Raw genomic sequence first — 576,716 nt, 5'->3', positions numbered from 1 at the left:
GAGCCACCAGCGGCTGCGGTTTTGAGAGTAGCTTTTGGGCTTATATATCTTTCTCCAAGGGTGCCCAGTGCAGGATGGATTTCATTCTCATCCGGCACTACCCTTTAACCCAACCTGCCTCCTCCTCCTTTATACCCTGCACTTCCTGGTCTCCTCTATGCTTTCTTACTCCCTACCTTTTACTAGGGAGCCTACCCCAGGCCCTTCTAGACCTACCCCGACTCAGCCAGCCCCACCTCCTCTCCACAGGGACCCATGCATCCGCCCCTACCTCTCCCTTTAGCCTGCCCTACCTCCTCCTTTAGCCTGCACTCCCAGAGTCCCTCTTCTCTGCTATGTTCCACAGCAACTATACAATTGGATTACCCCACTATTCCTTTTAAGTGCCGAAAGCAGGCTCCCAGCGCTGTAACACAACCACTTAACCTCTAGGCCACTGCAGTTAGCTGGTATTTGCTGGAGCTGGGGGGCCAGATGTTCTATCCTCATTTTCTTCAGTGAACATGTTTCACAATGCAAATGGGTATGTTCACAGGGGCATGCAGAAGAAAGATATGTACACCCAAAAGCTATTCTCAGCAGCACAATCACCAGTGGCTCAAGTGGTAAGTGCTTGTTCTTGGAAGGCTGGAGACCCGAGTTCTAGTCCAATGTCTGGAATCTGCTGGGCATGTTTTTTTTTAAAAAAATGTTTTTCTTTTGAAAATGGGTATGCAGTGCCCTGTGCGATCAGCCAACAGCTAATGCCCCTTCAATACCTGCATTCCTACTTACAGTTGTGCCTTTGGTTTCTGTACTCTGGCCTTGGTAACACCCATACAAAAGCTTGTCTCTCTGGCCCCAACTGACCGGAAAAAACGAGGGGGAAAAAGTGTAACCTATGGGTCATGATTGATAAGATATTTGCACGGGGACTCAAACAGGACACCTTCTCGAGGCGCTGCGAGGTGACCCCCGGTCCCTGCATAGCAAGCAAACCTGTATCAGCATCTCACCAGCAACTGAATGTGTCACCTGCAGGCTACACATAGGAGGCTGCAGTAGGTGCATTAACCCATTGGGCTGTCGACCCTCCTTCCTCTGAGAGCAGAAAACTGAATTTCCATGTTGCCTTCCTTTGGCACATTAGATCTATCTTTCACCCCAATTCAGAGGATGTTTTGCTTCACGGAGAGATGATACTCATTGTGAGTTGTGAGCCACCAATAGCTAAGCAGGTCAGTTAAATGTTTGCCTTTGTCATTGGGGTGTACTGATATGCGCAGGGCAGTCTTCTGTCCAGTGCTACTGTATTCTTTGGTATTGCTGCTTGTTCAATATTTTTAAATGTAAACAATCTGCTCTCAAAAGTGAAAGATTTGAAAGACTCTTGCTGTAGCGAGCCTTTCCCACTCTTTGCCCTGAGGGAGAGAGCAGAGGCATAGGCAGGGTAGGGCCTGAGGGGCAAGGCCCACCGAAAATCTGTTAATGCCCACCCAGCAGTGCTGTGTGGGTATTTACAGATATTTTTGTCAGTGCAGTGGGCCCAACTACATTAGCATCAGGCCCCATTTGCTAGACAATCCTGGCTACGCCTTTGGTGCTTCCCGACTCAACAACCCAATCACCCCTTCAGCCCGTCTTACTCGTCTCACAGCACCTCCCATAAGCGAGGAATGCATCTTTTGTTGGTAGATTTCCTTCATGAGGCTTAGCTAGGCCTGCATTCTTTTTCAAAGGGCCATAGAAGAGAGCAAAAAAGGAGAAGGCATAATAGAGCGGGAAGTAGGTGGAAGACGAGGGGTCAGGGGGGTTGGCAGTAAAAGAAACAGGGCCTGGCCAGGCAGAGAGTTAGAAGTTAGGGAACACAATGAGCGAAGGAGAAGGAAAGATGCCTCAGGCATGTAGCTCTCTGACTCTTCCCCACCGTGCCTGCAGAAAGAGCCTTCCTATTCCTAGCTCTATCCCGAATGGATACATTTGCCTGGAGAGCCCAGATCTCCTTTCAGTTAGCCAGAGGGTAAACAGAGGCCAGTGAGAGGTGCACGCCCCTTCATTTCACTAGGCTTCTGGGGCTTCTGGGAGGAAAAAAGGCATCAGTATTCCTGCAAGATCATCGTCACCAAGGCCACCATCACTAGGGGATTACAGAGCATGCTGTGACACTCTCCGGGGCCTGGTTGGCCAGGCTTATGTTGAAGAGCACATATCCTAACCCTAAGCTACCTGGGTGGCTGCACCATAGAGGCTGCACTGGACATAGGGCTGTGCCCGTAAGGGCTGTGGTCGCGTTTGGGAGCGTTAGGGACGCGTGGAGGACGCAGGGCGCAGACCTCTGCCCGTTTCCGACCAGGATTAGTCCCTCATTCAGAGTGGTGGAGCCAGCCACTCCAAAATTGAGGGTGTTAAAGACAGAAAGCCACCCTCTCACCCCCAGGGCAAAGAGTGGGATATGCTTGTTGCATCAAGAGTCTTTCAAATCTTTCACTTTTGAGATCAGAGTGTTTACATTTAGGAATCATGAACAAGCAGCAATAAGAAAGCAAACAGCAGCAGACGACAAAAGACTGCCCTGCGCATATCAGTACAACCCAATGGCAAAGTCAAAGATTTAACTGACCTGCTTAGCTATTGGTGTCTGACACCTCACAATGATTATCATCTCCCCGTGAAGCAAAACATCCTCTGAATTGGGCTGAAAGATAGATCTAATGTGCCAAAGGAAGGCAACATGGAAATTCAGTTTCCTGCTCTCAGAGGAAGGAGGGTCGACAGCCCAATGGGTTAATGCACCTACTGCAGCCTCCTATGTGTAGCCTGCAGGCGACACATTCAGTTGCTGGTGAGATGCTGATACAGGTTAGCTTGCTATGCAGGGGGTGGTGGTCACCTCACAGCACCTCAAGAAGGTGTCCTATTTGAGTCCCAGGGCAATTATTGTATCAACCATGACCCGTAGATTACACCTTTTCCCCTCGTTTTTTTCCAGTCAATTGGGGCCAGAGAGACACACTTTTGTATGGGCGTTACCTAGGCCAGAGTGCAGAAAACAAAGGCATAACTGTTAGTACGAATGCAGGTATTGAAGGGGCATTAGCTGTTGGCTGATCGCGCAGGACAATGCATACCCATTTTCAATGAAAAAAAATATTTTTTAATTAAATAAAAACATGCCCAGGAGATTGAACTCAGGTCTCCAGCATTCCAAGACCAAGCACTTACCACTTGAGCCACCAGCGGCTGCAGTTTTGAGAGTAGCTTTTGGGCTTATATATCTTTCTCCAAGGGTGCCCAGTGCAGGATGGATTTCATTCTCATCCGGCACTACCCTTTAACCCAACCTGCCTCCTCCTCCTTTATACCCTGCACTTCCTGGTCTCCTCTATGCTTTCTTACTCCCTACCTTTTACTAGGGAGCCTACCCCAGGCCCTTCTAGACCTACCCCGACTCAGCCAGCCCCACCTCCTCTCCACAGGGACCCATGCATCCGCCCCTACCTCTCCCTTTAGCCTGCCCTACCTCCTCCTTTAGCCTGCACTCCCAGAGTCCCTCTTCTCTGCTATGTTCCACAGCAACTATACAATTGGATTACCCCACTATTCCTTTTAAGTGCCGAAAGCAGGCTCCCAGCGCTGTAACACAACCACTTAACCTCTAGGCCACTGCAGTTAGCTGGTATTTGCTGGAGCTGGGGGGCCAGATGTTCTATCCTCATTTTCTTCAGTGAACATGTTTCACAATGCAAATGGGTATGCTCACAGGGGCATGCAGAAGAAAGATATGTACACCCAAAAGCTATTCTCAGCAGCACAATCACCAGTGGCTCAAGTGGTAAGTGCTTAGTCTTGGAAGGCTGGAGACCCGAGTTCTAGTCCAATGTCTGGAATCTGCTGGGCATGTTTTTTTTTTAAAAAAAATGTTTTTCTTTTGAAAATGGGTATGCAGTGCCCTGTGCGATCAGCCAACAGCTAATGCCCCTTCAATACCTGCATTCCTACTTACAGTTGTGCCTTTGGTTTCTGTACTCTGGCCTTGGTAACACCCATACAAAAGCTTGTCTCTCTGGCCCCAACTGACCGGAAAAAACGAGGGGGAAAAAGTGTAACCTATGGGTCATGATTGATAAGATATTTGCACGGGGACTCAAACAGGACACCTTCTCGAGGCGCTGCGAGGTGACCCCCGGTCCCTGCATAGCAAGCAAACCTGTATCAGCATCTCACCAGCAACTGAATGTGTCACCTGCAGGCTACACATAGGAGGCTGCAGTAGGTGCATTAACCCATTGGGCTGTCGACCCTCCTTCCTCTGAGAGCAGAAAACTGAATTTCCATGTTGCCTTCCTTTGGCACATTAGATCTATCTTTCACCCCAATTCAGAGGATGTTTTGCTTCACGGAGAGATGATACTCATTGTGAGTTGTGAGCCACCAATAGCTAAGCAGGTCAGTTAAATGTTTGCCTTTGTCATTGGGGTGTACTGATATGCGCAGGGCAGTCTTCTGTCCAGTGCTACTGTATTCTTTGGTATTGCTGCTTGTTCAATATTTTTAAATGTAAACAATCTGCTCTCAAAAGTGAAAGATTTGAAAGACTCTTGCTGTAGCGAGCCTTTCCCACTCTTTGCCCTGAGGGAGAGAGCAGAGGCATAGGCAGGGTAGGGCCTGAGGGGCAAGGCCCACCGAAAATCTGTTAATGCCCACCCAGCAGTGCTGTGTGGGTATTTACAGATATTTTTGTCAGTGCAGTGGGCCCAACTACATTAGCATCAGGCCCCATTTGCTAGACAATCCTGGCTACGCCTTTGGTGCTTCCCGACTCAACAACCCAATCACCCCTTCAGCCCGTCTTACTCGTCTCACAGCACCTCCCATAAGCGAGGAATGCATCTTTTGTTGGTAGATTTCCTTCATGAGGCTTAGCTAGGCCTGCATTCTTTTTCAAAGGGCCATAGAAGAGAGCAAAAAAGGAGAAGGCATAATAGAGCGGGAAGTAGGTGGAAGACGAGGGGTCAGGGGGGTTGGCAGTAAAAGAAACAGGGCCTGGCCAGGCAGAGAGTTAGAAGTTAGGGAACACAATGAGCGAAGGAGAAGGAAAGATGCCTCAGGCATGTAGCTCTCTGACTCTTCCCCACCGTGCCTGCAGAAAGAGCCTTCCTATTCCTAGCTCTATCCCGAATGGATACATTTGCCTGGAGAGCCCAGATCTCATTTCAGTTAGCCAGAGGGTAAACAGAGGCCAGTGAGAGGTGCACGCCCCTTCATTTCACTAGGCTTCTGGGGCTTCTGGGAGGAAAAAAGGCATCAGTATTCCTGCAAGATCATCGTCACCAAGGCCACCATCACTAGGGGATTACAGAGCATGCTGTGACACTCTCCGGGGCCTGGTTGGCCAGGCTTATGTTGAAGAGCACATATCCTAACCCTAAGCTACCTGGGTGGCTGCACCATAGAGGCTGCACTGGACATAGGGCTGTGCCCGTAAGGGCTGTGGTCGCGTTTGGGAGCGTTAGGGACGCGTGGAGGACGCAGGGCGCAGACCTCTGCCCGTTTCCGACCAGGATTAGTCCCTCATTCAGAGTGGTGGAGCCAGCCACTCCAAAATTGAGGGTGTTAAAGACAGAAAGCCACCCTCTCACCCCCAGGGAAAAGAGTGGGATATGCTTGTTGCATCAAGAGTCTTTCAAATCTTTCACTTTTGAGATCAGAGTGTTTACATTTAGGAATCATGAACAAGCAGCAATAAGAAAGCAAACAGCAGCAGACGACAAAAGACTGCCCTGCGCATATCAGTACAACCCAATGGCAAAGTCAAAGATTTAACTGACCTGCTTAGCTATTGGTGTCTGACACCTCACAATGATTATCATCTCCCCGTGAAGCAAAACATCCTCTGAATTGGGCTGAAAGATAGATCTAATGTGCCAAAGGAAGGCAACATGGAAATTCAGTTTCCTGCTCTCAGAGGAAGGAGGGTCGACAGCCCAATGGGTTAATGCACCTACTGCAGCCTCCTATGTGTAGCCTGCAGGCGACACATTCAGTTGCTGGTGAGATGCTGATACAGGTTAGCTTGCTATGCAGGGGGTGGTGGTCACCTCACAGCACCTCAAGAAGGTGTCCTATTTGAGTCCCAGGGCAATTATTGTATCAACCATGACCCGTAGATTACACCTTTTCCCCTCGTTTTTTTCCAGTCAATTGGGGCCAGAGAGACACACTTTTGTATGGGCGTTACCTAGGCCAGAGTGCAGAAAACAAAGGCATAACTGTTAGTACGAATGCAGGTATTGAAGGGGCATTAGCTGTTGGCTGATCGCGCAGGACAATGCATACCCATTTTCAATGAAAAAAAATATTTTTTAATTAAATAAAAACATGCCCAGGAGATTGAACTCAGGTCTCCAGCATTCCAAGACCAAGCACTTACCACTTGAGCCACCAGCAGCTGCCGTTTTGAGAGTAGCTTTTGGGCTTATATATCTTTCTCCAAGGGTGCCCAGTGCAGGATGGATTTTATTCTCATCCGGCACTTCCTGGTCTCCTCTATGCTTTCTTACTCCCTACCTTTTACTAGGGAGCCTACCCCAAGCCCTTCTAGACCTACCCCGACTCAGCCAGCCCCACCTCTTCTCCACAGGGACCCATGCATCCGCCCCTACCTCTCCCTGTAGCCTGCCCTACCTTATCCTTTAGCATGCACTCCCAGAGTCCCTCTTCTCTGCTATGTTCCACAGCAACTATACAATTGGATTACCCCACTATTCCTTTTAAGTGCCGAAAGCAGGACTCGAACCCAGGCCCCCAGCGCGGTAACACAACCACTTAACCTCTAGGCCACTGCAGTTAGCTGGTATTTGCTGGAGCTGGGGGGCCAGATGTTCTATCCTCATTTTCTTCAGTGAACATGTTTCACAATGCAAATGGGTATGTTCACAGGGGCATGCAGAAGAAAGATATGTACACCCAAAAGCTGTTCTCAGCAGCACAATCACCAGTGGCTCAAGTGGTAAATGCTTGGTCTTGGAAGGCTGGAGACCCGAGTTCTAGTCCAATGTCTGGAATCTGCTGGGCATGTTTTTTTTTTAAAAAAATGTTTTTCTTTTGAAAATGGGTATGCAGTGCCCTGTGCGATCAGCCAACAGCTAATGCCCCTTCAATACCTGCATTCCTACTTACAGTTGTGCCTTTGGTTTCTGTACTCTGGCCTTGGTAACACCCATACAAAAGCTTGTCTCTCTGGCCCCAACTGACCGGAAAAAACGAGGGGGAAAAAGTGTAACCTATGGGTCATGATTGATAAGATATTTGCACGGGGACTCAAACAGGACACCTTCTCGAGGCGCTGCGAGGTGACCCCCGGTCCCTGCATAGCAAGCAAACCTGTATCAGCATCTCACCAGCAACTGAATGTGTCACCTGCAGGCTACACATAGGAGGCTGCAGTAGGTGCATTAACCCATTGGGCTGTCGACCCTCCTTCCTCTGAGAGCAGAAAACTGAATTTCCATGTTGCCTTCCTTTGGCACATTAGATCTATCTTTCACCCCAATTCAGAGGATGTTTTGCTTCACGGAGAGATGATACTCATTGTGAGTTGTGAGCCACCAATAGCTAAGCAGGTCAGTTAAATGTTTGCCTTTGTCATTGGGGTGTACTGATATGCGCAGGGCAGTCTTCTGTCCAGTGCTACTGTATTCTTTGGTATTGCTGCTTGTTCAATATTTTTAAATGTAAACAATCTGCTCTCAAAAGTGAAAGATTTGAAAGACTCTTGCTGTAGCGAGCCTTTCCCACTCTTTGCCCTGAGGGAGAGAGCAGAGGCATAGGCAGGGTAGGGCCTGAGGGGCAAGGCCCACCGAAAATCTGTTAATGCCCACCCAGCAGTGCTGTGTGGGTATTTACAGATATTTTTGTCAGTGCAGTGGGCCCAACTACATTAGCATCAGGCCCCATTTGCTAGACAATCCTGGCTACGCCTTTGGTGCTTCCCGACTCAACAACCCAATCACCCCTTCAGCCCGTCTTACTCGTCTCACAGCACCTCCCATAAGCGAGGAATGCATCTTTTGTTGGTAGATTTCCTTCATGAGGCTTAGCTAGGCCTGCATTCTTTTTCAAAGGGCCATAGAAGAGAGCAAAAAAGGAGAAGGCATAATAGAGCGGGAAGTAGGTGGAAGACGAGGGGTCAGGGGGGTTGGCAGTAAAAGAAACAGGGCCTGGCCAGGCAGAGAGTTAGAAGTTAGGGAACACAATGAGCGAAGGAGAAGGAAAGATGCCTCAGGCATGTAGCTCTCTGACTCTTCCCCACCGTGCCTGCAGAAAGAGCCTTCCTATTCCTAGCTCTATCCCGAATGGATATATTTGCCTGGAGAGCCCAGATCTCATTTCAGTTAGCCAGAGGGTAAACAGAGGCCAGTGAGAGGTGCACGCCCCTTCATTTCACTAGGCTTCTGGGGCTTCTGGGAGGAAAAAAGGCATCAGTATTCCTGCAAGATCATCGTCACCAAGGCCACCATCACTAGGGGATTACAGAGCATGCTGTGACACTCTCCGGGGCCTGGTTGGCCAGGCTTATGTTGAAGAGCACATATCCTAACCCTAAGCTACCTGGGTGGCTGCACCATAGAGGCTGCACTGGACATAGGGCTGTGCCCGTAAGGGCTGTGGTCGCGTTTGGGAGCGTTAGGGACGCGTGGAGGACGCAGGGCGCAGACCTCTGCCCGTTTCCGACCAGGATTAGTCCCTCATTCAGAGTGGTGGAGCCAGCCACTCCAAAATTGAGGGTGTTAAAGACAGAAAGCCACCCTCTCACCCCCAGGGCAAAGAGTAGGATATGCTTGTTGCATCAAGAGTCTTTCAAATCTTTCACTTTTGAGATCAGAGTGTTTACATTTAGGAATCATGACCAAGCAGCAGTAAGAAAGCAAACAGCAGCAGACGACAAAAGACTGCCCTGCGCATATCAGTACAACCCAATGGCAAAGTCAAAGATTTAACTGACCTGCTTAGCTATTGGTGTCTGACACCTCACAATGATTATCATCTCCCCGTGAAGCAAAACATCCTCTGAATTGGGTTGAAAGATAGATCTAATGTGCCTAAGGAAGGCAACATGGAAATTCAGTTTCCTGCTCTCAGAGGAAGGAGGGTCGACAGCCCAATGGGTTAATGCACCTACTGCAGCCTCCTATGTGTAGCCTGCAGGCGACACATTCAGTTGCTGGTGAGATGCTGATACAGGTTAGCTTGCTATGCAGGGGGTGGTGGTCACCTCACAGCACCTCAAGAAGGTGTCGTATTTGAGTCCCAGGGCAATTATTGTATCAACCATGACCCGTAGATTACACCTTTTCCCCTCGTTTTTTTCCAGTCAATTGGGGCCAGAGAGACACACTTTTGTATGGGCGTTACCTAGGCCAGAGTGCAGAAAACAAAGGCATAACTGTTAGTACGAATGCAGGTATTGAAGGGGCATTAGCTGTTGGCTGATCGCGCAGGACAATGCATACCCATTTTCAATGAAAAAAAATATTTTTTAATTAAATAAAAACATGCCCAGGAGATTGAACTCAGGTCTCCAGCATTCCAAGACCAAGCACTTACCACTTGAGCCACCAGCAGCTGCCGTTTTGAGAGTAGCTTTTGGGCTTATATATCTTTCTCCAAGGGTGCCCAGTGCAGGATGGATTTTATTCTCATCCGGCACTTCCTGGTCTCCTCTATGCTTTCTTACTCCCTACCTTTTACTAGGGAGCCTACCCCAAGCCCTTCTAGACCTACCCCGACTCAGCCAGCCCCACCTCCTCTCCACAGGGACCCATGCATCCGCCCCTACCTCTCCCTGTAGCCTGCCCTACCTCATCCTTTAGCATGCACTCCCAGAGTCCCTCTTCTCTGCTATGTTCCACAGCAACTATACAATTGGATTACCCCACTATTCCTTTTAAGTGCCGAAAGCAGGACTCGAACCCAGGCCCCCAGCGCGGTAACACAACCACTTAACCTCTAGGCCACTGCAGTTAGCTGGTATTTGCTGGAGCTGGGGGGCCAGATGTTCTATCCTCATTTTCTTCAGTGAACATGTTTCACAATGCAAATGGGTATGTTCACAGGGGCATGCAGAAGAAAGATATGTACACCCAAAAGCTGTTCTCAGCAGCACAATCACCAGTGGCTCAAGTGGTAAGTGCTTGGTCTTGGAAGGCTGGAGACCCGAGTTCTAGTCCAATGTCTGGAATCTGCTGGGCATGTTTTTTTTTTAAAAAAATGTTTTTCTTTTGAAAATGGGTATGCAGTGCCCTGTGCGATCAGCCAACAGCTAATGCCCCTTCAATACCTGCATTCCTACTTACAGTTGTGCCTTTGGTTTCTGTACTCTGGCCTTGGTAACACCCATACAAAAGCTTGTCTCTCTGGCCCCAACTGACCGGAAAAAACGAGGGGGAAAAAGTGTAACCTATGGGTCATGATTGATAAGATATTTGCACGGGGACTCAAACAGGACACCTTCTCGAGGCGCTGCGAGGTGACCCCCGGTCCCTGCATAGCAAGCAAACCTGTATCAGCATCTCACCAGCAACTGAATGTGTCACCTGCAGGCTACACATAGGAGGCTGCAGTAGGTGCATTAACCCATTGGGCTGTCGACCCTCCTTCCTCTGAGAGCAGAAAACTGAATTTCCATGTTGCCTTCCTTTGGCACATTAGATCTATCTTTCACCCCAATTCAGAGGATGTTTTGCTTCACGGAGAGATGATACTCATTGTGAGTTGTGAGCCACCAATAGCTAAGCAGGTCAGTTAAATGTTTGCCTTTGTCATTGGGGTGTACTGATATGCGCAGGGCAGTCTTCTGTCCAGTGCTACTGTATTCTTTGGTATTGCTGCTTGTTCAATATTTTTAAATGTAAACAATCTGCTCTCAAAAGTGAAAGATTTGAAAGACTCTTGCTGTAGCGAGCCTTTCCCACTCTTTGCCCTGAGGGAGAGAGCAGAGGCATAGGCAGGGTAGGGCCTGAGGGGCAAGGCCCACCGAAAATCTGTTAATGCCCACCCAGCAGTGCTGTGTGGGTATTTACAGATATTTTTGTCAGTGCAGTGGGCCCAACTACATTAGCATCAGGCCCCATTTGCTAGACAATCCTGGCTACGCCTTTGGTGCTTCCCGACTCAACAACCCAATCACCCCTTCAGCCCGTCTTACTCGTCTCACAGCACCTCCCATAAGCGAGGAATGCATCTTTTGTTGGTAGATTTCCTTCATGAGGCTTAGCTAGGCCTGCATTCTTTTTCAAAGGGCCATAGAAGAGAGCAAAAAAGGAGAAGGCATAATAGAGCGGGAAGTAGGTGGAAGACGAGGGGTCAGGGGGGTTGGCAGTAAAAGAAACAGGGCCTGGCCACGCAGAGAGTTAGAAGTTAGGGAACACAATGAGCGAAGGAGAAGGAAAGATGCCTCAGGCATGTAGCTCTCTGACTCTTCCCCACCGTGCCTGCAGAAAGAGCCTTCCTATTCCTAGCTCTATCCCGAATGGATACATTTGCCTGGAGAGCCCAGATCTCATTTCAGTTAGCCAGAGGGTAAACAGAGGCCAGTGAGAGGTGCACGCCCCTTCATTTCACTAGGCTTCTGGGGCTTCTGGGAGGAAAAAAGGCATCAGTATTTCTGCAAGATCATCGTCACCAAGGCCACCATCACTAGGGGATTACAGAGCATGCTGTGACACTCTCCGGGGCCTGGTTGGCCAGGCTTATGTTGAAGAGCACATATCCTAACCCTAAGCTACCTGGGTGGCTGCACCATAGAGGCTGCACTGGACATAGGGCTGTGCCCGTAAGGGCTGTGGTCGCGTTTGGGAGCGTTAGGGACGCGTGGAGGATGCAGGGCGCAGACCTCTGCCCGTTTCCGACCAGGATTAGTCCCTCATTCAGAGTGGTGGAGCCAGCCACTCCAAAATTGAGGGTGTTAAAGACAGAAAGCCACCCTCTCACCCCCAGGGCAAAGAGTGGGATATGCTTGTTGCATCAAGAGTCTTTCAAATCTTTCACTTTTGAGATCAGAGTGTTTACATTTAGGAATCATGAACAAGCAGCAATAAGAAAGCAAACAGCAGCAGACGACAAAAGACTGCCCTGCGCATATCAGTACAACCCAATGGCAAAGTCAAAGATTTAACTGACCTGCTTAGCTATTGGTGTCTGACACCTCACAATGATTATCATCTCCCCGTGAAGCAAAACATCCTCTGAATTGGGCTGAAAGATAGATCTAATGTGCCAAAGTAAGGCAACATGGAAATTCAGTTTCCTGCTCTCAGAGGAAGGAGGGTCGACAGCCCAATGGGTTAATGCACCTACTGCAGCCTCCTATGTGTAGCCTGCAGGCGACACATTCAGTTGCTGGTGAGATGCTGATACAGGTTAGCTTGCTATGCAGGGGGTGGTGGTCACCTCACAGCACCTCAAGAAGGTGTCCTATTTGAGTCCCAGGGCAATTATTGTATCAACCATGACCCGTAGATTACACCTTTTCCCCTCGTTTTTTTCCAGTCAATTGGGGCCAGAGAGACACACTTTTGTATGGGCGTTACCTAGGCCAGAGTGCAGAAAACAAAGGCATAACTGTTAGTACGAATGCAGGTATTGAAGGGGCATTAGCTGTTGGCTGATCGCGCAGGACAATGCATACCCATTTTCAATGAAAAAAAATATTTTTTAATTAAATAAAAACATGCCCAGGAGATTGAACTCAGGTCTCCAGCATTCCAAGACCAAGCACTTACCACTTGAGCCACCAGCAGCTGCCGTTTTGAGAGTAGCTTTTGGGCTTATATATCTTTCTCCAAGGGTGCCCAGTGCAGGATGGATTTTATTCTCATCCGGCACTTCCTGGTCTCCTCTATGCTTTCTTACTCCCTACCTTTTACTAGGGAGCCTACCCCAAGCCCTTCTAGACCTACCCCGACTCAGCCAGCCCCACCTCCTCTCCACAGGGACCCATGCATCCGCCCCTACCTCTCCCTGTAGCCTGCCCTACCTCATCCTTTAGCATGCACTCCCAGAGTCCCTCTTCTCTGCTATGTTCCACAGCAACTATACAATTGGATTACCCCACTATTCCTTTTAAGTGCCGAAAGCAGGACTCGAACCCAGGCCCCCAGCGCGGTAACACAACCACTTAACCTCTAGGCCACTGCAGTTAGCTGGTATTTGCTGGAGCTGGGGGGCCAGATGTTCTATCCTCATTTCCTTCAGTGAACATGTTTCACAATGCAAATGGGTATGTTCACAGGGGCATGCAGAAGAAAGATATGTACACCCAAAAGCTGTTCTCAGCAGCACAATCACCAGTGGCTCAAGTGGTAAGTGCTTGGTCTTGGAAGGCTGGAGACCCGAGTTCTAGTCCAATGTCTGGAATCTGCTGGGCATGTTTTTTTTTTTAAAAAACGTTTTTCTTTTGAAAATGGGTATGCAGTGCCCTGTGCGATCAGCCAACAGCTAATGCCCCTTCAATACCTGCATTCCTACTTACAGTTGTGCCTTTGGTTTCTGTACTCTGGCCTTGGTAACACCCATACAAAAGCATGTCTCTCTGGCCCCAAATGACCGGAAAAAACGAGGGGGAAAAAGTGTAACCTATGGGTCATGATTGATAAGATATTTGCACGGGGACTCAAACAGGACACCTTCTCGAGGCGCTGCGAGGTGACCCCCGGTCCCTGCATAGCAAGCAAACCTGTATCAGCATCTCACCAGCAACTGAATGTGTCACCTGCAGGCTACACATAGGAGGCTGCAGTAGGTGCATTAACCCATTGGGCTGTCGACCCTCCTTCCTCTGAGAGCAGAAAACTGAATTTCCATGTTGCCTTCCTTTGGCACATTAGATCTATCTTTCACCCCAATTCAGAGGATGTTTTGCTTCACGGAGAGATGATACTCATTGTGAGTTGTGAGCCACCAATAGCTAAGCAGGTCAGTTAAATGTTTGCCTTTGTCATTGGGGTGTACTGATATGCGCAGGGCAGTCTTCTGTCCAGTGCTACTGTATTCTTTGGTATTGCTGCTTGTTCAATATTTTTAAATGTAAACAATCTGCTCTCAAAAGTGAAAGATTTGAAAGACTCTTGCTGTAGCGAGCCTTTCCCACTCTTTGCCCTGAGGGAGAGAGCAGAGGCATAGGCAGGGTAGGGCCTGAGGGGCAAGGCCCACCGAAAATCTGTTAATGCCCACCCAGCAGTGCTGTGTGGGTATTTACAGATATTTTTGTCAGTGCAGTGGGCCCAACTACATTAGCATCAGGCCCCATTTGCTAGACAATCCTGGCTACGCCTTTGGTGCTTCCCGACTCAACAACCCAATCACCCCTTCAGCCCGTCTTACTCGTCTCACAGCACCTCCCATAAGCGAGGAATGCATCTTTTGTTGGTAGATTTCCTTCATGAGGCTTAGCTAGGCCTGCATTCTTTTTCAAAGGGCCATAGAAGAGAGCAAAAAAGGAGAAGGCATAATAGAGCGGGAAGTAGGTGGAAGACGAGGGGTCAGGGGGGTTGGCAGTAAAAGAAACAGGGCCTGGCCAGGCAGAGAGTTAGAAGTTAGGGAACACAATGAGCGAAGGAGAAGGAAAGATGCCTCAGGCATGTAGCTCTCTGACTCTTCCCCACCGTGCCTGCAGAAAGAGCCTTCCTATTCCTAGCTCTATCCCGAATGGATACATTTGCCTGGAGAGCCCAGATCTCATTTCAGTTAGCCAGAGGGTAAACAGAGGCCAGTGAGAGGTGCACGCCCCTTCATTTCACTAGGCTTCTGGGGCTTCTGGGAGGAAAAAAGGCATCAGTATTCCTGCAAGATCATCGTCACCAAGGCCACCATCACTAGGGGATTACAGAGCATGCTGTGACACTCTCCGGGGCCTGGTTGGCCAGGCTTATGTTGAAGAGCACATATCCTAACCCTAAGCTACCTGGGTGGCTGCACCATAGAGGCTGCACTGGACATAGGGCTGTGCCCGTAAGGGCTGTGGTCACGTTTGGGAGCGTTAGGGACGCGTGGAGGACGCAGGGCGCAGACCTCTGCCCGTTTCCGACCAGGATTAGTCCCTCATTCAGAGTGGTGGAGCCAGCCACTCCAAAATTGAGGGTGTTAAAGACAGAAAGCCACCCTCTCACCCCCAGGGCAAAGAGTGGGATATGCTTGTTGCATCAAGAGTCTTTCAAATCTTTCACTTTTGAGATCAGAGTGTTTACATTTAGGAATCATGAACAAGCAGCAATAAGAAAGCAAACAGCAGCAGACGACAAAAGACTGCCCTGCGCATATCAGTACAACCCAATGGCAAAGTCAAAGATTTAACTGACCTGCTTAGCTATTGGTGTCTGACACCTCACAATGATTATCATCTCCCCGTGAAGCAAAACATCCTCTGAATTGGGCTGAAAGATAGATCTAATGTGCCAAAGGAAGGCAACATGGAAATTCAGTTTCCTGCTCTCAGAGGAAGGAGGGTCGACAGCCCAATGGGTTAATGCACCTACTGCAGCCTCCTATGTGTAGCCTGCAGGCGACACATTCAGTTGCTGGTGAGATGCTGATACAGGTTAGCTTGCTATGCAGGGGGTGGTGGTCACCTCACAGCACCTCAAGAAGGTGTCCTATTTGAGTCCCAGGGCAATTATTGTATCAACCATGACCCGTAGATTACACCTTTTCCCCTCGTTTTTTTCCAGTCAATTGGGGCCAGAGAGACACACTTTTGTATGGGCGTTACCTAGGCCAGAGTGCAGAAAACAAAGGCATAACTGTTAGTACGAATGCAGGTATTGAAGGGGCATTAGCTGTTGGCTGATCGCGCAGGACAATGCATACCCATTTTCAATGAAAAAAAATATTTTTTAATTAAATAAAAACATGCCCAGGAGATTGAACTCAGGTCTCCAGCATTCCAAGACCAAGCACTTACCACTTGAGCCACCAGCAGCTGCCGTTTTGAGAGTAGCTTTTGGGCTTATATATCTTTCTCCAAGGGTGCCCAGTGCAGGATGGATTTTATTCTCATCCGGCACTTCCTGGTCTCCTCTATGCTTTCTTACTCCCTACCTTTTACTAGGGAGCCTACCCCAAGCCCTTCTAGACCTACCCCGACTCAGCCAGCCCCACCTCCTCTCCACAGGGACCCATGCATCCGCCCCTACCTCTCCCTGTAGCCTGCCCTACCTCATCCTTTAGCATGCACTCCCAGAGTCCCTCTTCTCTGCTATGTTCCACAGCAACTATACAATTGGATTACCCCACTATTCCTTTTAAGTGCCGAAGGCAGGACTCCAACCCAGGCCCCCAGCGCGGTAACACAACCACTTAACCTCTAGGCCACTGCAGTTAGCTGGTATTTGCTGGAGCTGGGGGGCCAGATGTTCTATCCTCATTTTCTTCAGTGAACATGTTTCACAATGCAAATGGGTATGTTCACAGGGGCATGCAGAAGAAAGATATGTACACCCAAAAGCTGTTCTCAGCAGCACAATCACCAGTGGCTCAAGTGGTAAGTGCTTGGTCTTGGAAGGCTGGAGACCCGAGTTCTAGTCCAATGTCTGGAATCTGCTGGGCATGTTTTTTTTTAAAAAAAATGTTTTTCTTTTGAAAATGGGTATGCAGTGCCCTGTGCGATCAGCCAACAGCTAATGCCCCTTCAATACCTGCATTCCTACTTACAGTTGTGCCTTTGGTTTCTGTACTCTGGCCTTGGTAACACCCATACAAAAGCTTGTCTCTCTGGCCCCAACTGACCGGAAAAAACGAGGGGGAAAAAGTGTAACCTATGGGTCATGATTGATAAGATATTTGCACGGGGACTCAAACAGGACACCTTCTCGAGGCGCTGCGAGGTGACCCCCGGTCCCTGCATAGCAAGCAAACCTGTATCAGCATCTCACCAGCAACTGAATGTGTCACCTGCAGGCTACACATAGGAGGCTGCAGTAGGTGCATTAACCCATTGGGCTGTCGACCCTCCTTCCTCTGAGAGCAGAAAACTGAATTTCCATGTTGCCTTCCTTTGGCACATTAGATCTATCTTTCACCCCAATTCAGAGGATGTTTTGCTTCACGGAGAGATGATACTCATTGTGAGTTGTGAGCCACCAATAGCTAAGCAGGTCAGTTAAATGTTTGCCTTTGTCATTGGGGTGTACTGATATGCGCAGGGCAGTCTTCTGTCCAGTGCTACTGTATTATTTGGTATTGCTGCTTGTTCAATATTTTTAAATGTAAACAATCTGCTCTCAAAAGTGAAAGATTTGAAAGACTCTTGCTGTAGCGAGCCTTTCCCACTCTTTGCCCTGAGGGAGAGAGCAGAGGCATAGGCAGGGTAGGGCCTGAGGGGCAAGGCCCACCGAAAATCTGTTAATGCCCACCCAGCAGTGCTGTGTGGGTATTTACAGATATTTTTGTCAGTGCAGTGGGCCCAACTACATTAGCATCAGGCCCCATTTGCTAGACAATCCTGGCTACGCCTTTGGTGCTTCCCGACTCAACAACCCAATCACCCCTTCAGCCCGTCTTACTCGTCTCACAGCACCTCCCATAAGCGAGGAATGCATCTTTTGTTGGTAGATTTCCTTCATGAGGCTTAGCTAGGCCTGCATTCTTTTTCAAAGGGCCATAGAAGAGAGCAAAAAAGGAGAAGGCATAATAGAGCGGGAAGTAGGTGGAAGACGAGGGGTCAGGGGGGTTGGCAGTAAAAGAAACAGGGCCTGGCCACGCAGAGAGTTAGAAGTTAGGGAACACAATGAGCGAAGGAGAAGGAAAGATGCCTCAGGCATGTAGCTCTCTGACTCTTCCCCACCGTGCCTGCAGAAAGAGCCTTCCTATTCCTAGCTCTATCCCGAATGGATACATTTGCCTGGAGAGCCCAGATCTCATTTCAGTTAGCCAGAGGGTAAACAGAGGCTAGTGAGAGGTGCACGCCCCTTCATTTCACTAGGCTTCTGGGGCTTCTGGGAGGAAAAAAGGCATCAGTATTCCTGCAAGATCATCGTCACCAAGGCCACCATCACTAGGGGATTACAGAGCATGCTGTGACACTCTCCGGGGCCTGGTTGGCCAGGCTTATGTTGAAGAGCACATATCCTAACCCTAAGCTACCTGGGTGGCTGCACCATAGAGGCTGCACTGGACATAGGGCTGTGCCCGTAAGGGCTGTGGTCGCGTTTGGGAGCGTTAGGGACGCGTGGAGGACGCAGGGCGCAGACCTCTGCCCGTTTCCGACCAGGATTAGTCCCTCATTCAGAGTGGTGGAGCCAGCCACTCCAAAATTGAGGGTGTTAAAGACAGAAAGCCACCCTCTCACCCCCAGGGCAAAGAGTGGGATATGCTTGTTGCATCAAGAGTCTTTCAAATCTTTCACTTTTGAGATCAGAGTGTTTACATTTAGGAATCATGAACAAGCAGCAATAAGAAAGCAAACAGCAGCAGACGACAAAAGACTGCCCTGGCATATCAGTACAACCCAATGGCAAAGTCAAAGATTTAACTGACCTGCTTAGCTATTGGTGTCTGACACCTCACAATGATTATCATCTCCCCGTGAAGCAAAACATCCTCTGAATTGGGCTGAAAGATAGATCTAATGTGCCAAAGGAAGGCAACATGGAAATTCAGTTTCCTGCTCTCAGAGGAAGGAGGGTCGACAGCCCAATGGGTTAATGCACCTACTGCAGCCTCCTATGTGTAGCCTGCAGGCGACACATTCAGTTGCTGGTGAGATGCTGATACAGGTTAGCTTGCTATGCAGGGGGTGGTGGTCACCTCACAGCACCTCAAGAAGGTGTCCTATTTGAGTCCCAGGGCAATTATTGTATCAACCATGACCCGTAGATTACACCTTTTCCCCTCGTTTTTTTCCAGTCAATTGAGGCCAGAGAGACACACTTTTGTATGGGCGTTACCTAGGCCAGAGTGCAGAAAACAAAGGCATAACTGTTAGTACGAATGCAGGTATTGAAGGGGCATTAGCTGTTGGCTGATCGCGCAGGACAATGCATACCCATTTTCAATGAAAAAAAATATTTTTTAATTAAATAAAAACATGCCCAGGAGATTGAACTCAGGTCTCCAGCATTCCAAGACCAGGCACTTACCACTTGAGCCACCAGCAGCTGCCATTTTGAGAGTAGCTTTTGGGCTTATATATCTTTCTCCAAGGGTGCCCAGTGCAGGATGGATTTTATTCTCATCCGGCACTTCCTGGTCTCCTCTATGCTTTCTTACTCCCTACCTTTTACTAGGGAGCCTACCCCAAGCCCTTCTAGACCTACCCGACTCAGCCAGCCCCACCTCCTCTCCACAGGGACCCATGCATCCGCCCCTACCTCTCCCTGTAGCCTGCCCTACCTCATCCTTTAGCATGCACTCCCAGAGTCCCTCTTCTCTGCTATGTTCCACAGCAACTATACAATTGGATTACCCCACTATTCCTTTTAAGTGCCGAAAGCAGGACTCGAACCCAGGCCCCCAGCGCGGTAACACAACCACTTAACCTCTAGGCCACTGCAGTTAGCTGGTATTTGCTGGAGCTGGGGGGCCAGATGTTCTATCCTCATTTTCTTCAGTGAACATGTTTCACAATGCAAATGGGTATGTTCACAGGGGCATGCAGAAGAAAGATATGTACACCCAAAAGCTGTTCTCAGCAGCACAATCACCAGTGGCTCAAGTGGTAAGTGCTTGGTCTTGGAAGGCTGGAGACCCGAGTTCTAGTCCAATGTCTGGAATCTGCTGGGCATGTTTTTTTTTTAAAAAAATGTTTTTCTTTTGAAAATGGGTATGCAGTGCCCTGTGCGATCAGCCAACAGCTAATGTCCCTTCAATACCTGCATTCCTACTTACAGTTGTGCCTTTGGTTTCTGTACTCTGGCCTTGGTAACACCCATACAAAAGCTTGTCTCTCTGGCCCCAACTGACCGGAAAAAACGAGGGGGAAAAAGTGTAACCTATGGGTCATGATTGATAAGATATTTGCACGGGGACTCAAACAGGACACCTTCTCGAGGCGCTGCGAGGTGACCCCCGGTCCCTGCATAGCAAGCAAACCTGTATCAGCATCTCACCAGCAACTGAATGTGTCACCTGCAGGCTACACATAGGAGGCTGCAGTAGGTGCATTAACCCATTGGGCTGTCGACCCTCCTTCCTCTGAGAGCAGAAAACTGAATTTCCATGTTGCCTTCCTTTGGCACATTAGATCTATCTTTCACCCCAATTCAGAGGATGTTTTGCTTCACGGAGAGATGATACTCATTGTGAGTTGTGAGCCACCAATAGCTAAGCAGGTCAGTTAAATGTTTGCCTTTGTCATTGGGGTGTACTGATATGCGCAGGGCAGTCTTCTGTCCAGTGCTACTGTATTCTTTGGTATTGCTGCTTGTTCAATATTTTTAAATGTAAACAATCTGCTCTCAAAAGTGAAAGATTTGAAAGACTCTTGCTGTAGCGAGCCTTTCCCACTCTTTGCCCTGAGGGAGAGAGCAGAGGCATAGGCAGGGTAGGGCCTGAGGGGCAAGGCCCACCGAAAATCTGTTAATGCCCACCCAGCAGTGCTGTGTGGGTATTTACAGATATTTTTGTCAGTGCAGTGGGCCCAACTACATTAGCATCAGGCCCCATTTGCTAGACAATCCTGGCTACGCCTTTGGTGCTTCCCGACTCAACAACCCAATCACCCCTTCAGCCCGTCTTACTCGTCTCACAGCACCTCCCATAAGCGAGGAATGCATCTTTTGTTGGTAGATTTCCTTCATGAGGCTTAGCTAGGCCTGCATTCTTTTTCAAAGGGCCATAGAGAGAGCAAAAAAGGAGAAGGCATAATAGAGCGGGAAGTAGGTGGAAGACGAGGGGTCAGGGGGGTTGGCAGTAAAAGAAACAGGGCCTGGCCAGGCAGAGAGTTAGAAGTTAGGGAACACAATGAGCGAAGGAGAAGGAAAGATGCCTCAGGCATGTAGCTCTCTGACTCTTCCCCACCGTGCCTGCAGAAAGAGCCTTCCTATTCCTAGCTCTATCCCGAATGGATACATTTGCCTGGAGAGCCCAGATCTCATTTCAGTTAGCCAGAGGGTAAACAGAGGCCAGTGAGAGGTGCACGCCCCTTCATTTCACTAGGCTTCTGGGGCTTCTGGGAGGAAAAAAGGCATCAGTATTCCTGCAAGATCATCGTCACCAAGGCCACCATCACTAGGGGATTACAGAGCATGCTGTGACACTCTCCGGGGCCTGGTTGGCCAGGCTTATGTTGAAGAGCACATATCCTAACCCTAAGCTACCTGGGTGGCTGCACCATAGAGGCTGCACTGGACATAGGGCTGTGCCCGTAAGGGCTGTGGTCGCGTTTGGGAGCGTTAGGGACGCGTGGAGGACGCAGGGCGCAGACCTCTGCCCGTTTCCGACCAGGATTAGTCCCTCATTCAGAGTGGTGGAGCCAGCCACTCCAAAATTGAGGGTGTTAAAGACAGAAAGCCACCCTCTCACCCCCAGGGCAAAGAGTGGGATATGCTTGTTGCATCAAGAGTCTTTCAAATCTTTCACTTTTGAGATCAGAGTGTTTACATTTAGGAATCATGAACAAGCAGCAATAAGAAAGCAAACAGCAGCAGACGACAAAAGACTGCCCTGCGCATATCAGTACAACCCAATGGCAAAGTCAAAGATTTAACTGACCTGCTTAGCTATTGGTGTCTGACACCTCACAATGATTATCATCTCCCCGTGAAGCAAAACATCCTCTGAATTGGGCTGAAAGATAGATCTAATGTGCCAAAGGAAGGCAACATGGAAATTCAGTTTCCTGCTCTCAGAGGAAGGAGGGTCGACAGCCCAATGGGTTAATGCACCTACTGCAGCCTCCTATGTGTAGCCTGCAGGCGACACATTCAGTTGCTGGTGAGATGCTGATACAGGTTAGCTTGCTATGCAGGGGGTGGTGGTCACCTCACAGCACCTCAAGAAGGTGTCCTATTTGAGTCCCAGGGCAATTATTGTATCAACCATGACCCGTAGATTACACCTTTTCCCCTCGTTTTTTTCCAGTCAATTGGGGCCAGAGAGACACACTTTTGTATGGGCGTTACCTAGGCCAGAGTGCAGAAAACAAAGGCATAACTGTTAGTACGAATGCAGGTATTGAAGGGGCATTAGCTGTTGGCTGATCGCGCAGGACAATGCATACCCATTTTCAATGAAAAAAAATATTTTTTAATTAAATAAAAACATGCCCAGGAGATTGAACTCAGGTCTCCAGCATTCCAAGACCAAGCACTTACCACTTGAGCCACCAGCAGCTGCCGTTTTGAGAGTAGCTTTTGGGCTTATATATCTTTCTCCAAGGGTGCCCAGTGCAGGATGGATTTTATTCTCATCCGGCACTTCCTGGTCTCCTCTATGCTTTCTTACTCCCTACCTTTTACTAGGGAGCCTACCCCAAGCCCTTCTAGACCTACCCCGACTCAGCCAGCCCCACCTCCTCTCCACAGGGACCCATGCATCCGCCCCTACCTCTCCCTGTAGCCTGCCCTACCTCATCCTTTAGCATGCACTCCCAGAGTCCCTCTTCTCTGCTATGTTCCACAGCAACTATACAATTGGATTACCCCACTATTCCTTTTAAGTGCCAAAAGCAGGACTCGAACCCAGGCCCCCAGCGCGGTAACACAACCACTTAACCTCTAGGCCACTGCAGTTAGCTGGTATTTGCTGGAGCTGGGGGGCCAGATGTTCTATCCTCATTTTCTTCAGTGAACATGTTTCACAATGCAAATGGGTATGTTCACAGGGGCATGCAGAAGAAAGATATGTACACCCAAAAGCTGTTCTCAGCAGCACAATCACCAGTGGCTCAAGTGGTAAGTGCTTGGTCTTGGAAGGCTAGAGACCCGAGTTCTAGTCCAATGTCTGGAATCTGCTGGGCATGTTTTTTTTTTAAAAAAATGTTTTTCTTTTGAAAATGGGTATGCAGTGCCCTGTGCGATCAGCCAACAGCTAATGCCCCTTCAATACCTGCATTCCTACTTACAGTTGTGCCTTTGGTTTCTGTACTCTGGCCTTGGTAACACCCATACAAAAGCTTGTCTCTCTGGCCCCAACTGACCGGAAAAAACGAGGGGGAAAAAGTGTAACCTATGGGTCATGATTGATAAGATATTTGCACGGGGACTCAAACAGGACACCTTCTCGAGGCGCTGCGAGGTGACCCCCGGTCCCTGCATAGCAAGCAAACCTGTATCAGCATCTCACCAGCAACTGAATGTGTCACCTGCAGGCTACACATAGGAGGCTGCAGTAGGTGCATTAACCCATTGGGCTGTCGACCCTCCTTCCTCTGAGAGCAGAAAACTGAATTTCCATGTTGCCTTCCTTTGGCACATTAGATCTATCTTTCACCCCAATTCAGAGGATGTTTTGCTTCACGGAGAGATGATACTCATTGTGAGTTGTGAGCCACCAATAGCTAAGCAGGTCAGTTAAATGTTTGCCTTTGTCATTGGGGTGTACTGATATGCGCAGGGCAGTCTTCTGTCCAGTGCTACTGTATTCTTTGGTATTGCTGCTTGTTCAATATTTTTAAATGTAAACAATCTGCTCTCAAAAGTGAAAGATTTGAAAGACTCTTGCTGTAGCGAGCCTTTCCCACTCTTTGCCCTGAGGGAGAGAGCAGAGGCATAGGCAGGGTAGGGCCTGAGGGGCAAGGCCCACCGAAAATCTGTTAATGCCCACCCAGCAGTGCTGTGTGGGTATTTACAGATATTTTTGTCAGTGCAGTGGGCCCAACTACATTAGCATCAGGCCCCATTTGCTAGACAATCCTGGCTACGCCTTTGGTGCTTCCCGACTCAACAACCCAATCACCCCTTCAGCCCGTCTTACTCGTCTCACAGCACCTCCCATAAGCGAGGAATGCATCTTTTGTTGGTAGATTTCCTTCATGAGGCTTAGCTAGGCCTGCATTCTTTTTCAAAGGGCCATAGAGAGAGCAAAAAAGGAGAAGGCATAATAGAGCGGGAAGTAGGTGGAAGACGAGGGGTCAGGGGGGTTGGCAGTAAAAGAAACAGGGCCTGGCCAGGCAGAGAGTTAGAAGTTAGGGAACACAATGAGCGAAGGAGAAGGAAAGATGCCTCAGGCATGTAGCTCTCTGACTCTTCCCCACCGTGCCTGCAGAAAGAGCCTTCCTATTCCTAGCTCTATCCCGAATGGATACATTTGCCTGGAGAGCCCAGATCTCATTTCAGTTAGCCAGAGGGTAAACAGAGGCCAGTGAGAGGTGCACGCCCCTTCATTTCACTAGGCTTCTGGGGCTTCTGGGAGGAAAAAAGGCATCAGTATTCCTGCAAGATCATCGTCACCAAGGCCACCATCACTAGGGGATTACAGAGCATGCTGTGACACTCTCCGGGGCCTGGTTGGCCAGGCTTATGTTGAAGAGCACATATCCTAACCCTAAGCTACCTGGGTGGCTGCACCATAGAGGCTGCACTGGACATAGGGCTGTGCCCGTAAGGGCTGTGGTCGCGTTTGGGAGCGTTAGGGACGCGTGGAGGACGCAGGGCGCAGACCTCTGCCCGTTTCCGACCAGGATTAGTCCCTCATTCAGAGTGGTGGAGCCAGCCACTCCAAAATTGAGGGTGTTAAAGACAGAAAGCCACCCTCTCACCCCCAGGGCAAAGAGTGGGATATGCTTGTTGCATCAAGAGTCTTTCAAATCTTTCACTTTTGAGATCAGAGTGTTTACATTTAGGAATCATGAACAAGCAGCAATAAGAAAGCAAACAGCAGCAGACGACAAAAGACTGCCCTGCGCATATCAGTACAACCCAATGGCAAAGTCAAAGATTTAACTGACCTGCTTAGCTATTGGTGTCTGACACCTCACAATGATTATCATCTCCCCGTGAAGCAAAACATCCTCTGAATTGGGCTGAAAGATAGATCTAATGTGCCAAAGGAAGGCAACATGGAAATTCAGTTTCCTGCTCTCAGAGGAAGGAGGGTCGACAGCCCAATGGGTTAATGCACCTACTGCAGCCTCCTATGTGTAGCCTGCAGGCGACACATTCAGTTGCTGGTGAGATGCTGATACAGGTTAGCTTGCTATGCAGGGGGTGGTGGTCACCTCACAGCACCTCAAGAAGGTGTCCTATTTGAGTCCCAGGGCAATTATTGTATCAACCATGACCCGTAGATTACACCTTTTCCCCTCGTTTTTTTCCAGTCAATTGGGGCCAGAGAGACACACTTTTGTATGCGCGTTACCTAGGCCAGAGTGCAGAAAACAAAGGCATAACTGTTAGTACGAATGCAGGTATTGAAGGGGCATTAGCTGTTGGCTGATCGCGCAGGACAATGCATACCCATTTTCAATGAAAAAAAATATTTTTTAATTAAATAAAAACATGCCCAGGAGATTGAACTCAGGTCTCCAGCATTCCAAGACCAAGCACTTACCACTTGAGCCACCAGCAGCTGCCGTTTTGAGAGTAGCTTTTGGGCTTATATATCTTTCTCCAAGGGTGCCCAGTGCAGGATGGATTTTATTCTCATCCGGCACTTCCTGGTCTCCTCTATGCTTTCTTACTCCCTACCTTTTACTAGGGAGCCTACCCCAAGCCCTTCTAGACCTACCCCGACTCAGCCAGCCCCACCTCCTCTCCACAGGGACCCATGCATCCGCCCCTACCTCTCCCTGTAGCCTGCCCTACCTCATCCTTTAGCATGCACTCCCAGAGTCCCTCTTCTCTGCTATGTTCCACAGCAACTATACAATTGGATTACCCCACTATTCCTTTTAAGTGCCGAAAGCAGGACTCGAACCCAGGCCCCCAGCGCGGTAACACAACCACTTAACCTCTAGGCCACTGCAGTTAGCTGGTATTTGCTGGAGCTGGGGGGCCAGATGTTCTATCCTCATTTTCTTCAGTGAACATGTTTCACAATGCAAATGGGTATGTTCACAGGGGCATGCAGAAGAAAGATATGTACACCCAAAAGCTGTTCTCAGCAGCACAATCACCAGTGGCTCAAGTGGTAAGTGCTTGGTCTTGGAAGGCTGGAGACCCGAGTTCTAGTCCAATGTCTGGAATCTGCTGGGCATGTTTTTTTTTTTAAAAAATGTTTTTCTTTTGAAAATGGGTATGCAGTGCCCTGTGCGATCAGCCAACAGCTAATGCCCCTTCAATACCTGCATTCCTACTTACAGTTGTGCCTTTGGTTTCTGTACTCTGGCCTTGGTAACACCCATACAAAAGCTTGTCTCTCTGGCCCCAACTGACCGGAAAAAACGAGGGGGAAAAAGTGTAACCTATGGGTCATGATTGATAAGATATTTGCACGGGGACTCAAACAGGACACCTTCTCGAGGCGCTGCGAGGTGACCCCCGGTCCCTGCATAGCAAGCAAACCTGTATCAGCATCTCACCAGCAACTGAATGTGTCACCTGCAGGCTACACATAGGAGGCTGCAGTAGGTGCATTAACCCATTGGGCTGTCGACCCTCCTTCCTCTGAGAGCAGAAAACTGAATTTCCATGTTGCCTTCCTTTGGCACATTAGATCTATCTTTCACCCCAATTCAGAGGATGTTTTGCTTCACGGAGAGATGATACTCATTGTGAGTTGTGAGCCACCAATAGCTAAGCAGGTCAGTTAAATGTTTGCCTTTGTCATTGGGGTGTACTGATATGCGCAGGGCAGTCTTCTGTCCAGTGCTACTGTATTCTTTGGTATTGCTGCTTGTTCAATATTTTTAAATGTAAACAATCTGCTCTCAAAAGTGAAAGATTTGAAAGACTCTTGCTGTAGCGAGCCTTTCCCACTCTTTGCCCTGAGGGAGAGAGCAGAGGCATAGGCAGGGTAGGGCCTGAGGGGCAAGGCCCACCGAAAATCTGTTAATGCCCACCCAGCAGTGCTGTGTGGGTATTTACAGATATTTTTGTCAGTGCAGTGGGCCCAACTACATTAGCATCAGGCCCCATTTGCTAGACAATCCTGGCTACGCCTTTGGTGCTTCCCGACTCAACAACCCAATCACCCCTTCAGCCCGTCTTACTCGTCTCACAGCACCTCCCATAAGCGAGGAATGCATCTTTTGTTGGTAGATTTCCTTCATGAGGCTTAGCTAGGCCTGCATTCTTTTTCAAAGGGCCATAGAAGAGAGCAAAAAAGGAGAAGGCATAATAGAGCGGGAAGTAGGTGGAAGACGAGGGGTCAGGGGGGTTGGCAGTAAAAGAAACAGGGCCTGGCCAGGCAGAGAGTTAGAAGTTAGGGAACACAATGAGCGAAGGAGAAGGAAAGATGCCTCAGGCATGTAGCTCTCTGACTCTTCCCCACCGTGCCTGCAGAAAGAGCCTTCCTATTCCTAGCTCTATCCCGAATGGATACATTTGCCTGGAGAGCCCAGATCTCATTTCAGTTAGCCAGAGGGTAAACAGAGGCCAGTGAGAGGTGCACGCCCCTTCATTTCACTAGGCTTCTGGGGCTTCTGGGAGGAAAAAAGGCATCAGTATTCCTGCAAGATCATCGTCACCAAGGCCACCATCACTAGGGGATTACAGAGCATGCTGTGACACTCTCCGGGGCCTGGTTGGCCAGGCTTATGTTGAAGAGCACATATCCTAACCCTAAGCTACCTGGGTGGCTGCACCATAGAGGCTGCACTGGACATAGGGCTGTGCCCGTAAGGGCTGTGGTCGCGTTTGGGAGCGTTAGGGACGCGTGGAGGACGCAGGGCGCAGACCTCTGCCCGTTTCCGACCAGGATTAGTCCCTCATTCAGAGTGGTGGAGCCAGCCACTCCAAAATTGAGGGTGTTAAAGACAGAAAGCCACCCTCTCACCCCCAGGGCAAAGAGTGGGATATGCTTGTTGCATCAAGAGTCTTTCAAATCTTTCACTTTTGAGATCAGAGTGTTTACATTTAGGAATCATGAACAAGCAGCAATAAGAAAGCAAACAGCAGCAGACGACAAAAGACTGCCCTGCGCATATCAGTACAACCCAATGGCAAAGTCAAAGATTTAACTGACCTGCTTAGCTATTGGTGTCTGACACCTCACAATGATTATCATCTCCCCGTGAAGCAAAACATCCTCTGAATTGGGCTGAAAGATAGATCTAATGTGCCAAAGGAAGGCAACATGGAAATTCAGTTTCCTGCTCTCAGAGGAAGGAGGGTCGACAGCCCAATGGGTTAATGCACCTACTGCAGCCTCCTATGTGTAGCCTGCAGGCGACACATTCAGTTGCTGGTGAGATGCTGATACAGGTTAGCTTGCTATGCAGGGGGTGGTGGTCACCTCACAGCACCTCAAGAAGGTGTCCTATTTGAGTCCCAGGGCAATTATTGTATCAACCATGACCCGTAGATTACACCTTTTCCCCTCGTTTTTTTCCAGTCAATTGGGGCCAGAGAGACACACTTTTGTATGGGCGTTACCTAGGCCAGAGTGCAGAAAACAAAGGCATAACTGTTAGTACGAATGCAGGTATTGAAGGGGCATTAGCTGTTGGCTGATCGCGCAGGACAATGCATACCCATTTTCAATGAAAAAAAATATTTTTTAATTAAATAAAAACATGCCCAGGAGATTGAACTCAGGTCTCCAGCATTCCAAGACCAAGCACTTACCACTTGAGCCACCAGCAGCTGCCGTTTTGAGAGTAGCTTTTGGGCTTATATATCTTTCTCCAAGGGTGCCCAGTGCAGGATGGATTTTATTCTCATCCGGCACTTCCTGGTCTCCTCTATGCTTTCTTACTCCCTACCTTTTACTAGGGAGCCTACCCCAAGCCCTTCTAGACCTACCCCGACTCAGCCAGCCCCACCTCCTCTCCACAGGGACCCATGCATCCGCCCCTACCTCTCCCTGTAGCCTGCCCTACCTCATCCTTTAGCATGCACTCCCAGAGTCCCTCTTCTCTGCTATGTTCCACAGCAACTATACAATTGGATTACCCCACTATTCCTTTTAAGTGCCAAAAGCAGGACTCGAACCCAGGCCCCCAGCGCGGTAACACAACCACTTAACCTCTAGGCCACTGCAGTTAGCTGGTATTTGCTGGAGCTGGGGGGCCAGATGTTCTATCCTCATTTTCTTCAGTGAACATGTTTCACAATGCAAATGGGTATGTTCACAGGGGCATGCAGAAGAAAGATATGTACACCCAAAAGCTGTTCTCAGCAGCACAATCACCAGTGGCTCAAGTGGTAAGTGCTTGGTCTTGGAAGGCTAGAGACCCGAGTTCTAGTCCAATGTCTGGAATCTGCTGGGCATGTTTTTTTTTTAAAAAAATGTTTTTCTTTTGAAAATGGGTATGCAGTGCCCTGTGCGATCAGCCAACAGCTAATGCCCCTTCAATACCTGCATTCCTACTTACAGTTGTGCCTTTGGTTTCTGTACTCTGGCCTTGGTAACACCCATACAAAAGCTTGTCTCTCTGGCCCCAACTGACCGGAAAAAACGAGGGGGAAAAAGTGTAACCTATGGGTCATGATTGATAAGATATTTGCACGGGGACTCAAACAGGACACCTTCTCGAGGCGCTGCGAGGTGACCCCCGGTCCCTGCATAGCAAGCAAACCTGTATCAGCATCTCACCAGCAACTGAATGTGTCACCTGCAGGCTACACATAGGAGGCTGCAGTAGGTGCATTAACCCATTGGGCTGTCGACCCTCCTTCCTCTGAGAGCAGAAAACTGAATTTCCATGTTGCCTTCCTTTGGCACATTAGATCTATCTTTCACCCCAATTCAGAGGATGTTTTGCTTCACGGAGAGATGATACTCATTGTGAGTTGTGAGCCACCAATAGCTAAGCAGGTCAGTTAAATGTTTGCCTTTGTCATTGGGGTGTACTGATATGCGCAGGGCAGTCTTCTGTCCAGTGCTACTGTATTCTTTGGTATTGCTGCTTGTTCAATATTTTTAAATGTAAACAATCTGCTCTCAAAAGTAAAAGATTTGAAAGACTCTTGCTGTAGCGAGCCTTTCCCACTCTTTGCCCTGAGGGAGAGAGCAGAGGCATAGGCAGGGTAGGGCCTGAGGGGCAAGGCCCACCGAAAATCTGTTAATGCCCACCCAGCAGTGCTGTGTGGGTATTTACAGATATTTTTGTCAGTGCAGTGGGCCCAACTACATTAGCATCAGGCCCCATTTGCTAGACAATCCTGGCTACGCCTTTGGTGCTTCCCGACTCAACAACCCAATCACCCCTTCAGCCCGTCTTACTCGTCTCACAGCACCTCCCATAAGCGAGGAATGCATCTTTTGTTGGTAGATTTCCTTCATGAGGCTTAGCTAGGCCTGCATTCTTTTTCAAAGGGCCATAGAAGAGAGCAAAAAAGGAGAAGGCATAATAGAGCGGGAAGTAGGTGGAAGACGAGGGGTCAGGGGGGTTGGCAGTAAAAGAAACAGGGCCTGGCCAGGCAGAGAGTTAGAAGTTAGGGAACACAATGAGCGAAGGAGAAGGAAAGATGCCTCAGGCATGTAGCTCTCTGACTCTTCCCCACCGTGCCTGCAGAAAGAGCCTTCCTATTCCTAGCTCTATCCCGAATGGATACATTTGCCTGGAGAGCCCAGATCTCATTTCAGTTAGCCAGAGGGTAAACAGAGGCCAGTGAGAGGTGCACGCCCCTTCATTTCACTAGGCTTCTGGGGCTTCTGGGAGGAAAAAAGGCATCAGTATTCCTGCAAGATCATCGTCACCAAGGCCACCATCACTAGGGGATTACAGAGCATGCTGTGACACTCTCCGGGGCCTGGTTGGCCAGGCTTATGTTGAAGAGCACATATCCTAACCCTAAGCTACCTGGGTGGCTGCACCATAGAGGCTGCACTGGACATAGGGCTGTGCCCGTAAGGGCTGTGGTCGCGTTTGGGAGCGTTAGGGACGCGTGGAGGACGCAGGGCGCAGACCTCTGCCCGTTTCCGACCAGGATTAGTCCCTCATTCAGAGTGGTGGAGCCAGCCACTCCAAAATTGAGGGTGTTAAAGACAGAAAGCCACCCTCTCACCCCCAGGGCAAAGAGTGGGATATGCTTGTTGCATCAAGAGTCTTTCAAATCTTTCACTTTTGAGATCAGAGTGTTTACATTTAGGAATCATGAACAAGCAGCAATAAGAAAGCAAACAGCAGCAGACGACAAAAGACTGCCCTGCGCATATCAGTACAACCCAATGGCAAAGTCAAAGATTTAACTGACCTGCTTAGCTATTGGTGTCTGACACCTCACAATGATTATCATCTCCCCGTGAAGCAAAACATCCTCTGAATTGGGCTGAAAGATAGATCTAATGTGCCAAAGGAAGGCAACATGGAAATTCAGTTTCCTGCTCTCAGAGGAAGGAGGGTCGACAGCCCAATGGGTTAATGCACCTACTGCAGCCTCCTATGTGTAGCCTGCAGGCGACACATTCAGTTGCTGGTGAGATGCTGATACAGGTTAGCTTGCTATGCAGGGGGTGGTGGTCACCTCACAGCACCTCAAGAAGGTGTCCTATTTGAGTCCCAGGGCAATTATTGTATCAACCATGACCCGTAGATTACACCTTTTCCCCTCGTTTTTTTCCAGTCAATTGGGGCCAGAGAGACACACTTTTGTATGGGCGTTACCTAGGCCAGAGTGCAGAAAACAAAGGCATAACTGTTAGTACGAATGCAGGTATTGAAGGGGCATTAGCTGTTGGCTGATCGCGCAGGACAATGCATACCCATTTTCAATGAAAAAAAATATTTTTTAATTAAATAAAAACATGCCCAGGAGATTGAACTCAGGTCTCCAGCATTCCAAGACCAAGCACTTACCACTTGAGCCACCAGCAGCTGCCGTTTTGAGAGTAGCTTTTGGGCTTATATATCTTTCTCCAAGGGTGCCCAGTGCAGGATGGATTTTATTCTCATCCGGCACTTCCTGGTCTCCTCTATGCTTTCTTACTCCCTACCTTTTACTAGGGAGCCTACCCCAAGCCCTTCTAGACCTACCCCGACTCAGCCAGCCCCACCTCCTCTCCACAGGGACCCATGCATCCGCCCCTACCTCTCCCTGTAGCCTGCCCTACCTCATCCTTTAGCATGCACTCCCAGAGTCCCTCTTCTCTGCTATGTTCCACAGCAACTATACAATTGGATTACCCCACTATTCCTTTTAAGTGCCAAAAGCAGGACTCGAACCCAGGCCCCCAGCGCGGTAACACAACCACTTAACCTCTAGGCCACTGCAGTTAGCTGGTATTTGCTGGAGCTGGGGGGCCAGATGTTCTATCCTCATTTTCTTCAGTGAACATGTTTCACAATGCAAATGGGTATGTTCACAGGGGCATGCAGAAGAAAGATATGTACACCCAAAAGCTGTTCTCAGCAGCACAATCACCAGTGGCTCAAGTGGTAAGTGCTTGGTCTTGGAAGGCTAGAGACCCGAGTTCTAGTCCAATGTCTGGAATCTGCTGGGCATGTTTTTTTTTTAAAAAAATGTTTTTCTTTTGAAAATGGGTATGCAGTGCCCTGTGCGATCAGCCAACAGCTAATGCCCCTTCAATACCTGCATTCCTACTTACAGTTGTGCCTTTGGTTTCTGTACTCTGGCCTTGGTAACACCCATACAAAAGCTTGTCTCTCTGGCCCCAACTGACCGGAAAAAACGAGGGGGAAAAAGTGTAACCTATGGGTCATGATTGATAAGATATTTGCACGGGGACTCAAACAGGACACCTTCTCGAGGCGCTGCGAGGTGACCCCCGGTCCCTGCATAGCAAGCAAACCTGTATCAGCATCTCACCAGCAACTGAATGTGTCACCTGCAGGCTACACATAGGAGGCTGCAGTAGGTGCATTAACCCATTGGGCTGTCGACCCTCCTTCCTCTGAGAGCAGAAAACTGAATTTCCATGTTGCCTTCCTTTGGCACATTAGATCTATCTTTCACCCCAATTCAGAGGATGTTTTGCTTCACGGAGAGATGATACTCATTGTGAGTTGTGAGCCACCAATAGCTAAGCAGGTCAGTTAAATGTTTGCCTTTGTCATTGGGGTGTACTGATATGCGCAGGGCAGTCTTCTGTCCAGTGCTACTGTATTCTTTGGTATTGCTGCTTGTTCAATATTTTTAAATGTAAACAATCTGCTCTCAAAAGTAAAAGATTTGAAAGACTCTTGCTGTAGCGAGCCTTTCCCACTCTTTGCCCTGAGGGAGAGAGCAGAGGCATAGGCAGGGTAGGGCCTGAGGGGCAAGGCCCACCGGAAATCTGTTAATGCCCACCCAGCAGTGCTGTGTGGGTATTTACAGATATTTTTGTCAGTGCAGTGGGCCCAACTACATTAGCATCAGGCCCCATTTGCTAGACAATCCTGGCTACGCCTTTGGTGCTTCCCGACTCAACAACCCAATCACCCCTTCAGCCCGTCTTACTCGTCTCACAGCACCTCCCATAAGCGAGGAATGCATCTTTTGTTGGTAGATTTCCTTCATGAGGCTTAGCTAGGCCTGCATTCTTTTTCAAAGGGCCATAGAAGAGAGCAAAAAAGGAGAAGGCATAATAGAGCGGGAAGTAGGTGGAAGACGAGGGGTCAGGGGGGTTGGCAGTAAAAGAAACAGGGCCTGGCCAGGCAGAGAGTTAGAAGTTAGGGAACACAATGAGCGAAGGAGAAGGAAAGATGCCTCAGGCATGTAGCTCTCTGACTCTTCCCCACCGTGCCTGCAGAAAGAGCCTTCCTATTCCTAGCTCTATCCCGAATGGATACATTTGCCTGGAGAGCCCAGATCTCATTTCAGTTAGCCAGAGGGTAAACAGAGGCCAGTGAGAGGTGCACGCCCCTTCATTTCACTAGGCTTCTGGGGCTTCTGGGAGGAAAAAAGGCATCAGTATTCCTGCAAGATCATCGTCACCAAGGCCACCATCACTAGGGGATTACAGAGCATGCTGTGACACTCTCCGGGGCCTGGTTGGCCAGGCTTATGTTGAAGAGCACATATCCTAACCCTAAGCTACCTGGGTGGCTGCACCATAGAGGCTGCACTGGACATAGGGCTGTGTCCGTAAGGGCTGTGGTCGCGTTTGGGAGCGTTAGGGACGCTTGGAGGACGCAGGGCGCAGACCTCTGCCCGTTTCCGACCAGGATTAGTCCCTCATTCAGAGTGGTGGAGCCAGCCACTCCAAAATTGAGGGTGTTAAAGACAGAAAGCCACCCTCTCACCCCCAGGGCAAAGAGTGGGATATGCTTGTTGCATCAAGAGTCTTTCAAATCTTTCACTTTTGAGATCAGAGTGTTTACATTTAGGAATCATGAACAAGCAGCAATAAGAAAGCAAACAGCAGCAGACGACAAAAGACTGCCCTGCGCATATCAGTACAACCCAATGGCAAAGTCAAAGATTTAACTGACCTGCTTAGCTATTGGTGTCTGACACCTCACAATGATTATCATCTCCCCGTGAAGCAAAACATCCTCTGAATTGGGTTGAAAGATAGATCTAATGTGCCAAAGGAAGGCAACATGGAAATTCAGTTTCCTGCTCTCAGAGGAAGGAGGGTCGACAGCCCAATGGGTTAATGCACCTACTGCAGCCTCCTATGTGTAGCCTGCAGGCGACACATTCAGTTGCTGGTGAGATGCTGATACAGGTTAGCTTGCTATGCAGGGGGTGGTGGTCACCTCACAGCACCTCAAGAAGGTGTCCTATTTGAGTCCCAGGGCAATTATTGTATCAACCATGACCCGTAGATTACACCTTTTCCCCTCGTTTTTTTCCAGTCAATTGGGGCCAGAGAGACACACTTTTGTATGGGCGTTACCTAGGCCAGAGTGCAGAAAACAAAGGCATAACTGTTAGTACGAATGCAGGTATTGAAGGGGCATTAGCTGTTGGCTGATCGTGCAGGACAATGCATACCCATTTTCAATGAAAAAAAATATTTTTTAATTAAATAAAAACATGCCCAGGAGATTGAACTCAGGTCTCCAGCATTCCAAGACCAAGCACTTACCATTTGAGCCACCAGCAGCTGCCGTTTTGAGAGTAGCTTTTGGGCTTATATATCTTTCTCCAAGGGTGCCCAGTGCAGGATGGATTTTATTCTCATCCGGCACTTCCTGGTCTCCTCTATGCTTTCTTACTCCCTACCTTTTACTAGGGAGCCTACCCCAAGCCCTTCTAGACCTACCCCGACTCAGCCAGCCCCACCTCCTCTCCACAGGGACCCATGCATCCGCCCCTACCTCTCCCTGTAGCCTGCCCTACCTCATCCTTTAGCATGCACTCCCAGAGTCCCTCTTCTCTGCTATGTTCCACAGCAACTATACAATTGGATTACCCCACTATTCCTTTTAAGTGCAGAAAGCAGGACTCGAACCCAGGCCCCCAGCGCGGTAACACAACCACTTAACCTCTAGGCCACTGCAGTTAGCTGGTATTTGCTGGAGCTGGGGGGCCAGATGTTCTATCCTCATTTTCTTCAGTGAACATGTTTCACAATGCAAATGGGTATGTTCACAGGGGCATGCAGAAGAAAGATATGTACACCCAAAAGCTGTGCTCAGCAGCACAATCACCAGTGGCTCAAGTGGTAAGTGCTTGGTCTTGGAAGGCTGGAGACCCGAGTTCTAGTCCAATGTCTGGAATCTGCTGGGCATGTTTTTTTTAAAAAAAAATGTTTTTCTTTTGAAAATGGGTATGCAGTGCCCTGTGCGATCAGCCAACAGCTAATGCCCCTTCAATACCTGCATTCCTACTTACAGTTGTGCCTTTGGTTTCTGTACTCTGGCCTTGGTAACACCCATACAAAAGCTTGTCTCTCTGGCCCCAACTGACCGGAAAAAACGAGGGGGAAAAAGTGTAACCTATGGGTCATGATTGATAAGATATTTGCACGGGGACTCAAACAGGACACCTTCTCGAGGCGCTGCGAGGTGACCCCCGGTCCCTGCATAGCAAGCAAACCTGTATCAGCATCTCACCAGCAACTGAATGTGTCACCTGCAGGCTACACATAGGAGGCTGCAGTAGGTGCATTAACCCATTGGGCTGTCGACCCTCCTTCCTCTGAGAGCAGAAAACTGAATTTCCATGTTGCCTTCCTTTGGCACATTAGATCTATCTTTCACCCCAATTCAGAGGATGTTTTGCTTCACGGAGAGATGATACTCATTGTGAGTTGTGAGCCACCAATAGCTAAGCAGGTCAGTTAAATGTTTGCCTTTGTCATTGGGGTGTACTGATATGCGCAGGGCAGTCTTCTGTCCAGTGCTACTGTATTCTTTGGTATTGCTGCTTGTTCAATATTTTTAAATGTAAACAATCTGCTCTCAAAAGTGAAAGATTTGAAAGACTCTTGCTGTAGCGAGCCTTTCCCACTCTTTGCCCTGAGGGAGAGAGCAGAGGCATAGGCAGGGTAGGGCCTGAGGGGCAAGGCCCACCGAAAATCTGTTAATGCCCACCCAGCAGTGCTGTGTGGGTATTTACAGATATTTTTGTCAGTGCAGTGGGCCCAACTACATTAGCATCAGGCCCCATTTGCTAGACAATCCTGGCTACGCCTTTGGTGCTTCCCGACTCAACAACCCAATCACCCCTTCAGCCCGTCTTACTCGTCTCACAGCACCTCCCATAAGCGAGGAATGCATCTTTTGTTGGTAGATTTCCTTCATGAGGCTTAGCTAGGCCTGCATTCTTTTTCAAAGGGCCATAGAAGAGAGCAAAAAAGGAGAAGGCATAATAGAGCGGGAAGAAGGTGGAAGACGAGGGGTCAGGGGGGTTGGCAGTAAAAGAAACAGGGCCTGGCCAGGCAGAGAGTTAGAAGTTAGGGAACACAATGAGCGAAGGAGAAGGAAAGATGCCTCAGGCATGTAGCTCTCTGACTCTTCCCCACCGTGCCTGCAGAAAGAGCCTTCCTATTCCTAGCTCTATCCCGAATGGATACATTTGCCTGGAGAGCCCAGATCTCATTTCAGTTAGCCAGAGGGTAAACAGAGGCCAGTGAGAGGTGCACGCCCCTTCATTTCACTAGGCTTCTGGGGCTTCTGGGAGGAAAAAAGGCATCAGTATTCCTGCAAGATCATCGTCACCAAGGCCACCATCACTAGGGGATTACAGAGCATGCTGTGACACTCTCCGGGGCCTGGTTGGCCAGGCTTATGTTGAAGAGCACATATCCTAACCCTAAGCTACCTGGGTGGCTGCACCATAGAGGCTGCACTGGACATAGGGCTGTGCCCGTAAGGGCTGTGGTCGCGTTTGGGAGCGTTAGGGACGCGTGGAGGACGCAGGGCGCAGACCTCTGCCCGTTTCCGACCAGGATTAGTCCCTCATTCAGAGTGGTGGAGCCAGCCACTCCAAAATTGAGGGTGTTAAAGACAGAAAGCCACCCTCTCACCCCCAGGGCAAAGAGTGGGATATGCTTGTTGCATCAAGAGTCTTTCAAATCTTTCACTTTTGAGATCAGAGTGTTTACATTTAGGAATCATGAACAAGCAGCAATAAGAAAGCAAACAGCAGCAGACGACAAAAGACTGCCCTGCGCATATCAGTACAACCCAATGGCAAAGTCAAAGATTTAACTGACCTGCTTAGCTATTGGTGTCTGACACCTCACAATGATTATCATCTCCCCGTGAAGCAAAACATCCTCTGAATTGGGCTGAAAGATAGATCTAATGTGCCAAAGGAAGGCAACATGGAAATTCAGTTTCCTGCTCTCAGAGGAAGGAGGGTCGACAGCCCAATGGGTTAATGCACCTACTGCAGCCTCCTATGTGTAGCCTGCAGGCGACACATTCAGTTGCTGGTGAGATGCTGATACAGGTTAGCTTGCTATGCAGGGGGTGGTGGTCACCTCACAGCACCTCAAGAAGGTGTCCTATTTGAGTCCCAGGGCAATTATTGTATCAACCATGACCCATAGATTACACCTTTTCCCCTCGTTTTTTTCCAGTCAATTGGGGCCAGAGAGACACACTTTTGTATGGGCGTTACCTAGGCCAGAGTGCAGAAAACAAAGGCATAACTGTTAGTACGAATGCAGGTATTGAAGGGGCATTAGCTGTTGGCTGATCGCGCAGGACAATGCATACCCATTTTCAATGAAAAAAAATATTTTTTAATTAAATAAAAACATGCCCAGGAGATTGAACTCAGGTCTCCAGCATTCCAATACCAAGCACTTACCACTTGAGCCACCAGCAGCTGCCGTTTTGAGAGTAGCTTTTGGGCTTATATATCTTTCTCCAAGGGTGCCCAGTGCAGGATGGATTTTATTCTCATCCGGCACTTCCTGGTCTCCTCTATGCTTTCTTACTCCCTACCTTTTACTAGGGAGCCTACCCCAAGCCCTTCTAGACCTACCCCGACTCAGCCAGCCCCACCTCCTCTCCACAGGGACCCATGCATCCGCCCCTACCTCTCCCTGTAGCCTGCCCTACCTCATCCTTTAGCATGCACTCCCAGAGTCCCTCTTCTCTGCTATGTTCCACAGCAACTATACAATTGGATTACCCCACTATTCCTTTTAAGTGCCGAAAGCAGGACTCGAACCCAGGCCCCCAGCGCGGTAACACAACCACTTAACCTCTAGGCCACTGCAGTTAGCTGGTATTTGCTGGAGCTGGGGGGCCAGATGTTCTATCCTCATTTTCTTCAGTGAACATGTTTCACAATGCAAATGGGTATGTTCACAGGGGCATGCAGAAGAAAGATATGTACACCCAAAAGCTGTTCTCAGCAGCACAATCACCAGTGGCTCAAGTGGTAAGTGCTTGGTCTTGGAAGGCTGGAGACCCGAGTTCTAGTCCAATGTCTGGAATCTGCTGGGCATGTTTTTTTTTTAAAAAAATGTTTTTCTTTTGAAAATGGGTATGCAGTGCCCTGTGCGATCAGCCAACAGCTAATGCCCCTTCAATACCTGCATTCCTACTTACAGTTGTGCCTTTGGTTTCTGTACTCTGGCCTTGGTAACACCCATACAAAAGCTTGTCTCTCTGGCCCCAACTGACCGGAAAAAACGAGGGGGAAAAAGTGTAACCTATGGGTCATGATTGATAAGATATTTGCACGGGGACTCAAACAGGACACCTTCTCGAGGCGCTGCGAGGTGACCCCCGGTCCCTGCATAGCAAGCAAACCTGTATCAGCATCTCACCAGCAACTGAATGTGTCACCTGCAGGCTACACATAGGAGGCTGCAGTAGGTGCATGAACCCATTGGGCTGTCGACCCTCCTTCCTCTGAGAGCAGAAAACTGAATTTCCATGTTGCCTTCCTTTGGCACATTAGATCTATCTTTCACCCCAATTCAGAGGATGTTTTGCTTCACGGAGAGATGATACTCATTGTGAGTTGTGAGCCACCAATAGCTAAGCAGGTCAGTTAAATGTTTGCCTTTGTCATTGGGGTGTACTGATATGCGCAGGGCAGTCTTCTGTCCAGTGCTACTGTATTCTTTGGTATTGCTGCTTGTTCAATATTTTTAAATGTAAACAATCTGCTCTCAAAAGTGAAAGATTTGAAAGACTCTTGCTGTAGCGAGCCTTTCCCACTCTTTGCCCTGAGGGAGAGAGCAGAGGCATAGGCAGGGTAGGGCCTGAGGGGCAAGGCCCACCGAAAATCTGTTAATGCCCACCCAGCAGTGCTGTGTGGGTATTTACAGATATTTTTGTCAGTGCAGTGGGCCCAACTACATTAGCATCAGGCCCCATTTGCTAGACAATCCTGGCTACGCCTTTGGTGCTTCCCGACTCAACAACCCAATCACCCCTTCAGCCCGTCTTACTCGTCTCACAGCACCTCCCATAAGCGAGGAATGCATCTTTTGTTGGTAGATTTCCTTCATGAGGCTTAGCTAGGCCTGCATTCTTTTTCAAAGGGCCATAGAAGAGAGCAAAAAAGGAGAAGGCATAATAGAGCGGGAAGTAGGTGGAAGACGAGGGGTCAGGGGGGTTGGCAGTAAAAGAAACAGGGCCTGGCCAGGCAGAGAGTTAGAAGTTAGGGAACACAATGAGCGAAGGAGAAGGAAAGATGCCTCAGGCATGTAGCTCTCTGACTCTTCCCCACCGTGCCTGCAGAAAGAGCCTTCCTATTCCTAGCTCTATCCCGAATGGATACATTTGCCTGGAGAGCCCAGATCTCATTTCAGTTAGCCAGAGGGTAAACAGAGGCCAGTGAGAGGTGCACGCCCCTTCATTTCACTAGGCTTCTGGGGCTTCTGGGAGGAAAAAAGGCATCAGTATTCCTGCAAGATCATCGTCACCAAGGCCACCATCACTAGGGGATTACAGAGCATGCTGTGACACTCTCCGGGGCCTGGTTGGCCAGGCTTATGTTGAAGAGCACATATCCTAACCCTAAGCTACCTGGGTGGCTGCACCATAGAGGCTGCACTGGACATAGGGCTGTGCCCGTAAGGGCTGTGGTCGCGTTTGGGAGCGTTAGGGACGCGTGGAGGACGCAGGGCGCAGACCTCTGCCCGTTTCCGACCAGGATTAGTCCCTCATTCAGAGTGGTGGAGCCAGCCACTCCAAAATTGAGGGTGTTAAAGACAGAAAGCCACCCTCTCACCCCCAGGGCAAAGAGTGGGATATGCTTGTTGCATCAAGAGTCTTTCAAATCTTTCACTTTTGAGATCAGAGTGTTTACATTTAGGAATCATGAACAAGCAGCAATAAGAAAGCAAACAGCAGCAGACGACAAAAGACTGCCCTGCGCATATCAGTACAACCCAATGGCAAAGTCAAAGATTTAACTGACCTGCTTAGCTATTGGTGTCTGACACCTCACAATGATTATCATCTCCCCGTGAAGCAAAACATCCTCTGAATTGGGCTGAAAGATAGATCTAATGTGCCAAAGGAAGGCAACATGGAAATTCAGTTTCCTGCTCTCAGAGGAAGGAGGGTCGACAGCCCAATGGGTTAATGCACCTACTGCAGCCTCCTATGTGTAGCCTGCAGGCGACACATTCAGTTGCTGGTGAGATGCTGATACAGGTTAGCTTGCTATGCAGGGGGTGGTGGTCACCTCACAGCACCTCAAGAAGGTGTCCTATTTGAGTCCCAGGGCAATTATTGTATCAACCATGACCCATAGATTACACCTTTTCCCCTCGTTTTTTTCCAGTCAATTGGGGCCAGAGAGACACACTTTTGTATGGGCGTTACCTAGGCCAGAGTGCAGAAAACAAAGGCATAACTGTTAGTACGAATGCAGGTATTGAAGGGGCATTAGCTGTTGGCTGATCGCGCAGGACAATGCATACCCATTTTCAATGAAAAAAAATATTTTTTAATTAAATAAAAACATGCCCAGGAGATTGAACTCAGGTCTCCAGCATTCCAATACCAAGCACTTACCACTTGAGCCACCAGCAGCTTCCGTTTTGAGAGTAGCTTTTGGGCTTATATATCTTTCTCCAAGGGTGCCCAGTGCAGGATGGATTTTATTCTCATCCGGCACTTCCTGGTCTCCTCTATGCTTTCTTACTCCCTACCTTTTACTAGGGAGCCTACCCCAAGCCCTTCTAGACCTACCCCGACTCAGCCAGCCCCACCTCCTCTCCACAGGGACCCATGCATCCGCCCCTACCTCTCCCTGTAGCCTGCCCTACCTCATCCTTTAGCATGCACTCCCAGAGTCCCTCTTCTCTGCTATGTTCCACAGCAACTATACAATTGGATTACCCCACTATTCCTTTTAAGTGCAGAAAGCAGGACTCGAACCCAGGCCCCCAGCGCGGTAACACAACCACTTAACCTCTAGGCCACTGCAGTTAGCTGGTATTTGCTGGAGCTGGGGGGCCAGATGTTCTATCCTCATTTTCTTCAGTGAACATGTTTCACAATGCAAATGGGTATGTTCACAGGGGCATGCAGAAGAAAGATATGTACACCCAAAAGCTGTGCTCAGCAGCACAATCACCAGTGGCTCAAGTGGTAAGTGCTTGGTCTTGGAAGGCTGGAGACCCGAGTTCTAGTCCAATGTCTGGAATCTGCTGGGCATGTTTTTTTTAAAAAAAAATGTTTTTCTTTTGAAAATGGGTATGCAGTGCCCTGTGCGATCAGCCAACAGCTAATGCCCCTTCAATACCTGCATTCCTACTTACAGTTGTGCCTTTGGTTTCTGTACTCTGGCCTTGGTAACACCCATACAAAAGCTTGTCTCTCTGGCCCCAACTGACCGGAAAAAACGAGGGGGAAAAAGTGTAACCTATGGGTCATGATTGATAAGATATTTGCACGGGGACTCAAACAGGACACCTTCTCGAGGCGCTGCGAGGTGACCCCCGGTCCCTGCATAGCAAGCAAACCTGTATCAGCATCTCACCAGCAACTGAATGTGTCACCTGCAGGCTACACATAGGAGGCTGCAGTAGGTGCATTAACCCATTGGGCTGTCGACCCTCCTTCCTCTGAGAGCAGAAAACTGAATTTCCATGTTGCCTTCCTTTGGCACATTAGATCTATCTTTCACCCCAATTCAGAGGATGTTTTGCTTCACGGAGAGATGATACTCATTGTGAGTTGTGAGCCACCAATAGCTAAGCAGGTCAGTTAAATGTTTGCCTTTGTCATTGGGGTGTACTGATATGCGCAGGGCAGTCTTCTGTCCAGTGCTACTGTATTCTTTGGTATTGCTGCTTGTTCAATATTTTTAAATGTAAACAATCTGCTCTCAAAAGTGAAAGATTTGAAAGACTCTTGCTGTAGCGAGCCTTTCCCACTCTTTGCCCTGAGGGAGAGAGCAGAGGCATAGGCAGGGTAGGGCCTGAGGGGCAAGGCCCACCGAAAATCTGTTAATGCCCACCCAGCAGTGCTGTGTGGGTATTTACAGATATTTTTGTCAGTGCAGTGGGCCCAACTACATTAGCATCAGGCCCCATTTGCTAGACAATCCTGGCTACGCCTTTGGTGCTTCCCGACTCAACAACCCAATCACCCCTTCAGCCCGTCTTACTCGTCTCACAGCACCTCCCATAAGCGAGGAATGCATCTTTTGTTGGTAGATTTCCTTCATGAGGCTTAGCTAGGCCTGCATTCTTTTTCAAAGGGCCATAGAAGAGAGCAAAAAAGGAGAAGGCATAATAGAGCGGGAAGTAGGTGGAAGACGAGGGGTCAGGGGGGTTGGCAGTAAAAGAAACAGGGCCTGGCCAGGCAGAGAGTTAGAAGTTAGGGAACACAATGAGCGAAGGAGAAGGAAAGATGCCTCAGGCATGTAGCTCTCTGACTCTTCCCCACCGTGCCTGCAGAAAGAGCCTTCCTATTCCTAGCTCTATCCCGAATGGATACATTTGCCTGGAGAGCCCAGATCTCATTTCAGTTAGCCAGAGGGTAAACAGAGGCCAGTGAGAGGTGCACGCCCCTTCATTTCACTAGGCTTCTGGGGCTTCTGGGAGGAAAAAAGGCATCAGTATTCCTGCAAGATCATCGTCACCAAGGCCACCATCACTAGGGGATTACAGAGCATGCTGTGACACTCTCCGGGGCCTGGTTGGCCAGGCTTATGTTGAAGAGCACATATCCTAACCCTAAGCTACCTGGGTGGCTGCACCATAGAGGCTGCACTGGACATAGGGCTGTGCCCGTAAGGGCTGTGGTCGCGTTTGGGAGCGTTAGGGACGCGTGGAGGACGCAGGGCGCAGACCTCTGCCCGTTTCCGACCAGGATTAGTCCCTCATTCAGAGTGGTGGAGCCAGCCACTCCAAAATTGAGGGTGTTAAAGACAGAAAGCCACCCTCTCACCCCCAGGGCAAAGAGTGGGATATGCTTGTTGCATCAAGAGTCTTTCAAATCTTTCACTTTTGAGATCAGAGTGTTTACATTTAGGAATCATGAACAAGCAGCAATAAGAAAGCAAACAGCAGCAGACGACAAAAGACTGCCCTGCGCATATCAGTACAACCCAATGGCAAAGTCAAAGATTTAACTGACCTGCTTAGCTATTGGTGTCTGACACCTCACAATGATTATCATCTCCCCGTGAAGCAAAACATCCTCTGAATTGGGCTGAAAGATAGATCTAATGTGCCAAAGGAAGGCAACATGGAAATTCAGTTTCCTGCTCTCAGAGGAAGGAGGGTCGACAGCCCAATGGGTTAATGCACCTACTGCAGCCTCCTATGTGTAGCCTGCAGGCGACACATTCAGTTGCTGGTGAGATGCTGATACAGGTTAGCTTGCTATGCAGGGGGTGGTGGTCACCTCACAGCACCTCAAGAAGGTGTCCTATTTGAGTCCCAGGGCAATTATTGTATCAACCATGACCCGTAGATTACACCTTTTCCCCTCGTTTTTTTCCAGTCAATTGGGGCCAGAGAGACACACTTTTGTATGGGCGTTACCTAGGCCAGAGTGCAGAAAACAAAGGCATAACTGTTAGTACGAATGCAGGTATTGAAGGGGCATTAGCTGTTGGCTGATCGCGCAGGACAATGCATACCCATTTTCAATGAAAAAAAATATTTTTTAATTAAATAAAAACATGCCCAGGAGATTGAACTCAGGTCTCCAGCATTCCAAGACCAAGCACTTACCACTTGAGCCACCAGCAGCTGCCATTTTGAGAGTAGCTTTTGGGCTTATATATCTTTCTCCAAGGGTGCCCAGTGCAGGATGGATTTTATTCTCATCCGGCACTTCCTGGTCTCCTCTATGCTTTCTTACTCCCTACCTTTTACTAGGGAGCCTACCCCAAGCCCTTCTAGACCTACCCCGACTCAGCCAGCCCCACCTCCTCTCCACAGGGACCCATGCATCCGCCCCTACCTCTCCCTGTAGCCTGCCCTACCTCATCCTTTAGCATGCACTCCCAGAGTCCCTCTTCTCTGCTATGTTCCACAGCAACTATACAATTGGATTACCCCACTATTCCTTTTAAGTGCCGAAAGCAGGACTCGAACCCAGGCCCCCAGCGCGGTAACACAACCACTTAACCTCTAGGCCACTGCAGTTAGCTGGTATTTGCTGGAGCTGGGGGGCCAGATGTTCTATCCTCATTTTCTTCAGTGAACATGTTTCACAATGCAAATGGGTATGTTCACAGGGGCATGCAGAAGAAAGATATGTACACCCAAAAGCTGTTCTCAGCAGCACAATCACCAGTGGCTCAAGTGGTAAGTGCTTGGTCTTGAAAGGCTGGAGACCCGAGTTCTAGTCCAATGTCTGGAATCTGCTGGGCATGTTTTTTTTTTTAAAAAATGTTTTTCTTTTGAAAATGGGTATGCAGTGCCCTGTGCGATCAGCCAACAGCTAATGCCCCTTCAATACCTGCATTCCTACTTACAGTTGTGCCTTTGGTTTCTGTACTCTGGCCTTGGTAACACCCATACAAAAGCTTGTCTCTCTGGCCCCAACTGACCGGAAAAAACGAGGGGGAAAAAGTGTAACCTATGGGTCATGATTGATAAGATATTTGCACGGGGACTCAAACAGGACACCTTCTCGAGGCGCTGCGAGGTGACCCCTGGTCCCTGCATAGCAAGCAAACCTGTATCAGCATCTCACCAGCAACTGAATGTGTCACCTGCAGGCTACACATAGGAGGCTGCAGTAGGTGCATTAACCCATTGGGCTGTCGACCCTCCTTCCTCTGAGAGCAGAAAACTGAATTTCCATGTTGCATTCCTTTGGCACATTAGATCTATCTTTCACCCCAATTCAGAGGATGTTTTGCTTCACGGAGAGATGATACTCATTGTGAGTTGTGAGCCACCAATAGCTAAGCAGGTCAGTTAAATGTTTGCCTTTGTCATTGGGGTGTACTGATATGCGCAGGGCAGTCTTCTGTCCAGTGCTACTGTATTCTTTGGTATTGCTGCTTGTTCAATATTTTTAAATGTAAACAATCTGCTCTCAAAAGTGAAAGATTTGAAAGACTCTTGCTGTAGCGAGCCTTTCCCACTCTTTGCCCTGAGGGAGAGAGCAGAGGCATAGGCAGGGTAGGGCCTGAGGGGCAAGGCCCACCGAAAATCTGTTAATGCCCACCCAGCAGTGCTGTGTGGGTATTTACAGATATTTTTGTCAGTGCAGTGGGCCCAACTACATTAGCATCAGGCCCCATTTGCTAGACAATCCTGGCTACGCCTTTGGTGCTTCCCGACTCAACAACCCAATCACCCCTTCAGCCCGTCTTACTCGTCTCACAGTACCTCCCATAAGCGAGGAATGCATCTTTTGTTGGTAGATTTCCTTCATGAGGCTTAGCTAGGCCTGCATTCTTTTTCAAAGGGCCATAGAAGAGAGCAAAAAAGGAGAAGGCATAATAGAGCGGGAAGTAGGTGGAAGACGAGGGGTCAGGGGGGTTGGCAGTAAAAGAAACAGGGCCTGGCCAGGCAGAGAGTTAGAAGTTAGGGAACACAATGAGCGAAGGAGAAGGAAAGATGCCTCAGGCATGTAGCTCTCTGACTCTTCCCCACCGTGCCTGCAGAAAGAGCCTTCCTATTCCTAGCTCTATCCCGAATGGATACATTTGCCTGGAGAGCCCAGATCTCATTTCAGTTAGCCAGAGGGTAAACAGAGGCCAGTGAGAGGTGCACGCCCCTTCATTTCACTAGGCTTCTGGGGCTTCTGGGAGGAAAAAAGGCATCAGTATTCCTGCAAGATCATCGTCACCAAGGCCACCATCACTAGGGGATTACAGAGCATGCTGTGACACTCTCCGGGGCCTGGTTGGCCAGGCTTATGTTGAAGAGCACATATCCTAACCCTAAGCTACCTGGGTGGCTGCACTATAGAGGCTGCACTGGACATAGGGCTGTGTCCGTAAGGGCTGTGGTCGCGTTTGGGAGCGTTAGGGACGCGTGGAGGACGCAGGGCGCAGACCTCTGCCCGTTTCCGACCAGGATTAGTCCCTCATTCAGAGTGGTGGAGCCAGCCACTCCAAAATTGAGGGTGTTAAAGACAGAAAGCCACCCTCTCACCCCCAGGGCAAAGAGTGGGATATGCTTGTTGCATCAAGAGTCTTTCAAATCTTTCACTTTTGAGATCAGAGTGTTTACATTTAGGAATCATGAACAAGCAGCAATAAGAAAGCAAACAGCAGCAGACGACAAAAGACTGCCCTGCGCATATCAGTACAACCCAATGGCAAAGTCAAAGATTTAACTGACCTGCTTAGCTATTGGTGTCTGACACCTCACAATGATTATCATCTCCCCGTGAAGCAAAACATCCTCTGAATTGGGCTGAAAGATAGATCTAATGTGCCAAAGGAAGGCAACATGGAAATTCAGTTTCCTGCTCTCAGAGGAAGGAGGGTCGACAGCCCAATGGGTTAATGCACCTACTGCAGCCTCCTATGTGTAGCCTGCAGGCGACACATTCAGTTGCTGGTGAGATGCTGATACAGGTTAGCTTGCTATGCAGGGGGTGGTGGTCACCTCACAGCACCTCAAGAAGGTGTCCTATTTGAGTCCCAGGGCAATTATTGTATCAACCATGACCCGTAGATTACACCTTTTCCCCTCGTTTTTTTCCAGTCAATTGGGGCCAGAGAGACACACTTTTGTATGGGCGTTACCTAGGCCAGAGTGCAGAAAACAAAGGCATAACTGTTAGTACGAATGCAGGTATTGAAGGGGCATTAGCTGTTGGCTGATCGCGCAGGACAATGCATACCCATTTTCAATGAAAAAAAATATTTTTTAATTAAATAAAAACATGCCCAGGAGATTGAACTCAGGTCTCCAGCATTCCAAGACCAAGCACTTACCACTTGAGCCACCAGCAGCTGCCATTTTGAGAGTAGCTTTTGGGCTTATATATCTTTCTCCAAGGGTGCCCAGTGCAGGATGGATTTTATTCTCATCCGGCACTTCCTGGTCTCCTCTATGCTTTCTTACTCCCTACCTTTTACTAGGGAGCCTACCCCAAGCCCTTCTAGACCTACCCCGACTCAGCCAGCCCCACCTCCTCTCCACAGGGACCCATGCATCCGCCCCTACCTCTCCCTGTAGCCTGCCCTACCTCATCCTTTAGCATGCACTCCCAGAGTCCCTCTTCTCTGCTATGTTCCACAGCAACTATACAATTGGATTACCCCACTATTCCTTTTAAGTGCCGAAAGCAGGACTCGAACCCAGGCCCCCAGCGCTGTAACACAACCACTTAACATCTAGGCCACTGCAGTTAGCTGGTATTTGCTGGAGCTGGGGGGCCAGATGTTCTATCCTCATTTTCTTCAGTGAACATGTTTCACAATGCAAATGGGTATGTTCACAGGGGCATGCAGAAGAAAGATATGTACACCCAAAAGCTGTTCTCAGCAGCACAATCACCAGTGGCTCAAGTGGTAAGTGCTTGGTCTTGGAAGGCTGGAGACCCGAGTTCTAGTCCAATGTCTGGAATCTGCTGGGCATGTTTTTTTTTTAAAAAAATGTTTTTCTTTTGAAAATGGGTATGCAGTGCCCTGTGCGATCAGCCAACAGCTAATGCCCCTTCAATACCTGCATTCCTACTTACAGTTGTGCCTTTGGTTTCTGTACTCTGGCCTTGGTAACACCCATACAAAAGCTTGTCTCTCTGGCCCCAACTGACCGGAAAAAACGAGGGGGAAAAAGTGTAACCTATGGGTCATGATTGATAAGATATTTGCACGGGGACTCAAACAGGACACCTTCTCGAGGCGCTGCGAGGTGACCCCCGGTCCCTGCATAGCAAGCAAACCTGTATCAGCATCTCACCAGCAACTGAATGTGTCACCTGCAGGCTACACATAGGAGGCTGCAGTAGGTGCATTAACCCATTGGGCTGTCGACTCTCCTTCCTCTGAGAGCAGAAAACTGAATTTCCATGTTGCCTTCCTTTGGCACATTAGATCTATCTTTCACCCCAATTCAGAGGATGTTTTGCTTCACGGAGAGATGATACTCATTGTGAGTTGTGAGCCAACAATAGCTAAGCAGGTCAGTTAAATGTTTGCCTTTGTCATTGGGGTGTACTGATATGCGCAGGGCAGTCTTCTGTCCAGTGCTAATGTATTCTTTGGTATTGCTGCTTGTTCAATATTTTTAAATGTAAACAATCTGCTCTCAAAAGTGAAAGATTTGAAAGACTCTTGCTGTAGCGAGCCTTTCCCACTCTTTGCCCTGAGGGAGAGAGCAGAGGCATAGGCAGGGTAGGGCCTGAGGGGCAAGGCCCACCGAAAATCTGTTAATGCCCACCCAGCAGTGCTGTGTGGGTATTTACAGATATTTTTGTCAGTGCAGTGGGCCCAACTACATTAGCATCAGGCCCCATTTGCTAGACAATCCTGGCTACGCCTTTGGTGCTTCCCGACTCAACAACCCAATCACCCCTTCAGCCCGTCTTACTCGTCTCACAGCACCTCCCATAAGCGAGGAATGCATCTTTTGTTGGTAGATTTCCTTCATGAGGCTTAGCTAGGCTTGCATTCTTTTTCAAAGGGCCATAGAAGAGAGCAAAAAAGGAGAAGGCATAATAGAGCGGGAAGTAGGTGGAAGACGAGGGGTCAGGGGGGTTGGCAGTAAAAGAAACAGGGCCTGGCCAGGCAGAGAGTTAGAAGTTAGGGAACACAATGAGCGAAGGAGAAGGAAAGATGCCTCAGGCATGTAGCTCTCTGACTCTTCCCCACCGTGCCTGCAGAAAGAGCCTTCCTATTCCTAGCTCTATCCCGAATGGATACATTTGCCTGGAGAGCCCAGATCTCATTTCAGTTAGCCAGAGGGTAAACAGAGGCCAGTGAGAGGTGCACGCCCCTTCATTTCACTAGGCTTCTGGGGCTTCTGGGAGGAAAAAAGGCATCAGTATTCCTGCAAGATCATCGTCACCAAGGCCACCATCACTAGGGGATTACAGAGCATGCTGTGACACTCTCCGGGGCCTGGTTGGCCAGGCTTATGTTGAAGAGCACATATCCTAACCCTAAGCTACCTGGGTGGCTGCACCATAGAGGCTACACTGGACATAGGGCTGTGCCCGTAAGGGCTGTGGTCGCGTTTTGGAGCGTTAGGGACGCGTGGAGGACGCAGGGCGCAGACCTCTGCCCGTTTCCGACCAGGATTAGTCCCTCATTCAGAGTGGTGGAGCCAGCCACTCCAAAATTGAGGGTGTTAAAGACAGAAAGCCACCCTCTCACCCCCAGGACAAAGAGTGGGATATGCTTGTTGCATCAAGAGTCTTTCAAATCTTTCACTTTTGAGATCAGAGTGTTTACATTTAGGAATCATGAACAAGCAGCAATAAGAAAGCAAACAGCAGCAGACGACAAAAGACTGCCCTGCGCATATCAGTACAACCCAATGGCAAAGTCAAAGATTTAACTGACCTGCTTAGCTATTGGTGTCTGACACCTCACAATGATTATCATCTCCCCGTGAAGCAAAACATCCTCTGAATTGGGTTGAAAGATAGATCTAATGTGCCAAAGGAAGGCAACATGGAAATTCAGTTTCCTGCTCTCAGAGGAAGGAGGGTCGACAGCCCAATGGGTTAATGCACCTACTGCAGCCTCCTATGTGTAGCCTGCAGGCGACACATTCAGTTGCTGGTGAGATGCTGATACAGGTTAGCTTGCTATGCAGGGGGTGGTGGTCACCTCACAGCACCTCAAGAAGGTGTCCTATTTGAGTCCCAGGGCAATTATTGTATCAACCATGACCCGTAGATTACACCTTTTCCCCTCGTTTTTTTCCAGTCAATTGGGGCCAGAGAGACACACTTTTGTATGGGCGTTGCCTAGGCCAGAGTGCAGAAAACAAAGGCATAACTGTTAGTACGAATGCAGGTATTGAAGGGGCATTAGCTGTCGGCTGATCGCGCAGGACAATGCATACCCATTTTCAATGAAAAAAAATATTTTTTAATTAAATAAAAACATGCCCAGGAGATTGAACTCAGGTCTCCAGCATTCCAAGACCAAGCACTTACCACTTGAGCCACCAGCAGCTGCCGTTTTGAGAGTAGCTTTTGGGCTTATATATCTTTCTCCAAGGGTGCCCAGTGCAGGATGGATTTTATTCTCATCCGGCACTTCCTGGTCTCCTCTATGCTTTCTTACTCCCTACCTTTTACTAGGGAGCCTACCCCAAGCCCTTCTAGACCTACCCCGACTCAGCCAGCCCCACCTCCTCTCCACAGGGACCCATGCATCCGCCCCTACCTCTCCCTGTAGCCTGCCCTACCTCATCCTTTAGCATGCACTCCCAGAGTCCCTCTTCTCTGCTATGTTCCACAGCAACTATACAATTGGATTACCCCACTATTCCTTTTAAGTGCCGAAAGCAGGACTCGAACCCAGGCCCCCAGCGCTGTAACACAACCACTTAACATCTAGGCCACTGCAGTTAGCTGGTATTTGCTGGAGCTGGGGGGCCAGATGTTCTATCCTCATTTTCTTCAGTGAACATGTTTCACAATGCAAATGGGTATGTTCACAGGGGCATGCAGAAGAAAGATATGTACACCCAAAAGCTGTTCTCAGCAGCACAATCACCAGTGGCTCAAGTGGTAAGTGCTTGGTCTTGGAAGGCTGGAGACCCGAGTTCTAGTCCAATGTCTGGAATCTGCTGGGCATGTTTTTTTTTAAAAAAAATGTTTTTCTTTTGAAAATGGGTATGCAGTGCCCTGTGCGATCAGCCAACAGCTAATGCCCCTTCAATACCTGCATTCCTACTTACAGTTGTGCCTTTGGTTTCTGTACTCTGGCCTTGGTAACACCCATACAAAAGCTTGTCTCTCTGGCCCCAACTGACCGGAAAAAACGAGGGGGAAAAAGTGTAACCTATGGGTCATGATTGATAAGATATTTGCACGGGGACTCAAACAGGACACCTTCTCGAGGCGCTGCGAGGTGACCCCCGGTCCCTGCATAGCAAGCAAACCTGTATCAGCATCTCACCAGCAACTGAATGTGTCACCTGCGGGCTACACATAGGAGGCTGCAGTAGGTGCATTAACCCATTGGGCTGTCGACCCTCCTTCCTCTGAGAGCAGAAAACTGAATTTCCATGTTGCCTTCCTTTGGCACATTAGATCTATCTTTCACCCCAATTCAGAGGATGTTTTGCTTCACGGAGAGATGATACTCATTGTGAGTTGTGAGCCACCAATAGCTAAGCAGGTCAGTTAAATGTTTGCCTTTGTCATTGGGGTGTACTGATATGCGCAGGGCAGTCTTCTGTCCAGTGCTACTGTATTCTTTGGTATTGCTGCTTGTTCAAGATTTTTAAATGTAAACAATCTGCTCTCAAAAGTGAATGATTTGAAAGACTCTTGCTGTAGCGAGCCTTTCCCACTCTTTGCCCTGAGGGAGAGAGCAGAGGCATAGGCAGGGTAGGGCCTGAGGGGCAAGGCCCACCGAAAATCTGTTAATGCCCACCCAGCAGTGCTGTGTGGGTATTTACAGATATTTTTGTCAGTGCAGTGGGCCCAACTACATTAGCATCAGGCCCCATTTGCTAGACAATCCTGGCTACGCCTTTGGTGCTTCCCGACTCAACAACCCAATCACCCCTTCAGCCCGTCTTACTCGTCTCACAGCACCTCCCATAAGCGAGGAATGCATCTTTTGTTGGTAGATTTCCTTCATGAGGCTTAGCTAGGCCTGCATTCTTTTTCAAAGGGCCATAGAAGAGAGCAAAAAAGGAGAAGGCATAATAGAGCGGGAAGTAGGTGGAAGACGAGGGGTCAGGGGGGTTAGCAGTAAAAGAAACAGGGCCTGGCCAGGCAGAGAGTTAGAAGTTAGGGAACACAATGAGCGAAGGAGAAGGAAAGATGCCTCAGGCATGTAGCTCTCTGACTCTTCCCCACCGTGCCTGCAGAAAGAGCCTTCCTATTCCTAGCTCTATCCCGAATGGATACATTTGCCTGGAGAGCCCAGATCTCATTTCAGTTAGCCAGAGGGTAAACAGAGGCCAGTGAGAGGTGCACGCCCCTTCATTTCACTAGGCTTCTGGGGCTTCTGGGAGGAAAAAAGGCATCAGTATTCCTGCAAGATCATCGTCACCAAGGCCACCATCACTAGGGGATTACAGAGCATGCTGTGACACTCTCCGGGGCCTGGTTGGCCAGGCTTATGTTGAAGAGCACATATCCTAACCCTAAGCTACCTGGGTGGCTGCACCATAGAGGCTGCACTGGACATAGGGCTGTGCCCGTAAGGGCTGTGGTCGCGTTTGGGAGCGTTAGGGACGCGTGGAGGACGCAGGGCGCAGACCTCTGCCCGTTTCCGACCTGGATTAGTCCCTCATTCAGAGTGGTGGAGCCAGCCACTCCAAAATTGAGGGTGTTAAAGACAGAAAGCCACCCTCTCACCCCCAGGGCAAAGAGTGGGATATGCTTGTTGCTTCAAGAGTCTTTCAAATCTTTAACTTTTGAGATCAGAGTGTTTACATTTAGGAATCATGAACAAGCAGCAATAAGAAAGCAAACAGCAGCAGACGACAAAAGACTGCCCTGCGCATATCAGTACAACCCAATGGCAAAGTCAAAGATTTAACTGACCTGCTTAGCTATTGGTGTCTGACACCTCACAATGATTATCATCTCCCCGTGAAGCAAAACATCCTCTGAATTGGGTTGAAAGATAGATCTAATGTGCCAAAGGAAGGCAACATGGAAATTCAGTTTCCTGCTCTCAGAGGAAGGAGGGTCGACAGCCCAATGGGTTAATGCACCTACTGCAGCCTCCTATGTGTAGCCTGCAGGCGACACATTCAGTTGCTGGTGAGATGCTGATACAGGTTAGCTTGCTATGCAGGGGGTGGTGGTCACCTCACAGCACCTCAAGAAGGTGTCCTATTTGAGTCCCAGGGCAATTATTGTATCAACCATGACCCGTAGATTACACCTTTTCCCCTCGTTTTTTTCCAGTCAATTGGGGCCAGAGAGACACACTTTTGTATGGGCGTTACCTAGGCCAGAGTGCAGAAAACAAAGGCATAACTGTTAGTATGAATGCAGGTATTGAAGGGGCATTAGCTGTTGGCTGATCGCGCAGGACAATGCATACCCATTTTCAATGAAAAAAAATATTTTTTAATTAAATAAAAACATGCCCAGGAGATTGAACTCAGGTCTCCAGCATTCCAAGACCAAGCACTTACCACTTGAGCCACCAGCAGCTGCCGTTTTGAGAGTAGCTTTTGGGCTTGTATATCTTTCTCCAAGGGTGCCCAGTGCAGGATGGATTTTATTCTCATCCGGCACTACCCTTTAACCCAACCTGCCTCCTCCTCCTTTATACCCTGCACTTCCTGGTCTCCTCTATGCTTTCTTACTCCCTACCTTTTACTAGGGAGCCTACCCCAGGCCCTTCTAGACCTACCCCGACTCAGCCAGCCCCACCTCCTCTCCACAGGGACCCATGCATCCGCCCCTACCTCTCCCTTTAGCCTGCCCTACCTCCTCCTTTAGCCTGCACTCCCAGAGTCCCTCTTCTCTGCTATGTTCCACAGCAACTATACAATTGGATTACCCCACTATTCCTTTTAAGTGCCGAAAGCAGGACTCGAACCCAGGCCCGCTGTAACACAACCACTTAACCTCTAGGCCACTGCAGTTAGCTGGTATTTGCTGGAGCTGGGGGGCCAGATGTTCTATCCTCATTTTCTTCAGTGAACATGTTTCACAATGCAAATGGGTATGCTCACAGGGGCATGCAGAAGAAAGATATGTACACCCAAAAGCAATTCTCAGCAGCGCAACCACCAGTGGCTCAAGTGGTAAGTGCTTGGTCTTGGAAGGCTGGAGACCCGAGTTCTAGTCCAATGTCTGGAATCTGCTGGGCATGTTTTTTTTTTGAAAATGGGTATGCAGTGCCCTGTGCGATCAGCCAACAGCTAATGCCCCTTCACTACCTGCATTCCTACTTACAGTTGTGCCTTTGGTTTCTGTACTCTGGCCTTGGTAACACCCATACAAAAGCTTGTCTCTCTGGCCCCAACTGACCGGAAAAAACGAGGGGGAAAAAGTGTAACCTATGGGTCATGATTGATAAGATATTTGCACGGGGACTCAAACAGGACACCTTCTCGAGGCGCTGCGAGGTGACCCCCGGTCCCTGCATAGCAAGCAAACCTGTATCAGCATCTCACCAGCAACTGAATGTGTCACCTGCAGGCTACACATAGGAGGCTGCAGTAGGTGCATTAACCCATTGGGCTGTCGACCCTCCTTCCTCTGAGAGCAGAAAACTGAATTTCCATGTTGCCTTCCTTTGGCACATTAGATCTATCTTTCACCCCAATTCAGAGGATGTTTTGCTTCACGGAGAGATGATACTCATTGTGAGTTGTCAGCCACCAATAGCTAAGCAGGTCAGTTAAATGTTTGCCTTTGTCATTGGGGTGTACTGATATGCGCAGGGCAGTCTTCTGTCCAGTGCTACTGTATTCTTTGGTATTGCTGCTTGTTCAAGATTTTTAAATGTAAACAATCTGCTCTCAAAAGTGAAAGATTTGAAAGACTCTTGCTGTAGCGAGCCTTTCCCACTCTTTGCCCTGAGGGAGAGAGCAGAGGCATAGGCAGGGTAGGGCCTGAGGGGCAAGGCCCACCGAAAATCTGTTAATGCCCACTCAGCAGTGCTGTGTGGGTATTTACAGATATTTTTGTCAGTGCAGTGGGCCCAACTACATTAGCATCAGGCCCCATTTGCTAGACAATCCTGGCTACGCCTTTGGTGCTTCCCGACTCAACAACCCAATCACCCCTTCAGCCCGTCTTACTCGTCTCACAGCACCTCCCATAAGCGAGGAATGCATCTTTTGTTGGTAGATTTCCTTCATGAGGCTTAGCTAGGCCTGCATTCTTTTTCAAAGGGCCATAGAAGAGAGCAAAAAAGGAGAAGGCATAATAGAGCGGGAAGTAGGTGGAAGACGAGGGGTCAGGGGGGTTGGCAGTAAAAGAAACAGGGCCTGGCCAGGCAGAGAGTTAGAAGTTAGGGAACACAATGAGCGAAGGAGAAGGAAAGATGCCTCAGGCATGTAGCTCTCTGACTCTTCCCCACCGTGCCTGCAGAAAGAGCCTTCCTATTCCTAGCTCTATCCCGAATGGATACATTTGCCTGGAGAGCCCAGATCTCATTTCAGTTAGCCAGAGGGTAAACAGAGGCCAGTGAGAGGTGCACGCCCCTTCATTTCACTAGGCTTCTGGGGCTTCTGGGAGGAAAAAAGGCATCAGTATTCCTGCAAGATCATCGTCACCAAGGCCACCATCACTAGGGGATTACAGAGCATGCTGTGACACTCTCCGGGGCCTGGTTGGCCAGGCTTATGTTGAAGAGCACATATCCTAACCCTAAGCTACCTGGGTGGCTGCACCATAGAGGCTGCACTGGACATAGGGCTGTGGTCGCGTTTGGGAGCGTTAGGGACGCGTGGAGGACGCAGGGCGCAGACCTCTGCCCGTTTCCGACCTGGATTAGTCCCTCATTCAGAGTGGTGGAGCCAGCCACTCCAAAATTGAGGGTGTTAAAGACAGAAAGCCACCCTCTCACCCCCAGGGCAAAGAGTGGGATATGCTTGTTGCATCAAGAGTCTTTCAAATCTTTCACTTTTGAGATCAGAGTGTTTACATTTAGGAATCATGAACAAGCAGCAATAAGAAAGCAAACAGCAGCAGACGACAAAAGACTGCCCTGCGCATATCAGTACAACCCAATGGCAAAGTCAAAGATTTAACTGACCTGCTTAGCTATTGGTGTCTGACACCTCACAATGATTATCATCTCCCCGTGAAGCAAAACATCCTCTGAATTGGGTTGAAAGATAGATCTAATGTGCCAAAGGAAGGCAACATGGAAATTCAGTTTCCTGCTCTCAGAGGAAGGAGGGTCGACAGCCCAATGGGTTAATGCACCTACTGCAGCCTCCTATGTGTAGCCTGCAGGCGACACATTCAGTTGCTGGTGAGATGCTGATACAGGTTAGCTTGCTATGCAGGGGGTGGTGGTCACCTCACAGCACCTCAAGAAGGTGTCCTATTTGAGTCCCAGGGCAATTATTGTATCAACCATGACCCGTAGATTACACCTTTTCCCCTCGTTTTTTTCCAGTCAATTGGGGCCAGAGAGACACACTTTTGTATGGGCGTTACCTAGGCCAGAGTGCAGAAAACAAAGGCATAACTGTTAGTACGAATGCAGGTATTGAAGGGGCATTAGCTGTTGGCTGATCGCGCAGGACAATGCATACCCATTTTCAATGAAAAAAAATATTTTTTAATTAAATAAAAACATGCCCAGGAGATTGCGGACATTGGAGTAGAACTCAGGTCTCCAGCATTCCAAGACCAAGCACTTACCACTTGAGCCACCGGTGGCTGCGGTTTTGAGAGTAGCTTTTGGGCTTATATATCTTTCTCCTGCATGCCCCTGTGAGCATACCCATTTCAGGTGTGAAACATGTTCACTGGAGCCAAGGAGGATAGAACATCTGGCCCCCCGCTCCACCACACACCAGCTAACTGCAGTGGCCTAGCGGTTAAGTGCTTGCGTTACAGCGCTGGGTGCCTGGGTTCGAGTCCTGCTTTCGGCACAGAAACGGAATAGTTGGGTAATCAGTTGCGGGTACCCACACTCCTTCTAAAAGGTTCAGTGGATATGTAATGGGTTCCCTGGTAAAGCGAGGGTGGAAGAAAGCAGAGAGGCAGGATTGTGGAGGTGGGGGAGAGGAAGTGCATGGTAAATAAAGGAGGAGGTGGGGTAGGAAAAAGGGGGAGTTAGGGCTCCCTGTGCAGAAGAGGAGGGGGCTGGGTGAGTGGGATAGGACGAGAGGGGCATGGGGAGTGTAGGATAAAGTGGGCCCTGTGTACAGTGTGAGGGGGGGGAGTAGGGCTCTGGAGGGTGGGGGGATGTGTAAAGGAGGGTGGAAATGTGGGGAAAGGGGCCATTGAGGATGGGGGGAAAAAGGGTGCCCAGTGCAGGATGGATTTTATTCTCATCCGGCACTACCCTTTAACCCAACCTGCCTCCTCCTCCTTTATACCCTGCACTTCCTGGTCTCCTCTATGCTTTCTTACTCCCTACCTTTTACTAGGGAGCCTACCCCAGGCCCTTCTAGACCTACCCCGACTCAGCCAGCCCCACCTCCTCTCCACAGGGACCCATGCATCCGCCCCTACCTCTCCCTTTAGCCTGCCCTACCTCCTCCTTTAGCCTGCACTCCCAGAGTCCCTCTTCTCTGCTATGTTCCACAGCAACTATACAATTGGATTACCCCACTATTCCTTTTAAGTGCCGAAAGCAGGACTCGAACCCAGGCCCGCTGTAACACAACCACTTAACCTCTAGGCCACTGCAGTTAGCTGGTATTTGCTGGAGCTGGGGGGCCAGATGTTCTATCCTCATTTTCTTCAGTGAACATGTTTCACAATGCAAATGGGTATGCTCAAAGGGGCATGCAGAAGAAAGATATGTACACCCAAAAGCAATTCTCAGCAGCACAACCACCAGTGGCTCAAGTGGTAAGTGCTTGGTCTTGGAAGGCTGGAGACCCGAGTTCTAGTCCAATGTCTGGAATCTGCTGGGCATGTTTTTTTTTTGAAAATGGGTATGCAGTGCCCTGTGCGATCAGCCAACAGCTAATGCCCCTTCACTACCTGCATTCCTACTTACAGTTGTGCCTTTGGTTTCTGTACTCTGGCCTTGGTAACACCCATACAAAAGCTTGTCTCTCTGGCCCCAACTGACCGGAAAAAACGAGGGGGAAAAAGTGTAACCTATGGGTCATGATTGATAAGATATTTGCACGGGGACTCAAACAGGACACCTTCTCGAGGCGCTGCGAGGTGACCCCCGGTCCCTGCATAGCAAGCAAACCTGTATCAGCATCTCACCAGCAACTGAATGTGTCACCTGCAGGCTACACATAGGAGGCTGCAGTAGGTGCATTAACCCATTGGGCTGTCGACCCTCCTTCCTCTGAGAGCAGAAAACTGAATTTCCATGTTGCCTTCCTTTGGCACATTAGATCTATCTTTCACCCCAATTCAGAGGATGTTTTGCTTCACGGAGAGATGATACTCATTGTGAGTTGTGAGCCACCAATAGCTAAGCAGGTCAGTTAAATGTTTGCCTTTGTCATTGGGGTTTACTGATATGCGCAGGGCAGTCTTCTGTCCAGTGCTACTGTATTCTTTGGTATTGCTGCTTGTTCAAGATTTTTAAATGTAAACAATCTGCTCTCAAAAGTGAAAGATTTGAAAGACTCTTGCTGTAGCGAGCCTTTCCCACTCTTTGCCCTGAGGGAGAGAGCAGAGGCATAGGCAGGGTAGGGCCTGAGGGGCAAGGCCCACCGAAAATCTGTTAATGCCCACCCAGCAGTGCTGTGTGGGTATTTACAGATATTTTTGTCAGTGCAGTGGGCCCAACTACATTAGCATCAGGCCCCATTTGCTAGACAATCCTGGCTACGCCTTTGGTGCTTCCCGACTCAACAACCCAATCACCCCTTCAGCCCGTCTTACTCGTCTCACAGCACCTCCCATAAGCGAGGAATGCATCTTTTGTTGGTAGATTTCCTTCATGAGGCTTAGCTAGGCCTGCATTCTTTTTCAAAGGGCCATAGAAGAGAGCAAAAAAGGAGAAGGCATAATAGAGCGGGAAGTAGGTGGAAGACGAGGGGTCAGGGGGGTTGGCAGTAAAAGAAACAGGGCCTGGCCAGGCAGAGAGTTAGAAGTTAGGGAACACAATGAGCGAAGGAGAAGGAAAGATGCCTCAGGCATGTAGCTCTCTGACTCTTCCCCACCGTGCCTGCAGAAAGAGCCTTCCTATTCCTAGCTCTATCCCGAATGGATACATTTGCCTGGAGAGCCCAGATCTCATTTCAGTTAGCCAGAGGGTAAACAGAGGCCAGTGAGAGGTGCACGCCCCTTCATTTCACTAGGCTTCTGGGGCTTCTGGGAGGAAAAAAGGCATCAGTATTCCTGCAAGATCATCGTCACCAAGGCCACCATCACTAGGCGATTACAGAGCATGCTGTGACACTCTCCGGGGCCTGGTTGGCCAGGCTTATGTTGAAGAGCACATATCCTAACTCTAAGCTACCTGGGTGGCTGCACCATAGAGGCTGCACTGGACATAGGGCTGTGCCCGTAAGGGCTGTGGTCGCGTTTGGGAGCGTTAGGGACGCGTGGAGGACGCAGGGCGCATACCTCTGCCCGTTTCCGACCAGGATTAGTCCCTCATTCAGAGTGGTGGAGCCAGCCACTCCAAAATTGAGGGTGTTAAAGACAGAAAGCCACCCTCTCACCCCCAGGGCAAAGAGTGGGATATGCTTGTTGCATCAAGAGTCTTTCAAATCTTTCACTTTTGAGATCAGAGTGTTTACATTTAGGAATCATGAACAAGCAGCAATAAGAAAGCAAACAGCAGCAGACGACAAAAGACTGCCCTGCGCATATCAGTACAACCCAATGGCAAAGTCAAAGATTTAACTGACCTGCTTAGCTATTGGTGTCTGACACCTCAGAATGATTATCATCTCCCCGTGAAGCAAAACATCCTCTGAATTGGGTTGAAAGATAGATCTAATGTGCCAAAGGAAGGCAACATGGAAATTCATGGTTTTACAAAGGTAGCGGGCGCCCCTCTCTCGCAAGAACAGACATGATAACCTGTTCAGTGGTTATTAACCACTTGAGAGTTCGCAGCCACTGCTTTTACTCACTGTGCCTTTCACAGATGGGAAATATCCATTTGCATATCAGTCTTTGTCCTGCCCAGGGGCAGTCCAGCACCGAAATACAATGGCAATTCCAATCTGAACGAGAGTACCACCAGCAACCCCATACACGTGTTTCACCCTTGTTGGGGATCATCAGTGAGGTGAAGCTGATGCCTCTCTAAGCACAGTGAGAGGGAGACCACGTCTGGTTGCCCCCAGGAGACCTAGGGTTACCAATCCCAGGTTCCTTAACAAATAGTTTTACAAAGGTAGCGGGCGCCCCTCTCTCGCAAGAACAGACATGATAACCTGTTCAGTGGTTATTAACCACTTGAGAGTTCGCAGCCACTGCTTTTACTCACTGTGCCTTTCACAGATGGGAAATATCCATTTGCATATCAGTCTTTGTCCTGCCCAGGGGCAGTCCAGCACCGAAATACAATGGCAATTTCAATCTGAACGAGAGTACCACCAGCAACCCCATACACGTGTTTCACCCTTGTTGGGGATCATCAGTGAGGTGAAGCTGATGCCTCTCTAAGCACAGTGAGAGGGAGACCACGTCTGGTTGCCCCCAGGAGACCTAGGGTTACCAATCCCAGGTTCCTTAACAAATAGTTTTACAAAGGTAGCGGGCGCCCCTCTCTCGCAAGAACAGACATGATAACCTGTTCAGTGGTTATTAACCACTTGAGAGTTCGCAGCCACTGCTTTTACTCACTGTGCCTTTCACAGATGGGAAATATCCATTTGCATATCAGTCTTTGTCCTGCCCAGGGGCAGTCCAGCACCGAAATACAATGGCAATTCCAATCTGAACGAGAGTACCACCAGCAACCCCATACACGTGTTTCACCGTTGTTGGGGATCATCAGTGAGGTGAAGCTGATGCCTCTCTAAGCACAGTGAGAGGGAGACCACGTCTGGTTGCCCCCAGGAGACCTAGGGTTACCAATCCCAGGTTCCTTAACAAATAGTTTTACAAAGGTAGCGGGCGCCCCTCTCTCGCAAGAACAGACATGATAACCTGTTCAGTGGTTATTAACCACTTGAGAGTTCGCAGCCACTGCTTTTACTCACTGTGCCTTTCACAGATGGGAAATATCCATTTGCATATCAGTCTTTGTCCTGCCCAGGGGCAGTCCAGCACCGAAATACAATGGCAATTCCAATCTGAACGAGAGTACCACCAGCAACCCCATACACGTGTTTCACCCTTGTTGGGGATCATCAGTGAGGTGAAGCTGATGCCTCTCTAAGCACAGTGAGAGGGAGACCACGTCTGGTTGCCCCCAGGAGACCTAGGGTTACCAATCCCAGGTTCCTTAACAAATAGTTTTACAAAGGTAGCGGGCGCCCCTCTCTCGCAAGAACAGACATGATAACCTGTTCAGTGGTTATTAACCACTTGAGAGTTCGCAGCCACTGCTTTTACTCACTGTGCCTTTCACAGATGGGAAATATCCATTTGCATATCAGTCTTTGTCCTGCCCAGGGGCAGTCCAGCACCGAAATACAATGGCAATTCCAATCTGAACGAGAGTACCACCAGCAACCCCATACACGTGTTTCACCCTTGTTGGGGATCATCAGTGAGGTGAAGCTGATGCCTCTCTAAGCACAGTGAGAGGGAGACCACGTCTGGTTGCCCCCAGGAGACCTAGGGTTACCAATCCCAGGTTCCTTAACAAATAGTTTTACAAAGGTAGCTGTGAAAGGCACAGTGAGTAAAAGCAGTGGCTGCGAACTCTCAAGTGGTTAATAACCACTGAACAGGTTATCAGGCCTTGTTCTGTCGAGAGAGGGGCGCCCGCTACCTTTGCAAACTAAATTTCAAGGAACCTGGGATTGGTAACCCTAGGTCTCCTGGGGGCAACCAGACGTGGTCTCCCTCTCACTGTGCTTAGAGAGGCATCAGCTTCACCTCACTGATGATCCCCAACAAGGGTGAAACACGTGTATGGGGTTGCTGGTGGTACTCTCGTTCAGGTTGGAATTGCCATTGCATTTCGGTGCTGGACTGCCCCTGGGCAGGACAAAGACTGATATGCAAATGGATATTTCCCATCTGTGAAAGGCACAGTGAGTAAAAGCAGTGGCTGCGAACTCTCAAGTGGTTAATAACCACTGAACAGGTTATCAGGCCTTGTTCTGTCGAGAGAGGGGCGCCCGCTACCTTTGCAAACTAAATTTCAAGGAACCTGGGATTGGTAACCCTAGGTCTCCTGGGGGCAACCAGACGTGGTCTCCCTCTCACTGTGCTTAGAGAGGCATCAGCTTCACCTCACTGATGATCCCCAACAAGGGTGAAACACGTGTATGGGGTTGCTGGTGGTACTCTCGTTCAGGTTGGAATTGCCATTGCATTTCGGTGCTGGACTGCCCCTGGGCAGGACAAAGACTGATATGCAAATGGATATTTCCCATCTGTGAAAGGCACAGTGAGTAAAAGCAGTGGCTGCGAACTCTCAAGTGGTTAATAACCACTGAACAGGTTATCAGGCCTTGTTCTGTCGAGAGAGGGGCGCCCGCTACCTTTGCAAACTAAATTTCAAGGAACCTGGGATTGGTAACCCTAGGTCTCCTGGGGGCAACCAGACGTGGTCTCCCTCTCACTGTGCTTAGAGAGGCATCAGCTTCACCTCACTGATGATCCCCAACAAGGGTGAAACACGTGTATGGGGTTGCTGGTGGTACTCTCGTTCAGGTTGGAATTGCCATTGCATTTCGGTGCTGGACTGCCCCTGGGCAGGACAAAGACTGATATGCAAATGGATATTTCCCATCTGTGAAAGGCACAGTGAGTAAAAGCAGTGGCTGCGAACTCTCAAGTGGTTAATAACCACTGAACAGGTTATCAGGCCTTGTTCTGTCGAGAGAGGGGCGCCCGCTACCTTTGCAAACTAAATTTCAAGGAACCTGGGATTGGTAACCCTAGGTCTCCTGGGGGCAACCAGACGTGGTCTCCCTCTCACTGTGCTTAGAGAGGCATCAGCTTCACCTCACTGATGATCCCCAACAAGGGTGAAACACGTGTATGGGGTTGCTGGTGGTACTCTCGTTCAGGTTGGAATTGCCATTGCATTTCGGTGCTGGACTGCCCCTGGGCAGGACAAAGACTGATATGCAAATGGATATTTCCCATCTGTGAAAGGCACAGTGAGTAAAAGCAGTGGCTGCGAACTCTCAAGTGGTTAATAACCACTGAACAGGTTATCAGGCCTTGTTCTGTCGAGAGAGGGGCGCCCGCTACCTTTGCAAACTAAATTTCAAGGAACCTGGGATTGGTAACCCTAGGTCTCCTGGGGGCAACCAGACGTGGTCTCCCTCTCACTGTGCTTAGAGAGGCATCAGCTTCACCTCACTGATGATCCCCAACAAGGGTGAAACACGTGTATGGGGTTGCTGGTGGTACTCTCGTTCAGGTTGGAATTGCCATTGCATTTCGGTGCTGGACTGCCCCTGGGCAGGACAAAGACTGATATGCAAATGGATATTTCCCATCTGTGAAAGGCACAGTGAGTAAAAGCAGTGGCTGCGAACTCTCAAGTGGTTAATAACCACTGAACAGGTTATCAGGCCTTGTTCTGTCGAGAGAGGGGCGCCCGCTACCTTTGCAAACTAAATTTCAAGGAACCTGGGATTGGTAACCCTAGGTCTCCTGGGGGCAACCAGACGTGGTCTCCCTCTCACTGTGCTTAGAGAGGCATCAGCTTCACCTCACTGATGATCCCCAACAAGGGTGAAACACGTGTATGGGGTTGCTGGTGGTACTCTCGTTCAGGTTGGAATTGCCATTGCATTTCGGTGCTGGACTGCCCCTGGGCAGGACAAAGACTGATATGCAAATGGATATTTCCCATCTGTGAAAGGCACAGTGAGTAAAAGCAGTGGCTGCGAACTCTCAAGTGGTTAATAACCACTGAACAGGTTATCAGGCCTTGTTCTGTCGAGAGAGGGGCTCCCGCTACCTTTGCAAACTAAATTTCAAGGAACCTGGGATTGGTAACCCTAGGTCTCCTGGGGGCAACCAGACGTGGTCTCCCTCTCACTGTGCTTAGAGAGGCATCAGCTTCACCTCACTGATGATCCCCAACAAGGGTGAAACACGTGTATGGGGTTGCTGGTGGTACTCTCGTTCAGGTTGGAATTGCCATTGCATTTCGGTGCTGGACTGCCCCTGGGCAGGACAAAGACTGATATGCAAATGGATATTTCCCATCTGTGAAAGGCACAGTGAGTAAAAGCAGTGGCTGCGAACTCTCAAGTGGTTAATAACCACTGAACAGGTTATCAGGCCTTGTTCTGTCGAGAGAGGGGCGCCCGCTACCTTTGCAAACTAAATTTCAAGGAACCTGGGATTGGTAACCCTAGGTCTCCTGGGGGCAACCAGACGTGGTCTCCCTCTCACTGTGCTTAGAGAGGCATCAGCTTCACCTCACTGATGATCCCCAACAAGGGTGAAACACGTGTATGGGGTTGCTGGTGGTACTCTCGTTCAGGTTGGAATTGCCATTGCATTTCGGTGCTGGACTGCCCCTGGGCAGGACAAAGACTGATATGCAAATGGATATTTCCCATCTGTGAAAGGCACAGTGAGTAAAAGCAGTGGCTGCGAACTCTCAAGTGGTTAATAACCACTGAACAGGTTATCAGGCCTTGTTCTGTCGAGAGAGGGGCGCCCGCTACCTTTGCAAACTAAATTTCAAGGAACCTGGGATTGGTAACCCTAGGTCTCCTGGGGGCAACCAGACGTGGTCTCCCTCTCACTGTGCTTAGAGAGGCATCAGCTTCACCTCACTGATGATCCCCAACAAGGGTGAAACACGTGTATGGGGTTGCTGGTGGTACTCTCGTTCAGGTTGGAATTGCCATTGCATTTCGGTGCTGGACTGCCCCTGGGCAGGACAAAGACTGATATGCAAATGGATATTTCCCATCTGTGAAAGGCACAGTGAGTAAAAGCAGTGGCTGCGAACTCTCAAGTGGTTAATAACCACTGAACAGGTTATCAGGCCTTGTTCTGTCGAGAGAGGGGCGCCCGCTACCTTTGCAAACATGGAAATTCAGTTTCCTGCTCTCAGAGGAAGGAGGGTCGACAGCCCAATGGGTTAATGCACCTACTGCAGCCTCCTATGTGTAGCCTGCAGGCGACACATTCAGTTGCTGGTGAGATGCTGATACAGGTTAGCTTGCTATGCAGGGGGTGGTGGTCACCTCACAGCACCTCAAGAAGGTGTCCTATTTGAGTCCCAGGGCAATTATTGTATCAACCATGACCCGTAGATTACACCTTTTCCCATCGTTTTTTTCCAGTCAATTGGGGCCAGAGAGACACACTTTTGTATGGGCGTTACCTAGGCCAGAGTGCAGAAAACAAAGGCATAACTGTTAGTATGAATGCAGGTATTGAAGGGGCATTAGCTGTTGGCTGATCGCGCAGGACAATGCATACCCATTTTCAATGAAAAAAAATATTTTTTAATTAAATAAAAACATGCCCAGGAGATTGAACTCAGGTCTCCAGCATTCCAAGACCAAGCACTTACCACTTGAGCCACCAGCAGCTGCCGTTTTGAGAGTAGCTTTTGGGCTTATATATCTTTCTCCAAGGGTGCCCAGTGCAGGATGGATTTTATTCTCATCCGGCACTACCCTTTAACCCAACCTGCCTCCTCCTCCTTTATACCCTGCACTTCCTGGTCTCCTCTATGCTTTCTTACTCCCTACCTTTTACTAGGGAGCCTACCCCAGGCCCTTCTAGACCTACCCCGACTCAGCCAGCCCCACCTCCTCTCCACAGGGACCCATGCATCCGCCCCTACCTCTCCCTTTAGCCTGCCCTACCTCCTCCTTTAGCCTGCACTCCCAGAGTCCCTCTTCTCTGCTATGTTCCACAGCAACTATACAAATGGATTACCCCACTATTCCTTTTAAGTGCCGAAAGCAGGACTCGAACCCAGGCCCGCTGTAACACAACCACTTAACCTCTAGGCCACTGCAGTTAGCTGGTATTTGCTGGAGCTGGGGGGCCAGATGTTCTATCCTCATTTTCTTCAGTGAACATGTTTCACAATGCAAATGGGTATGCTCACAGGGGCATGCAGAAGAAAGATATGTACACCCAAAAGCAATTCTCAGCAGCACAACCACCAGTGGCTCAAGTGGTAAGTGCTTGGTCTTGGAAGGCTGGAGACCCGAGTTCTAGTCCAATGTCTGGAATCTGCTGGGCATGTTTTTTTTTTGAAAATGGGTATGCAGTGCCCTGTGCGATCAGCCAACAGCTAATGCCCCTTCACTACCTGCATTCCTACTTACAGTTGTGCCTTTGGTTTCTGTACTCTGGCCTTGGTAACACCCATACAAAAGCTTGTCTCTCTGGCCCCAACTGACCGGAAAAAACGAGGGGGAAAAAGTGTAACCTATGGGTCATGATTGATAAGATATTTGCACGGGGACTCAAACAGGACACCTTCTCGAGGCGCTGCGAGGTGACCCCCGGTCCCTGCATAGCAAGCAAACCTGTATCAGCATCTCACCAGCAACTGAATGTGTCACCTGCAGGCTACACATAGGAGGCTGCAGTAGGTGCATTAACCCATTGGGCTGTCGACCCTCCTTCCTCTGAGAGCAGAAAACTGAATTTCCATGTTGCCTTCCTTTGGCACATTAGATCTATCTTTCACCCCAATTCAGAGGATGTTTTGCTTCACGGAGAGATGATACTCATTGTGAGTTGTGAGCCACCAATAGCTAAGCAGGTCAGTTAAATGTTTGCCTTTGTCATTGGGGTGTACTGATATGCGCAGGGCAGTCTTCTGTCCAGTGCTACTGTATTCTTTGGTATTGCTGCTTGTTCAAGATTTTTAAATGTAAACAATCTGCTCTCAAAAGTGAAAGATTTGAAAGACTCTTGCTGTAGCGAGCCTTTCCCACTCTTTGCCCTGAGGGAGAGAGCAGAGGCATAGGCAGGGTAGGGCCTGAGGGGCAAGGCCCACCGAAAATCTGTTAATGCCCACTCAGCAGTGCTGTGTGGGTATTTACAGATATTTTTGTCAGTGCAGTGGGCCCAACTACATTAGCATCAGGCCCCATTTGCTAGACAATCCTGGCTACGCCTTTGGTGCTTCCCGACTCAACAACCCAATCACCCCTTCAGCCCGTCTTACTCGTCTCACAGCACCTCCCATAAGCGAGGAATGCATCTTTTGTTGGTAGATTTCCTTCATGAGGCTTAGCTAGGCCTGCATTCTTTTTCAAAGGGCCATAGAAGAGAGCAAAAAAGGAGAAGGCATAATAGAGCGGGAAGTAGGTGGAAGACGAGGGGTCAGGGGGGTTGGCAGTAAAAGAAACAGGGCCTGGCCAGGCAGAGAGTTAGAAGTTAGGGAACACAATGAGCGAAGGAGAAGGAAAGATGCCTCAGGCATGTAGCTCTCTGACTCTTCCCCACCGTGCCTGCAGAAAGAGCCTTCCTATTCCTAGCTCTATCCCGAATGGATACATTTGCCTGGAGAGCCCAGATCTCATTTCAGTTAGCCAGAGGGTAAACAGAGGCCAGTGAGAGGTGCACGCCCCTTCATTTCACTAGGCTTCTGGGGCTTCTGGGAGGAAAAAAGGCATCAGTATTCCTGCAAGATCATCGTCACCAAGGCCACCATCACTAGGGGATTACAGAGCATGCTGTGACACTCTCCGGGGCCTGGTTGGCCAGGCTTATGTTGAAGAGCACATATCCTAACCCTAAGCTACCTGGGTGGCTGCACCATAGAGGCTGCACTGGACATAGGGCTGTGGTCGCGTTTGGGAGCGTTAGGGACGCGTGGAAGACGCAGGGCGCAGACCTCTGCCCGTTTCCGACCAGGATTAGTCCCTCATTCAGAGTGGTGGAGCCAGCCACTCCAAAATTGAGGGTGTTAAAGACAGAAAGCCACCCTCTCACCCCCAGGGCAAAGAGTGGGATATGCTTGTTGCATCAAGAGTCTTTCAAATCTTTCACTTTTGAGATCAGAGTGTTTACATTTAGGAATCATGAACAAGCAGCAATAAGAAAGCAAACAGCAGCAGACGACAAAAGACTGCCCTGCGCATATCAGTACAACCCAATGGCAAAGTCAAAGATTTAACTGACCTGCTTAGCTATTGGTGTCTGACACCTCACAATGATTATCATCTCCCCGTGAAGCAAAACATCCTCTGAATTGGGTTGAAAGATAGATCTAATGTGCCAAAGGAAGGCAACATGGAAATTCAGTTTCCTGCTCTCAGAGGAAGGAGGGTCGACAGCCCAATGGGTTAATGCACCTACTGCAGCCTCCTATGTGTAGCCTGCAGGCGACACATTCAGTTGCTGGTGAGATGCTGATACAGGTTAGCTTGCTATGCAGGGGGTGGTGGTCACCTCAAAGCACCTCAAGAAGGTGTCCTATTTGAGTCCCAGGGCAATTATTGTATCAACCATGACCCGTAGATTACACCTTTTCCCCTCGTTTTTTTCCAGTCAATTGGGGCCAGAGAGACACACTTTTGTATGGGCGTTACCTAGGCCAGAGTGCAGAAAACAAAGGCATAACTGTTAGTACGAATGCAGGTATTGAAGGGGCATTAGCTGTTGGCTGATCGCGCAGGACAATGCATACCCATTTTCAATGAAAAAAAATATTTTTTAATTAAATAAAAACATGCCCAGGAGATTGCGGACATTGGAGTAGAACTCAGGTCTCCAGCATTCCAAGACCAAGCACTTACCACTTGAGCCACCGGTGGCTGCGGTTTTGAGAGTAGCTTTTGGGCTTATATATCTTTCTCCTGCATGCCCCTGTGAGCATACCCATTTCAGGTGTGAAACATGTTCACTGGAGCCAAGGAGGATAGAACATCTGGCCCCCCGCTCCACCACACACCAGCTAACTGCAGTGGCCTAGCCGTTAAGTGCTTGCGTTACAGCGCTGGGTGCCTGGGTTCGAGTCCTGCTTTCGGCACAGAAACGGAATAGTTGGGTAATCAGTTGCGGGTACCCACACTCCTTCTAAAAGGTTCAGTGGATATGTAATGGGTTCCCTGGTAAAGCGAGGGTGGAAGAAAGCAGAGAGGCAGGATTGTGGAGGTGGGGGAGAGGAAGTGCATGGTAAATAAAGGAGGAGGCGGGGTAGGAAAAAGGGGGAGTTAGGGCTCCCTGTGCAGAAGAGGAGGGGGCTGGGTGAGTGGGATAGGACGAGAGGGGCATGGGGAATGTAGGATAAAGTGGGCCCTGTGTACAGTGTGAGGGGGGGGAGTAGGGCTCTGGAGGGTGGGGGGATGTGTAAAGGAGGGTGGAAATGTGGGGAAAGGGGCCATTGAGGATGGGGGGAAAAAGGGTGCCCAGTGCAGGATGGATTTTATTCTCATCCGGCACTACCCTTTAACCCAACCTGCCTCCTCCTCCTTTATACCCTGCACTTCCTGGTCTCCTCTATGCTTTCTTACTCCCTACCTTTTACTAGGGAGCCTACCCCAGGCCCTTCTAGACCTACCCCGACTCAGCCAGCCCCACCTCCTCTCCACAGGGACCCATGCATCCGCCCCTACCTCTCCCTTTAGCCTGCCCTACCTCCTCCTTTAGCCTGCACTCCCAGAGTCCCTCTTCTCTGCTATGTTCCACAGCAACTATACAATTGGATTACCCCACTATTCCTTTTAAGTGCCGAAAGCAGGACTCGAACCCAGGCCCGCTGTAACACAACCACTTAACCTCTAGGCCACTGCAGTTAGCTGGTATTTGCTGGAGCTGGGGGGCCAGATGTTCTATCCTCATTTTCTTCAGTGAACATGTTTCACAATGCAAATGGGTATGCTCACAGGGGCATGCAGAAGAAAGATATGTACACCCAAAAGCAATTCTCAGCAGCACAACCACCAGTGGCTCAAGTGGTAAGTGCTTGGTCTTGGAAGGCTGGAGACCCGAGTTCTAGTCCAATGTCTGGAATCTGCTGGGCATGTTTTTTTTTTGAAAATGGGTATGCAGTGCCCTGTGCGATCAGCCAACAGCTAATGCCCCTTCACTACCTGCATTCCTACTTACAGTTGTGCCTTTGGTTTCTGTACTCTGGCCTTGGTAACACCCATACAAAAGCTTGTCTCTCTGGCCCCAACTGACCGGAAAAAACGAGGGGGAAAAAGTGTAACCTATGGGTCATGATTGATAAGATATTTGCACGGGGACTCAAACAGGACACCTTCTCGAGGCGCTGCGAGGTGACCCCCGGTCCCTGCATAGCAAGCAAACCTGTATCAGCATCTCACCAGCAACTGAATGTGTCACCTGCAGGCTACACATAGGAGGCTGCAGTAGGTGCATTAACCCATTGGGCTGTCGACCCTCCTTCCTCTGAGAGCAGAAAACTGAATTTCCATGTTGCCTTCCTTTGGCACATTAGATCTATCTTTCACCCCAATTCAGAGGATGTTTTGCTTCACGGAGAGATGATACTCATTGTGAGTTGTCAGCCACCAATAGCTAAGCAGGTCAGTTAAATGTTTGCCTTTGTCATTGGGGTGTACTGATATGCGCAGGGCAGTCTTCTGTCCAGTGCTACTGTATTCTTTGGTATTGCTGCTTGTTCAAGATTTTTAAATGTAAACAATCTGCTCTCAAAAGTGAAAGATTTGAAAGACTCTTGCTGTAGCGAGCCTTTCCCACTCTTTGCCCTGAGGGAGAGAGCAGAGGCATAGGCAGGGTAGGGCCTGAGGGGCAAGGCCCACCGAAAATCTGTTAATGCCCACTCAGCAGTGCTGTGTGGGTATTTACAGATATTTTTGTCAGTGCAGTGGGCCCAACTACATTAGCATCAGGCCCCATTTGCTAGACAATCCTGGCTACGCCTTTGGTGCTTCCCGACTCAACAACCCAATCACCCCTTCAGCCCGTCTTACTCGTCTCACAGCACCTCCCATAAGCGAGGAATGCATCTTTTGTTGGTAGATTTCCTTCATGAGGCTTAGCTAGGCCTGCATTCTTTTTCAAAGGGCCATAGAAGAGAGCAAAAAAGGAGAAGGCATAATAGAGCGGGAAGTAGGTGGAAGACGAGGGGTCAGGGGGGTTGGCAGTAAAAGAAACAGGGCCTGGCCAGGCAGAGAGTTAGAAGTTAGGGAACACAATGAGCGAAGGAGAAGGAAAGATGCCTCAGGCATGTAGCTCTCTGACTCTTCCCCACCGTGCCTGCAGAAAGAGCCTTCCTATTCCTAGCTCTATCCCGAATGGATACATTTGCCTGGAGAGCCCAGATCTCATTTCAGTTAGCCAGAGGGTAAACAGAGGCCAGTGAGAGGTGCACGCCCCTTCATTTCACTAGGCTTCTGGGGCTTCTGGGAGGAAAAAAGGCATCAGTATTCCTGCAAGATCATCGTCACCAAGGCCACCATCACTAGGGGATTACAGAGCATGCTGTGACACTCTCCGGGGCCTGGTTGGCCAGGCTTATGTTGAAGAGCACATATCCTAACCCTAAGCTACCTGGGTGGCTGCACCATAGAGGCTGCACTGGACATAGGGCTGTGCCCGTAAGGGCTGTGGTCGCGTTTGGGAGCGTTAGGGACGCGTGGAGGACGCAGGGCGCAGACCTCTGCCCGTTTCCGACCTGGATTAGTCCCTCATTCAGAGTGGTGGAGCCAGCCACTCCAAAATTGAGGGTGTTAAAGACAGAAAGCCACCCTCTCACCCCCAGGGCAAAGAGTGGGATATGCTTGTTGCATCAAGAGTCTTTCAAATCTTTCACTTTTGAGATCAGAGTGTTTACATTTAGGAATCATGAACAAGCAGCAATAAGAAAGCAAACAGCAGCAGACGACAAAAGACTGCCCTGCGCATATCAGTACAACCCAATGGCAAAGTCAAAGATTTAACTGACCTGCTTAGCTATTGGTGTCTGACACCTCACAATGATTATCATCTCCCCGTGAAGCAAAACATCCTCTGAATTGGGTTGAAAGATAGATCTAATGTGCCAAAGGAAGGCAACATGGAAATTCAGTTTCCTGCTCTCAGAGGAAGGAGGGTCGACAGCCCAATGGGTTAATGCACCTACTGCAGCCTCCTATGTGTAGCCTGCAGGCGACACATTCAGTTGCTGGTGAGATGCTGATACAGGTTAGCTTGCTATGCAGGGGGTGGTGGTCACCTCACAGCACCTCAAGAAGGTGTCCTATTTGAGTCCCAGGGCAATTATTGTATCAACCATGACCCGTAGATTACACCTTTTCCCCTCGTTTTTTTCCAGTCAATTGGGGCCAGAGAGACACACTTTTGTATGGGCGTTACCTAGGCCAGAGTGCAGAAAACAAAGGCATAACTGTTAGTACGAATGCAGGTATTGAAGGGGCATTAGCTGTTGGCTGATCGCGCAGGACAATGCATACCCATTTTCAATGAAAAAAAATATTTTTTAATTAAATAAAAACATGCCCAGGAGATTGCGGACATTGGAGTAGAACTCAGGTAGCCAGCATTCCAAGACCAAGCACTTACCACTTGAGCCACCAGTGGCTGCGGTTTTGAGAGTAGCTTTTGGGCTTATATATCTTTCTCCTGCATGCCCCTGTGAGCATACCCATTTCAGGTGTGAAACATGTTCACTGGAGCCAAGGAGGATAGAACATCTGGCCCCCCGCTCCACCACACACCAGCTAACTGCAGTGGCCTAGCCGTTAAGTGCTTGCGTTACAGCGCTGGGTGCCTGGGTTCGAGTCCTGCTTTCGGCACAGAAACGGAATAGTTGGGTAATCAGTTGCGGGTACCCACACTCCTTCTAAAAGGTTCAGTGGATATGTAATGGGTTCCCTGGTAAAGCGAGGGTGGAAGAAAGCAGAGAGGCAGGATTGTGGAGGTGGGGGAGAGGAAGTGCATGGTAAATAAAGGAGGAGGCTGGGTAGGAAAAAGGGGGAGTTAGGGCTCCCTGTGCAGAAGAGGAGGGGGCTGGGTGAGTGGGATAAGACGAGAGGGGCATGGGGAATGTAGGATAAAGTGGGCCCTGTGTACAATGTGAGGGGGGCAGTAGGGCTCTGGAGGGTGGGGGGATGTGTAAAGGAGGGTCGTAATGTGGGGAAAGGGGCCATTGAGGATGGGGGGAAAAAGGGTGCCCAGTGCAGGATGGATTTTATTCTCATCCGGCACTACCCTTTAACCCAACCTGCCTCCTCCTCCTTTATACCCTGCACTTCCTGGTCTCCTCTATGCTTTCTTACTCCCTACCTTTTACTAGGGAGCCTACCCCAGGCCCTTCTAGACCTACCCCGACTCAGCCAGCCCCACCTCCTCTCCACAGGGACCCATGCATCCGCCCCTACCTCTCCCTTTAGCCTGCCCTACCTCCTCCTTTAGCCTGCACTCCCAGAGTCCCTCTTCTCTGCTATGTTCCACAGCAACTATACAATTGGATTACCCCACTATTCCTTTTAAGTGCCGAAAGCAGGACTCGAACCCAGGCCCGCTGTAACACAACCACTTAACCTCTAGGCCACTGCAGTTAGCTGGTATTTGCTGGAGCTGGGGGGCCAGATGTTCTATCCTCATTTTCTTCAGTGAACATGTTTCACAATGCAAATGGGTATGCTCACAGGGGCATGCAGAAGAAAGATATGTACACCCAAAAGCAATTCTCAGCAGCACAACCACCAGTGGCTCAAGTGGTAAGTGCTTGGTCTTGGAAGGCTGGAGACCCGAGTTCTAGTCCAATGTCTGGAATCTGCTGGGCATGTTTTTTTTTTGAAAATGGGTATGCAGTGCCCTGTGCGATCAGCCAACAGCTAATGCCCCTTCACTACCTGCATTCCTACTTACAGTTGTGCCTTTGGTTTCTGTACTCTGGCCTTGGTAACACCCATACAAAAGCTTGTCTCTCTGGCCCCAACTGACCGGAAAAAACGAGGGGGAAAAAGTGTAACCTATGGGTCATGATTGATAAGATATTTGCACGGGGACTCAAACAGGACACCTTCTCGAGGCGCTGCGAGGTGACCCCCGGTCCCTGCATAGCAAGCAAACCTGTATCAGCATCTCACCAGCAACTGAATGTGTCACCTGCAGGCTACACATAGGAGGCTGCAGTAGGTGCATTAACCCATTGGGCTGTCGACCCTCCTTCCTCTGAGAGCAGAAAACTGAATTTCCATGTTGCCTTCCTTTGGCACATTAGATCTATCTTTCACCCCAATTCAGAGGATGTTTTGCTTCACGGAGAGATGATACTCATTGTGAGTTGTCAGCCACCAATAGCTAAGCAGGTCAGTTAAATGTTTGCCTTTGTCATTGGGGTGTACTGATATGCGCAGGGCAGTCTTCTGTCCAGTGCTACTGTATTCTTTGGTATTGCTGCTTGTTCAAGATTTTTAAATGTAAACAATCTGCTCTCAAAAGTGAAAGATTTGAAAGACTCTTGCTGTAGCGAGCCTTTCCCACTCTTTGCCCTGAGGGAGAGAGCAGAGGCATAGGCAGGGTAGGGCCTGAGGGGCAAGGCCCACCGAAAATCTGTTAATGCCCACTCAGCAGTGCTGTGTGGGTATTTACAGATATTTTTGTCAGTGCAGTGGGCCCAACTACATTAGCATCAGGCCCCATTTGCTAGACAATCCTGGCTACGCCTTTGGTGCTTCCCGACTCAACAACCCAATCACCCCTTCAGCCCGTCTTACTCGTCTCACAGCACCTCCCATAAGCGAGGCGAGGAATGCATCTTTTGTTGGTAGATTTCCTTCATGAGGCTTAGCTAGGCCTGCATTCTTTTTCAAAGGGCCATAGAAGAGAGCAAAAAAGGAGAAGGCATAATAGAGCGGGAAGTAGGTGGAAGACGAGGGGTCAGGGGGATTGGCAGTAAAAGAAACAGGGCCTGGCCAGGCAGAGAGTTAGAAGTTAGGGAACACAATGAGCGAAGGAGAAGGAAAGATGCCTCAGGCATGTAGCTCTCTGACTCTTCCCCACCGTGCCTGCAGAAAGAGCCTTCCTATTCCTAGCTCTATCCCGAATGGATACATTTGCCTGGAGAGCCCAGATCTCATTTCAGTTAGCCAGAGGGTAAACAGAGGCCAGTGAGAGGTGCACGCCCCTTCATTTCACTAGGCTTCTGGGGCTTCTGGGAGGAAAAAAGGCATCAGTATTCCTGCAAGATCATCGTCACCAAGGCCACCATCACTAGGGGATTACAGAGCATGCTGTGACACTCTCCGGGGCCTGGTTGGCCAGGCTTATGTTGAAGAGCACATATCCTAACCCTAAGCTACCTGGGTGGCTGCACCATAGAGGCTGCACTGGACATAGGGTTGTGCCCGTAAGGGCTGTGGTCGCGTTTGGGAGTGTTAGGGACGCGTGGAGGACGCAGGGCGCAGACCTCTGCCCGTTTCCGACCAGGATTAGTCCCTCATTCAGAGTGGTGGAGCCAGCCACTCCAAAATTGAGGGTGTTAAAGACAGAAAGCCACCCTCTCACCCCCAGGGCAAAGAGTGGGATATGCTTGTTGCATAAAGAGTCTTTCAAATCTTTCACTTTTGAGATCAGAGTGTTTACATTTAGGAATCATGAACAAGCAGCAATAAGAAAGCAAACAGCAGCAGACGACAAAAGACTGCCCTGCGCATATCAGTACAACCCAATGGCAAAGTCAAAGATTTAACTGACCTGCTTAGCTATTGGTGTCTGACACCTCACAATGATTATCATCTCCCCGTGAAGCAAAACATCCTCTGAATTGGGTTGAAAGATAGATCTAATGTGCCAAAGGAAGGCAACATGGAAATTCAGTTTCCTGCTCTCAGAGGAAGGAGGGTCGACAGCCCAATGGGTTAATGCACCTACTGCAGCCTCCTATGTGTAGCCTGCAGGCGACACATTCAGTTGCTGGTGAGATGCTGATACAGGTTAGCTTGCTATGCAGGGGGTGGTGGTCACCTCACAGCACCTCAAGAAGGTGTCCTATTTGAGTCCCAGGGCAATTATTGTATCAACCATGACCCGTAGATTACACCTTTTCCCCTCGTTTTTTTCCAGTCAATTGGGGCCAGAGAGACACACTTTTGTATGGGCGTTACCTAGGCCAGAGTGCAGAAAACAAAGGCATAACTGTTAGTACGAATGCAGGTATTGAAGGGGCATTAGCTGTTGGCTGATCGCGCAGGACAATGCATACCCATTTTCAATGAAAAAAAATATTTTTTAATTAAATAAAAACATGCCCAGGAGATTGCGGACATTGGAGTAGAACTCAGGTCTCCAGCATTCCAAGACCAAGCACTTACCACTTGAGCCACCGGTGGCTGCGGTTTTGAGAGTAGCTTTTGGGCTTATATATCTTTCTCCTGCATGCCCCTGTGAGCATACCCATTTCAGGTGTGAAACATGTTCACTGGAGCCAAGGAGGATAGAACATCTGGCCCCCCGCTCCACCACACACCAGCTAACTGCAGTGGCCTAGCGGTTAAGTGCTTGCGTTACAGCGCTGGGTGCCTGGGTTCGAGTCCTGCTTTCGGCACAGAAACGGAATAGTTGGGTAATCAGTTGCGGGTACCCACACTCCTTCTAAAAGGTTCAGTGGATATGTAATGGGTTCCCTGGTAAAGCGAGGGTGGAAGAAAGCAGAGAGGCAGGATTGTGGAGGTGGGGGAGAGGAAGTGCATGGTAAATAAAGGAGGAGGCGGGGTAGGAAAAAGGGGGAGTTAGGGCTCCCTGTGCAGAAGAGGAGGGGGCTGGGTGAGTGGGATAGGACGAGAGGGGCATGGGGAATGTAGGATAAAGTGGGCCCTGTGTACAGTGTGAGGGGGGGGAGTAGGGCTCTGGAGGGTGGGGGGGATGTGTAAAGGAGGGTCGAAATGTGGGGAAAGGGGCCATTGAGGATGGGGGGAAAAAGGGTGCCCAGTGCAGGATGGATTTTATTCTCATCCGGCACTACCCTTTAACCCAACCTGCCTCCTCCTCCTTTATACCCTGCACTTCCTGGTCTCCTCTATGCTTTCTTACTCCCTACCTTTTACTAGGGAGCCTACCCCAGGCCCTTCTAGACCTACCCCGACTCAGCCAGCCCCACCTCCTCTCCACAGGGACCCATGCATCCGCCCCTACCTCTCCCTTTAGCCTGCCCTACCTCCTCCTTTAGCCTGCACTCCCAGAGTCCCTCTTCTCTGCTATGTTCCACAGCAACTATACAATTGGATTACCCCACTATTCCTTTTAAGTGCCGAAAGCAGGACTCGAACCCAGGCCCGCTGTAACACAACCACTTAACCTCTAGGCTACTGCAGTTAGCTGGTATTTGCTGGAGCTGGGGGGCCAGATGTTCTATCCTCATTTTCTTCAGTGAACATGTTTCACAATGCAAATGGGTATGCTCACAGGGGCATGCAGAAGAAAGATATGTACACCCAAAAGCAATTCTCAGCAGCACAACCACCAGTGGCTCAAGTGGTAAGTGCTTGGTCTTGGAAGGCTGGAGACCCAAGTTCTAGTCCAATGTCTGGAATCTGCTGGGCATGTTTTTTTTTTGAAAATGGGTATGCAGTGCCCTGTGCGATCAGCCAACAGCTAATGCCCCTTCACTACCTGCATTCCTACTTACAGTTGTGCCTTTGGTTTCTGTACTCTGGCCTTGGTAACACCCATACAAAAGCTTGTCTCTCTGGCCCCAACTGACCGGAAAAAACGAGGGGGAAAAAGTGTAACCTATGGGTCATGATTGATAAGATATTTGCACGGGGACTCAAACAGGACACCTTCTCGAGGCGCTGCGAGGTGACCCCCGGTCCCTGCATAGCAAGCAAACCTGTATCAGCATCTCACCAGCAACTGAATGTGTCACCTGCAGGCTACACATAGGAGGCTGCAGTAGGTGCATTAACCCATTGGGCTGTCGACCCTCCTTCCTCTGAGAGCAGAAAACTGAATTTCCATGTTGCCTTCCTTTGGCACATTAGATCTATCTTTCACCCCAATTCAGAGGATGTTTTGCTTCACGGAGAGATGATACTCATTGTGAGTTGTGAGCCACCAATAGCTAAGCAGGTCAGTTAAATGTTTGCCTTTGTCATTGGGGTGTACTGATATGCGCAGGGCAGTCTTCTGTCCAGTGCTACTGTATTCTTTGGTATTGCTGCTTGTTCAAGATTTTTAAATGTAAACAATCTGCTCTCAAAAGTGAAAGATTTGAAAGACTCTTGCTGTAGCGAGCCTTTCCCACTCTTTGCCCTGAGGGAGAGAGCAGAGGCATAGGCAGGGTAGGGCCTGAGGGGCAAGGCCCACCGAAAATCTGTTAATGCCCACTCAGCAGTGCTGTGTGGGTATTTACAGATATTTTTGTCAGTGCAGTGGGCCCAACTACATTAGCATCAGGCCCCATTTGCTAGACAATCCTGGCTACGCCTTTGGTGCTTCCCGACTCAACAACCCAATCACCCCTTCAGCCCGTCTTACTCGTCTCACAGCACCTCCCATAAGCGAGGAATGCATCTTTTGTTGGTAGATTTCCTTCATGAGGCTTAGCTAGGCCTGCATTCTTTTTCAAAGGGCCATAGAAGAGAGCAAAAAAGGAGAAGGCATAATAGAGCGGGAAGTAGGTGGAAGACGAGGGGTCAGGGGGGTTGGCAGTAAAAGAAACAGGGCCTGGCCAGGCAGAGAGTTAGAAGTTAGGGAACACAATGAGCGAAGGAGAAGGAAAGATGCCTCAGGCATGTAGCTCTCTGACTCTTCCCCACCGTGCCTGCAGAAAGAGCCTTCCTATTCCTAGCTCTATCCCGAATGGATACATTTGCCTGGAGAGCCCAGATCTCATTTCAGTTAGCCAGAGGGTAAACAGAGGCCAGTGAGAGGTGCACGCCCCTTCATTTCACTAGGCTTCTGGGGCTTCTGGGAGGAAAAAAGGCATCAGTATTCCTGCAAGATCATCGTCACCAAGGCCACCATCACTAGGGGATTACAGAGCATGCTGTGACACTCTCCGGGGCCTGGTTGGCCAGGCTTATGTTGAAGAGCACATATCCTAACCCTAAGCTACCTGGGTGGCTGCACCATAGAGGCTGCACTGGACATAGGGCTGTGGTCGCGTTTGGGAGCGTTAGGGACGCGTGGAGGACGCAGGGCGCAGACCTCTGCCCGTTTCCGACCTGGATTAGTCCCTCATTCAGAGTGGTGGAGCCAGCCACTCCAAAATTGAGGGTGTTAAAGACAGAAAGCCACCCTCTCACCCCCAGGGCAAAGAGTGGGATATGCTTGTTGCATCAAGAGTCTTTCAAATCTTTCACTTTTGAGATCAGAGTGTTTACATTTAGGAATCATGAACAAGCAGCAATAAGAAAGCAAACAGCAGCAGACGACAAAAGACTGCCCTGCGCATATCAGTACAACCCAATGGCAAAGTCAAAGATTTAACTGACCTGCTTAGCTATTGGTGTCTGACACCTCACAATGATTATCATCTCCCCGTGAAGCAAAACATCCTCTGAATTGGGTTGAAAGATAGATCTAATGTGCCAAAGGAAGGCAACATGGAAATTCAGTTTCCTGCTCTCAGAGGAAGGAGGGTCGACAGCCCAATGGGTTAATGCACCTACTGCAGCCTCCTATGTGTAGCCTGCAGGCGACACATTCAGTTGCTGGTGAGATGCTGATACAGGTTAGCTTGCTATGCAGGGGGTGGTGGTCACCTCACAGCACCTCAAGAAGGTGTCCTATTTGAGTCCCAGGGCAATTATTGTATCAACCATGACCCGTAGATTACACCTTTTCCCCTCGTTTTTTTCCAGTCGATTGGGGCCAGAGAGACACACTTTTGTATGGGCGTTACCTAGGCCAGAGTGCAGAAAACAAAGGCATAACTGTTAGTACGAATGCAGGTATTGAAGGGGCATTAGCTGTTGGCTGATCGCGCAGGACAATGCATACCCATTTTCAATGAAAAAAAATATTTTTTAATTAAATAAAAACATGCCCAGGAGATTGCGGACATTGGAGTAGAACTCAGGTCTCCAGCATTCCAAGACCAAGCACTTACCACTTGAGCCACCGGTGGCTGCGGTTTTGAGAGTAGCTTTTGGGCTTATATATCTTTCTCCTGCATGCCCCTGTGAGCATACCCATTTCAGGTGTGAAACATGTTCACTGGAGCCAAGGAGGATAGAACATCTGGCCCCCCGCTCCACCACACACCAGCTAACTGCAGTGGCCTAGCGGTTAAGTGCTTGCGTTACAGCGCTGGGTGCCTGGGTTTGAGTCCTGCTTTCGGCACAGAAACGGAATAGTTGGGTAATCAGTTGCGGGTACCCACACTCGTTCTAAAAGGTTCAGTGGATATGTAATGGGTTCCCTGGTAAAGCGAGGGTGGAAGAAAGCAGAGAGGCAGGATTGTGGAGGTGGGGGAGAGGAAGTGCATGGTAAATAAAGGAGGAGGCGGGGTAGGAAAAAGGGGGAGTTAGGGCTACCTGTGCAGAAGAGGAGGGGGCTGGGTGAGTGGGGTAGGACGAGAGGGGCATGGGGAATGTAGGATAAAGTGGGCCCTGTGTACAGTGTGAGGGGGGGAGTATTGCTCTGAATTGTGGAGGGTGGGGGGATGTGTAAAAGAGGGTCGTAATGTGGGGAAAGGGGCCATTGAGGATGGGGGGAAAAAGGGTGCCCAGTGCAGGATGGATTTTATTCTCATCCGGCACTACCCTTTAACCCAACCTGCCTCCTCCTCCTTTATACCCTGCACTTCCTGGTCTCCTCTATGCTTTCTTACTCCCTACCTTTTACTAGGGAGCCTACCCCAAGCCCTTCTAGACCTACCCCGACTCAGCCAGCCCCACCTCCTCTCCACAGGGACCCATGCATCCGCACCTACCTCTCCCTTTAGCCTGCCCTACCTCCTCCTTTAGCCTGCACTCCCAGAGTCCCTCTTCTCTGCTATGTTCCACAGCAACTATACAATTGGATTACCCCACTATTCCTTTTAAGTGCCGAAAGCAGGACTCGAACCCAGGCCCGCTGTAACACAACCACTTAACCTCTAGGCCACTGCAGTTAGCTGGTATTTGCTGGAGCTGGGGGGCCAGATGTTCTATCCTCATTTTCTTCAGTGAACATGTTTCACAATGCAAATGGGTATGCTCACAGGGGCATGCAGAAGAAAGATATGTACACCCAAAAGCAATTCTCAGCAGCACAACCACCAGTGGCTCAAGTGGTAAGTGTTTGGTCTTGGAAGGCTGGAGACCCGAGTTCTAGTCCAATGTCTGGAATCTGCTGGGCATGTTTTTTTTTTGAAAATGGGTATGCAGTGCCCTGTGCGATCAGCCAACAGCTAATGCCCCTTCACTACCTGCATTCCTACTTACAGTTGTGCCTTTGGTTTCTGTACTCTGGCCTTGGTAACACCCATACAAAAGCTTGTCTCTCTGGCCCCAACTGACCGGAAAAAACGAGGGGGAAAAAGAGTAACCTATGGGTCATGATTGATAAGATATTTGCACGGGGACTCAAACAGGACACCTTCTCGAGGCGCTGCGAGGTGACCCCCGGTCCCTGCATAGCAAGCAAACCTGTATCAGCATCTCACCAGCAACTGAATGTGTCACCTGCAGGCTACACATAGGAGGCTGCAGTAGGTGCATTAACCCATTGGGCTGTCGACCCTCCTTCCTCTGAGAGCAGAAAACTGAATTTCCATGTTGCCTTCCTTTGGCACATTAGATCTATCTTTCACCCCAATTCAGAGGATGTTTTGCTTCACGGAGAGATGATACTCATTGTGAGTTGTCAGCCACCAATAGCTAAGCAGGTCAGTTAAATGTTTGCCTTTGTCATTGGGGTGTACTGATATGCGCAGGGCAGTCTTCTGTCCAGTGCTACTGTATTCTTTGGTATTGCTGCTTGTTCAAGATTTTTAAATGTAAACAATCTGCTCTCAAAAGTGAAAGATTTGAAAGACTCTTGCTGTAGCGAGCCTTTCCCACTCTTTGCCCTGAGGGAGAGAGCAGAGGCATAGGCAGGGTAGGGCCTGAGGGGCAAGGCCCACCGAAAATCTGTTAATGCCCACTCAGCAGTGCTGTGTGGGTATTTACAGATATTTTTGTCAGTGCAGTGGGCCCAACTACATTAGCATCAGGCCCCATTTGCTAGACAATCCTGGCTACGCCTTTGGTGCTTCCCGACTCAACAACCCAATCACCCCTTCAGCCCGTCTTACTCGTCTCACAGCACCTCCCATAAGCGAGGAATGCATCTTTTGTTGGTAGATTTCCTTCATGAGGCTTAGCTAGGCCTGCATTCTTTTTCAAAGGGCCATAGAAGAGAGCAAAAAAGGAGAAGGCATAATAGAGCGGGAAGTAGGTGGAAGACGAGGGGTCAGGGGGGTTGGCAGTAAAAGAAACAGGGCGTGGCCAGGCAGAGAGTTAGAAGTTAGGGAACACAATGAGCGAAGGAGAAGGAAAGATGCCTCAGGCATGTAGCTCTCTGACTCTTCCCCACCGTGCCTGCAGAAAGAGCCTTCCTATCCTAGCTCTATCCCGAATGGATACATTTGCCTGGAGAGCCCAGATCTCATTTCAGTTAGCCAGAGGGTAAACAGAGGCCAGTGAGAGGTGCACGCCCCTTCATTTCACTAGGCTTCTGGGGCTTCTGGGAGGAAAAAAGGCATCAGTATTCCTGCAAGATCATCGTCACCAAGGCCACCATCACTAGGGGATTACAGAGCATGCTGTGACACTCTCCGGGGCCTGGTTGGCCAGGCTTATGTTGAAGAGCACATATCCTAACCCTAAGCTACCTGGGTGGCTGCACCATAGAGGCTGCACTGGACATAGGGCTGTGCCCGTAAGGGCTGTGGTCGCGTTTGGGAGCGTTAGGGACGCGTGGAGGACGCAGGGCGCAGACCTCTGCCCGTTTCCGACCAGGATTAGTCCCTCATTCAGAGTGGTGGAGCCAGCCACTCCAAAATTGAGGGTGTTAAAGACAGAAAGCCACCCTCTCACCCCCAGGGCAAAGAGTGGGATATGCTTGTTGCATCAAGAGTCTTTCAAATCTTTCACTTTTGAGATCAGAGTGTTTACATTTAGGAATCATGAACAAGCAGCAATAAGAAAGCAAACAGCAGCAGACGACAAAAGACTGCCCTGCGCATATCAGTACAACCCAATGCAAAGTCAAAGATTTAACTGACCTGCTTAGCTATTGGTGTCTGACACCTCACAATGATTATCATCTCCCCGTGAAGCAAAACATCCTCTGAATTGGGTTGAAAGATAGATCTAATGTGCCAAAGGAAGGCAACATGGAAATTCAGTTTCCTGCTCTCAGAGGAAGGAGGGTCGACAGCCCAATGGGTTAATGCACCTACTGCAGCCTCCTATGTGTAGCCTGCAGGCGACACATTCAGTTGCTGGTGAGATGCTGATACAGGTTAGCTTGCTATGCAGGGGGTGGTGGTCAACTCACAGCACCTCAAGAAGGTGCCCTATTTGAGTCCCAGGGCAATTATTGTATCAACCATGACCCGTAGATTACACCTTTTCCCCTCGTTTTTTTCCAGTCAATTGGGGCCAGAGAGACACACTTTTGTATGGGTGTTACCTAGGCCAGAGTGCAGAAAACAAAGGCATAACTGTTAGTACGAATGCAGGTATTGAAGGGGCATTAGCTGTTGGCTGATCGCGCAGGACAATGCATACCCATTTTCAATGAAAAAAAATATTTTTTAATTAAATAAAAACATGCCCAGGAGATTGCGGACATTGGAGTAGAACTCAGGTCTCCAGCATTCCAAGACCAAGCACTTACCACTTGAGCCACCGGCAGCTGCGGTTTTGAGAGTAGCTTTTGGGCTTATATATCTTTCTCCTGCATGCCCCTGTGAGCATACCCATTTCAGGTGTGAAACATGTTCACTGGAGCCAAGGAGGATAGAACATCTGGCCCCCCGCTCCACCACACACCAGCTAACTGCAGTGGCCTAGCGGTTAAGTGCTTGCGTTACAGCGCTGGGTGCCTGGGTTCGAGTCCTGCTTTCGGCACAGAAACGGAATAGTTGGGTAATCAGTTGCGGGTACCCACACTCCTTCTAAAAGGTTCAGTGGTTATGTAATGGGTTCCCTGGTAAAGGGAGGGTGGAAGAAAGCAGAGAGGCAGGATTGTGGAGGTGGGGGAGAGGAAGTGCATGGTAAATAAAGGAGGAGGCGGGGTAGGAAAAAGGGGGAGTTAGGGCTCCCTGTGCAGAAGAGGAGGGGGCTGGGTGAGTGGGGTAGGACGAGAGGGGCATGGGGAATGTAGGATAAAGTGGGCCCTGTGTACAGTGTGAGGGGGGGAGTAGGGCTCTGAATTGTGGAGGGTGGGGGGATGTGTAAAGGAGGGTCGTAATGTGGGGAAAGGGGCCATTGAGGATGGGGGGAAAAAGGGTGCCCAGTGCAGGATGGATTTTATTCTCATCCGGCACTACCCTTTAACCCAACCTGCCTCCTCCTCCTTTATACCCTGCACTTCCTGGTCTCCTCTATGCTTTCTTACTCCCTACCTTTTACTAGGGAGCCTACCCCAGGCCCTTCTAGACCTACCCCGACTCAGCCAGCCCCACCTCCTCTCCACAGGGACCCATGCATCCGCCCCTACCTCTCCCTTTAGCCTGCCCTACCTCCTCCTTTAGCCTGCACTCCCAGAGTCCCTCTTCTCTGCTATGTTCCACAGCAACTATACAATTGGATTACCCCACTATTCCTTTTAAGTGCCGAAAGCAGGACTCGAACCCAGGCCCGCTGTAACACAACCACTTAACCTCTAGGCCACTGCAGTTAGCTGGTATTTGCTGGAGCTGGGGGGCCAGATGTTCTATCCTCATTTTCTTCAGTGAACATGTTTCACAATGCAAATGGGTATGCTCACAGGGGCATGCAGAAGAAAGATATGTACACCCAAAAGCAATTCTCAGTGGCTCAAGTGGTAAGTGTTTGGTCTTGGAAGGCTGGAGACCCGAGTTCTAGTCCAATGTCTGGAATCTGCTGGGCATGTTTTTTTTTTGAAAATGGGTATGCAGTGCCCTGTGCGATCAGCCAACAGCTAATGCCCCTTCACTACCTGCATTCCTACTTACAGTTGTGCCTTTGGTTTCTGTACTCTGGCCTTGGTAACACCCATACAAAAGCTTGTCTCTCTGGCCCCAACTGACCGGAAAAAACGAGGGGGAAAAAGTGTAACCTATGGGTCATGATTGATAAGATATTTGCACGGGGACTCAAACAGGACACCTTCTCGAGGCGCTGCGAGGTGACCCCCGGTCCCTGCATAGCAAGCAAACCTGTATCAGCATCTCACCAGCAACTGAATGTGTCACCTGCAGGCTACACATAGGAGGCTGCAGTAGGTGCATTAACCCATTGGGCTGTCGACCCTCCTTCCTCTGAGAGCAGAAAACTGAATTTCCATGTTGCCTTCCTTTGGCACATTAGATCTATCTTTCACCCCAATTCAGAGGATGTTTTGCTTCACGGAGAGATGATACTCATTGTGAGTTGTCAGCCACCAATAGCTAAGCAGGTCAGTTAAATGTTTGCCTTTGTCATTGGGGTGTACTGATATGCGCAGGGCAGTCTTCTGTCCAGTGCTACTGTATTCTTTGGTATTGCTGCTTGTTCAAGATTTTTAAATGTAAACAATCTGCTCTCAAAAGTGAAAGATTTGAAAGACTCTTGCTGTAGCGAGCCTTTCCCACTCTTTGCCCTGAGGGAGAGAGCAGAGGCATAGGCAGGGTAGGGCCTGAGGGGCAAGGCCCACCGAAAATCTGTTAATGCCCACTCAGCAGTGCTGTGTGGGTATTTACAGATATTTTTGTCAGTGCAGTGGGCCCAACTACATTAGCATCAGGCCCCATTTGCTAGACAATCCTGGCTACGCCTTTGGTGCTTCCCGACTCAACAACCCAATCACCCCTTCAGCCCGTCTTACTCGTCTCACAGCACCTCCCATAAGCGAGGAATGCATCTTTTGTTGGTAGATTTCCTTCATGAGGCTTAGCTAGGCCTGCATTCTTTTTCAAAGGGCCATAGAAGAGAGCAAAAAAGGAGAAGGCATAATAGAGCGGGAAGTAGGTGGAAGACGAGGGGTCAGGGGGGTTGGCAGTAAAAGAAACAGGGCCTGGCCAGGCAGAGAGTTAGAAGTTAGGGAACACAATGAGCGAAGGAGAAGGAAAGATGCCTCAGGCATGTAGCTCTCTGACTCTTCCCCACCGTGCCTGCAGAAAGAGCCTTCCTATTCCTAGCTCTATCCCGAATGGATACATTTGCCTGGAGAGCCCAGATCTCATTTCAGTTAGCCAGAGGGTAAACAGAGGCCAGTGAGAGGTGCACGCCCCTTCATTTCACTAGGCTTCTGGGGCTTCTGGGAGGAAAAAAGGCATCAGTATTCCTGCAAGATCATCGTCACCAAGGCCACCATCACTAGGGGATTACAGAGCATGCTGTGACACTCTCCGGGGCCTGGTTGGCCAGGCTTATGTTGAAGAGCACATATCCTAACCCTAAGCTACCTGGGTGGCTGCACCATAGAGGCTGCACTGGACATAGGGCTGTGCCCGTAAGGGCTGTGGTCGCGTTTGGGAGCGTTAGGGACGCGTGGAGGACGCAGGGCGCAGACCTCTGCCCGTTTCCGACCTGGATTAGTCCCTCATTCAGAGTGGTGGAGCCAGCCACTCCAAAATTGAGGGTGTTAAAGACAGAAAGCCACCCTCTCACCCCCAGGGCAAAGAGTGGGATATGCTTGTTGCATCAAGAGTCTTTCAAATCTTTCACTTTTGAGATCAGAGTGTTTACATTTAGGAATCATGAACAAGCAGCAATAAGAAAGCAAACAGCAGCAGACGACAAAAGACTGCCCTGCGCATATCAGTACAACCCAATGGCAAAGTCAAAGATTTAACTGACCTGCTTAGCTATTGGTGTCTGACACCTCACAATGATTATCATCTCCCCGTGAAGCAAAACATCCTCTGAATTGGGTTGAAAGATAGATCTAATGTGCCAAAGGAAGGCAACATGGAAATTCAGTTTCCTGCTCTCAGAGGAAGGAGGGTCGACAGCCCAATGGGTTAATGCACCTACTGCAGCCTCCTATGTGTAGCCTGCAGGCGACACATTCAGTTGCTGGTGAGATGCTGATACAGGTTAGCTTGCTATGCAGGGGGTGGTGGTCACCTCACAGCACCTCAAGAAGGTGTCCTATTTGAGTCCCAGGGCAATTATTGTATCAACCATGACCCGTAGATTACACCTTTTCCCCTCGTTTTTTTCCAGTCAATTGGGGCCAGAGAGACACACTTTTGTATGGGCGTTACCTAGGCCAGAGTGCAGAAAACAAAGGCATAACTGTTAGTACGAATGCAGGTATTGAAGGGGCATTAGCTGTTGGCTGATCGCGCAGGACAATGCATACCCATTTTCAATGAAAAAAAATATTTTTTAATTAAATAAAAACATGCCCAGGAGATTGCGGACATTGGAGTAGAACTCAGGTCTCCAGCATTCCAAGACCAAGCACTTACCACTTGAGCCACCGGCGGCTGCGGTTTTGAGAGTAGCTTTTGGGCTTATATATCTTTCTCCTGCATGCCCCTGTGAGCATACCCATTTCAGGTGTGAAACATGTTCACTGGAGCCAAGGAGGATAGAACATCTGGCCCCCCGCTCCACCACACACCAGCTAACTGCAGTGGCCTAGCGGTTAAGTGCTTGCGTTACAGCGCTGGGTGCCTGGGTTCGAGTCCTGCTTTCGGCACAGAAACGGAATAGTTGGGTAATCAGTTGCGGGTACCCACACTCCTTCTAAAAGGTTCAGTGGTTATGTAATGGGTTCCCTGGTAAAGGGAGGGTGGAAGAAAGCAGAGAGGCAGGATTGTGGAGGTGGGGGAGAGGAAGTGCATGGTAAATAAAGGAGGAGGCGGGGTAGGAAAAAGGGGGAGTTAGGGCTCCCTGTGCAGAAGAGGAGGGGGCTGGGTGAGGGGGGTAGGACGAGAGGGGCATGGGGAATGTAGGATAAAGTGGGCCCTGTGTACAGTGTGAGGGGGGGAGTAGGGCTCTGAATTGTGGAGGGTGGGGGGATGTGTAAAGGAGGGTCGTAATGTGGGGAAAGGGGCCATTGAGGAAGGGTGCCCAGTGCAGGATGGATTTTATTCTCATCCGGCACTACCCTTTAACCCAACCTGCCTCCTCCTCCTTTATACCCTGCACTTCCTGGTCTCCTCTATGCTTTCTTACTCCCTACCTTTTACTAGGGAGCCTACCCCAGGCCCTTCTAGACCTACCCCGACTCAGCCAGCCCCACCTCCTCTCCACAGGGACCCATGCATCCGCCCCTACCTCTCCCTTTAGCCTGCCCTACCTCCTCCTTTAGCCTGCACTCCCAGAGTCCCTCTTCTCTGCTATGTTCCACAGCAACTATACAATTGGATTACCCCACTATTCCTTTTAAGTGCCGAAAGCAGGACTCGAACCCAGGCCCGCTGTAACACAACCACTTAACCTCTAGGCCACTGCAGTTAGCTGGTATTTGCTGGAGCTGGGGGGCCAGATGTTCTATCCTCATTTTCTTCAGTGAACATGTTTCACAATGCAAATGGGTATGCTCACAGGGGCATGCAGAAGAAAGATATGTACACCCAAAAGCAATTCTCAGCAGCACAACCACCAGTGGCTCAAGTGGTAAGTGCTTGGTCTTGGAAGGCTGGAGACCCGAGTTCTAGTCCAATGTCTGGAATCTGCTGGGCATGTTTTTTTTTTTAAAATGGGTATGCAGTGCCCTGTGCGATCAGCCAACAGCTAATGCCCCTTCACTACCTGCATTCCTACTTACAGTTGTGCCTTTGGTTTCTGTACTCTGGCCTTGGTAACACCCATACAAAAGCTTGTCTCTCTGGCCCCAACTGACCGGAAAAAACGAGGGGGAAAAAGTGTAACCTATGGGTCATGATTGATAAGATATTTGCACGGGGACTCAAACAGGACACCTTCTCGAGGCGCTGCGAGGTGACCCCCGGTCCCTGCATAGCAAGCAAACCTGTATCAGCATCTCACCAGCAACTGAATGTGTCACCTGCAGGCTACACATAGGAGGCTGCAGTAGGTGCATTAACCCATTGGGCTGTCGACCCTCCTTCCTCTGAGAGCAGAAAACTGAATTTCCATGTTGCCTTCCTTTGGCACATTAGATCTATCTTTCACCCCAATTCAGAGGATGTTTTGCTTCACGGAGAGATGATACTCATTGTGAGTTGTCAGCCACCAATAGCTAAGCAGGTCAGTTAAATGTTTGCCTTTGTCATTGGGGTGTACTGATATGCGCAGGGCAGTCTTCTGTCCAGTGCTACTGTATTCTTTGGTATTGCTGCTTGTTCAAGATTTTTAAATGTAAACAATCTGCTCTCAAAAGTGAAAGATTTGAAAGACTCTTGCTGTAGCGAGCCTTTCCCACTCTTTGCCCTGAGGGAGAGAGCAGAGGCATAGGCAGGGTAGGGCCTGAGGGGCAAGGCCCACCGAAAATCTGTTAATGCCCACTCAACAGTGCTGTGTGGGTATTTACAGATATTTTTGTCAGTGCAGTGGGCCCAACTACATTAGCATCAGGCCCCATTTGCTAGACAATCCTGGCTACGCCTTTGGTGCTTCCCGACTCAACAACCCAATCACCCCTTCAGCCCGTCTTACTCGTCTCACAGCACCTCCCATAAGCGAGGAATGCATCTTTTGTTGGTAGATTTCCTTCATGAGGCTTAGCTAGGCCTGCATTCTTTTTCAAAGGGCCATAGAAGAGAGCAAAAAAGGAGAAGGCATAATAGAGCGGGAAGTAGGTGGAAGACGAGGGGTCAGGGGGGTTGGCAGTAAAAGAAACAGGGCCTGGCCAGGCAGAGAGTTAGAAGTTAGGGAACACAATGAGCGAAGGAGAAGGAAAGATGCCTCAGGCATGTAGCTCTCTGACTCTTCCCCACCGTGCCTGCAGAAAGAGCCTTCCTATTCCTAGCTCTATCCCGAATGGATACATTTGCCTGGAGAGCCCAGATCTCATTTCAGTTAGCCAGAGGGTAAACAGAGGCCAGTGAGAGGTGCACGCCCCTTCATTTCACTAGGCTTCTGGGGCTTCTGGGAGGAAAAAAGGCATCAGTATTCCTGCAAGATCATCGTCACCAAGGCCACCATCACTAGGGGATTACAGAGCATGCTGTGACACTCTCCGGGGCCTGGTTGGCCAGGCTTATGTTGAAGAGCACATATCCTAACCCTAAGCTACCTGGGTGGCTGCACCATAGAGGCTGCACTGGACATAGGGCTGTGCCCGTAAGGGCTGTGGTCGCGTTTGGGAGCGTTAGGGACGCGTGGAGGACGCAGGGCGCAGACCTCTGCCCGTTTCCGACCAGGATTAGTCCCTCATTCAGAGTGGTGGAGCCAGCCACTCCAAAATTGAGGGTGTTAAAGACAGAAAGCCACCCTCTCACCCCCAGGGCAAAGAGTGGGATATGCTTGTTGCATCAAGAGTCTTTCAAATCTTTCACTTTTGAGATCAGAGTGTTTACATTTAGGAATCATGAACAAGCAGCAATAAGAAAGCAAACAGCAGCAGACGACAAAAGACTGCCCTGCGCATATCAGTACAACCCAATGGCAAAGTCAAAGATTTAACTGACCTGCTTAGCTATTGGTGTCTGACACCTCACAATGATTATCATCTCCCCGTGAAGCAAAACATCCTCTGAATTGGGTTGAAAGATAGATCTAATGTGCCAAAGGAAGGCAACATGGAAATTCAGTTTCCTGCTCTCAGAGGAAGGAGGGTCGACAGCCCAATGGGTTAATGCACCTACTGCAGCCTCCTATGTGTAGCCTGCAGGCGACACATTCAGTTGCTGGTGAGATGCTGATACAGGTTAGCTTGCTATGCAGGGGGTGGTGGTCAACTCACAGCACCTCAAGAAGGTGTCCTATTTGAGTCCCAGGGCAATTATTGTATCAACCATGACCCGTAGATTACACCTTTTCCCCTCGTTTTTTTCCAGTCAATTGGGGCCAGAGAGACACACTTTTGTATGGGTGTTACCTAGGCCAGAGTGCAGAAAACAAAGGCATAACTGTTAGTACGAATGCAGGTATTGAAGGGGCATTAGCTGTTGGCTGATCGCGCAGGACAATGCATACCCATTTTCAATGAAAAAAAATATTTTTTAATTAAATAAAAACATGCCCAGGAGATTGCGGACATTGGAGTAGAACTCAGGTCTCCAGCATTCCAAGACCAAGCACTTACCACTTGAGCCACCGGCGGCTGCGGTTTTGAGAGTAGCTTTTGGGCTTATATATCTTTCTCCTGCATGCCCCTGTGAGCATACCCATTTCAGGTGTGAAACATGTTCACTGGAGCCAAGGAGGATAGAACATCTGGCCCCCCGCTCCACCACACACCAGCTAACTGCAGTGGCCTAGCGGTTAAGTGCTTGCGTTACAGCGCTGGGTGCCTGGGTTCGAGTCCTGCTTTCGGCACAGAAACGGAATAGTTGGGTAATCAGTTGCGGGTACCCACACTCCTTCTAAAAGGTTCAGTGGTTATGTAATGGGTTCCCTGGTAAAGGGAGGGTGGAAGAAAGCAGAGAGGCAGGATTGTGGAGGTGGGGGAGAGGAAGTGCATGGTAAATAAAGGAGGAGGCGGGGTAGGAAAAAGGGGGAGTTAGGGCTCCCTGTGCAGAAGAGGAGGGGGCTGGGTGAGTGGGGTAGGACGAGAGGGGCATGGGGAATGTAGGATAAAGTGGGCCCTGTGTACAGTGTGAGGGGGGGGAGTAGGGCTCTGAATTGTGGAGGGTGGGGGGATGTGTAAAGGAGGGTCGTAATGTGGGGAAAGGGGCCATTGAGGATGGGGGGAAAAAGGGTGCCCAGTGCAGGATGGATTTTATTCTCATCCGGCACTACCCTTTAACCCAACCTGCCTCCTCCTCCTTTATACCCTGCACTTCCTGGTCTCCTCTATGCTTTCTTACTCCCTACCTTTTACTAGGGAGCCTACCCCAGGCCCTTCTAGACCTACCCCGACTCAGCCAGCCCCACCTCCTCTCCACAGGGACCCATGCATCCGCCCCTACCTCTCCCTTTAGCCTGCCCTACCTCCTCCTTTAGCCTGCACTCCCAGAGTCCCTCTTCTCTGCTATGTTCCACAGCAACTATACAATTGGATTACCCCACTATTCCTTTTAAGTGCCGAAAGCAGGACTCGAACCCAGGCCCGCTGTAACACAACCACTTAACCTCTAGGCCACTGCAGTTAGCTGGTATTTGCTGGAGCTGGGGGGCCAGATGTTCTATCCTCATTTTCTTCAGTGAACATGTTTCACAATGCAAATGGGTATGCTCACAGGGGCATGCAGAAGAAAGATATGTACACCCAAAAGCAATTCTCAGCAGCACAACCACCAGTGGCTCAAGTGGTAAGTGCTTGGTCTTGGAAGGCTGGAGACCTGAGTTCTAGTCCAATGTCTGGAATCTGCTGGGCATGTTTTTTTTTTGAAAATGGGTATGCAGTGCCCTGTGCGATCAGCCAACAGCTAATGCCCCTTCACTACCTGCATTCCTACTTACAGTTGTGCCTTTGGTTTCTGTACTCTGGCCTTGGTAACACCCATACAAAAGCTTGTCTCTCTGGCCCCAACTGACCGGAAAAAACGAGGGGGAAAAAGTGTAACCTATGGGTCATGATTGATAAGATATTTGCACGGGGACTCAAACAGGACACCTTCTCGAGGCGCTGCGAGGTGACCCCCGGTCCCTGCATAGCAAGCAAACCTGTATCAGCATCTCACCAGCAACTGAATGTGTCACCTGCAGGCTACACATAGGAGGCTGCAGTAGGTGCATTAACCCATTGGGCTGTCGACCCTCCTTCCTCTGAGAGCAGAAAACTGAATTTCCATGTTGCCTTCCTTTGGCACATTAGATCTATCTTTCACCCCAATTCAGAGGATGTTTTGCTTCACGGAGAGATGATACTCATTGTGAGTTGTCAGCCACCAATAGCTAAGCAGGTCAGTTAAATGTTTGCCTTTGTCATTGGGGTGTACTGATATGCGCAGGGCAGTCTTCTGTCCAGTGCTACTGTATTCTTTGGTATTGCTGCTTGTTCAAGATTTTTAAATGTAAACAATCTGCTCTCAAAAGTGAAAGATTTGAAAGACTCTTGCTGTAGCGAGCCTTTCCCACTCTTTGCCCTGAGGGAGAGAGCAGAGGCATAGGCAGGGTAGGGCCTGAGGGGCAAGGCCCACCGAAAATCTGTTAATGCCCACTCAGCAGTGCTGTGTGGGTATTTACAGATATTTTTGTCAGTGCAGTGGGCCCAACTACATTAGCATCAGGCCCCATTTGCTAGACAATCCTGGCTACGCCTTTGGTGCTTCCCGACTCAACAACCCAATCACCCCTTCAGCCCGTCTTACTCGTCTCACAGCACCTCCCATAAGCGAGGAATGCATCTTTTGTTGGTAGATTTCCTTCATGAGGCTTAGCTAGGCCTGCATTCTTTTTCAAAGGGCCATAGAAGAGAGCAAAAAAGGAGAAGGCATAATAGAGCGGGAAGTAGGTGGAAGACGAGGGGTCAGGGGGATTGGCAGTAAAAGAAACAGGGCCTGGCCAGGCAGAGAGTTAGAAGTTAGGGAACACAATGAGCGAAGGAGAAGGAAAGATGCCTCAGGCATGTAGCTCTCTGACTCTTCCCCACCGTGCCTGCAGAAAGAGCCTTCCTATTCCTAGCTCTATCCCGAATGGATACATTTGCCTGGAGAGCCCAGATCTCATTTCAGTTAGCCAGAGGGTAAACAGAGGCCAGTGAGAGGTGCACGCCCCTTCATTTCACTAGGCTTCTGGGGCTTCTGGGAGGAAAAAAGGCATCAGTATTCCTGCAAGATCATCGTCACCAAGGCCACCATCACCAGGGGATTACAGAGCATGCTGTGACACTCTCCGGGGCCTGGTTGGCCAGGCTTATGTTGAAGAGCACATATCCTAACCCTAAGCTACCTGGGTGGCTGCACCATAGAGGCTGCACTGGACATAGGGCTGTGCCCGTAAGGGCTGTGGTCGCGTTTGGGAGCGTTAGGGACGCGTGGAGGACGCAGGGCGCAGACCTCTGCCCGTTTCCGACCAGGATTAGTCCCTCATTCAGAGTGGTGGAGCCAGCCACTCCAAAATTGAGGGTGTTAAAGACAGAAAGCCACCCTCTCACCCCCAGGGCAAAGAGTGGGATATGCTTGTTGCATCAAGAGTCTTTCAAATCTTTCACTTTTGAGATCAGAGTGTTTACATTTAGGAATCATGAACAAGCAGCAATAAGAAAGCAAACAGCAGCAGACGACAAAAGACTGCCCTGCGCATATCAGTACAACCCAATGGCAAAGTCAAGGATTTAACTGACCTGCTTAGCTATTGGTGTCTGACACCTCACAATGATTATCATCTCCCCGTGAAGCAAAACATCCTCTGAATTGGGTTGAAAGATAGATCTAATGTGCCAAAGGAAGGCAACATGGAAATTCAGTTTCCTGCTCTCAGAGGAAGGAGGGTCGACAGCCCAATGGGTTAATGCACCTACTGCAGCCTCCTATGTGTAGCCTGCAGGCGACACATTCAGTTGCTGGTGAGATGCTGATACAGGTTAGCTTGCTATGCAGGGGGTGGTGGTCAACTCACAGCACCTCAAGAAGGTGTCCTATTTGAGTCCCAGGGCAATTATTGTATCAACCATGACCCGTAGATTACACCTTTTCCCCCTCGTTTTTTTCCAGTCAATTGGGGCCAGAGAGACACACTTTTGTATGGGTGTTACCTAGGCCAGAGTGCAGAAAACAAAGGCATAACTGTTAGTACGAATGCAGGTATTGAAGGGGCATTAGCTGTTGGCTGATCGCGCAGGACAATGCATACCCATTTTCAATGAAAAAAAATATTTTTTAATTAAATAAAAACATGCCCAGTAGATTGCGGACATTGGAGTAGAACTCAGGTCTCCAGCATTCCAAGACCAAGCACTTACCACTTGAGCCACCGGCGGCTGCGGTTTTGAGAGTAGCTTTTGGGCTTATATATCTTTCTCCTGCATGCCCCTGTGAGCATACCCATTTCAGGTGTGAAACATGTTCACTGGAGCCAAGGAGGATAGAACATCTGGCCCCCCGCTCCACCACACACCAGCTAACTGCAGTGGCCTAGCGGTTAAGTGCTTGCGTTACAGCGCTGGGTGCCTGGGTTCGAGTCCTGCTTTCGGCACAGAAACGGAATAGTTGGGTAATCAGTTGCGGGTACCCATTATGTAATGGGTTCCCTGGTAAAGGGAGGGTGGAAGAAAGCAGAGAGGCAGGATTGTGGAGGTGGGGGAGAGGAAGTGCATGGTAAGTAAAGGAGGAGGCGGGGTAGGAAAAAGGGGGAGTTAGGGCTCCCTGTGCAGAAGAGGAGGGGGCTGGGTGAGTGGGGTAGGACGAGAGGGGCATGGGGAATGTAGGATAAAGTGGGCCCTGTGTACAGTGTGAGGGGGGGAGTAGGGCTCTGAATTGTGGAGGGTGGGGGGATGTGTAAAGGAGGGTCGTAATGTGGGGAAAGGGGCCATTGAGGATGGGGGGAAAAAGGGTGCCCAGTGCAGGATGGATTTTATTCTCATCCGGCACTACCCTTTAACCCAACCTGCCTCCTCCTCCTTTATACCCTGCACTTCCTGGTCTCCTCTATGCTTTCTTACTCCCTACCTTTTACTAGGGAGCCTACCCCAGGCCCTTCTAGACCTACCCCGACTCAGCCAGCCCCACCTCCTCTCCACAGGGACCCATGCATCCGCCCCTACCTCTCCCTTTAGCCTGCCCTACCTCCTCCTTTAGCCTGCACTCCCAGAGTCCCTCTTCTCTGCTATGTTCCACAGCAACTATACAATTGGATTACCCCACTATTCCTTTTAAGTGCCGAAAGCAGGACTCGAACCCAGGCCCGCTGTAACACAACCACTTAACCTCTAGGCCACTGCAGTTAGCTGGTATTTGCTGGAGCTGGGGGGCCAGATGTTCTATCCTCATTTTCTTCAGTGAACATGTTTCACAATGCAAATGGGTATGCTCACAGGGGCATGCAGAAGAAAGATATGTACACCCAAAAGCAATTCTCAGCAGCACAACCACCAGTGGCTCAAGTGGTAAGTGCTTGGTCTTGGAAGGCTGGAGACCTGAGTTCTAGTCCAATGTCTGGAATCTGCTGGGCATGTTTTTTTTTTGAAAATGGGTATGCAGTGCCCTGTGCGATCAGCCAACAGCTAATGCCCCTTCACTACCTGCATTCCTACTTACAGTTGTGCCTTTGGTTTCTGTACTCTGGCCTTGGTAACACCCATACAAAAGCTTGTCTCTCTGGCCCCAACTGACCGGAAAAAACGAGGGGGAAAAAGTGTAACCTATGGGTCATGATTGATAAGATATTTGCACGGGGACTCAAACAGGACACCTTCTCGAGGCGCTGCGAGGTGACCCCCGGTCCCTGCATAGCAAGCAAACCTGTATCAGCATCTCACCAGCAACTGAATGTGTCACCTGCAGGCTACACATAGGAGGCTGCAGTAGGTGCATTAACCCATTGGGCTGTCGACCCTCCTTCCTCTGAGAGCAGAAAACTGAATTTCCATGTTGCCTTCCTTTGGCACATTAGATCTATCTTTCACCCCAATTCAGAGGATGTTTTGCTTCACGGAGAGATGATACTCATTGTGAGTTGTCAGCCACCAATAGCTAAGCAGGTCAGTTAAATGTTTGCCTTTGTCATTGGGGTGTACTGATATGCGCAGGGCAGTCTTCTGTCCAGTGCTACTGTATTCTTTGGTATTGCTGCTTGTTCAAGATTTTTAAATGTAAACAATCTGCTCTCAAAAGTGAAAGATTTGAAAGACTCTTGCTGTAGCGAGCCTTTCCCACTCTTTGCCCTGAGGGAGAGAGCAGAGGCATAGGCAGGGTAGGGCCTGAGGGGCAAGGCCCACCGAAAATCTGTTAATGCCCACTCAGCAGTGCTGTGTGGGTATTTACAGATATTTTTGTCAGTGCAGTGGGCCCAACTACATTAGCATCAGGCCCCATTTGCTAGACAATCCTGGCTACGCCTTTGGTGCTTCCCGACTCAACAACCCAATCACCCCTTCAGCCCGTCTTACTCGTCTCACAGCACCTCCCATAAGCGAGGAATGCATCTTTTGTTGGTAGATTTCCTTCATGAGGCTTAGCTAGGCCTGCATTCTTTTTCAAAGGGCCATAGAAGAGAGCAAAAAAGGAGAAGGCATAATAGAGCGGGAAGTAGGTGGAAGACGAGGGGTCAGGGGGATTGGCAGTAAAAGAAACAGGGCCTGGCCAGGCAGAGAGTTAGAAGTTAGGGAACACAATGAGCGAAGGAGAAGGAAAGATGCCTCAGGCATGTAGCTCTCTGACTCTTCCCCACCGTGCCTGCAGAAAGAGCCTTCCTATTCCTAGCTCTATCCCGAATGGATACATTTGCCTGGAGAGCCCAGATCTCATTTCAGTTAGCCAGAGGGTAAACAGAGGCCAGTGAGAGGTGCACGCCCCTTCATTTCACTAGGCTTCTGGGGCTTCTGGGAGGAAAAAAGGCATCAGTATTCCTGCAAGATCATCGTCACCAAGGCCACCATCACCAGGGGATTACAGAGCATGCTGTGACACTCTCCGGGGCCTGGTTGGCCAGGCTTATGTTGAAGAGCACATATCCTAACCCTAAGCTACCTGGGTGGCTGCACCATAGAGGCTGCACTGGACATAGGGCTGTGCCCGTAAGGGCTGTGGTCGCGTTTGGGAGCGTTAGGGACGCGTGGAGGACGCAGGGCGCAGACCTCTGCCCGTTTCCGACCAGGATTAGTCCCTCATTCAGAGTGGTGGAGCCAGCCACTCCAAAATTGAGGGTGTTAAAGACAGAAAGCCACCCTCTCACCCCCAGGGCAAAGAGTGGGATATGCTTGTTGCATCAAGAGTCTTTCAAATCTTTCACTTTTGAGATCAGAGTGTTTACATTTAGGAATCATGAACAAGCAGCAATAAGAAAGCAAACAGCAGCAGACGACAAAAGACTGCCCTGCGCATATCAGTACAACCCAATGGCAAAGTCAAAGATTTAACTGACCTGCTTAGCTATTGGTGTCTGACACCTCACAATGATTATCATCTCCCCGTGAAGCAAAACATCCTCTGAATTGGGTTGAAAGATAGATCTAATGTGCCAAAGGAAGGCAACATGGAAATTCAGTTTCCTGCTCTCAGAGGAAGGAGGGTCGACAGCCCAATGGGTTAATGCACCTACTGCAGCCTCCTATGTGTAGCCTGCAGGCGACACATTCAGTTGCTGGTGAGATGCTGATACAGGTTAGCTTGCTATGCAGGGGGTGGTGGTCAACTCACAGCACCTCAAGAAGGTGTCCTATTTGAGTCCCAGGGCAATTATTGTATCAACCATGACCCGTAGATTACACCTTTTCCCCTCGTTTTTTTCCAGTCAATTGGGGCCAGAGAGACACACTTTTGTATGGGTGTTACCTAGGCCAGAGTGCAGAAAACAAAGGCATAACTGTTAGTACGAATGCAGGTATTGAAGGGGCATTAGCTGTTGGCTGATCGCGCAGGACAATGCATACCCATTTTCAATGAAAAAAAATATTTTTTAATTAAATAAAAACATGCCCAGGAGATTGCGGACATTGGAGTAGAACTCAGGTCTCCAGCATTCCAAGACCAAGCACTTACCACTTGAGCCACCGGCGGCTGCGGTTTTGAGAGTAGCTTTTGGGCTTATATATCTTTCTCCTGCATGCCCCTGTGAGCATACCCATTTCAGGTGTGAAACATGTTCACTGGAGCCAAGGAGGATAGAACATCTGGCCCCCCGCTCCACCACACACCAGCTAACTGCAGTGGCCTAGCGGTTAAGTGCTTGCGTTACAGCGCTGGGTGCCTGGGTTCGAGTCCTGCTTTCGGCACAGAAACGGAATAGTTGGGTAATCAGTTGCGGGTACCCATTATGTAATGGGTTCCCTGGTAAAGGGAGGGTGGAAGAAAGCAGAGAGGCAGGATTGTGGAGGTGGGGGAGAGGAAGTGCATGGTAAGTAAAGGAGGAGGCGGGGTAGGAAAAAGGGGGAGTTAGGGCTCCCTGTGCAGAAGAGGAGGGGGCTGGGTGAGTGGGGTAGGACGAGAGGGGCATGGGGAATGTAGGATAAAGTGGGCCCTGTGTACAGTGTGAGGGGGGGAGTAGGGCTCTGAATTGTGGAGGGTGGGGGGATGTGTAAAGGAGGGTCGTAATGTGGGGAAAGGGGCCATTGAGGATGGGGGGAAAAAGGGTGCCCAGTGCAGGATGGATTTTATTCTCATCCGGCACTACCCTTTAACCCAACCTGCCTCCTCCTCCTTTATACCCTGCACTTCCTGGTCTCCTCTATGCTTTCTTACTCCCTACCTTTTACTAGGGAGCCTACCCCAGGCCCTTCTAGACCTACCCCGACTCAGCCAGCCCCACCTCCTCTCCACAGGGACCCATGCATCCGCCCCTACCTCTCCCTTTAGCCTGCCCTACCTCCTCCTTTAGCCTGCACTCCCAGAGTCCCTCTTCTCTGCTATGTTCCACAGCAACTATACAATTGGATTACCCCACTATTCCTTTTAAGTGCCGAAAGCAGGACTCGAACCCAGGCCCGCTGTAACACAACCACTTAACCTCTAGGCCACTGCAGTTAGCTGGTATTTGCTGGAGCTGGGGGGCCAGATGTTCTATCCTCATTTTCTTCAGTGAACATGTTTCACAATGCAAATGGGTATGCTCACAGGGGCATGCAGAAGAAAGATATGTACACCCAAAAGCAATTCTCAGCAGCACAACCACCAGTGGCTCAAGTGGTAAGTGCTTGGTCTTGGAAGGCTGGAGACCCGAGTTCTAGTCCAATGTCTGGAATCTGCTGGGCATGTTTTTTTTTTGAAAATGGGTATGCAGTGCCCTGTGCGATCAGCCAACAGCTAATGCCCCTTCACTACCTGCATTCCTACTTACAGTTGTACCTTTGGTTTCTGTACTCTGGCCTTGGTAACACCCATGCAAAAGCTTGTCTCTCTGGCCCCAACTGACCGGAAAAAACGAGGGGGAAAAAGTGTAACCTATGGGTCATGATTGATAAGATATTTGCACGGGGACTCAAACAGGACACCTTCTCGAGGCGCTGCGAGGTGACCCCCGGTCCCTGCATAGCAAGCAAACCTGTATCAGCATCTCACCAGCAACTGAATGTGTCACCTGCAGCCTACACATAGGAGGCTGCAGTAGGTGCATTAACCCATTGGGCTGTCGACCCTCCTTCCTCTGAGAGCAGAAAACTGAATTTCCATGTTGCCTTCCTTTGGCACATTAGATCTATCTTTCACCCCAATTCAGAGGATGTTTTGCTTCACGGAGAGATGATACTCATTGTGAGTTGTCAGCCACCAATAGCTAAGCAGGTCAGTTAAATGTTTGCCTTTGTCATTGGGGTGTACTGATATGCGCAGGGCAGTCTTCTGTCCAGTGCTACTGTATTCTTTGGTATTGCTGCTTGTTCAAGATTTTTAAATGTAAACAATCTGCTCTCAAAAGTGAAAGATTTGAAAGACTCTTGCTGTAGCGAGCCTTTCCCACTCTTTGCCCTGAGGGAGAGAGCAGAGGCATAGGCAGGGTAGGGCCTGAGGGGCAAGGCCCACCGAAAATCTGTTAATGCCCACTCAGCAGTGCTGTGTGGGTATTTACAGATATTTTTGTCAGTGCAGTGGGCCCAACTACATTAGCATCAGGCCCCATTTGCTAGACAATCCTGGCTACGCCTTTGGTGCTTCCCGACTCAACAACCCAATCACCCCTTCAGCCCGTCTTACTCGTCTCACAGCACCTCCCATAAGCGAGGAATGCATCTTTTGTTGGTAGATTTCCTTCATGAGGCTTAGCTAGGCCTGCATTCTTTTTCAAAGGGCCATAGAAGAGAGCAAAAAAGGAGAAGGCATAATAGAGCGGGAAGTAGGTGGAAGACGAGGGGTCAGGGGGATTGGCAGTAAAAGAAACAGGGCCTGGCCAGGCAGAGAGTTAGAAGTTAGGGAACACAATGAGCGAAGGAGAAGGAAAGATGCCTCAGGCATGTAGCTCTCTGACTCTTCCCCACCGTGCCTGCAGAAAGAGCCTTCCTATTCCTAGCTCTATCCCGAATGGATACATTTGCCTGGAGAGCCCAGATCTCATTTCAGTTAGCCAGAGGGTAAACAGAGGCCAGTGAGAGGTGCACGCCCCTTCATTTCACTAGGCTTCTGGGGCTTCTGGGAGGAAAAAAGGCATCAGTATTCCTGCAAGATCATCGTCACCAAGGCCACCATCACTAGGGGATTACAGAGCATGCTGTGACACTCTCCGGGGCCTGGTTGGCCAGGCTTATGTTGAAGAGCACATATCCTAACCCTAAGCTACCTGGGTGGCTGCACCATAGAGGCTGCACTGGACATAGGGCTGTGCCCGTAAGGGCTGTGGTCGCGTTTGGGAGCGTTAGGGACGCGTGGAGGACGCAGGGCGCAGACCTCTGCCCGTTTCCGACCAGGATTAGTCCCTCATTCAGAGTGGTGGAGCCAGCCACTCCAAAATTGAGGGTGTTAAAGACAGAAAGCCACCCTCTCACCCCCAGGGCAAAGAGTGGGATATGCTTGTTGCATCAAGAGTCTTTCAAATCTTTCACTTTTGAGATCAGAGTGTTTACATTTAGGAATCATGAACAAGCAGCAATAAGAAAGCAAACAGCAGCAGACGACAAAAGACTGCCCTGCGCATATCAGTACAACCCAATGGCAAAGTCAAAGATTTAACTGACCTGCTTAGCTATTGGTGTCTGACACCTCACAATGATTATCATCTCCCCGTGAAGCAAAACATCCTCTGAATTGGGTTGAAAGATAGATCTAATGTGCCAAAGGAAGGCAACATGGAAATTCAGTTTCCTGCTCTCAGAGGAAGGAGGGTCGACAGCCCAATGGGTTAATGCACCTACTGCAGCCTCCTATGTGTAGCCTGCAGGCGACACATTCAGTTGCTGGTGAGATGCTGATACAGGTTAGCTTGCTATGCAGGGGGTGGTGGTCAACTCACAGCACCTCAAGAAGGTGTCCTATTTGAGTCCCAGGGCAATTATTGTATCAACCATGACCCGTAGATTACACCTTTTCCCCTCGTTTTTTTCCAGTCAATTGGGGCCAGAGAGACACACTTTTGTATGGGTGTTACCTAGGCCAGAGTGCAGAAAACAAAGGCATAACTGTTAGTACGAATGCAGGTATTGAAGGGGCATTAGCTGTTGGCTGATCGCGCAGGACAATGCATACCCATTTTCAATGAAAAAAAATATTTTTTAATTAAATAAAAACATGCCCAGGAGATTGCGGACATTGGAGTAGAACTCAGGTCTCCAGCATTCCAAGACCAAGCACTTACCACTTGAGCCACCGGCGGCTGCGGTTTTGAGAGTAGCTTTTGGGCTTATATATCTTTCTCCTGCATGCCCCTGTGAGCATACCCATTTCAGGTGTGAAACATGTTCACTGGAGCCAAGGAGGATAGAACATCTGGCCCCCCGCTCCACCACACACCAGCTAACTGCAGTGGCCTAGCGGTTAAGTGCTTGCGTTACAGCGCTGGGTGCCTGGGTTCGAGTCCTGCTTTCGGCACAGAAACGGAATAGTTGGGTAATCAGTTGCGGGTACCCACACTCCTTCTAAAAGGTTCAGTGGTTATGTAATGGGTTCCCTGGTAAAGGGAGGGTGGAAGAAAGCAGAGAGGCAGGATTGTGGAGGTGGGGGAGAGGAAGTGCATGGTAAATAAAGGAGGAGGCGGGGTAGGAAAAAGGGGGAGTTAGGGCTCCCTGTGCAGAAGAGGAGGGGGCTGGGTGAGTGGGGTAGGACGAGAGGGGCATGGGGAATGTAGGATAAAGTGGGCCCTGTGTACAGTGTGAGGGGGGGAGTAGGGCTGTGGAGGGTGGGGGGATGTGTAAAGGAGGGTCGTAATGTGGGGAAAGGGGCCATTGAGGATGGGGGGAAAAAGGGTGCCCAGTGCAGGATGGATTTTGTTCTCATCCGGCACTACCCTTTAACCCAACCTGCCTCCTCCTCCTTTATACCCTGCACTTCCTGGTCTCCTCTCTGCTTTCTTACTCCCTACCTTTTACTAGGGAGCCTACCCCAGGCCCTTCTAGACCTACCCCGACTCAGCCAGCCCCACCTCCTCTCCACAGGGACCCATGCATCCGCCCCTACCTCTCCCTTTAGCCTGCCCTACCTCCTCCTTTAGCCTGCACTCCCAGAGTCCCTCTTCTCTGCTATGTTCCACAGCAACTATACAATTGGATTACCCCACTATTCCTTTTAAGTGCCGAAAGCAGGACTCGAACCCAGGCCCGCTGTAACACAACCACTTAACCTCTAGGCCACTGCAGTTAGCTGGTATTTGCTGGAGCTGGGGGGCCAGATGTTCTATCCTCATTTTCTTCAGTGAACATGTTTCACAATGCAAATGGGTATGCTCACAGGGGCATGCAGAAGAAAGATATGTACACCCAAAAGCAATTCTCAGCAGCACAACCACCAGTGGCTCAAGTGGTAAGTGCTTGGTCTTGGAAGGCTGGAGACCCGAGTTCTAGTCCAATGTCTGGAATCTGCTGGGCATGTTTTTTTTTTGAAAATGGGTATGCAGTGCCCTGTGCGATCAGCCAACAGCTAATGCCCCTTCACTACCTGCATTCCTACTTACAGTTGTGCCTTTGGTTTCTGTACTCTGGCCTTGGTAACACCCATACAAAAGCTTGTCTCTCTGGCCCCAACTGACCGGAAAAAACGAGGGGGAAAAAGTGTAACCTATGGGTCATGATTGATAAGATATTTGCACGGGGACTCAAACAGGACACCTTCTCGAGGCGCTGCGAGGTGACCCCCGGTCCCTGCATAGCAAGCAAACCTGTATCAGCATCTCACCAGCAACTGAATGTGTCACCTGCAGGCTACACATAGGAGGCTGCAGTAGGTGCATTAACCCATTGGGCTGTCGACCCTCCTTCCTCTGAGAGCAGAAAACTGAATTTCCATGTTGCCTTCCTCTGGCACATTAGATCTATCTTTCACCCCAATTCAGAGGATGTTTTGCTTCACGGAGAGATGATACTCATTGTGAGTTGTGAGCCACCAATAGCTAAGCAGGTCAGTTAAATGTTTGCCTTTGTCATTGGGGTGTACTGATATGCGCAGGGCAGTCTTCTGTCCAGTGCTACTGTATTCTTTGGTATTGCTGCTTGTTCAAGATTTTTAAATGTAAACAATCTGCTCTCAAAAGTGAAAGATTTGAAAGACTCTTGCTGTAGCGAGCCTTTCCCACTCTTTGCCCTGAGGGAGAGAGCAGAGGCATAGGCAGGGTAGGGCCTGAGGGGCAAGGCCCACCGAAAATCTGTTAATGCCCACTCAGCAGTGCTGTGTGGGTATTTACAGATATTTTTGTCAGTGCAGTGGGCCCAACTACATTAGCATCAGGCCCCATTTGCTAGACAATCCTGGCTACGCCTTTGGTGCTTCCCGACTCAACAACCCAATCACCCCTTCAGCCCGTCTTACTCGTCTCACAGCACCTCCCATAAGCGAGGAATGCATCTTTTGTTGGTAGATTTCCTTCATGAGGCTTAGCTAGGCCTGCATTCTTTTTCAAAGGGCCATAGAAGAGAGCAAAAAAGGAGAAGGCATAATAGAGCGGGAAGTAGGTGGAAGACGAGGGGTCAGGGGGATTGGCAGTAAAAGAAACAGGGCCTGGCCAGGCAGAGAGTTAGAAGTTAGGGAACACAATGAGCGAAGGAGAAGGAAAGATGCCTCAGGCATGTAGCTCTCTGACTCTTCCCCACCGTGCCTGCAGAAAGAGCCTTCCTATTCCTAGCTCTATCCCGAATGGATACATTTGCCTGGAGAGCCCAGATCTCATTTCAGTTAGCCAGAGGGTAAACAGAGGCCAGTGAGAGGTGCACGCCCCTTCATTTCACTAGGCTTCTGGGGCTTCTGGGAGGAAAAAAGGCATCAGTATTCCTGCAAGATCATCGTCACCAAGGCCACCATCACTAGGGGATTACAGAGCATGCTGTGACACTCTCCGGGGCCTGGTTGGCCAGGCTTATGTTGAAGAGCACATATCCTAACCCTAAGCTACCTGGGTGGCTGCACCATAGAGGCTGCACTGGACATAGGGCTGTGCCCGTAAGGGCTGTGGTCGCGTTTGGGAGCGTTAGGGACGCGTGGAGGACGCAGGGCGCAGACCTCTGCCCGTTTCCGACCAGATTAGTCCCTCATTCAGAGTGGTGGAGCCAGCCACTCCAAAATTGAGGGTGTTAAAGACAGAAAGCCACCCTCTCACCCCCAGGGCAAAGAGTGGGATATGCTTGTTGCATCAAGAGTCTTTCAAATCTTTCACTTTTGAGATCAGAGTGTTTACATTTAGGAATCATGAACAAGCAGCAATAAGAAAGCAAACAGCAGCAGACGACAAAAGACTGCCCTGCGCATATCAGTACAACCCAATGGCAAAGTCAAAGATTTAACTGACCTGCTTAGCTATTGGTGTCTGACACCTCACAATGATTATCATCTCCCCGTGAAGCAAAACATCCTCTGAATTGGGTTGAAAGATAGATCTAATGTGCCAAAGGAAGGCAACATGGAAATTCAGTTTCCTGCTCTCAGAGGAAGGAGGGTCGACAGCCCAATGGGTTAATGCACCTACTGCAGCCTCCTATGTGTAGCCTGCAGGCGACACATTCAGTTGCTGGTGAGATGCTGATACAGGTTAGCTTGCTATGCAGGGGGTGGTGGTCAACTCACAGCACCTCAAGAAGGTGTCCTATTTGAGTCCCAGGGCAATTATTGTATCAACCATGACCCGTAGATTACACCTTTTCCCCTCGTTTTTTTCCAGTCAATTGGGGCCAGAGAGACACACTTTTGTATGGGTGTTACCTAGGCCAGAGTGCAGAAAACAAAGGCATAACTGTTAGTACGAATGCAGGTATTGAAGGGGCATTAGCTGTTGGCTGATCGCGCAGGACAATGCATACCCATTTTCAATGAAAAAAAATATTTTTTAATTAAATAAAAACATGCCCAGGAGATTGCGGACATTGGAGTAGAACTCAGGTGTCCAGCATTCCAAGACCAAGCACTTACCACTTGAGCCACCGGCGGCTGCGGTTTTGAGAGTAGCTTTTGGGCTTATATATCTTTCTCCTGCATGCCCCTGTGAGCATACCCATTTCAGGTGTGAAACATGTTCACTGGAGCCAAGGAGGATAGAACATCTGGCCCCCCGCTCCACCACACACCAGCTAACTGCAGTGGCCTAGCGGTTAAGTGCTTGCGTTACATACAGCGCTGGGTGCCTGGGTTCGAGTCCTGCTTTCGGCACAGAAACGGAATAGTTGGGTAATCAGTTGCGGGTACCCACACTCCTTCTAAAAGGTTCAGTGGTTATGTAATGGGTTCCCTGGTAAAGGGAGGGTGGAAGAAAGCAGAGAGGCAGGATTGTGGAGGTGGGGGAGAGGAAGTGCATGGTAAATAAAGGAGGAGGCGGGGTAGGAAAAAGGGGGAGTTAGGGCTCCCTGTGCAGAAGAGGAGGGGGCTGGGTGAGTGGGGTAGGACGAGAGGGGCATGGGGAATGTAGGATAAAGTGGGCCCTGTGTACAGTGTGAGGGGGGGAGTAGGGCTCTGAATTGTGGAGGGTGGGGGGATGTGTAAAGGAGGGTCGTAATGTGGGGAAAGGGGCCATTGAGGATGGGGGGAAAAAGGGTGCCCAGTGCAGGATGGATTTTATTCTCATCCGGCACTACCCTTTAACCCAACCTGCCTCCTCCTCCTTTATACCCTGCACTTCCTGGTCTCCTCTATGCTTTCTTACTCCCTACCTTTTACTAGGGAGCCTACCCCAGGCCCTTCTAGACCTACCCCGACTCAGCCAGCCCCACCTCCTCTCCACAGGGACCCATGCATCCGCCCCTACCTCTCCCTTTAGCCTGCCCTACCTCCTCCTTTAGCCTGCACTCCCAGAGTCCCTCTTCTCTGCTTTGTTCCACAGCAACTATACAATTGGATTACCCCACTATTCCTTTTAAGTGCCGAAAGCAGGACTCGAACCCAGGCCCGCTGTAACACAACCACTTAACCTCTAGGCCACTGCAGTTAGCTGGTATTTGCTGGAGCTGGGGGGCCAGATGTTCTATCCTCATTTTCTTCAGTGAACATGTTTCACAATGCAAATGGGTATGCTCACAGGGGCATGCAGAAGAAAGATATGTACACCCAAAAGCAATTCTCAGCAGCACAACCACCAGTGGCTCAAGTGGTAAGTGCTTGGTCTTGGAAGGCTGGAGACCCGAGTTCTAGTCCAATGTCTGGAATCTGCTGGGCATGTTTTTTTTTTGAAAATGGGTATGCAGTGCCCTGTGCGATCAGCCAACAGCTAATGCCCCTTCACTACCTGCATTCCTACTTACAGTTGTGCCTTTGGTTTCTGTACTCTGGCCTTGGTAACACCCATACAAAAGCTTGTCTCTCTGGCCCCAACTGACCGGAAAAAACGAGGGGGAAAAAGTGTAACCTATGGGTCATGATTGATAAGATATTTGCACGGGGACTCAAACAGGACACCTTCTCGAGGCGCTGCGAGGTGACCCCCGGTCCCTGCATAGCAAGCAAACCTGTATCAGCATCTCACCAGCAACTGAATGTGTCACCTGCAGGCTACACATAGGAGGCTGCAGTAGGTGCATTAACCCATTGGGCTGTCGACCCTCCTTCCTCTGAGAGCAGAAAACTGAATTTCCATGTTGCCTTCCTTTGGCACATTAGATCTATCTTTCACCCCAATTCAGAGGATGTTTTGCTTCACGGAGAGATGATACTCATTGTGAGTTGTCAGCCACCAATAGCTAAGCAGGTCAGTTAAATGTTTGCCTTTGTCATTGGGGTGTACTGATATGCGCAGGGCAGTCTTCTGTCCAGTGCTACTGTATTCTTTGGTATTGCTGCTTGTTCAAGATTTTTAAATGTAAACAATCTGCTCTCAAAAGTGAAAGATTTGAAAGACTCTTGCTGTAGCGAGCCTTTCCCACTCTTTGCCCTGAGGGAGAGAGCAGAGGCATAGGCAGGGTAGGGCCTGAGGGGCAAGGCCCACCGAAAATCTGTTAATGCCCACTCAGCAGTGCTGTGTGGGTATTTACAGATATTTTTGTCAGTGCAGTGGGCCCAACTACATTAGCATCAGGCCCCATTTGCTAGACAATCCTGGCTACGCCTTTGGTGCTTCCCGACTCAACAACCCAATCACCCCTTCAGCCCGTCTTACTCGTCTCACAGCACCTCCCATAAGCGAGGAATGCATCTTTTGTTGGTAGATTTCCTTCATGAGGCTTAGCTAGGCCTGCATTCTTTTTCAAAGGGCCATAGAAGAGAGCAAAAAAGGAGAAGGCATAATAGAGCGGGAAGTAGGTGGAAGACGAGGGGTCAGGGGGATTGGCAGTAAAAGAAACAGGGCCTGGCCAGGCAGAGAGTTAGAAGTTAGGGAACACAATGAGCGAAGGAGAAGGAAAGATGCCTCAGGCATGTAGCTCTCTGACTCTTCCCCACCGTGCCTGCAGAAAGAGCCTTCCTATTCCTAGCTCTATCCCGAATGGATACATTTGCCTGGAGAGCCCAGATCTCATTTCAGTTAGCCAGAGGGTAAACAGAGGCCAGTGAGAGGTGCACGCCCCTTCATTTCACTAGGCTTCTGGGGCTTCTGGGAGGAAAAAAGGCATCAGTATTCCTGCAAGATCATCGTCACCAAGGCCACCATCACTAGGGGATTACAGAGCATGCTGTGACACTCTCCGGGGCCTGGTTGGCCAGGCTTATGTTGAAGAGCACATATCCTAACCCTAAGCTACCTGGGTGGCTGCACCATAGAGGCTGCACTGGACATAGGGCTGTGCCCGTAAGGGCTGTGGTCGCGTTTGGGAGCGTTAGGGACGCGTGGAGGACGCAGGGCGCAGACCTCTGCCCGTTTCCGACCAGATTAGTCCCTCATTCAGAGTGGTGGAGCCAGCCACTCCAAAATTGAGGGTGTTAAAGACAGAAAGCCACCCTCTCACCCCCAGGGCAAAGAGTGGGATATGCTTGTTGCATCAAGAGTCTTTCAAATCTTTCACTTTTGAGATCAGAGTGTTTACATTTAGGAATCATGAACAAGCAGCAATAAGAAAGCAAACAGCAGCAGACGACAAAAGACTGCCCTGCGCATATCAGTACAACCCAATGGCAAAGTCAAAGATTTAACTGACCTGCTTAGCTATTGGTGTCTGACACCTCACAATGATTATCATCTCCCCGTGAAGCAAAACATCCTCTGAATTGGGTTGAAAGATAGATCTAATGTGCCAAAGGAAGGCAACATGGAAATTCAGTTTCCTGCTCTCAGAGGAAGGAGGGTCGACAGCCCAATGGGTTAATGCACCTACTGCAGCCTCCTATGTGTAGCCTGCAGGCGACACATTCAGTTGCTGGTGAGATGCTGATACAGGTTAGCTTGCTATGCAGGGGGTGGTGGTCAACTCACAGCACCTCAAGAAGGTGTCCTATTTGAGTCCCAGGGCAATTATTGTATCAACCATGACCCGTAGATTACACCTTTTCCCCTCGTTTTTTTCCAGTCAATTGGGGCCAGAGAGACACACTTTTGTATGGGTGTTACCTAGGCCAGAGTGCAGAAAACAAAGGCATAACTGTTAGTACGAATGCAGGTATTGAAGGGGCATTAGCTGTTGGCTGATCGCGCAGGACAATGCATACCCATTTTCAATGAAAAAAAATATTTTTTAATTAAATAAAAACATGCCCAGGAGATTGCGGACATTGGAGTAGAACTCAGGTGTCCAGCATTCCAAGACCAAGCACTTACCACTTGAGCCACCGGCGGCTGCGGTTTTGAGAGTAGCTTTTGGGCTTATATATCTTTCTCCTGCATGCCCCTGTGAGCATACCCATTTCAGGTGTGAAACATGTTCACTGGAGCCAAGGAGGATAGAACATCTGGCCCCCCGCTCCACCACACACCAGCTAACTGCAGTGGCCTAGCGGTTAAGTGCTTGCGTTACATACAGCGCTGGGTGCCTGGGTTCGAGTCCTGCTTTCGGCACAGAAACGGAATAGTTGGGTAATCAGTTGCGGGTACCCACACTCCTTCTAAAAGGTTCAGTGGTTATGTAATGGGTTCCCTGGTAAAGGGAGGGTGGAAGAAAGCAGAGAGGCAGGATTGTGGAGGTGGGGGAGAGGAAGTGCATGGTAAATAAAGGAGGAGGCGGGGTAGGAAAAAGGGGGAGTTAGGGCTCCCTGTGCAGAAGAGGAGGGGGCTGGGTGAGTGGGGTAGGACGAGAGGGGCATGGGGAATGTAGGATAAAGTGGGCCCTGTGTACAGTGTGAGGGGGGGAGTAGGGCTCTGAATTGTGGAGGGTGGGGGGATGTGTAAAGGAGGGTCGTAATGTGGGGAAAGGGGCCATTGAGGATGGGGGGAAAAAGGGTGCCCAGTGCAGGATGGATTTTATTCTCATCCGGCACTACCCTTTAACCCAACCTGCCTCCTCCTCCTTTATACCCTGCACTTCCTGGTCTCCTCTATGCTTTCTTACTCCCTACCTTTTACTAGGGAGCCTACCCCAGGCCCTTCTAGACCTACCCCGACTCAGCCAGCCCCACCTCCTCTCCACAGGGACCCATGCATCCGCCCCTACCTCTCCCTTTAGCCTGCCCTACCTCCTCCTTTAGCCTGCACTCCCAGAGTCCCTCTTCTCTGCTTTGTTCCACAGCAACTATACAATTGGATTACCCCACTATTCCTTTTAAGTGCCGAAAGCAGGACTCGAACCCAGGCCCGCTGTAACACAACCACTTAACCTCTAGGCCACTGCAGTTAGCTGGTATTTGCTGGAGCTGGGGGGCCAGATGTTCTATCCTCATTTTCTTCAGTGAACATGTTTCACAATGCAAATGGGTATGCTCACAGGGGCATGCAGAAGAAAGATATGTACACCCAAAAGCAATTCTCAGCAGCACAACCACCAGTGGCTCAAGTGGTAAGTGCTTGGTCTTGGAAGGCTGGAGACCCGAGTTCTAGTCCAATGTCTGGAATCTGCTGGGCATGTTTTTTTTTTGAAAATGGGTATGCAGTGCCCTGTGCGATCAGCCAACAGCTAATGCCCCTTCACTACCTGCATTCCTACTTACAGTTGTGCCTTTGGTTTCTGTACTCTGGCCTTGGTAACACCCATACAAAAGCTTGTCTCTCTGGCCCCAACTGACCGGAAAAAACGAGGGGGAAAAAGTGTAACCTATGGGTCATGATTGATAAGATATTTGCACGGGGACTCAAACAGGACACCTTCTCGAGGCGCTGCGAGGTGACCCCCGGTCCCTGCATAGCAAGCAAACCTGTATCAGCATCTCACCAGCAACTGAATGTGTCACCTGCAGGCTACACATAGGAGGCTGCAGTAGGTGCATTAACCCATTGGGCTGTCGACCCTCCTTCCTCTGAGAGCAGAAAACTGAATTTCCATGTTGCCTTCCTTTGGCACATTAGATCTATCTTTCACCCCAATTCAGAGGATGTTTTGCTTCACGGAGAGATGATACTCATTGTGAGTTGTCAGCCACCAATAGCTAAGCAGGTCAGTTAAATGTTTGCCTTTGTCATTGGGGTGTACTGATATGCGCAGGGCAGTCTTCTGTCCAGTGCTACTGTATTCTTTGGTATTGCTGCTTGTTCAAGATTTTTAAATGTAAACAATCTGCTCTCAAAAGTGAAAGATTTGAAAGACTCTTGCTGTAGCGAGCCTTTCCCACTCTTTGCCCTGAGGGAGAGAGCAGAGGCATAGGCAGGGTAGGGCCTGAGGGGCAAGGCCCACCGAAAATCTGTTAATGCCCACTCAGCAGTGCTGTGTGGGTATTTACAGATATTTTTGTCAGTGCAGTGGGCCCAACTACATTAGCATCAGGCCCCATTTGCTAGACAATCCTGGCTACGCCTTTGGTGCTTCCCGACTCAACAACCCAATCACCCCTTCAGCCCGTCTTACTCGTCTCACAGCACCTCCCATAAGCGAGGAATGCATCTTTTGTTGGTAGATTTCCTTCATGAGGCTTAGCTAGGCCTGCATTCTTTTTCAAAGGGCCATAGAAGAGAGCAAAAAAGGAGAAGGCATAATAGAGCGGGAAGTAGGTGGAAGACGAGGGGTCAGGGGGATTGGCAGTAAAAGAAACAGGGCCTGGCCAGGCAGAGAGTTAGAAGTTAGGGAACACAATGAGCGAAGGAGAAGGAAAGATGCCTCAGGCATGTAGCTCTCTGACTCTTCCCCACCGTGCCTGCAGAAAGAGCCTTCCTATTCCTAGCTCTATCCCGAATGGATACATTTGCCTGGAGAGCCCAGATCTCATTTCAGTTAGCCAGAGGGTAAACAGAGGCCAGTGAGAGGTGCACGCCCCTTCATTTCACTAGGCTTCTGGGGCTTCTGGGAGGAAAAAAGGCATCAGTATTCCTGCAAGATCATCGTCACCAAGGCCACCATCACTAGGGGATTACAGAGCATGCTGTGACACTCTCCGGGGCCTGGTTGGCCAGGCTTATGTTGAAGAGCACATATCCTAACCCTAAGCTACCTGGGTGGCTGCACCATAGAGGCTGCACTGGACATAGGGCTGTGCCCGTAAGGGCTGTGGTCGCGTTTGGGAGCGTTAGGGACGCGTGGAGGACGCAGGGCGCAGACCTCTGCCCGTTTCCGACCAGATTAGTCCCTCATTCAGAGTGGTGGAGCCAGCCACTCCAAAATTGAGGGTGTTAAAGACAGAAAGCCACCCTCTCACCCCCAGGGCAAAGAGTGGGATATGCTTGTTGCATCAAGAGTCTTTCAAATCTTTCACTTTTGAGATCAGAGTGTTTACATTTAGGAATCATGAACAAGCAGCAATAAGAAAGCAAACAGCAGCAGACGACAAAAGACTGCCCTGCGCATATCAGTACAACCCAATGGCAAAGTCAAAGATTTAACTGACCTGCTTAGCTATTGGTGTCTGACACCTCACAATGATTATCATCTCCCCGTGAAGCAAAACATCCTCTGAATTGGGTTGAAAGATAGATCTAATGTGCCAAAGGAAGGCAACATGGAAATTCAGTTTCCTGCTCTCAGAGGAAGGAGGGTCGACAGCCCAATGGGTTAATGCACCTACTGCAGCCTCCTATGTGTAGCCTGCAGGCGACACATTCAGTTGCTGGTGAGATGCTGATACAGGTTAGCTTGCTATGCAGGGGGTGGTGGTCAACTCACAGCACCTCAAGAAGGTGTCCTATTTGAGTCCCAGGGCAATTATTGTATCAACCATGACCCGTAGATTACACCTTTTCCCCTCGTTTTTTTCCAGTCAATTGGGGCCAGAGAGACACACTTTTGTATGGGTGTTACCTAGGCCAGAGTGCAGAAAACAAAGGCATAACTGTTAGTACGAATGCAGGTATTGAAGGGGCATTAGCTGTTGGCTGATCGCGCAGGACAATGCATACCCATTTTCAATGAAAAAAAATATTTTTTAATTAAATAAAAACATGCCCAGGAGATTGCGGACATTGGAGTAGAACTCAGGTGTCCAGCATTCCAAGACCAAGCACTTACCACTTGAGCCACCGGCGGCTGCGGTTTTGAGAGTAGCTTTTGGGCTTATATATCTTTCTCCTGCATGCCCCTGTGAGCATACCCATTTCAGGTGTGAAACATGTTCACTGGAGCCAAGGAGGATAGAACATCTGGCCCCCCGCTCCACCACACACCAGCTAACTGCAGTGGCCTAGCGGTTAAGTGCTTGCGTTACATACAGCGCTGGGTGCCTGGGTTCGAGTCCTGCTTTCGGCACAGAAACGGAATAGTTGGGTAATCAGTTGCGGGTACCCACACTCCTTCTAAAAGGTTCAGTGGTTATGTAATGGGTTCCCTGGTAAAGGGAGGGTGGAAGAAAGCAGAGAGGCAGGATTGTGGAGGTGGGGGAGAGGAAGTGCATGGTAAATAAAGGAGGAGGCGGGGTAGGAAAAAGGGGGAGTTAGGGCTCCCTGTGCAGAAGAGGAGGGGGCTGGGTGAGTGGGGTAGGACGAGAGGGGCATGGGGAATGTAGGATAAAGTGGGCCCTGTGTACAGTGTGAGGGGGGGAGTAGGGCTCTGAATTGTGGAGGGTGGGGGGATGTGTAAAGGAGGGTCGTAATGTGGGGAAAGGGGCCATTGAGGATGGGGGGAAAAAGGGTGCCCAGTGCAGGATGGATTTTATTCTCATCCGGCACTACCCTTTAACCCAACCTGCCTCCTCCTCCTTTATACCCTGCACTTCCTGGTCTCCTCTATGCTTTCTTACTCCCTACCTTTTACTAGGGAGCCTACCCCAGGCCCTTCTAGACCTACCCCGACTCAGCCAGCCCCACCTCCTCTCCACAGGGACCCATGCATCCGCCCCTACCTCTCCCTTTAGCCTGCCCTACCTCCTCCTTTAGCCTGCACTCCCAGAGTCCCTCTTCTCTGCTTTGTTCCACAGCAACTATACAATTGGATTACCCCACTATTCCTTTTAAGTGCCGAAAGCAGGACTCGAACCCAGGCCCGCTGTAACACAACCACTTAACCTCTAGGCCACTGCAGTTAGCTGGTATTTGCTGGAGCTGGGGGGCCAGATGTTCTATCCTCATTTTCTTCAGTGAACATGTTTCACAATGCAAATGGGTATGCTCACAGGGGCATGCAGAAGAAAGATATGTACACCCAAAAGCAATTCTCAGCAGCACAACCACCAGTGGCTCAAGTGGTAAGTGCTTGGTCTTGGAAGGCTGGAGACCCGAGTTCTAGTCCAATGTCTGGAATCTGCTGGGCATGTTTTTTTTTTGAAAATGGGTATGCAGTGCCCTGTGCGATCAGCCAACAGCTAATGCCCCTTCACTACCTGCATTCCTACTTACAGTTGTGCCTTTGGTTTCTGTACTCTGGCCTTGGTAACACCCATACAAAAGCTTGTCTCTCTGGCCCCAACTGACCGGAAAAAACGAGGGGGAAAAAGTGTAACCTATGGGTCATGATTGATAAGATATTTGCACGGGGACTCAAACAGGACACCTTCTCGAGGCGCTGCGAGGTGACCCCCGGTCCCTGCATAGCAAGCAAACCTGTATCAGCATCTCACCAGCAACTGAATGTGTCACCTGCAGGCTACACATAGGAGGCTGCAGTAGGTGCATTAACCCATTGGGCTGTCGACCCTCCTTCCTCTGAGAGCAGAAAACTGAATTTCCATGTTGCCTTCCTTTGGCACATTAGATCTATCTTTCACCCCAATTCAGAGGATGTTTTGCTTCACGGAGAGATGATACTCATTGTGAGTTGTCAGCCACCAATAGCTAAGCAGGTCAGTTAAATGTTTGCCTTTGTCATTGGGGTGTACTGATATGCGCAGGGCAGTCTTCTGTCCAGTGCTACTGTATTCTTTGGTATTGCTGCTTGTTCAAGATTTTTAAATGTAAACAATCTGCTCTCAAAAGTGAAAGATTTGAAAGACTCTTGCTGTAGCGAGCCTTTCCCACTCTTTGCCCTGAGGGAGAGAGCAGAGGCATAGGCAGGGTAGGGCCTGAGGGGCAAGGCCCACCGAAAATCTGTTAATGCCCACTCAGCAGTGCTGTGTGGGTATTTACAGATATTTTTGTCAGTGCAGTGGGCCCAACTACATTAGCATCAGGCCCCATTTGCTAGACAATCCTGGCTACGCCTTTGGTGCTTCCCGACTCAACAACCCAATCACCCCTTCAGCCCGTCTTACTCGTCTCACAGCACCTCCCATAAGCGAGGAATGCATCTTTTGTTGGTAGATTTCCTTCATGAGGCTTAGCTAGGCCTGCATTCTTTTTCAAAGGGCCATAGAAGAGAGCAAAAAAGGAGAAGGCATAATAGAGCGGGAAGTAGGTGGAAGACGAGGGGTCAGGGGGATTGGCAGTAAAAGAAACAGGGCCTGGCCAGGCAGAGAGTTAGAAGTTAGGGAACACAATGAGCGAAGGAGAAGGAAAGATGCCTCAGGCATGTAGCTCTCTGACTCTTCCCCACCGTGCCTGCAGAAAGAGCCTTCCTATTCCTAGCTCTATCCCGAATGGATACATTTGCCTGGAGAGCCCAGATCTCATTTCAGTTAGCCAGAGGGTAAACAGAGGCCAGTGAGAGGTGCACGCCCCTTCATTTCACTAGGCTTCTGGGGCTTCTGGGAGGAAAAAAGGCATCAGTATTCCTGCAAGATCATCGTCACCAAGGCCACCATCACTAGGGGATTACAGAGCATGCTGTGACACTCTCCGGGGCCTGGTTGGCCAGGCTTATGTTGAAGAGCACATATCCTAACCCTAAGCTACCTGGGTGGCTGCACCATAGAGGCTGCACTGGACATAGGGCTGTGCCCGTAAGGGCTGTGGTCGCGTTTGGGAGCGTTAGGGACGCGTGGAGGACGCAGGGCGCAGACCTCTGCCCGTTTCCGACCAGATTAGTCCCTCATTCAGAGTGGTGGAGCCAGCCACTCCAAAATTGAGGGTGTTAAAGACAGAAAGCCACCCTCTCACCCCCAGGGCAAAGAGTGGGATATGCTTGTTGCATCAAGAGTCTTTCAAATCTTTCACTTTTGAGATCAGAGTGTTTACATTTAGGAATCATGAACAAGCAGCAATAAGAAAGCAAACAGCAGCAGACGACAAAAGACTGCCCTGCGCATATCAGTACAACCCAATGGCAAAGTCAAAGATTTAACTGACCTGCTTAGCTATTGGTGTCTGACACCTCACAATGATTATCATCTCCCCGTGAAGCAAAACATCCTCTGAATTGGGTTGAAAGATAGATCTAATGTGCCAAAGGAAGGCAACATGGAAATTCAGTTTCCTGCTCTCAGAGGAAGGAGGGTCGACAGCCCAATGGGTTAATGCACCTACTGCAGCCTCCTATGTGTAGCCTGCAGGCGACACATTCAGTTGCTGGTGAGATGCTGATACAGGTTAGCTTGCTATGCAGGGGGTGGTGGTCAACTCACAGCACCTCAAGAAGGTGTCCTATTTGAGTCCCAGGGCAATTATTGTATCAACCATGACCCGTAGATTACACCTTTTCCCCTCGTTTTTTTCCAGTCAATTGGGGCCAGAGAGACACACTTTTGTATGGGTGTTACCTAGGCCAGAGTGCAGAAAACAAAGGCATAACTGTTAGTACGAATGCAGGTATTGAAGGGGCATTAGCTGTTGGCTGATCGCGCAGGACAATGCATACCCATTTTCAATGAAAAAAAATATTTTTTAATTAAATAAAAACATGCCCAGGAGATTGCGGACATTGGAGTAGAACTCAGGTCTCCAGCATTCCAAGACCAAGCACTTACCACTTGAGCCACCGGCGGCTGCGGTTTTGAGAGTAGCTTTTGGGCTTATATATCTTTCTCCTGCATGCCCCTGTGAGCATACCCATTTCAGGTGTGAAACATGTTCACTGGAGCCAAGGAGGATAGAACATCTGGCCCCCCGCTCCACCACACACCAGCTAACTGCAGTGGCCTAGCGGTTAAGTGCTTGCGTTACATACAGCGCTGGGTGCCTGGGTTCGAGTCCTGCTTTCGGCACAGAAACGGAATAGTTGGGTAATCAGTTGCGGGTACCCACACTCCTTCTAAAAGGTTCAGTGGTTATGTAATGGGTTCCCTGGTAAAGGGAGGGTGGAAGAAAGCAGAGAGGCAGGATTGTGGAGGTGGGGGAGAGGAAGTGCATGGTAAATAAAGGAGGAGGCGGGGTAGGAAAAAGGGGGAGTTAGGGCTCCCTGTGCAGAAGAGGAGGGGGCTGGGTGAGTGGGGTAGGACGAGAGGGGCATGGGGAATGTAGGATAAAGTGGGCCCTGTGTACAGTGTGAGGGGGGGAGTAGGGCTCTGAATTGTGGAGGGTGGGGGGATGTGTAAAGGAGGGTCGTAATGTGGGGAAAGGGGCCATTGAGGATGGGGGGAAAAAGGGTGCCCAGTGCAGGATGGATTTTATTCTCATCGGGCACTACCCTTTAACCCAACCTGCCTCCTCCTCCTTTATACCCTGCACTTCCTGGTCTCCTCTATGCTTTCTTACTCCCTACCTTTTACTAGGGAGCCTACCCCAGGCCCTTCTAGACCTACCCCGACTCAGCCAGCCCCACCTCCTCTCCACAGGGACCCATGCATCCGCCCCTACCTCTCCCTTTAGCCTGCCCTACCTCCTCCTTTAGCCTGCACTCCCAGAGTCCCTCTTCTCTGCTATGTTCCACAGCAACTATACAATTGGATTACCCCACTATTCCTTTTAAGTGCCGAAAGCAGGACTCGAACCCAGGCCCGCTGTAACACAACCACTTAACCTCTAGGCCACTGCAGTTAGCTGGTATTTGCTGGAGCTGGGGGGCCAGATGTTCTATCCTCATTTTCTTCAGTGAACATGTTTCACAATGCAAATGGGTATGCTCACAGGGGCATGCAGAAGAAAGATATGTACACCCAAAAGCAATTCTCAGCAGCACAACCACCAGTGGCTCAAGTGGTAAGTGCTTGGTCTTGGAAGGCTGGAGACCCGAGTTCTAGTCCAATGTCTGGAATCTGCTGGGCATGTTTTTTTTTTGAAAATGGGTATGCAGTGCCCTGTGCGATCAGCCAACAGCTAATGCCCCTTCACTACCTGCATTCCTACTTACAGTTGTGCCTTTGGTTTCTGTACTCTGGCCTTGGTAACACCCATACAAAAGCTTGTCTCTCTGGCCCCAACTGACCGGAAAAAACGAGGGGGAAAAAGTGTAACCTATGGGTCATGATTGATAAGATATTTGCACGGGGACTCAAACAGGACACCTTCTCGAGGCGCTGCGAGGTGACCCCCGGTCCCTGCATAGCAAGCAAACCTGTATCAGCATCTCACCAGCAACTGAATGTGTCACCTGCAGGCTACACATAGGAGGCTGCAGTAGGTGCATTAACCCATTGGGCTGTCGACCCTCCTTCCTCTGAGAGCAGAAAACTGAATTTCCATGTTGCCTTCCTTTGGCACATTAGATCTATCTTTCACCCCAATTCAGAGGATGTTTTGCTTCACGGAGAGATGATACTCATTGTGAGTTGTCAGCCACCAATAGCTAAGCAGGTCAGTTAAATGTTTGCCTTTGTCATTGGGGTGTACTGATATGCGCAGGGCAGTCTTCTGTCCAGTGCTACTGTATTCTTTGGTATTGCTGCTTGTTCAAGATTTTTAAATGTAAACAATCTGCTCTCAAAAGTGAAAGATTTGAAAGACTCTTGCTGTAGCGAGCCTTTCCCACTCTTTGCCCTGAGGGAGAGAGCAGAGGCATAGGCAGGGTAGGGCCTGAGGGGCAAGGCCCACCGAAAATCTGTTAATGCCCACTCAGCAGTGCTGTGTGGGTATTTACAGATATTTTTGTCAGTGCAGTGGGCCCAACTACATTAGCATCAGGCCCCATTTGCTAGACAATCCTGGCTACGCCTTTGGTGCTTCCCGACTCAACAACCAAATCACCCCTTCAGCCCGTCTTACTCGTCTCACAGCACCTCCCATAAGCGAGGAATGCATCTTTTGTTGGTAGATTTCCTTCATGAGGCTTAGCTAGGCCTGCATTCTTTTTCAAAGGGCCATAGAAGAGAGCAAAAAAGGAGAAGGCATAATAGAGCGGGAAGTAGGTGGAAGACGAGGGGTCAGGGGGATTGGCAGTAAAAGAAACAGGGCCTGGCCAGGCAGAGAGTTAGAAGTTAGGGAACACAATGAGCGAAGGAGAAGGAAAGATGCCTCAGGCATGTAGCTCTCTGACTCTTCCCCACCGTGCCTGCAGAAAGAGCCTTCCTATTCCTAGCTCTATCCCGAATGGATACATTTGCCTGGAGAGCCCAGATCTCATTTCAGTTAGCCAGAGGGTAAACAGAGGCCAGTGAGAGGTGCACGCCCCTTCATTTCACTAGGCTTCCGGGGCTTCTGGGAGGAAAAAAGGCATCAGAATTCCATGCAAGATCATCGTCACCAAGGCCACCATCACTAGGGGATTACAGAGCATGCTGTGACACTCTCCGGGGCCTGGTTGGCCAGGCTTATGTTGAAGAGCACATATCCTAACCCTAAGCTACCTGGGTGGCTGCACCATAGAGGCTGCACTGGACATAGGGCTGTGCCCGTAAGGGCTGTGGTCGCGTTTGGGAGCGTTAGGGACGCGTGGAGGACGCAGGGCGCAGACCTCTGCCCGTTTCCGACCAGGATTAGTCCCTCATTCAGAGTGGTGGAGCCAGCCACTCCAAAATTGAGGGTGTTAAAGACAGAAAGCCACCCTCTCACCCCCAGGGCAAAGAGTGGGATATGCTTGTTGCATCAAGAGTCTTTCAAATCTTTCACTTTTGAGATCAGAGTGTTTACATTTAGGAATCATGAACAAGCAGCAATAAGAAAGCAAACAGCAGCAGACGACAAAAGACTGCCCTGCGCATATCAGTACAACCCAATGGCAAAGTCAAAGATTTAACTGACCTGCTTAGCTATTGGTGTCTGACACCTCACAATGATTATCATCTCCCCGTGAAGCAAAACATCCTCTGAATTGGGTTGAAAGATAGATCTAATGTGCCAAAGGAAGGCAACATGGAAATTCAGTTTCCTGCTCTCAGAGGAAGGAGGGTCGACAGCCCAATGGGTTAATGCACCTACTGCAGCCTCCTATGTGTAGCCTGCAGGCGACACATTCAGTTGCTGGTGAGATGCTGATACAGGTTAGCTTGCTATGCAGGGGGTGGTGGTCAACTCACAGCACCTCAAGAAGGTGTCCTATTTGAGTCCCAGGGCAATTATTGTATCAACCATGACCCGTAGATTACACCTTTTCCCCTCGTTTTTTTCCAGTCAATTGGGGCCAGAGAGACACACTTTTGTATGGGTGTTACCTAGGCCAGAGTGCAGAAAACAAAGGCATAACTGTTAGTACGAATGCAGGTATTGAAGGGGCATTAGCTGTTGGCTGATCGCGCAGGACAATGCATACCCATTTTCAATGAAAAAAAATATTTTTTAATTAAATAAAAACATGCCCAGGAGATTGCGGACATTGGAGTAGAACTCAGGTCTCCAGCATTCCAAGACCAAGCACTTACCACTTGAGCCACCGGCGGCTGCGGTTTTGAGAGTAGCTTTTGGGCTTATATATCTTTCTCCTGCATGCCCCTGTGAGCATACCCATTTCAGGTGTGAAACATGTTCACTGGAGCCAAGGAGGATAGAACATCTGGCCCCCCGCTCCACCACACACCAGCTAACTGCAGTGGCCTAGCGGTTAAGTGCTTGCGTTACATACAGCGCTGGGTGCCTGGGTTCGAGTCCTGCTTTCGGCACAGAAACGGAATAGTTGGGTAATCAGTTGCGGGTACCCACACTCCTTCTAAAAGGTTCAGTGGTTATGTAATGGGTTCCCTGGTAAAGGGAGGGTGGAAGAAAGCAGAGAGGCAGGATTGTGGAGGTGGGGGAGAGGAAGTGCATGGTAAATAAAGGAGGAGGCGGGGTAGGAAAAAGGGGGAGTTAGGGCTCCCTGTGCAGAAGAGGAGGGGGCTGGGTGAGTGGGGTAGGACGAGAGGGGCATGGGGAATGTAGGATAAAGTGGGCCCTGTGTACAGTGTGAGGGGGGGAGTAGGGCTCTGAATTGTGGAGGGTGGGGGGATGTGTAAAGGAGGGTCGTAATGTGGGGAAAGGGGCCATTGAGGATGGGGGGAAAAAGGGTGCCCAGTGCAGGAGGGATTTTATTCTCATCCGGCACTACCCTTTAACCCAACCTGCCTCCTCCTCCTTTATACCCTGCACTTCCTGGTCTCCTCTATGCTTTCTTACTCCCTACCTTTTACTAGGGAGCCTACCCCAGGCCCTTCTAGACCTACCCCGACTCAGCCAGCCCCACCTCCTCTCCACAGGGACCCATGCATCCGCCCCTACCTCTCCCTTTAGCCTGCCCTACCTCCTCCTTTAGCCTGCACTCCCAGAGTCCCTCTTCTCTGCTTTGTTCCACAGCAACTATACAATTGGATTACCCCACTATTCCTTTTAAGTGCCGAAAGCAGGACTCGAACCCAGGCCCGCTGTAACACAACCACTTAACTTCTAGGCCACTGCAGTTAGCTGGTATTTGCTGGAGCTGGGGGGCCAGATGTTCTATCCTCATTTTCTTCAGTGAACATGTTTCACAATGCAAATGGGTATGCTCACAGGGGCATGCAGAAGAAAGATATGTACACCCAAAAGCAATTCTCAGCAGCACAACCACCAGTGGCTCAAGTGGTAAGTGCTTGGTCTTGGAAGGCTGGAGACCCGAGTTCTAGTCCAATGTCTGGAATCTGCTGGGCATGTTTTTTTTTTGAAAATGGGTATGCAGTGCCCTGTGCGATCAGCCAACAGCTAATGCCCCTTCACTACCTGCATTCCTACTTACAGTTGTGCCTTTGGTTTCTGTACTCTGGCCTTGGTAACACCCATACAAAAGCTTGTCTCTCTGGCCCCAACTGACCGGAAAAAACGAGGGGGAAAAAGTGTAACCTATGGGTCATGATTGATAAGATATTTGCACGGGGACTCAAACAGGACACCTTCTCGAGGCGCTGCGAGGTGACCCCCGGTCCCTGCATAGCAAGCAAACCTGTATCAGCATCTCACCAGCAACTGAATGTGTCACCTGCAGGCTACACATAGGAGGCTGCAGTAGGTGCATTAACCCATTGGGCTGTCGACCCTCCTTCCTCTGAGAGCAGAAAACTGAATTTCCATGTTGCCTTCCTTTGGCACATTAGATCTATCTTTCACCCCAATTCAGAGGATGTTTTGCTTCACGGAGAGATGATACTCATTGTGAGTTGTCAGCCACCAATAGCTAAGCAGGTCAGTTAAATGTTTGCCTTTGTCATTGGGGTGTACTGATATGCGCAGGGCAGTCTTCTGTCCAGTGCTACTGTATTCTTTGGTATTGCTGCTTGTTCAAGATTTTTAAATGTAAACAATCTGCTCTCAAAAGTGAAAGATTTGAAAGACTCTTGCTGTAGCGAGCCTTTCCCACTCTTTGCCATGAGGGAGAGAGCAGAGGCATAGGCAGGGTAGGGCCTGAGGGGCAAGGCCCACCGAAAATCTGTTAATGCCCACTCAGCAGTGCTGTGTGGGTATTTACAGATATTTTTGTCAGTGCAGTGGGCCCAACTACATTAGCATCAGGCCCCATTTGCTAGACAATCCTGGCTATGCCTTTGGTGCTTCCCGACTCAACAACCCAATCACCCCTTCAGCCCGTTTTACTCGTCTCACAGCACCTCCCATAAGCGAGGAATGCATCTTTTGTTGGTAGATTTCCTTCATGAGGCTTAGCTAGGCCTGCATTCTTTTTCAAAGGGCCATAGAAGAGAGCAAAAAAGGAGAAGGCATAATAGAGCGGGAAGTAGGTGGAAGACGAGGGGTCAGGGGGGTTGGCAGTAAAAGAAACAGGGCCTGGCCAGGCAGAGAGTTAGAAGTTAGGGAACACAATGAGCGAAGGAGAAGGAAAGATGCCTCAGGCATGTAGCTCTCTGACTCTTCCCCACCGTGCCTGCAGAAAGAGCCTTCCTATTCCTAGCTCTATCCCGAATGGATACATTTGCCTGGAGAGCCCAGATCTCATTTCAGTTAGCCAGAGGGTAAACAGAGGCCAGTGAGAGGTGCACGCCCCTTCATTTCACTAGGCTTCTGGGGCTTCTGGGAGGAAAAAAGGCATCAGTATTCCTGCAAGATCATCGTCACCAAGGCCACCATCACTAGGGGATTACAGAGCATGCTGTGACACTCTCCGGGGCCTGGTTGGCCAGGCTTATGTTGAAGAGCACATATCCTAACCCTAAGCTACCTGGGTGGCTGCACCATAGAGGCTGCACTGGACATAGGGCTGTGCCCGTAAGGGCTGTGGTCGCGTTTGGGAGCGTTAGGGACGCGTGGAGGACGCAGGGCGCAGACCTCTGCCCGTTTCCGACCAGGATTAGTCCCTCATTCAGAGTGGTGGAGCCAGCCACTCCAAAATTGAGGGTGTTAAAGACAGAAAGCCACCCTCTCACCCCCAGGGCAAAGAGTGGGATATGCTTGTTGCATCAAGAGTCTTTCAAATCTTTCACTTTTGAGATCAGAGTGTTTACATTTAGGAATCATGAACAAGCAGCAATAAGAAAGCAAACAGCAGCAGACGACAAAAGACTGCCCTGCGCATATCAGTACAACCCAATGGCAAAGTCAAAGATTTAACTGACCTGCTTAGCTATTGGTGTCTGACACCTCACAATGATTATCATCTCCCCGTGAAGCAAAACATCCTCTGAATTGGGTTGAAAGATAGATCTAATGTGCCAAAGGAAGGCAACATGGAAATTCAGTTTCCTGCTCTCAGAGGAAGGAGGGTCGACAGCCCAATGGGTTAATGCACCTACTGCAGCCTCCTATGTGTAGCCTGCAGGCGACACATTCAGTTGCTGGTGAGATGCTGATACAGGTTAGCTTGCTATGCAGGGGGTGGTGGTCAACTCACAGCACCTCAAGAAGGTGTCCTATTTGAGTCCCAGGGCAATTATTGTATCAACCATGACCCGTAGATTACACCTTTTCCCCTCGTTTTTTTCCAGTCAATTGGGGCCAGAGAGACACACTTTTGTATGGGTGTTACCTAGGCCAGAGTGCAGAAAACAAAGGCATAACTGTTAGTACGAATGCAGGTATTGAAGGGGCATTAGCTGTTGGCTGATCGCGCAGGACAATGCATACCCATTTTCAATGAAAAAAAATATTTTTTAATTAAATAAAAACATGCCCAGGAGATTGCGGACATTGGAGTAGAACTCAGGTCTCCAGCATTCCAAGACCAAGCACTTACCACTTGAGCCACCGGCGGCTGCGGTTTTGAGAGTAGCTTTTGGGCTTATATATCTTTCTCCTGCATGCCCCTTTGAGCATACCCATTTCAGGTGTGAAACATGTTCACTGGAGCCAAGGAGGATAGAACATCTGGCCCCCCGCTCCACCACACACCAGCTAACTGCAGTGGCCTAGCGGTTAAGTGCTTGCGTTACAGCGCTGGGTGCCTGGGTTCGAGTCCTGCTTTCGGCACAGAAACGGAATAGTTGGGTAATCAGTTGCGGGTACCCACACTCCTTCTAAAAGGTTCAGTGGTTAGGGTTCCCTGGTAAAGGGAGGGTGCAAGAAAGCAGAGAGGCAGGATTGTGGAGGTGGGGGAGAGGAAGTGCATGGTAAATAAAGGAGGAGGCGGGGTAGGAAAAAGGGGGAGTTAGGGCTCCCTGTGCAGAAGAGGAGGGGGCTGGGTGAGTGGGGTAGGACGAGAGGGGCATGGGGAATGTAGGATAAAGTGGGCCCTGTGTACAGTGTGAGGGGGGGAGTAGGGCTCTGAATTGTGGAGGGTGGGGGGATGTGTAAAGGAGGGTCGTAATGTGGGGAAAGGGGCCATTGAGGATGGGGGGAAAAAAGGGTGCCCAGTGCAGGATGGATTTTATTCTCATCCGGCACTACCCTTTAACCCAACCTGCCTCCTCCTCCTTTATACCCTGCACTTCCTGGTCTCCTCTATGCTTTCTTACTCCCTACCTTTTACTAGGGAGCCTACCCCAGGCCCTTCTAGACCTACCCCGACTCAGCCAGCCCCACCTCCTCTCCACAGGGACCCATGCATCCGCCCCTACCTCTCCCTTTAGCCTGCCCTACCTCCTCCTTTAGCCTGCACTCCCAGAGTCCCTCTTCTCTGCTATGTTCCACAGCAACTATACAATTGGATTACCCCACTATTCCTTTTAAGTGCCGAAAGCAGGACTCGAACCCAGGCCCGCTGTAACACAACCACTTAACCTCTAGGCCACTGCAGTTAGCTGGTATTTGCTGGAGCTGGGGGGCCAGATGTTCTATCCTCATTTTCTTCAGTGAACATGTTTCACAATGCAAATGGGTATGCTCACAGGGGCATGCAGAAGAAAGATATGTACACCCAAAAGCAATTCTCAGCAGCACAACCACCAGTGGCTCAAGTGGTAAGTGCTTGGTCTTGGAAGGCTGGAGACCCGAGTTCTAGTCCAATGTCTGGAATCTGCCGGGCATGTTTTTTTTTTGAAAATGGGTATGCAGTGCCCTGTGCGATCAGCCAACAGCTAATGCCCCTTCACTACCTGCATTCCTACTTACAGTTGTGCCTTTGGTTTCTGTACTCTGGCCTTGGTAACACCCATACAAAAGCTTGTCTCTCTGGCCCCAACTGACCGGAAAAAACGAGGGGGAAAAAGTGTAACCTATGGGTCATGATTGATAAGATATTTGCACGGGGACTCAAACAGGACACCTTCTCGAGGCGCTGCGAGGTGACCCCCGGTCCCTGCATAGCAAGCAAACCTGTATCAGCATCTCACCAGCAACTGAATGTGTCACCTGCAGGCTACACATAGGAGGCTGCAGTAGGTGCATTAACCCATTGGGCTGTCGACCCTCCTTCCTCTGAGAGCAGAAAACTGAATTTCCATGTTGCCTTCCTTTGGCACATTAGATCTATCTTTCACCCCAATTCAGAGGATGTTTTGCTTCACGGAGAGATGATACTCATTGTGAGTTGTCAGCCACCAATAGCTAAGCAGGTCAGTTAAATGTTTGCCTTTGTCATTGGGGTGTACTAATATGCGCAGGGCAGTCTTCTGTCCAGTGCTACTGTATTCTTTGGTATTGCTGCTTGTTCAAGATTTTTAAATGTAAACAATCTGCTCTCAAAAGTGAAAGATTTGAAAGACTCTTGCTGTAGCGAGCCTTTCCCACTCTTTGCCCTGAGGGAGAGAGCAGAGGCATAGGCAGGGTAGGGCCTGAGGGGCAAGGCCCACCGAAAATCTGTTAATGCCCACTCAGCAGTGCTGTGTGGGTATTTACAGATATTTTTGTCAGTGCAGTGGGCCCAACTACATTAGCATCAGGCCCCATTTGCTAGACAATCCTGGCTACGCCTTTGGTGCTTCCCGACTCAACAACCCAATCACCCCTTCAGCCCGTTTTACTCGTCTCACAGCACCTCCCATAAGCGAGGAATGCATCTTTTGTTGGTAGATTTCCTTCATGAGGCTTAGCTAGGCCTGCATTCTTTTTCAAAGGGCCATAGAAGAGAGCAAAAAAGGAGAAGGCATAATAGAGCGGGAAGTAGGTGGAAGACGAGGGGTCAGGGGGGTTGGCAGTAAAAGAAACAGGGCCTGGCCAGGCAGAGAGTTAGAAGTTAGGGAACACAATGAGCGAAGGAGAAGGAAAGATGCCTCAGGCATGTAGCTCTCTGACTCTTCCCCACCGTGCCTGCAGAAAGAGCCTTCCTATTCCTAGCTCTATCCCGAATGGATACATTTGCCTGGAGAGCCCAGATCTCATTTCAGTTAGCCAGAGGGTAAACAGAGGCCAGTGAGAGGTGCACGCCCCTTCATTTCACTAGGCTTCTGGGGCTTCTGGGAGGAAAAAAGGCATCAGTATTCCTGCAAGATCATCGTCACCAAGGCCACCATCACTAGGGGATTACAGAGCATGCTGTGACACTCTCCGGGGCCTGGTTGGCCAGGCTTATGTTGAAGAGCACATATCCTAACCCTAAGCTACCTGGGTGGCTGCACCATAGAGGCTGCACTGGACATAGGGCTGTGCCCGTAAGGGCTGTGGTCGCGTTTGGGAGCGTTAGGGACGCGTGGAGGACGCAGGGCGCAGACCTCTGCCCGTTTCCGACCAGGATTAGTCCCTCATTCAGAGTGGTGGAGCCAGCCACTCCAAAATTGAGGGTGTTAAAGACAGAAAGCCACCCTCTCACCCCCAGGGCAAAGAGTGGGATATGCTTGTTGCATCAAGAGTCTTTCAAATCTTTCACTTTTGAGATCAGAGTGTTTACATTTAGGAATCATGAACAAGCAGCAATAAGAAAGCAAACAGCAGCAGACGACAAAAGACTGCCCTGCGCATATCAGTACAACCCAATGGCAAAGTCAAAGATTTAACTGGCCTGCTTAGCTATTGGTGTCTGACACCTCACAATGATTATCATCTCCCCGTGAAGCAAAACATCCTCTGAATTGGGTTGAAAGATAGATCTAATGTGCCAAAGGAAGGCAACATGGAAATTCAGTTTCCTGCTCTCAGAGGAAGGAGGGTCGACAGCCCAATGGGTTAATGCACCTACTGCAGCCTCCTATGTGTAGCCTGCAGGCGACACATTCAGTTGCTGGTGAGATGCTGATACAGGTTAGCTTGCTATGCAGGGGGTGGTGGTCAACTCACAGCACCTCAAGAAGGTGTCCTATTTGAGTCCCAGGGCAATTATTGTATCAACCATGACCCGTAGATTACACCTTTTCCCCTCGTTTTTTTCCAGTCAATTGGGGCCAGAGAGACACACTTTTGTATGGGTGTTACCTAGGCCAGAGTGCAGAAAACAAAGGCATAACTGTTAGTACGAATGCAGGTATTGAAGGGGCATTAGCTGTTGGCTGATCGCGCAGGACAATGCATACCCATTTTCAATGAAAAAAAATATTTTTTAATTAAATAAAAACCTGCCCAGGAGATTGCGGACATTGGAGTAGAACTCAGGTCTCCAGCATTCCAAGACCAAGCACTTACCACTTGAGCCACCGGCGGCTGCGGTTTTGAGAGTAGCTTTTGGGCTTATATATCTTTCTCCTGCATGCCCCTGTGAGCATACCCATTTCAGGTGTGAAACATGTTCACTGGAGCCAAGGAGGATAGAACATCTGGCCCCCCGCTCCACCACACACCAGCTAACTGCAGTGGCCTAGCGGTTAAGTGCTTGCGTTACAGCGCTGGGTGCCTGGGTTCGAGTCCTGCTTTCGGCACAGAAACGGAATAGTTGGGTAATCAGTTGCGGGTACCCACACTCCTTCTAAAAGGTTCAGTGGTTATGTAATGGGTTCCCTGGTAAAGGGAGGGTGGAAGAAAGCAGAGAGGCAGGATTGTGTAGGTGGGGGAGAGGAAGTGCATGGTAAATAAAGGAGGAGGCGGGGTAGGAAAAAGGGGGAGTTAGGGCTCCCTGTGCAGAAGAGGAGGGGGCTGGGTGAGTGGGGTAGGACGAGAGGGGCATGGGGAATGTAGGATAAAGTGGGCCCTGTGTACAGTGTGAGGGGGGGAGTAGGGCTCTGAATTGTGGAGGGTGGGGGGATGTGTAAAGGAGGGTCGTAATGTGGGGAAAGGGGCCATTGAGGATGGGGGGAAAAAGGGTGCCCAGTGCAGGAGGGATTTTATTCTCATCCGGCACTACCCTTTAACCCAACCTGCCTCCTCCTCCTTTATACCCTGCACTTCCTGGTCTCCTCTATGCTTTCTTACTCCCTACCTTTTACTAGGGAGCCTACCCCAGGCCCTTCTAGACCTACCCCGACTCAGCCAGCCCCACCTCCTCTCCACAGGGACCCATGCATCCGCCCCTACCTCTCCCTTTAGCCTGCCCTACCTCCTCCTTTAGCCTGCACTCCCAGAGTCCCTCTTCTCTGCTATGTTCCACAGCAACTATACAATTGGATTACCCCACTATTCCTTTTAAGTGCCGAAAGCAGGACTCGAACCCAGGCCCGCTGTAACACAACCACTTAACCTCTAGGCCACTGCAGTTAGCTGGTATTTGCTGGAGCTGGGGGGCCAGATGTTCTATCCTCATTTTCTTCAGTGAACATGTTTCACAATGCAAATGGGTATGCTCACAGGGGCATGCAGAAGAAAGATATGTACACCCAAAAGCAATTCTCAGCAGCACAACCACCAGTGGCTCAAGTGGTAAGTGCTTGGTCTTGGAAGGCTGGAGACCCGAGTTCTAGTCCAATGTCTGGAATCTGCTGGGCATGTTTTTTTTTTGAAAATGGGTATGCAGTGCCCTGTGCGATCAGCCAACAGCTAATGCCCCTTCACTACCTGCATTCCTACTTACAGTTGTGCCTTTGGTTTCTGTACTCTGGCCTTGGTAACACCCATACAAAAGCTTGTCTCTCTGGCCCCAACTGACCGGAAAAAACGAGGGGGAAAAAGTGTAACCTATGGGTCATGATTGATAAGATATTTGCACGGGGACTCAAACAGGACACCTTCTCGAGGCGCTGCGAGGTGACCCCCGGTCCCTGCATAGCAAGCAAACCTGTATCAGCATCTCACCAGCAACTGAATGTGTCACCTGCAGGCTACACATAGGAGGCTGCAGTAGGTGCATTAACCCATTGGGCTGTCGACCCTCCTTCCTCTGAGAGCAGAAAACTGAATTTCCATGTTGCCTTCCTTTGGCACATTAGATCTATCTTTCACCCCAATTCAGAGGATGTTTTGCTTCACGGAGAGATGATACTCATTGTGAGTTGTCAGCCACCAATAGCTAAGCAGGTCAGTTAAATGTTTGCCTTTGTCATTGGGGTGTACTGATATGCGCAGGGCAGTCTTCTGTCCAGTGCTACTGTATTCTTTGGTATTGCTGCTTGTTCAAGATTTTTAAATGTAAACAATCTGCTCTCAAAAGTGAAAGATTTGAAAGACTCTTGCTGTAGCGAGCCTTTCCCACTCTTTGCCCTGAGGGAGAGAGCAGAGGCATAGGCAGGGTAGGGCCTGAGGGGCAAGGCCCACCGAAAATCTGTTAATGCCCACTCAGCAGTGCTGTGTGGGTATTTACAGATATTTTTGTCAGTGCAGTGGGCCCAACTACATTAGCATCAGGCCCCATTTGCTAGACAATCCTGGCTACGCCTTTGGTGCTTCCCGACTCAACAACCCAATCACCCCTTCAGCCCGTCTTACTCGTCTCACAGCACCTCCCATAAGCGAGGAATGCATCTTTTGTTGGTAGATTTCCTTCATGAGGCTTAGCTAGGCCTGCATTCTTTTTCAAAGGGCCATAGAAGAGAGCAAAAAAGGAGAAGGCATAATAGAGCGGGAAGTAGGTGGAAGACGAGGGGTCAGGGGGATTGGCAGTAAAAGAAACAGGGCCTGGCCAGGCAGAGAGTTAGAAGTTAGGGAACACAATGAGCGAAGGAGAAGGAAAGATGCCTCAGGCATGTAGCTCTCTGACTCTTCCCCACCGTGCCTGCAGAAAGAGCCTTCCTATTCCTAGCTCTATCCCGAATGGATACATTTGCCTGGAGAGCCCAGATCTCATTTCAGTTAGCCAGAGGGTAAACAGAGGCCAGTGAGAGGTGCACGCCCCTTCATTTCACTAGGCTTCTGGGGCTTCTGGGAGGAAAAAAGGCATCAGTATTCCTGCAAGATCATCGTCACCAAGGCCACCATCACTAGGGGATTACAGAGCATGCTGTGACACTCTCCGGGGCCTGGTTGGCCAGGCGTATGTTGAAGAGCACATATCCTAACCCTAAGCTACCTGGGTGGCTGCACCATAGAGGCTGCACTGGACATAGGGCTGTGCCCGTAAGGGCTGTGGTCGCGTTTGGGAGCGTTAGGGACACGTGGAGGACGCAGGGCGCAGACCTCTGCCCGTTTCCGACCAGGATTAGTCCCTCATTCAGAGTGGTGGAGCCAGCCACTCCAAAATTGAGGGTGTTAAAGACAGAAAGCCACCCTCTCACCCCCAGGGCAAAGAGTGGGATATGCTTGTTGCATCAAGAGTCTTTCAAATCTTTCACTTTTGAGATCAGAGTGTTTACATTTAGGAATCATGAACAAGCAGCAATAAGAAAGCAAACAGCAGCAGACGACAAAAGACTGCCCTGCGCATATCAGTACAACCCAATGGCAAAGTCAAAGATTTAACTGGCCTGCTTAGCTATTGGTGTCTGACACCTCACAATGATTATCATCTCCCCGTGAAGCAAAACATCCTCTGAATTGGGTTGAAAGATAGATCTAATGTGCCAAAGGAAGGCAACATGGAAATTCAGTTTCCTGCTCTCAGAGGAAGGAGGGTCGACAGCCCAATGGGTTAATGCACCTACTGCAGCCTCCTATGTGTAGCCTGCAGGCGACACATTCAGTTGCTGGTGAGATGCTGATACAGGTTAGCTTGCTATGCAGGGGGTGGTGGTCAACTCACAGCACCTCAAGAAGGTGTCCTATTTGAGTCCCAGGGCAATTATTGTATCAACCATGACCCGTAGATTACACCTTTTCCCCTCGTTTTTTTCCAGTCAATTGGGGCCAGAGAGACACACTTTTGTATGGGTGTTACCTAGGCCAGAGTGCAGAAAACAAAGGCATAACTGTTAGTACGAATGCAGGTATTGAAGGGGCATTAGCTGTTGGCTGATCGCGCAGGACAATGCATACCCATTTTCAATGAAAAAAAATATTTTTTAATTAAATAAAAACATGCCCAGGAGATTGCGGACATTGGAGTAGAACTCAGGTCTCCAGCATTCCAAGACCAAGCACTTACCACTTGAGCCACCGGCGGCTGCGGTTTTGAGAGTAGCTTTTGGGCTTATATATCTTTCTCCTGCATGCCCCTGTGAGCATACCCATTTCAGGTGTGAAACATGTTCACTGGAGCCAAGGAGGATAGAACATCTGGCCCCCCGCTCCACCACACACCAGCTAACTGCAGTGGCCTAGCGGTTAAGTGCTTGCGTTACAGCGCTGGGTGCCTGGGTTCGAGTCCTGCTTTCGGCACAGAAACGGAATAGTTGGGTAATCAGTTGCGGGTACCCACACTCCTTCTAAAAGGTTCAGTGGTTATGTAATGGGTTCCCTGGTAAAGGGAGGGTGGAAGAAAGCAGAGAGGCAGGATTGTGTAGGTGGGGGAGAGGAAGTGCATGGTAAATAAAGGAGGAGGCGGGGTAGGAAAAAGGGGGAGTTAGGGCTCCCTGTGCAGAAGAGGAGGGGGCTGGGTGAGTGGGGTAGGACGAGAGGGGCATGGGGAATGTAGGATAAAGTGGGCCCTGTGTACAGTGTGAGGGGGGGAGTAGGGCTCTGAATTGTGGAGGGTGGGGGGATGTGTAAAGGAGGGTCGTAATGTGGGGAAAGGGGCCATTGAGGATGGGGGGAAAAAGGGTGCCCAGTGCAGGAGGGATTTTATTCTCATCCGGCACTACCCTTTAACCCAACCTGCCTCCTCCTCCTTTATACCCTGCACTTCCTGGTCTCCTCTATGCTTTCTTACTCCCTACCTTTTACTAGGGAGCCTACCCCAGGCCCTTCTAGACCTACCCCGACTCAGCCAGCCCCACCTCCTCTCCACAGGGACCCATGCATCCGCCCCTACCTCTCCCTTTAGCCTGCCCTACCTCCTCCTTTAGCCTGCACTCCCAGAGTCCCTCTTCTCTGCTATGTTCCACAGCAACTATACAATTGGATTACCCCACTATTCCTTTTAAGTGCCGAAAGCAGGACTCGAACCCAGGCCCGCTGTAACACAACCACTTAACCTCTAGGCCACTGCAGTTAGCTGGTATTTGCTGGAGCTGGGGGGCCAGATGTTCTATCCTCATTTTCTTCAGTGAACATGTTTCACAATGCAAATGGGTATGCTCACAGGGGCATGCAGAAGAAAGATATGTACACCCAAAAGCAATTCTCAGCAGCACAACCACCAGTGGCTCAAGTGGTAAGTGCTTGGTCTTGGAAGGCTGGAGACCCGAGTTCTAGTCCAATGTCTGGAATCTGCTGGGCATGTTTTTTTTTTGAAAATGGGTATGCAGTGCCCTGTGCGATCAGCCAACAGCTAATGCCCCTTCACTACCTGCATTCCTACTTACAGTTGTGCCTTTGGTTTCTGTACTCTGGCCTTGGTAACACCCATACAAAAGCTTGTCTCTCTGGCCCCAACTGACCGGAAAAAACGAGGGGGAAAAAGTGTAACCTATGGGTCATGATTGATAAGATATTTGCACGGGGACTCAAACAGGACACCTTCTCGAGGCGCTGCGAGGTGACCCCCGGTCCCTGCATAGCAAGCAAACCTGTATCAGCATCTCACCAGCAACTGAATGTGTCACCTGCAGGCTACACATAGGAGGCTGCAGTAGGTGCATTAACCCATTGGGCTGTCGACCCTCCTTCCTCTGAGAGCAGAAAACTGAATTTCCATGTTGCCTTCCTTTGGCACATTAGATCTATCTTTCACCCCAATTCAGAGGATGTTTTGCTTCACGGAGAGATGATACTCATTGTGAGTTGTCAGCCACCAATAGCTAAGCAGGTCAGTTAAATGTTTGCCTTTGTCATTGGGGTGTACTGATATGCGCAGGGCAGTCTTCTGTCCAGTGCTACTGTATTCTTTGGTATTGCTGCTTGTTCAAGATTTTTAAATGTAAACAATCTGCTCTCAAAAGTGAAAGATTTGAAAGACTCTTGCTGTAGCGAGCCTTTCCCACTCTTTGCCCTGAGGGAGAGAGCAGAGGCATAGGCAGGGTAGGGCCTGAGGGGCAAGGCCCACCGAAAATCTGTTAATGCCCACTCAGCAGTGCTGTGTGGGTATTTACAGATATTTTTGTCAGTGCAGTGGGCCCAACTACATTAGCATCAGGCCCCATTTGCTAGACAATCCTGGCTACGCCTTTGGTGCTTCCCGACTCAACAACCCAATCACCCCTTCAGCCCGTCTTACTCGTCTCACAGCACCTCCCATAAGCGAGGAATGCATCTTTTGTTGGTAGATTTCCTTCATGAGGCTTAGCTAGGCCTGCATTCTTTTTCAAAGGGCCATAGAAGAGAGCAAAAAAGGAGAAGGCATAATAGAGCGGGAAGTAGGTGGAAGACGAGGGGTCAGGGGGATTGGCAGTAAAAGAAACAGGGCCTGGCCAGGCAGAGAGTTAGAAGTTAGGGAACACAATGAGCGAAGGAGAAGGAAAGATGCCTCAGGCATGTAGCTCTCTGACTCTTCCCCACCGTGCCTGCAGAAAGAGCCTTCCTATTCCTAGCTCTATCCCGAATGGATACATTTGCCTGGAGAGCCCAGATCTCATTTCAGTTAGCCAGAGGGTAAACAGAGGCCAGTGAGAGGTGCACGCCCCTTCATTTCACTAGGCTTCTGGGGCTTCTGGGAGGAAAAAAGGCATCAGTATTCCTGCAAGATCATCGTCACCAAGGCCACCATCACTAGGGGATTACAGAGCATGCTGTGACACTCTCCGGGGCCTGGTTGGCCAGGCGTATGTTGAAGAGCACATATCCTAACCCTAAGCTACCTGGGTGGCTGCACCATAGAGGCTGCACTGGACATAGGGCTGTGCCCGTAAGGGCTGTGGTCGCGTTTGGGAGCGTTAGGGACACGTGGAGGACGCAGGGCGCAGACCTCTGCCCGTTTCCGACCAGGATTAGTCCCTCATTCAGAGTGGTGGAGCCAGCCACTCCAAAATTGAGGGTGTTAAAGACAGAAAGCCACCCTCTCACCCCCAGGGCAAAGAGTGGGATATGCTTGTTGCATCAAGAGTCTTTCAAATCTTTCACTTTTGAGATCAGAGTGTTTACATTTAGGAATCATGAACAAGCAGCAATAAGAAAGCAAACAGCAGCAGACGACAAAAGACTGCCCTGCGCATATCAGTACAACCCAATGGCAAAGTCAAAGATTTAACTGACCTGCTTAGCTATTGGTGTCTGACACCTCACAATGATTATCATCTCCCCGTGAAGCAAAACATCCTCTGAATTGGGTTGAAAGATAGATCTAATGTGCCAAAGGAAGGCAACATGGAAATTCAGTTTCCTGCTCTCAGAGGAAGGAGGGTCGACAGCCCAATGGGTTAATGCACCTACTGCAGCCTCCTATGTGTAGCCTGCAGGCGACACATTCAGTTGCTGGTGAGATGCTGATACAGGTTAGCTTGCTATGCAGGGGGTGGTGGTCAACTCACAGCACCTCAAGAAGGTGTCCTATTTGAGTCCCAGGGCAATTATTGTATCAACCATGACCCGTAGATTACACCTTTTCCCCTCGTTTTTTTCCAGTCAATTGGGGCCAGAGAGACACACTTTTGTATGGGTGTTACCTAGGCCAGAGTGCAGAAAACAAAGGCATAACTGTTAGTACGAATGCAGGTATTGAAGGGGCATTAGCTGTTGGCTGATCGCGCAGGACAATGCATACCCATTTTCAATGAAAAAAAATATTTTTTAATTAAATAAAAACATGCCCAGGAGATTGCGGACATTGGAGTAGAACTCAGGTCTCCAGCATTCCAAGACCAAGCACTTACCACTTGAGCCACCGGCGGCTGCGGTTTTGAGAGTAGCTTTTGGGCTTATATATCTTTCTCCTGCATGCCCCTGTGAGCATACCCATTTCAGGTGTGAAACATGTTCACTGGAGCCAAGGAGGATAGAACATCTGGCCCCCCGCTCCACCACCCACCAGCTAACTGCAGTGGCCTAGCGGTTAAGTGCTTGCGTTACAGCGCTGGGTGCCTCGGTTCGAGTCCTGCTTTCGGCACAGAAACGGAATAGTTGGGTAATCAGTTGCGGGTACCCACACTCCTTCTAAAAGGTTCAGTGGTTATGTAATGGGTTCCCTGGTAAAGGGAGGGTGGAAGAAAGCAGAGAGGCAGGATTGTGGAGGTGGGGGAGAGGAAGTGCATGGTAAATAAAGGAGGAGGCGGGGGAGGAAAAAGGGGGAGTTAGGGCTCCCTGTGCAGAAGAGGAGGGGGCTGGGTGAGTGGGGTAGGACGAGAGGGGCATGGGGAATGTAGGATAAAGTGGGCCCTGTGTACAGTGTGAGGGGGGGAGTAGGGCTCTGAATTGTGGAGGGTGGGGGGATGTGTAAAGGAGGGTCGTAATGTGGGGAAAGGGGCCATTGAGGATGGGGGGAAAAAGGGTGCCCAGTGCAGGATGGATTTTATTCTCATCCGGCACTACCCTTTAACCCAACCTACCTCCTCCTCCTTTATACCCTGCACTTCCTGGTCTCCTCTATGCTTTCTTACTCCCTACCTTTTACTAGGGAGCCTACCCCAGGCCCTTCTAGACCTACCCCGACTCAGCCAGCCCCACCTCCTCTCCACAGGGACCCATGCATCCGCCCCTACCTCTCCCTTTAGCCTGCCCTACCTCCTCCTTTAGCCTGCACTCCCAGAGTCCCTCTTCTCTGCTATGTTCCACAGCAACTATACAATTGGATTACCCCACTATTCCTTTTAAGTGCCGAAAGCAGGACTCGAACCCAGGCCCGCTGTAACACAACCACTTAACCTCTAGGCCACTGCAGTTAGCTGGTATTTGCTGGAGCTGGGGGGCCAGATGTTCTATCCTCATTTTCTTCAGTGAACATGTTTCACAATGCAAATGGGTATGCTCACAGGGGCATGCAGAAGAAAGATATGTACACCCAAAAGCAATTCTCAGCAGCACAACCACCAGTGGCTCAAGTGGTAAGTGCTTGGTCTTGGAAGGCTGGAGACCTGAGTTCTAGTCCAATGTCTGGAATCTGCTGGGCATGTTTTTTTTTTGAAAATGGGTATGCAGTGCCCTGTGCGATCAGCCAACAGCTAATGCCCCTTCACTACCTGCATTCCTACTTACAGTTGTGCCTTTGGTTTCTGTACTCTGGCCTTGGTAACACCCATACAAAAGCTTGTCTCTCTGGCCCCAACTGACCGGAAAAAACGAGGGGGAAAAAGTGTAACCTATGGGTCATGATTGATAAGATATTTGCACGGGGACTCAAACAGGACACCTTCTCGAGGCGCTGCGAGGTGACCCCCGGTCCCTGCATAGCAAGCAAACCTGTATCAGCATCTCACCAGCAACTGAATGTGTCACCTGCAGGCTACACATAGGAGGCTGCAGTAGGTGCATTAACCCATTGGGCTGTCGACCCTCCTTCCTCTGAGAGCAGAAAACTGAATTTCCATGTTGCCTTCCTTTGGCACATTAGATCTATCTTTCACCCCAATTCAGAGGATGTTTTGCTTCACGGAGAGATGATACTCATTGTGAGTTGTCAGCCACCAATAGCTAAGCAGGTCAGTTAAATGTTTGCCTTTGTCATTGGGGTGTACTGATATGCGCAGGGCAGTCTTCTGTCCAGTGCTACTGTATTCTTTGGTATTGCTGCTTGTTCAAGATTTTTAAATGTAAACAATCTGCTCTCAAAAGTGAAAGATTTGAAAGACTCTTGCTGTAGCGAGCCTTTCCCACTCTTTGCCCTGAGGGAGAGAGCAGAGGCATAGGCAGGGTAGGGCCTGAGGGGCAAGGCCCACCGAAAATCTGTTAATGCCCACTCAGCAGTGCTGTGTGGGTATTTACAGATATTTTTGTCAGTGCAGTGGGCCCAACTACATTAGCATCAGGCCCCATTTGCTAGACAATCCTGGCTACGCCTTTGGTGCTTCCCGACTCAACAACCCAATCACCCCTTCAGCCCGTCTTACTCGTCTCACAGCACCTCCCATAAGCGAGGAATGCATCTTTTGTTGGTAGATTTCCTTCATGAGGCTTAGCTAGGCCTGCATTCTTTTTCAAAGGGCCATAGAAGAGAGCAAAAAAGGAGAAGGCATAATAGAGCGGGAAGTAGGTGGAAGACGAGGGGTCAGGGGGATTGGCAGTAAAAGAAACAGGGCCTGGCCAGGCAGAGAGTTAGAAGTTAGGGAACACAATGAGCGAAGGAGAAGGAAAGATGCCTCAGGCATGTAGCTCTCTGACTCTTCCCCACCGTGCCTGCAGAAAGAGCCTTCCTATTCCTAGCTCTATCCCGAATGGATACATTTGCCTGGAGAGCCCAGATCTCATTTCAGTTAGCCAGAGGGTAAACAGAGGCCAGTGAGAGGTGCACGCCCCTTCATTTCACTAGGCTTCTGGGGCTTCTGGGAGGAAAAAAGGCATCAGTATTCCTGCAAGATCATCGTCACCAAGGCCACCATCACTAGGGGATTACAGAGCATGCTGTGACACTCTCCGGGGCCTGGTTGGCCAGGCGTATGTTGAAGAGCACATATCCTAACCCTAAGCTACCTGGGTGGCTGCACCATAGAGGCTGCACTGGACATAGGGCTGTGCCCGTAAGGGCTGTGGTCGCGTTTGGGAGCGTTAGGGACACGTGGAGGACGCAGGGCGCAGACCTCTGCCCGTTTCCGACCAGGATTAGTCCCTCATTCAGAGTGGTGGAGCCAGCCACTCCAAAATTGAGGGTGTTAAAGACAGAAAGCCACCCTCTCACCCCCAGGGCAAAGAGTGGGATATGCTTGTTGCATCAAGAGTCTTTCAAATCTTTCACTTTTGAGATCAGAGTGTTTACATTTAGGAATCATGAACAAGCAGCAATAAGAAAGCAAACAGCAGCAGACGACAAAAGACTGCCCTGCGCATATCAGTACAACCCAATGGCAAAGTCAAAGATTTAACTGACCTGCTTAGCTATTGGTGTCTGACACCTCACAATGATTATCATCTCCCCGTGAAGCAAAACATCCTCTGAATTGGGTTGAAAGATAGATCTAATGTGCCAAAGGAAGGCAACATGGAAATTCAGTTTCCTGCTCTCAGAGGAAGGAGGGTCGACAGCCCGATGGGTTAATGCACCTACTGCAGCCTCCTATGTGTAGCCTGCAGGCAACACATTCAGTTGCTGGTGAGATGCTGATACAGGTTAGCTTGCTATGCAGGGGGTGGTGGTCAACTCACAGCACCTCAAGAAGGTGTCCTATTTGAGTCCCAGGGCAATTATTGTATCAACCATGACCCGTAGATTACACCTTTTCCCTTCGTTTTTTTCAAGTCAATTGGGGCCAGAGAGACACACTTTTGTATGGGTGTTACCTAGGCCAGAGTGCAGAAAACAAAGGCATAACTGTTAGTACGAATGCAGGTATTGAAGGGGCATTAGCTGTTGGCTGATCGCGCAGGACAATGCATACCCATTTTCAATGAAAAAAAATATTTTTTAATTAAATAAAAACATGCCCAGGGGATTGCGGACATTGGAGTAGAACTCAGGTCTCCAGCATTCCAAGACCAAGCACTTACCACTTGAGCCACCGGCGGCTGCGGTTTTGAGAGTAGCTTTTGGGCTTATATATCTTTCTCCTGCATGCCCCTGTGAGCATACCCATTTCAGGTGTGAAACATGTTCACTGGAGCCAAGGAGGATAGAACATCTGGCCCCCCGCTCCACCACACACCAGCTAACTGCAGTGGCCTAGCGGTTAAGTGCTTGCGTTACATACAGCGCTGGGTGCCTGGGTTCGAGTCCTGCTTTCGGCACAGAAACGGAATAGTTGGGTAATCAGTTGCGGGTACCCACACTCCTTCTAAAAGGTTCAGTGGTTATGTAATGGGTTCCCTGGTAAAGGGAGGGTGGAAGAAAGCAGAGAGGCAGGATTGTGGAGGTGGGGGAGAGGAAGTGCATGGTAAATAAAGGAGGAGGCGGGGTAGGAAAAAGGGGGAGTTAGGGCTCCCTGTGCAGAAGAGGAGGGGGCTGGGTGAGTGGGGTAGGACGAGAGGGGCATGGGGAATGTAGGATAAAGTGGGCCCTGTGTACAGTGTGAGGGGGGGAGTAGGGCTCTGAATTGTGGAGGGTGGGGGGGATGTGTAAAGGAGGGTCGTAATGTGGGGAAAGGGGCCATTGAGGATGGGGGGAAAAAGGGTGCCCAGTGCAGGATGGATTTTATTCTCATCCGGCACTACCCTTTAACCCAACCTGCCTCCTCCTCCTTTATACCCTGCACTTCCTGGTCTCCTCTATGCTTTCTTACTCCCTACCTTTTACTAGGGAGCCTACCCCAGGCCCTTCTAGACCTACCCCGACTCAGCCAGCCCCACCTCCTCTCCACAGGGACCCATGCATCCGCCCCTACCTCTCCCTTTAGCCTGCCCTAGCTCCTCCTTTAGCCTGCACTCCCAGAGTCCCTCTTCTCTGCTATGTTCCACAGCAACTATACAATTGGATTACCCCACTATTCCTTTTAAGTGCCGAAAGCAGGACTCGAACCCAGGCCCGCTGTAACACAACCACTTAACCTCTAGGCCACTGCAGTTAGCTGGTATTTGCTGGAGCTGGGGGGCCAGATGTTCTATCCTCATTTTCTTCAGTGAACATGTTTCACAATGCAAATGGGTATGCTCACAGGGGCATGCAGAAGAAAGATATGTACACCCAAAAGCAATTCTCAGCAGCACAACCACCAGTGGCTCAAGTGGTAAGTGCTTGGTCTTGGAAGGCTGGAGACCCGAGTTCTAGTCCAATGTCTGGAATCTGCTGGGCATGTTTTTTTTTTGAAAATGGGTATGCAGTGCCCTGTGCGATCAGCCAACAGCTAATGCCCCTTCACTACCTGCATTCCTACTTACAGTTGTGCCTTTGGTTTCTGTACTCTGGCCTTGGTAACACCCATACAAAAGCTTGTCTCTCTGGCCCCAACTGACCGGAAAAAACGAGGGGGAAAAAGTGTAACCTATGGGTCATGATTGATAAGATATTTGCACGGGGACTCAAACAGGACACCTTCTCGAGGCGCTGCGAGGTGACCCCCGGTCCCTGCATAGCAAGCAAACCTGTATCAGCATCTCACCAGCAACTGAATGTGTCACCTGCAGGCTACACATAGGAGGCTGCAGTAGGTGCATTAACCCATTGGGCTGTCGACCCTCCTTCCTCTGAGAGCAGAAAACTGAATTTCCATGTTGCCTTCCTTTGGCACATTAGATCTATCTTTCACCCCAATTCAGAGGATGTTTTGCTTCACGGAGAGATGATACTCATTGTGAGTTGTCAGCCACCAATAGCTAAGCAGGTCAGTTAAATGTTTGCCTTTGTCATTGGGGTGTACTGATATGCGCAGGGCAGTCTTCTGTCCAGTGCTACTGTATTCTTTGGTATTGCTGCTTGTTCAAGATTTTTAAATGTAAACAATCTGCTCTCAAAAGTGAAAGATTTGAAAGACTCTTGCTGTAGCGAGCCTTTCCCACTCTTTGCCCTGAGGGAGAGAGCAGAGGCATAGGCAGGGTAGGGCCTGAGGGGCAAGGCCCACCGAAAATCTGTTAATGCCCACTCAGCAGTGCTGTGTGGGTATTTACAGATATTTTTGTCAGTGCAGTGGGCCCAACTACATTAGCATCAGGCCCCATTTGCTAGACAATCCTGGCTACGCCTTTGGTGCTTCCCGACTCAACAACCCAATCACCCCTTCAGCCCGTCTTACTCGTCTCACAGCACCTCCCATAAGCGAGGAATGCATCTTTTGTTGGTAGATTTCCTTCATGAGGCTTAGCTAGGCCTGCATTCTTTTTCAAAGGGCCATAGAAGAGAGCAAAAAAGGAGAAGGCATAATAGAGCGGGAAGTAGGTGGAAGACGAGGGGTCAGGGGGATTGGCAGTAAAAGAAACAGGGCCTGGCCAGGCAGAGAGTTAGAAGTTAGGGAACACAATGAGCGAAGGAGAAGGAAAGATGCCTCAGGCATGTAGCTCTCTGACTCTTCCCCACCGTGCCTGCAGAAAGAGCCTTCCTATTCCTAGCTCTATCCCGAATGGATACATTTGCCTGGAGAGCCCAGATCTCATTTCAGTTAGCCAGAGGGTAAACAGAGGCCAGTGAGAGGTGCACGCCCCTTCATTTCACTAGGCTTCTGGGGCTTCTGGGAGGAATAAAGGCATCAGTATTCCTGCAAGATCATCGTCACCAAGGCCACCATCACTAGGGGATTACAGAGCATGCTGTGACACTCTCCGGGGCCTGGTTGGCCAGGCGTATGTCGAAGAGCACATATCCTAACCCTAAGCTACCTGGGTGGCTGCACCATAGAGGCTGCACTGGACATAGGGCTGTGCCCGTAAGGGCTGTGGTCGCGTTTGGGAGCGTTAGGGACACGTGGAGGACGCAGGGCGCAGACCTCTGCCCGTTTCCGACCAGGATTAGTCCCTCATTCAGAGTGGTGGAGCCAGCCACTCCAAAATTGAGGGTGTTAAAGACAGAAAGCCACCCTCTCACCCCCAGGGCAAAGAGTGGGATATGCTTGTTGCATCAAGAGTCTTTCAAATCTTTCACTTTTGAGATCAGAGTGTTTACATTTAGGAATCATGAACAAGCAGCAATAAGAAAGCAAACAGCAGCAGACGACAAAAGACTGCCCTGCGCATATCAGTACAACCCAATGGCAAAGTCAAAGATTTAACTGACCTGCTTAGCTATTGGTGTCTGACTCACAATGATTATCATCTCCCCGTGAAGCAAAACATCCTCTGAATTGGGTTGAAAGATAGATCTAATGTGCCAAAGGAAGGCAACATGGAAATTCAGTTTCCTGCTCTCAGAGGAAGGAGGGTCGACAGCCCAATGGGTTAATGCACCTACTGCAGCCTCCTATGTGTAGCCTGCAGGCGACACATTCAGTTGCTGGTGAGATGCTGATACAGGTTAGCTTGCTATGCAGGGGGTGGTGGTCAACTCACAGCACCTCAAGAAGGTGTCCTATTTGAGTCCCAGGGCAATTATTGTATCAACCATGACCCGTAGATTACACCTTTTCCCCTCGTTTTTTTCCAGTCAATTGGGGCCAGAGAGACACACTTTTGTATGGGTGTTACCTAGGCCAGAGTGCAGAAAACAAAGGCATAACTGTTAGTACGAATGCAGGTATTGAAGGGGCATTAGCTGTTGGCTGATCGCGCAGGACAATGCATACCCATTTTCAATGAAAAAAAATATTTTTTAATTAAATAAAAACATGCCCAGGAGATTGCGGACATTGGAGTAGAACTCAGGTCTCCAGCATTCCAAGACCAAGCACTTACCACTTGAGCCACCGGCGGCTGCTGTTTTGAGAGTAGCTTTTGGGCTTATATATCTTTCTCCTGCATGCCCCTGTGAGCATACCCATTTCAGGTGTGAAACATGTTCACTGGAGCCAAGGAGGATAGAACATCTGGCCCCCCGCTCCACCACACACCAGCTAACTGCAGTGGCCTAGCGGTTAAGTGCTTGCGTTACAGCGCTGGGTGCCTGGGTTCGAGTCCTGCTTTTGGCACAGAAACGGAATAGTTGGGTAATCAGTTGCGGGTACCCACACTCCTTCTAAAAGGTTCAGTGGTTATGTAATGGGTTCCCTGGTAAAGGGAGGGTGGAAGAAAGCAGAGAGGCAGGATTGTGGAGGTGGGGGAGAGGAAGTGCATGGTAAATAAAGGAGGAGGCGGGGTAGGAAAAAGGGGGAGTTAGGGCTCCCTGTGCAGAAGAGGAGGGGGCTGGGTGAGTGGGGTATGGGGAATGTAGGATAAAGTGGGCCCTGTGTACAGTGTGAGGGGGGGAGTAGGGCTCTGAATTGTGGAGGGTGGGGGGATGTGTAAAGGAGGGTCGTAATGTGGGGAAAGGGGCCATTGAGGATGGGGGGAAAAAGGGTGCCCAGTGCAGGAGGGATTTTATTCTCATCCGGCACTACCCTTTAACCCAACCTGCCTCCTCCTCCTTTATACCCTGCACTTCCTGGTCTCCTCTATGCTTTCTTACTCCCTACCTTTTACTAGGGAGCCTACCCCAGGCCCTTCTAGACCTACCCCGACTCAGCCAGCCCCACCTCCTCTCCACAGGGACCCATGCATCCGCCCCTACCTCTCCCTTTAGCCTGCCCTACCTCCTCCTTTAGCCTGCACTCCCAGAGTCCCTCTTCTCTGCTATGTTCCACAGCAACTATACAATTGGATTACCCCACTATTCCTTTTAAGTGCCGAAAGCAGGACTCGAACCCAGGCCCGCTGTAACACAACCACTTAACCTCTAGGCCACTGCAGTTAGCTGGTATTTGCTGGAGCTGGGGGGCCAGATGTTCTATCCTCATTTTCTTCAGTGAACATGTTTCACAATGCAAATGGGTATGCTCACAGGGGCATGCAGAAGAAAGATATGTACACCCAAAAGCAATTCTCAGCAGCACAACCACCAGTGGCTCAAGTGGTAAGTGCTTGGTCTTGGAAGGCTGGAGACCCGAGTTCTAGTCCAATGTCTGGAATCTGCTGGGCATGTTTTTTTTTTGAAAATGGGTATGCAGTGCCCTGTGCGATCAGCCAACAGCTAATGCCCCTTCACTACCTGCATTCCTACTTACAGTTGTGCCTTTGGTTTCTGTACTCTGGCCTTGGTAACACCCATACAAAAGCTTGTCTCTCTGGCCCCAACTGACCGGAAAAAACGAGGGGGAAAAAGTGTAACCTATGGGTCATGATTGATAAGATATTTGCACGGGGACTCAAACAGGACACCTTCTCGAGGCGCTGCGAGGTGACCCCCGGTCCCTGCATAGCAAGCAAACCTGTATCAGCATCTCACCAGCAACTGAATGTGTCACCTGCAGGCTACACATAGGAGGCTGCAGTAGGTGCATTAACCCATTGGGCTGTCGACCCTCCTTCCTCTGAGAGCAGAAAACTGAATTTCCATGTTGCCTTCCTTTGGCACATTAGATCTATCTTTCACCCCAATTCAGAGGATGTTTTGCTTCACGGAGAGATGATACTCATTGTGAGTTGTCAGCCACCAATAGCTAAGCAGGTCAGTTAAATGTTTGCCTTTGTCATTGGGGTGTACTGATATGCGCAGGGCAGTCTTCTGTCCAGTGCTACTGTATTCTTTGGTATTGCTGCTTGTTCAAGATTTTTAAATGTAAACAATCTGCTCTCAAAAGTGAAAGATTTGAAAGACTCTTGCTGTAGCGAGCCTTTCCCACTCTTTGCCCTGAGGGAGAGAGCAGAGGCATAGGCAGGGTAGGGCCTGAGGGGCAAGGCCCACCGAAAATCTGTTAATGCCCACTCAGCAGTGCTGTGTGGGTATTTACAGATATTTTTGTCAGTGCAGTGGGCCCAACTACATTAGCATCAGGCCCCATTTGCTAGACAATCCTGGCTACGCCTTTGGTGCTTCCCGACTCAACAACCCAATCACCCCTTCAGCCCGTCTTACTCGTCTCACAGCACCTCCCATAAGCGAGGAATGCATCTTTTGTTGGTAGATTTCCTTCATGAGGCTTAGCTAGGCCTGCATTCTTTTTCAAAGGGCCATAGAAGAGAGCAAAAAAGGAGAAGGCATAATAGAGCGGGAAGTAGGTGGAAGACGAGGGGTCAGGGGGGTTGGCAGTAAAAGAAACAGGGCCTGGCCAGGCAGAGAGTTAGAAGTTAGGGAACACAATGAGCGAAGGAGAAGGAAAGATGCCTCAGGCATGTAGCTCTCTGACTCTTCCCCACCGTGCCTGCAGAAAGAGCCTTCCTATTCCTAGCTCTATCCCGAATGGATACATTTGCCTGGAGAGCCCAGATCTCATTTCAGTTAGCCAGAGGGTAAACAGAGGCCAGTGAGAGGTGCACGCCCCTTCATTTCACTAGGCTTCTGGGGCTTCTGGGAGGAAAAAAGGCATCAGTATTCCTGCAAGATCATCGTCACCAAGGCCACCATCACTAGGGCATTACAGAGCATGCTGTGACACTCTCCGGGGCCTGGTTGGCCAGGCTTATGTTGAAGAGCACATATCCTAACCCTAAGCTACCTGGGTGGCTGCACCATAGAGGCTGCACTGGACATAGGGCTGTGCCCGTAAGGGCTGTGGTCGCGTTTGGGAGCGTTAGGGACGCGTGGAGGACGCAGGGCGCAGACCTCTGCCCGTTTCCGACCAGGATTAGTCCCTCATTCAGAGTGGTGGAGCCAGCCACTCCAAAATTGAGGGTGTTAAAGACAGAAAGCCACCCTCTCACCCCCAGGGCAAAGAGTGGGATATGCTTGTTGCATCAAGAGTCTTTCAAATCTTTCACTTTTGAGATCAGAGTGTTTACATTTAGGAATCATGAACAAGCAGCAAAAGGAAAGCAAACAGCAGCAGACGACAAAAGACTGCCCTGCGCATATCAGTACAACCCAATGGCAAAGTCAAAGATTTAACTGACCTGCTTAGCTATTGGTGTCTGACACCTCACAATGATTATCATCTCCCCGTGAAGCAAAACATCCTCTGAATTGGGTTGAAAGATAGATCTAATGTGCCAAAGGAAGGCAACATGGAAATTCAGTTTCCTGCTCTCAGAGGAAGGAGGGTCGACAGCCCAATGGGTTAATGCACCTACTGCAGCCTCCTATGTGTAGCCTGCAGGCGACACATTCAGTTCCTGGTGAGATGCTGATACAGGTTAGCTTGCTATGCAGGGGGTGGTGGTCACCTCACAGCACCTCAAGAAGGTGTCCTATTTGAGTCCCAGGGCAATTATTGTATCAACCATGACCCGTAGAGTACACCTTTTCCCCTCGTTTTTTTCCAGTCAATTGGGGCCAGAGAGACACACTTTTGTATGGGTGTTACCTAGGCCAGAGTGCAGAAAACAAAGGCATAACTGTTAGTACGAATGCAGGTATTGAAGGGGCATTAGCTGTTGGCTGATCGCGCAGGACAATGCATACCCATTTTCAATGAAAAAAAATATTTTTTAATTAAATAAAAACATGCCCAGGAGATTGCGGACATTGGAGTAGAACTCAGGTCTCCAGCATTCCAAGACCAAGCACTTACCACTTGAGCCACCGGCGGCTGCGGTTTTGAGAGTAGCTTTTGGGCTTATATATCTTTCTCCTGCATGCCCCTGTGAGCATACCCATTTCCCGGAAGTGCATGGTAAATAAAGGAGGAGGCGGGGTAGGAAAAAGGGGGAGTTAGGGCTCCCTGTGCAGAAGAGGAGGGGGCTGGGTGAGTGGGGTAGGACGAGAGGGGCATGGGGAATGTAGGATAAAGTGGGCCCTGTGTACAGTGTGAGGGGGGAATAGGGCTCTGAATTGTGGAGGGTGGGGGGGTGTGTAAAGGAGGGTCGTAATGTGGGGAAAGGGGCCATTGAGGATGGGGGGAAAAAGGGTGCCCAGTGCAGGATGGATTTTATTCTCATCCGGCACTACCCTTTAACCCAACCTGCCTCCTCCTCCTTTATACCCTGCACTTCCTGGTCTCCTCTATGCTTTCTTACTCCCTACCTTTTACTAGGGAGCCTACCCCAGGCCCTTCTAGACCTACCCCGACTCAGCCAGCCCCACCTCCTCTCCACAGGGACCCATGCATCCGCCCCTACCTCTCCCTTTAGCCTGCCCTACCTCCTCCTTTAGCCTGCACTCCCAGAGTCCCTCTTCTCTGCTATGTTCCACAGCAACTATACAATTGGATTACCCCACTATTCCTTTTAAGTGCCGAAAGCAGGACTCGAACCCAGGCCCGCTGTAACACAACCACTTAACCTCTAGGCAACTGCAGTTAGCTGGTATTTGCTGGAGCTGGGGGGCCAGATGTTCTATCCTCATTTTCTTCAGTGAACATGTTTCACAATGCAAATTGGTATGCTCACAGGGGCATGCAGAAGAAAGATATGTACACCCAAAAGCAATTCTCAGCAGCACAACCACCAGTGGCTCAAGTGGTAAGTGCTTGGTCTTGGAAGGCTGGAGACCCGAGTTCTAGTCCATTGTCTGGAATCTGCTGGGCATGTTTTTTTTTTGAAAATGGGTATGCAGTGCCCTGTGCGATCAGCCAACAGCTAATGCCCCTTCAATACCTGCATTCCTACTTACAGTTGTGCCTTTGGTTTCTGTACTCTGGCCTTGGTAACACCCATACAAAAGCTTGTCTCTCTGGCCCCAACTGACCGGAAAAAACGAGGGGGAAAAAGTGTAACCTATGGGTCATGATTGATAAGATATTTGCACGGGGACTCAAACAGGACACCTTCTCGAGGCGCTGCGAGGTGACCCCCGGTCCCTGCATAGCAAGCAAACCTGTATCAGCATCTCACCAGCAACTGAATGTGTCACCTGCAGGCTACACATAGGAGGCTGCAGTAGGTGCATTAACCCATTGGGCTGTCGACCCTCCTTCCTCTGAGAGCAGAAAACTGAATTTCCATGTTGCCTTCCTTTGGCACATTAGATCTATCTTTCACCCCAATTCAGAGGATGTTTTGCTTCACGGAGAGATGATACTCATTGTGAGTTGTGAGCCACCAATAGCTAAGCAGGTCAGTTAAATGTTTGCCTTTGTCATTGGGGTGTACTGATATGCGCAGGGCAGTCTTCTGTCCAGTGCTACTGTATTCTTTGGTATTGCTGCTTGTTCAAGATTTTTAAATGTAAACAATCTGCTCTCAAAAGTGAAAGATTTGAAAGACTCTTGCTGTAGCGAGCCTTTCCCACTCTTTGCCCTGAGGGAGAGAGCAGAGGCATAGGCAGGGTAGGGCCTGAGGGGCAAGGCCCACCGAAAATCTGTTAATGCCCACTCAGCAGTGCTGTGTGGGTATTTACAGATATTTTTGTCAGTGCAGTGGGCCCAACTACATTAGCATCAGGCCCCATTTGCTAGACAATCCTGGCTACGCCTTTGGTGCTTCCCGACTCAACAACCCAATCACCCCTTCAGCCCGTCTTACTCGTCTCACAGCACCTCCCATAAGCGAGGAATGCATCTTTTGTTGGTAGATTTCCTTCATGAGGCTTAGCTAGGCCTGCATTCTTTTTCAAAGGGCCATAGAAGAAAGCAAAAAAGGAGAAGGCATAATAGAGCGGGAAGTAGGTGGAAGACGAGGGGTCAGGGGGGTTGGCAGTAAAAGAAACAGGGCCTGGCCAGGCAGAGAGTTAGAAGTTAGGGAACACAATGAGCGAAGGAGAAGGAAAGATGCCTCAGGCATGTAGCTCTCTGACTCTTCCCCACCGTGCCTGCAGAAAGAGCCTTCCTATTCCTAGCTCTATCCCGAATGGATACATTTGCCTGGAGAGCCCAGATCTCATTTCAGTTAGCCAGAGGGTAAACAGAGGCCAGTGAGAGGTGCACGCCCCTTCATTTCACTAGGCTTCTGGGGCTTCTGGGAGGAAAAAAGGCATCAGTATTCCTGCAAGATCATCGTCACCAAGGCCACCATCACTAGGGGATTACAGAGCATGCTGTGACACTCTCCGGGGCCTGGTTGGCCAGGCTTATGTTGAAGAGCACATATCCTAACCCTAAGCTACCTGGGTGGCTGCACCATAGAGGCTGCACTGGACATAGGGCTGTGCCCGTAAGGGCTGTGGTCGCGTTTGGGAGCGTTAGGGACGCGTGGAGGACGCAGGGCGCAGACCTCTGCCCGTTTCCGACCAGGATTAGTCCCTCATTCAGAGTGGTGGAGCCAGCCACTCCAAAATTGAGGGTGTTAAAGACAGAAAGCCACCCTCTCACCCCCAGGGCAAAGAGTGGGATATGCTTGTTGCATCAAGAGTCTTTCAAATCTTTCACTTTTGAGATCAGAGTGTTTACATTTAGGAATCATGAACGAGCAGCAATAAGAAAGCAAACAGCAGCAGACGACAAAAGACTGCCCTGCGCATATCAGTACAACCCAATGGCAAAGTCAAAGATTTAACTGGCCTGCTTAGCTATTGGTGTCTGACACCTCACAATGATTATCATCTCCCCGTGAAGCAAAACATCCTCTGAATTGGGTTGAAAGATAGATCTAATGTGCCAAAGGAAGGCAACATGGAAATTCAGTTTCCTGCTCTCAGAGGAAGGAGGGTCGACAGCCCAATGGGTTAATGCACCTACTGCAGCCTCCTATGTGTAGCCTGCAGGCGACACATTCAGTTGCTGGTGAGATGCTGATACAGGTTAGCTTGCTATGCAGGGGGTGGTGGTCAACTCACAGCACCTCAAGAAGGTGTCCTATTTGAGTCCCAGGGCAATTATTGTATCAACCATGACCCGTAGATTACACCTTTTCCCCTCGTTTTTTTCCAGTCAATTGGGGCCAGAGAGACACACTTTTGTATGGGTGTTACCTAGGCCAGAGTGCAGAAAACAAAGGCATAACTGTTAGTACGAATGCAGGTATTGAAGGGGCATTAGCTGTTGGCTGATCGCGCAGGACAATGCATACCCATTTTCAATGAAAAAAAATATTTTTTAATTAAATAAAAACCTGCCCAGGAGATTGCGGACATTGGAGTAGAACTCAGGTCTCCAGCATTCCAAGACCAAGCACTTACCACTTGAGCCACCGGCGGCTGCGGTTTTGAGAGTAGCTTTTGGGCTTATATATCTTTCTCCTGCATGCCCCTGTGAGCATACCCATTTCAGGTGTGAAACATGTTCACTGGAGCCAAGGAGGATAGAACATCTGGCCCCCCGCTCCACCACACACCAGCTAACTGCAGTGGCCTAGCGGTTAAGTGCTTGTGTTACAGCGCTGGGTGCCTGGGTTCGAGTCCTGCTTTCGGCACAGAAACGGAATAGTTGGGTAATCAGTTGCGGGTACCCACACTCCTTCTAAAAGGTTCAGTGGTTATGTAATGGGTTCCCTGGTAAAGGGAGGGTGGAAGAAAGCAGAGAGGCAGGATTGTGGAGGTGGGGGAGAGGAAGTGCATGGTAAATAAAGGAGGAGGCGGGGTAGGAAAAAGGGGGAGTTAGGGCTCCCTGTGCAGAAGAGGAGGGGGCTGGGTGAGTGGGGTAGGACGAGAGGGGCATGGGGAATGTAGGATAAAGTGGTCCCTGTGTACAGTGTGAGGGGGGGAGTAGGGCTCTGAATTGTGGAGGGTGGGGGGATGTGTAAAGGAGGGTCGTAATGTGGGGAAAGGGGCCATTGAGGATGGGGGGAAAAAGGGTGCCCAGTGCAGGAGGGATTTTATTCTCATCCGGCACTACCCTTTAACCCAACCTGCCTCCTCCTCCTTTATACCCTGCACTTCCTGGTCTCCTCTATGCTTTCTTACTCCCTACCTTTTACTAGGGAGCCTACCCCAGGCCCTTCTAGACCTACCCCGACTCAGCCAGCCCCACCTCCTCTCCACAGGGACCCATGCATCCGCCCCTACCTCTCCCTTTAGCCTGCCCTACCTCCTCCTTTAGCCTGCACTCCCAGAGTCCCTCTTCTCTGCTATGTTCCACAGCAACTATACAATTGGATTACCCCACTATTCCTTTTAAGTGCCGAAAGCAGGACTCGAACCCAGGCCCGCTGTAACACAACCACTTAACCTCTAGGCCACTGCAGTTAGCTGGTATTTGCTGGAGCTGGGGGGCCAGATGTTCTATCCTCATTTTCTTCAGTGAACATGTTTCACAATGCAAATGGGTATGCTCACAGGGGCATGCAGAAGAAAGATATGTACACCCAAAAGCAATTCTCAGCAGCACAACCACCAGTGGCTCAAGTGGTAAGTGCTTGGTCTTGGAAGGCTGGAGACCCGAGTTCTAGTCCAATGTCTGGAATCTGCTGGGCATGTTTTTTTTTTGAAAATGGGTATGCAGTGCCCTGTGCGATCAGCCAACAGCTAATGCCCCTTCACTACCTGCATTCCTACTTACAGTTGTGCCTTTGGTTTCTGTACTCTGGCCTTGGTAACACCCATACAAAAGCTTGTCTCTCTGGCCCCAACTGACCGGAAAAAACGAGGGGGAAAAAGTGTAACCTATGGGTCATGATTGATAAGATATTTGCACGGGGACTCAAACAGGACACCTTCTCGAGGCGCTGCGAGGTGACCCCCGGTCCCTGCATAGCAAGCAAACCTGTATCAGCATCTCACCAGCAACTGAATGTGTCACCTGCAGGCTACACATAGGAGGCTGCAGTAGGTGCATTAACCCATTGGGCTGTCGACCCTCCTTCCTCTGAGAGCAGAAAACTGAATTTCCATGTTGCCTTCCTTTGGCACATTAGATCTATCTTTCACCCCAATTCAGAGGATGTTTTGCTTCACGGAGAGATGATACTCATTGTGAGTTGTCAGCCACCAATAGCTAAGCAGGTCAGTTAAATGTTTGCCTTTGTCATTGGGGTGTACTGATATGCGCAGGGCAGTCTTCTGTCCAGTGCTACTGTATTCTTTGGTATTGCTGCTTGTTCAAGATTTTTAAATGTAAACAATCTGCTCTCAAAAGTGAAAGATTTGAAAGACTCTTGCTGTAGCGAGCCTTTCCCACTCTTTGCCCTGAGGGAGAGAGCAGAGGCATAGGCAGGGTAGGGCCTGAGGGGCAAGGCCCACCGAAAATCTGTTAATGCCCACTCAGCAGTGCTGTGTGGGTATTTACAGATATTTTTGTCAGTGCAGTGGGCCCAACTACATTAGCATCAGGCCCCATTTGCTAGACAATCTTGGCTACGCCTTTGGTGCTTCCCGACTCAACAACCCAATCACCCCTTCAGCCCGTCTTACTCGTCTCACAGCACCTCCCATAAGCGAGGAATGCATCTTTTGTTGGTAGATTTCCTTCATGAGGCTTAGCTAGGCCTGCATTCTTTTTCAAAGGGCCATAGAAGAGAGCAAAAAAGGAGAAGGCATAATAGAGCGGGAAGTAGGTGGAAGACGAGGGGTCAGGGGGGTTGGCAGTAAAAGAAACAGGGCCTGGCCAGGCAGAGAGTTAGAAGTTAGGGAACACAATGAGCGAAGGAGAAGGAAAGATGCCTCAGGCATGTAGCTCTCTGACTCTTCCCCACCGTGCCTGCAGAAAGAGCCTTCCTATTCCTAGCTCTATCCCGAATGGATACATTTGCCTGGAGAGCCCAGATCTCATTTCAGTTAGCCAGAGGGTAAACAGAGGCCAGTGAGAGGTGCACGCCCCTTCATTTCACTAGGCTTCTGGGGCTTCTGGGAGGAAAAAAGGCATCAGTATTCCTGCAAGATCATCGTCACCAAGGCCACCATCACTAGGGCATTACAGAGCATGCTGTGACACTCTCCGGGGCCTGGTTGGCCAGGCTTATGTTGAAGAGCACATATCCTAACCCTAAGCTACCTGGGTGGCTGCACCATAGAGGCTGCACTGGACATAGGGCTGTGCCCGTAAGGGCTGTGGTCGCGTTTGGGAGCGTTAGGGACGCGTGGAGGACGCAGGGCGCAGACCTCTGCCCGTTTCCGACCAGGATTAGTCCCTCATTCAGAGTGGTGGAGCCAGCCACTCCAAAATTGAGGGTGTTAAAGACAGAAAGCCACCCTCTCACCCCCAGGGCAAAGAGTGGGATATGCTTGTTGCATCAAGAGTCTTTCAAATCTTTCACTTTTGAGATCAGAGTGTTTACATTTAGGAATCATGAACAAGCAGCAAAAGGAAAGCAAACAGCAGCAGACGACAAAAGACTGCCCTGCGCATATCAGTACAACCCAATGGCAAAGTCAAAGATTTAACTGACCTGCTTAGCTATTGGTGTCTGACACCTCACAATGATTATCATCTCCCCGTGAAGCAAAACATCCTCTGAATTGGGTTGAAAGATAGATCTAATGTGCCAAAGGAAGGCAACATGGAAATTCAGTTTCCTGCTCTCAGAGGAAGGAGGGTCGACAGCCCAATGGGTTAATGCACCTACTGCAGCCTCCTATGTGTAGCCTGCAGGCGACACATTCAGTTCCTGGTGAGATGCTGATACAGGTTAGCTTGCTATGCAGGGGGTGGTGGTCACCTCACAGCACCTCAAGAAGGTGTCCTATTTGAGTCCCAGGGCAATTATTGTATCAACCATGACCCGTAGAGTACACCTTTTCCCCTCGTTTTTTTCCAGTCAATTGGGGCCAGAGAGACACACTTTTGTATGGGTGTTACCTAGGCCAGAGTGCAGAAAACAAAGGCATAACTGTTAGTACGAATGCAGGTATTGAAGGGGCATTAGCTGTTGGCTGATCGCGCAGGACAATGCATACCCATTTTCAATGAAAAAAAATATTTTTTAATTAAATAAAAACATGCCCAGGAGATTGCGGACATTGGAGTAGAACTCAGGTCTCCAGCATTCCAAGACCAAGCACTTACCACTTGAGCCACCGGCGGCTGCGGTTTTGAGAGTAGCTTTTGGGCTTATATATCTTTCTCCTGCATGCCCCTGTGAGCATACCCATTTCCCGGAAGTGCATGGTAAATAAAGGAGGAGGCGGGGTAGGAAAAAGGGGGAGTTAGGGCTCCCTGTGCAGAAGAGGAGGGGGCTGGGTGAGTGGGGTAGGACGAGAGGGGCATGGGGAATGTAGGATAAAGTGGGCCCTGTGTACAGTGTGAGGGGGGGAATAGGGCTCTGAATTGTGGAGGGTGGGGGGGTGTGTAAAGGAGGGTCGTAATGTGGGGAAAGGGGCCATTGAGGATGGGGGGAAAAAGGGTGCCCAGTGCAGGATGGATTTTATTCTCATCCGGCACTACCCTTTAACCCAACCTGCCTCCTCCTCCTTTATACCCTGCACTTCCTGGTCTCCTCTATGCTTTCTTACTCCCTACCTTTTACTAGGGAGCCTACCCCAGGCCCTTCTAGACCTACCCCGACTCAGCCAGCCCCACCTCCTCTCCACAGGGACCCATGCATCCGCCCCTACCTCTCCCTTTAGCCTGCCCTACCTCCTCCTTTAGCCTGCACTCCCAGAGTCCCTCTTCTCTGCTATGTTCCACAGCAACTATACAATTGGATTACCCCACTATTCCTTTTAAGTGCCGAAAGCAGGACTCGAACCCAGGCCCGCTGTAACACAACCACTTAACCTCTAGGCAACTGCAGTTAGCTGGTATTTGCTGGAGCTGGGGGGCCAGATGTTCTATCCTTATTTTCTTCAGTGAACATGTTTCACAATGCAAATTGGTATGCTCACAGGGGCATGCAGAAGAAAGATATGTACACCCAAAAGCAATTCTCAGCAGCACAACCACCAGTGGCTCAAGTGGTAAGTGCTTGGTCTTGGAAGGCTGGAGACCCGAGTTCTAGTCCAATGTCTGGAATCTGCTGGGCATGTTTTTTTTTTGAAAATGGGTATGCAGTGCCCTGTGCGATCAGCCAACAGCTAATGCCCCTTCAATACCTGCATTCCTACTTACAGTTGTGCCTTTGGTTTCTGTACTCTGGCCTTGGTAACACCCATACAAAAGCTTGTCTCTCTGGCCCCAACTGACCGGAAAAAACGAGGGGGAAAAAGTGTAACCTATGGGTCATGATTGATAAGATATTTGCACGGGGACTCAAACAGGACACCTTCTCGAGGCGCTGCGAGGTGACCCCCGGTCCCTGCATAGCAAGCAAACCTGTATCAGCATCTCACCAGCAACTGAATGTGTCACCTGCAGGCTACACATAGGAGGCTGCAGTAGGTGCATTAACCCATTGGGCTGTCGACCCTCCTTCCTCTGAGAGCAGAAAACTGAATTTCCATGTTGCCTTCCTTTGGCACATTAGATCTATCTTTCACCCCAATTCAGAGGATGTTTTGCTTCACGGAGAGATGATACTCATTGTGAGTTGTCAGCCACCAATAGCTAAGCAGGTCAGTTAAATGTTTGCCTTTGTCATTGGGGTGTACTGATATGCGCAGGGCAGTCTTCTGTCCAGTGCTACTGTATTCTTTGGTATTGCTGCTTGTTCAAGATTTTTAAATGTAAACAATCTGCTCTCAAAAGTGAAAGATTTGAAAGACTCTTGCTGTAGCGAGCCTTTCCCACTCTTTGCCCTGAGGGAGAGAGCAGAGGCATAGGCAGGGTAGGGCCTGAGGGGCAAGGCCCACCGAAAATCTGTTAATGCCCACTCAGCAGTGCTGTGTGGGTATTTACAGATATTTTTGTCAGTGCAGTGGGCCCAACTACATTAGCATCAGGCCCCATTTGCTAGACAATCCTGGCTACGCCTTTGGTGCTTCCCGACTCAACAACCCAATCACCCCTTCAGCCCGTCTTACTCGTCTCACAGCACCTCCCATAAGCGAGGAATGCATCTTTTGTTGGTAGATTTCCTTCATGAGGCTTAGCTAGGCCTGCATTCTTTTTCAAAGGGCCATAGAAGAAAGCAAAAAAGGAGAAGGCATAATAGAGCGGGAAGTAGGTGGAAGACGAGGGGTCAGGGGGGTTGGCAGTAAAAGAAACAGGGCCTGGCCAGGCAGAGAGTTAGAAGTTAGGGAACACAATGAGCGAAGGAGAAGGAAAGATGCCTCAGGCATGTAGCTCTCTGACTCTTCCCCACCGTGCCTGCAGAAAGAGCCTTCCTATTCCTAGCTCTATCCCGAATGGATACATTTGCCTGGAGAGCCCAGATCTCATTTCAGTTAGCCAGAGGGTAAACAGAGGCCAGTGAGAGGTGCACGCCCCTTCATTTCACTAGGCTTCTGGGGCTTCTGGGAGGAAAAAAGGCATCAGTATTCCTGCAAGATCATCGTCACCAAGGCCACCATCACTAGGGGATTACAGAGCATGCTGTGACACTCTCCGGGGCCTGGTTGGCCAGGCTTATGTTGAAGAGCACATATCCTAACCCTAAGCTACCTGGGTGGCTGCACCATAGAGGCTGCACTGGACATAGGGCTGTGCCCGTAAGGGCTGTGGTCGCGTTTGGGAGCGTTAGGGACGCGTGGAGGACGCAGGGCGCAGACCTCTGCCCGTTTCCGACCAGGATTAGTCCCTCATTCAGAGTGGTGGAGCCAGCCACTCCAAAATTGAGGGTGTTAAAGACAGAAAGCCACCCTCTCACCCCCAGGGCAAAGAGTGGGATATGCTTGTTGCATCAAGAGTCTTTCAAATCTTTCACTTTTGAGATCAGAGTGTTTACATTTAGGAATCATGAACAAGCAGCAATAAGAAAGCAAACAGCAGCAGACGACAAAAGACTGCCCTGCGCATATCAGTACAACCCAATGGCAAAGTCAAAGATTTAACTGACCTGCTTAGCTATTGGTGTCTGACACCTCACAATGATTATCATCTCCCCGTGAAGCAAAACATCCTCTGAATTGGGTTGAAAGATAGATCTAATGTGCCAAAGGAAGGCAACATGGAAATTCAGTTTCCTGCTCTCAGAGGAAGGAGGGTCGACAGCCCAATGGGTTAATGCACCTACTGCAGCCTCCTATGTGTAGCCTGCAGGCGACACATTCAGTTGCTGTTGAGATGCTGATACAGGTTAGCTTGCTATGCAGGGGGTGGTGGTCACCTCACAGCACCTCAAGAAGGTGTCCTATTTGAGTCCCAGGGCAATTATTGTATCAACCATGACCCGTAGATTACACCTTTTCCCCTCGTTTTTTTCCAGTCAATTGGGGCCAGAGAGACACACTTTTGTATGGGTGTTACCTAGGCCAGAGTGCAGAAAACAAAGGCATAACTGTTAGTACGAATGCAGGTATTGAAGGGGCATTAGCTGTTGGCTGATCGCGCAGGACAATGCATACCCATTTTCAATGAAAAAAAATATTTTTTAATTAAATAAAAACATGCCCAGGAGATTGCGGACATTGGAGTAGAACTCAGGTCTCCAGCATTCCAAGACCAAGCACTTACCACTTGAGCCACCGGCGGCTGCGGTTTTGAGAGTAGCTTTTGGGCTTATATATCTTTCTCCTGCATGCCCCTGTGAGCATACCCATTTCCCGGAAGTGCATGGTAAATAAAGGAGGAGGCGGGGTAGGAAAAAGGGGGAGTTAGGGCTCCCTGTGCAGAAGAGGAGGGGGCTGGGTGAGTGGGGTAGGACGAGAGGGGCATGGGGAATGTAGGATAAAGTGGGCCCTGTGTACAGTGTGAGGGGGGGGAATAGGGCTCTGAATTGTGGAGGGTGGGGGGGTGTGTAAAGGAGGGTCGTAATGTGGGGAAAGGGGCCATTGAGGATGGGGGGAAAAAGGGTGCCCAGTGCAGGATGGATTTTATTCTCATCCGGCACTACCCTTTAACCCAACCTGCCTCCTCCTCCTTTATACCCTGCACTTCCTGGTCTCCTCTATGCTTTCTTACTCCCTACCTTTTACTAGGGAGCCTACCCCAGGCCCTTCTAGACCTACCCCGACTCAGCCAGCCCCACCTCCTCTCCACAGGGACCCATGCATCCGCCCCTACCTCTCCCTTTAGCCTGCCCTACCTCCTCCTTTAGCCTGCACTCCCAGAGTCCCTCTTCTCTGCTATGTTCCACAGCAACTATACAATTGGATTACCCCACTATTCCTTTTAAGTGCCGAAAGCAGGACTCGAACCCAGGCCCGCTGTAACACAACCACTTAACCTCTAGGCAACTGCAGTTAGCTGGTATTTGCTGGAGCTGGGGGGCCAGATGTTCTATCCTCATTTTCTTCAGTGAACATGTTTCACAATGCAAATGGGTATGCTCACAGGGGCATGCAGAAGAAAGATATGTACACCCAAAAGCAATTCTCAGCAGCACAACCACCAGTGGCTCAAGTGGTAAGTGCTTGGTCTTGGAAGGCTGGAGACCCGAGTTCTAGTCCAATGTCTGGAATCTGCTGGGCATGTTTTTTTTTTGAAAATGGGTATGCAGTGCCCTGTGCGATCAGCCAACAGCTAATGCCCCTTCAATACCTGCATTCCTACTTACAGTTGTGCCTTTGGTTTCTGTACTCTGGCCTTGGTAACACCCATACAAAAGCTTGTCTCTCTGGCCCCAACTGACCGGAAAAAACGAGGGGGAAAAAGTGTAACCTATGGGTCATGATTGATAAGATATTTGCACGGGGACTCAAACAGGACACCTTCTCGAGGCGCTGCGAGGTGACCCCCGGTCCCTGCATAGCAAGCAAACCTGTATCAGCATCTCACCAGCAACTGAATGTGTCACCTGCAGGCTACACATAGGAGGCTGCAGTAGGTGCATTAACCCATTGGGCTGTCGACCCTCCTTCCTCTGAGAGCAGAAAACTGAATTTCCATGTTGCCTTCCTTTGGCACATTAGATCTATCTTTCACCCCAATTCAGAGGATGTTTTGCTTCACGGAGAGATGATACTCATTGTGAGTTGTGAGCCACCAATAGCTAAGCAGGTCAGTTAAATGTTTGCCTTTGTCATTGGGGTGTACTGATATGCGCAGGGCAGTCTTCTGTCCAGTGCTACTGTATTCTTTGGTATTGCTGCTTGTTCAAGATTTTTAAATGTAAACAATCTGCTCTCAAAAGTGAAAGATTTGAAAGACTCTTGCTGTAGCGAGCCTTTCCCACTCTTTGCCCTGAGGGAGAGAGCAGAGGCATAGGCAGGGTAGGGCCTGAGGGGCAAGGCCCACCGAAAATCTGTTAATGCCCACTCAGCAGTGCTGTGTGGGTATTTACAGATATTTTTGTCATTGCAGTGGGCCCAACTACATTAGCATCAGGCCCCATTTGCTAGACAATCCTGGCTACGCCTTTGGTGCTTCCCGACTCAACAACCCAATCACCCCTTCAGCCCGTCTTACTCGTCTCACAGCACCTCCCATAAGCGAGGCGAGGAATGCATCTTTTGTTGGTAGATTTCCTTCATGAGGCTTAGCTAGGCCTGCATTCTTTTTCAAAGGGCCATAGAAGAGAGCAAAAAAGGAGAAGGCATAATAGAGCGGGAAGTAGGTGGAAGACGAGGGGTCAGGGGGTTGGCAGTAAAAGAAACAGGGCCTGGCCAGGCAGAGAGTTAGAAGTTAGGGAACACAATGAGCGAAGGAGAAGGAAAGATGCCTCAGGCATGTAGCTCTCTGACTCTTCCCCACCGTGCCTGCAGAAAGAGCCTTCCTATTCCTAGCTCTATCCCGAATGGATACATTTGCCTGGAGAGCCCAGATCTCATTTCAGTTAGCCAGAGGGTAAACAGAGGCCAGTGAGAGGTGCACGCCCCTTCATTTCACTAGGCTTCTGGGGCTTCTGGGAGGAAAAAAGGCATCAGTATTCCTGCAAGATCATCGTCACCAAGGTCACCATCACTAGGGGATTACAGAGCATGCTGTGACACTCTCCGGGGCCTGGTTGGCCAGGCTTATGTTGAAGAGCACATATCCTAACCCTAAGCTACCTGGGTGGCTGCACCATAGAGGCTGCACTGGACATAGGGCTGTGCCCGTAAGGGCTGTGGTCGCGTTTGGGAGCGTTAGGGACGCGTGGAGGACGCAGGGCGCAGACCTCTGCCCGTTTCCGACCAGGATTAGTCCCTCATTCAGAGTGGTGGAGCCAGCCACTCCAAAATTGAGGGTGTTAAAGACAGAAAGCCACCCTCTCACCCCCAGGGCAAAGAGTGGGATATGCTTGTTGCATCAAGAGTCTTTCAAATCTTTCACTTTTGAGATCAGAGTGTTTACATTTAGGAATCATGAACAAGCAGCAATAAGAAAGCAAACAGCAGCAGACGACAAAAGACTGCCCTGCGCATATCAGTACAACCCAATGGCAAAGTCAAAGATTTAACTGACCTGCTTAGCTATTGGTGTCTGACACCTCACAATGATTATCATCTCCCCGTGAAGCAAAACATCCTCTGAATTGGGTTGAAAGATAGATCTAATGTGCCAAAGGAAGGCAACATGGAAATTCAGTTTCCTGCTCTCAGAGGAAGGAGGGTCGACAGCCCAATGGGTTAATGCACCTACTGCAGCCTCCTATGTGTAGCCTGCAGGCGACACATTCAGTTGCTGGTGAGATGCTGATACAGGTTAGCTTGCTATGCAGGGGGTGGTGGTCACCTCACAGCACCTCAAGAAGGTGTCCTATTTGAGTCCCAGGGCAATTATTGTATCAACCATGACCCGTAGATTACACCTTTTCCCCTCGTTTTTTTCCAGTCAATTGGGGCCAGAGAGACACACTTTTGTATGGGTGTTACCTAGGCCAGAGTGCAGAAAACAAAGGCATAACTGTTAGTACGAATGCAGGTATTGAAGGGGCATTAGCTGTTGGCTGATCGCGCAGGACAATGCATACCCATTTTCAATGAAAAAAAATATTTTTTAATTAAATAAAAACATGCCCAGGAGATTGCGGACATTGGAGTAGAACTCAGGTCTCCAGCATTCCAAGACCAAGCACTTACCACTTGAGCCACCGGCGGCTGCGGTTTTGAGAGTAGCTTTTGGGCTTATATATCTTTCTCCTGCATGCCCCTGTGAGCATACCCATTTCCCGGAAGTGCATGGTAAATAAAGGAGGAGGCGGGGTAGGAAAAAGGGGGAGTTAGGGCTCCCTGTGCAGAAGAGGAGGGGGCTGGGTGAGTGGGGTAGGACGAGAGGGGCATGGGGAATGTAGGATAAAGTGGGCCCTGTGTACAGTGTGAGGGGGGGGAATAGGGCTCTGAATTGTGGAGGGTGGGGGGGTGTGTAAAGGAGGGTCGTAATGTGGGGAAAGGGGCCATTGAGGATGGGGGGAAAAAGGGTGCCCAGTGCAGGATGGATTTTATTCTCATCCGGCACTACCCTTTAACCCAACCTGCCTCCTCCTCCTTTATACCCTGCACTTCCTGGTCTCCTCTATGCTTTCTTACTCCCTACCTTTTACTAGGGAGCCTACCCCAGGCCCTTCTAGACCTACCCCGACTCAGCCAGCCCCACCTCCTCTCCACAGGGACCCATGCATCCGCCCCTACCTCTCCCTTTAGCCTGCCCTACCTCCTCCTTTAGCCTGCACTCCCAGAGTCCCTCTTCTCTGCTATGTTCCACAGCAACTATACAATTGGATTACCCCACTATTCCTTTTAAGTGCCGAAAGCAGGACTCAAACCCAGGCCCGCTGTAACACAACCACTTAACCTCTAGGCAACTGCAGTTAGCTGGTATTTGCTGGAGCTGGGGGGCCAGATGTTCTATCCTCATTTTCTTCAGTGAACATGTTTCACAATGCAAATGGGTATGCTCACAGGGGCATGCAGAAGAAAGATATGTACACCCAAAAGCAATTCTCAGCAGCACAACCACCAGTGGCTCAAGTGGTAAGTGCTTGGTCTTGGAAGGCTGGAGACCCGAGTTCTAGTCCAATGTCTGGAATCTGCTGGGCATGTTTTTTTTTTGAAAATGGGTATGCAGTGCCCTGTGCGATCAGCCAACAGCTAATGCCCCTTCAATACCTGCATTCCTACTTACAGTTGTGCCTTTGGTTTCTGTACTCTGGCCTTGGTAACACCCATACAAAAGCTTGTCTCTCTGGCCCCAACTGACCGGAAAAAACGAGGGGGAAAAAGTGTAACCTATGGGTCATGATTGATAAGATATTTGCACGGGGACTCAAACAGGACACCTTCTCGAGGCGCTGCGAGGTGACCCCCGGTCCCTGCATAGCAAGCAAACCTGTATCAGCATCTCACCAGCAACTGAATGTGTCACCTGCAGGCTACACATAGGAGGCTGGAGTAGGTGCATTAACCCATTGGGCTGTCGACCCTCCTTCCTCTGAGAGCAGAAAACTGAATTTCCATGTTGCCTTCCTTTGGCACATTAGATCTATCTTTCACCCCAATTCAGAGGATGTTTTGCTTCACGGAGAGATGATACTCATTGTGAGTTGTGAGCCACCAATAGCTAAGCAGGTCAGTTAAATGTTTGCCTTTGTCATTGGGGTGTACTGATATGCGCAGGGCAGTCTTCTGTCCAGTGCTACTGTATTCTTTGGTATTGCTGCTTGTTCAAGATTTTTAAATGTAAACAATCTGCTCTCAAAAGTGAAAGATTTGAAAGACTCTTGCTGTAGCGAGCCTTTCCCACTCTTTGCCCTGAGGGAGAGAGCAGAGGCATAGGCAGGGTAGGGCCTGAGGGGCAAGGCCCACCGAAAATCTGTTAATGCCCACTCAGCAGTGCTGTGTGGGTATTTACAGATATTTTTGTCAGTGCAGTGGGCCCAACTACATTAGCATCAGGCCCCATTTGCTAGACAATCCTGGCTACGCCTTTGGTGCTTCCCGACTCAACAACCCAATCACCCCTTCAGCCCGTCTTACTCGTCTCACAGCACCTCCCATAAGCGAGGCGAGGAATGCATCTTTTGTTGGTAGATTTCCTTCATGAGGCTTAGCTAGGCCTGCATTCTTTTTCAAAGGGCCATAGAAGAGAGCAAAAAAGGAGAAGGCATAATAGAGCGGGAAGTAGGTGGAAGACGAGGGGTCAGGGGGGTTGGCAGTAAAAGAAACAGGGCCTGGCCAGGCAGAGAGTTAGAAGTTAGGGAACACAATGAGCGAAGGAGAAGGAAAGATGCCTCAGGCATGTAGCTCTCTGACTCTTCCCCACCGTGCCTGCAGAAAGAGCCTTCCTATTCCTAGCTCTATCCCGAATGGATACATTTGCCTGGAGAGCCCAGATCTCATTTCAGTTAGCCAGAGGGTAAACAGAGGCCAGTGAGAGGTGCACGCCCCTTCATTTCACTAGGCTTCTGGGGCTTCTGGGAGGAAAAAAGGCATCAGTATTCCTGCAAGATCATCGTCACCAAGGCCACCATCACTAGGGGATTACAGAGCATGCTGTGACACTCTCCGGGGCCTGGTTGGCCAGGCTTATGTTGAAGAGCACATATCCTAACCCTAAGCTACCTGGGTGGCTGCACCATAGAGGCTGCACTGGACATAGGGCTGTGCCCGTAAGGGCTGTGGTCGCGTTTGGGAGCGTTAGGGACGCGTGGAGGACGCAGGGCGCAGACCTCTGCCCGTTTCCGACCAGGATTAGTCCCTCATTCAGAGTGGTGGAGCCAGCCACTCCAAAATTGAGGGTGTTAAAGACAGAAAGCCACCCTCTCACCCCCAGGGCAAAGAGTGGGATATGCTTGTTGCATCAAGAGTCTTTCAAATCTTTCACTTTTGAGATCAGAGTGTTTACATTTAGGAATCATGAACAAGCAGCAATAAGAAAGCAAACAGCAGCAGACGACAAAAGACTGCCCTGCGCATATCAGTACAACCCAATGGCAAAGTCAAAGATTTAACTGACCTGCTTAGCTATTGGTGTCTGACACCTCACAATTATTATCATCTCCCCGTGAAGCAAAACATCCTCTGAATTGGGTTGAAAGATAGATCTAATGTGCCAAAGGAAGGCAACATGGAAATTCAGTTTCCTGCTCTCAGAGGAAGGAGGGTCGACAGCCCAATGGGTTAATGCACCTACTGCAGCCTCCTATGTGTAGCCTGCAGGCGACACATTCAGTTGCTGGTGAGATGCTGATACAGGTTAGCTTGCTATGCAGGGGGTGGTGGTCACCTCACAGCACCTCAAGAAGGTGTCCTATTTGAGTCCCAGGGCAATTATTGTATCAACCATGACCCGTAGATTACACCTTTTCCCCTCGTTTTTTTCCAGTCAATTGGGGCCAGAGAGACACACTTTTGTATGGGTGTTACCTAGGCCAGAGTGCAGAAAACAAAGGCATAACTGTTAGTACGAATGCAGGTATTGAAGGGGCATTAGCTGTTGGCTGATCGCGCAGGACAATGCATACCCATTTTCAATGAAAAAAAATATTTTTTAATTAAATAAAAACATGCCCACGAGATTGCGGACATTGGAGTAGAACTCAGGTCTCCAGCATTCCAAGACCAAGCACTTACCACTTGAGCCACCGGCGGCTGCGGTTTTGAGAGTAGCGTTTGGGCTTATATATCTTTCTCCTGCATGCCCCTGTGAGCATACCCATTTCCCGGAAGTGCATGGTAAATAAAGGAGGAGGCGGGGTAGGAAAAAGGGGGAGTTAGGGCTCCCTGTGCAGAAGAGGAGGGGGCTGGGTGAGTGGGGTAGGACGAGAGGGGCATGGGGAATGTAGGATAAAGTGGGCCCTGTGTACAGTGTGAGGGGGGGAATAGGGCTCTGAATTGTGGAGGGTGGGGGGGTGTGTAAAGGAGGGTCGTAATGTGGGGAAAGGGGCCATTGAGGATGGGGGGAAAAAGGGTGCCCAGTGCAGGATGGATTTTATTCTCATCCGGCACTACCCTTTAACCCAACCTGCCTCCTCCTCCTTTATACCCTGCACTTCCTGGTCTCCTCTATGCTTTCTTACTCCCTACCTTTTACTAGGGAGCCTACCCCAGGCCCTTCTAGACCTACCCCGACTCAGCCAGCCCCACCTCCTCTCCACAGGGACCCATGCATCCGCCCCTACCTCTCCCTTTAGCCTGCCCTACCTCCTCCTTTAGCCTGCACTCCCAGAGTCCCTCTTCTCTGCTATGTTCCACAGCAACTATACAATTGGATTACCCCACTATTCCTTTTAAGTGCCGAAAGCAGGACTCAAACCCAGGCCCGCTGTAACACAACCACTTAACCTCTAGGCAACTGCAGTTAGCTGGTATTTGCTGGAGCTGGGGGGCCAGATGTTCTATCCTCATTTTCTTCAGTGAACATGTTTCACAATGCAAATGGGTATGCTCACAGGGGCATGCAGAAGAAAGATATGTACACCCAAAAGCAATTCTCAGCAGCACAACCACCAGTGGCTCAAGTGGTAAGTGCTTGGTCTTGGAAGGCTGGAGACCCGAGTTCTAGTCCAATGTCTGGAATCTGCTGGGCATGTTTTTTTTTTGAAAATGGGTATGCAGTGCCCTGTGCGATCAGCCAACAGCTAATGCCCCTTCAATACCTGCATTCCTACTTACAGTTGTGCCTTTGGTTTCTGTACTCTGGCCTTGGTAACACCCATACAAAAGCTTGTCTCTCTGGCCCCAACTGACCGGAAAAAACGAGGGGGAAAAAGTGTAACCTATGGGTCATGATTGATAAGATATTTGCACGGGGACTCAAACAGGACACCTTCTCGAGGCGCTGCGAGGTGACCCCCGGTCCCTGCATAGCAAGCAAACCTGTATCAGAATCTCACCAGCAACTGAATGTGTCACCTGCAGGCTACACATAGGAGGCTGCAGTAGGTGCATTAACCCATTGGGCTGTCGACCCTCCTTCCTCTGAGAGCAGAAAACTGAATTTCCATGTTGCCTTCCTTTGGCACATTAGATCTATCTTTCACCCCAATTCAGAGGATGTTTTGCTTCACGGAGAGATGATACTCATTGTGAGTTGTGAGCCACCAATAGCTAAGCAGGTCAGTTAAATGTTTGCCTTTGTCATTGGGGTGTACTGATATGCGCAGGGCAGTCTTCTGTCCAGTGCTACTGTATTCTTTGGTATTGCTGCTTGTTCAAGATTTTTAAATGTAAACAATCTGCTCTCAAAAGTGAAAGATTTGAAAGACTCTTGCTGTAGCGAGCCTTTCCCACTCTTTGCCCTGAGGGAGAGAGCAGAGGCATAGGCAGGGTAGGGCCTGAGGGGCAAGGCCCACCGAAAATCTGTTAATGCCCACTCAGCAGTGCTGTGTGGGTATTTACAGATATTTTTGTCAGTGCAGTGGGCCCAACTACATTAGCATCAGGCCCCATTTGCTAGACAATCCTGGCTACGCCTTTGGTGCTTCCCGACTCAACAACCCAATCACCCCTTCAGCCCGTCTTACTCGTCTCACAGCACCTCCCATAAGCGAGGAATGCATCTTTTGTTGGTAGATTTCCTTCATGAGGCTTAGCTAGGCCTGCATTCTTTTTGAAAGGGCCATAGAAGAGAGCAAAAAAGGAGAAGGCATAATAGAGCGGGAAGTAGGTGGAAGACGAGGGGTCAGGGGGGTTGGCAGTAAAAGAAACAGGGCCTGGCCAGGCAGAGAGTTAGAAGTTAGGGAACAAAATGAGCGAAGGAGAAGGAAAGATGCCTCAGGCATGTAGCTCTCTGACTCTTCCCCACCGTGCCTGCAGAAAGAGCCTTCCTATTCCTAGCTCTATCCCGAATGGATACATTTGCCTGGAGAGCCCAGATCTCATTTCAGTTAGCCAGAGGGTAAACAGAGGCCAGTGAGAGGTGCACGCCCCTTCATTTCACTAGGCTTCTGGGGCTTCTGGGAGGAAAAAAGGCATCAGTATTCCTGCAAGATCATCGTCACCAAGGCCACCATCACTAGGGGATTACAGAGCATGCTGTGACACTCTCCGGGGCCTGGTTGGCCAGGCTTATGTTGAAGAGCACATATCCTAACCCTAAGCTACCTGGGCGGCTGCACCATAGAGGCTGCACTGGACATAGGGCTGTGCCCGTAAGGGCTGTGGTCGCGTTTGGGAGCGTTAGGGACGCGTGGAGGACGCAGGGCGCAGACCTCTGCCCGTTTCCGACCAGGATTAGTCCCTCATTCAGAGTGGTGGAGCCAGCCACTCCAAAATTGAGGGTGTTAAAGACAGAAAGCCACCCTCTCACCCCCAGGGCAAAGAGTGGGATATGCTTGTTGCATCAAGAGTCTTTCAAATCTTTCACTTTTGAGATCAGAGTGTTTACATTTAGGAATCATGAACAAGCAGCAATAAGAAAGCAAACAGCAGCAGACGACAAAAGACTGCCCTGCGCATATCAGTACAACCCAATGGCAAAGTCAAAGATTTAACTGACCTGCTTAGCTATTGGTGTCTGACACCTCACAATGATTATCATCTCCCCGTGAAGCAAAACATCCTCTGAATTGGGTTGAAAGATAGATCTAATGTGCCAAAGGAAGGCAACATGGAAATTCAGTTTCCTGCTCTCAGAGGAAGGAGGGTCGACAGCCCAATGGGTTAATGCACCTACTGCAGCCTCCTATGTGTAGCCTGCAGGCGACACATTCAGTTGCTGGTGAGATGCTGATACAGGTTAGCTTGCTATGCAGGGGGTGGTGGTCACCTCACAGCACCTCAAGAAGGTGTCCTATTTGAGTCCCAGGGCAATTATTGTATCAACCATGACCCGTAGATTACACCTTTTCCCCTCGTTTTTTTCCAGTCAATTGGGGCCAGAGAGACACACTTTTGTATGGGTGTTACCTAGGCCAGAGTGCAGAAAACAAAGGCATAACTGTTAGTACGAATGCAGGTATTGAAGGGGCATTAGCTGTTGGCTGATCGCGCAGGACAATGCATACCCATTTTCAATGAAAAAAAATATTTTTTAATTAAATAAAAACATGCCCAGGAGATTGCGGACATTGGAGTAGAACTCAGGTCTCCAGCATTCCAAGACCAAGCACTTACCACTTGAGCCACCGGCGGCTCCGGTTTTGAGAGTAGCTTTTGGGCTTATATATCTTTCTCCTGCATGCCCCTGTGAGCATACCCATTTCCCGGAAGTGCATGGTAAATAAAGGAGGAGGCGGGGTAGGAAAAAGGGGGAGTTAGGGCTCCCTGTGCAGAAGAGGAGGGGGCTGGGTGAGTGGGGTAGGACGAGAGGGGCATGGGGAATGTAGGATAAAGTGGGCCCTGTGTACAGTGTGAGGGGGGGGAATAGGGCTCTGAATTGTGGAGGGTGGGGGGGTGTGTAAAGGAGGGTCGTAATGTGGGGAAAGGGGCCATTGAGGATGGGGGGAAAAAGGGTGCCCAGTGCAGGATGGATTTTATTCTCATCCGGCACTACCCTTTAACCCAACCTGCCTCCTCCTCCTTTATACCCTGCACTTCCTGGTCTCCTCTATGCTTTCTTACTCCCTACCTTTTACTAGGGAGCCTACCCCAGGCCCTTCTAGACCTACCCCGACTCAGCCAGCCCCACCTCCTCTCCACAGGGACCCATGCATCCGCCCCTACCTCTCCCTTTAGCCTGCCCTACCTCCTCCTTTAGCCTGCACTCCCAGAGTCCCTCTTCTCTGCTATGTTCCACAGCAACTATACAATTGGATTACCCCACTATTCCTTTTAAGTGCCGAAAGCAGGACTCGAACCCAGGCCCGCTGTAACACAACCACTTAACCTCTAGGCAACTGCAGTTAGCTGGTATTTGCTGGAGCTGGGGGGCCAGATGTTCTATCCTCATTTTCTTCAGTGAACATGTTTCACAATGCAAATGGGTATGCTCACAGGGGCATGCAGAAGAAAGATATGTACACCCAAAAGCAATTCTCAGCAGCACAACCACCAGTGGCTCAAGTGGTAAGTGCTTGGTCTTGGAAGGCTGGAGACCCGAGTTCTAGTCCAATGTCTGGAATCTGCTGGGCATGTTTTTTTTTTGAAAATGGGTATGCAGTGCCCTGTGCGATCAGCCAACAGCTAATGCCCCTTCAATACCTCCATTCCTACTTACAGTTGTGCCTTTGGTTTCTGTACTCTGGCCTTGGTAACACCCATACAAAAGCTTGTCTCTCTGGCCCCAACTGACCGGAAAAAACGAGGGGGAAAAAGTGTAACCTATGGGTCATGATTGATAAGATATTTGCACGGGGACTCAAACAGGACACCTTCTCGAGGCGCTGCGAGGTGACCCCCGGTCCCTGCATAGCAAGCAAACCTGTATCAGCATCTCACCAGCAACTGAATGTGTCACCTGCAGGCTACACATAGGAGGCTGCAGTAGGTGCATTAACCCATTGGGCTGTCGACCCTCCTTCCTCTGAGAGCAGAAAACTGAATTTCCATGTTGCCTTCCTTTGGCACATTAGATCTATCTTTCACCCCAATTCAGAGGATGTTTTGCTTCACGGAGAGATGATACTCATTGTGAGTTGTGAGCCACCAATAGCTAAGCAGGTCAGTTAAATGTTTGCCTTTCATTGGGGTGTACTGATATGCGCAGGGCAGTCTTCTGTCCAGTGCTACTGTATTCTTTGGTATTGCTGCTTGTTCAAGATTTTTAAATGTAAACAATCTGCTCTCAAAAGTGAAAGATTTGAAAGACTCTTGCTGTAGCGAGCCTTTCCCACTCTTTGCCCTGAGGGAGAGAGCAGAGGCATAGGCAGGGTAGGGCCTGAGGGGCAAGGCCCACCGAAAATCTGTTAATGCCCACTCAGCAGTGCTGTGTGGGTATTTACAGATATTTTTGTCAGTGCAGTGGGCCCAACTACATTAGCATCAGGCCCCATTTGCTAGACAATCCTGGCTACGCCTTTGGTGCTTCCCGACTCAACAACCCAATCACCCCTTCAGCCCGTCTTACTCGTCTCACAGCACCTCCCATAAGCGAGGCGAGGAATGCATCTTTTGTTGGTAGATTTCCTTCATGAGGCTTAGCTAGGCCTGCATTCTTTTTCAAAGGGCCATAGAAGAGAGCAAAAAAGGAGAAGGCATAATAGAGCGGGAAGTAGGTGGAAGACGAGGGGTCAGGGGGGTTGGCAGTAAAAGAAACAGGGCCTGGCCAGGCAGAGAGTTAGAAGTTAGGGAACACAATGAGCGAAGGAGAAGGAAAGATGCCTCAGGCATGTAGCTCTCTGACTCTTCCCCACCGTGCCTGCAGAAAGAGCCTTCCTATTCCTAGCTCTATCCCGAATGGATACATTTGCCTGGAGAGCCCAGATCTCATTTCAGTTAGCCAGAGGGTAAACAGAGGCCAGTGAGAGGTGCACGCCCCTTCATTTCACTAGGCTTCTGGGGCTTCTGGGAGGAAAAAAGGCATCAGTATTCCTGCAAGATCATCGTCACCAAGGCCACCATCACTAGGGGATTACAGAGCATGCTGTGACACTCTCCGGGGCCTGGTTGGCCAGGCTTATGTTGAAGAGCACATATCCTAACCCTAAGCTACCTGGGTGGCTGCACCATAGAGGCTGCACTGGACATAGGGCTGTGCCCGTAAGGGCTGTGGTCGCGTTTGGGAGCGTTAGGGACGCGTGGAGGACGCAGGGCGCAGACCTCTGCCCGTTTCCGACCAGGATTAGTCCCTCATTCAGAGTGGTGGAGCCAGCCACTCCAAAATTGAGGGTGTTAAAGACAGAAAGCCACCCTCTCACCCCCAGGGCAAAGAGTGGGATATGCTTGTTGCATCAAGAGTCTTTCAAATCTTTCACTTTTGAGATCAGAGTGTTTACATTTAGGAATCATGAACAAGCAGCAATAAGAAAGCAAACAGCAGCAGACGACAAAAGACTGCCCTGCGCATATCAGTACAACCCAATGGCAAAGTCAAAGATTTAACTGACCTGCTTAGCTATTGGTGTCTGACACCTCACAATGATTATCATCTCCCCGTGAAGCAAAACATCCTCTGAATTGGGTTGAAAGATAGATCTAATGTGCCAAAGGAAGGCAACATGGAAATTCAGTTTCCTGCTCTCAGAGGAAGGAGGGTCGACAGCCCAATGGGTTAATGCACCTACTGCAGCCTCCTATGTGTAGCCTGCAGGCGACACATTCAGTTGCTGGTGAGATGCTGATACAGGTTAGCTTGCTATGCAGGGGGTGGTGGTCACCTCACAGCACCTCAAGAAGGTGTCCTATTTGAGTCCCAGGGCAATTATTGTATCAACCATGACCCGTAGATTACACCTTTTCCCCTCGTTTTTTTCCAGTCAATTGGGGCCAGAGAGACACACTTTTGTATGGGTGTTACCTAGGCCAGAGTGCAGAAAACAAAGGCATAACTGTTAGTACGAATGCAGGTATTGAAGGGGCATTAGCTGTTGGCTGATCGCGCAGGACAATGCATACCCATTTTCAATGAAAAAAAATATTTTTTAATTAAATAAAAACATGCCCAGGAGATTGCGGACATTGGAGTAGAACTCAGGTCTCCAGCATTCCAAGACCAAGCACTTACCACTTGAGCCACCGGCGGCTGCGGTTTTGAGAGTAGCTTTTGGGCTTATATATCTTTCTCCTGCATGCCCCTGTGAGCATACCCATTTCCCGGAAGTGCATGGTAAATAAAGGAGGAGGCGGGGTAGGAAAAAGGGGGAGTTAGGGCTCCCTGTGCAGAAGAGGAGGGGGCTGGGTGAGTGGGGTAGGACGAGAGGGGCATGGGGAATGTAGGATAAAGTGGGCCCTGTGTACAGTGTGAGGGGGGGGAATAGGGCTCTGAATTGTGGAGGGTGGGGGGGTGTGTAAAGGAGGGTCGTAATGTGGGGAAAGGGGCCATTGAGGATGGGGGGAAAAAGGGTGCCCAGTGCAGGATGGATTTTATTCTCATCCGGCACTACCCTTTAACCCAACCTGCCTCCTCCTCCTTTATACCCTGCACTTCCTGGTCTCCTCTATGCTTTCTTACTCCCTACCTTTTACTAGGGAGCCTACCCCAGGCCCTTCTAGACCTACCCCGACTCAGCCAGCCCCATCTCCTCTCCACAGGGACCCATGCATCCGCCCCTACCTCTCCCTTTAGCCTGCCCTACCTCCTCCTTTAGCCTGCACTCCCAGAGTCCCTCTTCTCTGCTATGTTCCACAGCAACTATACAATTGGATTACCCCACTATTCCTTTTAAGTGCCGAAAGCAGGACTCGAACCCAGGCCCGCTGTAACACAACCACTTAACCTCTAGGCAACTGCAGTTAGCTGGTATTTGCTGGAGCTGGGGGGCCAGATGTTCTATCCTCATTTTCTTCAGTGAACATGTTTCACAATGCAAATGGGTATGCTCACAGGGGCATGCAGAAGAAAGATATGTACACCCAAAAGCAATTCTCAGCAGCACAACCACCAGTGGCTCAAGTGGTAAGTGCTTGGTCTTGGAAGGCTGGAGACCCGAGTTCTAGTCCAATGTCTGGAATCTGCTGGGCATGTTTTTTTTTTGAAAATGGGTATGCAGTGCCCTGTGCGATCAGCCAACAGCTAATGCCCCTTCAATACCTCCATTCCTACTTACAGTTGTGCCTTTGGTTTCTGTACTCTGGCCTTGGTAACACCCATACAAAAGCTTGTCTCTCTGGCCCCAACTGACCGGAAAAAACGAGGGGGAAAAAGTGTAACCTATGGGTCATGATTGATAAGATATTTGCACGGGGACTCAAACAGGACACCTTCTCGAGGCGCTGCGAGGTGACCCCCGGTCCCTGCATAGCAAGCAAACCTGTATCAGCATCTCACCAGCAACTGAATGTGTCACCTGCAGGCTACACATAGGAGGCTGCAGTAGGTGCATTAACCCATTGGGCTGTCGACCCTCCTTCCTCTGAGAGCAGAAAACTGAATTTCCATGTTGCCTTCCTTTGGCACATTAGATCTATCTTTCACCCCAATTCAGAGGATGTTTTGCTTCACGGAGAGATGATACTCATTGTGAGTTGTGAGCCACCAATAGCTAAGCAGGTCAGTTAAATGTTTGCCTTTCATTGGGGTGTACTGATATGCGCAGGGCAGTCTTCTGTCCAGTGCTACTGTATTCTTTGGTATTGCTGCTTGTTCAAGATTTTTAAATGTAAACAATCTGCTCTCAAAAGTGAAAGATTTGAAAGACTCTTGCTGTAGCGAGCCTTTCCCACTCTTTGCCCTGAGGGAGAGAGCAGAGGCATAGGCAGGGTAGGGCCTGAGGGGCAAGGCCCACCGAAAATCTGTTAATGCCCACTCAGCAGTGCTGTGTGGGTATTTACAGATATTTTTGTCAGTGCAGTGGGCCCAACTACATTAGCATCAGGCCCCATTTGCTAGACAATCCTGGCTACGCCTTTGGTGCTTCCCGACTCAACAACCCAATCACCCCTTCAGCCCGTCTTACTCGTCTCACAGCACCTCCCATAAGCGAGGCGAGGAATGCATCTTTTGTTGGTAGATTTCCTTCATGAGGCTTAGCTAGGCCTGCATTCTTTTTCAAAGGGCCATAGAAGAGAGCAAAAAAGGAGAAGGCATAATAGAGCGGGAAGTAGGTGGAAGACGAGGGGTCAGGGGGGTTGGCAGTAAAAGAAACAGGGCCTGGCCAGGCAGAGAGTTAGAAGTTAGGGAACACAATGAGCGAAGGAGAAGGAAAGATGCCTCAGGCATGTAGCTCTCTGACTCTTCCCCACCGTGCCTGCAGAAAGAGCCTTCCTATTCCTAGCTCTATCCTGAATGGATACATTTGCCTGGAGAGCCCAGATCTCATTTCAGTTAGCCAGAGGGTAAACAGAGGCCAGTGAGAGGTGCACGCCCCTTCATTTCACTAGGCTTCTGGGGCTTCTGGGAGGAAAAAAGGCATCAGTATTCCTGCAAGATCATCGTCACCAAGGCCACCATCACTAGGGGATTACAGAGCATGCTGTGACACTCTCCGGGGCCTGGTTGGCCAGGCTTATGTTGAAGAGCACATATCCTAACCCTAAGCTACCTGGGTGGCTGCACCATAGAGGCTGCACTGAACATAGGGCTGTGCCCGTAAGGGCTGTGGTCGCGTTTGGGAGCGTTAGGGACGCGTGGAGGACGCAGGGCGCAGACCTCTGCCCGTTTCCGACCAGGATTAGTCCCTCATTCAGAGTGGTGGAGCCAGCCACTCCAAAATTGAGGGTGTTAAAGACAGAAAGCCACCCTCTCACCCCCAGGGCAAAGAGTGGGATATGCTTGTTGCATCAAGAGTCTTTCAAATCTTTCACTTTTGAGATCAGAGTGTTTACATTTAGGAATCATGAACAAGCAGCAATAAGAAAGCAAACAGCAGCAGACGACAAAAGACTGCCCTGCGCATATCAGTACAACCCAATGGCAAAGTCAAAGATTTAACTGACCTGCTTAGCTATTGGTGTCTGACACCTCACAATGATTATCATCTCCCCGTGAAGCAAAACATCCTCTGAATTGGGTTGAAAGATAGATCTAATGTGCCAAAGGAAGGCAACATGGAAATTCAGTTTCCTGCTCTCAGAGGAAGGAGGGTCGACAGCCCAATGGGTTAATGCACCTACTGCAGCCTCCTATGTGTAGCCTGCAGGCGACACATTCAGTTGCTGGTGAGATGCTGATACAGGTTAGCTTGCTATGCAGGGGGTGGTGGTCACCTCACAGCACCTCAAGAAGGTGTCCTATTTGAGTCCCAGGGCAATTATTGTATCAACCATGACCCGTAGATTACACCTTTTCCCCTCGTTTTTTTCCAGTCAATTGGGGCCAGAGAGACACACTTTTGTATGGGTGTTACCTAGGCCAGAGTGCAGAAAACAAAGGCATAACTGTTAGTACGAATGCAGGTATTGAAGGGGCATTAGCTGTTGGCTGATCGTGCAGGACAATGCATACCCATTTTCAATGAAAAAAAATATTTTTTAATTAAATAAAAACATGCCCAGGAGATTGCGGACATTGGAGTAGAACTCAGGTCTCCAGCATTCCAAGACCAAGCACTTACCACTTGAGCCACCGGCGGCTGCGGTTTTGAGAGTAGCTTTTGGGCTTATATATCTTTCTCCTGCATGCCCCTGTGAGCATACCCATTTCCCGGAAGTGCATGGTAAATAAAGGAGGAGGCGGGGTAGGAAAAAGGGGGAGTTAGGGCTCCCCGTGCAGAAGAGGAGGGGGCTGGGTGAGTGGGGTAGGACGAGAGGGGCATGGGGAATGTAGGATAAAGTGGGCCCTGTGTACAGTGTGAGGGGGGGGAATAGGGCTCTGAATTGTGGAGGGTGGGGGGGTGTGTAAAGGAGGGTCGTAATGTGGGGAAAGGGGCCATTGAGGATGGGGGGAAAAAGGGTGCCCAGTGCAGGATGGATTTTATTCTCATCCGGCACTACCCTTTAACCCAACCTGCCTCCTCCTCCTTTATACCCTGCACTTCCTGGTCTCCTCTATGCTTTCTTACTCCCTACCTTTTACTAGGGAGCCTACCCCAGGCCCTTCTAGACCTACCCCGACTCAGCCAGCCCCACCTCCTCTCCACAGGGACCCATGCATCCGCCCCTACCTCTCCCTTTAGCCTGCCCTACCTCCTCCTTTAGCCTGCACTCCCAGAGTCCCTCTTCTCTGCTATGTTCCACAGCAACTATACAATTGGATTACCCCACTATTCCTTTTAAGTGCCGAAAGCAGGACTCGAACCCAGGCCCGCTGTAACACAACCACTTAACCTCTAGGCAACTGCAGTTAGCTGGTATTTGCTGGAGCTGGGGGGCCAGATGTTCTATCCTCATTTTCTTCAGTGAACATGTTTCACAATGCAAATGGATATGCTCAGAGGGGCATGCAGAAGAAAGATATGTACACCCAAAAGCAATTCTCAGCAGCACAACCACCAGTGGCTCAAGTGGTAAGTGCTTGGTCTTGGAAGGCTGGAGACCCGAGTTCTAGTCCAATGTCTGGAATCTGCTGGGCATGTTTTTTTTTCGAAAATGGGTATGCAGTGCCCTGTGCGATCAGCCAACAGCTAATGCCCCTTCAATACCTGCATTCCTACTTACAGTTGTGCCTTTGGTTTCTGTACTCTGGCCTTGGTAACACACATACAAAAGCTTGTCTCTCTGGCCCCAACTGACCGGAAAAAACGAGGGGGAAAAAGTGTAACCTATGGGTCATGATTGATAAGATATTTGCACGGGGACTCAAACAGGACACCTTCTCGAGGCGCTGCGAGGTGACCCCCGGTCCCTGCATAGCAAGCAAACCTGTATCAGCATCTCACCAGCAACTGAATGTGTCACCTGCAGGCTACACATAGGAGGCTGCAGTAGGTGCATTAACCCATTGGGCTGTCGACCCTCCTTCCTCTGAGAGCAGAAAACTGAATTTCCATGTTGCCTTCATTTGGCACATTAGATCTATCTTTCACCCCAATTCAGAGGATGTTTTGCTTCACGGAGAGATGATACTCATTGTGAGTTGTGAGCCACCAATAGCTAAGCAGGTCAGTTAAATGTTTGCCTTTCATTGGGGTGTACTGATATGCGCAGGGCAGTCTTCTGTCCAGTGCTACTGTATTCTTTGGTATTGCTGCTTGTTCAAGATTTTTAAATGTAAACAATCTGCTCTCAAAAGTGAAAGATTTGAAAGACTCTTGCTGTAGCGAGCCTTTCCCACTCTTTGCCCTGAGGGAGAGAGCAGAGGCATAGGCAGGGTAGGGCCTGAGGGGCAAGGCCCACCGAAAATCTGTTAATGCCCACTCAGCAGTGCTCTGTGGGTATTTACAGATATTTTTGTCAGTGCAGTGGGCCCAACTACATTAGCATCAGGCCCCATTTGCTAGACAATCCTGGCTACGCCTTTGGTGCTTCCCGACTCAACAACCCAATCACCCCTTCAGCCCGTCTTACTCGTCTCACAGCACCTCCCATAAGCGAGGCGAGGAATGCATCTTTTGTTGGTAGATTTCTTTCATGAGGCTTAGCTAGGCCTGCATTCTTTTTCAAAGGGCCATAGAAGAGAGCAAAAAAGGAGAAGGCATAATAGAGCGGGAAGTAGGTGGAAGACGAGGGGTCAGGGGGGTTGGCAGTAAAAGAAACAGGGCCTGGCCAGGCAGAGAGTTAGAAGTTAGGGAACACAATGAGCGAAGGAGAAGGAAAGATGCCTCAGGCATGTAGCTCTCTGACTCTTCCCCACCGTGCCTGCAGAAAGAGCCTTCCTATTCCTAGCTCTATCCCGAATGGATACATTTGCCTGGAGAGCCCAGATCTCATTTCAGTTAGCCAGAGGGTAAACAGAGGCCAGTGAGAGGTGCACGCCCCTTCATTTCACTAGGCTTCTGGGGCTTCTGGGAGGAAAAAAGGCATCAGTATTCCTGCAAGATCATCGTCACCAAGGCCACCATCACTAGGGGATTACAGAGCATGCTGTGACACTCTCCGGGGCCTGGTTGGCCAGGCTTATGTTGAAGAGCACATATCCTAACCCTAAGCTACCTGGGTGGCTGCACCATAGAGGCTGCACTGGACATAGGGCTGTGCCCGTAAGGGCTGTGGTCGCGTTTGGGAGCGTTAGGGACGCGTGGAGGACGCAGGGCGCAGACCTCTGCCCGTTTCCGACCAGGATTAGTCCCTCATTCAGAGTGGTGGAGCCAGCCACTCCAAAATTGAGGGTGTTAAAGACAGAAAGCCACCCTCTCACCCCCAGGGCAAAGAGTGGGATATGCTTGTTGCATCAAGAGTCTTTCAAATCTTTCACTTTTGAGATCAGAGTGTTTACATTTAGGAATCATGAACAAGCAGCAATAAGAAAGCAAACAGCAGCAGACGACAAAAGACTGCCCTGCGCATATCAGTACAACCCAATGGCAAAGTCAAAGATTTAACTGACCTGCTTAGCTATTGGTGTCTGACACCTCACAATGATTATCATCTCCCCGTGAAGCAAAACATCCTCTGAATTGGGTTGAAAGATAGATCTAATGTGCCAAAGGAAGGCAACATGGAAATTCAGTTTCCTGCTCTCAGAGGAAGGAGGGTCGACAGCCCAATGGGTTAATGCACCTACTGCAGCCTCCTATGTGTAGCCTGCAGGCGACACATTCAGTTGCTGGTGAGATGCTGATACAGGTTAGCTTGCTATGCAGGGGGTGGTGGTCACCTCACAGCACCTCAAGAAGGTGTCCTATTTGAGTCCCAGGGCAATTATTGTATCAACCATGACCCGTAGATTACACCTTTTCCCCTCGTTTTTTTCCAGTCAATTGGGGCCAGAGAGACACACTTTTGTATGGGTGTTACCTAGGCCAGAGTGCAGAAAACAAAGGCATAACTGTTAGTACGAATGCAGGTATTGAAGGGGCATTAGCTGTTGGCTGATCGCACAGGACAATGCATACCCATTTTCAATGAAAAAAAATATTTTTTAATTAAATAAAAACATGCCCAGGAGATTGCGGACATTGGAGTAGAACTCAGGTCTCCAGCATTCCAAGACCAAGCACTTACCACTTGAGCCACCGGCGGCTGCGGTTTTGAGAGTAGCTTTTGGGCTTATATATCTTTCTCCTGCATGCCCCTGTGAGCATACCCATTTCCCGGAAGTGCATGGTAAATAAAGGAGGAGGCGGGGTAGGAAAAAGGGGGAGTTAGGGCTCCCTGTGCAGAAGAGGATGGGGCTGGGTGAGTGGGGTAGGACGAGAGGGGCATGGGGAATGTAGGATAAAGTGGGCCCTGTGTACAGTGTGAGGGGGGGGAATAGGGCTCTGAATTGTGGAGGTTGGGGGGGTGTGTAAAGGAGGGTCGTAATGTGGGGAAAGGGGCCATTGAGGATGGGGGGAAAAAGGGTGCCCAGTGCAGGATGGATTTTATTCTCATCCGGCACTACCCTTTAACCCAACCTGCCTCCTCCTCCTTTATACCCTGCACTTCCTGGTCTCCTCTATGCTTTCTTACTCCCTACCTTTTACTAGGGAGCCTACCCCAGGCCCTTCTAGACCTACCCCGACTCAGCCAGCCCCACCTCCTCTCCACAGGGACCCATGCATCCGCCCCTACCTCTCCCTTTAGCCTGCCCTACCTCCTCCTTTAGCCTGCACTCCCAGAGTCCCTCTTCTCTGCTATGTTCCACAGCAACTATACAATTGGATTACCCCACTATTCCTTTTAAGTGCCGAAAGCAGGACTCGAACCCAGGCCCGCTGTAACACAACCACTTAACCTCTAGGCAACTGCAGTTAGCTGGTATTTGCTGGAGCTGGGGGGCCAGATGTTCTATCCTCATTTTCTTCAGTGAACATGTTTCACAATGCAAATGGGTATGCTCACAGGGGCATGCAGAAGAAAGATATGTACACCCAAAAGCAATTCTCAGCAGCACAACCACCAGTGGCTCAAGTGGTAAGTGCTTGGTCTTGGAAGGCTGGAGACCCGAGTTCTAGTCCAATGTCTGGAATCTGCTGGGCATGTTTTTTTTTTGAAAATGGGTATGCAGTGCCCTGTGCGATCAGCCAACAGCTAATGCCCCTTCAATACCTGCATTCCTACTTACAGTTGTGCCTTTGGTTTCTGTACTCTAGCCTTGGTAACACCCATACAAAAGCTTGTCTCTCTGGCCCCAACTGACCGGAAAAAACGAGGGGAAAAAGTGTAACCTATGGGTCATGATTGATAAGATATTTGCACGGGGACTCAAACAGGACACCTTCTCGAGGCGCTGCGAGGTGACCCCCGGTCCCTGCATAGCAAGCAAACCTGTATCAGCATCTCACCAGCAACTGAATGTGTCACCTGCAGGCTACACATAGGAGGCTGCAGTAGGTGCATTAACCCATTGGGCTGTCGACCCTCCTTCCTCTGAGAGCAGAAAACTGAATTTCCATGTTACCTTCCTTTGGCACATTAGATCTATCTTTCACCCCAATTCAGAGGATGTTTTGCTTCACGGAGAGATGATACTCATTGTGAGTTGTGAGCCACCAATAGCTAAGCAGGTCAGTTAAATGTTTGCCTTTGTCATTGGGGTGTACTGATATGCGCAGGGCAGTCTTCTGTCCAGTGCTACTGTATTCTTTGGTATTGCTGCTTGTTCAAGATTTTTAAATGTAAACAATCTGCTCTCAAAAGTGAAAGATTTGAAAGACTCTTGCTGTAGCGAGCCTTTCCCACTCTTTGCCCTGAGGGAGAGAGCAGAGGCATAGGCAGGGTAGGGCCTGAGGGGCAAGGCCCACCGAAAATCTGTTAATGCCCACTCAGCAGTGCTGTGTGGGTATTTACAGATATTTTTGTCAGTGCAGTGGGCCCAACTACATTAGCATCAGGCCCCATTTGCTAGACAATCCTGGCTACGCCTTTGGTGCTTCCCGACTCAACAACCCAATCACCCCTTCAGCCCGTCTTACTCGTCTCACAGCACCTCCCATAAGCGAGGAATGCATCTTTTGTTGGTAGATTTCCTTCATGAGGCTTAGCTAGGCCTGCATTCTTTTTGAAAGGGCCATAGAAGAGAGCAAAAAAGGAGAAGGCATAATAGAGCGGGAAGTAGGTGGAAGACGAGGGGTCAGGGGGGTTGGCAGTAAAAGAAACAGGGCCTGGCCAGGCAGAGAGTTAGAAGTTAGGGAACAAAATGAGCGAAGGAGAAGGAAAGATGCCTCAGGCATGTAGCTCTCTGACTCTTCCCCACCGTGCCTGCAGAAAGAGCCTTCCTATTCCTAGCTCTATCCCGAATGGATACATTTGCCTGGAGAGCCCAGATCTCATTTCAGTTAGCCAGAGGGTAAACAGAGGCCAGTGAGAGGTGCACGCCCCTTCATTTCACTAGGCTTCTGGGGCTTCTGGGAGGAAAAAAGGCATCAGTATTCCTGCAAGATCATCGTCACCAAGGCCACCATCACTAGGGGATTACAGAGCATGCTGTGACACTCTCCGGGGCCTGGTTGGCCAGGCTTATGTTGAAGAGCACATATCCTAACCCTAAGCTACCTGGGCGGCTGCACCATAGAGGCTGCACTGGACATAGGGCTGTGGTCGCGTTTGGGAGCGTTAGGGACGCGTGGAGGACGCAGGGCGCAGACCTCTGCCCGTTTCCGACCAGGATTAGTCCCTCATTCAGAGTGGTGGAGCCAGCCACTCCAAAATTGAGGGTGTTAAAGACAGAAAGCCACCCTCTCACCCCCAGGGCAAAGAGTGGGATATGCTTGTTGCATCAAGAGTCTTTCAAATCTTTCACTTTTGAGATCAGAGTGTTTACATTTAGGAATCATGAACAAGCAGCAATAAGAAAGCAAACAGCAGCAGACGACAAAAGACTGCCCTGCGCATATCAGTACAACCCAATGGCAAAGTCAAAGATTTAACTGACCTGCTTAGCTATTGGTGTCTGACACCTCACAATGATTATCATCTCCCCGTGAAGCAAAACATCCTCTGAATTGGGTTGAAAGATAGATCTAATGTGCCAAAGGAAGGCAACATGGAAATTCAGTTTCCTGCTCTCAGAGGAAGGAGGGTCGACAGCCCAATGGGTTAATGCACCTACTGCAGCCTCCTATGTGTAGCCTGCAGGCGACACATTCAGTTGCTGGTGAGATGCTGATACAGGTTAGCTTGCTATGCAGGGGGTGGTGGTCACCTCACAGCACCTCAAGAAGGTGTCCTATTTGAGTCCCAGGGCAATTATTGTATCAACCATGACCCGTAGATTACACCTTTTCCCCTCGTTTTTTTCCAGTCAATTGGGGCCAGAGAGACACACTTTTGTATGGGTGTTACCTAGGCCAGAGTGCAGAAAACAAAGGCATAACTGTTAGTACGAATGCAGGTATTGAAGGGGCATTAGCTGTTGGCTGATCGCACAGGACAATGCATACCCATTTTCAATGAAAAAAAATATTTTTTAATTAAATAAAAACATGCCCAGGAGATTGCGGACATTGGAGTAGAACTCAGGTCTCCAGCATTCCAAGACCAAGCACTTACCACTTGAGCCACCGGCGGCTGCGGTTTTGAGAGTAGCTTTTGGGCTTATATATCTTTCTCCTGCATGCCCCTGTGAGCATACCCATTTCCCGGAAGTGCATGGTAAATAAAGGAGGAGGCGGGGTAGGAAAAAGGGGGAGTTAGGGCTCCCTGTGCAGAAGAGGATGGGGCTGGGTGAGTGGGGTAGGACGAGAGGGGCATGGGGAATGTAGGATAAAGTGGGCCCTGTGTACAGTGTGAGGGGGGGGAATAGGGCTCTGAATTGTGGAGGTTGGGGGGGGTGTGTAAAGGAGGGTCGTAATGTGGGGAAAGGGGCCATTGAGGATGGGGGGAAAAAGGGTGCCCAGTGCAGGATGGATTTTATTCTCATCCGGCACTACCCTTTAACCCAACCTGCCTCCTCCTCCTTTATACCCTGCACTTCCTGGTCTCCTCTATGCTTTCTTACTCCCTACCTTTTACTAGGGAGCCTACCCCAGGCCCTTCTAGACCTACCCCGACTCAGCCAGCCCCACCTCCTCTCCACAGGGACCCATGCATCTGCCCCTACCTCTCCCTTTAGCCTGCCCTACCTCCTCCTTTAGCCTGCACTCCCAGAGTCCCTCTTCTCTGCTATGTTCCACAGCAACTATACGATTGGATTTCCCCACTATACCTCTTAAGTGCCGAAAGCAGGACTCGAACCCAGGCCCGCTGTAACACAACCACTTAACCTCTAGGCAACTGCAGTTAGCTGGTATTTGCTGGAGCTGGGGGGCCAGATGTTCTATCCTCATTTTCTTCAGTGAACATGTTTCACAATGCAAATGGGTATGCTCACAGGGGCATGCAGAAGAAAGATATGTACACCCAAAAGCAATTCTCAGCAGCACAACCACCAGTGGCTCAAGTGGTAAGTGCTTGGTCTTGGAAGGCTGGAGACCCGAGTTCTAGTCCAATGTCTGGAATCTGCTGGGCATGTTTTTTTTTTGAAAATGGGTATGCAGTGCCCTGTGCGATCAGCCAACAGCTAATGCCCCTTCAATACCTGCATTCCTACTTACAGTTGTGCCTTTGGTTTCTGTACTCTGGCCTTGGTAACACCCATACAAAAGCTTGTCTCTCTGGCCCCAACTGACCGGAAAAAACGAGGGGGAAAAAGTGTAACCTATGGGTCATGATTGATAAGATATTTGCACGGGGACTCAAACAGGACACCTTCTCGAGGCGCTGCGAGGTGACCCCCGGTCCCTGCATAGCAAGCAAACCTGTATCAGCATCTCACCAGCAACTGAATGTGTCACCTGCAGGCTACACATAGGAGGCTGCAGTAGGTGCATTAACCCATTGGGCTGTCGACCCTCCTTCCTCTGAGAGCAGAAAACTGAATTTCCATGTTGCCTTCCTTTGGCACATTAGATCTATCTTTCACCCCAATTCAGAGGATGTTTTGCTTCACGGAGAGATGATACTCATTGTGAGTTGTGAGCCACCAATAGCTAAGCAGGTCAGTTAAATGTTTGCCTTTGTCATTGGGGTGTACTGATATGCGCAGGGCAGTCTTCTGTCCAGTGCTACTGTATTCTTTGGTATTGCTGCTTGTTCAAGATTTTTAAATGTAAACAATCTGCTCTCAAAAGTGAAAGATTTGAAAGACTCTTGCTGTAGCGAGCCTTTCCCACTCTTTGCCCTGAGGGAGAGAGCAGAGGCATAGGCAGGGTAGGGCCTGAGGGGCAAGGCCCACCGAAAATCTGTTAATGCCCACTCAGCAGTGCTGTGTGGGTATTTACAGATATTTTTGTCAGTGCAGTGGGCCCAACTACATTAGCATCAGGCCCCATTTGCTAGACAATCCTGGCTACGCCTTTGGTGCTTCCCGACTCAACAACCCAATCACCCCTTCAGCCCGTCTTACTCGTCTCACAGCACCTCCCATAAGCGAGGAATGCATCTTTTGTTGGTAGATTTCCTTCATGAGGCTTAGCTAGGCCTGCATTCTTTTTCAAAGGGCCATAGAAGAGAGCAAAAAAGGAGAAGGCATAATAGAGCGGGAAGTAGGTGGAAGACGAGGGGTCAGGGGGGTTGGCAGTAAAAGAAACAGGGCCTGGCCAGGCAGAGAGTTAGAAGTTAGGGAACAAAATGAGCGAAGGAGAAGGAAAGATGCCTCAGGCATGTAGCTCTCTGACTCTTCCCCACCGTGCCTGCAGAAAGAGCCTTCCTATTCCTAGCTCTATCCCGAATGGATACATTTGCCTGGAGAGCCCAGATCTCATTTCAGTTAGCCAGAGGGTAAACAGAGGCCAGTGAGAGGTGCACGCCCCTTCATTTCACTAGGCTTCTGGGGCTTCTGGGAGGAAAAAAGGCATCAGTATTCCTGCAAGATCATCGTCACCAAGGCCACCATCACTAGGGGATTACAGAGCATGCTGTGACACTCTCCGGGGCCTGGTTGGCCAGGCTTATGTTGAAGAGCACATATCCTAACCCTAAGCTACCTGGGCGGCTGCACCATAGAGGCTGCACTGGACATAGGGCTGTGCCCGTAAGGGCTGTGGTCGCGTTTGGGAGCGTTAGGGACGCGTGGAGGACGCAGGGCGCAGACCTCTGCCCGTTTCCGACCAGGATTAGTCCCTCATTCAGAGTGGTGGAGCCAGCCACTCCAAAATTGAGGGTGTTAAAGACAGAAAGCCACCCTCTCACCCCCAGGGCAAAGAGTGGGATATGCTTGTTGCATCAAGAGTCTTTCAAATCTTTCACTTTTGAGATCAGAGTGTTTACATTTAGGAATCATGAACAAGCAGCAATAAGAAAGCAAACAGCAGCAGACGACAAAAGACTGCCCTGCGCATATCAGTACAACCCAATGGCAAAGTCAAAGATTTAACTGACCTGCTTAGCTATTGGTGTCTGACACCTCACAATGATTATCATCTCCCCGTGAAGCAAAACATCCTCTGAATTGGGTTGAAAGATAGATCTAATGTGCCAAAGGAAGGCAACATGGAAATTCAGTTTCCTGCTCTCAGAGGAAGGAGGGTCGACAGCCCAATGGGTTAATGCACCTACTGCAGCCTCCTATGTGTAGCCTGCAGGCGACACATTCAGTTGCTGGTGAGATGCTGATACAGGTTAGCTTGCTATGCAGGGGGTGGTGGTCACCTCACAGCACCTCAAGAAGGTGTCCTATTTGAGTCCCAGGGCAATTATTGTATCAACCATGACCCGTAGATTACACCTTTTCCCCTCGTTTTTTTCCAGTCAATTGGGGCCAGAGAGACACACTTTTGTATGGGTGTTACCTAGGCCAGAGTGCAGAAAACAAAGGCATAACTGTTAGTACGAATGCAGGTATTGAAGGGGCATTAGCTGTTGGCTGATCGCGCAGGACAATGCATACCCATTTTCAATGAAAAAAAATATTTTTTAATTAAATAAAAACATGCCCAGGAGATTGCGGACATTGGAGTAGAACTCAGGTCTCCAGCATTCCAAGACCAAGCACTTACCACTTGAGCCACCGGCGGCTCCGGTTTTGAGAGTAGCTTTTGGGCTTATATATCTTTCTCCTGCATGCCCCTGTGAGCATACCCATTTCCCGGAAGTGCATGGTAAATAAAGGAGGAGGCGGGGTAGGAAAAAGGGGGAGTTAGGGCTCCCTGTGCAGAAGAGGAGGGGGCTGGGTGAGTGGGGTAGGACGAGAGGGGCATGGGGAATGTAGGATAAAGTGGGCCCTGTGTACAGTGTGAGGGGGGGGAATAGGGCTCTGAATTGTGGAGGGTGGGGGGGTGTGTAAAGGAGGGTCGTAATGTGGGGAAAGGGGCCATTGAGGATGGGGGGAAAAAGGGTGCCCAGTGCAGGATGGATTTTATTCTCATCCGGCACTACCCTTTAACCCAACCTGCCTCCTCCTCCTTTATACCCTGCACTTCCTGGTCTCCTCTATGCTTTCTTACTCCCTACCTTTTACTAGGGAGCCTACCCCAGGCCCTTCTAGACCTACCCCGACTCAGCCAGCCCCACCTCCTCTCCACAGGGACCCATGCATCCGCCCCTACCTCTCCCTTTAGCCTGCCCTACCTCCTCCTTTAGCCTGCACTCCCAGAGTCCCTCTTCTCTGCTATGTTCCACAGCAACTATACAATTGGATTACCCCACTATTCCTTTTAAGTGCCGAAAGCAGGACTCGAACCCAGGCCCGCTGTAACACAACCACTTAACCTCTAGGCAACTGCAGTTAGCTGGTATTTGCTGGAGCTGGGGGGCCAGATGTTCTATCCTCATTTTCTTCAGTGAACATGTTTCACAATGCAAATGGGTATGCTCACAGGGGCATGCAGAAGAAAGATATGTACACCCAAAAGCAATTCTCAGCAGCACAACCACCAGTGGCTCAAGTGGTAAGTGCTTGGTCTTGGAAGGCTGGAGACCCGAGTTCTAGTCCAATGTCTGGAATCTGCTGGGCATGTTTTTTTTTTGAAAATGGGTATGCAGTGCCCTGTGCGATCAGCCAACAGCTAATGCCCCTTCAATACCTCCATTCCTACTTACAGTTGTGCCTTTGGTTTCTGTACTCTGGCCTTGGTAACACCCATACAAAAGCTTGTCTCTCTGGCCCCAACTGACCGGAAAAAACGAGGGGGAAAAAGTGTAACCTATGGGTCATGATTGATAAGATATTTGCACGGGGACTCAAACAGGACACCTTCTCGAGGCGCTGCGAGGTGACCCCCGGTCCCTGCATAGCAAGCAAACCTGTATCAGCATCTCACCAGCAACTGAATGTGTCACCTGCAGGCTACACATAGGAGGCTGCAGTAGGTGCATTAACCCATTGGGCTGTCGACCCTCCTTCCTCTGAGAGCAGAAAACTGAATTTCCATGTTGCCTTCCTTTGGCACATTAGATCTATCTTTCACCCCAATTCAGAGGATGTTTTGCTTCACGGAGAGATGATACTCATTGTGAGTTGTGAGCCACCAATAGCTAAGCAGGTCAGTTAAATGTTTGCCTTTCATTGGGGTGTACTGATATGCGCAGGGCAGTCTTCTGTCCAGTGCTACTGTATTCTTTGGTATTGCTGCTTGTTCAAGATTTTTAAATGTAAACAATCTGCTCTCAAAAGTGAAAGATTTGAAAGACTCTTGCTGTAGCGAGCCTTTCCCACTCTTTGCCCTGAGGGAGAGAGCAGAGGCATAGGCAGGGTAGGGCCTGAGGGGCAAGGCCCACCGAAAATCTGTTAATGCCCACTCAGCAGTGCTGTGTGGGTATTTACAGATATTTTTGTCAGTGCAGTGGGCCCAACTACATTAGCATCAGGCCCCATTTGCTAGACAATCCTGGCTACGCCTTTGGTGCTTCCCGACTCAACAACCCAATCACCCCTTCAGCCCGTCTTACTCGTCTCACAGCACCTCCCATAAGCGAGGCGAGGAATGCATCTTTTGTTGGTAGATTTCCTTCATGAGGCTTAGCTAGGCCTGCATTCTTTTTCAAAGGGCCATAGAAGAGAGCAAAAAAGGAGAAGGCATAATAGAGCGGGAAGTAGGTGGAAGACGAGGGGTCAGGGGGGTTGGCAGTAAAAGAAACAGGGCCTGGCCAGGCAGAGAGTTAGAAGTTAGGGAACACAATGAGCGAAGGAGAAGGAAAGATGCCTCAGGCATGTAGCTCTCTGACTCTTCCCCACCGTGCCTGCAGAAAGAGCCTTCCTATTCCTAGCTCTATCCCGAATGGATACATTTGCCTGGAGAGCCCAGATCTCATTTCAGTTAGCCAGAGGGTAAACAGAGGCCAGTGAGAGGTGCACGCCCCTTCATTTCACTAGGCTTCTGGGGCTTCTGGGAGGAAAAAAGGCATCAGTATTCCTGCAAGATCATCGTCACCAAGGCCACCATCACTAGGGGATTACAGAGCATGCTGTGACACTCTCCGGGGCCTGGTTGGCCAGGCTTATGTTGAAGAGCACATATCCTAACCCTAAGCTACCTGGGTGGCTGCACCATAGAGGCTGCACTGGACATAGGGCTGTGCCCGTAAGGGCTGTGGTCGCGTTTGGGAGCGTTAGGGACGCGTGGAGGACGCAGGGCGCAGACCTCTGCCCGTTTCCGACCAGGATTAGTCCCTCATTCAGAGTGGTGGAGCCAGCCACTCCAAAATTGAGGGTGTTAAAGACAGAAAGCCACCCTCTCACCCCCAGGGCAAAGAGTGGGATATGCTTGTTGCATCAAGAGTCTTTCAAATCTTTCACTTTTGAGATCAGAGTGTTTACATTTAGGAATCATGAACAAGCAGCAATAAGAAAGCAAACAGCAGCAGACGACAAAAGACTGCCCTGCGCATATCAGTACAACCCAATGGCAAAGTCAAAGATTTAACTGACCTGCTTAGCTATTGGTGTCTGACACCTCACAATGATTATCATCTCCCCGTGAAGCAAAACATCCTCTGAATTGGGTTGAAAGATAGATCTAATGTGCCAAAGGAAGGCAACATGGAAATTCAGTTTCCTGCTCTCAGAGGAAGGAGGGTCGACAGCCCAATGGGTTAATGCACCTACTGCAGCCTCCTATGTGTAGCCTGCAGGCGACACATTCAGTTGCTGGTGAGATGCTGATACAGGTTAGCTTGCTATGCAGGGGGTGGTGGTCACCTCACAGCACCTCAAGAAGGTGTCCTATTTGAGTCCCAGGGCAATTATTGTATCAACCATGACCCGTAGATTACACCTTTTCCCCTCGTTTTTTTCCAGTCAATTGGGGCCAGAGAGACACACTTTTGTATGGGTGTTACCTAGGCCAGAGTGCAGAAAACAAAGGCATAACTGTTAGTACGAATGCAGGTATTGAAGGGGCATTAGCTGTTGGCTGATCGCGCAGGACAATGCATACCCATTTTCAATGAAAAAAAATATTTTTTAATTAAATAAAAACATGCCCAGGAGATTGCGGACATTGGAGTAGAACTCAGGTCTCCAGCATTCCAAGACCAAGCACTTACCACTTGAGCCACCGGCGGCTGCGGTTTTGAGAGTAGCTTTTGGGCTTATATATCTTTCTCCTGCATGCCCCTGTGAGCATACCCATTTCCCGGAAGTGCATGGTAAATAAAGGAGGAGGCGGGGTAGGAAAAAGGGGGAGTTAGGGCTCCCTGTGCAGAAGAGGAGGGGGCTGGGTGAGTGGGGTAGGACGAGAGGGGCATGGGGAATGTAGGATAAAGTGGGCCCTGTGTACAGTGTGAGGGGGGGGAATAGGGCTCTGAATTGTGGAGGGTGGGGGGGTGTGTAAAGGAGGGTCGTAATGTGGGGAAAGGGGCCATTGAGGATGGGGGGAAAAAGGGTGCCCAGTGCAGGATGGATTTTATTCTCATCCGGCACTACCCTTTAACCCAACCTGCCTCCTCCTCCTTTATACCCTGCACTTCCTGGTCTCCTCTATGCTTTCTTACTCCCTACCTTTTACTAGGGAGCCTACCCCAGGCCCTTCTAGACCTACCCCGACTCAGCCAGCCCCACCTCCTCTCCACAGGGACCCATGCATCCGCCCCTACCTCTCCCTTTAGCCTGCCCTACCTCCTCCTTTAGCCTGCACTCCCAGAGTCCCTCTTCTCTGCTATGTTCCACAGCAACTATACAATTGGATTACCCCACTATTCCTTTTAAGTGCCGAAAGCAGGACTCGAACCCAGGCCCGCTGTAACACAACCACTTAACCTCTAGGCAACTGCAGTTAGCTGGTATTTGCTGGAGCTGGGGGGCCAGATGTTCTATCCTCATTTTCTTCAGTGAACATGTTTCACAATGCAAATGGGTATGCTCACAGGGGCATGCAGAAGAAAGATATGTACACCCAAAAGCAATTCTCAGCAGCACAACCACCAGTGGCTCAAGTGGTAAGTGCTTGGTCTTGGAAGGCTGGAGACCCGAGTTCTAGTCCAATGTCTGGAATCTGCTGGGCATGTTTTTTTTTCGAAAATGGGTATGCAGTGCCCTGTGCGATCAGCCAACAGCTAATGCCCCTTCAATACCTGCATTCCTACTTACAGTTGTGCCTTTGGTTTCTGTACTCTGGCCTTGGTAACACACATACAAAAGCTTGTCTCTCTGGCCCCAACTGACCGGAAAAAACGAGGGGGAAAAAGTGTAACCTATGGGTCATGATTGATAAGATATTTGCACGGGGACTCAAACAGGACACCTTCTCGAGGCGCTGCGAGGTGACCCCCGGTCCCTGCATAGCAAGCAAACCTGTATCAGCATCTCACCAGCAACTGAATGTGTCACCTGCAGGCTACACATAGGAGGCTGCAGTAGGTGCATTAACCCATTGGGCTGTCGACCCTCCTTCCTCTGAGAGCAGAAAACTGAATTTCCATGTTGCCTTCATTTGGCACATTAGATCTATCTTTCACCCCAATTCAGAGGATGTTTTGCTTCACGGAGAGATGATACTCATTGTGAGTTGTGAGCCACCAATAGCTAAGCAGGTCAGTTAAATGTTTGCCTTTCATTGGGGTGTACTGATATGCGCAGGGCAGTCTTCTGTCCAGTGCTACTGTATTCTTTGGTATTGCTGCTTGTTCAAGATTTTTAAATGTAAACAATCTGCTCTCAAAAGTGAAAGATTTGAAAGACTCTTGCTGTAGCGAGCCTTTCCCACTCTTTGCCCTGAGGGAGAGAGCAGAGGCATAGGCAGGGTAGGGCCTGAGGGGCAAGGCCCACCGAAAATCTGTTAATGCCCACTCAGCAGTGCTCTGTGGGTATTTACAGATATTTTTGTCAGTGCAGTGGGCCCAACTACATTAGCATCAGGCCCCATTTGCTAGACAATCCTGGCTACGCCTTTGGTGCTTCCCGACTCAACAACCCAATCACCCCTTCAGCCCGTCTTACTCGTCTCACAGCACCTCCCATAAGCGAGGCGAGGAATGCATCTTTTGTTGGTAGATTTCTTTCATGAGGCTTAGCTAGGCCTGCATTCTTTTTCAAAGGGCCATAGAAGAGAGCAAAAAAGGAGAAGGCATAATAGAGCGGGAAGTAGGTGGAAGACGAGGGGTCAGGGGGGTTGGCAGTAAAAGAAACAGGGCCTGGCCAGGCAGAGAGTTAGAAGTTAGGGAACACAATGAGCGAAGGAGAAGGAAAGATGCCTCAGGCATGTAGCTCTCTGACTCTTCCCCACCGTGCCTGCAGAAAGAGCCTTCCTATTCCTAGCTCTATCCCGAATGGATACATTTGCCTGGAGAGCCCAGATCTCATTTCAGTTAGCCAGAGGGTAAACAGAGGCCAGTGAGAGGTGCACGCCCCTTCATTTCACTAGGCTTCTGGGGCTTCTGGGAGGAAAAAAGGCATCAGTATTCCTGCAAGATCATCGTCACCAAGGCCACCATCACTAGGGGATTACAGAGCATGCTGTGACACTCTCCGGGGCCTGGTTGGCCAGGCTTATGTTGAAGAGCACATATCCTAACCCTAAGCTACCTGGGTGGCTGCACCATAGAGGCTGCACTGGACATAGGGCTGTGCCCGTAAGGGCTGTGGTCGCGTTTGGGAGCGTTAGGGACGCGTGGAGGACGCAGGGCGCAGACCTCTGCCCGTTTCCGACCAGGATTAGTCCCTCATTCAGAGTGGTGGAGCCAGCCACTCCAAAATTGAGGGTGTTAAAGACAGAAAGCCACCCTCTCACCCCCAGGGCAAAGAGTGGGATATGCTTGTTGCATCAAGAGTCTTTCAAATCTTTCACTTTTGAGATCAGAGTGTTTACATTTAGGAATCATGAACAAGCAGCAATAAGAAAGCAAACAGCAGCAGACGACAAAAGACTGCCCTGCGCATATCAGTACAACCCAATGGCAAAGTCAAAGATTTAACTGACCTGCTTAGCTATTGGTGTCTGACACCTCACAATGATTATCATCTCCCCGTGAAGCAAAACATCCTCTGAATTGGGTTGAAAGATAGATCTAATGTGCCAAAGGAAGGCAACATGGAAATTCAGTTTCCTGCTCTCAGAGGAAGGAGGGTCGACAGCCCAATGGGTTAATGCACCTACTGCAGCCTCCTATGTGTAGCCTGCAGGCGACACATTCAGTTGCTGGTGAGATGCTGATACAGGTTAGCTTGCTATGCAGGGGGTGGTGGTCACCTCACAGCACCTCAAGAAGGTGTCCTATTTGAGTCCCAGGGCAATTATTGTATCAACCATGACCCGTAGATTACACCTTTTCCCCTCGTTTTTTTCCAGTCAATTGGGGCCAGAGAGACACACTTTTGTATGGGTGTTACCTAGGCCAGAGTGCAGAAAACAAAGGCATAACTGTTAGTACGAATGCAGGTATTGAAGGGGCATTAGCTGTTGGCTGATCGCACAGGACAATGCATACCCATTTTCAATGAAAAAAAATATTTTTTAATTAAATAAAAACATGCCCAGGAGATTGCGGACATTGGAGTAGAACTCAGGTCTCCAGCATTCCAAGACCAAGCACTTACCACTTGAGCCACCGGCGGCTGCGGTTTTGAGAGTAGCTTTTGGGCTTATATATCTTTCTCCTGCATGCCCCTGTGAGCATACCCATTTCCCGGAAGTGCATGGTAAATAAAGGAGGAGGCGGGGTAGGAAAAAGGGGGAGTTAGGGCTCCCTGTGCAGAAGAGGATGGGGCTGGGTGAGTGGGGTAGGACGAGAGGGGCATGGGGAATGTAGGATAAAGTGGGCCCTGTGTACAGTGTGAGGGGGGGGAATAGGGCTCTGAATTGTGGAGGTTGGGGGGGTGTGTAAAGGAGGGTCGTAATGTGGGGAAAGGGGCCATTGAGGATGGGGGGAAAAAGGGTGCCCAGTGCAGGATGGATTTTATTCTCATCCGGCACTACCCTTTAACCCAACCTGCCTCCTCCTCCTTTATACCCTGCACTTCCTGGTCTCCTCTATGCTTTCTTACTCCCTACCTTTTACTAGGGAGCCTACCCCAGGCCCTTCTAGACCTACCCCGACTCAGCCAGCCCCACCTCCTCTCCACAGGGACCCATGCATCCGCCCCTACCTCTCCCTTTAGCCTGCCCTACCTCCTCCTTTAGCCTGCACTCCCAGAGTCCCTCTTCTCTGCTATGTTCCACAGCAACTATACGATTGGATTTCCCCACTATACCTCTTAAGTGCCGAAAGCAGGACTCGAACCCAGGCCCGCTGTAACACAACCACTTAACCTCTAGGCAACTGCAGTTAGCTGGTATTTGCTGGAGCTGGGGGGCCAGATGTTCTATCCTCATTTTCTTCAGTGAACATGTTTCACAATGCAAATGGGTATGCTCACAGGGGCATGCAGAAGAAAGATATGTACACCCAAAAGCAATTCTCAGCAGCACAACCACCAGTGGCTCAAGTGGTAAGTGCTTGGTCTTGGAAGGCTGGAGACCCGAGTTCTAGTCCAATGTCTGGAATCTGCTGGGCATGTTTTTTTTTTGAAAATGGGTATGCAGTGCCCTGTGCGATCAGCCAACAGCTAATGCCCCTTCAATACCTGCATTCCTACTTACAGTTGTGCCTTTGGTTTCTGTACTCTGGCCTTGGTAACACCCATACAAAAGCTTGTCTCTCTGGCCCCAACTGACCGGAAAAAACGAGGGGGAAAAAGTGTAACCTATGGGTCATGATTGATAAGATATTTGCACGGGGACTCAAACAGGACACCTTCTCGAGGCGCTGCGAGGTGACCCCCGGTCCCTGCATAGCAAGCAAACCTGTATCAGCATCTCACCAGCAACTGAATGTGTCACCTGCAGGCTACACATAGGAGGCTGCAGTAGGTGCATTAACCCATTGGGCTGTCGACCCTCCTTCCTCTGAGAGCAGAAAACTGAATTTCCATGTTGCCTTCCTTTGGCACATTAGATCTATCTTTCACCCCAATTCAGAGGATGTTTTGCTTCACGGAGAGATGATACTCATTGTGAGTTGTGAGCCACCAATAGCTAAGCAGGTCAGTTAAATGTTTGCCTTTGTCATTGGGGTGTACTGATATGCGCAGGGCAGTCTTCTGTCCAGTGCTACTGTATTCTTTGGTATTGCTGCTTGTTCAAGATTTTTAAATGTAAACAATCTGCTCTCAAAAGTGAAAGATTTGAAAGACTCTTGCTGTAGCGAGCCTTTCCCACTCTTTGCCCTGAGGGAGAGAGCAGAGGCATAGGCAGGGTAGGGCCTGAGGGGCAAGGCCCACCGAAAATCTGTTAATGCCCACTCAGCAGTGCTGTGTGGGTATTTACAGATATTTTTGTCAGTGCAGTGGGCCCAACTACATTAGCATCAGGCCCCATTTGCTAGACAATCCTGGCTACGCCTTTGGTGCTTCCCGACTCAACAACCCAATCACCCCTTCAGCCCGTCTTACTCGTCTCACAGCACCTCCCATAAGCGAGGCGAGGAATGCATCTTTTGTTGGTAGATTTCCTTCATGAGGCTTAGCTAGGCCTGCATTCTTTTTCAAAGGGCCATAGAAGAGAGCAAAAAAGGAGAAGGCATAATAGAGCGGGAAGTAGGTGGAAGACGAGGGGTCAGGGGGGTTGGCAGTAAAAGAAACAGGGCCTGGCCAGGCAGAGAGTTAGAAGTTAGGGAACACAATGAGCGAAGGAGAAGGAAAGATGCCTCAGGCATGTAGCTCTCTGACTCTTCCCCACCGTGCCTGCAGAAAGAGCCTTCCTATTCCTAGCTCTATCCCGAATGGATACATTTGCCTGGAGAGCCCAGATCTCATTTCAGTTAGCCAGAGGGTAAACAGAGGCCAGTGAGAGGTGCACGCCCCTTCATTTCACTAGGCTTCTGGGGCTTCTGGGAGGAAAAAAGGCATCAGTATTCCTGCAAGATCATCGTCACCAAGGCCACCATCACTAGGGGATTACAGAGCATGCTGTGACACTCTCCGGGGCCTGGTTGGCCAGGCTTATGTTGAAGAGCACATATCCTAACCCTAAGCTACCTGGGTGGCTGCACCATAGAGGCTGCACTGGACATAGGGCTGTGCCCGTAAGGGCTGTGGTCGCGTTTGGGAGCGTTAGGGACGCGTGGAGGACGCAGGGCGCAGACCTCTGCCCGTTTCCGACCAGGATTAGTCCCTCATTCAGAGTGGTGGAGCCAGCCACTCCAAAATTGAGGGTGTTAAAGACAGAAAGCCACCCTCTCACCCCCAGGGCAAAGAGTGGGATATGCTTGTTGCATCAAGAGTCTTTCAAATCTTTCACTTTTGAGATCAGAGTGTTTACATTTAGGAATCATGAACAAGCAGCAATAAGAAAGCAAACAGCAGCAGACGACAAAAGACTGCCCTGCGCATATCAGTACAACCCAATGGCAAAGTCAAAGATTTAACTGACCTGCTTAGCTATTGGTGTCTGACACCTCACAATGATTATCATCTCCCCGTGAAGCAAAACATCCTCTGAATTGGGTTGAAAGATAGATCTAATGTGCCAAAGGAAGGCAACATGGAAATTCAGTTTCCTGCTCTCAGAGGAAGGAGGGTCGACAGCCCAATGGGTTAATGCACCTACTGCAGCCTCCTATGTGTAGCCTGCAGGCGACACATTCAGTTGCTGGTGAGATGCTGATACATGTTAGCTTGCTATGCAGGGGGTGGTGGTCACCTCACAGCACCTCAAGAAGGTGTCCTATTTGAGTCCCAGGGCAATTATTGTATCAACCATGACCCGTAGATTACACCTTTTCCCCTCGTTTTTTTCCAGTCAATTGGGGCCAGAGAGACACACTTTTGTATGGGCGTTACCTAGGCCAGAGTGCAGAAAACAAAGGCATAACTGTTAGTACGAATGCAGGTATTGAAGGGGCATTAGCTGTTGGCTGATCGCGCAGGACAATGCATACCCATTTTCAATGAAAAAAAATATTTTTTAATTAAATAAAAACATGCCCAGGAGATTGCGGACATTGGAGTAGAACTCAGGTCTCCAGCATTCCAAGACCAAGCACTTACCAGTTGAGCCACCGGCGGCTGCGGTTTTGAGAGTAGCTTTTGGGCTTATATATCTTTCTCCTGCATGCCCCTGTGAGCATACCCATTTCCCGGAAGTGCATGGTAAATAAAGGAGGAGGCGGGGTAGGAAAAAGGGGGAGTTAGGGCTCCCTGTGCAGAAGAGGAGGGGGCTGGGTGAGTGGGGTAGGACGAGAGGGGCATGGGGAATGTAGGATAAAGTGGGCCCTGTGTACAGTGTGAGGGGGGGAATAGGGCTCTGAATTGTGGAGGGTGGGGGTGTGTGTAAAGGAGGGTCGTAATGTGGGGAAAGGGGCCATTGAGGATGGGGGGAAAAAGGGTGCCCAGTGCAGGATGGATTTTATTCTCATCCGGCACTACCCTTTAACCCAACCTGCCTCCTCCTCCTTTATACCCTGCACTTCCTGGTCTCCTCTATGCTTTCTTACTCCCTACCTTTTACTAGGGAGCCTACCCCAGGCCCTTCTAGACCTACCCCGACTCAGCCAGCCCCACCTCCTCTCCACAGGGACCCATGCATCCGCCCCTACCTCTCCCTTTAGCCTGCCCTACCTCCTCCTTTAGCCTGCACTCCCAGAGTCCCTCTTCTCTGCTATGTTCCACAGCAACTATACAATTGGATTACCCCACTATTCCTTTTAAGTGCCGAAAGCAGGACTCGAACCCAGGCCCGCTGTAACACAACCACTTAACCTCTAGGCAACTGCAGTTAGCTGGTATTTGCTGGAGCTGGGGGGCCAGATGTTCTATCCTCATTTTCTTCAGTGAACATGTTTCACAATGCAAATGGGTATGCTCACAGGGGCATGCAGAAGAAAGATATGTACACCCAAAAGCAATTCTCAGCAGCACAACCACCAGTGGCTCAAGTGGTAAGTGCTTGGTCTTGGAAGGCTGGAGACCCGAGTTCTAGTCCAATGTCTGGAATCTGCTGGGCATGTTTTTTTTTTGAAAATGGGTATGCAGTGCCCTGTGCGATCAGCCAACAGCTAATGCCCCTTCAATACCTGCATTCCTACTTACAGTTGTGCCTTTGGTTTCTGTACTCTAGCCTTGGTAACACCCATACAAAAGCTTGTCTCTCTGGCCCCAACTGACCGGAAAAAACGAGGGGAAAAAGTGTAACCTATGGGTCATGATTGATAAGATATTTGCACGGGGACTCAAACAGGACACCTTCTCGAGGCGCTGCGAGGTGACCCCCGGTCCCTGCATAGCAAGCAAACCTGTATCAGCATCTCACCAGCAACTGAATGTGTCACCTGCAGGCTACACATAGGAGGCTGCAGTAGGTGCATTAACCCATTGGGCTGTCGACCCTCCTTCCTCTGAGAGCAGAAAACTGAATTTCCATGTTACCTTCCTTTGGCACATTAGATCTATCTTTCACCCCAATTCAGAGGATGTTTTGCTTCACGGAGAGATGATACTCATTGTGAGTTGTGAGCCACCAATAGCTAAGCAGGTCAGTTAAATGTTTGCCTTTGTCATTGGGGTGTACTGATATGCGCAGGGCAGTCTTCTGTCCAGTGCTACTGTATTCTTTGGTATTGCTGCTTGTTCAAGATTTTTAAATGTAAACAATCTGCTCTCAAAAGTGAAAGATTTGAAAGACTCTTGCTGTAGCGAGCCTTTCCCACTCTTTGCCCTGAGGGAGAGAGCAGAGGCATAGGCAGGGTAGGGCCTGAGGGGCAAGGCCCACCGAAAATCTGTTAATGCCCACTCAGCAGTGCTGTGTGGGTATTTACAGATATTTTTGTCAGTGCAGTGGGCCCAACTACATTAGCATCAGGCCCCATTTGCTAGACAATCCTGGCTACGCCTTTGGTGCTTCCCGACTCAACAACCCAATCACCCCTTCAGCCCGTCTTACTCGTCTCACAGCACCTCCCATAAGCGAGGAATGCATCTTTTGTTGGTAGATTTCCTTCATGAGGCTTAGCTAGGCCTGCATTCTTTTTGAAAGGGCCATAGAAGAGAGCAAAAAAGGAGAAGGCATAATAGAGCGGGAAGTAGGTGGAAGACGAGGGGTCAGGGGGGTTGGCAGTAAAAGAAACAGGGCCTGGCCAGGCAGAGAGTTAGAAGTTAGGGAACAAAATGAGCGAAGGAGAAGGAAAGATGCCTCAGGCATGTAGCTCTCTGACTCTTCCCCACCGTGCCTGCAGAAAGAGCCTTCCTATTCCTAGCTCTATCCCGAATGGATACATTTGCCTGGAGAGCCCAGATCTCATTTCAGTTAGCCAGAGGGTAAACAGAGGCCAGTGAGAGGTGCACGCCCCTTCATTTCACTAGGCTTCTGGGGCTTCTGGGAGGAAAAAAGGCATCAGTATTCCTGCAAGATCATCGTCACCAAGGCCACCATCACTAGGGGATTACAGAGCATGCTGTGACACTCTCCGGGGCCTGGTTGGCCAGGCTTATGTTGAAGAGCACATATCCTAACCCTAAGCTACCTGGGCGGCTGCACCATAGAGGCTGCACTGGACATAGGGCTGTGGTCGCGTTTGGGAGCGTTAGGGACGCGTGGAGGACGCAGGGCGCAGACCTCTGCCCGTTTCCGACCAGGATTAGTCCCTCATTCAGAGTGGTGGAGCCAGCCACTCCAAAATTGAGGGTGTTAAAGACAGAAAGCCACCCTCTCACCCCCAGGGCAAAGAGTGGGATATGCTTGTTGCATCAAGAGTCTTTCAAATCTTTCACTTTTGAGATCAGAGTGTTTACATTTAGGAATCATGAACAAGCAGCAATAAGAAAGCAAACAGCAGCAGACGACAAAAGACTGCCCTGCGCATATCAGTACAACCCAATGGCAAAGTCAAAGATTTAACTGACCTGCTTAGCTATTGGTGTCTGACACCTCACAATGATTATCATCTCCCCGTGAAGCAAAACATCCTCTGAATTGGGTTGAAAGATAGATCTAATGTGCCAAAGGAAGGCAACATGGAAATTCAGTTTCCTGCTCTCAGAGGAAGGAGGGTCGACAGCCCAATGGGTTAATGCACCTACTGCAGCCTCCTATGTGTAGCCTGCAGGCGACACATTCAGTTGCTGGTGAGATGCTGATACAGGTTAGCTTGCTATGCAGGGGGTGGTGGTCACCTCACAGCACCTCAAGAAGGTGTCCTATTTGAGTCCCAGGGCAATTATTGTATCAACCATGACCCGTAGATTACACCTTTTCCCCTCGTTTTTTTCCAGTCAATTGGGGCCAGAGAGACACACTTTTGTATGGGTGTTACCTAGGCCAGAGTGCAGAAAACAAAGGCATAACTGTTAGTACGAATGCAGGTATTGAAGGGGCATTAGCTGTTGGCTGATCGCACAGGACAATGCATACCCATTTTCAATGAAAAAAAATATTTTTTAATTAAATAAAAACATGCCCAGGAGATTGCGGACATTGGAGTAGAACTCAGGTCTCCAGCATTCCAAGACCAAGCACTTACCACTTGAGCCACCGGCGGCTGCGGTTTTGAGAGTAGCTTTTGGGCTTATATATCTTTCTCCTGCATGCCCCTGTGAGCATACCCATTTCCCGGAAGTGCATGGTAAATAAAGGAGGAGGCGGGGTAGGAAAAAGGGGGAGTTAGGGCTCCCTGTGCAGAAGAGGATGGGGCTGGGTGAGTGGGGTAGGACGAGAGGGGCATGGGGAATGTAGGATAAAGTGGGCCCTGTGTACAGTGTGAGGGGGGGGAATAGGGCTCTGAATTGTGGAGGTTGGGGGGGTGTGTAAAGGAGGGTCGTAATGTGGGGAAAGGGGCCATTGAGGATGGGGGGAAAAAGGGTGCCCAGTGCAGGATGGATTTTATTCTCATCCGGCACTACCCTTTAACCCAACCTGCCTCCTCCTCCTTTATACCCTGCACTTCCTGGTCTCCTCTATGCTTTCTTACTCCCTACCTTTTACTAGGGAGCCTACCCCAGGCCCTTCTAGACCTACCCCGACTCAGCCAGCCCCACCTCCTCTCCACAGGGACCCATGCATCCGCCCCTACCTCTCCCTTTAGCCTGCCCTACCTCCTCCTTTAGCCTGCACTCCCAGAGTCCCTCTTCTCTGCTATGTTCCACAGCAACTATACGATTGGATTTCCCCACTATACCTCTTAAGTGCCGAAAGCAGGACTCGAACCCAGGCCCGCTGTAACACAACCACTTAACCTCTAGGCAACTGCAGTTAGCTGGTATTTGCTGGAGCTGGGGGGCCAGATGTTCTATCCTCATTTTCTTCAGTGAACATGTTTCACAATGCAAATGGGTATGCTCACAGGGGCATGCAGAAGAAAGATATGTACACCCAAAAGCAATTCTCAGCAGCACAACCACCAGTGGCTCAAGTGGTAAGTGCTTGGTCTTGGAAGGCTGGAGACCCGAGTTCTAGTCCAATGTCTGGAATCTGCTGGGCATGTTTTTTTTTTGAAAATGGGTATGCAGTGCCCTGTGCGATCAGCCAACAGCTAATGCCCCTTCAATACCTGCATTCCTACTTACAGTTGTGCCTTTGGTTTCTGTACTCTGGCCTTGGTAACACCCATACAAAAGCTTGTCTCTCTGGCCCCAACTGACCGGAAAAAACGAGGGGGAAAAAGTGTAACCTATGGGTCATGATTGATAAGATATTTGCACGGGGACTCAAACAGGACACCTTCTCGAGGCGCTGCGAGGTGACCCCCGGTCCCTGCATAGCAAGCAAACCTGTATCAGCATCTCACCAGCAACTGAATGTGTCACCTGCAGGCTACACATAGGAGGCTGCAGTAGGTGCATTAACCCATTGGGCTGTCGACCCTCCTTCCTCTGAGAGCAGAAAACTGAATTTCCATGTTGCCTTCCTTTGGCACATTAGATCTATCTTTCACCCCAATTCAGAGGATGTTTTGCTTCACGGAGAGATGATACTCATTGTGAGTTGTGAGCCACCAATAGCTAAGCAGGTCAGTTAAATGTTTGCCTTTGTCATTGGGGTGTACTGATATGCGCAGGGCAGTCTTCTGTCCAGTGCTACTGTATTCTTTGGTATTGCTGCTTGTTCAAGATTTTTAAATGTAAACAATCTGCTCTCAAAAGTGAAAGATTTGAAAGACTCTTGCTGTAGCGAGCCTTTCCCACTCTTTGCCCTGAGGGAGAGAGCAGAGGCATAGGCAGGGTAGGGCCTGAGGGGCAAGGCCCACCGAAAATCTGTTAATGCCCACTCAGCAGTGCTGTGTGGGTATTTACAGATATTTTTGTCAGTGCAGTGGGCCCAACTACATTAGCATCAGGCCCCATTTGCTAGACAATCCTGGCTACGCCTTTGGTGCTTCCCGACTCAACAACCCAATCACCCCTTCAGCCCGTCTTACTCGTCTCACAGCACCTCCCATAAGCGAGGCGAGGAATGCATCTTTTGTTGGTAGATTTCCTTCATGAGGCTTAGCTAGGCCTGCATTCTTTTTCAAAGGGCCATAGAAGAGAGCAAAAAAGGAGAAGGCATAATAGAGCGGGAAGTAGGTGGAAGACGAGGGGTCAGGGGGGTTGGCAGTAAAAGAAACAGGGCCTGGCCAGGCAGAGAGTTAGAAGTTAGGGAACACAATGAGCGAAGGAGAAGGAAAGATGCCTCAGGCATGTAGCTCTCTGACTCTTCCCCACCGTGCCTGCAGAAAGAGCCTTCCTATTCCTAGCTCTATCCCGAATGGATACATTTGCCTGGAGAGCCCAGATCTCATTTCAGTTAGCCAGAGGGTAAACAGAGGCCAGTGAGAGGTGCACGCCCCTTCATTTCACTAGGCTTCTGGGGCTTCTGGGAGGAAAAAAGGCATCAGTATTCCTGCAAGATCATCGTCACCAAGGCCACCATCACTAGGGGATTACAGAGCATGCTGTGACACTCTCCGGGGCCTGGTTGGCCAGGCTTATGTTGAAGAGCACATATCCTAACCCTAAGCTACCTGGGTGGCTGCACCATAGAGGCTGCACTGGACATAGGGCTGTGCCCGTAAGGGCTGTGGTCGCGTTTGGGAGCGTTAGGGACGCGTGGAGGACGCAGGGCGCAGACCTCTGCCCGTTTCCGACCAGGATTAGTCCCTCATTCAGAGTGGTGGAGCCAGCCACTCCAAAATTGAGGGTGTTAAAGACAGAAAGCCACCCTCTCACCCCCAGGGCAAAGAGTGGGATATGCTTGTTGCATCAAGAGTCTTTCAAATCTTTCACTTTTGAGATCAGAGTGTTTACATTTAGGAATCATGAACAAGCAGCAATAAGAAAGCAAACAGCAGCAGACGACAAAAGACTGCCCTGCGCATATCAGTACAACCCAATGGCAAAGTCAAAGATTTAACTGACCTGCTTAGCTATTGGTGTCTGACACCTCACAATGATTATCATCTCCCCGTGAAGCAAAACATCCTCTGAATTGGGTTGAAAGATAGATCTAATGTGCCAAAGGAAGGCAACATGGAAATTCAGTTTCCTGCTCTCAGAGGAAGGAGGGTCGACAGCCCAATGGGTTAATGCACCTACTGCAGCCTCCTATGTGTAGCCTGCAGGCGACACATTCAGTTGCTGGTGAGATGCTGATACATGTTAGCTTGCTATGCAGGGGGTGGTGGTCACCTCACAGCACCTCAAGAAGGTGTCCTATTTGAGTCCCAGGGCAATTATTGTATCAACCATGACCCGTAGATTACACCTTTTCCCCTCGTTTTTTTCCAGTCAATTGGGGCCAGAGAGACACACTTTTGTATGGGCGTTACCTAGGCCAGAGTGCAGAAAACAAAGGCATAACTGTTAGTACGAATGCAGGTATTGAAGGGGCATTAGCTGTTGGCTGATCGCGCAGGACAATGCATACCCATTTTCAATGAAAAAAAATATTTTTTAATTAAATAAAAACATGCCCAGGAGATTGCGGACATTGGAGTAGAACTCAGGTCTCCAGCATTCCAAGACCAAGCACTTACCAGTTGAGCCACCGGCGGCTGCGGTTTTGAGAGTAGCTTTTGGGCTTATATATCTTTCTCCTGCATGCCCCTGTGAGCATACCCATTTCCCGGAAGTGCATGGTAAATAAAGGAGGAGGCGGGGTAGGAAAAAGGGGGAGTTAGGGCTCCCTGTGCAGAAGAGGAGGGGGCTGGGTGAGTGGGGTAGGACGAGAGGGGCATGGGGAATGTAGGATAAAGTGGGCCCTGTGTACAGTGTGAGGGGGGGAATAGGGCTCTGAATTGTGGAGGGTGGGGGTGTGTGTAAAGGAGGGTCGTAATGTGGGGAAAGGGGCCATTGAGGATGGGGGGAAAAAGGGTGCCCAGTGCAGGATGGATTTTATTCTCATCCGGCACTACCCTTTAACCCAACCTGCCTCCTCCTCCTTTATACCCTGCACTTCCTGGTCTCCTCTATGCTTTCTTACTCCCTACCTTTTACTAGGGAGCCTACCCCAGGCCCTTCTAGACCTACCCCGACTCAGCCAGCCCCACCTCCTCTCCACAGGGACCCATGCATCCGCCCCTACCTCTCCCTTTAGCCTGCCCTACCTCCTCCTTTAGCCTGCACTCCCAGAGTCCCTCTTCTCTGCTATGTTCCACAGCAACTATACAATTGGATTACCCCACTATTCCTTTTAAGTGCCGAAAGCAGGACTCGAACCCAGGCCCGCTGTAACACAACCACTTAACCTCTAGGCAACTGCAGTTAGCTGGTATTTGCTGGAGCTGGGGGGCCAGATGTTCTATCCTCATTTTCTTCAGTGAACATGTTTCACAATGCAAATGGGTATGCTCACAGGGGCATGCAGAAGAAAGATATGTACACCCAAAAGCAATTCTCAGCAGCACAACCACCAGTGGCTCAAGTGGTAAGTGCTTGGTCTTGGAAGGCTGGAGACCCGAGTTCTAGTCCAATGTCTGGAATCTGCTGGGCATGTTTTTTTTTTGAAAATGGGTATGCAGTGCCCTGTGCGATCAGCCAACAGCTAATGCCCCTTCAATACCTGCATTCCTACTTACAGTTGTGCCTTTGGTTTCTGTACTCTAGCCTTGGTAACACCCATACAAAAGCTTGTCTCTCTGGCCCCAACTGACCGGAAAAAACGAGGGGAAAAAGTGTAACCTATGGGTCATGATTGATAAGATATTTGCACGGGGACTCAAACAGGACACCTTCTCGAGGCGCTGCGAGGTGACCCCCGGTCCCTGCATAGCAAGCAAACCTGTATCAGCATCTCACCAGCAACTGAATGTGTCACCTGCAGGCTACACATAGGAGGCTGCAGTAGGTGCATTAACCCATTGGGCTGTCGACCCTCCTTCCTCTGAGAGCAGAAAACTGAATTTCCATGTTACCTTCCTTTGGCACATTAGATCTATCTTTCACCCCAATTCAGAGGATGTTTTGCTTCACGGAGAGATGATACTCATTGTGAGTTGTGAGCCACCAATAGCTAAGCAGGTCAGTTAAATGTTTGCCTTTGTCATTGGGATGTACTGATATGCGCAGGGCAGTCTTCTGTCCAGTGCTACTGTATTCTTTGGTATTGCTGCTTGTTCAAGATTTTTAAATGTAAACAATCTGCTCTCAAAAGTGAAAGATTTGAAAGACTCTTGCTGTAGCGAGCCTTTCCCACTCTTTGCCCTGAGGGAGAGAGCAGAGGCATAGGCAGGGTAGGGCCTGAGGGGCAAGGCCCACCGAAAATCTGTTAATGCCCACTCAGCAGTGCTGTGTGGGTATTTACAGATATTTTTGTCAGTGCAGTGGGCCCAACTACATTAGCATCAGGCCCCATTTGCTAGACAATCCTGGCTACGCCTTTGGTGCTTCCCGACTCAACAACCCAATCACCCCTTCAGCCCGTCTTACTCGTCTCACAGCACCTCCCATAAGCGAGGAATGCATCTTTTGTTGGTAGATTTCCTTCATGAGGCTTAGCTAGGCCTGCATTCTTTTTGAAAGGGCCATAGAAGAGAGCAAAAAAGGAGAAGGCATAATAGAGCGGGAAGTAGGTGGAAGACGAGGGGTCAGGGGGGTTGGCAGTAAAAGAAACAGGGCCTGGCCAGGCAGAGAGTTAGAAGTTAGGGAACAAAATGAGCGAAGGAGAAGGAAAGATGCCTCAGGCATGTAGCTCTCTGACTCTTCCCCACCGTGCCTGCAGAAAGAGCCTTCCTATTCCTAGCTCTATCCCGAATGGATACATTTGCCTGGAGAGCCCAGATCTCATTTCAGTTAGCCAGAGGGTAAACAGAGGCCAGTGAGAGGTGCACGCCCCTTCATTTCACTAGGCTTCTGGGGCTTCTGGGAGGAAAAAAGGCATCAGTATTCCTGCAAGATCATCGTCACCAAGGCCACCATCACTAGGGGATTACAGAGCATGCTGTGACACTCTCCGGGGCCTGGTTGGCCAGGCTTATGTTGAAGAGCACATATCCTAACCCTAAGCTACCTGGGCGGCTGCACCATAGAGGCTGCACTGGACATAGGGCTGTGGTCGCGTTTGGGAGCGTTAGGGACGCGTGGAGGACGCAGGGCGCAGACCTCTGCCCGTTTCCGACCAGGATTAGTCCCTCATTCAGAGTGGTGGAGCCAGCCACTCCAAAATTGAGGGTGTTAAAGACAGAAAGCCACCCTCTCACCCCCAGGGCAAAGAGTGGGATATGCTTGTTGCATCAAGAGTCTTTCAAATCTTTCACTTTTGAGATCAGAGTGTTTACATTTAGGAATCATGAACAAGCAGCAATAAGAAAGCAAACAGCAGCAGACGACAAAAGACTGCCCTGCGCATATCAGTACAACCCAATGGCAAAGTCAAAGATTTAACTGACCTGCTTAGCTATTGGTGTCTGACACCTCACAATGATTATCATCTCCCCGTGAAGCAAAACATCCTCTGAATTGGGTTGAAAGATAGATCTAATGTGCCAAAGGAAGGCAACATGGAAATTCAGTTTCCTGCTCTCAGAGGAAGGAGGGTCGACAGCCCAATGGGTTAATGCACCAACTGCAGCCTCCTATGTGTAGCCTGCAGGCGACACATTCAGTTGCTGGTGAGATGCTGATACAGGTTAGCTTGCTATGCAGGGGGTGGTGGTCACCTCACAGCACCTCAAGAAGGTGTCCTATTTGAGTCCCAGGGCAATTATTGTATCAACCATGACCCGTAGATTACACCTTTTCCCCTCGTTTTTTTCCAGTCAATTGGGGCCAGAGAGACACACTTTTGTATGGGTGTTACCTAGGCCAGAGTGCAGAAAACAAAGGCATAACTGTTAGTACGAATGCAGGTATTGAAGGGGCATTAGCTGTTGGCTGATCGCGCAGGACAATGCATACCCATTTTCAATGAAAAAAAATATTTTTTAATTAAATAAAAACATGCCCAGGAGATTGCGGACATTGGAGTAGAACTCAGGTCTCCAGCATTCCAAGACCAAGCACTTACCACTTGAGCCACCGGCTGCTGCGGTTTTGAGAGTAGCTTTTGGGCTTATATATCTTTCTCCTGCATGCCCCTGTGAGCATACCCATTTCCCGGAAGTGCATGGTAAATAAAGGAGGAGGCGGGGTAGGAAAAAGGGGGAGTTAGGGCTCCCTGTGCAGAAGAGGAGGGGGCTGGGTGAGTGGGGTAGGACGAGAGGGGCATGGGGAATGTAGGATAAAGTGGGCCCTGTGTACAGTGTGAGGGGGGGAATAGGGCTCTGAATTGTGGAGGGTGGGGGGGTGTGTAAAGGAGGGTCGTAATGTGGGGAAAGGGGCCATTGAGGATGGGGGGAAAAAGGGTGCCCAGTGCAGGATGGATTTTATTCTCATCCGGCACTACCCTTTAACCCAACCTGCCTCCTCCTCCTTTATACCCTGCACTTCCTGGTCTCCTCTATGCTTTCTTACTCCCTACCTTTTACTAGGGAGCCTACCCCAGGCCCTTCTAGACCTACCCCGACTCAGCCAGCCCCACCTCCTCTCCACAGGGACCCATGCATCCGCCCCTACCTCTCCCTTTAGCCTGCCCTACCTCCTCCTTTAGCCTGCACTCCCAGAGTCCCTCTTCTCTGCTATGTTCCACAGCAACTATACAATTGGATTACCCCACTATTCCTTTTAAGTGCCGAAAGCAGGACTCGAACCCAGGCCCGCTGTAACACAACCACTTAACCTCTAGGCAACTGCAGTTAGCTGGTATTTGCTGGAGCTGGGGGGCCAGATGTTCTATCCTCATTTTCTTCAGTGAACATGTTTCACAATGCAAATGGGTATGCTCACAGGGGCATGCAGAAGAAAGATATGTACACCCAAAAGCAATTCTCAGCAGCACAACCACCAGTGGCTCAAGTGGTAAGTGCTTGGTCTTGGAAGGCTGGAGACCCGAGTTCAAGTCCAATGTCTGGAATCTGCTGGGCATGTTTTTTTTTTGAAAATGGGTATGCAGTGCCCTGTGCGATCAGCCAACAGCTAATGCCCCTTCAATACCTGCATTCCTACTTACAGTTGTGCCTTTGGTTTCTGTACTCTAGCCTTGGTAACACCCATACAAAAGCTTGTCTCTCTGGCCCCAACTGACCGGAAAAAACGAGGGGGAAAAAGTGTAACCTATGGGTCATGATTGATAAGATATTTGCACGGGGACTCAAACAGGACACCTTCTCGAGGCGCTGCGAGGTGACCCCCGGTCCCTGCAAAGCAAGCAAACCTGTATCAGCATCTCACCAGCAACTGAATGTGTCACCTGCAGGCTACACATAGGAGGCTGCAGTAGGTGCATTAACCCATTGGGCTGTCGACCCTCCTTCCTCTGAGAGCAGAAAACTGAATTTCCATGTTACCTTCCTTTGGCACATTAGATCTATCTTTCACCCCAATTCAGAGGATGTTTTGCTTCACGGAGAGATGATACTCATTGTGAGTTGTGAGCCACCAATAGCTAAGCAGGTCAGTTAAATGTTTGCCTTTGTCATTGGGGTGTACTGATATGCGCAGGGCAGTCTTCTGTCCAGTGCTACTGTATTCTTTGGTATTGCTGCTTGTTCAAGATTTTTAAATGTAAACAATCTGCTCTCAAAAGTGAAAGATTTGAAAGACTCTTGCTGTAGCGAGCCTTTCCCACTCTTTGCCCTGAGGGAGAGAGCAGAGGCATAGGCAGGGTAGGGCCTGAGGGGCAAGGCCCACCGAAAATCTGTTAATGCCCACTCAGCAGTGCTGTGTGGGTATTTACAGATATTTTTGTCAGTGCAGTGGGCCCAACTACATTAGCATCAGGCCCCATTTGCTAGACAATCCTGGCTACGCCTTTGGTGCTTCCCGACTCAACAACCCAATCACCCCTTCAGCCCGTCTTACTCGTCTCACAGCACCTCCCATAAGCGAGGAATGCATCTTTTGTTGGTAGATTTCCTTCATGAGGCTTAGCTAGGCCTGCATTCTTTTTGAAAGGGCCATAGAAGAGAGCAAAAAAGGAGAAGGCATAATAGAGCGGGAAGTAGGTGGAAGACGAGGGGTCAGGGGGGTTGGCAGTAAAAGAAACAGGGCCTGGCCAGGCAGAGAGTTAGAAGTTAGGGAACAAAATGAGCGAAGGAGAAGGAAAGATGCCTCAGGCATGTAGCTCTCTGACTCTTCCCCACCGTGCCTGCAGAAAGAGCCTTCCTATTCCTAGCTCTATCCCGAATGGATACATTTGCCTGGAGAGCCCAGATCTCATTTCAGTTAGCCAGAGGGTAAACAGAGGCCAGTGAGAGGTGCACGCCCCTTCATTTCACTAGGCTTCTGGGGCTTCTGGGAGGAAAAAAGGCATCAGTATTCCTGCAAGATCATCGTCACCAAGGCCACCATCACTAGGGGATTACAGAGCATGCTGTGACACTCTCCGGGGCCTGGTTGGCCAGGCTTATGTTGAAGAGCACATATCCTAACCCTAAGCTACCTGGGCGGCTGCACCATAGAGGCTGCACTGGACATAGGGCTGTGGTCGCGTTTGGGAGCGTTAGGGACGCGTGGAGGACGCAGGGCGCAGACCTCTGCCCGTTTCCGACCAGGATTAGTCCCTCATTCAGAGTGGTGGAGCCAGCCACTCCAAAATTGAGGGTGTTAAAGACAGAAAGCCACCCTCTCACCCCCAGGGCAAAGAGTGGGATATGCTTGTTGCATCAAGTGTCTTTCAAATCTTTCACTTTTGAGATCAGAGTGTTTACATTTAGGAATCATGAACAAGCAGCAATAAGAAAGCAAACAGCAGCAGACGACAAAAGACTGCCCTGCGCATATCAGTACAACCCAATGGCAAAGTCAAAGATTTAACTGACCTGCTTAGCTATTGGTGTCTGACACCTCACAATGATTATCATCTCCCCGTGAAGCAAAACATCCTCTGAATTGGGTTGAAAGATAGATCTAATGTGCCAAAGGAAGGCAACATGGAAATTCAGTTTCCTGCTCTCAGAGGAAGGAGGGTCGACAGCCCAATGGGTTAATGCACCAACTGCAGCCTCCTATGTGTAGCCTGCAGGCGACACATTCAGTTGCTGGTGAGATGCTGATACAGGTTAGCTTGCTATGCAGGGGGTGGTGGTCACCTCACAGCACCTCAAGAAGGTGTCCTATTTGAGTCCCAGGGCAATTATTGTATCAACCATGACCCGTAGATTACACCTTTTCCCCTCGTTTTTTTCCAGTCAATTGGGGCCAGAGAGACACACTTTTGTATGGGTGTTACCTAGGCCAGAGTGCAGAAAACAAAGGCATAACTGTTAGTACGAATGCAGGTATTGAAGGGGCATTAGCTGTTGGCTGATCGCGCAGGACAATGCATACCCATTTTCAATGAAAAAAAATATTTTTTAATTAAATAAAAACATGCCCAGGAGATTGCGGACATTGGAGTAGAACTCAGGTCTCCAGCATTCCAAGACCAAGCACTTACCACTTGAGCCACCGGCTGCTGCGGTTTTGAGAGTAGCTTTTGGGCTTATATATCTTTCTCCTGCATGCCCCTGTGAGCATACCCATTTCCCGGAAGTGCATGGTAAATAAAGGAGGAGGCGGGGTAGGAAAAAGGGGGAGTTAGGGCTCCCTGTGCAGAAGAGGAGGGGGCTGGGTGAGTGGGGTAGGACGAGAGGGGCATGGGGAATGTAGGATAAAGTGGGCCCTGTGTACAGTGTGAGGGGGGGGAATAGGGCTCTGAATTGTGGAGGGTGGGGGGGTGTGTAAAGGAGGGTCGTAATGTGGGGAAAGGGGCCATTGAGGATGGGGGGAAAAAGGGTGCCCAGTGCAGGATGGATTTTATTCTCATCCGGCACTACCCTTTAACCCAACCTGCCTCCTCCTCCTTTATACCCTGCACTTCCTGGTCTCCTCTATGCTTTCTTACTCCCTACCTTTTACTAGGGAGCCTACCCCAGGCCCTTCTAGACCTACCCCGACTCAGCCAGCCCCACCTCCTCTCCACAGGGACCCATGCATCCGCCCCTACCTCTCCCTTTAGCCTGCCCTACCTCCTCCTTTAGCCTGCACTCCCAGAGTCCCTCTTCTCTGCTATGTTCCACAGCAACTATACAATTGGATTACCCCACTATTCCTTTTAAGTGCCGAAAGCAGGACTCGAACCCAGGCCCGCTGTAACACAACCACTTAACCTCTAGGCAACTGCAGTTAGCTGGTATTTGCTGGAGCTGGGGGGCCAGATGTTCTATCCTCATTTTCTTCAGTGAACATGTTTCACAATGCAAATGGGTATGCTCACAGGGGCATGCAGAAGAAAGATATGTACACCCAAAAGCAATTCTCAGCAGCACAACCACCAGTGGCTCAAGTGGTAAGTGCTTGGTCTTGGAAGGCTGGAGACCCGAGTTCTAGTCCAATGTCTGGAATCTGCTGGGCATGTTTTTTTTTTGAAAATGGGTATGCAGTGCCCTGTGCGATCAGCCAACAGCTAATGCCCCTTCAATACCTGCATTCCTACTTACAGTTGTGCCTTTGGTTTCTGTACTCTGGCCTTGGTAACACCCATACAAAAGCTTGTCTCTCTGGCCCCAACTGACCGGAAAAAACGAGGGGGAAAAAGTGTAACCTATGGGTCATGATTGATAAGATATTTGCACGGGGACTCAAACAGGACACCTTCTCGAGGCGCTGCGAGGTGACCCCCGGTCCCTGCATAGCAAGCAAACCTGTATCAGCATCTCACCAGCAACTGAATGTGTCACCTGCAGGCTACACATAGGAGGCTGCAGTAGGTGCATTAACCCATTGGGCTGTCGACCCTCCTTCCTCTGAGAGCAGAAAACTGAATTTCCATGTTGCCTTCCTTTGGCACATTAGATCTATCTTTCACCCCAATTCAGAGGATGTTTTGCTTCACGGAGAGATGATACTCATTGTGAGTTGTGAGCCACCAATAGCTAAGCAGGTCAGTTAAATGTTTGCCTTTGTCATTGGGGTGTACTGATATGCGCAGGGCAGTCTTCTGTCCAGTGCTACTGTATTCTTTGGTATTGCTGCTTGTTCAAGATTTTTAAATGTAAACAATCTGCTCTCAAAAGTGAAAGATTTGAAAGACTCTTGCTGTAGCGAGCCTTTCCCACTCTTTGCCCTGAGGGAGAGAGCAGAGGCATAGGCAGGGTAGGGCCTGAGGGGCAAGGCCCACCGAAAATCTGTTAATGCCCACTCAGCAGTGCTGTGTGGGTATTTACAGATATTTTTGTCAGTGCAGTGGGCCCAACTACATTAGCATCAGGCCCCATTTGCTAGACAATCCTGGCTACGCCTTTGGTGCTTCCCGACTCAACAACCCAATCACCCCTTCAGCCCGTCTTACTCGTCTCACAGCACCTCCCATAAGCGAGGCGAGGAATGCATCTTTTGTTGGTAGATTTCCTTCATGAGGCTTAGCTAGGCCTGCATTCTTTTTCAAAGGGCCATAGAAGAGAGCAAAAAAGGAGAAGGCATAATAGAGCGGGAAGTAGGTGGAAGACGAGGGGTCAGGGGGGTTGGCAGTAAAAGAAACAGGGCCTGGCCAGGCAGAGAGTTAGAAGTTAGGGAACACAATGAGCGAAGGAGAAGGAAAGATGCCTCAGGCATGTAGCTCTCTGACTCTTCCCCACCGTGCCTGCAGAAAGAGCCTTCCTATTCCTAGCTCTATCCCGAATGGATACATTTGCCTGGAGAGCCCAGATCTCATTTCAGTTAGCCAGAGGGTAAACAGAGGCCAGTGAGAGGTGCACGCCCCTTCATTTCACTAGGCTTCTGGGGCTTCTGGGAGGAAAAAAGGCATCAGTATTCCTGCAAGATCATCGTCACCAAGGCCACCATCACTAGGGGATTACAGAGCATGCTGTGACACTCTCCGGGGCCTGGTTGGCCAGGCTTATGTTGAAGAGCACATATCCTAACCCTAAGCTACCTGGGTGGCTGCACCATAGAGGCTGCACTGGACATAGGGCTGTGCCCGTAAGGGCTGTGGTCGCGTTTGGGAGCGTTAGGGACGCGTGGAGGACGCAGGGCGCAGACCTCTGCCCGTTTCCGACCAGGATTAGTCCCTCATTCAGAGTGGTGGAGCCAGCCACTCCAAAATTGAGGGTGTTAAAGACAGAAAGCCACCCTCTCACCCCCAGGGCAAAGAGTGGGATATGCTTGTTGCATCAAGAGTCTTTCAAATCTTTCACTTTTGAGATCAGAGTGTTTACATTTAGGAATCATGAACAAGCAGCAATAAGAAAGCAAACAGCAGCAGACGACAAAAGACTGCCCTGCGCATATCAGTACAACCCAATGGCAAAGTCAAAGATTTAACTGACCTGCTTAGCTATTGGTGTCTGACACCTCACAATGATTATCATCTCCCCGTGAAGCAAAACATCCTCTGAATTGGGTTGAAAGATAGATCTAATGTGCCAAAGGAAGGCAACATGGAAATTCAGTTTCCTGCTCTCAGAGGAAGGAGGGTCGAAAGCCCAATGGGTTAATGCACCTACTGCAGCCTCCTATGTGTAGCCTGCAGGTGACACATTCAGTTGCTGGTGAGATGCTGATACAGGTTAGCTTGCTATGCAGGGGGTGGTGGTCACCTCACAGCACCTCAAGAAGGTGTCCTATTTGAGTCCCAGGGCAATTATTGTATCAACCATGACCCGTAGATTACACCTTTTCCCCTCGTTTTTTTCCAGTCAATTGGGGCCAGAGAGACACACTTTTGTATGGGCGTTACCTAGGCCAGAGTGCAGAAAACAAAGGCATAACTGTTAGTACGAATGCAGGTATTGAAGGGGCATTAGCTGTTGGCTGATCGCGCAGGACAATGCATACCCATTTTCAATGAAAAAAAATATTTTTTAATTAAATAAAAACATGCCCAGGAGATTGCGGACATTGGAGTAGAACTCAGGTCTCCAGCATTCCAAGACCAAGCACTTACCACTTGAGCCACCGGCGGCTGCGGTTTTGAGAGTAGCTTTTGGGCTTATATATCTTTCTCCTGCATGCCCCTGTGAGCATACCCATTTCCTGGAAGTGCATGGTAAATAAAGGAGGAGGCGGGGTAGGAAAAAGGGGGAGTTAGGGCTCCCTGTGCAGAAGAGGAGGGGGCTGGGTGAGTGGGGTAGGACGAGAGGGGCATGGGGAATGTAGGATAAAGTGGGCCCTGTGTACAGTGTGAGGGGGGGGAATAGGGCTCTGAATTGTGGAGGGTGGGGGTGTGTGTAAAGGAGGGTCGTAATGTGGGGAAAGGGGCCATTGAGGATGGGGGGAAAAAGGGTGCCCAGTGCAGGATGGATTTTATTCTCATCCGGCACTACCCTTTAACCCAACCTGCCTCCTCCTCCTTTATACCCTGCACTTCCTGGTCTCCTCTATGCTTTCTTACTCCCTACCTTTTACTAGGGAGCCTACCCCAGGCCCTTCTAGACCTACCCCGACTCAGCCAGCCCCACCTCCTCTCCACAGGGACCCATGCATCCGCCCCTACCTCTCCCTTTAGCCTGCCCTACCTCCTCCTTTAGCCTGCACTCCCAGAGTCCCTCTTCTCTGCTATGTTCCACAGCAACTATACAATTGGATTACCCCACTATTCCTTTTAAGTGCCGAAAGCAGGACTCGAACCCAGGCCCGCTGTAACACAACCACTTAACCTCTAGGCAACTGCAGTTAGCTGGTATTTGCTGGAGCTGGGGGGCCAGATGTTCTATCCTCATTTTCTTCAGTGAACATGTTTCACAATGCAAATGGGTATGCTCACAGGGGCATGCAGAAGAAAGATATGTACACCCAAAAGCAATTCTCAGCAGCACAACCACCAGTGGCTCAAGTGGTAAGTGCTTGGTCTTGGAAGGCTGGAGACCCGAGTTCTAGTTCAATGTCTGGAATCTGCTGGGCATGTTTTTTTTTTGAAAATGGGTATGCAGTGCCCTGTGCGATCAGCCAACAGCTAATGCCCCTTCAATACCTGCATTCCTACTTACAGTTGTGCCTTTGGTTTCTGTACTCTAGCCTTGGTAACACCCATACAAAAGCTTGTCTCTCTGGCCCCAACTGACCGGAAAAAACGAGGGGGAAAAAGTGTAACCTATGGGTCATGATTGATAAGATATTTGCACGGGGACTCAAACAGGACACCTTCTCGAGGCGCTGCGAGGTGACCCCCGGTCCCTGCATAGCAAGCAAACCTGTATCAGCATCTCACCAGCAACTGAATGTGTCACCTGCAGGCTACACATAGGAGGCTGCAGTAGGTGCATTAACCCATTGGGCTGTTGACCCTCCTTCCTCTGAGAGCAGAAAACTGAATTTCCATGTTACCTTCCTTTGGCACATTAGATCTATCTTTCACCCCAATTCAGAGGATGTTTTGCTTCACGGAGAGATGATACTCATTGTGAGTTGTGAGCCACCAATAGCTAAGCAGGTCAGTTAAATGTTTGCCTTTGTCATTGGGCTGTACTGATATGCGCAGGGCAGTCTTCTGTCCAGTGCTACTGTATTCTTTGGTATTGCTGCTTGTTCAAGATTTTTAAATGTAAACAATCTGCTCTCAAAAGTGAAAGATTTGAAAGACTCTTGCTGTAGCGAGCCTTTCCCACTCTTTGCCCTGAGGGAGAGAGCAGAGGCATAGGCAGGGTAGGGCCTGAGGGGCAAGGCCCACCGAAAATCTGTTAATGCCCACTCAGCAGTGCTGTGTGGGTATTTACAGATATTTTTGTCAGTGCAGTGGGCCCAACTACATTAGCATCAGGCCCCATTTGCTAGACAATCCTGGCTACGCCTTTGGTGCTTCCCGACTCAACAACCCAATCACCCCTTCAGCCTGTCTTACTCGTCTCACAGCACCTCCCATAAGCGAGGAATGCATCTTTTGTTGGTAGATTTCCTTCATGAGGCTTAGCTAGGCCTGCATTCTTTTTGAAAGGGCCATAGAAGAGAGCAAAAAAGGAGAAGGCATAATAGAGCGGGAAGTAGGTGGAAGACGAGGGGTCAGGGGGGTTGGCAGTAAAAGAAACAGGGCCTGGCCAGGCAGAGAGTTAGAAGTTAGGGAACAAAATGAGCGAAGGAGAAGGAAAGATGCCTCAGGCATGTAGCTCTCTGACTCTTCCCCACCGTGCCTGCAGAAAGAGCCTTCCTATTCCTAGCTCTATCCCGAATGGATACATTTGCCTGGAGAGCCCAGATCTCATTTCAGTTAGCCAGAGGGTAAACAGAGGCCAGTGAGAGGTGCACGCCCCTTCATTTCACTAGGCTTCTGGGGCTTCTGGGAGGAAAAAAGGCATCAGTATTCCTGCAAGATCATCGTCACCAAGGCCACCATCACTAGGGGATTACAGAGCATGCTGTGACACTCTCCGGGGCATGGTTGGCCAGGCTTATGTTGAAGAGCACATATCCTAACCCTAAGCTACCTGGGCGGCTGCACCATAGAGGCTGCACTGGACATAGGGCTGTGCCCGTAAGGGCTGTGGTCGCGTTTGGGAGCGTTAGGGACGCGTGGAGGACGCAGGGCGCAGACCTCTGCCCGTTTCCGACCAGGATTAGTCCCTCATTCAGAGTGGTGGAGCCAGCCACTCCAAAATTGAGGGTGTTAAAGACAGAAAGCCACCCTCTCACCCCCAGGGCAAAGAGTGGGATATGCTTGTTGCATCAAGAGTCTTTCAAATCTTTCACTTTTGAGATCAGAGTGTTTACATTTAGGAATCATGAACAAGCAGCAATAAGAAAGCAAACAGCAGCAGACGACAAAAGACTGCCCTGCGCATATCAGTACAACCCAATGGCAAAGTCAAAGATTTAACTGACCTGCTTAGCTATTGGTGTCTGACACCTCACAATGATTATCATCTCCCCGTGAAGCAAAACATCCTCTGAATTGGGTTGAAAGATAGATCTAATGTGCCAAAGGAAGGCAACATGGAAATTCAGTTTCCTGCTCTCAGAGGAAGGAGGGTCGACAGCCCAATGGGTTAATGCACCAACTGCAGCCTCCTATGTGTAGCCTGCAGGCGACACATTCAGTTGCTGGTGAGATGCTGATACAGGTTAGCTTGCTATGCAGGGGGTGGTGGTCACCTTACAGCACCTCAAGAAGGTGTCCTATTTGAGTCCCAGGGCAATTATTGTATCAACCATGACCCGTAGATTACACCTTTTCCCCTCGTTTTTTTCCAGTCAATTGGGGCCAGAGAGACACACTTTTGTATGGGTGTTACCTAGGCCAGAGTGCAGAAAACAAAGGCATAACTGTTAGTACGAATGCAGGTATTGAAGGGGCATTAGCTGTTGGCTGATCGCGCAGGACAATGCATACCCATTTTCAATGAAAAAAAATATTTTTTAATTAAATAAAAACATGCCCAGGAGATTGCGGACATTGGAGTAGAACTCAGGTCTCCAGCATTCCAAGACCAAGCACTTACCACTTGAGCCACCGGCGGCTGCGGTTTTGAGAGTAGCTTTTGGGCTTATATATCTTTCTCCTGCATGCCCCTGTGAGCATACCCATTTCCCGGAAGTGCATGGTAAATAAAGGAGGAGGCGGGGTAGGAAAAAGGGGGAGTTAGGGCTCCCTGTGCAGAAGAGGAGGGGGCTGGGTGAGTGGGGTAGGACGAGAGGGGCATGGGGAATGTAGGATAAAGTGGGCCCTGTGTACAGTGTGAGGGGGGGGGAATAGGGCTCTGAATTGTGGAGGGTGGGGGGGTGTGTAAAGGAGGGTCGTAATGTGGGGAAAGGGGCCTTTGAGGATGGGGGGAAAAAGGGTGCCCAGTGCAGGATGGATTTTATTCTCATCCGGCACTACCCTTTAACCCAACCTGCCTCCTCCTCCTTTATACCCTGCACTTCCTGGTCTCCTCTATGCTTTCTTACTCCCTACCTTTTACTAGGGAGCCTACCCCAGGCCCTTCTAGACCTACCCCGACTCAGCCAGCCCCACCTCCTCTCCACAGGGACCCATGCATCCGCCCCTACCTCTCCCTTTAGCCTGCCCTACCTCCTCCTTTAGCCTGCACTCCCAGAGTCCCTCTTCTCTGCTATGTTCCACAGCAACTATACAATTGGATTACCCCACTATTCCTTTTAAGTGCCGAAAGCAGGACTCGAACCCAGGCCCGCTGTAACACAACCACTTAACCTCTAGGCAACTGCAGTTAGCTGGTATTTGCTGGAGCTGGGGGGCCAGATGTTCTATCCTCATTTTCTTCAGTGAACATGTTTCACAATGCAAATGGGTATGCTCACAGGGGCATGCAGAAGAAAGATATGTACACCCAAAAGCAATTCTCAGCAGCACAACCACCAGTAGCTCAAGTGGTAAGTGCTTGGTCTTGGAAGGCTGGAGACCCGAGTTCTAGTCCAATGTCTGGAATCTGCTGGGCATGTTTTTTTTTTGAAAATGGGTATGCAGTGCCCTGTGCGATCAGCCAACAGCTAATGCCCCTTCAATACCTGCATTCCTACTTACAGTTGTGCCTTTGGTTTCTGTACTCTGGCCTTGGTAACACCCATACAAAAGCTTGTCTCTCTGGCCCCAACTGACCGGAAAAAACGAGGGGGAAAAAGTGTAACCTATGGGTCATGATTGCTAAGATATTTGCACGGGGACTCAAACAGGACACCTTCTCGAGGCGCTGCGAGGTGACCCCCGGTCCCTGCATAGCAAGCAAACCTGTATCAGCATCTCACCAGCAACTGAATGTGTCACCTGCAGGCTACACATAGGAGGCTGCAGTAGGTGCATTAACCCATTGGGCTGTCGACCCTCCTTCCTCTGAGAGCAGAAAACTGAATTTCCATGTTGCCTTCCTTTGGCACATTAGATCTATCTTTCACCCCAATTCAGAGGATGTTTTGCTTCACGGAGAGATGATACTCATTGTGAGTTGTGAGCCACCAATAGCTAAGCAGGTCAGTTAAATGTTTGCCTTTCATTGGGGTGTACTGATATGCGCAGGGCAGTCTTCTGTCCAGTGCTACTGTATTCTTTGGTATTGCTGCTTGTTCAAGATTTTTAAATGTAAACAATCTGCTCTCAAAAGTGAAAGATTTGAAAGACTCTTGCTGTAGCGAGCCTTTCCCACTCTTTGCCCTGAGGGAGAGAGCAGAGGCATAGGCAGGGTAGGGCCTGAGGGGCAAGGCCCACCGAAAATCTGTTAATGCCCACTCAGCAGTGCTGTGTGGGTATTTACAGATATTTTTGTCAGTGCAGTGGGCCCAACTACATTAGCATCAGGCCCCATTTGCTAGACAATCCTGGCTACGCCTTTGGTGCTTCCCGACTCAACAACCCAATCACCCCTTCAGCCCGTCTTACTCGTCTCACAGCACCTCCCATAAGCGAGGCGAGGAATGCATCTTTTGTTGGTAGATTTCCTTCATGAGGCTTAGCTAGGCCTGCATTCTTTTTCAAAGGGCCATAGAAGAGAGCAAAAAAGGAGAAGGCATAATAGAGCGGGAAGTAGGTGGAAGACGAGGGGTCAGGGGGGTTGGCAGTAAAAGAAACAGGGCCTGGCCAGGCAGAGAGTTAGAAGTTAGGGAACACAATGAGCGAAGGAGAAGGAAAGATGCCTCAGGCATGTAGCTCTCTGACTCTTCCCCACCGTGCCTGCAGAAAGAGCCTTCCTATTCCTAGCTCTATCCTGAATGGATACATTTGCCTGGAGAGCCCAGATCTCATTTCAGTTAGCCAGAGGGTAAACAGAGGCCAGTGAGAGGTGCACGCCCCTTCATTTCACTAGGCTTCTGGGGCTTCTGGGAGGAAAAAAGGCATCAGTATTCCTGCAAGATCATCGTCACCAAGGCCACCATCACTAGGGGATTACAGAGCATGCTGTGACACTCTCCGGGGCCTGGTTGGCCAGGCTTATGTTGAAGAGCACATATCCTAACCCTAAGCTACCTGGGTGGCTGCACCATAGAGGCTGCACTGGACATAGGGCTGTGCCCGTAAGGGCTGTGGTCGCGTTTGGGAGCGTTAGGGACGCGTGGAGGACGCAGGGCGCAGACCTCTGCCCGTTTCCGACCAGGATTAGTCCCTCATTCAGAGTGGTGGAGCCAGCCACTCCAAAATTGAGGGCGTTAAAGACAGAAAGCCACCCTCTCACCCCCAGGGCAAAGAGTGGGATATGCTTGTTGCATCAAGAGTCTTTCAAATCTTTCACTTTTGAGATCAGAGTGTTTACATTTAGGAATCATGAACAAGCAGCAATAAGAAAGCAAACAGCAGCAGACGACAAAAGACTGCCCTGCGCATATCAGTACAACCCAATGGCAAAGTCAAAGATTTAACTGACCTGCTTAGCTATTGGTGTCTGACACCTCACAATGATTATCATCTCCCCGTGAAGCAAAACATCCTCTGAATTGGGTTGAAAGATAGATCTAATGTGCCAAAGGAAGGCAACATGGAAATTCAGTTTCCTGCTCTCAGAGGAAGGAGGGTCGACAGCCCAATGGGTTAATGCACCTACTGCCGCCTCCTATGTGTAGCCTGCAGGCGACACATTCAGTTGCTGGTGAGATGCTGATACAGGTTAGCTTGCTATGCAGGGGGTGGTGGTCACCTCACAGCACCTCAAGAAGGTGTCCTATTTGAGTCCCAGGGCAATTATTGTATCAACCATGACCCGTAGATTACACCTTTTCCCCTCGTTTTTTTCCAGTCAATTGGGGCCAGAGAGACACACTTTTGTATGGGTGTTACCTAGGCCAGAGTGCAGAAAACAAAGGCATAACTGTTAGTACGAATGCAGGTATTGAAGGGGCATTAGCTGTTGGCTGATCGCGCAGGACAATGCATACCCATTTTCAATGAAAAAAAAAATTTTTTAATTAAATAAAAACATGCCCAGGAGATTGCGGACATTGGAGTAGAACTCAGGTCTCCAGCATTCCAAGACCAAGCACTTACCACTTGAGCCACCGGCGGCTCCGGTTTTGAGAGTAGCTTTTGGGCTTATATATCTTTCTCCTGCATGCCCCTGTGAGCATACCCATTTCCCGGAAGTGCATGGTAAATAAAGGAGGAGGCGGGGTAGGAAAAAGGGGGAGTTAGGGCTCCCTGTGCAGAAGAGGAGGGGGCTGGGTGAGTGGGGTAGGACGAGAGGGGCATGGGGAATGTAGGATAAAGTGGGCCCTGTGTACAGTGTGAGGGGGGGGAATAGGGCTCTGAATTGTGGAGGGTGGGGGTGTGTGTAAAGGAGGGTCGTAATGTGGGGAAAGGGGCCATTGAGGATGGGGGGAAAAAGGGTGCCCAGTGCAGGATGGATTTTATTCTCATCCGGCACTACCCTTTAACCCAACCTGCCTCCTCCTCCTTTATACCTTGCACTTCCTGGTCTCCTCTATGCTTTCTTACTCCCTACCTTTTACTAGGGAGCCTACCCCAGGCCCTTCTAGACCTACCCCGACTCAGCCAGCCCCACCTCCTCTCCACAGGGACCCATGCATCCGCCCCTACCTCTCCCTTTAGCCTGCCCTACCTCCTCCTTTAGCCTGCACTCCCAGAGTCCCTCTTCTCTGCTATGTTCCACAGCAACTATACAATTGGATTACCCCACTATTCCTTTTAAGTGCCGAAAGCAGGACTCGAACCCAGGCCCGCTGTAACACAACCACTTAACCTCTAGGCAACTGCAGTTAGCTGGTATTTGCTGGAGCTGGGGGGCCAGATGTTCTATCCTCATTTTCTTCAGTGAACATGTTTCACAATGCAAATGGGTATGCTCACAGGGGCATGCAGAAGAAAGATATGTACACCCAAAAGCAGTTCTCAGCAGCACAACCACCAGTGGCTCAAGTGGTAAGTGCTTGGTCTTGGAAGGCTGGAGACCCGAGTTCTAGTCCAATGTCTGGAATCTGCGGGGCATATTTTTTTTTTGAAAATGGGTATGCAGTGCCCTGTGCGATCAGCCAACAGCTAATGCCCCTTCAATACCTGCATTCCTACTTACAGTTGTGCCTTTGGTTTCTGTACTCTAGCCTTGGTAACACCCATACAAAAGCTTGTCTCTCTGGCCCCAACTGACCGGAAAAAACGAGGGGGAAAAAGTGTAACCTATGGGTCATGATTGATACAATAATTGCCCTGGGACTCAAATAGGACACCTTCTCGAGGCGCTGCGAGGTGACCCCCGGTCCCTGCATAGCAAGCAAACCTGTATCAGCATCTCACCAGCAACTGAATGTGTCACCTGCAGGCTACACATAGGAGGCTGCAGTAGGTGCATTAACCCATTGGGCTGTCGACCCTCCTTCCTCTGAGAGCAGAAAACTGAATTTCCATGTTACCTTCCTTTGGCACATTAGATCTATCTTTCACCCCAATTCAGAGGATGTTTTGCTTCACGGAGAGATGATACTCATTGTGAGTTGTGAGCCACCAATAGCTAAGCAGGTCAGTTAAATGTTTGCCTTTGTCATTGGGGTGTACTGATATGCGCAGGGCAGTCTTCTGTCCAGTGCTACTGTATTCTTTGGTATTGCTGCTTGTTCAAGATTTTTAAATGTAAACAATCTGCTCTCAAAAGTGAAAGATTTGAAAGACTCTTGCTGTAGCGAGCCTTTCCCACTCTTTGCCCTGAGGGAGAGAGCAGAGGCATAGGCAGGGTAGGGCCTGAGGGGCAAGGCCCACCGAAAATCTGTTAATGCCCACTCAGCAGTGCTGTGTGGGTATTTACAGATATTTTTGTCAGTGCAGTGGGCCCAACTACATTAGCATCAGGCCCCATTTGCTAGACAATCCTGGCTACGCCTTTGGTGCTTCCCGACTCAACAACCCAATCACCCCTTCAGCCCGTCTTACTCGTCTCACAGCACCTCCCATAAGCGAGGAATGCATCTTTTGTTGGTAGATTTCCTTCATGAGGCTTAGCTAGGCCTGCATTCTTTTTGAAAGGGCCATAGAAGAGAGCAAAAAAGGAGAAGGCATAATAGAGCGGGAAGTAGGTGGAAGACGAGGGGTCAGGGGGGTTGGCAGTAAAAGAAACAGGGCCTGGCCAGGCAGAGAGTTAGAAGTTAGGGAACAAAATGAGCGAAGGAGAAGGAAAGATGCCTCAGGCATGTAGCTCTCTGACTCTTCCCCACCGTGCCTGCAGAAAGAGCCTTCCTATTCCTAGCTCTATCCCGAATGGATACATTTGCCTGGAGAGCCCAGATCTCATTTCAGTTAGCCAGAGGGTAAACAGAGGCCAGTGAGAGGTGCACGCCCCTTCATTTCACTAGGCTTCTGGGGCTTCTGGGAGGAAAAAAGGCATCAGTATTCCTGCAAGATCATCGTCACCAAGGCCACCATCACTAGGGGATTACAGAGCATGCTGTGACACTCTCCGGGGCCTGGTTGGCCAGGCTTATGTTGAAGAGCACATATCCTAACCCTAAGCTACCTGGGCGGCTGCACCATAGAGGCTGCACTGGACATAGGGCTGTGCCCGTAAGGGCTGTGGTCGCGTTTGGGAGCGTTAGGGACGCGTGGAGGACGCAGGGCGCAGACCTCTGCCCGTTTCCGACCAGGATTAGTCCCTCATTCAGAGTGGTGGAGCCAGCCACTCCAAAATTGAGGGTGTTAAAGACAGAAAGCCACCCTCTCACCCCCAGGGCAAAGAGTGGGATATGCTTGTTGCATCAAGAGTCTTTCAAATCTTTCACTTTTGAGATCAGAGTGTTTACATTTAGGAATCATGAACAAGCAGCAATAAGAAAGCAAACAGCAGCAGACGACAAAAGACTGCCCTGCGCATATCAGTACAACCCAATGGCAAAGTCAAAGATTTAACTGACCTGCTTAGCTATTGGTGTCTGACACCTCACAATGATTATCATCTCCCCGTGAAGCAAAACATCCTCTGAATTGGGTTGAAAGATAGATCTAATGTGCCAAAGGAAGGCAACATGGAAATTCAGTTTCCTGCTCTCAGAGGAAGGAGGGTCGACAGCCCAATGGGTTAATGCACCAACTGCAGCCTCCTATGTGTAGCCTGCAGGCGACACATTCAGTTGCTGGTGAGATGCTGATACAGGTTAGCTTGCTATGCAGGGGGTGGTGGTCACCTCACAGCACCTCAAGAAGGTGTCCTATTTGAGTCCCAGGGCAATTATTGTATCAACCATGACCCGTAGATTACACCTTTTCCCCTCGTTTTTTTCCAGTCAATTGGGGCCAGAGAGACACACTTTTGTATGGGTGTTACCTAGGCCAGAGTGCAGAAAACAAAGGCATAACTGTTAGTACGAATGCAGGTATTGAAGGGGCATTAGCTGTTGGCTGATCGCGCAGGACAATGCATACCCATTTTCAATGAAAAAAAATATTTTTTAATTAAATAAAAACATGCCCAGGAGATTGCGGACATTGGAGTAGAACTCAGGTCTCCAGCATTCCAAGACCAAGCACTTACCACTTGAGCCACCGGCTGCTGCGGTTTTGAGAGTAGCTTTTGGGCTTATATATCTTTCTCCTGCATGCCCCTGTGAGCATACCCATTTCCCGGAAGTGCATGGTAAATAAAGGAGGAGGCGGGGTAGGAAAAAGGGGGAGTTAGGGCTCCCTGTGCAGAAGAGGAGGGGGCTGGGTGAGTGGGGTAGGACGAGAGGGGCATGGGGAATGTAGGATAAAGTGGGCCCTGTGTACAGTGTGAGGGGGGGGAATAGGGCTCTGAATTGTGGAGGGTGGGGGGGTGTGTAAAGGAGGGTCGTAATGTGGGGAAAGGGGCCATTGAGGATGGGGGGAAAAAGGGTGCCCAGTGCAGGATGGATTTTATTCTCATCCGGCACTACCCTTTAACCCAACCTGCCTCCTCCTCCTTTATACCCTGCACTTCCTGGTCTCCTCTATGCTTTCTTACTCCCTACCTTTTACTAGGGAGCCTACCCCAGGCCCTTCTAGACCTACCCCGACTCAGCCAGACCCACCTCCTCTCCACAGGGACCCATGCATCCGCCCCTACCTCTCCCTTTAGCCTGCCCTACCTCCTCCTTTAGCCTGCACTCCCAGAGTCCCTCTTCTCTGCTATGTTCCACAGCAACTATACAATTGGATTACCCCACTATTCCTTTTAAGTGCCGAAAGCAGGACTCGAACCCAGGCCCGCTGTAACACAACCACTTAACCTCTAGGCAACTGCAGTTAGCTGGTATTTGCTGGAGCTGGGGGGCCAGATGTTCTATCCTCATTTTCTTCAGTGAACATGTTTCACAATGCAAATGGGTATGCTCACAGGGGCATGCAGAAGAAAGATATGTACACCCAAAAGCAATTCTCAGCAGCACAACCACCAGTGGCTCAAGTGGTAAGTGCTTGGTCTTGGAAGGCTGGAGACCCGAGTTCTAGTCCAATGTCTGGAATCTGCTGGGCATGTTTTTTTTTTGAAAATGGGTATGCAGTGCCCTGTGCGATCAGCCAACAGCTAATGCCCCTTCAATACCTGCATTCCTACTTACAGTTGTGCCTTTGGTTTCTGTACTCTGGCCTTGGTAACACCCATACAAAAGCTTGTCTCTCTGGCCCCAACTGACCGGAAAAAACGAGGGGGAAAAAGTGTAACCTATGGGTCATGATTGATAAGATATTTGCACGGGGACTCAAACAGGACACCTTCTCGAGGCGCTGCGAGGTGACCCCCGGTCCCTGCATAGCAAGCAAACCTGTATCAGCATCTCACCAGCAACTGAATGTGTCACCTGCAGGCTACACATAGGAGGCTGCAGTAGGTGCATTAACCCATTGGGCTGTCGACCCTCCTTCCTCTGAGAGCAGAAAACTGAATTTCCATGTTGCCTTCCTTTGGCACATTAGATCTATCTTTCACCCCAATTCAGAGGATGTTTTGCTTCACGGAGAGATGATACTCATTGTGAGTTGTGAGCCACCAATAGCTAAGCAGGTCAGTTAAATGTTTGCCTTTGTCATTGGGGTGTACTGATATGCGCAGGGCAGTCTTCTGTCCAGTGCTACTGTATTCTTTGGTATTGCTGCTTGTTCAAGATTTTTAAATGTAAACAATCTGCTCTCAAAAGTGAAAGATTTGAAAGACTCTTGCTGTAGCGAGCCTTTCCCACTCTTTGCCCTGAGGGAGAGAGCAGAGGCATAGGCAGGGTAGGGCCTGAGGGGCAAGGCCCACCGAAAATCTGTTAATGCCCACTCAGCAGTGCTGTGTGGGTATTTACAGATATTTTTGTCAGTGCAGTGGGCCCAACTACATTAGCATCAGGCCCCATTTGCTAGACAATCCTGGCTACGCCTTTGGTGCTTCCCGACTCAACAACCCAATCACCCCTTCAGCCCGTCTTACTCGTCTCACAGCACCTCCCATAAGCGAGGCGAGGAATGCATCTTTTGTTGGTAGATTTCCTTCATGAGGCTTAGCTAGGCCTGCATTCTTTTTCAAAGGGCCATAGAAGAGAGCAAAAAAGGAGAAGGCATAATAGAGCGGGAAGTAGGTGGAAGACGAGGGGTCAGGGGGGTTGGCAGTAAAAGAAACAGGGCCTGGCCAGGCAGAGAGTTAGAAGTTAGGGAACACAATGAGCGAAGGAGAAGGAAAGATGCCTCAGGCATGTAGCTCTCTGACTCTTCCCCACCGTGCCTGCAGAAAGAGCCTTCCTATTCCTAGCTCTATCCCGAATGGATACATTTGCCTGGAGAGCCCAGATCTCATTTCAGTTAGCCAGAGGGTAAACAGAGGCCAGTGAGAGGTGCACGCCCCTTCATTTCACTAGGCTTCTGGGGCTTCTGGGAGGAAAAAAAGGCATCAGTATTCCTGCAAGATCATCGTCACCAAGGCCACCATCACTAGGGGATTACAGAGCATGCTGTGACACTCTCCGGGGCCTGGTTGGCCAGGCTTATGTTGAAGAGCACATATCCTAACCCTAAGCTACCTGGGTGGCTGCACCATAGAGGCTGCACTGGACATAGGGCTGTGCCCGTAAGGGCTGTGGTCGCGTTTGGGAGCGTTAGGGACGCGTGGAGGACGCAGGGCGCAGACCTCTGCCCGTTTCCGACCAGGATTAGTCCCTCATTCAGAGTGGTGGAGCCAGCCACTCCAAAATTGAGGGTGTTAAAGACAGAAAGCCACCCTCTCACCCCCAGGGCAAAGAGTGGGATATGCTTGTTGCATCAAGAGTCTTTCAAATCTTTCACTTTTGAGATCAGAGTGTTTACATTTAGGAATCATGAACAAGCAGCAATAAGAAAGCAAACAGCAGCAGACGACAAAAGACTGCCCTGCGCATATCAGTACAACCCAATGGCAAAGTCAAAGATTTAACTGACCTGCTTAGCTATTGGTGTCTGACACCTCACAATGATTATCATCTCCCCGTGAAGCAAAACATCCTCTGAATTGGGTTGAAAGATAGATCTAATGTGCCAAAGGAAGGCAACATGGAAATTCAGTTTCCTGCTCTCAGAGGAAGGAGGGTCGAAAGCCCAATGGGTTAATGCACCTACTGCAGCCTCCTATGTGTAGCCTGCAGGTGACACATTCAGTTGCTGGTGAGATGCTGATACAGGTTAGCTTGCTATGCAGGGGGTGGTGGTCACCTCACAGCACCTCAAGAAGGTGTCCTATTTGAGTCCCAGGGCAATTATTGTATCAACCATGACCCGTAGATTACACCTTTTCCCCTCGTTTTTTTCCAGTCAATTGGGGCCAGAGAGACACACTTTTGTATGGGCGTTACCTAGGCCAGAGTGCAGAAAACAAAGGCATAACTGTTAGTACGAATGCAGGTATTGAAGGGGCATTAGCTGTTGGCTGATCGCGCAGGACAATGCATACCCATTTTCAATGAAAAAAAATATTTTTTAATTAAATAAAAACATGCCCAGGAGATTGCGGACATTGGAGTAGAACTCAGGTCTCCAGCATTCCAAGACCAAGCACTTACCACTTGAGCCACCGGCGGCTGCGGTTTTGAGAGTAGCTTTTGGGCTTATATATCTTTCTCCTGCATGCCCCTGTGAGCATACCCATTTCCTGGAAGTGCATGGTAAATAAAGGAGGAGGCGGGGTAGGAAAAAGGGGGAGTTAGGGCTCCCTGTGCAGAAGAGGAGGGGGCTGGGTGAGTGGGGTAGGACGAGAGGGGCATGGGGAATGTAGGATAAAGTGGGCCCTGTGTACAGTGTGAGGGGGGGGAATAGGGCTCTGAATTGTGGAGGGTGGGGGTGTGTGTAAAGGAGGGTCGTAATGTGGGGAAAGGGGCCATTGAGGATGGGGGGAAAAAGGGTGCCCAGTGCAGGATGGATTTTATTCTCATCCGGCACTACCCTTTAACCCAACCTGCCTCCTCCTCCTTTATACCCTGCACTTCCTGGTCTCCTCTATGCTTTCTTACTCCCTACCTTTTACTAGGGAGCCTACCCCAGGCCCTTCTAGACCTACCCCGACTCAGCCAGCCCCACCTCCTCTCCACAGGGACCCATGCATCCGCCCCTACCTCTCCCTTTAGCCTGCCCTACCTCCTCCTTTAGCCTGCACTCCCAGAGTCCCTCTTCTCTGCTATGTTCCACAGCAACTATACAATTGGATTACCCCACTATTCCTTTTAAGTGCCGAAAGCAGGACTCGAACCCAGGCCCGCTGTAACACAACCACTTAACCTCTAGGCAACTGCAGTTAGCTGGTATTTGCTGGAGCTGGGGGGCCAGATGTTCTATCCTCATTTTCTTCAGTGAACATGTTTCACAATGCAAATGGGTATGCTCACAGGGGCATGCAGAAGAAAGATATGTACACCCAAAAGCAATTCTCAGCAGCACAACCACCAGTGGCTCAAGTGGTAAGTGCTTGGTCTTGGAAGGCTGGAGACCCGAGTTCTAGTTCAATGTCTGGAATCTGCTGGGCATGTTTTTTTTTTGAAAATGGGTATGCAGTGCCCTGTGCGATCAGCCAACAGCTAATGCCCCTTCAATACCTGCATTCCTACTTACAGTTGTGCCTTTGGTTTCTGTACTCTAGCCTTGGTAACACCCATACAAAAGCTTGTCTCTCTGGCCCCAACTGACCGGAAAAAACGAGGGGGAAAAAGTGTAACCTATGGGTCATGATTGATAAGATATTTGCACGGGGACTCAAACAGGACACCTTCTCGAGGCGCTGCGAGGTGACCCCCGGTCCCTGCATAGCAAGCAAACCTGTATCAGCATCTCAACAGCAACTGAATGTGTCACCTGCAGGCTACACATAGGAGGCTGCAGTAGGTGCATTAACCCATTGGGCTGTTGACCCTCCTTCCTCTGAGAGCAGAAAACTGAATTTCCATGTTACCTTCCTTTGGCACATTAGATCTATCTTTCACCCCAATTCAGAGGATGTTTTGCTTCACGGAGAGATGATACTCATTGTGAGTTGTGAGCCACCAATAGCTAAGCAGGTCAGTTAAATGTTTGCCTTTGTCATTGGGCTGTACTGATATGCGCAGGGCAGTCTTCTGTCCAGTGCTACTGTATTCTTTGGTATTGCTGCTTGTTCAAGATTTTTAAATGTAAACAATCTGCTCTCAAAAGTGAAAGATTTGAAAGACTCTTGCTGTAGCGAGCCTTTCCCACTCTTTGCCCTGAGGGAGAGAGCAGAGGCATAGGCAGGGTAGGGCCTGAGGGGCAAGGCCCACCGAAAATCTGTTAATGCCCACTCAGCAGTGCTGTGTGGGTATTTACAGATATTTTTGTCAGTGCAGTGGGCCCAACTACATTAGCATCAGGCCCCATTTGCTAGACAATCCTGGCTACGCCTTTGGTGCTTCCCGACTCAACAACCCAATCACCCCTTCAGCCCGTCTTACTCGTCTCACAGCACCTCCCATAAGCGAGGAATGCATCTTTTGTTGGTAGATTTCCTTCATGAGGCTTAGCTAGGCCTGCATTCTTTTTGAAAGGGCCATAGAAGAGAGCAAAAAAGGAGAAGGCATAATAGAGCGGGAAGTAGGTGGAAGACGAGGGGTCAGGGGGGTTGGCAGTAAAAGAAACAGGGCCTGGCCAGGCAGAGAGTTAGAAGTTAGGGAACAAAATGAGCGAAGGAGAAGGAAAGATGCCTCAGGCATGTAGCTCTCTGACTCTTCCCCACCGTGCCTGCAGAAAGAGCCTTCCTATTCCTAGCTCTATCCCGAATGGATACATTTGCCTGGAGAGCCCAGATCTCATTTCAGTTAGCCAGAGGGTAAACAGAGGCCAGTGAGAGGTGCACGCCCCTTCATTTCACTAGGCTTCTGGGGCTTCTGGGAGGAAAAAAGGCATCAGTATTCCTGCAAGATCATCGTCACCAAGGCCACCATCACTAGGGGATTACAGAGCATGCTGTGACACTCTCCGGGGCCTGGTTGGCCAGGCTTATGTTGAAGAGCACATATCCTAACCCTAAGCTACCTGGGCGGCTGCACCATAGAGGCTGCACTGGACATAGGGCTGTGCCCGTAAGGGCTGTGGTCGCGTTTGGGAGCGTTAGGGACGCGTGGAGGACGCAGGGCGCAGACCTCTGCCCGTTTCCGACCTGGATTAGTCCCTCATTCAGAGTGGTGGAGCCAGCCACTCCAAAATTGAGGGTGTTAAAGACAGAAAGCCACCCTCTCACCCCCAGGGCAAAGAGTGGGATATGCTTGTTGCATCAAGAGTCTTTCAAATCTTTCACTTTTGAGATCAGAGTGTTTACATTTAGGAATCATGAACAAGCAGCAATAAGAAAGCAAACAGCAGCAGACGACAAAAGACTGCCCTGCGCATATCAGTACAACCCAATGGCAAAGTCAAAGATTTAACTGACCTGCTTAGCTATTGGTGTCTGACACCTCACAATGATTATCATCTCCCCGTGAAGCAAAACATCCTCTGAATTGGGTTGAAAGATAGATCTAATGTGCCAAAGGAAGGCAACATGGAAATTCAGTTTCCTGCTCTCAGAGGAAGGAGGGTCGACAGCCCAATGGGTTAATGCACCAACTGCAGCCTCCTATGTGTAGCCTGCAGGCGACACATTCAGTTGCTGGTGAGATGCTGATACAGGTTAGCTTGCTATGCAGGGGGTGGTGGTCACCTCACAGCACCTCAAGAAGGTGTCCTATTTGAGTCCCAGGGCAATTATTGTATCAACCATGACCCGTAGATTACACCTTTTCCCCTCGTTTTTTTCCAGTCAATTGGGGCCAGAGAGACACACTTTTGTATGGGTGTTACCTAGGCCAGAGTGCAGAAAACAAAGGCATAACTGTTAGTACGAATGCAGGTATTGAAGGGGCATTAGCTGTTGGCTGATCGCGCAGGACAATGCATACCCATTTTCAATGAAAAAAAATATTTTTTAATTAAATAAAAACATGCCCAGGAGATTGCGGACATTGGAGTAGAACTCAGGTCTCCAGCATTCCAAGACCAAGCACTTACCACTTGAGCCACCGGCGGCTGCGGTTTTGAGAGTAGCTTTTGGGCTTATATATCTTTCTCCTGCATGCCCCTGTGAGCATACCCATTTCCCGGAAGTGCATGGTAAATAAAGGAGGAGGCGGGGTAGGAAAAAGGGGGAGTTAGGGCTCCCTGTGCAGAAGAGGAGGGGGCTGGGTGAGTGGGGTAGGACGAGAGGGGCATGGGGAATGTAGGATAAAGTGGGCCCTGTGTACAGTGTGAGGGGGGGAATAGGGCTCTGAATTGTGGAGGGTGGGGGGGTGTGTAAAGGAGGGTCGTAATGTGGGGAAAGGGGCCATTGAGGATGGGGGGAAAAAGGGTGCCCAGTGCAGGATGGATTTTATTCTCATCCGGCACTACCCTTTAACCCAACCTGCCTCCTCCTCCTTTATACCCTGCACTTCCTGGTCTCCTCTATGCTTTCTTACTCCCTACCTTTTACTAGGGAGCCTACCCCAGGCCCTTCTAGACCTACCCCGACTCAGCCAGCCCCACCTCCTCTCCACAGGGACCCATGCATCCGCCCCTACCTCTCCCTTTAGCCTGCCCTACCTCCTCCTTTAGCCTGCACTCCCAGAGTCCCTCTTCTCTGCTATGTTCCACAGCAACTATACAATTGGATTACCCCACTATTCCTTTTAAGTGCCGAAAGCAGGACTCGAACCCAGGCCCGCTGTAACACAACCACTTAACCTCTAGGCAACTGCAGTTAGCTGGTATTTGCTGGAGCTGGGGGGCCAGATGTTCTATCCTCATTTTCTTCAGTGAACATGTTTCACAATGCAAATGGGTATGCTCACAGGGGCATGCAGAAGAAAGATATGTACACCCAAAAGCAACTCTCAGCAGCACAACCACCAGTGGCTCAAGTGGTAAGTGCTTGGTCTTGGAAGGCTGGAGACCCGAGTTCTAGTCCAATGTCTGGAATCTGCTGGGCATGTTTTTTTTTTGAAAATGGGTATGCAGTGCCCTGTGCGATCAGCCAACAGCTAATGCCCCTTCAATACCTGCATTCCTACTTACAGTTGTGCCTTTGGTTTCTGTACTCTGGCCTTGGTAACACCCATACAAAAGCTTGTCTCTCTGGCCCCAACTGACCGGAAAAAACGAGGGGGAAAAAGTGTAACCTATGGGTCATGATTGCTAAGATATTTGCACGGGGACTCAAACAGGACACCTTCTCGAGGCGCTGCGAGGTGACCCCCGGTCCCTGCATAGCAAGCAAACCTGTATCAGCATCTCACCAGCAACTGAATGTGTCACCTGCAGGCTACACATAGGAGGCTGCAGTAGGTGCATTAACCCATTGGGCTGTCGACCCTCCTTCCTCTGAGAGCAGAAAACTGAATTTCCATGTTGCCTTCCTTTGGCACATTAGATCTATCTTTCACCCCAATTCAGAGGATGTTTTGCTTCACGGAGAGATGATACTCATTGTGAGTTGTGAGCCACCAATAGCTAAGCAGGTCAGTTAAATGTTTGCCTTTCATTGGGGTGTACTGATATGCGCAGGGCAGTCTTCTGTCCAGTGCTACTGTATTCTTTGGTATTGCTGCTTGTTCAAGATTTTTAAATGTAAACAATCTGCTCTCAAAAGTGAAAGATTTGAAAGACTCTTGCTGTAGCGAGCCTTTCCCACTCTTTGCCCTGAGGGAGAGAGCAGAGGCATAGGCAGGGTAGGGCCTGAGGGGCAAGGCCCACCGAAAATCTGTTAATGCCCACTCAGCAGTGCTGTGTGGGTATTTACAGATATTTTTGTCAGTGCAGTGGGCCCAACTACATTAGCATCAGGCCCCATTTGCTAGACAATCCTGGCTACGCCTTTGGTGCTTCCCGACTCAACAACCCAATCACCCCTTCAGCCCGTCTTACTCGTCTCACAGCACCTCCCATAAGCGAGGCGAGGAATGCATCTTTTGTTGGTAGATTTCCTTCATGAGGCTTAGCTAGGCCTGCATTCTTTTTCAAAGGGCCATAGAAGAGAGCAAAAAAGGAGAAGGCATAATAGAGCGGGAAGTAGGTGGAAGACGAGGGGTCAGGGGGGTTGGCAGTAAAAGAAACAGGGCCTGGCCAGGCAGAGAGTTAGAAGTTAGGGAACACAATGAGCGAAGGAGAAGGAAAGATGCCTCAGGCATGTAGCTCTCTGACTCTTCCCCACCGTGCCTGCAGAAAGAGCCTTCCTATTCCTAGCTCTATCCCGAATGGATACATTTGCCTGGAGAGCCCAGATCTCATTTCAGTTAGCCAGAGGGTAAACAGAGGCCAGTGAGAGGTGCACGCCCCTTCATTTCACTAGGCTTCTGGGGCTTCTGGGAGGAAAAAAGGCATCAGTATTCCTGCAAGATCATCGTCACCAAGGCCACCATCACTAGGGGATTACAGAGCATGCTGTGACACTCTCCGGGGCCTGGTTGGCCAGGCTTATGTTGAAGAGCACATATCCTAACCCTAAGCTACCTGGGTGGCTGCACCATAGAGGCTGCACTGGACATAGGGCTGTGCCCGTAAGGGCTGTGGTCGCGTTTGGGAGCGTTAGGGACGCGTGGAGGACGCAGGGCGCAGACCTCTGCCCGTTTCCGACCAGGATTAGTCCCTCATTCAGAGTGGTGGAGCCAGCCACTCCAAAATTGAGGGTGTTAAAGACAGAAAGCCACCCTCTCACCCCCAGGGCAAAGAGTGGGATATGCTTGTTGCATCAAGAGTCTTTCAAATCTTTCACTTTTGAGATCAGAGTGTTTACATTTAGGAATCATGAACAAGCAGCAATAAGAAAGCAAACAGCAGCAGACGACAAAAGACTGCCCTGCGCATATCAGTACAACCCAATGGCAAAGTCAAAGATTTAACTGACCTGCTTAGCTATTGGTGTCTGACACCTCACAATGATTATCATCTCCCCGTGAAGCAAAACATCCTCTGAATTGGGTTGAAAGATAGATCTAATGTGCCAAAGGAAGGCAACATGGAAATTCAGTTTCCTGCTCTCAGAGGAAGGAGGGTCGACAGCCCAATGGGTTAATGCACCTACTGCCGCCTCCTATGTGTAGCCTGCAGGCGACACATTCAGTTGCTGGTGAGATGCTGATACAGGTTAGCTTGCTATGCAGGGGGTGGTGGTCACCTCACAGCACCTCAAGAAGGTGTCCTATTTGAGTCCCAGGGCAATTATTGTATCAACCATGACCCGTAGATTACACCTTTTCCCCTCGTTTTTTTCCAGTCAATTGGGGCCAGAGAGACACACTTTTGTATGGGTGTTACCTAGGCCAGAGTGCAGAAAACAAAGGCATAACTGTTAGTACGAATGCAGGTATTGAAGGGGCATTAGCTGTTGGCTGATCGCGCAGGACAATGCATACCCATTTTCAATGAAAAAAATTTTTTTTTAATTAAATAAAAACATGCCCAGGAGATTGCGGACATTGGAGTAGAACTCAGGTCTCCAGCATTCCAAGACCAAGCACTTACCACTTGAGCCACCGGCGGCTGCGGTTTTGAGAGTAGCTTTTGGGCTTATATATCTTTCTCCTGCATGCCCCTGTGAGCATACCCATTTCCCGGAAGTGCATGGTAAATAAAGGAGGAGGCGGGGTAGGAAAAAGGGGGAGTTAGGGCTCCCTGTGCAGAAGAGGAGGGGGCTGGGTGAGTGGGGTAGGACGAGAGGGGCATGGGGAATGTAGGATAAAGTGGGCCCTGTGTACAGTGTGAGGGGGGGGAATAGGGCTCTGAATTGTGGAGGGTGGGGGTGTGTGTAAAGGAGGGTCGTAATGTGGGGAAAGGGGCCATTGAGGATGGGGGGAAAAAGGGTGCCCAGTGCAGGATGGATTTTATTCTCATCCGGCACTACCCTTTAACCCAACCTGCCTCCTCCTCCTTTATACCCTGCACTTCCTGGTCTCCTCTATGCTTTCTTACTCCCTACCTTTTACTAGGGAGCCTACCCCAGGCCCTTCTAGACCTACCCCGACTCAGCCAGCCCCACCTCCTCTCCACAGGGACCCATGCATCCGCCCCTACCTCTCCCTTTAGCCTGCCCTACCTCCTCCTTTAGCCTGCACTCCCAGAGTCCCTCTTCTCTGCTATGTTCCACAGCAACTATACAATTGGATTACCCCACTATTCCTTTTAAGTGCCGAAAGCAGGACTCGAACCCAGGCCCGCTGTAACACAACCACTTAACCTCTAGGCAACTGCAGTTAGCTGGTATTTGCTGGAGCTGGGGGGCCAGATGTTCTATCCTCATTTTCTTCAGTGAACATGTTTCACAATGCAAATGGGTATGCTCACAGGGGCATGCAGAAGAAAGATATGTACACCCAAAAGCAGTTCTCAGCAGCACAACCACCAGTGGCTCAAGTGGTAAGTGCTTGGTCTTGGAAGGCTGGAGACCCGAGTTCTAGTCCAATGTCTGGAATCTGCGGGGCATATTTTTTTTTTGAAAATGGGTATGCAGTGCCCTGTGCGATCAGCCAACAGCTAATGCCCCTTCAATACCTGCATTCCTACTTACAGTTGTGCCTTTGGTTTCTGTACTCTAGCCTTGGTAACACCCATACAAAAGCTTGTCTCTCTGGCCCCAACTGACCGGAAAAAACGAGGGGGAAAAAGTGTAACCTATGGGTCATGATTGATAAGATATTTGCACGGGGACTCAAACAGGACACCTTCTCGAGGCGCTGCGAGGTGACCCCCGGTCCCTGCATAGCAAGCAAACCTGTATCAGCATCTCACCAGCAACTGAATGTGTCACCTGCAGGCTACACATAGGAGGCTGCAGTAGGTGCATTAACCCATTGGGCTGTCGACCCTCCTTCCTCTGAGAGCAGAAAACTGAATTTCCATGTTACCTTCCTTTGGCACATTAGATCTATCTTTCACCCCAATTCAGAGGATGTTTTGCTTCACGGAGAGATGATACTCATTGTGAGTTGTGAGCCACCAATAGCTAAGCAGGTCAGTTAAATGTTTGCCTTTGTCATTGGGGTGTACTGATATGCGCAGGGCAGTCTTCTGTCCAGTGCTACTGTATTCTTTGGTATTGCTGCTTGTTCAAGATTTTTAAATGTAAACAATCTGCTCTCAAAAGTGAAAGATTTGAAAGACTCTTGCTGTAGCGAGCCTTTCCCACTCTTTGCCCTGAGGGAGAGAGCAGAGGCATAGGCAGGGTAGGGCCTGAGGGGCAAGGCCCACCGAAAATCTGTTAATGCCCACTCAGCAGTGCTGTGTGGGTATTTACAGATATTTTTGTCAGTGCAGTGGGCCCAACTACATTAGCATCAGGCCCCATTTGCTAGACAATCCTGGCTACGCCTTTGGTGCTTCCCGACTCAACAACCCAATCACCCCTTCAGCCCGTCTTACTCGTCTCACAGCACCTCCCATAAGCGAGGAATGCATCTTTTGTTGGTAGATTTCCTTCATGAGGCTTAGCTAGGCCTGCATTCTTTTTGAAAGGGCCATAGAAGAGAGCAAAAAAGGAGAAGGCATAATAGAGCGGGAAGTAGGTGGAAGACGAGGGGTCAGGGGGGTTGGCAGTAAAAGAAACAGGGCCTGGCCAGGCAGAGAGTTAGAAGTTAGGGAACAAAATGAGCGAAGGAGAAGGAAAGATGCCTCAGGCATGTAGCTCTCTGACTCTTCCCCACCGTGCCTGCAGAAAGAGCCTTCCTATTCCTAGCTCTATCCCGAATGGATACATTTGCCTGGAGAGCCCAGATCTCATTTCAGTTAGCCAGAGGGTAAACAGAGGCCAGTGAGAGGTGCACGCCCCTTCATTTCACTAGGCTTCTGGGGCTTCTGGGAGGAAAAAAGGCATCAGTATTCCTGCAAGATCATCGTCACCAAGGCCACCATCACTAGGGGATTACAGAGCATGCTGTGACACTCTCCGGGGCCTGGTTGGCCAGGCTTATGTTGAAGAGCACATATCCTAACCCTAAGCTACCTGGGCGGCTGCACCATAGAGGCTGCACTGGACATAGGGCTGTGCCCGTAAGGGCTGTGGTCGCGTTTGGGAGCGTTAGGGACGCGTGGAGGACGCAGGGCGCAGACCTCTGCCCGTTTCCGACCAGGATTAGTCCCTCATTCAGAGTGGTGGAGCCAGCCACTCCAAAATTGAGGGTGTTAAAGACAGAAAGCCACCCTCTCACCCCCAGGGCAAAGAGTGGGATATGCTTGTTGCATCAAGAGTCTTTCAAATCTTTCACTTTTGAGATCAGAGTGTTTACATTTAGGAATCATGAACAAGCAGCAATAAGAAAGCAAACAGCAGCAGACGACAAAAGACTGCCCTGCGCATATCAGTACAACCCAATGGCAAAGTCAAAGATTTAACTGACCTGCTTAGCTATTGGTGTCTGACACCTCACAATGATTATCATCTCCCCGTGAAGCAAAACATCCTCTGAATTGGGTTGAAAGATAGATCTAATGTGCCAAAGGATGGCAACATGGAAATTCAGTTTCCTGCTCTCAGAGGAAGGAGGGTCGACAGCCCAATGGGTTAATGCACCAACTGCAGCCTCCTATGTGTAGCCTGCAGGCGACACATTCAGTTGCTGGTGAGATGCTGATACAGGTTAGCTTGCTATGCAGGGGGTGGTGGTCACCTCACAGCACCTCAAGAAGGTGTCCTATTTGAGTCCCAGGGCAATTATTGTATCAACCATGACCCGTAGATTACACCTTTTCCCCTCGTTTTTTTCCAGTCAATTGGGGCCAGAGAGACACACTTTTGTAGGGGTGTTACCTAGGCCAGAGTGCAGAAAACAAAGGCATAACTGTTAGTACGAATGCAGGTATTGAAGGGGCATTAGCTGTTGGCTGATCGCGCAGGACAATGCATACCCATTTTCAATGAAAAAAAATATTTTTTAATTAAATAAAAACATGCCCAGGAGATTGCGGACATTGGAGTAGAACTCAGGTCTCCAGCATTCCAAGACCAAGCACTTACCACTTGAGCCACCAGCAGCTGCGGTTTTGAGAGTAGCTTTTGGGCTTATATATCTTTCTCCTGCATGCCCCTGTGAGCATACCCATTTCCCGGAAGTGCATGGTAAATAAAGGAGGAGGCGGGATAGGAAAAAGGGGGAGTTAGGGCTCCCTGTGCAGAAGAGGAGGGGGCTGGGTGAGTGGGGTAGGACGAGAGGGGCATGGGGAATGTAGGATAAAGTGGGCCCTGTGTACAGTGTGAGGGGGGGGAATAGGGCTCTGAATTGTGGAGGGTGGGGGGGTGTGTAAAGGAGGGTCGTAATGTGGGGAAAGGGGCCATTGAGGATGGGGGGAAAAAGGGTGCCCAGTGCAGGATGGATTTTATTCTCATCCGGCACTACCCTTTAACCCAACCTGCCTCCTCCTCCTTTATACCCTGCACTTCCTGGTCTCCTCTATGCTTTCTTACTCCCTACCTATTACTAGGGAGCCTACCCCAGGCCCTTCTAGACCTACCCCGACTCAGCCAGCCCCACCTCCTCTCCACAGGGACCCATGCATCCGCCCCTACCTCTCCCTTTAGCCTGCCCTACCTCCTCCTTTAGCCTGCACTCCCAGAGTCCCTCTTCTCTGCTATGTTCCACAGCAACTATACAATTGGATTACCCCACTATTCCTTTTAAGTGCCGAAAGCAGGACTCGAACCCAGGCCCGCTGTAACACAACCACTTAACCTCTAGGCAACTGCAGTTAGCTGGTATTTGCTGGAGCTGGGGGGCCAGATGTTCTATCCTCATTTTCTTCAGTGAACATGTTTCACAATGCAAATGGGTATGCTCACAGGGGCATGCAGAAGAAAGATATGTACACCCAAAAGCAGTTCTCAGCAGCACAACCACCAGTGGCTCAAGTGGTAAGTGCTTGGTCTTGGAAGGCTGGAGACCCGAGTTCTAGTCCAATGTCTGGAATCTGCTGGGCATGTTTTTTTTTTGAAAATGGGTATGCAGTGAACTGTGCGATCAGCCAACAGCTAATGCCCCTTCAATACCTGCATTCCTACTTACAGTTGTGCCTTTGGTTTCTGTACTCTGGCCTTGGTAACACCCATACAAAAGCTTGTCTCTCTGGCCCCAACTGACCGGAAAAAACGAGGGGGAAAAAGTGTAACCTATGGGTCATGATTGATAAGATATTTGCACGGGGACTCAAACAGGACACCTTCTCGAGGCGCTGCGAGGTGACCCCCGGTCCCTGCATAGCAAGCAAACCTGTATCAGCATCTCACCAGCAACTGAATGTGTCACCTGCAGGCTACACATAGGAGGCTGCAGTAGGTGCATTAACCCATTGGGCTGTCGACCCTCCTTCCTCTGAGAGCAGAAAACTGAATTTCCATGTTGCCTTCCTTTGGCACATTAGATCTATCTTTCACCCCAATTCAGAGGATGTTTTGCTTCACGGAGAGATGATACTCATTGTGAGTTGTGAGCCACCAATAGCTAAGCAGGTCAGTTAAATGTTTGCCTTTCATTGGGGTGTACTGATATGCGCAGGGCAGTCTTCTGTCCAGTGCTACTGTATTCTTTGGTATTGCTGCTTGTTCAAGATTTTTAAATGTAAACAATCTGCTCTCAAAAGTGAAAGATTTGAAAGACTCTTGCTGTAGCGAGCCTTTCCCACTCTTTGCCCTGAGGGAGAGAGCAGAGGCATAGGCAGGGTAGGGCCTGAGGGGCAAGGCCCACCGAAAATCTGTTAATGCCCACTCAGCAGTGCTGTGTGGGTATTTACAGATATTTTTGTCAGTGCAGTGGGCCCAACTACATTAGCATCAGGCCCCATTTGCTAGACAATCCTGGCTACGCCTTTGGTGCTTCCCGACTCAACAACCCAATCACCCCTTCAGCCCGTCTTACTCGTCTCACAGCACCTCCCATAAGCGAGGCGAGGAATGCATCTTTTGTTGGTAGATTTCCTTCATGAGGCTTAGCTAGGCCTGCATTCTTTTTGAAAGGGCCATAGAAGAGAGCAAAAAAGGAGAAGGCATAATAGAGCGGGAAGTAGGTGGAAGACGAGGGGTCAGGGGGGTTGGCAGTAAAAGAAACAGGGCCTGGCCAGGCAGAGAGTTAGAAGTTAGGGAACACAATGAGCGAAGGAGAAGGAAAGATGCCTCAGGCATGTAGCTCTCTGACTCTTCCCCACCGTGCCTGCAGAAAGAGCCTTCCTATTCCTAGCTCTATCCCGAATGGATACATTTGCCTGGAGAGCCCAGATCTCATTTCAGTTAGCCAGAGGGTAAACAGAGGCCAGTGAGAGGTGCACGCCCCTTCATTTCACTAGGCTTCTGGGGCTTCTGGGATGAAAAAAGGCATCAGTATTCCTGCAAGATCATCGTCACCAAGGCCACCATCACTAGGGGATTACAGAGCATGCTGTGACACTCTCCGGGGCCTGGTTGGCCAGGCTTATGTTGAAGAGCACATATCCTAACCCTAAGCTACCTGGGTGGCTGCACCATAGAGGCTGCACTGGACATAGGGCTGTGCCCGTAAGGGCTGTGGTCGCGTTTGGGAGCGTTAGGGACGCGTGGAGGACGCAGGGCGTAGACCTCTGCCCGTTTCCGACCAGGATTAGTCCCTCATTCAGAGTGGTGGAGCCAGCCACTCCAAAATTGAGGGTGTTAAAGACAGAAAGCCACCCTCTCACCCCCAGGGCAAAGAGTGGGATATGCTTGTTGCATCAAGAGTCTTTCAAATCTTTCACTTTTGAGATCAGAGTGTTTACATTTAGGAATCATGAACAAGCAGCAATAAGAAAGCAAACAGCAGCAGACGACAAAAGACTGCCCTGCGCATATCAGTACAACCCAATGGCAAAGTCAAAGATTTAACTGACCTGCTTAGCTATTGGTGTCTGACACCTCACAATGATTATCATCTCCCCGTGAAGCAAAACATCCTCTGAATTGGGTTGAAAGATAGATCTAATGTGCCAAAGGAAGGCAACATGGAAATTCAGTTTCCTGCTCTCAGAGGAAGGAGGGTCGACAGCCCAATGGGTTAATGCACCAACTGCAGCCTCCTATGTGTAGCCTGCAGGCGACACATTCAGTTGCTGGTGAGATGCTGATACAGGTTAGCTTGCTATGCAGGGGGTGGTGGTCACCTCACAGCACCTCAAGAAGGTGTCCTATTTGAGTCCCAGGGCAATTATTGTATCAACCATGACCCGTAGATTACACCTTTTCCCCTCGTTTTTTTCCAGTCAATTGGGGCCAGAGAGACACACTTTTGTATGGGTGTTACCTAGGCCAGAGTGCAGAAAACAAAGGCATAACTGTTAGTACGAATGCAGGTATTGAAGGGGCATTAGCTGTTGGCTGATCGCGCAGGACAATGCATACCCATTTTCAATGAAAAAAAATATTTTTTAATTAAATAAAAACATGCCCAGGAGATTGCGGACATTGGAGTAGAACTCAGGTCTCCAGCATTCCAAGACCAAGCACTTACCACTTGAGCCACCGGCGGCTGCGGTTTTGAGAGTAGCTTTTGGGCTTATATATCTTTCTCCTGCATGCCCCTGTGAGCATACCCATTTCCCGGAAGTGCATGGTAAATAAAGGAGGAGGCGGGGTAGGAAAAAGGGGGAGTTAGGGCTCCCTGTGCAGAAGAGGAGGGGGCTGGGTGAGTGGGGTAGGACGAGAGGGGCATGGGGAATGTAGGATAAAGTGGGCCCTGTGTACAGTGTGAGGGGGGGAATAGGGCTCTGAATTGTGGAGGGTGGGGGGGTGTGTAAAGGAGGGTCGTAATGTGGGGAAAGGGGCCATTGAGGATGGGGGGAAAAAGGGTGCCCAGTGCAGGATGGATTTTATTCTCATCCGGCACTACCCTTTAACCCAACCTGCCTCCTCCTCCTTTATACCCTGCACTTCCTGGTCTCCTCTATGCTTTCTTACTCCCTACCTTTTACTAGGGAGCCTACCCCAGGCCCTTCTAGACCTACCCCGACTCAGCCAGCCCCACCTCCTCTCCACAGGGACCCATGCATCCGCCCCTACCTCTCCCTTTAGCCTGCCCTACCTCCTCCTTTAGCCTGCACTCCCAGAGTCCCTCTTCTCTGCTATGTTCCACAGCAACTATACAATTGGATTACCCCACTATTCCTTTTAAGTGCCGAAAGCAGGACTCGAACCCAGGCCCGCTGTAACACAACCACTTAACCTCTAGGCAACTGCAGTTAGCTGGTATTTGCTGGAGCTGGGGGGCCAGATGTTCTATCCTCATTTTCTTCAGTGAACATGTTTCACAATGCAAATGGGTATGCTCACAGGGGCATGCAGAAGAAAGATATGTACACCCAAAAGCAACTCTCAGCAGCACAACCACCAGTGGCTCAAGTGGTAAGTGCTTGGTCTTGGAAGGCTGGAGACCCGAGTTCTAGTCCAATGTCTGGAATCTGCTGGGCATGTTTTTTTTTTGAAAATGGGTATGCAGTGCCCTGTGCGATCAGCCAACAGCTAATGCCCCTTCAATACCTGCATTCCTACTTACAGTTGTGCCTTTGGTTTCTGTACTCTGGCCTTGGTAACACCCATACAAAAGCTTGTCTCTCTGGCCCCAACTGACCGGAAAAAACGAGGGGGAAAAAGTGTAACCTATGGGTCATGATTGCTAAGATATTTGCACGGGGACTCAAACAGGACACCTTCTCGAGGCGCTGCGAGGTGACCCCCGGTCCCTGCATAGCAAGCAAACCTGTATCAGCATCTCACCAGCAACTGAATGTGTCACCTGCAGGCTACACATAGGAGGCTGCAGTAGGTGCATTAACCCATTGGGCTGTCGACCCTCCTTCCTCTGAGAGCAGAAAACTGAATTTCCATGTTGCCTTCCTTTGGCACATTAGATCTATCTTTCACCCCAATTCAGAGGATGTTTTGCTTCACGGAGAGATGATACTCATTGTGAGTTGTGAGCCACCAATAGCTAAGCAGGTCAGTTAAATGTTTGCCTTTCATTGGGGTGTACTGATATGCGCAGGGCAGTCTTCTGTCCAGTGCTACTGTATTCTTTGGTATTGCTGCTTGTTCAAGATTTTTAAATGTAAACAATCTGCTCTCAAAAGTGAAAGATTTGAAAGACTCTTGCTGTAGCGAGCCTTTCCCACTCTTTGCCCTGAGGGAGAGAGCAGAGGCATAGGCAGGGTAGGGCCTGAGGGGCAAGGCCCACCGAAAATCTGTTAATGCCCACTCAGCAGTGCTGTGTGGGTATTTACAGATATTTTTGTCAGTGCAGTGGGCCCAACTACATTAGCATCAGGCCCCATTTGCTAGACAATCCTGGCTACGCCTTTGGTGCTTCCCGACTCAACAACCCAATCACCCCTTCAGCCCGTCTTACTCGTCTCACAGCACCTCCCATAAGCGAGGCGAGGAATGCATCTTTTGTTGGTAGATTTCCTTCATGAGGCTTAGCTAGGCCTGCATTCTTTTTCAAAGGGCCATAGAAGAGAGCAAAAAAGGAGAAGGCATAATAGAGCGGGAAGTAGGTGGAAGACGAGGGGTCAGGGGGGTTGGCAGTAAAAGAAACAGGGCCTGGCCAGGCAGAGAGTTAGAAGTTAGGGAACACAATGAGCGAAGGAGAAGGAAAGATGCCTCAGGCATGTAGCTCTCTGACTCTTCCCCACCGTGCCTGCAGAAAGAGCCTTCCTATTCCTAGCTCTATCCCGAATGGATACATTTGCCTGGAGAGCCCAGATCTCATTTCAGTTAGCCAGAGGGTAAACAGAGGCCAGTGAGAGGTGCACGCCCCTTCATTTCACTAGGCTTCTGGGGCTTCTGGGAGGAAAAAAGGCATCAGTATTCCTGCAAGATCATCGTCACCAAGGCCACCATCACTAGGGGATTACAGAGCATGCTGTGACACTCTCCGGGGCCTGGTTGGCCAGGCTTATGTTGAAGAGCACATATCCTAACCCTAAGCTACCTGGGTGGCTGCACCATAGAGGCTGCACTGGACATAGGGCTGTGCCCGTAAGGGCTGTGGTCGCGTTTGGGAGCGTTAGGGACGCGTGGAGGACGCAGGGCGCAGACCTCTGCCCGTTTCCGACCAGGATTAGTCCCTCATTCAGAGTGGTGGAGCCAGCCACTCCAAAATTGAGGGTGTTAAAGACAGAAAGCCACCCTCTCACCCCCAGGGCAAAGAGTGGGATATGCTTGTTGCATCAAGAGTCTTTCAAATCTTTCACTTTTGAGATCAGAGTGTTTACATTTAGGAATCATGAACAAGCAGCAATAAGAAAGCAAACAGCAGCAGACGACAAAAGACTGCCCTGCGCATATCAGTACAACCCAATGGCAAAGTCAAAGATTTAACTGACCTGCTTAGCTATTGGTGTCTGACACCTCACAATGATTATCATCTCCCCGTGAAGCAAAACATCCTCTGAATTGGGTTGAAAGATAGATCTAATGTGCCAAAGGAAGGCAACATGGAAATTCAGTTTCCTGCTCTCAGAGGAAGGAGGGTCGACAGCCCAATGGGTTAATGCACCTACTGCCGCCTCCTATGTGTAGCCTGCAGGCGACACATTCAGTTGCTGGTGAGATGCTGATACAGGTTAGCTTGCTATGCAGGGGGTGGTGGTCACCTCACAGCACCTCAAGAAGGTGTCCTATTTGAGTCCCAGGGCAATTATTGTATCAACCATGACCCGTAGATTACACCTTTTCCCCTCGTTTTTTTCCAGTCAATTGGGGCCAGAGAGACACACTTTTGTATGGGTGTTACCTAGGCCAGAGTGCAGAAAACAAAGGCATAACTGTTAGTACGAATGCAGGTATTGAAGGGGCATTAGCTGTTGGCTGATCGCGCAGGACAATGCATACCCATTTTCAATGAAAAAAATTTTTTTTTAATTAAATAAAAACATGCCCAGGAGATTGCGGACATTGGAGTAGAACTCAGGTCTCCAGCATTCCAAGACCAAGCACTTACCACTTGAGCCACCGGCGGCTGCGGTTTTGAGAGTAGCTTTTGGGCTTATATATCTTTCTCCTGCATGCCCCTGTGAGCATACCCATTTCCCGGAAGTGCATGGTAAATAAAGGAGGAGGCGGGGTAGGAAAAAGGGGGAGTTAGGGCTCCCTGTGCAGAAGAGGAGGGGGCTGGGTGAGTGGGGTAGGACGAGAGGGGCATGGGGAATGTAGGATAAAGTGGGCCCTGTGTACAGTGTGAGGGGGGGGAATAGGGCTCTGAATTGTGGAGGGTGGGGGTGTGTGTAAAGGAGGGTCGTAATGTGGGGAAAGGGGCCATTGAGGATGGGGGGAAAAAGGGTGCCCAGTGCAGGATGGATTTTATTCTCATCCGGCACTACCCTTTAACCCAACCTGCCTCCTCCTCCTTTATACCCTGCACTTCCTGGTCTCCTCTATGCTTTCTTACTCCCTACCTTTTACTAGGGAGCCTACCCCAGGCCCTTCTAGACCTACCCCGACTCAGCCAGCCCCACCTCCTCTCCACAGGGACCCATGCATCCGCCCCTACCTCTCCCTTTAGCCTGCCCTACCTCCTCCTTTAGCCTGCACTCCCAGAGTCCCTCTTCTCTGCTATGTTCCACAGCAACTATACAATTGGATTACCCCACTATTCCTTTTAAGTGCCGAAAGCAGGACTCGAACCCAGGCCCGCTGTAACACAACCACTTAACCTCTAGGCAACTGCAGTTAGCTGGTATTTGCTGGAGCTGGGGGGCCAGATGTTCTATCCTCATTTTCTTCAGTGAACATGTTTCACAATGCAAATGGGTATGCTCACAGGGGCATGCAGAAGAAAGATATGTACACCCAAAAGCAGTTCTCAGCAGCACAACCACCAGTGGCTCAAGTGGTAAGTGCTTGGTCTTGGAAGGCTGGAGACCCGAGTTCTAGTCCAATGTCTGGAATCTGCGGGGCATATTTTTTTTTTGAAAATGGGTATGCAGTGCCCTGTGCGATCAGCCAACAGCTAATGCCCCTTCAATACCTGCATTCCTACTTACAGTTGTGCCTTTGGTTTCTGTACTCTAGCCTTGGTAACACCCATACAAAAGCTTGTCTCTCTGGCCCCAACTGACCGGAAAAAACGAGGGGGAAAAAGTGTAACCTATGGGTCATGATTGATAAGATATTTGCACGGGGACTCAAACAGGACACCTTCTCGAGGCGCTGCGAGGTGACCCCCGGTCCCTGCATAGCAAGCAAACCTGTATCAGCATCTCACCAGCAACTGAATGTGTCACCTGCAGGCTACACATAGGAGGCTGCAGTAGGTGCATTAACCCATTGGGCTGTCGACCCTCCTTCCTCTGAGAGCAGAAAACTGAATTTCCATGTTACCTTCCTTTGGCACATTAGATCTATCTTTCACCCCAATTCAGAGGATGTTTTGCTTCACGGAGAGATGATACTCATTGTGAGTTGTGAGCCACCAATAGCTAAGCAGGTCAGTTAAATGTTTGCCTTTGTCATTGGGGTGTACTGATATGCGCAGGGCAGTCTTCTGTCCAGTGCTACTGTATTCTTTGGTATTGCTGCTTGTTCAAGATTTTTAAATGTAAACAATCTGCTCTCAAAAGTGAAAGATTTGAAAGACTCTTGCTGTAGCGAGCCTTTCCCACTCTTTGCCCTGAGGGAGAGAGCAGAGGCATAGGCAGGGTAGGGCCTGAGGGGCAAGGCCCACCGAAAATCTGTTAATGCCCACTCAGCAGTGCTGTGTGGGTATTTACAGATATTTTTGTCAGTGCAGTGGGCCCAACTACATTAGCATCAGGCCCCATTTGCTAGACAATCCTGGCTACGCCTTTGGTGCTTCCCGACTCAACAACCCAATCACCCCTTCAGCCCGTCTTACTCGTCTCACAGCACCTCCCATAAGCGAGGAATGCATCTTTTGTTGGTAGATTTCCTTCATGAGGCTTAGCTAGGCCTGCATTCTTTTTGAAAGGGCCATAGAAGAGAGCAAAAAAGGAGAAGGCATAATAGAGCGGGAAGTAGGTGGAAGACGAGGGGTCAGGGGGGTTGGCAGTAAAAGAAACAGGGCCTGGCCAGGCAGAGAGTTAGAAGTTAGGGAACAAAATGAGCGAAGGAGAAGGAAAGATGCCTCAGGCATGTAGCTCTCTGACTCTTCCCCACCGTGCCTGCAGAAAGAGCCTTCCTATTCCTAGCTCTATCCCGAATGGATACATTTGCCTGGAGAGCCCAAATCTCATTTCAGTTAGCCAGAGGGTAAACAGAGGCCAGTGAGAGGTGCACGCCCCTTCATTTCACTAGGCTTCTGGGGCTTCTGGGAGGAAAAAAGGCATCAGTATTCCTGCAAGATCATCGTCACCAAGGCCACCATCACTAGGGGATTACAGAGCATGCTGTGACACTCTCCGGGGCCTGGTTGGCCAGGCTTATGTTGAAGAGCACATATCCTAACCCTAAGCTACCTGGGCGGCTGCACCATAGAGGCTGCACTGGACATAGGGCTGTGCCCGTAAGGGCTGTGGTCGCGTTTGGGAGCGTTAGGGACGCGTGGAGGACGCAGGGCGCAGACCTCTGCCCGTTTCCGACCAGGATTAGTCCCTCATTCAGAGTGGTGGAGCCAGCCACTCCAAAATTGAGGGTGTTAAAGACAGAAAGCCACCCTCTCACCCCCAGGGCAAAGAGTGGGATATGCTTGTTGCATCAAGAGTCTTTCAAATCTTTCACTTTTGAGATCAGAGTGTTTACATTTAGGAATCATGAACAAGCAGCAATAAGAAAGCAAACAGCAGCAGACGACAAAAGACTGCCCTGCGCATATCAGTACAACCCAATGGCAAAGTCAAAGATTTAACTGACCTGCTTAGCTATTGGTGTCTGACACCTCACAATGATTATCATCTCCCCGTGAAGCAAAACATCCTCTGAATTGGGTTGAAAGATAGATCTAATGTGCCAAAGGATGGCAACATGGAAATTCAGTTTCCTGCTCTCAGAGGAAGGAGGGTCGACAGCCCAATGGGTTAATGCACCAACTGCAGCCTCCTATGTGTAGCCTGCAGGCGACACATTCAGTTGCTGGTGAGATGCTGATACAGGTTAGCTTGCTATGCAGGGGGTGGTGGTCACCTCACAGCACCTCAAGAAGGTGTCCTATTTGAGTCCCAGGGCAATTATTGTATCAACCATGACCCGTAGATTACACCTTTTCCCCTCGTTTTTTTCCAGTCAATTGGGGCCAGAGAGACACACTTTTGTAGGGGTGTTACCTAGGCCAGAGTGCAGAAAACAAAGGCATAACTGTTAGTACGAATGCAGGTATTGAAGGGGCATTAGCTGTTGGCTGATCGCGCAGGACAATGCATACCCATTTTCAATGAAAAAAAATATTTTTTAATTAAATAAAAACATGCCCAGGAGATTGCGGACATTGGAGTAGAACTCAGGTCTCCAGCATTCCAAGACCAAGCACTTACCACTTGAGCCACCAGCGGCTGCGGTTTTGAGAGTAGCTTTTGGGCTTATATATCTTTCTCCTGCATGCCCCTGTGAGCATACCCATTTCCCGGAAGTGCATGGTAAATAAAGGAGGAGGCGGGGTAGGAAAAAGGGGGAGTTAGGGCTCCCTGTGCAGAAGAGGAGGGGGCTGGGTGAGTGGGGTAGGACGAGAGGGGCATGGGGAATGTAGGATAAAGTGGGCCCTGTGTACAGTGTGAGGGGGGGGAATAGGGCTCTGAATTGTGGAGGGTGGGGGGGTGTGTAAAGGAGGGTCGTAATGTGGGGAAAGGGGCCATTGAGGATGGGGGAAAAAGGGTGCCCAGTGCAGGATGGATTTTATTCTCATCCGGCACTACCCTTTAACCCAACCTGCCTCCTCCTCCTTTATACCCTGCACTTCCTGGTCTCCTCTATGCTTTCTTACTCCCTACCTTTTACTAGGGAGCCTACCCCAGGCCCTTCTAGACCTACCCCGACTCAGCCAGCCCCACCTCCTCTCCACAGGGACCCATGCATCCGCCCCTACCTCTCCCTTTAGCCTGCCCTACCTCCTCCTTTAGCCTGCACTCCCAGAGTCCCTCTTCTCTGCTATGTTCCACAGCAACTATACAATTGGATTACCCCACTATTCCTTTTAAGTGCCGAAAGCAGGACTCGAACCCAGGCCCGCTGTAACACAACCACTTAACCTCTAGGCAACTGCAGTTAGCTGGTATTTGCTGGAGCTGGGGGGCCAGATGTTCTATCCTCATTTTCTTCAGTGAACATGTTTCACAATGCAAATGGGTATGCTCACAGGGGCATGCAGAAGAAAGATATGTACACCCAAAAGCAATTCTCAGCAGCACAACCACCAGTGGCTCAAGTGGTAAGTGCTTGGTCTTGGAAGGCTGGAGACCCGAGTTCTAGTCCAATGTCTGGAATCTGCTGGGCATGTTTTTTTTTTGAAAATGGGTATGCAGTGAACTGTGCGATCAGCCAACAGCTAATGCCCCTTCAATACCTGCATTCCTACTTACAGTTGTGCCTTTGGTTTCTGTACTCTGGCCTTGGTAACACCCATACAAAAGCTTGTCTCTCTGGCCCCAACTGACCGGAAAAAACGAGGGGGAAAAAGTGTAACCTATGGGTCATGATTGATAAGATATTTGCACGGGGACTCAAACAGGACACCTTCTCGAGGCGCTGCGAGGTGACCCCCGGTCCCTGCATAGCAAGCAAACCTGTATCAGCATCTCACCAGCAACTGAATGTGTCACCTGCAGGCTACACATAGGAGGCTGCAGTAGGTGCATTAACCCATTGGGCTGTCGACCCTCCTTCCTCTGAGAGCAGAAAACTGAATTTCCATGTTGCCTTCCTTTGGCACATTAGATCTATCTTTCACCCCAATTCAGAGGATGTTTTGCTTCACGGAGAGATGATACTCATTGTGAGTTGTGAGCCACCAATAGCTAAGCAGGTCAGTTAAATGTTTGCCTTTCATTGGGGTGTACTGATATGCGCAGGGCAGTCTTCTGTCCAGTGCTACTGTATTCTTTGGTATTGCTGCTTGTTCAAGATTTTTAAATGTAAACAATCTGCTCTCAAAAGTGAAAGATTTGAAAGACTCTTGCTGTAGCGAGCCTTTCCCACTCTTTGCCCTGAGGGAGAGAGCAGAGGCATAGGCAGGGTAGGGCCTGAGGGGCAAGGCCCACCGAAAATCTGTTAATGCCCACTCAGCAGTGCTGTGTGGGTATTTACAGATATTTTTGTCAGTGCAGTGGGCCCAACTACATTAGCATCAGGCCCCATTTGCTAGACAATCCTGGCTACGCCTTTGGTGCTTCCCGACTCAACAACCCAATCACCCCTTCAGCCCGTCTTACTCGTCTCACAGCACCTCCCATAAGCGAGGCGAGGAATGCATCTTTTGTTGGTAGATTTCCTTCATGAGGCTTAGCTAGGCCTGCATTCTTTTTGAAAGGGCCATAGAAGAGAGCAAAAAAGGAGAAGGCATAATAGAGCGGGAAGTAGGTGGAAGACGAGGGGTCAGGGGGGTTGGCAGTAAAAGAAACAGGGCCTGGCCAGGCAGAGAGTTAGAAGTTAGGGAACACAATGAGCGAAGGAGAAGGAAAGATGCCTCAGGCATGTAGCTCTCTGACTCTTCCCCACCGTGCCTGCAGAAAGAGCCTTCCTATTCCTAGCTCTATCCCGAATGGATACATTTGCCTGGAGAGCCCAGATCTCATTTCAGTTAGCCAGAGGGTAAACAGAGGCCAGTGAGAGGTGCACGCCCCTTCATTTCACTAGGCTTCTGGGGCTTCTGGGATGAAAAAAGGCATCAGTATTCCTGCAAGATCATCGTCACCAAGGCCACCATCACTAGGGGATTACAGAGCATGCTGTGACACTCTCCGGGGCCTGGTTGGCCAGGCTTATGTTGAAGAGCACATATCCTAACCCTAAGCTACCTGGGTGGCTGCACCATAGAGGCTGCACTGGACATAGGGCTGTGCCCGTAAGGGCTGTGGTCGCGTTTGGGAGCGTTAGGGACGCGTGGAGGACGCAGGGCGCAGACCTCTGCCCGTTTCCGACCAGGATTAGTCCCTCATTCAGAGTGGTGGAGCCAGCCACTCCAAAATTGAGGGTGTTAAAGACAGAAAGCCACCCTCTCACCCCCAGGGCAAAGAGTGGGATATGCTTGTTGCATCAAGAGTCTTTCAAATCTTTCACTTTTGAGATCAGAGTGTTTACATTTAGGAATCATGAACAAGCAGCAATAAGAAAGCAAACAGCAGCAGACGACAAAAGACTGCCCTGCGCATATCAGTACAACCCAATGGCAAAGTCAAAGATTTAACTGACCTGCTTAGCTATTGGTGTCTGACACCTCACAATGATTATCATCTCCCCGTGAAGCAAAACATCCTCTGAATTGGGTTGAAAGATAGATCTAATGTGCCAAAGGAAGGCAACATGGAAATTCAGTTTCCTGCTCTCAGAGGAAGGAGGGTCGACAGCCCAATGGGTTAATGCACCTACTGCAGCCTCCTATGTGTAGCCTGCAGGCGACACATTCAGTTGCTGGTGAGATGCTGATACAGGTTAGCTTGCTATGCAGGGGGTGGTGGTCACCTCACAGCACCTCAAGAAGGTGTCCTATTTGAGTCCCAGGGCAATTATTGTATCAACCATGACCCGTAGATTACACCTTTTCCCCTCGTTTTTTTCCAGTCAATTGGGGCCAGAGAGACACACTTTTGTATGGGTGTTACCTAGGCCAGAGTGCAGAAAACAAAGGCATAACTGTTAGTACGAATGCAGGTATTGAAGGGGCATTAGCTGTTGGCTGATCGCGCAGGACAATGCATACCCATTTTCAATGAAAAAAAATATTTTTTAATTAAATAAAAACATGCCCAGGAGATTGCGGACATTGGAGTAGAACTCAGGTCTCCAGCATTCCAAGACCAAGCACTTACCACTTGAGCCACCGGCGGCTGCGGTTTTGAGAGTAGCTTTTGGGCTTATATATCTTTCTCCTGCATGCCCCTGTGAGCATACCCATTTCCCGGAAGTGCATGGTAAATAAAGGAGGAGGCGGAGTAGGAAAAAGGGGGAGTTAGGGCTCCCTGTGCAGAAGAGGAGGGGGCTGGGTGAGTGGGGTAGGACGAGAGGGGCATGGGGAATGTAGGATAAAGTGGGCCCTGTGTACAGTGTGAGGGGGGGGAATAGGGCTCTGAATTGTGGAGGGTGGGGGGGTGTGTAAAGGAGGGTCGTAATGTGGGGAAAGGGGCCATTGAGGATGGGGGGAAAAAGGGTGCCCAGTGCAGGATGGATTTTATTCTCATCCGGCACTACCCTTTAACCCAACCTGCCTCCTCCTCCTTTATACCCTGCACTTCCTGGTCTCCTCTATGCTTTCTTACTCCCTACCTTTTACTAGGGAGCCTACCCCAGGCCCTTCTAGACCTACCCCGACTCAGCCAGCCCCACCTCCTCTCCACAGGGACCCATGCATCCGCCCCTACCTCTCCCTTTAGCCTGCCCTACCTCCTCCTTTAGCCTGCACTCCCAGAGTCCCTCTTCTCTGCTATGTTCCACAGCAACTATACAATTGGATTACCCCACTATTCCTTTTAAGTGCCGAAAGCAGGACTCGAACCCAGGCCCGCTGTAACACAACCACTTAACCTCTAGGCAACTGCAGTTAGCTGGTATTTGCTGGAGCTGGGGGGCCAGATGTTCTATCCTCATTTTCTTCAGTGAACATGTTTCACAATGCAAATGGGTATGCTCACAGGGGCATGCAGAAGAAAGATATGTACACCCAAAAGCAATTCTCAGCAGCACAACCACCAGTGGCTCAAGTGGTAAGTGCTTGGTCTTGGAAGGCTGGAGACCTGAGTTCTAGTCCAATGTCTGGAATCTGCTGGGCATGTTTTTTTTTTGAAAATGGGTATGCAGTGCCCTGTGCGATCAGCCAACAGCTAATGCCCCTTCAATACCTGCATTCCTACTTACAGTTGTGCCTTTGGTTTCTGTACTCTGGCCTTGGTAACACCCATACAAAAGCTTGTCTCTCTGGCCCCAACTGACCGGAAAAAACGAGGGGGAAAAAGTGTAACCTATGGGTCATGATTGATAAGATATTTGCACGGGGACTCAAACAGGACACCTTCTCGAGGCGCTGCGAGGTGACCCCCGGTCCCTGCATAGCAAGCAAACCTGTATCAGCATCTCACCAGCAACTGAATGTGTCACCTGCAGGCTACACATAGGAGGCTGCAGTAGGTGCATTAACCCATTGGGCTGTCGACCCTCCTTCCTCTGAGAGCAGAAAACTGAATTTCCATGTTGCCTTCCTTTGACACATTAGATCTATCTTTCACCCCAATTCAGAGGATGTTTTGCTTCACGGAGAGATGATACTCATTGTGAGTTGTGAGCCACCAATAGCTAAGCAGGTCAGTTAAATGTTTGCCTTTGTCATTGGGGTGTACTGATATGCGCAGGGCAGTCTTCTGTCCAGTGCTACTGTATTCTTTGGTATTGCTGCTTGTTCAAGATTTTTAAATGTAAACAATCTGCTCTCAAAAGTGAAAGATTTGAAAGACTCTTGCTGTAGCGAGCCTTTCCCACTCTTTGCCCTGAGGGAGAGAGCAGAGGCATAGGCAGGGTAGGGCCTGAGGGGCAAGGCCCACCGAAAATCTGTTAATGCCCACTCAGCAGTGCTGTGTGGGTATTTACAGATATTTTTGTCAGTGCAGTGGGCCCAACTACATTAGCATCAGGCCCCATTTGCTAGACAATCCTGGCTACGCCTTTGGTGCTTCCCGACTCAACAACCCAATCACCCCTTCAGCCCGTCTTACTCGTCTCACAGCACCTCCCATAAGCGAGGCGAGGAATGCATCTTTTGTTGGTAGATTTCCTTCATGAGGCTTAGCTAGGCCTGCATTCTTTTTCAAAGGGCCATAGAAGAGAGCAAAAAAGGAGAAGGCATAATAGAGCGGGAAGTAGGTGGAAGACGAGGGGTCAGGGGGGTTGGCAGTAAAAGAAACAGGGCCTGGCCAGGCAGAGAGTTAGAAGTTAGGGAACACAATGAGCGAAGGAGAAGGAAAGATGCCTCAGGCATGTAGCTCTCTGACTCTTCCCCACCGTGCCTGCAGAAAGAGCCTTCCTATTCCTAGCTCTATCCCGAATGGATACATTTGCCTGGAGAGCCCAGATCTCATTTCAGTTAGCCAGAGGGTAAACAGAGGCCAGTGAGAGGTGCACGCCCCTTCATTTCACTAGGCTTCTGGGGCTTCTGGGAGGAAAAAAGGCATCAGTATTCCTGCAAGATCATCGTCACCAAGGCCACCATCACTAGGGGATTACAGAGCATGCTGTGACACTCTCCGGGGCCTGGTTGGCCAGGCTTATGTTGAAGAGCACATATCCTAACCCTAAGCTACCTGGGTGGCTGCACCATAGAGGCTGCACTGGACATAGGGCTGTGCCCGTAAGGGCTGTGGTCGCGTTTGGGAGCGTTAGGGACGCGTGGAGGACGCAGGGCGCAGACCTCTGCCCGTTTCCGACCAGGATTAGTCCCTCATTCAGAGTGGTGGAGCCAGCCACTCCAAAATTGAGGGTGTTAAAGACAGAAAGCCACCCTCTCACCCCCAGGGCAAAGAGTGGGATATGCTTGTTGCATCAAGAGTCTTTCAAATCTTTCACTTTTGAGATCAGAGTGTTTACATTTAGGAATCATGAACAAGCAGCAATAAGAAAGCAAACAGCAGCAGACGACAAAAGACTGCCCTGCGCATATCAGTACAACCCAATGGCAAAGTCAAAGATTTAACTGACCTGCTTAGCTATTGGTGTCTGACACCTCACAATGATTATCATCTCCCCGTGAAGCAAAACATCCTCTGAATTGGGTTGAAAGATAGATCTAATGTGCCAAAGGAAGGCAACATGGAAATTCAGTTTCCTGCTCTCAGAGGAAGGAGGGTCGACAGCCCAATGGGTTAATGCACCTACTGCAGCCTCCTATGTGTAGCCTGCAGGCGACACATTCAGTTGCTGGTGAGATGCTGATACAGGTTAGCTTGCTATGCAGGGGGTGGTGGTCACCTCACAGCACCTCAAGAAGGTGTCCTATTTGAGTCCCAGGGCAATTATTGTATCAACCATGACCCGTAGATTACACCTTTTCCCCTCGTTTTTTTCCAGTCAATTGGGGCCAGAGAGACACACTTTTGTATGGGCGTTACCTAGGCCAGAGTGCAGAAAACAAAGGCATAACTGTTAGTACGAATGCAGGTATTGAAGGGGCATTAGCTGTTGGCTGATCGCGCAGGACAATGCATACCCATTTTCAATGAAAAAAAATATTTTTTAATTAAATAAAAACATACCCAGGAGATTGTGGACATTGGAGTAGAACTCAGGTCTCCAGCATTCCAAGACCAAGCACTTACCACTTGAGCCACCAGCGGCTGCGGTTTTGAGAGTAGCTTTTGGGCTTATATATCTTTCTCCTGCATGCCCCTGTGAGCATACCCATTTCCCGGAAGTGCATGGTAAATAAAGGAGGAGGCGGGGTAGGAAAAAGGGGGAGTTAGGGCTCCCTGTGCAGAAGAGGAGGGGGCTGGGTGAGTGGGGTAGGACGAGAGGGGCATGGGGAATGTAGGATAAAGTGGGCCCTGTGTACAGTGTGAGGGGGGGGAATAGGGCTCTGAATTGTGGAGGGTGGGGGTGTGTGTAAAGGAGGGTCGTAATGTGGGGAAAGGGGCCATTGAGGATGGGGGGAAAAAGGGTGCCCAGTGCAGGATGGATTTTATTCTCATCCGGCACTACCCTTTAACCCAACCTGCCTCCTCCTCCTTTATACCCTGCACTTCCTGGTCTCCTCTATGCTTTCTTACTCCCTACCTTTTACTAGGGAGCCTACCCCAGGCCCTTCTAGACCTACCCCGACTCAGCCAGCCCCACCTCCTCTCCATAGGGACCCATGCATCCGCCCCTACCTCTCCCTTTAGCCTGCCCTACCTCCTCCTTTAGCCTGCACTCCCAGAGTCCCTCTTCTCTGCTATGTTCCACAGCAACTATACAATTGGATTACCCCACTATTCCTTTTAAGTGCCGAAAGCAGGACTCGAACCCAGGCCCGCTGTAACACAACCACTTAACCTCTAGGCAACTGCAGTTAGCTGGTATTTGCTGGAGCTGGGGGGCCAGATGTTCTATCCTCATTTTCTTCAGTGAACATGTTTCACAATGCAAATGGGTATGCTCACAGGGGCATGCAGAAGAAAGATATGTACACCCAAAAGCAATTCTCAGCAGCACAACCACCAGTGGCTCAAGTGGTAAGTGCTTGGTCTTGGAAGGCTGGAGACCCGAGTTCTAGTCCAATGTCTGGAATCTGCTGGGCATGTTTTTTTTTTGAAAATGGGTATGCAGTGCCCTGTGCGATCAGCCAACAGCTAATGCCCCTTCAATACCTGCATTCCTACTTACAGTTGTGCCTTTGGTTTCTGTACTCTAGCCTTGGTAACACCCATACAAAAGCTTGTCTCTCTGGCCCCAACTGACCGGAAAAAACGAGGGGGAAAAAGTGTAACCTATGGGTCATGATTGATAAGATATTTGCACGGGGACTCAAACAGGACACCTTCTCGAGGCGCTGCGAGGTGACCCCCGGTCCCTGCATAGCAAGCAAACCTGTATCAGCATCTCACCAGCAACTGAATGTGTCACCTGCAGGCTACACATAGGAGGCTGCAGTAGGTGCATTAACCCATTGGGCTGTCGACCCTCCTTCCTCTGAGAGCAGAAAACTGAATTTCCATGTTACCTTCCTTTGGCACATTAGATCTATCTTTCACCCCAATTCAGAGGATGTTTTGCTTCACGGAGAGATGATACTCATTGTGAGTTGTGAGCCACCAATAGCTAAGCAGGTCAGTTAAATGTTTGCCTTTGTCATTGGGGTGTACTGATATGCGCAGGGCAGTCTTCTGTCCAGTGCTACTGTATTCTTTGGTATTGCTGCTTGTTCAAGATTTTTAAATGTAAACAATCTGCTCTCAAAAGTGAAAGATTTGAAAGACTCTTGCTGTAGCGAGCCTTTCCCACTCTTTGCCCTGAGGGAGAGAGCAGAGGCATAGGCAGGGTAGGGCCTGAGGGGCAAGGCCCACCGAAAATCTGTTAATGCCCACTCAGCAGTGCTGTGTGGGTATTTACAGATATTTTTGTCAGTGCAGTGGGCCCAACTACATTAGCATCAGGCCCCATTTGCTAGACAATCCTGGCTACACCTTTGGTGCTTCCCGACTCAACAACCCAATCACCCCTTCAGCCCGTCTTACTCGTCTCACAGCACCTCCCATAAGCGAGGAATGCATCTTTTGTTGGTAGATTTCCTTCATGAGGCTTAGCTAGGCCTGCATTCTTTTTGAAAGGGCCATAGAAGAGAGAAAAAAAGGAGAAGGCATAATAGAGCGGGAAGTAGGTGGAAGACGAGGGGTCAGGGGGGTTGGCAGTAAAAGAAACAGGGCCTGGCCAGGCAGAGAGTTAGAAGTTAGGGAACACAATGAGCGAAGGAGAAGGAAAGATGCCTCAGGCATGTAGCTCTCTGACTCTTCCCCACCGTGCCTGCAGAAAGAGCCTTCCTATTCCTAGCTCTATCCCGAATGGATACATTTGCCTGGAGAGCCCAGATCTCATTTCAGTTAGCCAGAGGGTAAACAGAGGCCAGTGAGAGGTGCACGCCCCTTCATTTCACTAGGCTTCTGGGGCTTCTGGGAGGAAAAAAGGCATCAGTATTCCTGCAAGATCATCGTCACCAAGGCCACATCACTAGGGGATTACTGAGCATGCTGTGACACTCTCCGGGGCCTGGTTGGCCAGGCTTATGTTGAAGAGCACATATCCTAACCCTAAGCTACCTGGGTGGCTGCACCATAGAGGCTGCACTGGACATAGGGCTGTGCCCGTAAGGGCTGTGGTCGCGTTTGGGAGCGTTAGGGACGCGTGGAGGACGCAGGGCGCAGACCTCTGCCCGTTTCCGACCAGGATTAGTCCCTCATTCAGAGTGGTGGAGCCAGCCACTCCAAAATTGAGGGTGTTAAAGACAGAAAGCCACCCTCTCACCCCCAGGGCAAAGAGTGGGATATGCTTGTTGCATCAAGAGTCTTTCAAATCTTTCACTTTTGAGATCAGAGTGTTTACATTTAGGAATCATGAACAAGCAGCAATAAGAAAGCAAACAGCAGCAGACGACAAAAGACTGCCCTGCGCATATCAGTACAACCCAATGGCAAAGTCAAAGATTTAACTGACCTGCTTAGCTATTGGTGTCTGACACCTCACAATGATTATCATCTCCCCGTGAAGCAAAACATCCTCTGAATTGGGTTGAAAGATAGATCTAATGTGCCAAAGGAAGGCAACATGGAAATTCAGTTTCCTGCTCTCAGAGGAAGGAGGGTCGACAGCCCAATGGGTTAATGCACCTACTGCAGCCTCCTATGTGTAGCCTGCAGGCGACACATTCATTTGCTGGTGAGATGCTGATACAGGTTAGCTTGCTATGCAGGGGGTGGTGGTCACCTCACAGCACCTCAAGAAGGTGTCCTATTTGAGTCCCAGGGCAATTATTGTATCAACCATGACCCGTAGATTACACCTTTTCCCCTCGTTTTTTTCCAGTCAATTGGGGCCAGAGAGACACACTTTTGTATGGGTGTTACCTAGGCCAGAGTGCAGAAAACAAAGGCATAACTGTTAGTACGAATGCAGGTATTGAAGGGGCATTAGCTGTTGGCTGATCGCGCAGGACAATGCATACCCATTTTCAATGAAAAATAATATTTTTTAATTAAATAAAAACATGCCCAGGAGATTGCGGACATTGGAGTAGAACTCAGGTCTCCAGCATTCCAAGACCAAGCACTTACCACTTGAGCCACCGGCGGCTGCGGTTTTGAGAGTAGCGTTTGGGCTTATATATCTTTCTCCTGCATGCCCCTGTGAGCATACCCATTTCCCGGAAGTGCATGGTAAATAAAGGAGGAGGCGGGGTAGGAAAAAGGGGGAGTTAGGGCTCCCTGTGCAGAAGAGGAGGGGGCTGGGTGAGTGGGGTAGGACGAGAGGGGCATGGGGAATGTAGGATAAAGTGGGCCCTGTGTACAGTGTGAGGTGGGGGAATAGGGCTCTGAATTGTGGAGGGTGGGGGGGTGTGTAAAGGAGGGTCGTAATGTGGGGAAAGGGGCCATTGAGGATGGGGGGAAAAAGGGTGCCCAGTGCAGGATGGATTTTATTCTCATCCGGCACTACCCTTTAACCCAACCTGCCTCCTCCTCCTTTATACCCTGCACTTCCTGGTCTCCTCTATGCTTTCTTACTCCCTACCTTTTACTAGGGAGCCTACCCCAGGCCCTTCTAGACCTACCCCGACTCAGCCAGCCCCGCCTCCTCTCCACAGGGACCCATGCATCCGCCCCTACCTCTCCCTTTAGCCTGCCCTACCTCCTCCTTTAGCCTGCACTCCCAGAGTCCCTCTTCTCTGCTATGTTCCACAGCAACTATACAATTGGATTACCCCACTATTCCTTTTAAGTGCCGAAAGCAGGACTCGAACCCAGGCCCGCTGTAACACAACCACTTAACCTCTAGACAACTGCAGTTAGCTGGTATTTGCTGGAGCTGGGGGGCCAGATGTTCTATCCTCATTTTCTTCAGTGAACATGTTTCACAATGCAAATGGGTATGCTCACAGGGGCATGCAGAAGAAAGATATGTACACCCAAAAGCAATTCTCAGCAGCACAACCACCAGTGGCTCAAGTGGTAAGTGCTTGGTCTTGGAAGGCTGGAGACCCGAGTTCTAGTCCAATGTCTGGAATCTGCTGGGCATGTTTTTTTTTTGAAAATGGGTATGCAGTGCCCTGTGCGATCAGCCAACAGCTAATGCCCCTTCAATACCTGCATTCCTACTTACAGTTGTGCCTTTGGTTTCTGTACTCTGGCCTTGGTAACACCCATACAAAAGCTTGTCTCTCTGGCCCCAACTGACCGGAAAAAACGAGGGGGAAAAAGTGTAACCTATGGGTCATGATTGATAAGATATTTGCACGGGGACTCAAACAGGACACCTTCTCGAGGCGCTGCGAGGTGACCCCCGGTCCCTGCATAGCAAGCAAACCTGTATCAGCATCTCACCAGCAACTGAATGTGTCACCTGCAGGCTACACATAGGAGGCTGCAGTAGGTGCATTAACCCATTGGGCTGTCGACCCTCCTTCCTCTGAGAGCAGAAAACTGAATTTCCATGTTGCCTTCCTTTGGCACATTAGATCTATCTTTCACCCCAATTCAGAGGATGTTTTGCTTCACGGAGAGATGATACTCATTGTGAGTTGTGAGCCACCAATAGCTAAGCAGGTCAGTTAAATGTTTGCCTTTGTCATTGGGGTGTACTGATATGCGCAGGGCAGTCTTCTGTCCAGTGCTACTGTATTCTTTGGTATTGCTGCTTGTTCAAGATTTTTAAATGTAAACAATCTGCTCTCAAAAGTGAAAGATTTGAAAGACTCTTGCTGTAGCGAGCCTTTCCCACTCTTTGCCCTGAGGGAGAGAGCAGAGGCATAGGCAGGGTAGGGCCTGAGGGGCAAGGCCCACCGAAAATCTGTTAATGCCCACTCAGCAGTGCTGTGTGGGTATTTACAGATATTTTTGTCAGTGCAGTGGGCCCAACTACATTAGCATCAGGCCCCATTTGCTAGACAATCCTGGCTACGCCTTTGGTGCTTCCCGACTCAACAACCCAATCACCCCTTCAGCCCGTCTTACTCGTCTCACAGCACCTCCCATAAGCGAGGCGAGGAATGCATCTTTTGTTGGTAGATTTCCTTCATGAGGCTTAGCTAGGCCTGCATTCTTTTTCAAAGGGCCATAGAAGAGAGCAAAAAAGGAGAAGGCATAATAGAGCGGGAAGTAGGTGGAAGACGAGGGGTCAGGGGGGTTGGCAGTAAAAGAAACAGGGCCTGGCCAGGCAGAGAGTTAGAAGTTAGGGAACACAATGAGCGAAGGAGAAGGAAAGATGCCTCAGGCATGTAGCTCTCTGACTCTTCCCAACCGTGCCTGCAGAAAGAGCCTTCCTATTCCTAGCTCTATCCCAAATGGATACATTTGCCTGGAGAGCCCAGATCTCATTTCAGTTAGCCAGAGGGTAAACAGAGGCCAGTGAGAGGTGCACGCCCCTTCATTTCACTAGGCTTCTGGGGCTTCTGGGAGGAAAAAAGGCATCAGTATTCCTGCAAGATCATCGTCACCAAGGCCACCATCACTAGGGGATTACAGAGCATGCTGTGACACTCTCCGGGGCCTGGTTGGCCAGGCTTATGTTGAAGAGCACATATCCTAACCCTAAGCTACCTGGGTGGCTGCACCATAGAGGCTGCACTGGACATAGGGCTGTGCCCGTAAGGGCTGTGGTCGCGTTTGGGAGCGTTAGGGACGCGTGGAGGACGCAGGGCGCAGACCTCTGCCCGTTTCCGACCAGGATTAGTCCCTCATTCAGAGTGGTGGAGCCAGCCACTCCAAAATTGAGGGTGTTAAAGACAGAAAGCCACCCTCTCACCCCCAGGGCAAAGAGTGGGATATGCTTGTTGCATCAAGAGTCTTTCAAATCTTTCACTTTTGAGATCAGAGTGTTTACATTTAGGAATCATGAACAAGCAGCAATAAGAAAGCAAACAGCAGCAGACGACAAAAGACTGCCCTGCGCATATCAGTACAACCCAATGGCAAAGTCAAAGATTTAACTGACCTGCTTAGCTATTGGTGTCTGACACCTCACAATGATTATCATCTCCCCGTGAAGCAAAACATCCTCTGAATTGGGTTGAAAGATAGATCTAATGTGCCAAAGGAAGGCAACATGGAAATTCAGTTTCCTGCTCTCAGAGGAAGGAGGGTCGACAGCCCAATGGGTTAATGCACCTACTGCAGCCTCCTATGTGTAGCCTGCAGGCGACACATTCAGTTGCTGGTGAGATGCTGATACAGGTTAGCTTGCTATGCAGGGGGTGGTGGTCACCTCACAGCACCTCAAGAAGGTGTCCTATTTGAGTCCCAGGGCAATTATTGTATCAACCATGACCCGTAGATTACACCTTTTCCCCTCGTTTTTTTCCAGTCAATTGGGGCCAGAGAGACACACTTTTGTATGGGCGTTACCTAGGCCAGAGTGCAGAAAACAAAGGCATAACTGTTAGTACGAATGCAGGTATTGAAGGGGCATTAGCTGTTGGCTGATCGCGCAGGACAATGCATACCCATTTTCAATGAAAAAAAATATTTTTTAATTAAATAAAAACATACCCAGGAGATTGCGGACATTGGAGTAGAACTCAGGTCTCCAGCATTCCAAGACCAAGCACTTACCACTTGAGCCACCAGCGGCTGCGGTTTTGAGAGTAGCTTTTGGGCTTATATATCTTTCTCCTGCATGCCCCTGTGAGCATACCCATTTCCCGGAAGTGCATGGTAAATAAAGGAGGAGGCGGGGTAGGAAAAAGGGGGAGTTAGGGCTCCCTGTGCAGAAGAGGAGGGGGCTGGGTGAGTGGGGTAGGACGAGAGGGGCATGGGGAATGTAGGATAAAGTGGGCCCTGTGTACAGTGTGAGGGGGGGGAATAGGGCTCTGAATTGTGGAGGGTGGGGGTGTGTGTAAAGGAGGGTCGTAATGTGGGGAAAGGGGCCATTGAGGATGGGGGGAAAAAGGGTGCCCAGTGCAGGATGGATTTTATTCTCATCCGGCACTACCCTTTAACCCAACCTGCCTCCTCCTCCTTTATACCCTGCACTTCCTGGTCTCCTCTATGCTTTCTTACTCCCTACCTTTTACTAGGGAGCCTACCCCAGGCCCTTCTAGACCTACCCCGACTCAGCCAGCCCCACCTCCTCTCCATAGGGACCCATGCATCCGCCCCTACCTCTCCCTTTAGCCTGCCCTACCTCCTCCTTTAGCCTGCACTCCCAGAGTCCCTCTTCTCTGCTATGTTCCACAGCAACTATACAATTGGATTACCCCACTATTCCTTTTAAGTGCCGAAAGCAGGACTCAAACCCAGGCCCGCTGTAACACAACCACTTAACCTCTAGGCAACTGCAGTTAGCTGGTATTTGCTGGAGCTGGGGGGCCAGATGTTCTATCCTCATTTTCTTCAGTGAACATGTTTCACAATGCAAATGGGTATGCTCACAGGGGCATGCAGAAGAAAGATATGTACACCCAAAAGCAATTCTCAGCAGCACAACCACCAGTGGCTCAAGTGGTAAGTGCTTGGTCTTGGAAGGCTGGAGACCCGAGTTCTAGTCCAATGTCTGGAATCTGCTGGGCATGTTTTTTTTTTGAAAATGGGTATGCAGTGCCCTGTGCGATCAGCCAACAGCTAATGCCCCTTCAATACCTGCATTCCTACTTACAGTTGTGCCTTTGGTTTCTGTACTCTAGCCTTGGTAACACCCATACAAAAGCTTGTCTCTCTGGCCCCAACTGACCGGAAAAAACGAGGGGGAAAAAGTGTAACCTATGGGTCATGATTGATAAGATATTTGCACGGGGACTCAAACAGGACACCTTCTCGAGGCGCTGCGAGGTGACCCCCGGTCCCTGCATAGCAAGCAAACCTGTATCAGCATCTCACCAGCAACTGAATGTGTCACCTGCAGGCTACACATAGGAGGCTGCAGTAGGTGCATTAACCCATTGGGCTGTCGACCCTCCTTCCTCTGAGAGCAGAAAACTGAATTTCCATGTTACCTTCCTTTGGCACATTAGATCTATCTTTCACCCCAATTCAGAGGATGTTTTGCTTCACGGAGAGATGATACTCATTGTGAGTTGTGAGCCACCAATAGCTAAGCAGGTCAGTTAAATGTTTGCCTTTGTCATTGGGGTGTACTGATATGCGCAGGGCAGTCTTCTGTCCAGTGCTACTGTATTCTTTGGTATTGCTGCTTGTTCAAGATTTTTAAATGTAAACAATCTGCTCTCAAAAGTGAAAGATTTGAAAGACTCTTGCTGTAGCGAGCCTTTCCCACTCTTTGCCCTGAGGGAGAGAGCAGAGGCATAGGCAGGGTAGGGCCTGAGGGGCAAGGCCCACCGAAAATCTGTTAATGCCCACTCAGCAGTGCTGTGTGGGTATTTACAGATATTTTTGTCAGTGCAGTGGGCCCAACTACATTAGCATCAGGCCCCATTTGCTAGACAATCCTGGCTACACCTTTGGTGCTTCCCGACTCAACAACCCAATCACCCCTTCAGCCCGTCTTACTCGTCTCACAGCACCTCCCATAAGCGAGGAATGCATCTTTTGTTGGTAGATTTCCTTCATGAGGCTTAGCTAGGCCTGCATTCTTTTTGAAAGGGCCATAGAAGAGAGAAAAAAAGGAGAAGGCATAATAGAGCGGGAAGTAGGTGGAAGACGAGGGGTCAGGGGGGTTGGCAGTAAAAGAAACAGGGCCTGGCCAGGCAGAGAGTTAGAAGTTAGGGAACACAATGAGCGAAGGAGAAGGAAAGATGCCTCAGGCATGTAGCTCTCTGACTCTTCCCCACCGTGCCTGCAGAAAGAGCCTTCCTATTCCTAGCTCTATCCCGAATGGATACATTTGCCTGGAGAGCCCAGATCTCATTTCAGTTAGCCAGAGGGTAAACAGAGGCCAGTGAGAGGTGCACGCCCCTTCATTTCACTAGGCTTCTGGGGCTTCTGGGAGGAAAAAAGGCATCAGTATTCCTGCAAGATCATCGTCACCAAGGCCACATCACTAGGGGATTACTGAGCATGCTGTGACACTCTCCGGGGCCTGGTTGGCCAGGCTTATGTTGAAGAGCACATATCCTAACCCTAAGCTACCTGGGTGGCTGCACCATAGAGGCTGCACTGGACATAGGGCTGTGCCCGTAAGGGCTGTGGTCGCGTTTGGGAGCGTTAGGGACGCAGGGCGCAGACCTCTGCCCGTTTCCGACCAGGATTAGTCCCTCATTCAGAGTGGTGGAGCCAGCCACTCCATAATTGAGGGTGTTAAAGACAGAAAGCCACCCTCTCACCCCCAGGGCAAAGAGTGGGATATGCTTGTTGCATCAAGAGTCTTTCAAATCTTTCACTTTTGAGATCAGAGTGTTTACATTTAGGAATCATGAACAAGCAGCAATAAGAAAGCAAACAGCAGCAGACGACAAAAGACTGCCCTGCGCATATCAGTACAACCCAATGGCAAAGTCAAAGATTTAACTGACCTGCTTAGCTATTGGTGTCTGACACCTCACAATGATTATCATCTCCCCGTGAAGCAAAACATCCTCTGAATTGGGTTGAAAGATAGATCTAATGTGCCAAAGGAAGGCAACATGGAAATTCAGTTTCCTGCTCTCAGAGGAAGGAGGGTCGACAGCCCAATGGGTTAATGCACCTACTGCAGCCTCCTATGTGTAGCCTGCAGGCGACACATTCATTTGCTGGTGAGATGCTGATACAGGTTAGCTTGCTATGCAGGGGGTGGTGGTCACCTCACAGCACCTCAAGAAGGTGTCCTATTTGAGTCCCAGGGCAATTATTGTATCAACCATGACCCGTAGATTACACCTTTTCCCCTCGTTTTTTTCCAGTCAATTGGGGCCAGAGAGACACACTTTTGTATGGGTGTTACCTAGGCCAGAGTGCAGAAAACAAAGGCATAACTGTTAGTACGAATGCAGGTATTGAAGGGGCATTAGCTGTTGGCTGATCGCGCAGGACAATGCATACCCATTTTCAATGAAAAATAATATTTTTTAATTAAATAAAAACATGCCCAGGAGATTGCGGACATTGGAGTAGAACTCAGGTCTCCAGCATTCCAAGACCAAGCACTTACCACTTGAGACACCGGCGGCTGCGGTTTTGAGAGTAGCGTTTGGGCTTATATATCTTTCTCCTGCATGCCCCTGTGAGCATACCCATTTCCCGGAAGTGCATGGTAAATAAAGGAGGAGGCGGGGTAGGAAAAAGGGGGAGTTAGGGCTCCCTGTGCAGAAGAGGAGGGGGCTGGGTGAGTGGGGTAGGACGAGAGGGGCATGGGGAATGTAGGATAAAGTGGGCCCTGTGTACAGTGTGAGGTGGGGGAATAGGGCTCTGAATTGTGGAGGGTGGGGGGGTGTGTAAAGGAGGGTCGTAATGTGGGGAAAGGGGCCATTGAGGATGGGGGGAAAAAGGGTGCCCAGTGCAGGATGGATTTTATTCTCATCCGGCACTACCCTTTAACCCAACCTGCCTCCTCCTCCTTTATACCCTGCACTTCCTGGTCTCCTCTATGCTTTCTTACTCCCTACCTTTTACTAGGGAGCCTACCCCAGGCCCTTCTAGACCTACCCCGACTCAGCCAGCCCCGCCTCCTCTCCACAGGGACCCATGCATCCGCCCCTACCTCTCCCTTTAGCCTGCCCTACCTCCTCCTTTAGCCTGCACTCCCAGAGTCCCTCTTCTCTGCTATGTTCCACAGCAACTATACAATTGGATTACCCCACTATTCCTTTTAAGTGCCGAAAGCAGGACTCGAACCCAGGCCCGCTGTAACACAACCACTTAACCTCTAGACAACTGCAGTTAGCTGGTATTTGCTGGAGCTGGGGGGCCAGATGTTCTATCCTCATTTTCTTCAGTGAACATGTTTCACAATGCAAATGGGTATGCTCACAGGGGCATGCAGAAGAAAGATATGTACACCCAAAAGCAATTCTCAGCAGCACAACCACCAGTGGCTCAAGTGGTAAGTGCTTGGTCTTGGAAGGCTGGAGACCCGAGTTCTAGTCCAATGTCTGGAATCTGCTGGGCATGTTTTTTTTTTGAAAATGGGTATGCAGTGCCCTGTGCGATCAGCCAACAGCTAATGCCCCTTCAATACCTGCATTCCTACTTACAGTTGTGCCTTTGGTTTCTGTACTCTGGCCTTGGTAACACCCATACAAAAGCTTGTCTCTCTGGCCCCAACTGACCGGAAAAAACGAGGGGGAAAAAGTGTAACCTATGGGTCATGATTGATAAGATATTTGCACGGGGACTCAAACAGGACACCTTCTCGAGGCGCTGCGAGGTGACCCCCGGTCCCTGCATAGCAAGCAAACCTGTATCAGCATCTCACCAGCAACTGAATGTGTCACCTGCAGGCTACACATAGGAGGCTGCAGTAGGTGCATTAACCCATTGGGCTGTCGACCCTCCTTCCTCTGAGAGCAGAAAACTGAATTTCCATGTTGCCTTCCTTTGGCACATTAGATCTATCTTTCACCCCAATTCAGAGGATGTTTTGCTTCACGGAGAGATGATACTCATTGTGAGTTGTGAGCCACCAATAGCTAAGCAGGTCAGTTAAATGTTTGCCTTTGTCATTGGGGTGTACTGATATGCGCAGGGCAGTCTTCTGTCCAGTGCTACTGTATTCTTTGGTATTGCTGCTTGTTCAAGATTTTTAAATGTAAACAATCTGCTCTCAAAAGTGAAAGATTTGAAAGACTCTTGCTGTAGCGAGCCTTTCCCACTCTTTGCCCTGAGGGAGAGAGCAGAGGCATAGGCAGGGTAGGGCCTGAGGGGCAAGGCCCACCGAAAATCTGTTAATGCCCACTCAGCAGTGCTGTGTGGGTATTTACAGATATTTTTGTCAGTGCAGTGGGCCCAACTACATTAGCATCAGGCCCCATTTGCTAGACAATCCTGGCTACGCCTTTGGTGCTTCCCGACTCAACAACCCAATCACCTCTTCAGCCCGTCTTACTCGTCTCACAGCACCTCCCATAAGCGAGGCGAGGAATGCATCTTTTGTTGGTAGATTTCCTTCATGAGGCTTAGCTAGGCCTGCATTCTTTTTCAAAGGGCCATAGAAGAGAGCAAAAAAGGAGAAGGCATAATAGAGCGGGAAGTAGGTGGAAGACGAGGGGTCAGGGGGGTTGGCAGTAAAAGAAACAGGGCCTGGCCAGGCAGAGAGTTAGAAGTTAGGGAACACAATGAGCGAAGGAGAAGGAAAGATGCCTCAGGCATGTAGCTCTCTGACTCTTCCCAACCGTGCCTGCAGAAAGAGCCTTCCTATTCCTAGCTCTATCCCAAATGGATACATTTGCCTGGAGAGCCCAGATCTCATTTCAGTTAGCCAGAGGGTAAACAGAGGCCAGTGAGAGGTGCACGCCCCTTCATTTCACTAGGCTTCTGGGGCTTCTGGGAGGAAAAAAGGCATCAGTATTCCTGCAAGATCATCGTCACCAAGGCCACCATCACTAGGGGATTACAGAGCATGCTGTGACACTCTCCGGGGCCTGGTTGGCCAGGCTTATGTTGAAGAGCACATATCCTAACCCTAAGCTACCTGGGTGGCTGCACCATAGAGGCTGCACTGGACATAGGGCTGTGCCCGTAAGGGCTGTGGTCGCGTTTGGGAGCGTTAGGGACGCGTGGAGGACGCAGGGCGCAGACCTCTGCCCGTTTCCGACCAGGATTAGTCCCTCATTCAGAGTGGTGGAGCCAGCCACTCCAAAATTGAGGGTGTTAAAGACAGAAAGCCACCCTCTCACCCCCAGGGCAAAGAGTGGGATATGCTTGTTGCATCAAGAGTCTTTCAAATCTTTCACTTTTGAGATCAGAGTGTTTACATTTAGGAATCATGAACAAGCAGCAATAAGAAAGCAAACAGCAGCAGACGACAAAAGACTGCCCTGCGCATATCAGTACAACCCAATGGCAAAGTCAAAGATTTAACTGACCTGCTTAGCTATTGGTGTCTGACACCTCACAATGATTATCATCTCCCCGTGAAGCAAAACATCCTCTGAATTGGGTTGAAAGATAGATCTAATGTGCCAAAGGAAGGCAACATGGAAATTCAGTTTCCTGCTCTCAGAGGAAGGAGGGTCGACAGCCCAATGGGTTAATGCACCTACTGCAGCCTCCTATGTGTAGCCTGCAGGCGACACATTCAGTTGCTGGTGAGATGCTGATACAGGTTAGCTTGCTATGCAGGGGGTGGTGGTCACCTCACAGCACCTCAAGAAGGTGTCCTATTTGAGTCCCAGGGCAATTATTGTATCAACCATGACCCGTAGATTACACCTTTTCCCCTCGTTTTTTTCCAGTCAATTGGGGCCAGAGAGACACACTTTTGTATGGGCGTTACCTAGGCCAGAGTGCAGAAAACAAAGGCATAACTGTTAGTACGAATGCAGGTATTGAAGGGGCATTAGCTGTTGGCTGATCGCGCAGGACAATGCATACCCATTTTCAATGAAAAAAAATGTTTTTTAATTAAATAAAAACATGCCCAGGAGATTGCGGACATTGGAGTAGAACTCAGGTCTCCAGCATTCCAAGACCAAGCACTTACCACTTGAGCCACCGGCGGCTGCGGTTTTGAGAGTAGCTTTTGGGCTTATATATCTTTCTCCTGCATGCCCCTGTGAGCATACCCATTTCCCGGAAGTGCATGGTAAATAAAGGAGGAGGCGGGGTAGGAAAAAGGGGGAGTTAGGGCTCCCTGTGCAGAAGAGGAGGGGGCTGGGTGAGTGGGGTAGGACGAGAGGGGCATGGGGAATGTAGGATAAAGTGGGCCCTGTGTACAGTGTGAGGGGGGGGAATAGGGCTCTGAATTGTGGAGGGTGGGGGTGTGTGTAAAGGAGGGTCCTAATGTGGGGAAAGGGGCCATTGAGGATGGGGGGAAAAAGGGTGCCCAGTGCAGGATGGATTTTATTCTCATCCGGCACTACCCTTTAACCCAACCTGCCTCCTCCTCCTTTATACCCTGCACTTCCTGGTCTCCTCTATGCTTTCTTACTCCCTACCTTTTACTAGGGAGCCTACCCCAGGCCCTTCTAGACCTACCCCGACTCAGCCAGCCCCACCTCCTCTCCACAGGGACCCATGCATCCGCCCCTACCTCTCCCTTTAGCCTGCCCTACCTCCTCCTTTAGCCTGCACTCCCAGAGTCCCTCTTCTCTGCTATGTTCCACAGCAACTATACAATTGGATTACCCCACTATTCCTTTTAAGTGCCGAAAGCAGGACTCGAACCCAGGCCCGCTGTAACACAACCACTTAACCTCTAGGCAACTGCAGTTAGCTGGTATTTGCTGGAGCTGGGGGGCCAGATGTTCTATCCTCATTTTCTTCAGTGAACATGTTTCACAATGCAAATGGGTATGCTCACAGGGGCATGCAGAAGAAAGATATGTACACCCAAAAGCAATTCTCAGCAGCACAACCACCAGTGGCTCAAGTGGTAAGTGCTTGGTCTTGGAAGGCTGGAGACCCGAGTTCTAGTCCAATGTCTGGAATCTGCTGGGCATGTTTTTTTTTTGAAAATGGGTATGCAGTGCCCTGTGCGATCAGCCAACAGCTAATGCCCCTTCAATACCTGCATTCCTACTTACAGTTGTGCCTTTGGTTTCTGTACTCTAGCCTTGGTAACACCCATACAAAAGCTTGTCTCTCTGGCCCCAACTGACCGGAAAAAACGAGGGGGAAAAAGTGTAACCTATGGGTCATGATTGATAAGATATTTGCACGGGGACTCAAACAGGACACCTTCTCGAGGCGCTGCGAGGTGACCCCCGGTCCCTGCATAGCAAGCAAACCTGTATCAGCATCTCACCAGCAACTGAATGTGTCACCTGCAGGCTACACATAGGAGGCTGCAGTAGGTGCATTAACCCATTGGGCTGTCGACCCTCCTTCCTCTGAGAGCAGAAAACTGAATTTCCATGTTGCCTTCCTTTGGCACATTAGATCTATCTTTCACCCCAATTCAGAGGATGTTTTGCTTCACGGAGAGATGATAATCATTGTGAGTTGTGAGCCACCAATAGCTAAGCAGGTCAGTTAAATGTTTGCCTTTGTCATTGGGGTGTACTGATATGCGCAGGGCAGTCTTCTGTCCAGTGCTACTGTATTCTTTGGTATTGCTGCTTGTTCAAGATTTTTAAATGTAAACAATCTGCTCTCAAAAGTGAAAGATTTGAAAGACTCTTGCTGTAGCGAGCCTTTCCCACTCTTTGCCCTGAGGGAGAGAGCAGAGGCATAGGCAGGGTAGGGCCTGAGGGGCAAGGCCCACCGAAAATCTGTTAATGCCCACTCAGCAGTGCTGTGTGGGTATTTACAGATATTTTTGTCAGTGCAGTGGGCCCAACTACATTAGCATCAGGCCCCATTTGCTAGACAATCCTGGCTACGCCTTTGGTGCTTCCCGACTCAACAACCCAATCACCCCTTCAGCCCGTCTTACTCGTCTCACAGCACCTCCCATAAGCGAGGAATGCATCTTTTGTTGGTAGATTTCCTTCATGAGGCTTAGCTAGGCCTGCATTCTTTTTGAAAGAGCCATAGAAGAGAGCAAAAAAGGAGAAGGCATAATAGAGCGGGAAGTAGGTGGAAGACGAGGGGTCAGGGGGGTTGGCAGTAAAAGAAACAGGGCCTGGCCAGGCAGAGAGTTAGAAGTTAGGGAACACAATGAGCGAAGGAGAAGGAAAGATGCCTCAGGCATGTAGCTCTCTGACTCTTCCCCACCGTGCCTGCAGAAAGAGCCTTCCTATTCCTAGCTCTATCCCGAATGGATACATTTGCCTGGAGAGCCCAGATCTCATTTCAGTTAGCCAGAGGGTAAACAGAGGCCAGTGAGAGGTGCACGCCCCTTCATTTCACTAGGCTTCTGGGGCTTCTGGGAGGAAAAAAGGCATCAGTATTCCTGCAAGATCATCGTCACCAAGGCCACCATCACTAGGGGATTACAGAGCATGCTGTGACACTCTCCGGGGCCTGGTTGGCCAGGCTTATGTTGAAGAGCACATATCCTAACCCTAAGCTACCTGGGTGGCTGCACCATAGAGGCTGCACTGGACATAGGGCTGTGCCCGTAAGGGCTGTGGTCGCGTTTGGGAGCGTTAGGGACGCGTGGAGGACGCAGGGCGCAGACCTCTGCCCGTTTCCGACCAGGATTAGTCCCTCATTCAGAGTGGTGGAGCCAGCCACTCCAAAATTGAGGGTGTTAAAGACAGAAAGCCACCCTCTCACCCCCAGGGCAAAGAGTGGGATATGCTTGTTGCATCAAGAGTCTTTCAAATCTTTCACTTTTGAGATCAGAGTGTTTACATTTAGGAATCATGAACAAGCAGCAATAAGAAAGCAAACAGCAGCAGACGACAAAAGACTGCCCTGCGCATATCAGTACAACCCAATGGCAAAGTCAAAGATTTAACTGACCTGCTTAGCTATTGGTGTCTGACACCTCACAATGATTATCATCTCCCCGTGAAGCAAAACATCCTCTGAATTGGGTTGAAAGATAGATCTAATGTGCCAAAGGAAGGCAACATGGAAATTCAGTTTCCTGCTCTCAGAGGAAGGAGGGTCGACAGCCCAATGGGTTAATGCACCTACTGCAGCCTCCTATGTGTAGCCTGCAGGCGACACATTCAGTTGCTGGTGAGATGCTGATACAGGTTAGCTTGCTATGCAGGGGGTGGTGGTCACCTCACAGCACCTCAAGAAGGTGTCCTATTTGAGTCCCAGGGCAATTATTGTATCAACCATGACCCGTAGATTACACCTTTTCCCCTCGTTTTTTTCCAGTCAATTGGGGCCAGAGAGACACACTTTTGTATGGGTGTTACCTAGGCCAGAGTGCAGAAAACAAAGGCATAACTGTTAGTACGAATGCAGGTATTGAAGGGGCATTAGCTGTTGGCTGATCGCGCAGGACAATGCATACCCATTTTCAATGAAAAAAAATGTTTTTTAATTAAATAAAAACATGCCCAGGAGATTGCGGACATTGGAGTAGAACTCAGGTCTCCAGCATTCCAAGACCAAGCACTTACCACTTGAGCCACCGGCGGCTGCGGTTTTGAGAGTAGCTTTTGGGCTTATATATCTTTCTCCTGCATGCCCCTCTGAGCATACCCATTTCCCGGAAGTGCATGGTAAATAAAGGAGGAGGCGGGGTAGGAAAAAGGGGGAGTTAGGGCTCCCTGTGCAGAAGAGGAGGGGGCTGGGTGAGTGGGGTAGGACGAGACGGGCATGGGGAATGTAGGATAAAGTGGGCCCTGTGTACAGTCTGAGGGGGGGGAATAGGGCTCTGAATTGTGGAGGGTGGGGGGGTGTGTAAAGGAGGGTCGTAATGTGGGGAAAGGGGCCATTGAGGATGGGGGGAAAAAGGGTGCCCAGTGCAGGATGGATTTTATTCTCATCCGGCACTACCCTTTAACCCAACCTGCCTCCTCCTCCTTTATACCCTGCACTTCCTGGTCTCCTCTATGCTTTCTTACTCCCTACCTTTTACTAGGGAGCCTACCCCAGGCCCTTCTAGACCTACCCCGACTCAGCCAGCCCCACCTCCTCTCCACAGGGACCCATGCATCCGCCCCTACCTCTCCCTTTAGCCTGCCCTACCTCCTCCTTTAGCCTGCACTCCCAGAGTCCCTCTTCTCTGCTATGTTCCACAGCAACTATACAATTGGATTACCCCACTATTCCTTTTAAGTGCCGAAAGCAGGACTCGAACCCAGGCCCGCTGTAACACAACCACTTAACCTCTAGGCAACTGCAGTTAGCTGGTATTTGCTGGAGCTGGGGGGCCAGATGTTCTATCCTCATTTTCTTCAGTGAACATGTTTCACAATGCAAATGGGTATGCTCACAGGGGCATGCAGAAGAAAGATATGTACACCCAAAAGCAATTCTCAGCAGCACAACCACCAGTGGCTCAAGTGGTAAGTGCTTGGTCTTGGAAGGCTGGAGACCTGAGTTCTAGTCCAATGTCTGGAATCTGCTGGGCATGTTTTTTTTTTGAAAATGGGTATGCAGTGCCCTGTGCGATCAGCCAACAGCTAATGCCCCTTCAATACCTGCATTCCTACTTACAGTTGTGCCTTTGGTTTCTGTACTCTGGCCTTGGTAACACCCATACAAAAGCTTGTCTCTCTGGCCCCAACTGACCGGAAAAAACGAGGGGGAAAAAGTGTAACCTATGGGTCATGATTGATAAGATATTTGCACGGGGACTCAAACAGGACACCTTCTCGAGGCGCTGCGAGGTGACCCCCGGTCCCTGCATAGCAAGCAAACCTGTATCAGCATCTCACCAGCAACTGAATGTGTCACCTGCAGGCTACACATAGGAGGCTGCAGTAGGTGCATTAACCCATTGGGCTGTCGACCCTCCTTCCTCTGAGAGCAGAAAACTGAATTTCCATGTTGCCTTCCTTTGGCACATTAGATCTATCTTTCACCCCAATTCAGAGGATGTTTTGCTTCACGGAGAGATGATACTCATTGTGAGTTGTGAGCCACCAATAGCTAAGCAGGTCAGTTAAATGTTTGCCTTTGTCATTGGGGTGTACTGATATGCGCAGGGCAGTCTTCTGTCCAGTGCTACTGTATTCTTTGGTATTGCTGCTTGTTCAAGATTTTTAAATGTAAACAATCTGCTCTCAAAAGTGAAAGATTTGAAAGACTCTTGCTGTAGCGAGCCTTTCCCACTCTTTGCCCTGAGGGAGAGAGCAGAGGCATAGGCAGGGTAGGGCCTGAGGGGCAAGGCCCACCGAAAATCTGTTAATGCCCACTCAGCAGTGCTGTGTGGGTATTTACAGATATTTTTGTCAGTGCAGTGGGCCCAACTACATTAGCATCAGGCCCCATTTGCTAGACAATCCTGGCTACGCCTTTGGTGCTTCCCGACTCAACAACCCAATCACCCCTTCAGCCCGTCTTACTCGTCTCACAGCACCTCCCATAAGCGAGGCGAGGAATGCATCTTTTGTTGGTAGATTTCCTTCATGAGGCTTAGCTAGGCCTGCATTCTTTTTCAAAGGGCCATAGAAGAGAGCAAAAAAGGAGAAGGCATAATAGAGCGGGAAGTAGGTGGAAGACGAGGGGTCAGGGGGGTTGGCAGTAAAAGAAACAGGGCCTGGCCAGGCAGAGAGTTAGAAGTTAGGGAACACAATGAGCGAAGGAGAAGGAAAGATGCCTCAGGCATGTAGCTCTCTGACTCTTCCCCACCGTGCCTGCAGAAAGAGCCTTCCTATTCCTAGCTCTATCCCGAATGGATACATTTGCCTGGAGAGCCCAGATCTCATTTCAGTTAGCCAGAGGGTAAACAGAGGCCAGTGAGAGGTGCACGCCCCTTCATTTCACTAGGCTTCTGGGGCTTCTGGGAGGAAAAAAGGCATCAGTATTCCTGCAAGATCATCGTCACCAAGGCCACCATCACTAGGGGATTACAGAGCATGCTGTGACACTCTCCGGGGCCTAGTTGGCCAGGCTTATGTTGAAGAGCACATATCCTAACCCTAAGCTACCTGGGTGGCTGCACCATAGAGGCTGCACTGGACATAGGGCTGTGCCCGTAAGGGCTGTGGTCGCGTTTGGGAGCGTTAGGGACGCGTGGAGGACGCAGGGCGCAGACCTCTGCCCGTTTCCGACCAGGATTAGTCCCTCATTCAGAGTGGTGGAGCCAGCCACTCCAAAATTGAGGGTGTTAAAGACAGAAAGCCACCCTCTCACCCCCAGGGCAAAGAGTGGGATATGCTTGTTGCATCAAGAGTCTTTCAAATCTTTCACTTTTGAGATCAGAGTGTTTACATTTAGGAATCATGAACAAGCAGCAATAAGAAAGCAAACAGCAGCAGACGACAAAAGACTGCCCTGCGCATATCAGTACAACCCAATGGCAAAGTCAAAGATTTAACTGACCTGCTTAGCTATTGGTGTCTGACACCTCACAATGATTATCATCTCCCCGTGAAGCAAAACATCCTCTGAATTGGGTTGAAAGATAGATCTAATGTGCCAAAGGAAGGCAACATGGAAATTCAGTTTCCTGCTCTCAGAGGAAGGAGGGTCGACAGCCCAATGGGTTAATGCACCTACTGCAGCCTCCTATGTGTAGCCTGCAGGCGACACATTCAGTTGCTGGTGAGATGCTGATACAGGTTAGCTTGCTATGCAGGGGGTGGTGGTCACCTCACAGCACCTCAAGAAGGTGTCCTATTTGAGTCCCAGGGCAATTATTGTATCAACCATGACCCGTAGATTACACCTTTTCCCCTCGTTTTTTTCCAGTCAATTGGGGCCAGAGAGACACACTTTTGTATGGGCGTTACCTAGGCCAGAGTGCAGAAAACAAAGGCATAACTGTTAGTACGAATGCAGGTATTGAAGGGGCATTAGCTGTTGGCTGATCGCGCAGGACAATGCATACCCATTTTCAATGAAAAAAAAAGTTTTTTAATTAAATAAAAACATGCCCAGGAGATTGCGGACATTGGAGTAGAACTCAGGTCTCCAGCCACCGGTGGCTGCGGTTTTGAGAGTAGCTTTTGGGCTTATATATCTTTCTCCTGCATGCCCCTGTGAGCATACCCATTTCCCGGAAGTGCATGGTAAATAAAGGAGGAGGCGGGGTAGGAAAAAGGGGGAGTTAGGGCTCCCTGTGCAGAAGAGGAGGGGGCTGGGTGAGTGGGGTAGGACGAGAGGGGCATGGGGAATGTAGGATAAAGTGGGCCCTGTGTACAGTGTGAGGGGGGGGAATAGGGCTCTGAATTGTGGAGGGTGGGGGTGTGTGTAAAGGAGGGTCCTAATGTGGGGAAAGGGGCCATTGAGGATGGGGGGAAAAAGGGTGCCCAGTGCAGGATGGATTTTATTCTCATCCGGCACTACCCTTTAACCCAACCTGCCTCCTCCTCCTTTATACCCTGCACTTCCTGGTCTCCTCTATGCTTTCTTACTCCCTACCTTTTACTAGGGAGCCTACCCCAGGCCCTTCTAGACCTACCCCGACTCAGCCAGCCCCACCTCCTCTCCACAGGGACCCATGCATCCGCCCCTACCTCTCCCTTTAGCCTGCCCTACCTCCTCCTTTAGCCTGCACTCCCAGAGTCCCTCTTCTCTGCTATGTTCCACAGCAACTATACAATTGGATTACCCCACTATTCCTTTTAAGTGCCGAAAGCAGGACTCGAACCCAGGCCCGCTGTAACACAACCACTTAACCTCTAGGCAACTGCAGTTAGCTGGTATTTGCTGGAGCTGGGGGGCCAGATGTTCTATCCTCATTTTCTTCAGTGAACATGTTTCACAATGCAAATGGGTATGCTCACAGGGGCATGCAGAAGAAAGATATGTACACCCAAAAGCAATTCTCAGCAGCACAACCACCAGTGGCTCAAGTGGTAAGTGCTTGGTCTTGGAAGGCTGGAGACCCGAGTTCTAGTCCAATGTCTGGAATCTGCTGGGCATGTTTTTTTTTTGAAAATGGGTATGCAGTGCCCTGTGCGATCAGCCAACAGCTAATGCCCCTTCAATACCTGCATTCCTACTTACAGTTGTGCCTTTGGTTTCTGTACTCTAGCCTTGGTAACACCCATACAAAAGCTTGTCTCTCTGGCCCCAACTGACCGGAAAAAACGAGGGGGGAAAAGTGTAACCTATGGGTCATGATTGATAAGATATTTGCACGGGGACTCAAACAGGACACCTTCTCGAGGCGCTGCGAGGTGACCCCCGGTCCCTGCATAGCAAGCAAACCTGTATCAGCATCTCACCAGCAACTGAATGTGTCACCTGCAGGCTACACATAGGAGGCTGCAGTAGGTGCATTAACCCATTGGGCTGTCGACCCTCCTTCCTCTGAGAGCAGAAAACTGAATTTCCATGTTGCCTTCCTTTGGCACATTAGATCTATCTTTCACCCCAATTCAGAGGATGTTTTGCTTCACGGAGAGATGATAATCATTGTGAGTTGTGAGCCACCAATAGCTAAGCAGGTCAGTTAAATGTTTGCCTTTGTCATTGGGGTGTACTGATATGCGCAGGGCAGTCTTCTGTCCAGTGCTACTGTATTCTTTGGTATTGCTGCTTGTTCAAGATTTTTAAATGTAAACAATCTGCTCTCAAAAGTGAAAGATTTGAAAGACTCTTGCTGTAGCGAGCCTTTCCCACTCTTTGCCCTGAGGGAGAGAGCAGAGGCATAGGCAGGGTAGGGCCTGAGGGGCAAGGCCCACCGAAAATCTGTTAATGCCCACTCAGCAGTGCTGTGTGGGTATTTACAGATATTTTTGTCAGTGCAGTGGGCCCAACTACATTAGCATCAGGCCCCATTTGCTAGACAATCCTGGCTACGCCTTTGGTGCTTCCCGACTCAACAACCCAATCACCCCTTCAGCCCGTCTTACTCGTCTCACAGCACCTCCCATAAGCGAGGAATGCATCTTTTGTTGGTAGATTTCCTTCATGAGGCTTAGCTAGGCCTGCATTCTTTTTGAAAGAGCCATAGAAGAGAGCAAAAAAGGAGAAGGCATAATAGAGCGGGAAGTAGGTGGAAGACGAGGGGTCAGGGGGGTTGGCAGTAAAAGAAACAGGGCCTGGCCAGGCAGAGAGTTAGAAGTTAGGGAACACAATGAGCGAAGGAGAAGGAAAGATGCCTCAGGCATGTAGCTCTCTGACTCTTCCCCACCGTGCCTGCAGAAAGAGCCTTCCTATTCCTAGCTCTATCCCGAATGGATACATTTGCCTGGAGAGCCCAGATCTCATTTCAGTTAGCCAGAGGGTAAACAGAGGCCAGTGAGAGGTGCACGCCCCTTCATTTCACTAGGCTTCTGGGGCTTCTGGGAGGAAAAAAGGCATCAGTATTCCTGCAAGATCATCGTCACCAAGGCCACCATCACTAGGGGATTACAGAGCATGCTGTGACACTCTCCGGGGCCTGGTTGGCCAGGCTTATGTTGAAGAGCACATATCCTAACCCTAAGCTACCTGGGTGGCTGCACCATAGAGGCTGCACTGGACATAGGGCTGTGCCCGTAAGGGCTGTGGTCGCGTTTGGGAGCGTTAGGGACGCGTGGAGGACGCAGGGCGCAGACCTCTGCCCGTTTCCGACCAGGATTAGTCCCTCATTCAGAGTGGTGGAGCCAGCCACTCCAAAATTGAGGGTGTTAAAGACAGAAAGCCACCCTCTCACCCCCAGGGCAAAGAGTGGGATATGCTTGTTGCATCAAGAGTCTTTCAAATCTTTCACTTTTGAGATCAGAGTGTTTACATTTAGGAATCATGAACAAGCAGCAATAAGAAAGCAAACAGCAGCAGACGACAAAAGACTGCCCTGCGCATATCAGTACAACCCAATGGCAAAGTCAAAGATTTAACTGACCTGCTTAGCTATTGGTGTCTGACACCTCACAATGATTATCATCTCCCCGTGAAGCAAAACATCCTCTGAATTGGGTTGAAAGATAGATCTAATGTGCCAAAGGAAGGCAACATGGAAATTCAGTTTCCTGCTCTCAGAGGAAGGAGGGTCGACAGCCCAATGGGTTAATGCACCTACTGCAGCCTCCTATGTGTAGCCTGCAGGCGACACATTCAGTTGCTGGTGAGATGCTGATACAGGTTAGCTTGCTATGCAGGGGGTGGTGGTCACCTCACAGCACCTCAAGAAGGTGTCCTATTTGAGTCCCAGGGCAATTATTGTATCAACCATGACCCGTAGATTACACCTTTTCCCCTCGTTTTTTTCCAGTCAATTGGGGCCAGAGAGACACACTTTTGTATGGGTGTTACCTAGGCCAGAGTGCAGAAAACAAAGGCATAACTGTTAGTACGAATGCAGGTATTGAAGGGGCATTAGCTGTTGGCTGATCGCGCAGGACAATGCATACCCATTTTCAATGAAAAAAAATGTTTTTTAATTAAATAAAAACATGCCCAGGAGATTGCGGACATTGGAGTAGAACTCAGGTCTCCAGCATTCCAAGACCAAGCACTTACCACTTGAGCCACCGGCGGCTGCGGTTTTGAGAGTAGCTTTTGGGCTTATATATCTTTCTCCTGCATGCCCCTCTGAGCATACCCATTTCCCGGAAGTGCATGGTAAATAAAGGAGGAGGCGGGGTAGGAAAAAGGGGGAGTTAGGGCTCCCTGTGCAGAAGAGGAGGGGGCTGGGTGAGTGGGGTAGGACGAGAGGGGCATGGGGAATGTAGGATAAAGTGGGCCCTGTGTACAGTCTGAGGGGGGGGAATAGGGCTCTGAATTGTGGAGGGTGGGGGGGTGTGTAAAGGAGGGTCGTAATGTGGGGAAAGGGGCCATTGAGGATGGGGGGAAAAAGGGTGCCCAGTGCAGGATGGATTTTATTCTCATCCGGCACTACCCTTTAACCCAACCTGCCTCCTCCTCCTTTATACCCTGCACTTCCTGGTCTCCTCTATGCTTTCTTACTCCCTACCTTTTACTAGGGAGCCTACCCCAGGCCCTTCTAGACCTACCCCGACTCAGCCAGCCCCACCTCCTCTCCACAGGGACCCATGCATCCGCCCCTACCTCTCCCTTTAGCCTGCCCTACCTCCTCCTTTAGCCTGCACTCCCAGAGTCCCTCTTCTCTGCTATGTTCCACAGCAACTATACAATTGGATTACCCCACTATTCCTTTTAAGTGCCGAAAGCAGGACTCGAACCCAGGCCCGCTGTAACACAACCACTTAACCTCTAGGCAACTGCAGTTAGCTGGTATTTGCTGGAGCTGGGGGGCCAGATGTTCTATCCTCATTTTCTTCAGTGAACATGTTTCACAATGCAAATGGGTATGCTCACAGGGGCATGCAGAAGAAAGATATGTACACCCAAAAGCAATTCTCAGCAGCACAACCACCAGTGGCTCAAGTGGTAAGTGCTTGGTCTTGGAAGGCTGGAGACCCGAGTTCTAGTCCAATGTCTGGAATCTGCTGGGCATGTTTTTTTTTTGAAAATGGGTATGCAGTGCCCTGTGCGATCAGCCAACAGCTAATGCCCCTTCAATACCTGCATTCCTACTTACAGTTGTGCCTTTGGTTTCTGTACTCTGGCCTTGGTAACACCCATACAAAAGCTTGTCTCTCTGGCCCCAACTGACCGGAAAAAACGAGGGGGAAAAAGTGTAACCTATGGGTCATGATTGATAAGATATTTGCACGGGGACTCAAACAGGACACCTTCTCGAGGCGCTGCGAGGTGACCCCCGGTCCCTGCATAGCAAGCAAACCTGTATCAGCATCTCACCAGCAACTGAATGTGTCACCTGCAGGCTACACATAGGAGGCTGCAGTAGGTGCATTAACCCATTGGGCTGTCGACCCTCCTTCCTCTGAGAGCAGAAAACTGAATTTCCATGTTGCCTTCCTTTGGCACATTAGATCTATCTTTCACCCCAATTCAGAGGATGTTTTGCTTCACGGAGAGATGATACTCATTGTGAGTTGTGAGCCACCAATAGCTAAGCAGGTCAGTTAAATGTTTGCCTTTGTCATTGGGGTGTACTGATATGCGCAGGGCAGTCTTCTGTCCAGTGCTACTGTATTCTTTGGTATTGCTGCTTGTTCAAGATTTTTAAATGTAAACAATCTGCTCTCAAAAGTGAAAGATTTGAAAGACTCTTGCTGTAGCGAGCCTTTCCCACTCTTTGCCCTGAGGGAGAGAGCAGAGGCATAGGCAGGGTAGGGCCTGAGGGGCAAGGCCCACCGAAAATCTGTTAATGCCCACTCAGCAGTGCTGTGTGGGTATTTACAGATATTTTTGTCAGTGCAGTGGGCCCAACTACATTAGCATCAGGCCCCATTTGCTAGACAATCCTGGCTACGCCTTTGGTGCTTCCCGACTCAACAACCCAATCACCCCTTCAGCCCGTCTTACTCGTCTCACAGCACCTCCCATAAGCGAGGCGAGGAATGCATCTTTTGTTGGTAGATTTCCTTCATGAGGCTTAGCTAGGCCTGCATTCTTTTTCAAAGGGCCATAGAAGAGAGCAAAAAAGGAGAAGGCATAATAGAGCGGGAAGTAGGTGGAAGACGAGGGGTCAGGGGGGTTGGCAGTAAAAGAAACAGGGCCTGGCCAGGCAGAGAGTTAGAAGTTAGGGAACACAATGAGCGAAGGAGAAGGAAAGATGCCTCAGGCATGTAGCTCTCTGACTCTTCCCCACCGTGCCTGCAGAAAGAGCCTTCCTATTCCTAGCTCTATCCCGAATGGATACATTTGCCTGGAGAGCCCAGATCTCATTTCAGTTAGCCAGAGGGTAAACAGAGGCCAGTGAGAGGTGCACGCCCCTTCATTTCACTAGGCTTCTGGGGCTTCTGGGAGGAAAAAAGGCATCAGTATTCCTGCAAGATCATCGTCACCAAGGCCACCATCACTAGGGGATTACAGAGCATGCTGTGACACTCTCCGGGGCCTAGTTGGCCAGGCTTATGTTGAAGAGCACATATCCTAACCCTAAGCTACCTGGGTGGCTGCACCATAGAGGCTGCACTGGACATAGGGCTGTGCCCGTAAGGGCTGTGGTCGCGTTTGGGAGCGTTAGGGACGCGTGGAGGACGCAGGGCGCAGACCTCTGCCCGTTTCCGACCAGGATTAGTCCCTCATTCAGAGTGGTGGAGCCAGCCACTCCAAAATTGAGGGTGTTAAAGACAGAAAGCCACCCTCTCACCCCCAGGGCAAAGAGTGGGATATGCTTGTTGCATCAAGAGTCTTTCAAATCTTTCACTTTTGAGATCAGAGTGTTTACATTTAGGAATCATGAACAAGCAGCAATAAGAAAGCAAACAGCAGCAGACGACAAAAGACTGCCCTGCGCATATCAGTACAACCCAATGGCAAAGTCAAAGATTTAACTGACCTGCTTAGCTATTGGTGTCTGACACCTCACAATGATTATCATCTCCCCGTGAAGCAAAACATCCTCTGAATTGGGTTGAAAGATAGATCTAATGTGCCAAAGGAAGGCAACATGGAAATTCAGTTTCCTGCTCTCAGAGGAAGGAGGGTCGACAGCCCAATGGGTTAATGCACCTACTGCAGCCTCCTATGTGTAGCCTGCAGGCGACACATTCAGTTGCTGGTGAGATGCTGATACAGGTTAGCTTGCTATGCAGGGGGTGGTGGTCACCTCACAGCACCTCAAGAAGGTGTCCTATTTGAGTCCCAGGGCAATTATTGTATCAACCATGACCCGTAGATTACACCTTTTCCCCTCGTTTTTTTCCAGTCAATTGGGGCCAGAGAGACACACTTTTGTATGGGCGTTACCTAGGCCAGAGTGCAGAAAACAAAGGCATAACTGTTAGTACGAATGCAGGTATTGAAGGGGCATTAGCTGTTGGCTGATCGCGCAGGACAATGCATACCCATTTTCAAAGAAAAAAAATATTTTTTAATTAAATAAAAACATGCCCAGGAGATTGCGGACATTGGAGTAGAACTCAGGTCTCCAGCATTCCAAGACCAAGCACTTACCACTTGAGCCACCGGCGGCTGCGGTTTTGAGAGTAGCTTTTGGGCTTATATATCTTTCTCCTGCATGCCCCTGTGAGCATACCCATTTCCCGGAAGTGCATGGTAAATAAAGGAGGAGGCGGGGTAGGAAAAAGGGGGAGTTAGGGCTCCCTGTGCAGAAGAGGAGGGGGCTGGGTGAGTGGGGTAGGACGAGAGGGGCATGGGGAATGTAGGATAAAGTGGGCCCTGTGTACAGTGTGAGGGGGGGAATAGGGCTCTGAATTGTGGAGGGTGAGGGTGTGTGTAAAGGAGGGTCGTAATGTGGGGAAAGGGGCCATTGAGGATGGGGGGAAAAAGGGTGCCCAGTGCAGGATGGATTTTATTCTCATCCGGCACTACCCTTTAACCCAACCTGCCTCCTCCTCCTTTATACCCTGCACTTCCTGGTCTCCTCTATGCTTTCTTACTCCCTACCTTTTACTAGGGAGCCTACCCCAGGCCCTTCTAGACCTACCCCGACTCAGCCAGCCCCACCTCCTCTCCACAGGGACCCATGCATCTGCCCCTACCTCTCCCTTTAGCCTGCCCTACCTCCTCCTTTAGCCTGCACTCCCAGAGTCCCTCTTCTCTGCTATGTTCCACAGCAACTATACAATTGGATTACCCCACTATTCCTTTTAAGTGCCGAAAGCAGGACTCGAACCCAGGCCCGCTGTAACACAACCACTTAACCTCTAGGCAACTGCAGTTAGCTGGTATTTGCTGGAGCTGGGGGGCCAGATGTTCTATCCTCATTTTCTTCAGTGAACATGTTTCACAATGCAAATGGGTATGCTCACAGGGGCATGCAGAAGAAAGATATGTACACCCAAAAGCAATTCTCAGCAACACAACCACCAGTGGCTCAAGTGGTAAGTGCTTGGTCTTGGAAGGCTGGAGACCCGAGTTCTAGTCCAATGTCTGGAATCTGCTGGGCATGTTTTTTTTTTGAAAATGGGTATGCAGTGCCCTGTGCGATCAGCCAACAGCTAATGCCCCTTCAATACCTGCATTCCTACTTACAGTTGTGCCTTTGGTTTCTGTACTCTGGCCTTGGTAACACCCATACAAAAGCTTGTCTCTCTGGCCCCAACTGACCGGAAAAAACGAGGGGGAAAAAGTGTAACCTATGGGTCATGATTGATAAGATATTTGCACGGGGACTCAAACAGGACACCTTCTCGAGGCGCTGCGAGGTGACCCCCGGTCCCTGCATAGCAAGCAAACCTGTATCAGCATCTCACCAGCAACTGAATGTGTCACCTGCAGGCTACACATAGGAGGCTGCAGTAGGTGCATTAACCCATTGGGCTGTTGACCCTCCTTCCTCTGAGAGCAGAAAACTGAATTTCCATGTTGCCTTCCTTTGGCACATTAGATCTATCTTTCACCCCAATTCAGAGGATGTTTTGCTTCACGGAGAGATGATACTCATTGTGAGTTGTGAGCCACCAATAGCTAAGCAGGTCAGTTAAATGTTTGCCTTTGTCATTGGGGTGTACTGATATGCGCAGGGCAGTCTTCTGTCCAGTGCTACTGTATTCTTTGGTATTGCTGCTTGTTCAAGATTTTTAAATGTAAACAATCTGCTCTCAAAAGTGAAAGATTTGAAAGACTCTTGCTGTAGCGAGCCTTTCCCACTCTTTGCCCTGAGGGAGAGAGCAGAGGCATAGGCAGGGTAGGGCCTGAGGGGCAAGGCCCACCGAAAATCTGTTAATGCCCACTCAGCAGTGCTGTGTGGGTATTTACAGATATTTTTGTCAGTGCAGTGGGCCCAACTACATTAGCATCAGGCCCCATTTGCTAGACAATCCTGGCTACGCCTTTGGTGCTTCCCGACTCAACAACCCAATCACCCCTTCAGCCCGTCTTACTCGTCTCACAGCACCTCCCATAAGCGAGGCGAGGAATGCATCTTTTGTTGGTAGATTTCCTTCATGAGGCTTAGCTAGGCCTGCATTCTTTTTCAAAGGGCCATAGAAGAGAGCAAAAAAGGAGAAGGCATAATAGAGCGGGAAGTAGGTGGAAGACGAGGGGTCAGGGGGGTTGGCAGTAAAAGAAACAGGGCCTGGCCAGGCAGAGAGTTAGAAGTTAGGGAACACAATGAGCGAAGGAGAAGGAAAGATGCCTCAGGCATGTAGCTCTCTGACTCTTCCCCACCGTGCCTGCAGAAAGAGCCTTCCTATTCCTAGCTCTATCCCGAATGGATACATTTGCCTGGAGAGCCCAGATCTCATTTCAGTTAGCCAGAGGGTAAACAGAGGCCAGTGAGAGGTGCACGCCCCTTCATTTCACTAGGCTTCTGGGGCTTCTGGGAGGAAAAAAGGCATCAGTATTCCTGCAAGATCATCGTCACCAAGGCCACCATCACTAGGGGATTACAGAGCATGCTGTGACACTCTCCGGGGCCTGGTTGGCCAGGCTTATGTTGAAGAGCACATATCCTAACCCTAAGCTACCTGGGTGGCTGCACCATAGAGGCTGCACTGGACATAGGGCTGTGCCCGTAAGGGCTGTGGTCGCGTTTGGGAGCGTTAGGGACGCGTGGAGGACGCAGGGCGCAGACCTCTGCCCGTTTCCGACCAGGATTAGTCCCTCATTCAGAGTGGTGGAGCCAGCCACTCCAAAATTGAGGGTGTTAAAGACAGAAAGCCACCCTCTCACCCCCAGGGCAAAGAGTGGGATATGCTTGTTGCATCAAGAGTCTTTCAAATCTTTCACTTTTGAGATCAGAGTGTTTACATTTAGGAATCATGAACAAGCAGCAATAAGAAAGCAAACAGCAGCAGACGACAAAAGACTGCCCTGCGCATATCAGTACAACCCAATGGCAAAGTCAAAGATTTAACTGACCTGCTTAGCTATTGGTGTCTGACACCTCACAATGATTATCATCTCCCCGTGAAGCAAAACATCCTCTGAATTGGGTTGAAAGATAGATCTAATGTGCCAAAGGAAGGCAACATGGAAATTCAGTTTCCTGCTCTCAGAGGAAGGAGGGTCGACAGCCCAATGGGTTAATGCACCTACTGCAGCCTCCTATGTGTAGCCTGCAGGCGACACATTCAGTTGCTGGTGAGATGCTGATACAGGTTAGCTTGCTATGCAGGGGGTGGTGGTCACCTCACAGCACCTCAAGAAGGTGTCCTATTTGAGTCCCAGGGCAATTATTGTATCAACCATGACCCGTAGATTACACCTTTTCCCCTCGTTTTTTTCCAGTCAATTGGGGCCAGAGAGACACACTTTTGTATGGGTGTTACCTAGGCCAGAGTGCAGAAAACAAAGGCATTACTGTTAGTACGAATGCAGGTATTGAAGGGGCATTAGCTGTTGGCTGATCGCGCAGGACAATGCATACCCATTTTCAATGAAAAAAAATATTTTTTAATTAAATAAAAACATGCCCAGGAGATTGCGGACATTGGAGTAGAACTCAGGTCTCCAGCATTCCAAGACCAAGCACTTACCACTTGAGCCACCGGCGGCTGCGGTTTTGAGAGTAGCTTTTGGGCTTATATATCTTTCTCCTGCATGCCCCTGTGAGCATACCCATTTCCCGGAAGTGCATGGTAAATAAAGGAGGAGGCGGGGTAGGAAAAAGGGGGAGTTAGGGCTCCCTGTGCAGAAGAGGAGGGGGCTGGGTGAGTGGGGTAGGACGAGAGGGGCATGGGGAATGTAGGATAAAGTGGGCCCTGTGTACAGTGTGAGGGGGGGAATAGGGCTCTGAATTGTGGAGGGTGGGGGGGTGTGTAAAGGAGGGTCGTAATGTGGGGAAAGGGGCCATTGAGGATGGGGGGAAAAAGGGTGCCCAGTGCAGGATGGATTTTATTCTCATCCGGCACTACCCTTTAACCCAACCTGCCTCCTCCTCCTTTATACCCTGCACTTCCTGGTCTCCTCTATGCTTTCTTACTCCCTACCTTTTACTAGGGAGCCTACCCCAGGCCCTTCTAGACCTACCCCGACTCAGCCAGCCCCACCTCCTCTCCACAGGGACCCATGCATCCGCCCCTACCTCTCCCTTTAGCCTGCCCTACCTCCTCCTTTAGCCTGCACTCCCAGAGTCCCTCTTCTCTGCTATGTTCCACAGCAACTATACAATTGGATTACCCCACTATTCCTTTTAAGTGCCGAAAGCAGGACTCGAACCCAGGCCCGCTGTAACACAACCACTTAACCTCTAGGCAACTGCAGTTAGCTGGTATTTGCTGGAGCTGGGGGGCCAGATGTTCTATCCTCATTTTCTTCAGTGAACATGTTTCACAATGCAAATGGGTATGCTCACAGGGGCATGCAGAAGAAAGATATGTACACCCAAAAGCAATTCTCAGCAGCACAACCACCAGTGGCTCAAGTGGTAAGTGCTTGGTCTTGGAAGGCTGGAGACCCGAGTTCTAGTCCAATGTCTGGAATCTGCTGGGCATGTTTTTTTTTGAAAATGGGTATGCAGTGCCCTGTGCGATCAGCCAACAGCTAATGCCCCTTCAATACCTGCATTCCTACTTACAGTTGTGCCTTTGGTTTCTGTACTCTGGCCTTGGTAACACCCATACAAAAGCTTGTCTCTCTGGCCCCAACTGACCGGAAAAAACGAGGGGGAAAAAGTGTAACCTATGGGTCATGATTGATAAGATATTTGCACGGGGACTCAAACAGGACACCTTCTCGAGGCGCTGCGAGGTGACCCCCGGTCCCTGCATAGCAAGCAAACCTGTATCAGCATCTCACCAGCAACTGAATGTGTCACCTGCAGGCTACACATAGGAGGCTGCAGTAGGTGCATTAACCCATTGGGCTGTCGACCCTCCTTCCTCTGAGAGCAGAAAACTGAATTTCCATGTTGCCTTCCTTTGGCACATTAGATCTATCTTTCACCCCAATTCAGAGGATGTTTTGCTTCACGGAGAGATGATACTCATTGTGAGTTGTGAGCCACCAATAGCTAAGCAGGTCAGTTAAATGTTTGCCTTTGTCATTGGGGTGTACTGATATGCGCAGGGCAGTCTTCTGTCCAGTGCTACTGTATTCTTTGGTATTGCTGCTTGTTCAAGATTTTTAAATGTAAACAATCTGCTCTCAAAAGTGAAAGATTTGAAAGACTCTTGCTGTAGCGAGCCTTTCCCACTCTTTGCCCTGAGGGAGAGAGCAGAGGCATAGGCAGGGTAGGGCCTGAGGGTCAAGGCCCACCGAAAATCTGTTAATGCCCACTCAGCAGTGCTGTGTGGGTATTTACAGATATTTTTGTCAGTGCAGTGGGCCCAACTACATTAGCATCAGGCCCCATTTGCTAGACAATCCTGGCTACGCCTTTGGTGCTTCCCGACTCAACAACCCAATCACCCCTTCAGCCCGTCTTACTCGTCTCACAGCACCTCCCATAAGCGAGGCGAGGAATGCATCTTTTGTTGGTAGATTTCCTTCATGAGGCTTAGCTAGGCCTGCATTCTTTTTCAAAGGGCCATAGAAGAGAGCAAAAAAGGAGAAGGCATAATAGAGCGGGAAGTAGGTGGAAGACGAGGGGTCAGGGGGGTTGGCAGTAAAAGAAACAGGGCCTGGCCAGGCAGAGAGTTAGAAGTTAGGGAACACAATGAGCGAAGGAGAAGGAAAGATGCCTCAGGCATGTAGCTCTCTGACTCTTCCCCACCGTGCCTGCAGAAAGAGCCTTCCTATTCCTAGCTCTATCCCGAATGGATACATTTGCCTGGAGAGCCCAGATCTCATTTCAGTTAGCCAGAGGGTAAACAGAGGCCAGTGAGAGGTGCACGCCCCTTCATTTCACTAGGCTTCTGGGGCTTCTGGGAGGAAAAAAGGCATCAGTATTCCTGCAAGATCATCGTCACCAAGGCCACCATCACTAGGGGATTACAGAGCATGCTGTGACACTCTCCGGGGCCTAGTTGGCCAGGCTTATGTTGAAGAGCACATATCCTAACCCTAAGCTACCTGGGTGGCTGCACCATAGAGGCTGCACTGGACATAGGGCTGTGCCCGTAAGGGCTGTGGTCGCGTTTGGGAGCGTTAGGGACGCGTGGAGGACGCAGGGCGCAGACCTCTGCCCGTTTCCGACCAGGATTAGTCCCTCATTCAGAGTGGTGGAGCCAGCCACTCCAAAATTGAGGGTGTTAAAGACAGAAAGCCACCCTCTCACCCCCAGGGCAAAGAGTGGGATATGCTTGTTGCATCAAGAGTCTTTCAAATCTTTCACTTTTGAGATCAGAGTGTTTACATTTAGGAATCATGAACAAGCAGCAATAAGAAAGCAAACAGCAGCAGACGACAAAAGACTGCCCTGCGCATATCAGTACAACCCAATGGCAAAGTCAAAGATTTAACTGACCTGCTTAGCTATTGGTGTCTGACACCTCACAATGATTATCATCTCCCCGTGAAGCAAAACATCCTCTGAATTGGGTTGAAAGATAGATCTAATGTGCCAAAGGAAGGCAACATGGAAATTCAGTTTCCTGCTCTCAGAGGAAGGAGGGTCGACAGCCCAATGGGTTAATGCACCTACTGCAGCCTCCTATGTGTAGCCTGCAGGCGACACATTCAGTTGCTGGTGAGATGCTGATACAGGTTAGCTTGCTATGCAGGGGGTGGTGGTCACCTCACAGCACCTCAAGAAGGTGTCCTATTTGAGTCCCAGGGCAATTATTGTATCAACCATGACCCGTAGATTACACCTTTTCCCCTCGTTTTTTTCCAGTCAATTGGGGCCAGAGAGACACACTTTTGTATGGGCGTTACCTAGGCCAGAGTGCAGAAAACAAAGGCATAACTGTTAGTACGAATGCAGGTATTGAAGGGGCATTAGCTGTTGGCTGATCGCGCAGGACAATGCATACCCATTTTCAAAGAAAAAAAATATTTTTTAATTAAATAAAAACATGCCCAGGAGATTGCGGACATTGGAGTAGAACTCAGGTCTCCAGCATTCCAAGACCAAGCACTTACCACTTGAGCCACCGGCGGCTGCGGTTTTGAGAGTAGCTTTTGGGCTTATATATCTTTCTCCTGCATGCCCCTGTGAGCATACCCATTTCCCGGAAGTGCATGGTAAATAAAGGAGGAGGCGGGGTAGGAAAAAGGGGGAGTTAGGGCTCCCTGTGCAGAAGAGGAGGGGGCTGGGTGAGTGGGGTAGGACGAGAGGGGCATGGGGAATGTAGGATAAAGTGGGCCCTGTGTACAGTGTGAGGGGGGGAATAGGGCTCTGAATTGTGGAGGGTGAGGGTGTGTGTAAAGGAGGGTCGTAATGTGGGGAAAGGGGCCATTGAGGATGGGGGGAAAAAGAGTGCCCAGTGCAGGATGGATTTTATTCTCATCCGGCACTACCCTTTAACCCAACCTGCCTCCTCCTCCTTTATACCCTGCACTTCCTGGTCTCCTCTATGCTTTCTTACTCCCTACCTTTTACTAGGGAGCCTACCCCAGGCCCTTCTAGACCTACCCCGACTCAGCCAGCCCCACCTCCTCTCCACAGGGACCCATGCATCTGCCCCTACCTCTCCCTTTAGCCTGCCCTACCTCCTCCTTTAGCCTGCACTCCCAGAGTCCCTCTTCTCTGCTATGTTCCACAGCAACTATACAATTGGATTACCCCACTATTCCTTTTAAGTGCCGAAAGCAGGACTCGAACCCAGGCCCGCTGTAAAACAACCACTTAACCTCTAGGCAACTGCAGTTAGCTGGTATTTGCTGGAGCTGGGGGGCCAGATGTTCTATCCTCATTTTCTTCAGTGAACATGTTTCACAATGCAAATGGGTATGCTCACAGGGGCATGCAGAAGAAAGATATGTACACCCAAAAGCAATTCTCAGCAGCACAACCACCAGTGGCTCAAGTGGTAAGTGCTTGGTCTTGGAAGGCTGGAGACCCGAGTTCTAGTCCAATGTCTGGAATCTGCTGGGCATGTTTTTTTTTGAAAATGGGTATGCAGTGCCCTGTGCGATCAGCCAACAGCTAATGCCCCTTCAATACCTGCATTCCTACTTACAGTTGTGCCTTTGGTTTCTGTACTCTGGCCTTGGTAACACCCATACAAAAGCTTGTCTCTCTGGCCCCAACTGACCGGAAAAAACGAGGGGGAAAAAGTGTAACCTATGGGTCATGATTGATAAGATATTTGCACGGGGACTCAAACAGGACACCTTCTCGAGGCGCTGCGAGGTGACCCCCGGTCCCTGCATAGCAAGCAAACCTGTATCAGCATCTCACCAGCAACTGAATGTGTCACCTGCAGGCTACACATAGGAGGCTGCAGTAGGTGCATTAACCCATTGGGCTGTTGACCCTCCTTCCTCTGAGAGCAGAAAACTGAATTTCCATGTTGCCTTCCTTTGGCACATTAGATCTATCTTTCACCCCAATTCAGAGGATGTTTTGCTTCACGGAGAGATGATACTCATTGTGAGTTGTGAGCCACCAATAGCTAAGCAGGTCAGTTAAATGTTTGCCTTTGTCATTGGGGTGTACTGATATGCGCAGGGCAGTCTTCTGTCCAGTGCTACTGTATTCTTTGGTATTGCTGCTTGTTCAAGATTTTTAAATGTAAACAATCTGCTCTCAAAAGTGAAAGATTTGAAAGACTCTTGCTGTAGCGAGCCTTTCCCACTCTTTGCCCTGAGGGAGAGAGCAGAGGCATAGGCAGGGTAGGGCCTGAGGGGCAAGGCCCACCGAAAATCTGTTAATGCCCACTCAGCAGTGCTGTGTGGGTATTTACAGATATTTTTGTCAGTGCAGTGGGCCCAACTACATTAGCATCAGGCCCCATTTGCTAGACAATCCTGGCTACGCCTTTGGTGCTTCCCGACTCAACAACCCAATCACCCCTTCAGCCCGTCTTACTCGTCTCACAGCACCTCCCATAAGCGAGGCGAGGAATGCATCTTTTGTTGGTAGATTTCCTTCATGAGGCTTAGCTAGGCCTGCATTCTTTTTCAAAGGGCCATAGAAGAGAGCAAAAAAGGAGAAGGCATAATAGAGCGGGAAGTAGGTGGAAGACGAGGGGTCAGGGGGGTTGGCAGTAAAAGAAACAGGGCCTGGCCAGGCAGAGAGTTAGAAGTTAGGGAACACAATGAGCGAAGGAGAAGGAAAGATGCCTCAGGCATGTAGCTCTCTGACTCTTCCCCACCGTGCCTGCAGAAAGAGCCTTCCTATTCCTAGCTCTATCCCGAATGGATACATTTGCCTGGAGAGCCCAGATCTCATTTCAGTTAGCCAGAGGGTAAACAGAGGCCAGTGAGAGGTGCACGCCCCTTCATTTCACTAGGCTTCTGGGGCTTCTGGGAGGAAAAAAGGCATCAGTATTCCTGCAAGATCATCGTCACCAAGGCCACCATCACTAGGGGATTACAGAGCATGCTGTGACACTCTCCGGGGCCTGGTTGGCCAGGCTTATGTTGAAGAGCACATATCCTAACCCTAAGCTACCTGGGTGGCTGCACCATAGAGGCTGCACTGGACATAGGGCTGTGCCCGTAAGGGCTGTGGTCGCGTTTGGGAGCGTTAGGGACGCGTGGAGGACGCAGGGCGCAGACCTCTGCCCGTTTCCGACCAGGATTAGTCCCTCATTCAGAGTGGTGGAGCCAGCCACTCCAAAATTGAGGGTGTTAAAGACAGAAAGCCACCCTCTCACCCCCAGGGCAAAGAGTGGGATATGCTTGTTGCATCAAGAGTCTTTCAAATCTTTCACTTTTGAGATCAGAGTGTTTACATTTAGGAATCATGAACAAGCAGCAATAAGAAAGCAAACAGCAGCAGACGACAAAAGACTGCCCTGCGCATATCAGTACAACCCAATGGCAAAGTCAAAGATTTAACTGACCTGCTTAGCTATTGGTGTCTGACACCTCACAATGATTATCATCTCCCCGTGAAGCAAAACATCCTCTGAATTGGGTTGAAAGATAGATCTAATGTGCCAAAGGAAGGCAACATGGAAATTCAGTTTCCTGCTCTCAGAGGAAGGAGGGTCGACAGCCCAATGGGTTAATGCACCTACTGCAGCCTCCTATGTGTAGCCTGCAGGCGACACATTCAGTTGCTGGTGAGATGCTGATACAGGTTAGCTTGCTATGCAGGGGGTGGTGGTCACCTCACAGCACCTCAAGAAGGTGTCCTATTTGAGTCCCAGGGCAATTATTGTATCAACCATGACCCGTAGATTACACCTTTTCCCCTCGTTTTTTTCCAGTCAATTGGGGCCAGAGAGACACACTTTTGTATGGGTGTTACCTAGGCCAGAGTGCAGAAAACAAAGGCATTACTGTTAGTACGAATGCAGGTATTGAAGGGGCATTAGCTGTTGGCTGATCGCGCAGGACAATGCATACCCATTTTCAATGAAAAAAAATATTTTTTAATTAAATAAAAACATGCCCAGGAGATTGCGGACATTGGAGTAGAACTCAGGTCTCCAGCATTCCAAGACCAAGCACTTACCACTTGAGCCACCGGCGGCTGCGGTTTTGAGAGTAGCTTTTGGGCTTATATATCTTTCTCCTGCATGCCCCTGTGAGCATACCCATTTCCCGGAAGTGCATGGTAAATAAAGGAGGAGGCGGGGTAGGAAAAAGGGGGAGTTAGGGCTCCCTGTGCAGAAGAGGAGGGGGCTGGGTGAGTGGGGTAGGACGAGAGGGGCATGGGGAATGTAGGATAAAGTGGGCCCTGTGTACAGTGTGAGGGGGGGAATAGGGCTCTGAATTGTGGAGGGTGGGGGGGTGTGTAAAGGAGGGTCGTAATGTGGGGAAAGGGGCCATTGAGGATGGGGGGAAAAAGGGTGCCCAGTGCAGGATGGATTTTATTCTCATCCGGCACTACCCTTTAACCCAACCTGCCTCCTCCTCCTTTATACCCTGCACTTCCTGGTCTCCTCTATGCTTTCTTACTCCCTACCTTTTACTAGGGAGCCTACCCCAGGCCCTTCTAGACCTACCCCGACTCAGCCAGCCCCACCTCCTCTCCACAGGGACCCATGCATCCGCCCCTACCTCTCCCTTTAGCCTGCCCTACCTCCTCCTTTAGCCTGCACTCCCAGAGTCCCTCTTCTCTGCTATGTTCCACAGCAACTATACAATTGGATTACCCCACTATTCCTTTTAAGTGCCGAAAGCAGGACTCGAACCCAGGCCCGCTGTAACACAACCACTTAACCTCTAGGCAACTGCAGTTAGCTGGTATTTGCTGGAGCTGGGGGGCCAGATGTTCTATCCTCATTTTCTTCAGTGAACATGTTTCACAATGCAAATGGGTATGCTCACAGGGGCATGCAGAAGAAAGATATGTACACCCAAAAGCAATTCTCAGCAGCACAACCACCAGTGGCTCAAGTGGTAAGTGCTTGGTCTTGGAAGGCTGGAGACCCGAGTTCTAGTCCAATGTCTGGAATCTGCTGGGCATGTTTTTTTTTGAAAATGGGTATGCAGTGCCCTGTGCGATCAGCCAACAGCTAATGCCCCTTCAATACCTGCATTCCTACTTACAGTTGTGCCTTTGGTTTCTGTACTCTGGCCTTGGTAACACCCATACAAAAGCTTGTCTCTCTGGCCCCAACTGACCGGAAAAAACGAGGGGGAAAAAGTGTAACCTATGGGTCATGATTGATAAGATATTTGCACGGGGACTCAAACAGGACACCTTCTCGAGGCGCTGCGAGGTGACCCCCGGTCCCTGCATAGCAAGCAAACCTGTATCAGCATCTCACCAGCAACTGAATGTGTCACCTGCAGGCTACACATAGGAGGCTGCAGTAGGTGCATTAACCCATTGGGCTGTCGACCCTCCTTCCTCTGAGAGCAGAAAACTGAATTTCCATGTTGCCTTCCTTTGGCACATTAGATCTATCTTTCACCCCAATTCAGAGGATGTTTTGCTTCACGGAGAGATGATACTCATTGTGAGTTGTGAGCCACCAATAGCTAAGCAGGTCAGTTAAATGTTTGCCTTTGTCATTGGGGTGTACTGATATGCGCAGGGCAGTCTTCTGTCCAGTGCTACTGTATTCTTTGGTATTGCTGCTTGTTCAAGATTTTTAAATGTAAACAATCTGCTCTCAAAAGTGAAAGATTTGAAAGACTCTTGCTGTAGCGAGCCTTTCCCACTCTTTGCCCTGAGGGAGAGAGCAGAGGCATAGGCAGGGTAGGGCCTGAGGGTCAAGGCCCACCGAAAATCTGTTAATGCCCACTCAGCAGTGCTGTGTGGGTATTTACAGATATTTTTGTCAGTGCAGTGGGCCCAACTACATTAGCATCAGGCCCCATTTGCTAGACAATCCTGGCTACGCCTTTGGTGCTTCCCGACTCAACAACCCAATCACCCCTTCAGCCCGTCTTACTCGTCTCACAGCACCTCCCATAAGCGAGGCGAGGAATGCATCTTTTGTTGGTAGATTTCCTTCATGAGGCTTAGCTAGGCCTGCATTCTTTTTCAAAGGGCCATAGAAGAGAGCAAAAAAGGAGAAGGCATAATAGAGCGGGAAGTAGGTGGAAGACGAGGGGTCAGGGGGGTTGGCAGTAAAAGAAACAGGGCCTGGCCAGGCAGAGAGTTAGAAGTTAGGGAACACAATGAGCGAAGGAGAAGGAAAGATGCCTCAGGCATGTAGCTCTCTGACTCTTCCCCACCGTGCCTGCAGAAAGAGCCTTCCTATTCCTAGCTCTATCCCGAATGGATACATTTGCCTGGAGAGCCCAGATCTCATTTCAGTTAGCCAGAGGGTAAACAGAGGCCAGTGAGAGGTGCACGCCCCTTCATTTCACTAGGCTTCTGGGGCTTCTGGGAGGAAAAAAGGCATCAGTATTCCTGCAAGATCATCGTCACCAAGGCCACCATCACTAGGGGATTACAGAGCATGCTGTGACACTCTCCGGGGCCTAGTTGGCCAGGCTTATGTTGAAGAGCACATATCCTAACCCTAAGCTACCTGGGTGGCTGCACCATAGAGGCTGCACTGGACATAGGGCTGTGCCCGTAAGGGCTGTGGTCGCGTTTGGGAGCGTTAGGGACGCGTGGAGGACGCAGGGCGCAGACCTCTGCCCGTTTCCGACCAGGATTAGTCCCTCATTCAGAGTGGTGGAGCCAGCCACTCCAAAATTGAGGGTGTTAAAGACAGAAAGCCACCCTCTCACCCCCAGGGCAAAGAGTGGGATATGCTTGTTGCATCAAGAGTCTTTCAAATCTTTCACTTTTGAGATCAGAGTGTTTACATTTAGGAATCATGAACAAGCAGCAATAAGAAAGCAAACAGCAGCAGACGACAAAAGACTGCCCTGCGCATATCAGTACAACCCAATGGCAAAGTCAAAGATTTAACTGACCTGCTTAGCTATTGGTGTCTGACACCTCACAATGATTATCATCTCCCCGTGAAGCAAAACATCCTCTGAATTGGGTTGAAAGATAGATCTAATGTGCCAAAGGAAGGCAACATGGAAATTCAGTTTCCTGCTCTCAGAGGAAGGAGGGTCGACAGCCCAATGGGTTAATGCACCTACTGCAGCCTCCTATGTGTAGCCTGCAGGCGACACATTCAGTTGCTGGTGAGATGCTGATACAGGTTAGCTTGCTATGCAGGGGGTGGTGGTCACCTCACAGCACCTCAAGAAGGTGTCCTATTTGAGTCCCAGGGCAATTATTGTATCAACCATGACCCGTAGATTACACCTTTTCCCCTCGTTTTTTTCCAGTCAATTGGGGCCAGAGAGACACACTTTTGTATGGGCGTTACCTAGGCCAGAGTGCAGAAAACAAAGGCATAACTGTTAGTACGAATGCAGGTATTGAAGGGGCATTAGCTGTTGGCTGATCGCGCAGGACAATGCATACCCATTTTCAAAGAAAAAAAATATTTTTTAATTAAATAAAAACATGCCCAGGAGATTGCGGACATTGGAGTAGAACTCAGGTCTCCAGCATTCCAAGACCAAGCACTTACCACTTGAGCCACCGGCGGCTGCGGTTTTGAGAGTAGCTTTTGGGCTTATATATCTTTCTCCTGCATGCCCCTGTGAGCATACCCATTTCCCGGAAGTGCATGGTAAATAAAGGAGGAGGCGGGGTAGGAAAAAGGGGGAGTTAGGGCTCCCTGTGCAGAAGAGGAGGGGGCTGGGTGAGTGGGGTAGGACGAGAGGGGCATGGGGAATGTAGGATAAAGTGGGCCCTGTGTACAGTGTGAGGGGGGGAATAGGGCTCTGAATTGTGGAGGGTGAGGGTGTGTGTAAAGGAGGGTCGTAATGTGGGGAAAGGGGCCATTGAGGATGGGGGGAAAAAGAGTGCCCAGTGCAGGATGGATTTTATTCTCATCCGGCACTACCCTTTAACCCAACCTGCCTCCTCCTCCTTTATACCCTGCACTTTCTGGTCTCCTCTATGCTTTCTTACTCCCTACCTTTTACTAGGGAGCCTACCCCAGGCCCTTCTAGACCTACCCCGACTCAGCCAGCCCCACCTCCTCTCCACAGGGACCCATGCATCTGCCCCTACCTCTCCCTTTAGCCTGCCCTACCTCCTCCTTTAGCCTGCACTCCCAGAGTCCCTCTTCTCTGCTATGTTCCACAGCAACTATACAATTGGATTACCCCACTATTCCTTTTAAGTGCCGAAAGCAGGACTCGAACCCAGGCCCGCTGTAACACAACCACTTAACCTCTAGGCAACTGCAGTTAGCTGGTATTTGCTGGAGCTGGGGGGCCAGATGTTCTATCCTCATTTTCTTCAGTGAACATGTTTCACAATGCAAATGGGTATGCTCACAGGGGCATGCAGAAGAAAGATATGTACACCCAAAAGCAATTCTCAGCAGCACAACCACCAGTGGCTCAAGTGGTAAGTGCTTGGTCTTGGAAGGCTGGAGACCCGAGTTCTAGTCCAATGTCTGGAATCTGCTGGGCATGTTTTTTTTTGAAAATGGGTATGCAGTGCCCTGTGCGATCAGCCAACAGCTAATGCCCCTTCAATACCTGCATTCCTACTTACAGTTGTGCCTTTGGTTTCTGTACTCTGGCCTTGGTAACACCCATACAAAAGCTTGTCTCTCTGGCCCCAACTGACCGGAAAAAACGAGGGGGAAAAAGTGTAACCTATGGGTCATGATTGATAAGATATTTGCACGGGGACTCAAACAGGACACCTTCTCGAGGCGCTGCGAGGTGACCCCCGGTCCCTGCATAGCAAGCAAACCTGTATCAGCATCTCACCAGCAACTGAATGTGTCACCTGCAGGCTACACATAGGAGGCTGCAGTAGGTGCATTAACCCATTGGGCTGTTGACCCTCCTTCCTCTGAGAGCAGAAAACTGAATTTCCATGTTGCCTTCCTTTGGCACATTAGATCTATCTTTCACCCCAATTCAGAGGATGTTTTGCTTCACGGAGAGATGATACTCATTGTGAGTTGTGAGCCACCAATAGCTAAGCAGGTCAGTTAAATGTTTGCCTTTGTCATTGGGGTGTACTGATATGCGCAGGGCAGTCTTCTGTCCAGTGCTACTGTATTCTTTGGTATTGCTGCTTGTTCAAGATTTTTAAATGTAAACAATCTGCTCTCAAAAGTGAAAGATTTGAAAGACTCTTGCTGTAGCGAGCCTTTCCCACTCTTTGCCCTGAGGGAGAGAGCAGAGGCATAGGCAGGGTAGGGCCTGAGGGGCAAGGCCCACCGAAAATCTGTTAATGCCCACTCAGCAGTGCTGTGTGGGTATTTACAGATATTTTTGTCAGTGCAGTGGGCCCAACTACATTAGCATCAGGCCCCATTTGCTAGACAATCCTGGCTACGCCTTTGGTGCTTCCCGACTCAACAACCCAATCACCCCTTCAGCCCGTCTTACTCGTCTCACAGCACCTCCCATAAGCGAGGCGAGGAATGCATCTTTTGTTGGTAGATTTCCTTCATGAGGCTTAGCTAGGCCTGCATTCTTTTTCAAAGGGCCATAGAAGAGAGCAAAAAAGGAGAAGGCATAATAGAGCGGGAAGTAGGTGGAAGACGAGGGGTCAGGGGGGTTGGCAGTAAAAGAAACAGGGCCTGGCCAGGCAGAGAGTTAGAAGTTAGGGAACACAATGAGCGAAGGAGAAGGAAAGATGCCTCAGGCATGTAGCTCTCTGACTCTTCCCCACCGTGCCTGCAGAAAGAGCCTTCCTATTCCTAGCTCTATCCCGAATGGATACATTTGCCTGGAGAGCCCAGATCTCATTTCAGTTAGCCAGAGGGTAAACAGAGGCCAGTGAGAGGTGCACGCCCCTTCATTTCACTAGGCTTCTGGGGCTTCTGGGAGGAAAAAAGGCATCAGTATTCCTGCAAGATCATCGTCACCAAGGCCACCATCACTAGGGGATTACAGAGCATGCTGTGACACTCTCCGGGGCCTGGTTGGCCAGGCTTATGTTGAAGAGCACATATCCTAACCCTAAGCTACCTGGGTGGCTGCACCATAGAGGCTGCACTGGACATAGGGCTGTGCCCGTAAGGGCTGTGGTCGCGTTTGGGAGCGTTAGGGACGCGTGGAGGACGCAGGGCGCAGACCTCTGCCCGTTTCCGACCAGGATTAGTCCCTCATTCAGAGTGGTGGAGCCAGCCACTCCAAAATTGAGGGTGTTAAAGACAGAAAGCCACCCTCTCACCCCCAGGGCAAAGAGTGGGATATGCTTGTTGCATCAAGAGTCTTTCAAATCTTTCACTTTTGAGATCAGAGTGTTTACATTTAGGAATCATGAACAAGCAGCAATAAGAAAGCAAACAGCAGCAGACGACAAAAGACTGCCCTGCGCATATCAGTACAACCCAATGGCAAAGTCAAAGATTTAACTGACCTGCTTAGCTATTGGTGTCTGACACCTCACAATGATTATCATCTCCCCGTGAAGCAAAACATCCTCTGAATTGGGTTGAAAGATAGATCTAATGTGCCAAAGGAAGGCAACATGGAAATTCAGTTTCCTGCTCTCAGAGGAAGGAGGGTCGACAGCCCAATGGGTTAATGCACCTACTGCAGCCTCCTATGTGTAGCCTGCAGGCGACACATTCAGTTGCTGGTGAGATGCTGATACAGGTTAGCTTGCTATGCAGGGGGTGGTGGTCACCTCACAGCACCTCAAGAAGGTGTCCTATTTGAGTCCCAGGGCAATTATTGTATCAACCATGACCCGTAGATTACACCTTTTCCCCTCGTTTTTTTCCAGTCAATTGGGGCCAGAGAGACACACTTTTGTATGGGTGTTACCTAGGCCAGAGTGCAGAAAACAAAGGCATTACTGTTAGTACGAATGCAGGTATTGAAGGGGCATTAGCTGTTGGCTGATCGCGCAGGACAATGCATACCCATTTTCAATGAAAAAAAATATTTTTTAATTAAATAAAAACATGCCCAGGAGATTGCGGACATTGGAGTAGAACTCAGGTCTCCAGCATTCCAAGACCAAGCACTTACCACTTGAGCCACCGGCGGCTGCGGTTTTGAGAGTAGCTTTTGGGCTTATATATCTTTCTCCTGCATGCCCCTGTGAGCATACCCATTTCCCGGAAGTGCATGGTAAATAAAGGAGGAGGCGGGGTAGGAAAAAGGGGGAGTTAGGGCTCCCTGTGCAGAAGAGGAGGGGGCTGGGTGAGTGGGGTAGGACGAGAGGGGCATGGGGAATGTAGGATAAAGTGGGCCCTGTGTACAGTGTGAGGGGGGGAATAGGGCTCTGAATTGTGGAGGGTGGGGGGGTGTGTAAAGGAGGGTCGTAATGTGGGGAAAGGGGCCATTGAGGATGGGGGGAAAAAGGGTGCCCAGTGCAGGATGGATTTTATTCTCATCCTGCACTACCCTTTAACCCAACCTGCCTCCTCCTCCTTTATACCCTGCACTTCCTGGTCTCCTCTATGCTTTCTTACTCCCTACCTTTTACTAGGGAGCCTACCCCAGGCCCTTCTAGACCTACCCCGACTCAGCCAGCCCCACCTCCTCTCCACAGGGACCCATGCATCCGCCCCTACCTCTCCCTTTAGCCTGCCCTACCTCCTCCTTTAGCCTGCACTCCCAGAGTCCCTCTTCTCTGCTATGTTCCACAGCAACTATACAATTGGATTACCCCACTATTCCTTTTAAGTGCCGAAAGCAGGACTCGAACCCAGGCCCGCTGTAACACAACCACTTAACCTCTAGGCAACTGCAGTTAGCTGGTATTTGCTGGAGCTGGGGGGCCAGATGTTCTATCCTCATTTTCTTCAGTGAACATGTTTCACAATGCAAATGGGTATGCTCACAGGGGCATGCAGAAGAAAGATATGTACACCCAAAAGCAATTCTCAGCAGCACAACCACCAGTGGCTCAAGTGGTAAGTGCTTGGTCTTGGAAGGCTGGAGACCCGAGTTCTAGTCCAATGTCTGGAATCTGCTGGGCATGTTTTTTTTTGAAAATGGGTATGCAGTGCCCTGTGCGATCAGCCAACAGCTAATGCCCCTTCAATACCTGCATTCCTACTTACAGTTGTGCCTTTGGTTTCTGTACTCTGGCCTTGGTAACACCCATACAAAAGCTTGTCTCTCTGGCCCCAACTGACCGGAAAAAACGAGGGGGAAAAAGTGTAACCTATGGGTCATGATTGATAAGATATTTGCACGGGGACTCAAACAGGACACCTTCTCGAGGCGCTGCGAGGTGACCCCCGGTCCCTGCATAGCAAGCAAACCTGTATCAGCATCTCACCAGCAACTGAATGTGTCACCTGCAGGCTACACATAGGAGGCTGCAGTAGGTGCATTAACCCATTGGGCTGTCGACCCTCCTTCCTCTGAGAGCAGAAAACTGAATTTCCATGTTGCCTTCCTTTGGCACATTAGATCTATCTTTCACCCCAATTCAGAGGATGTTTTGCTTCACGGAGAGATGATACTCATTGTGAGTTGTGAGCCACCAATAGCTAAGCAGGTCAGTTAAATGTTTGCCTTTGTCATTGGGGTGTACTGATATGCGCAGGGCAGTCTTCTGTCCAGTGCTACTGTATTCTTTGGTATTGCTGCTTGTTCAAGATTTTTAAATGTAAACAATCTGCTCTCAAAAGTGAAAGATTTGAAAGACTCTTGCTGTAGCGAGCCTTTCCCACTCTTTGCCCTGAGGGAGAGAGCAGAGGCATAGGCAGGGTAGGGCCTGAGGGTCAAGGCCCACCGAAAATCTGTTAATGCCCACTCAGCAGTGCTGTGTGGGTATTTACAGATATTTTTGTCAGTGCAGTGGGCCCAACTACATTAGCATCAGGCCCCATTTGCTAGACAATCCTGGCTACGCCTTTGGTGCTTCCCGACTCAACAACCCAATCACCCCTTCAGCCCGTCTTACTCGTCTCACAGCACCTCCCATAAGCGAGGCGAGGAATGCATCTTTTGTTGGTAGATTTCCTTCATGAGGCTTAGCTAGGCCTGCATTCTTTTTCAAAGGGCCATAGAAGAGAGCAAAAAAGGAGAAGGCATAATAGAGCGGGAAGTAGGTGGAAGACGAGGGGTCAGGGGGGTTGGCAGTAAAAGAAACAGGGCCTGGCCAGGCAGAGAGTTAGAAGTTAGGGAACACAATGAGCGAAGGAGAAGGAAAGATGCCTCAGGCATGTAGCTCTCTGACTCATCCCCACCGTGCCTGCAGAAAGAGCCTTCCTATTCCTAGCTCTATCCCGAATGGATACATTTGCCTGGAGAGCCCAGATCTCATTTCAGTTAGCCAGAGGGTAAACAGAGGCCAGTGAGAGGTGCACGCCCCTTCATTTCACTAGGCTTCTGGGGCTTCTGGGAGGAAAAAAGGCATCAGTATTCCTGCAAGATCATCGTCACCAAGGCCACCATCACTAGGGGATTACAGAGCATGCTGTGACACTCTCCGGGGCCTGGTTGGCCAGGCTTATGTTGAAGAGCACATATCCTAACCCTAAGCTACCTGGGTGGCTGCACCATAGAGGCTGCACTGGACATAGGGCTGTGCCCGTAAGGGCTGTGGTCGCGTTTGGGAGCGTTAGGGACGCGTGGAGGACGCAGGGCGCAGACCTCTGCCCGTTTCCGACCAGGATTAGTCCCTCATTCAGAGTGGTGGAGCCAGCCACTCCAAAATTGAGGGTGTTAAAGACAGAAAGCCACCCTCTCACCCCCAGGGCAAAGAGTGGGATATGCTTGTTGCATCAAGAGTCTTTCAAATCTTTCACTTTTGAGATCAGAGTGTTTACATTTAGGAATCATGAACAAGCAGCAATAAGAAAGCAAACAGCAGCAGACGACAAAAGACTGCCCTGCGCATATCAGTACAACCCAATGGCAAAGTCAAAGATTTAACTGACCTGCTTAGCTATTGGTGTCTGACACCTCACAATGATTATCATCTCCCCGTGAAGCAAAACATCCTCTGAATTGGGTTGAAAGATAGATCTAATGTGCCAAAGGAAGGCAACATGGAAATTCAGTTTCCTGCTCTCAGAGGAAGGAGGGTCGACAGCCCAATGGGTTAATGCACCTACTGCAGCCTCCTATGTGTAGCCTGCAGGCGACACATTCAGTTGCTGGTGAGATGCTGATACAGGTTAGCTTGCTATGCAGGGGGTGGTGGTCACCTCACAGCACCTCAAGAAGGTGTCCTATTTGAGTCCCAGGGCAATTATTGTATCAACCATGACCCGTAGATTACACCTTTTCCCCTCGTTTTTTTCCAGTCAATTGGGGCCAGAGAGACACACTTTTGTATGGGCGTTACCTAGGCCAGAGTGCAGAAAACAAAGGCATAACTGTTAGTATGAATGCAGGTATTGAAGGGGCATTAGCTGTTGGCTGATCGCGCAGGACAATGCATACCCATTTTCAAAGAAAAAAAATATTTTTTAATTAAATAAAAACATGCCCAGGAGATTGCGGACATTGGAGTAGAACTCAGGTCTCCAGCATTCCAAGACCAAGCACTAACCACTTGAGCCACCGGCGGCTGCGGTTTTGAGAGTAGCTTTTGGGCTTATATATCTTTCTCCTGCATGCCCCTGTGAGCATACCCATTTCCCGGAAGTGCATGGTAAATAAAGGAGGAGGCGGGGTAGGAAAAAGGGGGAGTTAGGGCTCCCTGTGCAGAAGAGGAGGGGGCTGGGTGAGTGGGGTAGGACGAGAGGGGCATGGGGAATGTAGGATAAAGTGGGCCCTGTGTACAGTGTGAGGGGGGGGAATAGGGCTCTGAATTGTGGAGGGTGAGGGTGTGTGTAAAGGAGGGTCGTAATGTGGGGAAAGGGGCCATTGAGGATGGGGGGAAAAAGGGTGCCCAGTGCAGGATGGATTTTATTCTCATCCGGCACTACCCTTTAACCCAACCTGCCTCCTCCTCCTTTATACCCTGCACTTCCTGGTCTCCTCTATGCTTTCTTACTCCCTACCTTTTACTAGGGAGCCTACCCCAGGCCCTTCTAGACCTACCCCGACTCAGCCAGCCCCACCTCCTCTCCACAGGGACCCATGCATCCGCCCCTACCTCTCCCTTTAGCCTGCCCTACCTCCTCCTTTAGCCTGCACTCCCAGAGTCCCTCTTCTCTGCTATGTTCCACAGCAACTATACAATTGGATTACCCCACTATTCCTTTTAAGTGCCGAAAGCAGGACTCGAACCCAGGCCCGCTGTAACACAACCACTTAACCTCTAGGCAACTGCAGTTAGCTGGTATTTGCTGGAGCTGGGGGGCCAGATGTTCTATCCTCATTTTCTTCAGTGAACATGTTTCACAATGCAAATGGGTATGCTCACAGGGGCATGCAGAAGAAAGATATGTACACCCAAAAGCAATTCTCAGCAGCACAACCACCAGTGGCTCAAGTGGTAAGTGCTTGGTCTTGGAAGGCTGGAGACCCGAGTTCTAGTCCAATGTCTGGAATCTGCTGGGCATGTTTTTTTTTTGAAAATGGGTATGCAGTGCCCTGTGCGATCAGCCAACAGCTAATGCCCCTTCAATACCTGCATTCCTACTTACAGTTGTGCCTTTGGTTTCTGTACTCTGGCCTTGGTAACACCCATACAAAAGCTTGTCTCTCTGGCCCCAACTGACCGGAAAAAACGAGGGGGAAAAAGTGTAACCTATGGGTCATGATTGATAAGATATTTGCACGGGGACTCAAACAGGACACCTTCTCGAGGCGCTGCGAGGTGACCCCCGGTCCCTGCATAGCAAGCAAACCTGTATCAGCATCTCACCAGCAACTGAATGTGTCACCTGCAGGCTACACATAGGAGGCTGCAGTAGGTGCATTAACCCATTGGGCTGTCGACCCTCCTTCCTCTGAGAGCAGAAAACTGAATTTCCATGTTGCCTTCCTTTGGCACATTAGATCTATCTTTCACCCCAATTCAGAGGATGTTTTGCTTCACGGAGAGATGATACTCATTGTGAGTTGTGAGCCACCAATAGCTAAGCAGGTCAGTTAAATGTTTGCCTTTGTCATTGGGGTGTACTGATATGCGCAGGGCAGTCTTCTGTCCAGTGCTACTGTATTCTTTGGTATTGCTGCTTGTTCAAGATTTTTAAATGTAAACAATCTGCTCTCAAAAGTGAAAGATTTGAAAGACTCTTGCTGTAGCGAGCCTTTCCCACTCTTTGCCCTGAGGGAGAGAGCAGAGGCATAGGCAGGGTAGGGCCTGAGGGGCAAGGCCCACCGAAAATCTGTTAATGCCCACTCAGCAGTGCTGTGTGGGTATTTACAGATATTTTTGTCAGTGCAGTGGGCCCAACTACATTAGCATCAGGCCCCATTTGCTAGACAATCCTGGCTACGCCTTTGGTGCTTCCCGACTCAACAACCCAATCACCCCTTCAGCCCGTCTTACTCGTCTCACAGCACCTCCCATAAGCGAGGCGAGGAATGCATCTTTTGTTGGTAGATTTCCTTCATGAGGCTTAGCTAGGCCTGCATTCTTTTTCAAAGGGCCATAGAAGAGAGCAAAAAAGGAGAAGGCATAATAGAGCGGGAAGTAGGTGGAAGACGAGGGGTCAGGGGGGTTGGCAGTAAAAGAAACAGGGCCTGGCCAGGCAGAGAGTTAGAAGTTAGGGAACACAATGAGCGAAGGAGAAGGAAAGATGCCTCAGGCATGTAGCTCTCTGACTCTTCCCCACCGTGCCTGCAGAAAGAGCCTTCCTATTCCTAGCTCTATCCCGAATGGATACATTTGCCTGGAGAGCCCAGATCTCATTTCAGTTAGCCAGAGGGTAAACAGAGGCCAGTGAGAGGTGCACGCCCCTTCATTTCACTAGGCTTCTGGGGCTTCTGGGAGGAAAAAAGGCATCAGTATTCCTGCAAGATCATCGTCACCAAGGCCACCATCACTAGGGGATTACAGAGCATGCTGTGACACTCTCCGGGGCCTGGTTGGCCAGGCTTATGTTGAAGAGCACATATCCTAACCCTAAGCTACCTGGGTGGCTGCACCATAGAGGCTGCACTGGACATAGGGCTGTGCCCGTAAGGGCTGTGGTCGCGTTTGGGAGCGTTAGGGACGCGTGGAGGACGCAGGGCGCAGACCTCTGCCCGTTTCCGACCAGGATTAGTCCCTCATTCAGAGTGGTGGAGCCAGCCACTCCAAAATTGAGGGTGTTAAAGACAGAAAGCCACCCTCTCACCCCCAGGGCAAAGAGTGGGATATGCTTGTTGCATCAAGAGTCTTTCAAATCTTTCACTTTTGAGATCAGAGTGTTTACATTTAGGAATCATGAACAAGCAGCAATAAGAAAGCAAACAGCAGCAGACGACAAAAGACTGCCCTGCGCATATCAGTACAACCCAATGGCAAAGTCAAAGATTTAACTGACCTGCTTAGCTATTGGTGTCTGACACCTCACAATGATTATCATCTCCCCGTGAAGCAAAACATCCTCTGAATTGGGTTGAAAGATAGATCTAATGTGCCAAAGGAAGGCAACATGGAAATTCAGTTTCCTGCTCTCAGAGGAAGGAGGGTCGACAGCCCAATGGGTTAATGCACCTACTGCAGCCTCCTATGTGTAGCCTGCAGGCGACACATTCAGTTGCTGGTGAGATGCTGATACAGGTTAGCTTGCTATGCAGGGGGTGGTGGTCACCTCACAGCACCTCAAGAAGGTGTCCTATTTGAGTCCCAGGGCAATTATTGTATCAACCATGACCCGTAGATTACACCTTTTCCCCTCGTTTTTTTCCAGTCAATTGGGGCCAGAGAGACACACTTTTGTATGGGTGTTACCTAGGCCAGAGTGCAGAAAACAAAGGCATTACTGTTAGTACGAATGCAGGTATTGAAGGGGCATTAGCTGTTGGCTGATCGCGCAGGACAATGCATACCCATTTTCAATGAAAAAAAATATTTTTTAATTAAATAAAAACATGCCCAGGAGATTGCGGACATTGGAGTAGAACTCAGGTCTCCAGCATTCCAAGACCAAGCACTTACCACTTGAGCCACCGGCGGCTGCGGTTTTGAGAGTAGCTTTTGGGCTTATATATCTTTCTCCTGCATGCCCCTGTGAGCATACCCATTTCCCGGAAGTGCATGGTAAATAAAGGAGGAGGCGGGGTAGGAAAAAGGGGGAGTTAGGGCTCCCTGTGCAGAAGAGGAGGGGGCTGGGTGAGTGGGGTAGGACGAGAGGGGCATGGGGAATGTAGGATAAAGTGGGCCCTGTGTACAGTGTGAGGGGGGGAATAGGGCTCTGAATTGTGGAGGGTGGGGGGGTGTGTAAAGGAGGGTCGTAATGTGGGGAAAGGGGCCATTGAGGATGGGGGGAAAAAGGGTGCCCAGTGCAGGATGGATTTTATTCTCATCCGGCACTACCCTTTAACCCAACCTGCCTCCTCCTCCTTTATACCCTGCACTTCCTGGTCTCCTCTATGCTTTCTTACTCCCTACCTTTTACTAGGGAGCCTACCCCAGGCCCTTCTAGACCTACCCCGACTCAGCCAGCCCCACCTCCTCTCCACAGGGACCCATGCATCCGCCCCTACCTCTCCCTTTAGCCTGCCCTACCTCCTCCTTTAGCCTGCACTCCCAGAGTCCCTCTTCTCTGCTATGTTCCACAGCAACTATACAATTGGATTACCCCACTATTCCTTTTAAGTGCCGAAAGCAGGACTCGAACCCAGGCCCGCTGTAACACAACCACTTAACCTCTAGGCAACTGCAGTTAGCTGGTATTTGCTGGAGCTGGGGGGCCAGATGTTCTATCCTCATTTTCTTCAGTGAACATGTTTCACAATGCAAATGGGTATGCTCACAGGGGCATGCAGAAGAAAGATATGTACACCCAAAAGCAATTCTCAGCAGCACAACCACCAGTGGCTCAAGTGGTAAGTGCTTGGTCTTGGAAGGCTGGAGACCCGAGTTCTAGTCCAATGTCTGGAATCTGCTGGGCATGTTTTTTTTTGAAAATGGGTATGCAGTGCCCTGTGCGATCAGCCAACAGCTAATGCCCCTTCAATACCTGCATTCCTACTTACAGTTGTGCCTTTGGTTTCTGTACTCTGGCCTTGGTAACACCCATACAAAATCTTGTCTCTCTGGCCCCAACTGACCGGAAAAAACGAGGGGGAAAAAGTGTAACCTATGGGTCATGATTGATAAGATATTTGCACGGGGACTCAAACAGGACACCTTCTCGAGGCGCTGCGAGGTGACCCCCGGTCCCTGCATAGCAAGCAAACCTGTATCAGCATCTCACCAGCAACTGAATGTGTCACCTGCAGGCTACACATAGGAGGCTGCAGTAGGTGCATTAACCCATTGGGCTGTCGACCCTCCTTCCTCTGAGAGCAGAAAACTGAATTTCCATGTTGCCTTCCTTTGGCACATTAGATCTATCTTTCACCCCAATTCAGAGGATGTTTTGCTTCACGGAGAGATGATACTCATTGTGAGTTGTGAGCCACCAATAGCTAAGCAGGTCAGTTAAATGTTTGCCTTTGTCATTGGGGTGTACTGATATGCGCAGGGCAGTCTTCTGTCCAGTGCTACTGTATTCTTTGGTATTGCTGCTTGTTCAAGATTTTTAAATGTAAACAATCTGCTCTCAAAAGTGAAAGATTTGAAAGACTCTTGCTGTAGCGAGCCTTTCCCACTCTTTGCCCTGAGGGAGAGAGCAGAGGCATAGGCAGGGTAGGGCCTGAGGGTCAAGGCCCACCGAAAATCTGTTAATGCCCACTCAGCAGTGCTGTGTGGGTATTTACAGATATTTTTGTCAGTGCAGTGGGCCCAACTACATTAGCATCAGGCCCCATTTGCTAGACAATCCTGGCTACGCCTTTGGTGCTTCCCGACTCAACAACCCAATCACCCCTTCAGCCCGTCTTACTCGTCTCACAGCACCTCCCATAAGCGAGGCGAGGAATGCATCTTTTGTTGGTAGATTTCCTTCATGAGGCTTAGCTAGGCCTGCATTCTTTTTCAAAGGGCCATAGAAGAGAGCAAAAAAGGAGAAGGCATAATAGAGCGGGAAGTAGGTGGAAGACGAGGGGTCAGGGGGGTTGGCAGTAAAAGAAACAGGGCCTGGCCAGGCAGAGAGTTAGAAGTTAGGGAACACAATGAGCGAAGGAGAAGGAAAGATGCCTCAGGCATGTAGCTCTCTGACTCTTCCCCACCGTGCCTGCAGAAAGAGCCTTCCTATTCCTAGCTCTATCCCGAATGGATACATTTGCCTGGAGAGCCCAGATCTCATTTCAGTTAGCCAGAGGGTAAACAGAGGCCAGTGAGAGGTGCACGCCCCTTCATTTCACTAGGCTTCTGGGGCTTCTGGGAGGAAAAAAGGCATCAGTATTCCTGCAAGATCATCGTCACCAAGGCCACCATCACTAGGGGATTACAGAGCATGCTGTGACACTCTCCGGGGCCTGGTTGGCCAGGCTTATGTTGAAGAGCACATATCCTAACCCTAAGCTACCTGGGTGGCTGCACCATAGAGGCTGCACTGGACATAGGGCTGTGCCCGTAAGGGCTGTGGTCGCGTTTGGGAGCGTTAGGGACGCGTGGAGGACGCAGGGCGCAGACCTCTGCCCGTTTCCGACCAGGATTAGTCCCTCATTCAGAGTGGTGGAGCCAGCCACTCCAAAATTGAGGGTGTTAAAGACAGAAAGCCACCCTCTCACCCCCAGGGCAAAGAGTGGGATATGCTTGTTGCATCAAGAGTCTTTCAAATCTTTCACTTTTGAGATCAGAGTGTTTACATTTAGGAATCATGAACAAGCAGCAATAAGAAAGCAAACAGCAGCAGACGACAAAAGACTGCCCTGCGCATATCAGTACAACCCAATGGCAAAGTCAAAGATTTAACTGACCTGCTTAGCTATTGGTGTCTGACACCTCACAATGATTATCATCTCCCCGTGAAGCAAAACATCCTCTGAATTGGGTTGAAAGATAGATCTAATGTGCCAAAGGAAGGCAACATGGAAATTCAGTTTCCTGCTCTCAGAGGAAGGAGGGTCGACAGCCCAATGGGTTAATGCACCTACTGCAGCCTCCTATGTGTAGCCTGCAGGCGACACATTCAGTTGCTGGTGAGATGCTGATACAGGTTAGCTTGCTATGCAGGGGGTGGTGGTCACCTCACAGCACCTCAAGAAGGTGTCCTATTTGAGTCCCAGGGCAATTATTGTATCAACCATGACCCGTAGATTACACCTTTTCCCCTCGTTTTTTTCCAGTCAATTGGGGCCAGAGAGACACACTTTTGTATGGGCGTTACCTAGGCCAGAGTGCAGAAAACAAAGGCATAACTGTTAGTACGAATGCAGGTATTGAAGGGGCATTAGCTGTTGGCTGATCGCGCAGGACAATGCATACCCATTTTCAAAGAAAAAAAATATTTTTTAATTAAATAAAAACATGCCCAGGAGATTGCGGACATTGGAGTAGAACTCAGGTCTCCAGCATTCCAAGACCAAGCACTTACCACTTGAGCCACCGGCGGCTGCTGTTTTGAGAGTAGCTTTTGGGCTTATATATCTTTCTCCTGCATGCCCCTGTGAGCATACCCATTTCCCGGAAGTGCATGGTAAATAAAGGAGGAGGCGGGGTAGGAAAAAGGGGGAGTTAGGGCTCCCTGTGCAGAAGAGGAGGGGGCTGGGTGAGTGGGGTAGGACGAGAGGGGCATGGGGAATGTAGGATAAAGTGGGCCCTGTGTACAGTGTGAGGGGGGGGAATAGGGCTCTGAATTGTGGAGGGTGAGGGTGTGTGTAAAGGAGGGTCGTAATGTGGGGAAAGGGGCCATTGAGGATGGGGGGAAAAAGGGTGCCCAGTGCAGGATGGATTTTATTCTCATCCGGCACTACCCTTTAACCCAACCTGCCTCCTCCTCCTTTATACCCTGCACTTCCTGGTCTCCTCTATGCTTTCTTACTCCCTACCTTTTACTAGGGAGCCTACCCCAGGCCCTTCTAGACCTACCCCGACTCAGCCAGCAACACCTCCTCTCCACAGGGACCCATGCATCCGCCCCTACCTCTCCCTTTAGCCTGCCCTACCTCCTCCTTTAGCCTGCACTCCCAGAGTCCCTCTTCTCTGCTATGTTCCACAGCAACTATACAATTGGATTACCCCACTATTCCTTTTAAGTGCCGAAAGCAGGACTCGAACCCAGGCCCGCTGTAACACAACCACTTAACCTCTAGGCAACTGCAGTTAGCTGGTATTTGCTGGAGCTGGGGGGCCAGATGTTCTATCCTCATTTTCTTCAGTGAACATGTTTCACAATGCAAATGGGTATGCTCACAGGGGCATGCAGAAGAAAGATATGTACACCCAAAAGCAATTCTCAGCAGCACAACCACCAGTGGCTCAAGTGGTAAGTGCTTGGTCTTGGAAGGCTGGAGACCCGAGTTCTAGTCCAATGTCTGGAATCTGCTGGGCATGTTTTTTTTTTGAAAATGGGTATGCAGTGCCCTGTGCGATCAGCCAACAGCTAATGCCCCTTCAATACCTGCATTCCTACTTACAGTTGTGCCTTTGGTTTCTGTACTCTAGCCTTGGTAACACCCATACAAAAGCTTGTCTCTCTGGCCCCAACTGACCGGAAAAAACGAGGGGGAAAAAGTGTAACCTATGGGTCATGATTGATAAGATATTTGCACGGGGACTCAAACAGGACACCTTCTCGAGGCGCTGCGAGGTGACCCCCGGTCCCTGCATAGCAAGCAAACCTGTATCAGCATCTCACCAGCAACTGAATGTGTCACCTGCAGGCTACACATAGGAGGCTGCAGTAGGTGCATTAACCCATTGGGCTGTCGACCCTCCTTCCTCTGAGAGCAGAAAACTGAATTTCCATGTTGCCTTCCTTTGGCACATTAGATCTATCTTTCACCCCAATTCAGAGGATGTTTTGCTTCACGGAGAGATGATACTCATTGTGAGTTGTGAGCCACCAATAGCTAAGCAGGTCAGTTAAATGTTTGCCTTTGTCATTGGGGTGTACTGATATGCGCAGGGCAGTCTTCTGTCCAGTGCTACTGTATTCTTTGGTATTGCTGCTTGTTCAAGATTTTTAAATGTAAACAATCTGCTCTCAAAAGTGAAAGATTTGAAAGACTCTTGCTGTAGCGAGCCTTTCCCACTCTTTGCCCTGAGGGAGAGAGCAGAGGCATAGGCAGGGTAGGGCCTGAGGGGCAAGGCCCACCGAAAATCTGTTAATGCCCACTCAGCAGTGCTGTGTGGGTATTTACAGATATTTTTGTCAGTGCAGTGGGCCCAACTACATTAGCATCAGGCCCCATTTGCTAGACAATCCTGGCTACGCCTTTGGTGCTTCCCGACTCAACAACCCAATCACCCCTTCAGCCCGTCTTACTCGTCTCACAGCACCTCCCATAAGCGAGGAATGCATCTTTTGTTGGTAGATTTCCTTCATGAGGCTTAGCTAGGCCTGCATTCTTTTTGAAAGGGCCATAGAAGAGAGCAAAAAAGGAGAAGGCATAATAGAGCGGGAAGTAGGTGGAAGACGAGGGGTCAGGGGGGTTGGCAGTAAAAGAAACAGGGCCTGGCCAGGCAGAGAGTTAGAAGTTAGGGAACACAATGAGCGAAGGAGAAGGAAAGATGCCTCAGGCATGTAGCTCTCTGACTCTTCCCCACCGTGCCTGCAGAAAGAGCCTTCCTATTCCTAGCTCTATCCCGAATGGATACATTTGCCTGGAGAGCCCAGATCTCATTTCAGTTAGCCAGAGGGTAAACAGAGGCCAGTGAGAGGTGCACGCCCCTTCATTTCACTAGGCTTCTGGGGCTTCTGGGAGGAAAAAAGGCATCAGTATTCCTGCAAGATCATCGTCACCAAGGCCACCATCACTAGGGGATTACAGAGCATGCTGTGACACTCTCCGGGGCCTGGTTGGCCAGGCTTATGTTGAAGAGCACATATCCTAACCCTAAGCTACCTGGGTGGCTGCACCATAGAGGCTGCACTGGACATAGGGCTGTGCCCGTAAGGGCTGTGGTCGCGTTTGGGAGCGTTAGGGACGCGTGGAGGACGCAGGGCGCAGACCTCTGCCCGTTTCCGACCAGGATTAGTCCCTCATTCAGAGTGGTGGAGCCAGCCACTCCAAAATTGAGGGTGTTAAAGACAGAAAGCCACCCTCTCACCCCCAGGGCAAAGAGTGGGATATGCTTGTTGCATCAAGAGTCTTTCAAATCTTTCACTTTTGAGATCAGAGTGTTTACATTTAGGAATCATGAACAAGCAGCAATAAGAAAGCAAACAGCAGCAGACGACAAAAGACTGCCCTGCGCATATCAGTACAACCCAATGGCAAAGTCAAAGATTTAACTGACCTGCTTAGCTATTGGTGTCTGACACCTCACAATGATTATCATCTCCCCGTGAAGCAAAACATCCTCTGAATTGGGTTGAAAGATAGATCTAATGTGCCAAAGGAAGGCAACATGGAAATTCAGTTTCCTGCTCTCAGAGGAAGGAGGGTCGACAGCCCAATGGGTTAATGCACCTACTGCAGCCTCCTATGTGTAGCCTGCAGGCGACACATTCAGTTGCTGGTGAGATGCTGATACAGGTTAGCTTGCTATGCAGGGGGTGGTGGTCACCTCACAGCACCTCAAGAAGGTGTCCTATTTGAGTCCCAGGGCAATTATTGTATCAACCATGACCCGTAGATTACACCTTTTCCCCTCGTTTTTTTCCAGTCAATTGGGGCCAGAGAGACACACTTTTGTATGGGCGTTACCTAGGCCAGAGTGCAGAAAACAAAGGCATAACTGTTAGTACGAATGCAGGTATTGAAGGGGCATTAGCTGTTGGCTGATCGCGCAGGACAATGCATACCCATTTTCAAAGAAAAAAAATATTTTTTAATTAAATAAAAACATGCCCAGGAGATTGCGGACATTGGAGTAGAACTCAGGTCTCCAGCATTCCAAGACCAAGCACTTACCACTTGAGCCACCGGCGGCTGCTGTTTTGAGAGTAGCTTTTGGGCTTATATATCTTTCTCCTGCATGCCCCTGTGAGCATACCCATTTCCCGGAAGTGCATGGTAAATAAAGGAGGAGGCGGGGTAGGAAAAAGGGGGAGTTAGGGCTCCCTGTGCAGAAGAGGAGGGGGCTGGGTGAGTGGGGTAGGACGAGAGGGGCATGGGGAATGCAGGATAAAGTGGGCCCTGTGTACAGTGTGAGGGGGGGGAATAGGGCTCTGAATTGTGGAGGGTGAGGGTGTGTGTAAAGGAGGGTCGTAATGTGGGGAAAGGGGCCATTGAGGATGGGGGGAAAAAGGGTGCCCAGTGCAGGATGGATTTTATTCTCATCCGGCACTACCCTTTAACCCAACCTGCCTCCTCCTCCTTTATACCCTGCACTTCCTGGTCTCCTCTATGCTTTCTTACTCCCTACCTTTTACTAGGGAGCCTACCCCAGGCCCTTCTAGACCTACCCCGACTCAGCCAGCAACACCTCCTCTCCACAGGGACCCATGCATCCGCCCCTACCTCTCCCTTTAGCCTGCCCTACCTCCTCCTTTAGCCTGCACTCCCAGAGTCCCTCTTCTCTGCTATGTTCCACAGCAACTATACAATTGGATTACCCCACTATTCCTTTTAAGTGCCGAAAGCAGGACTCGAACCCAGGCCCGCTGTAACACAACCACTTAACCTCTAGGCAACTGCAGTTAGCTGGTATTTGCTGGAGCTGGGGGGCCAGATGTTCTATCCTCATTTTCTTCAGTGAACATGTTTCACAATGCAAATGGGTATGCTCACAGGGGCATGCAGAAGAAAGATATGTACACCCAAAAGCAATTCTCAGCAGCACAACCACCAGTGGCTCAAGTGGTAAGTGCTTGGTCTTGGAAGGCTGGAGACCCGAGTTCTAGTCCAATGTCTGGAATCTGCTGGGCATGTTTTTTTTTTGAAAATGGGTATGCAGTGCCCTGTGCGATCAGCCAACAGCTAATGCCCCTTCAATACCTGCATTCCTACTTACAGTTGTGCCTTTGGTTTCTGTACTCTAGCCTTGGTAACACCCATACAAAAGCTTGTCTCTCTGGCCCCAACTGACCGGAAAAAACGAGGGGGAAAAAGTGTAACCTATGGGTCATGATTGATAAGATATTTGCACGGGGACTCAAACAGGACACCTTCTCGAGGCGCTGCGAGGTGACCCCCGGTCCCTGCATAGCAAGCAAACCTGTATCAGCATCTCACCAGCAACTGAATGTGTCACCTGCAGGCTACACATAGGAGGCTGCAGTAGGTGCATTAACCCATTGGGCTGTCGACCCTCCTTCCTCTGAGAGCAGAAAACTGAATTTCCATGTTGCCTTCCTTTGGCACATTAGATCTATCTTTCACCCCAATTCAGAGGATGTTTTGCTTCACGGAGAGATGATACTCATTGTGAGTTGTGAGCCACCAATAGCTAAGCAGGTCAGTTAAATGTTTGCCTTTGTCATTGGGGTGTACTGATATGCGCAGGGCAGTCTTCTGTCCAGTGCTACTGTATTCTTTGGTATTGCTGCTTGTTCAAGATTTTTAAATGTAAACAATCTGCTCTCAAAAGTGAAAGATTTGAAAGACTCTTGCTGTAGCGAGCCTTTCCCACTCTTTGCCCTGAGGGAGAGAGCAGAGGCATAGGCAGGGTAGGGCCTGAGGGGCAAGGCCCACCGAAAATCTGTTAATGCCCACTCAGCAGTGCTGTGTGGGTATTTACAGATATTTTTGTCAGTGCAGTGGGCCCAACTACATTAGCATCAGGCCCCATTTGCTAGACAATCCTGGCTACGCCTTTGGTGCTTCCCGACTCAACAACCCAATCACCCCTTCAGCCCGTCTTACTCGTCTCACAGCACCTCCCATAAGCGAGGAATGCATCTTTTGTTGGTAGATTTCCTTCATGAGGCTTAGCTAGGCCTGCATTCTTTTTGAAAGGGCCATAGAAGAGAGCAAAAAAGGAGAAGGCATAATAGAGCGGGAAGTAGGTGGAAGACGAGGGGTCAGGGGGGTTGGCAGTAAAAGAAACAGGGCCTGGCCAGGCAGAGAGTTAGAAGTTAGGGAACACAATGAGCGAAGGAGAAGGAAAGATGCCTCAGGCATGTAGCTCTCTGACTCTTCCCCACCGTGCCTGCAGAAAGAGCCTTCCTATTCCTAGCTCTATCCCGAATGGATACATTTGCCTGGAGAGCCCAGATCTCATTTCAGTTAGCCAGAGGGTAAACAGAGGCCAGTGAGAGGTGCACGCCCCTTCATTTCACTAGGCTTCTGGGGCTTCTGGGAGGAAAAAAGGCATCAGTATTCCTGCAAGATCATCGTCACCAAGGCCACCATCACTAGGGGATTACAGAGCATGCTGTGACACTCTCCGGGGCCTGGTTGGCCAGGCTTATGTTGAAGAGCACATATCCTAACCCTAAGCTACCTGGGTGGCTGCACCATAGAGGCTGCACTGGACATAGGGCTGTGCCCGTAAGGGCTGTGGTCGCGTTTGGGAGCGTTAGGGACGCGTGGAGGACGCAGGGCGCAGACCTCTGCCCGTTTCCGACCAGGATTAGTCCCTCATTCAGAGTGGTGGAGCCAGCCACTCCAAAATTGAGGGTGTTAAAGACAGAAAGCCACCCTCTCACCCCCAGGGCAAAGAGTGGGATATGCTTGTTGCATCAAGAGTCTTTCAAATCTTTCACTTTTGAGATCAGAGTGTTTACATTTAGGAATCATGAACAAGCAGCAATAAGAAAGCAAACAGCAGCAGACGACAAAAGACTGCCCTGCGCATATCAGTACAACCCAATGGCAAAGTCAAAGATTTAACTGACCTGCTTAGCTATTGGTGTCTGACACCTCACAATGATTATCATCTCCCCGTGAAGCAAAACATCCTCTGAATTGGGTTGAAAGATAGATCTAATGTGCCAAAGGAAGGCAACATGGAAATTCAGTTTCCTGCTCTCAGAGGAAGGAGGGTCGACAGCCCAATGGGTTAATGCACCTACTGCAGCCTCCTATGTGTAGCCTGCAGGCGACACATTCAGTTGCTGGTGAGATGCTGATACAGGTTAGCTTGCTATGCAGGGGGTGGTGGTCACCTCACAGCACCTCAAGAAGGTGTCCTATTTGAGTCCCAGGGCAATTATTGTATCAACCATGACCCGTAGATTACACCTTTTCCCCTCGTTTTTTTCCAGTCAATTGGGGCCAGAGAGACACACTTTTGTATGGGTGTTACCTAGGCCAGAGTGCAGAAAACAAAGGCATAACTGTTAGTACGAATGCAGGTATTGAAGGGGCATTAGCTGTTGGCTGATCGCGCAGGACAATGCATACCCATTTTCAATGAAAAAAAATATTTTTTAATTAAATAAAAACATGCCCAGGAGATTGCGGACATTGGAGTAGAACTCAGGTCTCCAGCATTCCAAGACCAAGCACTTACCACTTGAGCCACCGGCGGCTGCGGTTTTGAGAGTAGCTTTTGGGCTTATATATCTTTCTCCTGCATGCCCCTGTGAGCATACCCATTTCCCGGAAGTGCATGGTAAATAAAGGAGGAGGCGGGGTAGGAAAAAGGGGGAGTTAGGGCTCCCTGTGCAGAAGAGGAGGGGGCTGGGTGAGTGGGGTAGGACGAGAGGGGCATGGGGAATGTAGGATAAAGTGGGCCCTGTGTACAGTGTGAGGGGGGGGAATAGGGCTCTGAATTGTGGAGGGTGGGGGGGTGTGTAAAGGAGGGTCGTAATGTGGGGAAAGGGGCCATTGAGGATGGGGGGAAAAAGGGTGCCCAGTGCAGGATGGATTTTATTCTCATCCGGCACTACCCTTTAACCCAACCTGCCTCCTCCTCCTTTATACCCTGCACTTCCTGGTCTCCTCTATGCTTTCTTACTCCCTACCTTTTACTAGGGAGCCTACCCCAGGCCCTTCTAGACCTACCCCGACTCAGCCAGCCCCACCTCCTCTCCACAGGGACCCATGCATCCGCCCCTACCTCTCCCTTTAGCCTGCCCTACCTCCTCCTTTAGCCTGCACTCCCAGAGTCCCTCTTCTCTGCTATGTTCCACAGCAACTATACAATTGGATTACCCCACTATTCCTTTTAAGTGCCGAAAGCAGGACTCGAACCCAGGCCCGCTGTAACACAACCACTTAACCTCTAGGCAACTGCAGTTAGCTGGTATTTGCTGGAGCTGGGGGGCCAGATGTTCTATCCTCATTTTCTTCAGTGAACATGTTTCACAATGCAAATGGGTATGCTCACAGGGGCATGCAGAAGAAAGATATGTACACCCAAAAGCAAGTCTCAGCAGCACAACCACCAGTGGCTCAAGTGGTAAGTGCTTGGTCTTGGAAGGCTGGAGACCCGAGTTCTAGTCCAATGTCTGGAATCTGCTGGGCATGTTTTTTTTTGAAAATGGGTATGCAGTGCCCTGTGCGATCAGCCAACAGCTAATGCCCCTTCAATACCTGCATTCCTACTTACAGTTGTGCCTTTGGTTTCTGTACTCTGGCCTTGGTAACACCCATACAAAAGCTTGTCTCTCTGGCCCCAACTGACCGGAAAAAACGAGGGGGAAAAAGTGTAACCTATGGGTCATGATTGATAAGATATTTGCACGGGGACTCAAACAGGACACCTTCTCGAGGCGCTGCGAGGTGACCCCCGGTCCCTGCATAGCAAGCAAACCTGTATCAGCATCTCACCAGCAACTGAATGTGTCACCTGCAGGCTACACATAGGAGGCTGCAGTAGGTGCATTAACCCATTGGGCTGTCGACCCTCCTTCCTCTGAGAGCAGAAAACTGAATTTCCATGTTGCCTTCCTTTGGCACATTAGATCTATCTTTCACCCCAATTCAGAGGATGTTTTGCTTCACGGAGAGATGATACTCATTGTGAGTTGTGAGCCACCAATAGCTAAGCAGGTCAGTTAAATGTTTGCCTTTGTCATTGGGGTGTACTGATATGCGCAGGGCAGTCTTCTGTCCAGTGCTACTGTATTCTTTGGTATTGCTGCTTGTTCAAGATTTTTAAATGTAAACAATCTGCTCTCAAAAGTGAAAGATTTGAAAGACTCTTGCTGTAGCGAGCCTTTCCCACTCTTTGCCCTGAGGGAGAGAGCAGAGGCATAGGCAGGGTAGGGCCTGAGGGTCAAGGCCCACCGAAAATCTGTTAATGCCCACTCAGCAGTGCTGTGTGGGTATTTACAGATATTTTTGTCAGTGCAGTGGGCCCAACTACATTAGCATCAGGCCCCATTTGCTAGACAATCCTGGCTACGCCTTTGGTGCTTCCCGACTCAACAACCCAATCACCCCTTCAGCCCGTCTTACTCGTCTCACAGCACCTCCCATAAGCGAGGCGAGGAATGCATCTTTTGTTGGTAGATTTCCTTCATGAGGCTTAGCTAGGCCTGCATTCTTTTTCAAAGGGCCATAGAAGAGAGCAAAAAAGGAGAAGGCATAATAGAGCGGGAAGTAGGTGGAAGACGAGGGGTCAGGGGGGTTGGCAGTAAAAGAAACAGGGCCTGGCCAGGCAGAGAGTTAGAAGTTAGGGAACACAATGAGCGAAGGAGAAGGAAAGATGCCTCAGGCATGTAGCTCTCTGACTCTTCCCCACCGTGCCTGCAGAAAGAGCCTTCCTATTCCTAGCTCTATCCCGAATGGATACATTTGCCTGGAGAGCCCAGATCTCATTTCAGTTAGCCAGAGGGTAAACAGAGGCCAGTGAGAGGTGCACGCCCCTTCATTTCACTAGGCTTCTGGGGCTTCTGGGAGGAAAAAAGGCATCAGTATTCCTGCAAGATCATCGTCACCAAGGCCACCATCACTAGGGGATTACAGAGCATGCTGTGACACTCTCCGGGGCCTGGTTGGCCAGGCTTATGTTGAAGAGCACATATCCTAACCCTAAGCTACCTGGGTGGCTGCACCATAGAGGCTGCACTGGACATAGGGCTGTGCCCGTAAGGGCTGTGGTCGCGTTTGGGAGCGTTAGGGACGCGTGGAGGACGCAGGGCGCAGACCTCTGCCCGTTTCCGACCAGGATTAGTCCCTCATTCAGAGTGGTGGAGCCAGCCACTCCAAAATTGAGGGTGTTAAAGACAGAAAGCCACCCTCTCACCCCCAGGGCAAAGAGTGGGATATGCTTGTTGCATCAAGAGTCTTTCAAATCTTTCACTTTTGAGATCAGAGTGTTTACATTTAGGAATCATGAACAAGCAGCAATAAGAAAGCAAACAGCAGCAGACGACAAAAGACTGCCCTGCGCATATCAGTACAACCCAATGGCAAAGTCAAAGATTTAACTGACCTGCTTAGCTATTGGTGTCTGACACCTCACAATGATTATCATCTCCCCGTGAAGCAAAACATCCTCTGAATTGGGTTGAAAGATAGATCTAATGTGCCAAAGGAAGGCAACATGGAAATTCAGTTTCCTGCTCTCAGAGGAAGGAGGGTCGACAGCCCAATGGGTTAATGCACCTACTGCAGCCTCCTATGTGTAGCCTGCAGGCGACACATTCAGTTGCTGGTGAGATGCTGATACAGGTTAGCTTGCTATGCAGGGGGTGGTGGTCACCTCACAGCACCTCAAGAAGGTGTCCTATTTGAGTCCCAGGGCAATTATTGTATCAACCATGACCCGTAGATTACACCTTTTCCCCTCGTTTTTTTCCAGTCAATTGGGGCCAGAGAGACACACTTTTGTATGGGTGTTACCTAGGCCAGAGTGCAGAAAACAAAGGCATAACTGTTAGTACGAATGCAGGTATTGAAGGGGCATTAGCTGTTGGCTGATCGCGCAGGACAATGCATACCCATTTTCAATGAAAAAAAATATTTTTTAATTAAATAAAAACATGCCCAGGAGATTGCGGACATTGGAGTAGAACTCAGGTCTCCAGCATTCCAAGACCAAGCACTTACCACTTGAGCCACCGGCGGCTGCGGTTTTGAGAGTAGCTTTTGGGCTTATATATCTTTCTCCTGCATGCCCCTGTGAGCATACCCATTTCCCGGAAGTGCATGGTAAATAAAGGAGGAGGCGGGGTAGGAAAAAGGGGGAGTTAGGGCTCCCTGTGCAGAAGAGGAGGGGGCTGGGTGAGTGGGGTAGGACGAGAGGGGCATGGGGAATGTAGGATAAAGTGGGCCCTGTGTACAGTGTGAGGGGGGGGAATAGGGCTCTGAATTGTGGAGGGTGGGGGGGTGTGTAAAGGAGGGTCGTAATGTGGGGAAAGGGGCCATTGAGGATGGGGGGAAAAAGGGTGCCCAGTGCAGGATGGATTTTATTCTCATCCGGCACTACCCTTTAACCCAACCTGCCTCCTCCTCCTTTATACCCTGCACTTCCTGGTCTCCTCTATGCTTTCTTACTCCCTACCTTTTACTAGGGAGCCTACCCCAGGCCCTTCTAGACCTACCCCGACTCAGCCAGCCCCACCTCCTCTCCACAGGGACCCATGCATCCGCCCCTACCTCTCCCTTTAGCCTGCCCTACCTCCTCCTTTAGCCTGCACTCCCAGAGTCCCTCTTCTCTGCTATGTTCCACAGCAACTATACAATTGGATTACCCCACTATTCCTTTTAAGTGCCGAAAGCAGGACTCGAACCCAGGCCCGCTGTAACACAACCACTTAACCTCTAGGCAACTGCAGTTAGCTGGTATTTGCTGGAGCTGGGGGGCCAGATGTTCTATCCTCATTTTCTTCAGTGAACATGTTTCACAATGCAAATGGGTATGCTCACAGGGGCATGCAGAAGAAAGATATGTACACCCAAAAGCAATTCTCAGCAGCACAACCACCAGTGGCTCAAGTGGTAAGTGCTTGGTCTTGGAAGGCTGGAGACCCGAGTTCTAGTCCAATGTCTGGAATCTGCTGGGCATGTTTTTTTTTTGAAAATGGGTATGCAGTGCCCTGTGCGATCAGCCAACAGCTAATGCCCCTTCAATACCTGCATTCCTACTTACAGTTGTGCCTTTGGTTTCTGTACTCTGGCCTTGGTAACACCCATACAAAAGCTTGTCTCTCTGGCCCCAACTGACCGGAAAAAACGAGGGGGAAAAAGTGTAACCTATGGGTCATGATTGATAAGATATTTGCACGGGGACACAAACAGGACACCTTCTCGAGGCGCTGCGAGGTGACCCCCGGTCCCTGCTTAGCAAGCAAACCTGTATCAGCATCTCACCAGCAACTGAATGTGTCACCTGCAGGCTACACATAGGAGGCTGCAGTAGGTGCATTAACCCATTGGGCTGTCGACCCTCCTTCCTCTGAGAGCAGAAAACTGAATTTCCATGTTGCCTTCCTTTGGCACATTAGATCTATCTTTCACCCCAATTCAGAGGATGTTTTGCTTCACGGAGAGATGATACTCATTGTGAGTTGTGAGCCACCAATAGCTAAGCAGGTCAGTTAAATGTTTGCCTTTGTCATTGGGGTGTACTGATATGCGCAGGGCAGTCTTCTGTCCAGTGCTACTGTATTCTTTGGTATTGCTGGTGGTTCAAGATTTTTAAATGTAAACAATCTGCTCTCAAAAGTGAAAGATTTGAAAGACTCTTGCTGTAGCGAGCCTTTCCCACTCTTTGCCCTGAGGGAGAGAGCAGAGGCATAGGCAGGGTAGGGCCTGATTGGCAAGGCCCACCGAAAATCTGTTAATGCCCACTCAGCAGTGCTGTGTGGGTATTTACAGATATTTTTGTCAGTGCAGTGGGCCCAACTACATTAGCATCAGGCCCCATTTGCTAGACAATCCTGGCTACGCCTTTGGTGCTTCCCGACTCAACAACCCAATCACCCCTTCAGCCCGTCTTACTCGTCTCACAGCACCTCCCATAAGCGAGGCGAGGAATGCATCTTTTGTTGGTAGATTTCCTTCATGAGGCTTAGCTAGGCCTGCATTCTTTTTCAAAGGGCCATAGAAGAGAGCAAAAAAGGAGAAGGCATAATAGAGCGGGAAGTAGGTGGAAGACGAGGGGTCAGGGGGGTTGGCAGTAAAAGAAACAGGGCCTGGCCAGGCAGAGAGTTAGAAGTTAGGGAACACAATGAGTGAAGGAGAAGGAAAGATGCCTCAGGCATGTAGCTCTCTGACTCTTCCCCACCGTGCCTGCAGAAAGAGCCTTCCTATTCCTAGCTCTATCCCGAATGGATACATTTGCCTGGAGAGCCCAGATCTCATTTCAGTTAGCCAGAGGGTAAACAGAGGCCAGTGAGAGGTGCACGCCCCTTCATTTCACTAGGCTTCTGGGGCTTCTGGGAGGAAAAAAGGCATCAGTATTCCTGCAAGATCATCGTCACCAAGGCCACCATCACTAGGGGATTACAGAGCATGCTGTGACACTCTCCGGGGCCTGGTTGGCCAGGCTTATGTTGAAGAGCACATATCCTAACCCTAAGCTACCTGGGTGGCTGCACCATAGAGGCTGCACTGGACATAGGGCTGTGCCCGTAAGGGCTGTGGTCGCGTTTGGGAGCGTTAGGGACGCGTGGAGGACGCAGGGCGCAGACCTCTGCCCGTTTCCGACCAGGATTAGTCCCTCATTCAGAGTGGTGGAGCCAGCCACTCCAAAATTGAGGGTGTTAAAGACAGAAAGCCACCCTCTCACCCCCAGGGCAAAGAGTGGGATATGCTTGTTGCATCAAGAGTCTTTCAAATCTTTCACTTTTGAGATCAGAGTGTTTACATTTAGGAATCATGAACAAGCAGCAATAAGAAAGCAAACAGCAGCAGACGACAAAAGACTGCCCTGCGCATATCAGTACAACCCAATGGCAAAGTCAAAGATTTAACTGACCTGCTTAGCTATTGGTGTCTGACACCTCACTATGATTATCATCTCCCCGTGAAGCAAAACATCCTCTGAATTGGGTTGAAAGATAGATCTAATGTGCCAAAGGAAGGCAACATGGAAATTCAGTTTCCTGCTCTCAGAGGAAGGAGGGTCGAAAGCCCAATGGGTTAATGCACCTACTGCAGCCTCCTATGTGTAGCCTGCAGGTGACACATTCAGTTGCTGGTGAGATGCTGATACAGGTTAGCTTGCTATGCAGGGGGTGGTGGTCACCTCACAGCACCTCAAGAAGGTGTCCTATTTGAGTCCCAGGGCAATTATTGTATCAACCATGACCCGTAGATTACACCTTTTCCCCTCGTTTTTTTCCAGTCAATTGGGGCCAGAGAGACACACTTTTGTATGGGTGTTACCTAGGCCAGAGTGCAGAAAACAAAGGCATAACTGTTAGTACGAATGCAGGTATTGAAGGGGCATTAGCTGTTGGCTGATCGCGGAGGACAATGCATACCCATTTTCAATGAAAAATAATATTTTTTAATTAAATAAAAACATGCCCAGGAGATTGCGGACATTGGAGTAGAACTCAGGTCTCCAGCATTCCAAGACCAAGCACTTACCACTTGAGCCACCGGCGGCTGCGGTTTTGAGAGTAGCGTTTGGGCTTATATATCTTTCTCCTGCATGCCCCTGTGAGCATACCCATTTCCCGGAAGTGCATGGTAAATAAAGGAGGAGGCGGGGTAGGAAAAAGGGGGAGTTAGGGCTCCCTGTGCAGAAGAGGAGGGGGCTGGGTGAGTGGGGTAGGACGAGAGGGGCATGGGGAATGTAGGATAAAGTGGGCCCTGTGTACAGTGTGAGGGGGGGGAATAGGGCTCTGAATTATGGAGGGTGGGGGGGTGTGTAAAGGAGGGTCGTAATGTGGGGAAAGGGGCCATTGAGGATGGGGGGAAAAAGGGTGCCCAGTGCAGGATGGATTTTATTCTCATCCGGCACTACCCTTTAACCCAACCTGCCTCCTCCTCCTTTATACCCTGCACTTCCTGGTCTCCTCTATGCTTTCTTACTCCCTACCTTTTACTAGGGAGCCTACCCCAGGCCCTTCTAGACCTACCCCGACTCAGCCAGCCCCACCTCCTCTCCACAGGGACCCATGCATCCGCCCCTACCTCTCCCTTTAGCCTGCCCTACCTCCTCCTTTAGCCTGCACTCCCAGAGTCCCTCTTCTCTGCTATGTTCCACAGCAACTATACAATTGGATTACCCCACTATTCCTTTTAAGTGCCGAAAGCAGGACTCGAACCCAGGCCCGCTGTAACACAACCACTTAACCTCTAGGCAACTGCAGTTAGCTGGTATTTGCTGGAGCTGGGGGGCCAGATGTTCTATCCTCATTTTCTTCAGTGAACATGTTTCACAATGCAAATGGGTATGCTCACAGGGGCATGCAGAAGAAAGATATGTACACCCAAAAGCAATTCTCAGCACCACAACCACCAGTGGCTCAAGTGGTAAGTGCTTGGTCTTGGAAGGCTGGAGACCCGAGTTCTAGTCCAATGTCTGGAATCTGCTGGGCATGTTTTTTTTTTTAAAATGGGTATGCAGTGCCCTGTGCGATTAGCCAACAGCTAATGCCCCTTCAATACCTGCATTCCTACTTACAGTTGTGCCTTTGGTTTCTGTACTCTGGCCTTGGTAACACCCATACAAAAGCTTGTCTCTCTGGCCCCAACTGACCGGAAAAAACGAGGGGGAAAAAGTGTAACCTATGGGTCATGATTGATAAGATATTTGCACGGGGACTCAAACAGGACACCTTCTCGAGGCGCTGCGAGGTGACCCCCGGTCCCTGCATAGCAAGCAAACCTGTATCAGCATCTCACCAGCAACTGAATGTGTCACCTGCAGGCTACACATAGGAGGCTGCAGTAGGTGCATTAACCCATTGGGCTGTCGACCCTCCTTCCTCTGAGAGCAGAAAACTGAATTTCCATGTTGCCTTCCTTTGGCACATTAGATCTATCTTTCACCCCAATTCAGAGGATGTTTTGCTTCACGGAGAGATGATACTCATTGTGAGTTGTGAGCCACCAATAGCTAAGCAGGTCAGTTAAATGTTTGCCTTTGTCATTGGGGTGTACTGATATGCGCAGGGCAGTCTTCTGTCCAGTGCTACTGTATTCTTTGGTATTGCTGCTTGTTCAAGATTTTTAAATGTAAACAATCTGCTCTCAAAAGTGAAAGATTTGAAAGACTCTTGCTGTAGCGAGCCTTTCCCACTCTTTGCCCTGAGGGAGAGAGCAGAGGCATAGGCAGGGTAGGGCCTGAGGGGCAAGGCCCACCGAAAATCTGTTAATGCCCACTCAGCAGTGCTGTGTGGGTATTTACAGATATTTTTGTCAGTGCAGTGGGCCCAACTACATTAGCATCAGGCCCCATTTGCTAGACAATCCTGGCTACGCCTTTGGTGCTTCCCGACTCAACAACCCAATCACCCCTTCAGCCCGTCTTACTCGTCTCACAGCACCTCCCATAAGCGAGGCGAGGAATGCATCTTTTGTTGGTAGATTTCCTTCATGAGGCTAAGCTAGGCCTGCATTCTTTTTCAAAGGGCCATAGAAGAGAGCAAAAAAGGAGAAGGCATAATAGAGCGGGAAGTAGGTGGAAGACGAGGGGTCAGGGGGGTTGGCAGTAAAAGAAACAGGGCCTGGCCAGGCAGAGAGTTAGAAGTTAGGGAACACAATGAGCGAAGGAGAAGGAAAGATGCCTCAGGCATGTAGCTCTCTGACTCTTCCCCACCGTGCCTGCAGAAAGAGCCTTCCTATTCCTAGCTCTATCCCGAATGGATACATTTGCCTGGAGAGCCCAGATCTCATTTCAGTTAGCCAGAGGGTAAACAGAGGCCAGTGAGAGGTGCACGCCCCTTCATTTCACTAGGCTTCTGGGGCTTCTGGGAGGAAAAAAGGCATCAGTATTCCTGCAAGATCATCGTCACCAAGGCCACCATCACTAGGGGATTACAGAGCATGCTGTGACACTCTCCGGGGCCTGGTTGGCCAGGCTTATGTTGAAGAGCACATATCCTAACCCTAAGCTACCTGGGTGGCTGCACCATAGAGGCTGCACTGGACATAGGGCTGTGCCCGTAAGGGCTGTGGTCGCGTTTGGGAGCGTTAGGGACGCGTGGAGGACGCAGGGCGCATACCTCTGCCCGTTTCCGACCAGGATTAGTCCCTCATTCAGAGTGGTGGAGCCAGCCACTCCAAAATTGAGGGTGTTAAAGGCAGAAAGCCACCCTCTCACCCCCAGGGCAAAGAGTGGGATATGCTTGTTGCATCAAGAGTCTTTCAAATCTTTCACTTTTGAGATCAGAGTGTTTACATTTAGGAATCATGAACAAGCAGCAATAAGAAAGCAAACAGCAGCAGACGACAAAAGACTGCCCTGCGCATATCAGTACAACCCAATGGCAAAGTCAAAGATTTAACTGACCTGCTTAGCTATTGGTGTCTGACACCTCACAATGATTATCATCTCCCCGTGAAGCAAAACATCCTCTGAATTGGGTTGAAAGATAGATCTAATGTGCCAAAGGAAGGCAACATGGAAATTCAGTTTCCTGCTCTCAGAGGAAGGAGGGTCGACAGCCCAATGGGTTAATGCACCTACTGCAGCCTCCTATGTGTAGCCTGCAGGCGACACATTCAGTTGCTGGTGAGATGCTGATACAGGTTAGCTTGCTATGCAGGGGGTGGTGGTCACCTCACAGCACCTCAAGAAGGTGTCCTATTTGAGTCCCAGGGCAATTATTGTATCAACCATGACCCGTAGATTACACCTTTTCCCCTCGTTTTTTTCCAGTCAATTGGGGCCAGAGAGACACACTTTTGTATGGGTGTTACCTAGGCCAGAGTGCAGAAAACAAAGGCATAACTGTTAGTACGAATGCAGGTATTGAAGGGGCATTAGCTGTTGGCTGATCGCGCAGGACAATGCATACCCATTTTCAATGAAAAAAAATATTTTTTAATTAAATAAAAACATGCCCAGGAGATTGCGGACATTGGAGTAGAACTCAGGTCTCCAGCATTCCAAGACCAAGCACTTACCACTTGAGCCACCGGCGGCTGCGGTTTTGAGAGTAGCGTTTGGGCTTATATATCTTTCTCCTGCATGCCCCTGTGAGCATACCCATTTCCCGGAAGTGCATGGTAAATAAAGGAGGAGGCGGGGTAGGAAAAAGGGGGAGTTAGGGCTCCCTGTGCAGAAGAGGAGGGGGCTGGGTGAGTGGGGTAGGACGAGAGGGGCATGGGGAATGTAGGATAAAGTGGGCCCTGTGTACAGTGTGAGGGGGGGGAATAGGGCTCTGAATTGTGGAGGGTGGGGGGGGTGTGTAAAGGAGGGTCGTAATGTGGGGAAAGGGGCCATTGAGGATGGGGGGAAAAAGGGTGCCCAGTGCAGGATGGATTTTATTCTCATCCGGCACTACCCTTTAACCCAACCTGCCTCCTCCTCCTTTATACCCTGCACTTCCTGGTCTCCTCTATGCTTTCTTACTCCCTACCTTTTACTAGGGAGCCTACCCCAGGCCCTTCTAGACCTACCCCGACTCAGCCAGCCCCACCTCCTCTCCACAGGGACCAATGCATCCGCCCCTACCTCTCCCTTTAGCCTGCCCTACCTCCTCCTTTAGCCTGCACTCCCAGAGTCCCTCTTCTCTGCTATGTTCCACAGCAACTATACAATTGGATTACCCCACTATTCCTTTTAAGTGCCGAAAGCAGGACTCGAACCCAGGCCCGCTGTAACACAACCACTTAACCTCTAGGCAACTGCAGTTAGCTGGTATTTGCTGGAGCTGGGGGGCCAGATGTTCTATCCTCATTTTCTTCAGTGAACATGTTTCACAATGCAAATGGGTATGCTCACAGGGGCATGCAGAAGAAAGATATGTACACCCAAAAGCAATTCTCAGCAGCACAACCACCAGTGGCGCAAGTGGTAAGTGCTTGGTCTTGGAAGGCTGGAGACCCGAGTTCTAGTCCAATGTCTGGAATCTGCTGGGCATGTGTTTTTTTTGAAAATGGGTATGCAGTGCCCTGTGCGATCAGCCAACAGCTAATGCCCCTTCAATACCTGCATTCCTACTTACAGTTGTGCCTTTGGTTTCTGAACTCTGGCCTTGGTAACACCCATACAAAAGCTTGTCTCTCTGGCCCCAACTGACCGGAAAAAACGAGGGGGAAAAAGTGTAACCTATGGGTCATGATTGATAAGATATTTGCACGGGGACTCAAACAGGACACCTTCTCGAGGCGCTGCGAGGTGACCCCCGGTCCCTGCATAGCAAGCAAACCTGTATCAGCATCTCACCAGCAACTGAATGTGTCACCTGCAGGCTACACATAGGAGGCTGCAGTAGGTGCATTAACCCATTGGGCTGTCGACCCTCCTTCCTCTGAGAGCAGAAAACTGAATTTCCATGTTGCCTTCCTTTGGCACATTAGATCTATCTTTCACCCCAATTCAGAGGATGTTTTGCTTCACGGAGAGATGATACTCATTGTGAGTTGTGAGCCACCAATAGCTAAGCAGGTCAGTTAAATGTTTGCCTTTGTCATTGGGGTGTACTGATATGCGCAGGGCAGTCTTCTGTCCAGTGCTACTGTATTCTTTGGTATTGCTGCTTGTTCAAGATTTTTAAATGTAAACAATCTGCTCTCAAAAGTGAAAGATTTGAAAGACTCTTGCTGTAGCGAGCCTTTCCCACTCTTTGCCCTGAGGGAGAGAGCAGAGGCATAGGCAGGGTAGGGCCTGAGGGGCAAGGCCCACCGAAAATCTGTTAATGCCCACTCAGCAGTGCTGTGTGGGTATTTACAGATATTTTTGTCAGTGCAGTGGGCCCAACTACATTAGCATCAGGCCCCATTTGCTAGACAATCCTGGCTACGCCTTTGGTGCTTCCCGACTCAACAACCCAATCACCCCTTCAGCCCGTCTTACTCGTCTCACAGCACCTCCCATAAGCGAGGCGAGGAATGCATCTTTTGTTGGTAGATTTCCTTCATGAGGCTTAGCTAGGCCTGCATTCTTTTTCAAAGGGCCATAGAAGAGAGCAAAAAAGGAGAAGGCATAATAGAGCGGGAAGTAGGTGGAAGACGAGGGGTCAGGGGGGTTGGCAGTAAAAGAAACAGGGCCTGGCCAGGCAGAGAGTTAGAAGTTAGGGAACACAATGAGCGAAGGAGAAGGAAAGATGCCTCAGGCATGTAGCTCTCTGACTCTTCCCCACCGTGCCTGCAGAAAGAGCCTTCCTATTCCTAGCTCTATCCCGAATTGATACATTTGCCTGGAGAGCCCAGATCTCATTTCAGTTAGCCAGAGGGTAAACAGAGGCCAGTGAGAGGTGCACGCCCCTTCATTTCACTAGGCTTCTGGGGCTTCTGGGAGGAAAAAAGGCATCAGTATTCCTGCAAGATCATCGTCACCAAGGCCACCATCACTAGGGGATTACAGAGCATGCTGTGACACTCTCCGGGGCCTGGTTGGCCAGGCTTATGTTGAAGAGCACATATCCTAACCCTAAGCTACCTGGGTGGCTGCACCATAGAGGCTGCACTGGACATAGGGCTGTGCCCGTAAGGGCTGTGGTCGCGTTTGGGAGCGTTAGGGACGCGTGGAGGACGCAGGGCGCAGACCTCTGCCCGTTTCCGACCAGGATTAGTCCCTCATTCAGAGTGGTGGAGCCAGCCACTCCAAAATTGAGGGTGTTAAAGACAGAAAGCCACCCTCTCACCCCCAGGGCAAAGAGTGGGATATGCTTGTTGCATCAAGAGTCTTTCAAATCTTTCACTTTTGAGATCAGAGTGTTTACATTTAGGAATCATGAACAAGCAGCAATAAGAAAGCAAACAGCAGCAGACGACAAAAGACTGCCCTGCGCATATCAGTACAACCCAATGGCAAAGTCAAAGATTTAACTGACCTGCTTAGCTATTGGTGTCTGACACCTCACAATGATTATCATCTCCCCGTGAAGCAAAACATCCTCTGAATTGGGTTGAAAGATAGATCTAATGTGCCAAAGGAAGGCAACATGGAAATTCAGTTTCCTGCTCTCAGAGGAAGGAGGGTCAACAGCCCAATGGGTTAATGCACCTACTGCAGCCTCCTATGTGTAGCCTGCAGGCGACACATTCAGTTGCTGGTGAGATGCTGATACAGGTTAGCTTGCTATGCAGGGGGTGGTGGTCACCTCACAGCACCTCAAGAAGGTGTCCTATTTGAGTCCCAGGGCAATTATTGTATCAACCATGACCCGTAGATTACACCTTTTCCCCTCGTTTTTTTCCAGTCAATTGGGGCCAGAGAGACACACTTTTGTATGGGTGTTACCTAGGCCAGAGTGCAGAAAACAAAGGCATAACTGTTAGTACGAATGCAGGTATTGAAGGGGCATTAGCTGTTGGCTGATCGCGCAGGACAATGCATACCCATTTTCAATGAAAAAAAATATTTTTTAATTAAATAAAAACATGCCCAGGAGATTGCGGACATTGGAGTAGAACTCAGGTCTCCAGCATTCCAAGACCAAGCACTTACCACTTGAGCCACCGGCGGCTGCGGTTTTGAGAGTAGCGTTTGGGCTTATATATCTTTCTCCTGCATGCCCCTGTGAGCATACCCATTTCCCGGAAGTGCATGGTAAATAAAGGAGGAGGCGGGGTAGGAAAAAGGGGGAGTTAGGGCTCCCTGTGCAGAAGAGGAGGGGGCTGGGTGAGTGGGGTAGGACGAGAGGGGCATGGGGAATGTAGGATAAAGTGGGCCCTGTGTACAGTGTGAGGGGGGGGAATAGGGCTCTGAATTGTGGAGGGTGGGGGGGGTGTGTAAAGGAGGGTCGTAATGTGGGGAAAGGGGCCATTGAGGATGGGGGGAAAAAGGGTGCCCAGTGCAGGATGGATTTTATTCTCATCCGGCACTACCCTTTAACCCAACCTGCCTCCTCCTCCTTTATACCCTGCACTTCCTGGTCTCCTCTATGCTTTCTTACTCCCTACCTTTTACTAGGGAGCCTACCCCAGGCCCTTCTAGACCTACCCCGACTCAGCCAGCCCCACCTCCTCTCCACAGGGACCAATGCATCCGCCCCTACCTCTCCCTTTAGCCTGCCCTACCTCCTCCTTTAGCCTGCACTCCCAGAGTCCCTCTTCTCTGCTATGTTCCACAGCAACTATACAATTGGATTACCCCACTATTCCTTTTAAGTGCCGAAAGCAGGACTCGAACCCAGGCCCGCTGTAACACAACCACTTAACCTCTAGGCAACTGCAGTTAGCTGGTATTTGCTGGAGCTGGGGGGCCAGATGTTCTATCCTCATTTTCTTCAGTGAACATGTTTCACAATGCAAATGGGTATGCTCACAGGGGCATGCAGAAGAAAGATATGTACACCCAAAAGCAATTCTCAGCAGCACAACCACCAGTGGCGCAAGTGGTAAGTGCTTGGTCTTGGAAGGCTGGAGACCCGAGTTCTGGTCCAATGTCTGGAATCTGCTGGGCATGTGTTTTTTTTGAAAATGGGTATGCAGTGCCCTGTGCGATCAGCCAACAGCTAATGCCCCTTCAATACCTGCATTCCTACTTACAGTTGTGCCTTTGGTTTCTGTACTCTGGCCTTGGTAACACCCATACAAAAGCTTGTCTCTCTGGCCCCAACTGACCGGAAAAAACGAGGGGGAAAAAGTGTAACCTATGGGTCATGATTGATAAGATATTTGCACGGGGACTCAAACAGGACACCTTCTCGAGGCGCTGCGAGGTGACCCCCGGTCCCTGCATAGCAAGCAAACCTGTATCAGCATCTCACCAGCAACTAAATGTGTCACCTGCAGGCTACACATAGGAGGCTGCAGTAGGTGCATTAACCCATTGGGCTGTCGACCCTCCTTCCTCTGAGAGCAGAAAACTGAATTTCCATGTTGCCTTCCTTTGGCACATTAGATCTATCTTTCACCCCAATTCAGAGGATGTTTTGCTTCACGGAGAGATGATACTCATTGTGAGTTGTGAGCCACCAATAGCTAAGCAGGTCAGTTAAATGTTTGCCTTTCATTGGGGTGTACTGATATGCGCAGGGCAGTCTTCTGTCCAGTGCTACTGTATTCTTTGGTATTGCTGCTTGTTCAAGATTTTTAAATGTAAACAATCTGCTCTCAAAAGTGAAAGATTTGAAAGACTCTTGCTGTAGCGAGCCTTTCCCACTCTTTGCCCTGAGGGAGAGAGCAGAGGCATAGGCAGGGTAGGGCCTGAGGGGCAAGGCCCACCGAAAATCTGTTAATGCCCACTCAGCAGTGCTGTGTGGGTATTTACAGATATTTTTGTCAGTGCAGTGGGCCCAACTACATTAGCATCAGGCCCCATTTGCTAGACAATCCTGGCTACGCCTTTGGTGCTTCCCGACTCAACAACCCAATCACCCCTTCAGCCCGTCTTACTCGTCTCACAGCACCTCCCATAAGCGAGGCGAGGAATGCATCTTTTGTTGGTAGATTTCCTTCATGAGGCTTAGCTAGGCCTGCATTCTTTTTCAAAGGGCCATAGAAGAGAGCAAAAAAGGAGAAGGCATAATAGAGCGGGAAGTAGGTGGAAGACGAGGGGTCAGGGGGGTTGGCAGCAAAAGAAACAGGGCCTGGCCAGGCAGAGAGTTAGAAGTTAGGGAACACAATGAGCGAAGGAGAAGGAAAGATGCCTCAGGCATGTAGCTCTCTGACTCTTCCCCACCGTGCCTGCAGAAAGAGCCTTCCTATTCCTAGCTCTATCCCGAATTGATACATTTGCCTGGAGAGCCCAGATCTCATTTCAGTTAGCCAGAGGGTAAACAGAGGCCAGTGAGAGGTGCACGCCCCTTCATTTCACTAGGCTTCTGGGGCTTCTGGGAGGAAAAAAGGCATCAGTATTCCTGCAAGATCATCGTCACCAAGGCCACCATCACTAGGGGATTACAGAGCATGCTGTGACACTCTCCGGGGCCTGGTTGGCCAGGCTTATGTTGAAGAGCACATATCCTAACCCTAAACTACCTGGGTGGCTGCACCATAGAGGCTGCACTGGACATAGGGCTGTGCCCGTAAGGGCTGTGGTCGCGTTTGGGAGCGTTAGGGACGCGTGGAGGACGCAGGGCGCAGACCTCTGCCCGTTTCCGACCAGGATTAGTCCCTCATTCAGAGTGGTGGAGCCAGCCACTCCAAAATTGAGGGTGTTAAAGACAGAAAGCCACCCTCTCACCCCCAGGGCAAAGAGTGGGATATGCTTGTTGCATCAAGAGTCTTTCAAATCTTTCACTTTTGAGATCAGAGTGTTTACATTTAGGAATCATGAACAAGCAGCAATAAGAAAGCAAACAGCAGCAGACGACAAAAGACTGCCCTGCGCATATCAGTACAACCCAATGGCAAAGTCAAAGATTTAACTGACCTGCTTAGCTATTGGTGTCTGACACCTCACAATGATTATCATCTCCCCGTGAAGCAAAACATCCTCTGAATTGGGTTGAAAGATAGATCTAATGTGCCAAAGGAAGGCAACATGGAAATTCAGTTTCCTGCTCTCAGAGGAAGGAGGGTCGACAGCCCAATGGGTTAATGCACCTACTGCCGCCTCCTATGTGTAGCCTGCAGGCGACACATTCAGTTGCTGGTGAGATGCTGATACAGGTTAGCTTGCTATGCAGGGGGTGGTGGTCACCTCACAGCACCTCAAGAAGGTGTCCTATTTGAGTCCCAGGGCAATTATTGTATCAACCATGACCCGTAGATTACACCTTTTCCCCTCGTTTTTCTCCAGTCAATTGGGGCCAGAGAGACACACTTTTGTATGGGCGTTACCTAGGCCAGAGTGCAGAAAACAAAGGCATAACTGTTAGTACGAATGCAGGTATTGAAGGGGCATTAGCTGTTGGCTGATCGCGCAGGACAATGCATACCCATTTTCAATGAAAAAAAATATTTTTTAATTAAATAAAAACATGCCCAGGAGATTGCGGACATTGGAGTAGAACTCAGGTCTCCAGCATTCCAAGACCAAGCACTTACCACTTGAGCCACCGGCGGCTGCGGTTTTGAGAGTAGCTTTTGGGCTTATATATCTTTCTCCTGCATGCCCCTGTGAGCATACCCATTTCCCGGAAGTGCATGGTAAATAAAGGAGGAGGCGGGGTAGGAAAAAGGGGGAGTTAGGGCTCCTTGTGCAGAAGAGGAGGGGGCTGGGTGAGTGGGGTAGGACGAGAGGGGCATGGGGAATGTAGGATAAAGTGGGCCCTGTGTACAGTGTGAGGGGGGGGAATAGGGCTCTGAATTGTGGAGGGTGGGGGGGGGTGTAAAGGAGGGTCATAATGTGGGGAAAGGGGCCATTGAGGATGGGGGGAAAAAGGGTGCCCAGTGCAGGATGGATTTTATTCTCATCCGGCACTACCCTTTAACCCAACCTGCCTCCTCCTCCTTTATACCCTGCACTTCCTGGTCTCCTCTATGCTTTCTTACTCCCTACCTTTTACTAGGGAGCCTACCCCAGGCCCTTCTAGACCTACCCCGACTCAGCCAGCCCCACCTCCTCTCCACAGGGACCCATGCATCCGCCCCTACCTCTCCCTTTAGCCTGCCCTACCTCCTCCTTTAGCCTGCACTCCCAGAGTCCCTCTTCTCTGCTATGTTCCACAGCAACTATACAATTGGATTACCCCACTATTCCTTTTAAGTGCCGAAAGCAGGACTCGAACCCAGGCCCGCTGTAACACAACCACTTAACCTCTAGGCAACTGCAGTTAGCTGGTATTTGCTGGAGCTGGGGGGCCAGATGCTCTATCCTCATTTTCTTCAGTGAACATGTTTCACAATGCAAATGGGTATGCTCACAGGGGCATGCAGAAGAAAGATATGTACACCCAAAAGCAATTCTCAGCAGCACAACCACCAGTGGCTCAGGTGGTAAGTGCTTGGTCTTGGAAGGCTGGAGACCCGAGTTCTAGTCCAATGTCTGGAATCTGCTGGGCATGTTTTTTTTTTGAAAATGGGTATGCAGTGCCCTGTGCGATCAGCCAACAGCTAATGCCCCTTCAATACCTGCATTCCTACTTACAGTTGTGCCTTTGGTTTCTGTACTCTGGCCTTGGTAACACCCATACAAAAGCTTGTCTCTCTGGCCCCAACTGACCGGAAAAAACGATGGGGAAAAAGTGTAACCTATGGGTCATGATTGATAAGATATTTGCACGGGGACTCAAACAGGACACCTTCTCGAGGCGCTGCGAGGTGACCCCCGGTCCCTGCATAGCAAGCAAACCTGTATCAGCATCTCACCAGCAACTGAATGTGTCACCTGCAGGCTACACATAGGAGGCTGCAGTAGGTGCATTAACCCATTGGGCTGTCGACCCTCCTTCCTCTGAGAGCAGAAAACTGAATTTCCATGTTGCCTTCCTTTGGCACATTAGATCTATCTTTCACCCCAATTCAGAGGATGTTTTGCTTCACGGAGAGATGATACTCATTGTGAGTTGTGAGCCACCAATAGCTAAGCAGGTCAGTTAAATGTTTGCCTTTGTCATTGGGGTGTACTGATATGCGCAGGGCAGTCTTCTGTCCAGTGCTACTGTATTCTTTGGTATTGCTGCTTGTTCAAGATTTTTAAATGTAAACAATCTGCTCTCAAAAGTGAAAGATTTGAAAGACTCTTGCTGTAGCGAGCCTTTCCCACTCTTTGCCCTGAGGGAGAGAGCAGAGGCATAGGCAGGGTAGGGCCTGAGGGGCAAGGCCCACCGAAAATCTGTTAATGCCCACTCAGCAGTGCTGTGTGGGTATTTACAGATATTTTTGTCAGTGCAGTGGGCCCAACTACATTAGCATCAGGCCCCATTTGCTAGACAATCCTGGCTACGCCTTTGGTGCTTCCCGACTCAACAACCTAATCACCCCTTCAGCCCGTCTTACTCGTCTCACAGCACCTCCCATAAGCGAGGCGAGGAATGCATCTTTTGTTGGTAGATTTCCTTCATGAGGCCTAGCTAGGCCTGCATTCTTTTTCAAAGGGCCATAGAAGAGAGCAAAAAAGGAGAAGGCATAATAGAGCGGGAAGTAGGTGGAAGACGAGGGGTCAGGGGGGTTGGCAGTAAAAGAAACAGGGCCTGGCCAGGCAGAGAGTTAGAAGTTAGGGAACACAATGAGCGAAGGAGAAGGAAAGATGCCTCAGGCATGTAGCTCTCTGACTCTTCCCCACCGTGCCTGCAGAAAGAGCCTTCCTATTCCTAGCTCTATCCCGAATGGATACATTTGCCTGGAGAGCCCAGATCTCATTTCAGTTAGCCAGAGGGTAAACAGAGGCCAGTGAGAGGTGCACGCCCCTTCATTTCACTAGGCTTCTGGGGCTTCTGGGAGGAAAAAAGGCATCAGTATTCCTGCAAGATCATCGTCACCAAGGCCACCATCACTAGGGGATTACAGAGCATGCTGTGACACTCTCCGGGGCCTGGTTGGCCAGGCTTATGTTGAAGAGCACATATCCTAACCCTAAGCTACCTGGGTGGCTGCACCATAGAGGCTGCACTGGACATAGGGCTGTGCCCATAAGGGCTGTGGTCGCGTTTGGGAGCGTTAGGGACGCGTGGAGGACGCAGGGCGCATACCTCTGCCCGTTTCCGACCAGGATTAGTCCCTCATTCAGAGTGGTGGAGCCAGCCACTCCAAAATTGAGGGTGTTAAAGACAGAAAGCCACCCTCTCACCCCCAGGGCAAAGAGTGGGATATGCTTGTTGCATCAAGAGTCTTTCAAATCTTTCACTTTTGAGATCAGAGTGTTTACATTTAGGAATCATGAACAAGCAGCAATAAGAAAGCAAACAGCAGCAGACGACAAAAGACTGCCCTGCGCATATCAGTACAACCCAATGGCAAAGTCAAAGATTTAACTGACCTGCTTAGCTATTGGTGTCTGACACCTCACAATGATTATCATCTCCCCGTGAAGCAAAACATCCTCTGAATTGGGTTGAAAGATAGATCTAATGTGCCAAAGGAAGGCAACATGGAAATTCAGTTTCCTGCTCTCAGAGGAAGGAGGGTCGACAGCCCAATGGGTTAATGCACCTACTGCAGCCTCCTATGTGTAGCCTGCAGGCGACACATTCAGTTGCTGGTGAGATGCTGATACAGGTTAGCTTGCTATGCAGGGGGTGGTGGTCACCTCACAGCACCTCAAGAAGGTGTCCTATTTGAGTCCCAGGGCAATTATTGTATCAACCATGACCCGTAGATTACACCTTTTCCCCTCGTTTTTTTCCAGTCAATTGGGGCCAGAGAGACACACTTTTGTATGGGTGTTACCTAGGCCAGAGTGCAGAAAACAAAGGCATAACTGTTAGTACGAATGCAGGTATTGAAGGGGCATTAGCTGTTGGCTGATCGCGCAGGACAATGCATACCCATTTTCAATGAAAAAAAATATTTTTTAATTAAATAAAAACATGCCCAGGAGATTGCGGACATTGGAGTAGAACTCAGGTCTCCAGCATTCCAAGACCAAGCACTTACCACTTGAGCCACCGGCGGCTGCGGTTTTGAGCGTAGCGTTTGGGCTTATATATCTTTCTCCTGCATGCCCCTGTGAGCATACCCATTTCCCGGAAGTGCATGGTAAATAAAGGAGGAGGCGGGGTAGGAAAAAGGGGGAGTTAGGGCTCCCTGTGCAGAAGAGGAGTGGGCTGGGTGAGTGGGGTAGGACGAGAGGGGCATGGGGAATGTAGGATAAAGTGGGCCCTGTGTACAGTGTGAGGGGGGGGAATAGGGCTCTGAATTGTGGAGGGTGGGGGGGTGTGTAAAGGAGGGTCGTAATGTGGGGAAAGGGGCCATTGAGGATGGGGGGAAAAAGGGTGCCCAGTGCAGGATGGATTTTATTCTCATCCGGCACTACCCTTTAACCCAACCTGCCTCCTCCTCCTTTATACCCTGCACTTCCTGGTCTCCTCTATGCTTTCTTACTCCCTACCTTTTACTAGGGAGCCTACCCCAGGCCCTTCTAGACCTACCCCGACTCAGCCAGCCCCACCTCCTCTCCACAGGGACCCATGCATCCGCCCCTACCTCTCCCTTTAGCCTGCCCTACCTCCTCCTTTAGCCTGCACTCCCAGAGTCCCTCTTCTCTGCTATGTTCCACAGCAACTATACAATTGGATTACCCCACTATTCCTTTTAAGTGCCGAAAGCAGGACTCGAACCCAGGCCCGCTGTAACACAACCACTTAACCTCTAGGCAACTGCAGTTAGCTGGTATTTGCTGGAGCTGGGGGGCCAGATGTTCTATCCTCATTTTCTTCAGTGAACATGTTTCACAATGCAAATGGGTATGCTCACAGGGGCATGCAGAAGAAAGATATGTACACCCAAAAGCAATTCTCAGCAGCACAACCACCAGTGGCGCAAGTGGTAAGTGCTTGGTCTTGGAAGGCTGGAGACCCGAGTTCTAGTCCAATGTCTGGAATCTGCTGGGCATGTGTTTTTTTTGAAAATGGGTATGCAGTGCCCTGTGCGATCAGCCAACAGCTAATGCCCCTTCAATACCTGCATTCCTACTTACAGTTGTGCCTTTGGTTTCTGTACTCTGGCCTTGGTAACACCCATACAAAAGCTTGTCTCTCTGGCCCCAACTGACCGGAAAAAACGAGGGGGAAAAAGTGTAACCTATGGGTCATGATTGATAAGATATTTGCACGGGGACTCAAACAGGACACCTTCTCGAGGCGCTGCGAGGTGACCCCCGGTCCCTGCATAGCAAGCAAACCTGTATCAGCATCTCACCAGCAACTGAATGTGTCACCTGCAGGCTACACATAGGAGGCTGCAGTAGGTGCATTAACCCATTGGGCTGTCGACCCTCCTTCCTCTGAGAGCAGAAAACTGAATTTCCATGTTGCCTTCCTTTGGCACATTAGATCTATCTTTCACCCCAATTCAGAGGATGTTTTGCTTCACGGAGAGATGATACTCATTGTGAGTTGTGAGCCACCAATAGCTAAGCAGGTCAGTTAAATGTTTGCCTTTGTCATTGGGGTGTACTGATATGCGCAGGGCAGTCTTCTGTCCAGTGCTACTGTATTCTTTGGTATTGCTGCTTGTTCAAGATTTTTAAATGTAAACAATCTGCTCTCAAAAGTGAAAGATTTGAAAGACTCTTGCTGTAGCGAGCCTTTCCCACTCTTTGCCCTGAGGGAGAGAGCAGAGGCATAGGCAGGGTAGGGCCTGAGGGGCAAGGCCCACCGAAAATCTGTTAATGCCCACTCAGCAGTGCTGTGTGGGTATTTACAGATATTTTTGTCAGTGCAGTGGGCCCAACTACATTAGCATCAGGCCCCATTTGCTAGACAATCCTGGCTACGCCTTTGGTGCTTCCCGACTCAACAACCCAATCACCCCTTCAGCCCGTCTTACTCGTCTCACAGCACCTCCCATAAGCGAGGCGAGGAATGCATCTTTTGTTGGTAGATTTCCTTCATGAGGCCTAGCTAGGCCTGCATTCTTTTTCAAAGGGCCATAGAAGAGAGCAAAAAAGGAGAAGGCATAATAGAGCGGGAAGTAGGTGGAAGACGAGGGGTCAGGGGGGTTGGCAGTAAAAGAAACAGGGCCTGGCCAGGCAGAGAGTTAGAAGTTAGGGAACACAATGAGCGAAGGAGAAGGAAAGATGCCTCAGGCATGTAGCTCTCTGACTCTTCCCCACCGTGCCTGCAGAAAGAGCCTTCCTATTCCTAGCTCTATCCCGAATGGATACATTTGCCTGGAGAGCCCAGATCTCATTTCAGTTAGCCAGAGGGTAAACAGAGGCCAGTGAGAGGTGCACGCCCCTTCATTTCACTAGGCTTCTGGGGCTTCTGGGAGGAAAAAAGGCATCAGTATTCCTGCAAGATCATCGTCACCAAGGCCACCATCACTAGGGGATTACAGAGCATGCTGTGACACTCTCCGGGGCCTGGTTGGCCAGGCTTATGTTGAAGAGCACATATCCTAACCCTAAGCTACCTGGGTGGCTGCACCATAGAGGCTGCACTGGACATAGGGCTGTGCCCGTAAGGGCTGTGGTCGCGTTTGGGAGCGTTAGGGACGCGTGGAGGACGCAGGGCGCAGACCTCTGCCCGTTTCCGACCAGGATTAGTCCCTCATTCAGAGTGGTGGAGCCAGCCACTCCAAAATTGAGGGTGTTAAAGACAGAAAGCCACCCTCTCACCCCCAGGGCAAAGAGTGGGATATGCTTGTTGCATCAAGAGTCTTTCAAATCTTTCACTTTTGAGATCAGAGTGTTTACATTTAGGAATCATGAACAAGCAGCAATAAGAAAGCAAACAGCAGCAGACGACAAAAGACTGCCCTGCGCATATCAGTACAACCCAATGGCAAAGTCAAAGATTTAACTGACCTGCTTAGCTATTGGTGTCTGACACCTCACAATGATTATCATCTCCCCGTGAAGCAAAACATCCTCTGAATTGGGTTGAAAGATAGATCTAATGTGCCAAAGGAAGGCAACATGGAAATTCAGTTTCCTGCTCTCAGAGGAAGGAGGGTCGACAGCCCAATGGGTTAATGCACCTACTGCAGCCTCCTATGTGTAGCCTGCAGGCGACACATTCAGTTGCTGGTGAGATGCTGATACAGGTTAGCTTGCTATGCAGGGGGTGGTGGTCACCTCACAGCACCTCAAGAAGGTGTCCTATTTGAGTCCCAGGGCAATTATTGTATCAACCATGACCCGTAGATTACACCTTTTCCCCTCGTTTTTTTCCAGTCAATTGGGGCCAGAGAGACACACTTTTGTATGGGTGTTACCTAGGCCAGAGTGCAGAAAACAAAGGCATAACTGTTAGTACGAATGCAGGTATTGAAGGGGCATTAGCTGTTGGCTGATCGCGCAGGACAATGCATACCCATTTTCAATGAAAAAAAATATTTTTTAATTAAATAAAAACATGCCCAGGAGATTGCGGACATTGGAGTAGAACTCAGGTCTCCAGCATTCCAAGACCAAGCACTTACCACTTGAGCCACCGGCGGCTGCGGTTTTGAGCGTAGCGTTTGGGCTTATATATCTTTCTCCTGCATGCCCCTGTGAGCATACCCATTTCCCGGAAGTGCATGGTAAATAAAGGAGGAGGCGGGGTAGGAAAAAGGGGGAGTTAGGGCTCCCTGTGCAGAAGAGGAGTGGGCTGGGTGAGTGGGGTAGGACGAGAGGGGCATGGGGAATGTAGGATAAAGTGGGCCCTGTGTACAGTGTGAGGGGGGGGAATAGGGCTCTGAATTGTGGAGGGTGGGGGGGTGTGTAAAGGAGGGTCGTAATGTGGGGAAAGGGGCCATTGAGGATGGGGGGAAAAAGGGTGCCCAGTGCAGGATGGATTTTATTCTCATCCGGCACTACCCTTTAACCCAACCTGCCTCCTCCTCCTTTATACCCTGCACTTCCTGGTCTCCTCTATGCTTTCTTACTCCCTACCTTTTACTAGGGAGCCTACCCCAGGCCCTTCTAGACCTACCCCGACTCAGCCAGCCCCACCTCCTCTCCACAGGGACCCATGCATCCGCCCCTACCTCTCCCTTTAGCCTGCCCTACCTCCTCCTTTAGCCTGCACTCCCAGAGTCCCTCTTCTCTGCTATGTTCCACAGCAACTATACAATTGGATTACCCCACTATTCCTTTTAAGTGCCGAAAGCAGGACTCGAACCCAGGCCCGCTGTAACACAACCACTTAACCTCTAGGCAACTGCAGTTAGCTGGTATTTGCTGGAGCTGGGGGGCCAGATGTTCTATCCTCATTTTCTTCAGTGAACATGTTTCACAATGCAAATGGGTATGCTCACAGGGGCATGCAGAAGAAAGATATGTACACCCAAAAGCAATTCTCAGCAGCACAACCACCAGTGGCGCAAGTGGTAAGTGCTTGGTCTTGGAAGGCTGGAGACCCGAGTTCTAGTCCAATGTCTGGAATCTGCTGGGCATGTGTTTTTTTTGAAAATGGGTATGCAGTGCCCTGTGCGATCAGCCAACAGCTAATGCCCCTTCAATACCTGCATTCCTACTTACAGTTGTGCCTTTGGTTTCTGTACTCTGGCCTTGGTAACACCCATACAAAAGCTTGTCTCTCTGGCCCCAACTGACCGGAAAAAACGAGGGGGAAAAAGTGTAACCTATGGGTCATGATTGATAAGATATTTGCACGGGGACTCAAACAGGACACCTTCTCGAGGCGCTGCGAGGTGACCCCCGGTCCCTGCATAGCAAGCAAACCTGTATCAGCATCTCACCAGCAACTGAATGTGTCACCTGCAGGCTACACATAGGAGGCTGCAGTAGGTGCATTAACCCATTGGGCTGTCGACCCTCCTTCCTCTGAGAGCAGAAAACTGAATTTCCATGTTGCCTTCCTTTGGCACATTAGATCTATCTTTCACCCCAATTCAGAGGATGTTTTGCTTCACGGAGAGATGATACTCATTGTGAGTTGTGAGCCACCAATAGCTAAGCAGGTCAGTTAAATGTTTGCCTTTGTCATTGGGGTGTACTGATATGCGCAGGGCAGTCTTCTGTCCAGTGCTACTGTATTCTTTGGTATTGCTGCTTGTTCAAGATTTTTAAATGTAAACAATCTGCTCTCAAAAGTGAAAGATTTGAAAGACTCTTGCTGTAGCGAGCCTTTCCCACTCTTTGCCCTGAGGGAGAGAGCAGAGGCATAGGCAGGGTAGGGCCTGAGGGGCAAGGCCCACCGAAAATCTGTTAATGCCCACTCAGCAGTGCTGTGTGGGTATTTACAGATATTTTTGTCAGTGCAGTGGGCCCAACTACATTAGCATCAGGCCCCATTTGCTAGACAATCCTGGCTACGCCTTTGGTGCTTCCCGACTCAACAACCCAATCACCCCTTCAGCCCGTCTTACTCGTCTCACAGCACCTCCCATAAGCGAGGCGAGGAATGCATCTTTTGTTGGTAGATTTCCTTCATGAGGCCTAGCTAGGCCTGCATTCTTTTTCAAAGGGCCATAGAAGAGAGCAAAAAAGGAGAAGGCATAATAGAGCGGGAAGTAGGTGGAAGACGAGGGGTCAGGGGGGTTGGCAGTAAAAGAAACAGGGCCTGGCCAGGCAGAGAGTTAGAAGTTAGGGAACACAATGAGCGAAGGAGAAGGAAAGATGCCTCAGGCATGTAGCTCTCTGACTCTTCCCCACCGTGCCTGCAGAAAGAGCCTTCCTATTCCTAGCTCTATCCCGAATGGATACATTTGCCTGGAGAGCCCAGATCTCATTTCAGTTAGCCAGAGGGTAAACAGAGGCCAGTGAGAGGTGCACGCCCCTTCATTTCACTAGGCTTCTGGGGCTTCTGGGAGGAAAAAAGGCATCAGTATTCCTGCAAGATCATCGTCACCAAGGCCACCATCACTAGGGGATTACAGAGCATGCTGTGACACTCTCCGGGGCCTGGTTGGCCAGGCTTATGTTGAAGAGCACATATCCTAACCCTAAGCTACCTGGGTGGCTGCACCATAGAGGCTGCACTGGACATAGGGCTGTGCCCGTAAGGGCTGTGGTCGCGTTTGGGAGCGTTAGGGACGCGTGGAGGACGCAGGGCGCAGACCTCTGCCCGTTTCCGACCAGGATTAGTCCCTCATTCAGAGTGGTGGAGCCAGCCACTCCAAAATTGAGGGTGTTAAAGACAGAAAGCCACCCTCTCACCCCCAGGGCAAAGAGTGGGATATGCTTGTTGCATCAAGAGTCTTTCAAATCTTTCACTTTTGAGATCAGAGTGTTTACATTTAGGAATCATGAACAAGCAGCAATAAGAAAGCAAACAGCAGCAGACGACAAAAGACTGCCCTGCGCATATCAGTACAACCCAATGGCAAAGTCAAAGATTTAACTGACCTGCTTAGCTATTGGTGTCTGACACCTCACAATGATTATCATCTCCCCGTGAAGCAAAACATCCTCTGAATTGGGTTGAAAGATAGATCTAATGTGCCAAAGGAAGGCAACATGGAAATTCAGTTTCCTGCTCTCAGAGGAAGGAGGGTCGACAGCCCAATGGGTTAATGCACCTACTGCAGCCTCCTATGTGTAGCCTGCAGGCGACACATTCAGTTGCTGGTGAGATGCTGATACAGGTTAGCTTGCTATGCAGGGGGTGGTGGTCACCTCACAGCACCTCAAGAAGGTGTCCTATTTGAGTCCCAGGGCAATTATTGTATCAACCATGACCCGTAGATTACACCTTTTCCCCTCGTTTTTTTCCAGTCAATTGGGGCCAGAGAGACACACTTTTGTATGGGTGTTACCTAGGCCAGAGTGCAGAAAACAAAGGCATAACTGTTAGTACGAATGCAGGTATTGAAGGGGCATTAGCTGTTGGCTGATCGCGCAGGACAATGCATACCCATTTTCAATGAAAAAAAATATTTTTTAATTAAATAAAAACATGCCCAGGAGATTGCGGACATTGGAGTAGAACTCAGGTCTCCAGCATTCCAAGACCAAGCACTTACCACTTGAGCCACCGGCGGCTGCGGTTTTGAGCGTAGCGTTTGGGCTTATATATCTTTCTCCTGCATGCCCCTGTGAGCATACCCATTTCCCGGAAGTGCATGGTAAATAAAGGAGGAGGCGGGGTAGGAAAAAGGGGGAGTTAGGGCTCCCTGTGCAGAAGAGGAGTGGGCTGGGTGAGTGGGGTAGGACGAGAGGGGCATGGGGAATGTAGGATAAAGTGGGCCCTGTGTACAGTGTGAGGGGGGGGAATAGGGCTCTGAATTGTGGAGGGTGGGGGGGTGTGTAAAGGAGGGTCGTAATGTGGGGAAAGGGGCCATTGAGGATGGGGGGAAAAAGGGTGCCCAGTGCAGGATGGATTTTATTCTCATCCGGCACTACCCTTTAACCCAACCTGCCTCCTCCTCCTTTATACCCTGCACTTCCTGGTCTCCTCTATGCTTTCTTACTCCCTACCTTTTACTAGGGAGCCTACCCCAGGCCCTTCTAGACCTACCCCGACTCAGCCAGCCCCACCTCCTCTCCACAGGGACCCATGCATCCGCCCCTACCTCTCCCTTTAGCCTGCCCTACCTCCTCCTTTAGCCTGCACTCCCAGAGTCCCTCTTCTCTGCTATGTTCCACAGCAACTATACAATTGGATTACCCCACTATTCCTTTTAAGTGCCGAAAGCAGGACTCGAACCCAGGCCCGCTGTAACACAACCACTTAACCTCTAGGCAACTGCAGTTAGCTGGTATTTGCTGGAGCTGGGGGGCCAGATGTTCTATCCTCATTTTCTTCAGTGAACATGTTTCACAATGCAAATGGGTATGCTCACAGGGGCATGCAGAAGAAAGATATGTACACCCAAAAGCAATTCTCAGCAGCACAACCACCAGTGGCGCAAGTGGTAAGTGCTTGGTCTTGGAAGGCTGGAGACCCGAGTTCTAGTCCAATGTCTGGAATCTGCTGGGCATGTGTTTTTTTTGAAAATGGGTATGCAGTGCCCTGTGCGATCAGCCAACAGCTAATGCCCCTTCAATACCTGCATTCCTACTTACAGTTGTGCCTTTGGTTTCTGTACTCTGGCCTTGGTAACACCCATACAAAAGCTTGTCTCTCTGGCCCCAACTGACCGGAAAAAACGAGGGGGAAAAAGTGTAACCTATGGGTCATGATTGATAAGATATTTGCACGGGGACTCAAACAGGACACCTTCTCGAGGCGCTGCGAGGTGACCCCCGGTCCCTGCATAGCAAGCAAACCTGTATCAGCATCTCACCAGCAACTGAATGTGTCACCTGCAGGCTACACATAGGAGGCTGCAGTAGGTGCATTAACCCATTGGGCTGTCGACCCTCCTTCCTCTGAGAGCAGAAAACTGAATTTCCATGTTGCCTTCCTTTGGCACATTAGATCTATCTTTCACCCCAATTCAGAGGATGTTTTGCTTCACGGAGAGATGATACTCATTGTGAGTTGTGAGCCACCAATAGCTAAGCAGGTCAGTTAAATGTTTGCCTTTGTCATTGGGGTGTACTGATATGCGCAGGGCAGTCTTCTGTCCAGTGCTACTGTATTCTTTGGTATTGCTGCTTGTTCAAGATTTTTAAATGTAAACAATCTGCTCTCAAAAGTGAAAGATTTGAAAGACTCTTGCTGTAGCGAGCCTTTCCCACTCTTTGCCCTGAGGGAGAGAGCAGAGGCATAGGCAGGGTAGGGCCTGAGGGGCAAGGCCCACCGAAAATCTGTTAATGCCCACTCAGCAGTGCTGTGTGGGTATTTACAGATATTTTTGTCAGTGCAGTGGGCCCAACTACATTAGCATCAGGCCCCATTTGCTAGACAATCCTGGCTACGCCTTTGGTGCTTCCCGACTCAACAACCCAATCACCCCTTCAGCCCGTCTTACTCGTCTCACAGCACCTCCCATAAGCGAGGCGAGGAATGCATCTTTTGTTGGTAGATTTCCTTCATGAGGCCTAGCTAGGCCTGCATTCTTTTTCAAAGGGCCATAGAAGAGAGCAAAAAAGGAGAAGGCATAATAGAGCGGGAAGTAGGTGGAAGACGAGGGGTCAGGGGGGTTGGCAGTAAAAGAAACAGGGCCTGGCCAGGCAGAGAGTTAGAAGTTAGGGAACACAATGAGCGAAGGAGAAGGAAAGATGCCTCAGGCATGTAGCTCTCTGACTCTTCCCCACCGTGCCTGCAGAAAGAGCCTTCCTATTCCTAGCTCTATCCCGAATGGATACATTTGCCTGGAGAGCCCAGATCTCATTTCAGTTAGCCAGAGGGTAAACAGAGGCCAGTGAGAGGTGCACGCCCCTTCATTTCACTAGGCTTCTGGGGCTTCTGGGAGGAAAAAAGGCATCAGTATTCCTGCAAGATCATCGTCACCAAGGCCACCATCACTAGGGGATTACAGAGCATGCTGTGACACTCTCCGGGGCCTGGTTGGCCAGGCTTATGTTGAAGAGCACATATCCTAACCCTAAGCTACCTGGGTGGCTGCACCATAGAGGCTGCACTGGACATAGGGCTGTGCCCGTAAGGGCTGTGGTCGCGTTTGGGAGCGTTAGGGACGCGTGGAGGACGCAGGGCGCAGACCTCTGCCCGTTTCCGACCAGGATTAGTCCCTCATTCAGAGTGGTGGAGCCAGCCACTCCAAAATTGAGGGTGTTAAAGACAGAAAGCCACCCTCTCACCCCCAGGGCAAAGAGTGGGATATGCTTGTTGCATCAAGAGTCTTTCAAATCTTTCACTTTTGAGATCAGAGTGTTTACATTTAGGAATCATGAACAAGCAGCAATAAGAAAGCAAACAGCAGCAGACGACAAAAGACTGCCCTGCGCATATCAGTACAACCCAATGGCAAAGTCAAAGATTTAACTGACCTGCTTAGCTATTGGTGTCTGACACCTCACAATGATTATCATCTCCCCGTGAAGCAAAACATCCTCTGAATTGGGTTGAAAGATAGATCTAATGTGCCAAAGGAAGGCAACATGGAAATTCAGTTTCCTGCTCTCAGAGGAAGGAGGGTCGACAGCCCAATGGGTTAATGCACCTACTGCAGCCTCCTATGTGTAGCCTGCAGGCGACACATTCAGTTGCTGGTGAGATGCTGATACAGGTTAGCTTGCTATGCAGGGGGTGGTGGTCACCTCACAGCACCTCAAGAAGGTGTCCTATTTGAGTCCCAGGGCAATTATTGTATCAACCATGACCCGTAGATTACACCTTTTCCCCTCGTTTTTTTCCAGTCAATTGGGGCCAGAGAGACACACTTTTGTATGGGTGTTACCTAGGCCAGAGTGCAGAAAACAAAGGCATAACTGTTAGTACGAATGCAGGTATTGAAGGGGCATTAGCTGTTGGCTGATCGCGCAGGACAATGCATACCCATTTTCAATGAAAAAAAATATTTTTTAATTAAATAAAAACATGCCCAGGAGATTGCGGACATTGGAGTAGAACTCAGGTCTCCAGCATTCCAAGACCAAGCACTTACCACTTGAGCCACCGGCGGCTGCGGTTTTGAGAGTAGCGTTTGGGCTTATATATCTTTCTCCTGCATGCCCCTGTGAGCATACCCATTTCCCGGAAGTGCATGGTAAATAAAGGAGGAGGCGGGGTAGGAAAAAGGGGGAGTTAGGGCTCCCTGTGCAGAAGAGGAGGGGGCTGGGTGAGTGGGGTAGGACGAGAGGGGCATGGGGAATGTAGGATAAAGTGGGCCCTGTGTACAGTGTGAGGGGGGGGAATAGGGCTCTGAATTGTGGAGGGTGGGGGGGTGTGTAAAGGAGGGTCGTAATGTGGGGAAAGGGGCCATTGAGGATGGGGGGAAAAAGGGTGCCCAGTGCAGGATGGATTTTATTCTCATCCGGCACTACCCTTTAACCCAACCTGCCTCCTCCTCCTTTATACCCTGCACTTCCTGGTCTCCTCTATGCTTTCTTACTCCCTACCTTTTACTAGGGAGCCTACCCCAGGCCCTTCTAGACCTACCCCGACTCAGCCAGCCCCACCTCCTCTCCACAGGGACCCATGCATCCGCCCCTACCTCTCCCTTTAGCCTGCCCTACCTCCTCCTTTAGCCTGCACTCCCAGAGTCCCTCTTCTCTGCTATGTTCCACAGCAACTATACAATTGGATTACCCCACTATTCCTTTTAAGTGCCGAAAGCAGGACTCGAACCCAGGCCCGCTGTAACACAACCACTTAACCTCTAGGCAACTGCAGTTAGCTGGTATTTGCTGGAGCTGGGGGGCCAGATGTTCTATCCTCATTTTCTTCAGTGAACATGTTTCACAATGCAAATGGGTATGCTCACAGGGGCATGCAGAAGAAAGATATGTACACCCAAAAGCAATTCTCAGCAGCACAACCACCAGTGGTGCAAGTGGTAAGTGCTTGGTCTTGGAAGGCTGGAGACCCGAGTTCTAGTCCAATGTCTGGAATCTGCTGGGCATGTGTTTTTTTTGAAAATGGGTATGCAGTGCCCTGTGCGATCAGCCAACAGCTAATGCCCCTTCAATACCTGCATTCCTACTTACAGTTGTGCCTTTGGTTTCTGTACTCTGGCCTTGGTAACACCCATACAAAAGCTTGTCTCTCTGGCCCCAACTGACCGGAAAAAACGAGGGGGAAAAAGTGTAACCTATGGGTCATGATTGATAAGATATTTGCACGGGGACTCAAACAGGACACCTTCTCGAGGCGCTGCGAGGTGACCCCCGGTCCCTGCATAGCAAGCAAACCTGTATCAGCATCTCACCAGCAACTGAATGTGTCACCTGCAGGCTACACATAGGAGGCTGCAGTAGGTGCATTAACCCATTGGGCTGTCGACCCTCCTTCCTCTGAGAGCAGAAAACTGAATTTCCATGTTGCCTTCCTTTGGCACATTAGATCTATCTTTCACCCCAATTCAGAGGATGTTTTGCTTCACGGAGAGATGATACTCATTGTGAGTTGTGAGCCACCAATAGCTAAGCAGGTCAGTTAAATGTTTGCCTTTGTCATTGGGGTGTACTGATATGCGCAGGGCAGTCTTCTGTCCAGTGCTACTGTATTCTTTGGTATTGCTGCTTGTTCAAGATTTTTAAATGTAAACAATCTGCTCTCAAAAGTGAAAGATTTGAAAGACTCTTGCTGTAGCGAGCCTTTCCCACTCTTTGCCCTGAGGGAGAGAGCAGAGGCATAGGCAGGGTAGGGCCTGAGGGGCAAGGCCCACCGAAAATCTGTTAATGCCCACTCAGCAGTGCTGTGTGGGTATTTACAGATATTTTTGTCAGTGCAGTGGGCCCAACTACATTAGCATCAGGCCCCATTTGCTAGACAATCCTGGCTACGCCTTTGGTGCTTCCCGACTCAACAACCCAATCACCCCTTCAGCCCGTCTTACTCGTCTCACAGCACCTCCCATAAGCGAGGCGAGGAATGCATCTTTTGTTGGTAGATTTCCTTCATGAGGCCTAGCTAGGCCTGCATTCTTTTTCAAAGGGCCATAGAAGAGAGCAAAAAAGGAGAAGGCATAATAGAGCGGGAAGTAGGTGGAAGACGAGGGGTCAGGGGGGTTGGCAGTAAAAGAAACAGGGCCTGGCCAGGCAGAGAGTTAGAAGTTAGGGAACACAATGAGCGAAGGAGAAGGAAAGATGCCTCAGGCATGTAGCTCTCTGACTCTTCCCCACCGTGCCTGCAGAAAGAGCCTTCCTATTCCTAGCTCTATCCCGAATGGATACATTTGCCTGGAGAGCCCAGATCTCATTTCAGTTAGCCAGAGGGTAAACAGAGGCCAGTGAGAGGTGCACGCCCCTTCATTTCACTAGGCTTCTGGGGCTTCTGGGAGGAAAAAAGGCATCAGTATTCCTGCAAGATCATCGTCACCAAGGCCACCATCACTAGGGGATTACAGAGCATGCTGTGACACTCTCCGGGGCCTGGTTGGCCAGGCTTATGTTGAAGAGCACATATCCTAACCCTAAGCTACCTGGGTGGCTGCACCATAGAGGCTGCACTGGACATAGGGCTGTGCCCGTAAGGGCTGTGGTCGCGTTTGGGAGCGTTAGGGACGCGTGGAGGACGCAGGGCGCAGACCTCTGCCCGTTTCCGACCAGGATTAGTCCCTCATTCAGAGTGGTGGAGCCAGCCACTCCAAAATTGAGGGTGTTAAAGACAGAAAGCCACCCTCTCACCCCCAGGGCAAAGAGTGGGATATGCTTGTTGCATCAAGAGTCTTTCAAATCTTTCACTTTTGAGATCAGAGTGTTTACATTTAGGAATCATGAACAAGCAGCAATAAGAAAGCAAACAGCAGCAGACGACAAAAGACTGCCCTGCGCATATCAGTACAACCCAATGGCAAAGTCAAAGATTTAACTGACCTGCTTAGCTATTGGTGTCTGACACCTCACAATGATTATCATCTCCCCGTGAAGCAAAACATCCTCTGAATTGGGTTGAAAGATAGATCTAATGTGCCAAAGGAAGGCAACATGGAAATTCAGTTTCCTGCTCTCAGAGGAAGGAGGGTCGACAGCCCAATGGGTTAATGCACCTACTGCAGCCTCCTATGTGTAGCCTGCAGGCGACACATTCAGTTGCTGGTGAGATGCTGATACAGGTTAGCTTGCTATGCAGGGGGTGGTGGTCACCTCACAGCACCTCAAGAAGGTGTCCTATTTGAGTCCCAGGGCAATTATTGTATCAACCATGACCCGTAGATTACACCTTTTCCCCTCGTTTTTTTCCAGTCAATTGGGGCCAGAGAGACACACTTTTGTATGGGTGTTACCTAGGCCAGAGTGCAGAAAACAAAGGCATAACTGTTAGTACGAATGCAGGTATTGAAGGGGCATTAGCTGTTGGCTGATCGCGCAGGACAATGCATACCCATTTTCAATGAAAAAAAATATTTTTTAATTAAATAAAAACATGCCCAGGAGATTGCGGACATTGGAGTAGAACTCAGGTCTCCAGCATTCCAAGACCAAGCACTTACCACTTGAGCCACCGGCGGCTGCGGTTTTGAGAGTAGCTTTTGGGCTTATATATCTTTCTCCTGCATGCCCCTGTGAGCATACCCATTTCCCGGAAGTGCATGGTAAATAAAGGAGGAGGCGGGGTAGGAAAAAGGGGGAGTTAGGGCTCCTTGTGCAGAAGAGGAGGGGGCTGGGTGAGTGGGGTAGGACGAGAGGGGCATGGGGAATGTAGGATAAAGTGGGCCCTGTGTACAGTGTGAGGGGGGGGAATAGGGCTCTGAATTGTGGAGGGTGGGGGGGGTGTAAAGGAGGGTCATAATGTGGGGAAAGGGGCCATTGAGGATGGGGGGAAAAAGGGTGCCCAGTGCAGGATGGATTTTATTCTCATCCGGCACTACCCTTTAACCCAACCTGCCTCCTCCTCCTTTATACCCTGCACTTCCTGGTCTCCTCTATGCTTTCTTACTCCCTACCTTTTACTAGGGAGCCTACCCCAGGCCCTTCTAGACCTACCCCGACTCAGCCAGCCCCACCTCCTCTCCACAGGGACCCATGCATCCGCCCCTACCTCTCCCTTTAGCCTGCCCTACCTCCTCCTTTAGCCTGCACTCCCAGAGTCCCTCTTCTCTGCTATGTTCCACAGCAACTATACAATTGGATTACCCCACTATTCCTTTTAAGTGCCGAAAGCAGGACTCGAACCCAGGCCCGCTGTAACACAACCACTTAACCTCTAGGCAACTGCAGTTAGCTGGTATTTGCTGGAGCTGGGGGGCCAGATGTTCTATCCTCATTTTCTTCAGTGAACATGTTTCACAATGCAAATGGGTATGCTCACAGGGGCATGCAGAAGAAAGATATGTACACCCAAAAGCAATTCTCAGCAGCACAACCACCAGTGGCTCAAGTGGTAAGTGCTTGGTCTTGGAAGGCTGGAGACCCGAGTTCTAGTCCAATGTCTGGAATCTGCTGGGCATGTTTTTTTTTTGAAAATGGGTATGCAGTGCCCTGTGCGATCAGCCAACAGCTAATGCCCCTTCAATACCTGCATTCCTACTTACAGTTGTGCCTTTGGTTTCTGTACTCTGGCCTTGGTAACACCCATACAAAAGCTTGTCTCTCTGGCCCCAACTGACCGGAAAAAACGATGGGGAAAAAGTGTAACCTATGGGTCATGATTGATAAGATATTTGCACGGGGACTCAAACAGGACACCTTCTCGAGGCGCTGCGAGGTGACCCCCGGTCCCTGCATAGCAAGCAAACCTGTATCAGCATCTCACCAGCAACTGAATGTGTCACCTGCAGGCTACACATAGGAGGCTGCAGTAGGTGCATTAACCCATTGGGCTGTCGACCCTCCTTCCTCTGAGAGCAGAAAACTGAATTTCCATGTTGCCTTCCTTTGGCACATTAGATCTATCTTTCACCCCAATTCAGAGGATGTTTTGCTTCACGGAGAGATGATACTCATTGTGAGTTGTGAGCCACCAATAGCTAAGCAGGTCAGTTAAATGTTTGCCTTTGTCATTTGGGGTGTACTGATATGCGCAGGGCAGTCTTCTGTCCAGTGCTACTGTATTCTTTGGTATTGCTGCTTGTTCAAGATTTTTAAATGTAAACAATCTGCTCTCAAAAGTGAAAGATTTGAAAGACTCTTGCTGTAGCGAGCCTTTCCCACTCTTTGCCCTGAGGGAGAGAGCAGAGGCATAGGCAGGGTAGGGCCTGAGGGGCAAGGCCCACCGAAAATCTGTTAATGCCCACTCAGCAGTGCTGTGTGGGTATTTACAGATATTTTTGTCAGTGCAGTGGGCCCAACTACATTAGCATCAGGCCCCATTTGCTAGACAATCCTGGCTACGCCTTTGGTGCTTCCCGACTCAACAACCCAATCACCCCTTCAGCCCGTCTTACTCGTCTCACAGCACCTCCCATAAGCGAGGCGAGGAATGCATCTTTTGTTGGTAGATTTCCTTCATGAGGCCTAGCTAGGCCTGCATTCTTTTTCAAAGGGCCATAGAAGAGAGCAAAAAAGGAGAAGGCATAATAGAGCGGGAAGTAGGTGGAAGACGAGGGGTCAGGGGGGTTGGCAGTAAAAGAAACAGGGCCTGGCCAGGCAGAGAGTTAGAAGTTAGGGAACACAATGAGCGAAGGAGAAGGAAAGATGCCTCAGGCATGTAGCTCTCTGACTCTTCCCCACCGTGCCTGCAGAAAGAGCCTTCCTATTCCTAGCTCTATCCCGAATGGATACATTTGCCTGGAGAGCCCAGATCTCATTTCAGTTAGCCAGAGGGTAAACAGAGGCCAGTGAGAGGTGCACGCCCCTTCATTTCACTAGGCTTCTGGGGCTTCTGGGAGGAAAAAAGGCATCAGTATTCCTGCAAGATCATCGTCACCAAGGCCACCATCACTAGGGGATTACAGAGCATGCTGTGACACTCTCCGGGGCCTGGTTGGCCAGGCTTATGTTGAAGAGCACATATCCTAACCCTAAGCTACCTGGGTGGCTGCACCATAGAGGCTGCACTGGACATAGGGCTGTGCCCGTAAGGGCTGTGGTCGCGTTTGGGAGCGTTAGGGACGCGTGGAGGACGCAGGGCGCATACCTCTGCCCGTTTCCGACCAGGATTAGTCCCTCATTCAGAGTGGTGGAGCCAGCCACTCCAAAATTGAGGGTGTTAAAGACAGAAAGCCACCCTCTCACCCCCAGGGCAAAGAGTGGGATATGCTTGTTGCATCAAGAGTCTTTCAAATCTTTCACTTTTGAGATCAGAGTGTTTACATTTAGGAATCATGAACAAGCAGCAATAAGAAAGCAAACAGCAGCAGACGACAAAAGACTGCCCTGCGCATATCAGTACAACCCAATGGCAAAGTCAAAGATTTAACTGACCTGCTTAGCTATTGGTGTCTGACACCTCACAATGATTATCATCTCCCCGTGAAGAAAAACATCCTCTGAATTGGGTTGAAAGATAGATCTAATGTGCCAAAGGAAGGCAACATGGAAATTCAGTTTCCTGCTCTCAGAGGAAGGAGGGTCGACAGCCCAATGGGTTAATGCACCTACTGCAGCCTCCTATGTGTAGCCTGCAGGCGACACATTCAGTTGCTGGTGAGATGCTGATACAGGTTAGCTTGCTATGCAGGGGGTGGTGGTCACCTCACAGCACCTCAAGAAGGTGTCCTATTTGAGTCCCAGGGCAATTATTGTATCAACCATGACCCGTAGATTACACCTTTTCCCCTCGTTTTTTTCCAGTCAATTGGGGCCAGAGAGACACACTTTTGTATGGGTGTTACCTAGGCCAGAGTGCAGAAAACAAAGGCATAACTGTTAGTACGAATGCAGGTATTGAAGGGGCATTAGCTGTTGGCTGATCGCGCAGGACAATGCATACCCATTTTCAATGAAAAAAAATATTTTTTAATTAAATAAAAACATGCCCAGGAGATTGCGGACATTGGAGTAGAACTCAGGTCTCCAGCATTCCAAGACCAAGCACTTACCACTTGAGCCACCGGCGGCTGCTGTTTTGAGCGTAGCGTTTGGGCTTATATATCTTTCTCCTGCATGCCCCTGTGAGCATACCCATTTCCCGGAAGTGCATGGTAAATAAAGGAGGAGGCGGGGTAGGAAAAAGGGGGAGTTAGGGCTCCCTGTGCAGAAGAGGAGGGGGCTGGGTGAGTGGGGTAGGACGAGAGGGGCATGGGGAATGTAGGATAAAGTGGGCCCTGTGTACAGTGTGAGGGGGGGGAATAGGGCTCTGAATTGTGGAGGGTGGGGGGGTGTGTAAAGGAGGGTCGTAATGTGGGGAAAGGGGCCATTGAGGATGGGGGGAAAAAGGGTGCCCAGTGCAGGATGGATTTTATTCTCATCCGGCACTACCCTTTAACCCAACCTGCCTCCTCCTCCTTTATACCCTGCACTTCCTGGTCTCCTCTATGCTTTCTTACTCTCTACCTTTTACTAGGGAGCCTACCCCAGGCCCTTCTAGACCTACCCCGACTCAGCCAGCCCCACCTCCTCTCCACAGGGACCCATGCATCCGCCCCTACCTCTCCCTTTAGCCTGCCCTACCTCCTCCTTTAGCCTGCACTCCCAGAGTCCCTCTTCTCTGCTATGTTCCACAGCAACTATACAATTGGATTACCCCACTATTCCTTTTAAGTGCCGAAAGCAGGACTCGAACCCAGGCCCGCTGTAACACAACCACTTAACCTCTAGGCAACTGCAGTTAGCTGGTATTTGCTGGAGCTGGGGGGCCAGATGTTCTATCCTCATTTTCTTCAGTGAACATGTTTCACAATGCAAATGGGTATGCTCACAGGGGCATGCAGAAGAAAGATATGTACACCCAAAAGCAATTCTCAGCAGCACAACCACCAGTGGCGCAAGTGGTAAGTGCTTGGTCTTGGAAGGCTGGAGACCCGAGTTCTAGTCCAATGTCTGGAATCTGCTGGGCATGTGTTTTTTTTGAAAATGGGTATGCAGTGCCCTGTGCGATCAGCCAACAGCTAATGCCCCTTCAATACCTGCATTCCTACTTACAGTTGTGCCTTTGGTTTCTGTACTCTGGCCTTGGTAACACCCATACAAAAGCTTGTCTCTCTGGCCCCAACTGACCGGAAAAAACGAGGGGGAAAAAGTGTAACCTATGGGTCATGATTGATAAGATATTTGCACGGGGACTCAAACAGGACACCTTCTCGAGGCGCTGCGAGGTGACCCCCGGTCCCTGCATAGCAAGCAAACCTGTATCAGCATCTCACCAGCAACTGAATGTGTCACCTGCAGGCTACACATAGGAGGCTGCAGTAGGTGCATTAACCCATTGGGCTGTCGACCCTGCTTCCTCTGAGAGCAGAAAACTGAATTTCCATGTTGCCTTCCTTTGGCACATTAGATCTATCTTTCACCCCAATTCAGAGGATGTTTTGCTTCACGGAGAGATGATACTCATTGTGAGTTGTGAGCCACCAATAGCTAAGCAGGTCAGTTAAATGTTTGCCTTTGTCATTGGGGTGTACTGAAATGCGCAGGGCAGTCTTCTGTCCAGTGCTACTGTATTCTTTGGTATTGCTGCTTGTTCAAGATTTTTAAATGTAAACAATCTGCTCTCAAAAGTGAAAGATTTGAAAGACTCTTGCTGTAGCGAGCCTTTCCCACTCTTTGCCCTGAGGGAGAGAGCAGAGGCATAGGCAGGGTAGGGCCTGAGGGGCAAGGCCCACCGAAAATCTGTTAATGCCCACTCAGCAGTGCTGTGTGGGTATTTACAGATATTTTTGTCAGTGCAGTGGGCCCAACTACATTAGCATCAGGCCCCATTTGCTAGACAATCCTGGCTACGCCTTTGGTGCTTCCCGACTCAACAACCCAATCACCCCTTCAGCCCGTCTTACTCGTCTCACAGCACCTCCCATAAGCGAGGCGAGGAATGCATCTTTTGTTGGTAGATTTCCTTCATGAGGCCTAGCTAGGCCTGCATTCTTTTTCAAAGGGCCATAGAAGAGAGCAAAAAAGGAGAAGGCATAATAGAGCGGGAAGTAGGTGGAAGACGAGGGGTCAGGGGGGTTGGCAGTAAAAGAAACAGGGCCTGGCCAGGCAGAGAGTTAGAAGTTAGGGAACACAATGAGCGAAGGAGAAGGAAAGATGCCTCAGGCATGTAGCTCTCTGACTCTTCCCCACCGTGCCTGCAGAAAGAGCCTTCCTATTCCTAGCTCTATCCCGAATGGATACATTTGCCTGGAGAGCCCAGATCTCATTTCAGTTAGCCAGAGGGTAAACAGAGGCCAGTGAGAGGTGCACGCCCCTTCATTTCACTAGGCTTCTGGGGCTTCTCGGAGGAAAAAAGGCATCAGTATTCCTGCAAGATCATCGTCACCAAGGCCACCATCACTAGGGGATTACAGAGCATGCTGTGACACTCTCCGGGGCCTGGTTGGCCAGGCTTATGTTGAAGAGCACATATCCTAACCCTAAGCTACCTGGGTGGCTGCACCATAGAGGCTGCACTGGACATAGGGCTGTGCCCGTAAGGGCTGTGGTCGCGTTTGGGAGCGTTAGGGACGCGTGGAGGACGCAGGGCGCAGACCTCTGCCCGTTTCCGACCAGGATTAGTCCCTCATTCAGAGTGGTGGAGCCAGCCACTCCAAAATTGAGGGTGTTAAAGACAGAAAGCCACCCTCTCACCCCCAGGGCAAAGAGTGGGATATGCTTGTTGCATCAAGAGTCTTTCAAATCTTTCACTTTTGAGATCAGAGTGTTTACATTTAGGAATCATGAACAAGCAGCAATAAGAAAGCAAACAGCAGCAGACGACAAAAGACTGCCCTGCGCATATCAGTACAACCCAATGGCAAAGTCAAAGATTTAACTGACCTGCTTAGCTATTGGTGTCTGACACCTCACAATGATTATCATCTCCCCGTGAAGCAAAACATCCTCTGAATTGGGTTGAAAGATAGATCTAATGTGCCAAAGGAAGGCAACATGGAAATTCAGTTTCCTGCTCTCAGAGGAAGGAGGGTCGACAGCCCAATGGGTTAATGCACCTACTGCAGCCTCCTATGTGTAGCCTGCAGGCGACACATTCAGTTGCTGGTGAGATGCTGATACAGGTTAGCTTGCTATGCAGGGGGTGGTGGTCACCTCACAGCACCTCAAGAAGGTGTCCTATTTGAGTCCCAGGGCAATTATTGTATCAACCATGACCCGTAGATTACACCTTTTCCCCTCGTTTTTTCCAGTCAATTGGGGCCAGAGAGACACACTTTTGTATGGGTGTTACCTAGGCCAGAGTGCAGAAAACAAAGGCATAACTGTTAGTACGAATGCAGGTATTGAAGGGGCATTAGCTGTTGGCTGATCGCGCAGGACAATGCATACCCATTTTCAATGAAAAAAAATATTTTTTAATTAAATAAAAACATGCCCAGGAGATTGCGGACATTGGAGTAGAACTCAGGTCTCCAGCATTCCAAGACCAAGCACTTACCACTTGAGCCACCGGCGGCTGCGGTTTTGAGAGTAGCAATTGGGCTTATATATCTTTCTCCTGCATGCCCCTGTGAGCATACCCATTTCCCGGAAGTGCATGGTAAATAAAGGAGGAGGCGGGGTAGGAAAAAGGGGGAGTTAGGGCTCCCTGTGCAGAAGAGGAGGGGGCTGGGTGAGTGGGGTAGGACGAGAGGGGCATGGGGAATGTAGGATAAAGTGGGCCCTGTGTACAGTGTGAGGGGGGGAATAGGGCTCTGAATTGTGGAGGGTGGGGGGGTGTGTAAAGGAGGGTCGTAATGTGGGGAAAGGGGCCATTGAGGATGGGGGGAAAAAGGGTGCCCAGTGCAGGATGGATTTTATTCTCATCCGGCACTACCCTTTAACCCAACCTGCCTCCTCCTCCTTTATACCCTGCACTTCCTGGTCTCCTCTATGCTTTCTTACTCCCTACCTTTTACTAGGGAGCCTACCCCAGGCCCTTCTAGACCTACCCCGACTCAGCCAGCCCCACCTCCTCTCCACAGGGACCCATGCATCCGCCCCTACCTCTCCCTTTAGCCTGCCCTACCTCCTCCTTTAGCCTGCACTCCCAGAGTCCCTCTTCTCTGCTATGTTCCACAGCAACTATACAATTGGATTACCCCACTATTCCTTTTAAGTGCCGAAAGCAGGACTCGAACCCAGGCCCGCTGTAACACAACCACTTAACCTCTAGGCAACTGCAGTTAGCTGGTATTTGCTGGAGCTGGGGGGCCAGATGTTCTATCCTCATTTTCTTCAGTGAACATGTTTCACAATGCAAATGGGTATGCTCACAGGGGCATGCAGAAGAAAGATATGTACACCCAAAAGCAATTCTCAGCAGCACAACCACCAGTGGCGCAAGTGGTAAGTGCTTGGTCTTGGAAGGCTGGAGACCCGAGTTCTAGTCCAATGTCTGGAATCTGCTGGGCATGTGTTTTTTTTGAAAATGGGTATGCAGTGCCCTGTGCGATCAGCCAACAGCTAATGCCCCTTCAATACCTGCATTCCTACTTACAGTTGTGCCTTTGGTTTCTGTACTCTGGCCTTGGTAACACCCATACAAAAGCTTGTCTCTCTGGCCCCAACTGACCGGAAAAAACGAGGGGGAAAAAGTGTAACCTATGGGTCATGATTGATAAGATATTTGCACGGGGACTCAAACAGGACACCTTCTCGAGGCGCTGCGAGGTGACCCCCGGTCCCTGCATAGCAAGCAAACCTGTATCAGCATCTCACCAGCAACTGAATGTGTCACCTGCAGGCTACACATAGGAGGCTGCAGTAGGTGCATTAACCCATTGGGCTGTCGACCCTCCTTCCTCTGAGAGCAGAAAACTGAATTTCCATGTTGCCTTCCTTTGGCACATTAGATCTATCTTTCACCCCAATTCAGAGGATGTTTTGCTTCACGGAGAGATGATACTCATTGTGAGTTGTGAGCCACCAATAGCTAAGCAGGTCAGTTAAATGTTTGCCTTTGTCATTGGGGTGTACTGATATGCGCAGGGCAGTCTTCTGTCCAGTGCTACTGTATTCTTTGGTATTGCTGCTTGTTCAAGATTTTTAAATGTAAACAATCTGCTCTCAAAAGTGAAAGATTTGAAAGACTCTTGCTGTAGCGAGCCTTTCCCACTCTTTGCCCTGAGGGAGAGAGCAGAGGCATAGGCAGGGTAGGGCCTGAGGGGCAAGGCCCACCGAAAATCTGTTAATGCCCACTCAGCAGTGCTGTGTGGGTATTTACAGATATTTTTGTCAGTGCAGTGGGCCCAACTACATTAGCATCAGGCCCCATTTGCTAGACAATCCTGGCTACGCCTTTGGTGCTTCCCGACTCAACAACCCAATCACCCCTTCAGCCCGTCTTACTCGTCTCACAGCACCTCCCATAAGCGAGGCGAGGAATGCATCTTTTGTTGGTAGATTTCCTTCATGAGGCCTAGCTAGGCCTGCATTCTTTTTCAAAGGGCCATAGAAGAGAGCAAAAAAGGAGAAGGCATAATAGAGCGGGAAGTAGGTGGAAGACGAGGGGTCAGGGGGGTTGGCAGTAAAAGAAACAGGGCCTGGCCAGGCAGAGAGTTAGAAGTTAGGGAACACAATGAGCGAAGGAGAAGGAAAGATGCCTCAGGCATGTAGCTCTCTGACTCTTCCCCACCGTGCCTGCAGAAAGAGCCTTCCTATTCCTAGCTCTATCCCGAATGGATACATTTGCCTGGAGAGCCCACATCTCATTTCAGTTAGCCAGAGGGTAAACAGAGGCCAGTGAGAGGTGCACGCCCCTTCATTTCACTAGGCTTCTGGGGCTTCTGGGAGGAAAAAAGGCATCAGTATTCCTGCAAGATCATCGTCACCAAGGCCACCATCACTAGGGGATTACAGAGCATGCTGTGACACTCTCCGGGGCCTGGTTGGCCAGGCTTATGTTGAAGAGCACATATCCTAACCCTAAGCTACCTGGGTGGCTGCACCATAGAGGCTGCACTGGACATAGGGCTGTGCCCGTAAGGGCTGTGGTCGCGTTTGGGAGCGTTAGGGACGCGTGGAGGACGCAGGGCGCAGACCTCTGCCCGTTTCCGACCAGGATTAGTCCCTCATTCAGAGTGGTGGAGCCAGCCACTCCAAAATTGAGGGTGTTAAAGACAGAAAGCCACCCTCTCACCCCCAGGGCAAAGAGTGGGATATGCTTGTTGCATCAAGAGTCTTTCAAATCTTTCACTTTTGAGATCAGAGTGTTTACATTTAGGAATCATGAACAAGCAGCAATAAGAAAGCAAACAGCAGCAGACGACAAAAGACTGCCCTGCGCATATCAGTACAACCCAATGGCAAAGTCAAAGATTTAACTGACCTGCTTAGCTATTGGTGTCTGACACCTCACAATGATTATCATCTCCCCGTGAAGCAAAACATCCTCTGAATTGGGTTGAAAGATAGATCTAATGTGCCAAAGGAAGGCAACATGGAAATTCAGTTTCCTGCTCTCAGAGGAAGGAGGGTCGACAGCCCAATGGGTTAATGCACCTACTGCAGCCTCCTATGTGTAGCCTGCAGGCGACACATTCAGTTGCTGGTGAGATGCTGATACAGGTTAGCTTGCTATGCAGGGGGTGGTGGTCACCTCACAGCACCTCAAGAAGGTGTCCTATTTGAGTCCCAGGGCAATTATTGTATCAACCATGACCCGTAGATTACACCTTTTCCCCTCGTTTTTTTCCAGTCAATTGGGGCCAGAGAGACACACTTTTGTATGGGTGTTACCTAGGCCAGAGTGCAGAAAACAAAGGCATAACTGTTAGTACGAATGCAGGTATTGAAGGGGCATTAGCTGTTGGCTGATCGCGCAGGACAATGCATACCCATTTTCAATGAAAAAAAATATTTTTTAATTAAATAAAAACATGCCCAGGAGATTGCGGACATTGGAGTAGAACTCAGGTCTCCAGCATTCCAAGACCAAGCACTTACCACTTGAGCCACCGGCGGCTGCGGTTTTGAGAGTAGCGTTTGGGCTTATATATCTTTCTCCTGCATGCCCCTGTGAGCATACCCATTTCCCGGAAGTGCATGGTAAATAAAGGAGGAGGCGGGGTAGGAAAAAGGGGGAGTTAGGGCTCCCTGTGCAGAAGAGGAGGGGGCTGGGTGAGTGGGGTAGGACGAGAGGGGCATGGGGAATGTAGGATAAAGTGGGCCCTGTGTACAGTGTGAGGGGGGGGAATAGGGCTCTGAATTGTGGAGGGTGGGGGGGTGTGTAAAGGAGGGTCGTAATGTGGGGAAAGGGGCCATTGAGGATGGGGGGAAAAAGGGTGCCCAGTGCAGGATGGATTTTATTCTCATCCGGCACTACCCTTTAACCCAACCTGCCTCCTCCTCCTTTATACCCTGCACTTCCTGGTCTCCTCTATGCTTTCTTACTCCCTACCTTTTACTAGGGAGCCTACCCCAGGCCCTTCTAGACCTACCCCGACTCAGCCAGCCCCACCTCCTCTCCACAGGGACCCATGCATCCGCCCCTACCTCTCCCTTTAGCCTGCCCTACCTCCTCCTTTAGCCTGCACTCCCAGAGTCCCTCTTCTCTGCTATGTTCCACAGCAACTATACAATTGGATTACCCCACTATTCCTTTTAAGTGCCGAAAGCAGGACTCGAACCCAGGCCCGCTGTAACACAACCACTTAACCTCTAGGCAACTGCAGTTAGCTGGTATTTGCTGGAGCTGGGGGGCCAGATGTTCTATCCTCATTTTCTTCAGTGAACATGTTTCACAATGCAAATGGGTATGCTCACAGGGGCATGCAGAAGAAAGATATGTACACCCAAAAGCAATTCTCAGCAGCACATCCACCAGTGGCGCAAGTGGTAAGTGCTTGGTCTTGGAAGGCTGGAGACCCGAGTTCTAGTCCAATGTCTGGAATCTGCTGGGCATGTGTTTTTTTTGAAAATGGGTATGCAGTGCCCTGTGCGATCAGCCAACAGCTAATGCCCCTTCAATACCTGCATTCCTACTTACAGTTGTGCCTTTGGTTTCTGTACTCTGGCCTTGGTAACACCCATACAAAAGCTTGTCTCTCTGGCCCCAACTGACCGGAAAAAACGAGGGGGAAAAAGTGTAACCTATGGGTCATGATTGATAAGATATTTGCACGGGGACTCAAACAGGACACCTTCTCGAGGCGCTGCGAGGTGACCCCCGGTCCCTGCATAGCAAGCAAACCTGTATCAGCATCTCACCAGCAACTGAATGTGTCACCTGCAGGCTACACATAGGAGGCTGCAGTAGGTGCATTAACCCATTGGGCTGTCGACCCTCCTTCCTCTGAGAGCAGAAAACTGAATTTCCATGTTGCCTTCCTTTGGCACATTAGATCTATCTTTCACCCCAATTCAGAGGATGTTTTGCTTCACGGAGAGATGATACTCATTGTGAGTTGTGAGCCACCAATAGCTAAGCAGGTCAGTTAAATGTTTGCCTTTGTCATTGGGGTGTACTGATATGCGCAGGGCAGTCTTCTGTCCAGTGCTACTGTATTCTTTGGTATTGCTGCTTGTTCAAGATTTTTAAATGTAAACAATCTGCTCTCAAAAGTGAAAGATTTGAAAGACTCTTGCTGTAGCGAGCCTTTCCCACTCTTTGCCCTGAGGGAGAGAGCAGAGGCATAGGCAGGGTAGGGCCTGAGGGGCAAGGCCCACCGAAAATCTGTTAATGCCCACTCAGCAGTGCTGTGTGGGTATTTACAGATATTTTTGTCAGTGCAGTGGGCCCAACTACATTAGCATCAGGCCCCATTTGCTAGACAATCCTGGCTACGCCTTTGGTGCTTCCCGACTCAACAACCCAATCACCCCTTCAGCCCGTCTTACTCGTCTCACAGCACCTCCCATAAGCGAGGCGAGGAATGCATCTTTTGTTGGTAGATTTCCTTCATGAGGCTTAGCTAGGCCTGCATTCTTTTTCAAAGGGCCATAGAAGAGAGCAAAAAAGGAGAAGGCATAATAGAGCGGGAAGTAGGTGGAAGACGAGGGGTCAGGGGGGTTGGCAGTAAAAGAAACAGGGCCTGGCCAGGCAGAGAGTTAGAAGTTAGGGAACACAATGAGCGAAGGAGAAGGAAAGATGCCTCAGGCATGTAGCTCTCTGACTCTTCCCCACCGTGCCTGCAGAAAGAGCCTTCCTATTCCTAGCTCTATCCCGAATGGATACATTTGCCTGGAGAGCCCAGATCTCATTTCAGTTAGCCAGAGGGTAAACAGAGGCCAGTGAGAGGTGCACGCCCCTTCATTTCACTAGGCTTCTGGGGCTTCTGGGAGGAAAAAAGGCATCAGTATTCCTGCAAGATCATCGTCACCAAGGCCACCATCACTAGGGGATTACAGAGCATGCTGTGACACTCTCCGGGGCCTGGTTGGCCAGGCTTATGTTGAAGAGCACATATCCTAACCCTAAGCTACCTGGGTGGCTGCACCATAGAGGCTGCACTGGACATAGGGCTGTGCCCGTAAGGGCTGTGGTCGCGTTTGGGAGCGTTAGGGACGCGTGGAGGACGCAGGGCGCAGACCTCTGCCCGTTTCCGACCAGGATTAGTCCCTCATTCAGAGTGGTGGAGCCAGCCACTCCAAAATTGAGGGTGTTAAAGACAGAAAGCCACCCTCTCACCCCCAGGGCAAAGAGTGGGATATGCTTGTTGCATCAAGAGTCTTTCAAATCTTTCACTTTTGAGATCAGAGTGTTTACATTTAGGAATCATGAACAAGCAGCAATAAGAAAGCAAACAGCAGCAGACGACAAAAGACTGCCCTGCGCATATCAGTACAACCCAATGGCAAAGTCAAAGATTTAACTGACCTGCTTAGCTATTGGTGTCTGACACCTCACAATGATTATCATCTCCCCGTGAAGCAAAACATCCTCTGAATTGGGTTGAAAGATAGATCTAATGTGCCAAAGGAAGGCAACATGGAAATTCAGTTTCCTGCTCTCAGAGGAAGGAGGGTCGACAGCCCAATGGGTTAATGCACCTACTGCAGCCTCCTATGTGTAGCCTGCAGGCGACACATTCAGTTGCTGGTGAGATGCTGATACAGGTTAGCTTGCTATGCAGGGGGTGGTGGTCACCTCACAGCACCTCAAGAAGGTGTCCTATTTGAGTCCCAGGGCAATTATTGTATCAACCATGACCCGTAGATTACACCTTTTCGACTCGTTTTTTTCCAGTCAATTGGGGCCAGAGAGACACACTTTTGTATGGGTGTTACCTAGGCCAGAGTGCAGAAAACAAAGGCATAACTGTTAGTACGAATGCAGGTATTGAAGGGGCATTAGCTGTTGGCTGATCGCGCAGGACAATGCATACCCATTTTCAATGAAAAAAAATATTTTTTAATTAAATAAAAACATGCCCAGGAGATTGCGGACATTGGAGTAGAACTCAGGTCTCCAGCATTCCAAGACCAAGCACTTACCACTTGAGCCACCGGCAGCTGCGGTTTTGAGAGTAGCTTTTGGGCTTATATATCTTTCTCCTGCATGCCCCTGTGAGCATACCCATTTCCCGGAAGTGCATGGTAAATAAAGGAGGAGGCGGGGTAGGAAAAAGGGGGAGTTAGGGCTCCCTGTGCAGAAGAGGAGGGGGCTGGGTGAGTGGGGTAGGACGAGAGGGGCATGGGGAATGTAGGATAAAGTGGGCCCTGTGTACAGTGTGAGGGGGGGGAATAGGGCTCTGAATTGTGGAGGGTGGGGGGGTGTGTAAAGGAGGGTCGTAATGTGGGGAAAGGGGCCATTGAGGATGGGGGGAAAAAGGGTGCCCAGTGCAGGATGGATTTTATTCTCATCCGGCACTACCCTTTAACCCAACCTGCCTCCTCCTCCTTTATACCCTGCACTTCCTGGTCTCCTCTATGCTTTCTTACTCCCTACCTTTTACTAGGGAGCATACCCCAGGCCCTTCTAGACCTACCCCGACTCAGCCAGCCCCACCTCCTCTCCACAGGGACCCATGCATCCGCCCCTACCTCTCCCTTTAGCCTGCCCTACCTCCTCCTTTAGCCTGCACTCCCAGAGTCCCTCTTCTCTGCTATGTTCCACAGCAACTATACAATTGGATTACCCCACTATTCCTTTTAAGTGCCGAAAGCAGGACTCGAACCCAGGCCCGCTGTAACACAACCACTTAACCTCTAGGCAACTGCAGTTAGCTGGTATTTGCTGGAGCTGGGGGGCCAGATGTTCTATCCTCATTTTCTTCAGTGAACATGTTTCACAATGCAAATGGGTATGCTCACAGGGGCATGCAGAAGAAAGATATGTACACCCAAAAGCAGTTCTCAGCAGCACAACCACCAGTGGCTCAAGTGGTAAGTGCTTGGTCTTGGAAGGCTGGAGACCCGAGTTCTAGTCCAATGTCTGGAATCTGCTGGGCATGTTTTTTTTTGAAAATGGGTATGCAGTGCCCTGTGCGATCAGCCAACAGCTAATGCCCCTTCAATACCTGCATTCCTACTTACAGTTGTGCCTTTGGTTTCTGTACTCTGGCCTTGGTAACACCCATACAAAAGCTTGTCTCTCTGGCCCCAACTGACCGGAAAAAACGAGGGGGAAAAAGTGTAACCTATGGGTCATGATTGATAAGATATTTGCACGGGGACTCAAACAGGACACCTTCTCGAGGCGCTGCGAGGTGACCCCCGGTCCCTGCATAGCAAGCAAACCTGTATCAGCATCTCACCAGCAACTGAATGTGTCACCTGCAGGCTACACATTGGAGGCTGCAGTAGGTGCATTAACCCATTGGGCTGTCGACCCTCCTTCCTCTGAGAGCAGAAAACTGAATTTCCATGTTGCCTTCCTTTGGCACATTAGATCTATCTTTCACCCCAATTCAGAGGATGTTTTGCTTCACGGAGAGATGATACTCATTGTGAGTTGTGAGCCACCAATAGCTAAGCAGGTCAGTTAAATGTTTGCCTTTGTCATTGGGGTGTACTGATATGCGCAGGGCAGTCTTCTGTCCAGTGCTACTGTATTCTTTGGTATTGCTGCTTGTTCAAGATTTTTAAATGTAAACAATCTGCTCTCAAAAGTGAAAGATTTGAAAGACTCTTGCTGTAGCGAGCCTTTCCCACTCTTTGCCCTGAGGGAGAGAGCAGAGGCATAGGCAGGGTAGGGCCTGAGGGGCAAGGCCCACCGAAAATCTGTTAATGCCCACTCAGCAGTGCTGTGTGGGTATTTACAGATATTTTTGTCAGTGCAGTGGGCCCAACTACATTAGCATCAGGCCCCATTTGCTAGACAATCCTGGCTACGCCTTTGGTGCTTCCCGACTCAACAACCCAATCACCCCTTCAGCCCGTCTTACTCGTCTCACAGCACCTCCCATAAGCGAGGAATGCATCTTTTGTTGGTAGATTTCCTTCATGAGGCTTAGCTAGGCCTGCATTCTTTTTCAAAGGGCCATAGAAGAGAGCAAAAAAGGAGAAGGCATAATAGAGCGGGAAGTAGGTGGAAGACGAGGGATCAGGGGGGTTGGCAGTAAAAGAAACAGGTCCTGGCCAGGCAGAGAGTTAGAAGTTAGGGAACACAATGAGCGAAGGAGAAGGAAAGATGCCTCAGGCATGTAGCTCTCTGACTCTTCCCCACCGTGCCTGCAGAAAGAGCCTTCCTATTCCTAGCTCTATCCCGAATGGATACATTTGCCTGGAGAGCCCAGATCTCATTTCAGTTAGCCAGAGGGTAAACAGAGGCCAGTGAGAGGTGCACGCCCCTTCATTTCACTAGGCTTCTGGGGCTTCTGGGAGGAAAAAAGGCATCAGTATTCCTGCAAGATCATCGTCACCAAGGCCACCATCACTAGGGGATTACAGAGCATGCTGTGACACTCTCCGGGGCCTGGTTGGCCAGGCTTATGTTGAAGAGCACATATCCTAACCCTAAGCTACCTGGGTGGCTGCACCATAGAGGCTGCACTGGACATAGGGCTGTGCCCGTAAGGGCTGTGGTCGCGTTTGGGAGCGTTAGGGACGCGTGGAGGACGCAGGGCGCAGACCTCTGCCCGTTTCCGACCAGGATTAGTCCCTCATTCAGAGTGGTGGAGCCAGCCACTCCAAAATTGACGGTGTTAAAGACAGAAAGCCACCCTCTCACCCCCAGGGCAAAGAGTGGGATATGCTTGTTGCATCAAGAGTCTTTCAAATCTTTCACTTTTGAGATCAGAGTGTTTACATTTAGGAATCATGAACAAGCAGCAATAAGAAAGCAAACAGCAGCAGACGACAAAAGACTGCCCTGCGCATATCAGTACAACCCAATGGCAAAGTCAAAGATTTAACTGACCTGCTTAGCTATTGGTGTCTGACACCTCACAATGATTATCATCTCCCCGTGAAGCAAAACATCCTCTGAATTGGGTTGAAAGATAGATCTAATGTGCCAAAGGAAGGCAACATGGAAATTCAGTTTCCTGCTCTCAGAGGAAGGAGGGTCGACAGCCCAATGGGTTAATGCACCTACTGCAGCCTCCTATGTGTAGCCTGCAGGCGACACATTCAGTTGCTGGTGAGATGCTGATACAGGTTAGCTTGCTATGCAGGGGGTGGTGGTCACCTCACAGCACCTCAAGAAGGTGTCCTATTTGAGTCCCAGGGCAATTATTGTATCAACCATGACCCGTAGATTACACCTTTTCCCCTCGTTTTTTTCCAGTCAATTGGGGCCAGAGAGACACACTTTTGTATGGGCGTTACCTAGGCCAGAGTGCAGAAAACAAAGGCATAACTGTTAGTACGAATGCAGGTATTGAAGGGGCATTAGCTGTTGGCTGATCACGCAGGACAATGCATACCCATTTTCAATGAAAAAAAATATTTTTTAATTAAATAAAAACATGCCCAGGAGATTGCGGACATTGGAGTAGAACTCAGGTCTCCAGCATTCCAAGACCAAGCACTTACCACTTGAGCCACCGGCGGCTGCGGTTTTGAGAGTAGCTTTTGGGCTTATATATCTTTCTCCTGCATGCCCCTGTGAGCATACCCATTTCCCGGAAGTGCATGGTAAATAAAGGAGGAGGCGGGGTAGGAAAAAGGGGGAGTTAGGGCTCCTTGTGCAGAAGAGGAGGGGGCTGGGTGAGTGGGGTAGGACGAGAGGGGCATGGGGAATGTAGGATAAAGTGGGCCCTGTGTACAGTGTGAGGGGGGGGAATAGGGCTCTGAATTGTGGAGGGTGGGGGGGGTGTAAAGGAGGGTCATAATGTGGGGAAAGGGGCCATTGAGGATGGGGGGAAAAAGGGTGCCCAGTGCAGGATGGATTTTATTCTCATCCGGCACTACCCTTTAACCCAACCTGCCTCCTCCTCCTTTATACCCTGCACTTCCTGGTCTCCTCTATGCTTTCTTACTCCCTACCTTTTACTAGGGAGCCTACCCCAGGCCCTTCTAGACCTACCCCGACTCAGCCAGCCCCACCTCCTCTCCACAGGGACCCATGCATCCGCCCCTACCTCTCCCTTTAGCCTGCCCTACCTCCTCCTTTAGCCTGCACTCCCAGAGTCCCTCTTCTCTGCTATGTTCCACAGCAACTATACAATTGGATTACCCCACTATTCCTTTTAAGTGCCGAAAGCAGGACTCGAACCCAGGCCCGCTGTAACACAACCACTTAACCTCTAGGCAACTGCAGTTAGCTGGTATTTGCTGGAGCTGGGGGGCCAGATGTTCTATCCTCATTTTCCTCAGTGAACATGTTTCACAATGCAAATGGGTATGCTCACAGGGGCATGCAGAAGAAAGATATGTACACCCAAAAGCAATTCTCAGCAGCACAACCACCAGTGGCTCAAGTGGTAAGTGCTTGGTCTTGGAAGGCTGGAGACCCGAGTTCTAGTCCAATGACTGGAATCTGCTGGGCATGTTTTTTTTTTGAAAATGGGTATGCAGTGCCCTGTGCGATCAGCCAACAGCTAATGCCCCTTCAATACCTGCATTCCTACTTACAGTTGTGCCTTTGGTTTCTGTACTCTGGCCTTGGTAACACCCATACAAAAGCTTGTCTCTCTGGCCCCAACTGACCGGAAAAAACGAGGGGGAAAAAGTGTAACCTATGGGTCATGATTGATAAGATATTTGCACGGGGACTCAAACAGGACACCTTCTCGAGGCGCTGCGAGGTGACCCCCGGTCCCTGCATAGCAAGCAAACCTGTATCAGCATCTCACCAGCAACTGAATGTGTCACCTGCAGGCTACACATAGGAGGCTGCAGTAGGTGCATTAACCCATTGGGCTGTCGACCCTCCTTCCTCTGAGAGCAGAAAACTGAATTTCCATGTTGCCTTCCTTTGGCACATTAGATCTATCTTTCACCCCAATTCAGAGGATGTTTTGCTTCACGGAGAGATGATACTCATTGTGAGTTGTGAGCCACCAATAGCTAAGCAGGTCAGTTAAATGTTTGCCTTTCATTGGGGTGTACTGATATGCGCAGGGCAGTCTTCTGTCCAGTGCTACTGTATTCTTTGGTATTGCTGCTTGTTCAAGATTTTTAAATGTAAACAATCTGCTCTCAAAAGTGAAAGATTTGAAAGACTCTTGCTGTAGCGAGCCTTTCCCACTCTTTGCCCTGAGGGAGAGAGCAGAGGCATAGGCAGGGTAGGGCCTGAGGGGCAAGGCCCACCGAAAATCTGTTAATGCCCACTCAGCAGTGCTGTGTGGGTATTTACAGATATTTTTGTCAGTGCAGTGGGCCCAACTACATTAGCATCAGGCCCCATTTGCTAGACAATCCTGGCTACGCCTTTGGTGCTTCCCGACTCAACAACCCAATCACCCCTTCAGCCCGTCTTACTCGTCTCACAGCACCTCCCATAAGCGAGGCGAGGAATGCATCTTTTGTTGGTAGATTTCCTTCATGAGGCTTAGCTAGGCCTGCATTCTTTTTCAAAGGGCCATAGAAGAGAGCAAAAAAGGAGAAGGCATAATAGAGCGGGAAGTAGGTGGAAGACGAGGGGTCAGGGGGGTTGGCAGTAAAAGAAACAGGGCCTGGCCAGGCAGAGAGTTAGAAGTTAGGGAACACAATGAGCGAAGGAGAAGGAAAGATGCCTCAGGCATGTAGCTCTCTGACTCTTCCCCACCGTGCCTGCAGAAAGAGCCTTCCTATTCCTAGCTCTATCCCGAATGGATACATTTGCCTGGAGAGCCCAGATCTCATTTCAGTTAGCCAGAGGGTAAACAGAGGCCAGTGAGAGGTGCACGCCCCTTCATTTCACTAGGCTTCTGGGGCTTCTGGGAGGAAAAAAGGCATCAGTATTCCTGCAAGATCATCGTCACCAAGGCCACCATCACTAGGGGATTACAGAGCATGCTGTGACACTCTCCGGGGCCTGGTTGGCCAGGCTTATGTTGAAGAGCACATATCCTAACCCTAAGCTACCTGGGTGGCTGCACCATAGAGGCTGCACTGGACATAGGGCTGTGCCCGTAAGGGCTGTGGTCGCGTTTGGGAGCGTTAGGGACGCGTGGAGGACGCAGGGCGCAGACCTCTGCCCGTTTCCGACCAGGATTAGTCCCTCATTCAGAGTGGTGGAGCCAGCCACTCCAAAATTGAGGGTGTTAAAGACAGAAAGCCACCCTCTCACCCCCAGGGCAAAGAGTGGGATATGCTTGTTGCATCAAGAGTCTTTCAAATCTTTCACTTTTGAGATCAGAGTGTTTACATTTAGGAATCATGAACAAGCAGCAATAAGAAAGCAAACAGCAGCAGACGACAAAAGACTGCCCTGCGCATATCAGTACAACCCAATGGCAAAGTCAAAGATTTAACTGACCTGCTTAGCTATTGGTGTCTGACACCTCACAATGATTATCATCTCCCCGTGAAGCAAAACATCCTCTGAATTGGGTTGAAAGATAGATCTAATGTGCCAAAGGAAGGCAACATGGAAATTCAGTTTCCTGCTCTCAGAGGAAGGAGGGTCGACCGCCCAATGGGTTAATGCACCTACTGCAGCCTCCTATGTGTAGCCTGCAGGCGACACATTCAGTTGCTGGTGAGATGCTGATACAGGTTAGCTTGCTATGCAGGGGGTGGTGGTCACCTCACAGCACCTCAAGAAGGTGTCCTATTTGAGTCCCAGGGCAATTATTGTATCAACCATGACCCGTAGATTACACCTTTTCCCCTCGTTTTTTTCCAGTCAATTGGGGCCAGAGAGACACACTTTTGTATGGGTGTTACCTAGGCCAGAGTGCAGAAAACAAAGGCATAACTGTTAGTACGAATGCAGGTATTGAAGGGGCATTAGCTGTTGGCTGATCGTGCAGGACAATGCATACCCATTTTCAATGAAAAAAAATATTTTTTAATTAAATAAAAACATGCCCAGGAGATTGCGGACATTGGAGTAGAACTCAGGTCTCCAGCATTCCAAGACCAAGCACTTACCACTTGAGCCACCGGCGGCTGCGGTTTTGAGAGTAGCTTTTGGGCTTAGATATCTTTCTCCTGCATGCCCCTGTGAGCATACCCATTTCCCGGAAGTGCATGGTAAATAAAGGAGGAGGCGGGGTAGGAAAAAGGGGGAGTTAGGGCTCCTTGTGCAGAAGAGGAGGGGGCTGGGTGAGTGGGGTAGGACGAGAGGGGCATGGGGAATGTAGGATAAAGTGGGCCCTGTGTACAGTGTGAGGGGGGGGAATAGGGCTCTGAATTGTGGAGGGTGGGGGGGGTGTAAAGGAGGGTCATAATGTGGGGAAAGGGGCCATTGAGGATGGGGGGAAAAAGGGTGCCCAGTGCAGGATGGATTTTATTCTCATCCGGCACTACCCTTTAACCCAACCTGCCTCCTCCTCCTTTATACCCTGCACTTCCTGGTCTCCTCTATGCTTTCTTACTCCCTACCTTTTACTAGGGAGCCTACCCCAGGCCCTTCTAGACCTACCCCGACTCAGCCAGCCCCACCTCCTCTCCACAGGGACCCATGCATCCGCCCCTACCTCTCCCTTTAGCCTGCCCTACCTCCTCCTTTAGCCTGCACTCCCAGAGTCCCTCTTCTCTGCTATGTTCCACAGCAACTATACAATTGGATTACCCCACTATTCCTTTTAAGTGCCGAAAGCAGGACTCGAACCCAGGCCCGCTGTAACACAACCACTTAACCTCTAGGCAACTGCAGTTAGCTGGTATTTGCTGGAGCTGGGGGGCCAGATGTTCTATCCTCATTTTCTTCAGTGAACATGTTTCACAATGCAAATGGGTATGCTCACAGGGGCATGCAGAAGAAAGATATGTACACCCAAAAGCAATTCTCAGCAGCACAACCACCAGTGGCTCAAGTGGTAAGTGCTTGGTCTTGGAAGGCTGGAGACCCGAGTTCTAGTCCAATGTCTGGAATCTGCTGGGCATGTTTTTTTTTTGAAAATGGGTATGCAGTGCCCTGTGCGATCAGCCAACAGCTAATGCCCCTTCAATACCTGCATTCCTACTTACAGTTGTGCCTTTGGTTTCTGTACTCTGGCCTTGGTAACACCCATACAAAAGCTTGTCTCTCTGGCCCCAACTGACCGGAAAAAACGAGGGGGAAAAAGTGTAACCTATGGGTCATGATTGATAAGATATTTGCACGGGGACTCAAACAGGACACCTTCTCGAGGCGCTGCGAGGTGACCCCCGGTCCCTGCATAGCAAGCAAACCTGTATCAGCATCTCACCAGCAACTGAATGTGTCACCTGCAGGCTACACATAGGAGGCTGCAGTAGGTGCATTAACCCATTGGGCTGTCGACCCTCCTTCCTCTGAGAGCAGAAAACTGAATTTCCATGTTGCCTTCCTTTGGCACATTAGATCTATCTTTCACCCCAATTCAGAGGATGTTTTGCTTCACGGAGAGATGATACTCATTGTGAGTTGTGAGCCACCAATAGCTAAGCAGGTCAGTTAAATGTTTGCCTTTCATTGGGGTGTACTGATATGCGCAGGGCAGTCTTCTGTCCAGTGCTACTGTATTCTTTGGTATTGCTGCTTGTTCAAGATTTTTAAATGTAAACAATCTGCTCTCAAAAGTGAAAGATTTGAAAGACTCTTGCTGTAGCGAGCCTTTCCCACTCTTTGCCCTGAGGGAGAGAGCAGAGGCATAGGCAGGGTAGGGCCTGAGGGGCAAGGCCCACCGAAAATCTGTTAATGCCCACTCAGCAGTGCTGTGTGGGTATTTACAGATATTTTTGTCAGTGCAGTGGGCCCAACTACATTAGCATCAGGCCCCATTTGCTAGACAATCCTGGCTACGCCTTTGGTGCTTCCCGACTCAACAACCCAATCACCCCTTCAGCCCGTCTTACTCGTCTCACAGCACCTCCCATAAGCGAGGCGAGGAATGCATCTTTTGTTGGTAGATTTCCTTCATGAGGCTTAGCTAGGCCTGCTTTCTTTTTCAAAGGGCCATAGAAGAGAGCAAAAAAGGAGAAGGCATAATAGAGCGGGAAGTAGGTGGAAGACGAGGGGTCAGGGGGGTTGGCAGTAAAAGAAACAGGGCCTGGCCAGGCAGAGAGTTAGAAGTTAGGGAACACAATGAGCGAAGGAGAAGGAAAGATGCCTCAGGCATGTAGCTCTCTGACTCTTCCCCACCGTGCCTGCAGAAAGAGCCTTCCTATTCCTGGCTCTAACCCGAATGGATACATTTGCCTGGAGAGCCCAGATCTCATTTCAGTTAGCCAGCGGGTAAACAGAGGCCAGTGAGAGGTGCACGCCCCTTCATTTCACTAGGCTTCTGGGGCTTCTGGGAGGAAAAAAGGCATCAGTATTCCTGCAAGATCATCGTCACCAAGGCCACCATCACTAGGGGATTACAGAGCATGCTGTGACACTCTCCGGGGCCTGGTTGGCCAGGCTTATGTTGAAGAGCACATATCCTAACCCTAAGCTACCTGGGTGGCTGCACCATAGAGGCTGCACTGGACATAGGGCTGTGCCCGTAAGGGCTGTGGTCGCGTTTAGGAGCGTTAGGGACGCGTGGAGGACGCAGGGCGCAGACCTCTGCCCGTTTCCGACCAGGATTAGTCCCTCATTCAGAGTGGTGGAGCCAGCCACTCCAAAATTGAGGGTGTTAAAGACAGAAAGCCACCCTCTCACCCCCAGGGCAAAGAGTGGGATATGCTTGTTGCATCAAGAGTCTTTCAAATCTTTCACTTTTGAGATCAGAGTGTTTACATTTAGGAATCATGAACAAGCAGCAATAAGAAAGCAAACAGCAGCAGACGACAAAAGACTGCCCTGCGCATATCAGTACAACCCAATGGCAAAGTCAAAGATTTAACTGACCTGCTTAGCTATTGGTGTCTGACACCTCACAATGATTATCATCTCCCCGTGAAGCAAAACATCCTCTGAATTGGGTTGAAAGATAGATCTAATGTGCCAAAGGAAGGCAACATGGAAATTCAGTTTCCTGCTCTCAGAGGAAGGAGGGTCGACAGCCCAATGGGTTAATGCACCTACTGCAGCCTCCTATGTGTAGCCTGCAGGCGACACATTCAGTTGCTGGTGAGATGCTGATACAGGTTAGCTTGCTATGCAGGGGGTGGTGGTCACCTCACAGCACCTCAAGAAGGTGTCCTATTTGAGTCCCAGGGCAATTATTGTATCAACCATGACCCGTAGATTACACCTTTTCCCCTCGTTTTTTTCCAGTCAATTGGGGCCAGAGAGACACACTTTTGTATGGGTGTTACCTAGGCCAGAGTGCAGAAAACAAAGGCATAACTGTTAGTACGAATGCAGGTATTGAAGGGGCATTAGCTGTTGGCTGATCGCGCAGGACAATGCATACCCATTTTCAATGAAAAAAAATATTTTTTAATTAAATAAAAACATGCCCAGGAGATTGCGGACATTGGAGTAGAACTCAGGTCTCCAGCATTCCAAGACCAAGCACTTACCACTTGAGCCACCGGCGGCTGCGGTTTTGAGAGTAGCTTTTGGGCTTAGATATCTTTCTCCTGCATGCCCCTGTGAGCATACCCATTTCCCGGAAGTGCATGGTAAATAAAGGAGGAGGCGGGGTAGGAAAAAGGGGGAGTTAGGGCTCCTTGTGCAGAAGAGGAGGGGGCTGCGTGAGTGGGGTAGGACGAGAGGGGCATGGGGAATGTAGGATAAAGTGGGCCCTGTGTACAGTGTGAGGGGGGGGAATAGGGCTCTGAATTGTGGAGGGTGGGGGGGGTGTAAAGGAGGGTCATAATGTGGGGAAAGGGGCCATTGAGGATGGGGGGAAAAAGGGTGCCCAGTGCAGGATGGATTTTATTCTCATCCGGCACTACCCTTTAACCCAACCTGCCTCCTCCTCCTTTATACCCTGCACTTCCTGGTCTCCTCTATGCTTTCTTACTCCCTACCTTTTACTAGGGAGCCTACCCCAGCCCCTTCTAGACCTACCCCGACTCAGCCAGCCCCACCTCCTCTCCACAGGGACCCATGCATCCGCCCCTACCTCTCCCTTTAGCCTGCCCTACCTCCTCCTTTAGCCTGCACTCCCAGAGTCCCTCTTCTCTGCTATGTTCCACAGCAACTATACAATTGGATTACCCCACTATTCCTTTTAAGTGCCGAAAGCAGGACTCGAACCCAGGCCCGCTGTAACACAACCACTTAACCTCTAGGCAACTGCAGTTAGCTGGTATTTGCTGGAGCTGGGGGGCCAGATGTTCTATCCTCATTTTCTTCAGTGAACATGTTTCACAATGCAAATGGGTATGCTCACAGGGGCATGCAGAAGAAAGATATGTACACCCAAAAGCAATTCTCAGCAGCACAACCACCAGTGGCTCAAGTGGTAAGTGCTTGGTCTTGGAAGGCTGGAGACCCGAGTTCTAGTCCAATGTCTGGAATCTGGTGGGCATGTTTTTTTTTTGAAAATGGGTATGCAGTGCCCTGTGCGATCAGCCAACAGCTAATGCCCCTTCAATACCTGCATTCCTACTTACAGTTGTGCCTTTGGTTTCTGTACTCTGGCCTTGGTAACACCCATACAAAAGCTTGTCTCTCTGGCCCCAACTGACCGGAAAAAACGAGGGGGAAAAAGTGTAACCTATGGGTCATGATTGATAAGATATTTGCACGGGGACTCAAACAGGACACCTTCTCGAGGCGCTGCGAGGTGACCCCCGGTCCCTGCATAGCAAGCAAACCTGTATCAGCATCTCACCAGCAACTGAATGTGTCACCTGCAGGCTACACATAGGAGGCTGCAGTAGGTGCATTAACCCATTGGGCTGTCGACCCTCCTTCCTCTGAGAGCAGAAAACTGAATTTCCATGTTGCCTTCCTTTGGCACATTAGATCTATCTTTCACCCCAATTCAGAGGATGTTTTGCTTCACGGAGAGATGATACTCATTGTGAGTTGTGAGCCACCAATAGCTAAGCAGGTCAGTTAAATGTTTGCCTTTGTCATTGGGGTGTACTGATATGCGCAGGGCAGTCTTCTGTCCAGTGCTACTGTATTCTTTGGTATTGCTGCTTGTTCAAGATTTTTAAATGTAAACAATCTGCTCTCAAAAGTGAAAGATTTGAAAGACTCTTGCTGTAGCGAGCCTTTCCCACTCTTTGCCCTGAGGGAGAGAGCAGAGGCATAGGCAGGGTAGGGCCTGAGGGGCAAGGCCCACCGAAAATCTGTTAATGCCCACTCAGCAGTGCTGTGTGGGTATTTACAGATATTTTTGTCAGTGCAGTGGGCCCAACTACATTAGCATCAGGCCCCATTTGCTAGACAATCCTGGCTACGCCTTTGGTGCTTCCCGACTCAACAACCCAATCACCCCTTCAGCCCGTCTTACTCGTCTCACAGCACCTCCCATAAGCGAGGCGAGGAATGCATCTTTTGTTGGTAGATTTCCTTCATGAGGCTTAGCTAGGCCTGCATTCTTTTTCAAAGGGCCATAGAAGAGAGCAAAAAAGGAGAAGGCATAATAGAGCGGGAAGTAGGTGGAAGACGAGGGGTCAGGGGGGTTGGCAGTAAAAGAAACAGGGCCTGGCCAGGCAGAGAGTTAGAAGTTAGGGAACACAATGAGCGAAGGAGAAGGAAAGATGCCTCAGGCATGTAGCTCTCTGACTCTTCCCCACCGTGCCTGCAGAAAGAGCCTTCCTATTCCTAGCTCTATCCCGAATGGATACATTTGCCTGGAGAGCCCAGATCTCATTTCAGTTAGCCAGAGGGTAAACAGAGGCCAGTGAGAGGTGCACGCCCCTTCATTTCACTAGGCTTCTGGGGCTTCTGGGAGGAAAAAAGGCATCAGTATTCCTGCAAGATCATCGTCACCAAGGCCACCATCACTAGGGGATTACAGAGCATGCTGTGACACTCTCCGGGGCCTGGTTGGCCAGGCTTATGTTGAAGAGCACATATCCTAACCCTAAGCTACCTGGGTGGCTGCACCATAGAGGCTGCACTGGACATAGGGCTGTGCCCGTAAGGGCTGTGGTCGCGTTTGGGAGCGTTAGGGACGCGTGGAGGACGCAGGGCGCAGACCTCTGCCCGTTTCCGACCAGGATTAGTCCCTCATTCAGAGTGGTGGAGCCAGCCACTCCAAAATTGAGGGTGTTAAAGACAGAAAGCCACCCTCTCACCCCCAGGGCAAAGAGTGGGATATGCTTGTTGCATCAAGAGTCTTTCAAATCTTTCACTTTTGAGATCAGAGTGTTTACATTTAGGAATCATGAACAAGCAGCAATAAGAAAGCAAACAGCAGCAGACGACAAAAGACTGCCCTGCGCATATCAGTACAACCCAATGGCAAAGTCAAAGATTTAACTGACCTGCTTAGCTATTGGTGTCTGACACCTCACAATGATTATCATCTCCCCGTGAAGCAAAACATCCTCTGAATTGGGTTGAAAGATAGATCTAATGTGCCAAAGGAAGGCAACATGGAAATTCAGTTTCCTGCTCTCAGAGGAAGGAGGGTCGACAGCCCAATGGGTTAATGCACCTACTGCAGCCTCCTATGTGTAGCCTGCAGGCGACACATTCAGTTGCTGGTGAGATGCTGATACAGGTTAGCTTGCTATGCAGGGGGTGGTGGTCACCTCACAGCACCTCAAGAAGGTGTCCTATTTGAGTCCCAGGGCAATTATTGTATCAACCATGACCCGTAGATTACACCTTTTCGACTCGTTTTTTTCCAGTCAATTGGGGCCAGAGAGACACACTTTTGTATGGGTGTTACCTAGGCCAGAGTGCAGAAAACAAAGGCATAACTGTTAGTACGAATGCAGGTATTGAAGGGGCATTAGCTGTTGGCTGATCGCGCAGGACAATGCATACCCATTTTCAATGAAAAAAAATATTTTTTAATTAAATAAAAACATGCCCAGGAGATTGCGGACATTGGAGTAGAACTCAGGTCTCCAGCATTCCAAGACCAAGCACTTACCACTTGAGCCACCGGCAGCTGCGGTTTTGAGAGTAGCTTTTGGGCTTATATATCTTTCTCCTGCATGCCCCTGTGAGCATACCCATTTCCCGGAAGTGCATGGTAAATAAAGGAGGAGGCGGGGTAGGAAAAAGGGGGAGTTAGGGCTCCCTGTGCAGAAGAGGAGGGGGCTGGGTGAGTGGGGTAGGACGAGAGGGGCATGGGGAATGTAGGATAAAGTGGGCCCTGTGTACAGTGTGAGGGGGGGGAATAGGGCTCTGAATTGTGGAGGGTGGGGGGGTGTGTAAAGGAGGGTCGTAATGTGGGGAAAGGGGCCATTGAGGATGGGGGGAAAAAGGGTGCCCAGTGCAGGATGGATTTTATTCTCATCCGGCACTACCCTTTAACCCAACCTGCCTCCTCCTCCTTTATACCCTGCACTTCCTGGTCTCCTCTATGCTTTCTTACTCCCTACCTTTTACTAGGGAGCATACCCCAGGCCCTTCTAGACCTACCCCGACTCAGCCAGCCCCACCTCCTCTCCACAGGGACCCATGCATCCGCCCCTACCTCTCCCTTTAGCCTGCCCTACCTCCTCCTTTAGCCTGCACTCCCAGAGTCCCTCTTCTCTGCTATGTTCCACAGCAACTATACAATTGGATTACCCCACTATTCCTTTTAAGTGCCGAAAGCAGGACTCGAACCCAGGCCCGCTGTAACACAACCACTTAACCTCTAGGCAACTGCAGTTAGCTGGTATTTGCTGGAGCTGGGGGGCCAGATGTTCTATCCTCATTTTCTTCAGTGAACATGTTTCACAATGCAAATGGGTATGCTCACAGGGGCATGCAGAAGAAAGATATGTACACCCAAAAGCAGTTCTCAGCAGCACAACCACCAGTGGCTCAAGTGGTAAGTGCTTGGTCTTGGAAGGCTGGAGACCCGAGTTCTAGTCCAATGTCTGGAATCTGCTGGGCATGTTTTTTTTTGAAAATGGGTATGCAGTGCCCTGTGCGATCAGCCAACAGCTAATGCCCCTTCAATACCTGCATTCCTACTTACAGTTGTGCCTTTGGTTTCTGTACTCTGGCCTTGGTAACACCCATACAAAAGCTTGTCTCTCTGGCCCCAACTGACCGGAAAAAACGAGGGGGAAAAAGTGTAACCTATGGGTCATGATTGATAAGATATTTGCACGGGGACTCAAACAGGACACCTTCTCGAGGCGCTGCGAGGTGACCCCCGGTCCCTGCATAGCAAGCAAACCTGTATCAGCATCTCACCAGCAACTGAATGTGTCACCTGCAGGCTACACATAGGAGGCTGCAGTAGGTGCATTAACCCATTGGGCTGTCGACCCTCCTTCCTCTGAGAGCAGAAAACTGAATTTCCATGTTGCCTTCCTTTGGCACATTAGATCTATCTTTCACCCCAATTCAGAGGATGTTTTGCTTCACGGAGAGATGATACTCATTGTGAGTTGTGAGCCACCAATAGCTAAGCAGGTCAGTTAAATGTTTGCCTTTGTCATTGGGGTGTACTGATATGCGCAGGGCAGTCTTCTGTCCAGTGCTACTGTATTCTTTGGTATTGCTGCTTGTTCAAGATTTTTAAATGTAAACAATCTGCTCTCAAAAGTGAAAGATTTGAAAGACTCTTGCTGTAGCGAGCCTTTCCCACTCTTTGCCCTGAGGGAGAGAGCAGAGGCATAGGCAGGGTAGGGCCTGAGGGGCAAGGCCCACCGAAAATCTGTTAATGCCCACTCAGCAGTGCTGTGTGGGTATTTACAGATATTTTTGTCAGTGCAGTGGGCCCAACTACATTAGCATCAGGCCCCATTTGCTAGACAATCCTGGCTACGCCTTTGGTGCTTCCCGACTCAACAACCCAATCACCCCTTCAGCCCGTCTTACTCGTCTCACAGCACCTCCCATAAGCGAGGAATGCATCTTTTGTTGGTAGATTTCCTTCATGAGGCTTAGCTAGGCCTGCATTCTTTTTCAAAGGGCCATAGAAGAGAGCAAAAAAGGAGAAGGCATAATAGAGCGGGAAGTAGGTGGAAGACGAGGGATCAGGGGGGTTGGCAGTAAAAGAAACAGGTCCTGGCCAGGCAGAGAGTTAGAAGTTAGGGAACACAATGAGCGAAGGAGAAGGAAAGATGCCTCAGGCATGTAGCTCTCTGACTCTTCCCCACCGTGCCTGCAGAAAGAGCCTTCCTATTCCTAGCTCTATCCCGAATGGATACATTTGCCTGGAGAGCCCAGATCTCATTTCAGTTAGCCAGAGGGTAAACAGAGGCCAGTGAGAGGTGCACGCCCCTTCATTTCACTAGGCTTCTGGGGCTTCTGGGAGGAAAAAAGGCATCAGTATTCCTGCAAGATCATCGTCACCAAGGCCACCATCACTAGGGGATTACAGAGCATGCTGTGACACTCTCCGGGGCCTGGTTGGCCAGGCTTATGTTGAAGAGCACATATCCTAACCCTAAGCTACCTGGGTGGCTGCACCATAGAGGCTGCACTGGACATAGGGCTGTGCCCGTAAGGGCTGTGGTCGCGTTTGGGAGCGTTAGGGACGCGTGGAGGACGCAGGGCGCAGACCTCTGCCCGTTTCCGACCAGGATTAGTCCCTCATTCAGAGTGGTGGAGCCAGCCACTCCAAAATTGACGGTGTTAAAGACAGAAAGCCACCCTCTCACCCCCAGGGCAAAGAGTGGGATATGCTTGTTGCATCAAGAGTCTTTCAAATCTTTCACTTTTGAGATCAGAGTGTTTACATTTAGGAATCATGAACAAGCAGCAATAAGAAAGCAAACAGCAGCAGACGACAAAAGACTGCCCTGCGCATATCAGTACAACCCAATGGCAAAGTCAAAGATTTAACTGACCTGCTTAGCTATTGGTGTCTGACACCTCACAATGATTATCATCTCCCCGTGAAGCAAAACATCCTCTGAATTGGGTTGAAAGATAGATCTAATGTGCCAAAGGAAGGCAACATGGAAATTCAGTTTCCTGCTCTCAGAGGAAGGAGGGTCGACAGCCCAATGGGTTAATGCACCTACTGCAGCCTCCTATGTGTAGCCTGCAGGCGACACATTCAGTTGCTGGTGAGATGCTGATACAGGTTAGCTTGCTATGCAGGGGGTGGTGGTCACCTCACAGCACCTCAAGAAGGTGTCCTATTTGAGTCCCAGGGCAATTATTGTATCAACCATGACCCGTAGATTACACCTTTTCCCCTCGTTTTTTTCCAGTCAATTGGGGCCAGAGAGACACACTTTTGTATGGGCGTTACCTAGGCCAGAGTGCAGAAAACAAAGGCATAACTGTTAGTACGAATGCAGGTATTGAAGGGGCATTAGCTGTTGGCTGATCACGCAGGACAATGCATACCCATTTTCAATGAAAAAAAATATTTTTTAATTAAATAAAAACATGCCCAGGAGATTGCGGACATTGGAGTAGAACTCAGGTCTCCAGCATTCCAAGACCAAGCACTTACCACTTGAGCCACCGGCGGCTGCGGTTTTGAGAGTAGCTTTTGGGCTTATATATCTTTCTCCTGCATGCCCCTGTGAGCATACCCATTTCCCGGAAGTGCATGGTAAATAAAGGAGGAGGCGGGGTAGGAAAAAGGGGGAGTTAGGGCTCCTTGTGCAGAAGAGGAGGGGGCTGGGTGAGTGGGGTAGGACGAGAGGGGCATGGGGAATGTAGGATAAAGTGGGCCCTGTGTACAGTGTGAGGGGGGGGAATAGGGCTCTGAATTGTGGAGGGTGGGGGGGGGGTGTAAAGGAGGGTCATAATGTGGGGAAAGGGGCCATTGAGGATGGGGGGAAAAAGGGTGCCCAGTGCAGGATGGATTTTATTCTCATCCGGCACTACCCTTTAACCCAACCTGCCTCCTCCTCCTTTATACCCTGCACTTCCTGGTCTCCTCTATGCTTTCTTACTCCCTACCTTTTACTAGGGAGCCTACCCCAGGCCCTTCTAGACCTACCCCGACTCAGCCAGCCCCACCTCCTCTCCACAGGGACCCATGCATCCGCCCCTACCTCTCCCTTTAGCCTGCCCTACCTCCTCCTTTAGCCTGCACTCCCAGAGTCCCTCTTCTCTGCTATGTTCCACAGCAACTATACAATTGGATTACCCCACTATTCCTTTTAAGTGCCGAAAGCAGGACTCGAACCCAGGCCCGCTGTAACACAACCACTTAACCTCTAGGCAACTGCAGTTAGCTGGTATTTGCTGGAGCTGGGGGGCCAGATGTTCTATCCTCATTTTCCTCAGTGAACATGTTTCACAATGCAAATGGGTATGCTCACAGGGGCATGCAGAAGAAAGATATGTACACCCAAAAGCAATTCTCAGCAGCACAACCACCAGTGGCTCAAGTGGTAAGTGCTTGGTCTTGGAAGGCTGGAGACCCGAGTTCTAGTCCAATGACTGGAATCTGCTGGGCATGTTTTTTTTTTGAAAATGGGTATGCAGTGCCCTGTGCGATCAGCCAACAGCTAATGCCCCTTCAATACCTGCATTCCTACTTACAGTTGTGCCTTTGGTTTCTGTACTCTGGCCTTGGTAACACCCATACAAAAGCTTGTCTCTCTGGCCCCAACTGACCGGAAAAAACGAGGGGGAAAAAGTGTAACCTATGGGTCATGATTGATAAGATATTTGCACGGGGACTCAAACAGGACACCTTCTCGAGGCGCTGCGAGGTGACCCCCGGTCCCTGCATAGCAAGCAAACCTGTATCAGCATCTCACCAGCAACTGAATGTGTCACCTGCAGGCTACACATAGGAGGCTGCAGTAGGTGCATTAACCCATTGGGCTGTCGACCCTCCTTCCTCTGAGAGCAGAAAACTGAATTTCCATGTTGCCTTCCTTTGGCACATTAGATCTATCTTTCACCCCAATTCAGAGGATGTTTTGCTTCACGGAGAGATGATACTCATTGTGAGTTGTGAGCCACCAATAGCTAAGCAGGTCAGTTAAATGTTTGCCTTTCATTGGGGTGTACTGATATGCGCAGGGCAGTCTTCTGTCCAGTGCTACTGTATTCTTTGGTATTGCTGCTTGTTCAAGATTTTTAAATGTAAACAATCTGCTCTCAAAAGTGAAAGATTTGAAAGACTCTTGCTGTAGCGAGCCTTTCCCACTCTTTGCCCTGAGGGAGAGAGCAGAGGCATAGGCAGGGTAGGGCCTGAGGGGCAAGGCCCACCGAAAATCTGTTAATGCCCACTCAGCAGTGCTGTGTGGGTATTTACAGATATTTTTGTCAGTGCAGTGGGCCCAACTACATTAGCATCAGGCCCCATTTGCTAGACAATCCTGGCTACGCCTTTGGTGCTTCCCGACTCAACAACCCAATCACCCCTTCAGCCCGTCTTACTCGTCTCACAGCACCTCCCATAAGCGAGGCGAGGAATGCATCTTTTGTTGGTAGATTTCCTTCATGAGGCTTAGCTAGGCCTGCATTCTTTTTCAAAGGGCCATAGAAGAGAGCAAAAAAGGAGAAGGCATAATAGAGCGGGAAGTAGGTGGAAGACGAGGGGTCAGGGGGGTTGGCAGTAAAAGAAACAGGGCCTGGCCAGGCAGAGAGTTAGAAGTTAGGGAACACAATGAGCGAAGGAGAAGGAAAGATGCCTCAGGCATGTAGCTCTCTGACTCTTCCCCACCGTGCCTGCAGAAAGAGCCTTCCTATTCCTAGCTCTATCCCGAATGGATACATTTGCCTGGAGAGCCCAGATCTCATTTCAGTTAGCCAGAGGGTAAACAGAGGCCAGTGAGAGGTGCACGCCCCTTCATTTCACTAGGCTTCTGGGGCTTCTGGGAGGAAAAAAGGCATCAGTATTCCTGCAAGATCATCGTCACCAAGGCCACCATCACTAGGGGATTACAGAGCATGCTGTGACACTCTCCGGGGCCTGGTTGGCCAGGCTTATGTTGAAGAGCACATATCCTAACCCTAAGCTACCTGGGTGGCTGCACCATAGAGGCTGCACTGGACATAGGGCTGTGCCCGTAAGGGCTGTGGTCGCGTTTGGGAGCGTTAGGGACGCGTGGAGGACGCAGGGCGCAGACCTCTGCCCGTTTCCGACCAGGATTAGTCCCTCATTCAGAGTGGTGGAGCCAGCCACTCCAAAATTGAGGGTGTTAAAGACAGAAAGCCACCCTCTCACCCCCAGGGCAAAGAGTGGGATATGCTTGTTGCATCAAGAGTCTTTCAAATCTTTCACTTTTGAGATCAGAGTGTTTACATTTAGGAATCATGAACAAGCAGCAATAAGAAAGCAAACAGCAGCAGACGACAAAAGACTGCCCTGCGCATATCAGTACAACCCAATGGCAAAGTCAAAGATTTAACTGACCTGCTTAGCTATTGGTGTCTGACACCTCACAATGATTATCATCTCCCCGTGAAGCAAAACATCCTCTGAATTGGGTTGAAAGATAGATCTAATGTGCCAAAGGAAGGCAACATGGAAATTCAGTTTCCTGCTCTCAGAGGAAGGAGGGTCGACCGCCCAATGGGTTAATGCACCTACTGCAGCCTCCTATGTGTAGCCTGCAGGCGACACATTCAGTTGCTGGTGAGATGCTGATACAGGTTAGCTTGCTATGCAGGGGGTGGTGGTCACCTCACAGCACCTCAAGAAGGTGTCCTATTTGAGTCCCAGGGCAATTATTGTATCAACCATGACCCGTAGATTACACCTTTTCCCCTCGTTTTTTTCCAGTCAATTGGGGCCAGAGAGACACACTTTTGTATGGGTGTTACCTAGGCCAGAGTGCAGAAAACAAAGGCATAACTGTTAGTACGAATGCAGGTATTGAAGGGGCATTAGCTGTTGGCTGATCGCGCAGGACAATGCATACCCATTTTCAATGAAAAAAAATATTTTTTAATTAAATAAAAACATGCCCAGGAGATTGCGGACATTGGAGTAGAACTCAGGTCTCCAGCATTCCAAGACCAAGCACTTACCACTTGAGCCACCGGCGGCTGCGGTTTTGAGAGTAGCTTTTGGGCTTAGATATCTTTCTCCTGCATGCCCCTGTGAGCATACCCATTTCCCGGAAGTGCATGGTAAATAAAGGAGGAGGCGGGGTAGGAAAAAGGGGGAGTTAGGGCTCCTTGTGCAGAAGAGGAGGGGGCTGGGTGAGTGGGGTAGGACGAGAGGGGCATGGGGAATGTAGGATAAAGTGGGCCCTGTGTACAGTGTGAGGGGGGGGAATAGGGCTCTGAATTGTGGAGGGTGGGGGGGGTGTAAAGGAGGGTCATAATGTGGGGAAAGGGGCCATTGAGGATGGGGGGAAAAAGGGTGCCCAGTGCAGGATGGATTTTATTCTCATCCGGCACTACCCTTTAACCCAACCTGCCTCCTCCTCCTTTATACCCTGCACTTCCTGGTCTCCTCTATGCTTTCTTACTCCCTACCTTTTACTAGGGAGCCTACCCCAGGCCCTTCTAGACCTACCCCGACTCAGCCAGCCCCACCTCCTCTCCACAGGGACCCATGCATCCGCCCCTACCTCTCCCTTTAGCCTGCCCTACCTCCTCCTTTAGCCTGCACTCCCAGAGTCCCTCTTCTCTGCTATGTTCCACAGCAACTATACAATTGGATTACCCCACTATTCCTTTTAAGTGCCGAAAGCAGGACTCGAACCCAGGCCCGCTGTAACACAACCACTTAACCTCTAGGCAACTGCAGTTAGCTGGTATTTGCTGGAGCTGGGGGGCCAGATGTTCTATCCTCATTTTCTTCAGTGAACATGTTTCACAATGCAAATGGGTATGCTCACAGGGGCATGCAGAAGAAAGATATGTACACCCAAAAGCAATTCTCAGCAGCACAACCACCAGTGGCTCAAGTGGTAAGTGCTTGGTCTTGGAAGGCTGGAGACCCGAGTTCTAGTCCAATGTCTGGAATCTGCTGGGCATGTTTTTTTTTTGAAAATGGGTATGCAGTGCCCTGTGCGATCAGCCAACAGCTAATGCCCCTTCAATACCTGCATTCCTACTTACAGTTGTGCCTTTGGTTTCTGTACTCTGGCCTTGGTAACACCCATACAAAAGCTTGTCTCTCTGGCCCCAACTGACCGGAAAAAACGAGGGGGAAAAAGTGTAACCTATGGGTCATGATTGATAAGATATTTGCACGGGGACTCAAACAGGACACCTTCTCGAGGCGCTGCGAGGTGACCCCCGGTCCCTGCATAGCAAGCAAACCTGTATCAGCATCTCACCAGCAACTGAATGTGTCACCTGCAGGCTACACATAGGAGGCTGCAGTAGGTGCATTAACCCATTGGGCTGTCGACCCTCCTTCCTCTGAGAGCAGAAAACTGAATTTCCATGTTGCCTTCCTTTGGCACATTAGATCTATCTTTCACCCCAATTCAGAGGATGTTTTGCTTCACGGAGAGATGATACTCATTGTGAGTTGTGAGCCACCAATAGCTAAGCAGGTCAGTTAAATGTTTGCCTTTCATTGGGGTGTACTGATATGCGCAGGGCAGTCTTCTGTCCAGTGCTACTGTATTCTTTGGTATTGCTGCTTGTTCAAGATTTTTAAATGTAAACAATCTGCTCTCAAAAGTGAAAGATTTGAAAGACTCTTGCTGTAGCGAGCCTTTCCCACTCTTTGCCCTGAGGGAGAGAGCAGAGGCATAGGCAGGGTAGGGCCTGAGGGGCAAGGCCCACCGAAAATCTGTTAATGCCCACTCAGCAGTGCTGTGTGGGTATTTACAGATATTTTTGTCAGTGCAGTGGGCCCAACTACATTAGCATCAGGCCCCATTTGCTAGACAATCCTGGCTACGCCTTTGGTGCTTCCCGACTCAACAACCCAATCACCCCTTCAGCCCGTCTTACTCGTCTCACAGCACCTCCCATAAGCGAGGCGAGGAATGCATCTTTTGTTGGTAGATTTCCTTCATGAGGCTTAGCTAGGCCTGCTTTCTTTTTCAAAGGGCCATAGAAGAGAGCAAAAAAGGAGAAGGCATAATAGAGCGGGAAGTAGGTGGAAGACGAGGGGTCAGGGGGGTTGGCAGTAAAAGAAACAGGGCCTGGCCAGGCAGAGAGTTAGAAGTTAGGGAACACAATGAGCGAAGGAGAAGGAAAGATGCCTCAGGCATGTAGCTCTCTGACTCTTCCCCACCGTGCCTGCAGAAAGAGCCTTCCTATTCCTGGCTCTAACCCGAATGGATACATTTGCCTGGAGAGCCCAGATCTCATTTCAGTTAGCCAGCGGGTAAACAGAGGCCAGTGAGAGGTGCACGCCCCTTCATTTCACTAGGCTTCTGGGGCTTCTGGGAGGAAAAAAGGCATCAGTATTCCTGCAAGATCATCGTCACCAAGGCCACCATCACTAGGGGATTACAGAGCATGCTGTGACACTCTCCGGGGCCTGGTTGGCCAGGCTTATGTTGAAGAGCACATATCCTAACCCTAAGCTACCTGGGTGGCTGCACCATAGAGGCTGCACTGGACATAGGGCTGTGCCCGTAAGGGCTGTGGTCGCGTTTAGGAGCGTTAGGGACGCGTGGAGGACGCAGGGCGCAGACCTCTGCCCGTTTCCGACCAGGATTAGTCCCTCATTCAGAGTGGTGGAGCCAGCCACTCCAAAATTGAGGGTGTTAAAGACAGAAAGCCACCCTCTCACCCCCAGGGCAAAGAGTGGGATATGCTTGTTGCATCAAGAGTCTTTCAAATCTTTCACTTTTGAGATCAGAGTGTTTACATTTAGGAATCATGAACAAGCAGCAATAAGAAAGCAAACAGCAGCAGACGACAAAAGACTGCCCTGCGCATATCAGTACAACCCAATGGCAAAGTCAAAGATTTAACTGACCTGCTTAGCTATTGGTGTCTGACACCTCACAATGATTATCATCTCCCCGTGAAGCAAAACATCCTCTGAATTGGGTTGAAAGATAGATCTAATGTGCCAAAGGAAGGCAACATGGAAATTCAGTTTCCTGCTCTCAGAGGAAGGAGGGTCGACAGCCCAATGGGTTAATGCACCTACTGCAGCCTCCTATGTGTAGCCTGCAGGCGACACATTCAGTTGCTGGTGAGATGCTGATACAGGTTAGCTTGCTATGCAGGGGGTGGTGGTCACCTCACAGCACCTCAAGAAGGTGTCCTATTTGAGTCCCAGGGCAATTATTGTATCAACCATGACCCGTAGATTACACCTTTTCCCCTCGTTTTTTTCCAGTCAATTGGGGCCAGAGAGACACACTTTTGTATGGGTGTTACCTAGGCCAGAGTGCAGAAAACAAAGGCATAACTGTTAGTACGAATGCAGGTATTGAAGGGGCATTAGCTGTTGGCTGATCGCGCAGGACAATGCATACCCATTTTCAATGAAAAAAAATATTTTTTAACTAAATAAAAACATGCCCAGGAGATTGCAGACATTGGAGTAGAACTCAGGTCTCCAGCATTCCAAGACCAAGCACTTACCACTTGAGCCACCGGCGGCTGCGGTTTTGAGAGTAGCTTTTGGGCTTATATATCTTTCTCCTGCATGCCCCTGTGAGCATACCCATTTCCCGGAAGTGCATGGTAAATAAAGGAGGAGGCGGGGTAGGAAAAAGGGGGAGTTAGGGCTCCCTGTGCAGAAGAGGAGGGGGCTGGGTGAGTGGGGTAGGACGAGAGGGGCATGGGGAATGTAGGATAAAGTGGGCCCTGTGTACAGTGTGAGGGGGGGAATAGGGCTCTGAATTGTGGAGGGTGGGGGGGGTGTGTAAAGGAGGGTCGTAATGTGGGGAAAGGGGCCATTGAGGATGGGGGGAAAAAGGGTGCCCAGTGCAGGATGGATTTTATTCTCATCCGGCACTACCCTTTAACCCAACCTGCCTCCTCCTCCTTTATACCCTGCACTTCCTGGTCTCCTCTATGCTTTCTTACTCCCTACCTTTTACTAGGGAGCCTCCCCCAGGCCCTTCTAGACCTACCCCGACTCAGCCAGCCCCACCTCCTCTCCACAGGGACCCATGCATCCGCCCCTACCTCTCCCTTTAGCCTGCTCTACCTCCTCCTTTAGCCTGCACTCCCAGAGTCCCTCTTCTCTGCTATGTTCCACAGCAACTATACAATTGGATTACCCCACTATTCCTTTTAAGTGCCGAAAGCAGGACTCGAACCCAGGCCCGCTGTAACACAACCACTTAACCTCTAGGCAACTGCAGTTAGCTGGTATTTGCTGGAGCTGGGGGGCCAGATGTTCTATCCTCATTTTCTTCAGTGAACATGTTTCACAATGCAAATGGGTATGCTCACAGGGGCATGCAGAAGAAAGATATGTACACCCAAAAGCAATTCTCAGCAGCACAACCACCAGTGGCTCAAGTGGTAAGTGCTTGGTCTTGGAAGGCTGGAGACCCGAGTTCTAGTCCAATGTCTGGAATCTGCTGGGCATGTTTTTTTTTTGAAAATGGGTATGCAGTGCCCTGTGCGATCAGCCAACAGCTAATGCCCCTTCAATACCTGCATTCCTACTTACAGTTGTGCCTTTGGTTTCTGTACTCTGGCCTTGGTAACACCCATACAAAAGCTTGTCTCTCTGGCCCCAACTGACCGGAAAAAACGAGGGGGAAAAAGTGTAACCTATGGGTCATGATTGATAAGATATTTGCACGGGGACTCAAACAGGACACCTTCTCGAGGCGCTGCGAGGTGACCCCCGGTCCCTGCATAGCAAGCAAACCTGTATCAGCATCTCACCAGCAACTGAATGTGTCACCTGCAGGCTACACATAGGAGGCTGCAGTAGGTGCATTAACCCATTGGGCTGTCGACCCTCCTTCCTCTGAGAGCAGAAAACTGAATTTCCATGTTGCCTTCCTTTGGCACATTAGATCTATCTTTCACCCCAATTCAGAGGATGTTTTGCTTCACGGAGAGATGATACTCATTGTGAGTTGTGAGCCACCAATAGCTAAGCAGGTCAGTTAAATGTTTGCCTTTCATTGGGGTGTACTGATATGCGCAGGGCAGTCTTCTGTCCAGTGCTACTGTATTCTTTGGTATTGCTGCTTGTTCAAGATTTTTAAATGTAAACAATCTGCTCTCAAAAGTGAAAGATTTGAAAGACTCTTGCTGTAGCGAGCCTTTCCCACTCTTTGCCCTGAGGGAGAGAGCAGAGGCATAGGCAGGGTAGGGCCTGAGGGGCAAGGCCCACCGAAAATCTGTTAATGCCCACTCAGCAGTGCTGTGTGGGTATTTACAGATATTTTTGTCAGTGCAGTGGGCCCAACTACATTAGCATCAGGCCCCATTTGCTAGACAATCCTGGCTACGCCTTTGGTGCTTCCCGACTCAACAACCCAATCACCCCTTCAGCCCGTCTTACTCGTCTCACAGCACCTCCCATAAGCGAGGCGAGGAATGCATCTTTTGTTGGTAGATTTCCTTCATGAGGCTTAGCTAGGCCTGCATTCTTTTTGAAAGGGCCATAGAAGAGAGCAAAAAAGGAGAAGGCATAATAGAGCGGGAAGTAGGTGGAAGACGAGGGGTCAGGGGGGTTGGCAGTAAAAGAAACAGGGCCTGGCCAGGCAGAGAGTTAGAAGTTAGGGAACACAATGAGCGAAGGAGAAGGAAAGATGCCTCAGGCATGTAGCTCTCTGACTCTTCCCCACCGTGCCTGCAGAAAGAGCCTTCCTATTCCTAGCTCTATCCCGAATGGATACATTTGCCTGGAGAGCCCAGATCTCATTTCAGTTAGCCAGAGGGTAAACAGAGGCCAGTGAGAGGTGCACGCCCCTTCATTTCACTAGGCTTCTGGGGCTTCTGGGAGGAAAAAAGGCATCAGTATTCCTGCAAGATCATCGTCACCAAGGCCACCATCACTAGGGGATTACAGAGCATGCTGTGACACTCTCCGGGGCCTGGTTGGCCAGGCTTATGTTGAAGAGCACATATCCTAACCCTAAGCTACCTGGGTGGCTGCACCATAGAGGCTGCACTGGACATAGGGCTGTGCCCGTAAGGGCTGTGGTCGCGTTTGGGAGCGTTAGGGACGCGTGGAGGACGCAGGGCGCAGACCTCTGCCCGTTTCCGACCAGGATTAGTCCCTCATTCAGAGTGGTGGAGCCAGCCACTCCAAAATTGAGGGTGTTAAAGACAGAAAGCCACCCTCTCACCCCCAGGGCAAAGAGTGGGATATGCTTGTTGCATCAAGAGTCTTTCAAATCTTTCACTTTTGAGATCAGAGTGTTTACATTTAGGAATCATGAACAAGCAGCAATAAGAAAGCAAACAGCAGCAGACGACAAAAGACTGCCCTGCGCATATCAGTACAACCCAATGGCAAAGTCAAAGATTTAACTGACCTGCTTAGCTATTGGTGTCTGACACCTCACAATGATTATCATCTCCCCGTGAAGCAAAACATCCTCTGAATTGGGTTGAAAGATAGATCTAATGTGCCAAAGGAAGGCAACATGGAAATTCAGTTTCCTGCTCTCAGAGGAAGGAGGGTCGACAGCCCAATGGGTTAATGCACCTACTGCAGCCTCCTATGTGTAGCCTGCAGGCGACACATTCAGTTGCTGGTGAGATGCTGATACAGGTTAGCTTGCTATGCAGGGGGTGGTGGTCACCTCACAGCACCTCAAGAAGGTGTCCTATTTGAGTCCCAGGGCAATTATTGTATCAACCATGACCCGTAGATTGCACCTTTTCCCCTCGTTTTTTTCCAGTCAATTGGGGCCAGAGAGACACACTTTTGTATGGGTGTTACCTAGGCCAGAGTGCAGAAAACAAAGGCTTTACTGTTAGTACGAATGCAGGTATTGAAGGGGCATTAGCTGTTGGCTGATCGCGCAGGACAATGCATACCCATTTTCAATGAAAAAAAATATTTTTTAACTAAATAAAAACATGCCCAGGAGATTGCGGACATTGGAGTAGAACTCAGGTCTCCAGCATTCCAAGACCAAGCACTTACCACTTGAGCCACCGGCGGCTGCGGTTTTGAGAGTAGCTTTTGGGCTTATATATCTTTCTCCTGCATGCCCCTGTGAGCATACCCATTTCCCGGAAGTGCATGGTAAATAAAGGAGGAGGCGGGGTAGGAAAAAGGGGGAGTTAGGGCTCCCTGTGCAGAAGAGGAGGGGGCTGGGTGAGTGGGGTAGGACGAGAGGGGCATGGGGAATGTAGGATAAAGTGGGCCCTGTGTACAGTGTGAGGGGGGGAATAGGGCTCTGAATTGTGGAGGGTGGGGGGGTGTGTAAAGGAGGGTCGTAATGTGGGGAAAGGGGCCATTGAGGATGGGGGGAAAAAGGGTGCCCAGTGCAGGATGGATTTTATTCTCATCCGGCACTACCCTTTAACCCAACCTGCCTCCTCCTCCTTTATACCCTGCACTTCCTGGTCTCCTCTATGCTTTCTTACTCCCTACCTTTTACTAGGGAGCCTACCCCAGGCCCTTCTAGACCTACCCCGACTCAGCCAGCCCCACCTCCTCTCCACAGGGACCCATGCATCCGCCCCTACCTCTCCCTTTAGCCTGCCCTACCTCCTCCTTTAGCCTGCACTCCCAGAGTCCCTCTTCTCTGCTATGTTCCACAGCAACTATACAATTGGATTACCCCACTATTCCTTTTAAGTGCCGAAAGCAGGACTCGAACCCAGGCCCGCTGTAACACAACCACTTAACCTCTAGGCAACTGCAGTTAGCTGGTATTTGCTGGAGCTGGGGGGCCAGATGTTCTATCCTCATTTTCTTCAGTGAACATGTTTCACAATGCAAATGGGTATGCTCACAGGGGCATGCAGAAGAAAGATATGTACACCCAAAAGCAATTCTCAGCAGCACAACCACCAGTGGCTCAAGTGGTAAGTGCTTGGTCTTGGAAGGCTGGAGACCCGAGTTCTAGTCCAATGTCTGGAATCTGGTGGGCATGTTTTTTTTTTGAAAATGGGTATGCAGTGCCCTGTGCGATCAGCCAACAGCTAATGCCCCTTCAATACCTGCATTCCTACTTACAGTTGTGCCTTTGGTTTCTGTACTCTGGCCTTGGTAACACCCATACAAAAGCTTGTCTCTCTGGCCCCAACTGACCGGAAAAAACGAGGGGGAAAAAGTGTAACCTATGGGTCATGATTGATAAGATATTTGCACGGGGACTCAAACAGGACACCTTCTCGAGGCGCTGCGAGGTGACCCCCGGTCCCTGCATAGCAAGCAAACCTGTATCAGCATCTCACCAGCAACTGAATGTGTCACCTGCAGGCTACACATAGGAGGCTGCAGTAGGTGCATTAACCCATTGGGCTGTCGACCCTCCTTCCTCTGAGAGCAGAAAACTGAATTTCCATGTTGCCTTCCTTTGGCACATTAGATCTATCTTTCACCCCAATTCAGAGGATGTTTTGCTTCACGGAGAGATGATACTCATTGTGAGTTGTGAGCCACCAATAGCTAAGCAGGTCAGTTAAATGTTTGCCTTTCATTGGGGTGTACTGATATGCGCAGGGCAGTCTTCTGTCCAGTGCTACTGTATTCTTTGGTATTGCTGCTTGTTCAAGATTTTTAAATGTAAACAATCTGCTCTCAAAAGTGAAAGATTTGAAAGACTCTTGCTGTAGCGAGCCTTTCCCACTCTTTGCCCTGAGGGAGAGAGCAGAGGCATAGGCAGGGTAGGGCCTGAGGGGCAAGGCCCACCGAAAATCTGTTAATGCCCACTCAGCAGTGCTGTGTGGGTATTTACAGATATTTTTGTCAGTGCAGTGGGCCCAACTACATTAGCATCAGGCCCCATTTGCTAGACAATCCTGGCTACGCCTTTGGTGCTTCCCGACTCAACAACCCAATCACCCCTTCAGCCCGTCTTACTCGTCTCACAGCACCTCCCATAAGCAAGGCGAGGAATGCATCTTTTGTTGGTAGATTTCCTTCATGAGGCTTAGCTAGGCCTGCATTCTTTTTCAAAGGGCCATAGAAGAGAGCAAAAAAGGAGAAGGCATAATAGAGCGGGAAGTAGGTGGAAGACGAGGGGTCAGGGGGGTTGGCAGTAAAAGAAACAGGGCCTGGCCAGGCAGAGAGTTAGAAGTTAGGGAACACAATGAGCGAAGGAGAAGGAAAGATGCCTCAGGCATGTAGCTCTCTGACTCTTCCCCACCGTGCCTGCAGAAAGAGCCTTCCTATTCCTAGCTCTATCCCGAATGGATACATTTGCCTGGAGAGCCCAGATCTCATTTCAGTTAGCCAGAGGGTAAACAGAGGCCAGTGAGAGGTGCACGCCCCTTCATTTCACTAGACTTCTGGGGCTTCTGGGAGGAAAAAAGGCATCAGTATTCCTGCAAGATCATCGTCACCAAGGCCACCATCACTAGGGGATTACAGAGCATGCTGTGACACTCTCCGGGGCCTGGTTGGCCAGGCTTATGTTGAAGAGCACATATCCTAACCCTAAGCTACCTGGGTGGCTGCACCATAGAGGCTGCACTGGACATAGGGCTGTGCCCGTAAGGGCTGTGGTCGCGTTTGGGAGCGTTAGGGACGCGTGGAGGACGCAGGGCGCAGACCTCTGCCCGTTTCCGACCAGGATTAGTCCCTCATTCAGAGTGGTGGAGCCAGCCACTCCAAAATTGAGGGTGTTAAAGACAGAAAGCCACCCTCTCACCCCCAGGGCAAAGAGTGGGATATGCTTGTTGCATCAAGAGTCTTTCAAATCTTTCACTTTTGAGATCAGAGTGTTTACATTTAGGAATCATGAACAAGCAGCAATAAGAAAGCAAACAGCAGCAGACGACAAAAGACTGCCCTGCGCATATCAGTACAACCCAATGGCAAAGTCAAAGATTTAACTGACCTGCTTAGCTATTGGTGTCTGACACCTCACAATGATTATCATCTCCCCGTGAAGCAAAACATCCTCTGAATTGGGTTGAAAGATAGATCTAATGTGCCAAAGGAAGGCAACATGGAAATTCAGTTTCCTGCTCTCAGAGGAAGGAGGGTCGACAGCCCAATGGGTTAATGCACCTACTGCAGCCTCCTATGTGTAGCCTGCAGGCGACACATTCAGTTGCTGGTGAGATGCTGATACAGGTTAGCTTGCTATGCAGGGGGTGGTGGTCACCTCACAGCACCTCAAGAAGGTGTCCTATTTGAGTCCCAGGGCAATTATTGTATCAACCATGACCCGTAGATTACACCTTTTCCCCTCGTTTTTTTCCAGTCAATTGGGGCCAGAGAGACACACTTTTGTATGGGTGTTACCTAGGCCAGAGTGCAGAAAACAAAGGCTTTACTGTTAGTACGAATGCAGGTATTGAAGGGGCATTAGCTGTTGGCTGATCGCGCAGGACAATGCATACCCATTTTCAATGAAAAAAAATATTTTTTAACTAAATAAAAACATGCCCAGGAGATTGCGGACATTGGAGTAGAACTCAGGTCTCCAGCATTCCAAGACCAAGCACTTACCACTTGAGCCACCGGCGGCTGCGGTTTTGAGAGTAGCTTTTGGGCTTATATATCTTTCTCCTGCATGCCCCTGTGAGCATACCCATTTCCCGGAAGTGCATGGTAAATAAAGGAGGAGGCGGGGTAGGAAAAAGGGGGAGTTAGGGCTCCCTGTGCAGAAGAGGAGGGGGCTGGGTGAGTGGGGTAGGACGAGAGGGGCATGGGGAATGTAGGATAAAGTGGGCCCTGTGTACAGTGTGAGGGGGGGAATAGGGCTCTGAATTGTGGAGGGTGGGGGGGTGTGTAAAGGAGGGTCGTAATGTGGGGAAAGGGGCCATTGAGGATGGGGGGAAAAAGGGTGCCCAGTGCAGGATGGATTTTATTCTCATCCGGCACTACCCTTTAACCCAACCTGCCTCCTCCTCCTTTATACCCTGCACTTCCTGGTCTCCTCTATGCTTTCTTACTCCCTACCTTTTACTAGGGAGCCTACCCCAGGCCCTTCTAGACCTACCCCGACTCAGCCAGCCCCACCTCCTCTCCACAGGGACCCATGCATCCGCCCCTACCTCTCCCTTTAGCCTGCCCTACCTCCTCCTTTAGCCTGCACTCCCAGAGTCCCTCTTCTCTGCTATGTTCCACAGCAACTATACAATTGGATTACCCCACTATTCCTTTTAAGTGCCGAAAGCAGGACTCGAACCCAGGCCCGCTGTAACACAACCACTTAACCTCTAGGCAACTGCAGTTAGCTGGTATTTGCTGGAGCTGGGGGGCCAGATGTTCTATCCTCATTTTCTTCAGTGAACATGTTTCACAATGCAAATGGGTATGCTCACAGGGGCATGCAGAAGAAAGATATGTACACCCAAAAGCAATTCTCAGCAGCACAACCACCAGTGGCTCAAGTGGTAAGTGCTTGGTCTTGGAAGGCTGGAGACCCGAGTTCTAGTCCAATGTCTGGAATCTGGTGGGCATGTTTTTTTTTTGAAAATGGGTATGCAGTGCCCTGTGCGATCAGCCAACAGCTAATGCCCCTTCAATACCTGCATTCCTACTTACAGTTGTGCCTTTGGTTTCTGTACTCTGGCCTTGGTAACACCCATACAAAAGCTTGTCTCTCTGGCCCCAACTGACCGGAAAAAATGAGGGGGAAAAAGTGTAACCTATGGGTCATGATTGATAAGATATTTGCACGGGGACTCAAACAGGACACCTTCTCGAGGCGCTGCGAGGTGACCCCCGGTCCCTGCATAGCAAGCAAACCTGTATCAGCATCTCACCAGCAACTGAATGTGTCACCTGCAGGCTACACATAGGAGGCTGCAGTAGGTGCATTAACCCATTGGGCTGTCGACCCTCCTTCCTCTGAGAGCAGAAAACTGAATTTCCATGTTGCCTTCCTTTGGCACATTAGATCTATCTTTCACCCCAATTCAGAGGATGTTTTGCTTCACGGAGAGATGATACTCATTGTGAGTTGTGAGCCACCAATAGCTAAGCAGGTCAGTTAAATGTTTGCCTTTCATTGGGGTGTACTGATATGCGCAGGGCAGTCTTCTGTCCAGTGCTACTGTATTCTTTGGTATTGCTGCTTGTTCAAGATTTTTAAATGTAAACAATCTGCTCTCAAAAGTGAAAGATTTGAAAGACTCTTGCTGTAGCGAGCCTTTCCCACTCTTTGCCCTGAGGGAGAGAGCAGAGGCATAGGCAGGGTAGGGCCTGAGGGGCAAGGCCCACCGAAAATCTGTTAATGCCCACTCAGCAGTGCTGTGTGGGTATTTACAGATATTTTTGTCAGTGCAGTGGGCCCAACTACATTAGCATCAGGCCCCATTTGCTAGACAATCCTGGCTACGCCTTTGGTGCTTCCCGACTCAACAACCCAATCACCCCTTCAGCCCGTCTTACTCGTCTCACAGCACCTCCCATAAGCAAGGCGAGGAATGCATCTTTTGTTGGTAGATTTCCTTCATGAGGCTTAGCTAGGCCTGCATTCTTTTTCAAAGGGCCATAGAAGAGAGCAAAAAAGGAGAAGGCATAATAGAGCGGGAAGTAGGTGGAAGACGAGGGGTCAGGGGGGTTGGCAGTAAAAGAAACAGGGCCTGGCCAGGCAGAGAGTTAGAAGTTAGGGAACACAATGAGCGAAGGAGAAGGAAAGATGCCTCAGGCATGTAGCTCTCTGACTCTTCCCCACCGTGCCTGCAGAAAGAGCCTTCCTATTCCTAGCTCTATCCCGAATGGATACATTTGCCTGGAGAGCCCAGATCTCATTTCAGTTAGCCAGAGGGTAAACAGAGGCCAGTGAGAGGTGCACGCCCCTTCATTTCACTAGACTTCTGGGGCTTCTGGGAGGAAAAAAGGCATCAGTATTCCTGCAAGATCATCGTCACCAAGGCCACCATCACTAGGGGATTACAGAGCATGCTGTGACACTCTCCGGGGCCTGGTTGGCCAGGCTTATGTTGAAGAGCACATATCCTAACCCTAAGCTACCTGGGTGGCTGCACCATAGAGGCTGCACTGGACATAGGGCTGTGCCCGTAAGGGCTGTGGTCGCGTTTGGGAGCGTTAGGGACGCGTGGAGGACGCAGGGCGCAGACCTCTGCCCGTTTGTGACCAGGATTAGTCCCTCATTCAGAGTGGTGGAGCCAGCCACTCCAAAATTGAGGGTGTTAAAGACAGAAAGCCACCCTCTCACCCCCAGGGCAAAGAGTGGGATATGCTTGTTGCATCAAGAGTCTTTCAAATCTTTCACTTTTGAGATCAGAGTGTTTACATTTAGGAATCATGAACAAGCAGCAATAAGAAAGCAAACAGCAGCAGACGACAAAAGACTGCCCTGCGCATATCAGTACAACCCAATGGCAAAGTCAAAGATTTAACTGACCTGCTTAGCTATTGGTGTCTGACACCTCACAATGATTATCATCTCCCCGTGAAGCAAAACATCCTCTGAATTGGGTTGAAAGATAGATCTAATGTGCCAAAGGAAGGCAACATGGAAATTCAGTTTCCTGCTCTCAGAGGAAGGAGGGTCGACAGCCCAATGGGTTAATGCACCTACTGCAGCCTCCTATGTGTAGCCTGCAGGCGACACATTCAGTTGCTGGTGAGATGCTGATACAGGTTAGCTTGCTATGCAGGGGGTGGTGGTCACCTCACAGCACCTCAAGAAGGTGTCCTATTTGAGTCCCAGGGCAATTATTGTATCAACCATGACCCGTAGATTACACCTTTTCCCCTCGTTTTTTTCCAGTCAATTGGGGCCAGAGAGACACACTTTTGTATGGGTGTTACCTAGGCCAGAGTGCAGAAAACAAAGGCTTTACTGTTAGTACGAATGCAGGTATTGAAGGGGCATTAGCTGTTGGCTGATCGCGCAGGACAATGCATACCCATTTTCAATGAAAAAAAATATTTTTTAACTAAATAAAAACATGCCCAGGAGATTGCGGACATTGGAGTAGAACTCAGGTCTCCAGCATTCCAAGACCAAGCACTTACCACTTGAGCCACCGGCGGCTGCGGTTTTGAGAGTAGCTTTTGGGCTTATATATCTTTCTCCTGCATGCCCCTGTGAGCATACCCATTTCCCGGAAGTGCATGGTAAATAAAGGAGGAGGCGGGGTAGGAAAAAGGGGGAGTTAGGGCTCCCTGTGCAGAAGAGGAGGGGGCTGGGTGAGTGGGGTAGGACGAGAGGGGCATGGGGAATGTAGGATAAAGTGGGCCCTGTGTACAGTGTGAGGGGGGGGAATAGGGCTCTGAATTGTGGAGGGTGGGGGGGGGTGTAAAGGAGGGTCATAATGTGGGGAAAGGGGCCATTGAGGATGGGGGGAAAAAGGGTGCCCAGTGCAGGATGGATTTTATTCTCATCCGGCACTACCCTTTAACCCAACCTGCCTCCTCCTCCTTTATACCCTGCACTTCCTGGTCTCCTCTATGCTTTCTTACTCCCTACCTTTTACTAGGGAGCCTACCCCAGGCCCTTCTAGACCTACCCCGACTCAGCCAGCCCCACCTCCTCTCCACAGGGACCCATGCATCCGCCCCTACCTCTCCCTTTAGCCTGCCCTACCTCCTCCTTTAGCCTGCACTCCCAGAGTCCCTCTTCTCTGCTATGTTCCACAGCAACTATACAATTGGATTACCCCACTATTCCTTTTAAGTGCCGAAAGCAGGACTCGAACCCAGGCCCGCTGTAACACAACCACTTAACCTCTAGGCAACTGCAGTTAGCTGGTATTTGCTGGAGCTGGGGGGCCAGATGTTCTATCCTCATTTTCTTCAGTGAACATGTTTCACAATGCAAATGGGTATGCTCACAGGGGCATGCAGAAGAAAGATATGTACACCCAAAAGCAATTCTCAGCAGCACAACCACCAGTGGCTCAAGTGGTAAGTGCTTGGTCTTGGAAGGCTGGAGACCCGAGTTCTAGTCCAATGTCTGGAATCTGCTGGGCATGTTTTTTTTTTGAAAATGGGTATGCAGTGCCCTGTGCGATCAGCCAACAGCTAATGCCCCTTCAATACCTGCATTCCTACTTACAGTTGTGCCTTTGGTTTCTGTACTCTGGCCTTGGTAACACCCATACAAAAGCTTGTCTCTCTGGCCCCAACTGACCGGAAAAAACGAGGGGGAAAAAGTGTAACCTATGGGTCATGATTGATAAGATATTTGCACGGGGACTCAAACAGGACACCTTCTCGAGGCGCTGCGAGGTGACCCCCGGTCCCTGCATAGCAAGCAAACCTGTATCAGCATCTCACCAGCAACTGAATGTGTCACCTGCAGGCTACACATAGGAGGCTGCAGTAGGTGCATTAACCCATTGGGCTGTCGACCCTCCTTCCTCTGAGAGCAGAAAACTGAATTTCCATGTTGCCTTCCTTTGGCACATTAGATCTATCTTTCACCCCAATTCAGAGGATGTTTTGCTTCACGGAGAGATGATACTCATTGTGAGTTGTGAGCCACCAATAGCTAAGCAGGTCAGTTAAATGTTTGCCTTTCATTGGGGTGTACTGATATGCGCAGGGCAGTCTTCTGTCCAGTGCTACTGTATTCTTTGGTATTGCTGCTTGTTCAAGATTTTTAAATGTAAACAATCTGCTCTCAAAAGTGAAAGATTTGAAAGACTCTTGCTGTAGCGAGCCTTTCCCACTCTTTGCCCTGAGGGAGAGAGCAGAGGCATAGGCAGGGTAGGGCCTGAGGGGCAAGGCCCACCGAAAATCTGTTAATGCCCACTCAGCAGTGCTGTGTGGGTATTTACAGATATTTTTGTCAGTGCAGTGGGCCCAACTACATTAGCATCAGGCCCCATTTGCTAGACAATCCTGGCTACGCCTTTGGTGCTTCCCGACTCAACAACCCAATCACCCCTTCAGCCCGTCTTACTCGTCTCACAGCACCTCCCATAAGCGAGGCGAGGAATGCATCTTTTGTTGGTAGATTTCCTTCATGAGGCTTAGCTAGGCCTGCTTTCTTTTTCAAAGGGCCATAGAAGAGAGCAAAAAAGGAGAAGGCATAATAGAGCGGGAAGTAGGTGGAAGACGAGGGGTCAGGGGGGTTGGCAGTAAAAGAAACAGGGCCTGGCCAGGCAGAGAGTTAGAAGTTAGGGAACACAATGAGCGAAGGAGAAGGAAAGATGCCTCAGGCATGTAGCTCTCTGACTCTTCCCCACCGTGCCTGCAGAAAGAGCCTTCCTATTCCTGGCTCTAACCCGAATGGATACATTTGCCTGGAGAGCCCAGATCTCATTTCAGTTAGCCAGCGGGTAAACAGAGGCCAGTGAGAGGTGCACGCCCCTTCATTTCACTAGGCTTCTGGGGCTTCTGGGAGGAAAAAAGGCATCAGTATTCCTGCAAGATCATCGTCACCAAGGCCACCATCACTAGGGGATTACAGAGCATGCTGTGACACTCTCCGGGGCCTGGTTGGCCAGGCTTATGTTGAAGAGCACATATCCTAACCCTAAGCTACCTGGGTGGCTGCACCATAGAGGCTGCACTGGACATAGGGCTGTGCCCGTAAGGGCTGTGGTCGCGTTTAGGAGCGTTAGGGACGCGTGGAGGACGCAGGGCGCAGACCTCTGCCCGTTTCCGACCAGGATTAGTCCCTCATTCAGAGTGGTGGAGCCAGCCACTCCAAAATTGAGGGTGTTAAAGACAGAAAGCCACCCTCTCACCCCCAGGGCAAAGAGTGGGATATGCTTGTTGCATCAAGAGTCTTTCAAATCTTTCACTTTTGAGATCAGAGTGTTTACATTTAGGAATCATGAACAAGCAGCAATAAGAAAGCAAACAGCAGCAGACGACAAAAGACTGCCCTGCGCATATCAGTACAACCCAATGGCAAAGTCAAAGATTTAACTGACCTGCTTAGCTATTGGTGTCTGACACCTCACAATGATTATCATCTCCCCGTGAAGCAAAACATCCTCTGAATTGGGTTGAAAGATAGATCTAATGTGCCAAAGGAAGGCAACATGGAAATTCAGTTTCCTGCTCTCAGAGGAAGGAGGGTCGACAGCCCAATGGGTTAATGCACCTACTGCAGCCTCCTATGTGTAGCCTGCAGGCGACACATTCAGTTGCTGGTGAGATGCTGATACAGGTTAGCTTGCTATGCAGGGGGTGGTGGTCACCTCACAGCACCTCAAGAAGGTGTCCTATTTGAGTCCCAGGGCAATTATTGTATCAACCATGACCCGTAGATTACACCTTTTCCCCTCGTTTTTTTCCAGTCAATTGGGGCCAGAGAGACACACTTTTGTATGGGTGTTACCTAGGCCAGAGTGCAGAAAACAAAGGCATAACTGTTAGTACGAATGCAGGTATTGAAGGGGCATTAGCTGTTGGCTGATCGCGCAGGACAATGCATACCCATTTTCAATGAAAAAAAATATTTTTTAATTAAATAAAAACATGCCCAGGAGATTGCAGACATTGGAGTAGAACTCAGGTCTCCAGCATTCCAAGACCAAGCACTTACCACTTGAGCCACCGGCGGCTGCGGTTTTGAGAGTAGCTTTTGGGCTTAGATATCTTTCTCCTGCATGCCCCTGTGAGCATACCCATTTCCCGGAAGTGCATGGTAAATAAAGGAGGAGGCGGGGTAGGAAAAAGGGGGAGTTAGGGCTCCTTGTGCAGAAGAGGAGGGGGCTGCGTGAGTGGGGTAGGACGAGAGGGGCATGGGGAATGTAGGATAAAGTGGGCCCTGTGTACAGTGTGAGGGGGGGGAATAGGGCTCTGAATTGTGGAGGGTGGGGGGGGTGTAAAGGAGGGTCATAATGTGGGGAAAGGGGCCATTGAGGATGGGGGGAAAAAGGGTGCCCAGTGCAGGATGGATTTTATTCTCATCCGGCACTACCCTTTAACCCAACCTGCCTCCTCCTCCTTTATGCCCTGCACTTCCTGGTCTCCTCTATGCTTTCTTACTCCCTACCTTTTACTAGGGAGCCTACCCCAGCCCCTTCTAGACCTACCCCGACTCAGCCAGCCCCACCTCCTCTCCACAGGGACCCATGCATCCGCCCCTACCTCTCCCTTTAGCCTGCCCTACCTCCTCCTTTAGCCTGCACTCCCAGAGTCCCTCTTCTCTGCTATGTTCCACAGCAACTATACAATTGGATTACCCCACTATTCCTTTTAAGTGCCGAAAGCAGGACTCGAACCCAGGCCCGCTGTAACACAACCACTTAACCTCTAGGCAACTGCAGTTAGCTGGTATTTGCTGGAGCTGGGGGGCCAGATGTTCTATCCTCATTTTCTTCAGTGAACATGTTTCACAATGCAAATGGGTATGCTCACAGGGGCATGCAGAAGAAAGATATGTACACCCAAAAGCAATTCTCAGCAGCACAACCACCAGTGGCTCAAGTGGTAAGTGCTTGGTCTTGGAAGGCTGGAGACCCGAGTTCTAGTCCAATGTCTGGAATCTGCTGGGCATGTTTTTTTTTTGAAAATGGGTATGCAGTGCCCTGTGCGATCAGCCAACAGCTAATGCCCCTTCAATACCTGCATTCCTACTTACAGTTGTGCCTTTGGTTTCTGTACTCTGGCCTTGGTAACACCCATACAAAAGCTTGTCTCTCTGGCCCCAACTGACCGGAAAAAACGAGGGGGAAAAAGTGTAACCTATGGGTCATGATTGATAAGATATTTGCACGGGGACTCAAACAGGACACCTTCTCGAGGCGCTGCGAGGTGACCCCCGGTCCCTGCATAGCAAGCAAACCTGTATCAGCATCTCACCAGCAACTGAATGTGTCACCTGCAGGCTACACATAGGAGGCTGCAGTAGGTGCATTAACCCATTGGGCTGTCGACCCTCCTTCCTCTGAGAGCAGAAAACTGAATTTCCATGTTGCCTTCCTTTGGCACATTAGATCTATCTTTCACCCCAATTCAGAGGATGTTTTGCTTCACGGAGAGATGATACTCATTGTGAGTTGTGAGCCACCAATAGCTAAGCAGGTCAGTTAAATGTTTGCCTTTCATTGGGGTGTACTGATATGCGCAGGGCAGTCTTCTGTCCAGTGCTACTGTATTCTTTGGTATTGCTGCTTGTTCAAGATTTTTAAATGTAAACAATCTGCTCTCAAAAGTGAAAGATTTGAAAGACTCTTGCTGTAGCGAGCCTTTCCCACTCTTTGCCCTGAGGGAGAGAGCAGAGGCATAGGCAGGGTAGGGCCTGAGGGGCAAGGCCCACCGAAAATCTGTTAATGCCCACTCAGCAGTGCTGTGTGGGTATTTACAGATATTTTTGTCAGTGCAGTGGGCCCAACTACATTAGCATCAGGCCCCATTTGCTAGACAATCCTGGCTACGCCTTTGGTGCTTCCCGACTCAACAACCCAATCACCCCTTCAGCCCGTCTTACTCGTCTCACAGCACCTCCCATAAGCGAGGCGAGGAATGCATCTTTTGTTGGTAGATTTCCTTCATGAGGCTTAGCTAGGCCTGCATTCTTTTTCAAAGGGCCATAGAAGAGAGCAAAAAAGGAGAAGGCATAATAGAGCGGGAAGTAGGTGGAAGACGAGAGGTCAGGGGGGTTGGCAGTAAAAGAAACAGGGCCTGGCCAGGCAGAGAGTTAGAAGTTAGGGAACACAATGAGCGAAGGAGAAGGAAAGATGCCTCAGGCATGTAGCTCTCTGACTCTTCCCCACCGTGCCTGCAGAAAGAGCCTTCCTATTCCTAGCTCTATCCCGAATGGATACATTTGCCTGGAGAGCCCAGATCTCATTTCAGTTAGCCAGAGGGTAAACAGAGGCCAGTGAGAGGTGCACGCCCCTTCATTTCACTAGGCTTCTGGGGCTTCTGGGAGGAAAAAAGGCATCGGTATTCCTGCAAGATCATCGTCACCAAGGCCACCATCACTAGGGGATTACAGAGCATGCTGTGACACTCTCCGGGGCCTGGTTGGCCAGGCTTATGTTGAAGAGCACATATCCTAACCCTAAGCTACCTGGGTGGCTGCACCATAGAGGCTGCACTGGACATAGGGCTGTGCCCGTAAGGGCTGTGGTCGCGTTTGGGAGCGTTAGGGACGCGTGGAGGACGCAGGGCGCAGACCTCTGCCCGTTTCCGACCAGGATTAGTCCCTCATTCAGAGTGGTGGAGCCAGCCACTCCAAAATTGAGGGTGTTAAAGACAGAAAGCCACCCTCTCACCCCCAGGGCAAAGAGTGGGATATGCTTGTTGCATCAAGAGTCTTTCAAATCTTTCACTTTTGAGATCAGAGTGTTTACATTTAGGAATCATGAACAAGCAGCAATAAGAAAGCAAACAGCAGCAGACGACAAAAGACTGCCCTGCGCATATCAGTACAACCCAATGGCAAAGTCAAAGATTTAACTGACCTGCTTAGCTATTGGTGTCTGACACCTCACAATGATTATCATCTCCCCGTGAAGCAAAACATCCTCTGAATTGGGTTGAAAGATAGATCTAATGTGCCAAAGGAAGGCAACATGGAAATTCAGTTTCCTGCTCTCAGAGGAAGGAGGGTCGACAGCCCAATGGGTTAATGCACCTACTGCAGCCTCCTATGTGTAGCCTGCAGGCGACACATTCAGTTGCTGGTGAGATGCTGATACAGGTTAGCTTGCTATGCAGGGGGTGGTGGTCACCTCACAGCACCTCAAGAAGGTGTCCTATTTGAGTCCCAGGGCAATTATTGTATCAACCATGACCCGTAGATTACACCTTTTCCCCTCGTTTTTTTCCAGTCAATTGGGGCCAGAGAGACACACTTTTGTATGGGTGTTACCTAGGCCAGAGTGCAGAAAACAAAGGCTTTACTGTTAGTACGAATGCAGGTATTGAAGGGGCATTAGCTGTTGGCTGATCGCGCAGGACAATGCATACCCATTTTCAATGAAAAAAAATATTTTTTAACTAAATAAAAACATGCCCAGGAGATTGCAGACATTGGAGTAGAACTCAGGTCTCCAGCATTCCAAGACCAAGCACTTACCACTTGAGCCACCGGCGGCTGCGGTTTTGAGAGTAGCTTTTGGGCTTATATATCTTTCTCCTGCATGCCCCTGTGAGCATACCCATTTCCCGGAAGTGCATGGTAAATAAAGGAGGAGGCGGGGTAGGAAAAAGGGGGAGTTAGGGCTCCCTGTGCAGAAGAGGAGGGGGCTGGGTGAGTGGGGTAGGACGAGAGGGGCATGGGGAATGTAGGATAAAGTGGGCCCTGTGTACAGTGTGAGGGGGGGAATAGGGCTCTGAATTGTGGAGGGTGGGGGGGGTGTGTAAAGGAGGGTCGTAATGTGGGGAAAGGGGCCATTGAGGATGGGGGGAAAAAGGGTGCCCAGTGCAGGATGGATTTTATTCTCATCCGGCACTACCCTTTAACCCAACCTGCCTCCTCCTCCTTTATACCCTGCACTTCCTGGTCTCCTCTATGCTTTCTTACTCCCTACCTTTTACTAGGGAGCCTCCCCCAGGCCCTTCTAGACCTACCCCGACTCAGCCAGCCCCACCTCCTCTCCACAGGGACCCATGCATCCGCCCCTACCTCTCCCTTTAGCCTGCTCTACCTCCTCCTTTAGCCTGCACTCCCAGAGTCCCTCTTCTCTGCTATGTTCCACAGCAACTATACAATTGGATTACCCCACTATTCCTTTTAAGTGCCGAAAGCAGGACTCGAACCCAGGCCCGCTGTAACACAACCACTTAACCTCTAGGCAACTGCAGTTAGCTGGTATTTGCTGGAGCTGGGGGGCCAGATGTTCTATCCTCATTTTCTTCAGTGAACATGTTTCACAATGCAAATGGGTATGCTCACAGGGGCATGCAGAAGAAAGATATGTACACCCAAAAGCAATTCTCAGCAGCACAACCACCAGTGGCTCAAGTGGTAAGTGCTTGGTCTTGGAAGGCTGGAGACCCGAGTTCTAGTCCAATGTCTGGAATCTGCTGGGCATGTTTTTTTTTTGAAAATGGGTATGCAGTGCCCTGTGCGATCAGCCAACAGCTAATGCCCCTTCAATACCTGCATTCCTACTTACAGTTGTGCCTTTGGTTTCTGTACTCTGGCCTTGGTAACACCCATACAAAAGCTTGTCTCTCTGGCCCCAACTGACCGGAAAAAACGAGGGGGAAAAAGTGTAACCTATGGGTCATGATTGATAAGATATTTGCACGGGGACTCAAACAGGACACCTTCTCGAGGCGCTGCGAGGTGACCCCCGGTCCCTGCATAGCAAGCAAACCTGTATCAGCATCTCACCAGCAACTGAATGTGTCACCTGCAGGCTACACATAGGAGGCTGCAGTAGGTGCATTAACCCATTGGGCTGTCGACCCTCCTTCCTCTGAGAGCAGAAAACTGAATTTCCATGTTGCCTTCCTTTGGCACATTAGATCTATCTTTCACCCCAATTCAGAGGATGTTTTGCTTCACGGAGAGATGATACTCATTGTGAGTTGTGAGCCACCAATAGCTAAGCAGGTCAGTTAAATGTTTGCCTTTCATTGGGGTGTACTGATATGCGCAGGGCAGTCTTCTGTCCAGTGCTACTGTATTCTTTGGTATTGCTGCTTGTTCAAGATTTTTAAATGTAAACAATCTGCTCTCAAAAGTGAAAGATTTGAAAGACTCTTGCTGTAGCGAGCCTTTCCCACTCTTTGCCCTGAGGGAGAGAGCAGAGGCATAGGCAGGGTAGGGCCTGAGGGGCAAGGCCCACCGAAAATCTGTTAATGCCCACTCAGCAGTGCGGTGTGGGTATTTACAGATATTTTTGTCAGTGCAGTGGGCCCAACTACATTAGCATCAGGCCCCATTTGCTAGACAATCCTGGCTACGCCTTTGGTGCTTCCCGACTCAACAACCCAATCACCCCTTCAGCCCGTCTTACTCGTCTCACAGCACCTCCCATAAGCGAGGCGAGGAATGCATCTTTTGTTGGTAGATTTCCTTCATGAGGCTTAGCTAGGCCTGCATTCTTTTTGAAAGGGCCATAGAAGAGAGCAAAAAAGGAGAAGGCATAATAGAGCGGGAAGTAGGTGGAAGACGAGGGGTCAGGGGGGTTGGCAGTAAAAGAAACAGGGCCTGGCCAGGCAGAGAGTTAGAAGTTAGGGAACACAATGAGCGAAGGAGAAGGAAAGATGCCTCAGGCATGTAGCTCTCTGACTCTTCCCCACCGTGCCTGCAGAAAGAGCCTTCCTATTCCTAGCTCTATCCCGAATGGATACATTTGCCTGGAGAGCCCAGATCTCATTTCAGTTAGCCAGAGGGTAAACAGAGGCCAGTGAGAGGTGCACGCCCCTTCATTTCACTAGGCTTCTGGGGCTTCTGGGAGGAAAAAAGGCATCAGTATTCCTGCAAGATCATCGTCACCAAGGCCACCATCACTAGGGGATTACAGAGCATGCTGTGACACTCTCCGGGGCCTGGTTGGCCAGGCTTATGTTGAAGAGCACATATCCTAACCCTAAGCTACCTGGGTGGCTGCACCATAGAGGCTGCACTGGACATAGGGCTGTGCCCGTAAGGGCTGTGGTCGCGTTTGGGAGCGTTAGGGACGCGTGGAGGACGCAGGGCGCAGACCTCTGCCCGTTTGTGACCAGGATTAGTCCCTCATTCAGAGTGGTGGAGCCAGCCACTCCAAAATTGAGGGTGTTAAAGACAGAAAGCCACCCTCTCACCCCCAGGGCAAAGAGTGGGATATGCTTGTTGCATCAAGAGTCTTTCAAATCTTTCACTTTTGAGATCAGAGTGTTTACATTTAGGAATCATGAACAAGCAGCAATAAGAAAGCAAACAGCAGCAGACGACAAAAGACTGCCCTGCGCATATCAGTACAACCCAATGGCAAAGTCAAAGATTTAACTGACCTGCTTAGCTATTGGTGTCTGACACCTCACAATGATTATCATCTCCCCGTGAAGCAAAACATCCTCTGAATTGGGTTGAAAGATAGATCTAATGTGCCAAAGGAAGGCAACATGGAAATTCAGTTTCCTGCTCTCAGAGGAAGGAGGGTCGACAGCCCAATGGGTTAATGCACCTACTGCAGCCTCCTATGTGTAGCCTGCAGGCGACACATTCAGTTGCTGGTGAGATGCTGATACAGGTTAGCTTGCTATGCAGGGGGTGGTGGTCACCTCACAGCACCTCAAGAAGGTGTCCTATTTGAGTCCCAGGGCAATTATTGTATCAACCATGACCCGTAGATTACACCTTTTCCCCTCGTTTTTTTCCAGTCAATTGGGGCCAGAGAGACACACTTTTGTATGGGTGTTACCTAGGCCAGAGTGCAGAAAACAAAGGCTTTACTGTTAGTACGAATGCAGGTATTGAAGGGGCATTAGCTGTTGGCTGATCGCGCAGGACAATGCATACCCATTTTCAATGAAAAAAAATATTTTTTAACTAAATAAAAACATGCCCAGGAGATTGCGGACATTGGAGTAGAACTCAGGTCTCCAGCATTCCAAGACCAAGCACTTACCACTTGAGCCACCGGCGGCTGCGGTTTTGAGAGTAGCTTTTGGGCTTATATATCTTTCTCCTGCATGCCCCTGTGAGCATACCCATTTCCCGGAAGTGCATGGTAAATAAAGGAGGAGGCGGGGTAGGAAAAAGGGGGAGTTAGGGCTCCCTGTGCAGAAGAGGAGGGGGCTGGGTGAGTGGGGTAGGACGAGAGGGGCATGGGGAATGTAGGATAAAGTGGGCCCTGTGTACAGTGTGAGGGGGGGGAATAGGGCTCTGAATTGTGGAGGGTGGGGGGGGGGTGTAAAGGAGGGTCATAATGTGGGGAAAGGGGCCATTGAGGATGGGGGGAAAAAGGGTGCCCAGTGCAGGATGGATTTTATTCTCATCCGGCACTACCCTTTAACCCAACCTGCCTCCTCCTCCTTTATACCCTGCACTTCCTGGTCTCCTCTATGCTTTCTTACTCCCTACCTTTTACTAGGGAGCCTACCCCAGGCCCTTCTAGACCTACCCCGACTCAGCCAGCCCCACCTCCTCTCCACAGGGACCCATGCATCCGCCCCTACCTCTCCCTTTAGCCTGCCCTACCTCCTCCTTTAGCCTGCACTCCCAGAGTCCCTCTTCTCTGCTATGTTCCACAGCAACTATACAATTGGATTACCCCACTATTCCTTTTAAGTGCCGAAAGCAGGACTCGAACCCAGGCCCGCTGTAACACAACCACTTAACCTCTAGGCAACTGCAGTTAGCTGGTATTTGCTGGAGCTGGGGGGCCAGATGTTCTATCCTCATTTTCTTCAGTGAACATGTTTCACAATGCAAATGGGTATGCTCACAGGGGCATGCAGAAGAAAGATATGTACACCCAAAAGCAATTCTCAGCAGCACAACCACCAGTGGCTCAAGTGGTAAGTGCTTGGTCTTGGAAGGCTGGAGACCCGAGTTCTAGTCCAATGTCTGGAATCTGCTGGGCATGTTTTTTTTTTGAAAATGGGTATGCAGTGCCCTGTGCGATCAGCCAACAGCTAATGCCCCTTCAATACCTGCATTCCTACTTACAGTTGTGCCTTTGGTTTCTGTACTCTGGCCTTGGTAACACCCATACAAAAGCTTGTCTCTCTGGCCCCAACTGACCGGAAAAAACGAGGGGGAAAAAGTGTAACCTATGGGTCATGATTGATAAGATATTTGCACGGGGACTCAAACAGGACACCTTCTCGAGGCGCTGCGAGGTGACCCCCGGTCCCTGCATAGCAAGCAAACCTGTATCAGCATCTCACCAGCAACTGAATGTGTCACCTGCAGGCTACACATAGGAGGCTGCAGTAGGTGCATTAACCCATTGGGCTGTCGACCCTCCTTCCTCTGAGAGCAGAAAACTGAATTTCCATGTTGCCTTCCTTTGGCACATTAGATCTATCTTTCACCCCAATTCAGAGGATGTTTTGCTTCACGGAGAGATGATACTCATTGTGAGTTGTGAGCCACCAATAGCTAAGCAGGTCAGTTAAATGTTTGCCTTTCATTGGGGTGTACTGATATGCGCAGGGCAGTCTTCTGTCCAGTGCTACTGTATTCTTTGGTATTGCTGCTTGTTCAAGATTTTTAAATGTAAACAATCTGCTCTCAAAAGTGAAAGATTTGAAAGACTCTTGCTGTAGCGAGCCTTTCCCACTCTTTGCCCTGAGGGAGAGAGCAGAGGCATAGGCAGGGTAGGGCCTGAGGGGCAAGGCCCACCGAAAATCTGTTAATGCCCACTCAGCAGTGCTGTGTGGGTATTTACAGATATTTTTGTCAGTGCAGTGGGCCCAACTACATTAGCATCAGGCCCCATTTGCTAGACAATCCTGGCTACGCCTTTGGTGCTTCCCGACTCAACAACCCAATCACCCCTTCAGCCCGTCTTACTCGTCTCACAGCACCTCCCATAAGCGAGGCGAGGAATGCATCTTTTGTTGGTAGATTTCCTTCATGAGGCTTAGCTAGGCCTGCTTTCTTTTTCAAAGGGCCATAGAAGAGAGCAAAAAAGGAGAAGGCATAATAGAGCGGGAAGTAGGTGGAAGACGAGGGGTCAGGGGGGTTGGCAGTAAAAGAAACAGGGCCTGGCCAGGCAGAGAGTTAGAAGTTAGGGAACACAATGAGCGAAGGAGAAGGAAAGATGCCTCAGGCATGTAGCTCTCTGACTCTTCCCCACCGTGCCTGCAGAAAGAGCCTTCCTATTCCTGGCTCTAACCCGAATGGATACATTTGCCTGGAGAGCCCAGATCTCATTTCAGTTAGCCAGCGGGTAAACAGAGGCCAGTGAGAGGTGCACGCCCCTTCATTTCACTAGGCTTCTGGGGCTTCTGGGAGGAAAAAAGGCATCAGTATTCCTGCAAGATCATCGTCACCAAGGCCACCATCACTAGGGGATTACAGAGCATGCTGTGACACTCTCCGGGGCCTGGTTGGCCAGGCTTATGTTGAAGAGCACATATCCTAACCCTAAGCTACCTGGGTGGCTGCACCATAGAGGCTGCACTGGACATAGGGCTGTGCCCGTAAGGGCTGTGGTCGCGTTTAGGAGCGTTAGGGACGCGTGGAGGACGCAGGGCGCAGACCTCTGCCCGTTTCCGACCAGGATTAGTCCCTCATTCAGAGTGGTGGAGCCAGCCACTCCAAAATTGAGGGTGTTAAAGACAGAAAGCCACCCTCTCACCCCCAGGGCAAAGAGTGGGATATGCTTGTTGCATCAAGAGTCTTTCAAATCTTTCACTTTTGAGATCAGAGTGTTTACATTTAGGAATCATGAACAAGCAGCAATAAGAAAGCAAACAGCAGCAGACGACAAAAGACTGCCCTGCGCATATCAGTACAACCCAATGGCAAAGTCAAAGATTTAACTGACCTGCTTAGCTATTGGTGTCTGACACCTCACAATGATTATCATCTCCCCGTGAAGCAAAACATCCTCTGAATTGGGTTGAAAGATAGATCTAATGTGCCAAAGGAAGGCAACATGGAAATTCAGTTTCCTGCTCTCAGAGGAAGGAGGGTCGACAGCCCAATGGGTTAATGCACCTACTGCAGCCTCCTATGTGTAGCCTGCAGGCGACACATTCAGTTGCTGGTGAGATGCTGATACAGGTTAGCTTGCTATGCAGGGGGTGGTGGTCACCTCACAGCACCTCAAGAAGGTGTCCTATTTGAGTCCCAGGGCAATTATTGTATCAACCATGACCCGTAGATTACACCTTTTCCCCTCGTTTTTTTCCAGTCAATTGGGGCCAGAGAGACACACTTTTGTATGGGTGTTACCTAGGCCAGAGTGCAGAAAACAAAGGCATAACTGTTAGTACGAATGCAGGTATTGAAGGGGCATTAGCTGTTGGCTGATCGCGCAGGACAATGCATACCCATTTTCAATGAAAAAAAATATTTTTTAATTAAATAAAAACATGCCCAGGAGATTGCGGACATTGGAGTAGAACTCAGGTCTCCAGCATTCCAAGACCAAGCACTTACCACTTGAGCCACCGGCGGCTGCGGTTTTGAGAGTAGCTTTTGGGCTTAGATATCTTTCTCCTGCATGCCCCTGTGAGCATACCCATTTCCCGGAAGTGCATGGTAAATAAAGGAGGAGGCGGGGTAGGAAAAAGGGGGAGTTAGGGCTCCTTGTGCAGAAGAGGAGGGGGCTGCGTGAGTGGGGTAGGACGAGAGGGGCATGGGGAATGTAGGATAAAGTGGGCCCTGTGTACAGTGTGAGGGGGGGGAATAGGGCTCTGAATTGTGGAGGGTGGGGGGGGTGTAAAGGAGGGTCATAATGTGGGGAAAGGGGCCATTGAGGATGGGGGGAAAAAGGGTGCCCAGTGCAGGATGGATTTTATTCTCATCCGGCACTACCCTTTAACCCAACCTGCCTCCTCCTCCTTTATACCCTGCACTTCCTGGTCTCCTCTATGCTTTCTTACTCCCTACCTTTTACTAGGGAGCCTACCCCAGCCCCTTCTAGACCTACCCCGACTCAGCCAGCCCCACCTCCTCTCCACAGGGACCCATGCATCCGCCCCTACCTCTCCCTTTAGCCTGCCCTACCTCCTCCTTTAGCCTGCACTCCCAGAGTCCCTCTTCTCTGCTATGTTCCACAGCAACTATACAATTGGATTACCCCACTATTCCTTTTAAGTGCCGAAAGCAGGACTCGAACCCAGGCCCGCTGTAACACAACCACTTAACCTCTAGGCAACTGCAGTTAGCTGGTATTTGCTGGAGCTGGGGGGCCAGATGTTCTATCCTCATTTTCTTCAGTGAACATGTTTCACAATGCAAATGGGTATGCTCACAGGGGCATGCAGAAGAAAGATATGTACACCCAAAAGCAATTCTCAGCAGCACAACCACCAGTGGCTCAAGTGGTAAGTGCTTGGTCTTGGAAGGCTGGAGACCCGAGTTCTAGTCCAATGTCTGGAATCTGCTGGGCATGTTTTTTTTTTGAAAATGGGTATGCAGTGCCCTGTGCGATCAGCCAACAGCTAATGCCCCTTCAATACCTGCATTCCTACTTACAGTTGTGCCTTTGGTTTCTGTACTCTGGCCTTGGTAACACCCATACAAAAGCTTGTCTCTCTGGCCCCAACTGACCGGAAAAAACGAGGGGGAAAAAGTGTAACCTATGGGTCATGATTGATAAGATATTTGCACGGGGACTCAAACAGGACACCTTCTCGAGGCGCTGCGAGGTGACCCCCGGTCCCTGCATAGCAAGCAAACCTGTATCAGCATCTCACCAGCAACTGAATGTGTCACCTGCAGGCTACACATAGGAGGCTGCAGTAGGTGCATTAACCCATTGGGCTGTCGACCCTCCTTCCTCTGAGAGCAGAAAACTGAATTTCCATGTTGCCTTCCTTTGGCACATTAGATCTATCTTTCACCCCAATTCAGAGGATGTTTTGCTTCACGGAGAGATGATACTCATTGTGAGTTGTGAGCCACCAATAGCTAAGCAGGTCAGTTAAATGTTTGCCTTTCATTGGGGTGTACTGATATGCGCAGGGCAGTCTTCTGTCCAGTGCTACTGTATTCTTTGGTATTGCTGCTTGTTCAAGATTTTTAAATGTAAACAATCTGCTCTCAAAAGTGAAAGATTTGAAAGACTCTTGCTGTAGCGAGCCTTTCCCACTCTTTGCCCTGAGGGAGAGAGCAGAGGCATAGGCAGGGTAGGGCCTGAGGGGCAAGGCCCACCGAAAATCTGTTAATGCCCACTCAGCAGTGCTGTGTGGGTATTTACAGATATTTTTGTCAGTGCAGTGGGCCCAACTACATTAGCATCAGGCCCCATTTGCTAGACAATCCTGGCTACGCCTTTGGTGCTTCCCGACTCAACAACCCAATCACCCCTTCAGCCCGTCTTACTCGTCTCACAGCACCTCCCATAAGCGAGGCGAGGAATGCATCTTTTGTTGGTAGATTTCCTTCATGAGGCTTAGCTAGGCCTGCATTCTTTTTCAAAGGGCCATAGAAGAGAGCAAAAAAGGAGAAGGCATAATAGAGCGGGAAGTAGGTGGAAGACGAGAGGTCAGGGGGGTTGGCAGTAAAAGAAACAGGGCCTGGCCAGGCAGAGAGTTAGAAGTTAGGGAACACAATGAGCGAAGGAGAAGGAAAGATGCCTCAGGCATGTAGCTCTCTGACTCTTCCCCACCGTGCCTGCAGAAAGAGCCTTCCTATTCCTAGCTCTATCCCGAATGGATACATTTGCCTGGAGAGCCCAGATCTCATTTCAGTTAGCCAGAGGGTAAACAGAGGCCAGTGAGAGGTGCACGCCCCTTCATTTCACTAGGCTTCTGGGGCTTCTGGGAGGAAAAAAGGCATCGGTATTCCTGCAAGATCATCGTCACCAAGGCCACCATCACTAGGGGATTACAGAGCATGCTGTGACACTCTCCGGGGCCTGGTTGGCCAGGCTTATGTTGAAGAGCACATATCCTAACCCTAAGCTACCTGGGTGGCTGCACCATAGAGGCTGCACTGGACATAGGGCTGTGCCCGTAAGGGCTGTGGTCGCGTTTGGGAGCGTTAGGGACGCGTGGAGGACGCAGGGCGCAGACCTCTGCCCGTTTCCGACCAGGATTAGTCCCTCATTCAGAGTGGTGGAGCCAGCCACTCCAAAATTGAGGGTGTTAAAGACAGAAAGCCACCCTCTCACCCCCCGGGCAAAGAGTGGGATATGCTTGTTGCATCAAGAGTCTTTCAAATCTTTCACTTTTGAGATCAGAGTGTTTACATTTAGGAATCATGAACAAGCAGCAATAAGAAAGCAAACAGCAGCAGACGACAAAAGACTGCCCTGCGCATATCAGTACAACCCAATGGCAAAGTCAAAGATTTAACTGACCTGCTTAGCTATTGGTGTCTGACACCTCACAATGATTATCATCTCCCCGTGAAGCAAAACATCCTCTGAATTGGGTTGAAAGATAGATCTAATGTGCCAAAGGAAGGCAACATGGAAATTCAGTTTCCTGCTCTCAGAGGAAGGAGGGTCGACAGCCCAATGGGTTAATGCACCTACTGCAGCCTCCTATGTGTAGCCTGCAGGCGACACATTCAGTTGCTGGTGAGATGCTGATACAGGTTAGCTTGCTATGCAGGGGGTGGTGGTCACCTCACAGCACCTCAAGAAGGTGTCCTATTTGAGTCCCAGGGCAATTATTGTATCAACCATGACCCGTAGATTACACCTTTTCCCCTCGTTTTTTTCCAGTCAATTGGGGCCAGAGAGACACACTTTTGTATGGGTGTTACCTAGGCCAGAGTGCAGAAAACAAAGGCTTTACTGTTAGTACGAATGCAGGTATTGAAGGGGCATTAGCTGTTGGCTGATCGCGCAGGACAATGCATACCCATTTTCAATGAAAAAAAATATTTTTTAACTAAATAAAAACATGCCCAGGAGATTGCAGACATTGGAGTAGAACTCAGGTCTCCAGCATTCCAAGACCAAGCACTTACCACTTGAGCCACCGGCGGCTGCGGTTTTGAGAGTAGCTTTTGGGCTTATATATCTTTCTCCTGCATGCCCCTGTGAGCATACCCATTTCCCGGAAGTGCATGGTAAATAAAGGAGGAGGCGGGGTAGGAAAAAGGGGGAGTTAGGGCTCCCTGTGCAGAAGAGGAGGGGGCTGGGTGAGTGGGGTAGGACGAGAGGGGCATGGGGAATGTAGGATAAAGTGGGCCCTGTGTACAGTGTGAGGGGGGGAATAGGGCTCTGAATTGTGGAGGGTGGGGGGGGTGTGTAAAGGAGGGTCGTAATGTGGGGAAAGGGGCCATTGAGGATGGGGGGAAAAAGGGTGCCCAGTGCAGGATGGATTTTATTCTCATCCGGCACTACCCTTTAACCCAACCTGCCTCCTCCTCCTTTATACCCTGCACTTCCTGGTCTCCTCTATGCTTTCTTACTCCCTACCTTTTACTAGGGAGCCTCCCCCAGGCCCTTCTAGACCTACCCCGACTCAGCCAGCCCCACCTCCTCTCCACAGGGACCCATGCATCCGCCCCTACCTCTCCCTTTAGCCTGCTCTACCTCCTCCTTTAGCCTGCACTCCCAGAGTCCCTCTTCTCTGCTATGTTCCACAGCAACTATACAATTGGATTACCCCACTATTCCTTTTAAGTGCCGAAAGCAGGACTCGAACCCAGGCCCGCTGTAACACAACCACTTAACCTCTAGGCAACTGCAGTTAGCTGGTATTTGCTGGAGCTGGGGGGCCAGATGTTCTATCCTCATTTTCTTCAGTGAACATGTTTCACAATGCAAATGGGTATGCTCACAGGGGCATGCAGAAGAAAGATGTGTACACCCAAAAGCAATTCTCAGCAGCACAACCACCAGTGGCTCAAGTGGTAAGTGCTTGGTCTTGGAAGGCTGGAGACCCGAGTTCTAGTCCAATGTCTGGAATCTGCTGGGCATGTTTTTTTTTTGAAAATGGGTATGCAGTGCCCTGTGCGATCAGCCAACAGCTAATGCCCCTTCAATACCTGCATTCCTACTTACAGTTGTGCCTTTGGTTTCTGTACTCTGGCCTTGGTAACACCCATACAAAAGCTTGTCTCTCTGGCCCCAACTGACCGGAAAAAACGAGGGGGAAAAAGTGTAACCTATGGGTCATGATTGATAAGATATTTGCACGGGGACTCAAACAGGACACCTTCTCGAGGCGCTGCGAGGTGACCCCCGGTCCCTGCATAGCAAGCAAACCTGTATCAGCATCTCACCAGCAACTGAATGTGTCACCTGCAGGCTACACATAGGAGGCTGCAGTAGGTGCATTAACCCATTGGGCTGTCGACCCTCCTTCCTCTGAGAGCAGAAAACTGAATTTCCATGTTGCCTTCCTTTGGCACATTAGATCTATCTTTCACCCCAATTCAGAGGATGTTTTGCTTCACGGAGAGATGATACTCATTGTGAGTTGTGAGCCACCAATAGCTAAGCAGGTCAGTTAAATGTTTGCCTTTCATTGGGGTGTACTGATATGCGCAGGGCAGTCTTCTGTCCAGTGCTACTGTATTCTTTGGTATTGCTGCTTGTTCAAGATTTTTAAATGTAAACAATCTGCTCTCAAAAGTGAAAGATTTGAAAGACTCTTGCTGTAGCGAGCCTTTCCCACTCTTTGCCCTGAGGGAGAGAGCAGAGGCATAGGCAGGGTAGGGCCTGAGGGGCAAGGCCCACCGAAAATCTGTTAATGCCCACTCAGCAGTGCTGTGTGGGTATTTACAGATATTTTTGTCAGTGCAGTGGGCCCAACTACATTAGCATCAGGCCCCATTTGCTAGACAATCCTGGCTACGCCTTTGGTGCTTCCCGACTCAACAACCCAATCACCCCTTCAGCCCGTCTTACTCGTCTCACAGCACCTCCCATAAGCGAGGCGAGGAATGCATCTTTTGTTGGTAGATTTCCTTCATGAGGCTTAGCTAGGCCTGCATTCTTTTTGAAAGGGCCATAGAAGAGAGCAAAAAAGGAGAAGGCATAATAGAGCGGGAAGTAGGTGGAAGACGAGGGGTCAGGGGGGTTGGCAGTAAAAGAAACAGGGCCTGGCCAGGCAGAGAGTTAGAAGTTAGGGAACACAATGAGCGAAGGAGAAGGAAAGATGCCTCAGGCATGTAGCTCTCTGACTCTTCCCCACCGTGCCTGCAGAAAGAGCCTTCCTATTCCTAGCTCTATCCCGAATGGATACATTTGCCTGGAGAGCCCAGATCTCATTTCAGTTAGCCAGAGGGTAAACAGAGGCCAGTGAGAGGTGCACGCCCCTTCATTTCACTAGGCTTCTGGGGCTTCTGGGAGGAAAAAAGGCATCAGTATTCCTGCAAGATCATCGTCACCAAGGCCACCATCACTAGGGGATTACAGAGCATGCTGTGACACTCTCCGGGGCCTGGTTGGCCAGGCTTATGTTGAAGAGCACATATCCTAACCCTAAGCTACCTGGGTGGCTGCACCATAGAGGCTGCACTGGACATAGGGCTGTGCCCGTAAGGGCTGTGGTCGCGTTTGGGAGCGTTAGGGACGCGTGGAGGACGCAGGGCGCAGACCTCTGCCCGTTTCCGACCAGGATTAGTCCCTCATTCAGAGTGGTGGAGCCAGCCACTCCAAAATTGAGGGTGTTAAAGACAGAAAGCCACCCTCTCACCCCCAGGGCAAAGAGTGGGATATGCTTGTTGCATCAAGAGTCTTTCAAATCTTTCACTTTTGAGATCAGAGTGTTTACATTTAGGAATCATGAACAAGCAGCAATAAGAAAGCAAACAGCAGCAGACGACAAAAGACTGCCCTGCGCATATCAGTACAACCCAATGGCAAAGTCAAAGATTTAACTGACCTGCTTAGCTATTGGTGTCTGACACCTCACAATGATTATCATCTCCCCGTGAAGCAAAACATCCTCTGAATTGGGTTGAAAGATAGATCTAATGTGCCAAAGGAAGGCAACATGGAAATTCAGTTTCCTGCTCTCAGAGGAAGGAGGGTCGACAGCCCAATGGGTTAATGCACCTACTGCAGCCTCCTATGTGTAGCCTGCAGGCGACACATTCAGTTGCTGGTGAGATGCTGATACAGGTTAGCTTGCTATGCAGGGGGTGGTGGTCACCTCACAGCACCTCAAGAAGGTGTCCTATTTGAGTCCCAGGGCAATTATTGTATCAACCATGACCCGTAGATTACACCTTTTCCCCTCGTTTTTTTCCAGTCAATTGGGGCCAGAGAGACACACTTTTGTATGGGTGTTACCTAGGCCAGAGTGCAGAAAACAAAGGCTTTACTGTTAGTACGAATGCAGGTATTGAAGGGGCATTAGCTGTTGGCTGATCGCGCAGGACAATGCATACCCATTTTCAATGAAAAAAAATATTTTTTAACTAAATAAAAACATGCCCAGGAGATTGCGGACATTGGAGTAGAACTCAGGTCTCCAGCATTCCAAGACCAAGCACTTACCACTTGAGCCACCGGCGGCTGCGGTTTTGAGAGTAGCTTTTGGGCTTATATATCTTTCTCCTGCATGCCCCTGTGAGCATACCCATTTCCCGGAAGTGCATGGTAAATAAAGGAGGAGGCGGGGTAGGAAAAAGGGGGAGTTAGGGCTCCCTGTGCAGAAGAGGAGGGGGCTGGGTGAGTGGGGTAGGACGAGAGGGGCATGGGGAATGTAGGATAAAGTGGGCCCTGTGTACAGTGTGAGGGGGGGAATAGGGCTCTGAATTGTGGAGGGTGGGGGGGTGTGTAAAGGAGGGTCGTAATGTGGGGAAAGGGGCCATTGAGGATGGGGGGAAAAAGGGTGCCCAGTGCAGGATGGATTTTATTCTCATCCGGCACTACCCTTTAACCCAACCTGCCTCCTCCTCCTTTATACCCTGCACTTCCTGGTCTCCTCTATGCTTTCTTACTCCCTACCTTTTACTAGGGAGCCTACCCCAGGCCCTTCTAGACCTACCCCGACTCAGCCAGCCCCACCTCCTCTCCACAGGGACCCATGCATCCGCCCCTACCTCTCCCTTTAGCCTGCCCTACCTCCTCCTTTAGCCTGCACTCCCAGAGTCCCTCTTCTCTGCTATGTTCCACAGCAACTATACAATTGGATTACCCCACTATTCCTTTTAAGTGCCGAAAGCAGGACTCGAACCCAGGCCCGCTGTAACACAACCACTTAACCTCTAGGCAACTGCAGTTAGCTGGTATTTGCTGGAGCTGGGGGGCCAGATGTTCTATCCTCATTTTCTTCAGTGAACATGTTTCACAATGCAAATGGGTATGCTCACAGGGGCATGCAGAAGAAAGATATGTACACCCAAAAGCAATTCTCAGCAGCACAACCACCAGTGGCTCAAGTGGTAAGTGCTTGGTCTTGGAAGGCTGGAGACCCGAGTTCTAGTCCAATGTCTGGAATCTGGTGGGCATGTTTTTTTTTTGAAAATGGGTATGCAGTGCCCTGTGCGATCAGCCAACAGCTAATGCCCCTTCAATACCTGCATTCCTACTTACAGTTGTGCCTTTGGTTTCTGTACTCTGGCCTTGGTAACACCCATACAAAAGCTTGTCTCTCTGGCCCCAACTGACCGGAAAAAACGAGGGGGAAAAAGTGTAACCTATGGGTCATGATTGATAAGATATTTGCACGGGGACTCAAACAGGACACCTTCTCGAGGCGCTGCGAGGTGACCCCCGGTCCCTGCATAGCAAGCAAACCTGTATCAGCATCTCACCAGCAACTGAATGTGTCACCTGCAGGCTACACATAGGAGGCTGCAGTAGGTGCATTAACCCATTGGGCTGTCGACCCTCCTTCCTCTGAGAGCAGAAAACTGAATTTCCATGTTGCCTTCCTTTGGCACATTAGATCTATCTTTCACCCCAATTCAGAGGATGTTTTGCTTCACGGAGAGATGATACTCATTGTGAGTTGTGAGCCACCAATAGCTAAGCAGGTCAGTTAAATGTTTGCCTTTCATTGGGGTGTACTGATATGCGCAGGGCAGTCTTCTGTCCAGTGCTACTGTATTCTTTGGTATTGCTGCTTGTTCAAGATTTTTAAATGTAAACAATCTGCTCTCAAAAGTGAAAGATTTGAAAGACTCTTGCTGTAGCGAGCCTTTCCCACTCTTTGCCCTGAGGGAGAGAGCAGAGGCATAGGCAGGGTAGGGCCTGAGGGGCAAGGCCCACCGAAAATCTGTTAATGCCCACTCAGCAGTGCTGTGTGGGTATTTACAGATATTTTTGTCAGTGCAGTGGGCCCAACTACATTAGCATCAGGCCCCATTTGCTAGACAATCCTGGCTACGCCTTTGGTGCTTCCCGACTCAACAACCCAATCACCCCTTCAGCCCGTCTTACTCGTCTCACAGCACCTCCCATAAGCAAGGCGAGGAATGCATCTTTTGTTGGTAGATTTCCTTCATGAGGCTTAGCTAGGCCTGCATTCTTTTTCAAAGGGCCATAGAAGAGAGCAAAAAAGGAGAAGGCATAATAGAGCGGGAAGTAGGTGGAAGACGAGGGGTCAGGGGGGTTGGCAGTAAAAGAAACAGGGCCTGGCCAGGCAGAGAGTTAGAAGTTAGGGAACACAATGAGCGAAGGAGAAGGAAAGATGCCTCAGGCATGTAGCTCTCTGACTCTTCCCCACCGTGCCTGCAGAAAGAGCCTTCCTATTCCTAGCTCTATCCCGAATGGATACATTTGCCTGGAGAGCCCAGATCTCATTTCAGTTAGCCAGAGGGTAAACAGAGGCCAGTGAGAGGTGCACGCCCCTTCATTTCACTAGACTTCTGGGGCTTCTGGGAGGAAAAAAGGCATCAGTATTCCTGCAAGATCATCGTCACCAAGGCCACCATCACTAGGGAATTACAGAGCATGCTGTGACACTCTCCGGGGCCTGGTTGGCCAGGCTTATGTTGAAGAGCACATATCCTAACCCTAAGCTACCTGGGTGGCTGCACCATAGAGGCTGCACTGGACATAGGGCTGTGCCCGTAAGGGCTGTGGTCGCGTTTGGGAGCGTTAGGGACGCGTGGAGGACGCAGGGCGCAGACCTCTGCCCGTTTCCGACCAGGATTAGTCCCTCATTCAGAGTGGTGGAGCCAGCCACTCCAAAATTGAGGGTGTTAAAGACAGAAAGCCACCCTCTCACCCCCAGGGCAAAGAGTGGGATATGCTTGTTGCATCAAGAGTCTTTCAAATCTTTCACTTTTGAGATCAGAGTGTTTACATTTAGGAATCATGAACAAGCAGCAATAAGAAAGCAAACAGCAGCAGACGACAAAAGACTGCCCTGCGCATATCAGTACAACCCAATGGCAAAGTCAAAGATTTAACTGACCTGCTTAGCTATTGGTGTCTGACACCTCACAATGATTATCATCTCCCCGTGAAGCAAAACATCCTCTGAATTGGGTTGAAAGATAGATCTAATGTGCCAAAGGAAGGCAACATGGAAATTCAGTTTCCTGCTCTCAGAGGAAGGAGGGTCGACAGCCCAATGGGTTAATGCACCTACTGCAGCCTCCTATGTGTAGCCTGCAGGCGACACATTCAGTTGCTGGTGAGATGCTGATACAGGTTAGCTTGCTATGCAGGGGGTGGTGGTCACCTCACAGCACCTCAAGAAGGTGTCCTATTTGAGTCCCAGGGCAATTATTGTATCAACCATGACCCGTAGATTACACCTTTTCCCCTCGTTTTTTTTCAGTCAATTGGGGCCAGAGAGACACACTTTTGTATGGGTGTTACCTAGGCCAGAGTGCAGAAAACAAAGGCTTTACTGTTAGTACGAATGCAGGTATTGAAGGGGCATTAGCTGTTGGCTGATCGCGCAGGACAATGCATACCCATTTTCAATGAAAAAAAATATTTTTTAACTAAATAAAAACATGCCCAGGAGATTGCGGACATTGGAGTAGAACTCAGGTCTCCAGCATTCCAAGACCAAGCACTTACCACTTGAGCCACCGGCGGCTGCGGTTTTGAGAGTAGCTTTTGGGCTTATATATCTTTCTCCTGCATGCCCCTGTGAGCATACCCATTTCCCGGAAGTGCATGGTAAATAAAGGAGGAGGCGGGGTAGGAAAAAGGGGGAGTTAGGGCTCCCTGTGCAGAAGAGGAGGGGGCTGGGTGAGTGGGGTAGGACGAGAGGGGCATGGGGAATGTAGGATAAAGTGGGCCCTGTGTACAGTGTGAGGGGGGGAATAGGGCTCTGAATTGTGGAGGGTGGGGGGGTGTGTAAAGGAGGGTCGTAATGTGGGGAAAGGGGCCATTGAGGATGGGGGGAAAAAGGGTGCCCAGTGCAGGATGGATTTTATTCTCATCCGGCACTACCCTTTAACCCAACCTGCCTCCTCCTCCTTTATACCCTGCACTTCCTGGTCTCCTCTATGCTTTCTTACTCCCTACCTTTTACTAGGGAGCCTACCCCAGGCCCTTCTAGACCTACCCCGACTCAGCCAGCCCCACCTCCTCTCCACAGGGACCCATGCATCCGCCCCTACCTCTCCCTTTAGCCTGCCCTACCTCCTCCTTTAGCCTGCACTCCCAGAGTCCCTCTTCTCTGCTATGTTCCACAGCAACTATACAATTGGATTACCCCACTATTCCTTTTAAGTGCCGAAAGCAGGACTCGAACCCAGGCCCGCTGTAACACAACCACTTAACCTCTAGGCAACTGCAGTTAGCTGGTATTTGCTGGAGCTGGGGGGCCAGATGTTCTATCCTCATTTTCTTCAGTGAACATGTTTCACAATGCAAATGGGTATGCTCACAGGGGCATGCAGAAGAAAGATATGTACACCCAAAAGCAATTCTCAGCAGCACAACCACCAGTGGCTCAAGTGGTAAGTGCTTGGTCTTGGAAGGCTGGAGACCCGAGTTCTAGTCCAATGTCTGGAATCTGGTGGGCATGTTTTTTTTTTGAAAATGGGTATGCAGTGCCCTGTGCGATCAGCCAACAGCTAATGCCCCTTCAATACCTGCATTCCTACTTACAGTTGTGCCTTTGGTTTCTGTACTCTGGCCTTGGTAACACCCATACAAAAGCTTGTCTCTCTGGCCCCAACTGACCGGAAAAAATGAGGGGGAAAAAGTGTAACCTATGGGTCATGATTGATAAGATATTTGCACGGGGACTCAAACAGGACACCTTCTCGAGGCGCTGCGAGGTGACCCCCGGTCCCTGCATAGCAAGCAAACCTGTATCAGCATCTCACCAGCAACTGAATGTGTCACCTGCAGGCTACACATAGGAGGCTGCAGTAGGTGCATTAACCCATTGGGCTGTCGACCCTCCTTCCTCTGAGAGCAGAAAACTGAATTTCCATGTTGCCTTCCTTTGGCACATTAGATCTATCTTTCACCCCAATTCAGAGGATGTTTTGCTTCACGGAGAGATGATACTCATTGTGAGTTGTGAGCCACCAATAGCTAAGCAGGTCAGTTAAATGTTTGCCTTTCATTGGGGTGTACTGATATGCGCAGGGCAGTCTTCTGTCCAGTGCTACTGTATTCTTTGGTATTGCTGCTTGTTCAAGATTTTTAAATGTAAACAATCTGCTCTCAAAAGTGAAAGATTTGAAAGACTCTTGCTGTAGCGAGCCTTTCCCACTCTTTGCCCTGAGGGAGAGAGCAGAGGCATAGGCAGGGTAGGGCCTGAGGGGCAAGGCCCACCGAAAATCTGTTAATGCCCACTCAGCAGTGCTGTGTGGGTATTTACAGATATTTTTGTCAGTGCAGTGGGCCCAACTACATTAGCATCAGGCCCCATTTGCTAGACAATCCTGGCTACGCCTTTGGTGCTTCCCGACTCAACAACCCAATCACCCCTTCAGCCCGTCTTACTCGTCTCACAGCACCTCCCATAAGCAAGGCGAGGAATGCATCTTTTGTTGGTAGATTTCCTTCATGAGGCTTAGCTAGGCCTGCATTCTTTTTCAAAGGGCCATAGAAGAGAGCAAAAAAGGAGAAGGCATAATAGAGCGGGAAGTAGGTGGAAGACGAGGGGTCAGGGGGGTTGGCAGTAAAAGAAACAGGGCCTGGCCAGGCAGAGAGTTAGAAGTTAGGGAACACAATGAGCGAAGGAGAAGGAAAGATGCCTCAGGCATGTAGCTCTCTGACTCTTCCCCACCGTGCCTGCAGAAAGAGCCTTCCTATTCCTAGCTCTATCCCGAATGGATACATTTGCCTGGAGAGCCCAGATCTCATTTCAGTTAGCCAGAGGGTAAACAGAGGCCAGTGAGAGGTGCACGCCCCTTCATTTCACTAGACTTCTGGGGCTTCTGGGAGGAAAAAAGGCATCAGTATTCCTGCAAGATCATCGTCACCAAGGCCACCATCACTAGGGGATTACAGAGCATGCTGTGACACTCTCCGGGGCCTGGTTGGCCAGGCTTATGTTGAAGAGCACATATCCTAACCCTAAGCTACCTGGGTGGCTGCACCATAGAGGCTGCACTGGACATAGGGCTGTGCCCGTAAGGGCTGTGGTCGCGTTTGGGAGCGTTAGGGACGCGTGGAGGACGCAGGGCGCAGACCTCTGCCCGTTTGTGACCAGGATTAGTCCCTCATTCAGAGTGGTGGAGCCAGCCACTCCAAAATTGAGGGTGTTAAAGACAGAAAGCCACCCTCTCACCCCCAGGGCAAAGAGTGGGATATGCTTGTTGCATCAAGAGTCTTTCAAATCTTTCACTTTTGAGATCAGAGTGTTTACATTTAGGAATCATGAACAAGCAGCAATAAGAAAGCAAACAGCAGCAGACGACAAAAGACTGCCCTGCGCATATCAGTACAACCCAATGGCAAAGTCAAAGATTTAACTGACCTGCTTAGCTATTGGTGTCTGACACCTCACAATGATTATCATCTCCCCGTGAAGCAAAACATCCTCTGAATTGGGTTGAAAGATAGATCTAATGTGCCAAAGGAAGGCAACATGGAAATTCAGTTTCCTGCTCTCAGAGGAAGGAGGGTCGACAGCCCAATGGGTTAATGCACCTACTGCAGCCTCCTATGTGTAGCCTGCAGGCGACACATTCAGTTGCTGGTGAGATGCTGATACAGGTTAGCTTGCTATGCAGGGGGTGGTGGTCACCTCACAGCACCTCAAGAAGGTGTCCTATTTGAGTCCCAGGGCAATTATTGTATCAACCATGACCCGTAGATTACACCTTTTCCCCTCGTTTTTTTCCAGTCAATTGGGGCCAGAGAGACACACTTTTGTATGGGTGTTACCTAGGCCAGAGTGCAGAAAACAAAGGCTTTACTGTTAGTACGAATGCAGGTATTGAAGGGGCATTAGCTGTTGGCTGATCGCGCAGGACAATGCATACCCATTTTCAATGAAAAAAAATATTTTTTAACTAAATAAAAACATGCCCAGGAGATTGCGGACATTGGAGTAGAACTCAGGTCTCCAGCATTCCAAGACCAAGCACTTACCACTTGAGCCACCGGCGGCTGCGGTTTTGAGAGTAGCTTTTGGGCTTATATATCTTTCTCCTGCATGCCCCTGTGAGCATACCCATTTCCCGGAAGTGCATGGTAAATAAAGGAGGAGGCGGGGTAGGAAAAAGGGGGAGTTAGGGCTCCCTGTGCAGAAGAGGAGGGGGCTGGGTGAGTGGGGTAGGACGAGAGGGGCATGGGGAATGTAGGATAAAGTGGGCCCTGTGTACAGTGTGAGGGGGGGAATAGGGCTCTGAATTGTGGAGGGTGGGGGGGGTGTGTAAAGGAGGGTCGTAATGTGGGGAAAGGGGCCATTGAGGATGGGGGGAAAAAGGGTGCCCAGTGCAGGATGGATTTTATTCTCATCCGGCACTACCCTTTAACCCAACCTGCCTCCTCCTCCTTTATACCCTGCACTTCCTGGTCTCCTCTATGCTTTCTTACTCCCTACCTTTTACTAGGGAGCCTCCCCCAGGCCCTTCTAGACCTACCCCGACTCAGCCAGCCCCACCTCCTCTCCACAGGGACCCATGCATCCGCCCCTACCTCTCCCTTTAGCCTGCTCTACCTCCTCCTTTAGCCTGCACTCCCAGAGTCCCTCTTCTCTGCTATGTTCCACAGCAACTATACAATTGGATTACCCCACTATTCCTTTTAAGTGCCGAAAGCAGGACTCGAACCCAGGCCCGCTGTAACACAACCACTTAACCTCTAGGCAACTGCAGTTAGCTGGTATTTGCTGGAGCTGGGGGACCAGATGTTCTATCCTCATTTTCTTCAGTGAACATGTTTCACAATGCAAATGGGTATGCTCACAGGGGCATGCAGAAGAAAGATATGTACACCCAAAAGCAATTCTCAGCAGCACAACCACCAGTGGCTCAAGTGGTAGGTGCTTGGTCTTGGAAGGCTGGAGACCCGAGTTCTAGTCCAATGTCTGGAATCTGCTGGGCATGTTTTTTTTTTGAAAATGGGTATGCAGTGCCCTGTGCGATCAGCCAACAGCTAATGCCCCTTCAATACCTGCATTCCTACTTACAGTTGTGCCTTTGGTTTCTGTACTCTGGCCTTGGTAACACCCATACAAAAGCTTGTCTCTCTGGCCCCAACTGACCGGAAAAAACGAGGGGGAAAAAGTGTAACCTATGGGTCATGATTGATAAGATATTTGCACGGGGACTCAAACAGGACACCTTCTCGAGGCGCTGCGAGGTGACCCCCGGTCCCTGCATAGCAAGCAAACCTGTATCAGCATCTCACCAGCAACTGAATGTGTCACCTGCAGGCTACACATAGGAGGCTGCAGTAGGTGCATTAACCCATTGGGCTGTCGACCCTCCTTCCTCTGAGAGCAGAAAACTGAATTTCCATGTTGCCTTCCTTTGGCACATTAGATCTATCTTTCACCCCAATTCAGAGGATGTTTTGCTTCACGGAGAGATGATACTCATTGTGAGTTGTGAGCCACCAATAGCTAAGCAGGTCAGTTAAATGTTTGCCTTTCATTGGGGTGTACTGATATGCGCAGGGCAGTCTTCTGTCCAGTGCTACTGTATTCTTTGGTATTGCTGCTTGTTCAAGATTTTTAAATGTAAACAATCTGCTCTCAAAAGTGAAAGATTTGAAAGACTCTTGCTGTAGCGAGCCTTTCCCACTCTTTGCCCTGAGGGAGAGAGCAGAGGCATAGGCAGGGTAGGGCCTGAGGGGCAAGGCCCACCGAAAATCTGTTAATGCCCACTCAGCAGTGCTGTGTGGGTATTTACAGATATTTTTGTCAGTGCAGTGGGCCCAACTACATTAGCATCAGGCCCCATTTGCTAGACAATCCTGGCTACGCCTTTGGTGCTTCCCGACTCAACAACCCAATCACCCCTTCAGCCCGTCTTACTCGTCTCACAGCACCTCCCATAAGCGAGGCGAGGAATGCATCTTTTGTTGGTAGATTTCCTTCATGAGGCTTAGCTAGGCCTGCATTCTTTTTCAAAGGGCCATAGAAGAGAGCAAAAAAGGAGAAGGCATAATAGAGCGGGAAGTAGGTGGAAGACGAGGGGTCAGGGGGGTTGGCAGTAAAAGAAACAGGGCCTGGCCAGGCAGAGAGTTAGAAGTTAGGGAACACAATGAGCGAAGGAGAAGGAAAGATGCCTCAGGCATGTAGCTCTCTGACTCTTCCCCACCGTGCCTGCAGAAAGAGCCTTCCTATTCCTAGCTCTATCCCGAATGGATACATTTGCCTGGAGAGCCCAGATCTCATTTCAGTTAGCCAGAGGGTAAACAGAGGCCAGTGAGAGGTGCACGCCCCTTCATTTCACTAGGCTTCTGGGGCTTCTGGGAGGAAAAAAGGCATCGGTATTCCTGCAAGATCATCGTCACCAAGGCCACCATCACTAGGGGATTACAGAGCATGCTGTGACACTCTCCGGGGCCTGGTTGGCCAGGCTTATGTTGAAGAGCACATATCCTAACCCTAAGCTACCTGGGTGGCTGCACCATAGAGGCTGCACTGGACATAGGGCTGTGCCCGTAAGGGCTGTGGTCGCGTTTGGGAGCGTTAGGGACGCGTGGAGGACGCAGGGCGCAGACCTCTGCCCGTTTCCGACCAGGATTAGTCCCTCATTCAGAGTGGTGGAGCCAGCCACTCCAAAATTGAGGGTGTTAAAGACAGAAAGCCACCCTCTCACCCCCAGGGCAAAGAGTGGGATATGCTTGTTGCATCAAGAGTCTTTCAAATCTTTCACTTTTGAGATCAGAGTGTTTACATTTAGGAATCATGAACAAGCAGCAATAAGAAAGCAAACAGCAGCAGACGACAAAAGACTGCCCTGCGCATATCAGTACAACCCAATGGCAAAGTCAAAGATTTAACTGACCTGCTTAGCTATTGGTGTCTGAAACCTCACAATGATTATCATCTCCCCGTGAAGCAAAACATCCTCTGAATTGGGTTGAAAGATAGATCTAATGTGCCAAAGGAAGGCAACATGGAAATTCAGTTTCCTGCTCTCAGAGGAAGGAGGGTCGACAGCCCAATGGGTTAATGCACCTACTGCAGCCTCCTATGTGTAGCCTGCAGGCGACACATTCAGTTGCTGGTGAGATGCTGATACAGGTTAGCTTGCTATGCAGGGGGTGGTGGTCACCTCACAGCACCTCAAGAAGGTGTCCTATTTGAGTCCCAGGGCAATTATTGTATCAACCATGACCCGTAGATTACACCTTTTCCCCTCGTTTTTTTCCAGTCAATTGGGGCCAGAGAGACACACTTTTGTATGGGTGTTACCTAGGCCAGAGTGCAGAAAACAAAGGCTTTACTGTTAGTACGAATGCAGGTATTGAAGGGGCATTAGCTGTTGGCTGATCGCGCAGGACAATGCATACCCATTTTCAATGAAAAAAAATATTTTTTAACTAAATAAAAACATGCCCAGGAGATTGCGGACATTGGAGTAGAACTCAGGTCTCCAGCATTCCAAGACCAAGCACTTACCACTTGAGCCACCGGCGGCTGCGGTTTTGAGAGTAGCTTTTGGGCTTATATATCTTTCTCCTGCATGCCCCTGTGAGCATACCCATTTCCCGGAAGTGCATGGTAAATAAAGGAGGAGGCGGGGTAGGAAAAAGGGGGAGTTAGGGCTCCCTGTGCAGAAGAGGAGGGGGCTGGGTGAGTGGGGTAGGACGAGAGGGGCATGGGGAATGTAGGATAAAGTGGGCCCTGTGTACAGTGTGAGGGGGGGGAATAGGGCTCTGAATTGTGGAGGGTGGGGGGGGGTGTAAAGGAGGGTCATAATGTGGGGAAAGGGGCCATTGAGGATGGGGGGAAAAAGGGTGCCCAGTGCAGGATGGATTTTATTCTCATCCGGCACTACCCTTTAACCCAACCTGCCTCCTCCTCCTTTATACCCTGCACTTCCTGGTCTCCTCTATGCTTTCTTACTCCCTACCTTTTACTAGGGAGCCTACCCCAGGCCCTTCTAGACCTACCCCGACTCAGCCAGCCCCACCTCCTCTCCACAGGGACCCATGCATCCGCCCCTACCTCTCCCTTTAGCCTGCCCTACCTCCTCCTTTAGCCTGCACTCCCAGAGTCCCTCTTCTCTGCTATGTTCCACAGCAACTATACAATTGGATTACCCCACTATTCCTTTTAAGTGCCGAAAGCAGGACTCGAACCCAGGCCCGCTGTAACACAACCACTTAACCTCTAGGCAACTGCAGTTAGCTGGTATTTGCTGGAGCTGGGGGGCCAGATGTTCTATCCTCATTTTCTTCAGTGAACATGTTTCACAATGCAAATGGGTATGCTCACAGGGGCATGCAGAAGAAAGATATGTACACCCAAAAGCAATTCTCAGCAGCACAACCACCAGTGGCTCAAGTGGTAAGTGCTTGGTCTTGGAAGGCTGGAGACCCGAGTTCTAGTCCAATGTCTGGAATCTGCTGGGCATGTTTTTTTTTTGAAAATAGGTATGCAGTGCCCTGTGCGATCAGCCAACAGCTAATGCCCCTTCAATACCTGCATTCCTACTTACAGTTGTGCCTTTGGTTTCTGTACTCTGGCCTTGGTAACACCCATACAAAAGCTTGTCTCTCTGGCCCCAACTGACCGGAAAAAACGAGGGGGAAAAAGTGTAACCTATGGGTCATGATTGATAAGATATTTGCACGGGGACTCAAACAGGACACCTTCTCGAGGCGCTGCGAGGTGACCCCCGGTCCCTGCATAGCAAGCAAACCTGTATCAGCATCTCACCAGCAACTGAATGTGTCACCTGCAGGCTACACATAGGAGGCTGCAGTAGGTGCATTAACCCATTGGGCTGTCGACCCTCCTTCCTCTGAGAGCAGAAAACTGAATTTCCATGTTGCCTTCCTTTGGCACATTAGATCTATCTTTCACCCCAATTCAGAGGATGTTTTGCTTCACGGAGAGATGATACTCATTGTGAGTTGTGAGCCACCAATAGCTAAGCAGGTCAGTTAAATGTTTGCCTTTCATTGGGGTGTACTGATATGCGCAGGGCAGTCTTCTGTCCAGTGCTACTGTATTCTTTGGTATTGCTGCTTGTTCAAGATTTTTAAATGTAAACAATCTGCTCTCAAAAGTGAAAGATTTGAAAGACTCTTGCTGTAGCGAGCCTTTCCCACTCTTTGCCCTGAGGGAGAGAGCAGAGGCATAGGCAGGGTAGGGCCTGAGGGGCAAGGCCCACCGAAAATCTGTTAATGCCCACTCAGCAGTGCTGTGTGGGTATTTACAGATATTTTTGTCAGTGCAGTGGGCCCAACTACATTAGCATCAGGCCCCATTTGCTAGACAATCCTGGCTACGCCTTTGGTGCTTCCCGACTCAACAACCCAATCACCCCTTCAGCCCGTCTTACTCGTCTCACAGCACCTCCCATAAGCGAGGCGAGGAATGCATCTTTTGTTGGTAGATTTCCTTCATGAGGCTTAGCTAGGCCTGCTTTCTTTTTCAAAGGGCCATAGAAGAGAGCAAAAAAGGAGAAGGCATAATAGAGCGGGAAGTAGGTGGAAGACGAGGGGTCAGGGGGGTTGGCAGTAAAAGAAACAGGGCCTGGCCAGGCAGAGAGTTAGAAGTTAGGGAACACAATGAGCGAAGGAGAAGGAAAGATGCCTCAGGCATGTAGCTCTCTGACTCTTCCCCACCGTGCCTGCAGAAAGAGCCTTCCTATTCCTGGCTCTAACCCGAATGGATACATTTGCCTGGAGAGCCCAGATCTCATTTCAGTTAGCCAGCGGGTAAACAGAGGCCAGTGAGAGGTGCACGCCCCTTCATTTCACTAGGCTTCTGGGGCTTCTGGGAGGAAAAAAGGCATCAGTATTCCTGCAAGATCATCGTCACCAAGGCCACCATCACTAGGGGATTACAGAGCATGCTGTGACACTCTCCGGGGCCTGGTTGGCCAGGCTTATGTTGAAGAGCACATATCCTAACCCTAAGCTACCTGGGTGGCTGCACCATAGAGGCTGCACTGGACATAGGGCTGTGCCCGTAAGGGCTGTGGTCGCGTTTAGGAGCGTTAGGGACGCGTGGAGGACGCAGGGCGCAGACCTCTGCCCGTTTCCGACCAGGATTAGTCCCTCATTCAGAGTGGTGGAGCCAGCCACTCCAAAATTGAGGGTGTTAAAGACAGAAAGCCACCCTCTCACCCCCAGGGCAAAGAGTGGGATATGCTTGTTGCATCAAGAGTCTTTCAAATCTTTCACTTTTGAGATCAGAGTGTTTACATTTAGGAATCATGAACAAGCAGCAATAAGAAAGCAAACAGCAGCAGACGACAAAAGACTGCCCTGCGCATATCAGTACAACCCAATGGCAAAGTCAAAGATTTAACTGACCTGCTTAGCTATTGGTGTCTGACACCTCACAATGATTATCATCTCCCCGTGAAGCAAAACATCCTCTGAATTGGGTTGAAAGATAGATCTAATGTGCCAAAGGAAGGCAACATGGAAATTCAGTTTCCTGCTCTCAGAGGAAGGAGGGTCGACAGCCCAATGGGTTAATGCACCTACTGCAGCCTCCTATGTGTAGCCTGCAGGCGACACATTCAGTTGCTGGTGAGATGCTGATACAGGTTAGCTTGCTATGCAGGGGGTGGTGGTCACCTCACAGCACCTCAAGAAGGTGTCCTATTTGAGTCCCAGGGCAATTATTGTATCAACCATGACCCGTAGATTACACCTTTTCCCCTCGTTTTTTTCCAGTCAATTGGGGCCAGAGAGACACACTTTTGTATGGGTGTTACCTAGGCCAGAGTGCAGAAAACAAAGGCATAACTGTTAGTACGAATGCAGGTATTGAAGGGGCATTAGCTGTTGGCTGATCGCGCAGGACAATGCATACCCATTTTCAATGAAAAAAAATATTTTTTAATTAAATAAAAACATGCCCAGGAGATTGCGGACATTGGAGTAGAACTCAGGTCTCCAGCATTCCAAGACCAAGCACTTACCACTTGAGCCACCGGCGGCTGCGGTTTTGAGAGTAGCTTTTGGGCTTAGATATCTTTCTCCTGCATGCCCCTGTGAGCATACCCATTTCCCGGAAGTGCATGGTAAATAAAGGAGGAGGCGGGGTAGGAAAAAGGGGGAGTTAGGGCTCCTTGTGCAGAAGAGGAGGGGGCTGCGTGAGTGGGGTAGGACGAGAGGGGCATGGGGAATGTAGGATAAAGTGGGCCCTGTGTACAGTGTGAGGGGGGGGAATAGGGCTCTGAATTGTGGAGGGTGGGGGGGGTGTAAAGGAGGGTCATAATGTGGGGAAAGGGGCCATTGAGGATGGGGGGAAAAAGGGTGCCCAGTGCAGGATGGATTTTATTCTCATCCAGCACTACCCTTTAACCCAACCTGCCTCCTCCTCCTTTATACCCTGCACTTCCTGGTCTCCTCTATGCTTTCTTACTCCCTACCTTTTACTAGGGAGCCTACCCCAGCCCCTTCTAGACCTACCCCGACTCAGCCAGCCCCACCTCCTCTCCACAGGGACCCATGCATCCGCCCCTACCTCTCCCTTTAGCCTGCCCTACCTCCTCCTTTAGCCTGCACTCCCAGAGTCCCTCTTCTCTGCTATGTTCCACAGCAACTATACAATTGGATTACCCCACTATTCCTTTTAAGTGCCGAAAGCAGGACTCGAACCCAGGCCCGCTGTAACACAACCACTTAACCTCTAGGCAACTGCAGTTAGCTGGTATTTGCTGGAGCTGGGGGGCCAGATGTTCTATCCTCATTTTCTTCAGTGAACATGTTTCACAATGCAAATGGGTATGCTCACAGGGGCATGCAGAAGAAAGATATGTACACCCAAAAGCAATTCTCAGCAGCACAACCACCAGTGGCTCAAGTGGTAAGTGCTTGGTCTTGGAAGGCTGGAGACCCGAGTTCTAGTCCAATGTCTGGAATCTGCTGGGCATGTTTTTTTTTTGAAAATGGGTATGCAGTGCCCTGTGCGATCAGCCAACAGCTAATGCCCCTTCAATACCTGCATTCCTACTTACAGTTGTGCCTTTGGTTTCTGTACTCTGGCCTTGGTAACACCCATACAAAAGCTTGTCTCTCTGGCCCCAACTGACCGGAAAAAACGAGGGGGAAAAAGTGTAACCTATGGGTCATGATTGATAAGATATTTGCACGGGGACTCAAACAGGACACCTTCTCGAGGCGCTGCGAGGTGACCCCCGGTCCCTGCATAGCAAGCAAACCTGTATCAGCATCTCACCAGCAACTGAATGTGTCACCTGCAGGCTACACATAGGAGGCTGCAGTAGGTGCATTAACCCATTGGGCTGTCGACCCTCCTTCCTCTGAGAGCAGAAAACTGAATTTCCATGTTGCCTTCCTTTGGCACATTAGATCTATCTTTCACCCCAATTCAGAGGATGTTTTGCTTCACGGAGAGATGATACTCATTGTGAGTTGTGAGCCACCAATAGCTAAGCAGGTCAGTTAAATGTTTGCCTTTCATTGGGGTGTACTGATATGCGCAGGGCAGTCTTCTGTCCAGTGCTACTGTATTCTTTGGTATTGCTGCTTGTTCAAGATTTTTAAATGTAAACAATCTGCTCTCAAAAGTGAAAGATTTGAAAGACTCTTGCTGTAGCGAGCCTTTCCCACTCTTTGCCCTGAGGGAGAGAGCAGAGGCATAGGCAGGGTAGGGCCTGAGGGGCAAGGCCCACCGAAAATCTGTTAATGCCCACTCAGCAGTGCTGTGTGGGTATTTACAGATATTTTTGTCAGTGCAGTGGGCCCAACTACATTAGCATCAGGCCCCATTTGCTAGACAATCCTGGCTACGCCTTTGGTGCTTCCCGACTCAACAACCCAATCACCCCTTCAGCCCGTCTTACTCGTCTCACAGCACCTCCCATAAGCGAGGCGAGGAATGCATCTTTTGTTGGTAGATTTCCTTCATGAGGCTTAGCTAGGCCTGCATTCTTTTTCAAAGGGCCATAGAAGAGAGCAAAAAAGGAGAAGGCATAATAGAGCGGGAAGTAGGTGGAAGACGAGAGGTCAGGGGGGTTGGCAGTAAAAGAAACAGGGCCTGGCCAGGCAGAGAGTTAGAAGTTAGGGAACACAATGAGCGAAGGAGAAGGAAAGATGCCTCAGGCATGTAGCTCTCTGACTCTTCCCCACCGTGCCTGCAGAAAGAGCCTTCCTATTCCTAGCTCTATCCCGAATGGATACATTTGCCTGGAGAGCCCAGATCTCATTTCAGTTAGCCAGAGGGTAAACAGAGGCCAGTGAGAGGTGCACGCCCCTTCATTTCACTAGGCTTCTGGGGCTTCTGGGAGGAAAAAAGGCATCGGTATTCCTGCAAGATCATCGTCACCAAGGCCACCATCACTAGGGGATTACAGAGCATGCTGTGACACTCTCCGGGGCCTGGTTGGCCAGGCTTATGTTGAAGAGCACATATCCTAACCCTAAGCTACCTGGGTGGCTGCACCATAGAGGCTGCACTGGACATAGGGCTGTGCCCGTAAGGGCTGTGGTCGCGTTTGGGAGCGTTAGGGACGCGTGGAGGACGCAGGGCGCAGACCTCTGCCCGTTTCCGACCAGGATTAGTCCCTCATTCAGAGTGGTGGAGCCAGCCACTCCAAAATTGAGGGTGTTAAAGACAGAAAGCCACCCTCTCACCCCCCGGGCAAAGAGTGGGATATGCTTGTTGCATCAAGAGTCTTTCAAATCTTTCACTTTTGAGATCAGAGTGTTTACATTTAGGAATCATGAACAAGCAGCAATAAGAAAGCAAACAGCAGCAGACGACAAAAGACTGCCCTGCGCATATCAGTACAACCCAATGGCAAAGTCAAAGATTTAACTGACCTGCTTAGCTATTGGTGTCTGACACCTCACAATGATTATCATCTCCCCGTGAAGCAAAACATCCTCTGAATTGGGTTGAAAGATAGATCTAATGTGCCAAAGGAAGGCAACATGGAAATTCAGTTTCCTGCTCTCAGAGGAAGGAGGGTCGACAGCCCAATGGGTTAATGCACCTACTGCAGCCTCCTATGTGTAGCCTGCAGGCGACACATTCAGTTGCTGGTGAGATGCTGATACAGGTTAGCTTGCTATGCAGGGGGTGGTGGTCACCTCACAGCACCTCAAGAAGGTGTCCTATTTGAGTCCCAGGGCAATTATTGTATCAACCATGACCCGTAGATTACACCTTTTCCCCTCGTTTTTTTCCAGTCAATTGGGGCCAGAGAGACACACTTTTGTATGGGTGTTACCTAGGCCAGAGTGCAGAAAACAAAGGCTTTACTGTTAGTACGAATGCAGGTATTGAAGGGGCATTAGCTGTTGGCTGATCGCGCAGGACAATGCATACCCATTTTCAATGAAAAAAAATATTTTTTAACTAAATAAAAACATGCCCAGGAGATTGCAGACATTGGAGTAGAACTCAGGTCTCCAGCATTCCAAGACCAAGCACTTACCACTTGAGCCACCGGCGGCTGCGGTTTTGAGAGTAGCTTTTGGGCTTATATATCTTTCTCCTGCATGCCCCTGTGAGCATACCCATTTCCCGGAAGTGCATGGTAAATAAAGGAGGAGGCGGGGTAGGAAAAAGGGGGAGTTAGGGCTCCCTGTGCAGAAGAGGAGGGGGCTGGGTGAGTGGGGTAGGACGAGAGGGGCATGGGGAATGTAGGATAAAGTGGGCCCTGTGTACAGTGTGAGGGGGGGAATAGGGCTCTGAATTGTGGAGGGTGGGGGGGGTGTGTAAAGGAGGGTCGTAATGTGGGGAAAGGGGCCATTGAGGATGGGGGGAAAAAGGGTGCCCAGTGCAGGATGGATTTTATTCTCATCCGGCACTACCCTTTAACCCAACCTGCCTCCTCCTCCTTTATACCCTGCACTTCCTGGTCTCCTCTATGCTTTCTTACTCCCTACCTTTTACTAGGGAGCCTCCCCCAGGCCCTTCTAGACCTACCCCGACTCAGCCAGCCCCACCTCCTCTCCACAGGGACCCATGCATCCGCCCCTACCTCTCCCTTTAGCCTGCTCTACCTCCTCCTTTAGCCTGCACTCCCAGAGTCCCTCTTCTCTGCTATGTTCCACAGCAACTATACAATTGGATTACCCCACTATTCCTTTTAAGTGCCGAAAGCAGGACTCGAACCCAGGCCCGCTGTAACACAACCACTTAACCTCTAGGCAACTGCAGTTAGCTGGTATTTGCTGGAGCTGGGGGGCCAGATGTTCTATCCTCATTTTCTTCAGTGAACATGTTTCACAATGCAAATGGGTATGCTCACAGGGGCATGCAGAAGAAAGATGTGTACACCCAAAAGCAATTCTCAGCAGCACAACCACCAGTGGCTCAAGTGGTAAGTGCTTGGTCTTGGAAGGCTGGAGACCCGAGTTCTAGTCCAATGTCTGGAATCTGCTGGGCATGTTTTTTTTTTGAAAATGGGTATGCAGTGCCCTGTGCGATCAGCCAACAGCTAATGCCCCTTCAATACCTGCATTCCTACTTACAGTTGTGCCTTTGGTTTCTGTACTCTGGCCTTGGTAACACCCATACAAAAGCTTGTCTCTCTGGCCCCAACTGACCGGAAAAAACGAGGGGGAAAAAGTGTAACCTATGGGTCATGATTGATAAGATATTTGCACGGGGACTCAAACAGGACACCTTCTCGAGGCGCTGCGAGGTGACCCCCGGTCCCTGCATAGCAAGCAAACCTGTATCAGCATCTCACCAGCAACTGAATGTGTCACCTGCAGGCTACACATAGGAGGCTGCAGTAGGTGCATTAACCCATTGGGCTGTCGACCCTCCTTCCTCTGAGAGCAGAAAACTGAATTTCCATGTTGCCTTCCTTTGGCACATTAGATCTATCTTTCACCCCAATTCAGAGGATGTTTTGCTTCACGGAGAGATGATACTCATTGTGAGTTGTGAGCCACCAATAGCTAAGCAGGTCAGTTAAATGTTTGCCTTTCATTGGGGTGTACTGATATGCGCAGGGCAGTCTTCTGTCCAGTGCTACTGTATTCTTTGGTATTGCTGCTTGTTCAAGATTTTTAAATGTAAACAATCTGCTCTCAAAAGTGAAAGATTTGAAAGACTCTTGCTGTAGCGAGCCTTTCCCACTCTTTGCCCTGAGGGAGAGAGCAGAGGCATAGGCAGGGTAGGGCCTGAGGGGCAAGGCCCACCGAAAATCTGTTAATGCCCACTCAGCAGTGCTGTGTGGGTATTTACAGATATTTTTGTCAGTGCAGTGGGCCCAACTACATTAGCATCAGGCCCCATTTGCTAGACAATCCTGGCTACGCCTTTGGTGCTTCCCGACTCAACAACCCAATCACCCCTTCAGCCCGTCTTACTCGTCTCACAGCACCTCCCATAAGCGAGGCGAGGAATGCATCTTTTGTTGGTAGATTTCCTTCATGAGGCTTAGCTAGGCCTGCATTCTTTTTGAAAGGGCCATAGAAGAGAGCAAAAAAGGAGAAGGCATAATAGAGCGGGAAGTAGGTGGAAGACGAGGGGTCAGGGGGGTTGGCAGTAAAAGAAACAGGGCCTGGCCAGGCAGAGAGTTAGAAGTTAGGGAACACAATGAGCGAAGGAGAAGGAAAGATGCCTCAGGCATGTAGCTCTCTGACTCTTCCCCACCGTGCCTGCAGAAAGAGCCTTCCTATTCCTAGCTCTATCCCGAATGGATACATTTGCCTGGAGAGCCCAGATCTCATTTCAGTTAGCCAGAGGGTAAACAGAGGCCAGTGAGAGGTGCACGCCCCTTCATTTCACTAGGCTTCTGGGGCTTCTGGGAGGAAAAAAGGCATCAGTATTCCTGCAAGATCATCGTCACCAAGGCCACCATCACTAGGGGATTACAGAGCATGCTGTGACACTCTCCGGGGCCTGGTTGGCCAGGCTTATGTTGAAGAGCACATATCCTAACCCTAAGCTACCTGGGTGGCTGCACCATAGAGGCTGCACTGGACATAGGGCTGTGCCCGTAAGGGCTGTGGTCGCGTTTGGGAGCGTTAGGGACGCGTGGAGGACGCAGGGCGCAGACCTCTGCCCGTTTCCGACCAGGATTAGTCCCTCATTCAGAGTGGTAGAGCCAGCCACTCCAAAATTGAGGGTGTTAAAGACAGAAAGCCACCCTCTCACCCCCAGGGCAAAGAGTGGGATATGCTTGTTGCATCAAGAGTCTTTCAAATCTTTCACTTTTGAGATCAGAGTGTTTACATTTAGGAATCATGAACAAGCAGCAATAAGAAAGCAAACAGCAGCAGACGACAAAAGACTGCCCTGCGCATATCAGTACAACCCAATGGCAAAGTCAAAGATTTAACTGACCTGCTTAGCTATTGGTGTCTGACACCTCACAATGATTATCATCTCCCCGTGAAGCAAAACATCCTCTGAATTGGGTTGAAAGATAGATCTAATGTGCCAAAGGAAGGCAACATGGAAATTCAGTTTCCTGCTCTCAGAGGAAGGAGGGTCGACAGCCCAATGGGTTAATGCACCTACTGCAGCCTCCTATGTGTAGCCTGCAGGCGACACATTCAGTTGCTGGTGAGATGCTGATACAGGTTAGCTTGCTATGCAGGGGGTGGTGGTCACCTCACAGCACCTCAAGAAGGTGTCCTATTTGAGTCCCAGGGCAATTATTGTATCAACCATGACCCGTAGATTACACCTTTTCCCCTCGTTTTTTTCCAGTCAATTGGGGCCAGAGAGACACACTTTTGTATGGGTGTTACCTAGGCCAGAGTGCAGAAAACAAAGGCTTTACTGTTAGTACGAATGCAGGTATTGAAGGGGCATTAGCTGTTGGCTGATCGCGCAGGACAATGCATACCCATTTTCAATGAAAAAAAATATTTTTTAACTAAATAAAAACATGCCCAGGAGATTGCGGACATTGGAGTAGAACTCAGGTCTCCAGCATTCCAAGACCAAGCACTTACCACTTGAGCCACCGGCGGCTGCGGTTTTGAGAGTAGCTTTTGGGCTTATATATCTTTCTCCTGCATGCCCCTGTGAGCATACCCATTTCCCGGAAGTGCATGGTAAATAAAGGAGGAGGCGGGGTAGGAAAAAGGGGGAGTTAGGGCTCCCTGTGCAGAAGAGGAGGGGGCTGGGTGAGTGGGGTAGGACGAGAGGGGCATGGGGAATGTAGGATAAAGTGGGCCCTGTGTACAGTGTGAGGGGGGGAATAGGGCTCTGAATTGTGGAGGGTGGGGGGGTGTGTAAAGGAGGGTCGTAATGTGGGGAAAGGGGCCATTGAGGATGGGGGGAAAAAGGGTGCCCAGTGCAGGATGGATTTTATTCTCATCCGGCACTACCCTTTAACCCAACCTGCCTCCTCCTCCTTTATACCCTGCACTTCCCGGTCTCCTCTATGCTTTCTTACTCCCTACCTTTTACTAGGGAGCCTACCCCAGGCCCTTCTAGACCTACCCCGACTCAGCCAGCCCCACCTCCTCTCCACAGGGACCCATGCATCCGCCCCTACCTCTCCCTTTAGCCTGCCCTACCTCCTCCTTTAGCCTGCACTCCCAGAGTCCCTCTTCTCTGCTATGTTCCACAGCAACTATACAATTGGATTACCCCACTATTCCTTTTAAGTGCCGAAAGCAGGACTCGAACCCAGGCCCGCTGTAACACAACCACTTAACCTCTAGGCAACTGCAGTTAGCTGGTATTTGCTGGAGCTGGGGGGCCAGATGTTCTATCCTCATTTTCTTCAGTGAACATGTTTCACAATGCAAATGGGTATGCTCACAGGGGCATGCAGAAGAAAGATATGTACACCCAAAAGCAATTCTCAGCAGCACAACCACCAGTGGCTCAAGTGGTAAGTGCTTGGTCTTGGAAGGCTGGAGACCCGAGTTCTAGTCCAATGTCTGGAATCTGGTGGGCATGTTTTTTTTTTGAAAATGGGTATGCAGTGCCCTGTGCGATCAGCCAACAGCTAATGCCCCTTCAATACCTGCATTCCTACTTACAGTTGTGCCTTTGGTTTCTGTACTCTGGCCTTGGTAACACCCATACAAAAGCTTGTCTCTCTGGCCCCAACTGACCGGAAAAAACGAGGGGGAAAAAGTGTAACCTATGGGTCATGATTGATAAGATATTTGCACGGGGACTCAAACAGGACACCTTCTCGAGGCGCTGCGAGGTGACCCCCGGTCCCTGCATAGCAAGCAAACCTGTATCAGCATCTCACCAGCAACTGAATGTGTCACCTGCAGGCTACACATAGGAGGCTGCAGTAGGTGCATTAACCCATTGGGCTGTCGACCCTCCTTCCTCTGAGAGCAGAAAACTGAATTTCCATGTTGCCTTCCTTTGGCACATTAGATCTATCTTTCACCCCAATTCAGAGGATGTTTTGCTTCACGGAGAGATGATACTCATTGTGAGTTGTGAGCCACCAATAGCTAAGCAGGTCAGTTAAATGTTTGCCTTTCATTGGGGTGTACTGATATGCGCAGGGCAGTCTTCTGTCCAGTGCTACTGTATTCTTTGGTATTGCTGCTTGTTCAAGATTTTTAAATGTAAACAATCTGCTCTCAAAAGTGAAAGATTTGAAAGACTCTTGCTGTAGCGAGCCTTTCCCACTCTTTGCCCTGAGGGAGAGAGCAGAGGCATAGGCAGGGTAGGGCCTGAGGGGCAAGGCCCACCGAAAATCTGTTAATGCCCACTCAGCAGTGCTGTGTGGGTATTTACAGATATTTTTGTCAGTGCAGTGGGCCCAACTACATTAGCATCAGGCCCCATTTGCTAGACAATCCTGGCTACGCCTTTGGTGCTTCCCGACTCAACAACCCAATCACCCCTTCAGCCCGTCTTACTCGTCTCACAGCACCTCCCATAAGCGAGGCGAGGAATGCATCTTTTGTTGGTAGATTTCCTTCATGAGGCTTAGCTAGGCCTGCATTCTTTTTGAAAGGGCCATAGAAGAGAGCAAAAAAGGAGAAGGCATAATAGAGCGGGAAGTAGGTGGAAGACGAGGGGTCAGGGGGGTTGGCAGTAAAAGAAACAGGGCCTGGCCAGGCAGAGAGTTAGAAGTTAGGGAACACAATGAGCGAAGGAGAAGGAAAGATGCCTCAGGCATGTAGCTCTCTGACTCTTCCCCACCGTGCCTGCAGAAAGAGCCTTCCTATTCCTAGCTCTATCCCGAATGGATACATTTGCCTGGAGAGCCCAGATCTCATTTCAGTTAGCCAGAGGGTAAACAGAGGCCAGTGAGAGGTGCACGCCCCTTCATTTCACTAGGCTTCTGGGGCTTCTGGGAGGAAAAAAGGCATCAGTATTCCTGCAAGATCATCGTCACCAAGGCCACCATCACTAGGGGATTACAGAGCATGCTGTGACACTCTCCGGGGCCTGGTTGGCCAGGCTTATGTTGAAGAGCACATATCCTAACCCTAAGCTACCTGGGTGGCTGCACCATAGAGGCTGCACTGGACATAGGGCTGTGCCCGTAAGGGCTGTGGTCGCGTTTGGGAGCGTTAGGGACGCGTGGAGGACGCAGGGCGCAGACCTCTGCCCGTTTCCGACCAGGATTAGTCCCTCATTCAGAGTGGTGGAGCCAGCCACTCCAAAATTGAGGGTGTTAAAGACAGAAAGCCACCCTCTCACCCCCAGGGCAAAGAGTGGGATATGCTTGTTGCATCAAGAGTCTTTCAAATCTTTCACTTTTGAGATCAGAGTGTTTACATTTAGGAATCATGAACAAGCAGCAATAAGAAAGCAAACAGCAGCAGACGACAAAAGACTGCCCTGCGCATATCAGTACAACCCAATGGCAAAGTCAAAGATTTAACTGACCTGCTTAGCTATTGGTGTCTGACACCTCACAATGATTATCATCTCCCCGTGAAGCAAAACATCCTCTGAATTGGGTTGAAAGATAGATCTAATGTGCCAAAGGAAGGCAACATGGAAATTCAGTTTCCTGCTCTCAGAGGAAGGAGGGTCGACAGCCCAATGGGTTAATGCACCTACTGCAGCCTCCTATGTGTAGCCTGCAGGCGACACATTCAGTTGCTGGTGAGATGCTGATACAGGTTAGCTTGCTATGCAGGGGGTGGTGGTCACCTCACAGCACCTCAAGAAGGTGTCCTATTTGAGTCCCAGGGCAATTATTGTATCAACCATGACCCGTAGATTACACCTTTTCCCCTCGTTTTTTTCCAGTCAATTGGGGCCAGAGAGACACACTTTTGTATGGGTGTTACCTAGGCCAGAGTGCAGAAAACAAAGGCTTTACTGTTAGTACGAATGCAGGTATTGAAGGGGCATTAGCTGTTGGCTGATCGCGCAGGACAATGCATACCCATTTTCAATGAAAAAAAATATTTTTTAACTAAATAAAAACATGCCCAGGAGATTGCGGACATTGGAGTAGAACTCAGGTCTCCAGCATTCCAAGACCAAGCACTTACCACTTGAGCCACCGGCGGCTGCGGTTTTGAGAGTAGCTTTTGGGCTTATATATCTTTCTCCTGCATGCCCCTGTGAGCATACCCATTTCCCGGAAGTGCATGGTAAATAAAGGAGGAGGCGGGGTAGGAAAAAGGGGGAGTTAGGGCTCCCTGTGCAGAAGAGGAGGGGGCTGGGTGAGTGGGGTAGGACGAGAGGGGCATGGGGAATGTAGGATAAAGTGGGCCCTGTGTACAGTGTGAGGGGGGGAATAGGGCTCTGAATTGTGGAGGGTGGGGGGGTGTGTAAAGGAGGGTCGTAATGTGGGGAAAGGGGCCATTGAGGATGGGGGGAAAAAGGGTGCCCAGTGCAGGATGGATTTTATTCTCATCCGGCACTACCCTTTAACCCAACCTGCCTCCTCCTCCTTTATACCCTGCACTTCCTGGTCTCCTCTATGCTTTCTTACTCCCTACCTTTTACTAGGGAGCCTACCCCAGGCCCTTCTAGACCTACCCCGACTCAGCCAGCCCCACCTCCTCTCCACAGGGACCCATGCATCCGCCCCTACCTCTCCCTTTAGCCTGCCCTACCTCCTCCTTTAGCCTGCACTCCCAGAGTCCCTCTTCTCTGCTATGTTCCACAGCAACTATACAATTGGATTACCCCACTATTCCTTTTAAGTGCCGAAAGCAGGACTCGAACCCAGGCCCGCTGTAACACAACCACTTAACCTCTAGGCAACTGCAGTTAGCTGGTATTTGCTGGAGCTGGGGGGCCAGATGTTCTATCCTCATTTTCTTCAGTGAACATGTTTCACAATGCAAATGGGTATGCTCACAGGGGCATGCAGAAGAAAGATATGTACACCCAAAAGCAATTCTCAGCAGCACAACCACCAGTGGCTCAAGTGGTAAGTGCTTGGTCTTGGAAGGCTGGAGACCCGAGTTCTAGTCCAATGTCTGGAATCTGGTGGGCATGTTTTTTTTTTGAAAATGGGTATGCAGTGCCCTGTGCGATCAGCCAACAGCTAATGCCCCTTCAATACCTGCATTCCTACTTACAGTTGTGCCTTTGGTTTCTGTACTCTGGCCTTGGTAACACCCATACAAAAGCTTGTCTCTCTGGCCCCAACTGACCGGAAAAAACGAGGGGGAAAAAGTGTAACCTATGGGTCATGATTGATAAGATATTTGCACGGGGACTCAAACAGGACACCTTCTCGAGGCGCTGCGAGGTGACCCCCGGTCCCTGCATAGCAAGCAAACCTGTATCAGCATCTCACCAGCAACTGAATGTGTCACCTGCAGGCTACACATAGGAGGCTGCAGTAGGTGCATTAACCCATTGGGCTGTCGACCCTCCTTCCTCTGAGAGCAGAAAACTGAATTTCCATGTTGCCTTCCTTTGGCACATTAGATCTATCTTTCACCCCAATTCAGAGGATGTTTTGCTTCACGGAGAGATGATACTCATTGTGAGTTGTGAGCCACCAATAGCTAAGCAGGTCAGTTAAATGTTTGCCTTTCATTGGGGTGTACTGATATGCGCAGGGCAGTCTTCTGTCCAGTGCTACTGTATTCTTTGGTATTGCTGCTTGTTCAAGATTTTTAAATGTAAACAATCTGCTCTCAAAAGTGAAAGATTTGAAAGACTCTTGCTGTAGCGAGCCTTTCCCACTCTTTGCCCTGAGGGAGAGAGCAGAGGCATAGGCAGGGTAGGGCCTGAGGGGCAAGGCCCACCGAAAATCTGTTAATGCCCACTCAGCAGTGCTGTGTGGGTATTTACAGATATTTTTGTCAGTGCAGTGGGCCCAACTACATTAGCATCAGGCCCCATTTGCTAGACAATCCTGGCTACGCCTTTGGTGCTTCCCGACTCAACAACCCAATCACCCCTTCAGCCCGTCTTACTCGTCTCACAGCACCTCCCATAAGCAAGGCGAGGAATGCATCTTTTGTTGGTAGATTTCCTTCATGAGGCTTAGCTAGGCCTGCATTCTTTTTCAAAGGGCCATAGAAGAGAGCAAAAAAGGAGAAGGCATAATAGAGCGGGAAGTAGGTGGAAGACGAGGGGTCAGGGGGGTTGGCAGTAAAAGAAACAGGGCCTGGCCAGGCAGAGAGTTAGAAGTTAGGGAACACAATGAGCGAAGGAGAAGGAAAGATGCCTCAGGCATGTAGCTCTCTGACTCTTCCCCACCGTGCCTGCAGAAAGAGCCTTCCTATTCCTAGCTCTATCCCGAATGGATACATTTGCCTGGAGAGCCCAGATCTCATTTCAGTTAGCCAGAGGGTAAACAGAGGCCAGTGAGAGGTGCACGCCCCTTCATTTCACTAGACTTCTGGGGCTTCTGGGAGGAAAAAAGGCATCAGTATTCCTGCAAGATCATCGTCACCAAGGCCACCATCACTAGGGAATTACAGAGCATGCTGTGACACTCTCCGGGGCCTGGTTGGCCAGGCTTATGTTGAAGAGCACATATCCTAACCCTAAGCTACCTGGGTGGCTGCACCATAGAGGCTGCACTGGACATAGGGCTGTGCCCGTAAGGGCTGTGGTCGCGTTTGGGAGCGTTAGGGACGCGTGGAGGACGCAGGGCGCAGACCTCTGCCCGTTTCCGACCAGGATTAGTCCCTCATTCAGAGTGGTGGAGCCAGCCACTCCAAAATTGAGGGTGTTAAAGACAGAAAGCCACCCTCTCACCCCCAGGGCAAAGAGTGGGATATGCTTGTTGCATCAAGAGTCTTTCAAATCTTTCACTTTTGAGATCAGAGTGTTTACATTTAGGAATCATGAACAAGCAGCAATAAGAAAGCAAACAGCAGCAGACGACAAAAGACTGCCCTGCGCATATCAGTACAACCCAATGGCAAAGTCAAAGATTTAACTGACCTGCTTAGCTATTGGTGTCTGACACCTCACAATGATTATCATCTCCCCGTGAAGCAAAACATCCTCTGAATTGGGTTGAAAGATAGATCTAATGTGCCAAAGGAAGGCAACATGGAAATTCAGTTTCCTGCTCTCAGAGGAAGGAGGGTCGACAGCCCAATGGGTTAATGCACCTACTGCAGCCTCCTATGTGTAGCCTGCAGGCGACACATTCAGTTGCTGGTGAGATGCTGATACAGGTTAGCTTGCTATGCAGGGGGTGGTGGTCACCTCACAGCACCTCAAGAAGGTGTCCTATTTGAGTCCCAGGGCAATTATTGTATCAACCATGACCCGTAGATTACACCTTTTCCCCTCGTTTTTTTTCAGTCAATTGGGGCCAGAGAGACACACTTTTGTATGGGTGTTACCTAGGCCAGAGTGCAGAAAACAAAGGCTTTACTGTTAGTACGAATGCAGGTATTGAAGGGGCATTAGCTGTTGGCTGATCGCGCAGGACAATGCATACCCATTTTCAATGAAAAAAAATATTTTTTAACTAAATAAAAACATGCCCAGGAGATTGCGGACATTGGAGTAGAACTCAGGTCTCCAGCATTCCAAGACCAAGCACTTACCACTTGAGCCACCGGCGGCTGCGGTTTTGAGAGTAGCTTTTGGGCTTATATATCTTTCTCCTGCATGCCCCTGTGAGCATACCCATTTCCCGGAAGTGCATGGTAAATAAAGGAGGAGGCGGGGTAGGAAAAAGGGGGAGTTAGGGCTCCCTGTGCAGAAGAGGAGGGGGCTGGGTGAGTGGGGTAGGACGAGAGGGGCATGGGGAATGTAGGATAAAGTGGGCCCTGTGTACAGTGTGAGGGGGGGAATAGGGCTCTGAATTGTGGAGGGTGGGGGGGTGTGTAAAGGAGGGTCGTAATGTGGGGAAAGGGGCCATTGAGGATGGGGGGAAAAAGGGTGCCCAGTGCAGGATGGATTTTATTCTCATCCGGCACTACCCTTTAACCCAACCTGCCTCCTCCTCCTTTATACCCTGCACTTCCTGGTCTCCTCTATGCTTTCTTACTCCCTACCTTTTACTAGGGAGCCTACCCCAGGCCCTTCTAGACCTACCCCGACTCAGCCAGCCCCACCTCCTCTCCACAGGGACCCATGCATCCGCCCCTACCTCTCCCTTTAGCCTGCCCTACCTCCTCCTTTAGCCTGCACTCCCAGAGTCCCTCTTCTCTGCTATGTTCCACAGCAACTATACAATTGGATTACCCCACTATTCCTTTTAAGTGCCGAAAGCAGGACTCGAACCCAGGCCCGCTGTAACACAACCACTTAACCTCTAGGCAACTGCAGTTAGCTGGTATTTGCTGGAGCTGGGGGGCCAGATGTTCTATCCTCATTTTCTTCAGTGAACATGTTTCACAATGCAAATGGGTATGCTCACAGGGGCATGCAGAAGAAAGATATGTACACCCAAAAGCAATTCTCAGCAGCACAACCACCAGTGGCTCAAGTGGTAAGTGCTTGGTCTTGGAAGGCTGGAGACCCGAGTTCTAGTCCAATGTCTGGAATCTGGTGGGCATGTTTTTTTTTTGAAAATGGGTATGCAGTGCCCTGTGCGATCAGCCAACAGCTAATGCCCCTTCAATACCTGCATTCCTACTTACAGTTGTGCCTTTGGTTTCTGTACTCTGGCCTTGGTAACACCCATACAAAAGCTTGTCTCTCTGGCCCCAACTGACCGGAAAAAATGAGGGGGAAAAAGTGTAACCTATGGGTCATGATTGATAAGATATTTGCACGGGGACTCAAACAGGACACCTTCTCGAGGCGCTGCGAGGTGACCCCCGGTCCCTGCATAGCAAGCAAACCTGTATCAGCATCTCACCAGCAACTGAATGTGTCACCTGCAGGCTACACATAGGAGGCTGCAGTAGGTGCATTAACCCATTGGGCTGTCGACCCTCCTTCCTCTGAGAGCAGAAAACTGAATTTCCATGTTGCCTTCCTTTGGCACATTAGATCTATCTTTCACCCCAATTCAGAGGATGTTTTGCTTCACGGAGAGATGATACTCATTGTGAGTTGTGAGCCACCAATAGCTAAGCAGGTCAGTTAAATGTTTGCCTTTCATTGGGGTGTACTGATATGCGCAGGGCAGTCTTCTGTCCAGTGCTACTGTATTCTTTGGTATTGCTGCTTGTTCAAGATTTTTAAATGTAAACAATCTGCTCTCAAAAGTGAAAGATTTGAAAGACTCTTGCTGTAGCGAGCCTTTCCCACTCTTTGCCCTGAGGGAGAGAGCAGAGGCATAGGCAGGGTAGGGCCTGAGGGGCAAGGCCCACCGAAAATCTGTTAATGCCCACTCAGCAGTGCTGTGTGGGTATTTACAGATATTTTTGTCAGTGCAGTGGGCCCAACTACATTAGCATCAGGCCCCATTTGCTAGACAATCCTGGCTACGCCTTTGGTGCTTCCCGACTCAACAACCCAATCACCCCTTCAGCCCGTCTTACTCGTCTCACAGCACCTCCCATAAGCAAGGCGAGGAATGCATCTTTTGTTGGTAGATTTCCTTCATGAGGCTTAGCTAGGCCTGCATTCTTTTTCAAAGGGCCATAGAAGAGAGCAAAAAAGGAGAAGGCATAATAGAGCGGGAAGTAGGTGGAAGACGAGGGGTCAGGGGGGTTGGCAGTAAAAGAAACAGGGCCTGGCCAGGCAGAGAGTTAGAAGTTAGGGAACACAATGAGCGAAGGAGAAGGAAAGATGCCTCAGGCATGTAGCTCTCTGACTCTTCCCCACCGTGCCTGCAGAAAGAGCCTTCCTATTCCTAGCTCTATCCCGAATGGATACATTTGCCTGGAGAGCCCAGATCTCATTTCAGTTAGCCAGAGGGTAAACAGAGGCCAGTGAGAGGTGCACGCCCCTTCATTTCACTAGACTTCTGGGGCTTCTGGGAGGAAAAAAGGCATCAGTATTCCTGCAAGATCATCGTCACCAAGGCCACCATCACTAGGGGATTACAGAGCATGCTGTGACACTCTCCGGGGCCTGGTTGGCCAGGCTTATGTTGAAGAGCACATATCCTAACCCTAAGCTACCTGGGTGGCTGCACCATAGAGGCTGCACTGGACATAGGGCTGTGCCCGTAAGGGCTGTGGTCGCGTTTGGGAGCGTTAGGGACGCGTGGAGGACGCAGGGCGCAGACCTCTGCCCGTTTGTGACCAGGATTAGTCCCTCATTCAGAGTGGTGGAGCCAGCCACTCCAAAATTGAGGGTGTTAAAGACAGAAAGCCACCCTCTCACCCCCAGGGCAAAGAGTGGGATATGCTTGTTGCATCAAGAGTCTTTCAAATCTTTCACTTTTGAGATCAGAGTGTTTACATTTAGGAATCATGAACAAGCAGCAATAAGAAAGCAAACAGCAGCAGACGACAAAAGACTGCCCTGCGCATATCAGTACAACCCAATGGCAAAGTCAAAGATTTAACTGACCTGCTTAGCTATTGGTGTCTGACACCTCACAATGATTATCATCTCCCCGTGAAGCAAAACATCCTCTGAATTGGGTTGAAAGATAGATCTAATGTGCCAAAGGAAGGCAACATGGAAATTCAGTTTCCTGCTCTCAGAGGAAGGAGGGTCGACAGCCCAATGGGTTAATGCACCTACTGCAGCCTCCTATGTGTAGCCTGCAGGCGACACATTCAGTTGCTGGTGAGATGCTGATACAGGTTAGCTTGCTATGCAGGGGGTGGTGGTCACCTCACAGCACCTCAAGAAGGTGTCCTATTTGAGTCCCAGGGCAATTATTGTATCAACCATGACCCGTAGATTACACCTTTTCCCCTCGTTTTTTTCCAGTCAATTGGGGCCAGAGAGACACACTTTTGTATGGGTGTTACCTAGGCCAGAGTGCAGAAAACAAAGGCTTTACTGTTAGTACGAATGCAGGTATTGAAGGGGCATTAGCTGTTGGCTGATCGCGCAGGACAATGCATACCCATTTTCAATGAAAAAAAATATTTTTTAACTAAATAAAAACATGCCCAGGAGATTGCGGACATTGGAGTAGAACTCAGGTCTCCAGCATTCCAAGACCAAGCACTTACCACTTGAGCCACCGGCGGCTGCGGTTTTGAGAGTAGCTTTTGGGCTTATATATCTTTCTCCTGCATGCCCCTGTGAGCATACCCATTTCCCGGAAGTGCATGGTAAATAAAGGAGGAGGCGGGGTAGGAAAAAGGGGGAGTTAGGGCTCCCTGTGCAGAAGAGGAGGGGGCTGGGTGAGTGGGGTAGGACGAGAGGGGCATGGGGAATGTAGGATAAAGTGGGCCCTGTGTACAGTGTGAGGGGGGGAATAGGGCTCTGAATTGTGGAGGGTGGGGGGGGTGTGTAAAGGAGGGTCGTAATGTGGGGAAAGGGGCCATTGAGGATGGGGGGAAAAAGGGTGCCCAGTGCAGGATGGATTTTATTCTCATCCGGCACTACCCTTTAACCCAACCTGCCTCCTCCTCCTTTATACCCTGCACTTCCTGGTCTCCTCTATGCTTTCTTACTCCCTACCTTTTACTAGGGAGCCTCCCCCAGGCCCTTCTAGACCTACCCCGACTCAGCCAGCCCCACCTCCTCTCCACAGGGACCCATGCATCCGCCCCTACCTCTCCCTTTAGCCTGCTCTACCTCCTCCTTTAGCCTGCACTCCCAGAGTCCCTCTTCTCTGCTATGTTCCACAGCAACTATACAATTGGATTACCCCACTATTCCTTTTAAGTGCCGAAAGCAGGACTCGAACCCAGGCCCGCTGTAACACAACCACTTAACCTCTAGGCAACTGCAGTTAGCTGGTATTTGCTGGAGCTGGGGGACCAGATGTTCTATCCTCATTTTCTTCAGTGAACATGTTTCACAATGCAAATGGGTATGCTCACAGGGGCATGCAGAAGAAAGATATGTACACCCAAAAGCAATTCTCAGCAGCACAACCACCAGTGGCTCAAGTGGTAGGTGCTTGGTCTTGGAAGGCTGGAGACCCGAGTTCTAGTCCAATGTCTGGAATCTGCTGGGCATGTTTTTTTTTTGAAAATGGGTATGCAGTGCCCTGTGCGATCAGCCAACAGCTAATGCCCCTTCAATACCTGCATTCCTACTTACAGTTGTGCCTTTGGTTTCTGTACTCTGGCCTTGGTAACACCCATACAAAAGCTTGTCTCTCTGGCCCCAACTGACCGGAAAAAACGAGGGGGAAAAAGTGTAACCTATGGGTCATGATTGATAAGATATTTGCACGGGGACTCAAACAGGACACCTTCTCGAGGCGCTGCGAGGTGACCCCCGGTCCCTGCATAGCAAGCAAACCTGTATCAGCATCTCACCAGCAACTGAATGTGTCACCTGCAGGCTACACATAGGAGGCTGCAGTAGGTGCATTAACCCATTGGGCTGTCGACCCTCCTTCCTCTGAGAGCAGAAAACTGAATTTCCATGTTGCCTTCCTTTGGCACATTAGATCTATCTTTCACCCCAATTCAGAGGATGTTTTGCTTCACGGAGAGATGATACTCATTGTGAGTTGTGAGCCACCAATAGCTAAGCAGGTCAGTTAAATGTTTGCCTTTCATTGGGGTGTACTGATATGCGCAGGGCAGTCTTCTGTCCAGTGCTACTGTATTCTTTGGTATTGCTGCTTGTTCAAGATTTTTAAATGTAAACAATCTGCTCTCAAAAGTGAAAGATTTGAAAGACTCTTGCTGTAGCGAGCCTTTCCCACTCTTTGCCCTGAGGGAGAGAGCAGAGGCATAGGCAGGGTAGGGCCTGAGGGGCAAGGCCCACCGAAAATCTGTTAATGCCCACTCAGCAGTGCTGTGTGGGTATTTACAGATATTTTTGTCAGTGCAGTGGGCCCAACTACATTAGCATCAGGCCCCATTTGCTAGACAATCCTGGCTACGCCTTTGGTGCTTCCCGACTCAACAACCCAATCACCCCTTCAGCCCGTCTTACTCGTCTCACAGCACCTCCCATAAGCGAGGCGAGGAATGCATCTTTTGTTGGTAGATTTCCTTCATGAGGCTTAGCTAGGCCTGCATTCTTTTTCAAAGGGCCATAGAAGAGAGCAAAAAAGGAGAAGGCATAATAGAGCGGGAAGTAGGTGGAAGACGAGGGGTCAGGGGGGTTGGCAGTAAAAGAAACAGGGCCTGGCCAGGCAGAGAGTTAGAAGTTAGGGAACACAATGAGCGAAGGAGAAGGAAAGATGCCTCAGGCATGTAGCTCTCTGACTCTTCCCCACCGTGCCTGCAGAAAGAGCCTTCCTATTCCTAGCTCTATCCCGAATGGATACATTTGCCTGGAGAGCCCAGATCTCATTTCAGTTAGCCAGAGGGTAAACAGAGGCCAGTGAGAGGTGCACGCCCCTTCATTTCACTAGGCTTCTGGGGCTTCTGGGAGGAAAAAAGGCATCGGTATTCCTGCAAGATCATCGTCACCAAGGCCACCATCACTAGGGGATTACAGAGCATGCTGTGACACTCTCCGGGGCCTGGTTGGCCAGGCTTATGTTGAAGAGCACATATCCTAACCCTAAGCTACCTGGGTGGCTGCACCATAGAGGCTGCACTGGACATAGGGCTGTGCCCGTAAGGGCTGTGGTCGCGTTTGGGAGCGTTAGGGACGCGTGGAGGACGCAGGGCGCAGACCTCTGCCCGTTTCCGACCAGGATTAGTCCCTCATTCAGAGTGGTGGAGCCAGCCACTCCAAAATTGAGGGTGTTAAAGACAGAAAGCCACCCTCTCACCCCCAGGGCAAAGAGTGGGATATGCTTGTTGCATCAAGAGTCTTTCAAATCTTTCACTTTTGAGATCAGAGTGTTTACATTTAGGAATCATGAACAAGCAGCAATAAGAAAGCAAACAGCAGCAGACGACAAAAGACTGCCCTGCGCATATCAGTACAACCCAATGGCAAAGTCAAAGATTTAACTGACCTGCTTAGCTATTGGTGTCTGAAACCTCACAATGATTATCATCTCCCCGTGAAGCAAAACATCCTCTGAATTGGGTTGAAAGATAGATCTAATGTGCCAAAGGAAGGCAACATGGAAATTCAGTTTCCTGCTCTCAGAGGAAGGAGGGTCGACAGCCCAATGGGTTAATGCACCTACTGCAGCCTCCTATGTGTAGCCTGCAGGCGACACATTCAGTTGCTGGTGAGATGCTGATACAGGTTAGCTTGCTATGCAGGGGGTTGTGGTCACCTCACAGCACCTCAAGAAGGTGTCCTATTTGAGTCCCAGGGCAATTATTGTATCAACCATGACCCGTAGATTACACCTTTTCCCCTCGTTTTTTTCCAGTCAATTGGGGCCAGAGAGACACACTTTTGTATGGGTGTTACCTAGGCCAGAGTGCAGAAAACAAAGGCTTTACTGTTAGTACGAATGCAGGTATTGAAGGGGCATTAGCTGTTGGCTGATCGCGCAGGACAATGCATACCCATTTTCAATGAAAAAAAATATTTTTTAACTAAATAAAAACATGCCCAGGAGATTGCGGACATTGGAGTAGAACTCAGGTCTCCAGCATTCCAAGACCAAGCACTTACCACTTGAGCCACCGGCGGCTGCGGTTTTGAGAGTAGCTTTTGGGCTTATATATCTTTCTCCTGCATGCCCCTGTGAGCATACCCATTTCCCGGAAGTGCATGGTAAATAAAGGAGGAGGCGGGGTAGGAAAAAGGGGGAGTTAGGGCTCCCTGTGCAGAAGAGGAGGGGGCTGGGTGAGTGGGGTAGGACGAGAGGGGCATGGGGAATGTAGGATAAAGTGGGCCCTGTGTACAGTGTGAGGGGGGGGAATAGGGCTCTGAATTGTGGAGGGTGGGGGGGGTGTAAAGGAGGGTCATAATGTGGGGAAAGGGGCCATTGAGGATGGGGGGAAAAAGGGTGCCCAGTGCAGGATGGATTTTATTCTCATCCGGCACTACCCTTTAACCCAACCTGCCTCCTCCTCCTTTATACCCTGCACTTCCTGGTCTCCTCTATGCTTTCTTACTCCCTACCTTTTACTAGGGAGCCTACCCCAGGCCCTTCTAGACCTACCCCGACTCAGCCAGCCCCACCTCCTCTCCACAGGGACCCATGCATCCGCCCCTACCTCTCCCTTTAGCCTGCCCTACCTCCTCCTTTAGCCTGCACTCCCAGAGTCCCTCTTCTCTGCTATGTTCCACAGCAACTATACAATTGGATTACCCCACTATTCCTTTTAAGTGCCGAAAGCAGGACTCGAACCCAGGCCCGCTGTAACACAACCACTTAACCTCTAGGCAACTGCAGTTAGCTGGTATTTGCTGGAGCTGGGGGGCCAGATGTTCTATCCTCATTTTCTTCAGTGAACATGTTTCACAATGCAAATGGGTATGCTCACAGGGGCATGCAGAAGAAAGATATGTACACCCAAAAGCAATTCTCAGCAGCACAACCACCAGTGGCTCAAGTGGTAAGTGCTTGGTCTTGGAAGGCTGGAGACCCGAGTTCTAGTCCAATGTCTGGAATCTGCTGGGCATGTTTTTTTTTTGAAAATGGGTATGCAGTGCCCTGTGCGATCAGCCAACAGCTAATGCCCCTTCAATACCTGCATTCCTACTTACAGTTGTGCCTTTGGTTTCTGTACTCTGGCCTTGGTAACACCCATACAAAAGCTTGTCTCTCTGGCCCCAACTGACCGGAAAAAACGAGGGGGAAAAAGTGTAACCTATGGGTCATGATTGATAAGATATTTGCACGGGGACTCAAACAGGACACCTTCTCGAGGCGCTGCGAGGTGACCCCCGGTCCCTGCATAGCAAGCAAACCTGTATCAGCATCTCACCAGCAACTGAATGTGTCACCTGCAGGCTACACATAGGAGGCTGCAGTAGGTGCATTAACCCATTGGGCTGTCGACCCTCCTTCCTCTGAGAGCAGAAAACTGAATTTCCATGTTGCCTTCCTTTGGCACATTAGATCTATCTTTCACCCCAATTCAGAGGATGTTTTGCTTCACGGAGAGATGATACTCATTGTGAGTTGTGAGCCACCAATAGCTAAGCAGGTCAGTTAAATGTTTGCCTTTCATTGGGGTGTACTGATATGCGCAGGGCAGTCTTCTGTCCAGTGCTACTGTATTCTTTGGTATTGCTGCTTGTTCAAGATTTTTAAATGTAAACAATCTGCTCTCAAAAGTGAAAGATTTGAAAGACTCTTGCTGTAGCGAGCCTTTCCCACTCTTTGCCCTGAGGGAGAGAGCAGAGGCATAGGCAGGGTAGGGCCTGAGGGGCAAGGCCCACCGAAAATCTGTTAATGCCCACTCAGCAGTGCTGTGTGGGTATTTACAGATATTTTTGTCAGTGCAGTGGGCCCAACTACATTAGCATCAGGCCCCATTTGCTAGACAATCCTGGCTACGCCTTTGGTGCTTCCCGACTCAACAACCCAATCACCCCTTCAGCCCGTCTTACTCGTCTCACAGCACCTCCCATAAGCGAGGCGAGGAATGCATCTTTTGTTGGTAGATTTCCTTCATGAGGCTTAGCTAGGCCTGCTTTCTTTTTCAAAGGGCCATAGAAGAGAGCAAAAAAGGAGAAGGCATAATAGAGCGGGAAGTAGGTGGAAGACGAGGGGTCAGGGGGGTTGGCAGTAAAAGAAACAGGGCCTGGCCAGGCAGAGAGTTAGAAGTTAGGGAACACAATGAGCGAAGGAGAAGGAAAGATGCCTCAGGCATGTAGCTCTCTGACTCTTCCCCACCGTGCCTGCAGAAAGAGCCTTCCTATTCCTGGCTCTAACCCGAATGGATACATTTGCCTGGAGAGCCCAGATCTCATTTCAGTTAGCCAGCGGGTAAACAGAGGCCAGTGAGAGGTGCACGCCCCTTCATTTCACTAGGCTTCTGGGGCTTCTGGGAGGAAAAAAGGCATCAGTATTCCTGCAAGATCATCGTCACCAAGGCCACCATCACTAGGGGATTACAGAGCATGCTGTGACACTCTCCGGGGCCTGGTTGGCCAGGCTTATGTTGAAGAGCACATATCCTAACCCTAAGCTACCTGGGTGGCTGCACCATAGAGGCTGCACTGGACATAGGGCTGTGCCCGTAAGGGCTGTGGTCGCGTTTAGGAGCGTTAGGGACGCGTGGAGGACGCAGGGCGCAGACCTCTGCCCGTTTCCGACCAGGATTAGTCCCTCATTCAGAGTGGTGGAGCCAGCCACTCCAAAATTGAGGGTGTTAAAGACAGAAAGCCACCCTCTCACCCCCAGGGCAAAGAGTGGGATATGCTTGTTGCATCAAGAGTCTTTCAAATCTTTCACTTTTGAGATCAGAGTGTTTACATTTAGGAATCATGAACAAGCAGCAATAAGAAAGCAAACAGCAGCAGACGACAAAAGACTGCCCTGCGCATATCAGTACAACCCAATGGCAAAGTCAAAGATTTAACTGACCTGCTTAGCTATTGGTGTCTGACACCTCACAATGATTATCATCTCCCCGTGAAGCAAAACATCCTCTGAATTGGGTTGAAAGATAGATCTAATGTGCCAAAGGAAGGCAACATGGAAATTCAGTTTCCTGCTCTCAGAGGAAGGAGGGTCGACAGCCCAATGGGTTAATGCACCTACTGCAGCCTCCTATGTGTAGCCTGCAGGCGACACATTCAGTTGCTGGTGAGATGCTGATACAGGTTAGCTTGCTATGCAGGGGGTGGTGGTCACCTCACAGCACCTCAAGAAGGTGTCCTATTTGAGTCCCAGGGCAATTATTGTATCAACCATGACCCGTAGATTACACCTTTTCCCCTCGTTTTTTTCCAGTCAATTGGGGCCAGAGAGACACACTTTTGTATGGGTGTTACCTAGGCCAGAGTGCAGAAAACAAAGGCATAACTGTTAGTACGAATGCAGGTATTGAAGGGGCATTAGCTGTTGGCTGATCGCGCAGGACAATGCATACCCATTTTCAATGAAAAAAAATATTTTTTAATTAAATAAAAACATGCCCAGGAGATTGCGGACATTGGAGTAGAACTCAGGTCTCCAGCATTCCAAGACCAAGCACTTACCACTTGAGCCACCGGCGGCTGCGGTTTTGAGAGTAGCTTTTGGGCTTAGATATCTTTCTCCTGCATGCCCCTGTGAGCATACCCATTTCCCGGAAGTGCATGGTAAATAAAGGAGGAGGCGGGGTAGGAAAAAGGGGGAGTTAGGGCTCCTTGTGCAGAAGAGGAGGGGGCTGCGTGAGTGGGGTAGGACGAGAGGGGCATGGGGAATGTAGGATAAAGTGGGCCCTGTGTACAGTGTGAGGGGGGGGAATAGGGCTCTGAATTGTGGAGGGTGGGGGGGGTGTAAAGGAGGGTCATAATGTGGGGAAAGGGGCCATTGAGGATGGGGGGAAAAAGGGTGCCCAGTGCAGGATGGATTTTATTCTCATCCGGCACTACCCTTTAACCCAACCTGCCTCCTCCTCCTTTATACCCTGCACTTCCTGGTCTCCTCTATGCTTTCTTACTCCCTACCTTTTACTAGGGAGCCTACCCCAGCCCCTTCTAGACCTACCCCGACTCAGCCAGCCCCACCTCCTCTCCACAGGGACCCATGCATCCGCCCCTACCTCTCCCTTTAGCCTGCCCTACCTCCTCCTTTAGCCTGCACTCCCAGAGTCCCTCTTCTCTGCTATGTTCCACAGCAACTATACAATTGGATTACCCCACTATTCCTTTTAAGTGCCGAAAGCAGGACTCGAACCCAGGCCCGCTGTAACACAACCACTTAACCTCTAGGCAACTGCAGTTAGCTGGTATTTGCTGGAGCTGGGGGGCCAGATGTTCTATCCTCATTTTCTTCAGTGAACATGTTTCACAATGCAAATGGGTATGCTCACAGGGGCATGCAGAAGAAAGATATGTACACCCAAAAGCAATTCTCAGCAGCACAACCACCAGTGGCTCAAGTGGTAAGTGCTTGGTCTTGGAAGGCTGGAGACCCGAGTTCTAGTCCAATGTCTGGAATCTGCTGGGCATGTTTTTTTTTTGAAAATGGGTATGCAGTGCCCTGTGCGATCAGCCAACAGCTAATGCCCCTTCAATACCTGCATTCCTACTTACAGTTGTGCCTTTGGTTTCTGTACTCTGGCCTTGGTAACACCCATACAAAAGCTTGTCTCTCTGGCCCCAACTGACCGGAAAAAACGAGGGGGAAAAAGTGTAACCTATGGGTCATGATTGATAAGATATTTGCACGGGGACTCAAACAGGACACCTTCTCGAGGCGCTGCGAGGTGACCCCCGGTCCCTGCATAGCAAGCAAACCTGTATCAGCATCTCACCAGCAACTGAATGTGTCACCTGCAGGCTACACATAGGAGGCTGCAGTAGGTGCATTAACCCATTGGGCTGTCGACCCTCCTTCCTCTGAGAGCAGAAAACTGAATTTCCATGTTGCCTTCCTTTGGCACATTAGATCTATCTTTCACCCCAATTCAGAGGATGTTTTGCTTCACGGAGAGATGATACTCATTGTGAGTTGTGAGCCACCAATAGCTAAGCAGGTCAGTTAAATGTTTGCCTTTCATTGGGGTGTACTGATATGCGCAGGGCAGTCTTCTGTCCAGTGCTACTGTATTCTTTGGTATTGCTGCTTGTTCAAGATTTTTAAATGTAAACAATCTGCTCTCAAAAGTGAAAGATTTGAAAGACTCTTGCTGTAGCGAGCCTTTCCCACTCTTTGCCCTGAGGGAGAGAGCAGAGGCATAGGCAGGGTAGGGCCTGAGGGGCAAGGCCCACCGAAAATCTGTTAATGCCCACTCAGCAGTGCTGTGTGGGTATTTACAGATATTTTTGTCAGTGCAGTGGGCCCAACTACATTAGCATCAGGCCCCATTTGCTAGACAATCCTGGCTACGCCTTTGGTGCTTCCCGACTCAACAACCCAATCACCCCTTCAGCCCGTCTTACTCGTCTCACAGCACCTCCCATAAGCGAGGCGAGGAATGCATCTTTTGTTGGTAGATTTCCTTCATGAGGCTTAGCTAGGCCTGCATTCTTTTTCAAAGGGCCATAGAAGAGAGCAAAAAAGGAGAAGGCATAATAGAGCGGGAAGTAGGTGGAAGACGAGAGGTCAGGGGGGTTGGCAGTAAAAGAAACAGGGCCTGGCCAGGCAGAGAGTTAGAAGTTAGGGAACACAATGAGCGAAGGAGAAGGAAAGATGCCTCAGGCATGTAGCTCTCTGACTCTTCCCCACCGTGCCTGCAGAAAGAGCCTTCCTATTCCTAGCTCTATCCCGAATGGATACATTTGCCTGGAGAGCCCAGATCTCATTTCAGTTAGCCAGAGGGTAAACAGAGGCCAGTGAGAGGTGCACGCCCCTTCATTTCACTAGGCTTCTGGGGCTTCTGGGAGGAAAAAAGGCATCGGTATTCCTGCAAGATCATCGTCACCAAGGCCACCATCACTAGGGGATTACAGAGCATGCTGTGACACTCTCCGGGGCCTGGTTGGCCAGGCTTATGTTGAAGAGCACATATCCTAACCCTAAGCTACCTGGGTGGCTGCACCATAGAGGCTGCACTGGACATAGGGCTGTGCCCGTAAGGGCTGTGGTCGCGTTTGGGAGCGTTAGGGACGCGTGGAGGACGCAGGGCGCAGACCTCTGCCCGTTTCCGACCAGGATTAGTCCCTCATTCAGAGTGGTGGAGCCAGCCACTCCAAAATTGAGGGTGTTAAAGACAGAAAGCCACCCTCTCACCCCCAGGGCAAAGAGTGGGATATGCTTGTTGCATCAAGAGTCTTTCAAATCTTTCACTTTTGAGATCAGAGTGTTTACATTTAGGAATCATGAACAAGCAGCAATAAGAAAGCAAACAGCAGCAGACGACAAAAGACTGCCCTGCGCATATCAGTACAACCCAATGGCAAAGTCAAAGATTTAACTGACCTGCTTAGCTATTGGTGTCTGACACCTCACAATGATTATCATCTCCCCGTGAAGCAAAACATCCTCTGAATTGGGTTGAAAGATAGATCTAATGTGCCAAAGGAAGGCAACATGGAAATTCAGTTTCCTGCTCTCAGAGGAAGGAGGGTCGACAGCCCAATGGGTTAATGCACCTACTGCAGCCTCCTATGTGTAGCCTGCAGGCGACACATTCAGTTGCTGGTGAGATGCTGATACAGGTTAGCTTGCTATGCAGGGGGTGGTGGTCACCTCACAGCACCTCAAGAAGGTGTCCTATTTGAGTCCCAGGGCAATTATTGTATCAACCATGACCCGTAGATTACACCTTTTCCCCTCGTTTTTTTCCAGTCAATTGGGGCCAGAGAGACACACTTTTGTATGGGTGTTACCTAGGCCAGAGTGCAGAAAACAAAGGCTTTACTGTTAGTACGAATGCAGGTATTGAAGGGGCATTAGCTGTTGGCTGATCGCGCAGGACAATGCATACCCATTTTCAATGAAAAAAAATATTTTTTAACTAAATAAAAACATGCCCAGGAGATTGCGGACATTGGAGTAGAACTCAGGTCTCCAGCATTCCAAGACCAAGCACTTACCACTTGAGCCACCGGCGGCTGCGGTTTTGAGAGTAGCTTTTGGGCTTATATATCTTTCTCCTGCATGCCCCTGTGAGCATACCCATTTCCCGGAAGTGCATGGTAAATAAAGGAGGAGGCGGGGTAGGAAAAAGGGGGAGTTAGGGCTCCCTGTGCAGAAGAGGAGGGGGCTGGGTGAGTGGGGTAGGACGAGAGGGGCATGGGGAATGTAGGATAAAGTGGGCCCTGTGTACAGTGTGAGGGGGGGGAATAGGGCTCTGAATTGTGGAGGGTGGGGGGGGGTGTAAAGGAGGGTCATAATGTGGGGAAAGGGGCCATTGAGGATGGGGGGAAAAAGGGTGCCCAGTGCAGGATGGATTTTATTCTCATCCGGCACTACCCTTTAACCCAACCTGCCTCCTCCTCCTTTATACCCTGCACTTCCTGGTCTCCTCTATGCTTTCTTACTCCCTACCTTTTACTAGGGAGCCTACCCCAGGCCCTTCTAGACCTACCCCGACTCAGCCAGCCCCACCTCCTCTCCACAGGGACCCATGCATCCGCCCCTACCTCTCCCTTTAGCCTGCCCTACCTCCTCCTTTAGCCTGCACTCCCAGAGTCCCTCTTCTCTGCTATGTTCCACAGCAACTATACAATTGGATTACCCCACTATTCCTTTTAAGTGCCGAAAGCAGGACTCGAACCCAGGCCCGCTGTAACACAACCACTTAACCTCTAGGCAACTGCAGTTAGCTGGTATTTGCTGGAGCTGGGGGGCCAGATGTTCTATCCTCATTTTCTTCAGTGAACATGTTTCACAATGCAAATGGGTATGCTCACAGGGGCATGCAGAAGAAAGATATGTACACCCAAAAGCAATTCTCAGCAGCACAACCACCAGTGGCTCAAGTGGTAAGTGCTTGGTCTTGGAAGGCTGGAGACCCGAGTTCTAGTCCAATGTCTGGAATCTGCTGGGCATGTTTTTTTTTTGAAAATGGGTATGCAGTGCCCTGTGCGATCAGCCAACAGCTAATGCCCCTTCAATACCTGCATTCCTACTTACAGTTGTGCCTTTGGTTTCTGTACTCTGGCCTTGGTAACACCCATACAAAAGCTTGTCTCTCTGGCCCCAACTGACCGGAAAAAACGAGGGGGAAAAAGTGTAACCTATGGGTCATGATTGATAAGATATTTGCACGGGGACTCAAACAGGACACCTTCTCGAGGCGCTGCGAGGTGACCCCCGGTCCCTGCATAGCAAGCAAACCTGTATCAGCATCTCACCAGCAACTGAATGTGTCACCTGCAGGCTACACATAGGAGGCTGCAGTAGGTGCATTAACCCATTGGGCTGTCGACCCTCCTTCCTCTGAGAGCAGAAAACTGAATTTCCATGTTGCCTTCCTTTGGCACATTAGATCTATCTTTCACCCCAATTCAGAGGATGTTTTGCTTCACGGAGAGATGATACTCATTGTGAGTTGTGAGCCACCAATAGCTAAGCAGGTCAGTTAAATGTTTGCCTTTCATTGGGGTGTACTGATATGCGCAGGGCAGTCTTCTGTCCAGTGCTACTGTATTCTTTGGTATTGCTGCTTGTTCAAGATTTTTAAATGTAAACAATCTGCTCTCAAAAGTGAAAGATTTGAAAGACTCTTGCTGTAGCGAGCCTTTCCCACTCTTTGCCCTGAGGGAGAGAGCAGAGGCATAGGCAGGGTAGGGCCTGAGGGGCAAGGCCCACCGAAAATCTGTTAATGCCCACTCAGCAGTGCTGTGTGGGTATTTACAGATATTTTTGTCAGTGCAGTGGGCCCAACTACATTAGCATCAGGCCCCATTTGCTAGACAATCCTGGCTACGCCTTTGGTGCTTCCCGACTCAACAACCCAATCACCCCTTCAGCCCGTCTTACTCGTCTCACAGCACCTCCCATAAGCGAGGCGAGGAATGCATCTTTTGTTGGTAGATTTCCTTCATGAGGCTTAGCTAGGCCTGCTTTCTTTTTCAAAGGGCCATAGAAGAGAGCAAAAAAGGAGAAGGCATAATAGAGCGGGAAGTAGGTGGAAGACGAGGGGTCAGGGGGGTTGGCAGTAAAAGAAACAGGGCCTGGCCAGGCAGAGAGTTAGAAGTTAGGGAACACAATGAGCGAAGGAGAAGGAAAGATGCCTCAGGCATGTAGCTCTCTGACTCTTCCCCACCGTGCCTGCAGAAAGAGCCTTCCTATTCCTGGCTCTAACCCGAATGGATACATTTGCCTGGAGAGCCCAGATCTCATTTCAGTTAGCCAGCGGGTAAACAGAGGCCAGTGAGAGGTGCACGCCCCTTCATTTCACTAGGCTTCTGGGGCTTCTGGGAGGAAAAAAGGCATCAGTATTCCTGCAAGATCATCGTCACCAAGGCCACCATCACTAGGGGATTACAGAGCATGCTGTGACACTCTCCGGGGCCTGGTTGGCCAGGCTTATGTTGAAGAGCACATATCCTAACCCTAAGCTACCTGGGTGGCTGCACCATAGAGGCTGCACTGGACATAGGGCTGTGCCCGTAAGGGCTGTGGTCGCGTTTAGGAGCGTTAGGGACGCGTGGAGGACGCAGGGCGCAGACCTCTGCCCGTTTCCGACCAGGATTAGTCCCTCATTCAGAGTGGTGGAGCCAGCCACTCCAAAATTGAGGGTGTTAAAGACAGAAAGCCACCCTCTCACCCCCAGGGCAAAGAGTGGGATATGCTTGTTGCATCAAGAGTCTTTCAAATCTTTCACTTTTGAGATCAGAGTGTTTACATTTAGGAATCATGAACAAGCAGCAATAAGAAAGCAAACAGCAGCAGACGACAAAAGACTGCCCTGCGCATATCAGTACAACCCAATGGCAAAGTCAAAGATTTAACTGACCTGCTTAGCTATTGGTGTCTGACACCTCACAATGATTATCATCTCCCCGTGAAGCAAAACATCCTCTGAATTGGGTTGAAAGATAGATCTAATGTGCCAAAGGAAGGCAACATGGAAATTCAGTTTCCTGCTCTCAGAGGAAGGAGGGTCGACAGCCCAATGGGTTAATGCACCTACTGCAGCCTCCTATGTGTAGCCTGCAGGCGACACATTCAGTTGCTGGTGAGATGCTGATACAGGTTAGCTTGCTATGCAGGGGGTGGTGGTCACCTCACAGCACCTCAAGAAGGTGTCCTATTTGAGTCCCAGGGCAATTATTGTATCAACCATGACCCGTAGATTACACCTTTTCCCCTCGTTTTTTTCCAGTCAATTGGGGCCAGAGAGACACACTTTTGTATGGGTGTTACCTAGGCCAGAGTGCAGAAAACAAAGGCATAACTGTTAGTACGAATGCAGGTATTGAAGGGGCATTAGCTGTTGGCTGATCGCGCAGGACAATGCATACCCATTTTCAATGAAAAAAAATATTTTTTAATTAAATAAAAACATGCCCAGGAGATTGCGGACATTGGAGTAGAACTCAGGTCTCCAGCATTCCAAGACCAAGCACTTACCACTTGAGCCACCGGCGGCTGCGGTTTTGAGAGTAGCTTTTGGGCTTAGATATCTTTCTCCTGCATGCCCCTGTGAGCATACCCATTTCCCGGAAGTGCATGGTAAATAAAGGAGGAGGCGGGGTAGGAAAAAGGGGGAGTTAGGGCTCCTTGTGCAGAAGAGGAGGGGGCTGCGTGAGTGGGGTAGGACGAGAGGGGCATGGGGAATGTAGGATAAAGTGGGCCCTGTGTACAGTGTGAGGGGGGGGAATAGGGCTCTGAATTGTGGAGGGTGGGGGGGGTGTAAAGGAGGGTCATAATGTGGGGAAAGGGGCCATTGAGGATGGGGGGAAAAAGGGTGCCCAGTGCAGGATGGATTTTATTCTCATCCGGCACTACCCTTTAACCCAACCTGCCTCCTCCTCCTTTATACCCTGCACTTCCTGGTCTCCTCTATGCTTTCTTACTCCCTACCTTTTACTAGGGAGCCTACCCCAGCCCCTTCTAGACCTACCCCGACTCAGCCAGCCCCACCTCCTCTCCACAGGGACCCATGCATCCGCCCCTACCTCTCCCTTTAGCCTGCCCTACCTCCTCCTTTAGCCTGCACTCCCAGAGTCCCTCTTCTCTGCTATGTTCCACAGCAACTATACAATTGGATTACCCCACTATTCCTTTTAAGTGCCGAAAGCAGGACTCGAACCCAGGCCCGCTGTAACACAACCACTTAACCTCTAGGCAACTGCAGTTAGCTGGTATTTGCTGGAGCTGGGGGGCCAGATGTTCTATCCTCATTTTCTTCAGTGAACATGTTTCACAATGCAAATGGGTATGCTCACAGGGGCATGCAGAAGAAAGATATGTACACCCAAAAGCAATTCTCAGCAGCACAACCACCAGTGGCTCAAGTGGTAAGTGCTTGGTCTTGGAAGGCTGGAGACCCGAGTTCTAGTCCAATGTCTGGAATCTGCTGGGCATGTTTTTTTTTTGAAAATGGGTATGCAGTGCCCTGTGCGATCAGCCAACAGCTAATGCCCCTTCAATACCTGCATTCCTACTTACAGTTGTGCCTTTGGTTTCTGTACTCTGGCCTTGGTAACACCCATACAAAAGCTTGTCTCTCTGGCCCCAACTGACCGGAAAAAACGAGGGGGAAAAAGTGTAACCTATGGGTCATGATTGATAAGATATTTGCCCGGGGACTCAAACAGGACACCTTCTCGAGGCGCTGCGAGGTGACCCCCGGTCCCTGCATAGCAAGCAAACCTGTATCAGCATCTCACCAGCAACTGAATGTGTCACCTGCAGGCTACACATAGGAGGCTGCAGTAGGTGCATTAACCCATTGGGCTGTCGACCCTCCTTCCTCTGAGAGCAGAAAACTGAATTTCCATGTTGCCTTCCTTTGGCACATTAGATCTATCTTTCACCCCAATTCAGAGGATGTTTTGCTTCACGGAGAGATGATACTCATTGTGAGTTGTGAGCCACCAATAGCTAAGCAGGTCAGTTAAATGTTTGCCTTTCATTGGGGTGTACTGATATGCGCAGGGCAGTCTTCTGTCCAGTGCTACTGTATTCTTTGGTATTGCTGCTTGTTCAAGATTTTTAAATGTAAACAATCTGCTCTCAAAAGTGAAAGATTTGAAAGACTCTTGCTGTAGCGAGCCTTTCCCACTCTTTGCCCTGAGGGAGAGAGCAGAGGCATAGGCAGGGTAGGGCCTGAGGGGCAAGGCCCACCGAAAATCTGTTAATGCCCACTCAGCAGTGCTGTGTGGGTATTTACAGATATTTTTGTCAGTGCAGTGGGCCCAACTACATTAGCATCAGGCCCCATTTGCTAGACAATCCTGGCTACGCCTTTGGTGCTTCCCGACTCAACAACCCAATCACCCCTTCAGCCCGTCTTACTCGTCTCACAGCACCTCCCATAAGCGAGGCGAGGAATGCATCTTTTGTTGGTAGATTTCCTTCATGAGGCTTAGCTAGGCCTGCATTCTTTTTCAAAGGGCCATAGAAGAGAGCAAAAAAGGAGAAGGCATAATAGAGCGGGAAGTAGGTGGAAGACGAGAGGTCAGGGGGGTTGGCAGTAAAAGAAACAGGGCCTGGCCAGGCAGAGAGTTAGAAGTTAGGGAACACAATGAGCGAAGGAGAAGGAAAGATGCCTCAGGCATGTAGCTCTCTGACTCTTCCCCACCGTGCCTGCAGAAAGAGCCTTCCTATTCCTAGCTCTATCCCGAATGGATACATTTGCCTGGAGAGCCCAGATCTCATTTCAGTTAGCCAGAGGGTAAACAGAGGCCAGTGAGAGGTGCACGCCCCTTCATTTCACTAGGCTTCTGGGGCTTCTGGGAGGAAAAAAGGCATCGGTATTCCTGCAAGATCATCGTCACCAAGGCCACCATCACTAGGGGATTACAGAGCATGCTGTGACACTCTCCGGGGCCTGGTTGGCCAGGCTTATGTTGAAGAGCACATATCCTAACCCTAAGCTACCTGGGTGGCTGCACCATAGAGGCTGCACTGGACATAGGGCTGTGCCCGTAAGGGCTGTGGTCGCGTTTGGGAGCGTTAGGGACGCGTGGAGGACGCAGGGCGCAGACCTCTGCCCGTTTCCGACCAGGATTAGTCCCTCATTCAGAGTGGTGGAGCCAGCCACTCCAAAATTGAGGGTGTTAAAGACAGAAAGCCACCCTCTCACCCCCAGGGCAAAGAGTGGGATATGCTTGTTGCATCAAGAGTCTTTCAAATCTTTCACTTTTGAGATCAGAGTGTTTACATTTAGGAATCATGAACAAGCAGCAATAAGAAAGCAAACAGCAGCAGACGACAAAAGACTGCCCTGCGCATATCAGTACAACCCAATGGCAAAGTCAAAGATTTAACTGACCTGCTTAGCTATTGGTGTCTGACACCTCACAATGATTATCATCTCCCCGTGAAGCAAAACATCCTCTGAATTGGGTTGAAAGATAGATCTAATGTGCCAAAGGAAGGCAACATGGAAATTCAGTTTCCTGCTCTCAGAGGAAGGAGGGTCGACAGCCCAATGGGTTAATGCACCTACTGCAGCCTCCTATGTGTAGCCTGCAGGCGACACATTCAGTTGCTGGTGAGATGCTGATACAGGTTAGCTTGCTATGCAGGGGGTGGTGGTCACCTCACAGCACCTCAAGAAGGTGTCCTATTTGAGTCCCAGGGCAATTATTGTATCAACCATGACCCGTAGATTACACCTTTTCCCCTCGTTTTTTTCCAGTCAATTGGGGCCAGAGAGACACACTTTTGTATGGGTGTTACCTAGGCCAGAGTGCAGAAAACAAAGGCTTTACTGTTAGTACGAATGCAGGTATTGAAGGGGCATTAGCTGTTGGCTGATCGCGCAGGACAATGCATACCCATTTTCAATGAAAAAAAATATTTTTTAACTAAATAAAAACATGCCCAGGAGATTGCAGACATTGGAGTAGAACTCAGGTCTCCAGCATTCCAAGACCAAGCACTTACCACTTGAGCCACCGGCGGCTGCGGTTTTGAGAGTAGCTTTTGGGCTTATATATCTTTCTCCTGCATGCCCCTGTGAGCATACCCATTTCCCGGAAGTGCATGGTAAATAAAGGAGGAGGCGGGGTAGGAAAAAGGGGGAGTTAGGGCTCCCTGTGCAGAAGAGGAGGGGGCTGGGTGAGTGGGGTAGGACGAGAGGGGCATGGGGAATGTAGGATAAAGTGGGCCCTGTGTACAGTGTGAGGGGGGGAATAGGGCTCTGAATTGTGGAGGGTGGGGGGGGTGTGTAAAGGAGGGTCGTAATGTGGGGAAAGGGGCCATTGAGGATGGGGGGAAAAAGGGTGCCCAGTGCAGGATGGATTTTATTCTCATCCGGCACTACCCTTTAACCCAACCTGCCTCCTCCTCCTTTATACCCTGCACTTCCTGGTCTCCTCTATGCTTTCTTACTCCCTACCTTTTACTAGGGAGCCTCCCCCAGGCCCTTCTAGACCTACCCCGACTCAGCCAGCCCCACCTCCTCTCCACAGGGACCCATGCATCCGCCCCTACCTCTCCCTTTAGCCTGCTCTACCTCCTCCTTTAGCCTGCACTCCCAGAGTCCCTCTTCTCTGCTATGTTCCACAGCAACTATACAATTGGATTACCCCACTATTCCTTTTAAGTGCCGAAAGCAGGACTCGAACCCAGGCCCGCTGTAACACAACCACTTAACCTCTAGGCAACTGCAGTTAGCTGGTATTTGCTGGAGCTGGGGGGCCAGATGTTCTATCCTCATTTTCTTCAGTGAACATGTTTCACAATGCAAATGGGTATGCTCACAGGGGCATGCAGAAGAAAGATGTGTACACCCAAAAGCAATTCTCAGCAGCACAACCACCAGTGGCTCAAGTGGTAAGTGCTTGGTCTTGGAAGGCTGGAGACCCGAGTTCTAGTCCAATGTCTGGAATCTGCTGGGCATGTTTTTTTTTTGAAAATGGGTATGCAGTGCCCTGTGCGATCAGCCAACAGCTAATGCCCCTTCAATACCTGCATTCCTACTTACAGTTGTGCCTTTGGTTTCTGTACTCTGGCCTTGGTAACACCCATACAAAAGCTTGTCTCTCTGGCCCCAACTGACCGGAAAAAACGAGGGGGAAAAAGTGTAACCTATGGGTCATGATTGATAAGATATTTGCACGGGGACTCAAACAGGACACCTTCTCGAGGCGCTGCGAGGTGACCCCCGGTCCCTGCATAGCAAGCAAACCTGTATCAGCATCTCACCAGCAACTGAATGTGTCACCTGCAGGCTACACATAGGAGGCTGCAGTAGGTGCATTAACCCATTGGGCTGTCGACCCTCCTTCCTCTGAGAGCAGAAAACTGAATTTCCATGTTGCCTTCCTTTGGCACATTAGATCTATCTTTCACCCCAATTCAGAGGATGTTTTGCTTCACGGAGAGATGATACTCATTGTGAGTTGTGAGCCACCAATAGCTAAGCAGGTCAGTTAAATGTTTGCCTTTCATTGGGGTGTACTGATATGCGCAGGGCAGTCTTCTGTCCAGTGCTACTGTATTCTTTGGTATTGCTGCTTGTTCAAGATTTTTAAATGTAAACAATCTGCTCTCAAAAGTGAAAGATTTGAAAGACTCTTGCTGTAGCGAGCCTTTCCCACTCTTTGCCCTGAGGGAGAGAGCAGAGGCATAGGCAGGGTAGGGCCTGAGGGGCAAGGCCCACCGAAAATCTGTTAATGCCCACTCAGCAGTGCTGTGTGGGTATTTACAGATATTTTTGTCAGTGCAGTGGGCCCAACTACATTAGCATCAGGCCCCATTTGCTAGACAATCCTGGCTACGCCTTTGGTGCTTCCCGACTCAACAACCCAATCACCCCTTCAGCCCGTCTTACTCGTCTCACAGCACCTCCCATAAGCGAGGCGAGGAATGCATCTTTTGTTGGTAGATTTCCTTCATGAGGCTTAGCTAGGCCTGCATTCTTTTTGAAAGGGCCATAGAAGAGAGCAAAAAAGGAGAAGGCATAATAGAGCGGGAAGTAGGTGGAAGACGAGGGGTCAGGGGGGTTGGCAGTAAAAGAAACAGGGCCTGGCCAGGCAGAGAGTTAGAAGTTAGGGAACACAATGAGCGAAGGAGAAGGAAAGATGCCTCAGGCATGTAGCTCTCTGACTCTTCCCCACCGTGCCTGCAGAAAGAGCCTTCCTATTCCTAGCTCTATCCCGAATGGATACATTTGCCTGGAGAGCCCAGATCTCATTTCAGTTAGCCAGAGGGTAAACAGAGGCCAGTGAGAGGTGCACGCCCCTTCATTTCACTAGGCTTCTGGGGCTTCTGGGAGGAAAAAAGGCATCAGTATTCCTGCAAGATCATCGTCACCAAGGCCACCATCACTAGGGGATTACAGAGCATGCTGTGACACTCTCCGGGGCCTGGTTGGCCAGGCTTATGTTGAAGAGCACATATCCTAACCCTAAGCTACCTGGGTGGCTGCACCATAGAGGCTGCACTGGACATAGGGCTGTGCCCGTAAGGGCTGTGGTCGCGTTTGGGAGCGTTAGGGACGCGTGGAGGACGCAGGGCGCAGACCTCTGCCCGTTTCCGACCAGGATTAGTCCCTCATTCAGAGTGGTGGAGCCAGCCACTCCAAAATTGAGGGTGTTAAAGACAGAAAGCCACCCTCTCACCCCCAGGGCAAAGAGTGGGATATGCTTGTTGCATCAAGAGTCTTTCAAATCTTTCACTTTTGAGATCAGAGTGTTTACATTTAGGAATCATGAACAAGCAGCAATAAGAAAGCAAACAGCAGCAGACGACAAAAGACTGCCCTGCGCATATCAGTACAACCCAATGGCAAAGTCAAAGATTTAACTGACCTGCTTAGCTATTGGTGTCTGACACCTCACAATGATTATCATCTCCCCGTGAAGCAAAACATCCTCTGAATTGGGTTGAAAGATAGATCTAATGTGCCAAAGGAAGGCAACATGGAAATTCAGTTTCCTGCTCTCAGAGGAAGGAGGGTCGACAGCCCAATGGGTTAATGCACCTACTGCAGCCTCCTATGTGTAGCCTGCAGGCGACACATTCAGTTGCTGGTGAGATGCTGATACAGGTTAGCTTGCTATGCAGGGGGTGGTGGTCACCTCACAGCACCTCAAGAAGGTGTCCTATTTGAGTCCCAGGGCAATTATTGTATCAACCATGACCCGTAGATTACACCTTTTCCCCTCGTTTTTTTCCAGTCAATTGGGGCCAGAGAGACACACTTTTGTATGGGTGTTACCTAGGCCAGAGTGCAGAAAACAAAGGCTTTACTGTTAGTACGAATGCAGGTATTGAAGGGGCATTAGCTGTTGGCTGATCGCGCAGGACAATGCATACCCATTTTCAATGAAAAAAAATATTTTTTAACTAAATAAAAACATGCCCAGGAGATTGCGGACATTGGAGTAGAACTCAGGTCTCCAGCATTCCAAGACCAAGCACTTACCACTTGAGCCACCGGCGGCTGCGGTTTTGAGAGTAGCTTTTGGGCTTATATATCTTTCTCCTGCATGCCCCTGTGAGCATACCCATTTCCCGGAAGTGCATGGTAAATAAAGGAGGAGGCGGGGTAGGAAAAAGGGGGAGTTAGGGCTCCCTGTGCAGAAGAGGAGGGGGCTGGGTGAGTGGGGTAGGACGAGAGGGGCATGGGGAATGTAGGATAAAGTGGGCCCGGTGTACAGTGTGAGGGGGGGAATAGGGCTCTGAATTGTGGAGGGTGGGGGGGTGTGTAAAGGAGGGTCGTAATGTGGGGAAAGGGGCCATTGAGGATGGGGGGAAAAAGGGTGCCCAGTGCAGGATGGATTTTATTCTCATCCGGCACTACCCTTTAACCCAACCTGCCTCCTCCTCCTTTATACCCTGCACTTCCCGGTCTCCTCTATGCTTTCTTACTCCCTACCTTTTACTAGGGAGCCTACCCCAGGCCCTTCTAGACCTACCCCGACTCAGCCAGCCCCACCTCCTCTCCACAGGGACCCATGCATCCGCCCCTACCTCTCCCTTTAGCCTGCCCTACCTCCTCCTTTAGCCTGCACTCCCAGAGTCCCTCTTCTCTGCTATGTTCCACAGCAACTATACAATTGGATTACCCCACTATTCCTTTTAAGTGCCGAAAGCAGGACTCGAACCCAGGCCCGCTGTAACACAACCACTTAACCTCTAGGCAACTGCAGTTAGCTGGTATTTGCTGGAGCTGGGGGGCCAGATGTTCTATCCTCATTTTCTTCAGTGAACATGTTTCACAATGCAAATGGGTATGCTCACAGGGGCATGCAGAAGAAAGATATGTACACCCAAAAGCAATTCTCAGCAGCACAACCACCAGTGGCTCAAGTGGTAAGTGCTTGGTCTTGGAAGGCTGGAGACCCGAGTTCTAGTCCAATGTCTGGAATCTGGTGGGCATGTTTTTTTTTTGAAAATGGGTATGCAGTGCCCTGTGCGATCAGCCAACAGCTAATGCCCCTTCAATACCTGCATTCCTACTTACAGTTGTGCCTTTGGTTTCTGTACTCTGGCCTTGGTAACACCCATACAAAAGCTTGTCTCTCTGGCCCCAACTGACCGGAAAAAACGAGGGGGAAAAAGTGTAACCTATGGGTCATGATTGATAAGATATTTGCACGGGGACTCAAACAGGACACCTTCTCGAGGCGCTGCGAGGTGACCCCCGGTCCCTGCATAGCAAGCAAACCTGTATCAGCATCTCACCAGCAACTGAATGTGTCACCTGCAGGCTACACATAGGAGGCTGCAGTAGGTGCATTAACCCATTGGGCTGTCGACCCTCCTTCCTCTGAGAGCAGAAAACTGAATTTCCATGTTGCCTTCCTTTGGCACATTAGATCTATCTTTCACCCCAATTCAGAGGATGTTTTGCTTCACGGAGAGATGATACTCATTGTGAGTTGTGAGCCACCAATAGCTAAGCAGGTCAGTTAAATGTTTGCCTTTCATTGGGGTGTACTGATATGCGCAGGGCAGTCTTCTGTCCAGTGCTACTGTATTCTTTGGTATTGCTGCTTGTTCAAGATTTTTAAATGTAAACAATCTGCTCTCAAAAGTGAAAGATTTGAAAGACTCTTGCTGTAGCGAGCCTTTCCCACTCTTTGCCCTGAGGGAGAGAGCAGAGGCATAGGCAGGGTAGGGCCTGAGGGGCAAGGCCCACCGAAAATCTGTTAATGCCCACTCAGCAGTGCTGTGTGGGTATTTACAGATATTTTTGTCAGTGCAGTGGGCCCAACTACATTAGCATCAGGCCCCATTTGCTAGACAATCCTGGCTACGCCTTTGGTGCTTCCCGACTCAACAACCCAATCACCCCTTCAGCCCGTCTTACTCGTCTCACAGCACCTCCCATAAGCGAGGCGAGGAATGCATCTTTTGTTGGTAGATTTCCTTCATGAGGCTTAGCTAGGCCTGCATTCTTTTTCAAAGGGCCATAGAAGAGAGCAAAAAAGGAGAAGGCATAATAGAGCGGGAAGTAGGTGGAAGACGAGGGGTCAGGGGGGTTGGCAGTAAAAGAAACAGGGCCTGGCCAGGCAGAGAGTTAGAAGTTAGGGAACACAATGAGCGAAGGAGAAGGAAAGATGCCTCAGGCATGTAGCTCTCTGACTCTTCCCCACCGTGCCTGCAGAAAGAGCCTTCCTATTCCTAGCTCTATCCCGAATGGATACATTTGCCTGGAGAGCCCAGATCTCATTTCAGTTAGCCAGAGGGTAAACAGAGGCCAGTGAGAGGTGCACGCCCCTTCATTTCACTAGGCTTCTGGGGCTTCTGGGAGGAAAAAAGGCATCAGTATTCCTGCAAGATCATCGTCACCAAGGCCACCATCACTAGGGGATTACAGAGCATGCTGTGACACTCTCCGGGGCCTGGTTGGCCAGGCTTATGTTGAAGAGCACATATCCTAACCCTAAGCTACCTGGGTGGCTGCACCATAGAGGCTGCACTGGACATAGGGCTGTGCCCGTAAGGGCTGTGGTCGCGTTTGGGAGCGTTAGGGACGCGTGGAGGACGCAGGGCGCAGACCTCTGCCCGTTTCCGACCAGGATTAGTCCCTCATTCAGAGTGGTGGAGCCAGCCACTCCAAAATTGAGGGTGTTAAAGACAGAAAGCCACCCTCTCACCCCCAGGGCAAAGAGTGGGATATGCTTGTTGCATCAAGAGTCTTTCAAATCTTTCACTTTTGAGATCAGAGTGTTTACATTTAGGAATCATGAACAAGCAGCAATAAGAAAGCAAACAGCAGCAGACGACAAAAGACTGCCCTGCGCATATCAGTACAACCCAATGGCAAAGTCAAAGATTTAACTGACCTGCTTAGCTATTGGTGTCTGACACCTCACAATGATTATCATCTCCCCGTGAAGCAAAACATCCTCTGAATTGGGTTGAAAGATAGATCTAATGTGCCAAAGGAAGGCAACATGGAAATTCAGTTTCCTGCTCTCAGAGGAAGGAGGGTCGACAGCCCAATGGGTTAATGCACCTACTGCAGCCTCCTATGTGTAGCCTGCAGGCGACACATTCAGTTGCTGGTGAGATGCTGATACAGGTTAGCTTGCTATGCAGGGGGTGGTGGTCACCTCACAGCACCTCAAGAAGGTGTCCTATTTGAGTCCCAGGGCAATTATTGTATCAACCATGACCCGTAGATTACACCTTTTCCCCTCGTTTTTTTCCAGTCAATTGGGGCCAGAGAGACACACTTTTGTATGGGTGTTACCTAGGCCAGAGTGCAGAAAACAAAGGCTTTACTGTTAGTACGAATGCAGGTATTGAAGGGGCATTAGCTGTTGGCTGATCGCGCAGGACAATGCATACCCATTTTCAATGAAAAAAAATATTTTTTAACTAAATAAAAACATGCCCAGGAGATTGCGGACATTGGAGTAGAACTCAGGTCTCCAGCATTCCAAGACCAAGCACTTACCACTTGAGCCACCGGCGGCTGCGGTTTTGAGAGTAGCTTTTGGGCTTATATATCTTTCTCCTGCATGCCCCTGTGAGCATACCCATTTCCCGGAAGTGCATGGTAAATAAAGGAGGAGGCGGGGTAGGAAAAAGGGGGAGTTAGGGCTCCCTGTGCAGAAGAGGAGGGGGCTGGGTGAGTGGGGTAGGACGAGAGGGGCATGGGGAATGTAGGATAAAGTGGGCCCTGTGTACAGTGTGAGGGGGGGAATAGGGCTCTGAATTGTGGAGGGTGGGGGGGTGTGTAAAGGAGGGTCGTAATGTGGGGAAAGGGGCCATTGAGGATGGGGGGAAAAAGGGTGCCCAGTGCAGGATGGATTTTATTCTCATCCGGCACTACCCTTTAACCCAACCTGCCTCCTCCTCCTTTATACCCTGCACTTCCTGGTCTCCTCTATGCTTTCTTACTCCCTACCTTTTACTAGGGAGCCTACCCCAGGCCCTTCTAGACCTACCCCGACTCAGCCAGCCCCACCTCCTCTCCACAGGGACCCATGCATCCGCCCCTACCTCTCCCTTTAGCCTGCCCTACCTCCTCCTTTAGCCTGCACTCCCAGAGTCCCTCTTCTCTGCTATGTTCCACAGCAACTATACAATTGGATTACCCCACTATTCCTTTTAAGTGCCGAAAGCAGGACTCGAACCCAGGCCCGCTGTAACACAACCACTTAACCTCTAGGCAACTGCAGTTAGCTGGTATTTGCTGGAGCTGGGGGGCCAGATGTTCTATCCTCATTTTCTTCAGTGAACATGTTTCACAATGCAAATGGGTATGCTCACAGGGGCATGCAGAAGAAAGATATGTACACCCAAAAGCAATTCTCAGCAGCACAACCACCAGTGGCTCAAGTGGTAAGTGCTTGGTCTTGGAAGGCTGGAGACCCGAGTTCTAGTCCAATGTCTGGAATCTGGTGGGCATGTTTTTTTTTTGAAAATGGGTATGCAGTGCCCTGTGCGATCAGCCAACAGCTAATGCCCCTTCAATACCTGCATTCCTACTTACAGTTGTGCCTTTGGTTTCTGTACTCTGGCCTTGGTAACACCCATACAAAAGCTTGTCTCTCTGGCCCCAACTGACCGGAAAAAACGAGGGGGAAAAAGTGTAACCTATGGGTCATGATTGATAAGATATTTGCACGGGGACTCAAACAGGACACCTTCTCGAGGCGCTGCGAGGTGACCCCCGGTCCCTGCATAGCAAGCAAACCTGTATCAGCATCTCACCAGCAACTGAATGTGTCACCTGCAGGCTACACATAGGAGGCTGCAGTAGGTGCATTAACCCATTGGGCTGTCGACCCTCCTTCCTCTGAGAGCAGAAAACTGAATTTCCATGTTGCCTTCCTTTGGCACATTAGATCTATCTTTCACCCCAATTCAGAGGATGTTTTGCTTCACGGAGAGATGATACTCATTGTGAGTTGTGAGCCACCAATAGCTAAGCAGGTCAGTTAAATGTTTGCCTTTCATTGGGGTGTACTGATATGCGCAGGGCAGTCTTCTGTCCAGTGCTACTGTATTCTTTGGTATTGCTGCTTGTTCAAGATTTTTAAATGTAAACAATCTGCTCTCAAAAGTGAAAGATTTGAAAGACTCTTGCTGTAGCGAGCCTTTCCCACTCTTTGCCCTGAGGGAGAGAGCAGAGGCATAGGCAGGGTAGGGCCTGAGGGGCAAGGCCCACCGAAAATCTGTTAATGCCCACTCAGCAGTGCTGTGTGGGTATTTACAGATATTTTTGTCAGTGCAGTGGGCCCAACTACATTAGCATCAGGCCCCATTTGCTAGACAATCCTGGCTACGCCTTTGGTGCTTCCCGACTCAACAACCCAATCACCCCTTCAGCCCGTCTTACTCGTCTCACAGCACCTCCCATAAGCAAGGCGAGGAATGCATCTTTTGTTGGTAGATTTCCTTCATGAGGCTTAGCTAGGCCTGCATTCTTTTTCAAAGGGCCATAGAAGAGAGCAAAAAAGGAGAAGGCATAATAGAGCGGGAAGTAGGTGGAAGACGAGGGGTCAGGGGGGTTGGCAGTAAAAGAAACAGGGCCTGGCCAGGCAGAGAGTTAGAAGTTAGGGAACACAATGAGCGAAGGAGAAGGAAAGATGCCTCAGGCATGTAGCTCTCTGACTCTTCCCCACCGTGCCTGCAGAAAGAGCCTTCCTATTCCTAGCTCTATCCCGAATGGATACATTTGCCTGGAGAGCCCAGATCTCATTTCAGTTAGCCAGAGGGTAAACAGAGGCCAGTGAGAGGTGCACGCCCCTTCATTTCACTAGACTTCTGGGGCTTCTGGGAGGAAAAAAGGCATCAGTATTCCTGCAAGATCATCGTCACCAAGGCCACCATCACTAGGGGATTACAGAGCATGCTGTGACACTCTCCGGGGCCTGGTTGGCCAGGCTTATGTTGAAGAGCACATATCCTAACCCTAAGCTACCTGGGTGGCTGCACCATAGAGGCTGCACTGGACATAGGGCTGTGCCCGTAAGGGCTGTGGTCGCGTTTGGGAGCGTTAGGGACGCGTGGAGGACGCAGGGCGCAGACCTCTGCCCGTTTGTGACCAGGATTAGTCCCTCATTCAGAGTGGTGGAGCCAGCCACTCCAAAATTGAGGGTGTTAAAGACAGAAAGCCACCCTCTCACCCCCAGGGCAAAGAGTGGGATATGCTTGTTGCATCAAGAGTCTTTCAAATCTTTCACTTTTGAGATCAGAGTGTTTACATTTAGGAATCATGAACAAGCAGCAATAAGAAAGCAAACAGCAGCAGACGACAAAAGACTGCCCTGCGCATATCAGTACAACCCAATGGCAAAGTCAAAGATTTAACTGACCTGCTTAGCTATTGGTGTCTGACACCTCACAATGATTATCATCTCCCCGTGAAGCAAAACATCCTCTGAATTGGGTTGAAAGATAGATCTAATGTGCCAAAGGAAGGCAACATGGAAATTCAGTTTCCTGCTCTCAGAGGAAGGAGGGTCGACAGCCCAATGGGTTAATGCACCTACTGCAGCCTCCTATGTGTAGCCTGCAGGCGACACATTCAGTTGCTGGTGAGATGCTGATACAGGTTAGCTTGCTATGCAGGGGGTGGTGGTCACCTCACAGCACCTCAAGAAGGTGTCCTATTTGAGTCCCAGGGCAATTATTGTATCAACCATGACCCGTAGATTACACCTTTTCCCCTCGTTTTTTTCCAGTCAATTGGGGCCAGAGAGACACACTTTTGTATGGGTGTTACCTAGGCCAGAGTGCAGAAAACAAAGGCTTTACTGTTAGTACGAATGCAGGTATTGAAGGGGCATTAGCTGTTGGCTGATCGCGCAGGACAATGCATACCCATTTTCAATGAAAAAAAATATTTTTTAACTAAATAAAAACATGCCCAGGAGATTGCGGACATTGGAGTAGAACTCAGGTCTCCAGCATTCCAAGACCAAGCACTTACCACTTGAGCCACCGGCGGCTGCGGTTTTGAGAGTAGCTTTTGGGCTTATATATCTTTCTCCTGCATGCCCCTGTGAGCATACCCATTTCCCGGAAGTGCATGGTAAATAAAGGAGGAGGCGGGGTAGGAAAAAGGGGGAGTTAGGGCTCCCTGTGCAGAAGAGGAGGGGGCTGGGTGAGTGGGGTAGGACGAGAGGGGCATGGGGAATGTAGGATAAAGTGGGCCCTGTGTACAGTGTGAGGGGGGGAATAGGGCTCTGAATTGTGGAGGGTGGGGGGGGTGTGTAAAGGAGGGTCGTAATGTGGGGAAAGGGGCCATTGAGGATGGGGGGAAAAAGGGTGCCCAGTGCAGGATGGATTTTATTCTCATCCGGCACTACCCTTTAACCCAACCTGCCTCCTCCTCCTTTATACCCTGCACTTCCTGGTCTCCTCTATGCTTTCTTACTCCCTACCTTTTACTAGGGAGCCTCCCCCAGGCCCTTCTAGACCTACCCCGACTCAGCCAGCCCCACCTCCTCTCCACAGGGACCCATGCATCCGCCCCTACCTCTCCCTTTAGCCTGCTCTACCTCCTCCTTTAGCCTGCACTCCCAGAGTCCCTCTTCTCTGCTATGTTCCACAGCAACTATACAATTGGATTACCCCACTATTCCTTTTAAGTGCCGAAAGCAGGACTCGAACCCAGGCCCGCTGTAACACAACCACTTAACCTCTAGGCAACTGCAGTTAGCTGGTATTTGCTGGAGCTGGGGGGCCAGATGTTCTATCCTCATTTTCTTCAGTGAACATGTTTCACAATGCAAATGGGTATGCTCACAGGGGCATGCAGAAGAAAGATATGTACACCCAAAAGCAATTCTCAGCAGCACAACCACCAGTGGCTCAAGTGGTAGGTGCTTGGTCTTGGAAGGCTGGAGACCCGAGTTCTAGTCCAATGTCTGGAATCTGCTGGGCATGTTTTTTTTTTGAAAATGGGTATGCAGTGCCCTGTGCGATCAGCCAACAGCTAATGCCCCTTCAATACCTGCATTCCTACTTACAGTTGTGCCTTTGGTTTCTGTACTCTGGCCTTGGTAACACCCATACAAAAGCTTGTCTCTCTGGCCCCAACTGACCGGAAAAAACGAGGGGGAAAAAGTGTAACCTATGGGTCATGATTGATAAGATATTTGCACGGGGACTCAAACAGGACACCTTCTCGAGGCGCTGCGAGGTGACCCCCGGTCCCTGCATAGCAAGCAAACCTGTATCAGCATCTCACCAGCAACTGAATGTGTCACCTGCAGGCTACACATAGGAGGCTGCAGTAGGTGCATTAACCCATTGGGCTGTCGACCCTCCTTCCTCTGAGAGCAGAAAACTGAATTTCCATGTTGCCTTCCTTTGGCACATTAGATCTATCTTTCACCCCAATTCAGAGGATGTTTTGCTTCACGGAGAGATGATACTCATTGTGAGTTGTGAGCCACCAATAGCTAAGCAGGTCAGTTAAATGTTTGCCTTTCATTGGGGTGTACTGATATGCGCAGGGCAGTCTTCTGTCCAGTGCTACTGTATTCTTTGGTATTGCTGCTTGTTCAAGATTTTTAAATGTAAACAATCTGCTCTCAAAAGTGAAAGATTTGAAAGACTCTTGCTGTAGCGAGCCTTTCCCACTCTTTGCCCTGAGGGAGAGAGCAGAGGCATAGGCAGGGTAGGGCCTGAGGGGCAAGGCCCACCGAAAATCTGTTAATGCCCACTCAGCAGTGCTGTGTGGGTATTTACAGATATTTTTGTCAGTGCAGTGGGCCCAACTACATTAGCATCAGGCCCCATTTGCTAGACAATCCTGGCTACGCCTTTGGTGCTTCCCGACTCAACAACCCAATCACCCCTTCAGCCCGTCTTACTCGTCTCACAGCACCTCCCATAAGCGAGGCGAGGAATGCATCTTTTGTTGGTAGATTTCCTTCATGAGGCTTAGCTAGGCCTGCATTCTTTTTCAAAGGGCCATAGAAGAGAGCAAAAAAGGAGAAGGCATAATAGAGCGGGAAGTAGGTGGAAGACGAGGGGTCAGGGGGGTTGGCAGTAAAAGAAACAGGGCCTGGCCAGGCAGAGAGTTAGAAGTTAGGGAACACAATGAGCGAAGGAGAAGGAAAGATGCCTCAGGCATGTAGCTCTCTGACTCTTCCCCACCGTGCCTGCAGAAAGAGCCTTCCTATTCCTAGCTCTATCCCGAATGGATACATTTGCCTGGAGAGCCCAGATCTCATTTCAGTTAGCCAGAGGGTAAACAGAGGCCAGTGAGAGGTGCACGCCCCTTCATTTCACTAGGCTTCTGGGGCTTCTGGGAGGAAAAAAGGCATCGGTATTCCTGCAAGATCATCGTCACCAAGGCCACCATCACTAGGGGATTACAGAGCATGCTGTGACACTCTCCGGGGCCTGGTTGGCCAGGCTTATGTTGAAGAGCACATATCCTAACCCTAAGCTACCTGGGTGGCTGCACCATAGAGGCTGCACTGGACATAGGGCTGTGCCCGTAAGGGCTGTGGTCGCGTTTGGGAGCGTTAGGGACGCGTGGAGGACGCAGGGCGCAGACCTCTGCCCGTTTCCGACCAGGATTAGTCCCTCATTCAGAGTGGTGGAGCCAGCCACTCCAAAATTGAGGGTGTTAAAGACAGAAAGCCACCCTCTCACCCCCAGGGCAAAGAGTGGGATATGCTTGTTGCATCAAGAGTCTTTCAAATCTTTCACTTTTGAGATCAGAGTGTTTACATTTAGGAATCATGAACAAGCAGCAATAAGAAAGCAAACAGCAGCAGACGACAAAAGACTGCCCTGCGCATATCAGTACAACCCAATGGCAAAGTCAAAGATTTAACTGACCTGCTTAGCTATTGGTGTCTGACACCTCACAATGATTATCATCTCCCCGTGAAGCAAAACATCCTCTGAATTGGGTTGAAAGATAGATCTAATGTGCCAAAGGAAGGCAACATGGAAATTCAGTTTCCTGCTCTCAGAGGAAGGAGGGTCGACAGCCCAATGGGTTAATGCACCTACTGCAGCCTCCTATGTGTAGCCTGCAGGCGACACATTCAGTTGCTGGTGAGATGCTGATACAGGTTAGCTTGCTATGCAGGGGGTGGTGGTCACCTCACAGCACCTCAAGAAGGTGTCCTATTTGAGTCCCAGGGCAATTATTGTATCAACCATGACCCGTAGATTACACCTTTTCCCCTCGTTTTTTTCCAGTCAATTGGGGCCAGAGAGACACACTTTTGTATGGGTGTTACCTAGGCCAGAGTGCAGAAAACAAAGGCTTTACTGTTAGTACGAATGCAGGTATTGAAGGGGCATTAGCTGTTGGCTGATCGCGCAGGACAATGCATACCCATTTTCAATGAAAAAAAATATTTTTTAACTAAATAAAAACATGCCCAGGAGATTGCGGACATTGGAGTAGAACTCAGGTCTCCAGCATTCCAAGACCAAGCACTTACCACTTGAGCCACCGGCGGCTGCGGTTTTGAGAGTAGCTTTTGGGCTTATATATCTTTCTCCTGCATGCCCCTGTGAGCATACCCATTTCCCGGAAGTGCATGGTAAATAAAGGAGGAGGCGGGGTAGGAAAAAGGGGGAGTTAGGGCTCCCTGTGCAGAAGAGGAGGGGGCTGGGTGAGTGGGGTAGGACGAGAGGGGCATGGGGAATGTAGGATAAAGTGGGCCCTGTGTACAGTGTGAGGGGGGGAATAGGGCTCTGAATTGTGGAGGGTGGGGGGGGTGTGTAAAGGAGGGTCGTAATGTGGGGAAAGGGGCCATTGAGGATGGGGGGAAAAAGGGTGCCCAGTGCAGGATGGATTTTATTCTCATCCGGCACTACCCTTTAACCCAACCTGCCTCCTCCTCCTTTATACCCTGCACTTCCTGGTCTCCTCTATGCTTTCTTACTCCCTACCTTTTACTAGGGAGCCTCCCCCAGGCCCTTCTAGACCTACCCCGACTCAGCCAGCCCCACCTCCTCTCCACAGGGACCCATGCATCCGCCCCTACCTCTCCCTTTAGCCTGCTCTACCTCCTCCTTTAGCCTGCACTCCCAGAGTCCCTCTTCTCTGCTATGTTCCACAGCAACTATACAATTGGATTACCCCACTATTCCTTTTAAGTGCCGAAAGCAGGACTCGAACCCAGGCCCGCTGTAACACAACCACTTAACCTCTAGGCAACTGCAGTTAGCTGGTATTTGCTGGAGCTGGGGGGCCAGATGTTCTATCCTCATTTTCTTCAGTGAACATGTTTCACAATGCAAATGGGTATGCTCACAGGGGCATGCAGAAGAAAGATATGTACACCCAAAAGCAATTCTCAGCAGCACAACCACCAGTGGCTCAAGTGGTAAGTGCTTGGTCTTGGAAGGCTGGAGACCCGAGTTCTAGTCCAATGTCTGGAATCTGCTGGGCATGTTTTTTTTTTGAAAATGGGTATGCAGTGCCCTGTGCGATCAGCCAACAGCTAATGCCCCTTCAATACCTGCATTCCTACTTACAGTTGTGCCTTTGGTTTCTGTACTCTGGCCTTGGTAACACCCATACAAAAGCTTGTCTCTCTGGCCCCAACTGACCGGAAAAAACGAGGGGGAAAAAGTGTAACCTATGGGTCATGATTGATAAGATATTTGCACGGGGACTCAAACAGGACACCTTCTCGAGGCGCTGCGAGGTGACCCCCGGTCCCTGCATAGCAAGCAAACCTGTATCAGCATCTCACCAGCAACTGAATGTGTCACCTGCAGGCTACACATAGGAGGCTGCAGTAGGTGCATTAACCCATTGGGCTGTCGACCCTCCTTCCTCTGAGAGCAGAAAACTGAATTTCCATGTTGCCTTCCTTTGGCACATTAGATCTATCTTTCACCCCAATTCAGAGGATGTTTTGCTTCACGGAGAGATGATACTCATTGTGAGTTGTGAGCCACCAATAGCTAAGCAGGTCAGTTAAATGTTTGCCTTTCATTGGGGTGTACTGATATGCGCAGGGCAGTCTTCTATCCAGTGCTACTGTATTCTTTGGTATTGCTGCTTGTTCAAGATTTTTAAATGTAAACAATCTGCTCTCAAAAGTGAAAGATTTGAAAGACTCTTGCTGTAGCGAGCCTTTCCCACTCTTTGCCCTGAGGGAGAGAGCAGAGGCATAGGCAGGGTAGGGCCTGAGGGGCAAGGCCCACCGAAAATCTGTTAATGCCCACTCAGCAGTGCTGTGTGGGTATTTACAGATATTTTTGTCAGTGCAGTGGGCCCAACTACATTAGCATCAGGCCCCATTTGCTAGACAATCCTGGCTACGCCTTTGGTGCTTCCCGACTCAACAACCCAATCACCCCTTCAGCCCGTCTTACTCGTCTCACAGCACCTCCCATAAGCGAGGCGAGGAATGCATCTTTTGTTGGTAGATTTCCTTCATGAGGCTTAGCTAGGCCTGCATTCTTTTTCAAAGGGCCATAGAAGAGAGCAAAAAAGGAGAAGGCATAATAGAGCGGGAAGTAGGTGGAAGACGAGGGGTCAGGGGGGTTGGCAGTAAAAGAAACAGGGCCTGGCCAGGCAGAGAGTTAGAAGTTAGGGAACACAATGAGCGAAGGAGAAGGAAAGATGCCTCAGGCATGTAGCTCTCTGACTCTTCCCCACCGTGCCTGCAGAAAGAGCCTTCCTATTCCTAGCTCTATCCCGAATGGATACATTTGCCTGGAGAGCCCAGATCTCATTTCAGTTAGCCAGAGGGTAAACAGAGGCCAGTGAGAGGTGCACGCCCCTTCATTTCACTAGGCTTCTGGGGCTTCTGGGAGGAAAAAAGGCATCGGTATTCCTGCAAGATCATCGTCACCAAGGCCACCATCACTAGGGGATTACAGAGCATGCTGTGACACTCTCCGGGGCCTGGTTGGCCAGGCTTATGTTGAAGAGCACATATCCTAACCCTAAGCTACCTGGGTGGCTGCACCATAGAGGCTGCACTGGACATAGGGCTGTGCCCGTAAGGGCTGTGGTCGCGTTTGGGAGCGTTAGGGACGCGTGGAGGACGCAGGGCGCAGACCTCTGCCCGTTTCCGACCAGGATTAGTCCCTCATTCAGAGTGGTGGAGCCAGCCACTCCAAAATTGAGGGTGTTAAAGACAGAAAGCCACCCTCTCACCCCCAGGGCAAAGAGTGGGATATGCTTGTTGCATCAAGAGTCTTTCAAATCTTTCACTTTTGAGATCAGAGTGTTTACATTTAGGAATCATGAACAAGCAGCAATAAGAAAGCAAACAGCAGCAGACGACAAAAGACTGCCCTGCGCATATCAGTACAACCCAATGGCAAAGTCAAAGATTTAACTGACCTGCTTAGCTATTGGTGTCTGACACCTCACAATGATTATCATCTCCCCGTGAAGCAAAACATCCTCTGAATTGGGTTGAAAGATAGATCTAATGTGCCAAAGGAAGGCAACATGGAAATTCAGTTTCCTGCTCTCAGAGGAAGGAGGGTCGACAGCCCAATGGGTTAATGCACCTACTGCAGCCTCCTATGTGTAGCCTGCAGGCGACACATTCAGTTGCTGGTGAGATGCTGATACAGGTTAGCTTGCTATGCAGGGGGTGGTGGTCACCTCACAGCACCTCAAGAAGGTGTCCTATTTGAGTCCCAGGGCAATTATTGTATCAACCATGACCCGTAGATTACACCTTTTCCCCTCGTTTTTTTCCAGTCAATTGGGGCCAGAGAGACACACTTTTGTATGGGTGTTACCTAGGCCAGAGTGCAGAAAACAAAGGCTTTACTGTTAGTACGAATGCAGGTATTGAAGGGGCATTAGCTGTTGGCTGATCGCGCAGGACAATGCATACCCATTTTCAATGAAAAAAAATATTTTTTAACTAAATAAAAACATGCCCAGGAGATTGCGGACATTGGAGTAGAACTCAGGTCTCCAGCATTCCAAGACCAAGCACTTACCACTTGAGCCACCGGCGGCTGCGGTTTTGAGAGTAGCTTTTGGGCTTATATATCTTTCTCCTGCATGCCCCTGTGAGCATACCCATTTCCCGGAAGTGCATGGTAAATAAAGGAGGAGGCGGGGTAGGAGAAAGGGGGAGTTAGGGCTCCCTGTGCAGAAGAGGAGGGGGCTGGGTGAGTGGGGTAGGACGAGAGGGGCATGGGGAATGTAGGATAAAGTGGGCCCTGTGTACAGTGTGAGGGGGGGAATAGGGCTCTGAATTGTGGAGGGTGGGGGGGGTGTGTAAAGGAGGGTCGTAATGTGGGGAAAGGGGCCATTGAGGATGGGGGGAAAAAGGGTGCCCAGTGCAGGATGGATTTTATTCTCATCCGGCACTACCCTTTAACCCAACCTGCCTCCTCCTCCTTTATACCCTGCACTTCCTGGTCTCCTCTATGCTTTCTTACTCCCTACCTTTTACTAGGGAGCCTCCCCCAGGCCCTTCTAGACCTACCCCGACTCAGCCAGCCCCACCTCCTCTCCACAGGGACCCATGCATCCGCCCCTACCTCTCCCTTTAGCCTGCTCTACCTCCTCCTTTAGCCTGCACTCCCAGAGTCCCTCTTCTCTGCTATGTTCCACAGCAACTATACAATTGGATTACCCCACTATTCCTTTTAAGTGCCGAAAGCAGGACTCGAACCCAGGCCCGCTGTAACACAACCACTTAACCTCTAGGCAACTGCAGTTAGCTGGTATTTGCTGGAGCTGGGGGGCCAGATGTTCTATCCTCATTTTCTTCAGTGAACATGTTTCACAATGCAAATGGGTATGCTCACAGGGGCATGCAGAAGAAAGATATGTACACCCAAAAGCAATTCTCAGCAGCACAACCACCAGTGGCTCAAGTGGTAAGTGCTTGGTCTTGGAAGGCTGGAGACCCGAGTTCTAGTCCAATGTCTGGAATCTGCTGGGCATGTTTTTTTTTTGAAAATGGGTATGCAGTGCCCTGTGCGATCAGCCAACAGCTAATGCCCCTTCAATACCTGCATTCCTACTTACAGTTGTGCCTTTGGTTTCTGTACTCTGGCCTTGGTAACACCCATACAAAAGCTTGTCTCTCTGGCCCCAACTGACCGGAAAAAACGAGGGGGAAAAAGTGTAACCTATGGGTCATGATTGATAAGATATTTGCACGGGGACTCAAACAGGACACCTTCTCGAGGCGCTGCGAGGTGACCCCCGGTCCCTGCATAGCAAGCAAACCTGTATCAGCATCTCACCAGCAACTGAATGTGTCACCTGCAGGCTACACATAGGAGGCTGCAGTAGGTGCATTAACCCATTGGGCTGTCGACCCTCCTTCCTCTGAGAGCAGAAAACTGAATTTCCATGTTGCCTTCCTTTGGCACATTAGATCTATCTTTCACCCCAATTCAGAGGATGTTTTGCTTCACGGAGAGATGATACTCATTGTGAGTTGTGAGCCACCAATAGCTAAGCAGGTCAGTTAAATGTTTGCCTTTCATTGGGGTGTACTGATATGCGCAGGGCAGTCTTCTGTCCAGTGCTACTGTATTCTTTGGTATTGCTGCTTGTTCAAGATTTTTAAATGTAAACAATCTGCTCTCAAAAGTGAAAGATTTGAAAGACTCTTGCTGTAGCGAGCCTTTCCCACTCTTTGCCCTGAGGGAGAGAGCAGAGGCATAGGCAGGGTAGGGCCTGAGGGGCAAGGCCCACCGTAAATCTGTTAATGCCCACTCAGCAGTGCTGTGTGGGTATTTACAGATATTTTTGTCAGTGCAGTGGGCCCAACTACATTAGCATCAGGCCCCATTTGCTAGACAATCCTGGCTACGCCTTTGGTGCTTCCCGACTCAACAACCCAATCACCCCTTCAGCCCGTCTTACTCGTCTCACAGCACCTCCCATAAGCGAGGCGAGGAATGCATCTTTTGTTGGTAGATTTCCTTCATGAGGCTTAGCTAGGCCTGCATTCTTTTTCAAAGGGCCATAGAAGAGAGCAAAAAAGGAGAAGGCATAATAGAGCGGGAAGTAGGTGGAAGACGAGGGGTCAGGGGGGTTGGCAGTAAAAGAAACAGGGCCTGGCCAGGCAGAGAGTTAGAAGTTAGGGAACACAATGAGCGAAGGAGAAGGAAAGATGCCTCAGGCATGTAGCTCTCTGACTCTTCCCCACCGTGCCTGCAGAAAGAGCCTTCCTATTCCTAGCTCTATCCCGAATGGATACATTTGCCTGGAGAGCCCAGATCTCATTTCAGTTAGCCAGAGGGTAAACAGAGGCCAGTGAGAGGTGCACGCCCCTTCATTTCACTAGGCTTCTGGGGCTTCTGGGAGGAAAAAAGGCATCGGTATTCCTGCAAGATCATCGTCACCAAGGCCACCATCACTAGGGGATTACAGAGCATGCTGTGACACTCTCCGGGGCCTGGTTGGCCAGGCTTATGTTGAAGAGCACATATCCTAACCCTAAGCTACCTGGGTGGCTGCACCATAGAGGCTGCACTGGACATAGGGCTGTGCCCGTAAGGGCTGTGGTCGCGTTTGGGAGCGTTAGGGACGCGTGGAGGACGCAGGGCGCAGACCTCTGCCCGTTTCCGACCAGGATTAGTCCCTCATTCAGAGTGGTGGAGCCAGCCACTCCAAAATTGAGGGTGTTAAAGACAGAAAGCCACCCTCTCACCCCCAGGGCAAAGAGTGGGATATGCTTGTTGCATCAAGAGTCTTTCAAATCTTTCACTTTTGAGATCAGAGTGTTTACATTTAGGAATCATGAACAAGCAGCAATAAGAAAGCAAACAGCAGCAGACGACAAAAGACTGCCCTGCGCATATCAGTACAACCCAATGGCAAAGTCAAAGATTTAACTGACCTGCTTAGCTATTGGTGTCTGACACCTCACAATGATTATCATCTCCCCGTGAAGCAAAACATCCTCTGAATTGGGTTGAAAGATAGATCTAATGTGCCAAAGGAAGGCAACATGGAAATTCAGTTTCCTGCTCTCAGAGGAAGGAGGGTCGACAGCCCAATGGGTTAATGCACCTACTGCAGCCTCCTATGTGTAGCCTGCAGGCGACACATTCAGTTGCTGGTGAGATGCTGATACAGGTTAGCTTGCTATGCAGGGGGTGGTGGTCACCTCACAGCACCTCAAGAAGGTGTCCTATTTGAGTCCCAGGGCAATTATTGTATCAACCATGACCCGTAGATTACACCTTTTCCCCTCGTTTTTTTCCAGTCAATTGGGGCCAGAGAGACACACTTTTGTATGGGTGTTACCTAGGCCAGAGTGCAGAAAACAAAGGCTTTACTGTTAGTACGAATGCAGGTATTGAAGGGGCATTAGCTGTTGGCTGATCGCGCAGGACAATGCATACCCATTTTCAATGAAAAAAAATATTTTTTAACTAAATAAAAACATGCCCAGGAGATTGGGGACATTGGAGTAGAACTCAGGTCTCCAGCATTCCAAGACCAAGCACTTACCACTTGAGCCACCGGCGGCTGCGGTTTTGAGAGTAGCTTTTGGGCTTATATATCTTTCTCCTGCATGCCCCTGTGAGCATACCCATTACCCGGAAGTGCATGGTAAATAAAGGAGGAGGCGGGGTAGGAAAAAGGGGGAGTTAGGGCTCCCTGTGCAGAAGAGGAGGGGGCTGGGTGAGTGGGGTAGGACGAGAGGGGCATGGGGAATGTAGGATAAAGTGGGCCCTGTGTACAGTGTGAGGGGGGGAATAGGGCTCTGAATTGTGGAGGGTGGGGGGGGGTGTGTAAAGGAGGGTCGTAATGTGGGGAAAGGGGCCATTGAGGATGGGGGGAAAAAGGGTGCCCAGTGCAGGATGGATTTTATTCTCATCCGGCACTACCCTTTAACCCAACCTGCCTCCTCCTCCTTTATACCCTGCACTTCCTGGTCTCCTCTATGCTTTCTTACTCCCTACCTTTTACTAGGGAGCCTCCCCCAGGCCCTTCTAGACCTACCCCGACTCAGCCAGCCCCACCTCCTCTCCACAGGGACCCATGCATCCGCCCCTACCTCTCCCTTTAGCCTGCTCTACCTCCTCCTTTAGCCTGCACTCCCAGAGTCCCTCTTCTCTGCTATGTTCCACAGCAACTATACAATTGGATTACCCCACTATTCCTTTTAAGTGCCGAAAGCAGGACTCGAACCCAGGCCCGCTGTAACACAACCACTTAACCTCTAGGCAACTGCAGTTAGCTGGTATTTGCTGGAGCTGGGGGGCCAGATGTTCTATCCTCATTTTCTTCAGTGAACATGTTTCACAATGCAAATGGGTATGCTCACAGGGGCATGCAGAAGAAAGATATGTACACCCAAAAGCAATTCTCAGCAGCACAACCACCAGTGGCTCAAGTGGTAAGTGCTTGGTCTTGGAAGGCTGGAGACCCGAGTTCTAGTCCAATGTCTGGAATCTGCTGGGCATGTTTTTTTTTTGAAAATGGGTATGCAGTGCCCTGTGCGATCAGCCAACAGCTAATGCCCCTTCAATACCTGCATTCCTACTTACAGTTGTGCCTTTGGTTTCTGTACTCTGGCCTTGGTAACACCCATACAAAAGCTTGTCTCTCTGGCCCCAACTGACCGGAAAAAACGAGGGGGAAAAAGTGTAACCTATGGGTCATGATTGATAAGATATTTGCACGGGGACTCAAACAGGACACCTTCTCGAGACGCTGCGAGGTGACCCCCGGTCCCTGCATAGCAAGCAAACCTGTATCAGCATCTCACCAGCAACTGAATGTGTCACCTGCAGGCTACACATAGGAGGCTGCAGTAGGTGCATTAACCCATTGGGCTGTCGACCCTCCTTCCTCTGAGAGCAGAAAACTGAATTTCCATGTTGCCTTCCTTTGGCACATTAGATCTATCTTTCACCCCAATTCAGAGGATGTTTTGCTTCACGGAGAGATGATACTCATTGTGAGTTGTGAGCCACCAATAGCTAAGCAGGTCAGTTAAATGTTTGCCTTTCATTGGGGTGCCCCTTCAATACCTGCATTCCTACTTACAGTTGTGCCTTTGGTTTCTGTACTCTGGCCTTGGTAACACCCATACAAAAGCTTGTCTCTCTGGCCCCAACTGACCGGAAAAAACGAGGGGGAAAAAGTGTAACCTATGGGTCATGATTGATAAGATATTTGCACGGGGACTCAAACAGGACACCTTCTCGAGGCGCTGCGAGGTGACCCCCGGTCCCTGCATAGCAAGCAAACCTGTATCAGCATCTCACCAGCAACTGAATGTGTCACCTGCAGGCTACACATAGGAGGCTGCAGTAGGTGCATTAACCCATTGGGCTGTCGACCCTCCTTCCTCTGAGAGCAGAAAACTGAATTTCCATGTTGCCTTCCTTTGGCACATTAGATCTATCTTTCACCCCAATTCAGAGGATGTTTTGCTTCACGGAGAGATGATACTCATTGTGAGTTGTGAGCCACCAATAGCTAAGCAGGTCAGTTAAATGTTTGCCTTTCATTGGGGTGTACTGATATGCGCAGGGCAGTCTTCTGTCCAGTGCTACTGTATTCTTTGGTATTGCTGCTTGTTCAAGATTTTTAAATGTAAACAATCTGCTCCCAAAAGTGAAAGATTTGAAAGACTCTTGCTGTAGCGAGCCTTTCCCACTCTTTGCCCTGAGGGAGAGAGCAGAGGCATAGGCAGGGTAGGGCCTGAGGGGCAAGGCCCACCGAAAATCTGTTAATGCCCACTCAGCAGTGCTGTGTGGGTATTTACAGATATTTTTGTCAGTGCAGTGGGCCCAACTACATTAGCATCAGGCCCCATTTGCTAGACAATCCTGGCTACGCCTTTGGTGCTTCCCGACTCAACAACCCAATCACCCCTTCAGCCCGTCTTACTCGTCTCACAGCACCTCCCATAAGCGAGGCGAGGAATGCATCTTTTGTTGGTAGATTTCCTTCATGAGGCTTAGCTAGGCCTGCATTCTTTTTCAAAGGGCCATAGAAGAGAGCAAAAAAGGAGAAGGCATAATAGAGCGGGAAGTAGGTGGAAGACGAGGGGTCAGGGGGGTTGGCAGTAAAAGAAACAGGGCCTGGCCAGGCAGAGAGTTAGAAGTTAGGGAACACAATGAGCGAAGGAGAAGGAAAGATGCCTCAGGCATGTAGCTCTCTGACTCTTCCCCACCGTGCCTGCAGAAAGAGCCTTCCTATTCCTAGCTCTATCCCGAATGGATACATTTGCCTGGAGAGCCCAGATCTCATTTCAGTTAGCCAGAGGGTAAACAGAGGCCAGTGAGAGGTGCACGCCCCTTCATTTCACTAGGCTTCTGGGGCTTCTGGGAGGAAAAAAGGCATCGGTATTCCTGCAAGATCATCGTCACCAAGGCCACCATCACTAGGGGATTACAGAGCATGCTGTGACACTCTCGGGGGCCTGGTTGGCCAGGCTTATGTTGAAGAGCACATATCCTAACCCTAAGCTACCTGGGTGGCTGCACCATAGAGGCTGCACTGGACATAGGGCTGTGCCCGTAAGGGCTGTGGTCGCGTTTGGGAGCGTTAGGGACGCGTGGAGGACGCAGGGCGCAGACCTCTGCCCGTTTCCGACCAGGATTAGTCCCTCATTCAGAGTGGTGGAGCCAGCCACTCCAAAATTGAGGGTGTTAAAGACAGAAAGCCACCCTCTCACCCCCAGGGCAAAGAGTGGGATATGCTTGTTGCATCAAGAGTCTTTCAAATCTTTCACTTTTGAGATCAGAGTGTTTACATTTAGGAATCATGAACAAGCAGCAATAAGAAAGCAAACAGCAGCAGACGACAAAAGACTGCCCTGCGCATATCAGTACAACCCAATGGCAAAGTCAAAGATTTAACTGACCTGCTTAGCTATTGGTGTCTGACACCTCACAATGATTATCATCTCCCCGTGAAGCAAAACATCCTCTGAATTGGGTTGAAAGATAGATCTAATGTGCCAAAGGAAGGCAACATGGAAATTCAGTTTCCTGCTCTCAGAGGAAGGAGGGTCGACAGCCCAATGGGTTAATGCACCTACTGCAGCCTCCTATGTGTAGCCTGCAGGCGACACATTCAGTTGCTGGTGAGATGCTGATACAGGTTAGCTTGCTATGCAGGGGGTGGTGGTCACCTCACAGCACCTCAAGAAGGTGTCCTATTTGAGTCCCAGGGCAATTATTGTATCAACCATGACCCGTAGATTACACCTTTTCCCCTCGTTTTTTTCCAGTCAATTGGGGCCAGAGAGACACACTTTTGTATGGGTGTTACCTAGGCCAGAGTGCAGAAAACAAAGGCTTTACTGTTAGTACGAATGCAGGTATTGAAGGGGCATTAGCTGTTGGCTGATCGCGCAGGACAATGCATACCCATTTTCAATGAAAAAAAATATTTTTTAACTAAATAAAAACATGCCCAGGAGATTGCGGACATTGGAGTAGAACTCAGGTCTCCAGCATTCCAAGACCAAGCACTTACCACTTGAGCCACCGGCGGCTGCGGTTTTAAGAGTAGCTTTTGGGCTTATATATCTTTCTCCTGCATGCCCCTGTGAGCATACCCATTACCCGGAAGTGCATGGTAAATAAAGGAGGAGGCGGGGTAGGAAAAAGGGGGAGTTAGGGCTCCCTGTGCAGAAGAGGAGGGGGCTGGGTGAGTGGGGTAGGACGAGAGGGGCATGGGGAATGTAGGATAAAGTGGGCCCTGTGTACAGTGTGAGGGGGGGAATAGGGCTCTGAATTGTGGAGGGTGGGGGGGGTGTGTAAAGGAGGGTCGTAATGTGGGGAAAGGGGCCATTGAGGATGGGGGGAAAAAGGGTGCCCAGTGCAGGATGGATTTTATTCTCATCCGGCACTACCCTTTAACCCAACCTGCCTCCTCCTCCTTTATACCCTGCACTTCCTGGTCTCCTCTATGCTTTCTTACTCCCTACCTTTTACTAGGGAGCCCCCCCCAGGCCCTTCTAGACCTACCCCGACTCAGCCAGCCCCACCTCCTCTCCACAGGGACCCATGCATCCGCCCCTACCTCTCCCTTTAGCCTGCTCTACCTCCTCCTTTAGCCTGCACTCCCAGAGTCCCTCTTCTCTGCTATGTTCCACAGCAACTATACAATTGGATTACCCCACTATTCCTTTTAAGTGCCGAAAGCAGGACTCGAACCCAGGCCCGCTGTAACACAACCACTTAACCTCTAGGCAACTGCAGTTAGCTGGTATTTGCTGGAGCTGGGGGGCCAGATGTTCTATCCTCATTTTCTTCAGTGAACATGTTTCACAATGCAAATGGGTATGCTCACAGGGGCATGCAGAAGAAAGATATGTACACCCAAAAGCAATTCTCAGCAGCACAACCACCAGTGGCTCAAGTGGTAAGTGCTTGGTCTTGGAAGGCTGGAGACCCGAGTTCTAGTCCAATGTCTGGAATCTGCTGGGCATGTTTTTTTTTTGAAAATGGGTATGCAGTGCCCTGTGCGATCAGCCAACAGCTAATGCCCCTTCAATACCTGCATTCCTACTTACAGTTGTGCCTTTGGTTTCTGTACTCTGGCCTTGGTAACACCCATACAAAAGCTTGTCTCTCTGGCCCCAACTGACCGGAAAAAACGAGGGGGAAAAAGTGTAACCTATGGGTCATGATTGATAAGATATTTGCACGGGGACTCAAACAGGACACCTTCTCGAGGCGCTGCGAGGTGACCCCCGGTCCCTGCATAGCAAGCAAACCTGTATCAGCATCTCACCAGCAACTGAATGTGTCACCTGCAGGCTACACATAGGAGGCTGCAGTAGGTGCATTAACCCATTGGGCTGTCGACCCTCCTTCCTCTGAGAGCAGAAAACTGAATTTCCATGTTGCCTTCCTTTGGCACATTAGATCTATCTTTCACCCCAATTCAGAGGATGTTTTGCTTCACGGAGAGATGATACTCATTGTGAGTTGTGAGCCACCAATAGCTAAGCAGGTCAGTTAAATGTTTGCCTTTCATTGGGGTGTACTGATATGCGCAGGGCAGTCTTCTGTCCAGTGCTACTGTATTCTTTGGTATTGCTGCTTGTTCAAGATTTTTAAATGTAAACAATCTGCTCTCAAAAGTGAAAGATTTGAAAGACTCTTGCTGTAGCGAGCCTTTCCCACTCTTTGCCCTGAGGGAGAGAGCAGAGGCATAGGCAGGGTAGGGCCTGAGGGGCAAGGCCCACCGAAAATCTGTTAATGCCCACTCAGCAGTGCTGTGTGGGTATTTACAGATATTTTTGTCAGTGCAGTGGGCCCAACTACATTAGCATCAGGCCCCATTTGCTAGACAATCCTGGCTACGCCTTTGGTGCTTCCCGACTCAACAACCCAATCACCCCTTCAGCCCGTCTTACTCGTCTCACAGCACCTCCCATAAGCGAGGCGAGGAATGCATCTTTTGTTGGTAGATTTCCTTCATGAGGCTTAGCTAGGCCTGCATTCTTTTTCAAAGGGCCATAGAAGAGAGCAAAAAAGGAGAAGGCATAATAGAGCGGGAAGTAGGTGGAAGACGAGGGGTCAGGGGGGTTGGCAGTAAAAGAAACAGGGCCTGGCCAGGCAGAGAGTTAGAAGTTAGGGAACACAATGAGCGAAGGAGAAGGAAAGATGCCTCAGGCATGTAGCTCTCTGACTCTTCCCCACCGTGCCTGCAGAAAGAGCCTTCCTATTCCTAGCTCTATCCCGAATGGATACATTTGCCTGGAGAGCCCAGATCTCATTTCAGTTAGCCAGAGGGTAAACAGAGGCCAGTGAGAGGTGCACGCCCCTTCATTTCACTAGGCTTCTGGGGCTTCTGGGAGGAAAAAAGGCATCGGTATTCCTGCAAGATCATCGTCACCAAGGCCACCATCACTAGGGGATTACAGAGCATGCTGTGACACTCTCCGGGGCCTGGTTGGCCAGGCTTATGTTAAAGAGCACATATCCTAACCCTAAGCTACCTGGGTGGCTGCACCATAGAGGCTGCACTGGACATAGGGCTGTGCCCGTAAGGGCTGTGGTCGCGTTTGGGAGCGTTAGGGACGCGTGGAGGACGCAGGGCGCAGACCTCTGCCCGTTTCCGACCAGGATTAGTCCCTCATTCAGAGTGGTGGAGCCAGCCACTCCAAAATTGAGGGTGTTAAAGACAGAAAGCCACCCTCTCACCCCCAGGGCAAAGAGTGGGATATGCTTGTTGCATCAAGAGTCTTTCAAATCTTTCACTTTTGAGATCAGAGTGTTTACATTTAGGAATCATGAACAAGCAGCAATAAGAAAGCAAACAGCAGCAGACGACAAAAGACTGCCCTGCGCATATCAGTACAACCCAATGGCAAAGTCAAAGATTTAACTGACCTGCTTAGCTATTGGTGTCTGACACCTCACAATGATTATCATCTCCCCGTGAAGCAAAACATCCTCTGAATTGGGTTGAAAGATAGATCTAATGTGCCAAAGGAAGGCAACATGGAAATTCAGTTTCCTGCTCTCAGAGGAAGGAGGGTCGACAGCCCAATGGGTTAATGCACCTACTGCAGCCTCCTATGTGTAGCCTGCAGGCGACACATTCAGTTGCTGGTGAGATGCTGATACAGGTTAGCTTGCTATGCAGGGGGTGGTGGTCACCTCACAGCACCTCAAGAAGGTGTCCTATTTGAGTCCCAGGGCAATTATTGTATCAACCATGACCCGTAGATTACACCTTTTCCCCTCGTTTTTTTCCAGTCAATTGGGGCCAGAGAGACACACTTTTGTATGGGTGTTACCTAGGCCAGAGTGCAGAAAACAAAGGCTTTACTGTTAGTACGAATGCAGGTATTGAAGGGGCATTAGCTGTTGGCTGATCGCGCAGGACAATGCATACCCATTTTCAATGAAAAAAAATATTTTTTAACTAAATAAAAACATGCCCAGGAGATTGCGGACATTGGAGTAGAACTCAGGTCTCCAGCATTCCAAGACCAAGCACTTACCACTTGAGCCACCGGCGGCTGCGGTTTTGAGAGTAGCTTTTGGGCTTATATATCTTTCTCCTGCATGCCCCTGTGAGCATACCCATTACCCGGAAGTGCATGGTAAATAAAGGAGGAGGCGGGGTAGGAAAAAGGGGGAGTTAGGGCTCCCTGTGCAGAAGAGGAGGGGGCTGGGTGAGTGGGGTAGGACGAGAGGGGCATGGGGAATGTAGGATAAAGTGGGCCCTGTGTACAGTGTGAGGGGGGGAATAGGGCTCTGAATTGTGGAGGGTGGGGGGGGTGTGTAAAGGAGGGTCGTAATGTGGGGAAAGGGGCCATTGAGGATGGGGGGAAAAAGGGTGCCCAGTGCAGGATGGATTTTATTCTCATCCGGCACTACCCTTTAACCCAACCTGCCTCCTCCTCCTTTATACCCTGCACTTCCTGGTCTCCTCTATGCTTTCTTACTCCCTACCTTTTACTAGGGAGCCTCCCCCAGGCCCTTCTAGACCTACCCCGACTCAGCCAGCCCCACCTCCTCTCCACAGGGACCCATGCATCCGCCCCTACCTCTCCCTTTAGCCTGCTCTACCTCCTCCTTTAGCCTGCACTCCCAGAGTCCCTCTTCTCTGCTATGTTCCACAGCAACTATACAATTGGATTACCCCACTATTCCTTTTAAGTGCCGAAAGCAGGACTCGAACCCAGGCCCGCTGTAACACAACCACTTAACCTCTAGGCAACTGCAGTTAGCTGGTATTTGCTGGAGCTGGGGGGCCAGATGTTCTATCCTCATTTTCTTCAGTGAACATGTTTCACAATGCAAATGGGTATGCTCACAGGGGCATGCAGAAGAAAGATATGTACACCCAAAAGCAATTCTCAGCAGCACAACCACCAGTGGCTCAAGTGGTAAGTGCTTGGTCTTGGAAGGCTGGAGAACCGAGTTCTAGTCCAATGTCTGGAATCTGCTGGGCATGTTTTTTTTTTGAAAATGGGTATGCAGTGCCCTGTGCGATCAGCCAACAGCTAATGCCCCTTCAATACCTGCATTCCTACTTACAGTTGTGCCTTTGGTTTCTGTACTCTGGCCTTGGTAACACCCATACAAAAGCTTGTCTCTCTGGCCCCAACTGACCGGAAAAAACGAGGGGGAAAAAGTGTAACCTATGGGTCATGATTGATAAGATATTTGCACGGGGACTCAAACAGGACACCTTCTCGAGGCGCTGCGAGGTGACCCCCGGTCCCTGCATAGCAAGCAAACCTGTATCAGCATCTCACCAGCAACTGAATGTGTCACCTGCAGGCTACACATAGGAGGCTGCAGTAGGTGCATTAACCCATTGGGCTGTCGACCCTCCTTCCTCTGAGAGCAGAAAACTGAATTTCCATGTTGCCTTCCTTTGGCACATTAGATCTATCTTTCACCCCAATTCAGAGGATGTTTTGCTTCACGGAGAGATGATACTCATTGTGAGTTGTGAGCCACCAATAGCTAAGCAGGTCAGTTAAATGTTTGCCTTTCATTGGGGTGTACTGATATGCGCAGGGCAGTCTTCTGTCCAGTGCTACTGTATTCTTTGGTATTGCTGCTTGTTCAAGATTTTTAAATGTAAACAATCTGCTCTCAAAAGTGAAAGATTTGAAAGACTCTTGCTGTAGCGAGCCTTTCCCACTCTTTGCCCTGAGGGAGAGAGCAGAGGCATAGGCAGGGTAGGGCCTGAGGGGCAAGGCCCACCGAAAATCTGTTAATGCCCACTCAGCAGTGCTGTGTGGGTATTTACAGATATTTTTGTCAGTGCAGTGGGCCCAACTACATTAGCATCAGGCCCCATTTGCTAGACAATCCTGGCTACGCCTTTGGTGCTTCCCGACTCAACAACCCAATCACCCCTTCAGCCCGTCTTACTCGTCTCACAGCACCTCCCATAAGCGAGGCGAGGAATGCATCTTTTGTTGGTAGATTTCCTTCATGAGGCTTAGCTAGGCCTGCATTCTTTTTCAAAGGGCCATAGAAGAGAGCAAAAAAGGAGAAGGCATAATAGAGCGGGAAGTAGGTGGAAGACGAGGGGTCAGGGGGGTTGGCAGTAAAAGAAACAGGGCCTGGCCAGGCAGAGAGTTAGAAGTTAGGGAACACAATGAGCGAAGGAGAAGGAAAGATGCCTCAGGCATGTAGCTCTCTGACTCTTCCCCACCGTGCCTGCAGAAAGAGCCTTCCTATTCCTAGCTCTATCCCGAATGGATACATTTGCCTGGAGAGCCCAGATCTCATTTCAGTTAGCCAGAGGGTAAACAGAGGCCAGTGAGAGGTGCACGCCCCTTCATTTCACTAGGCTTCTGGGGCTTCTGGGAGGAAAAAAGGCATCGGTATTCCTGCAAGATCATCGTCACCAAGGCCACCATCACTAGGGGATTACAGAGCATGCTGTGACACTCTCCGGGGCCTGGTTGGCCAGGCTTATGTTGAAGAGCACATATCCTAACCCTAAGCTACCTGGGTGGCTGCACCATAGAGGCTGCACTGGACATAGGGCTGTGCCCGTAAGGGCTGTGGTCGCGTTTGGGAGCGTTAGGGACGCGTGGAGGACGCAGGGCGCAGACCTCTGCCCGTTTCCGACCAGGATTAGTCCCTCATTCAGAGTGGTGGAGCCAGCCACTCCAAAATTGAGGGTGTTAAAGACAGAAAGCCACCCTCTCACCCCCAGGGCAAAGAGTGGGATATGCTTGTTGCATCAAGAGTCTTTCAAATCTTTCACTTTTGAGATCAGAGTGTTTACATTTAGGAATCATGAACAAGCAGCAATAAGAAAGCAAACAGCAGCAGACGACAAAAGACTGCCCTGCGCATATCAGTACAACCCAATGGCAAAGTCAAAGATTTAACTGACCTGCTTAGCTATTGGTGTCTGACACCTCACAATGATTATCATCTCCCCGTGAAGCAAAACATCCTCTGAATTGGGTTGAAAGATAGATCTAATGTGCCAAAGGAAGGCAACATGGAAATTCAGTTTCCTGCTCTCAGAGGAAGGAGGGTCGACAGCCCAATGGGTTAATGCACCTACTGCAGCCTCCTATGTGTAGCCTGCAGGCGACACATTCAGTTGCTGGTGAGATGCTGATACAGGTTAGCTTGCTATGCAGGGGGTGGTGGTCACCTCACAGCACCTCAAGAAGGTGTCCTATTTGAGTCCCAGGGCAATTATTGTATCAACCATGACCCGTAGATTACACCTTTTCCCCTCGTTTTTTTCCAGTCAATTGGGGCCAGAGAGACACACTTTTGTATGGGTGTTACCTAGGCCAGAGTGCAGAAAACAAAGGCTTTACTGTTAGTACGAATGCAGGTATTGAAGGGGCATTAGCTGTTGGCTGATCGCGCAGGACAATGCATACCCATTTTCAATGAAAAAAAATATTTTTTAACTAAATAAAAACATGCCCAGGAGATTGCGGACATTGGAGTAGAACTCAGGTCTCCAGCATTCCAAGACCAAGCACTTACCACTTGAGCCACCGGCGGCTGCGGTTTTGAGAGTAGCTTTTGGGCTTATATATCTTTCTCCTGCATGCCCCTGTGAGCATACCCATTTCCCGGAAGTGCATGGTAAATAAAGGAGGAGGCGGGGTAGGAAAAAGGGGGAGTTAGGGCTCCCTGTGCAGAAGAGGAGGGGGCTGGGTGAGTGGGGTAGGACGAGAGGGGCATGGGGAATGTAGGATAAAGTGGGCCCTGTGTACAGTGTAAGGGGGGGAATAGGGCTCTGAATTGTGGAGGGTGGGGGGGGTGTGTAAAGGAGGGTCGTAATGTGGGGAAAGGGGCCATTGAGGATGGGGGGAAAAAGGGTGCCCAGTGCAGGATGGATTTTATTCTCATCCGGCACTACCCTTTAACCCAACCTGCCTCCTCCTCCTTTATACCCTGCACTTCCTGGTCTCCTCTATGCTTTCTTACTCCCTACCTTTTACTAGGGAGCCTCCCCCAGGCCCTTCTAGACCTACCCCGACTCAGCCAGCCCCACCTCCTCTCCACAGGGACCCATGCATCCGCCCCTACCTCTCCCTTTAGCCTGCTCTACCTCCTCCTTTAGCCTGCACTCCCAGAGTCCCTCTTCTCTGCTATGTTCCACAGCAACTATACAATTGGATTACCCCACTATTCCTTTTAAGTGCCGAAAGCAGGACTCGAACCCAGGCCCGCTGTAACACAACCACTTAACCTCTAGGCAACTGCAGTTAGCTGGTATTTGCTGGAGCTGGGGGGCCAGATGTTCTATCCTCATTTTCTTCAGTGAACATGTTTCACAATGCAAATGGGTATGCTCACAGGGGCATGCAGAAGAAAGATATGTACACCCAAAAGCAATTCTCAGCAGCACAACCACCAGTGGCTCAAGTGGTAAGTGCTTGGTCTTGGAAGGCTGGAGACCCGAGTTCTAGTCCAATGTCTGGAATCTGCTGGGCATGTTTTTTTTTTGAAAATGGGTATGCAGTGCCCTGTGCGATCAGCCAACAGCTAATGCCCCTTCAATACCTGCATTCCTACTTACAGTTGTGCCTTTGGTTTCTGTACTCTGGCCTTGGTAACACCCATACAAAAGCTTGTCTCTCTGGCCCCAACTGACCGGAAAAAACGAGGGGGAAAAAGTGTAACCTATGGGTCATGATTGATAAGATATTTGCACGGGGACTCAAACAGGACACCTTCTCGAGGCGCTGCGAGGTGACCCCCGGTCCCTGCATAGCAAGCAAACCTGTATCAGCATCTCACCAGCAACTGAATGTGTCACCTGCAGGCTACACATAGGAGGCTGCAGTAGGTGCATTAACCCATTGGGCTGTCGACCCTCCTTCCTCTGAGAGCAGAAAACTGAATTTCCATGTTGCCTTCCTTTGGCACATTAGATCTATCTTTCACCCCAATTCAGAGGATGTTTTGCTTCACGGAGAGATGATACTCATTGTGAGTTGTGAGCCACCAATAGCTAAGCAGGTCAGTTAAATGTTTGCCTTTCATTGGGGTGTACTGATATGCGCAGGGCAGTCTTCTGTCCAGTGCTACTGTATTCTTTGGTATTGCTGCTTGTTCAAGATTTTTAAATGTAAACAATCTGCTCTCAAAAGTGAAAGATTTGAAAGACTCTTGCTGTAGCGAGCCTTTCCCACTCTTTGCCCTGAGGGAGAGAGCAGAGGCATAGGCAGGGTAGGGCCTGAGGGGCAAGGCCCACCGAAAATCTGTTAATGCCCACTCAGCAGTGCTGTGTGGGTATTTACAGATATTTTTGTCAGTGCAGTGGGCCCAACTACATTAGCATCAGGCCCCATTTGCTAGACAATCCTGGCTACGCCTTTGGTGCTTCCCGACTCAACAACCCAATCACCCCTTCAGCCCGTCTTACTCGTCTCACAGCACCTCCCATAAGCGAGGCGAGGAATGCATCTTTTGTTGGTAGATTTCCTTCATGAGGCTTAGCTAGGCCTGCATTCTTTTTGAAAGGGCCATAGAAGAGAGCAAAAAAGGAGAAGGCATAATAGAGCGGGAAGTAGGTGGAAGACGAGGGGTCAGGGGGGTTGGCAGTAAAAGAAACAGGGCCTGGCCAGGCAGAGAGTTAGAAGTTAGGGAACACAATGAGCGAAGGAGAAGGAAAGATGCCTCAGGCATGTAGCTCTCTGACTCTTCCCCACCGTGCCTGCAGAAAGAGCCTTCCTATTCCTAGCTCTATCCCGAATGGATACATTTGCCTGGAGAGCCCAGATCTCATTTCAGTTAGCCAGAGGGTAAACAGAGGCCAGTGAGAGGTGCACGCCCCTTCATTTCACTAGGCTTCTGGGGCTTCTGGGAGGAAAAAAGGCATCAGTATTCCTGCAAGATCATCGTCACCAAGGCCACCATCACTAGGGGATTACAGAGCATGCTGTGACACTATCCGGGGCCTGGTTGGCCAGGCTTATGTTGAAGAGCACATATCCTAACCCTAAGCTACCTGGGTGGCTGCACCATAGAGGCTGCACTGGACATAGGGCTGTGCCCGTAAGGGCTGTGGTCGCGTTTGGGAGCGTTAGGGACGCGTGGAGGACGCAGGGCGCAGACCTCTGCCCGTTTCCGACCAGGATTAGTCCCTCATTCAGAGTGGTGGAGCCAGCCACTCCAAAATTGAGGGTGTTAAAGACAGAAAGCCACCCTCTCACCCCCAGGGCAAAGAGTGGGATATGCTTGTTGCATCAAGAGTCTTTCAAATCTTTCACTTTTGAGATCAGAGTGTTTACATTTAGGAATCATGAACAAGCAGCAATAAGAAAGCAAACAGCAGCAGACGACAAAAGACTGCCCTGCGCATATCAGTACAACCCAATGGCAAAGTCAAAGATTTAACTGACCTGCTTAGCTATTGGTGTCTGACACCTCACAATGATTATCATCTCCCCGTGAAGCAAAACATCCTCTGAATTGGGTTGAAAGATAGATCTAATGTGCCAAAGGAAGGCAACATGGAAATTCAGTTTCCTGCTCTCAGAGGAAGGAGGGTCGACAGCCCAATGGGTTAATGCACCTACTGCAGCCTCCTATGTGTAGCCTGCAGGCGACACATTCAGTTGCTGGTGAGATGCTGATACAGGTTAGCTTGCTATGCAGGGGGTGGTGGTCACCTCACAGCACCTCAAGAAGGTGTCCTATTTGAGTCCCAGGGCAATTATTGTATCAACCATGACCCGTAGATTACACCTTTTCGACTCGTTTTTTTCCAGTCAATTGGGGCCAGAGAGACACACTTTTGTATGGGTGTTACCTAGGCCAGAGTGCAGAAAACAAAGGCATAACTGTTAGTACGAATGCAGGTATTGAAGGGGCATTAGCTGTTGGCTGATCGCGCAGGACAATGCATACCCATTTTCAATGAAAAAAAATATTTTTTAATTAAATAAAAACATGCCCAGGAGATTGCGGACATTGGAGTAGAACTCAGGTCTCCAGCATTCCAAGACCAAGCACTTACCACTTGAGCCACCGGCGGCTGCGGTTTTGAGAGTAGCTTTTGGGCTTAGATATCTTTCTCCTGCATGCCCCTGTGAGCATACCCATTTCAGGTGTGAAACATGTTCACTGGAGCCAAGGAGGATAGAACATCTGGCCCCCCGCTCCCCCACACACCAGCTAACTGCAGTGGCCTAGCGGTTAAGTGCTTGCGTTACAGCGCTGGGTGCCTGGGTTCGAGTCCTGCTTTCGGCACAGAAACGGAATAGTTGGGTAATCAGTTGCGGGTACCCACACTTCTTCTAAAAGGTTCAGTGGTTATGTAATGGGTTCCCTGGTAAAGTGAGGGTGGAAGAAAGCAGAGAGGCAGGATTGTGGAGGTGGGGGAGAGGAAGTGCATGGTAAATAAAGGAGGAGGGGGGGTAGGAAAAAGGGGGAGTTAGGGCTCCCTGTGCAGAAGAGGAGGGGGCTGGGTGAGTGGGGTAGGACGAGAGGGGCATGGGGAATGTAGGATAAAGTGGGCCCTGTGTACAGTGTGAGGGGGGGGAATAGGGCTCTGAATTGTGGAGGGTGGGGGGGGGGTGTAAAGGAGGGTCATAATGTGGGGAAAGGGGCCATTGAGGATGGGGGGAAAAAGGGTGCCCAGTGCAGGATGGATTTTATTCTCATCCGGCACTACCCTTTAACCCAACCTGCCTCCTCCTCCTTTATACCCTGCACTTCCTGGTCTCCTCTATGCTTTCTTACTCCCTACCTTTTACTAGGGAGCCTACCCCAGGCCCTTCTAGACCTACCCCGACTCAGCCAGCCCCACCTCCTCTCCACAGGGACCCATGCATCCGCCCCTACCTCTCCCTTTAGCCTGCCCTACCTCCTCCTTTAGCCTGCACTCCCAGAGTCCCTCTTCTCTGCTATGTTCCACAGCAACTATACAATTGGATTACCCCACTATTCCTTTTAAGTGCCGAAAGCAGGACTCGAACCCAGGCCCGCTGTAACACAACCACTTAACCTCTAGGCAACTGCAGTTAGCTGGTATTTGCTGGAGCTGGGGGGCCAGATGTTCTATCCTCATTTTCTTCAGTGAACATGTTTCACAATGCAAATGGGTATGCTCACAGGGGCATGCAGAAGAAAGATATGTACACCCAAAAGCAATTCTCAGCAGCACAACCACCAGTGGCTCAAGTGGTAAGTGCTTGGTCTTGGAAGGCTGGAGACCCGAGTTCTAGTCCAATGTCTGGATTCTGCTGGGCATGTTTTTTTTTTGAAAATGGGTATGCAGTGCCCTGTGCGATCAGCCAACAGCTAATGCCCCTTCAATACCTGCATTCCTACTTACAGTTGTGCCTTTGGTTTCTGTACTCTGGCCTTGGTAACACCCATACAAAAGCTTGTCTCTCTGGCCCCAACTGACCGGAAAAAACGAGGGGGAAAAAGTGTAACCTATGGGTCATGATTGATAAGATATTTGCACGGGGACTCAAACAGGACACCTTCTCGAGGCGCTGCGAGGTGACCCCCGGTCCCTGCATAGCAAGCAAACCTGTATCAGCATCTCACCAGCAACTGAATGTGTCACCTGCAGGCTACACATAGGAGGCTGCAGTAGGTGCATTAACCCATTGGTCTGTCGACCCTCCTTCCTCTGAGAGCAGAAAACTGAATTTCCATGTTGCCTTCCTTTGGCACATTAGATCTATCTTTCACCCCAATTCAGAGGATGTTTTGCTTCACGGAGAGATGATACTCATTGTGAGTTGTGAGCCACCAATAGCTAAGCAGGTCAGTTAAATGTTTGCCTTTCATTGGGGTGTACTGATATGCGCAGGGCAGTCTTCTGTCCAGTGCTACTGTATTCTTTGGTATTGCTGCTTGTTCAAGATTTTTAAATGTAAACAATCTGCTCTCAAAAGTGAAAGATTTGAAAGACTCTTGCTGTAGCGAGCCTTTCCCACTCTTTGCCCTGAGGGAGAGAGCAGAGGCATAGGCAGGGTAGGGCCTAAGGGGCAAGGCCCACCGAAAATCTGTTAATGCCCACTCAGCAGTGCTGTGTGGGTATTTACAGATATTTTTGTCAGTGCAGTGGGCCCAACTACATTAGCATCAGGCCCCATTTGCTAGACAATCCTGGCTACGCCTTTGGTGCTTCCCGACTCAACAACCCAATCACCCCTTCAGCCCGTCTTACTCGTCTCACAGCACCTCCCATAAGCGAGGCGAGGAATGCATCTTTTGTTGGTAGATTTCCTTCATGAGGCTTAGCTAGGCCTGCATTCTTTTTGAAAGGGCCATAGAAGAGAGCAAAAAAGGAGAAGGCATAATAGAGCGGGAAGTAGGTGGAAGACGAGGGGTCAGGGGGGTTGGCAGTAAAAGAAACAGGGCCTGGCCAGGCAGAGAGTTAGAAGTTAGGGAACACAATGAGCGAAGGAGAAGGAAAGATGCCTCAGGCATGTAGCTCTCTGACTCTTCCCCACCGTGCCTGCAGAAAGAGCCTTCCTATTCCTAGCTCTATCCCGAATGGATACATTTGCCTGGAGAGCCCAGATCTCATTTCAGTTAGCCAGAGGGTAAACAGAGGCCAGTGAGAGGTGCACGCCCCTTCATTTCACTAGGCTTCTGGGGCTTCTGGGAGGAAAAAAGGCATCAGTATTCCTGCAAGATCATCGTCACCAAGGCCACCATCACTAGGGGATTACAGAGCATGCTGTGACACTCTCCGGGGCCTGGTTGGCCAGGCTTATGTTGAAGAGCACATATCCTAACCCTAAGCTACCTGGGTGGCTGCACCATAGAGGCTGCACTGGACATAGGGCTGTGCCCGTAAGGGCTGTGGTCGCGTTTGGGAGCGTTAGGGACGCGTGGAGGACGCAGGGCGCAGACCTCTGCCCGTTTCCGACCAGGATTAGTCCCTCATTCAGAGTGGTGGAGCCAGCCACTCCAAAATTGAGGGTGTTAAAGACAGAAAGCCACCCTCTCACCCCCAGGGCAAAGAGTGGGATATGCTTGTTGCATCAAGAGTCTTTCAAATCTTTCACTTTTGAGATCAGAGTGTTTACATTTAGGAATCATGAACAAGCAGCAATAAGAAAGCAAACAGCAGCAGACGACAAAAGACTGCCCTGCGCATATCAGTACAACCCAATGGCAAAGTCAAAGATTTAACTGACCTGCTTAGCTATTGGTGTCTGACACCTCACAATGATTATCATCTCCCCGTGAAGCAAAACATCCTCTGAATTGGGTTGAAAGATAGATCTAATGTGCCAAAGGAAGGCAACATGGAAATTCAGTTTCCTGCTCTCAGAGGAAGGAGGGTCGACAGCCCAATGGGTTAATGCACCTACTGCAGCCTCCTATGTGTAGCCTGCAGGCGACACATTCAGTTGCTGGTGAGATGCTGATACAGGTTAGCTTGCTATGCAGGGGGTGGTGGTCACCTCACAGCACCTCAAGAAGGTGTCCTATTTGAGTCCCAGGGCAATTATTGTATCAACCATGACCCGTAGATTACACCTTTTCCCCTCGTTTTTTTCCAGTCAATTGGGGCCAGAGAGACACACTTTTGTATGGGCGTTACCTAGGCCAGAGTGCAGAAAACAAAGGCATAACTGTTAGTACGAATGCAGGTATTGAAGGGGCATTAGCTGTTGGCTGATCGCGCAGGACAATGCATACCCATTTTCAATGAAAAAAAATATTTTTTAATTAAATAAAAACATGCCCAGGAGATTGCGGACATTGGAGTAGAACTCAGGTCTCCAGCATTCCAAGACCAAGCACTTACCACTTGAGCCACCGGCGGCTGCGGTTTTGAGAGTAGCTTTTGGGCTTATATATCTTTCTCCTGCATGCCCCTGTGAGCATACCCATTTCCCGGAAGTGCATGGTAAATAAAGGAGGAGGCGGGGTAGGAAAAAGGGGGAGTTAGGGCTCCTTGTGCAGAAGAGGAGGGGGCTGCGTGAGTGGGGTAGGACGAGAGGGGCATGGGGAATGTAGGATAAAGTGGGCCCTGTGTACAGTGTGAGGGGGGGGAATAGGGCTCTGAATTGTGGAGGGTGGGGGGGGGTGTAAAGGAGGCTCATAATGTGGGGAAAGGGGCCATTGAGGATGGGGGGAAAAAGGGTGCCCAGTGCAGGATGGATTTTATTCTCATCCGGCACTACCCTTTAACCCAACCTGCCTCCTCCTCCTTTATACCCTGCACTTCCTGGTCTCCTCTATGCTTTCTTACTCCCTACCTTTTACTAGGGAGCCTACCCCAGCCCCTTCTAGACCTACCCCGACTCAGCCAGCCCCACCTCCTCTCCACAGGGACCCATGCATCCGCCCCTACCTCTCCCTTTAGCCTGCCCTACCTCCTCCTTTAGCCTGCACTCCCAGAGTCCCTCTTCTCTGCTATGTTCCACAGCAACTATACAATTGGATTACCCCACTATTCCTTTTAAGTGCCGAAAGCAGGACTCGAACCCAGGCCCGCTGTAACACAACCACTTAACCTCTAGGCAACTGCAGTTAGCTGGTATTTGCTGGAGCTGGGGGGCCAGATGTTCTATCCTCATTTTCTTCAGTGAACATGTTTCACAATGCAAATGGGTATGCTCACAGGGGCATGCAGAAGAAAGATATGTACACCCAAAAGCAATTCTCAGCAACACAACCACCAGTGGCTCAAGTGGTAAGTGCTTGGTCTTGGAAGGCTGGAGACCCGAGTTCTAGTCCAATGTCTGGAATCTGCTGGGCATGTTTTTTTTTTGAAAATGGGTATGCAGTGCCCTGTGCGATCAGCCAACAGCTAATGCCCCTTCAATACCTGCATTCCTACTTACAGTTGTGCCTTTGGTTTCTGTACTCTGGCCTTGGTAACACCCATACAAAAGCTTGTCTCTCTGGCCCCAACTGACCGGAAAAAACGAGGGGGAAAAAGTGTAACCTATGGGTCATGATTGATAAGATATTTGCACGGGGACTCAAACAGGACACCTTCTCGAGGCGCTGCGAGGTGACCCCCGGTCCCTGCATAGCAAGCAAACCTGTATCAGCATCTCACCAGCAACTGAATGTGTCACCTGCAGGCTACACATAGGAGGCTGCAGTAGGTGCATTAACCCATTGGGCTGTCGACCCTCCTTCCTCTGAGAGCAGAAAACTGAATTTCCATGTTGCCTTCCTTTGGCACATTAGATCTATCTTTCACCCCAATTCAGAGGATGTTTTGCTTCACGGAGAGATGATACTCATTGTGAGTTGTGAGCCACCAATAGCTAAGCAGGTCAGTTAAATGTTTGCCTTTCATTGGGGTGTACTGATATGCGCAGGGCAGTCTTCTGTCCAGTGCTACTGTATTCTTTGGTATTGCTGCTTGTTCAAGATTTTTAAATGTAAACAATCTGCTCTCAAAAGTGAAAGATTTGAAAGACTCTTGCTGTAGCGAGCCTTTCCCACTCTTTGCCCTGAGGGAGAGAGCAGAGGCATAGGCAGGGTAGGGCCTGAGGGGCAAGGCCCACCGAAAATCTGTTAATGCCCACTCAGCAGTGCTGTGTGGGTATTTACAGATATTTTTGTCAGTGCAGTGGGCCCAACTACATTAGCATCAGGCCCCATTTGCTAGACAATCCTGGCTACGCCTTTGGTGCTTCCCGACTCAACAACCCAATCACCCCTTCAGCCCGTCTTACTCGTCTCACAGCACCTCCCATAAGCGAGGCGAGGAATGCATCTTTTGTTGGTAGATTTCCTTCATGAGGCTTAGCTGGGCCTGCATTCTTTTTCAAAGGGCCATAGAAGAGAGCAAAAAAGGAGAAGGCATAATAGAGCGGGAAGTAGGTGGAAGACGAGAGGTCAGGGGGGTTGGCAGTAAAAGAAACAGGGCCTGGCCAGGCAGAGAGTTAGAAGTTAGGGAACACAATGAGCGAAGGAGAAGGAAAGATGCCTCAGGCATGTAGCTCTCTGACTCTTCCCCACCGTGCCTGCAGAAAGAGCCTTCCTATTCCTAGCTCTATCCCGAATGGATACATTTGCCTGGAGAGCCCAGATCTCATTTCAGTTAGCCAGAGGGTAAACAGAGGCCAGTGAGAGGTGCACGCCCCTTCATTTCACTAGGCTTCTGGGGCTTCTGGGAGGAAAAAAGGCATCAGTATTCCTGCAAGATCATCGTCACCAAGGCCACCATCACTAGGGGATTACAGAGCATGCTGTGACACTCTCCGGGGCCTGGTTGGCCAGGCTTATGTTGAAGAGCACATATCCTAACCCTAAGCTACCTGGGTGGCTGCACCATAGAGGCTGCACTGGACATAGGGCTGTGCCCGTAAGGGCTGTGGTCGCGTTTGGGAGCGTTAGGGACGCGTGGAGGACGCAGGGCGCAGACCTCTGCCCGTTTCCGACCAGGATTAGTCCCTCATTCAGAGTGGTGGAGCCAGCCACTCCAAAATTGAGGGTGTTAAAGACAGAAAGCCACCCTCTCACCCCCAGGGCAAAGAGTGGGATATGCTTGTTGCATCAAGAGTCTTTCAAATCTTTCACTTTTGAGATCAGAGTGTTTACATTTAGGAATCATGAACAAGCAGCAATAAGAAAGCAAACAGCAGCAGACGACAAAAGACTGCCCTGCGCATATCAGTACAACCCAATGGCAAAGTCAAAGATTTAACTGACCTGCTTAGCTATTGGTGTCTGACACCTCACAATGATTATCATCTCCCCGTGAAGCAAAACATCCTCTGAATTGGGTTGAAAGATAGATCTAATGTGCCAAAGGAAGGCAACATGGAAATTCAGTTTCCTGCTCTCAGAGGAAGGAGGGTCGACAGCCCAATGGGTTAATGCACCTACTGCAGCCTCCTATGTGTAGCCTGCAGGCGACACATTCAGTTGCTGGTGAGATGCTGATACAGGTTAGCTTGCTATGCAGGGGGTGGTGGTCACCTCACAGCACCTCAAGAAGGTGTCCTATTTGAGTCCCAGGGCAATTATTGTATCAACCATGACCCGTAGATTACACCTTTTCCCCTCGTTTTTTTCCAGTCAATTGGGGCCAGAGAGACACACTTTTGTATGGGTGTTACCTAGGCCAGAGTGCAGAAAACAAAGGCTTTACTGTTAGTACGAATGCAGGTATTGAAGGGGCATTAGCTGTTGGCTGATCGCGCAGGACAATGCATACCCATTTTCAATGAAAAAAAATATTTTTTAACTAAATAAAAACATGCCCAGGAGATTGCGGACATTGGAGTAGAACTCAGGTCTCCAGCATTCCAAGACCAAGCACTTACCACTTGAGCCACCGGCGGCTGCGGTTTTGAGAGTAGCTTTTGGGCTTATATATCTTTCTCCTGCATGCCCCTGTGAGCATACCCATTTCCCGGAAGTGCATGGTAAATAAAGGAGGAGGCGGGGTAGGAAAAAGGGGGAGTTAGGGCTCCCTGTGCAGAAGAGGAGGGGGCTGGGTGAGTGGGGTAGGACGAGAGGGGCATGGGGAATGTAGGATAAAGTGGGCCCTGTGTACAGTGTAAGGGGGGGAATAGGGCTCTGAATTGTGGAGGGTGGGGGGTGTGTGTAAAGGAGGGTCGTAATGTGGGGAAAGGGGCCATTGAGGATGGGGGGAAAAAGGGTGCCCAGTGCAGGATGGATTTTATTCTCATCCGGCACTACCCTTTAACCCAACCTGCCTCCTCCTCCTTTATACCCTGCACTTCCTGGTCTCCTCTATGCTTTCTTACTCCCTACCTTTTACTAGGGAGCCTCCCCCAGGCCCTTCTAGACCTACCCCGACTCAGCCAGCCCCACCTCCTCTCCACAGGGACCCATGCATCCGCCCCTACCTCTCCCTTTAGCCTGCTCTACCTCCTCCTTTAGCCTGCACTCCCAGAGTCCCTCTTCTCTGCTATGTTCCACAGCAACTATACAATTGGATTACCCCACTATTCCTTTTAAGTGCCGAAAGCAGGACTCGAACCCAGGCCCGCTGTAACACAACCACTTAACCTCTAGGCAACTGCAGTTAGCTGGTATTTGCTGGAGCTGGGGGGCCAGATGTTCTATCCTCATTTTCTTCAGTGAACATGTTTCACAATGCAAATGGGTATGCTCACAGGGGCATGCAGAAGAAAGATATGTACACCCAAAAGCAATTCTCAGCAGCACAACCACCAGTGGCTCAAGTGGTAAGTGCTTGGTCTTGGAAGGCTGGAGACCCGAGTTCTAGTCCAATGTCTGGAATCTGCTGGGCATGTTTTTTTTTTGAAAATGGGTATGCAGTGCCCTGTGCGATCAGCCAACAGCTAATGCCCCTTCAATACCTGCATTCCTACTTACAGTTGTGCCTTTGGTTTCTGTACTCTGGCCTTGGTAACACCCATACAAAAGCTTGTCTCTCTGGCCCCAACTGACCGGAAAAAACGAGGGGGAAAAAGTGTAACCTATGGGTCATGATTGATAAGATATTTGCACGGGGACTCAAACAGGACACCTTCTCGAGGCGCTGCGAGGTGACCCCCGGTCCCTGCATAGCAAGCAAACCTGTATCAGCATCTCACCAGCAACTGAATGTGTCACCTGCAGGCTACACATAGGAGGCTGCAGTAGGTGCATTAACCCATTGGGCTGTCGACCCTCCTTCCTCTGAGAGCAGAAAACTGAATTTCCATGTTGCCTTCCTTTGGCACATTAGATCTATCTTTCACCCCAATTCAGAGGATGTTTTGCTTCACGGAGAGATGATACTCATTGTGAGTTGTGAGCCACCAATAGCTAAGCAGGTCAGTTAAATGTTTGCCTTTCATTGGGGTGTACTGATATGCGCAGGGCAGTCTTCTGTCCAGTGCTACTGTATTCTTTGGTATTGCTGCTTGTTCAAGATTTTTAAATGTAAACAATCTGCTCTCAAAAGTGAAAGATTTGAAAGACTCTTGCTGTAGCGAGCCTTTCCCACTCTTTGCCCTGAGGGAGAGAGCAGAGGCATAGGCAGGGTAGGGCCTGAGGGGCAAGGCCCACCGAAAATCTGTTAATGCCCACTCAGCAGTGCTGTGTGGGTATTTACAGATATTTTTGTCAGTGCAGTGGGCCCAACTACATTAGCATCAGGCCCCATTTGCTAGACAATCCTGGCTACGCCTTTGGTGCTTCCCGACTCAACAACCCAATCACCCCTTCAGCCCGTCTTACTCGTCTCACAGCACCTCCCATAAGCGAGGCGAGGAATGCATCTTTTGTTGGTAGATTTCCTTCATGAGGCTTAGCTAGGCCTGCATTCTTTTTGAAAGGGCCATAGAAGAGAGCAAAAAAGGAGAAGGCATAATAGAGCGGGAAGTAGGTGGAAGACGAGGGGTCAGGGGGGTTGGCAGTAAAAGAAACAGGGCCTGGCCAGGCAGAGAGTTAGAAGTTAGGGAACACAATGAGCGAAGGAGAAGGAAAGATGCCTCAGGCATGTAGCTCTCTGACTCTTCCCCACCGTGCCTGCAGAAAGAGCCTTCCTATTCCTAGCTCTATCCCGAATGGATACATTTGCCTGGAGAGCCCAGATCTCATTTCAGTTAGCCAGAGGGTAAACAGAGGCCAGTGAGAGGTGCACGCCCCTTCATTTCACTAGGCTTCTGGGGCTTCTGGGAGGAAAAAAGGCATCAGTATTCCTGCAAGATCATCGTCACCAAGGCCACCATCACTAGGGGATTACAGAGCATGCTGTGACACTCTCCGGGGCCTGGTTGGCCAGGCTTATGTTGAAGAGCACATATCCTAACCCTAAGCTACCTGGGTGGCTGCACCATAGAGGCTGCACTGGACATAGGGCTGTGCCCGTAAGGGCTGTGGTCGCGTTTGGGAGCGTTAGGGACGCGTGGAGGACGCAGGGCGCAGACCTCTGCCCGTTTCCGACCAGGATTAGTCCCTCATTCAGAGTGGTGGAGCCAGCCACTCCAAAATTGAGGGTGTTAAAGACAGAAAGCCACCCTCTCACCCCCAGGGCAAAGAGTGGGATATGCTTGTTGCATCAAGAGTCTTTCAAATCTTTCACTTTTGAGATCAGAGTGTTTACATTTAGGAATCATGAACAAGCAGCAATAAGAAAGCAAACAGCAGCAGACGACAAAAGACTGCCCTGCGCATATCAGTACAACCCAATGGCAAAGTCAAAGATTTAACTGACCTGCTTAGCTATTGGTGTCTGACACCTCACAATGATTATCATCTCCCCGTGAAGCAAAACATCCTCTGAATTGGGTTGAAAGATAGATCTAATGTGCCAAAGGAAGGCAACATGGAAATTCAGTTTCCTGCTCTCAGAGGAAGGAGGGTCGACAGCCCAATGGGTTAATGCACCTACTGCAGCCTCCTATGTGTAGCCTGCAGGCGACACATTCAGTTGCTGGTGAGATGCTGATACAGGTTAGCTTGCTATGCAGGGGGTGGTGGTCACCTCACAGCACCTCAAGAAGGTGTCCTATTTGAGTCCCAGGGCAATTATTGTATCAACCATGACCCGTAGATTACACCTTTTCGACTCGTTTTTTTCCAGTCAATTGGGGCCAGAGAGACACACTTTTGTATGGGTGTTACCTAGGCCAGAGTGCAGAAAACAAAGGCATAACTGTTAGTACGAATGCAGGTATTGAAGGGGCATTAGCTGTTGGCTGATCGCGCAGGACAATGCATACCCATTTTCAATGAAAAAAAATATTTTTTAATTAAATAAAAACATGCCCAGGAGATTGCGGACATTGGAGTAGAACTCAGGTCTCCAGCATTCCAAGACCAAGCACTTACCACTTGAGCCACCGGCGGCTGCGGTTTTGAGAGTAGCTTTTGGGCTTAGATATCTTTCTCCTGCATGCCCCTGTGAGCATACCCATTTCAGGTGTGAAACATGTTCACTGGAGCCAAGGAGGATAGAACATCTGGCCCCCCGCTCCCCCACACACCAGCTAACTGCAGTGGCCTAGCGGTTAAGTGCTTGCGTTACAGCGCTGGGTGCCTGGGTTCGAGTCCTGCTTTCGGCACAGAAACGGAATAGTTGGGTAATCAGTTGCGGGTACCCACACTTCTTCTAAAAGGTTCAGTGGTTATGTAATGGGTTCCCTGGTAAAGTGAGGGTGGAAGAAAGCAGAGAGGCAGGATTGTGGAGGTGGGGGAGAGGAAGTGCATGGTAAATAAAGGAGGAGGGGGGGTAGGAAAAAGGGGGAGTTAGGGCTCCCTGTGCAGAAGAGGAGGGGGCTGGGTGAGTGGGGTAGGACGAGAGGGGCATGGGGAATGTAGGATAAAGTGGGCCCTGTGTACAGTGTGAGGGGGGGGAATAGGGCTCTGAATTGTGGAGGGTGGGGGGGGGGTGTAAAGGAGGGTCATAATGTGGGGAAAGGGGCCATTGAGGATGGGGGGAAAAAGGGTGCCCAGTGCAGGATGGATTTTATTCTCATCCGGCACTACCCTTTAACCCAACCTGCCTCCTCCTCCTTTATACCCTGCACTTCCTGGTCTCCTCTATGCTTTCTTACTCCCTACCTTTTACTAGGGAGCCTACCCCAGGCCCTTCTAGACCTACCCCGACTCAGCCAGCCCCACCTCCTCTCCACAGGGACCCATGCATCCGCCCCTACCTCTCCCTTTAGCCTGCCCTACCTCCTCCTTTAGCCTGCACTCCCAGAGTCCCTCTTCTCTGCTATGTTCCACAGCAACTATACAATTGGATTACCCCACTATTCCTTTTAAGTGCCGAAAGCAGGACTCGAACCCAGGCCCGCTGTAACACAACCACTTAACCTCTAGGCAACTGCAGTTAGCTGGTATTTGCTGGAGCTGGGGGGCCAGATGTTCTATCCTCATTTTCTTCAGTGAACATGTTTCACAATGCAAATGGGTATGCTCACAGGGGCATGCAGAAGAAAGATATGTACACCCAAAAGCAATTCTCAGCAGCACAACCACCAGTGGCTCAAGTGGTAAGTGCTTGGTCTTGGAAGGCTGGAGACCCGAGTTCTAGTCCAATGTCTGGATTCTGCTGGGCATGTTTTTTTTTTGAAAATGGGTATGCAGTGCCCTGTGCGATCAGCCAACAGCTAATGCCCCTTCAATACCTGCATTCCTACTTACAGTTGTGCCTTTGGTTTCTGTACTCTGGCCTTGGTAACACCCATACAAAAGCTTGTCTCTCTGGCCCCAACTGACCGGAAAAAACGAGGGGGAAAAAGTGTAACCTATGGGTCATGATTGATAAGATATTTGCACGGGGACTCAAACAGGACACCTTCTCGAGGCGCTGCGAGGTGACCCCCGGTCCCTGCATAGCAAGCAAACCTGTATCAGCATCTCACCAGCAACTGAATGTGTCACCTGCAGGCTACACATAGGAGGCTGCAGTAGGTGCATTAACCCATTGGTCTGTCGACCCTCCTTCCTCTGAGAGCAGAAAACTGAATTTCCATGTTGCCTTCCTTTGGCACATTAGATCTATCTTTCACCCCAATTCAGAGGATGTTTTGCTTCACGGAGAGATGATACTCATTGTGAGTTGTGAGCCACCAATAGCTAAGCAGGTCAGTTAAATGTTTGCCTTTCATTGGGGTGTACTGATATGCGCAGGGCAGTCTTCTGTCCAGTGCTACTGTATTCTTTGGTATTGCTGCTTGTTCAAGATTTTTAAATGTAAACAATCTGCTCTCAAAAGTGAAAGATTTGAAAGACTCTTGCTGTAGCGAGCCTTTCCCACTCTTTGCCCTGAGGGAGAGAGCAGAGGCATAGGCAGGGTAGGGCCTAAGGGGCAAGGCCCACCGAAAATCTGTTAATGCCCACTCAGCAGTGCTGTGTGGGTATTTACAGATATTTTTGTCAGTGCAGTGGGCCCAACTACATTAGCATCAGGCCCCATTTGCTAGACAATCCTGGCTACGCCTTTGGTGCTTCCCGACTCAACAACCCAATCACCCCTTCAGCCCGTCTTACTCGTCTCACAGCACCTCCCATAAGCGAGGCGAGGAATGCATCTTTTGTTGGTAGATTTCCTTCATGAGGCTTAGCTAGGCCTGCATTCTTTTTGAAAGGGCCATAGAAGAGAGCAAAAAAGGAGAAGGCATAATAGAGCGGGAAGTAGGTGGAAGACGAGGGGTCAGGGGGGTTGGCAGTAAAAGAAACAGGGCCTGGCCAGGCAGAGAGTTAGAAGTTAGGGAACACAATGAGCGAAGGAGAAGGAAAGATGCCTCAGGCATGTAGCTCTCTGACTCTTCCCCACCGTGCCTGCAGAAAGAGCCTTCCTATTCCTAGCTCTATCCCGAATGGATACATTTGCCTGGAGAGCCCAGATCTCATTTCAGTTAGCCAGAGGGTAAACAGAGGCCAGTGAGAGGTGCACGCCCCTTCATTTCACTAGGCTTCTGGGGCTTCTGGGAGGAAAAAAGGCATCAGTATTCCTGCAAGATCATCGTCACCAAGGCCACCATCACTAGGGGATTACAGAGCATGCTGTGACACTCTCCGGGGCCTGGTTGGCCAGGCTTATGTTGAAGAGCACATATCCTAACCCTAAGCTACCTGGGTGGCTGCACCATAGAGGCTGCACTGGACATAGGGCTGTGCCCGTAAGGGCTGTGGTCGCGTTTGGGAGCGTTAGGGACGCGTGGAGGACGCAGGGCGCAGACCTCTGCCCGTTTCCGACCAGGATTAGTCCCTCATTCAGAGTGGTGGAGCCAGCCACTCCAAAATTGAGGGTGTTAAAGACAGAAAGCCACCCTCTCACCCCCAGGGCAAAGAGTGGGATATGCTTGTTGCATCAAGAGTCTTTCAAATCTTTCACTTTTGAGATCAGAGTGTTTACATTTAGGAATCATGAACAAGCAGCAATAAGAAAGCAAACAGCAGCAGACGACAAAAGACTGCCCTGCGCATATCAGTACAACCCAATGGCAAAGTCAAAGATTTAACTGACCTGCTTAGCTATTGGTGTCTGACACCTCACAATGATTATCATCTCCCCGTGAAGCAAAACATCCTCTGAATTGGGTTGAAAGATAGATCTAATGTGCCAAAGGAAGGCAACATGGAAATTCAGTTTCCTGCTCTCAGAGGAAGGAGGGTCGACAGCCCAATGGGTTAATGCACCTACTGCAGCCTCCTATGTGTAGCCTGCAGGCGACACATTCAGTTGCTGGTGAGATGCTGATACAGGTTAGCTTGCTATGCAGGGGGTGGTGGTCACCTCACAGCACCTCAAGAAGGTGTCCTATTTGAGTCCCAGGGCAATTATTGTATCAACCATGACCCGTAGATTACACCTTTTCCCCTCGTTTTTTTCCAGTCAATTGGGGCCAGAGAGACACACTTTTGTATGGGCGTTACCTAGGCCAGAGTGCAGAAAACAAAGGCATAACTGTTAGTACGAATGCAGGTATTGAAGGGGCATTAGCTGTTGGCTGATCGCGCAGGACAATGCATACCCATTTTCAATGAAAAAAAATATTTTTTAATTAAATAAAAACATGCCCAGGAGATTGCGGACATTGGAGTAGAACTCAGGTCTCCAGCATTCCAAGACCAAGCACTTACCACTTGAGCCACCGGCGGCTGCGGTTTTGAGAGTAGCTTTTGGGCTTATATATCTTTCTCCTGCATGCCCCTGTGAGCATACCCATTTCCCGGAAGTGCATGGTAAATAAAGGAGGAGGCGGGGTAGGAAAAAGGGGGAGTTAGGGCTCCTTGTGCAGAAGAGGAGGGGGCTGCGTGAGTGGGGTAGGACGAGAGGGGCATGGGGAATGTAGGATAAAGTGGGCCCTGTGTACAGTGTGAGGGGGGGGAATAGGGCTCTGAATTGTGGAGGGTGGGGGGGGGGTGTAAAGGAGGCTCATAATGTGGGGAAAGGGGCCATTGAGGATGGGGGGAAAAAGGGTGCCCAGTGCAGGATGGATTTTATTCTCATCCGGCACTACCCTTTAACCCAACCTGCCTCCTCCTCCTTTATACCCTGCACTTCCTGGTCTCCTCTATGCTTTCTTACTCCCTACCTTTTACTAGGGAGCCTACCCCAGCCCCTTCTAGACCTACCCCGACTCAGCCAGCCCCACCTCCTCTCCACAGGGACCCATGCATCCGCCCCTACCTCTCCCTTTAGCCTGCCCTACCTCCTCCTTTAGCCTGCACTCCCAGAGTCCCTCTTCTCTGCTATGTTCCACAGCAACTATACAATTGGATTACCCCACTATTCCTTTTAAGTGCCGAAAGCAGGACTCGAACCCAGGCCCGCTGTAACACAACCACTTAACCTCTAGGCAACTGCAGTTAGCTGGTATTTGCTGGAGCTGGGGGGCCAGATGTTCTATCCTCATTTTCTTCAGTGAACATGTTTCACAATGCAAATGGGTATGCTCACAGGGGCATGCAGAAGAAAGATATGTACACCCAAAAGCAATTCTCAGCAACACAACCACCAGTGGCTCAAGTGGTAAGTGCTTGGTCTTGGAAGGCTGGAGACCCGAGTTCTAGTCCAATGTCTGGAATCTGCTGGGCATGTTTTTTTTTTGAAAATGGGTATGCAGTGCCCTGTGCGATCAGCCAACAGCTAATGCCCCTTCAATACCTGCATTCCTACTTACAGTTGTGCCTTTGGTTTCTGTACTCTGGCCTTGGTAACACCCATACAAAAGCTTGTCTCTCTGGCCCCAACTGACCGGAAAAAACGAGGGGGAAAAAGTGTAACCTATGGGTCATGATTGATAAGATATTTGCACGGGGACTCAAACAGGACACCTTCTCGAGGCGCTGCGAGGTGACCCCCGGTCCCTGCATAGCAAGCAAACCTGTATCAGCATCTCACCAGCAACTGAATGTGTCACCTGCAGGCTACACATAGGAGGCTGCAGTAGGTGCATTAACCCATTGGGCTGTCGACCCTCCTTCCTCTGAGAGCAGAAAACTGAATTTCCATGTTGCCTTCCTTTGGCACATTAGATCTATCTTTCACCCCAATTCAGAGGATGTTTTGCTTCACGGAGAGATGATACTCATTGTGAGTTGTGAGCCACCAATAGCTAAGCAGGTCAGTTAAATGTTTGCCTTTCATTGGGGTGTACTGATATGCGCAGGGCAGTCTTCTGTCCAGTGCTACTGTATTCTTTGGTATTGCTGCTTGTTCAAGATTTTTAAATGTAAACAATCTGCTCTCAAAAGTGAAAGATTTGAAAGACTCTTGCTGTAGCGAGCCTTTCCCACTCTTTGCCCTGAGGGAGAGAGCAGAGGCATAGGCAGGGTAGGGCCTGAGGGGCAAGGCCCACCGAAAATCTGTTAATGCCCACTCAGCAGTGCTGTGTGGGTATTTACAGATATTTTTGTCAGTGCAGTGGGCCCAACTACATTAGCATCAGGCCCCATTTGCTAGACAATCCTGGCTACGCCTTTGGTGCTTCCCGACTCAACAACCCAATCACCCCTTCAGCCCGTCTTACTCGTCTCACAGCACCTCCCATAAGCGAGGCGAGGAATGCATCTTTTGTTGGTAGATTTCCTTCATGAGGCTTAGCTGGGCCTGCATTCTTTTTCAAAGGGCCATAGAAGAGAGCAAAAAAGGAGAAGGCATAATAGAGCGGGAAGTAGGTGGAAGACGAGAGGTCAGGGGGGTTGGCAGTAAAAGAAACAGGGCCTGGCCAGGCAGAGAGTTAGAAGTTAGGGAACACAATGAGCGAAGGAGAAGGAAAGATGCCTCAGGCATGTAGCTCTCTGACTCTTCCCCACCGTGCCTGCAGAAAGAGCCTTCCTATTCCTAGCTCTATCCCGAATGGATACATTTGCCTGGAGAGCCCAGATCTCATTTCAGTTAGCCAGAGGGTAAACAGAGGCCAGTGAGAGGTGCACGCCCCTTCATTTCACTAGGCTTCTGGGGCTTCTGGGAGGAAAAAAGGCATCAGTATTCCTGCAAGATCATCGTCACCAAGGCCACCATCACTAGGGGATTACAGAGCATGCTGTGACACTCTCCGGGGCCTGGTTGGCCAGGCTTATGTTGAAGAGCACATATCCTAACCCTAAGCTACCTGGGTGGCTGCACCATAGAGGCTGCACTGGACATAGGGCTGTGCCCGTAAGGGCTGTGGTCGCGTTTGGGAGCGTTAGGGACGCGTGGAGGACGCAGGGCGCAGACCTCTGCCCGTTTCCGACCAGGATTAGTCCCTCATTCAGAGTGGTGGAGCCAGCCACTCCAAAATTGAGGGTGTTAAAGACAGAAAGCCACCCTCTCACCCCCAGGGCAAAGAGTGGGATATGCTTGTTGCATCAAGAGTCTTTCAAATCTTTCACTTTTGAGATCAGAGTGTTTACATTTAGGAATCATGAACAAGCAGCAATAAGAAAGCAAACAGCAGCAGACGACAAAAGACTGCCCTGCGCATATCAGTACAACCCAATGGCAAAGTCAAAGATTTAACTGACCTGCTTAGCTATTGGTGTCTGACACCTCACAATGATTATCATCTCCCCGTGAAGCAAAACATCCTCTGAATTGGGTTGAAAGATAGATCTAATGTGCCAAAGGAAGGCAACATGGAAATTCAGTTTCCTGCTCTCAGAGGAAGGAGGGTCGACAGCCCAATGGGTTAATGCACCTACTGCAGCCTCCTATGTGTAGCCTGCAGGCGACACATTCAGTTGCTGGTGAGATGCTGATACAGGTTAGCTTGCTATGCAGGGGGTGGTGGTCACCTCACAGCACCTCAAGAAGGTGTCCTATTTGAGTCCCAGGGCAATTATTGTATCAACCATGACCCGTAGATTACACCTTTTCCCCTCGTTTTTTTCCAGTCAATTGGGGCCAGAGAGACACACTTTTGTATGGGTGTTACCTAGGCCAGAGTGCAGAAAACAAAGGCTTTACTGTTAGTACGAATGCAGGTATTGAAGGGGCATTAGCTGTTGGCTGATCGCGCAGGACAATGCATACCCATTTTCAATGAAAAAAAATATTTTTTAACTAAATAAAAACATGCCCAGGAGATTGCGGACATTGGAGTAGAACTCAGGTCTCCAGCATTCCAAGACCAAGCACTTACCACTTGAGCCACCGGCGGCTGCGGTTTTGAGAGTAGCTTTTGGGCTTATATATCTTTCTCCTGCATGCCCCTGTGAGCATACCCATTTCCCGGAAGTGCATGGTAAATAAAGGAGGAGGCGGGGTAGGAAAAAGGGGGAGTTAGGGCTCCCTGTGCAGAAGAGGAGGGGGCTGGGTGAGTGGGGTAGGACGAGAGGGGCATGGGGAATGTAGGATAAAGTGGGCCCTGTGTACAGTGTAAGGGGGGGAATAGGGCTCTGAATTGTGGAGGGTGGGGGGTGTGTGTAAAGGAGGGTCGTAATGTGGGGAAAGGGGCCATTGAGGATGGGGGGAAAAAGGGTGCCCAGTGCAGGATGGATTTTATTCTCATCCGGCACTACCCTTTAACCCAACCTGCCTCCTCCTCCTTTATACCCTGCACTTCCTGGTCTCCTCTATGCTTTCTTACTCCCTACCTTTTACTAGGGAGCCTCCCCCAGGCCCTTCTAGACCTACCCCGACTCAGCCAGCCCCACCTCCTCTCCACAGGGACCCATGCATCCGCCCCTACCTCTCCCTTTAGCCTGCTCTACCTCCTCCTTTAGCCTGCACTCCCAGAGTCCCTCTTCTCTGCTATGTTCCACAGCAACTATACAATTGGATTACCCCACTATTCCTTTTAAGTGCCGAAAGCAGGACTCGAACCCAGGCCCGCTGTAACACAACCACTTAACCTCTAGGCAACTGCAGTTAGCTGGTATTTGCTGGAGCTGGGGGGCCAGATGTTCTATCCTCATTTTCTTCAGTGAACATGTTTCACAATGCAAATGGGTATGCTCACAGGGGCATGCAGAAGAAAGATATGTACACCCAAAAGCAATTCTCAGCAGCACAACCACCAGTGGCTCAAGTGGTAAGTGCTTGGTCTTGGAAGGCTGGAGACCCGAGTTCTAGTCCAATGTCTGGAATCTGCTGGGCATGTTTTTTTTTTGAAAATGGGTATGCAGTGCCCTGTGCGATCAGCCAACAGCTAATGCCCCTTCAATACCTGCATTCCTACTTACAGTTGTGCCTTTGGTTTCTGTACTCTGGCCTTGGTAACACCCATACAAAAGCTTGTCTCTCTGGCCCCAACTGACCGGAAAAAACGAGGGGGAAAAAGTGTAACCTATGGGTCATGATTGATAAGATATTTGCACGGGGACTCAAACAGGACACCTTCTCGAGGCGCTGCGAGGTGACCCCCGGTCCCTGCATAGCAAGCAAACCTGTATCAGCATCTCACCAGCAACTGAATGTGTCACCTGCAGGCTACACATAGGAGGCTGCAGTAGGTGCATTAACCCATTGGGCTGTCGACCCTCCTTCCTCTGAGAGCAGAAAACTGAATTTCCATGTTGCCTTCCTTTGGCACATTAGATCTATCTTTCACCCCAATTCAGAGGATGTTTTGCTTCACGGAGAGATGATACTCATTGTGAGTTGTGAGCCACCAATAGCTAAGCAGGTCAGTTAAATGTTTGCCTTTCATTGGGGTGTACTGATATGCGCAGGGCAGTCTTCTGTCCAGTGCTACTGTATTCTTTGGTATTGCTGCTTGTTCAAGATTTTTAAATGTAAACAATCTGCTCTCAAAAGTGAAAGATTTGAAAGACTCTTGCTGTAGCGAGCCTTTCCCACTCTTTGCCCTGAGGGAGAGAGCAGAGGCATAGGCAGGGTAGGGCCTGAGGGGCAAGGCCCACCGAAAATCTGTTAATGCCCACTCAGCAGTGCTGTGTGGGTATTTACAGATATTTTTGTCAGTGCAGTGGGCCCAACTACATTAGCATCAGGCCCCATTTGCTAGACAATCCTGGCTACGCCTTTGGTGCTTCCCGACTCAACAACCCAATCACCCCTTCAGCCCGTCTTACTCGTCTCACAGCACCTCCCATAAGCGAGGCGAGGAATGCATCTTTTGTTGGTAGATTTCCTTCATGAGGCTTAGCTAGGCCTGCATTCTTTTTGAAAGGGCCATAGAAGAGAGCAAAAAAGGAGAAGGCATAATAGAGCGGGAAGTAGGTGGAAGACGAGGGGTCAGGGGGGTTGGCAGTAAAAGAAACAGGGCCTGGCCAGGCAGAGAGTTAGAAGTTAGGGAACACAATGAGCGAAGGAGAAGGAAAGATGCCTCAGGCATGTAGCTCTCTGACTCTTCCCCACCGTGCCTGCAGAAAGAGCCTTCCTATTCCTAGCTCTATCCCGAATGGATACATTTGCCTGGAGAGCCCAGATCTCATTTCAGTTAGCCAGAGGGTAAACAGAGGCCAGTGAGAGGTGCACGCCCCTTCATTTCACTAGGCTTCTGGGGCTTCTGGGAGGAAAAAAGGCATCAGTATTCCTGCAAGATCATCGTCACCAAGGCCACCATCACTAGGGGATTACAGAGCATGCTGTGACACTCTCCGGGGCCTGGTTGGCCAGGCTTATGTTGAAGAGCACATATCCTAACCCTAAGCTACCTGGGTGGCTGCACCATAGAGGCTGCACTGGACATAGGGCTGTGCCCGTAAGGGCTGTGGTCGCGTTTGGGAGCGTTAGGGACGCGTGGAGGACGCAGGGCGCAGACCTCTGCCCGTTTCCGACCAGGATTAGTCCCTCATTCAGAGTGGTGGAGCCAGCCACTCCAAAATTGAGGGTGTTAAAGACAGAAAGCCACCCTCTCACCCCCAGGGCAAAGAGTGGGATATGCTTGTTGCATCAAGAGTCTTTCAAATCTTTCACTTTTGAGATCAGAGTGTTTACATTTAGGAATCATGAACAAGCAGCAATAAGAAAGCAAACAGCAGCAGACGACAAAAGACTGCCCTGCGCATATCAGTACAACCCAATGGCAAAGTCAAAGATTTAACTGACCTGCTTAGCTATTGGTGTCTGACACCTCACAATGATTATCATCTCCCCGTGAAGCAAAACATCCTCTGAATTGGGTTGAAAGATAGATCTAATGTGCCAAAGGAAGGCAACATGGAAATTCAGTTTCCTGCTCTCAGAGGAAGGAGGGTCGACAGCCCAATGGGTTAATGCACCTACTGCAGCCTCCTATGTGTAGCCTGCAGGCGACACATTCAGTTGCTGGTGAGATGCTGATACAGGTTAGCTTGCTATGCAGGGGGTGGTGGTCACCTCACAGCACCTCAAGAAGGTGTCCTATTTGAGTCCCAGGGCAATTATTGTATCAACCATGACCCGTAGATTACACCTTTTCCCCTCGTTTTTTTCCAGTCAATTGGGGCCAGAGAGACACACTTTTGTATGGGTGTTACCTAGGCCAGAGTGCAGAAAACAAAGGCTTTACTGTTAGTACGAATGCAGGTATTGAAGGGGCATTAGCTGTTGGCTGATCGCGCAGGACAATGCATACCCATTTTCAATGAAAAAAAATATTTTTTAACTAAATAAAAACATGCCCAGGAGATTGCAGACATTGGAGTAGAACTCAGGTCTCCAGCATTCCAAGACCAAGCACTTACCACTTGAGCCACCGGCGGCTGCGGTTTTGAGTGTAGCTTTTGGGCTTATATATCTTTCTCCTGCATGCCCCTGTGAGCATACCCATTTCCCGGAAGTGCATGGTAAATAAAGGAGGAGGCGGGGTAGGAAAAAGGGGGAGTTAGGGCTCCCTGTGCAGAAGAGGAGGGGGCTGGGTGAGTGGGGTAGGACGAGAGGGGCATGGGGAATGTAGGATAAAGTGGGCCCTGTGTACAGTGTGAGGGGGGGAATAGGGCTCTGAATTGTGGAGGGTGGGGGGGGTGTGTAAAGGAGGGTCGTAATGTGGGGAAAGGGGCCATTGAGGATGGGGGGAAAAAGGGTGCCCAGTGCAGGATGGATTTTATTCTCATCCGGCACTACCCTTTAACCCAACCTGCCTCCTCCTCCTTTATACCCTGCACTTCCTGGTCTCCTCTATGCTTTCTTACTCCCTACCTTTTACTAGGGAGCCTCCCCCAGGCCCTTCTAGACCTACCCCGACTCAGCCAGCCCCACCTCCTCTCCACAGGGACCCATGCATCCGCCCCTACCTCTCCCTTTAGCCTGCTCTACCTCCTCCTTTAGCCTGCACTCCCAGAGTCCCTCTTCTCTGCTATGTTCCACAGCAACTATACAATTGGATTACCCCACTATTCCTTTTAAGTGCCGAAAGCAGGACTCGAACCCAGGCCAGCTGTAACACAACCACTTAACCTCTAGGCAACTGCAGTTAGCTGGTATTTGCTGGAGCTGGGGGGCCAGATGTTCTATCCTCATTTTCTTCAGTGAACATGTTTCACAATGCAAATGGGTATGCTCACAGGGGCATGCAGAAGAAAGATATGTACACCCAAAAGCAATTCTCAGCAGCACAACCACCAGTGGCTCAAGTGGTAAGTGCTTGGTCTTGGAAGGCTGGAGACCCGAGTTCTAGTCCAATGTCTGGAATCTGCTGGGCATGTTTTTTTTTTTTGAAAATGGGTATGCAGTGCCCTGTGCGATCAGCCAACAGCTAATGCCCCTTCAATACCTGCATTCCTACTTACAGTTGTGCCTTTGGTTTCTGTACTCTGGCCTTGGTAACACCCATACAAAAGCTTGTCTCTCTGGCCCCAACTGACCGGAAAAAACGAGGGGGAAAAAGTGTAACCTATGGGTCATGATTGATAAGATATTTGCACGGGGACTCAAACAGGACACCTTCTCGAGGCGCTGCGAGGTGACCCCCGGTCCCTGCATAGCAAGCAAACCTGTATCAGCATCTCACCAGCAACTGAATGTGTCACCTGCAGGCTACACATAGGAGGCTGCAGTAGGTGCATTAACCCATTGGGCTGTCGACCCTCCTTCCTCTGAGAGCAGAAAACTGAATTTCCATGTTGCCTTCCTTTGGCACATTAGATCTATCTTTCACCCCAATTCAGAGGATGTTTTGCTTCACGGAGAGATGATACTCATTGTGAGTTGTGAGCCACCAATAGCTAAGCAGGTCAGTTAAATGTTTGCCTTTCATTGGGGTGTACTGATATGCGCAGGGCAGTCTTCTGTCCAGTGCTACTGTATTCTTTGGTATTGCTGCTTGTTCAAGATTTTTAAATGTAAACAATCTGCTCTCAAAAGTGAAAGATTTGAAAGACTCTTGCTGTAGCGAGCCTTTCCCACTCTTTGCCCTGAGGGAGAGAGCAGAGGCATAGGCAGGGTAGGGCCTGAGGGGCAAGGCCCACCGAAAATCTGTTAATGCCCACTCAGCAGTGCTGTGTGGGTATTTACAGATATTTTTGTCAGTGCAGTGGGCCCAACTACATTAGCATCAGGCCCCATTTGCTAGACAATCCTGGCTACGCCTTTGGTGCTTCCCGACTCAACAACCCAATCACCCCTTCAGCCCGTCTTACTCGTCTCACAGCACCTCCCATAAGCGAGGCGAGGAATGCATCTTTTGTTGGTAGATTTCCTTCATGAGGCTTAGCTAGGCCTGCATTCTTTTTGAAAGGGCCATAGAAGAGAGCAAAAAAGGAGAAGGCATAATAGAGCGGGAAGTAGGTGGAAGACGAGGGGTCAGGGGGGTTGGCAGTAAAAGAAACAGGGCCTGGCCAGGCAGAGAGTTAGAAGTTAGGGAACACAATGAGCGAAGGAGAAGGAAAGATGCCTCAGGCATGTAGCTCTCTGACTCTTCCCCACCGTGCCTGCAGAAAGAGCCTTCCTATTCCTAGCTCTATCCCGAATGGATACATTTGCCTGGAGAGCCCAGATCTCATTTCAGTTAGCCAGAGGGTAAACAGAGGCCAGTGAGAGGTGCACGCCCCTTCATTTCACTAGGCTTCTGGGGCTTCTGGGAGGAAAAAAGGCATCAGTATTCCTGCAAGATCATCGTCACCAAGGCCACCATCACTAGGGGATTACAGAGCATGCTGTGACACTCTCCGGGGCCTGGTTGGCCAGGCTTATGTTGAAGAGCACATATCCTAACCCTAAGCTACCTGGGTGGCTGCACCATAGAGGCTGCACTGGACATAGGGCTGTGCCCGTAAGGGCTGTGGTCGCGTTTGGGAGCGTTAGGGACGCGTGGAGGACGCAGGGCGCAGACCTCTGCCCGTTTCCGACCAGGATTAGTCCCTCATTCAGAGTGGTGGAGCCAGCCACTCCAAAATTGAGGGTGTTAAAGACAGAAAGCCACCCTCTCACCCCCAGGGCAAAGAGTGGGATATGCTTGTTGCATCAAGAGTCTTTCAAATCTTTCACTTTTGAGATCAGAGTGTTTACATTTAGGAATCATGAACAAGCAGCAATAAGAAAGCAAACAGCAGCAGACGACAAAAGACTGCCCTGCGCATATCAGTACAACCCAATGGCAAAGTCAAAGATTTAACTGACCTGCTTAGCTATTGGTGTCTGACACCTCACAATGATTATCATCTCCCCGTGAAGCAAAACATCCTCTGAATTGGGTTGAAAGATAGATCTAATGTGCCAAAGGAAGGCAACATGGAAATTCAGTTTCCTGCTCTCAGAGGAAGGAGGGTCGACAGCCCAATGGGTTAATGCACCTACTGCAGCCTCCTATGTGTAGCCTGCAGGCGACACATTCAGTTGCTGGTGAGATGCTGATACAGGTTAGCTTGCTATGCAGGGGGTGGTGGTCACCTCACAGCACCTCAAGAAGGTGTCCTATTTGAGTCCCAGGGCAATTATTGTATCAACCATGACCCGTAGATTACACCTTTTCCCCTCGTTTTTTTCCAGTCAATTGGGGCCAGAGAGACACACTTTTGTATGGGTGTTACCTAGGCCAGAGTGCAGAAAACAAAGGCTTTACTGTTAGTACGAATGCAGGTATTGAAGGGGCATTAGCTGTTGGCTGATCGCGCAGGACAATGCATACCCATTTTCAATGAAAAAAAATATTTTTTAACTAAATAAAAACATGCCCAGGAGATTGCGGACATTGGAGTAGAACTCAGGTCTCCAGCATTCCAAGACCAAGCACTTACCACTTGAGCCACCGGCGGCTGCGGTTTTGAGAGTAGCTTTTGGGCTTATATATCTTTCTCCTGCATGCCCCTGTGAGCATACCCATTTCCCGGAAGTGCATGGTAAATAAAGGAGGAGGCGGGGTAGGAAAAAGGGGGAGTTAGGGCTCCCTGTGCAGAAGAGGAGGGGGCTGGGTGAGTGGGGTAGGACGAGAGGGGCATGGGGAATGTAGGATAAAGTGGGCCCTGTGTACAGTGTGAGGGGGGGAATAGGGCTCTGAATTGTGGAGGGTGGGGGGGTGTGTAAAGGAGGGTCGTAATGTGGGGAAAGGGGCCATTGAGGATGGGGGGAAAAAGGGTGCCCAGTGCAGGATGGATTTTATTCTCATCCGGCACTACCCTTTAACCCAACCTGCCTCCTCCTCCTTTATACCCTGCACTTCCTGGTCTCCTCTATGCTTTCTTACTCCCTACCTTTTACTAGGGAGCCTACCCCAGGCCCTTCTAGACCTACCCCGACTCAGCCAGCCCCACCTCCTCTCCACAGGGACCCATGCATCCGCCCCTACCTCTCCCTTTAGCCTGCCCTACCTCCTCCTTTAGCCTGCACTCCCAGAGTCCCTCTTCTCTGCTATGTTCCACAGCAACTATACAATTGGATTACCCCACTATTCCTTTTAAGTGCCGAAAGCAGGACTCGAACCCAGGCCCGCTGTAACACAACCACTTAACCTCTAGGCAACTGCAGTTAGCTGGTATTTGCTGGAGCTGGGGGGCCAGATGTTCTATCCTCATTTTCTTCAGTGAACATGTTTCACAATGCAAATGGGTATGCTCACAGGGGCATGCAGAAGAAAGATATGTACACCCAAAAGCAATTCTCAGCAGCACAACCACCAGTGGCTCAAGTGGTAAGTGCTTGGTCTTGGAAGGCTGGAGACCCGAGTTCTAGTCCAATGTCTGGAATCTGCTGGGCATGTTTTTTTTTTGAAAATGGGTATGCAGTGCCCTGTGCGATCAGCCAACAGCTAATGCCCCTTCAATACCTGCATTCCTACTTACAGTTGTGCCTTTGGTTTCTGTACTCTGGCCTTGGTAACACCCATACAAAAGCTTGTCTCTCTGGCCCCAACTGACCGGAAAAAACGAGGGGGAAAAAGTGTAACCTATGGGTCATGATTGATAAGATATTTGCACGGGGACTCAAACAGGACACCTTCTCGAGGCGCTGCGAGGTGACCCCCGGTCCCTGCATAGCAAGCAAACCTGTATCAGCATCTCACCAGCAACTGAATGTGTCACCTGCAGGCTACACATAGGAGGCTGCAGTAGGTGCATTAACCCATTGGGCTGTCGACCCTCCTTCCTCTGAGAGCAGAAAACTGAATTTCCATGTTGCCTTCCTTTGGCACATTAGATCTATCTTTCACCCCAATTCAGAGGATGTTTTGCTTCACGGAGAGATGATACTCATTGTGAGTTGTGAGCCACCAATAGCTAAGCAGGTCAGTTAAATGTTTGCCTTTCATTGGGGTGTACTGATATGCGCAGGGCAGTCTTCTGTCCAGTGCTACTGTATTCTTTGGTATTGCTGCTTGTTCAAGATTTTTAAATGTAAACAATCTGCTCTCAAAAGTGAAAGATTTGAAAGACTCTTGCTGTAGCGAGCCTTTCCCACTCTTTGCCCTGAGGGAGAGAGCAGAGGCATAGGCAGGGTAGGGCCTGAGGGGCAAGGCCCACCGAAAATCTGTTAATGCCCACTCAGCAGTGCTGTGTGGGTATTTACAGATATTTTTGTCAGTGCAGTGGGCCCAACTACATTAGCATCAGGCCCCATTTGCTAGACAATCCTGGCTACGCCTTTGGTGCTTCCCGACTCAACAACCCAATCACCCCTTCAGCCCGTCTTACTCGTCTCACAGCACCTCCCATAAGCAAGGCGAGGAATGCATCTTTTGTTGGTAGATTTCCTTCATGAGGCTTAGCTAGGCCTGCATTCTTTTTCAAAGGGCCATAGAAGAGAGCAAAAAAGGAGAAGGCATAATAGAGCGGGAAGTAGGTGGAAGACGAGGGGTCAGGGGGGTTGGCAGTAAAAGAAACAGGGCCTGGCCAGGCAGAGAGTTAGAAGTTAGGGAACACAATGAGCGAAGGAGAAGGAAAGATGCCTCAGGCATGTAGCTCTCTGACTCTTCCCCACCGTGCCTGCAGAAAGAGCCTTCCTATTCCTAGCTCTATCCCGAATGGATACATTTGCCTGGAGAGCCCAGATCTCATTTCAGTTAGCCAGAGGGTAAACAGAGGCCAGTGAGAGGTGCACGCCCCTTCATTTCACTAGACTTCTGGGGCTTCTGGGAGGAAAAAAGGCATCAGTATTCCTGCAAGATCATCGTCACCAAGGCCACCATCACTAGGGGATTACAGAGCATGCTGTGACACTCTCCGGGGCCTGGTTGGCCAGGCTTATGTTGAAGAGCACATATCCTAACCCTAAGCTACCTGGGTGGCTGCACCATAGAGGCTGCACTGGACATAGGGCTGTGCCCGTAAGGGCTGTGGTCGCGTTTGGGAGCGTTAGGGACGCGTGGAGGACGCAGGGCGCAGACCTCTGCCCGTTTCCGACCAGGATTAGTCCCTCATTCAGAGTGGTGGAGCCAGCCACTCCAAAATTGAGGGTGTTAAAGACAGAAAGCCACCCTCTCACCCCCAGGGCAAAGAGTGGGATATGCTTGTTGCATCAAGAGTCTTTCAAATCTTTCACTTTTGAGATCAGAGTGTTTACATTTAGGAATCATGAACAAGCAGCAATAAGAAAGCAAACAGCAGCAGACGACAAAAGACTGCCCTGCGCATATCAGTACAACCCAATGGCAAAGTCAAAGATTTAACTGACCTGCTTAGCTATTGGTGTCTGACACCTCACAATGATTATCATCTCCCCGTGAAGCAAAACATCCTCTGAATTGGGTTGAAAGATAGATCTAATGTGCCAAAGGAAGGCAACATGGAAATTCAGTTTCCTGCTCTCAGAGGAAGGAGGGTCGACAGCCCAATGGGTTAATGCACCTACTGCAGCCTCCTATGTGTAGCCTGCAGGCGACACATTCAGTTGCTGGTGAGATGCTGATACAGGTTAGCTTGCTATGCAGGGGGTGGTGGTCACCTCACAGCACCTCAAGAAGGTGTCCTATTTGAGTCCCAGGGCAATTATTGTATCAACCATGACCCGTAGATTACACCTTTTCCCCTCGTTTTTTTCCAGTCAATTGGGGCCAGAGAGACACACTTTTGTATGGGTGTTACCTAGGCCAGAGTGCAGAAAACAAAGGCTTTACTGTTAGTACGAATGCAGGTATTGAAGGGGCATTAGCTGTTGGCTGATCGCGCAGGACAATGCATACCCATTTTCAATGAAAAAAAATATTTTTTAACTAAATAAAAACATGCCCAGGAGATTGCGGACATTGGAGTAGAACTCAGGTCTCCAGCATTCCAAGACCAAGCACTTACCACTTGAGCCACCGGCGGCTGCGGTTTTGAGAGTAGCTTTTGGGCTTATATATCTTTCTCCTGCATGCCCCTGTGAGCATACCCATTTCCCGGAAGTGCATGGTAAATAAAGGAGGAGGCGGGGTAGGAAAAAGGGGGAGTTAGGGCTCCCTGTGCAGAAGAGGAGGGGGCTGGGTGAGTGGGGTAGGACGAGAGGGGCATGGGGAATGTAGGATAAAGTGGGCCCTGTGTACAGTGTGAGGGGGGGAATAGGGCTCTGAATTGTGGAGGGTGGGGGGGGTGTGTAAAGGAGGGTCGTAATGTGGGGAAAGGGGCCATTGAGGATGGGGGGAAAAAGGGTGCCCAGTGCAGGATGGATTTTATTCTCATCCGGCACTACCCTTTAACCCAACCTGCCTCCTCCTCCTTTATACCCTGCACTTCCTGGTCTCCTCTATGCTTTCTTACTCCCTACCTTTTACTAGGGAGCCTCCCCCAGGCCCTTCTAGACCTACCCCGACTCAGCCAGCCCCACCTCCTCTCCACAGGGACCCATGCATCCGCCCCTACCTCTCCCTTTAGCCTGCTCTACCTCCTCCTTTAGCCTGCACTCCCAGAGTCCCTCTTCTCTGCTATGTTCCACAGCAACTATACAATTGGATTACCCCACTATTCCTTTTAAGTGCCGAAAGCAGGACTCGAACCCAGGCCCGCTGTAACACAACCTCTTAACCTCTAGGCAACTGCAGTTAGCTGGTATTTGCTGGAGCTGGGGGGCCAGATGTTCTATCCTCATTTTCTTCAGTGAACATGTTTCACAATGCAAATGGGTATGCTCACAGGGGCATGCAGAAGAAAGATATGTACACCCAAAAGCAATTCTCAGCAGCACAACCACCAGTGGCTCAAGTGGTAAGTGCTTGGTCTTGGAAGGCTGGAGACCCGAGTTCTAGTCCAATGTCTGGAATCTGCTGGGCATGTTTTTTTTTTGAAAATGGGTATGCAGTGCCCTGTGCGATCAGCCAACAGCTAATGCCCCTTCAATACCTGCATTCCTACTTACAGTTGTGCCTTTGGTTTCTGTACTCTGGCCTTGGTAACACCCATACAAAAGCTTGTCTCTCTGGCCCCAACTGACCGGAAAAAACGAGGGGGAAAAAGTGTAACCTATGGTCGATGATTGATAAGATATTTGCACGGGGACTCAAACAGGACACCTTCTCGAGGCGCTGCGAGGTGACCCCCGGTCCCTGCATAGCAAGCAAACCTGTATCAGCATCTCACCAGCAACTGAATGTGTCACCTGCAGGCTACACATAGGAGGCTGCAGTAGGTGCATTAACCCATTGGGCTGTCGACCCTCCTTCCTCTGAGAGCAGAAAACTGAATTTCCATGTTGCCTTCCTTTGGCACATTAGATCTATCTTTCACCCCAATTCAGAGGATGTTTTGCTTCACGGAGAGATGATACTCATTGTGAGTTGTGAGCCACCAATAGCTAAGCAGGTCAGTTAAATGTTTGCCTTTCATTGGGGTGTACTGATATGCGCAGGGCAGTCTTCTGTCCAGTGCTACTGTATTCTTTGGTATTGCTGCTTGTTCAAGATTTTTAAATGTAAACAATCTGCTCTCAAAAGTGAAAGATTTGAAAGACTCTTGCTGTAGCGAGCCTTTCCCACTCTTTGCCCTGAGGGAGAGAGCAGAGGCATAGGCAGGGTAGGGCCTGAGGGGCAAGGCCCACCGAAAATCTGTTAATGCCCACTCAGCAGTGCTGTGTGGGTATTTACAGATATTTTTGTCAGTGCAGTGGGCCCAACTACATTAGCATCAGGCCCCATTTGCTAGACAATCCTGGCTACGCCTTTGGTGCTTCCCGACTCAACAACCCAATCACCCCTTCAGCCCGTCTTACTCGTCTCACAGCACCTCCCATAAGCGAGGCGAGGAATGCATCTTTTGTTGGTAGATTTCCTTCATGAGGCTTAGCTAGGCCTGCATTCTTTTTCAAAGGGCCATAGAAGAGAGCAAAAAAGGAGAAGGCATAATAGAGCGGGAAGTAGGTGGAAGACGAGGGGTCAGGGGGGTTGGCAGTAAAAGAAACAGGGCCTGGCCAGGCAGAGAGTTAGAAGTTAGGGAACACAATGAGCGAAGGAGAAGGAAAGATGCCTCAGGCATGTAGCTCTCTGACTCTTCCCCACCGTGCCTGCAGAAAGAGCCTTCCTATTCCTAGCTCTATCCCGAATGGATACATTTGCCTGGAGAGCCCAGATCTCATTTCAGTTAGCCAGAGGGTAAACAGAGGCCAGTGAGAGGTGCACGCCCCTTCATTTCACTAGGCTTCTGGGGCTTCTGGGAGGAAAAAAGGCATCGGTATTCCTGCAAGATCATCGTCACCAAGGCCACCATCACTAGGGGATTACAGAGCATGCTGTGACACTCTCCGGGGCCTGGTTGGCCAGGCTTATGTTGAAGAGCACATATCCTAACCCTAAGCTACCTGGGTGGCTGCACCATAGAGGCTGCACTGGACATAGGGCTGTGCCCGTAAGGGCTGTGGTCGCGTTTGGGAGCGTTAGGGACGCGTGGAGGACGCAGGGCGCAGACCTCTGCCCGTTTCCGACCAGGATTAGTCCCTCATTCAGAGTGGTGGAGCCAGCCACTCCAAAATTGAGGGTGTTAAAGACAGAAAGCCACCCTCTCACCCCCAGGGCAAAGAGTGGGATATGCTTGTTGCATCAAGAGTCTTTCAAATCTTTCACTTTTGAGATCAGAGTGTTTACATTTAGGAATCATGAACAAGCAGCAATAAGAAAGCAAACAGCAGCAGACGACAAAAGACTGCCCTGCGCATATCAGTACAACCCAATGGCAAAGTCAAAGATTTAACTGACCTGCTTAGCTATTGGTGTCTGACACCTCACAATGATTATCATCTCCCCGTGAAGCAAAACATCCTCTGAATTGGGTTGAAAGATAGATCTAATGTGCCAAAGGAAGGCAACATGGAAATTCAGTTTCCTGCTCTCAGAGGAAGGAGGGTCGACAGCCCAATGGGTTAATGCACCTACTGCAGCCTCCTATGTGTAGCCTGCAGGCGACACATTCAGTTGCTGGTGAGATGCTGATACAGGTTAGCTTGCTATGCAGGGGGTGGTGGTCACCTCACAGCACCTCAAGAAGGTGTCCTATTTGAGTCCCAGGGCAATTATTGTATCAACCATGACCCGTAGATTACACCTTTTCCCCTCGTTTTTTTCCAGTCAATTGGGGCCAGAGAGACACACTTTTGTATGGGTGTTACCTAGGCCAGAGTGCAGAAAACAAAGGCTTTACTGTTAGTACGAATGCAGGTATTGAAGGGGCATTAGCTGTTGGCTGATCGCGCAGGACAATGCATACCCATTTTCAATGAAAAAAAATATTTTTTAACTAAATAAAAACATGCCCAGGAGATTGGGGACATTGGAGTAGAACTCAGGTCTCCAGCATTCCAAGACCAAGCACTTACCACTTGAGCCACCGGCGGCTGCGGTTTTGAGAGTAGCTTTTGGGCTTATATATCTTTCTCCTGCATGCCCCTGTGAGCATACCCATTTCCCGGAAGTGCATGGTAAATAAAGGAGGAGGCGGGGTAGGAAAAAGGGGGAGTTAGGGCTCCCTGTGCAGAAGAGGAGGGGGCTGGGTGAGTGGGGTAGGACGAGAGGGGCATGGGGAATGTAGGATAAAGTGGGCCCTGTGTACAGTGTAAGGGGGGGAATAGGGCTCTGAATTGTGGAGGGTGGGGGGGTGTGTAAAGGAGGGTCGTAATGTGGGGAAAGGGGCCATTGAGGATGGGGGGAAAAAGGGTGCCCAGTGCAGGATGGATTTTATTCTCATCCGGCACTACCCTTTAACCCAACCTGCCTCCTCCTCCTTTATACCCTGCACTTCCTGGTCTCCTCTATGCTTTCTTACTCCCTACCTTTTACTAGGGAGCCTCCCCCAGGCCCTTCTAGACCTACCCCGACTCAGCCAGCCCCACCTCCTCTCCACAGGGACCCATGCATCCGCCCCTACCTCTCCCTTTAGCCTGCTCTACCTCCTCCTTTAGCCTGCACTCCCAGAGTCCCTCTTCTCTGCTATGTTCCACAGCAACTATACAATTGGATTACCCCACTATTCCTTTTAAGTGCCGAAAGCAGGACTCGAACCCAGGCCCGCTGTAACACAACCACTTAACCTCTAGGCAACTGCAGTTAGCTGGTATTTGCTGGAGCTGGGGGGCCAGATGTTCTATCCTCATTTTCTTCAGTGAACATGTTTCACAATGCAAATGGGTATGCTCACAGGGGCATGCAGAAGAAAGATATGTACACCCAAAAGCAATTCTCAGCAGCACAACCACCAGTGGCTCAAGTGGTAAGTGCTTGGTCTTGGAAGGCTGGAGACCCGAGTTCTAGTCCAATGTCTGGAATCTGCTGGGCATGTTTTTTTTTTGAAAATGGGTATGCAGTGCCCTGTGCGATCAGCCAACAGCTAATGCCCCTTCAATACCTGCATTCCTACTTACAGTTGTGCCTTTGGTTTCTGTACTCTGGCCTTGGTAACACCCATACAAAAGCTTGTCTCTCTGGCCCCAACTGACCGGAAAAAACAAGGGGGAAAAAGTGTAACCTATGGGTCATGATTGATAAGATATTTGCACGGGGACTCAAACAGGACACCTTCTCGAGGCGCTGCGAGGTGACCCCCGGTCCCTGCATAGCAAGCAAACCTGTATCAGCATCTCACCAGCAACTGAATGTGTCACCTGCAGGCTACACATAGGAGGCTGCAGTAGGTGCATTAACCCATTGGGCTGTCGACCCTCCTTCCTCTGAGAGCAGAAAACTGAATTTCCATGTTGCCTTCCTTTGGCACATTAGATCTATCTTTCACCCCAATTCAGAGGATGTTTTGCTTCACGGAGAGATGATACTCATTGTGAGTTGTGAGCCACCAATAGCTAAGCAGGTCAGTTAAATGCTTGCCTTTCATTGGGGTGTACTGATATGCGCAGGGCAGTCTTCTGTCCAGTGCTACTGTATTCTTTGGTATTGCTGCTTGTTCAAGATTTTTAAATGTAAACAATCTGCTCTCAAAAGTGAAAGATTTGAAAGACTCTTGCTGTAGCGAGCCTTTCCCACTCTTTGCCCTGAGGGAGAGAGCAGAGGCATAGGCAGGGTAGGGCCTGAGGGGCAAGGCCCACCGAAAATCTGTTAATGCCCACTCAGCAGTGCTGTGTGGGTATTTACAGATATTTTTGTCAGTGCAGTGGGCCCAACTACATTAGCATCAGGCCCCATTTGCTAGACAATCCTGGCTACGCCTTTGGTGCTTCCCGACTCAACAACCCAATCACCCCTTCAGCCCGTCTTACTCGTCTCACAGCACCTCCCATAAGCGAGGCGAGGAATGCATCTTTTGTTGGTAGATTTCCTTCATGAGGCTTAGCTAGGCCTGCATTCTTTTTCAAAGGGCCATAGAAGAGAGCAAAAAAGGAGAAGGCATAATAGAGCGGGAAGTAGGTGGAAGACGAGGGGTCAGGGGGGTTGGCAGTAAAAGAAACAGGGCCTGGCCAGGCAGAGAGTTAGAAGTTAGGGAACACAATGAGCGAAGGAGAAGGAAAGATGCCTCAGGCATGTAGCTCTCTGACTCTTCCCCACCGTGCCTGCAGAAAGAGCCTTCCTATTCCTAGCTCTATCCCGAATGGATACATTTGCCTGGAGAGCCCAGATCTCATTTCAGTTAGCCAGAGGGTAAACAGAGGCCAGTGAGAGGTGCACGCCCCTTCATTTCACTAGGCTTCTGGGGCTTCTGGGAGGAAAAAAGGCATCAGTATTCCTGCAAGATCATCGTCACCAAGGCCACCATCACTAGGGGATTACAGAGCATGCTGTGACACTCTCCGGGGCCTGGTTGGCCAGGCTTATGTTGAAGAGCACATATCCTAACCCTAAGCTACCTGGGTGGCTGCACCATAGAGGCTGCACTGGACATAGGGCTGTGCCCGTAAGGGCTGTGGTCGCGTTTGGGAGCGTTAGGGACGCGTGGAGGACGCAGGGCGCAGACCTCTGCCCGTTTCCGACCAGGATTAGTCCCTCATTCAGAGTGGTGGAGCCAGCCACTCCAAAATTGAGGGTGTTAAAGACAGAAAGCCACCCTCTCACCCCCAGGGCAAAGAGTGGGATATGCTTGTTGCATCAAGAGTCTTTCAAATCTTTCACTTTTGAGATCAGAGTGTTTACATTTAGGAATCATGAACAAGCAGCAATAAGAAAGCAAACAGCAGCAGACGACAAAAGACTGCCCTGCGCATATCAGTACAACCCAATGGCAAAGTCAAAGATTTAACTGACCTGCTTAGCTATTGGTGTCTGACACCTCACAATGATTATCATCTCCCCGTGAAGCAAAACATCCTCTGAATTGGGTTGAAAGATAGATCTAATGTGCCAAAGGAAGGCAACATGGAAATTCAGTTTCCTGCTCTCAGAGGAAGGAGGGTCGACAGCCCAATGGGTTAATGCACCTACTGCAGCCTCCTATGTGTAGCCTGCAGGCGACACATTCAGTTGCTGGTGAGATGCTGATACAGGTTAGCTTGCTATGCAGGGGGTGGTGGTCACCTCACAGCACCTCAAGAAGGTGTCCTATTTGAGTCCCAGGGCAATTATTGTATCAACCATGACCCGTAGATTACACCTTTTCCCCTCGTTTTTTTCCAGTCAATTGGGGCCAGAGAGACACACTTTTGTATGGGTGTTACCTAGGCCAGAGTGCAGAAAACAAAGGCTTTACTGTTAGTACGAATGCAGGTATTGAAGGGGCATTAGCTGTTGGCTGATCGCGCAGGACAATGCATACCCATTTTCAATGAAAAAAAATATTTTTTAACTAAATAAAAACATGCCCAGGAGATTGCGGACATTGGAGTAGAACTCAGGTCTCCAGCATTCCAAGACCAAGCACTTACCACTTGAGCCACCGGCGGCTGCGGTTTTGAGAGTAGCTTTTGGGCTTATATATCTTTCTCCTGCATGCCCCTGTGAGCATACCCATTTCCCGGAAGTGCATGGTAAATAAAGGAGGAGGCGGGGTAGGAAAAAGGGGGAGTTAGGGCTCCCTGTGCAGAAGAGGAGGGGGCTGGGTGAGTGGGGTAGGACGAGAGGGGCATGGGGAATGTAGGATAAAGTGGGCCCTGTGTACAGTGTGAGGGGGGGAATAGGGCTCTGAATTGTGGAGGGTGGGGGGGTGTGTAAAGGAGGGTCGTAATGTGGGGAAAGGGGCCATTGAGGATGGGGGGAAAAAGGGTGCCCAGTGCAGGATGGATTTTATTGTCATCCGGCACTACCCTTTAACCCAACCTGCCTCCTCCTCCTTTATACCCTGCACTTCCTGGTCTCCTCTATGCTTTCTTACTCCCTACCTTTTACTAGGGAGCCTACCCCAGGCCCTTCTAGACCTACCCCGACTCAGCCAGCCCCACCTCCTCTCCACAGGGACCCATGCATCCGCCCCTACCTCTCCCTTTAGCCTGCCCTACCTCCTCCTTTAGCCTGCACTCCCAGAGTCCCTCTTCTCTGCTATGTTCCACAGCAACTATACAATTGGATTACCCCACTATTCCTTTTAAGTGCCGAAAGCAGGACTCGAACCCAGGCCCGCTGTAACACAACCACTTAACCTCTAGGCAACTGCAGTTAGCTGGTATTTGCTGGAGCTGGGGGGCCAGATGTTCTATCCTCATTTTCTTCAGTGAACATGTTTCACAATGCAAATGGGTATGCTCACAGGGGCATGCAGAAGAAAGATATGTACACCCAAAAGCAATTCTCAGCAGCACAACCACCAGTGGCTCAAGTGGTAAGTGCTTGGTCTTGGAAGGCTGGAGACCCGAGTTCTAGTCCAATGTCTGGAATCTGGTGGGCATGTTTTTTTTTTTAAAATGGGTATGCAGTGCCCTGTGCGATCAGCCAACAGCTAATGCCCCTTCAATACCTGCATTCCTACTTACAGTTGTGCCTTTGGTTTCTGTACTCTGGCCTTGGTAACACCCATACAAAAGCTTGTCTCTCTGGCCCCAACTGACCGGAAAAAACGAGGGGGAAAAAGTGTAACCTATGGGTCATGATTGATAAGATATTTGCACGGGGACTCAAACAGGACACCTTCTCGAGGCGCTGCGAGGTGACCCCCGGTCCCTGCATAGCAAGCAAACCTGTATCAGCATCTCACCAGCAACTGAATGTGTCACCTGCAGGCTACACATAGGAGTCTGCAGTAGGTGCATTAACCCATTGGGCTGTCGACCCTCCTTCCTCTGAGAGCAGAAAACTGAATTTCCATGTTGCCTTCCTTTGGCACATTAGATCTATCTTTCACCCCAATTCAGAGGATGTTTTGCTTCACGGAGAGATGATACTCATTGTGAGTTGTGAGCCACCAATAGCTAAGCAGGTCAGTTAAATGTTTGCCTTTCATTGGGGTGTACTGATATGCGCAGGGCAGTCTTCTGTCCAGTGCTACTGTATTCTTTGGTATTGCTGCTTGTTCAAGATTTTTAAATGTAAACAATCTGCTCTCAAAAGTGAAAGATTTGAAAGACTCTTGCTGTAGCGAGCCTTTCCCACTCTTTGCCCTGAGGGAGAGAGCAGAGGCATAGGCAGGGTAGGGCCTGAGGGGCAAGGCCCACCGAAAATCTGTTAATGCCCACTCAGCAGTGCTGTGTGGGTATTTACAGATATTTTTGTCAGTGCAGTGGGCCCAACTACATTAGCATCAGGCCCCATTTGCTAGACAATCCTGGCTACGCCTTTGGTGCTTCCCGACTCAACAACCCAATCACCCCTTCAGCCCGTCTTACTCGTCTCACAGCACCTCCCATAAGCGAGGCGAGGAATGCATCTTTTGTTGGTAGATTTCCTTCATGAGGCTTAGCTAGGCCTGCATTCTTTTTCAAAGGGCCATAGAAGAGAGCAAAAAAGGAGAAGGCATAATAGAGCGGGAAGTAGGTGGAAGACGAGGGGTCAGGGGGGTTGGCAGTAAAAGAAACAGGGCCTGGCCAGGCAGAGAGTTAGAAGTTAGGGAACACAATGAGCGAAGGAGAAGGAAAGATGCCTCAGGCATGTAGCTCTCTGACTCTTCCCCACCGTGCCTGCAGAAAGAGCCTTCCTATTCCTAGCTCTATCCCGAATGGATACATTTGCCTGGAGAGCCCAGATCTCATTTCAGTTAGCCAGAGGGTAAACAGAGGCCAGTGAGAGGTGCACGCCCCTTCATTTCACTAGGCTTCTGGGGCTTCTGGGAGGAAAAAAGGCATCAGTATTCCTGCAAGATCATCGTCACCAAGGCCACCATCACTAGGGGATTACAGAGCATGCTGTGACACTCTCCGGGGCCTGGTTGGCCAGGCTTATGTTGAAGAGCACATATCCTAACCCTAAGCTACCTGGGTGGCTGCACCATAGAGGCTGCACTGGACATAGGGCTGTGCCCGTAAGGGCTGTGGTCGCGTTTGGGAGCGTTAGGGACGCGTGGAGGACGCAGGGCGCAGACCTCTGCCCGTTTCCGACCAGGATTAGTCCCTCATTCAGAGTGGTGGAGCCAGCCACTCCAAAATTGAGGGTGTTAAAGACAGAAAGCCACCCTCTCACCCCCAGGGCAAAGAGTGGGATATGCTTGTTGCATCAAGAGTCTTTCAAATCTTTCACTTTTGAGATCAGAGTGTTTACATTTAGGAATCATGAACAAGCAGCAATAAGAAAGCAAACAGCAGCAGACGACAAAAGACTGCCCTGCGCATATCAGTACAACCCAATGGCAAAGTCAAAGATTTAACTGACCTGCTTAGCTATTGGTGTCTGACACCTCACAATGATTATCATCTCCCCGTGAAGCAAAACATCCTCTGAATTGGGTTGAAAGATAGATCTAATGTGCCAAAGGAAGGCAACATGGAAATTCAGTTTCCTGCTCTCAGAGGAAGGAGGGTCGACAGCCCAATGGGTTAATGCACCTACTGCAGCCTCCTATGTGTAGCCTGCAGGCGACACATTCAGTTGCTGGTGAGATGCTGATACAGGTTAGCTTGCTATGCAGGGGGTGGTGGTCACCTCACAGCACCTCAAGAAGGTGTCCTATTTGAGTCCCGGGGCAATTATTGTATCAACCATGACCCGTAGATTACACCTTTTCCCCTCGTTTTTTTCCAGTCAATTGGGGCCAGAGAGACACACTTTTGTATGGGTGTTACCTAGGCCAGAGTGCAGAAAACAAAGGCTTTACTGTTAGTACGAATGCAGGTATTGAAGGGGCATTAGCTGTTGGCTGATCGCGCAGGACAATGCATACCCATTTTCAATGAAAAAAAATATTTTTTAACTAAATAAAAACATGCCCAGGAGATTGCGGACATTGGAGTAGAACTCAGGTCTCCAGCATTCCAAGACCAAGCACTTACCACTTGAGCCACCGGCGGCTGCGGTTTTGAGAGTAGCTTTTGGGCTTATATATCTTTCTCCTGCATGCCCCTGTGAGCATACCCATTTCCCGGAAGTGCATGGTAAATAAAGGAGGAGGCGGGGTAGGAAAAAGGGGGAGTTAGGGCTCCCTGTGCAGAAGAGGAGGGGGCTGGGTGAGTGGGGTAGGACGAGAGGGGCATGGGGAATGTAGGATAAAGTGGGCCCTGTGTACAGTGTGAGGGGGGGAATAGGGCTCTGAATTGTGGAGGGTGGGGGGGGTGTGTAAAGGAGGGTCGTAATGTGGGGAAAGGGGCCATTGAGGATGGGGGGAAAAAGGGTGCCCAGTGCAGGATGGATTTTATTCTCATCCGGCACTACCCTTTAACCCAACCTGCCTCCTCCTCCTTTATACCCTGCACTTCCTGGTCTCCTCTATGCTTTCTTACTCCCTACCTTTTACTAGGGAGCCTCCCCCAGGCCCTTCTAGACCTACCCCGACTCAGCCAGCCCCACCTCCTCTCCACAGGGACCCATGCATCCGCCCCTACCTCTCCCTTTAGCCTGCTCTACCTCCTCCTTTAGCCTGCACTCCCAGAGTCCCTCTTCTCTGCTATGTTCCACAGCAACTATACAATTGGATTACCCCACTATTCCTTTTAAGTGCCGAAAGCAGGACTCGAACCCAGGCCCGCTGTAACACAACCACTTAACCTCTAGGCAACTGCAGTTAGCTGGTATTTGCTGGAGCTGGGGGGCCAGATGTTCTATCCTCATTTTCTTCAGTGAACATGTTTCACAATGCAAATGGGTATGCTCACAGGGGCATGCAGAAGAAAGATATGTACACCCAAAAGCAATTCTCAGCAGCACAACCACCAGTGGCTCAAGTGGTAAGTGCTTGGTCTTGGAAGGCTGGAGACCCGAGTTCTAGTCCAATGTCTGGAATCTGCTGGGCATGTTTTTTTTTTGAAAATGGGTATGCAGTGCCCTGTGCGATCAGCCAACAGCTAATGCCCCTTCAATACCTGCATTCCTACTTACAGTTGTGCCTTTGGTTTCTGTACTCTGGCCTTGGTAACACCCATACAAAAGCTTGTCTCTCTGGCCCCAACTGACCGGAAAAAACGAGGGGGAAAAAGTGTAACCTATGGGTCATGATTGATAAGATATTTGCACGGGGACTCAAACAGGACACCTTCTCGAGGCGCTGCGAGGTGACCCCCGGTCCCTGCATAGCAAGCAAACCTGTATCAGCATCTCACCAGCAACTGAATGTGTCACCTGCAGGCTACACATAGGAGGCTGCAGTAGGTGCATTAACCCATTGGGCTGTCGACCCTCCTTCCTCTGAGAGCAGAAAACTGAATTTCCATGTTGCCTTCCTTTGGCACATTAGATCTATCTTTCACCCCAATTCAGAGGATGTTTTGCTTCACGGAGAGATGATACTCATTGTGAGTTGTGAGCCACCAATAGCTAAGCAGGTCAGTTAAATGTTTGCCTTTCATTGGGGTGTACTGATATGCGCAGGGCAGTCTTCTGTCCAGTGCTACTGTATTCTTTGGTATTGCTGCTTGTTCAAGATTTTTAAATGTAAACAATCTGCTCTCAAAAGTGAAAGATTTGAAAGACTCTTGCTGTAGCGAGCCTTTCCCACTCTTTGCCCTGAGGGAGAGAGCAGAGGCATAGGCAGGGTAGGGCCTGAGGGGCAAGGCCCACCGAAAATCTGTTAATGCCCACTCAGCAGTGCTGTGTGGGTATTTACAGATATTTTTGTCAGTGCAGTGGGCCCAACTACATTAGCATCAGGCCCCATTTGCTAGACAATCCTGGCTACGCCTTTGGTGCTTCCCGACTCAACAACCCAATCACCCCTTCAGCCCGTCTTACTCGTCTCACAGCACCTCCCATAAGCGAGGCGAGGAATGCATCTTTTGTTGGTAGATTTCCTTCATGAGGCTTAGCTAGGCCTGCATTCTTTTTCAAAGGGCCATAGAAGAGAGCAAAAAAGGAGAAGGCATAATAGAGCGGGAAGTAGGTGGAAGACGAGGGGTCAGGGGGGTTGGCAGTAAAAGAAACAGGGCCTGGCCAGGCAGAGAGTTAGAAGTTAGGGAACACAATGAGCGAAGGAGAAGGAAAGATGCCTCAGGCATGTAGCTCTCTGACTCTTCCCCACCGTGCCTGCAGAAAGAGCCTTCCTATTCCTAGCTCTATCCCGAATGGATACATTTGCCTGGAGAGCCCAGATCTCATTTCAGTTAGCCAGAGGGTAAACAGAGGCCAGTGAGAGGTGCACGCCCCTTCATTTCACTAGGCTTCTGGGGCTTCTGGGAGGAAAAAAGGCATCAGTATTCCTGCAAGATCATCGTCACCAAGGCCACCATCACTAGGGGATTACAGAGCATGCTGTGACACTCTCCGGGGCCTGGTTGGCCAGGCTTATGTTGAAGAGCACATATCCTAACCCTAAGCTACCTGGGTGGCTGCACCATAGAGGCTGCACTGGACATAGGGCTGTGCCCGTAAGGGCTGTGGTCGCGTTTGGGAGCGTTAGGGACGCGTGGAGGACGCAGGGCGCAGACCTCTGCCCGTTTCCGACCAGGATTAGTCCCTCATTCAGAGTGGTGGAGCCAGCCACTCCAAAATTGAGGGTGTTAAAGACAGAAAGCCACCCTCTCACCCCCAGGGCAAAGAGTGGGATATGCTTGTTGCATCAAGAGTCTTTCAAATCTTTCACTTTTGAGATCAGAGTGTTTACATTTAGGAATCATGAACAAGCAGCAATAAGAAAGCAAACAGCAGCAGACGACAAAAGACTGCCCTGCGCATATCAGTACAACCCAATGGCAAAGTCAAAGATTTAACTGACCTGCTTAGCTATTGGTGTCTGACACCTCACAATGATTATCATCTCCCCGTGAAGCAAAACATCCTCTGAATTGGGTTGAAAGATAGATCTAATGTGCCAAAGGAAGGCAACATGGAAATTCAGTTTCCTGCTCTCAGAGGAAGGAGGGTCGACAGCCCAATGGGTTAATGCACCTACTGCAGCCTCCTATGTGTAGCCTGCAGGCGACACATTCAGTTGCTGGTGAGATGCTGATACAGGTTAGCTTGCTATGCAGGGGGTGGTGGTCACCTCACAGCACCTCAAGAAGGTGTCCTATTTGAGTCCCAGGGCAATTATTGTATCAACCATGACCCGTAGATTACACCTTTTCCCCTCGTTTTTTTCCAGTCAATTGGGGCCAGAGAGACACACTTTTGTATGGGTGTTACCTAGGCCAGAGTGCAGAAAACAAAGGCTTTACTGTTAGTACGAATGCAGGTATTGAAGGGGCATTAGCTGTTGGCTGATCGCGCAGGACAATGCATACCCATTTTCAATGAAAAAAAATATTTTTTAACTAAATAAAAACATGCCCAGGAGATTGCGGACATTGGAGTAGAACTCAGGTCTCCAGCATTCCAAGACCAAGCACTTACCACTTGAGCCACCGGCGGCTGCGGTTTTGAGAGTAGCTTTTGGGCTTATATATCTTTCTCCTGCATGCCCCTGTGAGCATACCCATTTCCCGGAAGTGCATGGTAAATAAAGGAGGAGGCGGGGTAGGAAAAAGGGGGAGTTAGGGCTCCCTGTGCAGAAGAGGAGGGGGCTGGGTGAGTGGGGTAGGACGAGAGGGGCATGGGGAATGTAGGATAAAGTGGGCCCTGTGTACAGTGTGAGGGGGGGAATAGGGCTCTGAATTGTGGAGGGTGGGGGGGTGTGTAAAGGAGGGTCGTAATGTGGGGAAAGGGGCCATTGAGGATGGGGGGAAAAAGGGTGCCCAGTGCAGGATGGATTTTATTCTCATCCGGCACTACCCTTTAACCCAACCTGCCTCCTCCTCCTTTATACCCTGCACTTCCTGGTCTCCTCTATGCTTTCTTACTCCCTACCTTTTACTAGGGAGCCTACCCCAGGCCCTTCTAGACCTACCCCGACTCAGCCAGCCCCACCTCCTCTCCACAGGGACCCATGCATCCGCCCCTACCTCTCCCTTTAGCCTGCCCTACCTCCTCCTTTAGCCTGCACTCCCAGAGTCCCTCTTCTCTGCTATGTTCCACAGCAACTATACAATTGGATTACCCCACTATTCCTTTTAAGTGCCGAAAGCAGGACTCGAACCCAGGCCCGCTGTAACACAACCTCTTAACCTCTAGGCAACTGCAGTTAGCTGGTATTTGCTGGAGCTGGGGGGCCAGATGTTCTATCCTCATTTTCTTCAGTGAACATGTTTCACAATGCAAATGGGTATGCTCACAGGGGCATGCAGAAGAAAGATATGTACACCCAAAAGCAATTCTCAGCAGCACAACCACCAGTGGCTCAAGTGGTAAGTGCTTGGTCTTGGAAGGCTGGAGACCCGAGTTCTAGTCCAATGTCTGGAATCTGGTGGGCATGTTTTTTTTTTGAAAATGGGTATGCAGTGCCCTGTGCGATCAGCCAACAGCTAATGCCCCTTCAATACCTGCATTCCTACTTACAGTTGTGCCTTTGGTTTCTGTACTCTGGCCTTGGTAACACCCATACAAAAGCTTGTCTCTCTGGCCCCAACTGACCGGAAAAAACGAGGGGGAAAAAGTGTAACCTATGGGTCATGATTGATAAGATATTTGCACGGGGACTCAAACAGGACACCTTCTCGAGGCGCTGCGAGGTGACCCCCGGTCCCTGCATAGCAAGCAAACCTGTATCAGCATCTCACCAGCAACTGAATGTGTCACCTGCAGGCTACACATAGGAGGCTGCAGTAGGTGCATTAACCCATTGGGCTGTCGACCCTCCTTCCTCTGAGAGCAGAAAACTGAATTTCCATGTTGCCTTCCTTTGGCACATTAGATCTATCTTTCACCCCAATTCAGAGGATGTTTTGCTTCACGGAGAGATGATACTCATTGTGAGTTGTGAGCCACCAATAGCTAAGCAGGTCAGTTAAATGTTTGCCTTTCATTGGGGTGTACTGATATGCGCAGGGCAGTCTTCTGTCCAGTGCTACTGTATTCTTTGGTATTGCTGCTTGTTCAAGATTTTTAAATGTAAACAATCTGCTCTCAAAAGTGAAAGATTTGAAAGACTCTTGCTGTAGCGAGCCTTTCCCACTCTTTGCCCTGAGGGAGAGAGCAGAGGCATAGGCAGGGTAGGGCCTGAGGGGCAAGGCCCACCGAAAATCTGTTAATGCCCACTCAGCAGTGCTGTGTGGGTATTTACAGATATTTTTGTCAGTGCAGTGGGCCCAACTACATTAGCATCAGGCCCCATTTGCTAGACAATCCTGGCTACGCCTTTGGTGCTTCCCGACTCAACAACCCAATCACCCCTTCAGCCCGTCTTACTCGTCTCACAGCACCTCCCATAAGCGAGGCGAGGAATGCATCTTTTGTTGGTAGATTTCCTTCATGAGGCTTAGCTAGGCCTGCATTCTTTTTCAAAGGGCCATAGAAGAGAGCAAAAAAGGAGAAGGCATAATAGAGCGGGAAGTAGGTGGAAGACGAGGGGTCAGGGGGGTTGGCAGTAAAAGAAACAGGGCCTGGCCAGGCAGAGAGTTAGAAGTTAGGGAACACAATGAGCGAAGGAGAAGGAAAGATGCCTCAGGCATGTAGCTCTCTGACTCTTCCCCACCGTGCCTGCAGAAAGAGCCTTCCTATTCCTAGCTCTATCCCGAATGGATACATTTGCCTGGAGAGCCCAGATCTCATTTCAGTTAGCCAGAGGGTAAACAGAGGCCAGTGAGAGGTGCACGCCCCTTCATTTCACTAGGCTTCTGGGGCTTCTGGGAGGAAAAAAGGCATCAGTATTCCTGCAAGATCATCGTCACCAAGGCCACCATCACTAGGGGATTACAGAGCATGCTGTGACACTCTCCGGGGCCTGGTTGGCCAGGCTTATGTTGAAGAGCACATATCCTAACCCTAAGCTACCTGGGTGGCTGCACCATAGAGGCTGCACTGGACATAGGGCTGTGCCCGTAAGGGCTGTGGTCGCGTTTGGGAGCGTTAGGGACGCGTGGAGGACGCAGGGCGCAGACCTCTGCCCGTTTCCGACCAGGATTAGTCCCTCATTCAGAGTGGTGGAGCCAGCCACTCCAAAATTGAGGGTGTTAAAGACAGAAAGCCACCCTCTCACCCCCAGGGCAAAGAGTGGGATATGCTTGTTGCATCAAGAGTCTTTCAAATCTTTCACTTTTGAGATCAGAGTGTTTACATTTAGGAATCATGAACAAGCAGCAATAAGAAAGCAAACAGCAGCAGACGACAAAAGACTGCCCTGCGCATATCAGTACAACCCAATGGCAAAGTCAAAGATTTAACTGACCTGCTTAGCTATTGGTGTCTGACACCTCACAATGATTATCATCTCCCCGTGAAGCAAAACATCCTCTGAATTGGGTTGAAAGATAGATCTAATGTGCCAAAGGAAGGCAACATGGAAATTCAGTTTCCTGCTCTCAGAGGAAGGAGGGTCGACAGCCCAATGGGTTAATGCACCTACTGCAGCCTCCTATGTGTAGCCTGCAGGCGACACATTCAGTTGCTGGTGAGATGCTGATACAGGTTAGCTTGCTATGCAGGGGGTGGTGGTCACCTCACAGCACCTCAAGAAGGTGTCCTATTTGAGTCCCAGGGCAATTATTGTATCAACCATGACCCGTAGATTACACCTTTTCCCCTCGTTTTTTTCCAGTCAATTGGGGCCAGAGAGACACACTTTTGTATGGGTGTTACCTAGGCCAGAGTGCAGAAAACAAAGGCATTACTGTTAGTACGAATGCAGGTATTGAAGGGGCATTAGCTGTTGGCTGATCGCGCAGGACAATGCATACCCATTTTCAATGAAAAAAAATATTTTTTAACTAAATAAAAACATGCCGAGGAGATTGCGGACATTGGAGTAGAACTCAGGTCTCCAGCATTCCAAGACCAAGCACTTACCACTTGAGCCACCGGCGGCTGCGGTTTTGAGAGTAGCTTTTGGGCTTATATATCTTTCTCCTGCATGCCCCTGTGAGCATACCCATTTCCCGGAAGTGCATGGTAAATAAAGGAGGAGGCGGGGTAGGAAAAAGGGGGAGTTAGGGCTCCCTGTGCAGAAGAGGAGGGGGCTGGGTGAGTGGGGTAGGACGAGAGGGGCATGGGGAATGTAGGATAAAGTGGGCCCTGTGTACAGTGTGAGGGGGGGAATAGGGCTCTGAATTGTGGAGGGTGGGGGGGTGTGTAAAGGAGGGTCGTAATGTGGGGAAAGGGGCCATTGAGGATGGGGGGAAAAAGGGTGCCCAGTGCAGGATGGATTTTATTCTCATCCGGCACTACCCTTTAACCCAACCTGCCTCCTCCTCCTTTATACCCTGCACTTCCTGGTCTCCTCTATGCTTTCTTACTCCCTACCTTTTACTAGGGAGCCTACCCCAGGCCCTTCTAGACCTACCCCGACTCAGCCAGCCCCACCTCCTCTCCACAGGGACCCATGCATCCGCCCCTACCTCTCCCTTTAGCCTGCCCTACCTCCTCCTTTAGCCTGCACTCCCAGAGTCCCTCTTCTCTGCTATGTTCCACAGCAACTATACAATTGGATTACCCCACTATTCCTTTTAAGTGCCGAAAGCAGGACTCGAACCCAGGCCCGCTGTAACACAACCACTTAACCTCTAGGCAACTGCAGTTAGCTGGTATTTGCTGGAGCTGGGGGGCCAGATGTTCTATCCTCATTTTCTTCAGTGAACATGTTTCACAATGCAAATGGGTATGCTCACAGGGGCATGCAGAAGAAAGATATGTACACCCAAAAGCAATTCTCAGCAGCACAACCACCAGTGGCTCAAGTGGTAAGTGCTTGGTCTTGGAAGGCTGGAGACCCGAGTTCTAGTCCAATGTCTGGAATCTGGTGGGCATGTTTTTTTTTTGAAAATGGGTATGCAGTGCCCTGTGCGATCAGCCAACAGCTAATGCCCCTTCAATACCTGCATTCCTACTTACAGTTGTGCCTTTGGTTTCTGTACTCTGGCCTTGGTAACACCCATACAAAAGCTTGTCTCTCTGGCCCCAACTGACCGGAAAAAACGAGGGGGAAAAAGTGTAACCTATGGGTCATGATTGATAAGATATTTGCACGGGGACTCAAACAGGACACCTTCTCGAGGCGCTGCGAGGTGACCCCCGGTCCCTGCATAGCAAGCAAACCTGTATCAGCATCTCACCAGCAACTGAATGTGTCACCTGCAGGCTACACATAGGAGTCTGCAGTAGGTGCATTAACCCATTGGGCTGTCGACCCTCCTTCCTCTGAGAGCAGAAAACTGAATTTCCATGTTGCCTTCCTTTGGCACATTAGATCTATCTTTCACCCCAATTCAGAGGATGTTTTGCTTCACGGAGAGATGATACTCATTGTGAGTTGTGAGCCACCAATAGCTAAGCAGGTCAGTTAAATGTTTGCCTTTCATTGGGGTGTACTGATATGCGCAGGGCAGTCTTCTGTCCAGTGCTACTGTATTCTTTGGTATTGCTGCTTGTTCAAGATTTTTAAATGTAAACAATCTGCTCTCAAAAGTGAAAGATTTGAAAGACTCTTGCTGTAGCGAGCCTTTCCCACTCTTTGCCCTGAGGGAGAGAGCAGAGGCATAGGCAGGGTAGGGCCTGAGGGGCAAGGCCCACCGAAAATCTGTTAATGCCCACTCAGCAGTGCTGTGTGGGTATTTACAGATATTTTTGTCAGTGCAGTGGGCCCAACTACATTAGCATCAGGCCCCATTTGCTAGACAATCCTGGCTACGCCTTTGGTGCTTCCCGACTCAACAACCCAATCACCCCTTCAGCCCGTCTTACTCGTCTCACAGCACCTCCCATAAGCGAGGCGAGGAATGCATCTTTTGTTGGTAGATTTCCTTCATGAGGCTTAGCTAGGCCTGCATTCTTTTTCAAAGGGCCATAGAAGAGAGCAAAAAAGGAGAAGGCATAATAGAGCGGGAAGTAGGTGGAAGACGAGGGGTCAGGGGGGTTGGCAGTAAAAGAAACAGGGCCTGGCCAGGCAGAGAGTTAGAAGTTAGGGAACACAATGAGCGAAGGAGAAGGAAAGATGCCTCAGGCATGTAGCTCTCTGACTCTTCCCCACCGTGCCTGCAGAAAGAGCCTTCCTATTCCTAGCTCTATCCCGAATGGATACATTTGCCTGGAGAGCCCAGATCTCATTTCAGTTAGCCAGAGGGTAAACAGAGGCCAGTGAGAGGTGCACGCCCCTTCATTTCACTAGGCTTCTGGGGCTTCTGGGAGGAAAAAAGGCATCAGTATTCCTGCAAGATCATCGTCACCAAGGCCACCATCACTAGGGGATTACAGAGCATGCTGTGACACTCTCCGGGGCCTGGTTGGCCAGGCTTATGTTGAAGAGCACATATCCTAACCCTAAGCTACCTGGGTGGCTGCACCATAGAGGCTGCACTGGACATAGGGCTGTGCCCGTAAGGGCTGTGGTCGCGTTTGGGAGCGTTAGGGACGCGTGGAGGACGCAGGGCGCAGACCTCTGCCCGTTTCCGACCAGGATTAGTCCCTCATTCAGAGTGGTGGAGCCAGCCACTCCAAAATTGAGGGTGTTAAAGACAGAAAGCCACCCTCTCACCCCCAGGGCAAAGAGTGGGATATGCTTGTTGCATCAAGAGTCTTTCAAATCTTTCACTTTTGAGATCAGAGTGTTTACATTTAGGAATCATGAACAAGCAGCAATAAGAAAGCAAACAGCAGCAGACGACAAAAGACTGCCCTGCGCATATCAGTACAACCCAATGGCAAAGTCAAAGATTTAACTGACCTGCTTAGCTATTGGTGTCTGACACCTCACAATGATTATCATCTCCCCGTGAAGCAAAACATCCTCTGAATTGGGTTGAAAGATAGATCTAATGTGCCAAAGGAAGGCAACATGGAAATTCAGTTTCCTGCTCTCAGAGGAAGGAGGGTCGACAGCCCAATGGGTTAATGCACCTACTGCAGCCTCCTATGTGTAGCCTGCAGGCGACACATTCAGTTGCTGGTGAGATGCTGATACAGGTTAGCTTGCTATGCAGGGGGTGGTGGTCACCTCACAGCACCTCAAGAAGGTGTCCTATTTGAGTCCCAGGGCAATTATTGTATCAACCATGACCCGTAGATTACACCTTTTCCCCTCGTTTTTTTCCAGTCAATTGGGGCCAGAGAGACACACTTTTGTATGGGTGTTACCTAGGCCAGAGTGCAGAAAACAAAGGCATTACTGTTAGTACGAATGCAGGTATTGAAGGGGCATTAGCTGTTGGCTGATCGCGCAGGACAATGCATACCCATTTTCAATGAAAAAAAATATTTTTTAACTAAATAAAAACATGCCCAGGAGATTGCGGACATTGGAGTAGAACTCAGGTCTCCAGCATTCCAAGACCAAGCACTTACCACTTGAGCCACCGGCGGCTGCGGTTTTGAGAGTAGCTTTTGGGCTTATATATCTTTCTCCTGCATGCCCCTGTGAGCATACCCATTTCCCGGAAGTGCATGGTAAATAAAGGAGGAGGCGGGGTAGGAAAAAGGGGGAGTTAGGGCTCCCTGTGCAGAAGAGGAGGGGGCTGGGTGAGTGGGGTAGGACGAGAGGGGCATGGGGAATGTAGGATAAAGTGGGCCCTGTGTACAGTGTGAGGGGGGGAATAGGGCTCTGAATTGTGGAGGGTGGGGGGGTGTGTAAAGGAGGGTCGTAATGTGGGGAAAGGGGCCATTGAGGATGGGGGGAAAAAGGGTGCCCAGTGCAGGATGGATTTTATTCTCATCCGGCACTACCCTTTAACCCAACCTGCCTCCTCCTCCTTTATACCCTGCACTTCCTGGTCTCCTCTATGCTTTCTTACTCCCTACCTTTTACTAGGGAGCCTACCCCAGGCCCTTCTAGACCTACCCCGACTCAGCCAGCCCCACCTCCTCTCCACAGGGACCCATGCATCCGCCCCTACCTCTCCCTTTAGCCTGCCCTACCTCCTCCTTTAGCCTGCACTCCCAGAGTCCCTCTTCTCTGCTATGTTCCACAGCAACTATACAATTGGATTACCCCACTATTCCTTTTAAGTGCCGAAAGCAGGACTCGAACCCAGGCCCGCTGTAACACAACCACTTAACCTCTAGGCAACTGCAGTTAGCTGGTATTTGCTGGAGCTGGGGGGCCAGATGTTCTATCCTCATTTTCTTCAGTGAACATGTTTCACAATGCAAATGGGTATGCTCACAGGGGCATGCAGAAGAAAGATATGTACACCCAAAAGCAATTCTCAGCAGCACAACCACCAGTGGCTCAAGTGGTAAGTGCTTGGTCTTGGAAGGCTGGAGACCCGAGTTCTAGTCCAATGTCTGGAATCTGGTGGGCATGTTTTTTTTTTGAAAATGGGTATGCAGTGCCCTGTGCGATCAGCCAACAGCTAATGCCCCTTCAATACCTGCATTCCTACTTACAGTTGTGCCTTTGGTTTCTGTACTCTGGCCTTGGTAACACCCATACAAAAGCTTGTCTCTCTGGCCCCAACTGACCGGAAAAAACGAGGGGGAAAAAGTGTAACCTATGGGTCATGATTGATAAGATATTTGCACGGGGACTCAAACAGGACACCTTCTCGAGGCGCTGCGAGGTGACCCCCGGTCCCTGCATAGCAAGCAAACCTGTATCAGCATCTCACCAGCAACTGAATGTGTCACCTGCAGGCTACACATAGGAGTCTGCAGTAGGTGCATTAACCCATTGGGCTGTCGACCCTCCTTCCTCTGAGAGCAGAAAACTGAATTTCCATGTTGCCTTCCTTTGGCACATTAGATCTATCTTTCACCCCAATTCAGAGGATGTTTTGCTTCACGGAGAGATGATACTCATTGTGAGTTGTGAGCCACCAATAGCTAAGCAGGTCAGTTAAATGTTTGCCTTTCATTGGGGTGTACTGATATGCGCAGGGCAGTCTTCTGTCCAGTGCTACTGTATTCTTTGGTATTGCTGCTTGTTCAAGATTTTTAAATGTAAACAATCTGCTCTCAAAAGTGAAAGATTTGAAAGACTCTTGCTGTAGCGAGCCTTTCCCACTCTTTGCCCTGAGGGAGAGAGCAGAGGCATAGGCAGGGTAGGGCCTGAGGGGCAAGGCCCACCGAAAATCTGTTAATGCCCACTCAGCAGTGCTGTGTGGGTATTTACAGATATTTTTGTCAGTGCAGTGGGCCCAACTACATTAGCATCAGGCCCCATTTGCTAGACAATCCTGGCTACGCCTTTGGTGCTTCCCGACTCAACAACCCAATCACCCCTTCAGCCCGTCTTACTCGTCTCACAGCACCTCCCATAAGCGAGGCGAGGAATGCATCTTTTGTTGGTAGATTTCCTTCATGAGGCTTAGCTAGGCCTGCATTCTTTTTCAAAGGGCCATAGAAGAGAGCAAAAAAGGAGAAGGCATAATAGAGCGGGAAGTAGGTGGAAGACGAGGGGTCAGGGGGGTTGGCAGTAAAAGAAACAGGGCCTGGCCAGGCAGAGAGTTAGAAGTTAGGGAACACAATGAGCGAAGGAGAAGGAAAGATGCCTCAGGCATGTAGCTCTCTGACTCTTCCCCACCGTGCCTGCAGAAAGAGCCTTCCTATTCCTAGCTCTATCCCGAATGGATACATTTGCCTGGAGAGCCCAGATCTCATTTCAGTTAGCCAGAGGGTAAACAGAGGCCAGTGAGAGGTGCACGCCCCTTCATTTCACTAGGCTTCTGGGGCTTCTGGGAGGAAAAAAGGCATCAGTATTCCTGCAAGATCATCGTCACCAAGGCCACCATCACTAGGGGATTACAGAGCATGCTGTGACACTCTCCGGGGCCTGGTTGGCCAGGCTTATGTTGAAGAGCACATATCCTAACCCTAAGCTACCTGGGTGGCTGCACCATAGAGGCTGCACTGGACATAGGGCTGTGCCCGTAAGGGCTGTGGTCGCGTTTGGGAGCGTTAGGGACGCGTGGAGGACGCAGGGCGCAGACCTCTGCCCGTTTCCGACCAGGATTAGTCCCTCATTCAGAGTGGTGGAGCCAGCCACTCCAAAATTGAGGGTGTTAAAGACAGAAAGCCACCCTCTCACCCCCAGGGCAAAGAGTGGGATATGCTTGTTGCATCAAGAGTCTTTCAAATCTTTCACTTTTGAGATCAGAGTGTTTACATTTAGGAATCATGAACAAGCAGCAATAAGAAAGCAAACAGCAGCAGACGACAAAAGACTGCCCTGCGCATATCAGTACAACCCAATGGCAAAGTCAAAGATTTAACTGACCTGCTTAGCTATTGGTGTCTGACACCTCACAATGATTATCATCTCCCCGTGAAGCAAAACATCCTCTGAATTGGGTTGAAAGATAGATCTAATGTGCCAAAGGAAGGCAACATGGAAATTCAGTTTCCTGCTCTCAGAGGAAGGAGGGTCGACAGCCCAATGGGTTAATGCACCTACTGCAGCCTCCTATGTGTAGCCTGCAGGCGACACATTCAGTTGCTGGTGAGATGCTGATACAGGTTAGCTTGCTATGCAGGGGGTGGTGGTCACCTCACAGCACCTCAAGAAGGTGTCCTATTTGAGTCCCAGGGCAATTATTGTATCAACCATGACCCGTAGATTACACCTTTTCCCCTCGTTTTTTTCCAGTCAATTGGGGCCAGAGAGACACACTTTTGTATGGGTGTTACCTAGGCCAGAGTGCAGAAAACAAAGGCATTACTGTTAGTACGAATGCAGGTATTGAAGGGGCATTAGCTGTTGGCTGATCGCGCAGGACAATGCATACCCATTTTCAATGAAAAAAATATTTTTTAACTAAATAAAAACATGCCCAGGAGATTGCGGACATTGGAGTAGAACTCAGGTCTCCAGCATTCCAAGACCAAGCACTTACCACTTGAGCCACCGGCGGCTGCGTGCTGAGAATAGCTTTTGGGCTTAATATCTTTCTTCTGCATGCCCCTGTGAGCATACCCATTTCCCAGTTCACTGAAGAAATGAGGATACACCCAGCTAACTGCAGTTGCCTAGAGGAGGTGATTGGCTTAAAAGGAATAGTGGGGTAATCCAATTGTATAGTTGCTGTGGAACATAGCAGAGAAGAGGGACTCTGGGAGTGCAGGGCTAAAGGAGAGGTAGAGCAGGCTAAAGGAGAGGTAGGGGGCGGAGTGCATGGGTCCCTGTGGAGAGGGGGGTGGGGCTGGCTGAGTCGGGGTAGGTCTAGAAGGGGCCTGGGGGAGGCTCCTAGTAAAAGGTAGGGAGTAAGAAAGCAACCCTTTAACCCAACCTGCCTCCTCCTCCTTTATACCCTGCACTTCCTGGTCTCCTCTATGCTTTCTTACTCCCTACCTTTTACTAGGGAGCCTCCCCCAGGCCCTTCTAGACCTACCCCGACTCAGCCAGCCCCACCTCCTCTCCACAGGGACCCATGCATCCGCCCCTACCTCTCCCTTTAGCCTGCTCTACCTCCTCCTTTAGCCTGCACTCCCAGAGTCCCTCTTCTCTGCTATGTTCCACAGCAACTATACAATTGGATTACCCCACTATTCCTTTTAAGTGCCGAAAGCAGGACTCGAACCCAGGCCCGCTGTAACACAACCACTTAACCTCTAGGCAACTGCAGTTAGCTGGTATTTGCTGGAGCTGGGGGGCCAGATGTTCTATCCTCATTTTCTTCAGTGAACATGTTTCACAATGCAAATGGGTATGCTCACAGGGGCATGCAGAAGAAAGATATGTACACCCAAAAGCAATTCTCAGCAGCGCAACCACCAGTGGCTCAAGTGGTAAGTGCTTGGTCTTGGAAGGCTGGAGACCCGAGTTCTAGTCCAATGTCTGGAATCTGCTGGGCATGTTTTTTTTTTGAAAATGGGTATGCAGTGCCCTGTGCGATCAGCCAACAGCTAATGCCCCTTCAATACCTGCATTCCTACTTACAGTTGTGCCTTTGGTTTCTGTACTCTGGCCTTGGTAACACCCATACAAAAGCTTGTCTCTCTGGCCCCAACTGACCGGAAAAAACGAGGGGGAAAAAGTGTAACCTATGGGTCATGATTGATAAGATATTTGCACGGGGACTCAAACAGGACACCTTCTCGAGGCGCTGCGAGGTGACCCCCGGTCCCTGCATAGCAAGCAAACCTGTATCAGCATCTCACCAGCAACTGAATGTGTCACCTGCAGGCTACACATAGGAGGCTGCAGTAGGTGCATTAACCCATTGGGCTGTCGACCCTCCTTCCTCTGAGAGCAGAAAACTGAATTTCCATGTTGCCTTCCTTTGGCACATTAGATCTATCTTTCACCCCAATTCAGAGGATGTTTTGCTTCACGGAGAGATGATACTCATTGTGAGTTGTGAGCCACCAATAGCTAAGCAGGTCAGTTAAATGTTTGCCTTTCATTGGGGTGTACTGATATGCGCAGGGCAGTCTTCTGTCCAGTGCTACTGTATTCTTTGGTATTGCTGCTTGTTCAAGATTTTTAAATGTAAACAATCTGCTCTCAAAAGTGAAAGATTTGAAAGACTCTTGCTGTAGCGAGCCTTTCCCACTCTTTGCCCTGAGGGAGAGAGCAGAGGCATAGGCAGGGTAGGGCCTGAGGGGCAAGGCCCACCGAAAATCTGTTAATGCCCACTCAGCAGTGCTGTGTGGGTATTTACAGATATTTTTGTCAGTGCAGTGGGCCCAACTACATTAGCATCAGGCCCCATTTGCTAGACAATCCTGGCTACGCCTTTGGTGCTTCCCGACTCAACAACCCAATCACCCCTTCAGCCCGTCTTACTCGTCTCACAGCACCTCCCATAAGCGAGGCGAGGAATGCATCTTTTGTTGGTAGATTTCCTTCATGAGGCTTAGCTAGGCCTGCATTCTTTTTCAAAGGGCCATAGAAGAGAGCAAAAAAGGAGAAGGCATAATAGAGCGGGAAGTAGGTGGAAGACGAGGGGTCAGGGGGGTTGGCAGTAAAAGAAACAGGGCCTGGCCAGGCAGAGAGTTAGAAGTTAGGGAACACAATGAGCGAAGGAGAAGGAAAGATGCCTCAGGCATGTAGCTCTCTGACTCTTCCCCACCGTGCCTGCAGAAAGAGCCTTCCTATTCCTAGCTCTATCCCGAATGGATACATTTGCCTGGAGAGCCCAGATCTCATTTCAGTTAGCCAGAGGGTAAACAGAGGCCAGTGAGAGGTGCACGCCCCTTCATTTCACTAGGCTTCTGGGGCTTCTGGGAGGAAAAAAGGCATCAGTATTCCTGCAAGATCATCGTCACCAAGGCCACCATCACTAGGGGATTACAGAGCATGCTGTGACACTCTCCGGGGCCTGGTTGGCCAGGCTTATGTTGAAGAGCACATATCCTAACCCTAAGCTACCTGGGTGGCTGCACCATAGAGGCTGCACTGGACATAGGGCTGTGCCCGTAAGGGCTGTGGTCGCGTTTGGGAGCGTTAGGGACGCGTGGAGGACGCAGGGCGCAGACCTCTGCCCGTTTCCGACCAGGATTAGTCCCTCATTCAGAGTGGTGGAGCCAGCCACTCCAAAATTGAGGGTGTTAAAGACAGAAAGCCACCCTCTCACCCCCAGGGCAAAGAGTGGGATATGCTTGTTGCATCAAGAGTCTTTCAAATCTTTCACTTTTGAGATCAGAGTGTTTACATTTAGGAATCATGAACAAGCAGCAATAAGAAAGCAAACAGCAGCAGACGACAAAAGACTGCCCTGCGCATATCAGTACAACCCAATGGCAAAGTCAAAGATTTAACTGACCTGCTTAGCTATTGGTGTCTGACACCTCACAATGATTATCATCTCCCCGTGAAGCAAAACATCCTCTGAATTGGGTTGAAAGATAGATCTAATGTGCCAAAGGAAGGCAACATGGAAATTCAGTTTCCTGCTCTCAGAGGAAGGAGGGTCGACAGCCCAATGGGTTAATGCACCTACTGCAGCCTCCTATGTGTAGCCTGCAGGCGACACATTCAGTTGCTGGTGAGATGCTGATACAGGTTAGCTTGCTATGCAGGGGGTGGTGGTCACCTCACAGCACCTCAAGAAGGTGTCCTATTTGAGTCCCAGGGCAATTATTGTATCAACCATGACCCGTAGATTACACCTTTTCCCCTCGTTTTTTTCCAGTCAATTGGGGCCAGAGAGACACACTTTTGTATGGGTGTTACCTAGGCCAGAGTGCAGAAAACAAAGGCTTTACTGTTAGTACGAATGCAGGTATTGAAGGGGCATTAGCTGTTGGCTGATCGCGCAGGACAATGCATACCCATTTTCAATGAAAAAAAATATTTTTTAACTAAATAAAAACATGCCCAGGAGATTGCGGACATTGGAGTAGAACTCAGGTCTCCAGCATTCCAAGACCAAGCACTTACCACTTGAGCCACCGGCGGCTGCGGCTTTGAGAGTAGCTTTTGGGCTTATATATCTTTCTCCTGCATGCCCCTGTGAGCATACCCATTTCCTGGAAGTGCATGGTAAATAAAGGAGGAGGCGGGGTAGGAAAAAGGGGGAGTTAGGGCTCCCTGTGCAGAAGAGGAGGGGGCTGGGTGAGTGGGGTAGGACGAGAGGGGCATGGGGAATGTAGGATAAAGTGGGCCCTGTGTACAGTGTGAGGGGGGGAATAGGGCTCTGAATTGTGGAGGGTGGGGGGGTGTGTAAAGGAGGGTCGTAATGTGGGGAAAGGGGCCATTGAGGATGGGGGGAAAAAGGGTGCCCAGTGCAGGATGGATTTTATTCTCATCCGGCACTACCCTTTAACCCAACCTGCCTCCTCCTCCTTTATACCCTGCACTTCCTGGTCTCCTCTATGCTTTCTTACTCCCTACCTTTTACTAGGGAGCCTACCCCAGGCCCTTCTAGACCTACCCCGACTCAGCCAGCCCCACCTCCTCTCCACAGGGACCCTCTCCCTTTAGCCTGCCCTACCTCCTCCTTTAGCCTGCACTCCCAGAGTCCCTCTTCTCTGCTATGTTCCACAGCAACTATACAATTGGATTACCCCACTATTCCTTTTAAGTGCCGAAAGCAGGACTCGAACCCAGGCCCGCTGTAACACAACCACTTAACCTCTAGGCAACTGCAGTTAGCTGGTATTTGCTGGAGCTGGGGGGCCAGATGTTCTATCCTCATTTTCTTCAGTGAACATGTTTCACAATGCAAATGGGTATGCTCACAGGGGCATGCAGAAGAAAGATATGTACACCCAAAAGCAATTCTCAGCAGCACAACCACCAGTGGCTCAAGTGGTAAGTGCTTGGTCTTGGAAGGCTGGAGACCCGAGTTCTAGTCCAATGTCTGGAATCTGGTGGGCATGTTTTTTTTTTGAAAATGGGTATGCAGTGCCCTGTGCGATCAGCCAACAGCTAATGCCCCTTCAATACCTGCATTCCTACTTACAGTTGTGCCTTTGGTTTCTGTACTCTGGCCTTGGTAACACCCATACAAAAGCTTGTCTCTCTGGCCCCAACTGACCGGAAAAAACGAGGGGGAAAAAGTGTAACCTATGGGTCATGATTGATAAGATATTTGCACGGGGACTCAAACAGGACACCTTCTCGAGGCGCTGCGAGGTGACCCCCGGTCCCTGCATAGCAAGCAAACCTGTATCAGCATCTCACCAGCAACTGAATGTGTCACCTGCAGGCTACACATAGGAGGCTGCAGTAGGTGCATTAACCCATTGGGCTGTCGACCCTCCTTCCTCTGAGAGCAGAAAACTGAATTTCCATGTTGCCTTCCTTTGGCACATTAGATCTATCTTTCACCCCAATTCAGAGGATGTTTTGCTTCACGGAGAGATGATACTCATTGTGAGTTGTGAGCCACCAATAGCTAAGCAGGTCAGTTAAATGTTTGCCTTTCATTGGGGTGTACTGATATGCGCAGGGCAGTCTTCTGTCCAGTGCTACTGTATTCTTTGGTATTGCTGCTTGTTCAAGATTTTTAAATGTAAACAATCTGCTCTCAAAAGTGAAAGATTTGAAAGACTCTTGCTGTAGCGAGCCTTTCCCACTCTTTGCCCTGAGGGAGAGAGCAGAGGCATAGGCAGGGTAGGGCCTGAGGGGCAAGGCCCACCGAAAATCTGTTAATGCCCACTCAGCAGTGCTGTGTGGGTATTTACAGATATTTTTGTCAGTGCAGTGGGCCCAACTACATTAGCATCAGGCCCCATTTGCTAGACAATCCTGGCTACGCCTTTGGTGCTTCCCGACTCAACAACCCAATCACCCCTTCAGCCCGTCTTACTCGTCTCACAGCACCTCCCATAAGCGAGGCGAGGAATGCATCTTTTGTTGGTAGATTTCCTTCATGAGGCTTAGCTAGGCCTGCATTCTTTTTCAAAGGGCCATAGAAGAGAGCAAAAAAGGAGAAGGCATAATAGAGCGGGAAGTAGGTGGAAGACGAGGGGTCAGGGGGGTTGGCAGTAAAAGAAACAGGGCCTGGCCAGGCAGAGAGTTAGAAGTTAGGGAACACAATGAGTGAAGGAGAATGAAAGATGCCTCAGGCATGTAGCTCTCTGACTCTTCCCCACCGTGCCTGCAGAAAGAGCCTTCCTATTCCTAGCTCTATCCCGAATGGATACATTTGCCTGGAGAGCCCAGATCTCATTTCAGTTAGCCAGAGGGTAAACAGAGGCCAGTGAGAGGTGCACGCCCCTTCATTTCACTAGGCTTCTGGGGCTTCTGGGAGGAAAAAAGGCATCAGTATTCCTGCAAGATCATCGTCACCAAGGCCACCATCACTAGGGGATTACAGAGCATGCTGTGACACTCTCCGGGGCCTGGTTGGCCAGGCTTATGTTGAAGAGCACATATCCTAACCCTAAGCTACCTGGGTGGCTGCACCATAGAGGCTGCACTGGACATAGGGCTGTGCCCGTAAGGGCTGTGGTCGCGTTTGGGAGCGTTAGGGACGCGTGGAGGACGCAGGGCGCAGACCTCTGCCCGTTTCCGACCAGGATTAGTCCCTCATTCAGAGTGGTGGAGCCAGCCACTCCAAAATTGAGGGTGTTAAAGACAGAAAGCCACCCTCTCACCCCCAGGGCAAAGAGTGGGATATGCTTGTTGCATCAAGAGTCTTTCAAATCTTTCACTTTTGAGATCAGAGTGTTTACATTTAGGAATCATGAACAAGCAGCAATAAGAAAGCAAACAGCAGCAGACGACAAAAGACTGCCCTGCGCATATCAGTACAACCCAATGGCAAAGTCAAAGATTTAACTGACCTGCTTAGCTATTGGTGTCTGACACCTCACAATGATTATCATCTCCCCGTGAAGCAAAACATCCTCTGAATTGGGTTGAAAGATAGATCTAATGTGCCAAAGGAAGGCAACATGGAAATTCAGTTTCCTGCTCTCAGAGGAAGGAGGGTCGACAGCCCAATGGGTTAATGCACCTACTGCAGCCTCCTATGTGTAGCCTGCAGGCGACACATTCAGTTGCTGGTGAGATGCTGATACAGGTTAGCTTGCTATGCAGGGGGTGGTGGTCACCTCACAGCACCTCAAGAAGGTGTCCTATTTGAGTCCCAGGGCAATTATTGTATCAACCATGACCCGTAGATTACACCTTTTCCCCTCGTTTTTTTCCAGTCAATTGGGGCCAGAGAGACACACTTTTGTATGGGTGTTACCTAGGCCAGAGTGCAGAAAACAAAGGCTTTACTGTTAGTACGAATGCAGGTATTGAAGGGGCATTAGCTGTTGGATGATCGCGCAGGACAATGCATACCCATTTTCAATGAAAAAAAATATTTTTTAACTAAATAAAAACATGCCCAGGAGATTGCGAACATTGGAGTAGAACTCAGGTCTCCAGCATTCCAAGACCAAGCACTTACCACTTGAGCCACCGGCGGCTGCGGCTTTGAGAGTAGCTTTTGGGCTTATATATCTTTCTCCTGCATGCCCCTGTGAGCATACCCATTTCCTGGAAGTGCATGGTAAATAAAGGAGGAGGCGGGGTAGGAAAAAGGGGGAGTTAGGGCTCCCTGTGCAGAAGAGGAGGGGGCTGGGTGAGTGGGGTAGGACGAGAGGGGCATGGGGAATGTAGGATAAAGTGGGCCCTGTGTACAGTGTGAGGGGGGGAATAGGGCTCTGAATTGTGGAGGGTGGGGGGGTGTGTAAAGGAGGGTCGTAATGTGGGGAAAGGGGCCATTGAGGATGGGGGGAAAAAGGGTGCCCAGTGCAGGATGGATTTTATTCTCATCCGGCACTACCCTTTAACCCAACCTGCCTCCTCCTCCTTTATACCCTGCACTTCCTGGTCTCCTCTATGCTTTCTTACTCCCTACCTTTTACTAGGGAGCCTACCCCAGGCCCTTCTAGACCTACCCCGACTCAGCCAGCCCCACCTCCTCTCCACAGGGACCCATGCATCCGCCCCTACCTCTCCCTTTAGCCTGCCCTACCTCCTCCTTTAGCCTGCACTCCCAGAGTCCCTCTTCTCTGCTATGTTCCACAGCAACTATACAATTGGATTACCCCACTATTCCTTTTAAGTGCCGAAAGCAGGACTCGAACCCAGGCCCGCTGTAACACAACCACTTAACCTCTAGGCAACTGCAGTTAGCTGGTATTTGCTGGAGCTGGGGGGCCAGATGTTCTATCCTCATTTTCTTCAGTGAACATGTTTCACAATGCAAATGGGTATGCTCACAGGGGCATGCAGAAGAAAGATATGTACACCCAAAAGCAATTCTCAGCAGCACAACCACCAGTGGCTCAAGTGGTAAGTGCTTGGTCTTGGAAGGCTGGAGACCCGAGTTCTAGTCCAATGTCTGGAATCTGGTGGGCATGTTTTTTTTTTGAAAATGGGTATGCAGTGCCCTGTGCGATCAGCCAACAGCTAATGCCCCTTCAATACCTGCATTCCTACTTACAGTTGTGCCTTTGGTTTCTGTACTCTGGCCTTGGTAACACCCATACAAAAGCTTGTCTCTCTGGCCCCAACTGACCGGAAAAAACGAGGGGGAAAAAGTGTAACCTATGGGTCATGATTGATAAGATATTTGCACGGGGACTCAAACAGGACACCTTCTCGAGGCGCTGCGAGGTGACCCCCGGTCCCTGCATAGCAAGCAAACCTGTATCAGCATCTCACCAGCAACTGAATGTGTCACCTGCAGGCTACACATAGGAGGCTGCAGTAGGTGCATTAACCCATTGGGCTGTCGACCCTCCTTCCTCTGAGAGCAGAAAACTGAATTTCCATGTTGCCTTCCTTTGGCACATTAGATCTATCTTTCACCCCAATTCAGAGGATGTTTTGCTTCACGGAGAGATGATACTCATTGTGAGTTGTGAGCCACCAATAGCTAAGCAGGTCAGTTAAATGTTTGCCTTTCATTGGGGTCTACTGATATGCGCAGGGCAGTCTTCTGTCCAGTGCTACTGTATTCTTTGGTATTGCTGCTTGTTCAAGATTTTTAAATGTAAACAATCTGCTCTCAAAAGTGAAAGATTTGAAAGACTCTTGCTGTAGCGAGCCTTTCCCACTCTTTGCCCTGAGGGAGAGAGCAGAGGCATAGGCAGGGTAGGGCCTGAGGGGCAAGGCCCACCGAAAATCTGTTAATGCCCACTCAGCAGTGCTGTGTGGGTATTTACAGATATTTTTGTCAGTGCAGTGGGCCCAACTACATTAGCATCAGGCCCCATTTGCTAGACAATCCTGGCTACGCCTTTGGTGCTTCCCGACTCAACAACCCAATCACCCCTTCAGCCCGTCTTACTCGTCTCACAGCACCTCCCATAAGCGAGGCGAGGAATGCATCTTTTGTTGGTAGATTTCCTTCATGAGGCTTAGCTAGGCCTGCATTCTTTTTCAAAGGGCCATAGAAGAGAGCAAAAAAGGAGAAGGCATAATAGAGCGGGAAGTAGGTGGAAGACGAGGGGTCAGGGGGGTTGGCAGTAAAAGAAACAGGGCCTGGCCAGGCAGAGAGTTAGAAGTTAGGGAACACAATGAGTGAAGGAGAAGGAAAGATGCCTCAGGCATGTAGCTCTCTGACTCTTCCCCACCGTGCCTGCAGAAAGAGCCTTCCTATTCCTAGCTCTATCCCGAATGGATACATTTGCCTGGAGAGCCCAGATCTCATTTCAGTTAGCCAGAGGGTAAACAGAGGCCAGTGAGAGGTGCACGCCCCTTCATTTCACTAGGCTTCTGGGGCTTCTGGGAGGAAAAAAGGCATCAGTATTCCTGCAAGATCATCGTCACCAAGGCCACCATCACTAGGGGATTACAGAGCATGCTGTGACACTCTCCGGGGCCTGGTTGGCCAGGCTTATGTTGAAGAGCACATATCCTAACCCTAAGCTACCTGGGTGGCTGCACCATAGAGGCTGCACTGGACATAGGGCTGTGCCCGTAAGGGCTGTGGTCGCGTTTGGGAGCGTTAGGGACGCGTGGAGGACGCAGGGCGCAGACCTCTGCCCGTTTCCGACCAGGATTAGTCCCTCATTCAGAGTGGTGGAGCCAGCCACTCCAAAATTGAGGGTGTTAAAGACAGAAAGCCACCCTCTCACCCCCAGGGCAAAGAGTGGGATATGCTTGTTGCATCAAGAGTCTTTCAAATCTTTCACTTTTGAGATCAGAGTGTTTACATTTAGGAATCATGAACAAGCAGCAATAAGAAAGCAAACAGCAGCAGACGACAAAAGACTGCCCTGCGCATATCAGTACAACCCAATGGCAAAGTCAAAGATTTAACTGACCTGCTTAGCTATTGGTGTCTGACACCTCACAATGATTATCATCTCCCCGTGAAGCAAAACATCCTCTGAATTGGGTTGAAAGATAGATCTAATGTGCCAAAGGAAGGCAACATGGAAATTCAGTTTCCTGCTCTCAGAGGAAGGAGGGTCGACAGCCCAATGGGTTAATGCACCTACTGCAGCCTCCTATGTGTAGCCTGCAGGCGACACATTCAGTTGCTGGTGAGATGCTGATACAGGTTAGCTTGCTATGCAGGGGGTGGTGGTCACCTCACAGCACCTCAAGAAGGTGTCCTATTTGAGTCCCAGGGCAATTATTGTATCAACCATGACCCGTAGATTACACCTTTTCCCCTCGTTTCTTTCCAGTCAATTGGGGCCAGAGAGACACACTTTTGTATGGGTGTTACCTAGGCCAGAGTGCAGAAAACAAAGGCATTACTGTTAGTACGAATGCAGGTATTGAAGGGGCATTAGCTGTTGGCTGATCGCGCAGGACAATGCATACCCATTTTCAATGAAAAAAAATATTTTTTAACTAAATAAAAACATGCCCAGGAGATTGCGGACATTGGAGTAGAACTCAGGTCTCCAGCATTCCAAGACCAAGCACTTACCACTTGAGCAACCGGCGGCTGCGGTTTTGAGAGTAGCTTTTGGGCTTATATATCTTTCTCCTGCATGCCCCTGTGAGCATACCCATTTCCCGGAAGTGCATGGTAAATAAAGGAGGAGGCGGGGTAGGAAAAAGGGGGAGTTAGGGCTCCCTGTGCAGAAGAGGAGGGGGCTGGGTGAGTGGGGTAGGACGAGAGGGGCATGGGGAATGTAGGATCAAGTGGGCCCTGTGTACAGTGTGAGGGGGGGAATAGGGCTCTGAATTGTGGAGGGTGGGGGGGGTGTGTAAAGGAGGGTCGTAATGTGGGGAAAGGGGCCATTGAGGATGGGGGGAAAAAGGGTGCCCAGTGCAGGATGGATTTTATTCTCATCCGGCACTACCCTTTAACCCAACCTACCTCCTCCTCCTTTATACCCTGCACTTCCTGGTCTCCTCTATGCTTTCTTACTCCCTACCTTTTACTAGGGAGCCTCCCCCAGGCCCTTCTAGACCTACCCCGACTCAGCCAGCCCCACCTCCTCTCCACAGGGACCCATGCATCCGCCCCTACCTCTCCCTTTAGCCTGCCCTACCTCCTCCTTTAGCCTGCACTCCCAGAGTCCCTCTTCTCTGCTATGTTCCACAGCAACTATACAATTGGATTACCCCACTATTCCTTTTAAGTGCCGAAAGCAGGACTCGAACCCAGGCCCGCTGTAACACAACCACTTAACCTCTAGGCAACTGCAGTTAGCTGGTATTTGCTGGAGCTGGGGGGCCAGATGTTCTATCCTCATTTTCTTCAGTGAACATGTTTCACAATGCAAATGGGTATGCTCACAGGGGCATGCAGAAGAAAGATATGTACACCCAAAAGCAATTCTCAGCAGCACAACCACCAGTGGCTCAAGTGGTAAGTGCTTGGTCTTGGAAGGCTGGAGACCCGAGTTCTAGTCCAATGTCTGGAATCTGCTGGGCATGTTTTTTTTTTGAAAATGGGTATGCAGTGCCCTGTGCGATCAGCCAACAGCTAATGCCCCTTCAATACCTGCATTCCTACTTACAGTTGTGCCTTTGGTTTCTGTACTCTGGCCTTGGTAACACCCATACAAAAGCTTGTCTCTCTGGCCCCAACTGACCGGAAAAAACGAGGGGGAAAAAGTGTAACCTATGGGTCATGATTGATAAGATATTTGCACGGGGACTCAAACAGGACACCTTCTCGAGGCGCTGCGAGGTGACCCCCGGTCCCTGCATAGCAAGCAAACCTGTATCAGCATCTCACCAGCAACTGAATGTGTCACCTGCAGGCTACACATAGGAGGCTGCAGTAGGTGCATTAACCCATTGGGCTGTCGACCCTCCTTCCTCTGAGAGCAGAAAACTGAATTTCCATGTTGCCTTCCTTTGGCACATTAGATCTATCTTTCACCCCAATTCAGAGGATGTTTTGCTTCACGGAGAGATGATACTCATTGTGAGTTGTGAGCCACCAATAGCTAAGCAGGTCAGTTAAATGTTTGCCTTTCATTGGGGTGTACTGATATGCGCAGGGCAGTCTTCTGTCCAGTGCTACTGTATTCTTTGGTATTGCTGCTTGTTCAAGATTTTTAAATGTAAACAATCTGCTCTCAAAAGTGAAAGATTTGAAAGACTCTTGCTGTAGCGAGCCTTTCCCACTCTTTGCCCTGAGGGAGAGAGCAGAGGCATAGGCAGGGTAGGGCCTGAGGGGCAAGGCCCACCGAAAATCTGTTAATGCCCACTCAGCAGTGCTGTGTGGGTATTTACAGATATTTTTGTCAGTGCAGTGGGCCCAACTACATTAGCATCAGGCCCCATTTGCTAGACAATCCTGGCTACGCCTTTGGTGCTTCCCGACTCAACAACCCAATCACCCCTTCAGCCCGTCTTACTCGTCTCACAGCACCTCCCATAAGCGAGGCGAGGAATGCATCTTTTGTTGGTAGATTTCCTTCATGAGGCTTAGCTAGGCCTGCATTCTTTTTCAAAGGGCCATAGAAGAGAGCAAAAAAGGAGAAGGCATAATAGAGCGGGAAGTAGGTGGAAGACGAGGGGTCAGGGGGGTTGGCAGTAAAAGAAACAGGGCCTGGCCAGGCAGAGAGTTAGAAGTTAGGGAACACAATGAGCGAAGGAGAAGGAAAGATGCCTCAGGCATGTAGCTCTCTGACTCTTCCCCACCGTGCCTGCAGAAAGAGCCTTCCTATTCCTAGCTCTATCCCGAATGGATACATTTGCCTGGAGAGCCCAGATCTCATTTCAGTTAGCCAGAGGGTAAACAGAGGCCAGTGAGAGGTGCACGCCCCTTCATTTCACTAGGCTTCTGGGGCTTCTGGGAGGAAAAAAGGCATCAGTATTCCTGCAAGATCATCGTCACCAAGGCCACCATCACTAGGGGATTACAGAGCATGCTGTGACACTCTCCGGGGCCTGGTTGGCCAGGCTTATGTTGAAGAGCACATATCCTAACCCTAAGCTACCTGGGTGGCTGCACCATAGAGGCTGCACTGGACATAGGGCTGTGCCCGTAAGGGCTGTGGTCGCGTTTGGGAGCGTTAGGGACGCGTGGAGGACGCAGGGCGCAGACCTCTGCCCGTTTCCGACCAGGATTAGTCCCTCATTCAGAGTGGTGGAGCCAGCAACTCCAAAATTGAGGGTGTTAAAGACAGAAAGCCACCCTCTCACCCCCAGGGCAAAGAGTGGGATATGCTTGTTGCATCAAGAGTCTTTCAAATCTTTCACTTTTGAGATCAGAGTGTTTACATTTAGGAATCATGAACAAGCAGCAATAAGAAAGCAAACAGCAGCAGACGACAAAAGACTGCCCTGCGCATATCAGTACAACCCAATGGCAAAGTCAAAGATTTAACTGACCTGCTTAGCTATTGGTGTCTGACACCTCACAATGATTATCATCTCCCCGTGAAGCAAAACATCCTCTGAATTGGGTTGAAAGATAGATCTAATGTGCCAAAGGAAGGCAACATGGAAATTCAGTTTCCTGCTCTCAGAGGAAGGAGGGTCGACAGCCCAATGGGTTAATGCACCTACTGCAGCCTCCTATGTGTAGCCTGCAGGCGACACATTCAGTTGCTGGTGAGATGCTGATACAGGTTAGCTTGCTATGCAGGGGGTGGTGGTCACCTCACAGCACCTCAAGAAGGTGTCCTATTTGAGTCCCAGGGCAATTATTGTATCAACCATGACCCGTAGATTACACCTTTTCCCCTCGTTTTTTTCCAGTCAATTGGGGCCAGAGAGACACACTTTTGTATGGGTGTTACCTAGGCCAGAGTGCAGAAAACAAAGGCTTTACTGTTAGTACGAATGCAGGTATTGAAGGGGCATTAGCTGTTGGCTGATCGCGCAGGACAATGCATACCCATTTTCAATGAAAAAAAATATTTTTTAACTAAATAAAAACATGCCCAGGAGATTGCGGACATTGGAGTAGAACTCAGGTCTCCAGCATTCCAAGACCAAGCACTTACCACTTGAGCCACCGGCGGCTGCGGTTTTGAGAGTAGCTTTTGGGCTTATATATCTTTCTCCTGCATGCCCCTGTGAGCATACCCATTTCCCGGAAGTGCATGGTAAATAAAGGAGGAGGCGGGGTAGGAAAAAGGGGGAGTTAGGGCTCCCTGTGCAGAAGAGGAGAGGGCTGGGTGAGTGGGGTAGGACGAGAGGGGCATGGGGAATGTAGGATAAAGTGGGCCCTGTGTACAGTGTGAGGGGGGGAATAGGGCTCTGAATTGTGGAGGGTGGGGGGGTGTGTAAAGGAGGGTCGTAATGTGGGGAAAGGGGCCATTGAGGATGGGGGGAAAAAGGGTGCCCAGTGCAGGATGGATTTTATTCTCATCCGGCACTACCCTTTAACCCAACCTGCCTCCTCCTCCTTTATACCCTGCACTTCCTGGTCTCCTCTATGCTTTCTTACTCCCTACCTTTTACTAGGGAGCCTACCCCAGGCCCTTCTAGACCTACCCCGACTCAGCCAGCCCCACCTCCTCTCCACAGGGACCCATGCATCCGCCCCTACCTCTCCCTTTAGCCTGCCCTACCTCCTCCTTTAGCCTGCACTCCCAGAGTCCCTCTTCTCTGCTATGTTCCACAGCAACTATACAATTGGATTACCCCACTATTCCTTTTAAGTGCCGAAAGCAGGACTCGAACCCAGGCCCGCTGTAACACAACCACTTAACCTCTAGGCAACTGCAGTTAGCTGGTATTTGCTGGAGCTGGGGGGCCAGATGTTCTATCCTCATTTTCTTCAGTGAACATGTTTCACAATGCAAATGGGTATGCTCACAGGGGCATGCAGAAGAAAGATATGTACACCCAAAAGCAATTCTCAGCAGCACAACCACCAGTGGCTCAAGTGGTAAGTGCTTGGTCTTGGAAGGCTGGAGACCCGAGTTCTAGTCCAATGTCTGGAATCTGCTGGGCATGTTTTTTTTTTGAAAATGGGTATGCAGTGCCCTGTGCGATCAGCCAACAGCTAATGCCCCTTCAATACCTGCATTCCTACTTACAGTTGTGCCTTTGGTTTCTGTACTCTGGCCTTGGTAACACCCATACAAAAGCTTGTCTCTCTGGCCCCAACTGACCGGAAAAAACGAGGGGGAAAAAGTGTAACCTATGGGTCATGATTGATAAGATATTTGCACGGGGACTCAAACAGGACACCTTCTCGAGGCGCTGCGAGGTGACCCCCGGTCCCTGCATAGCAAGCAAACCTGTATCAGCATCTCACCAGCAACTGAATGTGTCACCTGCAGGCTACACATAGGAGGCTGCAGTAGGTGCATTAACCCATTGGGCTGTCGACCCTCCTTCCTCCGAGAGCAGAAAACTGAATTTCCATGTTGCCTTCCTTTGGCACATTAGATCTATCTTTCACCCCAATTCAGAGGATGTTTTGCTTCACGGAGAGATGATACTCATTGTGAGTTGTGAGCCACCAATAGCTAAGCAGGTCAGTTAAATGTTTGCCTTTCATTGGGGTGTACTGATATGCGCAGGGCAGTCTTCTGTCCAGTGCTACTGTATTCTTTGGTATTGCTGCTTGTTCAAGATTTTTAAATGTAAACAATCTGCTCTCAAAAGTGAAAGATTTGAAAGACTCTTGCTGTAGCGAGCCTTTCCCACTCTTTGCCCTGAGGGAGAGAGCAGAGGCATAGGCAGGGTAGGGCCTGAGGGGCAAGGCCCACCGAAAATCTGTTAATGCCCACTCAGCAGTGCTGTGTGGGTATTTACAGATATTTTTGTCAGTGCAGTGGGCCCAACTACATTAGCATCAGGCCCCATTTGCTAGACAATCCTGGCTACGCCTTTGGTGCTTCCCGACTCAACAACCCAATCACCCCTTCAGCCCGTCTTACTCGTCTCACAGCACCTCCCATAAGCGAGGCGAGGAATGCATCTTTTG

Source organism: Ambystoma mexicanum, chromosome 3p (assembly GCF_040938575.1).
Source record: "Ambystoma mexicanum isolate Mex_15411 chromosome 3p, UKY_AmexF1_1, whole genome shotgun sequence".
NCBI lineage: Eukaryota > Metazoa > Chordata > Amphibia > Caudata > Ambystomatidae > Ambystoma > Ambystoma mexicanum.
The sequence above is the reverse complement of the archived record's forward strand: the minus strand, read 5'-3'. Positions refer to the sequence as shown.